Genomic DNA, 563,277 nt, shown 5'->3' with positions numbered 1-563,277 from the left:
TCTTCCTAAAAGAAGAAGCACTTATCATAAGGCAGGATAAAATTTATGCAACCAAGGGCTCCTGAATTAGTTTTAGGGGTTTTCTTAAATTTACAAACTGAGTACAAACCCCACCCCCACCAAAGATTAATCATTAGCATTTAGGAATTGAATACAAAAGAGATTATTCATGTCATACTTTATTGTGTAAATAAAGAAATAAACATATTTTTTTTTGTATTTATAATGCTACACTTTTTTATTACTCTTAGTAAAGTTAGCTTTTGAGACTTCTTTCAAAGTTGAAGAGAGTTTCTAAGACATTTTCACGGGTGGCACATGAAACATTTGCTGCACTGCCCTTTGCAGCCCTCCACAGTGGGCTGCATTTTCCCTGGTATGCCATGGCTCAGTTAAATTATAAGGTAACTTCTTCTATTGAGCTTTTTTGATGGCACCAAAAAGGGGTGTCACCATAAATGGGATGGCTGACATCACAAAAGAGAAATCCTACCCTTGACAAAGAATTGGAGAATTGATCTTCTGGGAAATCCATGCAATTTCTCTGCCCATCAATTTGACAAAGGATTTTGAAAGTTCATTTGTAACCAATTCTAGCTGAAATTGGTACATTCCACTATTTCGTTAAGAAAACCAAGATCATGGCATCCGGCCCTCTCAATTCCTGGCAAATACACGGGGAAGAAATGGAGGTAGTGACAGATTTTATTTTCCTGGGCTCCAAGATCACTAAAGATGGGGACTGTAGCCAAGAAATTAAAAGACGCTTGCTCCTCGGGAGGAAAGCCATGGCAAATCTAGACAGCACACTAAAAAGCAGAGACATCACCCTGTCAACAAAAGTGCGTATAGTCAAGGCTATGGTCTTCCCAGTTGCAATGTATGGCTGTGAAATTTGGACCATAAAAAAGGCTGAGCGCCAAAGAATTGAAGCCTTTAAACTATGGTGCTGGAGAAGACTCCTGCGAGTCCCTTGGACTGCAAGGTGATCAAACCGATGAGTCCTAGAGGAGATCAACCCTGACTGCTCTTTAGAAGGCCAGATCCTGAAGCTAAAACTCAAATCCTTTGGCCACCTAATGAGAAGGAAGGACTCACTGGAGAAGAGCCTAATGCTGGGAAAGATTGAGGGCAACAGAAGAAGGGGACGACAGAGAATGAGGTGGCTGGATGGAGTCACTGAAGCAGTAGGCATGAGCTTAAATGGACTCCAGAAGATGGTAGAGGACAGGAAGGCCTGGAGGAACGTTGTCCATAGGGTCGCGATGGGTCGGACACAACTTCGCAGCTAACAACAACTATTTCGTGCAGACTTTAGTCCAGATCTGCCCACAGATACACTTTTTTTTCTCTGTCACTGATGCTCTTATTTTGTCAGTATTGCTCTACACCAACTCCAAAAATAAAACTAGGAGAGGCATTTCATATCCAAACCTGTTTTCACAGAGTTAATATATCCAAGCTATGGCTTCCTAAAAGAGAATAACCTTACCCAGACCATTCTGAAGTTAAACCAGAGACAGAAAAAAGCCCAGTAAAACAATTTTTGGAACAAGGAGAACCACAGAGGAGGAAAGCTAGCATAGAATTATAGAATTAGAAAAATTCTCCTAGGCTAGGGATCAGTAGCATCTTCGATCAAAGCTGAAATGGTGTTTCAAAGCAGGTCTGGGTACCTATACTATACCTGTTGGCACTTCCATAAAAAAATATCTTTTTTTTAAGCTCACATGATAGCTGCATAATCCTGGGAAACAAGACATTTGAGGTGCTGATAGTATGCATCCTAAAACTCCAGGTGTTTTCTGTAGCCTGAAAAAGGTAAAAGCGGTGGAGATCAAAGCTACAGAGGGTCAGCTGTCAGGTTTGGGGTGAGGGCTTGTAAATTCTGTAACTGCAAAGAGGGCAGGTCTTCCCCTTGGTGTCAAGCCCAAAGCAGCTGCTCAAGATCAAAAAGGCTAGGTTCTCACAGGGTTTTATTACAGTAACCAGCTTCATTGAAAAGAAAAATGGGGTTAGGTTACAGAATCTTGGAATCAGAATGTGTATCCTTCAGAAACCCATTTCAGTTTGTTAAGATGAGGATTCTTTGATTTTCTTGCTGTCTGCTTCTCAAACCAATGGGGAAGATTCACTCACTTTCCTGATACAAAAGGGACTTGAAAAATTTCCAGCTCTAATATTTTGCAATTTTGAATTCTCTTTCACAGACTCTGACAGATTAAATATATCAGGACTGGAAGAAAAAGAGAGGGGGTGTGTTTGTGTTCCCAGCCCATTTAAGGCATGCCATCATGGCTGGACACCACAGTTCCTCCTTGTTGTGATTTGCACACATTGTCCTTGCTATCTCACAACTCATTTATGAATGTGCACAAATTCTACATTCAGTTAAAAAGCTCTGCAGTGCTGTTTTAGGGCACTAACTTTCAAATAAGTATGCAGATGCTCACAAGCCCAGTCTAGACAAAATCTACCAAGGGTCATGCATTCAAAAACATCCGTAAAGCAAAGTATGGGTAGCTAGCTGAAAGATTTATTAATGGTCTGTTTCTCCCATGTCACTCCCAATTTATCAACTCCCTTTGAGTAACACAGGAAAGCTTTTATTGCCTTGGCAATCTTCTTGTTCAATATTCAGCACAACAATAATAAAGTACAGCAACAGTAAGAGTCAGTGTTGGGGCTATAATCATCACCACATACTTAAGTATGTATGCATATACAATACATAATAGTTCAAAGCTTGTGCCACAAGTCCACAATTAGCAAAGTAGGGCCTTTATACTAACAATCCAAGCCCTAGCCAATCATACTATTCAAGCAAAGGAAATGGCAGCCTCAGCTTGACCTTATCTGAGCTCAGAAGCTAAACATGGTTAGATTTGGTTAGGACTTCAATGGGAGATTATTAGGAAATACCAAGGTTGTAAGTTGGACTGGGAACTTGAAAAACAACCTGGAAGACAGCAATGGCAAACTATTTATGTACTGTTGCTACAAAGATTGCATGGCAGAATCTAAATGATCACCAGGACTTAACTCCAACTCAATATAATATTCATTTTCACTTGTCTTTGAAGGCCAAACTATTTATGCCATCCTCAATAAATGTTATTTCCCTAAATTAATCCTGCATGTTGTAAGATTAGACAGGGAACAATTCAACTAGGAAAATGATGAGCACAAGTTACAGTCCTATGCCCAATTCTGTTAGATGAAAGATGTCTTTGAATGATATTTGAAGATTCAGGTGCTGATTGTCACCTTTAAACCCTACATGACTTGGGGTCAGGTTATTTGAAGGGCTGTTTTTTCCCAGTTACAGCAACTGACCAACAAGAGTGGGGAGGCAGAGCGTGTTATGGTTCCTTTCTTTTAAGGAGGTCCATTTAGTGGGACCAAGAAGAAGGGCCTTCCCTGTGGTGGCTCCCTCCCTCTAGAACAGAAATGTCAAACTCACGACATCACGTGCCATCGCGCAATGTATTGGGATGGTTTTTCCATTGCTGGCAATGGGGTGGGTGCAGCTTCCGCATGACGCATCCAGCCGGCAGTTTGACATGTCTGCTCTAGAACATCATTTCCACAGAGATAAGATTGGCCTCCACTTGATTCTTTTTCAAAAAGCCCTGAAGACATGGTTTTGCCAGCAGGCCTGGGGATCCCAGCATGATATGGAGCCCATCAGGTGTTCTGTTTGAGGAGGCTGGGTGTTCACTGGGATATATATTTGGGGTTTTAGTTCTGTAAGCCACCCGGAGTCATTGTGAATGAGTTGGGCAGTCATATAAAGGTCTTAATAAAATAAATACCCTGAATCTCAAGCAAAACAACTATGGCTTAGTCCACGGCAGACATGTCAAACTCACGACATCATGTGACGTCACACAACGTATCGGGACAGTTTTGCCATTGCTGGCAATCGGGTGGGCGCAGCTTCCGGATGACGTGTCAGGCCTGCGGGCCAGCAGTTTGACACCCCTGGTCTACGGCATGGCATAAACCTACTTGCCCATCACACACTAGCATGCTCTAATGCTATTCTCCAAGTCTCAGGCAATCTAGGTAATGGTCAAGGTGTCAAACTCAATTCTTGTTCACCTTCAGCACAGAAGCTCACAGTTTGACACCAGCAACTCTGCCAGATGTGGATGTGGTTGTGGGAAGAAAAAACAGGAAGGGACATTATATCAGTTTAAGCTGCAGAAAGAAAGGCAGCTTGTAAATCATTCATGTCCATAGGTATGCATATTATATATATATATCACACATAATTGAACCTTTGATTTTCACAGCAAAATTTGTACCAAGCTTTAATGCCTCTTCAAAAATGAGAAACCATCTTTACAAAGTCCTTTCTGAGTACCATGATCCCACTTCATATCTCTCCTAGTCTCCTGCATACTGTGGCTATTTTCAATTTTAAAAGAGGAAAGACAGATTTCTCAAAGTCCACCTTATTTATATTTGCCCATGAAATTCTCCTCTTGCTACAAAAGCTACTCAGAATTAAAAAGCCAAAGCAACAAGCACTTAAAAGTTTTCTACTGGATCCTAGCTTCAGTGCAAGAGCAAACAATTGATCGTCTGTCCCATTTTACAGACAACCATCCTCAGCTTGATAGTTTTCTGCTTGAAAAACTGTTTTTCTGGTGAGTCACCATGGCCGTTAAGCAAATCACAGGGGTTGTTAAGCGAATCCAGTGTGTGCAATGTCTGCGGGAAAACAGCAAAAAACCATCAAAAATTGTGGTCCTATGATGTTGCAAACGGACGTAAACATGAGCTGGTTGCCAGGCACCAAAATGCAAGTGTGTGATTGGAGGTGGGGGAGGGGAGTGTCAGTTGTAACTGTGAGGATGGGTCGTAAACAACTTTTTAAAAGCTTCTTGTAACTTTGAATGATTGTTAAGTAACTGGTCATTAAGCAAGAACTATTTGTGGTTGTTCTGCAGAGCAGCCAGTCATAAAGAGAACTGGCGGATTTTTGCGTGTTTTTCTCTCACAAACACCGAGACAGACAAGATGGGGATTATAGCAGAGAGACAGGAGACAAATACCCGGAGACGTATAGTGTTTAATAAATGGTTCTGTGAAAAAAATATTAACCCCTTTTTGGATTTTGTAAAGTTGTGAATATCTTTGCCACCAAATGTCATCAGAGTTTTTAATAGGTCCTCGTGATGCATGAAACAAATAACCTGAGTATTTTTCGGAGATCCTCAGTCATCCAGGTCATGGTTGTCCCAAAAGGTGTTTTTTTTTTTTTCAAGAGGCAACTAGACTTTCTTGTTTTGCTTTTGAAGACATCTCGCTTCTCATCCAGGAAGCTTCTTCAACTCTCCCAAAAGTTTCTACCTATCCAACTTGATCTCTATGGAGATTCTCAGTCATCCGGGTCATGGCTGCCTCCTTTTTTCCAAAGGAGCTGAAGAAGCTTCTTGGGTGAGAAGCAAAATGTCTTCAAAAGAAAAACAAGAAACTACACTTGCCTCTTGAAAAAAAAAACAGCTTTAGGACAACCTCTGTCTTTGGTGCTTACTTCATTTATTTCATAGACTCAGTCATCTGCCATGTAAATGGCCGCTGTGAAAAAGCCATTTCCTTCTTAAATTCAGTCATTGGTTGCATCACCTTTGGCTGCAATAATTGCAACCAAGTACAGGCAGTCCTCGACTTACAACAGTTCATTTAGTGACGTTCAAATTTACATCACTGAAAAAGTGACTTATGATTGTTTTTCACACTTCTGACCATTGTAGCATCCTCATGGTCAGGTGATTTACATTCAGTGATTCATATTTATGATGGTTGCAGTGTCCCGGAGTCATGTGATCACCTTTTGCGACCTTTTGACAAGCAAAGTCAAAGAGGAAGCCAGATTCACTTAACAACCGTGTTACTAATTTAACAAGTGCAGTGATTCGCTTCACAAATGTGGCAAGAAAAAGTCATAAAAACGGGGCAAAACTCAACAAATTTCTCACTCAACAACATAAAGTTTGGGCTCAATTGTGGTGATAAGTTGAGGACCACCTGTATTTCCTGCAGTTGACAATCAGCCTCTTCCATTACCCTGGGGGAATTCTGGTCCATCCTTCCACGTCAAACTGCTTTAATATTTCAGGTTTTCTGGCGTGTACTGCTCGCTTCAGAGCCTGCCAGAACAATTTTATGGGCTTTCAGTTGGTCATTCCAGTAGAAAATATGATGCAACCACCTTCATGCTTGATAGCTAGTAAAAGGTTGTGCAAAATTGTGCAAGGTAGCATCTGGTTTCTACCAGGCATGCTAATGCCTATATGCTATCTAAAAAATTCCATTTTTAATGTACAGGTAGTTCTTGACTTACAACAGTTTGTTTAGTGACCATTCAAAGTTAAAATGGCACTGAAAAAAAGTGACTTATGACCATTTTCCATACGACCGCTGCACCTTCCTCAAGGTCATATGGTCAAAATTCAGACACTTGGCAACTGACTCGTATTTATGACGGTTGCAATGTCCTGGGGTCATGTGATCCCCTTTTGTGACCTTCTGACCAGCAAAGTCAATGGGGAAGCCAGATTCACTTAACAACTATGTCATTAACTTAACAACTACAGTGATTTACTTAACAACTGTGAAAAAGAAAGGTCGTAAAATGGGACAAAAATCAGTTAACAAATGTCTTGCTTATCAATAGACATTTTAGGCTCAATTGTGATTGTAAATCAAGGATTACCTGTATATACAGGGGTAGGCAATCTTGGCTCTTTTATGACTCATGGACTTCAACTCCCAGAATTCCTGAGCCAGCATGGCTCAGCTTGGAAACCTCTCCCTTTCCCCTCAGCATGGCTGGCTCAGGAATTCTGGGAGTTGAAGTCCACGAGTCATAAAAGAGCCAAGATTGCCTACCCCTGCCATAGAATATTCTTCTACAACTCTAGTGTCATCTACGTGCTTTGGGGCAAACTGGAGATGAACATCAGTGCTCTTCAGAGGGAGCAATGATTTCTTCCTTGCTATTCTCTACAAATCCCCCTTTTACAAAGCCTTTCTTTGCAGGGGATAGAAATTAAGAGCTGTGGTGTCGCAGTGGTTAGAATGCAGTATTTCAGGCTAACTCGGCTCACATTGCCAGGAGTTTGATTCCTCGATCCTGACTGGCTCAAGTTTGACTTAGGCTTCCATCCTTCAGAGGGTGGTAAAATGAGGAACCCAGATTATTGGTGGCAATATGCTGACTAAACTGGTTAGACAGGGCTAGGAAAACAGTATACGTCTAAATGCTATTGCTGTCCTCTATTACTCAGACAGGAGAAAGCAAGGAAATATTGAATTTATAGGCTACATTTTGTTAACTCATGTCCCACTCTTTGCAGGACATCAGCCCCCTCCCCCATCCTCCACTGCCCAAATTCATGTTCACTGCATCAATGACACTATCATCAGCTAGATTAGGAAGTTAAAAAGAAGAAACAACTTGGCATATCAGTTGCCAAGAAAACTATATATGGGCTGCATACAGCTGATTCAAACTGAAGTCTGTTGCATGAACAGCACAGTCTTCTTAATAAGAAGATGGCAGAGATATGGATTGCAAGAATTTCAGTAATCAAATTATTTCCCATTAGAAACAAGCTACCTTCTAGGACAGCAGGGAGAGCTTTATATAATTTATTTTAACAGCTTTTGCTTGAGCTGCCCAGGTGCCAGGCCTCTTTACTGATAATGCAGGAGCCTGGAGCTTGTCTGTATCCTCAATCGTCTCTTGAATCCTTATCAGCTGGGCACCTGACCTTAAAATTACATGAATTTCCAAAGAGTCACTGATCAGCAAGAGTCAAGCTTGACTGGAAGGAGACATCTTTTTACTAAGAAGGAAAAAAATTGCCTTGATACTGTCGATCATCAGCACCTTCAGCTGATCAACTCATTCACCGTGGTTTCCTTTACTAGCAAGAGATGCAGTGTTGCTTATTACAAGCATTATCATTTCTTTTCCATTCTTACTGTATGGACACAAATAGTATGTTGCAATAGCTTTTAAACACTGATTTATCCGACTAGCTTATTGCTTTTTTTGGTTGGGTCTCCTCTGCATGTAAAATTGCACAAGGGGATGAAGCTGTTTATTACTTTCTAAATATGTTTTAATGCATGGGCTGGGTTGGGGGATTCACATTCCATAGAGGGTTTTATGAGCCAGAGTTACCCAAACACAAGTTCTGGATCTTGGATACACCAGTTTTGGATGATATGTTTCATAACCCTTGTTAGCAGAAGGTATATGGTGTGAAGTGGGGAATCAGGCAAGCTGGTTTGTATCTGTATGACTGATTAGCAATCAACCGTGAAAACCTTCCTAGACCCAGGGCTTTTTTTCTCATAGGACGCTCAGAACGGAGTTCCGGCACCTTTTTTGGATGGAACCTTGTAGGGTAGGCAAGGTGGGTTGTATGACATGTGTGAGTTCCGGCACCTTTTTCTTTTACAAAAAAAGCACTGCCTAGACCTAACATTATCATTTATGCTGGTTTTGTAATATAGGGTTTATTTATTATTTGAGAAACAAAGCACGAGAGAAAAAGAATATGGATTTCTAACAGACTGGAGGTCCAACATCATCAGAGTGATGAGTATCAAATGAAGTGGTAAATGAAGTGAACACCAAACACATTTCAAACTCCCAGTTGGACAGAGTGAAATCTACATGAGACATGATTTCACTTATTTTTCACTCAGCTTCTCTTTGTTTGTGTTCCATCTCCTAGCTCAGTCAGCCATGGTTTGCTTAAGTATGTTTGCTAGGCAAATTGCAAGTATTTGGACTCACACAATACACTAAGTTAAATGCTCAGAATCTGAAATGCATTTGCCAACATGTTTCTTTGTGTCCATCAAAGTCCCCAGCTTATCTGAATGTTAGTTTTTTTTTAAAAATGATTTTTTAATTTTTTTAAATGAGAAAATTGATTGCTAGAGAGCAAAACGCCAGCCTGATCTTTATTTTCAACAATATCTTCCAGCCTCACGTAGACACCAAAAATATTTTTAAAATACTGTATAAAATGGTGAATGGCTACAGTTGTGTTTTCTTTGTAAGAATGCCTATCGGTTTTCCCCAAATCAGAGAAAAACATAAGATGATAGTAAGCATCCTGAATGTTCAAGAGAGAATTTCTGTCTTCTGGTATCCATTTTCTTAGGATACCCATAGCATATTCTCAATATTCCAGATGCGTCCATATATTTATAGTAGAATTACTAGATTCTGTAACAGCTTTGTGCCTTATGCTGTCTATCTTGTAAATTCACAGGATTCTTTTTTTTCACCATTTATATGTATACATTCAAACTAGACTGTGATGTTTCTCTGTGTTATATATGTGCGTGTATGTGGGTATAAGGGACGCGGTGGCTCAGTGGGTTAGGATGCTGAGCTTGTCGATCAGATGGTCGGCAGTTTGGCGGGTCAAATCCCGAGTGCTGCGTAGCAGAGTGAGAGCCTATTACTTGTCCCAGCTTCTGCCAACCTAGCAGTTCGAAAGCACGTAAAAATGCAAGTAGAAAAATAGGGACCACTACGGTGGGAAGGTAACAGCGTTTCATGTGCCTTTGGCTTCTAGTCATGCCGGCCACATGACCATGGAGACGTCCTTGGACTAGCACGCATGTGCGGGGGAACCTTTACCTTTACCTTTATGTGGGTATAAGCAAAATGGTATTTTTTTGAGAGCTGAATGCAACAAAATTTCATTTTAATGTATGCTGATTAGTGTACATTCAAATGACAATAAAGATTCTATTCTATTCTATTCTATTCTATTCTATTCTATTCTATTCTATTCTATTCTATTCTATTCTATTCTATTCTATTCTATTCTATTCTATTCTATTCTATTCATCCTCCCCATAACATTGTGAAATCCCCCTGCAACTAGGTGTTGCAATCATATTAAAAATGTTCAAACAATACAATAAGGTAACATCAACTAAAACATGTTAGGGATCAGCCAGGTAGTGCTAATAGACCTGGTGTGCAAAAATATGGACCAATAATAGATGGCAATAATGGCCTGTAATTCTCTTGCTTAGACTAGAGAATAAGGCCACTTGGAGTTTTGCAAAGCAGATTTGCTATTAGTGCAGGAACACATCCTCTTAGGTGGGAGAAAAGAGAATTCTTCAAAACCCTTTTCCTAACATCCAAAGTGATTGCTATATAGATATCTCAAAGAGAAAAATACCTTGACATACACTTGCAAGCATAGATGAAATTGATGACTGATTTGAAATTTGTTCTGTGGCTGAAAGTTCAAAAATGGCCCATAGAAACCACAATGAAGAACTTGACCATTATGTTTATAAGCAATCTATGCAACAAATAATGTGGAGAAAGTCATTGGACTCAAATCTTACATGTTTTGATCTTGATTTGCTCAACCTACTGCCATTCCAATGGTCAAGGTGCAATTTGTGTCACACATCCTATGCAGAGCAAAACATATGGAAATCACTTCAGACTGTTCATAAGAATGCTGATCTCCTAAATCCATAAATAGCATTCCTTGGGGAATATTATGAAGGGATTAGGGAAGACTGGGTGAATTTTCATGAGATTGAAAAAGAATGTATTTATCCATCCTTGGTATTGTCTGCCATCTAGAGGATTTGTTCTTTCCTACTCATGTGACATTTGACGATGAGCTAAAAAGTCCTACAGAGATTCTGCTCAGTTTCTCTGTGAGGGCATCACAAAGTCCAGAATAAATGTTTAAAATATATCCTAAGATTAATCTCACTTCATATCCAGATTCAAATTAAACCACAGTTTTCAAAACTGTTTCAAAATTGTGGAATTAACTGCATACTCTTCATAATTAATTACATTCAGTTTTGGTCATCACATGACAAAAAAAGATGTTGAGACTTTGGGAAAAAGTACAAAGAAGAGTAGCTAAGACGATTAAAGGCCTGGAGATTAAAACATATGAAGAATGGTTGTAGGATTTGGATTTGGCTAGTCTGGAGAAAAAAAGGACTAACAGTATTCCAGTATTTGAGAGGCTACCACAAAGAGGAAAGGGTCAACTTATTTTCCAAAGCACCAGAGAGCAGGATAAAAAACAATGGATGGAAAGTAATCAAGGAGAGAAGCAACCTGGAATTAAGGAGAAACTTTCTAACAGTGAGAACAATTAACCAGTAGAAGAGCTTGTATTCAGACAGTGTAGGTCTGGGGTGTCAAACTGGCGGCCTACCGGCTGGATGCGTCACATGCAGGCCACGCCCACCTCAGCTCTGCAAAGGCAAAAAAACGTCATGATACATCACAATAAGTCACGTGACATGATCGAGTTTGACACCCATGTTGTAGATGCTTCATCACCAGAGGCTTTTAAGAGGAGACTGGACAGTCACTTGTCTGAAATGGTATAGGATCTCCTACTTGAGCAGGGGGGCTGGACTAAAAGATCTCCAAGGTTCCTTCCAGCTGTACTCTATTCTGATTCTCTTCCCCAACCAATTTTTGCATTCTTTTCTGTTTCTTGCCTCTATGTCTCTTATTTATTTGTTTGTTTATTTGATTTATGTGATGCCCATCTCGTATAGATCTATTGTCTTCTTAAGAGAGGGACCTGTAATCTAATCCATCTACCATTATCTACTCTGCTGTAGACCTTAGGTCAGTGATGGTGAACCTTTTAGAGACCAAGTGCCCAAACTGCAACCAAAACCCACTTATGTATCATTGGGTGCTGGGTGGGCGTGGTCCATTGGGTGGGTGTGGCCCACTAGGTGGGTGTGGCTGCGGTGGTAATGGCAGATTGGGTGGGACTAAAAAGTTCAATCAATCCAACTTTGCAAGATCTTTTTCTTTCCCTAAGAGAAGTTGAAATTGATTGATTGAACCTTTTTTTTTTTTGCACACAGCAGCGGAGACCTAAAGCAAAAAGGTTTTATAAAACCCAGCTGAAGGCCTAGGACTGGGGCGACAGCGCACGTGCCCACAGAGAGGACTCTGCATGCCACCTGTGGCACACGTGCCATAGGTTCGCCACCATGGCCTTAGGTTAACCTCCACAAGTAGACCACAGATCCTGTGGAAATACAAACTCGGGTCTAGGTCTCTTTGTGCCTCCTTTGGTATCATGCAAGGATAAATGCATATTAGGATTGGGCAGAGTTTCAAATCTGAAGGTGAAAAGGTGTTTTGGAGTGTGCCGCAGCAGGAATGTAGCACCTGTTTGCAATTACCTAAAGCAGCCACACCTTTTCCCAAGAACATATGCCTGGCAGCTGTATAATCCAGTGAAAAGCGCAGACACATTCCAAAGCACTCAAATGGCTGCCTAGTCTTAGTGTACCATTCATAGCCTTTGACATGCAAAGGCCAAATTTATATGTCAGTTAGGCAGGGGAGGGACCAGGAATCTTCTGTAATCTTTTGACTCTAATACTTTGGATTTTCCAGCCCAGCTGAATGGAAAGGATCAGAAAATCCAATGTTCCTTGAGATAAGTACAGTAACTGCTTATTCCCTTTTACAAAGGAGAATATTTGTAGTTTAGGATTGAAATGAGGGATCCTTGGTGCTCTCTGAGTGTGGTTGTTTTGTTTTTGTTTTTTGCAGAGGTCTCATTATCCAAACTAAGTAACATCCTCAGTTGCCAGCACTAGTCCCTAGCACTGAGGATGTTATCTAGTCTGGGAAATGAAACTTCTACAAGAAAACAACCACGCTCAGAGAGCACGCCAAGGACCCTTTATTCTCTCCTGTATGAGATAATAGTGGAATAGGAGGCCAGGTTTTCTGATTTTTCCACCAGGTAACAGATATTCACAATTCACAAAAAGTAAACAAACTGGACGGATGGACGGATGGATGGATGATTACCTCCCAGCTTAGACCAGTATTTTTAACAGGTTCAGGTAAAATGTGATCTGAAGGAAGGGAAATATGTTGTGATTCAGGGTCAGCCTGTGGGTTCGGCAGTTGGGTCGGACGACTCAGAGGAGGAGGAGGGGGGTGTTGAAGAGCTTGCTGAGGGGATTGGACAGCTTGATGAGAGCCCCCAGCCAGGCCCCTCTCATCTGGTCACGACGCAGACCCAGCTGTGTGACCCTGACAGCGTGGATGAAGATGACCCACAGCTGGCCCTGTTCAAGGACGCCCGACGCAGGAGGCAGTCAGTCAGGAGTAAACAGAGGAAGGCAATGGGGCACCTCGGAAGGAGGCAGAGAGAGGCCACGCCCTGAACTGTATTTAAGGGGAATGTGTGGGAGGGCTGGTTTGCTGAAGGCAACCGCTTGGATAGTTCCTGTTTCTTAGCTCCTGTTTTATGGTTGGTGTCTTGTCTTGCTCTGTTTTATGTTAATAAATTTGGCAGGCTTAATTCCAGCCTCTTGCCGTTTGTAAAGGGGTTGTCCCTGCTTTTGCTGCAGGGCCGGTAGCAGGCTGGTACAGAACAAAATAGTTATTTTTTTCAACATACAATTTTAATTACCACAGCAGCTTGTCAGAGGTTTAAATTCTGACACAAAGCTCCAGGAAATGGTGCATTCTGAACATTTCATGGAAATTAATGACTACATGCGAAGCACAGTGTAACCAAAATCAAAGCAGCAGGGCCTCTGGAGACTGTAGAGAAATAAGGCTGTTTCATTCTAACTGCCATATCATATGTGATACATAAGCAACAATGCGATATCTAACTGTAACATCACATGGGCGCATTGCAAAAGTCACTGGTTTATTCCCACTAATCACCATTCTAATGACAGGGTGTGCCTGAAATGTAGAGAGGAGTGCATATTTACACAATGTTGTCAATAAAGTCAATTTTAAAAAATGGAGGAAGTCCTCATTTGATAAAAATTGTTCTTATCAAGAACATTTTAGTGCTGCCTTAATCTGTGGCATGCCCTATCTTATGGGTAGTCCTCGACTTACAACCACAATTGACCCCAAAATTTCTGTTGCTAAGCTATACAGTTGTTTATCCAAGGCACAGAAAAACACTATTCACATGATGCTAGTTATTTAAACATGGGCACACCTCTTTATATGACAGACCCCTCCCGCCCTTAGCTTTTTGATAGTTTGACACTGAAGGCATTTCTAGCCAGAGCCTGCTGCTTTAGAGGTTTAAGGCCACACTTGTAATACTGCATATGCTTTGGTTGCCACAATGTAAAAAAGATGTAGAGACTCTAGAACAGGGGTGTTAAACTGCCGGCCCACGGGCCGGTTTCATCATACCAAAGCTGTGCCCACCCCATTGCCGGCAATGCAAAAAGAGTGGCGATATGTCGCGATATGTCCCCCTAAATGGATTACTACCTTGTCGTGGCGAAGGGGCTTGCGTAATTCAATGAAGCTATGAGCTATGCCGTGCACGGTCACCCAAGATGGACAGGTTATAGCAGAGAGTTCTGACAAAACGTGATCCACTGGAGAAGGAAATGGCAAACCACTCCAGTATCTTTGCCATGAAAACCCTATGGACAGTACCAAAAGGCAAAATGATATGATGCTGGAAGATGAGCCCCTCAGGTCGGAAGGCATCCAATATGCTACTGGGGAAGAGCAGAGGGCTAGTACTAGTAGCGCCAAAAAGAATTAAGCGACTGGGCCAAAGCCGAAAGGATGCTCAGCTGTGAATGTGTCTGGTGGTGAAGAGAAAGTCCGATGCTGTAAAGATTTTTTCTCCATAGGAACCTGGAATGTAAGATCCATGAATCAAGGCAAGCTGGACGTGGTCAAACAAGAGATGACAAGACTGAACATCGACATCTTAGGTATCAGCAAACTAAAATGGACAGGAATGGGTGAATTTAATTCAGATGGCCATCAGGTATACTACTGCGGGCAAGAATCCCTCAGAAGAAATGGAGTAGCCTTCATTGTCAATAAAAGAATAGGAAAAGCAATACTGGGATACAACCCTCAAAATGAGAGAATGATCTCAGTTTGAATCCAAGGCAAACCATTCAATATCACAGTAGTCCAAGTCTATGCCCCAACCACCGGTGCTGAAGAGGATGAAATTGACCGGTTCTATGAAGCCCTACAGCACCTACAGCAACTAACACCAAAAAATGATGTCCTTATCATCATGGGGGATTGGAATGCTAAAGTAGGAAGCCAAAAGATAACTGAAATAACAGGCAAGTTTGGCCTTGGAGTACAAAATGAAGCAGGGCACAGGCTGATAGAATTTTGTCAAAAGAGAATACGATGGTCATAGCAAACACTCTTTTACAACAACCCAAGAGACGGCTCTACACATGGACATCACCAGACGGTCAACACAGAAATCAGATTGACTATATGCTCTGCAGCCAAAGTTGGAGAAGCTCTGTACAGTCAGTAAAAACAAGACCAGGAGCTGACTGTGGCTCAGACCATGAGCTTCTCCTTGCAAAGTTTAAGCTTAAAATGAAGAAAGTAGGGAAAAGCACTAGGCCACTCAAGTATGAATTAAATCATATCCCTGTTGAATATACAGTAGAGGTGACAAATAGATTTAAGGAATTAGATCTGATAGACAGAGTGCCTGAAGAACTATGGACAGAGGTTTGCAACACTGTAGAACTGGTAGCAACTAAAGCCATCCCAAAGAAAAAGAAATGCAAAAAGCAAAATGGCTCTATGAGGAAGCTTTGCAAATAGCTGAGGAAAGGAGGGAAGCGAAAGGCAAGGGAGAAAAAGAAAGATACGCCCAATTGAATGCAGAATTCCAGAGAATAGCTAGAACAGATAAGAATGCCTTCTTAAATGAACAGTGCAAAGAAATAGAAGAAAACAATAGAATAGGGAGGACCAGAGATCTTTTCAAGAAAATTGGAGAGATGAAGGGAACGTTTCATGCAAAAATGGGCATGATAAAGGACCAAAAGGGCAGGGACCTAACAGAGGCAGAAGAGATTAAGAAGAGGTGGCAAAATTACACAGAAGAACTATACAAGAATGAGCTTAACGTCCCTGATAATCACAATGAGGTGGTCACTGACCTCGAGCCAGACATCCTAGAATGTGAAGTGAAGTGGGCCTTAGAAAGGCTGAGCAACAACAAAGGTAGTGGAGGTGACAGTATTCCAGCTGAGCTATACCAAATCTTAAAAGACGATGCAGTAAAAGTCCTACATTCAATTTGCCAGCAAATTTGGAAAACTCAAGTGGCCACAGGATTGGAAAAGATCAGTTTACATTCCAATTCCAAAGAAAGCCAGTGCCAAAGAATGTTCAAACTATCGCACCATTGCACTCATTTCTCATGCTAGTAAAGTTATGCTTAAAATCCTACAAACTAGACTCCAGCAGTATGTGGATCGAGAACTACCAGAAGTACAGGCAGGATTTTGAAGAGGCAGAGGAACTAGAGATCAAATTGCCAACATACGCTGGATCATGGAGAAAGCTAGAGAGTTCCAGAAAAACATCTACTTCTGCTTCATTGACTATGCTAAAGCCTTTGATTGTGTGGATCATAACAAACTGTTTCATAAAGAGATGGGCATACCAGACCATCTTATTTGTCTCTTGAGAAACCTATATGTGAGCCAAGAAGCAACAGTGAGAACTGGACACGGAACCACTGATTGGTTAAAAATTGGGAAAGGAGTCCGGCAAGGCTGTATACTGTCGCCCTGCCTATTTAACTTACATGAAGAGCACATCATGAGAAAGGCAGGGCTTGATGAATCAAAAGTTGGAATTAAGATTGCTGGAAGAAATATCAAAAACCTAAGATATGCAGATGATACAACTCTAATGGCAGAAAGTGAAGAGGAACTAAAGAGCCTCTTGTTGTGGGTGAAGGAGGAGACTGCAAAACTTGGGTTGAAACTTAACATTAAGAAAACCAAGATCATGGCATCCGGCCCTCTCAATTCCTGGCAAATACACGGGGAAGAAATGGAGGTAGTGACAGATTTTATTTTCCTGGGCTCCAAGATCACTGCAAATGGGGACTGTAGCCAAGAAATTAAAAGATGCTTGCTCCTTGGGAGGAAAGCCATGGCAAATCTAGACAGCACACTAAAAAGCAGAGATATCACCCTGTCAACAAAAGTGCATATAGTCAAGGCTATGGTCTTCCCAGTTGCAATGTATGGCTGTGAAAGTTGGACTATAAAAAAGGCTGAGCACCAAAGAATTGAGGCCTTTGAACTGTGGTGCTGGAGAAGACTCCTGCGAGTCCCCTGGACTGCAAGGCGATCAAACCGGTCAGTCTTAGAGGAGATCAACCCTGATTGCTCTTTAGAAGGCCAGATCCTGAAGCTGAAACTCAAATACTTTGGCCATCTAATGAGAAGGAAGGACTCACTGGAGAAGGGCCTAATGCTGGGAAAGATTGAGGGCAATAGAAGAAAGGGACGACAGAGAATGAGGTGGCTGGATGGAGTCACTGAAGCAGTAGGTGTGAGCTTAAATGGACTCCAGAAGATGGTAGAGGACAGGAAGGCCTGGAGGAACATTGTCCATAGGGTTGCGATGGGTCGGACATGACTTCACAGCTAACAACAACTACATGTCGTGACACGTCACATGGCATGGCAAGTTTGACACCCGTGCTCTAGAAAGAGTGCAGAGAAGAGCAACAAAGATGATTGGGGGACTGGAGGCTAAAACATATAAAAACGGTTGCTGGAATTGGGTAAGTCTAGTTTAATGAAGAGAAGGACGAGGGGTGACATGATAGCATTGTTCCAATATCTCAGGGGTGTCACAAAGAAGAGGGAGTCAAGTTATTCTCCAAATCACCTGAAGGTAGGACAAGGAGCAATGGATGGAAACTAATCAAAGAGAGAAGCAACCTAGAACTAATGAAAAATTTCCTATCTGTTAGAACAATCAGTGGAACAACCTGCCTCCAGAAGTAGTGAATGCTCCAAGACTGGAAGTTTTTAAGAAGAGACTGGACAGCCATTTGTCTGAAATGGTATAGGGTTTCCTGCCTGAGCAGGGGGGTGGACTAGATGACCTCCAAGGTCCCTTCCCACTCTGTTATTCTATATTCTGTTAAGTCACAGGAATCCCATAAAAGATGTATAAAAGCAAAGAGGCAGGAAGAAGAGGATGTTTCATGAATAAATTACAGAATCTGCAAAGCTTGTTTATTAACTCACAGTCTTTAAATGGAATTACTTTGTCCTGTGAATCTTTTTTAATAATTTAGAATCCATCATTTGCTATTCTTTGTCCTCAGCATAATGGTATGCTAAAATTTGCCTTTTAATTTTTCAGATGGTTGCCAAAAAGAGGACTGAGTTTTTGAGCTTATTTTATCATTGGAGGTAGAACAAAGTGTTCTTTAAATATAGCATGATTTGTTTCCCAAAATGTATGTAGCCATTCATGAAGTCATTACTAGCCAGCAATATTCTACTGTGATTTTTTTTAGTTGTTAAGTGAATCAGAGTTGTTAAGTGAATCACTGCAGCTGTTTAGTAACACGGTTGTTAAGTGAATTGGGCTCCCCCATTGACTTTGTTTGTTGGAAGATCGCAAAAGGCAATCACATGACCCCGAGACACTGCAACCATCATAAATACATGGAAGTTGCCAAGTGTCCGGATTTTGATCACTCGACCATGGGGATGCTGCATTGGTCATAAGTGTGAAGAGCGGTCATCAGTCACTTTTTTCAGTGCTGTTGTAATGGTTACTTACAGCAACAAAGTACTGTAAGTCAAGCACTACCTGTATACTAAAACCAAGAAATAGAACACTCTTCCATGTTGCTAGCATTTAAATCCCCCAATATCTCAAAAGAGGTTTCAGACCAATCCTCAACATTCTGACAACACAAGGAACCAATCCATGCTACCTCCAACTGATTAATCGGAGACTGTTACAAATAGCCTGTAATCTGTTGCCCACTCTCATTCTATGAAAATTTCCTATCTCAAAATCCAAGCAGTTGCCATGAGGGGGAGCTTCACGGCTGCCAAACCACTTGCCCCTTCTACTTTCTTGAAATGCATGTAAAATAGTAGTATCTCAGAAAGACAGGAAGCTGAGCGTCTATGGAAAGGGGGAGAAGTCCAGAACTGAGCCCACACTGATACAGGAATTCCCATGAATGGAACAATGGCTCACTCATCTGTGGTTCTCCAGACCTTCAGAATTTCCAATGGGAAACAACTTGATTTGAGATGCGCTACAGCAGGCTCAGAAATAAATTGTCTTGGCTCAGGTGACAGCATCAGCCTATACAACAGTGAGGTAAGGTCTCTGCCAGGAGATTTAATAGCTTAAATTCCCTTCTACAATGAGAAAGAGTTGAGAAGTCATGGTTCTCATGAGTGAGAACTGATCTTGCTGAACCACAATCATCCTTGAGCCAAGGGGGCCAACAGCAATGGATGATGAATGACACAGTTTCGGCCATGTACTTGTAAATCCAACAAAAATCAGAATAAAGGCACACAAGGCTGACATTGTGTTAGGATTTCAGTGTGCTTGCAAGTGAGCTGACAATAAATTTCTTTGTTTATGACACAACAAGCACACAAAAGCCTAATGAACTGATAAACATCGGTGAGATACATTGAAACGGAGTTGCCCATTCCATGATACTAATTGCTGAAATAAATGATGATGCATAGACTTGCATTATAACATACTGGCTGAAATTACTGTTCCTCACCCCCACCCCAGATCTGAGCCCTCACCTTATGGAGGATAATTATAAATCCAGATGGGTTATGATGACCATTCCACAAAAATTCCAACAGCCTCTCCAAGGAAGAGCTCCTAATATTAAAGATCAACAAGACTTGTCTGTTCTATCCAAGAACGTTTCTCTAGAGCAGGGGTGGGGAACCTTGGCTCTTTTATGACTTGTGGACTTCAACGCCCAGAATAGCTGACTCAGGAATTCTGGGAGTTGAAGTCCACAAGTCATAGAAGAGCCAAGGTTCCCCACCCCTGCTCTAGAGCAATCTGTCCCTCACCTTCACAAACCAATGGGATATTTATATTACATAACTGTTTCTAAATTTCAGAGGGCACTAACTCTAGCACATTGAAACTCTCTCTCCACAGCAAAAATGTCCCATACAAAGGGCCATTGCAACCAACAGCTAAGGATTCACATTTTATAACTCCTTACCTGACAAAACCTTTCCTTCCCATCTCCTAAATTATATATAAAACACACATCAACTGCATTTGCAGAATTCATGTCCAGCTTAGAAATACGTTAAGAAACAATAAATTGCAGGAGGTACCACTCTCCTTTAACTGAACTCAAGAAAGCTGAACAAGTTTATATCTAGCTGGCACTGATAAAGAGACCACCAGGAAATACCAGGATTGTAACCTATACTTAGAAATTGAAAAAAAAAATCCAGAAGATAGCAAGCCACTTCAATATCATTGCCAAGAAATTGACATGGATGTGTTGCTAAAATCTCTAGAATTCAACCTCCATTACACTATTACATGATTCAACAAAAGTGTCAGTGGCAATCTGGGGAATCTCGTCAAATCTCTTGGGATCTACCGGTGGTCAATGTGGCAATGTCCCCATTTTGGCAATGGTGAGATAAGATGGACCACTATTTTCATCTCTTCCATCATGACTGAACTGTATGGGGATTAGGGGTGTTGTCTGCAATTCAGAAAATTTGGATTGTAGAAGATTGATTTAACCAACAGTAAGAAAATAAAACGGCTTCCTATGACTGAGTTTGCAGATCACAAACTTCTCTGTGGTTGTTTAGTTTTATTTATTATTCTATTTATTGATTTGCCACATTTTAAAATCACCCATCTCCCTCACTGGGGGAAGGCAGTTTTGGCTTGGCGTGCTATGATAAACCAGGCACTTGCAATTAATCAACCAATGGCTTAGTGCAATTGATTAGAGTGCTAGTACATAATATTCAATAATGCTGTGACTTACTTGTTCCTTTTGAGTAATCCTCACACAGGTTCCATAATATTTTCAGGATCAAATTGCAACAGACAAAATCCATTCACCATTTAAGGTATGCATGCATCTATAGAATCTCTTTCGCCATTTTATGGACATGCAACAGAGTTTGAAATAAACCCTAGCAGTTTTCATTCAATCTTGATGGAAGATGGTTTTAATTAGATTTTTTTAAAAAAGTAGTGTTTCAAGGAAATTCTTTTGAGTGAAGCCTGATATTCCTCCATATCAGGAAGTGTAATTTTGTTCTGTGTTTGATCAGCCAGTTCTTCAGCTAGTCCTTGTTTTGTGACTGCCTTGTTTAGTGACTGTTTATAGTTACAATAGTGATCAAAAAGCAACTTTACAACCAATTCTCAGATTTACAACTCACAAAAGTATCAAAGGAAAGCTGAAGTAAGCGTCATAAGCTCAGTCACTTTTTCATTTACAAACCCCTTCATTTAATGACCAAGTTGCCAGTCCCAACTGCAGTAGCTAAACAAGGATTACCTGTACTTTTATACAAAATTTTCTTCCTACATTTTTAGTAAATCCCTAGGGAAGACATCAAGAGGAAATCTCTCCGACCATTCCTTTCCAGTAAAACGGTTAGTGAAGAACAGATTTCTGTTCTTAAGACTCTTAAAGAATTTCTCCTTGGAAAAAAAATTCCAGTTTCTCTACTTACAAATTTGGTAGAATATTTCAAAAGGACATTTGTTCCCAATTCTATTTTCAAAACTTTCAAGGCTGTACTCACATATCTTTAGGGCATATTAAGTGCAAAGCCTTAATATTTTCGTGTGTGCGTGTATGTATTCATACAATGTATTAAGTTTCCTTTATTTTAATCTTGGTTAAGATTTTATACTTCTGCCAACCTAGCAGCTCGAAAGCGCGTAAAAATGCAAGTAGAAAAATAGGGACCACTACGGTGGGAAGGTAACAGCGTTCTGTGCGCCTTTGGCGTCTAGTCATGCCGGCCACATGACCATGGAGACATCCTTGGACAAGCACTGGTTCTTCGGCTTTGAAACGGAGATGAGCACCAGCCCCTAGAGTTGGAAACGACTAGCACGTATGTGCGGGGGAACCTTTACCTTTACCTTAGGATTTTAAAGACTTAAGGGCAGGGCTTTTTTCTCATAGAACGCTCAGAACGGAGTTCCGGCACCTTTTTTGGATGGAACTTTGTAGGGTAGGCAAGGCGGGTTGTATGACATGTGTGAGTTCCGGCACCTTTTTCTTTTACAAAAAAAAGCACTGCTTAAGGGTGTTGCTCTATTTGCTCAGTTGATGGTTTAATGAAATGTGCAACCCTAGATCAAGGTCTAGAATGAAGTTCAACATCCCAAGACAATATCCGGATAGGAGACCCTTTAAAAATAAACCTTTTTTTTGTCAGTTCCCAGACACTCTCCAAAGCTGAAAGGTGATCTCTGCATTTTTAAATGTTCACTTTTGCGCAGATTTGCATGCAGTACATATAACAAAACTGCCAAGGAAGGGAAAAAAAACAAACTTCCTGGTATGGGCAGTGGTGGCAGTAACAGGAATGCGTGCGATTTTAATGGTTCTGCTTTTCGACAGTCGCACGTTTTAGCACAGTGGGAAGATGAATTTTAAACGTGTCCCTCTTGAGTATTATCAAAAACTTTAAGAGGCAGTATAAAGAAGAGATCGAGAGACCGGTCAGAAGTAGAAGGCTCTAGCAGGCAATGCTTACTATTCAACGAATGCCATTTCAGACGGCAAAAAAAGAGGAGAGAAATATATTTTATGACTTTTTAAAAAAATATCAGTATTAAAAAAATGCTGTACTTTGGGGCAAAAGGAAAAAGAGAAAGGAGGAGAGAGGGGGGGGGAAATCTCTCTCCAAGAAAGTTTCACGCGACTCCCGTTAGGTGTCCTATGTCCCCACAATGCGGACCGCCAGAACGATCCGCACACGCGTACAGACGTGCTTTCAACCGGCTCCCTGGCTAGAAAGACGCCAAGATTACCTGGACCTGAAGCCGGCTGCAAGAGGAGCGTGGCTGGAAGTCGTGGAGAGAAGCCGCAGCGGACCCATCCGGCGGAGAGTTCCTTCTACAAAGCTCCTGCAAGGGGCGGGGAGGCCCGGCCGGGAAGGCGTGGACGGATTTGAACACACTCCCGCCCAGGGGAATTCGCACGAGAAGGCTGTGTGTGTGTGTGTATGTGTACGTGTGCGTGCTGAGAGGCAGGATCCTTAGAGGGGTGCCCCTACGTGAGCTCTCCCAGCAATCCGACTGTCTCTGGACGTTCTTCTCTGGACTTTTCTGCAAAATAAGAATAATATATATAATATATTTAATATATATATTTTTAAAAAATCAACCCTGAAGCTGTTGTTTCAGTTTGGAGTGTGTGTGTTGGGGGGGGGGGAAGGGCACCACTTTATTTTTTGTGGTGCAGAGGTGTTTTTTTGTTTGTTTTTAAAAAAACATGTAAAGAACAAATTACCTTTTTGGAACAAAATTATGCAAAGCCACTGTGCTCCAGGAAGGACAGTTGGCTCCTGGATGGATTTATGCAGAAGTCCTAAAGGTGCTTTTTCAGGAAGCAACTGGGCTTTCTTTTTCTTTTTCTTTTTGAAAACATTTCGCTTCTCATCCAAGAAGCTTCTTCAGTTCTTGACTGGATGGTGGAGAATGGAAGGATTTATATTCCTTGCAGACAGCTGGTCATTTACGTTCTTTTAAGGGGAATATAAATCCTTCCACTCCCCGCCAACCAGTCAGAGCTGAAGAAGCTTCTTGGATGAGAAGCGAAACGTCTTCAGTGAGAAAAAAGAAAGTCCAGTTGCCTCGTGAAAAAAGCACCTTTGGGACAACCGTGGCCTGGATGACTTGAGAATCTCCATAGACATTTATACAGAAGTTTTTCCTCAGCGGTGGTTTACGAAGGGCTGGCATCAGGAAGCTCTCCAGAACCCAAGTAGCCAAAGTACTCTCCATCATTCCCAGCAGGATCCCTTCGCCCACCTGATGTTACATTTGGTAGATGGTCTCAACAAGTGGCAGCCGCGAGCTCAACTCAGGTGCTAAGCAGGTTCTGGGCTGGTTTGTCCTTGTAGGACAGGGGTGTCAAACTTGCAATGTCACGTGACATGTCACGACATATCGCGACTTTTTTGCCATTGCCGCCTGTCAGAATCCATTTATATCACATTCATAAATGTATGTTTAAAACATTATCCTCCCCCTATGGATTCTGCCATCTCCTGAGGAAGGAGGAGCGTATGTGGATTCAACCTGCCTTAGGTTATTTCAAAGACTAAGGGAAGCTTTTGAACTGGGGGGAACAAAAGGGAGGGTTAGAGAAGAAGGCATCTGGCTTGTGTCTTCTTTTAATTCTGGAGAGGAAGAAGGCAATAACCATAAAGATTCGAAGTTCCTTTTTTTCCCACGAAAGGGATGACACGAAGTAGAATGATGGGGGCTGACCAAATGGGTTTGAGGGAAGTGGGGTTGAACCGGGTACCCTTTATAAAATCTCAATTTGTAAAACAATACTAAGTCCTGTCTTGTATTCCCATAACCAAGCATGTCCTAGTAAAGATTCCTTTTGGATTAGAACTGACTCCAAGAGTTCTGTTTTCCTAAGACGTGGATTGGGGTGGGTCCTGACACCGGCAATGGTTTGACACCCTTGTTGTAGGAGGACTTCCAGGGAATTCCAAGGCTACAGGTGAGACTGGGCTGTTTAAAGAATCCCAGAAGGAGGCTAGTAGATCACATCTGTGGTCCAGGGAATCTGCCAGAGAATCTGCTGAGACATGGCCACGAAGTTAATAGGAGCTGGAGGAAGTTCAAACAGACTGTAGAACCATCTGGTTAGATGTGCTCCTGCCTTTGCTGCAGACCTTGTACAGGTAGTCCTCGACTTACGACCACAACTGAGTCCAAAATTTCTGCTGTTAAGTGAGATGTTTGCTCAGTGAGTTTTGCCCCATTTTACGACCTTTCTTGCCACAGTTGGTAAGTGAGTCACTGCAGTTGTTAAGTTAGCCACACGGTTGTTCAAGTGAACCTGGCTTCACCGTTGACTTTGCTTGTCAGAAGGTTGCAAAAAGGTGATCACATGACCCCGGGACACTGCAACCGTCATAAATACGCGTCAGTTGCCAAGCGTCTGAATTTTGATCCCATGAACGTGGCAATGCTACAAAGATCATAACAGTGAAAAATGGTCATAAGTCACATTTTTCAGTGCTGCTGTAACGTTGAACGGTCAGTAAACGAACTGTTGTAAGTTGAGGACTACCTTTACATCGTATCTGTGTCCGCATCTTGGCAGAGAACCTGCTGCGACATGGCCCTGAAGCTAATAGGAGCTGAGGTTGCTTCAAACCGAACTGTAGATATATCTGGTTAGATTTGTTCCTGCCTTTGTTACAGGCATTAAGGCAAAAAAATCAGAAATCTGATGGCACGTTTTCCAACTAATAAATATTATTAAAAGAGATAAGCTGTCTTCTCGGAATTCTAGGTAGCCCACATAAGATTCCCCTCTCCGTTTCTCTACACCAACAATGCTTTGGAGAACATTTGATTGAGAAATAGGGAATCACCTAATAATGATGAACACATCTTTCACAATGCAGTATCTTAAAAAGCACACAGCACAAAGTGAATGGAAATGGCATCTTTATTTCCCAAAACATTTTTGGGCCCAACAAAGGATTCTTAGAACATCAGAATGGTGGCTGGTTGCAACCTAGGGTGTTAGAAGAAAGGGTGAGAGAGCAGTGAGAGAGCAACTCTGAAGAGCAGAGTTGCTAGAAAACAGATGCTTGTTTCATAATAAATGGGTGTATTTTTAAGATGCCACCTGGCTCACCTCACTATGTACTTGCATAGGTCACGGTATGCTTAACTCTTGTTTATTTGATAAATGACAATGGGTGGTGCTCAAATAATACATTAAGTCACCGGAACCCCAGGCGCTGCCATTTATCAAATAAACTAGAGTTAAACAGTGTTTTAGTTCAGATATTAATCTCCCCCCATTTTGCTTATTTAATTCCTGCCAATTCTTCCTAGATTATTGTGTCCTTTTTGGTGGTTCTGTTGCCTTTGATTTTCAGATAATCTTGCAGCTGGTGGATTCCCAGGCATAGTGGAATCAAAATGGAATCTCTCAGATAAAGAGTTCTCATGCCAAACGTTTCCAAGAAATCCAACAGCAATATCAAAAAATTAGGTGTTTTTTTAAAAAAATAAGGGGGAATGTCCATCTTGGAAACGCACAGTGGCCCTGTAATCTATCTCCTTTAAAATATGTACAGGCAGTCCTTAACTTACCACCACAAGTGAGCCAAAAATGTATGTTGCTAAGTGAAATATTTGTTAAGTGAGTTTTGCCCCATTTTACGACCTTTCTAGCCACAGTTGTTAAGTTAGCAACATGGTTGTTAAGTGAATCTGCCTTCCCCATTGACTTTGCTTGTCAGAAGGTCACAAAAGGTGATCATATGATCCTGGGACACTGCAACCGTCATAAATATGAATCAGTTGCCAAGCATCAGTTGCCTTGGTGGAGCAGTGGGCTGATGCCTCCTTAAGTAATACCAGCTGCCTGCAATTAGTGCAGGTTCGCATCCCACCAGGCTCAAGGTTGACTCAGCCTTCCATCCTTCCAAGGTAGGTAAAATGAGGACCCAGATTGTTGGGGGCAATAAGCTGACTTTGTAATAATGCCGCTTGGGTGTGTGTGTGAAAGCCCTAATAAGCAGGCATATACATAGAATGAAGGCTACTGCTAAGCTTGTAAGCCGCCCTGAGTCTTCGGAGAAGGGCGGGATATAAATGAAATAAAAATAAATAAATAAATAAAATAAAATCTGAATTCTGATCATGTGACCAAAAGGATGTTGCAATGGTCGTAAGTGTGAAAAACGGTCATAAGTCACTTTTTTCAGTGTCGTAACTTTGAACGGTTACTAAATGAATTGTTGCAAGTTGAGGACTACTTGTATATATGTATACATATACATTTATGTTTATATTTACGTATACGTATGCATATACATATACATATACATGTATATATATATATATATATATATATATATATATATATATATATATATATACGGTATATATATATATATATACGGTATATATATATATATATATATATATATGGCTTAGATATCTTTCTTGTTCTGCTCATCTGAGTCTCATGTAGGTAGAAGCTACAGCATTATTTGTCCCTTTTCTTTGCTTTTTAAGTAGTAGTTTAAGTTAGTTATACTGCAATGTGATTTTGTTTACAATTTTTATTAGCAATTTTGGATTCCATTTGTTGAAGGGAGGGTATAATTCAAAATAATAAAGATCCCTTCTGCCAAAGAAATAGTACTCAGAATGACTAACACACACACACACACACACACATAAATGTACAAATAAAAATCACAAAAGAAATAAAGACACAATGAAAAGCAAACCTGAATACTCTAATACAACAGTTACAAGCAGAAAACTTAAACAACTATCCTAGAATAGAGAGATGATTGGAATGACCCTAATCACAATTTACAAATTTGCCCAGTGCAGCAGGTGGGCCTGTCAAAATAATAGTGCTTGAAGGAAAAGTAAGCACCAGAGTGTAGGCCTAGAAGCATGTTGAGCACAGCCAACTCAACCAGTTCTGCAAAAACTGAGGCTAAATTAGCAGCTAAGACCAGGAAAAGTTTCTTAACTGTCCCCTACAGCAGTTTTTAATCTCAGCGAGCGACTCAGAAAGTCTCATACTTAAGGTGAAGCTAATGTTTTTATAGCTTTTCCTTTAGGCAGCTAAAGCAGGTAGAGAAGATGAGCCTGTTTTACCATGGAGCTGAAACTGATGGTTACCTCTGAAGCTAAAATTATGTGTAGCTAGTGATAGTGAAATAGGGACGCGGTGGCTCAGTGGGTTAGGACGCTGAGCTTGTTGATCAGAACGTCGGCAGTTTGGCGGGTCGAATCCCGAGTGCCGCGTAACAGAGTGAGCGCCTGTTACTCATCCCAGCTTCTGCCAACCTAGCAGTTCGAAAGCATGTAAAAAATGCAAGTAGAAAAATAGGGACCACTACGGTGGGAAGGTAACAGCGTACCGTGCACCTTTGGCGTCTAGTCATGCCAGCCACATGACCACGGAGACGTCCTTGGACAAGCGCTGGCTCTTCGGCTTTGAAACGGAGATGAGCACCGGCCCCTAGAGTTGGAAACGACTAGCATGCATGTGCGGGGGAACCTTTACCTTTACCTAGTGATAGTGAGGTATTGAAGATCCAAGCTTTGTGTGCCATGTCACCTGTTCTTCTTCATTTAAACTGATGTCCTTCCTTTTCAGAGTTGGCAGAGTGTGGATCAACTCTGATTTGCAAGGCTGATAAGTGTTCCTCAGCTATTATAAGATAGCCCTTGAAAGCAAGATGAAAGGAGAGAAGAATGATGACCAGTGAGAAATTTCCACTGTTGGCTAAGAAAAGCAGAAAAAGGCCTTGATGGATCAAACAAAAAAGCTGGCCTTCTCCAGTTTTCTATGTTTCAGTAACCTTCATTGTTGCTGTTAAGAAGCAACTTTGAAAAAGTTGCCATTTAGAGGCCTTTATTCCATGAATTGGCTCTGTCCATCATTTTAAAAAAGGTGGACATATTTATATCCAATGGTGGCAAATTCCATATTTTAACTCTGCATTATATATGGACAGTACAATATAGGAGACATATCAGTGATTATATGAGTTCTGTAGATGCTATGTGATAAAGAAAGAAAGAGAGAGAGTGAGAGAGAGAGAGAGAGAGGGAGAAAGAAAGAAAGAAAGAAAGAAAGAAAGAAAGAAAGAAAGAAAGAAAGAAAGAAGAGCAAAATTTACTGTAGATGGAATGAAAAACCCTGGTTACTACAAAAAAACCCATTATTTTATTTATTTATTTGTTTTTATAAACCGCCCTTCTCCCGAGGGACTCGGGGCGGTGTACAGAATAAGGTAGGTATACAGAATGAACAATAGTGAAAAAAACAATAGTAAAAAACAAACTGGGACCCCAATTAGAGCTATCAGGCCAGGCTGGACTGCTGGAACAGGTAAGTTTTTAAGTCGCGCCGGAAGGTGCGGAGGTCGGGGGCCATCCGGATTTCGGTTGGTAAGCTGTTCCAGAGGGCTGGCGCACCCACTGAGAATGCCCTCCCCCTGGGGGCCACCAGCCGACATTCCTTGAGCCGTGGCACCCTGAGGAGGCCCTCTCTGTGTGAGCGCACAGGACGGTGGGGTGCTGACATTGGCAGAAGGTGCTCCCGTAGGTAGTCCGGACCCATGCCATGTAGGGCTTTGTATGTCATTGTTAGCACCTTGAACTTCACACGGAAGGCAACTGGAAGCCAGTGCAGCGCACGGAGGAGAGGTGTGATATGGGAGTATCGGGAGGCTCCCAAGAGTGTCCGTGCCGCTGCACTTTGCACCAGTTGAAGCTTCCGAGTGGATCTCAAGGGCAGCCCCATGTAGAGAGCGTTACAGTAGTCTAGGAGAGAGGTCACAAGAGCATGGGTGACTGTACGTAAGGCATCCAGGTCCAGATAAGGCCGTAATTGGCGAACTAGTCGAACCCGGGAGAAGGCCCCCTTGGTCACAGCTCCTATGTGATCTTCCAGGGAGAGCTGCGAGTCAAGGAGGATACCCAGGTTGCGGGCCCTATCAACAGGGGGTAGTAACTTGTCCCCGATGTTAAGGGATGGGATGTTCTGAGTATCCTGGCTTGCCGGTACGTACAGCCATTCAGTCTTGTCCGGGTTCAGTTGAAGCCTGTTCCTCCCCATCCATTCCTGGACCACTTTCAGGCAGCGGGACATCACGTCGAGGGCATCACTGATGTTGTTTGGAGTTGAGATGAAAAGCTGGGTGTCATCAGCATACTGATGGTACCCTACTCCAAAGCTGCGAATGATCTCGCCCAGCGGTTTCATGTAGATATTGAACAGGAGAGGCGAGAGGACCGACCCCTGAGGGACTCCGCAAGCGAGAGGCCTCGGGGTCGACCTCTGTCCCCCTGCCAGCACCGACTGCGAGCGACCCTGGAGAAAGGAGGAGAACCAACGCAGAACCGTGCCTCCCACTCCCAGTCCCCTGAGGCGTCGCAGCAAGATACCATGGTCGAAGGTATCGAAAGCCGCCGAGAGGTCTAATAAGACTAGGACAGAGGAATGGCCCCTGTCCCAGGCTCTCCAGAGATCATTTATCAGAGCGACCAATGCCGTCTCCGTGCTGTAGCCCGGCCTGAAGCCCGATTGGTACGGGTCTAGATAAACCGCTTCATCCAGGATCTGAGGGAGTTGGTGCGCCACCACGCTCTCAACAACCTTCGCAAGGAAGCGAAGATTGGAGACTGGACGAAAGTTATTCAATGAGGATGGGTCCAAGGTGGGCTTCTTGAGGAGAGGTCTCACCACCGCCTCCTTCAAGGCGGTGGGGAAGTGACCCTCACTCAGAGAAGCGGAGATGACCGCCAGGAACCAGCCTCGTGTCCCCTCTCGAGCTGCATATGCCAGCCAGGAAGGGCACGGGTCCAGTAAGCATGTGGAGGAGCTCAACCTCCTCATAATCCTGTCCACTTCCTTAGGAGTCACAGGATCAAATTCCTCCCAGATGACGTCGACAAGACTGTCCATGCCTTGTTCTTCCAGCTCAGCCCAGTTGGAGTCCAGGCCGGTTCGAATCCGAGCAATTTTATCCAGCAGATATTGACCGAATTCCTCGGCTCGACCCTGCAAGGGTTCCTCCCTCACCTCTTGGTTCAGTAGGGAGCGAGTCACCCTGAACAAGGCAGCCGGGCGATTATCTGCGGACGCGATGAGGGTGGAAAAGTAGTTGGATTTTGCCACCCTTATCGCAGCGAGATAAGACCTTGAGGATTCTTAATCGCAATCGGTCGGATTCGGATCGACTGGATCTCCAACGGCTCTCTAGGCCCCGTCTCCGACGCTTCATCTCCCGGAGCTCCGTGGTGAACCATGGGGCTCGCTGGGATCTGCGCCGGGTCAGAGGCCGCAAGGGTACAACTCGGTCCAGAGCCTCCGTGGCTGCCTTTTCCCAGGCTTCCACTAAGGCATCCGCTGAGCTGTGAGCAGGGACTGCATGTGCGTCCCCAAGCGCTGCCTGGAACCTATCAGGGTCCATTAGGCGCCTAGGGCGGTACCATCTGGTTGGCACCGCGCACCCACGGCGGGGGGTGGCAAAGGGGAAGTCTAGCCGCAGGAGGTGATGATCGGTCCATGACAGGGGCGTAACAGTCGTGGCACCCCCACCGATATCATCGCGCCACCGTCCAGACAAGAACACCAAGTCTGGGGTGTGGCCTCTCTCATGAGTCGGTCCAGAAATTATTTGCGACAGGTCCATGGCCGCCATGGAAACCATGAACTCCTGAGCCAGATCGGACGATCCTCCCAGGGACGGTAGGTTAAAGTCGCCCAAGACCATGAGTTTTGGGAATTCAACCACCAACCCTGAGAGGACATCGAGTAGCTCGGGCAGGGCTGCCACTGCACGATTAGATGGTAGGTATGCCAGCAGCAGGCCCAACTGCGCCCCCGGGCCGTATCTCAGTAGGAGAGACTCACACCCGACCATCTGAGGGACGGTGGTCTCTCGCGGGCTAAGGGATTCCCTGATGATAACTGCCACTCCCCCGCCCCTCCCATGGGTCCGAGGCTGGTGCAGCACCTGGAAACCTGGTGGGCAGAGGTCAACCAGAGGGACACCACCCTCTTGGCCCAGCCAGGTTTCCGTGATGCAAGCCAGGTCCGCGTGCTCACTCTCCACTAGGTCATGAACAAGGTGTGCCTTGTTAGCTACGGACCTGGCATTCAGGTAGACCAGCCTTAGCATAGGAGGCTGCACACCTTCGCTCCCGGGTCCTCCGGGGAAGTACAGAGGGTCGGAGCGTCTCACCGCTTGTACAGAGCGGAGATGACACTCCCGGTGACGATACGGCCCTCTGTTTGTGCACCTTCTGCCGTTCCCCACCATCCTGGGAATAGGATGTTCGTCAGTACGCCATTGGTTATTGTCGGTGACTGGTCCTCGTTTCTCACCATCGCGAATGGTCGTAGGCCTGGCCTGCGTTATGGTACCCGGAAGGCCTGCCTTCCCCGAGCAGCCATACTCTTTTCCCGCCCCCCTCCCTAACCCGACAAAAAACTTAACAAGAAACTTAACCAGGGGCCTCTTGTTGGTCTTGTGATGGAGGCCCCTGACCCTGCCTGGCCATCTCTCAGAGGCCCAATGGTCGGGCCCGTCATCGAGGTTTGATGTATTGAAGGCAGGACGAACCCAGGAGAGGGGGGAACTCCTGAGGGCGAGTAGATCTATGCTATAATATTGAAGAAGCATAGGGAGCATTGGGGAGCATTGGGAAGGCGGTCCCCTGGGTGGAGCATTATTTTGCTTAAAGTTTCTAACAATATGGCAAATGTCACAGAGATGTTAATGTAAATGCCAGTATGTGTTATGTAAATGTAACATGCAGGGTCACCCCCCAACTAATCAAGGCTAAAAGTAACTGAGTTTAGCCTATTGCACAAATGAATCTGACATTCAGTTGTGAGAAGTTAGCCATTGTGGCAACAGACATAGCCAGCTTACATTGTGTGGTTCTGAAGATCTTGTTGTACTTCCTCATATAAACACTGTAATAGTAAACAACAATATTAGTAACAGAAACACTATTAGAGAGAAAAGAAGCCAGCCCAAACTGAGGTCTCTTTCCCTGGTTGCTACTTGAAATGGCTATTTCATTAACCACAATGATAAGGCAGACTCTGAAAATTGGAATTCTTTGCTGGCTTATGCAGTTAATTGTATTTGTCTTCAGTGAAAAATTGAACACATAAAGGGGAATGCAGTTCGCCTCTTTGTAAATGCAAGCGTTTAAACTGTAAACAGCTTAGACTTGTCATATAGACTCATTCATGAGTATAATGTTTAATCCCTGTTTGAATCTGGAATGCTGGACAACCACCACAAAGCAGAAGAAAGTATGATAATAAAAGGCTCTTGAATAAAAATAAAATATTATAAGAAGGGAGAGGAATGGACTTGAGGCTGCCCTCAAGAATAAGCACCTAGACAGGAGTTTAAGTAAAGAAATACAGGTACTCCTCAACTTACAGCAGTTCATTTAGTGACCGTTCAAAGTTACAGCGGCACTAAAAAAAGTAACTTATGACTGGTTTTCACACTTACGACCATTGCGGCATTGCCATGGTCACGTGATCAAAATTCAGACGCCTGACAACTGACTCATATTTATGACGGTTGCAGTGTCCTGGGGTCATGTGATCACACTTTACAATATTCTGACAAGCAAAGTCAATAGAGAAGCCAGATTCACTTAACCACCATGTTGCTAGCTTAACAACTGCAGTGATTCACTCAACAGCTGTGGCAAGGAAAGTCATAAAATGAGGCTGAACTCACTTAACAAATGTCCCACTTAGCAACAGAAATTTTGGGCTCAGTAATGGTTGTAAGTCGAGGATTACCTGTCTTCTCTGATTAATATAGGAGAAGTACATGGTAGACCAGGCTTTTCCACCGCATCTAGATTTTGCTGTTTAAAATGACCAGATTGAGTATTTGGTCTGTCAAGCCTGAAGATTTGCTCACCTTGGAAATGACGCAAAGCATCCATCCTTGAAATACAGAAGTGAGATTAAAATGGCTCTGGAGGACAGTAGGTCATAAAAACAAGAGCATCAATTCAAGATCCATATCAAAGCGGCAAAAGGCTGACTGCTTGGCCACCTTGCACAAACAGAAGAAGGAAAAGGATACCAACAGTACAGAAATTTCCTATATTGGCTCTTTGTATTGGCCTCATATGCAAGTGGAGCAGAAAAATTGCTGAGGGAATCTGGGAAGGATCTTCTTTTTGTTCTCACAATAAATACGGTGAAAGAGATAAAAGGACATACGGACTTGTTTAGAAGACTTTAGAGCAGAGAACTAAGAGCATAAAATACAATGAGAGGCACACTTGGTCAGTGACTTAATGATGCTGGAGATGGTCCTCACTCCAGTAGTTTGAATCCTAGCATTGTATGGTGGGATATGCTCCTGTCACTCACCTCAGCCTCTGTCCACCTACCGTGTTTCCCTGAAAATAAGACCTGGTCTTTTTTTTGCCTCTAAAAGAGGCACCAGGTCTTATTTTTGGGCAGTGTCTTTTCCACTTACCTGCGGTGCTGACAGTCCCGTCCAGCCGGCCCACTTCTTCTGTGTCCGAAGAAGCAGCTTCATTCTGCAGCTGAGAATGGAGCTCAGGCCTCCATTTTGCAATCCATAGCTCGGTACTCAGTTGCATAGGCCTTCTGGAATGCAGGCTGGAGCTCCATTCTCAGCTGCAGAATGAAGCTGCTCCTTCGGACACAGAAGAAGTGGGCCAGTGAGGCAAGTTCAATCCATGGGAGGCCTAGCGGCAACAGTAAGCTCCAATCCCCACACCCCTGTCTTAGCTTGATTTTTAGGCATGCGCCTTGGCCCCAAACTAGGGCTTATTTGGGGGGTAGGGCTTATATTAGCCCCTGAAAATCAAGCTAGGGCTTATTTTCAGGGTAGGCCTTACTTTAGGGAAAACACGTTAGCAGTTCGAAAGCATGTTATATGCAAGTAAATTAATGGGTACCATTTTGGTGGGAAGACAAGTGTCCACTAATTCTAGCTCTAAAAATAATATACAAGTTAAAGGAAGGCTACATCTCCCTATGTTGTCAAGCAAGAACGTCCGATGTTAGCAGCATTGACACCGGCACTTTGTATGGACAGTTAGAATCCTGTTGATGCTGGACCTTCCTGGTTGCAATCCCTGTTTGCAAGGTGGCTTTGCTGAAGGGAGAAGGCCCAGGATGACACTGCAGGAAACCATTCATCTTTCTTTCAAGTCTGAAGCTAGCTCGCCCCCTTGGAAAAGCAGGCCAGTGTGAACCCAACAGGGCTAACAGTGTTAGCATTTTAGTCTCCTGGCTAATTTTTTTTAATTTTAATTCCATTTATATCCCACCCTTCTCCGAAGACTCAGGGCGGCTTACAAGCTTAGCAGTAGCCTTCATTCTATGTATATGCCTGCTTATTAGGGCTTTCGCCCCCCCCAAGCGGCATTATTACAAAGTCAGCTTATTGCCCCCAACAATCTGGGTCCTCATTTTACCTACCTCGGAAGGATGGAAGGCTGAGTCAACATCACCATACACTAAATAAAAATAAATAAATAAAACACAGTAAAACTTTAGCAAATGTCCTTCTCTGCTCCCCATTCCTCTCCATCTCTGGATTAGGCCAATACAAGTAATCCTCGACTTACGACTGGTAACTTTAATGACTGTTCAAAGTTCTGACAGATCTATCTGGGACACTTATAACCCTGATTCTAAATTCTGATGGTCACTCCTCCCCCATGAGTACATGACTGCATTCTGGGTGCTCAGCAACTGGGCTGCATTTACAGCCATTTGCAGCATCCTGTGGTCATTTGACCATGTTTTACAATGACTTTGCCAAAAAACAGCATTTACTTCTGTTTTTTAGCAAAACCACACCCATAGTGAACCTCTGATCTGCCTGATGCCCGACACTAGAAAGATTGTAAAATCAGTTTTATGACTGTCACCAGTTTTACGACTGTAAAACTCTGTTGGGCAGGCTCCATTATGATTAAAATTCCAGGACTGCCTGTAGAGCTTGTGAAAAAACAGTCAAAATGGCATTTGTCTATCATGTAGTGCAGCTCTTTGCCAAACCGTGAGCATCCGTCTACCTTTTTAGCCACAACTCAAAGATTGCATTTGGAAGCCTCCTTGTGAAGATATAATAAAGGTGCCTGGGATTTCTGGGAGTTGCAGTTCAGCACATTGGGAGGTGCACCAAAGACAAGATTGAACATTAATTTCTTTAAATTAAATATTCTTAAGGACATCGAAAAGCTTAGGTACATAAGATTTTTTAAAATCTTTGGTGTGACTTACATGCAAGATGACTGTGTCTATGTCTGGAAATAGTAATTAGAGCCATAATAATAATAATAATAGTGTGTGTGTGTGTGTGTGTGTGTGTGTGTGTATATACATGTGCCTTTGAGTCACTCTTGACTTCTGGGGAATGCATGATTTCCTTGACAAGATTTTCAGAAGTGGTTTGCCACTGCCTGCTTCCTTGGGTAACAACAACAACAACAACAACAACAACAACAACAACAACAACAACAACAACAATAATAATAATAATAATAATAATAATAATAATAATGTAGTTGGAATGAACCTTGGAGGCCATCTAGTCTAATCCCCTACTCAGGCAGGACACCCTATACCATTTCAGAGAAATGGCTGTCCAGTCTCTTCTTAAAAACTTCCAGTGTTGGAGCATTCACCACTTCTGGAGGCAGGTTGTTCCACTGGTTAATTGTTCTAACTGTGAGGAAGTTTCTCCTTAGTTCTAGGTTGCTTCTCTCCTTGACTAGTTTCCATCCGTTGCTTCTTGTCCTGCTTTCAGGCGCTTTGGAGAATAGCTTGACTCTCTCCTCAGCCCCTGAGATATTGGAACACTGCTATCATGTCCCCCCACGTCCTTCTCTTCATTAAACTAGACATACCCAATTCCAGCAACCGTTTCTTATATGTTTTAGCCTCCAGGGCTGAGAGAGAGAGTGACTGGCCCAAAGTCACCCAGATGTCACCCAAGGCAGTACTATAACTTACTGTCTCCCAGGTTTTAGACTAAAGCTTTAACTACTACACTACACAGGCTCTCATAATTTATACTGTAAAATAAAAATAATCTACTTTGTGCCTATTTGTCACACATATGTATGGTAAGATAATTTATTTATGAGTTAACAGATGAATGCAGTCATATCACCAAAGATCACTGGAATAAAAAGTAAAATGAGAATTTTTTTTTATTTTAATTCCATTTATATCCCGCCCTTCTCCGAAGACTCAGGGTGGCTTACAAGCTTAGCAGTATAAAAAATAAATAAAATAAATAAAAATATATGGTAAGGAAGGATAGCAGAGCAAAGAATAGGGAACATTTCTGCTTAAGTGTTTTCTAAGTAGACCCAACTTTCCAGTTTCTAACCCTGTTTAGATAACCTCAGATTCATTTCTGTGTTATCTGCAGCAACCACCAAGATGCTTCTGGGAAGCCCACCTGCAGAATCCGAAGCCAACAGGTGTCTCCCCTGCTTTCCTCCAGCAGCTGATGTTCAAACAGGCATGCATTTCTTCTGGAGTCTAGTTTCAGTTTTCATGACTCAAAACTGCTGGAAGACAAGTTCTTCTATTTTTCCCTTTCAATACCAGCTAGAAACTAATTCAGGCACTTGGAAAGTAACATTGTGGGGGCCATCTGCAGTAAATCTATTTCTGCTGCCCATAAACTGCTGTTGAAGGAAAAGTCTTCATCATGGTTCAGTCCAAGCTGGGAATAAACAATATTAATATTCTTAAATTTCTGGGAGTCTACCTCTGTGAAGATCTGACCTGGAAAGTTAATACAACCCAGGTGGCTAGAAAGGCCCAACAGAGGCTTCACTTTCTTAGGGTCTTGCGGAAGAACAGGGTAGAACAACGGCTAATGACCCTCTTTTACCGGTCTACTAATAGAGAGCGTCCTCTCGTATGGTATTGTGGTTTGGTATGCTGGTCTGACAGCCGCGGATAGGAAAGTGTTACAGAGGGTGGTGAGCACAGCACAAGACATTGTGGGCTGTTCCCTGACACCACTGGATGACATCGCCAGGGCCCGCTGCCTTGGAAGAGTGAGGAAAATTCTCAGGGACGACTCACACCTTGGACTCTTTACTCTCTTACCATTGGGTAGGAGATACAGGAGTATAGCCACCCGTACCAACAGGCTGAAAAACAGCTTTTATCCATGGGCTGTTAGGCTTTTGAATGGGATATAATCTCTGTGAACTTATGCCGAATTGACTTGGGAGGCCGGTGTGTGGTGTAGTTGGTTCACATGGTGTGGTGGGATGGAGGGTTTGTTGTCACTGTGTGTTGGGGGGAGGGAGCACGGGGGGAGGCTCAGCTAATCTCAATGTACACATGTTGTACTTTGACAACAAAGGTTTATTATTTATTATTATTATGGCGACTGCTTTAGAAAGAAGGTTGCAGTTTATTGAAGAGGAGTGTACTGTAGGCGCCTATCCAGCCACCTGATTGGTCCACCTGGCCGGCGGGAATTCTTGGACACCGGGTTGGGTGACACCTGCACGGTGGGAAAACGGAGCCAGCGGGTTGGCTAGCGCTAGGTAGAGTCTGGGGGTGTTCTGTACCAGCCTGCTACCGGCCCTGCAGAAAAGGCAACCCCTTTACAAACGGCAGGAGGCTGGATTAACGTCTGCCAAATTTATTACTAAAACAAACAAGACACGAACCAAGATACAGGAGCTTTGAAACACTATCTGAGCGGTTGCTTTCAGCAAACCAGCCCTCCCCACACATTCCCTTTATAAAGAGTTCAGGGCGTGGCTTCTCTCTCCCTCCTTCCGAGAAGCCCCACTGCCTTCCTCTGTTTACTCCTACTTGACTGCCTCCTGCGTCGGGCGTCCTTGAACAGGGCCAGCTGTGGGTCATCTTCATCCACACTGTCAGGCTCACACAGCTCAGTCTCCATGGTGACCAAGTGGGAGGGGCCTGCCTGAGGGCTATCATCAGCAAGATCTTCAACCCCCTCAGCAAGGTCTTCAACACCCCCCTCCTCCTCTGAGTCGTCCGACCCAACTGCTGAACCCACAGGCTGACCCTGAATCACAACAGGGGGATATAAGGGCAACCTGGGCAAGCAAGGGCAGTTCGGCCACGTGGAGTGAAATAAAGTAGAGTAACCCTAACCCTGTCTCTGAGTCATCTGTCGCAGCATCCGGACATAACAGGAGAGCCAGACAGAAAGATGGCTCTGGAAGAAAAGAGAGTGAACACATGTAGGAAGTGGGTTTTTATACCCTCTGAAGCCTTTTTGTTTGGAGTTGTTCCTGTGGCATGAACTTTGACCTGAGTCTGAGTGTGCCTTTCTGGTATTCTGATGGTGGTGGGTTAATCCTATTATGTCCCAACGGTCATATCCTGCTTCCCTGGGGCTGTGGGTGATGACTCTTAGATTTTTGGTGTGAGGGATTGTTGATTCTAGGGATCTGTCTTCCTAATCCCGGTTTCCTAACTCCAGTCTTTCTGACAAGATTATCACATCTGCATTTCTGCAGACTTGGTTTCTGTTTGGGACAGAGAGACTTGGGGAGGGGGGGGGTTGGTTTCTGCCTTTAAAATCCTTTAGGGAAATATATTCTGCCTTTTAAATATTTCCAAGAATATTTCTTTCTCGGGGGGGGGGGAGGGCTGACTTCCCACACTGCTAATTATGCCCTTTCTGTTCTTTACTTTCTTGCATTTATCTTAAAATCCACACTAAAGTGGAAGGATTTCTACAGACCTGAAGTTACTGTAACTGAAAATCTCTGTGGAAGCTTGATGAAGTTAGGCTCTTGACCACACTGGTTTTGTCAACATTCTGAGGTTTCTCTTCAACTTCCAGTGAATATTTCTGCAGCTCTTCCTATTCAACAGGAGCTGATAAGAGGAACAGGAGCTTTGCCCTGGGTAGTAGGCCTCCTCATCACTCCCTAGTAAAGTGTGAACAAGATTTTGATTGGTAACCTATTTTATAACAACAGATTCTATAATTAAGTCCTGCCTGCATGCTAGCTGGTTTGGGGTACGTTTAAAAAAGCTATTTATCAAACAGGATTTATCAGTCTATCCAGAAAGTCTCAATAAATAACCAATGTGAGCTGAATTTGGTGGGTTGCTACCAAATCAGCCTTGCATTTTTGCAATTACAGCTCATTTGTCACGCAGACGCTGTAGCCAAGGAGAACTGCTGACATTTCAGTGCTTAAAGAAAGTAAGAAGAGAGGAAGTTGTTGAATCCCTGCAGATAAAATGTAACTTTAGGAAAGACGTTAGAGGATCTGGTGGCTGAGCAAGGAAACTAACATGCAAGGCAGGCTGAGCCTCAATCGTTGGCTATTTTGGGGACGAGGTTATATAATACACCGATCTCATGATCATTAAGGAAGTTTTTTTATGCTAAAGAAAAAAGGAGGCTGCTAAGGCAATTTGGAATAAGGTCCCCAATATTGGGGAAGTGAAAAGGAAGGCTTATACAATTATCAGCCTGTGCACACAGCCACATGGAATAAAATCCTTCTAGATTATGTAGAGATTTATCAGATTAATTTATTTATGTATATGTACATACATACAAAGGGACGCGGTGGCTCAGTGGGTTAGGACGCTGAGCTTGTCGATCAGAAGGTCGGCAGTTTGGCGGGTCGAATCCCGAGTGCCGCATAACAGAGTGAGCGCCTGTTACTCGTCCCAGCTTCTGTAACCTAGCAGTTCGAAAGCACGTAAAAATGCAAGTAGAAAAATAGGGACCACTACGGTGGGAAGGTAACAGCGTTCTGTGCGCCTTTGGCGTCTAGTCATGCCGGCCACATGACCACGGAGACATCCTCGGACAAGCGCTGGCTCTTCGGCTTTGAAACAGAGATGAGCACCGGCCCCTAGAGTCGGAAACGATTAGCACGCATGTGCGGGGGAACCTTTATCTTTAGCTTTTTAATACATACATCCTTCTTTTATTAGTTTTGGATGAACATTCAACAACTAAAAGAAATCGTGTTTGATAGGGTATCATGGAAAGCACTTGCCTATAAAGTTGTCAAGAATTGAACACAACTGAATGGTTAAAATTAACTAACTTTATCATTTTTACCAATAACTCAAGGCAGCGAACACACCCAGCACATCCTTCTCCTCCTATTTTCCCCACAACAACTCTATCAAGTGGGGTTGGCTGAGAGAGAACGACTGGCTGGCTTTCATGACTAAGGCAGGATCTGAACTCACAGTCTCCTGATTTCTAGCCTGGTGCCTTAACCACTAGACTAAATTGGCTCAGATTTCTTTTTTGTGGAGCTCTGGATCGTACTTAATCTTCAGATTCAACTGCAAATGCTTGGTTAGGAAGGACATTGAGATGAACGTACCAGGTAGAAGAGGCTGGGGAAGATTACTCTACAGGTACTCGAATGATCACTCGTTCAGCAGCTGTTTAAAATTACAATAAATAAACCAACATGTGGTACTTACAGCCAGTCCTCAAAGTTCTAGCTGTCCTAGTACCTTCCCCCCCCCCCGCCCTGCAATCATGTGATTACAAATTGCGTGCTTGGCAACCAGCTCACACGTATAATAATTGCAGGATCATGTGATGATCATTTGCAACCTGCCCTGCCAGGTTCCAACAAACCAAGTCAATGGAGAAGCTAGCAGGGAAGGTTGCACTCCAGCAATGTTTAGTTTAGTTTAGTTTAGTTTTATTTAATTTATATACCGCCCTTCTCCTTGGTGGGGACTCAGGGCGGTTCACAGGGCATATATAAAAAAGACAATACAAAAATTAAAAAAAAGATTAAACCCATGCCCAGTTAAAAACAGTGAACAAGTCTAAAACAACTATTAAAACCCAGCTAGAAACTAATTTCCCCCTAAGGAGCCCAGATCCCTCCCTGTGGCAGCCACTTCTCTCCCACCCAGCAGCAGCCATCGCTGGCCCCACCTCACTTGTGCTGCACCTTGATGGCCACCCACATCGCTTGCACCCCCTCCTTCACCTGGCAGCAGCCACATGCCAGCCCCGCGGCACTCATGCCCCGTGGCCACTTGTGCACAGCCACCACCACCCAACAGCAGCCACTTACCTGCCCCCTAACCTTCTGTAAGCCATCTGGGACTTGTGACTTGTCTGTTGTCTTCCCCATTGACTTGGCTTGTTGAACCCAGCAGGAAATTGTGAAGAGATCCTCACTTAACAACCCAGAATTCCCATTTAAAAATGGCAACAGGAAGTGCCAGGATTGCCAGGGACAACCATCGCTGAGCAATGTGGTCGTCATTTACCAATGGAAATTCTGATCTGAAGTGCTGTCGTAATCTGAGGACTAAAGTGTTGGAGCGTGCAAATAACCTGTTCAGGTAGTCCTCGACTTACAATAGTGTGTTCGAAGTTACAACGGCACTGACAAAAATGACCATTTTTCACAGTTATGACCTTTGCAGCATCCCCATGATCACATGATCAAAATTCAGATGCTTGGCAATTGACTCACATTTATGACCATTGCTGTGTCCCAAGGTCATGTGACTCCCTTTTGCAACCTTCTGACAAGCAAAATCAATGAGGAAACCAGATTCACTCAGCAACCGGGTTACTAGCTTATCAACTGCAGTGATTCATTTAACAACTATGGCAAGTAAGGTCATAAAATGGGGGCAAACTCACTTAACAAATGTCTCACTTAACAACAGAAATTTTGGGGTCAGTTGTGGTCATAAGTTGAGGACTACCTATATTACCTAAGTCAAATCTTTGCCTTTAGGAGGATTCTGTCCCATCAGCAGCTTTGACTACTTGTCTAGTGTTCTTTTTTTGTACGTAATGGGTAGGAAGGGACCTGACTTTAGCCTCTGCTTTGAACAGTAATAACATCTTGGGTTGGCCCTAAATCCAAGTCAGATTTCACAACTTCCATGCATTCTCTCTCCTCCATTCCTTTTCAGACCCTGACATGCGCCGAAGGTCTGGTTAAAGCCAGGTGCAGCCCAGCTGCTTCACAGCTACAAGGTCTCAATTTCAGTCCTTGGCGTCTGAAGGCCAAGACGGGGAAAAAATGCAGCCTGCAATCCTCGAAAGTTGTTTTCAATCGTGTAGACAATGCTGGAGAAGAGTTGTCAAGGATCTGACAGTGCAGCTGGCAGATTCCTTCTGTAATCATTATGGTCCCGCATCTGTTGCGAATCATGAAAGGCAATAGAACAGGGCTTATTATGGAAAGAAAATCTCCATCAAATTTCAATTGATGATGATGGCAGTGGTAAAGTAAACGTAAATGTTTCCCATTTTCAGTCATGTCTGGCTTTTGGAGAAAGTGCTCATCTCTGTTTCTTAGCCAAGGGAGCCAGTGTTGTCCAAAGACATTTCCACCATGGTCATGTGGCCAGTATGACTATATGCCAAGCTGCACAGAACACTGTTACCTTCCCACCCATGTGGTACCTGTTTATCTACTTGCATTTGCATGCTTTCAAACTGCTAGGTGAGCAGAAGCTGGAGCATGTAACGGGAGCTCATCCCTCACACAGCACTTGGGTCTTGAACCTAAGCTATCAGCTTTCCAGCTAATAAGCTCTGTGTCTTTAACCGCTGAGCCATTGCACCCCTGTTGATGATAATGATGAGTTGCAAAAACATGAATATTACCCCATTCAACTGATACTGGACAGTTCCCATAAAAGCGAGAGAGGGGGGAAAAACATTAATAAACTAAAATCATGGGTCACAAAATCAATCATAAATTGATAACAATCACTATACTGAAGGCTCAACAACAGTGGATATAGTTAGCAATTAATGTTATCTTCGAAGAAATGTCTAAAGAGCATTCTTTGCTGTCAGCCTTCTTAATAGTTAGTCAAAGGTAATGGGGATATCAGTGGTTGGATGCATAAGCTGTTTCAAAAAGCCAGAATGTTATTGATATTGGGACCTTTTTTAAAAATGATAATTTTCCAGTTGAGTTCCTCATTTTAGGATGGATCGATGGGTTGATCGATGGGCAGACAGACAGACGCAAACAGACATTGGTTACCTGCTAATTTATAGGATCGGTGGCAATACAGGGTGATGACAGCCTTCCTAGCCAACCTCATTTTCTAATCTGTTTGACACTTTGAGGTGCCTTATGTCTTTGTGATTGCTTCATTTAGTGCAGGGGTGTCAAACTCAATTTCATTGAGGGCCGCATCAGCATTGCGGTTGCCCTCAGGGGGGCGGGTGGGTGTGGCCTGGGTGGGCGTGGCCTACTGGGTGGGCGTGGCTAGAGTGCGTATGGCCTACTGGGTGGGCGTGGCCAGCTCTACATCGTTTGCATCAAGGGTGCCTATGGGGGCCTGGGCAGGAGTGGGACTCTGGCAGAAGGAGGGTCTCAGGGCCAGGGCCAAGACAGTGGGGGCTGTTCCCTCACTGTTTCCAGGATGGCTTCGTGGGCCGCATGAAACCACTTCGCGGGCCGGATCCAGCCTTGTGTTTGACATGTCTGATTTAGTGGTTCAGAATCAAAAGCTATGCTAATTTGGAGCCATGGTTATAGAGCTGTTAAGTGCATGGAGTGGAGGTCTTTGGGGCAGGTTGTCTTTATTAAAAACCAGTGTGTCAAGCCTGCCAGAATCTTGGGATTTGGGATTCATTTAGATGAGGAAGGAGGGGAAAATGCATCAAGCGGCATCAAATGTTGGCAAATGGTCACTGAATATTGGCAGCACAAACGTAGCAGCTAAGAAGGATTGATTGCTTTATGCCCATCTCTAAGGTCCACCTCCTCACAACTGTTACTATACTACCATATCATGTGGCTTTTCCAGAGTTAGATGCTCTTCTGAGTTAGACCATTAAATATCTTAGCTTGTGGGCCACATCCTCATATATGCTTCTCATTGCAAACATCTTCTCCCTCTCCTCTTTACCAACACAGCACTACACTGTACTTAGAGCGTACATCATTCATTTCTTCTCACCATTGCTGTGGAGAATGCAGTGTTTTAAAATAATTTTTCTTTTTTCCCCACTCAAATATATGGAAAAGTAAGTCTAACTGAATGAAAGCTTATAAGAAAGAAAATTCCATCCCTTTCTTTTTTCTTTCTGCCTTTGTAAACTATCCAGACAAGGAGTCCTTCTCCTTTTTTGCCAATAAAATAAAATAAATAAAATAAAATAAAATAAAATAAAATAAAATAAAATAATAAAATAAAATAAAATAAAATAAAATAAAATAAAATAAAATAAAATAAAATAAAATAAAATAATAAATAAATAAAATAAAATAAAATAAAATAAAATAAAATAAAATAAAATAAAATAATAAAATAAAATAAAATAAAACAAAATCCCAAACCAACCAAATCAAAACTATGAAGCAGAATTGGTTGAACTAAATATCTGCATTAGACAGAAGCATAAAAAGTTTGCCTTAATATTATCATTTACATTTCTGAAGGAATTATTGGGCAGCAAATACTTTTCCAGATTGTTGGGTGATCCTTCAAAGCAAACAAAAGTACAACAAAACTAAAATTGTTTTTTTAAAAAACCGTAAAGAGATTATGATATAGAAAAAAAAAAAGATTGAGCGCTGGATGAGTTTAAGGCTGAGACATTTCTAAGAATGGCAGATTAGGAAAACCCGAGAGTGCTAGAGCTCCAATTGTTGCTGCCTAGCGACACCTAGTGTTCTTCCCCATTATGACAAATTTCACCGTGAGAAATTAATAATTAGCAAAAAAAGGAATGTGAACCAGATATATAGAGAATATCAGAGTAAATTCACACGAATATGGTTTTGTTTTGTAACTTGAAATGTTTGATTATAGGTTTCTAGTTCTAATGTAGCTGAATCCACTACTGCAGGTTTCTCTCTTCATAAAACTGGCTGGGGAATTCTGGGAGTTGAAGTCCTAATAACTAATCTCTATCTATATCAGGGGTAGGCAACCTCGGCTCTTTTATGACTCATGGACTTCAACTCCCAGAATTCCTGAGTCAGCTGACTCAGGAATTCTGGGAGTTGGAGTCCATGAGTCATAAAAGAGCAGAGGTTGCCTACCCCTGATCTATATCCTTGAAGTTACATCTCATTAGTTCTAGTCTTACTCTCTAAGCAAGTGAGAAAAAGTCCAAAACGCTCTTCAGTGTGGCAGATCTTCCAATATATGGAGATATCGTTCTCTTAAGCCTCTCTTCTGCAAGGCAAATCTTAATCCAAAGTGGGCAGAATTCCCTCTGAGACACCCCCCCCTTTGATAAACCCTTTATATTTAATCCTGAAGGGGGACTGTGATTGCAAGACAGGGCCATGTTTAGTTCCTCCTTCTTAGCAGTTGTCAGAGGTTTTTTTTGGGGGGGGGGGTTTAATTTGGACACACAGGAAGTTCGGTTTTCATCTGAGCTCAGCTGAACGTAATCCAAAACAATGACTCTGACTCAGCCAGAAGGTCAGTAACTCTGTGTACACAAGGAAGTGGTTCATCCTCCTGGGAAATTGGGCAAAAGAGCTGTTTAAGCAATAAATCAGGGCACTTAAAGAGAACTGTCTTGCTTCATACCAGGAATCTCCATTGTTTATAATTTAAGATTGAACATATGGTACAAACATCCCAATCTTTCTTTGCATTAATATTTTCTCCCCAACATCTCGGGATTTGTTTAATGCCTGGGCCATTGGAATACCATTGGAATGATTAAATTCTTAATGGCAGCCAGCTCTGTGAGGAACTGCTTTGACCCCGCTAATAAATAATTTGTCCTAAACTGTTGCACTGAAAACAAATGGCTTAAATTTTGCAAAACATCTGCTGGGATAGCAAAACAGAGAAAAGCCCAGGAGAGATTCTAAGATATGGATCCAGAAGTTGCAGCTTTCCAGATGTTGCTGAACTACAAAACTCTTCACCCCAATAGCTAAGAGTGAGAGAGAGGCTGTAAATAATGATTAAATCCCTTCTGAAAAAGCCACTTTTTCTCTGCCCTTGTTTCTGGATATGTACTGAATTTTTTCCTTTCTCTCTCGTCTCAGCAATGTCAAGGTAGAAGCACGCTATTCCTGATCCATTGTTGTATTACCAGACTTTGCCATGAGCTGAAGATCTTGTGCAGTTCACACTGAGAGGTTTTCATTTGTTTTCCTGCCACATGTCTTTCCTGCCACATGTGTTTCTTCCACATTCCTGAGATGCCAGAGACTGTATTCCCATTGGATGGAGCCTTTGGCTGCTGGCTTTAGCATTAAGCAGAGTGATCGGATCACTTTAGGCAACAGACACCGAGAAGTGTTATTATTCCTCCTGAATTTCTCAGTCACCCTCCTCTCTTTGAAAACAGAACTGTGTGCTACCCAACTTATCCTGCACCCCAATTGCAGGCCATTACCCTGCGGCAACAGGGAGACGGGGTCAAATAAGAACAAACTGAACAGCTGACTTCTTTATGTGTTGGTGGTGCTTGTCGACCTCAGAACAAAATCGCTTGGATCAGCCCCATAAACTTTCTTCCGAAAAGAAAGCAGCCATGGAATAGTTCTGTGAAATATGAAGAAACTGTTAAAAATAATGTCTTTTGGCTCAGGAACGTTAAAACCCTTCATGGCATGGGTCCAGTCTATTTGAGAGACCGTCTCACCCAACTGTTGCTGACAGAGGAGGCATGTTGCAGGTCCCATCAATCCGATTATTCTGGACGGCTAGATCCCGGAGGACAGTGTTCTGTGCTGTTACTCCTGCCTTCTAGAACATCTTGCCGCCCCAATGTCAGGTTGTTCCCAACCCTCCCATCCTTTTGTAAGGGCCTGAAGACCTGGCTCTGCCAATTAGCCTGTGGCCCCAACAGGGCAGCAGCACAGTCGAGGTGGTTGATCCAGTAACAGCAGATCCCACCTCTCTCCACTCCATCCCTGCCGTCTCCACCTGTCATTAGATTTTTATTTATTCATTTATTTATTTTTGGGACTTATATGCCACCTTATCTCCCGAAGGACTCAGGGCGGCTAACAACAATAAAACACAATAATACAAATGTTAAAAAAGATTAAACTAACAAGCCCCAATGATAAAATGATAAAATATTAAAAATATTCTACTTAAAAATCCCTATTGTCAGTCCAGGTCAGCCTGATGGAAGAGAAATGGTTTTAGGCTGTGACGAAAGGACCGGAGATCCGGGGCCATCCGGAGCTCAAGGGGAAGTTGATTCCACAGGGCAGGTGCTCCCACAGAGAAGGCCCTCCCCCTGGGGGTCACCAGCCGACATTGTCTAGCTGATGTGTGAGCGCACCAGGCGATGGGAGGTCGTTCCTGGCAGCAGACGGTCCTGCAAATATCCCGGGCCTAAGCCATGTTGGTTGGTTTTAATTTATTTATATTTTTAGTTTATATGTCTATGTACATTTTTATGACTGTAAGCCACCCAAAGTTACCCTGTGGTAAGATGGGTGGATAATAAATTAGATAGATAGATAGATAGATAGATAGATAGATAGATAGATAGATAGATAGATAGATAGATAGATAGATAGATAGATAGATAGATAGATAGATAGATAGATAGATAGATAGATAGATAGATAGATAGATAGATAGATAGATAGATAGATAGATAGATAGAGTCACTCCTGAAAGGATGCACAAAAGAACCAACTGACAGCCCTACAAGGTTGACCAGATTGAGAAACCAATACCTACTAGTCAGAACTCCTATAGAGCTATGGTAAACAGGATCTTACAAGTCTGAATGTGCTTCCCCTCTCTCTCAAGTTACCTTTGTGTGAACTAGGGAGGGGCTTGTTTAATATATGTAGAACAGAACAGAATAACTAGAGGTCTTCTAGTCCAACCCCCTGCTCAGGCAGGAAACCCTATACCATTTCAGACAAATGGCTGGCCAGTCTCTTCTTAAAAACTTCTAGTATTGGAGCATTCACAACTTCTGGAGGTAGGTTGTTCCACTGGTTAATTGTTCTAACTGTCAGGAAGTTTCTCCTTAGTTCTAGGTTGCTTCTCTCCTTGGTTAGTTTCCATCTGTTGCTTCTTGTCCTGCCTTCAGGTGCTTTTGAGAATAGCTTGACTCCCTCTTCTTTGTGGCAACCCCTGAGATAATGGAACACTGCTATCATGTCACCCCTAGTCCTCCCCCCCCATTAAACTAGATATACCCAGTTCCAGCAACTGTTCTTTATATGCTCCTCTGGTTAGTTTCTTGGCTCATATTCAAGCTCCATTTGTCTGACCATTGCTTTTTAGCAGGAGTTTCTGCTCTCCTTCAAGGCCACGCTTTATATCCTCTTCACCAACCTTCTCTCCTTGATAAATCTTGAGATGTGCTGGCATTGAATTTCAGCTAGGAATTTTGGAAATCCTAACATACTTTGTTATCTTAAACAAAGTGGGGGATGTCATCTTACTGAATTCCCTTCTGAAGAATAGACCCGTGTATCAGCTGTGAAACACTTTCTTGCATATGCTACAGGTAGTCCTCAAGACCAATCACTTCATGACAAATTGAAGTTATGATCTGTTATGTATTGGGCTTGTGGTGTTACACCATGTGCGTTGCTGGAGCAGCTAATGGCTCTCCAGCAACCCAGACTATCTGTCTCCGGTCCTGTAATTGGCTAGCCCCAGGCAGTAAGAGTAGGTTCAAACCTATTGGCTGTCGCCTAGGGGCTAGACTATATATTGTGGCTGGTTGCAGCCCAGGTTTCAGTACAGTTCTAGCAAGAATAAAGTATGAGTTATCCTGTACTCAGCCTCGTGTCATCATTCCTGCACCCAAGAGCCCAACATGACCTATCCTGAAAAAAAGGGACTTATGAACCTGGATTTGAAGTTCTAATGTCCACCTGACCCTGTAATCATATGACTGCACTTTTGGTGCTTGGTAATCAACCTGCATTATGGTTGTTTGCAACCTCCCACATAGTCACATTATTATAATTTTGTCTTCTTTTTTTCTGGGAACTAGTTTCCAGCAAGGAATGGATTCACTTAAGACCAAAAAAGGCTTAATGGTTGCTTAATGATCTCCTCTTTTGCTTAACAACTGCTGCAAAATGGATGTAAATTGAGGCTAATCATGTGGTGATCTGCTGCACAACATCATGGTGTGGGAAGAATCCAGAGAAAGAAATATTTTGGGAAATATTAAAAAGGCAGAAGATATTTCGCCAAAGGAATATGGAGAAGTTCTTTTTAAAAAAAGACAGAAACCAGCCCTCAGAAATCAGACCCAGCCCTCTAGGCAGAGGCCAGCTTTTAGAAATGCAAATTCAATAATCTATTCAGAAACGATGGGGCCAGGAAGCTAGAAGCTATGAGATTAGGAAGACAAAGACCTCTAAAATGTACATAACCCACCCAAACTCTAAAAGACATGACCTTTGGGGACATAATAGGATTAATCCACCAATACCAAAAGGACATACTCAGACTCAGGTCAAAGTACATGACACAGGAAATACAAAGCCTCAAACAGGAACAGGAAACAACCTCAAGAGTCCCAGACGATATAAAAACCCACCACTCCCAACATGTGGTCAGCTTTCCCAGAGCCATCTTTGTGTCTGGCTCTCCTCTTCAATAAACTGCAACCTTCTTTCTAAAGCAGTCTCCATTTTGTTTATTCCCAGCTTGGACTGGACCCTGAGGAAGATTTTTCTTTCCACAACAGTTTATGGCCAAAATTGTAGGCTCAGTTGTTAAGGACTACCTGTAATTGTTCCTAATTCCACTTCAGTGCCATGTATTTCAATTATACAATGAAATGTGATCACCTGAACAAGCAAACAATAAGGAAACACCCCTGACAACTGTCTCCAAGACGCTTTAGTGTGTAATGGTATGTGTCAGCCTATTGTACAATCTTGTGCAATTTACAGAAGGAAAGAAGAAAGATTCGAAAATGAACACAAGGAAATTGTTTTTAGTTACTGGAAAAGTGCTCATTTCCTTTGGAGTCCTAAGCCTCATTTCGGGAATTATTGCTTTTTTTCCTGGTTTTTCTTATAAACCAGGGTTTGTTGGATGGAGCGTTCACCTTGCTTCTCCCATCTGGAGTGGATATTTGGTAGGAAGAATTAATAGATGTCTCAGAAAGAATGTTGACATGGTGTTTATTTAAGTGACTGGTTTAGAAGATAACTTGATAACTAAGTTATTAGAAGTTTATTATACCAATGTATTTGGAAATACCTGTCAAATATTTGAAGCTTCAGTATCATGGTTCTAGAATGCAGTTTTTCTACAATGTTGTTGTTGTTAGCTGCGAAGTCGTGTCTGACCCATCGTGACCCTATGGACAATATTCCTCCAGGCCTTCCTGTCCTTTTCTACAGTACTAATGATTAATTTCTAGTGAAAATACGCAAATGGACTGATTAATTTCTAGTGAAAAAGTTACCCTAAGAACAAAAGGGCTGTAAAAGCTTTTTTTTTTCTTTTTAAGCCAAAGATACATAAATTCTTGGTAAGCTTGGTTGCGGATTTCAGGGTCTTCAAAAAGCAGTTACTAAACATAATTTGTAATATGATCGTGGAGAGAAACTATGAAATATAAACCCGAAGAGTAACTTCATTAATCATATTTATTTTTCATAATTATAAACATCAAATGAAATCAATTTCCATTTTTACCCTGGCTTTATCAAACCAATGCTTTTAAAAAGTATAGCTCAGATCAATTGCAGCTCAAAGTCAAGACAAAGTCAGGCACTTCTTTGAGATTGGTGTATGGAGATTGGGTAAATATTTGAAATACTGAAACCAAACCCGTTATATGAATACATGTTTTTCATGCAGAAAATTACTAATTGAATCAGTGTAAGCTTCTTTAAAAGGGTGCATAAAATGTGATAGAAAGAGAACAGTGAGAATGTGAAATTGGTCAAATTGTCAGAGGAATGTAACTCATTTGTAACTGCCAAATACTGTACATAAAGAACTTTAATTTCTGATCCAGAAAATTTAGTATTTTTGTTGTTGAACCTAAGATTGCTTGCAAGTTTGTTTACAAGTAGTCCTTGGTTAACTATGGTAATTGGGACCAGAGTTTCCATCATTAAGCAATGCACCCATAGCGTGATGTCATGTAACTGCATCCTTAATCCCAGCACTTGCCATTGCTGTTGTTAAGCAAGGATTGTGGTTTGTTAAGTAAGTCCTTGATGGCTCTCAAGCAGGCAGCAGCGGGCAGGTAAATGGATTCACAAAGTGTACAGGATAGATAGTATGATGCAATGCGAGGACTTCAGGACTGGGGGCTTGGTGGCCACTGGATGGGGGAAAGTGTAAACAGCTTACTGGACAGACTTGCAATTCTTTTCTGCCAACTTCTCCATTGAATTTGCTTGTGGGAAACCTGCAGGGCAGATCAAGTATAGCAAAACCATCCCGATACATTGTGCGATGTCACGTGACATTGTGAGTTTGACATGTCTGATATATGGCATTACATGACTGCAGGATGCGGCAATCATTGTAAGTGTGAGATGGTTGCCAGGCATCCAGATCACAATCACGTGACCACAGGAGCGCTGGGACAGCTGGAAATTCAAGGAATGATTGTTCAGCAACATTGTGACTTTGAACAATTGCTGAATGAATGGTCGTTAAATGGGGACTACCTGTATATTTTTTTGCCTGGGCTTCTTAGGGCTGTGCAGATATCTGGGTTCAAAGGACATATGTGAGTGGACCTATAATATTAATTAAGAATATTTTAAACCAAATGTGTTTTTCCTCAAGATTGTACATCAGTTGCTGAAGGTGCAAAAGACAGCTATTTAAGCTCAGAATAGATGGGATGCAACCTGCTTTAAGATAAGGCATTTCATCATGCAACGGGGGCACTCATGCATTTCTCCAAACACATTTTGTCCTTCAGATCTGATTCTCCACACAGTCCTCTTTTGAAGGATTACATGTTCTAAATAGTCCTGGGATTAATCACTGTCTTAATGTATTTAAATGTTTCGAAATGGGGGCGTTGTACACAATTTAAAGGAGGGCTAATTCCAGCCACTTGGTGTGGAAGGGAGGAGAGTTATATGTCATTCAGCTCTTAAATCCAGGTTCAGCCTGTTTCATCCTTTGTACTGCAGGGGAATGGCTCAGAAATCAAGAACCAAGGAGAGTTATTTGCAATTCTTCAGTACTACTGCATCAGTCTTAGAGACAAGATCTTAGAGAATATGAGCATTTCAGATTTCTTTTTCTTAAAAGTTCATCATAGAACTTAGCAAGGATACACGCTTCCAAAAGTGCAAAACGACATACAGTTTGTAAAGCTAGCAGTTTAATTCTTCTGGCGTTCATGGTTATCTAGAAGAGGAATCTTACCTTCTTGGCCTGTGATTTTTCTAGATATCAGGATAAGATAGGCCACCAAGAACTCTTCCATGGCCGTGAAAACCTCGTGCAATATTGTTTGTTGACAGCAGAGATACTGAAGATTAAGCATGCAGCAGAAGAAACTAAGGTAGAGCCTTGGTGAAGCAGTGGGCTAATGCCTCCTTAAGTATCACCAGCTGCCTGCAATTAGTGCAGGTTCGAGTCCCACCAGGCTCAAGGTTGACTCAGCCTTCCATCCTTCCGAGGTAGGTAAAATGAGGACCCAGATTGTTGGGGCAATAAGCTGACTTTGTAATAATGCCGCTTGGGGAGGGGGGTGAAAGCCCTAATAAGCAGGCATATACACAGAATGAAGGCTATTGGTAAGCACATTGGTTTGTGCTTCTTAGATTGTAAGCCGCCCTGAGTCTTCGGAGAAGGGCGGGATATAAATGGGATATAAATGGTTTGTTCAGACTGTTTTGGCACTGAAATAGATTTGGTAACCCTAATGGATGATGTTTAGCAGGAGAAATAAGAGATCTTTGTATTCCTTTGGGTACACTGACCACAGTATCCTTTTAGAGTACTCAATAAATTGGAGATCAGAAGCTCAATTTTGTTGTGTGTCCTTTTACTCTCAGAAGAACCATTTAAGGATCAAGGTAAGGTAAAGGTAAAGGTTCCCCCGCATATGCGTGCTAGTCGTTTCCGACTCTAGGGGCCGGTGCTCATCTCCGTTTCAAAGCCAAAGAGCCAGCGCTTGTCCGAGGATGTCTCCGTGGTCATGTGGTCGGCATGACTAGACGCCAAAGGCGCACAGAACGCTGTTACCTTCCCACCGTAGTGGTCCCTATTTTTCTACTTGCATTTTTACGTGCTTTCAAACTGCTAGGCTGGCAGAAGCTGGGACGAGTAACAGGCGCTCACTCTGCTATGCGGCACTTGGGATTCGACCCGCCAAACTGCTGACCTTCTGATCGACAAGCTCAGCATCCTAACCCACTGAGCCACCGTGTCCCTCTCAAGGTTTGCCCTATAACAACTTTTGAATGCTTTGGGGGAAAAAAAGGATGATAGGGCTCTTCTGTCTATAAGCTCATTTCTGAAGTGTTTTCCCTAATTTTTAGCAATTGGAACTGTAATTGCTTGGAACCGAATTAATCCGACCTGCTATGAAAGCTCCATAAATAGATCATGAATTAATGATATTGTGCCAATATTTTTAGCAGATTTATGTGCGGATGAAGTTTTTTTGTTTTTTTTTTAGGGGAGGGAATGAGGCACCTTTTTTTTTTGGACATGAGGATGTACCGTGGTACTTTAGAAATTACGGCTATTTTTTAACAGAAAAAACCACTCTGGGAAATATTAAAATGGAACTCCAACATCATGTCTAGTTTGACCCAAGATGGTGAGGGAATCACAGTATGGGCTTCCAAAGGGTTCTTGAATCTTTCTGATGTTCCCTGTAGGTCAAAGTTCAAGAATATCATGGTGAACATCTTCTAGATAAGCCACAGGGTTAGCAAAACTGTTGTTGGAATCAGTAATGGCACAAAAAGTGAACAGAAGTATTCGCCTGCATTTTCTCTACTAGTTTCCTGAGTAAAATTCCTTCAGGAATATAATTTTGGAGAGTACTGTACTTTATCTCCAAATTAGGCATATTTAGTGATGAGGTGGCCACAGGTTATGTCAATATCCTGCCTTTTAATCTCTCCCAATGGTCTGCCGTTACCCACATTTCCATTAAATTGCAAGGAAAAAGAAGACATTTTGAAGGAACTCTTCCAAGTCAGCTTTTCTGGAGAAGTATTACTACAATTTTCAAAGAAAATTTCTACCATTAAAAGCTCTCGGGGAAAGAAGAGAAGAAGAAAAGAAATTCAAAGCCTATCTTTCCCAGTTAATGGGTTTTTAATTGTTGTTTTGTTTTTGCTATGAAGACACACAAATTGTACATGTTTCCTAAGAAATTTCGCTCCCTCAGGCGAAGGAGAATATGTTACCCCATCCCATATTTTATAATAGCCAGTTGAAATGTAGGTCAGTAGTTCTAACATGTTGGGCGAGATCTCCATTGTGCTTGAGAAATCTGACTGCTTAGGGCAGGGGTCGGCAACCTCGGCTCTTTTATGACTCGTGGACTTCAACTCCCAGAATTCCACGAGTCATAAAAGAGCCGAGGTTGCCGACCCCTGGCTTAGGGGAATAGGACAGACTGTCTGGAAAACACTGGAAAACTTAGAGAAAGTAGCCAAATCATATTGATACCTGCTGTCAGGCCTAAGGAACTAAGAACGACACAAGGAATTACTTTAGCGCAGTGTCTTTATTGTTGCTCACCTATAGACAGAAATCTTGCCAGACCAGAGCATTTATTTGCATAACTCCTAGGTATACACTGTGAACTGCTAGGTGAGGTTGCCCCTTTCCTGCATGCCACAGATTCCAAGCTTATCTGCCTCTTTGCTCCCTGGGAAAGATTCCCCACTCTCCTGCAACTATGGATTACATTCCACCCATACCAATGCCTCTTCTTCACAAGATGCTTGCCTTAGATTGTCTAACGCAGAGGTGGGAAACGAATGCCCCCTTTATGTCAGGAATTCTGAGAGTTGAAATCAGTGCTGGGATTCAGATATGTGAAAAACCGGTTCTCTTTGTGGATGCCGCTTCCGGAAGTCCATTTTGGGCCTGGGCAACAAAAAATGAGCTACCGGTTCTGCCGAACTGGTGCGAACTGGCTGAATCCCACCACTGGTTGAAGTCCACAAGTCATAAAAGGGCCATCATTCCCCTCCTGTGGTCTAATGGAACGGCCCAGAATACTTGAGGCAGCCAATCTAGGAAAGGATGATATAGCAGAATAATTACGCAGCAATGGGAAGGGAGGCAGGAGATTGAGACAGGAGTGGGATAGGAAGGGGGGGCAGGTGACTGAGAAAAAGAGAAGAATGTGAGAAAGAAAAACAAACCTGGTAAAGCAGGAAGAGGCATATAAGCAAGAAATCCATCATTTTAACAAGGCTGTATTTTCCATATTATTTTGAAATCTTCAGACCTATTGCTGACCTGTAGCTTAGAACATTTTGCAAAAGATGAAAACTTAAAATGGCAGAATCAGGGGAAAACGGACACCCAAAAGAACAACAACAAAATCTCTGCAAAACCATACTTTCGCAAAGTTTGGGCGGAAAAAGCAAGAGAGATTTCTTGCCATTACATTGAACGCAATGTGGAAACTGATAATCTAATAGCTTAAACTCTCCTCCTGGAGTTGGCCCAGCAGCCATGAAATAATCTCTTCTCTGTTCTGTTTCTCTTTGTTCCCTCCACCACATGTGTAAATGAGGGAGTCTGGGTTGGAAAGGCAGACGGTGAAAAAAAAAAAGGCTTCCCAAATGTTCTTATTCTGTTGTGTTATTTGTTCTGGCCAGAAACACTGCAAGCATTTTTTTTTACCTGATATATTTTGCCAACAGTCACTCATGAGTCCAGATGTTTCTGCTTTTGTTCATGAGAACTTTTTCATGGTGTGGAAATGCCAAGATTATAATTTCAGGCTTTTATAAATTATCTACTCAAACTTTTATTTTAATGTTGCTGTTAAGACCACAAATGTGAACATCTAGATTTTTAGACTATTGGAATGGAGTGTGGGAGGGGGTGGGGGGGAGGAGCGATTGGGCAGGGCAGGGTGGGGAAGAAGCCTAATGAAAAACTAAAAGCCAAATTTTTATTTATCCCACTTCAAAAATATTACCGGGTAAATGAATTGAAGTTGGAACCAATGAATATTATATATAAGGGAATGCTATAGAAGATCGGCAGTTTGGCAGGTCGAATCCCGAGTGCCGCGTAACAGAGTGATCTCCTGTTACTCGTCCCAGCTTCTGCCAACCTAGCAGTTCGAAAGCACGTAAAAAAGCAAGTAGAAAAATAGGGATCACTACGGTGGGAAGGTAACAGCATTCCGTGAGCCTTTGGCGTCTAGTCATGCTGGACACATGACCACGGAGACATCCTCACACAAGCGCTGGCTCTTTGGCTTTGAAATGGAGATGACCACCGGCCGCTAGAGTCAGAAACGACTAGCACGCATGTGCGGGGGAGCCTTTACCTTTACCTTTACCTATAGAAGGAACGTTAATGAACTTAGTAATCACACCCCTCACAGTGGTTCAGGTGCCTTGGCTGGAAGAAATCACCTACGTATGAGTTGAGTGGTTCTATAAATTTGTTTAATAACATACATTAAAAAAATATAAATGGAACTCATCCATAGAAGTTTTTGTTTCCTCAGCACTGGAATGCTCAAGCAATCACACAGTGTTACAAGTCACATGAGCAATCAAGGAAGTTGCCATTTGAAAGAGACTTGGGTTAGGAAGGGTTCTCCTGATGTTGCTGTTACTGCAAAACAGTGGCAGGTGCAAGAAACCATGAACTGCTTCCTAACTCCTGCAATACCTCTGGTGGCACAGTGGTTAGAGTGCAGTATTGCAGGCTAACTCTGCCCACAGTCTGGAGTCTTAGGCTGCACTGAGTTAGTACCAATTTATAATGGCTAGATAAGACCACAGTTGAAATATTGCATCCAGTTTTGGTTGCCACCATGTAAAAAAGAGACTCAGGAAAGAGTGCAGAAAAGAGCAACAAAGATGATTGGGGGACTGGAGGCTGAAACAAATGAAGAATGTTCAGAAATTGGGTATGTCTCGTTTAATGAAAAGGACAGTAATAGCAGTGTTCGAATATCTAAGGGCTGCCACAAAGAAAAGGGGGACAACCTATTCTTCAAAGCACCTGAAGACAGGACAAGAAGCAATGGATGGAAACTGAATTGTATAAACAGAGGCACAGAATCAAGATCACGCGAAGTATTAGTACTGCTTTATAAAACCCTAGCCTAGTAAGACCACACCTGGAATACTGCAGCCAATTTTGGTGGCCATATCACAAAAAATATGATGTCTCTCTGTGTGTGTGTGTATGTTTGTGTGTGTATGTATGTATGTATATTCAGTTCTTGGCAGGATTGGTGGTTGAGAAGTAATTAGCATTTTTTTCATTTTTAAATTTGGGGTCACACTTTTACACTAAAAATTTAAAAAAAGATTTTCAATTCACCAACAATTTTTTAAAATAAGAAATTATTTACCTTTTGCACGTTGTCAATCACTGTACACACACCCACACAAATCAGTTGTGTAACAAAACATAATGATCGCTGCCCCGCAATAAGCACTGAGCATGTGACCACACAACCAATCACAAGCCGAGCAATGCCACAAGCCGAGCAGTGCCATCACAACCAGTGTGGACGAAGTACGCATGCATCGGACTCGACACACAAGCAGCCTGCGTGCACCATTTTAATGATTTTGCTGCCGACCTGCTACACTCGACAGGGCGATTCAAGTCCACGTGGACCAAACATCAAAGTTTCAAAAGTTATTCTTTATTGTTGCTCGCATATTATATCTTGAGGAGAAAATGTGTGCATACTGAATCCATCAGAAGCTAGATCAACAGGTGCTCTCTTGAATCCTGACCCCAAATATGAAAAGATCTTTGAAGCCAAGAGATGGATGCAAGTTTAAAGCTTAACACTCTTAGTAAATTCATGAAAGGGATGAGATTTGTATTGAGTGCTTTCAGGCTGTCACTCATAGCAACAATGCAACAACTCCACACCAGCTTTCCTGAGTTCATCTATCATTAAAAAACAAAAACAAACAAACCACCGTGCTGAACAGACTGAGTTATTTTGTCTTCAGTTATGGATTGCCAACTCTTTATTCCAGAGAAGATGTAAGCAAATATTTCAAGTAGGAGAGCTTGAACTTCAGGGCAAGAGAGATATTCAATAGAAGCAAGATTTCATCCCTTTGTAATGAAAGGACAATTTAATAAGCCATACCTGTCATCGCTGATTGCAAAAATAATATCACCAGCTTGAAAATAGAGTTCCTCCACTTTCTGGAAAGTGGATAAAAGAAAGTTCTTAACAGTATGGTTTTTGTTTTTGGGTGCAGAACTGTGATGGCAGGGATATTTTCAATCAGCAAGTCATTCGGCATGTTGGTCCCAGGGGGCACTGTCTGTTATAGAGGACTCCTATACAGTTTATTCCCTTTTTCTGGTAATGTAGATCATTGCTATGAATAAAGAAAACCAATATCCTTTCAGACTTTAGTTAATCTCAGTCATTTTTTTAGAGCCTATATACAAATAATGTTGATTCTCTGCTTGTTCCCTGCTGCAAAGGGGGCCATCATTCTTGGTCATTCTTGACAATTCATAAGTTGGACAATGCAAAGTGGTTATCGTGCCAAATTGATGTGCTGTTGCGTAGCTACTTTATCAAAGTAGAAATAAATATGACATTAAGATTGCCCAGAATAGCAAAGGCATATCTTCCCCCACTTTATTCTTTGAAATATTCTAAGAGAAACAGATGACATGATAGATATATTTATATATTAGAAGCACTAAGCTCCATATTTTAAGTACGAAGAGGAAGAAGTTGTGCACTCCCTTTTCCCAGACTGGGTAATGAACTGAGACTACACTCCCAGAATTCAACAATCTGAAAGGTACTTACATTAATAAGGTTGCTCTTACTTGGAGAGTTATATAAAAAGAACAGCATTTATCAAAACAAATGCATACTATATGTCTGTGAGCTTTCTCTCATTGCATGGAGAAAATGGACAAATGTCTTATTGCTATAGATAGCCTGTGTAGGTTTTCATTAATGAGTACTCATCAAAAGTAGAGAAATTATTATGTTCTATCCCTAACCTTCCTTCTAATAAATAATGGTAATTAGAGCTTTCAAATTCTTGTTCACTGAGCTAACTCTTTCCTGTCTGGATCACAAGAAGGGAAATTTAACATATGCAATTAAATTAAATTATGATTTCTCTTGTATCATCAATTGTTTTCAACCATGCTATGATGGATAGAGTAGAATAGAGTTGGAAGGGACCTTGGAGGTCTTCTAGTCCAACCCCCTATACCATTTTAGATAACTCGCTGTCCAGTCTCTTTTTAATAACCTCCAGTGTTGAAGCAACCACAACTTCTGAAGGCAAGCTGTTCCACTGTTTAATTGTTCGCACTGTTAGGAAGTTTCTCCTTAATTCCAGGCAGCTTCTCTCCTTGATTAGTTTCCATCCATTGTTTCTTGTCTTGCCTACTGGTGCTTTAATAGGTTGACCCCCTCAACGTCTGTGAGGTAGTCCCTCAAATACTGGAATAGTGCTATCATGTTCCCCCAGTCCTTCTTTTCTCTACTATCCAAACCCAAATCCTGCAAAACATCTTCATATGTTTTAGTCTCTAGGCTTATGCTTTGCAGTCACATCCATTCTCTTGGCAAACTAGTTTGCTAATTATTGCCATACCTTTCCATAACCATTGTTTCCAGCTTAACCACCTATAAAAGGTAAAAAGGTAAAGGTTCCCCTGCACATGCGTGCTAGTTGTTTCTGACTCTAGGGGCCGGTGCTCATCTCTGTTTCAAAGCCGAAGAGCCAGCGCTTGTCCGAGGACGTCTCCGTGGTCATGTGGCCGGCATGACTAGACGCCAAAGGCGCATGGAACGCTGTTACCTTCCCACCGTAGTGGTCCCTATTTTTCTACTTGCTTTTTTACGTGCTTTCGAACTGCTAGGTTGGCAGAAGCTGGGACGAGTAACAGGCGCTCACTCTGTTACGCGGCACTCGGGATTCGACCTGCCAAACTGCCGACCTTCTGATTGACAAGCTCAGCATCCTAAACCACTGAGCCACCGCGTCCACCAACTATAGACGTATGCAGATTTCATAAAATCCCATTGCTTCATTCTTACTAAGCCCGTGATAAAAAGATAAAGTGTTGTCTTTGGAGATGCACCCAAACATTGGCCAGTCATTTTCAAATTTGTCTATATTTAGAAGGACTATAAATTTGTTGTTGTACCCCTAGAGCAGGGGTGTCAAACTCAATTTCATTGAGGGCCACATCAGCATTGTGGTTGCCCTCGGGGGGCCGGGTGGGTATGGCCAGGGTGGGTGTGGCCTACTGGGTGGGCTTGGCTGGAGTGCGTATGGCCTACTGGGTGGGCATGGCCAGCTCTACATCATTGGCATCAAGGATGCCTATGGGGGCCTGGGCAGGAGTGGGACAGATCTGAGGGTCTCTGGCAGAAGGAGGGTCTCTGGGCCAGGGCCAAGGCAGCGGGGGCCGTTCCCTCATTGTTTCCAGGATGGCTTCGGGGGCCACATGAAACCACTTCGCAGGCCGGATCCGGCCCCCGGGCCTTGTGTTTGACATGTCTGCCCTAGAGTAAAATTTTCTAAAACTGAGTAGCTGCTGCTCCTGATTTCTTATTTTATTCTCTGTTTATCTTTCCATTTTGGGATCAGTAAATCCACAAACATACACTGAACATACTGAAAATTCATTTGCCCTCACTACTTTACACTGATGCCAGGATTTAGAACTCAAACTAATAGTGTTTATGAGTCAGGTCTGCAGGAGGTATGTGCTGAAGGGAAGAAAATACATGAGTAAGTTATCACATGGTTCCTTACCCCATTGAATTAATCACTGGGAGTCATTATGAACTGCAAATATCATTTCTACTTAATTATGGTTTAATAGGAACCTATCTAAATCTCAGCACCAGATAAAACATATAAGATTTTTTAAAAAAAATCTATAGCAAAATCCCAAAGGTGCTTTTTCAAAAGACAACTAGACTTGTCTTGTTTTTTTCTTGAAGACGTTTCGCTTCTCATCCAAGACGCTTCTTCAGTTCTGATTGAAGAAACTGCTTGGATGAGAAGCAAAATATCTTCAAGGAAAACAAAGTCCATTTGCCTTTTGAAGAAGCACCTTTGGGATAACCGTGACCTGCATGGCTGAGAATCACCATGGACATCTATACCACATCCTTTCTGTGCATGATGTAGAAAGTTTTTCTAATGTTAGTGAATTTGCTTCCTTGTGCTATTTTTTTTTAAAAAGTCTGTTCTGCAAAATACTTCAGAGAGAACAAAGGGACTGTTGACATTGTTCACTTTATGATATAAATCCATATGTTTTTCCTTCTGTCTACAGGCTGTTATTGCAGGTGTCCTTATTACTCTGGCTGAGAAACAGTGGACTTCGGGATACCTGGTAAATTTATGTGGTTATTTCATATGATGTCACATTCTAGACAGAATTAAACTAGCATAGATACAAACTGCAAACCAATGGGTTTTTTTATGCCTTAGGATATAAAATAAAAATAATGTAAGGTTTTTGAGTACTGTATACACAATTTAAACTTGCCCCAATTTACAAAACTGGGCAAGAGCTAGAGATATTTATTTCTTGACTTGAAAGAACCAATAAAAGCCGCATCAAACAAATCAATTCATTTTAAACAAAATAAATGTTTTGATGCTTTTTTAATGCATAGGAAATGAATAAATGAGATATGCATTTGGGGAATATCAAGTAAACATGAAAGTTCATTCTTATAAGCTCCTTAGAATAAGGGTTTGAGGGCATCTCTTTGTCCACCCAAAGATATTTAGGTTTTTAACATTTTATTTTGAAGAATGTGTGTGTGTGTGATGTGCATAGTTTCAATCACGTTACCACCACCAGCTTCACTTTTTCATTGAAAACCTGAGGACGTCCCTGTTCCTCTGAAGAGTAGTGCAAAGGAAAATGTTTTATATAAATGGACAGTAATAATTGTGGTGGTAAAAAGGACTTGGAATGGAGATTTTTTGGGGGGCATCCTCCAAAATCTTCAGCCAGCAGAACAGGAAAACCATGTCAGACTTGTGAAAATGTTCACGGCTTGATTGTCTGATTGAATAATAATAAACCTTTATTGTCAAAGTACAACATGTGTACATTGAGATTAGCTGAGCCTCCCCCTGTGCTCTCTCCCCTCAACACACAGTGACAACAAACCCTCCATCCCACCACACTATGTGAACCAACCACTATGTGATTCCTGACATACATGAACATTACATAGAAAATAGTTTAATACAACATTATTTTGTGAAGATATGAAAAGTGAAACCAAAAGTTAATTTAGTTTTGAATTTCATAGCCTGTGATTGTCCAAATTTACACCATAGCAGATCTTGCTTCTTGGCAATAGGTGTTTAAAATTGCAATTTACCTTTCTAAGTTCGGTATGCTTCTTTTGATTTTGGGTAGTGTTTGTGATTCCAAAGGCGTCAAAGAACAAAAACAATGTCAAAAGGTACATGAGAACATCACTAGCTGTTAATAGGCAAAAAGATTGCTTAGGAATCACTAGAAAGAAACACAACTATTTTGTATATTATGTGATGGCCAAATGTCACCACAGACTTTTGTTTCTATTGCAGTGGGAGGCTGCTTTTGCCTTTAGCATCTTCAGTGTCATCAGCTCTCCTGTCCAAGGCGCTATCGCAATGGCATCTCTCCTTCTGGGCCCCTATTGCTATTATTCTTTTGCTGGGGTTTCAGGTACAAACTATCTCAGTTATGCCATTTCATCATTTTTTCCTTACGGCAAGTTTGATTCTTCATGCAAAGATCCATTGCATTATGAGTGGTATCACCTGGTGCTGCAAATTCTAGACTTCATCTCTGGCCTTGTCATTCTATGTGCATCCTTGACCACTGTGATCAAGCTCACAACAAGACTCTTCCAATTTGGACATTTAAATGTGAGTATTAATCCCGAGTGCCGCGTAACAGAGTGAGCGCCTGTTACTCGTCCCAGCTTCTGCCAACCTAGCAGTTCGAAAGCATGTAAAAATGCAAGTAGAAAAATAGGGACCACTCTGGTGGGAAGGTAACAGCGTTCCGTGTGCCTTTGGCATCTAGTCATGCCGGCCACATGACCACGGAGACGTCCTTGGACAAGCGCTGGCTCTTCAGCTTTGAAACGGAGATGAGCACCGGCCCCTAGAGTCGGAAACGACTAGCACACATGTGTGTGGGAACCTTTACCTTTACCTTAATCCAGAGCTGGGGTAGTTATTGCCAAGTACATTAAAATCCATTCATATAGTGAGGGCTTTCACACAGATCCCATGATCAGTTATAATCTATCCCGTTTTAACATGTATTTTTGAAAGGTGGCTTTTTGTCCTTTTTTGCGTGGCTTTGTTTTAGAAAATCAGAGGCTGAGGAAATTGAGTTGAATTTGTTTACTTAATTGCTCAAAATGGCCTTACTTTTCTTCCTTTTATATTTGTTATGTTGAAGTGTTAGTACCACTTTGTAATGCCCTGGTAAGACCACACTTGGAATATTACAGTTTTGGTCACCGCCATATAAATAAGATGTTGAGACTCTAGAAAGTGTGCAGAGAAGAGCAACAAATAGAGCAGAGAAGAGCAACGGCTACTGCTAAGCTTGTAAGCCGCCCTGAGTCTTTGGAGAAGGGCGGGATATAAATGGAATTAAAAAAAATATGATCAGGGGACTAGAGGCTAAAACGTATAAAGAAAAGTTGCTGGAATTGGTTTTGTCTAGTTTAATGAAAAAAAGGACTAGGGGGTGACATGATAGCAGTGTTTCAATATTTGAGGGCCTGTCACAAAGCACCTGAAGGCAGAAGCAATGGATGGAAACTAATCAAGGAGAGAAGCAACATAAAACTAAGGAGAAATTTCCTGACAGTTAGAACAATTAACCAGTGGAACAACCTGCCTCCAGAAGCTGTGAATGCTCCAACACTGGAAGTTTTAAAGAAGAGATTGAACAACCATTTGTCTGAAATGGTATAGGGTTTCCTGCCTGAGCAGGGAGTTGGACTGGAGGATCTCCAAGATCCCTTCCAACTCTGTTATTCTGTTATTTAAAATATCTACCTGTTCCCAATAGCCTGAGGCCATTGTGAATGCTATCCCATCAGTGCTTGTTAAGGTGCCAAGATAATGTTTTAAATTGAAAACTATTAACCCTCCTTGCACCACATGATGTTATGCAGGAGGAGTCAATAAGATGTTAGCTTTCTGGATCTACTGGGAGCAAAATTCCCATATATTTTTTTTCCCTTTACAGTAGGTGGTGGCTAGTGTCTCCTTTTTCATATTTAGTAGCCTTGTGTGTTTTTTTCTTTTGCATCTAAAGTTGAACCTCTCTTAGATATCAGGATTTATTTATTTATTTACACTGGAGTCTGTCTTCCTGTAACTTTAATCCATCCCATGTTTGGAACGCAACAGTGAGCAAGTCCATGCTTTCTTCTACACTAGAGCCTTTAAGACAGTTCTTAAACATGGGTAATTATCTCCAGAGGGATAATTTGGGCATATCTTGGGAGTAATGGAGCAGTTTGCAATCGATTGTGAGTTAAAAATCCAGTTTGGAAATGATGTTGCTGAAAAGCTTCTGCAAACAAGATGGTCTGCATTTTTCTTTTGTGTGTGTTTGTGTGAAGGCAGTAATGGCATTATTCATGACCAGGAAAAGAGGTCATTGGGTCAAACAGTTTAAGAACCACTACTTTAAGTTGTTTGAATGTTACTATCATCCTGCTTCCCATCATACTGAGAAGCTAGAGACCACCAACCTCAGTCTCTCTCCCTGGAGAACTTAGCTTCTTCCAGTTTCTTTGAATTGGATACAGTATTTAAGACAGAGTCTGCTTGATGAGTGCAAAATATATCTAGTTCCATCTAGTTCTGTGTCATCTGTGTCAATTTAATAAACTCTGACTCCACTTTTTCATCCAAGTCAGTAATGAAAAGGTTGATGGAAATTGGGCTGAGCAGCTGAAGCCTATCTGATGTACCACTCTAATTTGATGAAAAACTGCTGGTGACTATGCTTTGAGTAGCAGTTTCAAACCATCTATAGACCTACTTATGCCATCCAGCCTACGTTTAACCAGATTGCTAGCCAGAACGTTGTATGATATTCTGTTATTTGCTTTGCTCCCTATTATTTTTTTTCTGAGGCTTTACTAAATAAGGAAACAGTGCTACTTCAATGAACCCAGGCCAAGAAGTCAAAAATTCAGAATTAAACAGCTGGATGTTGAAAATGAGAACAAGAAATCTGCAATCCACTAAACTATGCAGTTGTTTATCCCTCTCAAGGGCCTTATTTATAGAGTTCCAGAATTGTTGGCCCTCTTCACAGGAGACCTGAAATGACCCTTCACAATTATTGGGGAAATTGATTATTTTCTACCCCACTTTCCTGCTTCTTGATCCAGAAGCAATAAGATCAACCAGTTCCTTTCATTCTTCTTTGGGTCTGCAATGGAAATATCAGTAGAACTAGCATTGGCTTTAAGCCAAAGTGGAGTTTAATGCCTTGAAAACCAATATGCACTGAGTATGTGTGTGTATTTAATCATTAAACTGTAATGTATTGGGCTTTGTCTTGTTAAGGGAACACCACGTGGGTTAATCACTGGAAGGTTGCTTAAGCAGGGAAGCTGGCTAACGGCTCCCAGCTGCTCAGACAACCCGTCTCCAGTGTCGCCATTGGCTGCCTCTAGGGCGGCAATAGTTTGCTTCAAACCTATTGGCCGCTGCCTAGAGGCCAGGGTATAAATTGCTGCATTCGCAGCCCTATTTCTCAGTTCAGATCCTGCAAGCAATAAGCAATGATCTTTGCTGAACTCACTTGTCTCATCATTGAAGCAATGAACCCAGTATCCAACATAAACAGCCTATGAATTTGAAAACATAGTTCTGGCAACTGTAGGATTATAGCACTACTTAATGCACAGCAGTTCCTAAGGCATGTTAGATCCAGATAGGATGATCTAGTACTGTTTTTACCAAATTTAAATCAAGCATGCAGAACTGGACAATTTTTATTACGGTAGGGCTAGGCAGATAAGAAGAAAATATTCAATATTTCTTCCCTTCCCTTCCCTTCCCTCCCCTTGCCTCGCCTTGCCTTGCCTTCTCTTCTCTCATCTCATCTCACCTCTTCCCTTCCCTTCCTCCCTTCCCTCTCCTCCCCTCTGCTCTATTCCTCCTGTCCAGTCTCTTACTGCTTTTCTCTCAATAGAAATTAGACCCTCACAGGAAAAAAACCAAAACCCTACACAGAAGAGCATGCATTAGTATGTTTGTTTATAGGATTCTGGTTTTAGCTTTGTTCTCACTATGGACTAAGATCTCAAGCTCATCAGTCAGACAGGAATGAGCAGGATAATTTTCTTGGAAGCCGATTTATGTTCCACATCATGCTAAGAATAAACTATGGACTCCATAAAGCAAAGCAGTCTCTAAATCTACAACAGAAAACCAATCAGGTTTTTCTGATTCACATTGCTCTATCAGCAGCAACACCTAAAATAGATTGTATTCAATTTATTTATTTATTAAATTTGTTTGACACCCATCTCACCACAATGATACCTAAATGAGGTTGCTAAGAAACCTAGTTTTAGGAAAACCAGAAGTAGGGTTGGGGTGATCTGCCATATTATAGCCTGTTCCTTTGAATCTTAGAAGATGTGTTAGTCCTTCATATCAGCTAAATGCAATTTGGTTGTGTTTATAGTTAACCAGTCGTTTATCCTGGTTATGGGAGCAAAATATTTTGCTAACTGTTTTGAGGGATGTGGCCACATGACAGTGCTTCTATCACACCCCTAATCCACTGCTGGGGCAGCTGAGAACCATTTTTAGTTGCTGTAGCTTGGAAGTGGTGTTTTTCTTGTTTTTCCCCCCTGATATAAAACATCCCATGCTGACAATTTAAGGCATCTTGGAGATGAGTCATGGGATGATATCATCAGGAACAGCCATCTTCTGAGTTCCACTTAGCCTTGTAATTCCACTGTGGAAACATCCTCTTCCCATTCAGTGACTGAAGATTACATCTTCAGGCTATTTTTACCATCACTGGATTATCAGTCTCCCATAAAATTGACAGATTCATCTGTCTGATGAATCCTGAGTCCTGTTCCTGTTTGTGTGCATCATGTTATGTATGTGAATATTTGTATGATAGCAAAACTGCATGGGACATATAAAAATAAAGGAGTCCCTATGGATTTTAGTCCTCTAGTCATTGCCAACTATAGGGGGTGGTGTTCATCTCTGTTTCAAGGCCACTGAGCCAGCGCTGTCCAAAGACGTTTTTGCAGTCATGTGGCCAGCGTGATGTCACAGAGCGCTGTTACCTTCCCACTGAAGTGGTACCTATTTATCTACTCGCATTTGCATACTTTCGAACTGCTAGGAAGGCAGCAGCTGGGGCATGGATGGGAATTTACCCTGTTACTTGGCGCTTGAGTCTCCAATCATATGTATCCTGAGGCAAAGCAGCAGTGAGAGCTCTCTGAATAGGACTTTTTCTGCTTTATATTTCAAATCACAGTTTTTGAAATCAGTCATTCAGAATGCTGGGAAGGGGGGGGTTGAGATATGGGTATATTGAACTTCTGTAACAAGACTATCAATTTACTGGAAGATTGATACAATGTCAGATAATGTCACATAATGAATGATGAAAAATTAAGACTAAATAGGTGAAGATTTTTTAAAAAAATTAAAGCTTGGCACACATGCCAACTTGAGGGAAAGGAAGTGTTTAGTTTTCCTGCTAACCTGGTTCCACCAATCACTGCCCTGAAACTATGCTGCATTAAGTTGTGTGAGGACAGCAACACTGCCCATTGTTGAAACACTATAAAGATTGGGTGTGGGCAGTGCAACTTATTTCTCAACTCAAGGATGGCTAGCAAATATATTATTGTGATTGTGGGGAAAAGCCTGTGGTTGTTGAGTCCTGACATAAAATGCTAAGCATCCTTAGTGTTAACACTGGTGAGCTTTACTTGGCCTAGTGTGTAATGCAATCCAGCCTGTTTGGTTAGAGTATAGATCAAGATATGGTACCTCCCAGAGAGTGTGGTTAAGGGAATTGTGTAATTGCAGCTGTTGCAATGGTAGAAAATTCTTCCGCAAGTTTTTCCCTTTATTCCGTTGAATAGAAGAAAATATGCTTTCAAAAGTCTTTCAGAGAAGAGAATTTTACGCTCTTGAACAGAGCAGGATGTTCTTGCCCTTATTCAGGGACAAGACAACTGAGAAATGTGTTCCAATGTCCTGTCTTCCATTGTGCTATAATCAGCCTAGCAGTCTGCAGCTGCTCTTAGGGTTAGATGGTAAGGGATTTATGCTTCCATTAAATCCCAAGAGAAGACATCATGATGAAACAGCTCTTCCGGGTTTTTTTTTAAGCAGTGGTGCGACCAGTAAGTACTAAGTCAGATTACTGTCCTTGAGCAATCATCTGAGAATTTCTCTTTCCCCTGGATAAATTCAGAGAAATGTTCTCTTCCCCAGTCCCTCTGCCCACACATCTGGTGAAGAATTTGGAAAAGCCATTTGGATCCCGCTCTAAATTTGTTTGCATCTTTCCAAAGTCAAGTTTGCAAAGTTGCCTTTGGTTATTCAAACCATACAGTAAATGCTGGGTGTTAAATTGAATTAACTCATTTCTGCCCTCTGAAGCCAAAATGGAGAGAACAAAATGCATTTACGGAGCGTTTTACTAAGCCAAATGCAGAAAAAAATCAGCACAGCAAAGAAAGTTTTGTGGAGCACTCACAAAAAAAGTCAACAAGTGGGTAGAGCCACGTACCAGAAGACAATATAACAGGTGGTAGCTGCTAGTGGATCCTGGCTGATCTCAGAACAACTAAGCAGAACCAGATCTTGTTAGCCATTGAATGATGAACATCATTGCAAGAGAACATCAGGAAGTCCTAGGACCAAGGGATAGATTGGAAGATGGAAAGGATCCTAACTTAAAAATCCTGAGATTTTTTTCCCCCTAGACTATCAATCTACAGGTTTGCTTTATCTTCTTTGGGATGGGATGGGAACAAGGGGATGCCTTTCCAAACAAAACAAAGGTGTAGATATCAACCATTTGTTATTTTTGAAGATGAATGGGTCCCAAAAATATAGCTGGAAATAAAGGTAATATTGGGTGCCAATGTCTTGCTTTCCAGATATTTATTTCATTTTTAAATATTAAAAATAGGAAACGTACCCTAAAGAAATTGATCAGAAAGCTTAGTTTGTGCTTAAACTGCAACCCCTGAACACCATGTTGCAACTCCAGTGATAGTTCAACTCAACATTTTTTGGACGGCTGATTCAAACTGGACATTCACATATTTAGTAGACTAGATTAGACTCTTAGAAACTTTCTTGGTCACTATCTTTAACATGCCTATCTCCTTTAAGAGAAGCTGCAGTGTAAAAGCAAGATGAAGCTAGATAGACTTGTGTCAATCCATCAATGACACATTTGTGATACTACTTTTGGAACAGTAATCTATTACAAAGTGAATATAAATGAGTAGTGTGAGGTGGCTATATATAAAAGATAACTATGGTGTTGTTTTTTTTAAGTTTGTGCCTGTATCAAAGAGTTTCCAGTCTCCAGTCAACTTTCTTTTTCGCTGGGCAGATCTCTTCTCCACTATTGGGACACCGTACTTTAAGAAAGATTTAGAGCAGGGGTGTCAAACTCAATTTCATTGAGGGCTGCATCAGCATTGTGGTTGCCCTCAGGGGGCCGGGTGGATATGGCCAGGGTGGGCGTGGCCTACTGGGTGGGCATGGCTAGAGTGCGTATGGCCTACTGGGTGGGCATGGGCAGCTCTACATCATTCACATCAAGGGTGCCTATGGGGGCCTGGGCAGGAGTGGGACAGATCTGAGGGTCTCTGGCAGAAGGAGGGTCTCTGGGCCAGGGCCAAGGCAGTGGGGGCCATTCCCTCACTGTTTCCAGGATGGCTTCGCGGGCCACATGAAACCACTTCACGGGCCGAATCTGGCCCCTGGGCCTTGTGTTTGACATGTCTGATTTAGAGAAACTGGAAGAGATTTGGAGAAAGGCACCAAAGATTATCAGAGGCCTGGAAACTAAGCTATTAATTAATTAGTTTATATTTCATATTTCTGAACTGTCCGTCTCTCGGAGAGGAGCTCTGGGGGAGTGAAAAGAGATGGAAAGACCAAAATCTTGAGCCTTGAAACAAGACCAGTGAGAAGAAATTGGACAGTACCGTTTAGATACCTAAAACTATCAAGACCTCTTCTCCACTATTCCTGGATAATGTACAGAGAGGATCATGGATTTAAGTTACAGGAAAGCATATGCTGACTGACTGACTGACTGAACCTTTATTATCAAAGTACAACGTGTATACAGTGAGATTGGCTGAGCCTCCCTTCATTCCCCCCACCACCACAACTCACAGTGACAACAAACCCACCATCTTGTTACACCATGTGAGCTAATTTCACAACACACCGGCCTCACAAGTCAATCATACATAGAGTTATTTCCCATTCAGGAGCCTGACAGCCCATGGATAGAAGCTGTTCTTCAGCCTGTTAGTGCAGCTGGCTATACTTCTATATCTCCTACCCGATGGTAGGAGAGTACCTACCAAGGTGTGAGTCATCCCTGAGAATTTTCCTCACTCTTCCAAGGCAGCGAGCCCTGGAGATGTCATCCAGTGGTGTCACGGGGCAACCCACAATGTTTTGTGCTGCGCTCACCACCCCCTGTAATATCTTCCTATCTGCAGCTGTCAGGCCAGCATACCAAACCACAATACAGTGCGAGAGGACGCTCTCTATAGTAGACCAGTAAAAGATGTTGGGGAAAACGGTCTTTACAGAAGAGCAGTTCAACAGTGCAACCAGTTACCCCAAATGGTGGATTTTTCCCCCCTGAATGTGTTTACAGGGTATCTGAACTTGGATTTCAAAAAGCAGAAGCAAATCAGCTTCTTTTAATAACATTAGTTTGAGGCTACCAGACTCCTGATTTTTTACCAATGCAGTTTTCCTCCTACAGTTTGATTCTAGATGTCTGCTCAGAACAGGAGTTGGACTTGAAGGCCTTAGTGGTTCCTTCCAATTCTGTTTCTTTGATTTAAGAATGCAAATGTGAAACAGCCATTGGTCAAGATCTGTGTTTTCCTTGGCACAGTCTGAATGGGAAACGAAAGGTTCAAAACAGTGTCTCCCAACTTTGACAATTTCCAGGAGGTGAACTCCAATTTCTAGAATACAACAGCCAGCACAGCCATTGAGAATACTAGGAGTAGAAGTCCACTCACTTAGAACTTGCTAGGATTGGGAATGATTGACCCAGAAATTCTCAGCCAGATATGGCCAACTAACAGGGATCATCATTTCTTTTTCCTCTTCTTCAAAGAACCACTCCTTCCTCCACTAATTGTGATCTTCCAGCTTGTTTTCATTTAATTATTGGAAGCGGGGATGGGGGTGGGTGAAGCGAAGAACAGCTGTGAATAGACACAGAGAAAAGCAATACTGCAGGAGCTTTTCAGACTTGATCCCAGCCAGCTTCTTTAAAATAAAAGAAGAAAAGAACACTTGTTAAAACAAACATCAGTCTCACTTTGAGGGGTAAAAGAGTCCATGAAAAGAGAATGGTTTACTATGCATTAAAAATGTTATTTAGTAAAACCATGGATAGAATCATTAGCAAGAGAGAGAGGGGGGTGGAATATATCTATCTCAGTGGGTGATTTCGAAAGTTTCTATCTCTCAGAGTTATCAGTTTATAATGATAAGGATTTAATTAGATTCTCTCCCAGGGTGTTTACCTTCCCAAGGAAGAGGGAAATCAAAGGCCCTGGTAAATGTGATTTAAAAAAAATCTATTTCCTTGAGGACAAGCTGACCTTGATGGCTTCATGGATACATTTGCATAGTTTTGGGCAATAAAATACAAGTAGTTTGCCATTGTCCATATCCAAGCTCAGCATCTTCCAGAGAGGTCAAAAAAGGCAAGATGGCAGCTGTAGCAGCAAAAGGACGCCTCACCCCTTTTGCAGTTGCATTAGCATTGACAATGCACATTGATAAAGGGGTGCATTTGCCACTGTCTTGTCTTTTATGATCTGCAACCCCACCATGGCAGACAAGCTTTAACAACTTCCTGATCTAACTCAAAGCCTAGAGTGAGGCCAATAACCTCCCCCCCCCATTGCTCTTGCACAGGCATAGGATTTAGCATTGGTAGCTCAAACACTCAGGCAAGCACAAAAAGAGTGCTTGGGCTGGCAGAAATATATATTTAATTCAAAGTAATTATCCCAATGGGGGTGCCCACAGGATACAGTCCAAAGAATCAAGATGGTGTAGCTCTGATTATCATCATCTTGACTTTTTTTTAATCATAACCTGTAGACACTTTTCCATCTAAATATGTTGCTGCTTCTGTCCAGTCTGTACAGGTAGTCTTTATGACTGCAACTGATCCCAAAATTTCTGTTGTTAAGTGAGACATTTGTTAAGCGAGTTTGGGCCCCATTTTATGACCTTTCTTGCCTTAGTTGTTAAGTGAATCACTGCAGTGGATAAGTTGGTTAAGTGAATCTGGCTTCCCCATTGACTTTGCTTGTCAGAAGGTCACAAAAGGTGATCACATGATCTTGGGACACAGCAACGGTCATAAATATGAACCAGTTGCCCACACATCTGAATTTTGATCAAATGATCATGGGGATGGTACAAAGATTGTAATTGTAAAAAGGGGTCATGTCACTTTTTTCATTCCTGTTGTAACTTGGAACAGTCATTAAATGAATTATTGTAAGTCAAGGACTACCTGTACTTAATTGTGTGACTGATCAAATGAAATATTTCATGTAGCCTTTTCTTTATAGGGAGAAAGGAATTCATGGTGATCTGGGACCTCCGTACATCTGGATTGAGCGTCATGGAGGTGCTTGCATGTCAACATCACAACAGGAATAATTGCCAACTAATCTCCAGTTAAATAATACAATAAACATTTTAATTTAGATACATAATCATATAGGAATATAGATTCTTAAAAATCCAAATAGCATTGTAAACCATTGTAAACAATTAGCTTCTGGTACAGAAATCTACATTTTTCGTCTATTTCAGCTGTATGAAATTTGTTTTCAAAATGGCCACCTGGATTCTCTTAAAATTCTCTTAAGAACATCTAACAAAGGAAGATCAACCACCTCCTAAGGCAGCTCTGTTCCATTGTTGAACAGTTCTTATCATTCAGACATTTTTTCCTAATGCCCAGCTGCAATGTACTTCCTTGTAAATAAACCATTGTTTCCTGTCCTGTTTTCTGAACAACTATGACTAATTCTATCCCTCTTTTACACGACGGTCATTCAGATAGAGATAGTCCTCACATTACATCTATTCATTCAATTACCATTCAAAGGGGCACTTATGACTTGTTTCATAGTTGCATCAGTTGCAGCATCTCATGTGATTGTGGTCACATGATTGTGATTTGGTGTTTGGCAACCAGCTCACAGCTGCAACATTGCAGTGTCCCACAACCATGTGGTCACCATTCGTGACCTTTCCTGCCAGCTTCCCATAAACAAAGTCAATGGGAAAGTCTGAGGGAAGTCACACAGTAAGTTGCTCCTGCATGTTGCTCTTCTGTGGGTAGTAGGAAGATACTGCCCTCCATAGCTCCTCTCTACACTCCATAGAACCCACCCAGCCCCTCACACCCCTTCTTGCACCCACCCATAGCATCCACATGTGACTGCCTCTGAAGGCCATCTGCTGAGAAACTAGTGAACTTGTGCAGTTGTTGGCCACTCTGAGATTAGACAGCAGGACTACATGGCAATTGATCTGCTTATATTCTTCTGAAGACAGTTCAAGTTTCTGCAAACTTTTGTTCTCCAGACTAAACTCATCTGATGCCTCCAACCATTCTTCATATGGTTTTCCTTTCAGCTCCCTTGTCATCTTTATTGCTCTTCTCTAGACATGCTCTATTTTGTCAATATCTTTATTAAGCTGTGCACCCAGAACTGGACACATTGTTCTGAATGTAGCTTGATTAATGAAGAATGGAGAGGAATAATTATTTCTTTTTGATGTGCATATCAATGACCTCACTTTCACTGTATTACAACAGTAGTCTTCTATACTTCTATTAAATCCCAAGAAAGGATATAACGAGAGAACTCATTTGGGGCTTTTCAATGGTAACTCAACTGCCATTACTAAGGGAAGACCTGTCCTTGAGAAAGTCTCTTTTTCCTGGAAAAGGTCAGAATAATTGCCTATTCAATTTCTCTGCTGCTGAATTTGGTGAAGAATTCCAAAAGGCAATTTGCACTCAGCTTTATATGTATCAAGTAGGATTTAGAGACTTCCATGCACAAAGAGTGTTTCTAAGTAGAGCTGGACTTAATTTGTTGACTTTTTCTTCAACACCAGCCATTCATGGATTGCAACACTGAAGCATCTCTGTTTGATGGACTTATATGCAAAGAGAAATGAACCACACACAGGAGGGATCTGAAAAGCTTTGCATGTGCAGGGAGCACAGGATTCAGGACTCTGGATATTGAAATATTGTTGAATTACAAATCCTACTAACAATTTTCAGTAGTAACTGAGAGAAGAGCTAAAGAGCGTTTCCTGCAACTCTCTTAGCTTTCCATGAAGGTATCAGCAGTTCTAGCATTGCAAACTAAGTTTGCAAAAAAAAAAGTGAATGAAAGATATAAATCAATGATGTTCAATTGCTTGTTGCATGAAATGATGCACCTGGTATTTGAAAGTTCTTCTAAGGACTAAATACCAAAGAAATCAGTCAGGATCACAACAAAATCTAATTTGATTTAATTTTAAATTTCATAAAACACAGTTCAAAAGTTCATTCTTAATAGATTTCATTCTCCCCTCTGTTGCCATATTCAATATAATAACCTAGCCCCATAAAGATTTTGAAGTGGTTGTGTATTGTGGGTTTGATCTGTGGTCTCAGGTAGTTCCTTTGATTAATAATGAGTTTAGAATCCAAACTACAGACCCAAAATATGCATCAAATTTATGTAGGGCTTGTTGTCATATGTGGGAAATATTTATGCCTGATTTGACAAGCTCTTTCATATATAATATGATTTCTTTAGATATGACTTAGCAGACACATGAACCCCTCCTTCTTAACAATGATGATGTTACCTAGTTTGGTGATGAAACATTTGCAAGAAAACCACTGAGTTAAAAATGTACCCATAATTTTTAGTGGTGGTTTTTGGCAGGTTTGGGTAACAAAGATTGTAACCACCTGAGATCCTCCCATCAAAATTGACTGGCAAAATTACTAAGTTTGGATGCTACAGTGTTGGATATTTGAGAGTAAGCAGGGATTTTTAAGGATGTGAAAGCAACCAGTTTCTTTCTCAGTGTCCTTTTAGTGTGATTAGGATGGGAATCATAACAAGAGGACTTTGAGAAAGACCAACCTCAAAGAATCTCCTCCCAAAAGAAAAATAGACCAAAAAAAAAAAAGCCCAGTCCCTTTCCAAGGATGTCATTGTGTAGTCAGACAGGCATCTGGAACTTTGTGAAAAATCAAACAGGTGCATTGTAGCATATGATTTCTCACGGCTAGCACATCTTTGATTTCTGGCTGAAAACAGTGCGTGAACTCAGGGAATTCTGGCTAAATAAACACTGAAAAACACAGAACCCCGAGGTTGTTCCTCAACACTCTTCTCCATTCTGGTACCCATGATGGACTGGACTATTGTGTAGTGGGTCCGACGCAAGGGAGAGACGCCAGCCGGTGTGTGAGTTCAGCTCTTTATTAGAAGGGGGAAGTGAACTGGGAAATGAGGGCTACCTGGCCTCCTTATATACCTGGCCAGGTAAGCTAAACAGCCAATGGGGTTGGCCCTAGGTTTCCCGCCGAAACTGTCCAGGCCAACGCCCCCTGGTGGCTGTTGCTATGCAGGTGCCTGCATACATAACAGGACTACAATCCCAATATTACTCAAGCAGCATGGCTTTGGACAGAAACTGATAGGAGGAACTAATTGGAAAAGCTAATTTTCTATGACTTTGAATTAAGAGCTATCCTCTATGGTTTCACCAGTATAGTTCTCCTGGAAGGTTTTTTTCTTTCCAAAATATGATTTATAAAATGAAGCGTATATATGTATTTATTTCTAAGCATATATGTCTTTCTTAGAGAAAGCCCAAGTCTGAGACTTAACTTTCCTGTGCTAACAGAGTGGTTTGTTGATAGCCGTAGCTAAGAAACCCATTTGCAGAGAGTATAGCACCCAAAACATCTGCTCCTAAAACTTCCATGGTTTCTTTAGCCCTGTTACAGCAAGTGATGAGTTAATTACAACCTCAAAGATTTCCAGTAAATCCTGTTAATTTGGAGTACTTGATTCCTGCTCAAATATACACTCTGTTAGGAACATGGTGAGATAAAGCTTCAGCCAACCAACCAGTAGGGACTGAAGACTCTTCCTCCTTTTTTTGTTTTTACTTATCAACCACATGTTGCAAGTACAGTGCAGTTTAAATGTAAGGCCTGACCTTTTTAAGATCACAGGCTGTTGCTCTGCAAAGACAAAGATCAAAGGTCCAAAATGTTTGCAAGGGCAGAGACTCTTTTTTTATTGTTTACTCAACCTAACTCATTTCTTTTGGAGCTGGTTGACACTGGCAGGTTAGATTCCATGTGCCTGAATAAAGTTTTCCACTGAGCAATATTCACATGGAGATGCAATCTCTATAAATCACACAGGAGAGTTCTCTTGTATTACTGCAAGAATGTGCACAGCTATGAAAAATGTATATTAATTATGGCTAGGCAGTGTGCTTTTGGCCAGTTCCAGAATAATGCTTAAGAGTGCATGAGAACATGAACTTATCTGCCTGCAACTCTTTACACTGGGATTGTGCTATTTCTAGGATTGCATAGAGATTGTTTTACAGAGGCTCCCAAGCTAGTTTAACGAGCTGCTGATAGATACAATTTCATGATATTTTATGTTCCAAAGCTCCTCTTTGGAACACAGTCTTAAATGCTACACAAACCTTAATATTATAGGTCTCCTTAACATATGACCTTCTAAAATGTACTTAAGACCACCAAAGATAGGCCAGGGCAGAACAAAATTATAAGGCTTTAGCCAGCCTTCTTCAACCAAGTATTTTCTAGATAAACTGAGAATACACCTCCTCTTGTTTGTAGCCAGTATGGCTTCTTAGCTTGGAAGAATAAGAGTTGTGATCCCAGAATTATATCCAATAATATATAATTATTGCCCAGGGTACATTTTGCCAAGTCTTGAAAACTTGACCTTTTTTAGACTGATTCATATGTAACTGAAGTATTGTGCCTCACTAGTAATGGTTAATATCACAAGTCATAGCTTATTCAACTAACTATGGCTTAAAACACCTTGGTTTAGCATTATGTTTGGTTGTCAACAGACATTGGGAGGAGTACTATTTTACTTACCGTTTGGCTTCAAGCTTCATTTTTCCATTTGATCTACTATCACTGTGCTAGGACAGGGGTCAGCAACCTCGGCTCTTTTATGACTCGTGGACTTCAACTCCCAGAATTCCTGAGCCAGCATAGCTGGCTCAGGAATTCTGGGAGTTGAAGTCCACGAGTCATAAAAGAGCCGAGGTTGCCGACCCCTGTGCTAGGAGGTCAACGCTACTTTCCCTGTGGCAGCTAAATATTTCTGCCTTTGTTGTTGTTGTTATCTACTAACATTTGTCAATCTTTCCCATCCTTGTGGACTTATCAACACCCCATTTTTCTTTCTCTAAATATACTCCCATCCCAAATCTTAACATCTTTTGCAAACTTCATCTCAGATTGCACTCTTCCTATGAGTCTGACTCTGTTTGTACTTGCATTTGGTGAACTGCGTCTCTCTTTTCTATACATTTCCCCATTCTATTTGTATTCATTGGAATTCCTTCTTCTGTATCTGTCACCGCTCTTTTCAAATACCACCACTTTTCCTTTCTTCCTAGTGTAGATTACCACTGTGCCTTTAGTATCTTGCTTTTAGGGTATCAACCCATTCACCTTGTTAGGGTCTGTATTGGGGCAGCAAGACATGACATTTAGGTATATTTCCAAAATTGTTGGAAAAACAATGCAGAGTAACCCCTGCTGTTTCCTCTATTTATAAAGGAAATTAAAAGGGCACACACCTATTAAAACCAGGATGAGTTGGGTGGGATCAAGAACCATTTCTGGATGGAAAGTTCTTATTTTTTTTCTTACATTCAAGAACTTTAGGCTGGTGACCAGTAAAGTCAATGGAGGGGATTGACATTTACAGTCTTTCTTTGTCAATTTGGAAGGAGATGAAGGAGAAAATGCTTGCATAAGTCTTGCAATGGTTTCACATCTATTTCGTCTCCTATTTTGGTTGAAAAATGAAGGGGAAATGGTGAACATTTGGTAGTTTTCTCACCAAATGTTAACAGTGATGAGGCAAGGTGGAGCACAAAATAGGGCTGGGGTATATTGGATCATTGGCCATGCATTACCATCCTCTAAAGAAGGACATACTACAAAGACCATGAGTCTTTTTGTGTCCAATTTCCACTTGGCACCATGCACTCATCTTTCTTCCATTCTTTCTTTCTATCCACAAGTATAAAGAGACTTCAGTCTGTTGCTTTCATTGTTGTGGTTCTTGTGCAATCAATAATCCATAATCCCTTTATAATAAGGGAAGCTAAGGGACTTTTTTTGTCTCCTGCAATCCCCCTTTCTAGGCCAATGTTTTTCTGGGCAGGAGAATTCTGGGAATTGACATCCATTCACACATGTTAAAGTTACCATGGTTGAAAAACTCCTCTCCAATCAATCAGAAAATACAATCTCAGTCCATTCCGGCCAATTTCACAATGCCTGAGCTTGATTTGCAGTGCTTACAGTATCAATTTTGTATACCTATATCTCTGAGTAATGTCCACATGTTTAGATAGAGCTTCAGCTTTGACAAAATGTTCCTAAGTGAAGTGGGAAATTGATTTTTGCGGGAAAGTATCATCAGAAGACTGATTGTGTATTCTGATTGCTAGGCTATCAACACACTGATGGCTATAACACCTCTATAAATCAGCCTTTGAATCTTTTCCTCCTGCAAAAGTCATACCCATGTGTTTAACTTTCCTAAGGCCTATGTTTTTGTGAAAAGAATTCAAAATGTGTGGTCAACTATCATTTGAGGCACTCAATCTTTTCATTCCATTCACTACGCCAGCTCTGTTGATGAGGTAGAACATAGAACACAGAATAACAGAATTGGAAGGGACCTCGGAGGTCTTCTAGTCCAACCCCCTGTTCAAGCCTGAGACCCTTTACCATGTCAGACAAATGGCTGTCCAGTCTCTTCTTGAAAGCCTCCAGTGATGGGGCACCCACAACTTCTGAAGGCAAGCCACTGGTTGATTGTTCTCACCATTAGGAAATTTCTCCTTAGTTCTAGTTTGCTTCTCTCCTTGATTCTTTCTCTCCATCCATCCATCGTTTCTTGTCTTCCATTGTTTCTTGTTCATGCTTATATGTGAACTTAGGTGAATTACTCAAGGCTCAGTTCAGAATGATCATAAGAAATAACAGATATGTGATCATTTCTAAAATATCTTACCTCATACTCCCTAAAGAATTATTTTCTTTCAGACCATTTTGTCTACATGCCAGCATTCACCAATATCCTGTGTTAACAAACAGTGTACACAAATGTTCAACACAATCTTAGGCACTAAAACCAAAGCAAATTGCTGCATTAAAAACTCTCATTCAGCCCTTTTTTCTCCCTGGGACACCTGCTAATGATTTATTATAGACAATCTAGTTCTTGTCTTGATTTGACATCAGGTTTTCCCTCTAACTTCCTGTTAGTCCTAAGAATGTATCCTTTCTCTCATCTTTTGCCTGCAAGGCAATTTTTTTTAATAAAATAAAATAAAATAAACCAAATGAAAGTTGGTCATGTTCCACTCCATTTCTGATATGTGTGGGTTGTTGTTTTTTTTAAAAAAAATGAACCAAAAGTAAAGAAAAAAGAAATGAGTATATGGTAGGTGGGAGGAAGAAGGGGGAGATGTGAGCAGCAGCAACAGCTGTCATTAATGCTGGGGGAAAAAAGATTCCTTTCCAACCATCAAAGGTTTTAAAAGCTGCTGTTAATGGCAACACTTTCCTAAAACAAAACAGAAAAATCCCTTTGAAGAAGATGACAGCTGAGGGAAGAAGGCTCAAGTGGGTGCCCTGGTTGTAACATGTAGTAGTGATCAGAGGAAGGGAAGAAGAAGAGAAGGAGGAGGAGGAGGAGGAGGAGGAGGAGGAGGAGGAGGAGGAGGAGGAGGAGGAGGAGACATTAACTATGGCATGCTCTTCAACATATCAAAGCTTTGCCTAGCATTTGGAGTAAACCTGCTCCAATTCAAGAGCTACAGTGACTGCACTTCACCAAAAATAGCCTCAAGTCATAGACTTCTTTTGCCAACTGTTTTGCAGATCAAAGGGAAGCCCAGTTAAATCACAACTTATCCTCTTGAGATAGATACCTGGGAAAGAAATGGGGGCATTATGTGACCAGCTTTCCAGTGAGCTAAGATATAGCTTTATATTCTATTTTAGTGCTATTATCATAGCTGCAAAAAATGCGATTAACTGCTTGATGGCAGAAATGGCCAGTTGTAACACCTTGCCACCAACCGAGGGTGATTTGCAATGCAGAGATTGTGGGTCCAATCCATTTCCTAGGGAAATATAAGATTTTTTTTTTAAAGATAGACTTTACCTGTGCTGATCGACAGTTACAATAATAACCATCTTTTAAGGCAGGTCTATTAGGTAATTATTATTTTTTTATTTTGGCACCATGAGATGAAGCTTCATTTCAAGACCCATGATCTGATCCCAGACGAAAGCAATGTTAAACCATGTATCTTTCTGTTGTGAAGAAAATGATATGATGTGGTCGGTAACTACCAGAAATCAAATTTAGCTTCAGGAATGCTTTGCTTTTAAATATTTTGACCCCCTACAGCAAAAGTGCTTAAATATCACCTAATGTGACTTGCTTGCTATTGACTTTGTGTGTTGTGCCAAATGGGCAATGAATAAATCACGGTTTCTTTAAGAACATTAAACCATAATTTTCAGTTCATTTACCAATAACTTTTATACTATTTCAAAAGGTCATGATCACTAATTTATTTAATCACCAATAAACAAATAGTCTACAAGCAGGCATGAAGCAAGCCTGTACCTTAACAACAGATGCAAACAAGGTTGTGTGGTTTGTGATATTCTGACTTATCCCTGCTTGTATTTCTCCCTCACTGAAGTCTCTAATCGGCCTACAGCGATATAAGTCAAGTCCAACTTGAAAATCATGGGGGTAACCAAGTGATATTTGAAGGGAAAAACCAGCCATTATTCCTCAGCTTGTTTGCAATAATCACTGTCTTGTTTTGGGCTTTGAAAATAAACCATGACTAAATATGATGAAAGGGATTTGAATATGAAACTATTTGATCCTTTGTTTGTTGCTGGTTGTTTATTGTAATATGTACTGGCTAAGTGACAATCAACTCAAGACATTGGTAACTCCCTATCTAGCTTCATTTTAAGATAAGATAATCTTTATTGTCATATTTTTACTGTGGGTACATTGGCACACATTAAAAATGAAATTTCTTCAGCTCATGAGTCTATTCATCCATTGTTTCTCTTGACATTTGGCTTTATATTCGCTTCTTCATCAAATGGTGTAAAACACATAAATAGGGATAAAGATTTCAGATCATTGCATCATTTTATCCTTGCAGTTGATCTGATTCTGAATTTTGTTACCTGCTCCATTGCTTTCCACCCAGTGGTGGGATTCAGCCAGTTCACACCAGTTCAGTAGAACTGGTAGCTATTTTTTTGTTGCCCAGGCCCAGAATGGAATTCTGGAAGTGGCGTCCACACAGAGAATCAATTGTTCACATATTTGAATCCCACCAATGTTTCCACCCTACTGTTTGACCCATCCTGGCTTTATCATTTCTGCTTTATAGTTTTTGTTCTACAATTATCTTACTTTTTACATTTTTAATTTTATTAACGCTTCCCAGAGAACCTCAGTGGTTGGGCGGGCTAAGCATTCTTTCATTCATTCATTCAATCAATCAATAAAAATAATCAGCTGTACAAGGAGCTTTCCTTGTAAAGTGTTTGAGAGTATCAAAAAGTGAAAAATATACCAACTGGTCTGTCCTTCTATCAGTGCTTGAGATCCAGAATGTGAATCAACTACATTAATGATTAATTAATGATCTCTGGAGAGCCCGGGACAGGGGCCATTCCTCTGTCCTAGTCTTATTAGACCTCTCGGCGGCTTTCAATACCATCGACCATGGTATCTTGCTGCGACGCCTCAGGGGACTGGGAGTGGGAGGCACGGTTCTGCGTTGGTTCTCCTCCTTTCTCCAGTGTCGCTCGCAGTCGGTGCTGGCAGGGGGACAGAGGTCGACCCCGAGGCCTCTCGCTTGTGGAGTCCCTCAGGGGTCGGTCCTCTCGCCTCTCCTGTTCAACATCTACATGAAACCGCTGGGTGAGATCATTCGCAGCTTTGGAGTAGGGTACCATCAGTATGCTGATGACACCCAGCTTTTCATCTCAACTCCAAACAACATCAGTGATGCCCTTGACGTGATGTCCCGCTGCCTGAAAGCGGTCCGGGAATGGATGGGGAGGAACAGGCTTCAACTGAACCCGGACAAGACTGAATGGCTGTATGTACCGGCAAGCCAGGATACTCAGAACATCCCATCCCTTAACATCGGGGACAAGTTACTACCCCCTGTTGATAGGGCCCGCAACCTGGGTGTCCTCCTAGACTCGCAGCTCTCCCTGGAAGATCACATAGGAGCTGTGACCAAGGGGGCCTTCTCCCGGGTTTGACTAGTTCGCCAATTACGGCCTTATCTGGACCTGGATGCCTTACGTACAGTCACCCATGCCCTTGTGACCTCTCGCCTAGACTACTGTAATGCTCTCTACATGGGGCTGCCCTTGAGATCCACTCGGAAGCTTCAACTGGTGCAAAGTGCAGCGGCACGGACACTCTTGGGACCCTCCCGATACTCCCATATCACACCTCTCCTCCGTGCGCTGCACTGGCTTCCAGTTGCCTTCCGTGTGAAGTTCAAGGTGCTAACAATGACATACAAAGCCCTACATGGCATGGGTCCGGACTACCTACGGGAGCACCTTCTGCCAATGTCAGCACCCCACCGTCCTGTGTGCTCCCACAGAGAGGGCCTCCTCAGGGTGCCACCGCTCAAGGAATGTCGGCTGGTGGCCCCCAGGGGGAGGGCATTCTCAGTGGGTGCGCCAGCCCTCTGGAACTGCTTGCCAACCGAAATCCGGATGGCCCCCGACCTCCGCACCTTCCGGCGCGACTTAAAAACTTACCTGTTCCAGCAGTCCGGCCTGGCCTGATAGCTCTAATTGGGGTCCCAGTTTGTTTTTACTATTGTTTTTCACTATTGTTCAATCTGTATACCTACCATACTCTGTACACCGCCCCGAGTCCCTCGGGAGAAGGGCGGTTTATAAAAACAAATAAATAAATAAATAAATAAATTAACATATAATTTGTTTCAGACTCAACTAATGGTACAACTCTGCACTTATCTACCCCTCAAACGGTTTAGGACATTTTATGTAAATTATATAGTGTGTATGGAGAGAGAAAAAGAAAATTGTAAAGAATGTAATTAGAGAAAGCAAGCAATTATTAAGGTTAAAACCAGCAAATAAATGCAGAGCAATTTTGAGGAAAATAAAACTAATGTTTTCCAAATATGTGAAAAGAGATAAATATTTATTTATTTATTTATTTGATTTGTATACCGCCCTTCTCCCTAAGGACTCAGGGCAGTGAACAGTGACATAAATAACAGAATGCACAAATACAGATATTGAAAACAAATTAAACCCTAATTTTGCCCAAATGCAGAAGATAGTTATCTTAAAACAATAATTAAAACAGAACCTGTCAGACCAGACCAGATTGCTCAAACAGTTATGTTTTTAGGTCGCGTCGGAAGGAGCGAAGGTGGGGAGCCATCCGGAGCTCAACTGGTAAACGGTTCCATAGGTCAGGCGCACTCACAGAGAATGCCCTCCCTCTGGGAGCCACCAGATGGCATTCTCCGAACGGCGGAACCCTTAGGAGGCCCTCTCTGTGGGAGCGCACTGGACGGAGGGACGTTGACGCTGGCAGCAGGTGATTCCTAAGGTACTCCGGACCCATGCCATGTAGGGGTTTGAAAACCATTACCAGCACCTTGAATCTTACCTGGAGGACAACTGGGAGCCAATGCAGCTCATGGAGTAGAAGTGTAACATGGGAGTATCGGGAGACTCCCAACACAACTCTCGCGGCTGCATTCTGTACCAGTTGGAGCCTCCGAGTGGTCCTCAAGGGCAGCCCCATGTAAAGAGCATTGCAGTAGTCTAAACGAGAGGTCACGAGTGCATGAGTGACCGTACGTAGGGCATCTCGGTCTAGATAGGGCCGCAACTGGCGAACCAGGTGAACCTGGGCAAAGGCTCCCCTAGTCACAGCTGTTATGTGGTCTTCCAAGGAAAGCTGTGAATCTAAGACGACTCCCAAGTTGCGAGCCCTATCTGTGGGGGGTAATAACTTACCCCCTATAGAAAGAGATGGAATGTTCTGAATATCCCGAGATGCCGGTACGTACAGCCACTCAGTCTTGTCAGGGTTGAGTTGAAGCCTGTTCTTCCCCATCCAGACCCGAACTGCTTCTAGGCAACGGGACATCACATCAAGGGCATCACTGAGGTGGTTTGGGGTCGAAATAAAAAGCTGGGTATCATCAGCGTACTGGTGATACCTGACTCCAAAACCACGAATGATCTCACCTAGCGGTTTCATGTAGATGTTGAATTGGAGAGGCGAGAGGACCGATCCTTGAGGGACTCCACAAGTGAGAGGCCTTGAGCTCGATCTCTGCCCTCCTGTTAATACCAACTGTGAGCGTTCCATGAGATAGGAGGAGAACCACTGGAGAACCGTGCCTCCCACTCCCAATCCCCTGAGACGCTGCAGCAAGATACCATGGTCGATGGTATCAAAAGCCGCTGAGAGGTCTAGGAGAACTAGGACAGAGGAACAGCCTCTGTCCCGAGCTCTCCAGAGATCATTTATTAGTGTGACCAATGCCATCTCTGTGCTGTGTCCGGGCCTGAAACCCGATTGGTACGGGTCCAGATAGTCAGTTTCCTCCAGAACCGAAGGGAGCTGATGTGCCACCACACTCTCCACAACCTTAGCAAGAAAGCGAAGGTTGGAGACCGGACGAAAGTTGTTTAATATATTTGGGTCCAAGGTAGGTTTCTTGAGGAGGGGTCTCACCACCACTTCTTTCAAGATGCAGGGGAAACAACCCTCACTCAGGGAGGCGGATATCACCGCCTGGAGCCAGATTCGTGTTCCCTCTCGAGCAGAATAAACCAGCCAAGAAGGGCACGGATCTAATAAACAAGTGGTGGAGCTCAGCTTCCTCATAATTCTGTCCACTTCCTATGGATGTTTCAGCAAAATTCAAAATAAATATGTGAAATCAAGATCAAGCAAAATATTAGTACCACTTTATAAAACCCTAGTAAGACCACACCTGGAATACTGCAACCAATTTTGGGCACCATACTACAAAAAAGTTGTTGAGACTTTGGAAAAAGTTCAGAGAAGAGCAACTAAGATGAGACTAAAACATATGAAGAATGGCTGCAGGACTTGGGTTTGGCTAGTCTAAAGAAAAGAAGAAACGGGGGTGACATGAAAGCAGTATTCCAGTATTTGAGGGACTGCCACAAAGAAGAGGGCGGTCAACTTATTCACCAAAGCACCAGAGGGCAGGACAAGAAACAATGGCTGGAAACTGATCAAACAGAGAACAAACTGGAATTAAGGAGATACTTCCTAACAGTGAGGACTATTAACAGTAGAACAGCTTGCCTTCAGAAATTGTAGGTGCTCCATCACTGGAGGTTTTTAAGAAGAGACTAGACAGTTACTTCTCTAAAATGGTATAAGTTCTCCTGCTTGAGCAGGGGGCTGGACTAGAAGACCTCCAAGGGGACCTTCCAGCTCTATTCAATTCAAATAATGTGTGATGAAACTAAGATGAGGGGATTTTTAGAGTTTGTTTTAGAGAATTATTAATTTAATTTAATTTAATTTATTAATATTTCTATACCGCCCTTCTCCCGAAGGACTCAGGGCGGTGTACAGGGCAAGAATAAAACACAAAGCTACAAAAATTAAAAAGTAATTAAATTCATGCCCATAAAAAACAATAAATACATTAATAAAACCCCAATAAAATGATAGTAAAAACCCCACCAATCCCCCCTCAGGCCAGGCCGGCTTGTTCGAACAGGTATGTTTTCAGATCACGGCGAAAGGAGCGGAGATCGGGCGCCGTCCGGAGCTCAACCGGTAACTGGTTCCATAGCTCCGGGGCGCCCACAGAGAACCCTGGGGGCCACCAATCTGCATTCTCTGACCGGTGGCACCCTGAGGAGGCCCTCTCTGTGGAGAATTATATAGGAACTATAGTGATGCGTTAAAGGTTGGGTCTGAAACGAATGATGTTGTGTTCTCTTGCAAATTTATCATTAATGGGAGCAAAAACGACAGGTTGTTGATTTCCATTTGCACTATGAAATTTGTATTGTGAAAAGCAACCAAAGAGAAGAATTCCATGCATTTAAGTAATGCTGCATCATAACCTCCCTTGCAGTTTTCTTCTTTTCTGAAAGAGGTTTTTTCCCCTCTTTCTTGATACTTTCTTCTTGCATCGTTGCATAAGGATTTCTTTTAAAGACACATTGGGATCTGAAAGAACTGCTAGAGAGAAGTTCCCTGAAGTTCAGAAGACAAAATTCTGGTCCCGGTGACCTACCCAGCTTGATTTCTGATATAATTGGTGGAGACAAAGAATGCTTTATTGTTTTGACATTTCTTGGTCATGTTTTGTGGGGTGAACCTTGATAGGGCTTATTTTGAACGTAGGGAACGTTCTTCAAGATCTCGGAAGATCAGAACCCTAATTTATACATATTTTAACTCTTGGCTACATGGATCTGGTAAAATGCTACAAAATTAATTGCAATATCAACATTCAAATTCTGCCAGACTTGTACTCTAGTTATGAAGCCACAGTTATGAAGTGGGGTGGAGTTTGCATTAAGCCTGTTTTTGTCTCTGTTAAAAATTCTGGATGGCTGTGTTTGGCCCTTTGGAACTGAAAAAAATGTGATAATATGACATTTCTCTGATGAAGCTCTCCAAACATCTCTTTTTCAACTTTGAAAGTAAATGCTTAATCAAACTGAATGAGAGCTGGCAAAGGAAAAGCAGGAAAATTGACAAGAAAATTAATCATTGGACCAGCTTGCCTCCAGAAGCTGTGGGTGCTCCAACACTGAAGGTTTTTAAGAAGAGATTGGACAATCATTTGTCTGAAATTTATTTTATTTTTTTATTTTTATTTTAATCCCATTTATATCCCGCCCTTCTCCGAAGACTCAGGGCGGCTTACAATTTAAGCACAAACCAATGTGCTTAGCAATAGCCTTCATTCTATGTATATGCCTGCTTATTAGGGCTTTCCCCCCCCAAGTGGTATTATTACAAAGTCAGCTTATTGCCCCCAACAATCTGGGTCCTCATTTTACCTACCTTGGAAGGATGGAAGGCTGAGTCAACCTTGAACCTGGTGTGACTCGAACCTGCAATAATTGCAGGCAGCTGGTGTTACTTAGGGAGGCATTAGCCCACTGCTCCACCAAGGCTCTTATAATGGTATACAGTTTCCTGTTTGAGCAGGAGGTTGGACTAAAAGACCTCCAGGACCCTTCCAACAATGTTATTCTGTTAAAAAATTACTGATTTATAAGATAATTCCATATATTGTCATTCGGAGAGTTGTCAGGTCTGCACGTAAAGATGATTTCGGGATCAGTTTAAACTAGTGCTTCCCAAACTTGGATAAAGTACCCAAAACTGAATAAAAGTGCTCATGTGAACATCGACTGAAAATGTTTTATCTACAGTGAGTAAAAAGGACTTTCTGATAAGTGGTTTTGAATAATGGACAAAATTTGGGAGGCCCTTGGTTTAAACTGTTTCGAAAAGCATCAAAAGCAAACTATCTGAGCTCTGAGTTTGACAGCAAAGTGTGTACATTGGCTAATTTGAAGAGTTGTAAGTAAGCAGAAAGGATTACAAAAAATACGTGAAGTTTAAAAACCACTTGAATTATACAGAGGAAGGAAAATGAAAAGATGCAAAGAAAGTGGAATTCATGAGAAATTTAGCTTCTTTCTTTGAACAGTAACGGTAAACTTACTCAGGGCAAGGGAAATTGATTTAAAACATGCTGGTTTAGAGAATTCTTTTTTGCTGTTGCTGTGTTGCAAAGATTAAAGGGGAAACAAATACTCTTGCAATTATATTGCAAATCATTCAGAGACCTGCCATTATCTAATCCCAAATTAGCCCTTTGAAAAAGAAAGCTGAACCATACTTTCAACTGTCTTTAAAGCAGCATACTGGGGTCACGCTAAGCCCTCAGGTGTAGCTTTTTATCTTGCATTTTGCTTAGGTGCCGAATGGAGTCAGAATTCCACTGGCAATCCTGAGTCCAGATTTCATTTCCTAGTTGTGAGCTTTTCTGGTTTTGATAACTTCCTTCCTCACTTCTGAAAGCAAAACTTAAAATGAAAAATCCTAAAGGAATTATCTCTTTGCCAGTCATCCTAAAACACAAATGTAGGGGAGTGAGTCTATACATATGTTGTATTAGTATGTTTTAGGTGTGTATCATGTATGTGTTTTACTTTGAGAGCGGACAACTAAATTTCATTTTTGATGTGTGCCGTTGTGCCCACAGTAAAAAAAATAACAGTAAAGATTATCTTTTCTTATCTTATAAATACCCACCCCTGTAAATTTTAAAGCAGCATGCCTGGCTCAGGAATTCTGGGAGTTGAAGTCCACAAGTCATATGAGGGCCAAGTTTGAAGACCCCTGTTTTAAAGGGTTCGTGTAGCTACTCAGTTCCTAGTAAGTTAGAACCTAACCTCTTTTTTGGCCTTAAAGACACCCCCCCCCAAATATGCCTTTTAAGCAGATTGTCAATGCTGATTTTATGTATTCTTGTGAGCTGCTAAAATATCTTATTGGTCACTTATATAGTCAGTTGAAAGCATGCGTTAAATAAGCCAAAGACCATAAAATAGTGCCATTTTGCCTCTTGCTGGCGTCAGGATCAATATACAGTACGAAAACAAAATGTACTGGTGGGTGTCCAGGGGAAAAAAAAAGGACTAAATGGTAGGAAAGGTCTATGTTTGTACTGTGAAATCTTACCCTGTGTGTGACCCTTCACTAAGCATTTTTGTTTTTGAAGCTGCAAATTAATTGGACCCCAGTTAGAATTAATCTTCTGCCTTCCGCCCCAAGGCTTGCCTGCTATAAGTTACATAAACAGATATGGAATTAGAACACTTTTAAATGTCTTAATTATGGAAAATTAATTAAGAGACTTTGCCCTGTGGGCTGTTTGAAGTCAAGCCGTATGATTGGCCAGGGGATAATTTCCAACTAATATTGGTTTAACATCCTGTTGGATTGCTTCCTGTGACTCATGATGGTGGCACCAGAGCAATATAAAAGCTGGCACGATGCCTTTCAACATCAATCCGCCTTTATGGGAAAAAGGAAGTCTTAAGCTTCTTATTTGTCAATTTGCAGCATGAAATCGGAGAGCCTATTTCAAACATTAACACATATAAACAAACACAATGTTCTGCTTTAGAATACTGATGGCAGCAAAACCAATGTTTTTTGCTTTAAGATTAAACCATTACTTAAAATAACACAACAGTTTGGAAACCAACACAGTTTTACTTGCAAAATCTTTGTCAGGAAAGCATCAGGCTATAGACCTGGAAGTTATTGATGGTTGGTCAACTACCGACTGCAGAAGAGCAATTTGAATATTTTTAAGATTTCAGACACATCCTTTATACATGCTATTCAGAGCAATTTCTTGTGTAATCAAGGCAATCGTTTTATAGGAACAAAGCATGTAGTTATTCCATGTAGTTATTTAGTGGGGCTGTACAGAATAATTCTGAGACAGAGGTCCCCAACCTTCACGGCTCTGTGGACCGACGGGGGTGATGGCAGTGGGGAGGGGAGAAAGGATGATTTTGCACAAGCAGCGGGTGCGTGCACTCGCATGTGAAGATCCATTTGTGCAAGCAGCACTGCTTGTACAAATAGACTTTCGTGTGCTCACCCGCTCACCCACTGCTTACATGGCTTGGTTCCCAGCGGGCCATGGCCTGGTACCAGGGGGTTGGGGACCCCTGTTGTAAGAGACATTGTGCATCTCTAAATCCATTACTCAAGTACGCACTTATCACAAGTAACTAAGCCAAGCTTCAGGAAGATATTGCCCTTTGATACCAGTTCACACACTTGCTTTGCTCAGATGATACAGCATTTCTCCAGAGTGTCAATGGAGATTCTCAGTCACCCAGGTCATGGTTGTCCCAAAGGTGCTTTTCAAAAGGCAACTAGACTTTCTTGGGGGTTTTTTCCTTGAAAATGTTTTGCTTCTCATCCAAGAAGCTTCTTCAGCACTGAGTGAATGGTGAAGAATAGAAGGATATCTATTCAGTCCCAAGAAGGTTCTACACCCATTTGCACTCTGATTCAGGTGACCCTGAGGGTACAGATAAATCCCCAAATGGCCTCAACAACTCCCAGAGAACAAATTTTATTTTATTTTATTTATTTTATTTTAATCCCATTTATATCCCGCCCTTCTCCGAAGACTCAGGGCGGCTTACAAGCTTAGCAGTAGCCTTCATTCTATGTATATGCCTGCTTATTAGGGCTTTCACACACACCCCAAGCGGCATTATTACAAAGTCAGCTTAATTGCCCCCAACAATCTGGGTCCTCATTTTACCTACCTCGGAAGGATGGAAAGGCTGAGTCAACCTTGAGCCTGGTGGGATGCGAACCTGCAATAATTGCAGGCAGCTGGTGTTACTTAAGGAGGCATTAGCCCACTGCTCCACCAAGGCCCTTCAAATGACAGACCGTCAGAGTGCTAATGGCCAGATGACTAAAGAATATAAACCCTTCTGTTCCCCAGCAGTCAGTCAGAACTGAAGAAACTTCATGGATGAGAAGTTAATTGTTTTCAAGGAAAAAACCATTTCTTGGTTTGTTTGTTTTTTCTAGTTGCCTTTTGAAAAGCACCTTTGGAATATTTCTCCAAAGCCCTTTGCAGACCCCTGGCATCTAATGACTTTAACAGAACGGAACAGAATAACAGAGTTGGAAGGGACCTTGGAGGGTCTTCTAATCTAACCCCCTGCTCAGGCAGGAAGCCCTACACCATTTCAGACAAATGATTGTCCGGTCTCTTCTTTAAAACTTCCAGTGTTGGAGCGTTCACAACATCTGGAGGCAGGTTGTCCCACTAATCAATTGTTTTAACTGTCAAGAAATTTCTCCTTAGTTCTAGGTTGCTTCTCTCCTTGATTAGTTTCCATCCGTTGCTTCTTGTCTCAGGAAGCAAAAGTGACTATCGCTTGTTCTCAAATGGCAGAACTACCTACCTTCAAACTCATCTTGCAAGCCAACATTTTAGATAAGCAATACAACTTAGAGTCTGGTCTTATGATCTAATAAGGTAAAAATATTTGCCTATAGGAAATACACAAAACACAAGATCTGCCAATTCAAAGGAAAATACCAGCTTATGTGAAATTTCCAAGAACCTGGAACAGAATCAGAAATAAGTTGAGCCAGCTCTCTTAAACAAATGACATCTTTGGGTTAATCAGTTCCAGAGCTAATTCTGGGTGAAAGAAGTATTGACTGTTGGCTCTTTCCTTTGTACTAACTCAGCTTCTCCCCAGATTCTGGGATTTGTACTTGGTATTCTAAAAATAGTTCCTGCAGGTTCGTCATGTAGCTTACTTTCTCTGTTGTGAAAGCAATGAGATTTCTACACTGTACTCTAAGCTGCTGGTCTCTCGCGCTGCCATCAGCTGTTTCTTAAGCCAACTTCAGAAATTCCATTCCAGATGGACGTACATTAAAACCTGGACAGCCTGATGCTAAGTCTGGATTACAGCCACCATAAGACCTGACTGGTCATTCCCCTACCTCTTGTTTTCCTCATCCATGCTGGAAAAGCAAGTCTCAATGGGTGACTTTTGGGTGGACTGATCTAGCAGCACTTGACTGTATTTTAAAGGATTATTCATTCCCAGCCTTCTCACTGTGGGATTCAGAGACCATTCATCGCAGGGTGTCCAAAATGTCTCTCTGCCTACGGAGAGTTTATTGTCTTTTATACAGTTTTAACAAGCAGGAAATAACGCACAGCAAAAGCATTGTTTATTGGTGTACTCCCTAGTCAATCTTAGAGAACATCCGAACATCCCAGCCAGGGCAGAGTCTTTCATATCTAGCTGGTTCCTGGCAGTCCTTGGCAGTGCTAACTGGAATGAGCTCATAGACATGCGGATAACAGGATACTAAGGCAGGCAGTTTGCTGCACATGGTCCCTTCATATCCTTGACCTCCATCTCTACATCTCACATTACCTCCTTTGACATTGCCATGCCAACTTCTCTTTTTTTCCTTCTTATGATGGCATCACAACTCTGATGCTACAATGATCAAAGCTATAGGAAACAGGTGGTCCTTTCATCCTTACCTTCCATTGTAGGTCTTTGGTAAGTGAAATAATTGATAGCTTCTAGGAATATTCTAGAATATTCTTATCATACGCCATAAAAAAAAATAAAGGCAGTGGAAAGGAAGCTTTGCATAACTGTGGGAAGGGGGGGAACATGCTTCAACTAGTCTGGTCAAAAAATGGAAAGGGTATCTACTAGATACTAGAAGGTGGAAGGACAGAATGGAGCATGAGTATCAACATCCAGCACAAGAATCCAAATAAAACTCCAGGCTCATTCTGTCTCCAAAACTTTTACTGTTTATTGAATACACTGCATGGTACTGTCAAAGCAAAACTAACTCTGAGGTTCCAACACCAACTCATAGACTTAAACAATAATATTCCCAGCCAAATCCACAATGTCTTGCTTCAAATCCACACATGTTCTGGGTTCCTTGAAAAGGTTTCAGGCTCTCAAGGTCTTCAGTTGAATTGTAGAAATTTTATTTTTCCATCTAACTGGCTTGAAAATAACACCTCCCCCCCTTTAATCTAAAGGAAAATTGAAACACGGAGGCATGTAGCTGCCAAAGTTTCAACCTTGACAATGAGCTTCTAGGGTTGAAATACAAGTAATCCTTACTGACCATTCAGCAAGCATTCAAAGTTATGACAGTGCTGAAAAAAGGAGACTTATAATCAGTCGTCAAAGTTCCAGCCATTGCACCACCCCCATAGTAACATACTGTAATTGTTATCTGGGTGCGTGGCAACCAGCTCACACTTATTTATTTTTTTAAGCCATCTTTGTCATTCTTATAAATAACTCAAGGTGGTGAACATAACTAACACTCCTTCCTTTAAAATTAAAATAGTACCTTTCCTTCATAAATGCTTCTTGGATTTCTTGACTAAGATTGTTATGTATTAGACTTTATTGGAACACCTAAAGCTTGTATAAGAGTCACCACCGGGAGGCGTTGAACTGTAACTGTTTTGGCGGGAAGCATTTTCGGCAGGAAACAGAGGTTCAATCCGATTGGTTGGTTGAGTACCTGGCCAGGTACTGGCCAGGTATATATAAGAGTGCAGTTAGCCCCTATTCCCCCGTACAGTCACTTCCACCGAATAAAGAGCTGTTATGTTGTACTCATCGGCCTGGCATCCTTCCTGCTCTCCAGAACCCACTACACAACAAAGATCATTCATGGTAGGACTTACAAAGGTTTTCCCAATGAAATTATCTTCTGGATCTTGCCTGCTTAGCTTCAAAGATGGAATTACAGCAAGTCACCACTAGAGAAATTCCCTGACATTATTTCCAACCAGTTCCTACTTGGTTTAATGGGGAAAAATGTATTTGAAAAAGTGAATTGCAGTGAAAGTGGAGATTTTGAACTTATTTAGTTACAAAGGTGATCAAGAGATCTGGCTGACTATCCTCTCTTTCATTGCACCATCATCTTGCCAGCCATCTTTATCCACCCCGGCTTCCCGGGCTTCTGTTTAATCCCAAGGGAAAGGAAATCATCATGAAGCTTCCCCTCTTTTGCAATTTTTCCTTTTTGTGGAAAGCTGCAGTGCCATCATCTTACCACATTATCTGCCAGAGTGTTTAGTGAAAGATTTGCAAAAAAATATTGTGCCCAACTTTATATTTTCTGGACCACTGGATTTCCCCCACTCAGGCCATCAACAGGAGAAGTGATGACTCACTGGTTAAAGATGCTGAGCTTGTCAGCTAGGAAGCTGACAGCCCAGGTTTGAGACTGAACACCATGTGACAGGATGAGTTCAAAATCACGCAAATGCAAGTAGGTACCACTTCAGCGGGAAGGTAACAGCGTTCTATGCACTTGGGCGATAGTCATGCTGGCCACATGACCGTGGCAATGTCTTTGGATAGTGTTGGCTCTCTTGGCCAAGAAACAAAGATAAGCACCCACTCACCCACCCCCAGGAGCTGGAAACGACTGGGCAGGGGAAACCTTTACCTCTAGGCCACCAACTAAGCTTAGATATGGAAGGCCTCATGTCTTGACTAAGCAGTCCTGCTTTCTGTCAGCCAGCATTGCATATTACAGGACCTTAATTGCCTGTTGCTGTATGAAACATGGATATTTGGTTAGTTAGATGTTTTCTTTTTTAATCTAACTGTCTGAGAGTTTTAGTTCAAACAATAATGTGTTTTTGTTTTCCCAACAGCCAGACTTTTATCCTTTGCCCTTGCGGAGATTCATACTAACACAATCCATGACTTGTCCTTGAGGCTTATGTGAAGATCTGTGAGATTGCTCTGTAAACCATCCACTCATTAATTTCAGCCACAAATAACTGTGCATCATCCAGCCCAACAAGAGAGCAGCTGCCTCTCAGAGTGCCTAGTGTGAAGAACACAGGCTAGCAGGATGCAAAAATAGGAAGATGAGCTCACAGTATTTGCAATTTTTATTGTGAACACAGGACCATTTTCAGGTTCCAGGGAGATCATCTCAAAATAAATTCCCATGCTGAAAGCTAGATAAAATTCATGTTGCCACCCAAATATTACCCAATATTTATGCTATATCTTCTTTGGATCTTGGTTCTTGGCTTGCTAGAATTGCCTTTCATTTAGGAGACACCAAGATATTGATGGCAATGCTAATGGTTTGAATTCCGTCCGAGTTTTTTTTTTTTACTCGACTATTCAAGGAAGCTAAAAACAGTTAAAATGCAAAATACAAAATATAATTTGAAAATAATTTAAAATAATACTCACCTTAATTAAGATTATATCGAAGTCTTGGCATATTTTACTGCCCCACTGAAATATTTATTATTCTCTTGATAATTTATTTCATAAATTGTTATAAGCAAATAGAAATGTTCCAGGGCTTCCTTCCTCCCTCCCTCCTTCCTTCCTTCCTTCCTTCCTTCCTTCCTTCCTTCCTTCCTTCCTTCCTCCCTCCCTCCCTCCCTCCCTCCCTCCCTCCCTCCCTCCCTCCCTCCCTCCCTCTCTCTCTCTCTCTCTTTCTTTCTTTCTTTCTTTCTTTCTTTCTTTCTTTCTTTCTTTCTTTCTTTCTTTCTTTCTCTTTCTCTCTTGACCATTACACTATCTGCATTTGTTTTACGAGGCAGTCTTCTTCCACACAAAAGTTCTGAGAAAAGGAAGAAGGAAGCAAGCAAGCAAGCAAGCCCTGGAACATTTCTATTTGCTTATAACAATTTATGAAATCAATTATCAAGAGAATAATAAATTTGTGTGGAAGAAGACTTCTGAAAATACCATAGACAACCTAGTAAACAAACCAGTGGATCATCAAACAAATCAACTGAAAGTCTATGGATTCTCAATCATCCAGATCATGGTTATCACAAAGGTGCTTTTCAAAAGGCAACTGGACTTTTCTTGGTTTTTATCTTTGGAAAAGCACCTTTAGCAAAACATCCAAAAGTTCAAAGGCATCAATATTTTTTCCTATCCTCCTTTTTTAATATGAATATTATTAGTGTTAAAATATTTGAAATATTAGTCTTTTATGTTGCTACTCAGCGGTAACATTAATCTTTAAAAGGTAAAGGTTCCCCCGCACATGCGTGCTAGTCGTTTCCGACTCTAGGGGACGGTGCTCATCTCCGTTTCAAAGCCGAAGAGCCAGTGCTTGTCTGAGGACGTCTCCGTGGTCATGTGGCCGGCATGACTAGACGCCAAAGGTGCACGGAACGCTGTTACCTTCCCACCGGAGTGGTCCCTATTTTTCTACTTGCATTTTTACGTGCTTTCGAACTGCTAGGTTGGCAGAAGCTGGGACGAGTAACAGGCGCTCACTCTGTTACGCGGCACTCGGGATTCGACCCGCCAAACTGCCGACCATCTGATCGACAAGCTCAGCGTCCTAACCCACTGAGCCACTGCGTCCCTTGTAACATTAATCTATATCTATATCTATATATCATTTTTGTTCTATATGGTACTTTGGAAGAGTGTTTATTTTAAAAGTAACTTACATATTTGAATTGCAACATAATAGGAGGAAGTGTCTGGAATCCAGATCAGGGATCATTCAGACCTGCAGTATTTCCTTGCTGGTTTCGCTTGTCCATTCTACCCCAGCCACAAAACCCAGGGGTGTGAACACAAATCCCAATCTGAGCATTATTCACTTGTTGCAGCCTTGGGGTAATTTCCACAGCTGTTTTGACTGGGCCGTATGTCCTGTTTTAGCAACAGGAACAACCTTTTTCAGTTGATTAAGAATCATTCTTGCAGATTCTAGGGGAGCTATTATTCTGCCAGTATCAGGAAATGATATTTCAGAAAATAAATTTCTTTGCCTTGAGGCCACAGCAAAAATTAACTGTTCCTAGGAAGCAAGGAAACAGTTGGCTGAGTCTAGATGCTGACAGATTTATCATTCCTGTCAGTGATGATAATGGGGTGATTATTACCTGAAAAAGGCATCTGCAGATTCTGAAGGGCGGCAGCAATGTCATCTTGACGAACTACGAATCCCATAATTGGAAACAGGCAGTCTGGGTACCATATATCCAAGTCAGTGCTTGCAAACCAATCTTTGTGTACCACTCTTACTGTAGTTCCTAGAGCACAATCAGAAGCCAAGAATGTCTTTTCAGCCAACCCAGCCTGTTCTAATCTGGCAATTTCCAGATGTGTTTGACTACAATTCCCATAACAACCATTTGGGAGAAAGCTGAGCCAACCTGATAGCTGATTGATACTGGAAACAAGGCAGTGATTTATTTTTCTGGTCCTTCTCAGCTTTGATTTCCAATTTTATTCTCCTGGTGCCTGGAAGTCTTGTTCTTTAGAGGTATGAAGGGGCTGGATATATATCTCTACATATCTAAGTGACTGGGTCTATTTTTCTCCCTTTCCTGTAATAGATTGGGGAAGGTGAATTTGAGCAGAATACAGAATAAGAGAGCTGGAAGGGACTTTGGAGGTCTTCAGACCCTTGCTTGAGCAGAAATCTCTATACCATTCAAGATAACATCAGACACCCCCCCCCAAAAGAGCATTGATGCACATCTGGAACTTTTTTTTTGCTCCAATAAAAGGAAAAGGGAACAAAATGAAAGAGGTGATCTTGCCTTTAATTTCTAGTCATTAAGTCATTTTTTGCTGTGATGGTACATAATCTAAAAAGTACCATGAAAAGGAAAGATTCAGAAAGACTAAATTATCCGTTCTATTGCTGTTTCTGCTTCCTATTCTTCCCTCTCTATGTGCCCTCAGAAACAAAGATGAGTTTAGATGTCCTGTATTTCTGGTCACCATTTTGTTTAGCCTACAAAATGAGGATAGGTAAAGGTAAAGGTAAAAGTTCCCCCACACATGCGTGCTAGTCATTTCTGACTCTAGGGGCCGGTGCTCATCTCCGTTTCAAAGCCGAAGAGCCAGCGCTTGTCCGAGGATGTCTCCGTGGTCATGTGGCCGGCATGACTAAATGGCAAAGGCGCACAGAACGCTGTTACCTTCCCACCGTAGTGGTCCCTATTTTTCTACTTGCATTTTTACGTGCTTTCGAACTGCTAGGTTGGCAGAAGCTGGGACGAGTAACAGGTGCTCACTCTGCTACGTGGCACTCGGGATTTGACCTGCCAAACTGCCGACCTTCTGATCGACAAGCTCAGCGTCCTAACCCACTGAGCCACCGTGTCCCTTATAAAATGAGGATAGAGATAACCAAATTATATAAATAATACAATCCCCTCCTTGTCAGAATGTCCATATAAGCTAAAAGGAAGACAAAGTAGACTAGGATACTTGAAAACTAGACTAAGCACTCATCACTGAAGGAATAACCGGGCCTGGGAAGAGTCTGCCTTTATTTATTTTGGCCAGCAGGGACCTTGGCTGAGCATCAAACCAACTCTGAAGAATCCATGGAAAAATCAGCATAGAACCTCGTTTTCCAGATTGCCAGAAGTGATGATCAAACACCAAAGGTGAATAAGTGCCAAAAAGTAATCGCTCAGTAAAGGTTAGCTTTGACAAACCAACAAGTGATTAAGACAGTCCTGACTTATTTTTGAATTAATCATCATAATTAAGACATGCTCTGCTAAAAATTGGATGTGTTCTAAAATGCCACTCCAAAACATTTTTTTTACTAAAAAGGATTAGTGAATGATGCCCTTTTCAAATCAAAATATGGATAGGTAGTCCTCGACTTACAACAGCACTGAAAAATAAGTTATGACCGTTTTCACAGATACGATCTTTGCAGCATCCCCATGATCACGTGATCAAAATTCAGATGCTTGGCAACTGGTTCATATTTATGACCGTCGCTATGTCCCAAGGTCATGTGACCCCCCTTTTGCGACCTTCTGACAAGCAAAGTCAATGGGGAAGCCAGATTCACTTAGCAACCAGGTTACTAACTGATCAACTGCTGCGATTCACTTAACAACTGGGACAAGAAAAATCATAAAATGGGGCAAAACTCACTTAATAAATGTCTCACTTAACAGAAATGTTGGGCTCAGTTGTGGCCATAAGTCAAGGACTGCCTGTAGTATATACTCCCAAGCAGCCACATTTTTGGTCTATGAAGTAGAAAAATTCATAAGCATTTTTTTCAACCCAGCCATAAAAATACACTCAAATTAAGTTTGCTCATTTTAGTAGTTAACTATTGGAAAGGTGTGGCTTTCACACACTAATAGAGCAACCAGGCATACATTGAGGAATACACCAGGCTGTTTGCATAGCACACGGTTTTGTTTTTAATCTGTACATTGCCCAAAGTTGCTACTGAACTGGGCAGCTTTAGACACCTAAATTTTAAGTTAAGAAAATCTTTGTGGCTACCTAGATGGGGCAAGTCATCCTGGACCAATATTTTTCTGAGCCATATAGGTAAATCCATACTAGAAGCTCAAATCACTTTATCCAGCTGAACTGACAAAAAACAACATCAGCTTTAGGCATCCTAATGCAGTCCCTGATAACCAGTGAACTTTTTAGCCTAGTAAATTGCCCACGCAATAATAATAATAAAAACAAACAAACCTGCTGCTGATTCTTGATTCGAGTTTCCAGGTACTTATTCATCATAGTTTAAAGCTAAACAAATTATTTAGAACAAAACCTTGTTGATACTCAAAACAGAATTAAACCTGTCAGTAAAATTGACAAGAAATTGCTGGCAATGAAATCTGTTTAGATACCCACTATAAAGACCTCTCTGTTCGTTCCAACCGTTCCTGCATGTTATTTAACTTAATTTATTTAAATTAATATATAGTTTAATATATTTTATTATACTGTATCTAATTTAATATGGCAATCCACCCCATTGCAAGTTCTAAATATTGAATGTTTTAACTGTTTGTTTATTTTCTTGTTGATGTTGGTTTCCTTTCTTGTACAAGGCTGTAAGATTTATTTATTTAGCCCGTTTGTGTAGCTGCCCACTTGACAAGCAACTCAGTGTGCTTTACTGTTAAAACAACAAACAGCACTATGAAAATAAAACACAATAAGACATAAAGTAGACTATTTCAGAATCAATTCAACAGTACAAAGTAATAAAAATTGGACAGTCCGTCTTAGGACTAAACACCAGCTGGATGACCTTGGGCCAGTCACTCTCTCTCGGTCCTAGGATGGAGGCAATGGCAAATTACCCCTGAAAAAAAAACCTTGCCAGGAAACTGCAGGGACTTGTCCAGGTAGTCTCCATTGAATGAAAGAAAAAAAATGTAATAAAAGGAATAAACCTTATAGCGTTAACATTTCAGTGAAGTGTTTTCTATAAACTAAGGCAATAAGTAAAAAAAAAATTGCTGCTACATTCAGCAGCGAAACACCTGACTGTTGGTCATTTAATAAGAACAGCTCAAGTTGCCTCACCACGAATGGTACTTATCAGATTCAAGAGCAGATGTATTAGTTCTGATTGCCAGGGTGAGAAGCAGTGGTGGGATTCAGCCAGTTCACACCAGTTCGGCAGAACCGGTAGCTAATTTTTTGTTGCCCAGGCCCAGAATGGACTTCCAGAAGCAGCATCCATACAGAGAACCGGTTGTTCACATATTTGAATCCCACCACTGGTGAGAACCATAGGCGCCCAGTTCTCTATGTTTGAACAAACACATACTTAACCATCCAGAAGAAACAGCTGTTTCAAAATGCAACAACCCAAGCAGTAATGGGTGCCTCTTGATGTGCCAAAGTATTACTCCTGCAAGCTGCACTTGCTGCCAGTTGGCTTTCAAGAGCAATTGAAAGTGCTGGTTATTTCCATTAAAGCCCTGCATGATGTGGAGTCTGGATAGCTGAGTCATCTCTTGTTTCCAATTGTTTCTGGCTACCCAGTATGTTCCAGCAGGGTGGCCGTGCTCCAGATCCTTTCTTTTAGATGTTATCATCTTGCTCGACCAAGGAAGTGTGACTTCTCTGTTGCATGCCCAATCCTCTGGTAGAGCATCCCCCAGAGATAAGGGCTCTGAAAGTCTGACTTTGGTCTCAGGTCTGGGCTTGAGGTCTGTTATTTGTTTAATGGCCCCTGTTTTATTTTGTTGATTTTGTTCTTTGTCATTTTATGCCTGCCTATCTGACTTAGCCATTTTATGGGGTTTTTAAAAATTTTTGTATGCTGCCCAGAGTCCATTGGAGTAGAAAGGGAGGGAGGGAGGAAGAGAGAGAGAGAGAGAGAGAGAGAGAGAGAGAGAGAGAGAGAGAGAGAGAGAGAGAGAGAGAGAGAGAGAGAGAGAGAGAGAACAATAGCACTTAGACTTATATACCACTTCATAGAAGTTTATAGCACTTTCTCAGAAGGATGGAAGGCTGAGTCAATCTTGAGCCCATAAGGATTGAACTCATGGCTGTGGGCAGAGTTTGCCTGCAATACTGCATAGATGAGCTGGATGGATAGGTAGCTAGGTAGGTAGATAGATAATAGATAGATAGATAGATAGATAGATAGATAGATAGATAGATAGATAGATAGATAGATAGATAGATAATGGATGGACAGACAGACAGATATAGATAGGTGGATGGATGAATGGATAGATAAATAGATAGATATAGATAGGTGGATGGATAGATAGATAGATAGATAGATAGATAGATAGATAGATAGATAGATAGATAGATAGATAGATAGATAGATAGATTAGGTAGGGAGGTAGGGAGTTGATGGATGGATGGACAGACAGACAGACAGACAGACAGACAGACAGACAGATAGATAGATAGATAGATAGATAGATAGGCAGATAGATAGGCAGATAGATAGATAGGCAGATAGGCAGGCATAAGGATCCAGCTGTCGCCCTATAGGGAAAATAACTATGTTGGTGAAGGGGACTCTTCCATGTGGGGCTATATAGAATCATTTAGAAGTAATCAAGGAGTGTCAATAACATTCAAATATCAGATTTTTTCCAGTTGAATTTTCTTCTAATTAAACATTCAAAATAAAAATTCATAGCAAAAGGATTTTTAGCCATAGATGCTCAGTCTTCTTCAGAGTTAAAACAGATTGATCAATGTCAACTGAGACCATTTAAAAAAAAACTACCATAACTAAAGGATTTATTTACAAAGCCAGTTTTATGTGCTCTCATGGTACAAAATATATAATTACATAGAAAACATTCTAAAACTGTAGAAAGGATTAAAATATAAACAGCAATAAATAATGTGCTTGTTTAAAAAAAAAAAGAACAGAAACTACACTTTGTTCCTCCCAGACGTGTCACTTCCTTGCTCCAGGAGATGGTCTTCCTATTACATAATGAAATCCAATTATAAACAGAAAATCTCTTTCATAAATCTCTCTGTCTCTCTTTCTTGCCCCCATCCCTCTCTTCCTCTGAGAGAAAGAGGAAACCCGACAACTTTATGCGCAGGATTCTGACAGGTGCAGTGTAGGTTAAATACATATGTAGCAAAAATCTGCATGCAAAGTAATATAGTACATATTTAAGAAGAGAACAAATTAACCTTATGCTGTGCAGGACGTGACACAGAGTGATCCCTTTTTTACTGGGATACTAACTTAAGCTGAAACTGCAATGATGCCATTGCTTGGGGCAGCTGTGCTTCACCCCTGAAGCCAAAGTTGGCACTGTCAACTTCCTTATTGAGCATTGGCTCTCTTGGCCAAGAATGGGTTTGTTTTCCTTAAGTGATTTCTCTTCCCCTACTTGATCCAAACTCTGACTGGTCTTGAAAGAATTTGGCAGCCCCTCTTTCTCACTTCATATGTTTCTTTTCTTTTCTTTTTTCCTGGAGTGCAACATTGCCATTTTGTGGAGCAAAACTGTACGTTAATAACCAGCTTTAGCAGAAAAGTACTCCATACCTAGCTGACCTCAGACATGACCCTTTGCAGAATAAATGGATGAGACTGCAATCTGAACAGAGGCTTCCTTTAGTTTCCACCAACTTGTTGCCCTTGAGAAGTGTTGAACTACACCCACAAACATTACCTTTATGGCAAGATTATGCCAGGTGGAGGTATCCTACTGCAGTGATAAACCAAAGCTCCACTCACACGAGCAGAGGGCACTCAAGTGGAGGATGCTTGTGCTCACACGCAAAGCTCTGTTCGTGCAAAATGGAGCTTCATGCCTGAGCACTCTCCACTTGCACGAGGCCATGGGCTGTTACCCTTTCTATTTTTACATCTGCTGTTGGGAGGTCTTCTCATAAATTTCTTGACCCACTCATCTTCAAGAACTGAAGAATTCAGTGACTGAAAAATTGAGATGATTTTCATTTATTTCTGCTAATGTCAATGTATCTTTGCCTGTGGGAGTTTCTAGATTTACTTTTGTATACTTTGAGCTAAATGCTTGGGTTTATCCTATTTCCTGCATTCTTTCCCATAAGATGGATAGGGATTTAGCTCTGTTGTTGCTATGCTTACTTAAGCCTCTACCATTTCTGTATATCTTTTTGATCAAATGGTCTTCTAGTGGCTAACCACAGTTCTGTTGAACAAGTACACATTCACAAAAGTCCTGCCATGTCTCTTGAAATAAAGCCATTGGAATTTAATCCCAAATAATTGTGATTTCAATTACAAATTGGAAAAAACCCCAAACCTAACAACCCTAAACCAAAAGACAAATGATCAGTGATTAACTGCAACAAATACCTTTCTAATATGGTAGTTTTAACTGCCTCAGTATGTTCACTAAGCAAACATCTTCAGGGATAATATTTCATAAATATTTATTTATTTTTATTTATTTTAATTCCATTTATATCCCGCCCTTCTCCGAAGACTCAGGGCGGCTTACAAGCTTAGCATATGTCATGGTCCCATGACTTTGAAAAACCCTGATTTTACCAACAAAATTCTATTTTCCTGAAAGGAAAGTAATTCCCAGTTTAAGAGAATGCTATTTCAAAAGAAAAATGGACTAAAATAAAAATAAAATAAAATAAACTCAAAGAGTGTCCCATTCTCCACTTTATCAGCCTGAAACTGCCCAATTTGATTGGAATCAATTCAGAATATTTCCCCTTTCTAGTAAATGTACATTTTTTATCATCCCTTGATTAATTGCCTGCAAAATAAAGTGTAAAAACAATTGCCATAATTATCTCTCTTGCAGATTAAAGCATTTCCGTGCACAAATACTGTACACACATTTTCATATTTGGAACTTTGGTGAGTTTAAAATTTAAAATTTAAAAATTCCCAGAATTCCCCAGCCAGCATAAAGTCCAGAGGTCTTGAAGTTGTCAAGGTTCAGAAACCCTGTTCTAGTAGGATCTAAAGAAAACTGTTTTTCGTATTTATGACCATTGTAGCATCTTCCTGGTCATGTGATCAAAATTCAGATATTTGGCAACTGAGTCACATTTATGACCGTAGCAGTGCCCCCAGGGTCATGTGATCACCTTCTACCATACCACACCATTAATTTAGTGAATTTTTACTGACCTTTTAAATATTTTAATGTCTGTTTTCTATTTTACTGTGCAGAATGCACACCTAGTTTTGAACACCACTTGGGAGAAAGCAAATGAACAAACGTTACAAATAAATGAAAACATACAACTGTACGCCATTTTCTATTTTGTGCCAATTTCACTAGTGGCCTGGCACCCTATTTTCAAGCAATGATCTATCATTATTTTTCAGAGGTGGTTCCACATACTGTTTCAGCAATATCGTTTGAAGAGATATTCCAGACTGTTGGGGAAGGCATGAACATAGTCACTGTAGTTTGCAAAAATGGTTTACAGTTGTGTTTATTAACTCATCATGATTTCACAAATCATGTCTTTGTAGGAGATGACCAGGCTGAGCTCGAAGGAGGGGTCAAATGTGTCATCAGCCATAAGTCCCTTCATGCCCACAAGAGATCTAAATCCAGCCCACTTTGAATGCCTTCTTAATTCCCACTCATTTCCCTTGACAGTTAATAGCTCAGATTGTTGTAGAGAGCTTAAGCTTGCAACAAATCTTTATACTCATTTGAACTGCCTGAATCTCCTGATTTCCCTGATTTGACAGTCTTACTGCAATGGGGAAATTAAATCACTTGTGAAATTCACATATTGCATTAAGCCACATGGGTTCGTTCATTCATTCATTCATTCATTCATTCATTCATTCATTCATTCATTCATTCATTCATTCAGTGTATGTGATTGCCAGTCTGGGGTTCATGACTCTGAACAACTAACCATAATTAAAAAAACATCAGAACATATAAAAAGCAAGAACTAGCAACACACATTTGATTTTGGCTTAGCATAGTTCAGAGCTCCCCAACCTTTCCAGCTTGGCAGCCTGGAAGGAAAGGCAGCAGCAGGGAAAGGTGTGCATGCACATGTACAAATGGGCACATGCATGATGGTGGTGCTAGCATGTGCATGCATGCACAAATGGGGCTGCTAGCAACCGTGTGCAGCAGGGCTACCACGAGTGGGGGGGCTTGCCAGCTATTCCTGGGACCTGGTGGCCAATAGGCCACAGCCCAGTACCAGGCCACTGACCATAGGTTGGGGACCCCTGGCATAGTTAACATTGGTTTGGTTTTAGATCAGCTTGTTTTATGACTGCAGATATTGATTTCTTTGGTAAACTTAAGCAAATCTTGTTTTTGCACAATGTGAAAAAACTGTTACCATTATTTCTTGTCAAACAATGGCTTGTTGCAGTGAAGACAAAGTAATTCAAACTTACTTATTTCCAACTGGCAACTAGGTCAAATTATTCCAAAGTATATGTTTATCCAGTGGATATTACCAGCATAGTATTCGACAAAGTAACATTAGCTTTTTCAATCTGAAAGAACCAAACGCAAGCACTCTAGTTATATGCATTCAAGTAACATCAGGGAGAGGGGGAATTTAACAGTTTTTATTACCAGCTTTTATTTACAAATTCATCAGAGCCAAAGTATATCAAAGTGTATTTGAAATACCAGTAGTCCTCGACTTCATTTAGTGACCGTTTGAAGTTACAAAGGCAATGAAAAAAGTGATTTATGACCATTTTTCACATGACAGTTGCAGCATCTCTGTAGTCCCATGATCAAATTTTGGATGCTTAGCAACTGACTCATATTTATGATGATTGCGACATCCCAGGGTCATGTGTTCCCCTTTTGTGACCTTTTGACAAGCAAAGTCAATGGGGAAACACACGGACGAGAGGGGCCATGGTTTTCCGTGCTGCCTGCATCCTGCTGATGGGGTTCCACTTGTTTGCATGGCCTGGTTTCTGGCATGCCATGGATCCCTGATCTAGCATATAAGAGTTGGGGTTCTTTGCTGACAAACCTGTTGAAAGCAAAAGAGCATTTATGTTTTTCCTGCCATAAATTGCTCAGCGTTAGAATCAGGTTTATCTTAAATAAGGGGCAGAAGTTACAAGATTTTAGTTTATTTAGAATCCTTCAGTCAAGCAAGATACTGAAAAGTCAGAGGACAAAAGGAGGGGGTTAAAACCGGTGTAACTTTGAAGCCATTTTCTGATCTAAGTTTTAAATACTGATGGACTAATAACCAGTTTACGAATAACTTAACATACACATCAGCAGACTAGGGGTGGCAGTAGTCAATCCACAGTAGAGAGAAACAACTCAACCAATTTTTAGCCTACAATTTTTAAGTCACATCAAAACCAAGTTATACTTAACAGAATAAGGAACCTTGGAGGTCTTCTAGTCCAACCCCCTACTCTAGCAGGAGACCTTATATCATTTCAGACAAATGGTTGTCCAATCTGTTCTTTAAAAATCTCCAGTGTTGAAGCACCCACAATTTCTAGAGGCAATTCGTTCCACTGATTAATTGTTCTCACTGCCAGGAAATTTCTCCTTATTTCTAGCTTGATTCTCTCCTTTTTTTACTTTCTCTGCCTTACTTCTTGTTCTGCCTTCAGGTGCTTGGGGGAATAGGTCGACTCCCTCTTCTTTTTGGCAGCCCCTATTGGAACATTGCTATCATGTCACCCCTCACCCTTCTCTTCGTTAAACTAGACATACCCAATTCCTGCAATTGTTCTTCATATGTTTTAGCTTCCAGTCTTCTAATCTTCTTTGTCGTTCTTCTCTGCAAATCAAACCAAGCAAAGTTACTATGACATCACCCAATGATCCAAAGCTGCAGAGTTTGGGTGTGTGGGAGAGAATCTGTGTGGATAACGGACTGGAAAAACCTTATAACCCAATGGAAGGCCTGTCATGTCAACCCTGTTTCTTGTTAGTTCATGAGCCGATAACAGCTGGGGGAAAAAAACACCAAATGCATATTGTAAACAGAACGCTGTTGCGATAGCACTGTAGCCCATTCAGTTACAAACTCCACAAAGCAGAGCAATTAGGACTTTCTACAGTTGCGTTTGTTTTGGGTTATCCCAGGGTTCTTCAAACTTGGCAACTTTAAGACTTGTGGACTTCAATTGGCTGGCTGAGGAATTCTGGGAGTTGAAGTCCACAAGTCTTAAAGTTGCCAAGCTTGAAGAACCCTGGGTTATCCTCTCCACCTAATGATCTCCTTTCCTTTATCTTCTTTTTTTTTCCTTTTTGCATTTTCTTATAGCAAAAGTGGCCTGTCACGGTTGGGCTGGTTCTGTCAATTAAGATCCAGCTGTGCAGAAATAGTCCCAAAGCCTCTTGTCATTACAGTTCTAGAAAATGATGTGCCCACCACACAAACACATATACACACTTCTTTTTAAGTGCTCAGGAAGGACCAGACTAACGTTTCATCTTTACTGTGCTTTCAAGTTCTTGAAAAACAAATTCTCAGCCCTGCTTCAAAGGAAATGACCATATCCTAACTGCTATTGAGATTAGAAACTTCGGGTGTGTCAAATTCCTGTGAGGTTTTCACCTGGTCTGAGTTTCAAGTACCTTATTAAATAGATTACAGCTATAGAAACAGAGACAGAATAACAGAGTTGGAAGGGACCTTGGAAGTCTTCTAGTTTAACCCCCTGCTCAGGCAGGAAACCCTATACCGTTTCAGACAAAAGATTGTCCAGTCTTTTCTTAGAAATTTCCAGTATTGGAGAACTCACAATGGAAGCAAGTTGTTCCATTGATTAATTGTTCTAACTGTCTGGAAATGTCTCCTTAGTTTCCATCCATTACTTGTTGTCTTGTCCTCAGGTGCTTTGGAGAATAAGGTTGATCCATTCTTCTTTGTGGCAGCCCCTCAGATATTGGAACTCTGCTATCATATCATCCCTAGTTCTTCTTTTCATTAAAGACCATCTATATCACCTGCAGACGGAGGAATCTTCTTTGGAATCCCAGTTTTTACCCTTGTCAAAACACAGTTTTGGACTTGCCAGTCTTTAAATAAATCAGCATGTTTTGTTTGAGTTGGCACCCAGGGTTCAACTGGAGGCTCAGTTCAGTGTTAGTATTAGTGTTAGTCCTCAACTCAGGTAAAGGTAAAGGTTCCCCCGCACATGCGTGCTAGTCGTTTCCAACTCTAGGGGCTGGTGCTCATCTCCGTTTCAAAGCTGAAGAGCCAGCGCTTGTCTGAGGATGTCTCTGTGGTCATGTGGCCGGCATGACTAGACGCCAAAGGCGCACAGAATGCTGTTACCTTCCCACCGTAGTGGTCCCTATTTTTCTACTTGCATTTTTACGTGCTTTCGAACTGCTAGGTTGGCAGAAGCTGGGACGAGTAACAGGCGCTCACTCTGCTACGTGGCACTTGGGATTCGACCTGCCAAACTGCTGACCTTCTGATCGACAAGCTCAGCGTCCTAACCCACTGAGCCACCGGGTCCCATTTAGTGATTGTTTGAAGTTATATCAGCACTGAAAAAAATGACATGACCATTTTTCACACTTACGACCATTGTAGGAACCCCAGAGTCATATGACCTGCGGGAAGAATCCAGAGAAAGAAATATTTTGGGAAATATTAAAAAGGCAGAATATATTTCCCCAAAAGGATAATGGAGAAGATCTTTTAAAAGGACAGAAACCAGCCCAGCCCCTAGGCAGAAGCCAGCTTTTAGAAATACAAATTCAATAATCCTTTCAGAAAGGTTGGAGCCTTCCAGCTAGAAACTGAAGAAATTAGGAAGACAAAGAGCCTTAAAATCTACATACCCTACCCAAGACAGGACATAATAGGATTAACCTGCCAATACCAAAAGGGCACACTCAGACTCAGGTCAAAGTATATGACACAGGAAATACAAAGCCTCAAAGAGGAACAAGAAACAACCTCAAGAGCCCCAGAAGGTAAAAGCCCACCAATCTGCTCCATGTGGTCAGTCTTTTCCAGAGATCATCTTTCTGTCTGGTTCTCCTGTTCAATAAACTACAGCCTTCTTTCTAAAGCAGTCTCCATATTGTTTATTCCTGGCTTGAACTGGACCCTGATGAAGATTTTTCATTCAACAGACCAAAATTCAGATACTTGTCAACCGACTCATGTTTATGATGGTTGCAGTGTCCTGGTGTTATGTGATCGCCTTTGGCGACCTTCTGCCTTCTGACAGGAAAAGTCAATGGGGAGGCCATATTCACTTAACAACTGTGTTACTAACTTAAAAACTGCAGGGATTCACTTACCGTCTGTGGCAAGAAAGGTCGTACAATGGGGCAAAACACACTTAACAGCTGTCTTGTTTAGAAAAGGGAATTTTGGGATCAAATGTGGTCGTAAGTCAAGGACTACCTGTAATGGTCCATCTGTAAAAGAAAATATACATTTCACACATAGCTCAGCCCAACCTACCTCACAGAATTGCTGTTGTGGGGAAAATAGGAGGAGGAAGGAATATTAGGTACTTTCACTGCTGTGTGTTATTTATAAATATAATTACAGTGGAAAATAAAGCGAGAGAGATAAATTCAGTGCATTTAGACACAAGTATAGTATGTTTGTGTGTGTGTGTGTGTGTATGAGCATTTATGTATGTAAATGTGACTACCTCCTACATTTTCCAGACTTGTTCCCTTTCAATTTGAGGAAAGAAAATTGCCCTTTCAGGTTTATTTAAGATAGGGATCCATGTTTATTTAAGACTGGGCCGTGGCCTATTCTGAACTGGGCCACGTGAGGGGTGGGTTGAGGCACACACATGTACACACAGCTCAGCGGGTGTGAGTGGCAGGCCAGCATGTGCACGCACATGTGCGCAGCTCAGCTTGCACAAGTTGACTGTGTGTGTGTGTACATGTGCGTGCATGCCCACTTGCTGCTCAGGCAAATCGAGATGCATGCCGGCCCACTGTTCAGGCAGCCTGGTTCTTCTCCCCCCGCTGGCTGGCCCACCAGGGTTGGGGACTGCTGATTTAGGAGACCGAAAAATTAATGACATTCTCATGGGTGGACTATGATGCCCTCAAAATGGCTAAAGGGTGTGTTCAAATGTCCTGATTTTTACTGTCATCTGCAGATTTTCTGGTTTCCACAATTTTAATGAAATCACACAGATGATGTTCCTAGGGGCCCTTCTCAGAATAGGATGCGTGGGCAGCAGCAGAGGCTTTTGAGTGGTTGAAAGAGGTGTAGCAGAAATAGCACCAGTAGTAGCTACACTGCCACCTCCACCAATCACATTCACTCAAAATCTTATCAAGAGGACTTCAAAGCAAATGATCAAGCACCCTAAGAAGAAACTGTTAAAAAGAACCAAAAACCTCTTTCCTAGGGGAAGAATACATTTGAGAAATTGCCAGACAGAATGTGGCACATTAATTAAAATTCCACCCATGTTCTGCTTTTATACTGACAATAAAACATCTTGAATCTGTTGGCAGCTTAGTTTTAAAAAAAGCTTGGAATTTAATAAAGGTGAAAGAAATTCCCTTGCTGGAACAAAAACCTTCATAAGACCCCCTTCCCCAACTTGGAAAAAGTTTTACAATCTCTGTTATGCATCACAACAGTGGCCAGGTTGATGGAAATTTCAATCCAATGCATGTTAGAAGTAGGAATTGATAATGCTCCTAAATAGAAAAAAAGATGTTTGGAGTCATTCAAAGCGATGATTAATCACACCAAAAGAAGCTCATTTTTTTTTAGAATAGGTGGTATCTAGCTCAACAGCAGTAACTGTGAAAGGATCTTGGAGTCCTAGTGGACAATCAGTTAAATATGAGCCAGCAGTATATTGCAGCTGCCAAAAAAGTCAACACAATCCTAAGCTGCATTAACAGAGAGATAGAATTAAGATCATGTGAAGTGTTGATACCACTTACCACCTTGGTAAGACCACACTTGGAATATTGCATCCAGTTTTGATTGTCATGATATAAACAAGATGTTGAGATTCTAGAAAGACTGCAGAGAAGAGAAACAAAGATGATTAGGGGACTGGAAGCTAAAACATATGGAGAACGGTCACAGAAATTGGTTATGTCTAGTTTGATGAAAAAAGAATAGCAGTGTTCCAGTATTTGATGGGCTGTCACAAAGAACAGGGAGTCAACCTAGTCTCCAAAGCACCTGAAGGCAGGACAAGAAGCAATGGATGGAAAATAATCAAGGAGAGAACCAGCCTAGAACTAAAGAGAAATTTCCTGACAGAACAATTAACCAGTGGAACAAGTTGCCTCCAGAAGTTGTAGATGCTCCAACACTGGAGGTTTTAAAGAAAAGATTGGACAACCATTTGTCTGAAATGGTATAGGGCAGGGGTAGGCAACCTCGGCTCTTTTATGACTCATGGACTTCAACTCCCAGAATTCCTGAGTCAGCTATGCTGTCTCAGGAATTCTGGGAGTTGAAGTCCACGAGTCATAAAAGAGTCGAGGTTGCTTATCCCTGGTATAGGGTTTCCTGTCTGAGCAGGGAGTTGGACTAGAAGATCTCCAAGGTCCCTCCCAGTTCTGTCATTCTGTTATTCTGGTTTGGTTTGGTTTGTTTTTTATATGAATTTTAGAGTCTCTAGCAACATTGTCAAGGAATTTTGGTATCTAGAATTACACTTTCAGACTTCAGAAAAATATTAGTTTCCCTTGTGCTACACTGCATGAGCAAAAGCTATACATTGCCCATTGCCATTAATCCAGTCTTTTTGAAAATATTATAGTTTTAGATCCTGTGATGCAATGCAGAGAAGGAAACTCTTACAAAAATTGCCCCCGAATTGTTAGAGATCATAATCAACATCTTGGACTGGGCTTAGAAAATAATAGGAAGCATTTGGCTTTCAACTTACCCATATATTTATAAGAATGAAGAATCATGCATGCTGGACATCAAACCTAATTGACTGGACTTACAGGATATGTTAAGCCATGAACCAGCATTTACAAACTGCATTTAACATATTAAGCAAAGCCAAATCAATCATATTATTACACAAAGGGTGAATCAAATCAGTCTACCAGGGATCAAGCTATGAGCCTGGAGAGTAAGGTAAATATTTTTTTTCTGTCAAAACATTATAATGAAAGAAAACTAATTAGTTCTGGGTTGTGCTTTTCTTTTCCTGAGACCGGACAGCTCTTTGCAGGTGTTACCACTGGTCTGAAATAATGAGATGCCACTATGAAGGAGTAAGTGGCAGCATAATTATTTTTTATTTTTTTATTTTAATTCCATTTATATCCCGCCCTTCTCCGAAGACTCAGGGCAGCTTACAAGCTTAGCAGTAGCCTTCATTCTATGTATATGCCTGCTTATTAGGGCTTTCACACACACACACCCCAAGTGGCATTATTACAAAGTCAGCTTAATTGCCCCCAACAATCTGGGTCCTCATTTTACCTACCTCGGAAGGATGGAAGGCTGAGTCAACCTTGAGCCTGGTGGGATGCGAACCTGCACTAATTGCAGGCAGCTGGTGTTACTTAGGGAGGCATTAGCCCACTGCTCCACCAAGAATTATTCCAATTAACTGATAAAAAGCAAGGTTGTTATAGGACAGGAAAGATAACCCCACAAACTTTCCCAACAGGCAAAAATGTAACTTTCACCCCTTTCACCCCTTCCAAATGCAGTTTGGTTTACTGCTTTAATTAAGGTATGAAAACAACCCAGAGGTATGGAGGAGAAGAAAGGAAGGATATGAGCGGCATAGGAATAAATAGCATCCATCTTGTGGAAACTGACTCTCCTTGGAGGCTGAAATGTCTCCCAGTTCCTTATTGTTCTGGAAATACTGTTGTGAGAAGCACTGATTATGCTGTCTGCTGCCCCCATCTTACCAAGGGCCCCTCCCAGATTAAAATGAAAGTGGTTTTCCCCATGGGGGGGGTGCGATGGCTCAGCGGTGATGTCACGATGCCTGTGTCGTCATTTTGTCACCATGGTGACCTGCCATTGATGCCATATTCTAGGGGTGTCAAACTGCTGGCCTGCAGGCCAGTTGCGTCCTGCCAAAACCGAGCCCACCCCAGTTCTGGCAATGGGGAAAAAGTCGCGATACGTAGTGACACATCACGTGATAAGGTGAGTTTGACACCCCTGCCATATTCAATTAGATTTATCCTTGATGGTGGGAGCTGAGTGCTTTAGTGCGCTTTGTTTACTTTATGATTCATTGTACTATATCAGGGGTCTTCAAACTTGGCCCTTTTATGACTTGTGGACTTCAACTCCCAGAATTCCTCAGCCAGTGTGCCAGGTTTGAAGACCCCTGTACTATATAAACCCTGAAAATGGAACTATATTATGTTCTTAACTTATATGCCTACCTGTATTCTAAGATCATTTTCCCATTCTGATAGTGGAAGGTAGAACAGACCTTTTTCAATGTTAGCTTTTGCAATGCCTTTCCAGTATCCTATAGCTGGCATCCCTTTTATTATTTTTTCATTAGCAAACACATTGGAACTATCTTGAAATGTTATCTTTTTTTAAAGATTATAAAATCATTTACGGGTATTGTTCTGGAGATATTTGCTAATTTTGTCAATTTGCTAACTTCTTCAGTCTCCTGAGATTTGTTGCTGTAAGTTGCTTAGATAAATGAAACAGCATTACAAATGCAATTAATTAATTGCACTAATTTTAAATGCATGGTTTTCTAAGAAATTTAACCAAGGATAAGCACGTCCCTCTCACACACAAGTAATAAGACCCCAGTGACACAGATGCCACAAAGAGTTTTCTCTGAATTGAAATCTTATGGTTTTTCTCATTAATGAATTAAAGTTCTGGTTCTCATCTTCCCCTCCTACCCAATCACTGAGTTAGCACAAAACAAAGCCAACATAAAATGTGTTCCTATATGCTCTTATTTAGTCTATTTTGAGTCACTGCTTGTTAGAGGTAAGCAGGTTGGTTTTCTGCTCTGGTTTTGCTCTTGCCCCTCTCAGTAAGTCACTGATCAGCCCTGAGTCAGGTCTTTGTAGCAAGGTTGAGGAGAATCTGACTTCAAGGTTCTATCTTCTCTAGGGTTTGAGAATCTGGCTGGGGAATTCTGGGAGTTGAAGTCTTAAAGCTGTCAAGTTGAGAAACATTGGTCTAGACATCCACTTTGAGAGTTTCCCAAGTGTAAAATAAACTTATGGAAGAACACAAGGCAGTTAGCCCAGGAGACCTATAATGATTGTGCAACCAGCTGAATCTTGGAGAACCAAAATGATCTAAGCCTTGAAGCAGTCACTGGAATTGAGTGATTATTGGACAAATATATGACAAAACAATGTTTTCTGGCCAGTGCAAGAAGAGTGTGATGGCCTTAAAGGATTCATTTTGTGTATTTTTGATTACTTTTAAAGCAGACTAGAATCTGCAGCTAGAATGCTGGAGGTCTAGTACTTATTTATTCTTTAACTAATATTTACATAGCAGCCTATCTAACATGTAAATGACTCTTTCTAGTACTTTTAGAACATTGTTAACACAAGTTCTTTTTATACTCCAGATAAAATAGTGGAGCTCAGCTCTGCTCTCCCTTGTTAGAAGCCTGCAGAAAATTTGTTATAAAAAGTAAGAGGGCAGAAAAATACAACTGTAAAAGAAACTCCGGGGACAAAAAACCTGGTTGTTTGAACTGTCTGGCCTGGACTGAGGGATTTTAAATTTTAAAGTATTTTAATTAAATCATATTAAATTATATTAAATTAATTTTAAAATTTTAATTTTTATTGTTATGATTAATTGTGGGCTTGTACTAATTTAATTCCATTTTATTCTCTTTCTTGTACTGTTTTAACTGCCCTGTGAACCGCCCTGAGTCCTTTGGGAATAGGGCGGTATATAAATTCAACTAATAAATAAATAAATAAATTGCTAGTGCAGAGAAATGAGTGTAATGGAGGGTGGCTAGTGAGCCAAGGAGAGGGGATATGCTCACACCTCCTAGCACTTCTAAACTACACTTCTGATTGCTCTCGCTACTGAGGCTGGATTCTGCTTCCACGATACTCAGTGTCAAAGGGGAAAGGAGTTTATGCACCTTGAGGTTCTGCTAGGGTAGCATTGGAATAAAGGGCAAAAGCTTCTTTGATGTTACACCTAAGCATATCCCACAGGTGCTTTTTCATGAGGCAACTGGACTTTCTTTTTTTTTCTCTTTGAAGATGTTTCACTTCTCATCCAAGAAACTTCTTGGATGAGAAGCGAAGCGTCTTAAAAGAGAAAAAAAAGAAAGTCCAGTTGCCTCATGAAAAAGCACCTTTGGGGGAACCATGATCTGGATGACTCCAGAGAATCTCCATAGACACCTAAGGATGATTTTCAGGGAGAAGACTGGCATAGACAGTGTGTAAAGGTGCAAGTAGGAGGTACCTCAAGCAAGAATAATATAACATATCTAACTAAAGGAGATACGTTAAGACATCCTTCAGTCAACCAGGTTCCTGGTACTCTCAGAAAGACTTGTATCTAACATGAGTATTACGACCACGACTGAGCCTAACATTTCGGTTGCTAAAAGAAACATTTGTTAAATGAATTTTGTCCCATTTTATGACCTATCTTACCATAGTGGTTATGTGAATCACTGGAATTGTTAAGTAAGTAACACAGTTGTTAAGTGAATCTGGCTTCTCCCTTGACTTTGCTTATAAGAAGGTCGCAAAAGGGGATCACATGACCCCAAGACACTGCTACCGTCATAAATATGAGTCAGTTGCTAAGTGTCTGCATTTTGATCACGTGACCAGGGGGATGCTCATAAAGATGAAAAAAAAGTTCATAAATCACTTTTTTTTCAATGCCAGTTGTTCACATATTTGAATCCCACCACTGGAGAAAGCTGATGTATTCAAAACAAGTAAAAACACTTTTGAGCTGAGTTTGATGATGCATCCATGCAGTTTCTTGCAGCATTATGAATATAATTTACTAGTATTTTCTGCTGGGGTAATTTTTCACTTCCCTATCCAGGTTACAAGCCTGAAATTGCCAAGGAGTCTCCCACTAATTGGGCCAACCCTCCTTAGCTTCCATGATCAAGTGTGTTTAGCTAGATACAAGGTGCAGTATCAATCTTATATGCAAGTCCTGCAATGAACCTTATGAAGCAGTGCTTTCTTCTTTGAGGAGGACATATTTTTGCAGATAAAGGCTGATATCAAACCTGCCAAAAGAGATAAAACCACTTTCTTTGTACACAAGTGACGTGCAGGTCAGAAAGTCCTAACTGTTGGACAGTGACCTCAACTTAGTGCTGAAATAAATGTGACCTTAATGAAAGTTAGTTAAATATGTACATATTTATATAAATATGTGTTTTATTGACTGACGATAAAGGGGTTGTCATGAAAACCTTGATATCCACAGTATCTGGATATTACACTGAAATTTTGAAACAAGCAGCAGAAATCATGTATTATGCAATAAATTTTCCTTCCTTCCTTCCTTCCTTCCTTCCTTCCTTCCTTCCTTCCTTCCTTCCTTCCTTCCTTCCTTCCTTCCTTCCTTCTTCCGGTTTTTCCTTTTAATATTCCAGCATGAAATAATTCTCTATTTGCTTATTAAGAAGACTGAATAAATAGAAGGCTTTGGATCTACCTCAGCGTGTCAAACTGGCAGCCTGCAGGCCGGATGTGTCACTTGCATGCCACACCCACGCAACTCCACAAAGGCACAAAATGCACTGAAATGTTATAAGTCGAGGACTACAGATATAGGTATAGATATAGATGTGATATAGATCGATATAGATCGATATATAGATATTCATGCAATTTCTCAGCAATCATACAGAAATGGTTTTCTATTATCTTGCTGTAGGATATTTTTTGACACCCACATCCAGCCTAGCCTACAGCCTTGGAACTCCCTAGCAACTCTACACGTACGCTTCTACCAGCCTGGCACTGTTTAACTTCAAAGCTCAGACTAGGTTGGCCTGGGGGTGTCACGTGGTAAGATTTGAACAATGGGATGGGGTTACCATTCAAGGCTGCTGCTGAAATCCAGCATTCTGTCATTCTTCGTGTGCAGGTGAAGGTTTTATTTGCAGCTGGTCATCATCCCCTGTACAACTTTCATTACAGCTATGGTCTATTCTTAGCTCTCGCCTTTGTAGATTTTTATCATGGAAAGTCAAGAGCTGAGTCAGTGAAGGCCCACTCTGAACAATTAAATGTAAGCCTTCAGAACAGATAAGCCTTTGCAATCCTTTTCACAACATGGCTCATCAACCACTGCCAGATTTGTTTAGGTGAACAGTTCAGCTTGTAGCGGATTATATTCCACCATTATAAGTGATTTGGATATTGCCTCTGCTGTATGACTGATCCTGACAGTGGTTTATAGTAAGAAGCAGCATGACACATAGACAATGGTGTGCAGCCATTGTTTGCTAGCTGCTAGTTTGCAGAAAGTAGGAGATTTAGAGACCAGATGGGACATTGGAAACAGCATTGCAAGGAAATACGGGACTCACATACTCTGAGGTTTTTGGGTTTATTTATTTATTTATTTTTGCAACTAAGTGATGGGAAAGAAAAGCAGAGTTATTTTAGACTTTATGGCTGGCGTTTAAGGAGCTTCAGAAAACTGATCATTCCACTTGCATTCTTAGATCAGTATTTCTCAACCTTGGCAACTTTAAGATGTGTGGACTTCATCTCCCAGAATTCCTCAGTCAGCACATCTTAAAGTTGCTAAGGTTGAGAAACCTACCTTAGATCTGTATTACAAGGGTGAGGAGTAAGGTAGTCCAGTCACATTTCTTCAGATTAAGTATCTATTTTGAAAACCTTGATATATTGCTTTAGCTCTCTTAGGTTCTTCTTGTACATCCTTATATTTCTGATTGGCTAGTAATCATTTGTACTAGATCTGACAGTGTGACATGCCTGGGTGTGAACTACACATGGGTCTACATCAACTTAGGATCCTTCTCAGAAAGTGGGGTTGCTGAAGTTATAAGATGCTCTTTCTCAAGAAGACTATCAAGTTTTCTTACTTCTGGCATACTCCAGATTTTCTGGGAATGGAACTGCAGTTCTATTCTCAAAGCAGAATACCTAATTTGAATTTGAAAGCAGAGTATCTAAAAGCTGAGATCAATCTTTTATTATGGTCACAGACCAGAATTAAAAATTAAACAAAATGGAGCAAGACGCAATAGTATATTACAGTTCATGGTGAGATCATTGATGGACGGCCAAAGTCTGCCTGATTTTATGGACACTATAGCAGAATTTAGCTATGTTCAATTTAGCTATATACAGTATTAATCCAATAGCAACAGCTTTACAAAAAGGAGAACAGAATTTCCCAGTTATTTTATCAGATAAGGGGGTATAAAATGAATCAAGGGAACAATATAATAGGACGTGTGTGGTTTCAATGGCCCTTTGTCCACAGGGGCACAATCACAGCTCCTATGGGACTTTTTGTATCCAGAACTGCTATGGGGACAGCATTATAACATGGTAGAGTTAGTGCCCTCCAAAATTTAGAGACAGTTATAGATACTTTGCTGGTTTATGAAGGCAGCCTAATTGCTCAAGAGAACATTTTTAGATAGAGCAGACAGGTCCTGATGGACGTCTTGATCTGTAATACATTGTTTAAGTTCATTGAATGCAAACTCATAGCCTATCAGTTTGGAGAGATCAGGTAGGTCACGGGTGTCAAACTTGATTGTGTCACATCACATATCGTGATGTGTTGAGACATTTTGTGCCTTTGCGGAGCTGGGTGGGTGTGGCATGCGCATGACACATCTGGCCCATGGGCTACCAGTTTGATACCCCTGAGGTAGGTTGAAGTTTTTGTGAAATAGGCCTAACCCATGTTAATTTATACTGTAATTATCTTCCATAGGAAAGTGCTCAAACCTGTGAAAAAGAACAGTAATTACATCCAGTAAAGCTGAGAATTTGGAGGGTATCCAGTGAGAGAAAGCCAGTGATGGGATTCAGCTGGTTTGCACCACTTCGGCAGAACTGGTAGCTGATTTTTTTGTTGCCCAGGCCCAGAATGGACTTTCAGAAATGGCATCCACATAGAAAACCGGTTTTTCACATATTTGAATCCCACCACTGGAGAAAACTGATGTATTCAAAACAAGTAAAAACACTTTTGAGCTGAGTTTGATGATGCATCCATGCAGTTTCTTGCAGCATTATGAATATAATTTACTAGTATTTTCTGCTGGGGTAATTTTTCACTTCCCTATCCAGGTTACAAGCCTGAAATTGCCAAGGAGTCTCCCACTAATTGGGCCAACCCTCCTTAGCTTCCATGATCAAGTGTGTTTAGCTAGATACAAGGTGCAGTATCAATCTTATATGCAAGTCCTGCAATGAACTTTATGAAGCAGTGCTTTCTGCTTTGAGGAGGACATATTTTTGCAGATAAAGGCTGATATCAAACCTGCCAAAAGAGATAAAACCACTTTCTTTGTACACAAGTGACATGCAGGTCAGAAAGTCCTAACTGTTGGACAGTGACCTCAACTTAGTGCTGAAATAAATGTGACCTTAATGAAAGTTAGTTAAATATGTACATATTTATATAAATATGTGTTTTATTGACTGATGATAAAGGGGTTGTCATGAAAACCTTGATATCCACAGTATCTGGATATTACACTGAAATTTTGAAACCAGCAGCAGAAATAATGTATTATGCAATAAATCTTCCTTCCTTCCTTCCTTTCCTTCCTTCCTTCCTTCCTTCCTTCCTTCCTTCCTTCCTTCCTTCCTTCCTTCCTTCCTTCCTTTCTCAGGGTTTTCCTTTTAATATTCCAGCATGAAATAATTATCTATTTGCTTGCTTCTTAAGAACATTGAATAAATAGAAGGCTTTGGATCCTATGAAACCTCAGTTCATTTCCATAAACCTTTTCCCATCCTCAATCCTTCAGCGGAAGAAAGATATTAGAACTGCACACTGTCACATGAGAAAAATTGCCAAGGACAATCTATAAAATTTAGTAGTCCTCCTAAGTGTACTGGGCTACATTTAGAATAACTTGGGTTCTAATGTTAGTTGTTACTCTTTTCAACCCAACAGAAGTTGGGAACAAATTACTGTGTGTCAAGATGTTTGGGATTCTGCCTGTGTATCTTTTAGCAGGATAACTCTCAGATAACCTAAAGCATACATGTCTTTCTCGCGACGTCTTGTGACATTGTGCAACGTATCGGGACGGTTTTGCCATTGCCGGCAATGGCGTGGGCGCGGCTTCCGCATGATGCATCCGATCCACGGGCTGGCAGTTTGACACCCCTGACCTAAAGGGACAAAACCAAATTTGGTAGTGGTGGTGAGGACTGACAAAAGAATGATCTAGCTTAAAATTGGCTGCATTTGGTTGAAGTCTGTGGTGGAAACAAAATCCAGGGGAAAAAAATGCCCCAATGTATCTCTATGGGACAAGCAGCTGTAGAATGGTTCAGACTGATGGTGACTGCTCTCTTGTAACCCACTTTCTTTTCTCCATCTGGTCACATAACCCAAAACATATGCAGCTTACCTTATGTTTTTCAGTGCACACATAGAAATGCACACAGTTGCAATAGAGGAGGAGAGCAAAGACAAGCAATGCAATTCATTACTTGTTACACAGAAGAAAAGAGAGACATCTCCTATGACCACTTGCTGGTGCAAGGTTGGAAAGAATGTGTATGTGTATGTGTATGTATATGTGTATGTGTATGTGGCAAAGATTGCCATTTGCCTGGAAACCCATTGCACTGCTCTACCTGACATGGATTGAAAAATCAGATTCCTGAATTTGAGGTGGGCGGCCATATAAATGGAATTAATGAATATGCAATCTCCCTTTGGACTTAAAACAATCTCTTGGGTGAAATCAGATATGTTAGCCCATTTCAAATTAATGTCTACATTTGTCAGTAATCTGCACACGTGATAGACCTTCAAGGTTGTGCAACTGAAAAAAAGCACACAACCTTCATGAAAAAGACACCTGTTATCAAGGAAATTTATCAGGCAATTTACATCATGAATTTTTCTGATAAAATCTAAATGCAAGGCAGTGCTCAGGGACAAAATTCTTCCTTCCTTCCTTCCTTCCTTCCTTCCTTCCTTCCTTCCTTCCTTCCTTCCTTCCTTCCTTCCTTTCTTTCTTTCTTTCTTTCTTTCTTTCTTTCTTTCTTTCTTTCTTTCTTTCTTTCTTTCTTTCTTTCTCTCTCTTTAGGAGATAATATTTTAAATTAAGACAAAACCATAATAAAATCACCATAATATGGAGCCCATAGAATTGCAATGGGATAGCAAAGCATTTCTCACAGCAATTTTAAGGTGAGTGGACTTCAACTCTCAGAATTCTGGGAATTGAAGTCCACTCACCTTAAAGTTGCTGAGGTTGAGAAACACTGGGATAGAGGTTAATATAATGGGATATGCAATATAAATTATCTCCACGATGGTATACCCCAGGCAACTTTCTGTCTTAACAGAGCAGCTAAAAGTCTATACACATGGTGACCTAATAGCATATTGAATCCCTCATGGTCAAAAACAGCAATTAGACTACAACAGTTCTTTTAAGAACTCACTGACAAAATATACTGGACCACAGATCCATATTATTTTTTCTTTCTCGTGACTTGATTTTTATTTAGAATATTTTTTATGAAACAAGTATTTATTCTCCATATTTGAAAATCTATGTTGAATTCTTAGAATGGAACATGTTCATTTTATAGGTGTCCTTAACTTACAGTGGATCCCTTGGAGACCATCTGAAGTTTCCACAGATTTCCCTGTGAACTACTTATGACACCAATTCAAAATTCCAATGTTTAGGCTCCTCCTACAGTCATGTGACCATAAGTTGGGTGCTCGCCAACTGGACAAATTTATGGCTGTTTGCAGCAGAAGTAATTTCCAGTTTTCTGCAGTCACTTCCAGTTTTCAGGAAAACCAGCCCTGTAGCAAACCACAGGGTCACTTAATGTCCATGGTGTTCACTTAATGTCTAGGCTATTCATTTCATAACTGCAGCCACAAAAAAGTCATAAAATCAGATTGGTCAGGTGACAAGCCTGCTTTACAACCATAACAATTTATGACTGTAATGGGTAGGCTCCATTATGGTCATAACTTCAGGATTACCTGAATAAAGAAATGGAATTGACATTTCTGCTCTGATTAGAATATTCTTTGTCAGTTGTTCATTTGTCCTCAGATACACTTTTAGTTCATTTTTATATGGGACGATCCATTTGCTGCAAGTTTTTGCTGTCGTGGCCTTTCCTGAGTCACTGAGCACTATGGGTTATTTGTCAGACTGACCTGACAAGCAACATCAGTTGAAGAAAACCACTTGAAAAACTCCAGCTGCAAAGAACAGAATGAATACATAAGGAAGAAAAGTTTTAATGTGCCCATCTGTTCCAAGATGCCTTCTTATGAGTCATCAAAGAGTAAACAATAGAACACAGAGATTTGCATTTCATAATTTATACACAGGGATACAAATAGAGAAGTTACTATTATAAATGAAAAGGAAATAGTCACTTCTACTGGTACTAAGAAAGATAGTATGCAGGGAAACATATGCTTGCTTTCCAGGTGCTGTTAGGTATTAAGTAACTGGCTGCCTTTCTTATGGTGGTTTATTTTTAAACCAGACGTGAGCAACTCTTCAAAAAGAGGATGACTTCATACAAAGATTGTCCTCTGTAAAGTAGGATGTACCGGTATTCTACTTAACTCACTGTATTTCTTTTTAAACTGCTGGGACTTTTTTTTAATGTAGGAGAGCATTAAAAAAATAGGATAATCTGATTATCCCCTTGAATAAAAAAGATATTGTTAATGTGTATGATTTAATTCTTCAGATTAAATCAGAGCCATTTTCAGAGCAAACTAAAAATGCAAAGCAAAAAAACAGTAATATACCATACTTTTTTAAAACTTTGAAAGGCCATAGCGGCAACCATTTAATAGCAAGTCGTCAACCTGACAAGGTAGTTTAACCAAGAAGCACCCTCAGTAATACTAGTGCTGAAAGTACATCCTCCCCCACACTTTACAGTCCAAGAAATGTGGAAGGCCTCTTTCTGAAATGTTTCTACACCCCCATTTCTTCTATACACTTAGCAATCTTTTATTTGTGACTCTTCCTCCTTCTTCCTATCCCCCAAGCTCATTCCTACATATCTCATGCAACTTATAAGTACTAAATACTATGCTGTGCAAAGCTTTAGCTTCAGTTCTAAAAGGTTGTGTTGGAAATTTTGGGTAAATAAAGGTAACCTCTCCACATCTCATTAAAATTTCCGTGGTTTTTTTTTTTGGCAAAACCACATCCTTCAGTTTGGTTAATGTCTATGGTGGCTATTTTACAACCACTGTGTTTGCTTAACAACTATTGTGTAGTGGGTTCTGGAGAGTAGGAAGGACGCCAGGCCGATTAACAGCTCTTTATTAGGTGGAAGTGACGTATTGGGGAATAGGTGTTACCTGCACTCTTTATATACTGTACCTGGCCAGTACATGGCCAGGTACACAGCCAACCAATCGGATTGAACCTCTGTTTCCCGCCGAAACTGCTTCCTGCCAAAACAGTTACAGTTCAATGCCTCCTGGTGGTGACTCTTATACAAATGCTTTAGGTGTTCCTTTAAGCCTAACACCCCTTCCCCCTTAAGGATGAAACAATATACATATACAAGGAACTTACATTCCCCCGCCACCTTCAGTGTTGCATCTTGATGGATTGCCCCCCCCCGATTTACAATGACAACCGATCCTCCCCATGAACCTTGCCATCCAGCTTCCCTTATTTGTGCACATAGTCAGCGAGGTAAGTGGGTGGCCTATGGGGTCGAGATGAACATCTTAGGGTTTCTTCCCCCTTGTGGGCTGGCGCCTTACTCGGCATATCAAGGTGCTGGTGAGGACCTATAAAGCCCTACATGGCTTGGGCCCGGGATATCTGAGGGAACACCTGCTGCCGGCATCAAGTTCCCTTCGTCCAGTGCGTTCACACAGGGAGGGTCTTCTCAGGGTGCCACCGGTAAGAGATTGCCGGCGGACGACACCCAGGGATAGGGCCTTCTCAGTGGGGGTGCCTGCCCTTTGGAACCAGCTGCCAGTGGAGCTGAGGACTGCCCCCGACCTCCGTTCATTCCGCCGGGACCTGAAGATCTGGCTCTTCGAGCTCTCTGGCCCAGGCTGAGGATTAATCTTTTAACTGGGGTTTTACTTATACAGAGATAAATTTAATTTTTTTAAACTTGTTTTTAACTTTTGTATTTTGGTTTTTAATTACCCTGTAAACCGCCCTGAGTCCTTCGGGAAAGGGCGGTATATAAATGTAAATAAATAAATAAATAAATAAATAAATAAATAAATAAATAAATAAATAAATAAATAAATAAATATCCTGGAAGTCCAAGTTCTCCTGAACTGGAGAGTCAGCAGGTAAGCTCTGGCTGACCGTTTCTGGTAGAACCCCCCCCAATAGTCAGACCCTGTGGCAGGGTTAGCCCAGCAGTCCTGGGAGGGTTGCTGTCCTGGTTGATCGGGGTTCTCCCGATTCAGTTCTGTGTCAACATGGTCCTCCTTGGGCTCGGACGCGGTTGTTTGTTGGTGGTGCTGGTCGGGGGAATGTGAGCTAGCTTGTGTGCCAGCTTGAAAACTCAATGAGGGGTAATTCTGCCCATGGTCACTTGGTGACCATTCTGGAACTCTTTTCCTTACTTGGTCTATGTGCCGTCTGACCTGATGACCCCCCTCCACCCCTACTATGTAAGATAAGGGTCCAGTTTTGTCAACCACCCTCCCCAAAATCCACAAGTGTCCTGGCCCAAACCATGTCACCCGGGTGTAGTTCTCTTGGGGTTTTGGGTTGCACGGCCTCAGAAGCCACTCTGTCGGGGTGAAGCCTGTCCAGTTTGGTGATGAGGTGTCTGCCCCAACAGAGCTCCGCAGAACTCTTCCCCGTGGCTGTACATGGTGTGAAGTGTTGAGACAATAGGAATTCTGCCAACCTGTGGTGCCAGTCACCGATATAATGTGCCTGAGTGCGTCTTTGGTTGTTCTCACCATCCTTCCTGCTTGCCCATTAGTCGATGGGTGGAAGGGCGCAGATGTGGTGTGTCTAATTAAGTTTGCTCTCATGAAGGCCTGAAATTCAGCAGCGGTAAATTGAGCCCCATTATCTGATACCACAACATCAGGCAGACCATGTGTTTCAAAAAGTCTCTTGAGCACTTGGATTGTTCTGGCCGTGGTCATATTTGGGACTGGCACTACCTCCAGCCATTTTGAATGGCTATCTACTACTATTAGGAAAAGCTGTCCTTGGAATGGACCAGCGTAGTCTATATGGACCCTGGACCAGGGTGTATGTGTTTCCTCCCACTTGTGGACAGGTGCTTGGGTCATCTCAGGTCTGGACCTTTGACAAGTGTAGCATCCATGTACCTGCTCTTCCACTGCCTTATCTAACCCTGGCCACCAAAGGTAGCTCCTTGCTAAATCCTTCATGCGAACTATGCCAGGGTACCCTTCATGTAGAGACTGCAGAACTCTCTCTCTCAGTGTTGATGGTATAATAACCCTACTATCCCACAACAGGCATCCTTTATGTGTGGACAATTCATGCCTCCTTAAAAAATACGCTTGGAATTCCAAGCCTGGACTTTTATCCTGCCACCCTGTGAATACCCAAGACTGAACTCTGCTCAGGATTTTGTCTGAGGCTGTCTCAGCTGCAATGTCCCTTGCATGGAGAGGGCATTCTGGTAGCTCTTGGAGTGCCAGTATCTGTGCAGCGGGTGCCGGATCGGGTTTTATGTTTGCTAGGGGTAGCCTACTTAACCCATCTGCATGGCCCATTTCTTTCCCTGGCTTATGAACCAGTTTAAAATTGTAAGCCGATAAGAATATGAACCATCTGAGCATCCTTGGGGAGAGTATTTGTGGGGTTTGTTTGTCAGTGGTGAATAAGCCTGATAGAGGCTTATGGTTCATAAGCACTGTGAATTCCCTACCATACAGATAGCTGTGGAATTTTTTGACCCCAGCCACTATTGCCAGGGCTTCCTTGTCTATATGTGCATAGTTCCTTCCTGCCCCTGACAAGGTTCTAGAGTAGTAGGCTATGGGAACCTGTGTATCATTTTCCTCCAGATGGCTTAGCACTGTTCCCACTCCATAGGTGTGAAGCATCGCAAGCAATGCAGATAGGCTTCGTTTCAATGAAATGGGTGACTGTGGACTTGTTGGACAGTAGAGACTTTAGGTCCTGGAAGCTTTTGTCATGGACATTGGTCCATTTCTATGCAGCTTTTTTTTAATCAATGAGTCTATTCAGGGGTTCAGCTATGGCTGCTTTGTAGGGTAGCAAGGAGTGGTAAAAGTTTAATAATCCCAGAAAGGCTTGCAGTTCAGCCTTGTTTTTGGGAGTTGGGGCCATCTTAATTGCTTTCACTTTTGATTCTGTGGGGTGAATCCCCCTGGCATCGATTCTGAACCCCAAAAATTCTGTGGCTGCAACCCCTATGCTGCATTTGTCTCTTTTTAGCTTGAGACCTGCAGAGTGAAGCCTCTTTAAAACTGCCCTAAGTCTGTCTGCTAACACTTCCTCTGTTTCTCCTGCAATGAGGACATCATCAAAATAAGGGCATACACCTTGGATGCACATAAGTGTTCACTCTATTACCTCCTGAAAAATTCCTGGTGCTACACTTATGCTGTTGTGGCCCCCAACCCCCGAGCCTGTCCTACCCGAGGAAGAGGACTCTGAGGATGATGGGGAAGAACTGGCAGGGCCTCCCTCTGTGGGGCCCTCTCTTCTGGCAAGGCCTCCCTCTCCAGGGCCCTCCTCTCTGGCAAGGCCTCCATCTCCATCTGAAGGCCGACAGGAGCAGCCTGTAATTAGCCAGGGTGGGATGGAGCCCGAGCAGCTGCAGCAGATACAGGCTGACTGTGGGTATCTTGCTTCCAAGGCTTTATCGGAAAGCAATTACTACAGCATAGTAATTTACCGGTCTACAATAGAGAGCATCCTCTCGTATGGTATTGTGGTTTGGTATGCTGGTCTGACAGCCGCGGATAGGAAAGTATTACAGAGGGTAGTGAGCACAGCACAAGACATTGTGGGCTGTTCCCTGACACCACTGGATGACATCGCCAGGGCTCGTTGCCTTGGAAGAGTGAGGAAGATTCTCAGGGATGACTCACACCCTGGATGGTATCTCTTTACTCTCCTACCATCCGGTGGGAGATATAGGAATATAGCCACCTGTACCAACAGGCTGAAAAATAGCTTTCATCTGTGGGCTGTTAGGCTTTTAAATGGGACATAATCTTATGCAGAATTGACTTGGGAGGCCGGTGTGTGGTGTTGTTGGTTCACATGGTGTGGTAGGATGGAGGGTTTGTTGTCACTGTGTGTTGGGGGGAGAGAGCACAGGGGGAGGCTCAGCTAATCTCAATGTACACATGTTGTACTTTGACAATAAAGGTTTATTATTATTATAAAGACTTAACCCTTGTGAATCGTGCCTGCTTGTCTATCTGTTTGTACCTTGGGATGGGGGAACAGAACATACGCCAAATTGCAGGTGGTTAACTCTGAAGGCTCCCTTATAAGTTACAATTGTTAGTGCTGCTGCTGTCTCCATGGTAACTGGCAGCTGCTGATATGGCTGCGCGAGTTCTAGTTTAGCAAAGATGGTACCGCCTTGGAGGTAAGTGAGAACGTGGCTGACCGTGGGGACCGGGTAAGTGTGCTGGTTTAGGGCCTTATTTAGGGTGCATTTATAATCCACGCAGATGTGGATCTCCCTGTTAGCTTTGAGGGGGTGACTATTGGGGTCTCCCACTCTCCCCCATCTACCGGCTGCAGGACCCCCTGTTCTACTAGTTTGTCTAGCTCTTTTTCAATTTTGTGTTTGAGTGTGAAGGGGACTCTCCTGGGTTTAATTCTAATGGGTAGGACACTGGGGTTTAATTTAAATGAAATGGGGGGCCCTGTGTACCTTCCCAGCTTACTATTGAATACGTCTGCAAACTCTTTGCAGACAGATTCAATGTTGTTTCCCTGCATTCTGTGGATGCCAGATATTGCATGCCCAATGCCTCAAACCAGTCCAACCCGACTAAACTGGTTCTATGGCCTTCGACTACGATAACATCCAAGTGCCCCTGAAACCTCTTAAACTGCACAGAAAGGGTGGCCTCCCCCTTAACTTTTACTGGTGCATTTTGGAAATCAGTTAACATGATACTGGAGGGCCTCAATTTAACACACTGCTTGCTCCGGCTGCGTACAAGTTTAAACGTCTTGTCAGAAATAATCGAGACTGCAGAGCATTTTAGTTTGGGTTTAAGCAGCCGGCGGGCCCTGGTTCGGCAGATGGCCCTCCGGCTTCTGAAAAACCCCACGCTTGTTGAGCTCTGAGCCCCGGTACCTTTCCACGATGAGTTCTCTGACTGTCACTTGGGTAGGCTCTCTCGGAAACGGCTATGGCAGACTGACACGTGGCCGACCGGAACTTGCAGCTCACCCACGCGTGGTTGCCACCGCAGCCTCCGCATTTCGGGGAGGGAGCTGTCTTCTGCTGGCTCTCCCTGTGCTCGTGTCATCAATCCCATTGTTCTGTTTTTCGCTGGATCTGGTCAATGTCGGTTTCTTCCTCATCTGTGTGCTTGCCGTACGTAGCACCTTCGTAGTGTATTGCTTCCACTGTGCTGCTGGGCAGGGGAATCTGTACTGCTTGCACTGCACCTCCGGCCACCTCGTCAGCCAAGATCTCGTCTTGAGTGTCTTGGAGAGTTATCTCGGGCCTTGTGAAAAGCCTCTGTTGCAGTCACTGGTCTCTTAGGCTGCACACAAGCCTGTCCCGTAGTCTCTCATCCAGGTTGGAAAACTTGCAGGGGCGGGCGGCCTGTCGCAAGGCCGCGATAAACCCGGATGCAGATTCGCCCGGCTGTTGCACTCTCTGGTCAAAACGGAACTGCCAGGCCAATTTGGACATTCGGGGCTTGAAATGCCCGTTCAGCTCTTTCGTAAAGTCTTTGTATGAGATGGTTTCGATCGGCGTCAGTACGAATAGGCTTTTGGCCAAATCAGTGATTTTGTTCGCCCGGAGATAGTTCTTGACTTGCCCCAGGTGTGATGGCCACCGTTCAGGATGGCGGATGTCGAATTGTCTGGGCTGGTTGACCTTTGGCATCTTCTTCCTCTTGTTCTCGGATCCTGCTCCGCCGACTCAGACAGTCGGTTCTGAGTATGTGTGGCCGCTAGCGTGGTGACTAACCGGCCATGAAGGGGGGGAAAGATGCCTCTTTCCTTCAGCACATGAAGCCGTCCCCTCGTGAATTCAGCTCTTTAAGGCAAAGCAAAATCCCATCCTCATCACCACTATTGTGTAGTGGGTTCTGGAGAGTAGGAAGGACGCCAGGCTGATGAGTACAGCATAACGGCTCTTTATTAGGTGGAAGTGACGTACTGGGGAATAGGTGTTACCTGCACTCTTTATATACTGTACCTGGTCAGTACATGGCCAAGTACACAGCCAACCAATCAGATTGAACCTCTGTTTCCCGCCGAAACTGCTTCCCGCCAAAACAGTTACAGTTCAACGCCTCCTGGTGGTGACTCTTATACAAATGCTGTAGGTGTTTCTTTAAGCCTAATACATAACAACAACCACCAGGAAAAAAGATAGTAAAATCAGGTTGGTGACATGACTAACCCATTTTACAACTGTCATGATTTATGACTGTGATGGGAAGGCACCATTAAGGTTATAAATCAAGGGTTATCTATATTTTAATTGTCCTCTCCCTTTGAAATGATGAGGAATGATGGAAGCATCTTATCCTTGGTGAAGGCAACAAAATGTCTTGGATTGTCAAAGAAGTGAAGAGCTGATGAAAATTAATTTTATGAAGCTCTCCATTTTTATCTCATCTTGGGAGGCTTATTTATGAAACAGGCTTAGCACTGCTTGCTTCTCAGACTGTGAATGCACCAAATATTTGGGAGTCCATGATAGATGACTTAAATCCTACTGTCTATGAACAATATTCTCTTTTTTCTTTAGTATTCTCTTTTCCTACCATAGTCCCTTCATTAGCTGAAATGACAGTTATTTCATTTATAAGTTCATTTATATACTTATAATAATTTATAAACTTCAAATAATTTTGTTAGGAAAAGAAAATGTAAGACCGATTTTCTCCTCTTCCAGAATAAAAAAGAAATAGCTAAGTTTTTGTTTAATTCTTGCCCATTTCTTTCAAACCTATATTCCTCGGTAGCAGCAGGGGAGGAGAAGGACGGACGTTCTCAGTTAACTTACATAAGCTTGAATGCGGCAATTTGCTTAATCACAGTATCACCTTTCTTTTCCTGTTTAGTTTTGCAATTTCTAGCAGTAACTCTCAAGGCCATACTGTGGATTCATTATTCTTCTGCAGCAAGGTTTTGAAATGGAAGTGTTTGCTACTTAAAATGTGCCCCTGTTTCTGGACAGGGTTTGTACAAATCTGGATCTCCGCTCCATGGTAGCAAAAAAAAAAAAAGTGACTAAGATATTGAACAATCTCCTACAAAATGCTTTTACATTAGAAGTCAAAGTGTTAATACAGTCAGTAAGTAGCATTTGCTCTGTTTGTATTTTTAAGTCTCAATGGCAAAATCAAAAAGTTATCAGCCAAAGGAATCAAAAGTTTTCCTTAAGAAAATGTTTTGATTCTGTTCAGGGCCAGTTTTATGCATTTACTTAAGAGTTAACTTGGTCCAGTGAACACTCCACACTATCTGACTACAGGCTAGAAGTTCACTTTCCAAATGTGAGTTTCACCGAATTTGTTTTTCAATTTTTTTATATATATATAGCGAATGATCCAAAAACATTTCAGGAGAGGACACAAAAAGGGAAAGAAAAAGAAAAATCAAGCATAAAAAAACAATTTTTTATGCTAGCTCTTATTTTCTTATTATAAACTCAGTGACAGTAATAATAACTTATTTGAAAACAGCAACTTCAACCCTGAGTCTATGAACTTTATATCTTTCTCTGACGATAGAAAAGCATTAATTTTGCTAATGATCTCCTCATGTTTTTACTTGAAATGAAACGCCAAGACAAGTCACTGGAAGTCCAAATAATATAAATAGCCTGGTCTGGTTATCTTATTTCTTTTGGAATAAAGGCTATTAAGAAGGTTGACTTCTGGGAATATTTATCACTGAAATTGGCCAATGGGTTTCAGTATTTTCATCCCTTAAGACATGCAGATTTTCCACATCAGGTTAATTTCTTAATAAGGCTAGAAATACTCTAGAAAATATTCTAAGATATACAGTACCTCCCTAAAGTATACATCTGTGGCCAACTCCCACCTATCCCTGCCAACAAGTCCGACAGATGTGGCTGATAGAACTTGGAGTCTTGGAGTCAACTTGCAGTGAGCTCTATAGATTTTCCCACTCATTTTTTTAGGGTCTAGAGTATAATTTCAGCATATTCTTTGCAATTAAAACATAATCTCTTAAACTGTAAGGCAGCTTGTTCATTTCAAATTTGTTTATCTAGGAACCATGAAAATATCTGAAGACGTCCAAGGTTCCTAAGATCATAGCTTGAAAACTAGCGAATGTAATCATTTCAGCCAGATGTCATAGTTAATTATGATTAATTGGGATGGCAATGTGCCTAGCCTTTCCCCAGATAGATTTGCACATTCCTTCTTTCTTCATGCAGAATGAAGAGTACACTTCCATTTCTGATGCATCCAAGCTTCATTAGAACTCAGGAAGTTGTGATATATCTTAACCACTGTTTGTTTAAAATTAACCAACTTTAGAGATTATAAACCTTCATCTTATTTAAATCAGAAGAAGAAATTTCTAATCTCCCCATGACTATACTGAGGAAAAGGGAAGGGAGGGGAAACGTGTGTCTGAAGACAGACAGAATTGGGTTTTTTCCTCTTAAGATAAGCCATAATACGTCATGACATTTTAATGTCTTCTAGGATTTGTCTTCTAATCAAGCAGAGAGAGATCACTTCAATCTGAAAATTTAAAAATAACACATTTGAACACCTCTATTAAAACAAAACAAAACTGGACATAGAAAATTAGCTTGTTCAGGAATCAAAAATTCAGCCTACTTTTTCTAACACATGCATATTACAGCTGTCAGATGTAAGCTGCAGAAATCTAGGTCGCAGATCAGAAACTATGGCCCATGGGCCAAATCTGACCCACTACCTGTTGTTATACTGTGAACTAACAATTGCCAGGGAAAGTGGTAGATTACCTGGGGTGAGCTTTAGCTAAGCTACCAGTCCAAATGGGCAGGTTGTTCTGGGCAGCACTGGCATCTATTCAGTGCCTCTGGACGTGGAGGAGTGGCAGGATCTAGCTCATTTCCAATATGTTTGCAGACCCCTAATCTAGATAATCACTAGATGAGAAACAACTTGATGATGTTCTAAAAATGGCCAAACTTACCTTATATAATTCTTAGATTTTGGCTAGAACCAGGAACATATGAAGGGGGGAGTGTGTTGAAAATGATGACAATGGCAAATACATGTAAAATAAGGACAGGACTTCAATTTCACACTGATGGCTGCCATCTTTACTTTTTTTGTGAAGTCCTTAGTTGCTGTCTAGTTTGATTGTTTGCTTGCAGACATTTTGTTACCTAGCTAGGTAACATCTTCAGTGCTAGAAGGGAGTGAGGCTTGCTCTCTGATTATGTACACAAAGGTGTCCTATTAGTATTAGTGGGAGTGTTATTTTCTCTTTGATAGTTCCATGATTAGAGTATTGTTTACTGCTTGGTTGTTTGTCTGGTATTAATCCCTGCTTATCTGGACATTGATTGCTGGTTAGCAGGAGTTCTTTTTTTCCTTTTTAACTTTTTATTGTCTCTTTTGAATTCAGTAAGCAATTTGGCAAGCAAGCAACCAAGCTCAGAGAGCGCCAAGGGCTCCGCAATTCATCCCTGAACTACATAGATTATGTTACTTTCAAACACCCCTGCCCAGAATTATAAAGAAAGAGGAAGAAAGTTATCCTAAACTTTGAACTTTTCTAAGGCCCATATGTCAGGAAACTACTGTCAAAAATGCAGTCCTTTACAAAACAAAGAAACATTAGTTGGCCTAAATTAAGGAAAGTGTCTAATTTTGCAACTATAATCCAAACATTGTTTTCAGGAAAAATGTATCTATTACACAGACATGTCTGGTCTGCTTTCAGCTTGCCACCCGCCACATCTGAGAATATTTTACATTCTTCTGTCAGTGAAAACTTGAATACCCCTTTATTTGAAGTAAGATGTGCTCCTTGCCAAGCTTGTATTGTAAAGCCTTCATATACAGTGTTCTCAGCTCTCTCTCCTTCTACTGAATTTAGTTCCCCTAAATATAACTTGAAAGCATTCCTGAAAAATTATAGGCTAAGAATGGTTGGTAGTTTGCTTCAGTTCCAAACTATAGGTTGCTTGCTGGGCATAAAATGATACCCATATCATGCTCTTTTTTAGAAAACTCAAACCCTCAAGGTCAACTGGGAACAAGCAAAGATGGAGAGAGAGAGAGAGAGAGAGAGAGAGAGAGAGAGAGAGAGAGAGAGAGAGAGAGAGAGAGAGAGAGAGAGAGAGAGAGAGAGAGAGAGAGAGAGAGAGAGAGAGAGAGAGTGTTCTGTAGTGTAATGGCAGAAGGAATGACTCTTAGGAACAGGAGGAAGAGACATCTGAGTCAGGGCCAGAACTGTATTCTGATAAAGCATCTCAGACAGAATGCAACCCTCCCTATTTCTTATGAGGGTAAAGGGAGGGACAAGTGAAGTATATTCAGACTTGAAAGATTCTGTTTCTATAACATATTAAAAGTAAAGTTAGTCTACATGACTTTGGTTTCTTTGTCTGGTCTATCTCGAAGGGCTGACACATACCTTCCAGATTTCTTCATGGGATTTCGTTTGAATGCTTCTTTATATGTGTTTTCCAGGTTCTAAAAGCACATCCATGTTTTATATAATATATCCAGGTTATTATCATCCTATCAATACTCCACGATCTCTGGCTGGCACAAATCCTTCCCTTGGCAGAGTTTTCCTCCTTCTCAATTCTTGATGCCTGCAATTACTGCTCAGTGTTCTGGATCCATGTCAGCCCTACAAGGAAGACCAGACTAAGAAACAGACACTGCACGGACCTAAAGCTACAGTATTTTCACCACAACAGCAGCTGTAACAAAATCTTGCAAGTCTGAATGTGTTTTTCTTTCTCTTTTATTTTCATGAAAATTGGTGAGGGAGGGGAAGTGACTGAGACATTTTCACAACTTGCTTTCTTGGTCTGTTCATTTGATTATTGCCTTGATAATGAATCTTCCGTCTGTTCTTCAAAGCCACCCTATATATTTTCTTTACAATCCAGCAGCTCTGACAACAGGATGCTCCATTCTGGAATAGAAAACTCCATTCTGAAGCTTCAAGCAATAAGAGCTAAATTGCCTGCATGTAACTTACGCTATATAGTAATATGCAGTAATAATAGCAAAATAGAAGGTTGTTCTTTTATAGTCTAAGAACCCATTTTCTAAAATGAGCAAAACTGGACAAGTAACCATTTTTTAAAAATATGATGTTGGGTAAAATGTAACAGGAGTAACTGAAACAAACAAAAAAACAATAATCCTAACATTTAAAGTCTCCGGATTATGATGTAAAAGCGAATGAGAAAAGCAATTTTGTTTTTAGAGCCTTGGTGGAGCAGTGGGCTAATGCCTCCTTAAGTAACACCAGCTGCCTGCAATTAGTGCAGGTTCGCATCCCACCAGGCTCAAGGTTGACTCAGCCTTCCATCCTTCCCAGGTAGGTAAAATGAGGACCCAGATTGTTGGGGGCAATAAAGCTGACTTTGTAATAATGCTGCTTGGGGAGGGCGAAAGCCCTAATAAGCAGGCATATACATAGAATGAAGGCTATTGCTAAGCACATTGGTTTGTGCTTAAATTGTAAGCCGCCCTGAGTCTTCGGAGAAGGGCGGGATATAAATGGGATCAGAATAAAAAATAAAATAAATGCATTTTGAAAAGCTGAGCAGTCATTTGAATTACATTTAAAAAATAATTATTAGAAGGAAGATGTAAAGAAAATAATGTTAGGAAGTTAGTATCAACAAATCAAAACAGATATTTTTTTTCCACCATTCAGGCTCTTTGTGCAGATGAAAAGTAGTTGGACACATCAGATAAGCAATATAAATATATAATTTTTGTGAAAATAAAATACATTGCTTGCAGATTTCAAGGTGAATCATATGTTTAAAATTTGAAGTTCTGTTTTTATAGAAGCATAAGTATAGGAGGACCTTATTAGCAAATTTGGTTTATTACAACTTTGAGTGCAATACACAGAGAAAAAATTAACATTATCTTTGATGGAGAAATGACTTTCAAATTTTCAGTAAAATTAATGTCAATTCAAAAAGATTTAGGTAGCGTAGAAAATCAACACTGCTAAAAATAGGAAGGCCTACTGCCTTATACGCCAATGAAACTAAAATATGCAACCACATCTGTTGAGAATTTGAATATTTTGTTTGATATTTTGAAGATGATATAATAAACATTTTGAAATACTGAAATTTTAAATCCATTTTTTTCTGATAATATATTACACGCAGTATTTGCAGTTTCCCAAATGGATTTTCTTCTGGAGATTTAGAGAAGCATAACAGAATAAGTGATTTGTATCCATCAAGAAACATATTATATCCAAAGAATGTATTGCCATCATTCTAACAAAGTTCCATGAATTTCCAAATAAAATTCAAGGGTGTCAAAAAAGGAATATACAGGTAATTCTTGACTTACAACAATTCTTTTAGCAACTATTCGAAGGGACAACAACACTGAAAAAGTGACTTATAACTGGTCCTGACAGTTATGATTGTCATAGCATTCCCAAAGGCACATGATCCAAATTCAGGCCCTTGGAACTGGCATCCATTGATGATGGTTGAAGCATCTCAGGCTTCCATTTATCACCAACTGCGGTCTCCTCAACCTGCTTCCAACAAGCAAAATCAATGGGGCAAGCCAGATTTGCTTAACAACCATGGAGATTCACTTAAGGTAGTAAAAACAGGTGTGATTCACTTAACTGCCTCAATTAGTGACAGAAGTTCTGAGTCCCAATAGTGATCATAAGCCAAGGACTACCTCTGTAGTTTATAAAATACGGGTAGTTGAAAGAGTGCTATTAAGAGTTTATCCTAATGAATTTTTTTAAAAAAAAATCCATTTTTTTCAACTACATTTAGAATGGACAATAGAAATCACGATTAAACAAATCGCAGCTTAGTTCAAAGTATGAATATTACGCATGTAATATATCCAAGAAAAATTATTTATTTCATTTTTGAAATTTATACAGCTGTTTTTCATAATTGTTTTATTGTGTTTTCCATTACCATGCATGATTTACAGCTTGACTTCTACAGAATCCAAAAAGTTTATGCTCTGTAAAGATCCTCATAGTATTTAGAACAAACAAATATAAATGAAGGATAAAATTATTCAGAGAGCTAGATTTGACGCCTAATGGCATGTGCTGTCCAGTTATTCCTTCAAACCTAGCTTTGTCCTCATTTTTAACATTCACTGATGTTATCTAGCCTGGAATGGTTGAGAGGATTGAGCCTTGATAGTGCTTCCTATGGAAAACCATGAAATAATGCTGTAGCCACCACTACATTATTGTCAAGAAAAATATATGAATACCTCCGTGAAGTTATCAGGGGTCAAGCTCAATGGAAAGGCAATTTTGTAATTTTCCATTTGAGATCCAAACAAATTTTAGAAAATATTATCAACATTATTTAAATTATTTTGAAATTGCTCGAGAAATTTTTATAGCAAAATATACCACAAACATCTCAATTTTATATACTGTCCCAATTTGGTTGATAACAAATTTAAGGCTGAATGTATCATCACTGCAATAAAGTGATTGTCAATAAGAGAGGTAATTTTATTGATCCCTTAAGAGTGTTCAAACCATCAATGGGGGAAAAATCGTTTTTCCTCCCCTTGTTTAAATATTTATTTTTAAATACCTCCAGTTGTTCTTTCTGTATCATAGTCATTCACATCCCTAAGGTAATTTCTGACTAAATTAAATCAGTGACATTTTTAATCACTGTCCATCTTGGCAGTTAGTCAGTCATTGTTACTCAAGACTGTAATTCTCTTTTTCCTTGAAACACTTAAATGGAAGGTGTAATGTTAGGTAAATTTGCTTCCAATAACCTTTCTAATGTTCCTCAGCATTGATCTAGAGCAGGGTTCTGCAACCTTGACAATCTTGACAACACAGCTGGCTGAGGAATTCTGGGAGCTGAGCTTCACAAGTCTTAAATTTGTCAAGGTTGCAGATCCCTGATGTAGAGGCTGGTAGTTTATAGTTTCATTTGCAAATGAGTATTTATGCTAGACTCTGTAGATATTGGTAGATTCATATTCATATTTCTCAAACCTTAGAGTGAGGGACAAATGAATTGATAGTTTTTCAATTTATAATGGTTTTACCACCAACTAAGGTACAAGTTAGAATTCATGTTTGTCTTTCTCCATCTAAATAGCTCAGGAAATCTATATTATTTTGAATCCCCCTTTCCATATGAAGTGTCTGAGAAGAAATGAACAGAATAAACAAATAATGTACTAAATAGGTCTAATCATTGAACCTCTTGAGGAAGTTAAGGTATTTTGAATCCTATTGATCAAAGTTGAATAGAATAGAATAGAATAGAATAGAATAGAATAGAATAGAATAATAATATAATATAATATAATAATAATATAATATAATATAATATAATATAATATAATATAATATAATATAATATAATATAATATAATATAATATAATATAATATAATATAATAATATAATATAATATAATATAATATAATATAATATAATATAATATAATATAATATAATATAATATAATATAATATAATATAATATAATATAATATAATATAATATAATATAATATAATATAATAATAAGTTGGAAGGGACCTTGGAGGTCATCTAGTCCAACCCCCTGCTCAGGCAGGAAACCCTATACCATTTCAGACAAATGGCTGGCCAGTCTCTTCTTAAAAACTTCCAGTGTTGGAGCATTCACTACTTCTGGAGGCAGGTTGTTCCACTGGTTAGTTGTTCTAACTGTCAGGAAATTTCTCCTTAGTTCTAGGTTGCTTCTCTCCTTGACTAGTTTCCATCCGTTGCTTCTTGTCCTGCTTTCAGGTGCTTTGGAGAATAGCTTGGCTCCCTCTTCTTTGTGGCAACCCCTGAGATATTGGAACACTGCTATCATGTCACCCCTCACCCTTCTCTTCATTAAACTACACATACCCAATTCCAGCAACCATTCCTTATATGTTTTAGGCTCCAGTCCCCCAATAATCTTTGTTGCTGTTCTCTGTACTCTTTCTAGAGTCTCAACATCTTTTTTACATCGTGGTGACCAAAACTGGATGCAGTATTCTAGGTGTGGCCTTACCAAGGCATTGTAAAGTGGTATTAGTACTTCACTTGATCTTGATTCTATCTAGAATAGAATAGAATAGAATAGAATAGAATAGAATAGAATAGAATAGAATAGAATAGAATAGAATAGAATAGAATAGAATAGAATAGAATAGAGCTGGAAGGGACCTTGGAAGTCTTCTAGTCCAGCCCCCTGCTCAAGCAGGAGAACCTATACCATTCAGACAAGTGACTGTCTAGTCACTTCTTAAAAATCTCCAGTGATGGAGCACCCATGATTTCTGGGGGTAAGCTGTTCCATTGGTTGATTGTCCTCACTGACAGGAAGTTTCTCCTTAATTCCAGGTTGCTTCCCTCTTTGATCAGTTTCCAACCACTGTTTCTTGTCCTTCCTTCTGGTCCTCTGGTGAACAACCTGGCTCCCTCTGCCTTGTGGCAGCCCCTCAGATACTGGAATACTGCTATCATGTTTCCTCTATTTCTTCTTTTCTTTAGACTAGCCCAGGGGTAGGCAACCTTAGCTCTTTTATGATTCGTGGACTTTATCCTGAGAAACTTCAGTCCACGAGTCATTAAAGAGCCAAGGTTGCCTACCCCTGGACTAGCCAAACCCAAGCCCCACAGCCATTCTTCATATGTTTTATTCTCCAGACCTTTGATCATCTTAAGTTGTTCTTCTCTCTATTTTTCCCAAACTCTCAGCATCTTTTTTGTGATATGGTGACCAAAATTGGCTTCCAGGTGTGGTCTTATTAGGGTTGCTAAGTTCTCTTTGATATACCCTAAACTGTGTTAGAAGGACCATCTGGGAGACTGTATCTAGAAGAAACCCAACTGCTAGTCCTTCTATCCTTAAACACTTTTTCACAAAATATCTGTGGTTTCCATGGTGGATGAGTAGAGAAAATTTCAAGGAAACTTTAGTTAGAATTTTCTAGAATTCTCCAGTCATTCATTAGAGTTTAGATTTAGCATACATCTATGGTTAAGGTAAGCCTATTAAGAAAATCTAGAGTTTCTCAGGATAAAAAAAAATCACTAAGAAAATGACATACTCCAGTAGAAAGCGAATATTTCAATTTTCATACTGGGGGAGACAAAAAGAAGAAAGAGTCTCTCTCTTTTTTTCTGGTGGAAGAGCTTGAAAGTATCCACTTTCCAATCAGGGAAAAGCAGAGCAGAGACAATAAGAATTATAAAGAGAAAGTCTTTGCTTGTGATCTCTATTTGCAATGTTTTCAGTATAGTATTCCATAGTAGAAAGGTTGCAAAGAACTGATGGTTCTAATTCTGGCCAAAGTGGCCTAGTGGTTAAGACATTAGTCTAGAAACCAGGAGACTAGGAGTTCTAGTGAGTCCCACCTTAGGCAGAAAAGCGGCTGGGTGACTTTGAGTCAATTACCAGTAGACAGTGAGTTTTAGTCCCGCTTTAGGCATGAAAGCAACTAGGTGACTTTGGGCCAACCATCAGGACACTGTGAATTTTAGTCCCATCTATCATATAAAATCCCGAGTGCCGCATAACAGAGTGAGCGCCTGTTACTCATCCCAGCTTCTGCCAACCTAGCAGTTCGAAAGCACATAAAAATGCAAGTAGAAAAATAGGGACCACTACGGTGGGAAGGTAACAGCGTTCCGTGTGCCTTTGGCGTCTAGTCATGCCGGCCACATGACCATGGAGATGTCCTTGGACAAGTGCTGGCTCTTCGGCTTTGAAACGGAGATGAGCACCGGCCCCTAGAGTCAGAAACGACTAGCACGCATGTGCGGGGGAACCTTTACCTTTACCTTATCATATAAAAGCAGCTAGGTAACCTTGGGCCTATCACCAGGAGACTGTGGGTTCTAGTCTGGTCTTTGACATGAATGATGGCTGGATGAGTTGGGGGCAGTCAGTCTCTCTCAGCTCAACCCACCTCATAGGGTTGTTGTTTTTTTGAAGAAAATAACAGGAAGGAATATTAGCTATGTTTGTTGTTTATCACATTTCTAATTTCCTTTCTCTGTCAAGGAAGGACTCTGGGCAATGTACAAAAAAATATTCACCGCCTTGAATTGTTTGTAAAAAATAATAAAGGTGGTATATCAACAAACAAACAAATAGGATAGAGCTTCAGCTGGTGGAAATAAACTCAAGGCAAATGACCTCAAGTTCAGCAGAAATTTAGTATGGGATTGTATTTTCAAAGCAGTTTACATACTAAAAGATCTACCGCTTTTCTTTAGAAAAGAAAAAGAAGTCAAAATTCTATGAATAGATTTTGTAGGAAATCTGTGGGGGGGAGGGGGAAATGCGGTCTATGGGAAATAAGAGCAATGTCATGGAGACAAGGTGGAAAGTGGCTGCAGCCCAACTATAAATAGCATTCCTCCAGAGAATCATTAGATTTCTGCCCTGACAGTCTTTGAAACTTGGGGGGTGGGTGGGTGGGGGGTTTAAGGTGAGTGGCAAGCCCCTTACTCTGTGGGATTTTATATGTAAGGCTGAATATTTTCTCTTCTCTTTTTCTTTGCATTGTTTTATGGACCTTATTATTTTTAACAAGCAGACACGGTGGTGCAGCAGGTTAATGACACTAGAACTGCCAGCCAGAAATGGTCTGCACTCCAGCAGTTTGAGTCCAGCTGTGCAAGACAGGATGAGCTCCCGCTGCTTGCTCCCCAGCTTCTGCCCAGCAGTTCAAAAGCATACAATATTGCAAGTAGATAAATGGGTACCACTTTGGTGGGTAAAACCTAGCCATGTTCATGTGTGTGGAGAGCAAAAGCTGGCACTGTACCTAGCCAGATGTGAGGCAAGGCAAAACAAGGCAAGGCAAGGGGAGACCAAAAGAGGAGCCATGGAAGAGCCACCAACCCGAGCACCTCTAGTTGACTGGTGGAAGCTAGTTCATCCGCTATGCTGCATCAGGGATACGTATGCAAGAGCTGAACAGAATGAAGAGCAATTTAGACTGTCAGGACTGTCAAGCATGTATAGATTTCCCTGGACTGGCATGCCATACGCTAAATAAATAAATATTATTTTTAATATTGTAAAATCACCAAGAATCTTTATGGAGGTGGGAGGTCTTCTAAATATGATCAATAAATGCATGTGCTGTGCTTAAATGCAAGCAGGGGCAAGCAAGACCACAGACACTGGAAACTAGTGAGCTAAAGCCGTTGCATTCACAAACATTTCTGGTCAGTGCTGGCAACAGCCAAGATAACCGTTTCATTGGAACTATTGATTTCCTGCTTCCTTGATTGTTTTGGAGGATTATCAGAGCTAAAACACATAGCTGAAGAACACTTTGTAAAGGACTGGGTCTGAGAAACATTTGCTGTCTCCAGATTTGCAGTTTCCAGTAAGTATGCATGCTTATGGCTATGAGTTGACATAACTCACATTTTTCTGTCATAATACTGTTAGTACATTATGCAGCTGTAACAAGGGTTTTTGTTAAAGTTATGCCTTGTCCTACGCTGCCCAGAATCACTTGCTTGGGGAGATGGATGGCAATATAAATTGGAAAATTAATAAAATTAAAAAGTTCATTTTTAAAAAAGCAAAGTTAGTTGTTTGCTGGTCCATCAGATTGATCCTGGGCCATAGGATATTGTGAGCGGGCAGGCTGCCTGCAAAATACTCTGTCCCTTTAACACCTCTCCATAGCCAGTGACTATAAAAGCTGAGCAGAAAGCCTGCTGGAGTGGGGGTTGTTGATGTGAGAGGAAAGATGGGTTATGTTGGTTTGGAAAACAAGCAGCCTGAAGCAGCCTAAGGCAAATAGGAGAGTTACTATTCTTCAGAAGTAGGGCTCACAAAGAGTAGTGGAGGAACAGGATTTGTAATAGAAGTCAGGAAGAATGGTATGCCAGCTTTTGAGTACGTGTGGGCTGTGTTGTCTGGAGTACTTATGGAGTTTTGTTGGCTCTCTGGGGTTTGAGAGCCCACTGACCTGGGAATACCTTAAAGAACACTTGACACTTGGTTTCCCTTCTGGAGAAAGAGCATCAGAAGGATCAGATCTAATTCTCCTTCTTGTTTCACTGTTGGCAAAATAGAAGGTGACTCAAATAGAACTGACTTCTTCATCATCTTAAAATTGCCCTCCGGCCATCTACAATGAGTTCAGATATCACTTTGATTTAGACCAGCTTGAGAATTGCTCAAAGTTTTTTTTTTCTTTTCCCTACTCTTGTACATAAAGAGAGGAAAACCACAACCATTACAACAAGATGTGAAACGTAAACATTTCTCTGTGCTCATTTCTGCCTTGCTGGCTGCTTCAGGCTTCTTCTGCTCCCTCTTATCATCTGGGTTTTCTCACAAAAGAGATCCAAGCAGCTAGAACAATCAAATTAAAGATCAATAAAAACCAGGACAGAAGTCATCTGAAAAAGTAAAAAAAAAATCACTGCAGTTGGAAAGTCAAAGAATTGGCAAATCTGACCAGCCTTCAGCAAATTTAGTCTTGAAATCAGTCAATCAATCAATCAATCTGTAAAGTTGCTCATCTCAACAAGTGGCTCTTTCTTAAGAGGTTTCTGTTACAATACCAAGTAAGCAGCTAAGTAAGATCATAGGCAGGAGATTAAAAAAGTCAGTCCAATGTTTAGACCAGGGTAAAAGAATAACAACCAGACCACAAATTGGATTTAATTTAATTTAATCTACAGTTCGTTTGATTTCCTTTGCTCCCGTTCAGCGGCCTCAAATCTGTCCTTTATTCTATATGACAATTGTTTTTAGTCTAAACAATAGTTGTCCAACAGTGGAACATCTTGTCTTGGAAGTAAAATATTTCTTTCATTATAAGTTTTAGCCATCAAACAGATATCCTGCCAGGCACTAGAGTGTACTATAGAAGGGACTAGTAATGAAATAGCTCTTAGCAATAGCACTTAGACTTATATATTGCTTCATAGTGCTTTCCAGCCCTCTCTTAAGAGGTTTACAGAGTCAGCATGTTGCCCCCAACAATCTGGGTCCTCATTTTAATGACCTCAGAAGATGGAAGGCTGAGTCAACCTGGAGCCCTGTCAGGATTGAAACCCTGGCAGTGGGCAGAATCAGACTGTAATACTGCATTTTAACCACAGCACCACCACGGCTCTTATTTTGATGAAGCAAAACAGATTGTACCAGATTGTGTAGCTGACTAGCTTCAGAATAAAGGGAAATATTGCTTCCGTACTAGTCCAGTAAATAACTGACAGCCATTCCATGAACCGGGCATGAGATGAAAGTAAAGACCTGAGGTAGAAAATGAGGCTTATAGCTCAATTAAATGCTAGTTGAGCCTTAGAGATACTAAAAAAGAGTAGCCTTGAAAATAACAAGATTTCCAGTTAAAATCAATAATTGGTTTAACTAGATCAGCCCAGGTGACATTTAGAGACCAGGCTGGTCTCTATGCTGGCTTTGGTCCTATTATTGCTAGCTTTGGTCTTGTTATCGCTTAACCATGATTTCTGAAACAAATCATAGGCCTCACACAACATTTTGCCATAAATGATTGTTTGCCAATCACGTTTGCTGAGTTCATACTAGGCTTATATGAAATGGCGATATTGTACATTGTTTAGGCACTGGGAGCTCTGGAGCAGCACCATTTCCTGTAAGTACAATATGTGTTTATTTGATTTATATAGCCACCCATCTCACTTTTACTTGATTCTAGATGCAGTAATAGTGCAGGTTATCTTGTCACAGTATTCTAAAACTTGTGTCGGGTTGCTTAATGACTGTTCAAAGTTACAGTGGACCTCTGCTATTTTGTAGTGTCCTGCAGCCACATAACCATATTTTGCCACATTATACCACAGTTTTGCCAAAAAAAATGCTCTTTTTTGTGCAAAACCAGCTCTAGTAAACTGCTGGTTCACTTTACAACTCTGCATTTGCTTAACGACCATGCAAAAAGGATCATAAAATTAGGCTGGTCACACAGATGTCCTGTTTTATGATCTTTATGATCACTGCAGTTGGAAAGTCAAAGAATTGGCAAATCTGACCAGCCTTCAGCAAATTTAGTCTTGAAATCAGTCAATCAATCAATCAATCAATCTGTAAAGTTGCTCATCTCAACAAGTGTAAGAGCCTTGGTGGAGCAGTGGGCTAATGCCTCCTTAAGTAACACCAGCTGCCTGCAATTAGTGCAGGTTCACATCCCACCAGGCTCAAGGTTGACTCAGCCTTCCATCCTTCCGAGATAGGTAAAATGAGGACCCAGATTGTTGGGGGCAATTAAGCTGACTTTGTAATAATGCCGCTTGGGGTGTGTGGGAAAGCCCTAATAAGCAGGCATATACATAGAATGAAGGCTACTGCTAAGCTTGTAAGCCGCCCTGAGTCTTCGGAGAAGGGCGGGATATAAATGGAATTAAAATTTAAAAAATTTAAAAAATGATTTGCAGTCATACTGAGCAGGTTCCATTATTGTCCTAAGTGGAGACTCTCTGTATACATCTTCCAGCCACTGGAAGTACTGAAGGAGGTGTCAAAACAACACAAAAGCTTTGTTTTCTTTATTGGAAGCAGTGGTTATAGTCCCAGTTCACAAATCAGACTAAACCAAAGCCAGACAAATTTACTTGATTTCCTATTATACTTGCATGATCTAGCCAGAGTTCAAAGAATGATACTGTTATGTATTGAGCTTTTGGGGATACCTTACCACGTGTACGCTGGAAAGCTAAGGGTTCTCCAGCAACACAGATAGGACTTTCTAGTCCTGGCTGCAGTCATCTTGGTGGGAATGATGGGTTCAATCTGATTGGTTGTTTAGACTACGGGAGACTATATAAAGACTGCATGGTTACCCTTAATCCTCAGTACAGTTATAGTTATGATAAAGCAACTGTTCTTCTGTACTCATCTGCCTGGCGTCTTTCCTCTTCGTCCGAACCTGAAACATAACAGATACTATCTGAGCCATTCATTTATGAGATCAAACTGTGGGTTAATAGTCATACCTCCTAAAAACATTTTCAAAGAGAAGACCAAAAAAGGGATCATGGGATGACCTTTATTTCTCTGTACCTACAGTAATACCGCTCCACAGGTCTTTAAAGCAAGTTCAGTAAATTTGAGATACAAAAGGCTGGGTTGTCAGTTGAATCTACTAAGTCAATATGAGACTGTCAGTAAGTTCTCATCTTTTTCTAGTTACATCCAGAATAAAAGGCAGCTCCGTTTAACTGCCAGCGACCTGGCTGTTCTCAGACCCAGATGAAAATCTTATCTCAATATTAAAGACTAGTTTACTTGCGAGAAGACTCCAAGCTACAGTACTTGTGACTGAGCCCAGAAATTATGTTGCTAAGTGAGAAATTTGTTAAGTGAGTTTTGCCCCATTTTATGACTTTTCTACCACATTTGTTAAGTGAAGCAGTTGTTAAATTAGTAACACGGTTGTTAAATGAATCTGGTTTCCCCATTGACTTTGCTTGTCAGAACATTGCAAAAGAGGATCGCACGACCCCAGGATACCACAAGCATCATAAATATGAATCGGTTGTCAAGCATCTGGATGTAAATCACATGATCATGGGGATGCTGGAACGGCCATACGTGTGAAAAATGGTCACAAGTCACTTTTTTCAGTGTAACTTTAAATGGTCACTAATTGAAGTGTTGTAAGTCAAGGAATACCTGTAGCTTATTTCAGAATTATTACATTTTTGCCTGCAGAAGATCTACCTACATATAGGTCTATGCACTGTGGTGTATTTACTAGGCAGGCCTTTATCCCTATCACATCTTTTTGAGTCAATTGATTTTTCAGTGGTTTTCTAGCTAGCCTTAAAGAGACATTTGATCCGTATTAACATAGCAGTTCTCTCTAATCTGAGAACATCTGGTTTCTGCTTCACCAGCTTCATTTCTTACAAGTGCAAGAAATCTGCCTGTGACTTATCAGATACAGCTACTAGAAACTGCGTGAGATAGAATACAGGGCTTGATAACACTTTGGCCTAAACCTGCAGGATTATTATTTTTTTTATGTGCTTCTAATGGAAATATGAAGATCCAGGTGAGGTCAGCAACTGGGGTTCTGATTGCTCCTGTTCATAGGGGGCAGTCACTGGAATATGTAGATATGAACAAATCAAACGTGCTGATCAAAGTAAGAAACTTTAACATGTGTTTTAAAGTTGCAACATGGATTCTTGGGCCAGGAGGGGAAAAAAATGAATTTGGCAAAGAAATAAGAAGGGGGGGGAAGATGTTTTCTCCTTTCAGTGTCTGAAGTAGATGAAGCCCAGATGTTTCATAATAGCAAGTATGAAGTTTCACAGAGGACACTTCAGACTAAGAAGGGACATTTTTCTACTGCAATATAGTTTCTCCCCCCCCCCTGTAATTGAGGTTGTGCTGTAATTTGCATTGGATTGCTTTGGACATAGGAGACCTTTGTGAATATTTTGTTGAAAATTCAGAGAACTATAAATGTGTAATGATCACATAGGTTTTTCAATTGCCTCTTTTGGAGGCCAAGTTAACCCTGAATTCCAAGCTGAATTACATAGCAGAGGTTGTCTCCTCCTACCCCACAAATGTGGGAAAATTTAGGAATGAAATTTAGTGAGCCATGTAAGAGGAAAAGCTTATTTTCTTAGTTTGGATACAATGTTTTCTTAACTTTTTTTTATTTTGGAGAGAAAGCAGTAATAAAAGTTTTCCAGGCAAGGCTTCTAATAAAGCATTCATTTTCCAAATTGAATTTTCAGAGACTATTGATATTTGAAGTATTTCCTCTTTCTCCTTCCTGGAAATTAAATCTTTAGAAAGGCGGAGCAAGTGGGGCTACATTCCCTTGAAATGCATGAATTCACTCGTTTTGCTAGGTTAATAACAAGCATAGACAGGAGACTTCGAACTATGTCACTGAAGATGCAGAAGTGACTTGACAGATTGCTAGATGGATAGAAATCATTTGTGATCAATTAAAAAAAGGCAAAATTTAGTGTCTTACAGTACGCCTCAAAATTTTAATTTTAAGTATAAAGACAAAAGAGACTAGAATGGATCTTTGGAAACAATGCACGTCACCGCTGTTGTTAGAGGATTCAGACGTTAATGTAATTGTTATTACTGGGGATAACTATCGCTTTGAGTTGGGGCATTGAGGGCACCGTGATTCCCTTTTATTGAGAAGAAGTTCTCTTCTTTTATCCCAAAGTTGCTTTTTTTTTTGAAAAGGCAACTGGACTTTGTTTTATCCTTGAAAACATTTCGCTTCTCATCCAAGAAGCTTCTTCAGTTCTCTTCTTTAACTTTACATCTTCTTTCCTGATTCCAGTCAGTGTAAATTGAGGAGTAGAGATCATTTCCCAAGCAACTGCTTTGTGGGGTGTGGTAGGGTTTTACATTCTTTCCCCTCCTTTTCAATACCTACATGAAACCACTGGGTAAGATCATTGACCAGTTTGGGGTTCAGTATCATCTATATGTTGAGGATACCCAGTTACATCTTTTGACTCTGGGCTGGTGAAGTGAAGTTGTTGAGATTTTCTCCCAGTGCCTGGAGGCTGTGCAGGTTAGGATGAGCAGGAACTATCTCCAGCTCAATTCTACTAAGACTGAGCAGCTGTGGGGGTTTGGACTACCCAGTTCTGGGGATATTCCAACTTCAACCTTTGATGTGGTGGCACTTCAAGGATGGTGTGCCTTTTGAAATCTTCCTGGACTCCCAGATCAGTGGATGGCAGCTGCAGCTTGCAAAGACTTTGTATTGGAGGAGTGGCGCCATTTCCTAGGTCAGGAGGCCCTTTGCGCTCATGCCCTAGTCACTTCACAACTTGACTACTGCAATGTACTCTACAGGGGGCTGCTCATGAAGACCATCCAGAAGTTTCAACTGATCCGGAATGTAACAACATGGGTGGTTAATGGACATGCCTCAGAATGCCCATGTAACACCACTGCTTTGCAAGCTGCCTTGGTTGCCAGTTTGCTCCTGGGTGTGAATCAAGGTGCTGGTTGTTACCGACTGGTTAATTGAGGCACTATCTGTCTCCCCTAATACTTGCCCAGCCAATCCGATTGGCAGGATTTGTTGCTAGCACCCCAGATTCCTTTGATTAAATGGTGCTATCTCTCAGAATCCCAGAAGCACACATTTCTGGAGCCATAATAGATTCAAACAGTCCTCACCCTGCTAGTGTTTCAAAGGGCCCTGAAGATCTGGCTCTACTCCCAGGCCTGATTGTGAACGTTGTTTTCTTTGATTCCAGCCAGTTTTAATTTTTGCCATTTTTTTGCTACTTTGTTATTTTTTAATATTTTTTAACAATTTTTTCCACTGTCCAGAGTCATTGGGAGTTAGTTGGCATGTAAATTTAATAAATTATTTACTGATCAGTGACTGAAATATAATGATGGACTCTTTTTATGGTTGGTCACACAGATGTTTAGACTGGATCTGATATTTTTACCAATCTTATCAAGTCCTTCCCCTGGATCTGGGATAGGAATATATTGTTTGATGGAGTTAAAGGATGTAAAGCATGGGGATTCAAACTTGGCCCTTTTATGACTTGTGCAGTTCAACTCCCAGAATACCTCAGCCACCCTGGCTGAGGAATTCTGGGAGTTGAAGTCCACAAGTCACAAAAGGGCCAAGTTTGAAGACCCCTGATGTAAAGGATATTGTCGCAGGATGTAAGCAGTTCCAAATAAAGTGGACTTTTACAATTGACTGATGGTGATTTTTGTCAGTGTCGATGGTGTTCAAGTGGTGCTCCAGATGTTTTGGGATTGCATCCAAGGTACCTATTACTATTGGTACTACATTTGCTTTCTTTGGCCATAGTCATTCTGTTTCTATTTGTTTCTTTGTATTTTGTTCTTTTTCTTCTACGCTGCTGTCTTCAGGTACTGTGACATCCAGAATCCAGAGATTTTTTTATCTTTCTTATTCTTATTATCCCTAAATTGGTGAGCACCACCCTGACTAACTTTCTGCCAAGCACTGCTATAGGGAAATGCTATCATCAAAGCTTCAGTGACATACCCATTTGGTTTCTGCATGCAGCAGAATGAAAGGCAACATCCTTATATATATATATATATATATATATATATATATATATATATATATATATATATATATATATATATATATGTATATGTATATGTATATATATATATATATATATATGTATATATATATATGTATATGTATATATATATGTATATATATATATATGTATATATATATATGTATATATATATGTATATATATATGTATGTATATATATATATATATATATATATATATATATATATATATATATATGTATGTATGTATATATATATATATATATATATATATATATATATATATATATATGTTTAAGTATTTGTCAAGGTTTTTTTTTTTTGAATGGACCTTGCTAATTAACTCTTTCATTCCTGTTTTGGCCCGGCTCAGGGCTTATCCACAGGACATAGTCAACTTTATGACAGCTCATTATTTGTGCAAATTATTCAAATTGCTAATAAAGAATTTGGGAGGCTAAGATGATCATTTCAAACTCATTTATGTTCTCATCAGTTAGTCATACCCTTTATCTGAGATTCAAACCCGGGCTGATTATATATCAGGCAGTATTTTAACCTCCTGAGCCACGGGGTTCTTTCTCTCTTTTATTAGCTGGAAGGCAAGGCAAATGTATGTTTAAGTATTTGTCAAGGTTTTTTTTTTTGAATGGACCTTGCTAATTAACTCTTTCATTCCTGTTTTGGCCCGGCTCAGGGCTTATCCACAGGACATAGTCAACTTTATGACAGCTTATTATTTGTGCAAATTATTCAAATTGCTAATAAAGAATTTGGGAGGCTAAGATGATCATTTCGAACTCATTTATGTTCTCATCAGTTAGTCATACCCTTTATCTGAGATTCGAACCCGGGCTGATTATATATCAGGCAGTGTTTTAACCTCCTGATATATATATTTCTAGAACATTTCCCCCATGACACTTTCAGGGGTCCTCAAAATCAAAACTGTTTGTCAGATATTGAAGATACTTGCAGATGTTTAAAGTAATGATACTCTTTTCATTTTTAAAAATATTGCCTAAAATATAGGATATCTCATGAAGAATATTTTAATTATGTTAATACTTATGGATTTAATTATTACAATAATAAGCTTATTAATATTAATAAATCTGATTTAATACTGTTATTTTTAGTCTATTTCAGCATTCTACGAGATCATTAATTTTATTTTTTTAAAAAAATATATGGTAAATATTGGTAAATATAACCCATGCAAGATAATTTTAACAACGGGAACAAAACCTTTAAGAAACACTAGGTTACACCATGATTTCTCAGTTATGGTTTTTTTTATAGGAGATTTTGTTAAACAGATGTGATCAAAGGGCTAGGGTTACCTGTGGTTGAGCAGGGATGATTTATTTAAAACTAAAGGTAAAGGACTCCTTTGAATTAGCTTGATTCCTAATGACTTCTAGACACAGCAAACAAGAGTGGTTTGTCACTGCTCTTTCTAGGACACATTTTTTTTAAAAAAAAATCTCCCGGACCAGAGAGGACTCGGATTTAAACACCGACTAAGCCTGGCTGCCACTTTGTTGTTTCCCAGGCTCGGAGGGGGGAGTGTCAGGTGCTGCCACCTGCTGAGATCCAATAAAAGACAGGTCAAGGGGCTGCCAAGAATTGCTCCTGTATGTTTAATCATTGTACAAGAGGCAGACATTTATGAACATCCCACCCAAGGAAAAACAAAACTCCAGACCCAACACTTCTTAAAGTTCTTGTCTGAGAGAAGAACAGGGGGCTGGACTAGAAGACCAGAAGGCCTCCGAGGTCCCTTCCAGCTCTATTCTGTTCTAAGTTAAGGGTGCAGAATTTCAATCTAAGACGAAAGATGGCATTCTAGACGAAAGATGAAAAAAATAGACCTGGCTGGGAAATGACTGTATTTAGTTGGGAAGAATGGGAGGATTGGACTGTACAGAAGGTAGATGTAGAATGCAATATTTCAGATTTGTTTGTTTGTTTGTTTATTACCTTCAAGTTAGGGTTGACTCCTGGCAACACCTGGCAACTTCCTGGAGCAGTCCCTGCTTGTTTCTTGGCTACATTTTTTGGAAAGTGGTTTGCCATTGTCATCTTCTTCCTAGAGCTAAGAGAGAGTGACTGGCTCAAGGATGGCCAGCTGACTTTCATGGTTAAGGTGAGACTAGAAGTCACAGTCTTCCAGTTTCCAGCCTGGTACCATAATTTCCTGCACCTAGCTAGCTCTCTAAATTATATTGGGTTTTTACTATTAAAATTAATACAAATATTAAACTTCTTGTTTTGTGAGTCCTCTTTATAGCTAAGCCCTTTCCTTCTTATTTGTCTTTTCAATGGCCAGGAAGAACATAAATGGGGAAAACTGCAGAGAGCTAGAAGGAAAATACTAGGGGATATAAATGCTTAATTATGAATTTCCTGAAAATACAACATAAGCAGGAGCAACCAGATAAGATTAGTATTGCAATCTTCATGTCCAGCTGGTGTTTTATGAAAATATCATGGGATTGGTGCAAAAAACCCCACCGCATTTCTGGAAACCTGCAAGCAAATATAAAATACTTCATTTCTTCTTAAGTAAGATTGCCTAGGTTCAAAGGAGAAAAACAAATACACAAGAATGAGTATCAAGGGACTTATCTTGTGTATGGTCAGGTGCAAACAAGTAAATAAAGAGGTATATAAGATCTTAAAGTAACTGCTCAGGAATATCTCCCTGTCTCCTTACAAACAGATCGTAATTACTGCAAAAATAGGTTAAAGTACAAAACAGGTCATGTATGGTGGCATTAAGCAAACAGCCACACTCTCCAAAGACAGTGGCATATGAATAACTTTAGAGGCTCTCCAAATTGAGAATAAACACATTTGCAAAGATGGCTCTAGAAAAACACTGCGACCTGCATGCTTTCTATTATCTCTGCAGCTGTTAACAGCAATGCGCTACAATGGAGGGGTGCCAAACATTTCCAAACCAAAGTACTTAAATGTCCATTTCAAAACCAAATCCTAAATGTCCCATTCTGAACTCAACAGAAGCATTCGGATGTTGGGATGGCCTGTTTAAGACAAATGGAAGAACTTTACTAGAAATAACCTGATCACAAAATGGGCCACTCTATATGTCCAAGAATTCTGTGGGAATTGTTCTGCTAAAGACCCAAATATTCCAATTTCTTGGCCCACCTTAGACAGGAAGGCAGCTGGGTGACTTTGGGTTAATCATTCTCTCTCAACCCTAGAAAGAAGAAGGCAATGGCAAACTACTTCTGAAATCTTGCCAAAAAAACTACAGGGATTTGTCCAGGCTGTTGCTAAAGGTCAGAAAAATTAAATGTAAGTCCCAGCTAGAGAAAGTTTTAAAAAGTGGAAATCGGGCTATCATATGCTATATTATTCCTACTAGTGGTACTTTGCTTTGTTTATATTGAGTTTTTAAATAATGTGTAAATTTATAATTTGTTTATTATATTAAAAGAACCTAACATTTGCTAAGTGCTTGCCATAGATTAAAACATAAAATAATATCTGCACACACATTTAAGAGCCATGGTGGCACAGCCATTAGAATGGAGTATTGCAGGCTAATTCTGCTGACTGTCAACTGCCAGCAGTTATGCAGTTCGAGTCACACCGGCTCAAAGTTGACTCAGCCTTCCATCCTTCAGAGGTCGGTAAAATGAGGACCAGATTGTTGGGGGTAATAAATTGACTCTTTGAATCGCTTAGAAGGGCTGTAAAGCACTGTGAAATGTTATATAAATCTAAGTGCTATTGCTGTTGCTATTTATCATCTAAAAGTTACAACAGAATGGAAAAAAAGGATCTGCAAAAAGGAAAAATAACAGCCACCGAGACCCATCAGGAATCCTGTGGGTAGTGTAGTTTGCATTTATACCCAAAATATTGTGTTCTGAGAGCAATTCAGTACTATCAAGCAGTATCTAAAATACTCAGGAGGACTTTGACACTAATCATGGAATCCAGTAATCAAGTTCAGGAGAACACAGAGTAGCAGAGGAAAATTTCAATTACCATGGGATAGAGTAACTGTGTGTTTCAGTCAAGAAAAAGAGGTAAGCTTCCTAGCTACTACATAGGACAGTGTCCTAGAACATTTGGTCACTGAACTGACCAAAAGAGAGGTGACCCTGAACTCAATCCTAATCAGTTGCAGACTTTGAACAGGATGTGACCATTTTAAACTGACTGGAAACAGAAGAGGTCATTGGTCTCAATGTAAATTTTGTAATAATGCCGCTTGGGGTGTGTGTGAAAGCCCTAATAAGCAGGCATATACATAGAATGAAGGCTCCTGCTAAGCTTGTAAGCCGCCCTGAGTCTTCGGAGAAGGGCGGGATATAAATGGAATAAAAATAAAAAAAATAAAATAAAATAAATTCAAATTAACCCTAAGCGGAACTGTTTACTCCCATTCTTTTCACACACCCTCCTACCAGTTCTTAATTTTCCCTTTCTTCTTGGTACTTACTATTTTTATTTTTTTTTAAATTTAGGAACAGTTATGAAGCCAGGGATATTCTTGAAAAGAAAAACGATGCGGTTGGTGGATTTGATTTTTGTACCGTGTGAGTTTAGGTTTAAAATGAAACATCAGATGGTCTGGAGAGCTTCGTAGGGACCAAGGAGTTTATCTGAAGGGATTCTGATGCCATTGCGGTCTTCCCACCCAGAATTTAAGACATCAGTTTAGAGCTGATTCCCCCCCCCCTTTATTTGAGTCTGCCTATATGAAATGTAGCACAAAGGCTAGCACACAATTCATTACCTTTCTGAAGATGTGAGTGTGTATGAGTGGGTTGCTAGGTAAAACTAATAAATAGTTGTCATGAGTTCAAAAACAACAGTAAAAACAATAGCGCACTCAAAGTTAGGACAGGAATGAATGCACTTCCATCACCGGTTTTTTTAAATTCTCCTGCACATTGAAGTGCTGATGCGGTCTTTAACTTTCCAGCATGGCAAAAAGCTGATTCATACCCTTGTTTCCATATCCTGCTTTTACAAGGCTGAGTCACCATGACAATTTTGGATCCCAGTCCAAAGTATTTATCAGCCTATCTTCTGTGCATCTTCAATACTGCTGAGATTCATGGATAAGGGATCTGAGTAAGAGCATCTCACTATTTTTGACTGATTCTCTAATCATGCTTACCCAACTCGTGGTTGTGCATATTTACTCATATCTACTGTGTTAAATGAGCCTTAATAAGAACACTGCAGATTACAGCCCTAAATGTATTTACTTTTGTGCCTAGATAGATAACACGGATTCAAGAACTGCAAATAGGTTTTAATATCTGCCTTATGAATAGGAAACTTGGTGCCCACTCACCAAGCCCATTTGGCATAGTTAATGACTACAGCCTGCGATTATGGCAATTCAGAACATATGGAAAATGAAGGGTCCTTAATGCTCTCTGAACTTGGTTATTTTCTTGCAGATGTTTCATTGCTTAATCTTGGGAACATCATCTATGCTTAATGCTACCTAGTTTGGGTAATGAAATGTCTGCAAGAAAACAATCAAGCTCAGAGCACCAACGACTCCTCATTTCAACCCTGAGCTACAAATATTCTCCTTTATTGGCAACTGGAAAATGCCTGGTTACCTATCTCTAAGCTAGTTGCTAAGTCAACAATGGGCAAAGACAGTCTTAGTAATGGTTGAGTTAGGCAGCTTTTCATTCTGGCATAAACTGATGTGGAATGCCAAACTAACTTGATACACTCCCCATAATTCTGCAGAGAGCCAGTTTGGTCTGGTGATTAAGACACCAGACTAGAAACCAGGAAACCTTTCAGTTTGAGTCCAGCCTTACCCAGGAAAGCTACCTGAGTGACCTCTTTTTCTTAGCCCAACTCACTTCACCCAGTTGTCATTGTGGGGAAAATAGAAGGAAGAAGGAGCATTAGATATGTTCACAGCCTTAAGTTACATATATATATATATATATATATATATATATATATATATATGTATATGTATATGTATATGTATATGTATATGTATATGTATATGTATATGTATATGTATATGTATATGTATATGTATATGTATATGTATATGTATATGTGTATATATGTATATATGTATATATGTATATATGTATATATATGTATATATATATATATATATATATATATATATATATATATATATATGTATGTATATATATCCCCTTCATGGATTACTGCCTTGTCGTGGCGAAGGGGCTTGCGTAATTCAATGAAGCTATGGGCTATGCCGTGCAGGGCCACCCAAGACGGACAGGTCATAGCAGAGAGTTCTGACAAAACGTGATCCACTGGAGAAGGAAATGGCAACCCACTCCAGTATCTTTGCCATGAAAACCCTATGGACAGTACCAAAAGGCAAAACGATATGACGCTGGAAGATGAGCCCCTCAGGTCGGAAGGCGTCCAACATGCTACTGGGGAAGAGCAGAGGGCTAGTACTAGTAGCGCCAGAAAGAATGAAGCGACTGGGCCAAAGCCGAAAGGACGCTCAGCTGTGGATATGTCTGGTGGTGAAAGGAAAGTCCGATGCTGTAAAGATTTTTTCTCCATAGGAACCTGGAATGTAAGATCCATGAATCAAGGAAAGCTGGACGTGGTCAAACAAGAGATGACAAGACTAAACATTGACATCTTAGGTATCAGCGAACTAAAATGGACAGGAATGGGTGAATTTAATTCAGATGACCATCAGGTATACTACTGTGGGCAAGAATCCCTCAAAAGAAATGGAGTAGCCTTCATAGTCAATAAAAGAGTAGGAAAAGCAATACTGGGATACAATCCTCAAAATGACAGAATGATCTCAGTTCGAATCCAAGGCAAACCATTCAATATCACAGTAGTCCAAGTCTATGCCCCAACCACCAGTGCTGAAGAGGATGAAATTGACCGGTTCTATGAAGCCCTACAGCACCTTATAGAACTAACACCCAGAAATGATGTCCTTATCATCATGGGGGATTGGAATGCTAAAGTAGGAAGCCAAAAGATAACTGGAATAACAGGCAAGTTTGGCCTTGGAGTACAAAATGAAGCAGGGCACAGGCTGATAGAATTTTGTCAACAGAATACGATGGTCATAGCAAACACTCTTTTCCAACAACCCAAGAGACGGCTTTACACATGGACATCACCAGACGGTCAACACAGAAATCAGATTGACTATATGCTCTGCAGCCAAAGATGGAGAAGCTCTATACAGTCAGTAAAAACAAGACCAGGAGCTGACTGTGGCTCAGACCATGAGCTTCTCCTTGCAAAGTTTAGGCTTAAATTAAAGAAAGTAGGGAAAAGCGCTAGGCCAGTCAGGTATGAATTAAATCATATTCCTGTTGAATATACAGTAGAGGTGACAAATAGATTTAAGGAATTAGATCTGATAGACAGAGTGCCTGAAGAACTATGGACAGAGGTTCGCAACATTGTACAACAGGTAGCAACCAAAACCATCCCAAAGAAAAAGAAATGCAAGAAAGCAAAATGGCTGTCTGAGGAAGCTTTGCAAATAGCTGAGGAAAGGAGGGAAGCGAAAGGCAAGGGAGAAAAAGAAAGATATGCCCAATTGAATGCAGAATTCCAAAGAATAGCTAGAAGAGATAAGAATGCCTTCTTAAATGAACAATGCAAAGAAATAGAAGAAAACAATAGAATAGGGAGGACCAGAGATCTTTTCAAGAAAATTGGAGAGATGAAAGGAACGTTTCATGCAAAAATGGGCATGATAAAGGACCAAAATGGCAGGGACCTAACAGAGACAGAAGAGATTAAGAAGAGGTGGCAAAATTACACAGAAGAATTATACAAGAATGAGCTTAACGTCCCTGATAATCACAATGAGGTGGTCACTGAGCTCGAGCCAGACATCCTAGAATGTGAAGTGAAGTGGGCCTTAGAAAAGCTGAGCAACAACAAAGCTAGTGGAGGTGACAGTATTCCAGCTGAGCTATTCAAAATCTTAAAAGACGATGCAGTAAAAGTGCTACACTCAATTTGCCAGCAAATTTGGAAAACTCAACAGTGGCCACAGGATTGGAAAAGATCAGTTTACATTCCAATTCCAAAGAAAGGCAGTGCCAAAGAATGTTCAAACTATCGCACCATTGCACTCATTTCTCATGCTAGTAAAGTTATGCTTAAAATTCTACAAGCTAGACTCCAGCAGTATGTGGATCGAGAACTACCAGAAGTACAGGCAGGATTTCGAAGAGGCAGAGGAACTAGAGATCAAATTGCTAACATACGCTGGATCATGGAGAAAGCTAGAGAGTTCCAGAAAAACATCTACTTCTGCTTCATTGACTATGCTAAAGCCTTTGATTGTGTGGATCATAACAAACTGTGGCAAGTCCTTAAAGAGATGGGCATACCAGACCATCTTATTTGTCTCTTGAGAAATCTATATGCGGGCCAAGAAGCAACAGTGAGAACTGGACACGGAACCACTGATTGGTTCAAAATTGGGAAAGGAGTCCGGCAAGGCTGTATACTGTCACCTTGCCTATTTAACTTATATGCAGAGCACATCATGAGAAAGGCAGGGCTAGATGAATCAAAAGTTGGAATTAAGATTGCCGGAAGAAACATCAACAACCTAAGATATGCAGATGATACCACTCTAATGGCAGAAAGTGAAGAAGAACTAAAGAGCCTGGTGTTGCGGGTGAAGAAGGAGAGTGCAAAACTTGGGTTGAAACTAAACATTAAGAAAACCAAGATCATGGCATCTGGCCCTCTCAATTCCTGGCAAATAGATGGGGAAGAAATGGAGGTAGTGACAGATTTTATTTTCCTTGGCTCCAAGATCACTGCAGATGGGGACTGTAGCCAAGAAATTAAAAGACGCTTGCTCCTTGGGAGGAAAGCCATGGCAAATCTAGACAGCACACTAAAAAGTAGAGACATCACCCTGTCAACAAAAATCCGTATAGTCAAGGCTATGGTCTTCCCAGTTGCAATGTATGGCAGTGAAAGCTGGACCATAAGAAAGGCTGAGCGCCAAAGAATTGAAGCCTTTGAACTATGGTGCTGGAGAAGACTCCTGCGAGTTCCTTGGACTGCAAGGCGATCAAACCGGTCAGTCCTAGAGGAGATCAACCCTGACTGCTCTTTAGAAGGCCAGATCCTGAAGCTAAAACTCAAATACTTTGGCCACCTAATGAGAAGGAAGGACTCACTGGAGAAGAGCCTAATGCTGGGAAAGATTGAGGGCAATAGAAGAAGGGGACGACAGAGAATGAGGTGGCTGGATGGAGTCACTGAAGCAGTAGGCGTGAGCTTAGATGGACTCCAGAAGATGGTAGAGGACAGGAAGGCCTGGAGGAACATTGTCCATAGGGTCGCGATGGGTCGGACACGACTTCGCAACTAACAACAACAACAACAACAACAAATGTATATATATATATGTATATATATATATGTGTATATGTATATATATATATGTATATATATATGTGTGTGTATATATATATATGTATATATATATGTGTGTGTATATATATATATGTATATATATATATATATGTATATATATATATGTATGTATATATATGTATATATATATGTATATATGTAAATTATTCAAATTGCTAATAAAGAATTTGGGAGGCTGAGATGATCATTTCGAACTTATTATGTTCTCATCAGTCAGTCATATCCTTTATCTGAGATTCGAACCTGGGCTGATTATATATTAGGCAGTTGTTTTAACTTCCTGAGCCACAGGTTCTTTCTCTCTTTTATTAGCTAGAAGGCAAGGGAAATATGTGTTAAGAATTTGTCAAGGCTTTTTCAATGCACCTTGCTAATTAACTCTTTTTTTCCTGCTTTGGCCTGACTGTATATATATCAACTGTATATATATTAACTGTATATATATATCAACTGTATATATATATCAACTGTATATATATATCAACTGTATATATATATATATATGTGGATCCTTGGTTTTTCGGGTTTTTCCCCGCGTAGAATTAGAGGTGTAGGCGCAACGTTTCGACGGAATCCCATCCGTCATCATCAGGCTTTAGCTTCCTTCTTCTGGGAGAAGCATGTGGCTGATTGTTCCTCTTTTTTAAACTGCCAGAGGGGGTGTGTTCTGTGGAGGTGTGCTCTGATTGGGTAGGGGACCAAGTGTGTTCTGATTGGGTGGGAGTGTGTTTTGAATGGTGGGTGTTTTCTGATTGGGTGGGGGGGTGTTCTGAGTGGATGGGCTGGTCTCAGCTGCCAGCTCCAGACCTGAGCTGGTGAGTTGTGCTGCTTTTGTTCGGCTTCGTGTTTGTGGTGGTGCCATGTTTTTATAGTGGGTGTCAGTTTGCTTATTGTGTGGTTTGGAGGGGTTTAAAGTGGCTGATGTTGCAGCTGTAGTTAGGTTTCTGTTTTGTGGTTGTGTGTCTTTATCGTTGTGGGTTCGGATTTGCTTTTTGAATGGTTGTGTGGTGGTGATGTCATGTGATGTTATCATGAGTTTGGGTCTGGTATCATTCTTGGTGGTTGGGCCTCGTCTGTCAATCAAGGCGGGTTTCCAAATGGCTGGTAGACGAGAGGTATCATCTCGTTTATTCATGCTGTGGGGGCGTTTTTCTATCTCAATGGCTTCTCTGATTATTCTGTTGTTAAAATGTTCAATTTTGGCGATAGTTTTGGTTTTTTTAAAATCAATTTCATGTCCCGTGGCTTCAAAGTGTTGGACCAGGGATGAAGTTTGTTCTCCCTTTCTGAGTGAGTTTTTGTGCTCTTCAATGCGTGCACTTATTCTTCTGTTGGTCTGTCCGATGTATGTGGTGGGGCAGGTGGTGCATGGGATTTCGTATACTCCTTGGTTTTCTAACCCAATTATGTCCTTGGGGTTTCTTAGGATGGTGGATATTTTTCTGTCTGTGTAGAATGCTGTTTTGATGTTGTGTTTTTGGAGGACCTTGCTGATTCTGTCTGTGGTCCCTTTTAAGTATGGGAGGAGGGCTTTGCCATTTTCTTGTTCTCTGTCTTGGGTTTTTGTGGGTGTCTCTCTTCGGATTAAGTTGGTAATCGTGTTTCTTTGGAATCCATTGGCTGTTAGTACATTAGTGAGAGTGTGTAGTTCGGTTTTTAGGTGTTGTTCGTCAGCTAGGTGTTTTGTTCTGGAGATGAGTGTCTTGGCTACGGAGTTGATCTGTGCTGGGTGGTGGTGTGAGAGTGCGTTCAGATAGCGGTTTGTGTGTGTTTTTTTATGGTAGATAGTGTGTCCTAGGGAGCCGTTGGATTTCTTGTAGACTAAGACATCAAGGAAGGGAAGTTGATTGTTAGCTTCTGTTTCCATGGTGAATTGTATTTTGGGGTGTAGGCTATTGAGGTGTATGAGGAAGTCATCCAGTTTTTCTTTGCCGTGTGGCCAGATTACGAAGGTGTCATCTACGTATCTGAGCCAGAGTTTGGGTTTGTGGTTGGATTTTTCTAGAGCGAGGGTTTCAAAGTGTTCCATGTAGAGGTTTGCGATGACAGGTGAGAGGGGTGATCCCATGGGTGCTCCTTCCATTTGTTTGTATCTTTGTCCATTGTAGATGAAGTATGTGTTAGATAGGCAGTGGTTGGTCAGATCTAGGATGTGTTTTGGGGGGTTGTATTTATTTAGGATAGCTGTCAAGGCTTCTTTGATTGGCACTTGGGTGAAGAGGGATACAACATCGAAGCTCACAAGTAGGTCACAGGGCTGTAAGTTTAGTTTACTTATGATCTCTATGAATTGGAATGAGTTTTGTACGTGTGAGGTGATGGAATTTGCATAAGGCTGTAGTTGTTTGGCAAGAAATTTGGCTAGATTTTGTAGAGGTGAGCCTATGGAGCTGACTATGGGTCTGAGTGGAGTTCCTTCTTTGTGTATCTTGGGCAGACCATAGAGCTTGGGACATCTGGATGATTTTTCTCTGGGAATGATTGTTTTCTGGATCTCTTCACTGATGGGGGTGGCTTTTATTTTTGATTTTGTGGTTTTTTCCAGGTAGGTGGTGGGATCTGTCTTGAGGAGTTTGTATGTGGAGTCTCGGAGTAGGTTGGATAATTTGGTATGGTAGTCAGATGAGTTCATTACCACCGTGGCGTTGCCTTTGTCTGCTGGCAGAATGATTATGCTGGTGTCATTTTTTAGGTTAAGTAGTGCTGTCTGTTCCTCTTTAGGTAAGTTGCTTTTGGGTGGTTTGCTGGTGCAGAGGATGTTGGTAACTTCGAGTCTGATTTTGTTGGCGTCATCAGGGTTAATTTTGGTCAGGCTGGATTCGACTCCGCATATAATGGTTTCCGTGGGAATGTGTTTGGGAGCGACTGCAAAATTAAATCCTTTAGACAGGACGTTGGTTTCGGCTTTGGTGAGAATCCTATCTGAGATGTTGTGCACAGTTTGTTTCAGGTGTTGCTGTGGGAGAGGAGGGGTTTGTTTCTGGCGTTCCTTTAGTCTTCGGAGTTTATTGGTGTGTGTGTCTGTTTTGTAGGCAGTCTCTGTTTCAGCTCTCCAGACGGCGATTTGTTTGAATTTGTCCCAAAGTGTGGGGTGGATCTTGTTGCTGAGTTTGAGGTGAAGTGTGAGGAGGTCTCTGTTGATTCGGTCCAGGAGGAATCTTTTTGTGTGGAGTTCGTTTCTGATTAGGGCCAGTTCTGTTCTTATCAGGATGCGTTTGATGGCTGCAGAGTTGGAGTGGAATTTCAATTGGAAGGATGTGGGGATTAAATTTTGGTCTCGGCAGTTGCGTAGGAATGTGAGGTCACACAGAATGGAAGCTCTTCGTACTTCGAGTTTTTCGTAGGTCTTGGTTAGCTGGTAGATTTCCTCCCCGTAGAGGTAAGATATTTGTTTTCTGAGGTTTTCGCGGGTGCCTGTATGTGGATCCTTGGTTTTTCGGGTTTTTCCCCGCGTAGAATTAGAGGTGTAGGCGCAACGTTTCGACGGAATCCCATCCGTCATCATCAGGCTTTAGCTTCCTTCTTCTGGGAGAAGCATGTGGCTGATTGTTCCTCTTTTTTAAACTGCCAGAGGGGGTGTGTTCTGAGGTGAACACACCCCCTCTGGCAGTTTAAAAAAGAGGAACAATCAGCCACATGCTTCTCCCAGAAGAAGGAAGCTAAAGCCTGATGATGACGGATGGGATTCCGTCGAAACGTTGCGCCTACACCTCTAATTCTACGCGGGGAAAAACCCGAAAAACCAAGGATCCACATACAGGCACCCGCGAAAACCTCAGAAAACAAATATCTTACCTCTACGGGGAGGAAATCTACCAGCTAACCAAGACCTACGAAAAACTCGAAGTACGAAGAGCTTCCATTCTGTGTGACCTCACATTCCTACGCAACTGCCGAGACCAAAATTTAATCCCCACATCCTTCCAATTGAAATTCCACTCCAACTCTGCAGCCATCAAACGCATCCTGATAAGAACAGAACTGGCCCTAATCAGAAACGAACTCCACACAAAAAGATTCCTCCTGGACCGAATCAACAGAGACCTCCTCACACTTCACCTCAAACTCAGCAACAAGATCCACCCCACACTTTGGGACAAATTCAAACAAATCGCCGTCTGGAGAGCTGAAACAGAGACTGCCTACAAAACAGACACACACACCAATAAACTCCGAAGACTAAAGGAACGCCAGAAACAAACCCCTCCTCTCCCACAGCAACACCTGAAACAAACTGTGCACAACATCTCAGATAGGATTCTCACCAAAGCCGAAACCAACGTCCTGTCTAAAGGATTTAATTTTGCAGTCGCTCCCAAACACATTCCCACGGAAACCATTATATGCGGAGTCGAATCCAGCCTGACCAAAATTAACCCTGATGACGCCAACAAAATCAGACTCGAAGTTACCAACATCCTCTGCACCAGCAAACCACCCAAAAGCAACTTACCTAAAGAGGAACAGACAGCACTACTTAACCTAAAAAATGACACCAGCATAATCATTCTGCCAGCAGACAAAGGCAACGCCACGGTGGTAATGAACTCATCTGACTACCATACCAAATTATCCAACCTACTCCGAGACTCCACATACAAACTCCTCAAGACAGATCCCACCACCTACCTGGAAAAAACCACAAAATCAAAAATAAAAGCCACCCCCATCAGTGAAGAGATCCAGAAAACAATCATTCCCAGAGAAAAATCATCCAGATGTCCCAAGCTCTATGGTCTGCCCAAGATACACAAAGAAGGAACTCCACTCAGACCCATAGTCAGCTCCATAGGCTCACCTCTACAAAATCTAGCCAAATTTCTTGCCAAACAACTACAGCCTTATGCAAATTCCATCACCTCACACGTACAAAACTCATTCCAATTCATAGAGATCATAAGTAAACTAAACTTACAGCCCTGTGACCTACTTGTGAGCTTCGATGTTGTATCCCTCTTCACCCAAGTGCCAATCAAAGAAGCCTTGACAGCTATCCTAAATAAATACAACCCCCCAAAACACATCCTAGATCTGACCAACCACTGCCTATCTAACACATACTTCATCTACAATGGACAAAGATACAAACAAATGGAAGGAGCACCCATGGGATCACCCCTCTCACCTGTCATCGCAAACCTCTACATGGAACACTTTGAAACCCTCGCTCTAGAAAAATCCAACCACAAACCCAAACTCTGGCTCAGATACGTAGATGACACCTTCGTAATCTGGCCACACGGCAAAGAAAAACTGGATGACTTCCTCATACACCTCAATAGCCTACACCCCAAAATACAATTCACCATGGAAACAGAAGCTAACAATCAACTTCCCTTCCTTGATGTCTTAGTCTACAAGAAATCCAACGGCTCCCTAGGACACACTATCTACCATAAAAAAACACACACAAACCGCTATCTGAACGCACTCTCACACCACCACCCAGCACAGATCAACTCCGTAGCCAAGACACTCATCTCCAGAACAAAACACCTAGCTGACGAACAACACCTAAAAACCGAACTACACACTCTCACTAATGTACTAACAGCCAATGGATTCCAAAGAAACACGATTACCAACTTAATCCGAAGAGAGACACCCACAAAAACCCAAGACAGAGAACAAGAAAATGGCAAAGCCCTCCTCCCATACTTAAAAGGGACCACAGACAGAATCAGCAAGGTCCTCCAAAAACACAACATCAAAACAGCATTCTACACAGACAGAAAAATATCCACCATCCTAAGAAACCCCAAGGACATAATTGGGTTAGAAAACCAAGGAGTATACGAAATCCCATGCACCACCTGCCCCACCACATACATCGGACAGACCAACAGAAGAATAAGTGCACGCATTGAAGAGCACAAAAACTCACTCAGAAAGGGAGAACAAACTTCATCCCTGGTCCAACACTTTGAAGCCACGGGACATGAAATTGATTTTAAAAAAACCAAAACTATCGCCAAAATTGAACATTTTAACAACAGAATAATCAGAGAAGCCATTGAGATAGAAAAACGCCCCCACAGCATGAATAAACGAGATGATACCTCTCGTCTACCAGCCATTTGGAAACCCGCCTTGATTGACAGACGAGGCCCAACCACCAAGAATGATACCAGACCCAAACTCATGATAACATCACATGACATCACCACCACACAACCATTCAAAAAGCAAATCCGAACCCACAACGATAAAGACACACAACCACAAAACAGAAACCTAACTACAGCTGCAACATCAGCCACTTTAAACCCCTCCAAACCACACAATAAGCAAACTGACACCCACTATAAAAACATGGCACCACCACAAACACGAAGCCGAACAAAAGCAGCACAACTCACCAGCTCAGGTCTGGAGCTGGCAGCTGAGACCAGCCCATCCACTCAGAACACCCCCCCACCCAATCAGAACACACCCACCATTCAAAACACACTCCCACCCAATCAGAACACACTTGGTCCCCTACCCAATCAGAGCACACCTCCACAGAACACACCCCCTCTGGCAGTTTAAAAAAGAGGAACAAACAGCCACATGCTTCTCCCAGAAGAAGGAAGCTAAAGCCACCAGCCTGATGATGATGGATGGGATTCCGTCGTAACGTTGCGCCTACACCTTTAGTTCTACGCGGGGAAAAACCCGAAAAACCAAGGATCCATATATATATATATATATATATATATATATATATATATATATATATATATATATATATATATATATATATATATATATATATATATATATAAAGGCAGGATATAAATTAAATAAATAAATCCTTATTTCATTTCCAATATGAGGTTATATTTTAATGTACTTATTTTCTTACTGTTCATTTTTTATAATATTGTTTTACCAGACTGTAAGCTTCCCAGAGTTGCACGATAAGAGAGATGGTTGGTGAATAAATTTCACAAATAAATAAGTATTTTGATGATGCAAAATATGTTTTAATTTTGAGGCAATATTAAGAAGAAAACTGCTTTTATGTTGCAGTGACTGTTGATTTTAGGAACAAATTCAGTGTTTTGGGTGACTTTGTGGAAGTGGTTTGCCACTTCCCATTTCTGCCTACTAGGCATTGTTTCTGTTGTGGTGAGGGTACTGACTCTTTAGCACCTCATGACCTACCCCAAGGGGACAGTAGACTGAAAATAAGTTAAAAGTAGCCCTTCTGATTATTTTGCTTAAGAGCCTGCTAATCTGAGGTTACTCTCTTCTGTACATGTTCCTTGGCAAATGTGCACAGAACTCATGATCTTTGATTCTCATTCTGGTAAAAGGTAGCTAGCTAGATGATAGGCTTAGCCTATCTCTGCAATTCTGGGGGGAACAGGGGTGGGTGGACCATTATAGTACATTTTCCGAAGACCGTATGAAAAACTGGGACTGTTTTGGAGAGCCACTGCTGCTTCACCCACTGTGTCCACCCTGTCTGTCCCCACCTCAACCCATCTGCCTTGCTCACCACTGCCCTCTGTTGCTGCTCTGTCCACTGCCACCTGTCTAACACCCTAGATCGAACTGGAAAGCCAAAGGGCTGGATATGGCTCGGGGGGGCATAAAATACCCAGGCCTGGGGTGGAATGTAGTCTGGATTTCCAGGAGGAAGGGGTTGCATTCCAGAGGTCAAGGAGGCAGCAATGTTTTGATTGTTTAGTTGGGAGAAAGAGAGTTAAGAGGGTTCCTCCCTAGCAATTCTCAGAGTATATCTTTAATGTTGCAAGTAGTTCCTTCAGTTTGGCAAGATTTCTGTCTCCAGGCAAGAAACAATAAAGGACACTGCTCAGAAGTAATTCTATATGTCTTTCTTGGTTCTTGGGGCCTGACAGCAATGTATTTCCTATAAGTAAATCTCCTTTTCGTATGCTTTACTAACCCTCAATGACCTCATATTCCTACCAGTATCTTTGCCATGAAAACCCTATGGACAGTACCAAAAGGCAAAGTGATATGACGCTGGAAGATGAGCCCCTCAGGTCGGAAGGCATCCAATATGCTACAGGGGAAGTGCAGAGGGCTAGTACTAGTAGCGCCAAAGCCAAAAAGACGCTCAGCTGTCTGGTGGTGAAATAAAATTCCAATGCTGTAAAGATTTTTTCTCCATAGGAACCTGGAATGTAAGGTCTATGAATCAAGGAAAGCTGGACGTGGTCAAACAAGAGATGACAAGACTGAACATCGACATCTTACGAATCAGCGAACTAAAATGGACAGGAATGGGTGAATTTAATTCAGATGACCATCAGGTATACTACTGCAGGCAGGAATCCCTCAGAAGAAATGGAGTAGCCTTCATAGTCAATAAAAGAGTAGGAAAAGCAATACTGGGATACAATCCCCAAAATGACAGAATGATCTCAGTTCGAATCCAAGGCAAACCATTCAATATCACAGTAGTCCAAGTCTATGCCCCAACCACCGGTGCTGAAGAGGATGAAATTGACCGGTTCTATGAAGCCCTACAGCACCTTATAGAACTAACACCCAGAAATGATGTCCTTATCATCATGGGGGATTGGAATGCTAAAGTAGGAAGTCAAAAGATAACCAGAATAACAGGCAAGTTTGGCCTTGGAGTACAAAATGAAGCAGGGCACAGGCTGACAGAATTTTGTCAAGAGAATACAATGGTCATCACAAACACTCTTTTTCAACAACTGAAGAGACGGCTCTACACATAGACATCACCAGACAGTCAACACAGAAATCAGATTGACTATGTGCTCTGCAGTCAAAGATGGAGAAGCTCTATACAGTCAGTAAAAACAAGACCAGGAGCTGACTGTGGCTCAGACCATGAGCTTCTCGTTGCAAACTTTAGGCTTAAACTGAAGAAAGTAGGGAAAAGCACTAGGCCATTCAGGTATGAACTAAATCATATCCCTGATAAATACACAGTAGAGGTGACAAATAGATTTAAGGAATTAGATCTGATAGACAGAGTGCCTGAAGAACTATGGATGGAGGTTCACAACATTGTACAAGAGGTAGCAACTAAAGCCATCCCAAAGAAAAAGAAATGCAAGAAAGCAAAATTTCTGTCTGAGGAAGCTTTGCAAATAGCTGAGGAAAGGAGTGAAGTGAAAGGCAAGGGAGAAAAAGAAAGATATGCCCAATTGAATGCAGAATTCCAGAGAATAGCTAGAAGAGATAAGAATGACTTCTTAAATGAACAGTGCAAAGAAATAGAAGAAAACAATAGAATAGGAAGGATCAGAGATCTCTTCAAGAAAATTGGAGAGATGAAGGGAATGTTTCATGCAAAAATGGGCATGATAAAGGACTAAAATGGCAGGGACCTAACAGAGACAGAAGAGATTAAGAAGAGGTGGCAAAATTACCAAGAAGAACTATACAAAAATGAACTTAATGTCCCTGATAACCATGATGAGGTGGTCACTGACCTCGAGCCAACATCCTAGAATGTGAAGTGAAGTGGGCCTTAGGAAAGCTGAGCAACAACAAAGCTAGTGGAGGTGACAGTATTCCAGCTGAGCTATTCAAAATCTTAAAAGATGATGCAGTGAAAGTGCTACACTCAATTTGCCAGCAAATTTGGAAAACTCAACAGTGGCCACAGGATTGGAAAAGATCAGTTTACATTCCAATTCCAAAGAAAGGCAGTGCCAAAGAATGTTCAAACTATCGCACCATTGCACTCATTTCTCATGCTAGTAAAGTTATGCTTAAAATCATACAAGCTAGATTCCAGCAGTATGTGGATCGAGAACTACCAGAAGTACAGGCAGGATTTCGAAGAGGCAGAGGAACTAGAGATCAAATTGCCAACATACGCTGGATCATGGAGAAAGCTAGAGAGTTCCAGAAAAACATCTACTTCTGCTTCATTGAGTATGCTAAAGCCTTTGATTGTGTGGATCATAACAAACTGTGGCAAGTTCTTAAAGAGATGGGCGTACCAGACCATCCTATTTGTCTCTTGAGAAACCTATATGTGGGCCAAGAAGCAACAGTGAGAACTGGACACAAAACCACTGATTGGTTCAAAATTGGGAAAGGAGTCCAGCAAGGCTGTACTGTATACTGTCGCCCTGCCTATTTAACTTATATGCAGAGCACATCATGAGAAAGGCAGGGCTAGATGAATCAAAAGTTGGAATTAAGATTGCTGGAAGAAATATCAACAACCTAAGATACACAGATGATACCACTCTAATGGCAGAAAGTGAAGAGGAACTAAAGAGCCTCTTGTTGCGGGTGAAGAAGGAGAGTGCAAAACTTGGGTTGAAACTTAACATTAAGAAAACCAAGATCATGGCATCCGGCCCTCTCAATTCCTGGCAAATAGATGGGGAAGAAATGGAGGTAGTGACAGATTTTATTTTCCTGGGCTCCAAGATCACTGCAGATGGGGACTGTAGCCAAGAAATTAAAAGACGCTTGCTCCTCGGGAGGAAAGCCATGGCAAATTTAGACAGCACACTAAAAAGCAGAGACATCACCCTGTCAACAAAAGTGTGTATAGTCAAAGCTATGGTCTTCCCAGTTGCAATGTATGGCAGTGAAAGTTGGACCATTAAAAAAGGCTGAGCGCCAAAAAATTGAGGCCTTTGAACTCTGGTGCTGGAGAAGACTCCTGCGAGTCCCTTGGACTACAAGGCGATCAAACCGGTCAGTCCTAGAGGAGATCTACCCTGACTGCTCTTTAGAAGGCTAAAGGCTGCTCTTTAGAAGGCTGAAGCTAAAACTCAAATACCTTGGCCACCTAATGAGAAGGAAGGACTCACTGGAGAAGAGCCTAATGCTGGGAAAGATTGAGGGCAATAGAAGAAGGGGACGACAGAGAATGAGGTGGCTGGATGGAGTCACTGAAGCAGTAGGCATGAGCTTAAATGGACTCCAGAAGATGGTAGAGGACAGGAAGGCCTGGAGGAATGTTGTCCATAGGGTCGCGATGGGTCGGACACGACTTCGCATCTAACAACAACAACAACAATTAGTTGGATTCCCTACCACAGCACTGTCCTTTTTGCAGACTTGCACATCATCCTGAAGAAACTCAGGCTGCTTTAATAAATAATAAAGACACGCTTGCCCAAAGTTCAAAGCACTTCTTCTGAATCACTTCTTCCTAATAAAGATGAACTTTTAGTGCCCAAGTCTGTTTGTAAAGCTTCAGTAGGTGGAAGTTCCTGGATGATTTTGTATGGATTAGGAAGATAAGTAGGATTAAGCCTGATTAGCACTTGGATGGGATACATCCAGGAAACACAGAGTTCTACAGTTCTAAGCTAGAGTGGAAAGTTGAGAAAACATCTGGAAGAAGGAAGTGGCAAACCATTTCTATGCTATTGCCAAGAAAACTACATGGCTATCCACAAAGTCAAACCAGGAGTTTTGAATGAATATGCAAACCTACATGGCTATCCAAATGTCAAACCTAAAGGAAATTATGTATTAGTTATTCTCCTCCCTTTCCTCTCCTCCTCCTCCTCCTCCTCCTCCTCCTCCTCCTCCTCCTCCACCACCACCACCACCACCACTATTTCTGTTCTGTACCAGCCTGCTACCGGCCCTGCAGCAAAAGCAGGGACAACCCCTTTACAAACGGCAAGAGGCTGGAATAAAGCCTGCCAAATTTATTAACATAAAACAGAGCAAGACAAGACACCAATCATGAAACAGGAGCTAAGAAACAGGAACTATCCAAGCGGTTGCCTTCAGCAAACCAGCCCTCCCACACATTCCCCTTAAATACAGTTCAGGGTGTGGCCTCTCTCTGCCTCCTTCCGAGGTGCCCCATTGCCTTCCTCTGTTTACTCCTGATTGACTGCCTCCTGCGTCGGGCGTCCTTGAACAGGGCCAGCTGTGGGTCATCTTCATCCACGCTGTCAGGCTCACACAACTGGGTCTCCGTCGTGACCAAGTGGGAGGGGCCCGACTGAGGGCTCTGCGGAGCCTCAAGGCCATCATCAGCAAGCTCTTCAACACCCCCCTCCTCCTCCTCTGAGTCGTCTGACCCAACTGCCGAACCCACAGGCTGACCCTGAATCACAACAATTTCTTGTGTTGAGGGAGATATAAAGTTCTGGTTCTTGCACTTTTGGCAGCTTCAAACTTTGTTATTTCATGCTGCTGTGTCTTTGGTATTGTCTCTCCAACTTCTGAATCTGGCTTGTATTCTTTGGCCTTCTCCTCTTTTTGTATATGTTTTGTATGGTATAGAATCCCAAGACATTCTTTCCAGGTGAGCAAACCACTTAACTTTTTGTATGTAGTTTAAGATTGGTTCTATTCCAATTCTTATATTAGTTTGCTTTTAAATTAGGGGCACAGAGGCAATTCTTTCTATCAAATCTACTTTCTCTCTGGGAAAGTCTCTCCATGAACAAGACTGAGTCCAAAGGGGGAATAGGGTGGCAAGAAAAAGGTCCAAGGTAAAGTTGGCCCCAACTCACCTGGCCTTCCAGAAGGAGTGCAAAGAGTTGGCTTTGCCACTTTGCATGGGGACTGAAGAACAACACACAACCCTGAGGGTGGTTGGTGGATTGAAGACACTCTGTTCACCTTTTCATCTTTGCTTCGACTTTGTTTTTAGTTCTCTTTTAATTGTATGTGGTTTTATGTTTTTTTATCTGTAAATCGTCCAGAGTCACTTAGTTAATGAGATGGGCAGTGTCTAAATTTGAAAAATAAATACACAAAATAAAACCAGAATTAACTGAAGACTATGTATGAAAGTGTAGTCGGACATGACCGCATGTAGTCGGACACGACTTCGCAACTAACAACAACATGTATGAACCCATACACACACACACACACACACACACACCCCAGACTGTACAACCTCAATGTAATGGTAGCTGTATGGAGTAAAACATGCCTTTTCTAGAATTTTCTTGATTGTAATATTTATTGGAAAGTTTAGTAATGTTTTTCCGAGATTCTAACAAGTAGTCTACTTAGCTTAGGTTTCCTTTACAGACTTAAGCGTTGGCTAATTTGAGATATATTATGAATAAGTTTTAGCTATAGTCATAAGGTACAGCCTGATCCTATTTAGTTGGAAATACTCTGACTATGGGACTCAATTTCAAGAAAGAATGTAGAACATTGCAATCTCACTTTCTAAAGTGGTATATTTTAAATGCACGGGTGGCCGTGGCTTTGTATGCTTCATAATAAAAATAACAAAGTTCAACTCAAAGTTCTTTCATGGATGAAGAATGACTTTGTGCTTTCAACGTACAACTATGGTTTTGTACCCATTGTAATAGAAAGGAAAATTCAACACGTCAGCTCTTTCCAATCATCTGATTCTTAAAAAATGAAACAAGTCAAAATAGAGACCCACCCACATACCCACATATCAGTAAAACTGGCCTTGCACCAAAATGAAAATGTTTGGTTTAAGGAATTTCAGGACCCGATGCCACAGATATGAAATTAAAATGATGTGTTTAAAATGGAACAATTAAATAAGTATCTAAAGGAAACTATTTGATCGTCTGTCTGTCTGTTACCTACCTACCAAATGCCACTCCTGTTGCTATCATTTTTTAAATATATATATTTTACTAAAAGTTTTCTTAATATCAAATACAAGTAAAGACAATGGAAAAAAGGGAAAGGAAGGGGATAAGAGATAGAATGAGGGAACTGGAAAAAGAAATTTTTAAAAAGAAACATCAAGCAGCAACTTTTGAGTTTTGTTGGTGTGGTAAGATAAACAATAAAGCTACAGTATCAACTTTTTAGTTGTACCGAATGGAAACTACAAACCAATTCTCTAGCAGTAACCCACTTATTTGTCAAAGCCCAAAGTCAGAATTTTAATTATTTTCTCCACATCTGCCCATCCCCCTATCGAATGGGCAGCTTACAACATCATAAAAACAAGAATATAAAAAATGTTAAAAAAAAATTAAACACATTAAAATTAACAGAAATTGGGTAACTGGGACCCCGTACACGAATGGGATGGAGGTATGATCTTCTTAGTCCACTCACTACACATCTCAAGTGTGGGATGTCCACACTGGGGCCCCAAACCAATTGGCAGAAGCAGGTTTTAAGGCCTGTTTGGAAGGCCATGTGGGTGGGGCAGATTTTTTTTTATTTTTTATTTATTTATTTATTTTAATCCCATTTATATCCCGCCCTTCTCCGAAGACTCAGGGCGGCTTACAATCTAAAGCACAAATCAATGTGCTTAGCAATAGCCTTCATTCTATGTATATGCCTGCTTATTAGGGCTTCCCCCCCCCCCAAGCAGCATTATTACAAAGTCAGCTTATTGCCCCCAACAATCTGGGTCCTCATTTTACCTACCTCGGAAGGATGGAAGGCTGAGTCAACCTTGAGCCTGGTGGGATGCGAACCTGCACTAATTGCAGGCAGCTGGTGTTACTTAAGGAGGCATTAGCCCACTGCTCCACGATGTTCCAAAGAGTGGAAGCCACCACAGAAAAGGATCATCTCCTGGACCCCACTAGAGTTTATTGACCAGGAGGGTCTGCAGCATGGAGACCCTTCTGCTGGAGCGAGTGTGGCAGGCCACTTTCCTTGAGGTGAGATGATTCCTCAAGTAGCCTCCTTTCATCCACAAAGAGCTTTAAATATGATAACCAACACCTTGAACTGGATCCAGAAGCAAACAACCATCAGCACAGCTCATGCAACAGAGATGTCATATGGGCCCCTAAGACTGTCCTCGCAGCTGTGTTGTATGCCAGCTGTAACTTCTGAGTACTTTTCAAGGGTACTTGAACTTCAAGAGACCACACAATAAACTTTGGACTCTCCAAGGCCCAATCAACTGGTTGTCTACAATCTGATTGGCCAAAGATGCTCACTTTGGGAGTGGGTGATTGAGCAGGCAGCTTTCATGGTCCCCCAGTTGGTTGTCTTTTTACCTGCTACTGCCTGCTTTGGGGGAAGGAAATTTTTCTGGGGTCCAGTGCAGCCTCCTATGTTGCAGTCCCCCCTTAAATTGGCTTTGTTTTGATAGATAGACATGCCTTTGAACAATGCAAAGGATTATACCTATCCTCTTTTTTGCCCCCTTCTTTTTTTTGAGAATGCTGGGTGGAGTCATTCTTGGAAATAAAGAAGGTGCAAGAAGCTTGCCAACCAATCACATTAAAGGAAATAAATCATTTCTTTGTTAAGGAGGAGCATGGACCAGCATCAAGCGATTGAAATGCAGGAACGCTGGTGTCCATGGGCAGGATGCCAAGGACCAGGAGGTCCTTCTCTGTGGGCGCGCCAGATTTATGGAATCGGTTGCCGGTTGAGCTCCGGATGGCGCCCGACCTTCGCTCCTTCTGACGCGATCTGAAGACTCACTTGTTCGAACAAGCCGGCCTGGCCTGATGGGGGATGGGTTGGGATTTTATTGTTGTTTTAAATATATCTATTTATTGTTTTAGCTTGGGCATTGTGTTTAATTCTTTTTTAACTTTTGTATCTTTGTATTTTTATATGTTTGCCCTGTTCACCGCCCTGAGTCCTTCGGGAGAAGGGCGGTATACAAATAAAATAATAATAATAATAATAATAATAATAATAATAATAATAATAATAATAATAATAATAATAATAATAATAATAATAATAATTATTATTATTATTATTATTATTATTATTATTATTATTATTATTATTATCTTCTCTTTCATCTCTTTGCTTCAACCCACTTGGAAATTTACCTGCAGTGCCCTCAATATATGTTACTAATTAATCCCAGGTTGGAAAATGAAAGGGAATGTGCTGCCTCCAATTTCTTGCAGAAGGGCATGTTGACTTGGCTTATGTCATTGATGGATTTGAATTTGCCATAGTTTTGACAGGCCCCAATGTGCCTTGAACTAGCATACAATGGGATCGAGCCATCTGGCTGGTTTTCAGCTTGGACAGCAGGAAAACACCAAGACATGGTCCCTTCTCTTGTTCATTTTAATTACTGAAATCAGCAAGAGGCAGATATCTATTTCAGGGTGGTACAACGTCACGTGGGGAAGTTTTTCTTCCATTTCAGGGAGCCTTGAATGACAATTATTGTTTAGATCAGTTCCATTTGGGAACCGATCCAGTTTCAGGCCCTGCTTTGGGATGGACACAGTTTGTGTGGCCCAGGAAAAAAAATGTTTCTGCAATAAATTATGGAAAGGAAAATTGCAAATGGGGTGGTGATCCTTCAAAATTTGGCCTACAAAGTAGCTGAAAAAATAGCCGCTCACCTTTGCTTTAATTGAATTAGGACTATGTGGTTAAAAAGGGTACAATTATAATAATAATGCCTCAAAAAGATGGCAGCAGCTGGTCTTTGACTTTGGGCGATTTATTTAAGGATGATCAAAGTTAAGAGTGGCACAGGAAAAAAAAAAGCTGGTTACAGGTGGAACTGACTTATGACTGGTCCTTGCACTTAAAACTGTCACAGCAACCCTATAGTCCCACATGTTCAAAATTTGGGCGCCTGGCAACAGCCATGTATTCACAAACCTTATAGCATCCCAGAGACATTTGATCGCCATTTGAACTCTTCCCAGGGGCCTTCTGACAAGCAAAGTCAAGGTGGGAAACTGGGCTTCCTTGACTTTGTGATGTGCTTAACGACCATAGCAAACATGTGATAAAAATGAGTGTGACTCACTTAATGACTGCATCATTTGGTGACCAACCTTTTTTGTGGTCCTAAGTTGAGGACTACCTGTATTTGGGCTTAGAAAATAATTAGGGATGGCCTGGTTAATATTTGGATGGGAGACCACTAAGAAACAAGAGGCTGGTAAGATAGATGCTGAAAAAATATTTCAGAAAACCTATCTTAACTCTCGGCAAGCAACCTGAAGTGATGTGTCCTTAAAATCACCAGGAGGGCTCATACAACTTCAAGGAAATGTATCCCATTTAATAAAGTTACACAAATAACCATATCAATATTTTATCTCCATGAGAAGTGGATATTGGAAGAGGTTCGATGGATTAGGGGGGATTAAAGTTAAGGCATATGATAACTTTATAGTTATCTTGTAAATGCAAAAATGACGATGAGATTGTAACTTGTAACTGTGAGAGGGGAAAAAAGCAATTCAATTGATTTCAGAAAAATATCGATAGCAGGGAACCCCAACAGAGAAAAGCTAAAGTTTTGAGGATTTGGTATCTCTTCAGGGGCGATTACAATGGAAATCTAAGTAAGAGCTGGGAATGCATGTAATTTATAACAGAGGTAGGGCTTCTTACCCTGGCTATGTATGGAAAAAGTTATTGAGCATTAAAAAAAGTTATTGAGTATTAAAAAGAGGCCTAGCATGTACTCTGATACTTTCATTCTTCCAAAGCCTCTGATCTAACTGGAGATTCCGTGGAGCTGCTGATTTTATGGCAAAACTTCTGCAAAATTTATGGTACTCTTTGCCCTGCTTGACTCAAGGCGAAACTGGACGTGCCTGTCACCAGGGCTAGAATTCCATATATAGTCCCTACACTCACACGTAAGGGGAGGGGGAGATCTCCAGCGAAGACCACATTTGCAGCCAGAATCTAGCCCTACTAATAACCCTAACCCTATGGATCTCCTGCCAATCCACAGGGCAAGATTCCTAGTTTATGTGACGACCACTCAGAAGAAACCCACGGGGCGTTCGTTATTAGGTCTGTTGTACTGGCCCTATTGCGTGGACCTGCTTTCCCTCTAGTCCATTTTCCGAGTTTTTAACACGACGGCTCGAATGAACTATAACTCTCTCTCTCTTTCTCTCTCTCGCCGCTAACCCCCAAGGCAGAACGCATTGGGTTAAAAAGTTAAGGCTCTACTAGTTCGTGTCTCGGCTGGTCTTGCGAACTCGACCCGAGACGGCAGGCTGAACGAAGGAAAGCCGCCGTCCGCCCTTCTGCGCGCATCTCGCTTCTCAGTTTTGCAAGAAGTTGAGTGAAGGAGAATGGAAAAAGGGCAGTCTCGTGTCCGGGTATATATCGTAGGGTGGTGTCCGCCGTGTCGCCCCCTCCCTCCCTCCCTCCCTCCCTCCCTGGCCTGCCTCTCTCCCTCCTTCCTTCCTTCCTTCCTTCCCTCCCTCCTCCCGTTCCTTCCCAGCTGATTACTCTTCCCCCCCCCATCCTTTCCCACAGTAGCTTCTAATCCAGACTGTATGGTATGTGGGCTGGTCACAAATCCCATGTGGTCCGACATCATTGACATGGCGGAATCCCCCTCCGAACCCGCCTGGTAGTTAATCCAGCTCGCTCACTCTCTCTCCAGCCAGGCGGGGATTTATCGGACTGCCGGTCGCCTCCCTCCCGCCGAAGGACAGACAGGGCACATTTCTCCTCGCTCGCAACCCCGTTTCCAGCCCCAAGGTAAGCCCTTCGCAGCCCGCCGTCTTCTCCGTGCCTGGAAAGCTGGAAAGAGAGAGAGAGAGAGAGAGAGAGAGAGAGAGAGAGAGAGAGAGAGAGAGAGAGAGAGAGGAGAAGAGGCGGTTTTGGGGGGTGGGGGGGGGAAATGCCCTGCGTGAAAACGGATTTCTCTCTACCGCTCTTCTTCTCCCCCCCCCACGACCCTACTTCGCGGTCCTTGGAAAAAGCAAGCGAGACGCTTCTGATTTGCAAGAATAAAAAGCGTCCCAGTTTCTGCGCGGGGTTTGCAAAAAGGCAGAAAGCTTCTCAGCCTCCCCGCTTTTCCAAAGTGTATATACGTGTGTCTCTCTCTGTGTGTGTTTTGGGGCGGGGGTGTCGCGTCGTTTTTGGTTTTTTGTTTTTTCCCCCTTCCCCTCTTCCCGATCCGGGTTCCTTTTTGTTTTTCAGAGTACGAAAATCTTCCGAGTGGGAATCGGGATTATTTTATTTATTTATTTATTTTTTCGGGGGTGGGGGGTGGGGGTGGCGGGAAGAGAGCAGGGAGAAGTGAATATATCGTAGTAGTCTAAACTGGGAGAAGAGCTGGAAAGTTGAATTGGGGGATCCCCCCGTGGGAGGTGAAGCCCGAAGTTAGTGGTTGGTTGTTGTTTTTTTAGTTGTCCCATTATTATTATTATTATTTCCTGGAGATACCCCTGGCGGTGCCTTTGAAATCTGCCCGGTCCGTTTCTTTCCCCGCGTTTCATACTTTCCTGCTTACTCTTATTACTCAGCCCCGAGCGCCTTGATTCTTCCCCACTGCTTTAATTATTATTATTTTTTTTTAAGGGGAAACGGGGAGAGAAGGGAGGAAGAGGGGGGGAGAAAGAGAAAGATCTCGTTTTTAAAGAAGCGAAGGGAAAAGAACGGGCAAAAGAAAAAAGAAAAAAAAAACCTCGGCTCGATTGGAGCAGGATCGGTCCATTTCTCGGGCTGCCTCGGCCGGGGGTGGGTGGGTGGGAGGAGGAGGAGAAGAAGAAGAAGAAGGGATCGGCGCAGTTTCCGCTCGGAGCCAGCCGAAGTTGGGCCGGGGTTGGGCGAGGGAAGAGGGCCGAGGGCCGAGGCGGAGGGTCAGAGGCGAAGGGGGTGGGTGCGCTGGGTCTAACCCTGAGGGCTGCGGAGGGAAGCGGGGCGGAAGGGAGGGGACGGCTTGCTTGCGCCTGGCGGGGCTCTTGCTGGAAGGAAACCCGCGTAGAGGGCTGAAACCGGCGGGGAGGGCTTTCCTCAGCGCTGGGCGGGTGCGGAGAGTCACGCTCCATCCTATCCTAGCAATCCAGCGAGACTCCGCTCGGCTTTCCCGGGAGGGGGAGGGAGAGGGGGAGGGGGGGCTGGAGCCTTTCTAAACCGCGGTGGTCAAGCAAGGGCTCCCCCACCCCGCTCCTCCGTCAGACCCCGGTTTACCTCCTTCCCACCCCCACCCCCCAAAAAAGAAAAAGGCAGTGCCAGGTCAGGGGCCAGGCGAGTTCTCTCTGCCTCTCGCGCGAGCGTATGCCCGGGAAAGCGGAGCATGGGCTTTGTCGTCCCCATGCCTCCTTCCCACCAATCCGCCCGCCGCCGCCACCCACCCTCTTCCTCCCTCGCCCACGGGTGTGTAGGTAAGGGCAGAGTCAGCCGACCGGGATGAACGAATGAAGCCGTGTGTGTGTGTGTGTGTGTGTGTGTGTGTGTGTGCTTCGGGCGGGGAGGGGTCTTGTCCACCCTGCCAAATGCCGCGCAACGTCTCTCCCCCTCCTCCTCCTCCTCGCCTGGACGGCGAGGAAGGAGGTCTGTCATTCAGGTGGAGGCGATGCAGCCAGCGCTCCTCCCTGCGGTGGCGAGAAAGCTGGAGGGTTAAAAAGAAAGAAAGAAAGAAAGAAAAAATCTTTCCTCCCCCCCCCGCCCCATTCCCCCCCCCTTTTGGCAAAATGTCTCTGTCTAGGGACACGTTGGAGAAAGCGATGGAAAGACGCAGGCCGGCCAGTCCGTCCTCCAGGGCTCCTCCCGTTCTCGCTGACGCCAAAAGTGAGGAAAGATTTCTGGAAACTTTTGATTTCCTTTGCCAAACGTACAGTCTCTCCCCCCCTCCCCCAAAATAACACATTGGCAGGAAAAGGAATGCTGGCTGATATTATTATTATTATTATTATTATTATTATTATTATTATTATTATTATTATTATTATTATTATTATTATTATTATTTTGGTTGGTCAGCCTGATGTTCAGACTGGATTTGGCATTTTTCACCTATCCAGTCCTTCCCGAGGACCTGGGACAAGCAGGCATGTTGTGCTTTGATGGCCTTCACACTTACATCTTTGCAGAATGTGTTCCAAGGCTGCCTTTTTGCAATTGACTGATGGTGATTTTGTTAATGTCAATGGTGTTCCAGCGATGCTCCAGATGTTATTGATATTATTCTACTTTCCTAAGCCCAGTCTTTTCATTCTCCCTCCCCTTTTAAAGGCTGAACCTTATTAGCAAAATAGGGGGTGCGTGTTTCTGTGACTTGCATCTGTAATTCCAGTCAAAGAGGAATACATTCTATTGAGAGGAGCACTTTTTTCTCTGTAGCTGCAACCTATCTTCCCTTCTTAAGCCTTCCCACCCCCCCCCCACATCCCTACCCCCATTTTGATGGCTGATTCAGAGGAATAGCCTGGAATAGTTGGAAAGGGTAGACTCTCCTAGAGGTTTTTGTGGGGAGAGGAAGAATCCTCAGCAGATGGGTGTTTGTGTTGAAATCCAGAGAAATGGATTTTTTCTAGTTTCAACCTGTGTCATTTGGGGTGGGGGTGGGGGTGGCCATGTCCACCAGATACAGAGCTGCAGATAGCCAGAATTGATCCTGCAACCTTCCGTTGTCTCCCACTGACTCAGCTCCACTTAAAAAAATATTCCTCAGCTTGGATTTTGGAAGGAGGTGGCATCAGTATGCTGATGGCATTTTGCTTGCCTTGTGTTTGGCCCGGAATCAGTGTCTGAGATCAGTAAGGGGTTGGGAAGGAGCCAGTCAACTAGCTGAGCTGATTGTGCAGTCAAATGGTGTCAGTCTGTTCTCCTTTCCTCCTGAATGCATTTTCTTCAACCGGATGCCCTCTTGATGTGTTGGATTAGAATTTGCCTCAACTGATGTGATCAACTAGTGATCTGGAGATACAGGTCTTTGATACGGTTTTGGTAACTTCTGCAAATGTGCTGCCTACGACTTCTGGTTTGTGGTTTGGTGATCTCTGTGTTTTCTTGCAGATATTTCATTACCAAACTAGGTAACATCAAACTAGGAAATGGTTTGGTAATGAAATGTCTGCAAGAAGACAACTGAACGCCGAGAGCACCAAGGATCCCACAGTTCAACTGTGAGCTACAAATATTCGCTTCTCTTGGTCAGCCTGCTATGCCCTTTTGGATGGAGTAATCAGAATAGGGAGCCAGATGTTGCTGAATCTTTTCCAGGGATGAGGGATGCTGGGAAACGTAGTTGAGGAACATTGAGAAGGCCACAAGTTCTCATTCTTGGATTGGACCCTAGTGATGTGAAGCTGGCTTTGTTATAAACTTGACTTATTTCAAAGTAAGGCCTCCAACTTAACTATTGATACTTATTCAAAGAACTGCATGGCTTTAATGTCTTATGTGTGGGTGGTCATGGGCGGTGGGGGATGTATTCCGTATTTATTTTTGTGTAAAAGACTGAAATTTCTGTGCTCCATTGAATGATCTTTTAACAGCATTTGCAAGCAATTAGAATCTTAAAGTGCCTATGCCTTTCTGGATAGTCCTGCCAGCATTCTGTGCATATTATTTCTAAAGTATCTGTCCTAGCTTCCTTTTCTGCCAATTCATACAAGCAGTTCTCGACTTATGACCACAGTTGAGCCCAAAATTTCTGTTGCTAAGTGAGATAGAAGTTAAGTGAATTTTGCCCCATTTTATGACCTTTCTTGCCACTGTTGTTAAGTGAATCACTGCAGTTGTTAAGTTAGTAACATGGTTGTTAAATGAATCTGGCTCCCCCATTGACTTTGCTTGTCAGAGAGTCATAAAAAAAGGGATTCACATGATCCCGGGACACTACAACTGTCATAAGTATGAGTCAGTTGCCAAGCATTTGAATTTTGACCATGTGACCTTTCATAAGTCACTTTTTTCAGTGCTGTTATAACTTTGAATGGTCATGAAACAAACTGGTAAGTTGAAGATTACCTGTACTTTCATAGAAATGCATTTGCAATTACAGTGCAAGAGTGTTCAAATCCAATTGTTCAGGCTGTATTCCCATGATCTACCCCAGCTGAATTAACTATCTTTCTCAATTTGGAAAAAAAACAACAACCTGTAAATGGATCAAAGAAGCCGGGTCTGCACATCATACTCACTCTTGCCCCCTGAATAATAATTAATGGTTTATTGAATTTATATGCAACCCAAATCCCCCTGACTGTGAGGTTTACAAATATTTAAAACAAGAAAACAAAGCAAAAAAATAAACCAAGATGGCAGAGATAACAACCCCTGATGGGAACAAGGAAAAAGAAGAAAAGGGGAGATTCAACCATTTTTGCCAAAGACCTGAATCAAGAAACAGGCATTCTCAGGACCTTTTGAAACACCTGTAGCTGGGAGCTGTTCAAATCTTGATAAGTAACTTCATTGCAGAAAAGAGGCTTCTGGGCCTATTATTTCTAAAATATCTCTTCTGTAGCCTGTTTCCTTTTCTGCCAATGCTTGAAATTAATCAAGCAATCCATGTTTTTTGAAGGTACCCATGAGATCTCTCTTTAACCTGGTTATGCGTATTGTGTACACATAGCAACCAAGGCTATTGCCTACCTTGGAATTATATGACATTATTTGCGTGTTTTAGTTGGTACCTCTATGTACCTCTTGGGTTGCTTGAGAGAAAATTTAGTAACATCAATTCATTTAACTTTTCTTCATAAACAGATAATACAGTCTCCTAGCACCTTCAATAGGGACGCGGTGGCTCAGTGGGTTAGGACGCTGAGCTTGTCGATCAGAAGGTCGGCAGTTTGGCGGGTCGAATCCCGAGTGCCGCGTAGCAGAGTGAGCGCCTGTTACTTGTCCCAGCTTCTGCCAACCTTTTTACGAAAGCACGTAAAAATGAAAGTAGAAAAATAGGGACCACTACGGTGGGAAGGTAACAGCGTTCTGTGCGCCTTTGGCGTCTAATCATGCCGGCCACATGACCACAGAGACGTCCTCGGACAAGCGCTGGCTCTTCGGCTTTCAAACGGAGATGAGCACCAGCCCCTAGAGTCGGAAACGACTAGCACGCATGTGCGGGGGAACCTTTACCTTTTTACTAGCACCTTCAAGTGCTATGTATGAATGCTATCAGATTTCTATGGATGCAGGTAGGCAGGAAAACTGCAGAATGCAAGATTGGGCAATGAATTGTACAGCCCCAGTCTTTAGCTTCAGTCGTATCTGAAAGGCATGTTTGTAATGGTTACTGTGTGTTGGAATGTATGTGGAAAAGCCTGGTTAAAATTGCAGAAATTTCTAATACTCACATGCCATTCTTTATACTTCTTACATCTACAAAGAAAAGCCTTGTACAGCTCATGTAATAAAGCACATGTTTTGGATATACATTTGCAGCCAGACAGTGTATAAGTCTGGACATGCAAATGAGCAGATTTACTTTAAGGCATCTTCCTATGTTTGTAAACGTACAACAGAAATGCATGCAGAAGCCAGACCTTGGAGATTACTATCTTTGTATTGTTTTTATATATACACTTCTGAATAAAATCCTGATGCATCTCTGATTAAAGCAGTGAAAGAAATTGTGGATTGGAGGAGCAATATAATTCCACTAATTAACCTATATGATTGTTGGCTTTATTTGTAGAAGTGGTGTAATGCTTTGTCTCACTCAGAGAGCGCATATCTGGAAATAAGCTACTATATTTGATCCTTAATTTTATTCTTTCCTCCCAATACTTAGATCATACTTTTCTCTCTATATACGTTGTTTTTTTTTTTTGAGGGAGGTCAATTTGATGAAAAAGAAAGGAAGAAAGCATTGGTGGGTCATAAAGGAATACTGTACCATATGATTATCCAATTACTGGCTTGTTATTTTTTTTAAATGTTTCTAGCAGAGTTTGTGTCTGTCCTGTCATGAAAATTAGCCCCCTTGCCATTATTTTTAAAATGGATGAACTCATTCGCTGAGGTCATTGCTGGGATAGAGATGATGAGCTGTTACTTTATAAAGTTTTCCAAGTTCCTACATGAAATATTTTTAGCCTACATTGCCTTTATAACTTTATTTCCTTTTGAGAAATTTGTTCTGTCTTGTCTAATGGGGAAAAAAAAAGCTGTCTCCTGCAGTTGAGCTTCTAATTGCAGTTTTAGAAATGTGGTTGAATTCAAATGTGGCTTGGGATGTAGACAGCTTTTATTTTAAGGATGCTGTCCAGTGGCTGGATTGGTTATTTTTCTTGCCTAGATTCTGTCTATGTTACTAGTTCTAGTTGGCTAGAATTAGTAAAACTAAACCAAATTTCTCGGCCATGATGATTTTGGTTCCATCTAATTGCCACTGTGGTAGGAATCACTAATCGGTGTCATGAATCTTATATTATGTAAAAAAAATGTAAAAAACCAAGACTTTAGTTAAAAAACGGAAGCCATATAAAAACCTTTCTTTCAAAAATAAATATATCCAGACCTTCATAAAGTGACCTTTGAATTGTTTTTCCAGGAAACCCTAGGTCTTCTTGGAAATTTATCAGCTGAACAGTGAGAATATTCCCTTAAAACTGTCTTGTCTAGTGCTGCTGATATTCTCCTGGAATGTGCAGTTACAATGAGGATTGGCCTAAGATATTTGGAGGCCTCCAGCAGAATAGTAAATCACCCCTCATCCCCCACCTTCACAATCCACACCAGGTGCACAAATATCTGTGGCTAGTAAAATTAGTTTGGCATCAGAGGCAGAAGATTTTTTCTGCTTCTCAAGCAGTAAAAAAATGCATCATTGCAAATTCAATATCTGTCCCTTGTCATTGCAAAGGAATGGTATTGGTCAAAAGGTGTGACCAGAGAACTGCTTCTGAAAAAGCATAGCTTTTGCAGTGATTTATGCAGTTGGAAGGCAGAGTTAAACATGTCATCAGTTTAGAGTATGTTGCCATAAACAATTTAGTCCAGCCCTCTTTACATTCTCTTGAATTTTATCAGGCACTGACTTGAGCTATAATAGTAACTTAACCTATATCATCACAATCCTTTGTGTGTGACAGTTTAGGGCTGATTAGCAATTGCTCAGGGATCCTTGGAAAACAAGCTGATGGGGTAAGGATTCAGTGAAGATGGAAAATGAGAAAACACTTGCCAGTTTTCAACTTAAGTACTGGTAGCTACTCTCATTGTTCTCAGGAGAAAGCTATATTTTATAGATATACAGCAAAGTTGTTGGGATAGTAAGGTTTTTTTTGGCCCGTAGTCATATTGCAATGTCTTTATTCTATAGTTTTGGTGGGCTTCATCTAAAAGGGTTCTAAGATGTGAGGGATACTACTGGAATTGATATAGCCTTGTTGATAAAAAGTCAAAAGTATTTGCTTGGAAGGTCAACAGATTTTCTCCCTAAATAATTACTTTTGAAGTAAGCAGGATGCTGTACATTCTCTCCTCTGTCTGTGGATTTCACCCAGTGAGACAGAGATGATAGCATTCTTGCTTCCTTCTTCATTGGCAACCATCTTCTTTATATGAAGGGCAATGAGAAGTAGAATCAGAAATTCACAGTTAACTCACCATGACCAGCTCGACACAGGCAATTCACTGCAGGACAACTTGCTGTGTCCAACTCACCGCAGGACAATTTAACAATTCAATTTAGTTATTTAAAATAATTAAAGCATTATTTCAATTTTTGTCATCCACATTTTATTATGTCCTTCCTTTTGCATCCTTACTGTAATGATTCTATACCACCATTTCTTCGATATTAGTGTAACTCTTGTTTCACAGCAAGTTGGCCATGGTGAGTTGGCTGCAACAAATTGGCCACAGTGAGTTGTCCTAGACCCATGAGAAGAAGACCATGTCAGCACATTTTCATCTTGCTCCTTCTTGAATTTGCATAATTTCTTAGCAACTAAATAGGACTAGAAGATCTAAGCATATTTTCTGGGGACAAAGCTGTTAGGAAAGCTATTCTGGGATCAGTTCATAGAGATGTGTAGTTGTTGAGCTTCATTCAACTTGTTTGAGCTGTAGTGATGGAGAAGGCTCCTGTGCATTCCTTGGAGAGCAAAGATGACAAGCAAGCACTGGAGCCTATGAAACCAGATATACTGCTTGAAGGTAAAATCACAAAATTCTGCTTTATTGATTTTTGGCCATGTCATGTGCTCACAGACATTGAAAAAGGCAGTTATGCTTGGAATGGTCAGTGGTAAAAGGGAACAAGGTTGCCAAAAAAGTGGTGCCAAATCATAAAATAAGTAAAAGAAGCTGTAAAAGATCAGAGAATATGGGGAGAGCTGGGCCACAGAATTGCTGAGAATCAGACACAGTTCAATGGATAACATTATCATCACTTGTTGAGCCTATCAAGAATCCTTGATCTTTCTGCCAGTTCTGTCTTTTTACCATTCTGTTCCAGCTTCTGCTTCCCCTTACCTTGTCACAGTCAAATTTGATTCCCTACTTTTCATTTCTGTTCCTTTACAGTATAGGGACACTATCTCCATCTCCATCACCTTCATCCTTTCCTTCTCTATCATGTCCATTTCCATCTCTGTCTCCATCTCCCATCATCTCCATATTCTCCATTTTCATCAACTCTGTCTCCATCTGTATCTCCATAATTTCCATCTCTGCCTCTGTTCTCATTATCTTCCTCTGTTTCTTCTGGAAGGAGGGTGGCTAATAATAAGAATGTGTATATTTTTGTGCATGGGTATATGTGAGAGTGGTTTATGTGTAAGAAGCTATATTTTACATGTTCATCCAGTTGAATGCAAGAATAAATAGGGTTTATTTTACAAAGAATTTTAATCCTTCAATATTGATGGTGATGGTGTCATACTATTGCCCATTTTTTGAAGGGTAGTATTTGACTATAAATGCATACACATGTACATATACACATAAAAGTGTGTCATCTGCACATATTTGTTAAAGGTAAAGGTTTCCCCGCACATGCGTGCTAGTCGTTTCCGACTCTAGGGGCCGGTGCTTATCTCCGTTTCAAAGCCGAAGAGCCAGCGCTTGTCCGAGGACGTCTCCGTGATCATGTGGCCGGCATTGTATTTTTATTTATTTTAATTCCATTTATATCCCACCCTTCTCTGAAGACTCAGGGTGGCTTACAAGCTTAGCAGTAGCCTTCATTCTATGTATATGCCTGCTTATTAGGGCTTTCACACACCCCCAAGCGGCATTATTACAAAGTCAGCTTAATTGCCCCCAACAATCTGGGTCCTCATTTTACCTACCTCGGAAGGCTGGAAGGCTGAGTCAACCTTGAGCCTGGTGGGATGTGAATGACTAGACACCAAAGGCATGACTAGGCACCAAAGGCACACAGAACGCTGTTACCTTCCCACCGTAGAGGTCCCTATTTTTCTACTTGCATTTTTACGTGCTTTCGAACTGCTAGGTTGGCAGAAGCTGGGACGAGTAACAGGCGCTCACTCTGTTACGCAGCACTTGGGATTTGACCCGCCAAACTGCCAAACTTCTGATCAACAAGCTCAGCATCCTAACCCACTGAGCCACTGCGTCCCTACATATTTATTGGGGTGGGGGAAATATCTTCAGGAATAATTTCATCTTGACTTTGCAATCCCAGACTGGCAAATTAGGGAAATTAACATCTGCATGAGCTTTCCCCCCCCCCCCATAACTTTCTTGATTCAGAATTGTTTTTGTTTTTCTTTTTGGTAAATATAGTAGTACTTGTTACATTTGAGCTTCTCGCTTTTTATTTGTAAAAAGGGCAGCTTGAAGAGAAACTATACTTGTTTGTGTGGTGCTGGAGAATAAAGCAGCTGGCAGTAGGGTTTGATTTCCATCCACTTGCCACTTGCCTGTTGCTTTTCTTTGTAGGAAGAAGCTTCGTTTCCCACACATCCAACTGAGAATGCAGCAGGTCAGAGGAAAAGAGATAGATTGCTTTGTACTTCCTCTACCAATTTAATTTCTGCACTGGCTGAGAAAGGAGGAGGGCTCTAACCAGCATCAAAGTGGAGTGTGTTGGTGGGGAAAGGATAGAGTAAACTTAGTTTTCTTCACAAGCTTGCTCATTCTCTTAGAAAGAATGTCCAAATGCCAATGGCAACAGATTAATTAGCAAGCTGTTAGGATTCAATATTTTCTTGAAGAATCTTCCACTTGAAAGCCCCTGGAAATTCCGATTAATTGTATAGCAACTTTGCCCCCACGATTCTAAATTCAAGAGATGGAAATATTAAATATTGTTCTTTGCTGACTGTTGTAAAAACATCTGAAAAACCAAGACAGAGTCATTAAAGTGGTCATGACACTAAAGAGTTCACTGAGAAAGGGCTCCTTTGAACTCTTAGAAGGAATCTAAACATTGAATGAAGGAATGGCCTGCTTTTGAATTGTACAACTTATACTGCAATGCATCTTCTTCCATATCAACACACACAGCATTTCTGTATTGGTTTTTTGCCCATACAAAATGAGCAATGTGTAACGCTCATTTTCTTTCTTGTGACAATTTTTTTTTTGGAAATAGCCTAAAGTAGGCTGTAATGGGCCTGGTTAAATGGCTGGTCTATAGGGATAAATTACAGGTAGTCCTCTACCAATACACAGTTGAGCCGAAAATTTATGTTGCTAAGCAAGACACTTCATTAAGTGAGTTTTGCCCCATTTTATCACTTTTTGTGCCACAGTTGTTAAGTGAATCACTGGTGATCACATGACCCAGGGACACTGCAACCGTCATAAATATGAGTCTGAATTTTGATCACGACACTGTGGGGAACCTGCAATGGTCAAAAGTGTGAAAAACGGGTCAGCCACTTTTTTCAGTGCATTGTAGCTTTGAATTGTTACTAAGCACATGATTGTAAGTCAAGGATTACCTGTACAGAATAGAAACAAGAGCTTTTGGAGAGAGAAAAAAAAACCCACCATGAAATCATGGTATGTTTCCCAATTTCAGGGGCAAGAGAAGGAAATACATTAAGCATTATAATGATATAAATGTATATTTTCAATTTTGGCAAGTGCTTTAGTGCAGAGGTCCCCAATCCCTGACCCTGGCCAACTACCAGGCCATGGCCTATTCGGAAATGGGCCCCATGCGTGCACGCACTCAACTTACATGAGCGGTTGGCCAGCAAGCATTTGCGCATGTGTGCACGGTCCATTGCTCGTGCAAGTCAAGCTGCGTGCATGTGTGCTGGCCTGCCACTAGTGCAAGAGCTACTTGCTTGCAGACATACATGCACCAGCCACCACTTGTGAGGTCCAGTTGGCCTTCCCCCCCCCCCACCAGCCAGCCAGGCTGCCAAGCCCAAAGGTTGGGAACCCCTCTTTACTGAGCAAAAAGGGCTATTTGGTTGGAAGTTATGTTTGTAATCCAAACACAAATGAGCAGCAGTCATGTTCAAATACCATTGTACGTCTTTCCTTTCACACACTAGCTGGCTGTTTCAAGCCAATCTAACCAATGTGTTTTGGGGATCCTGGGAATTTTTTGTTTGTAGGATCTTACGGTTGCAAGGTAACACAATGTAAAATTCCTTCTTCCCAGCAGACGGCTCATGTATCAAAAGAGTTTTGTCACTGCAGTCTCTCCCCACGGCCCAAAGCTATGTGGAACAAGGACAGCTTTACAAACCAAAAGGGAAACAGGAGTTGATGGATGTGCAATCAAAACAGGCCATCTACAGGCTGGAATCTTTGTCTGTTTGAAAGATAAAAGACTTTCAACAGTTTTTCTTCCCTCCCCCCACATAATAAGTAAATAATGGCTCCTCCTCCAAGTTGAGGTCAACTTTTGGTGATTCTACAACAATGTCCATGTTTCTGACTTAAAAATGGTAAAAACTCCTTTGAGATAAGCTTGATTTCTGGTGATTACAGCTATTCCATAGCTGAGAGTTGCTTTAGATTGTGGTGGATACAAGTGGAATAAATAAGTAGAATAAATAATGTCCATGTCGCTTTTTTGACAATATGAAAGTGGCCTGTTGCCTTTGGGATTTCTTTTGACTCCCTGGGATGGTTTACAACCTGCGGTTTTTAAAAGGCCTCCTGTCCAAGTAGTAATCTGGTCTAGCCTTGTTTAGCTTTTGATATACATCAGCTTCAGTTTGTTGTTGTTAGTTGCGAAGTTGTGTCCAACCCATCGCGATCTCATGGACAACGTTCCTCCAGGCCTTCCTATCAGCTTCAGTTAGTTGCTTATAAAGAAATAAAACTGTTGCCTGGGCCTACAGGTAGTCCTTGACTTATGACTCGTAGTGGAGCCTGCACATTACATTCGTAAGTCATGATGGGTGTATTGTGGGTCACCCTTGTCCTATTTTGCAATGGTTATTAAGTGAATGTGGTGGTTGTAAATCGAATACCATGGTCATTAAGCAAACCAGTTCTTTGCTATGGGCCAAATGTGCTGAAAACCAGACATAATGCTTTTATGATTGTGTCATAAAATATAGTCATGTGATCATAGTATGTTGCCAATGTCTGTAAATGCAGCCAGTGACCAAGCAGATGATCACAGGATGGGATCCCTAGATGTCAGAAGTATGAAAATGGGTTGTAAGTACCCCAGGGGAGATCTGTTATAACTTTGACTGGCTGCTGTTTTGACTTTTATTGGGTAAATCCAGCCATTATTACTTGCAAACCACGATCGGTGACCTGGCTGCTTTGTGGAAATGGACTTGTGTCTGGTGCATCGTCCTTTGGTTTCCAAGTGATAACCAGGAATCACAGTGGCATCGTGGCTTCTGATTTGCTTTCTATTCATCTTTGTAATGTGGCTGAAAAAGGCCCTCTTGTTTGCCTCTATGACCCCTTTATTCCTGGATGAGTCCATGTGGGATAACAAAAGATGGGCTACCATTGTAGCTTATTCAGAAACTACAGTTGGTCAACAATGCAGTGGCGCAGACAGTTTTGGAGGCCTCTAGGGTGGCACATGTAACACCACTACGTGCACTGTCTTGCTGCTGATCTGCTTCCAGTGCAATTCAAAGTGTTGGTTATTACCTTTAAAACTCTTTATTGTCATGGGTCCAGGATTTCTACAGAACCATCTTTACCTAATGGGATTAGCCCACTCCACTCATGCTGACAGAAGGGTCCAATCCAGATGCCATCAGCCAAAGAATTTTGGCTGCTGGGAGCCAGGAGAAGAGTGGTTTCCTGCCATGGTTCCTGCCCTCTGGAACATCTTGCTACAGGAGATAAGATTTCCCCTCTTTCTTTTAGCCTCCAAGGAAGACCTTGAAACCTGCCCATGCCGACTGGCATGGGGTCCTGAAGGAGAAGCTGTTGGCTGGAAGTAATCCATAAACTAACAAGAGAAGGCATCTCCAGCTCTTCCTTCCAAACCCTGGGTTTTTTTAGTTTGTTTTAATTTTTTGTGATTTTAATCAGTTTTTATATTTATAAATGTTGAATGTTTGTTTTATCTTGATGTAACTACTCAGAGTCACCTGAACTGTGAGATGGGAGACAAATACATTTGATAAATAAATAAAAAAATAAAAAACAAACAAACGAATGAATAAAAAAGATGAGAATGTAAGATAATTTCCCATAGGTCATCTCCTGCTTTCATCAGACTTCAGAAGAAGTCTTGGGACTGGCGTCATGCACTGACAAAACTGACTCAGAGGAAATTCTTGCAAGTCAAATGCTGTGGTTGGAGAGGGTGTTATCTTGAAATAAAGCCAATTATATGCAGTGTACACACTAAAGGAAGTGCTGGGTTTCTTTATTATTTAAATGCCACAGCAAGAGAGATGATCTCCAGTTCTTGCCTTCCTGTAACAGGCCCGATTGCCCCTTGCTCCAGAGTAAGCAAGTAAAGGGTTGCCATTTCAGTCTACTTAAACATAAGCCCCAAGTATGTCCCTGCCCATCTTTATGCTTAATTTCCTTTCCTTGGGAGAGAATTAGCTGATTTGGGGACACAAACATGTTCCTCTGTGATTAATGGGTTTGGATAGGTTGGTGCTGAAGCAGTAGGCGTGAGCTTAAATGGACTCCAGAAGATGGTAGAGGACAGGAAGGCCTGGAGGAACGTTGTCCATAGGGTCGCAATGGGTCGGACACGACTTTGCAGCTAACAACAACAACATAGGTTGGTGCAGGAAGGAGTTAACTTAAACAAATAGCCTCAGGATGGATGAACTGGGGTGAGCTGTGCACCATTCTTGTAAGATTCTGCCTAGGGCAGGGGTCAGCAACCTGAAACAGTGAAAGAGCCACTCGGAACCGGTTCCCTCACAAAAAGAAAAACTGGGAGCCGCAAAAAATGTGTGCGCATGTGTGTACATGTGCGCATGTGCAGAACAGGGTTTGACTGAATAGTGGAGCCAAGGCGAGATATGCACCTACCTGCATATTTGAATTGATTGAACTTTTTTAGTCCCACTTTTTTTTTTGGACTGCACATGGCAGAGGACTGGGAGCCGCAGGAGACAGCTGAAAGAGCCACATGTGGCTCCGGAGCTGCGGGTTGCAGACCTGTGGCCTAGGGAAAAGACCTCTTTGACTCCAAGCTACTGACTGAGTCTCAATATTCTACTCTTCTGAAGAAGCTTCTTGGATGAGAAGCGAAAGGTCTTCAGGGGAAAAATAAGTCCAGTTGCCTTTTGAAAAAGCACCTTTGGGACACCATGATCCCAATGACTGAGGATCTCCATAGACAATACTCTTTAACTGCTTAAAGGACTAAGAGTCTGCTAACACTTTACCTCTAAGTCTATCGGGGCTAATCATGTATACATTTATTAGATCTGTAGCCCATCTTTATTCAGGATATCAAGGAGAGCATACATGACATTTCAACAGGGATTCAAGGTGCTGGTTATCACCTATAAAGCCCTACATGGCTTGGGTCCGGGATATCTGAGGGAACACCTGCTGCCTGCATCAAATGCCCTTCGCCCAGTGCGCTCCCACAGGGAGGGTCTGCTCAGGGTCCCACCGGTAACAGATTGCCGGCAGGTGACACCCAGGCATAGGGCCTTCTCTGTGGGGGCGCCTGCCCTCTGGAACCAGCTGCCAGTGGAGCTGAGGACTGCCCCCGACCTCCGGTCATTCCGCCGGGGCCTGAAGACCTGGCTCTTTGAGCTCTCTGGCCCAGGCTGAGGAGTAATTTATTTTAATCGGGGTTTTAATTGCACAGGGTTAGTTTAATCTTTTTTAAATGGGTTTTAACTTTTGTATTGCTGGTTTTTAACTCCCTGTAAACCGCCCTGAGTCCTCAGGGAAAGGGCGGTATATAAATGTAATAAAATAAATAAAATAAATAAATAAATAAATCTCCAAACCTGGGCCCCTTTAAGACTTGTGCCTTGTGCCTCTGCATGATTGGCTGAGGAATTCTGGGAATTGAAGTCCACAAGTCTTAAAGTTACCAAGTTTGGAGACCCCTGCCTTACAATGACCACTCCATGAGATACATTGGGTGGAGGAGGAATGACTGGCCCAGAGTTATTCAGGAGCTCCTGTTGCTGAAAGGGGAGTGAAAACTGGATCTGCCAGTTCTTAGACCTTTACTTTAACCAGAATAGTACAATTTTCAAGTGGTCAGATGGGGTAGTCTCTAGTCCTGTGAAAACTTAGGTAGAAAAAACATAGCCTGGGTTTTGGCTGGATTTTGGGAATAGTTTCACTGGTAATACATAACTTGCTTTACCAGGTTAACAGAGAGAATTCCATAGTGGATGAGCACACATGGCATATTGAACACCAGACTGGTTTATAAACCACAATAGGTGAGCACAGGTGAGCTATTAGGCAAATTAGACACTGAAAAGTGTAAACTTGGCTAAAGTGTATTCTTGGCTCCTGCTGCAAGCAGGCAGTGGACTTTCTGCCTAATCCTACTTCCCAGTCCCACCGAAAGGTCAGGCATGATCCTTCATCTTCCACAGTTATTTTGAACTGCCTTGTCTCCTCTTAAACTGGTGTCCGTGTAGCAGAGTGAGCGCCTGTTACTCGTCCCAGCTTCTGCCAACCTAGCAGTTCGAAAGCACGTAAAAAATGCAAGTAGAAAAATAGGGACCACTACGGTGGGAAGGTAACAGCGTTCCGTGCGCCTTTGGTGTCTAGTCATGCCGGCCACATGACCACGGAGACGTCCTCGGACAAGTGCTGGCTCTTCGGCTTTGAAACGGAGATGAGCACTGGCCCCTAGAGTTGGAAACGACTAGCACGCATATGCGGGGGAACCTTTACTTTTACCTTAAAAAATGGCAAAGGAATGGAATGGAGGTGCTTGCTAACGGTCTCAACAGTCAGCAGTCCTCTGTTGAAGAAACCATTGGCTGAAAGAGGGAATACTTTGCCATGTGTTGCAAAATAGCACAAGTACAAATAGTCCTTGACTTGCAACAGTTCATTTAGTGACCATTCACAGTTACAACAGCACTGGGGGAAAAAGTGACTTATGACCATTTTTTACACTTACGACTCACGCGGCATCCCCCTGGTCATGTAATGATATTCAGATATTTGGGAACTGGGTCACATTTGTGACCATTGCAGTGTCCCAGGGTCACATGACCATCTTTTGACAAGCAAAGCCAATGGGAAAACTAGATTCACTTAACAGCAGTGCAACTAGGTCAACAACTGCCGTGATTCACTTAACAATTGTGGCAAGAAAAGTCATAAAACGCACTTAACAAATGTCTCACTTAGCAACAAAAATTTTGACCTCAATTATGGTGTAAGTCGAGGATTACCTGTAGTGTCATTCATGAAGTCTGGAAAGGGGAAAATATCATAGGTATCTGCTGAGGCTTAGCTCAAAGTCATCTAATAGTTAAAATGTTTCTTCTGCACTTTGTTATAATTTGATTTGCAGGAATTAGTTTTCCAGATTTGCTTCCCTTCTGGTAACAGTAGATTAAGTGGAGGCCATGTTTTTCCTGAGGTGCAGAGAGAAAAAATGATAAGAGAAACCTTCCTCAGCTATCTGGCCAGGGTCAAACCTAGATGGAAGACAGATTATTCTTGAAGACAATCGTTGCTTTCTCCACAATCCATTTAAGTCTGTCTGTTTAAGTTTCTCGACAGCGCAACAGGCTGCCACAGTGGAAACTTTTGAGATGAAATCTCTGCAGCCAGATGTGTGTTCTGGTAAAGGGCAAGCTATGAAAAAAAAGAGCAGACAGTTGAAAGTAACAAGGAATATGCATCTACACCCTGAGGCTGTGGTCCTTGGCATAAGAATAGGGGTGTTGAAAGTGTGCCTTATTATTTTCCGTCTGTGGAATGCTAAAGAAAGTTAGTGGTGTCATGAAAGTTGTTGCCCAAGGCAAGAAAGGACACCTTACTTTTCCTATTAACAGCTCCAGATGTTGTTAAAAATAGGATGGGTTCTACTCAGTCTACTGGTTTTTAAACCTTTGGAGTTTGTAAGTTTTTACTAGCTGCTGTAGTAGAATTAATTTGACTGCTTTACTCTCCACATCCATATGGTTGTCCACCCCTCTTGTCTGCCCACTTGTTAAGATATACACATGCTGAAATATCACTTGATTCCTGAAAGAAAACTCATGCAAATACTACTCATTTTACTTTTCAGGATCTGGTTTGTGCATTAACTAGATTCCTTACCAAGAAGAAAAAAGAGTGTTTCTCCCCCCTCTCCCTTGTCTCTTTCCCTCTCCATTCTTCCCTAAATGTAAAAGGACAAGAGCTTAGATGAGTATTTAAAATAGATTTGGATAGGAAACAGCAGAAGTCCAAGGACAGGAAGGAACCAGTAAAAATGGCAAACTGGTTCTTAGATCTTTCCTAGGAACCTCTTCACGGTTGGGGGAAAAAAACCCCCCCGAATGTTTTCTAAACCTACATGTTAGTTATAAAAAAAACAACCCCAAAGTCTCTTTGGAGGAATTTTTAGTGGCTGTAATGATCCCCATTGCACGGCAGCCCTACATACAGTAAGGTGAGAACGAATTCAGCCTTTCTTGAGAATAAATAAAGGCTGTGATTTTCTTTCTTTTTTTTAAAAAAAAAATTCCAGTGGGGAAAAAAATGACAGTACTTCATGTACTTTTCTCTCCCCCCCAAAAAAGGTGAGATTACCGAAGAAAAAAATGGGACACCCCCCCAAGGTTAATAGGTAAGGCTGAAAGTGGATGTTCTATATTTCAGGAGTGAGAAGTATGCAAAGTGGTTTATGTCCTTTTAAGCTGGACATTCCTGGGGTGCTGTGATGAACATTTAATGGGTGGAAATTCAACATTATAGAAATATGGTTAATACCAAGCAGACATATGGTGCCATCGAATGAAGCTTGGGTAGATTTGTGCTTTGTACAATCCCGATGGAGGAAAAAAGCTTATGATGCAAGTAACAGTAGACCTGCAGAGCTTGAGGCAATGCTACAGTCATAGGTATTTTATTAGAAGTTTGTGTAACAGTGGTGCACAGTCAAAATTGCACTGAAGTGTTAAATCAAGTTGTGCTGCGTTCCTTTTTGTCAATATTCAGTCTGTTCCTCCTTTTCATTCATAACATTCTGGAAATCCATGGCCCTTTTTCCTTAATGTAATTTTGCACACTCCACTTGAAGTTTCCTGGTTGATGTTTTTGTACTGAAGATTTACCTTTATTTTCTTTTTAAAATAAATTCAGAGAGCCAAGAACACAACACACTCTGCAGGCTTTGTACACTGCTGTTTTTAACCATAAGAGCATCATAGAGTATGCTTATGCCAGTCCAGAGAAGGAAAAAAGAAATTGAGCTGAGAATTAGTCAGCACTTTATGAACTTAAAGATACAGATACAACCTTCTGGGCACCAGGGACCAGTTCTGTGGAGAGAGGTTTTTCCGCGGACCGGAGGGGGTGTGGTTTTGTGTGCTGCCTGCATCCCGTGGATGTGGCTTTGCTTGCTTGTGCAGACTGGTTGCTGGCATGCCGCAGACCGGTACTGGTCTGCGGACCGGGGGTTGGGGACCCTTGGACTATAACATACAGGTAGTCCTCAACTTATGGCCAAAATTGGAATCAGAAATTTTGTTGCTAAGCAAGGTAGTTGTTAAGTTTCCCCCAATTTTATAACCGTTGTTTTGCTATATTTAGTAAGTGGATCGTGGCACAGTCATTAAGCAGATCTGATTTCCCCTTTGACTTTACTTGTAAGAAACCGGATGGCAAGGTAGCAAAATGATAATCACATGACCTTGAGACTCTGCAACCATTGTAAATGTATGCTTGTTGACAAGTGTCCAAATTTTGATCATATGCTATGATGGCCCTTAGTGTGAGGACCGGTTATAAATCACTTTTTTCAATGCCTTTGTAACTTTGAATGGTTGCTAAACGAATGTTTGTAAATTGAGGACTACCAACCTTGTATTTTTTTAAAAAAAATCATAGCATTTATCACTAAACCAGTTTATTATGTGCACTTTGGAAAGAATCCTAATGAAGTTGCAGCACTTCAAAAGAAAAAAAGAAAATCTCAATTTCTGCAGTAGATTTTTGTTGGTTGACAAAAATCTACTCCAGGGGTTTCCAACCTTGGTGACTTTAAGACTTGGGGACTTCAACCCCCAGAATTCCTCAGCCAGGATGGATGACTGGGGGATTCTGGGAGTTGAAGTTCACAGGTCTCTTAAAGTTGCTAAGGTCGGACAATCCTGGAAAGGAATTGAATTCGTTAAGCTCTATAACTGGATAATTTGGTGAGTAGTGAAGAAAGACTGTCCAGAGTTATCTAGACTGGAAACTTTACAAATGTAGTAAAAGTAAAGAGAGACTCTTCTACAACTTATTAAGGAAGTCATGAGCTTTCTCAGTGTCATCACCAGTATAGAGAGCCTGGATAAAAAAAAAATATCAGTTGCCAATTAGTAAGAATACTTTTTTAAAACATGTATTGCTGTCTTTGGGATATGCTTATTTTTGTAATCTGTACTGTTTTGTTTTTCAATTGAATATACTACTGTAAATGACATAAACCTGGCTCCTATATAATACATTGAGTTTGTTTGGTTTTCATTTAATGTACTGGGAGACCCCAAGCAACTGTAGCTTGTGAACCAGAGGCAATGGCTTAGCATGATGTGTGAACCAAGCCAAGAGAATTTGCTCAACTGTTCATTCAGCAGCCAAAACAAATTTAATATAAAACATCTTTGTTCATGAAGCTGGCAAGATGGGTCTACATATATCCCACACTTAAGAAGTGATTTGTGTGTTTTAATTTGTTTAATTCATGGGAACAGCTAAAGCAACAGTGCTACTTATCAAAAAGTGGGAGTGATTGTGAACATATCCAGGCATGCATGTGTGCAAACACACTTATTGTAAGAGAGAAGTGAAAGGTGCATCAGACGTGAACCAAAGATACAGGGCAAAGAGACTAGGTTTGCACAGCATGATAAAACGTTACTAGAAATTTCTGCTTGTAAAAAGTCAACCATGGGCTTAGCAATGTTGTGTACCAAATCATCACATTAAGAGGTGGCATGGTTTATTGATAAAGTCTAATGTGTCATGTGAACAGAGCATTTGTTGCTTTGTGTACCTGTCTTCAGAGTTTACAGCATTGTGGAACAAAGCTGCAAAAAGATCCACAGATCTCACCAACTTGAGAAAGAATGCAAAAAATGCTGCAGATGTGAATGTTTACTTCATTTAGGGCTGATCTTGAAAGAATGTACAGTATTTTTTTTGTGGCATAAGACTGATTTATGTAGCACAAATTGTTATTTCAGGAGATTTTTCATTTTACTTTCTGCAGAGGTAGTCAGTTTCTGAATGATAATTGTAATAATCAACTACGATCCACAGCCGGGCTGTTATGTAGCCTTTAATTGTGTCTGAAACCATTACACACGAGTCAATCAATACAGGTACTCCTCAACTTACAACAATTCATTTAGTAACCATTTGAAATTGTAACAGTACTGGAAAAAGTGACTGACAGTTTTTCACACTTACGACCGTTGCTGCAACCCTGTGGTCCCGTGATCAAAGTTCAGATACTTGGCAACTGACTCATATTTATGACGGTTGCAGTGCCTTGGGGGTGGTGGGCGGTCATGGGATCACTTTATGACAAGCAAAGTCAACCATGTTATTAACAACTGCAGTGATTCACTTAACAACTGGAGCAAGAAAGATCATAAAATGGGGGAAAACTCACTTAACAAATGTTTCACTTAGCAACATAAATTTTGGGCTCAGTTGTGGTCATAGGTTGAGGACTACCTTTGTGCATTATGTATATGTCACATATAAGAAAGGATAGAGAGGTTTATCGCATTACCTTGGCCGTCATCTTGACTTTTTTTTAAAAAAAAAATTTCGCCTTGCCTTCCTGATAAGGCAGTGTTTTTGAAAAGGACAGAAACAAAACTAACTGATCAACCTGATTTCCTACTTTTGTTGAAATTGGCTTTCAAATGTAGTCTACTGACAGTCAAATGGTTTTCTTTCTCTCTCTCTCTTTGGGGTTTCACTTCTTCCTTCCCAGAATGATCTCAGCAAGTTCATAGAGTCTTGTTAAATTGCTTGGCAGCAGCAGACAGGAAACAAATCTGTTTATTTTAGTTATGCAACCTCTCTAGACAAAGAGAAAAGCCACGTGGGTGATAGAAGCAAAGGGAACATCTGTGATACTTGAACTTGCAGTAACAGGCTTCAGAAGAAGAACCCCAAAGAGGTGTGAAGTCATTGAAAATCACAAGAGCAATTGCAAGCAGGCGCTTTGCAGCTGTGGATCCAGCTTCAAGCCACCCTGAAATCATTGCTATTACCTGTTTCATGATGTAATCTTTTTTTTAAAAAAAAACACAATTAAGAAGGGGCTTCAGCTGCGTCTCAGACCGCTGTCTTAAAAACCCAGTTGGTCCATTCTTGTCTTGCTGTTTTTGCTTGGCCTCTTCAGATTAGTGGAGGAAAATTTTTAGAGTAATTTTTCATACACCCTGTTTTAATATCGGCAGAACTTGCGGGTGCCAGAGAAATTATTTCCAGAGAGTGTGTGTGAATTCAAGATCAGGACTTAAGAAGCTTTCTCTTGGATGTAGTTAGAGTACAACTGAAACAAGTGGTATGTATTAAAGAGTGTGTGTGTGGGGGGGAGTATTTAAATTCTTTGGCTATGTTTACTCACAACACCAGGCCAGAATTGTAGAAAAGTCAGACTCACCACTTAATGCATAAAACCTGTTTGCCTCTACTTGGCTCTCCTCGCCAGTGGGAACTGCTAAACTAACTATGGATTAAAAAGCTCAGGGCTTTGTCTGAACTGAAAGAGGAAACTCCCAGTATGTTTTTACACTTCTGTCTGGAATTCCAGTGGAAAACCTGATATCTGGGCCTTAAGAGACTAGTTTTTAGAGAGTATAATCTTGTGGAAAAAAATAATAATGTTAATGTGTTTGAAGTTATTCTACTAGCAACTAAGAATGCAGAGAACTCTTAACAAAGGACAGCTTCCCCCCCCCCCCCATTATGTTGCCTTTCAGGTGGGTGGAATTGAACTTTCAGAGTTCTCCTGCATGGACTGCTGAGGTGTCAGGAGTGCACACATTCTGGACGGCCCCCAGATTGAGAGCGACTGCCTTGACATATTTGCCACATAGTTTGCTAAGTTAAACTCCATTTGCTAGATTGTGTTCATACTGCTATTTCTCCCACTGGGAGCTGCTGGTGAAAACAAAGTTTTTGTGAGATCTTTTTTCTGCTTCAGCCAGCTACCAACAACTCTTCCCAAATGGCTTTTTTCCCCACTAGCCAGCAGTTCTCTTGTGAACTTTCTTCCTTTCCCCCATCTGGATAAGGAGAAGTCCAGTTCTTTACTGGCAAGCAGCCCAGTTCAGTAGGGCTTCCTCCTTGAAAGAGATTTCTAGCCTGCTGTGGCTTTAATTCTGATAAACGTTCCTGTGTTGTGGTTTGATTTTCTCTAGCTGGTGAGCAGTTGCACAATTCTTCTGATCCAAGCCAAGTTTATTGTTTTTATTACAGCACCTATCAGAGCTGGCTGTTCAATCTGTTTATCCGTCTGTCAGGTCTTCCTTCCTTCCTTCCTTGGGCATAGTTGCAAGATTCTCAAGGCCCCATGATTTTAGAGAGAAGGTCGTTCACCTTGAAAAAGCAGTCCAAAGAACTAAGTGAAGGTGGCAACAAAGGTAAAATTGAAACTGAGGCAGTGAAATAGAGTTTTCTAAGGCTCTTTTGCCATTAGGCTTCCAATTAGATTGAGCTCCTTGTTGTAGGTATATTAATTAGGAAAATGCCAGAGTGTTGCATTTAATTGCTGGAAGTAACAATTCAATCAGCAGGAGCCTCCAATGTTGTCTATGTAAACTCAGAGAAGTTTAACCATTTGCAACTGCATAAAAAATAGAATTTTAAAAAATGTTAGAGTCTGGAGGAAGAAGGAATTGCATACATGCAAATATCCTAGAAGCATTTAAAGCACCCTATTTTTCCTCTTTTTCATTTTTCCTCTTTTTCATCCCTCTGTTCTTGAATGCCTCTGGCTCAAGAGAAGAAGGTAATGAAGGCAAACAGTGGGTTATACCAGCATTTTAGAAGAATGTTCTCATTCATCTCCCGGAATGCTTTATTGTTTCCATCATGGAAAGTCAGAGCTTCTTCTCCTGGTCTAGGAAAGTTGGAGAGCATTTGAGGGGCAGGGGAAGAAGTTCAAGGAATCATATTTCATGTGGCTCATTTAATGACCAAATGTGATCAAATATGTTAATATTTATGGTTTGGGAACTTTTCTTCCACTAGAAGCCTATTGACCTGAACCTTTCTTGATCTGTTAGACTTTCCTCTTCAGACTGGCATTAAATCAGTCTGAGCAGTGGAATAGTGCCAACGCCATTGGGTGTATTGCTTTCGTATTATATACCATGCAACAGTTGTAGATGCCTTGATAGAATTCTATTTAGACAGTTGCAATATGGTTAACAAAGTCAAACTTTGAAGCTTTGCCTGAAAGCTTCAATTGGCATATAAAGTGCAGTAGGTAGCTTAGCATAGAAAAGTGCTGATAAACCTATCATAATGATCATATCACTCCCAATATCCTGGATGCTAGTTAAACACGAAAATAAAGGTGTTTTTTTTTAAAAAAAAATCGTTCTTTTAGAGCATTGTTATCTGGGACAGCTCAAAGAGATTTTTTCAAAAGGCAACCGGATTTTGTTTTTCCTTGAAGACGTTTCACTTCTCATCCAAGAAGCTTCTTCAGTTCTGGAATATAAATCTTTCCATTCTTCACTGTTCAATCAAAACTGTGAGGTTATTGGTAGGGCAATATTGGAAGAAGGACTGTCTGCCTACTATAGAGGAGTGGACGCTTAAGGTGTTAAATTTAGCAGAAATGGCTAAGATTTCTGCTTACTTGAAGGATTATTCACAAGAAAGATACATTCCGGTTTGGAGAAGAAGGATAGATTATATTCAGAAAAAATATGGGACTAAAAAGTTCCATTTAGCTTATGAGTAAATTTTAGATTGTTATAATTTAAATTTTTTTATATATATATTTTATATATTTTTTATATTTTTAGAGAGTTTGTAATTATGTTATAGGCGGGTTAAAGTGTATTATGTATTTGGTTATTTATATAGTTGATTAATATTAGTTAGATTATGATTATTATATATTTGTAACCCTGTAACCAGCTTTGGGAAGTGGGGGAGGGGGAGAGGGGTTTGGGGGGGTTGGGGATGGGATAATATTGTAACTTTTATAAAACTTTTCAATTAAAAAAAACAAAAAAAACCAAATCAAAACTGAAGAAGCTTCTTGGATGAGAAGTAAAACATCTTCAAAGAAAAAAAAAAAAAAGTCCAGTTGCCTTTTGAAAAAGAACCTTCAGGACAACCATGACCTAGACCAGCGTTTCCCAACCTTAGGAACTTGAAGATGCGTGGACTTCAACTCCCAGAATTCCCCAGCCAGCTGGGAGTTGAAGTCCACGCATCTTCAAGTTCCTAAGGTTGGGAAACGCTGACCTAGATGACTGAAAACCTCCATAGACATATCTGGGGAAAACATTTCATTTCCTGGGAACCAACCCTGTTAGTCAGATGTACAAGATAGTCAGCTTACCATTTCTTAATATTTAAAATTGCTTTTCCAGCTGAATTAAAATTGGTTAGGGTTCCTCCCAGCCTCTGACCATAAGCTCTCGAGAAACATCTCTTGCATATTGCTTTCGAAGTTGTGAATAATCCCTTTAAGCTGTTTTAATATCTTAATGTGATAATATAATTATATAAATTGCTGTTTATTGTACAGTGTGTTGGCAACACTTACATGTAGCTGGTGTATTATAAGGATAATATTTATTATAAATATTATAAGGAACTGTAGAATGGATGTGTGCTGGTGCTGGCTTTGACTGAAATGGCAAAACACTCAAGAAAGTTTGTGTTGTAAGTTGTTTCTGCCTGGCTGTGACTAACCCTGTGGGATTTCAAGTTTGTTACTGTCTCACAGAAGGGACTAAGAATAATTGATAACAAATTCTGAAGGGAATTTTATATCAAACATCTGACTGTGTTGATTTTTGATCCTTCTAGTTTTCCTTCTTTTCTTGAAACATCTATGTATAAGAGAGAGAGAGAATGAAAATAGTACTTCAATGGAAATAGTGATGACTTTCAAGATGTTTTGACCAATGATTCAAGTTCTGCTTTCCTGCATTGTATGGTGATAAAATAGCCTCAGAAGTAATGCTCACACGATATATGTTTGGGCTACAATTTTCATAATTCCTAGTGAACATCAGTTAGAATTGTGATGAAGTGCCCATAGCAACTGTCACTTGGCTTCAAGAATGGTGGGTACAACTGGATGATGGAAGACCTGCCCTTTCTTACATGCATTTGGCATACTAAAATGAGACAGGGCCCTCCAACTTAAAGCTGATGTCTGGATGCAGATGCCCCTCAACTGAGAACATGGCACAACAGAAGCTAAGTATCCTGTTGTTTTCAACTGTTGGAAAGAGACCTTCCCTTAGAGTTGCCATCTTTTTCCCTAAGTCGACTGAACAACTTATACATTAGTTACTAAGGGGTGCGGTGGCTCAGTGGGTTAGGATGCTGAGCTTGTTGATCAGAAGTTTGGCAGTTTGGCGGGTCGAATCCCGAGTGCCGCGTAACAGAGTGAGCGCCTGTTACTTGTCCCAGCTTCTGCCAACCTAGCAGTTCGAAAGCATGTAAAATGCAAGTAGAAAAATAGGGACCACTATGGTGGGAAGGTAACAGCGTTCCATGCACCTTTGGCATCTAGTCATGCTGGCCACATGACCACGGAGACGTCCTCTGACAAGTGCTGGCTCTTCGGCTTTGAAACGGAGATGAGCACCGGCCCCTATAGTTGGAAACAACTAGGAACCTTTACCTTTACCTAGAGTTGCAAAGAAGAGGAAACATAGGAATGTGGCTGAATAATCTCATGCATTATAAATATAAATATAATGCTGTGGTGGTGCAGTGGTTAGAATGCAGCATTGCAGGCTAATTCAGCTCACTGCCAGGAGTTTGTATGATCCTCATTGGCTCAAGGTTGACTCAGCCTTCCAACCTTATGAGGTCGGTAAAATGAGGACCCAGATCGTTGGGGGGGGGGAATATGCTGGCTCTGTAAACCACTCAGAGAGGGCTGTAAGTGCTATTGCTATATACAGAAGACCTCATCATCAGGAACCCCTGATTCCAGAATAGATTATTTTCTGTCGAACTCGAGAAAGACACAGATTGGAAAGATGAGACCCATCTTGTTTTTGTCACACACAAAAAATGTCTACTCTGTGCCCACTCAAGTTGACTTGGTCTATGTGGCTGCTAATTTCAAACAGGTGGGCTGTGAGTCGTATAATGTAAAATTGGTGCAGTCATCCTAGGTGATTCAATTACCTTGTTATAGAATGTGGCTTGAACTTGGCCTGTTATTTCGGTCAAAAAAAATTAATAATCTGTTTTGACTAGAAATTGTTGATGCCACAGCAAACCTCTTCAGCCAGCCTACTGTTGTAACAACATTTCTCACATCCTTGCTAATTGCAATAACGAATGCAACTTTTGGTTGAGTTGAGAAGAACCTCCTGCTGTTTTTTCTTTGAATGGATTTAGTGAGGTGCGGAAGGAACCAAGTCACATGAAACATCACAAGTTCTCTCTCTGTGTGTATGTGTGTTGTGTGTGCGTATTCCAAAAACAACAGGGCTATTAAAATAGCATATTTATTTTTTCCGTCCTCATTTTGAAACTGCTTTTTATTATACTTGTAAAGAATTTTGCTTCATTAAAAAAAAATCAGAACAGAATATACAATAGAATAGAATATCTTTATTGTCATTGTGTAACTCACAACGAAATTAAGTGTTCTCCACAGTGCACACTACACACAAGTAAAAACCACATATAAGAACATACATTATGCACACACACATTATACACACATACATTATATACATACATTATATACACACATCCTTCACATTCTATTCACCATTGCGCTGCATCTAATATTTCCCCTAATCGTGTCCTGGAAGTTCTTCCTTTCTCGTTTGATTTCCTTCCCCAGTTTTGAAATGTCACGCCATCTCTCTGGTGAATATTAATGTAGTTATGCAAACAAATCAATATCTATTGACGCTTTGCAAAGTAGCTGGTAAATAGTGCTAAGATTCTATAGGCATAAGTGTGTATAGCTGAAATAAAGTAAATAAAAGAATGTAGGTTCTCCTAGGTCAGGGGTAGGCAACCTTGGCTCTTTTATGACTCGTGGACTTCAGCTCCCAGAATTCCTGAGCCAGCAGTCATCATACAGGTGTTTCCTAGAAGTTCATAAACTAAGTGTGAGGAGAACAACTATGTCTCTGTGTTCTTTATCTAACTTTATCTAACGGGGGAGGGCGTTTCTGTGGGCGCGCCAGACCTGTGGAACCGCTTGCCGGTTGAGCTCCGGATGGCCCCCGACCTTCGCTCCTTCCGGCGCGATCTAAAAACGTACTTATTTGAGCAATCTAACCTGGTTTGATGGGTTAGGGTTGGGGTTTTAATATGTTTTTAATTATTGTTTTAAATTTGGGCATTATATTTAATCGTTTTTTAACTTTTGTATTCTGTTTTTATATTTATTGCCCTGTACACTGCCCTGAGTCCTTCGGGAGAAGGGCGGTATAAAAATATAATAAATAAAAATAAATAAAATAAACTTCAGTATTTAGTGTTCTCTTAAGACTTAAGTTATGTAAAATCCTATTTGATTCTATCGCAGTTGATTAGAATGAGGAAAAGAGATTTCACACAGAAACACACACACACACACATCCTTTGTCACTAACCCCCTTAGTTGATTTTAAAACAAAGAGGCCTGAAGGTGTTATCCTTCCACCACAGCTTCTTTTTTAGATGCTTACTAGTACTACTATATGGTATACCTTGAGATGTGGTGATAGGAACCAAGTATGTAATGCATTAGTTACAATTGCAGCATTTCAGATTTATATACGGTAATAGCTTCAAGATTCAGGTCTTTTTATTTTCAGTCATTCCAACATTTGTCTCTGTTTTTTCACGGTTTGTACCAAGTGGGCTGACGTATCATTGAGTGATTAACCTCAGTCACAAAATGGTTTCTGGGTATTCAGAAATAATTCAGATCCCATCAGTATCATCTATACCAGAATAAGGGGTGTTGTTTTTTTAGCTCAACAACAAACACATTAAATGTAATTTGACAATGGAGATTCTCAGTCATCCAGGTCATGGTTGTTCCAAAAATGCTTTTTCAAAAGACAATTGGACTTTTTTTTTCTTTGAAGATGTTTTGCTTCCTCATCCAAGGACCTTCTTTAGTTTTGATTGAATAGCGGAGAACGGGACGATTTATATTCCTTGCAGTCAACTGGTCACGCTAACAACCAGGTGACTGCAAGGGACATAAATCCTTCCATTCTCCACCATTCAGTTAGAACTGAAGAAGCTTCTTGGATGAGAAGCGAAACATTTTCAAGGCAAAAACAAAAAAGCAGAGTCCGATTGCCTTTTGAAAAAAGCACTTTTGGGATAAATGTAACTCGCTGCATGTTGCCAATTCAACCATAACCCCACGGGAACATTCCTGAATAATACCATCCTGAATAATTTAAAGCTGTTAAGTGTGGGTTCCTACCTTTTGGTCAGTTAAATTTCTCTGCTTGCTTCTCCTGTCCTTGGGTTACTATTTTTTTAAAGGACCTGGAGTATTGGAAGTCATGGGATATGTGTTGTGACTCAGGGCCAGCCTGTGGGTCCGACAGCCGGGTCCGATGTATCGGAGGACTCAGATGTGGGGGAGGAGGGAAACGAACCGGCTGATGATGATTTGGAGACTTTGCAGAGTCCTCAGCCGGGAACCTCTTCTCAGCTGTGTGAGCCCGAGAGTGCGGAGGATGATGACCCACAGCTGGCCCTGTTCAAGGACGCCCGACGCAGGAGGCAGACGAGCAGGGACAAACAAAGGAAGGCTATGGGACTCCTCGGGAGGAGGCACAGGGAGACCACGCCCTGAGCTCTCTATAAAAGAAGTGTTTGGGGAGGGGCTAGTTGCTGAAAGCAACTTTTTCGTTTGAGAAGTCAAGCTCTTGTATTTTTGTAACAGTGTAATTAAAACTTGGCAGAAGCCTTTTGATCTTGGACGCTTTCCAGACTCTTCCTTTGATTAGGGGTGCGAGAAGAGGGCTGGTTCAGAACAGTTTGCTTTCAGCCACCCACCCCTTAATACTACGATGGAGCAGCTTCTTGCCGAGAATGTCCAGCTCAACCAGCAACTCACCTTGCTGGCCACTCAGGTGGCACAACTGCAGGCTCAGGTACATGCTGCCCCCCCACCCAGGAGGAAATGTCAGATAGCTATGCCGGATAAATTCGCTGGTAATCCAGAACTGTTTCCTGCCTTCCTGGGACAATGCCAGCTTTATATCAGCGTGAGAGCAGCTGATTTCCCCACTGACCGAGATAAGGTGGGATTCGTGTTGAGCCTTCTGTCGGGAGATGCAGCTCGTTGGGGCACGCCTCTGTTGGCACAGCCTAGCCCTTTGTTGGATAACTTTGGGGGGTTTTGTGACCATATGCGCCTCATGTACGAGGACCCGATTAAGGCACAGACGGCCACCCGACGCCTGAAAGCTTTGAGGCAGGGTCAGCGCCCTCTACAGGCCTATATCAGCGATTTCCGGCTGCTTAGCCAGGATTCCGCCTGGAATGAGGCTGCGCTCGTGGATGCCTTTCAGGATGGCTTGTCAGAGGAGATGTTGGATGAGCTGGCCCGCGTGGACATTCCCTCAGACCTGAATGGGCTGATCCATCTTTGTCTGCGGATCGATGCCCGGCTGCAGCAGCGTAAGAGTCGCCGTGCCACCCCACAGACCCCTGCCGCCCCTGTTGTGCGTGAGCCCCCGGTCCAGAGGGAGGAGCCAATGGAGCTGGGTGCCGCCAGGTCCCGTCTATCGGTGACGGAAATGGACAGACGACGATCGGAGGGGTTGTGTTTTTACTGTGGGGACCCTGGACATTTGGCTGCTTCTTGCCCGAAGAAGCGTCAGCGGGCGTCAGTGACCAAGCCTGCCCCGAGAAAGTCCCCTGCTTTGTTATCGGGAAACGGCCCGAGCCCGATCTAGACGGTGTGAAAGATCGGGCGACCCACAACATCCACACCGAGCGACGCCGTTCCGACGGTGCCTGTGAACCTCCACGGCATTTGATTTTGGAGGCACGTCTGATCCTCCCTGGCAAGTCAGAGGGGATTCCAGTCCATGCCTTAATTGACTCTGGGGCTACCACTAACTTTATGGATTCGGCCTTTGTGGCCAAATGGGCTGTTCCCCAGTGTCCAGTGGATCCGCCCATGCTTGTGGAGACCATCGATGGTCGAGTGCTCCTGTCCGGGCCTATCACGGCCGCCACGCAACCCGTGTGTATGGCCATCAGTACCCATGTGGAGGCCATTCAGTTCTACGTCACTTCGGATCTGCACTTCCCCGTGGTCTTGGGACTGGCGTGGCTCCGGGCGCATGATCCACAGATCTATTGGTCTCAGAACTTGGTCACCTTCCCAAGTTTGCAGTGCGTGGACCACACCCGCCATATCTGTGCCGGCCAGGTGGAGGGTTCCTCAGGGGTTTCCTTGCCTCCCGAACTGTCCGACTTTGCTGACGTGTTCAGCGAGTCAGAGGCGGACCAATTACCCCCGCACAGGCCCTACGACTGCTCCATTGACCTAGTCCCTGATGCGCCTCTCCCAGTGGGGCGTTTGTACTCCATGTCGGAGCCCGAGTTGGCTGCATTGCGGGACTTCCTGACGAAGAACTTGGCTCGTGGTTTCATCCGGCCCTCGTCCTCGCCAGTGTCTGCGCCCGTGCTCTTCGTCAAAAAGAAGTCGGGCGAGTTACGGCTTTGCTGTGACTACCGGAAACTCAACGCTATCACGGTGCGTAACCGCTACCCGCTGCCCCTCATCCCCGAGCTCTTGGACCGACTCCGGGAGGCTAAGATCTTCACGAAACTGGACCTGCGTGGAGCTTACAACCTTGTCAGGGTTCGGCCGGGTGATGAGTGGAAGACGGCGTTTGGTACTCGCTATGGACATTTCGAGTACACGGTGATGCCGTTTGGCCTGACCAACGCCCCCGCTGTGTTTCAGCATTTTATGAATGACGTCTTTCGGGATCTGTTGGACCAGTTTGTTGTGATTTACCTGGACGACATCCTGATTTACTCCCCGTCGCGTGAAGCGCATCATCAGCATCTCCGTCAGGTCCTGCAGCGCCTCCGGAATCATCGGCTGTTTGCCAAGTTGGAGAAGTGCCAGTTCTACCAGGTGACCATTGATTTCTTGGGTCACCGCATTTCTCCTGAGGGCATCGCCATGGAACCGAGTAAAGTTGAGTCGTTGCAGAGTTGGCAACCCCCGCGTCGCGTGAAGGATATTCAGCGACTTCTTGGATTTGCCAACTACTATCGGACATTCATCCCTGGCTTTGCTGCCTTGACAGCCCCCCTCACCCGGCTCCTGCAGAAGAAGACTCGGTTCCAGTGGAACGCCCCCGAACAACAGGCGTTCCAAGCTCTGAAGGACGCCTTCATGAAGGAGCCCATCTTGAAGCATCCTGACCCGCAACGGCCGTTTGTCGTGGAGGCGGACGCCTCCGACATTGCCATTGGGGCCGTGTTACTTCAGGCAGCGACGCCCAACGGTACCCTTTTCCCTTGCGCGTATCACTCACGGAAATTGAATCCCTCGGAGCGCAACTATACCATCTGGGAGAAGGAGCTGCTGGCCATCAAGGCGGCGTTCGAGGCTTGGAGGCATCATCTGGAGGGGGCGCGGCATCAAATCGAGGTCCGGACGGACCACAAGAATCTGGAAAGCCTGCAGACCGCTCGGAATTTGAACCAACGCCAGATCCGGTGGTCCCTCTTCTTTGCGAGGTTTGACTTCCGGGTGCGGTACATACCAAGCGGGCACAACCAGAGAGCGGATGCTCTGTCCAGGAAGCCCGAGTACACCCGAGTGGAAGACAAGCTTCCGCCCAGGACCGTGATCCCCGTCGAGTCTTTTGCTGCGGTGCGGGAGCCGGTGGATATACGGGCTCGGATCCGGGAGGCGCAGCAGCAGGAGGCGTGGGTGGCTCAGCGGAAGGAAGAGGTGGGGCCAGATTCGCCTTGGTCGGTCACGGATGGACTCCTGTATTATCGTGACCGGCTCTATGTTCCAGGAGGGCCACTCAGGGGACTCGTCCTCAGCCAATGTCATGATAACCCGGCTGCGGGGCATTTTGGCCTGTTCAAGACTCTGAACCTGGTCTCCCGTACATTCTGGTGGCCCCGAGTCCGACACGATGTCCAGTCTTATGTCACCTCCTGCGTCCCATGCAGGCAGGCCAAGTCAGCGACAGGGGCCCCGCCTGGTTTACTGCAGCCTTTGCCAACGCCCAAGAGACCCTGGGGGGCTGTGTCCATGGACTTTCTGACGGATCTACCCCCATCCTCCGGCTTCACGACAGTGTTTGTGGTGGTGGACATGTTGACCAAGATGGCGCACTTCATCCCCTGTCGCGGCTTACCGTCAGCTCGCGCCACTAGTCGCATGTTCATCCAACAGGTGTTCCGGCTGCACGGCCTTCCCGATAGAGTCGTCTCCGATAGGGGGGCCCAGTTTACAGCCCGCTTCTGGCAGGAGTTGATGCGGGCGTTGGACATTAAGGTTTGCCTCTCGTCCGCGCATCATCCTCAGACCGACGGGGGTACCGAGAAGGTCATCGGCATTTTGGAGCAGTATCTGCGCTGCTACGTTAACCTGCAGCAGGACAATTGGGTGGACTATTTGGCCATAGCCGAGTTTGCCTTTAACAACTCGCAGCACACCTCCACGCAGATGACACCGTTCTTGGCCAATGTGGGTTATCACCCTCGGTTTTTCCCCCTTTCTCCCGTGGACTCACCGGAGCCGGCAGCGAACGAATTCATGGCGGAGTTACAGGCGATCCATCGGTTGGTGCGACGGCAGCTGGAGAAGGCCAAGGCCGACTACAAGAGGTTCGCCGATCGGTCGAGAAGGGATACGCCTCCATTATCGGTGGGGGATCGGGTCTGGCTGTCCACCAGGAACCTACCATCCACTCGGCCGGCGAGGAAGCTGGACCACCGTTACCTTGGACCGTTCCCAGTCGAGGCCGTCATCAACCCGGTCGCCTATCGTTTAACTCTGCCACGTTCCCTGCGCGTGCACCCCGTCTTCCATCGGTCCTTGTTGGTCCCCGAACAACCGGCTTGTCCACTTCGCCAAGCGGAACCTCCCCCATCAGGACCTCGTGATGGCGACAGCACCCCCGAGTACGAGGTCGCCAGCATCAGGGATTCCCGCTGGCTGAAAGGTCGCTTCCAGTACCTGATCGAGTGGAAAGGGTACGGGCCGGAGGACTTCACATGGGAAGACGCGACCGCCGTTCATGCCCCTGCGTTGGTGACTGCTTTTCACGAACAGTTCCCATCCCGACCGCATCCGGATCGGCAGACCCGGGGGAAGGGCCCTGCGGTGCGGGATAGTGTTGTGACTCAGGGCCAGCCTGTGGGTCCGACAGCCGGGTCCGATGTATCGGAGGACTCAGATGTGGGGGAGGAGGGAAACGAACCGGCTGATGATGATTTGGAGACTTTGCAGAGTCCTCAGCCGGGAACCTCTTCTCAGCTGTGTGAGCCCGAGAGTGCGGAGGATGATGACCCACAGCTGGCCCTGTTCAAGGACGCCCGACGCAGGAGGCAGACGAGCAGGGACAAACAAAGGAAGGCTATGGGACTCCTCGGGAGGAGGCACAGGGAGACCACGCCCTGAGCTCTCTATAAAAGAAGTGTTTGGGGAGGGGCTAGTTGCTGAAAGCAACTTTTTCGTTTGAGAAGTCAAGCTCTTGTATTTTTGTAACAGTGTAATTAAAACTTGGCAGAAGCCTTTTGATCTTGGACGCTTTCCAGACTCTTCCTTTGATTAGGGGTGCGAGAAGAGGGCTGGTTCAGAACAATATGATTATCTGGAAATCTTTGATGTGTAAATTTGTCAGAAGCTCTTTGGAAGTCCAAGGGGCATAATACCTACCAGATGACCTCTGTCTGCATGCTTGATACTTATAAAAGAGATAAGAAAAAGCATAAAGTATAACTTATTCTGTTGATATAAGAATAATTCATGCTAGTTAGGTGGACAGAGATGCAATTTCTCAGATACTCCTAAACTGTCTTTGAAAAACTCTCTTAAGATGGATTATGTCCACATTTCAAGCAGGCAAGTGACTTCAGTATCACTGCTTGTTGCTGTTGAAAGACCAAATGTTTTGGTTGTTAATAATAATAATGATAAAGTTGGAAGGGACCTTGGTGGTCATCTAGTCCAACCCCCTGCCCAGGCAGGAACCCTATACCATTTCAGACAAATGGCTGTCCAAATGGCTGTTGGATTAATGTCTTGTGTATTTCACATCCATTAGAGGGCTCTAAAGTTGCTTTTTGTCCCATTTGTTTCAAATAACTCTGAATTAAAAACATAACACTCCTTTAGTCCAATATGAACAACACTTCAACATCTATTGTGCAGACAAATTAAAAGAACAAAGGTTTATTTTCTCCTGGTCCTCTTGTGATAGCAAGGATGAGAAAGTTGTGTCTCAGATATTATAACCTCCCTAGCTCTCATGCTGGTAAGAGACGAGAGAGCAGGCCTATGCAATTAGCAGCCTGAGGGTTGTATGCTTCCTGCCCTGCTGCCATGTGTGGCCCACTGGCTTTTTTAAAAGGCATTAAATTAGTTGTTGCCCCAAAAGATGTGTGATGAAGTAACTCCAAAGACCAAAGTATCTGCAGGCCTTGCTGCCAACTACAACTTTGCCACCGCTCTGCTAGCCGCAGAAGAGTTGATGGGCACACCAGCTACTCCTTGGTAGCCTGCAGTGATTTTTAATTTATCAATGTGTCCCTTTCTGTTGACAAGTTGTATAGTCTGACATTGAGAATGCATTTAGAATACCTAGAAGGGAAAATTAGTATTGAATGTTCTTGGCATTAAAACACGAAAAAAAAAACATTTCAAACACACTTGCAAGAAAATAATCCTAATCAATAAAATAAAATGAAATAGAGGTGAAATGTACTCTCAATAAAATGGCTCAATTTACAGAAAATGCTGGACTAGCATTTAAACGGTAATTTGTTGTGTGGAATAAACAGCCATTTAATATTATGTATGAATCAGGTTTCTGAGTTCTACTTTCAGGTTAGCATTCAAATGCAAGGCACAATCACTTTGGTAAAACAAGAGTATCACATTGCAACTGGTAAGCATGCAAGTTTCGCCGAAACTGAGTTTAGACAATTCAGTGAAACTGACCTGTTTTTTTATTATTCTTTGCAACATGTAATTATCTTAAAAGTCTCCATTTAAATTTTATTTTAATTAATATTACACACTGGAAATGGAAAAAAATGGAAATTTTCCTTCAGAATTTCAGTTGTGTTCTAATTTATGGTTTTAAGCAGCTGGTAAGGTTTTGATGATAATTATTGCTATTCATCCACATGGGTTCACTGTCTAATTGACCTGGTATTGATTGCAGTGATTTGGATCTTGCCAAGGACCTAAAATTCATGGAAGCATTACTATCCAATGTACATTGTTTGAAATAGAGTTATCTTTTGCAAAATTAGTACTGTCAAATTTAGTAAGTTTCAAATTTCTAAATATTGTGTGAATCCATTTCGTATTGCACTAAGAATTCCAATTAAATTCAACATTTTTCCCTCCATAGTCTTTCAACTACAATTTGTAAATCATGAATATTCGGTAATTTTGTCCTGTTTGTTCTTCGGTCTATTTCCCAAGTACTTGCATATCAAAGAACTGCATTTTTCCCCATAGCAGTAATGTTTGCTGTATTGTGTTCTAAATGGAGATCAGCTTGAATTTTGAAATCCAACCAAATGTGATTTTCCAAAACTTTCTGAAGTACATGTTTTCAGTAGCTTTTGCAAACAGTTAATTCAAATTTTCTACATAGTTTCTGGTGGACACTGCTGTCCTAATGTTCAAACTTTTACATTTTTATTCATTCTTTCATTCAATTTCTATAGCTGTACAACTCAGCCAAGTGATTATGAGTGGCTTACAATTCTAAAAACCATGAGAGATTTTTAAAAAGCCACGAGAGTCTTAAAAACTATGAGAGCCAATTTGGTCTAGTGGCTAAAGCACCAGGCTACAAAGCAAGAGATTATGAGTTCAGTTCCTACCTTAAAGCCAGCTGGATAACTTAATAATAATTATAATAAAAAAGTTGGAAGGGACCTTGGAGGTCTTCTAGTTCAATCCCTATACCATTTCAGACAAAAGGTTGTCCAGTCTCTTCTTAAAAACCTCCAGTGTTGGAGCATTCACAACTTCTGGAGGCAGGTTGTTCCACTGGTTAATTGTTCTAACTGTCAGGAAATTTCTGCTTACTTCTAGGTTGCTTCTCTCTTTGGTTAATTTCCACCCATTGCTTCCTGTCTTCAGGTGCTTTGGAGAATAGCTTGACTCTCTCTTCTTTGTGGCAACCCCTGAGGTATTGAAACACTGCTATCATGTCCCCCCTGGTCCTTCTCTTCATTAAACTAGACATGCCCAATTCCAGCAGCCGTTCCTTATATGTTTTAGCCTCCAGTCCCCTAATCATCTTTGTTGCTCTTCTCTATACTCTTTCTAGAGTCCCAACATCTTTTTTACATCGTGGTAACCAAAACTTGATGCAGTAGTCCAAGTGTGGCCTTACCAAGGCATTGTAAAGTGGTATTAACAGTTCATGTGATCTTGATTCTATCCCTTTGTTAATGCAGCCTGGCAACTCTGCTGTTTTTTTTTTGGTAGCTGGCTCATATTTAAGTGATTGTCCACTAGGACTCCAAGACATTCACTCTCTTTCTCAGCCCACCGCACCCCATATGATTGTTCTTGTGGAGAAAATAGGAGAAGGAAGGTGTGTTGGATATGTTCACCATCTTGAATTTGTAAAAATAATAAAGATGGGATAAAAATAAGTACAATAAATATATAGAAACAGTTTTACTACAGTGACCAAAGTGATGATCTATAGTTTTATCCTTAATTTCACATAATTAGGATTGTCATATTTAGACTTGGACGTAAGTGGTTTTCAAGGTTTGTTCCCACCATTTCTTTCTTAAGCTATCCAGATTTCAACCCCAATCATGTTAGATTATGATCTGCTTCTCATTCAATATGATGCATATATTGGTTGTGGCGTAGTTTGCTTTAATAATAATAATAATAATAATAATAATAATAATAATAATAATAATAATAATAATAATAATAATAATTTTCCGGATGTTCATCTGATTAAGAATTACTTCTTTTTTTGTACCAAAGTATAAGTATTAAAAACCTTGTAGTTCATCTTTTCCTGGAACAATCCAGTTTTTTAGCTTTTGGAGTTGTATTTCTGTTGTGATCACTACTCCATTCATTTGCTTTTCATAAAATTATTTCCTAACTTCCTTGAATTGTTGGGCTTTTTATTTTGTGTTCTTTATCCTTTTCCCACAACGGATCCCAATATTCCATGGTTTCTTCCTTATTAGGACTTTTAAGTGTTTTATATTTTCCTTGGACAGCTTCTAGTTAATTCTAAATACAATATTTTATTTAAACTGAATTATTATGCTTTCCTAGGGTTGAATTTTTTGTGCCACTTTCACAATTGGTTGTCTTTTTTCATATAATTTGTATTAAAGATTTCTCTTAAAAAGAAGATAAATCTAATACAAACTAATATAAGGTGAGGGAAAAAATAAAAGAGAATGCTAGAAGTGCAAGAAAGAGAAAAAAGTAAAAGAAAAATAGGAAAAAAATCTAAAGAAGTGGCTTCTGATTTTCTTTAAAGTAGTTGTAAGTACAATTATAAATTTGCCTCTTTATGGTACAACATAACTTTCATCTGTATATAATTGTTTTCTTGCTTCTTTGAAGTGTTGGTAATATTCTTGGGTCCAGCAATATATAATTTTATAAGGCTAAATATGACATTTTAATAGAGCCTTACTTAATTTAGACTCTTCAGATTCCTCAAATCTTTTGGAAGTTATTTGACTTTCTGTTGTAGGCAAATTTTCCATTTTGGTTTTCTCTTTATAAAGGCGTTTTATCTTCTTATTTTCAAGCCAAGTTTTGTTGTTGCAACATCAGGAGTGATGAATATGTGTTGCTTTGTTTTACAGATTCTGCTGGAATTGCTTTAATTTCCGTGATAATGACTTGTAAAAATTTAGCTATGACTTTGTATTTGCTTTAGTGGTGGTAATTGTAATCTTTCTGGTTGTTTCACTTGACTTACCACTGAATAAATTAGATTAAGAAAGTGAATGCAGATATTTAATGGTTTAATCGGAAGCTTTTTTAAGATAAAGAAACCACATTCCATGCAAAACTATATGGTGTGTATTCATCCACACTGAACCATATTTAAGAACATTTTATATAACTGGATTGTTTTATGACAGGTTGGGAAAGAGTTATTAAGTAATCAAGGACAATACTTTGTAATGTACGGTATATATTAAAACATTTTGGGGGAAGGTTAAAGTGTTACCTTGTTAATTACTTCTTGTTTGCTTTGCTTTTAGTTCCCATCATTGTATTTAGTGAGCCATCAAATCTAGTATAATAGCTTTTTCGCCTTAATCTAAGAAAGACTAAAGGCTTCATAATAAATGAGGTGATCCCAGTGTAACATTGTATAGACATACTCTGTTTAACTGGGTGATAGTGTCAAGCAGGAAAGATCAGGTCCATACATAAGATCAGGTCCATACATAATAAATAAGTCCAATTAAACTTATTTATTGCTACTCACACCTATAAAGGTAAAGGTAAAGGTTCCCCCGCACGTGCATGCTAGTCGTTTCTGACTCTAGGGGCCGGTGCTCATCTCCGTTTCAAAGCCGAAGAGCCAGCGCTTGTCCGAGGACGTCTCCGTGGTCATGTGGCTGGCATGACTAGACACCAAAGGCGCACGGAACGCTGTTACCTTCCCACCGTAGTGGTCCCTATTTTTCTACTTGCATTTTTACGTGCTTTCGAACTGCTAGGTTGGCAGAAGCTGGGACGAGTAACAGGCGCTCACTCTGCTACGCGGCACTCGGGATTCGACCCGCCAAACTGCCGATCTTCTGATCGACAAGCTCAGCGTCCTAACCCACTGAGCCACCGCGTCCACTCACACCTATGCACAGGCATATTTTCAACTAACAGGCACCAGTTTGGGGTTATTTATTTATTTAGCATATGGCTGGTCACACACAGAATTAAAAGCACTTCATATTTACAAGTTAGAACAGTTAAGACATTTTTTTTTAAAAAGAAGCAATTATAAAACCTAAGAGGAAAACATTTCAGAGTTTAATGTCGACTTTGGAGATCCAGTCAGTAGCTGCCGTTACACAGAGGAAGTCCTTAAAATCTCCTGGGTATCTTCTATTAGTGCATTCCCTCACTATATGTTGGATAGTCTGTCGGGGAGCCCCACAATCACATTGTGCTGAAGGTGTCTTTCCCCATTTATACAGAGAATCGGCACACACCCCATGAGTCGTTCTAATTCTATTGTATGTCACCCATATGTGTCAAGGTAGATTAAATCCTGGAGGTATATTATTAGGATTAATATGCTCAGGTATCTTGGGAGGTATAGCTACTCCATGCTTCCATCCACTTTTGTATAGTGCTCTGATGTTCGGCCAGCAGCTTAAGCGCTGTGAGGAGTGGTGGATTTCTTGATTTTAATCGACATCTTAAGAGATCAGAGGTATAGGTATGAATGGGTAGAGAGGAGTTTAGCAGGATCTTACTATACTCCCATATGAGAGCTTCTTGTCGTCGTAAGTGCGGGGGAAGTATGTGGCTAAGAACTGGTAGCCAGTGAATAGGTGTAGATTTTATGCACCCAGTAATTAATCTCATCGTATGGTTGAGTTGAACATTGACAAGTCTTGTATGTGGGCTGTTTATCCATACAGGTGCGCAATATTCCGCTACAGAGTAGCAAAGCCCAAGGACTGCGCATCAAAGAGTTGGAGATGAAGCTCCCCAAGTTGTTCTGCATAGTTTTTGCAGAATGTTGTTTCTGCTGTTAACCTTGGCAGCCAAATTCTGAATATGTTTTTTAAAAGACATAGTCCTGTCTAGGGTGACCCCCCAGGTATTTTGGTGTAGCCTCATGTGGGAGCAATTTATTATTTCGGTATATATTGAGTTGTCTTTTTGCTAATTTATTATTAAGGTGGAAACATGATGAAACTGTTTTGCTTACGCTTGGGATTAGCCTCCATTGGTGGAAGTATGTGCTCAGAGTTGTAAGGTCGGCTGTAAGTACACCTTCTGTAACTTCGATGTTCTTGTGGCTATATGCTAATGCCAGGTCATCAGCGTAAGAGAACTTTGTTGATAGCGTAGATGGTATATCGGAAATATATAAGTTGAATAAAGATGGGGCCAGTACAGAGCCCTGAGGGAGTCCATTATTCAGGTGTCTTTGCTTACTAATTTTATCACCCATAATAACTTGAAAGGTCCTTGCTGAGAGCATGTTATTTATTAGGCGGCCCATAGTCCTACAAGGGACAGCGTGGAGGAATTTGCGTAATAAACCATCCCTCCACACTGTATCGTATGCTGCTGTGAGGTCCACAAATACAACAGATGTTTTCAATTTATTCTGATAGCTGCTTTCAATGTGGCTAGTAAGACTAAGGACTTGATTGGCACAGCTCCGATAAGATCTAAACCCAGCCTGTTCAATCGGTATTTGTTCGTTAATTTTCTGTCCGATTCTGTTAAGTATCAACCTTTCAAGTAGTTTATAACAAACAGTTTGGGGTTAGATAAGGGTCAACAATTCAATGGAAATTGAACTTACTTCACTTGTGGCTATGTAGGGATTCTAGGCTGATTCCTCTTTTAACTCCGCCCTTAGGTTCTGCCACTCCTTCTCCTACTCTCTGATACCCTAAGGCAGAACCATAATTCCACGTTCTTATAGTAGCATTGTTCTCATTGTCTGGACATAACTCCCTGAGAATTCTAATTAGAACATGTCCATTTAGATGGAATATATGTCCTTTCAGTATCATATCCCTTATATTTAGCAGTGGCTGATCCTGCCTCTTTAACAGTTTGTTGCTGTAACAGTGAAAATTCACTTCTGGCTGAAGACCAGTTTGATTGGTGAGGACAGGAGGAATGGCCTGTGCTTCTTTGCAGTTCTACCTAGGAAATGTTTTATTAAATATTCAGATGGATTAATGATGAATACTCCTTCAAACAGCTAAATGTGTAGAAGTGGGCTGAGGCTGTCCTTCCTTAAACCTTCTAAAAAGCTGTAGCTTTTTTTTTCCAAAATCTTTGCATCTTGGCATCATTTAAAACACATGTATGGGCAGACATATTTTATTTTTAGTTATTACAAAAAGATACTTTGCCACTCTTGGCTTTTAAGAATCTTGGAAACCAAGCAAGTTTTTGGGAATACAAACTGCATGTCACATAAAGGCAGCCTAGTTCAAGCTTACTGAATCTCAAGCATATGTTGAGCTGTTTCTCCTTGGCTTTCAGTACTGCATTTAGAACTAAAAGAATTCTAGCTTGGGAGAGTTCATATATTAAGTGTTGAATTATGAACTATTCACATCTTCTTTGCTCTCTCATCTTGTTTTCTGGACTGTCCTTGAAAATAATCTCTTTATGTCTGGAGACTTATATTGTTCTGAGATCTGGTTTGTTTTAAAAACTGGGAACAGTCAAAGTGTGGCCTGATGACAGATATTATCAAAAACATGACAAACCACAAGCTTCATATTGTGCAACATGCTAAACTTTGCTATGCTTTATGTTAAGGTCTATTTTAAGGGACTGTATTCATCTGCTTGAAAAGCTACACATATTTTTTTTTCCTGACACTCATAATTCCCTGTTGAGTTGTAACAGTTATAGGAGGTGATATAATACAGGGTCCCAATAGAAGCTGGCTTCTTGACTGACTTTCAGCTTGATGGCTACAAATTGTGAGAAATGAAATTTAGCACATTTGGAGGCCACCAGCTTACAAGGATACAAAATTATCTTTACTTTTCCACAGGATTATAGAGCGGGCCGGAACCCTTTTGATGTATGGGAGTTTGGGAATCTCAGAAAGTCTTAACAAGCATAGGGATTTTTTTAACACATTATAAATTCTAATTGGGGGGATGCAGTGGCTCAGTGGGTTAGGACGCTGAGCTTGTTGATCAGAAGTTTAGCAGTTTGGCAGGTTGAATCCCGAGTGCCGCTTAACAGAGTGAGTGCCTGTTACTCGTCCCAGCTTCCGCCAACCTAGCAGTTCGAAAGCATGTAAAAATGCAAGTACAAAAATAGGGACCACTACGGTGGGAAGGTAACAGTGTTCCGTACGCCTTTGGAATCTAGTCATGCCGGCCACATGACCACGGAGACGTCCTCGGACAAGCACTGGCTCTTCGGCTTTGAAACGAAGATGAGCACCAGCCCCTAGAGTTGGAAATGACTAGCACACATGTGCAGGGGAAACTTTACCTTTACCTTTTAAATGCTAATTGATCATGCACCTGCAGTCTGGCTGACGTACATCCTGTATCTGCATAAGTTCCCCTTTTCTCTTATTATTCCTTTTGGAAATCATATTATTTAAGTGTTCAGTGCATCTGCTAAAGTGAGCTACAGCATATGCCTTTTAAGAAAATTTGTTAGTTGACAAAGTGCTACCAGATTCCTAATTCCTACCATGGACTAATATTCTCTTTTCACAGCATCCTTGATATAGTTTTTCCTTCTTTTTTAAAAGTTGGTTTTGTTTTATTCTAATATTCGCTTTTCACAGCAAAAATTGATATAATTTTTTCCTCCTTTTTTAAAAGCTTTGCTTAAATATTAATGCATAAGCAGGAAACAAAAAATAGAGATAGAAGTGATATAAAATATACAAAATACATTGTGTAAAGAAGCATTTGGTAATATAATCTCCCCCTTCCTCCTAACCACTATAACTTTAACATGTGCAAAATTTATTAGCACTGTGATTGCCAAACTTGGATTAAGACTGATCTGATATCAGAAACATATTGTTAATCCAATCCAGTTGACAGGTGAAATGTCAATCTGAAAACACATTTCTTTATTACCTAATGAAATATAACAAGTTGATTTTTAAAAGCTCTTAAAACTTGACTGAAAATTAACTAGGAGCTTGGCTTACAAATTTAGTTCTCATTAGATCTGTTTTGTAGACATCACATGCAGAAATAACAAACACCTGAAAAACAAGATGTTTTAGTATGGCAGAACTCTTGGTGAGTTGGAGTGTGTGTAACAGCTTATGCTGATTAAAAATGTTCTATTGGTAAATGATAGTTCTTTTCCAATCTGGTGACCTCATTAAGTCAAGCTCTCAGATTTCTCATGAGCCATAAACTAATTGGGAATTCTGGGTCTTTGTGTTGTGGATTCCTTTAGAAAGTACACAACACTGAGAAAAAAACATATTGATTGAAAATATTGCTGGGTGCCTGTTTGTAAGAAAGAGAGACTCCAAAGGAAGTTTAAGACAAGACAAGAAAAGACAAGACAAGCTTTATTGTCATTTTTTTTACTGTGGGCACAACGACACACATGAAAAATGAATTTTAGTTGCCCACTCTCAAAATGAAACACATGCATGACATGCACCTAACCATACTATATACAACATACATACATACATACATACATATATATGTATGTAAATTTTTTGGCTTGCTAACAAAGAATAAAGGGAGACCTTTCTTTGTTAGGAAGCCAAAAAATTTACACAAATATGAGCTGCCACTGCTGTGGCTACTGCCTGTAGATGGCCTTGGGCTAGGCTGAAACAGGAAATAAGATTTGTCCCGTGTCTGGGACTAAGCAAGTGTATTCTGAATGCTTAACAAACATTACACACACACACACACACACACACACACACACACACATATATCAAAAAAATAAAGGGAACACAAGATAAGACATCCTACTATTAAATACAGTACATTGTGTTCTTTAAATGTTCCCTTTATTTTTTAAGCAGTATAATATATATAGACCCACACCCCTACATATACATAACAAATAAATATTAAATTTTACTGTCCATCTTGAATATATAAGGGAAGGAGCAAGCTTGAGAGTTCACAAGGTTAATGCTCTCAAGCTTCCTCTTTCAGATATTTACGAAAGTTGAGGGCTACCAGGCAGGAAGTCCTAGGGATCTAATTTGCTGACCAGTTTGGAGAAACCAAAGAAGTCTTTCTTGGTGTATCTGAAGTTAGTTTGATTTTTAGACAAAACCTTTCAGAAGGACAGTAGAGCTGGGAAAATCTCAGGAGAGACAATTGAGGTCATCTGGCTAATGGAGGATGGATCACTGGGATTTCTTATTTCTTTCTTAAATTTATTGATTTCCTAGCTTATTACTACATTGCAGTTTCTTTATGAAGACTGTCCTTGGGATGTACTGTGAGCTGGTTGGGAGGCTTTTATGCTTGAGTTTAAATGGGATTGCAGGGAACTTTGTCTGAGGTTAGGGAGGATCAGTTTGCTTCTGATGGGATTAGACAAAGTGGATTTGACCTTGATCGCATCTAAAATACATAGAGGAAAAAAGGGTGCATTTAATTTCTGGATTTATTTCTCCACCACATTTCTGCATCCTGCCTGCAAAGTGAGGGTTCTGCTGTGATGTGACTTCATGTATTTATACAAATTACACTAGACTGTAATGGTTATCCTTGATGTTGCCTAATCACCTTCTTGAAACTGCACCTGAGCTTGTTCCCACATTGCAAGAGCCCAAGATAGTACTTTAGCTACCTGATTGCTAGCCTCTATGATGATTTTTTCTTAGATCAAAGCAGAGACTCAGCGGCTTGCTTGTTACTCTTCAGTCATGAAGAATGTGAGGTCATGTCTTCCTTTACTTAATTAAGAAGCAAGCATCCCTGCTTTGCTTTTCTGCAGAAAGTTTCAGTGTGTTCTTCTGCTAGTTAACCTGCAATTCATTGCAAAAGGAGGAGATAAAAAGGGGGCCACATTGAAAGGTACAAATCTAGGCACTCTTTTGGTTAAAATCCAATTTATTTTCTAACAGAGGAAATGAGGGTATGCATGTTTCATAATTTAATAGTGAAGATATGGATGTGTCCTTTGAATTCTGTGAAATGCTTAGAGTTGCCATGAACTGTGAGATGGGTATCAAATAAATTTAATAACAAAGAAAAATAAGCAAATAAACGTCAGATCTGTTTCCTACCTCCCTTGTGGGAATTTCTATATTTCCATCTTTGTACATATAATAAACTTACTGTCCCTCCTTTTTTTTAGCCTTTTTAAATTTTTCTCTTTCTCAAGAGTGCCGTTTCTAATTAAAATAAAAAGCATCTCAAAATGTCAATTTGGCATGATGCTATGCAATTTGTCCACTGGCTGGTAATAAAGAATGATACTTTGTTTACTAGGAAATCCTAGTGAAAGATAAAGAAAATATTAATTGGCTGCACAATTGGTAATTGTTCTTAATTCCTGACATTTGTGAGGAACAGTTTTATTGACTGGTACTGATATTATCTTTGGGGAAAAAATTCTGTTACTTTGTATAGGAGTCCTTGACTTACAACCACAATGGGGACCACAATTTTGGCCGCTAAGCAATGTTGTAAAGTGAGACATCACATGACCTCATTGTTTAGCAACTGTAATCTCATCTCTCTCCATTGTGGTAATTAACTCAGAATTATGGGTCATTAAGTGATACCCACCCAATCCAAGCTATTTTGGGTTTGGTCCCCCCTAACCTTGAGATTTGTAAAGGGACGCGGTGGCTCAGTGGGTTAGGATGCTGAGCTTGTTGATCAGAAGGTCGGCAGTTTGGCGGGTCGAATCCCGAGTGCCGCATAACAGAGTGAGCACCTGTTATTCATCCCAGCTTCTGCCAACCTAGCAGTTCGAAAGCATGTAAAAATGCAAGTAGAAAAATAGGGACCACTACGGTGGGAAGGTAACAGCGTTCTGTGCGCCTTTGGCATCTAGTCATGCCAGCCACATGACCATGGAGACGTCCTTGGACAAGCACTGGCTCTTTGGCTTTGAAACAGAGATGAACACCGGCCCCTAGAGTCAGAAACAACTAGCACGCATGTGTGGGGGAACCTTTACCTTTACCTTAACCTTGAGATTACTCCCACCAGATTGTCTTTTCCCTCTTCAGTCTATCCCCTTTTGGCTGCAAGCACCCTAACAGCTTCTGCAAACTCCACCATTCATTCACTCCCCACCATTCATTCTTTCCTGCCAAGCAGCAGCATTTGCTACCTAGTTCTCTGCCAGTTCCCTGCAGAAATCTTTGGCCCTTAGCAACAATGACCAAAGTGGCTGTACCTGGCTTCTTTCTTTGCTGTCTTCCTTTTCAGACCCAGCTTCTCTGGTGAAAACGTTACTTCCTGCTTTCCAATATGGTAGCATTGCCAGCTTGGTCTAGTAGTGGTTAAAGCACCAGGCTTGAAAGTGAGAGAGTGTGAGTTCAAGTCCTGCCTTAGTCATGAAAGTCAAATAAGTGACGTTGAGCCAGTCACACTTTCTCAGCTCAACCCACCCAAGGGGATTTTTGCTGTGGGGAAAATAGGAGAAGGAAGTTGTATTGGATACATTTGTTTCCTTAGAGTTATTTGTAAAAAATAATAATGGCAAGGAAGGAAGGAAGGAAGGAAGGAAGGAAGGAAGGAGGAAGGAAGGAAGGAAGGACGGAAGGAAGGAAGGAGACCATTCAAAGTCACAATGGCACTGAAAAAAATCAATTTATGACTGTTTTTCACACGTGTGACCATTGCAGCATCCCCATGGTCACATGATCAAAATTTGAATGTTTGGCAACTGGTTCGTATTTGACGGTTGCAGTGTCCCGGGGTCATGTGATCAATGTTTGCGACTTTCTGACAAGCAAAGTCACTGAGGAAGCCAGAGTCACTTAACAACTTTTTTTTTAAAATCCCATTTATATCCCGCCCTTCTCCGAAGACTCAGGGCGGCTTACAATCTAAGAAGCACAAATCAATGTGCTTAGCAATAGCCTTCGGTCTATGTATATGCCTGCTTATTAGGGCTTTCGCCCCCCCCCCCAAGCGGCATTATTACAAAGTCAGCTTATTGCCCCCAACAATCTGGGTCCTCATTTTACCTACCTCGGAAGGATGGAAGGCTGAGTCAACCTGGAGCCTGGTGGGATGCGAACCTGCACTAATTGCAGGCAGCTGGTGTTACTTAAGGAGGCATTAGCCCACTGCTCCACCAAGGCTCTTGCAGTGATTCATGTAACAATGTTGACAAGAAAGGTTGTAAAAAGGAACAAAGCTCACTTAACAAATGTTTCACTTAACAACATAATTTTTGGGTCAATGGTGGTTGTACCTGTTAATAAATAAATCCTTCCCGAAGTGTGATGCAAACCGTAAGAAGAAGACTTCGATTCAAATCTCCCATCAATCCTACAGCATAAGCCCAGCTTTCTCTAGCAAATCTGTCACTTTGAAAGCTGCGTTGACTGCATTATCTTTGGAATGGCTTCAAAAAAGAGACCGTGGCTTGCTTTGGAGCAGGTGGGATCAGTATGACAGTATTATGAGGACCCAGATTGTTGGGGGCAATTAAGCTGACTTTGTAATAATGCCGCTTGGGGTGTGTGTGAAAGCCCTAATAAGCAGGCATATAGATAGAATGAAGGCTACTGCTAAGCTTGTAAGCCGCCCTGAGTCTTCGGAGAAGGGCGGGATATAAATGGAATTAAAATAAATAAATAAAATAAATAAAAATTATTGCCTCTTTGCACAAAGTAAAACCAGGGTGCCTTTTCAAAGACCTCCTTTAGATAGTGCAGGGTTACAGCGTTAGCGCAGCTTGAAAGGCTCGTGGACCCCTGTGTTGACTCGAGAAGCCGGGTTTGTGCTTTAGGAGTGGTTGAGGATTTAATCAAAAGCTTTCACCCCTTAGAAAAAGTTTGGGGCAGGGCATTGGGAGAAAAGGCATCTGGAGAGCTATGGCTGCCACTAGACAGGAGAGAATGAATACGGGGTGGTGGTGGTGGTGGTTAGTGAATAAATGCCATTTGGAGAGAGAGAATGAATGCCGGTATATGAGTGATGCTGCAACTTGCTGAAACGTACTACCCCACAGGGCAGCATATAGAGTTCTCCAGGCCTAGATGGGGGGATAGGCTGATGGGGGGAAGTTGTAGGTGGGCTGCCAAGCTCCCATATTTTGATCACATAACCAAGGGTACTGCTTGGTATGGCTGTAACTTTAGGCACAGGTGGCAAGTGCATAAGTCAAGGACTATTTGTATTGCACTTCAAGCCTTTTCTTAGTTTTTCTGCATCTTTGCGAAGAGAAATGAATGTGCAATGATCTGTGCTACTTATCAAGTGATTCAGGCATTGCTACAGGAAGTCCCTGACTTACAACACTTCATTTAGTGACTGTTCAAAGTTGCAAAGGTGCAGAAAAAAGTGACATACGATCATTTTTCTCACAGTTACGACCTTTGCAGCATCCCCATGCTCACGTGATCAAAATTCAGATACTTGGCAACTGGTTCATACTTATGTCCATTGCAGTGTCCCAGGGTCATGTGATTAGTTTTTGTGACCTTCTGACAAGCAAAGTCAATGGGGAAGCCTGATTCACTTATGAACCAGGCTACTAACTTATCAACTGCAGTGATTTGCTTAACTGTGGCAAGAAATGTCGCAAAATGGGGCAAAACTCACTTAACAAATGTCTCACTTAACAACAGAAATCTTGGGCTAAATTGTAATCATAAGTCAAGGACTTTTCATTTTCATTATGCTGTGCTGACCTCTAGAATGGGACTGGACAATATTCACAAATGAAGGCAAATATACGTGTCCCGGGATAATGATGCAAAACTGAATTTGGATCAGTCACCGGGACCAGAGGTTTTGTTCTGTGCACCTCCACGTTGAGATTACATATAGAAATGTACTTAATTAGCATTTATCATGGTTAACTTGTGTATTCTGCAGTAATGAGAGCAACATTGTGAACATAGGACAGATACTTGCAATTGTGAGCGGAGAGGAAATCAGCTGGTTACATTTTATGTTTCTTACCTCCTATATATTAGAAACCGTTTGAAAATTTGCTCTGCCTCTGGTTTCAAACCCAAAATGTAAAATAATGTTCAGCAGTTCTCTTTTTGTGAACAAGCCAAGCCACACATGAGATGGGATGGGATGGGATGGGATAGAGGCAGACGAAGATTGACTATGTTTCAAGGGAGCAAGAATTAGCCCTGCAGTTCTGAAAATTGGGCAAGGTTTCTAAAATTATGAGTATCCCAAAGAGGGGTGAAGAATTGCAAGTTTCCTCCTGAACTAGATTTTGCCTAATGACATTAGTGCCTAAGTAACATGTTAGTATGTTTGCATCTGTCTGAAGTATTGTAAAGTGAAACCATAAGGCTGATGCAATATATTGAAAAGAAGTGTGAATAACACTTCAAAAAATGTTCACCTTTCTGTCTGCAGTGCTTCATCTTGCTGCAGGAAGGCTGAAACTGCACAATTTTTAAAAAAGTAGAGCATGTATATATGGCTGGCATATAATGAGACCAAAATTAGGTGAATGCCCCTGTTTGCGCAGCTGTGGGTTTCAGAGTCTGCTGATTTTCAGGCATGTGAGTTCACACCCAGCCATACACACATCCACTTGTGGCATGTGCACTGTGTATTGACTTTTGAGGTTTTTCTGAAGCCTTTTTTGGGGCTTGCTAGGTTGATTGGGGATGAATCCTGTTTGTGTAAGAAGGGCTTGTTGTGTGTTGTCCAAAGGGCTGCAGAAGGAGACCTGTTAGATGCATCTGCTGGCTGGCATCCTTCAATTCCAATTCTATTTTAGAGAGATTATTTTATACAGGAATTCTAGCTTGCTCTAGACTTGTGTAAAATGAAGGCATGGTTCCTATAACTGCCCTTTTGCAGAGAGGTAGGTATTGAAACATTTAAGAAGGAAGCAGCTGGGACAGAGACAAAGCATATTTCATACAAACTAGTTAGTTTGGGAAGTGATGTTGCACTTAAAACTGTTTGCCTTCTGAGTTCTTTTGGTTGGTTTATATTGTTTATGGCAAAGGGGTTGTGTTGCTGCAAAAGTTTCCAATTCAGACCTTCCTAACAGCCAAAACAGACAATACTGAATGGACAGTGAAGGCAAGGTTGATCTGGAATAAGCCATCAGAGTCACCTTCAGCGAGATGAGCATATAAGTTTGATAAATAAATATTCTGCTTGTAGCATCGATAACTTTGTCTATGGAGATTCTCAGTCCTCCAGGTCATGGTTGTCCCAAAGGTGCTTTTTCAGGAGGCAACTGGACTTTTTTGTTTTTCTTTGAAGACGTTTCGCTTTTCATCCAAGAAGCTTCTTCAGCTCTGACTGGATGGTGGGGAATGGAAGGATTTATATTGCAAATGACCAGCTGTCTGCAAGGAATATAAATCCTTCTATTCCCCACCATCCGGTCAGAGCTGAAGAAGCTTCTTGGATGAGAAGTGAAACGTCTTCAAAGAAAAACAAGAAAGTCCAGTTGCCTCTGAAAAAGCACCTTTGGGACATCAATATTTTGTTTATGCATTTTTGAGCAATACGATAAAGCTGGTTGAGGAAGGAAGCTATTTCATAACTACTGGACATGTAAAACTTGGCAGATGCAGCTATTTAAGCTGTGAATATTTTTTTTAAAAAAATTTGTTGTGAGTAAGTGGCCAGCGAAAGAGATTATGCTGCAATTGCATTTCTTCTGTGCACTTGTGTGATCTGCATTTTACATACTAAATTGAGTTAGGCTAGCGTTGAGCATTGAGTTGGTCAGTCCTTCTCCCCTCAGGTGTAAACGAGCTGTCTCCATCTTGAGCCAAGTGAATGACAAATTCATTTTGTGACCTTGTCACTTCTACTTGTGCTCAAAAACAAAACAACTTCCTGATTCCAAAAACTGTTGTGAGTCTGGGAACAGCCTATACATGGTTTCCTGTGCACACAAGGAAGGAATGTTTTTGGAGTAACAACAGTGAAAGGAGGGGAAGTTTTGGCAGTCTGTTTAGCTATTGTGACCATTTTCGGACAGAATCTGCTGTAGCATTGGGCACGGTTCTCACAAAAGGCGGATGAGGAGGTATTTTGAGGAACCACTTCAGGCTTCCCCTATATAGGCTCACATGATTGAGCGTTCCTTGCATTCAGAAAGTAAGCACAATAGCACATGATCTAAGGCAGCGTTTCCCAACCTTAGGAACTTGAAGATGCGTGGACTTCAACTCCCAGAATTCCCCAGCCAGCATAGCTGGCTGGGGAATTCTGGGAGTTGAAGTCCACGCATCTTCAAGTTCCTAAGGTTGGGAAACGCTGATCTAAGGCACCAAAACATACCAAACCAATACTAAAAACCTGACTTTTCTAGTTAAAACTCCATTTTATATTTTGAAGATTGGATTTGTGTGCATTCAGAGAAATATAGGAAAAGAGAGGTTTTTATTGAAGAGAATTGGACTTTTTGCAGGGTTGGGAATCTTTTTTCTATCCTAATGTTACTTGACACCTAACCCAGCGATCTGTTGTTAGACCGTTGAAATAGGACACCTTTCCCCACAAGATCCTTAACACAAATAATTAGGGCCAATGACTTTAATGGGAAAGTTGACCTCTTTAGAAACTTATGACCGAAAGCGTCACTTTCAAGGTACAATATGCTACAAATGAGCAGCTTTCAAATTCTGTGGTTCCATTCCTTAATGAAATTATAACCTAGCCCCCATCCTCAGCACATCGTAAGTATTTCGTATTTTAGTATCTTTCAAAATTGTGATGATTGAATATGTTTTAGCTTGCTATAGACATAATTTGCTGACTTAGGGCAGACTGTAGTAGAGATAAAGATATAACCATATGCAATTGTGACTGTAAAAATAGTTTCAAATAAATATATGAGCCATAGTTAGGCTTTGGAAATTTGCATTGTAGGAGGAGTTCAGAAGCAGTTTCTCCCAAAATATCTTGCCAGATGGTTCTGTAGTATCACTTTTGATGGATAAAAATGGATATATTCTAAAAGGGCTCAAAGCAAAGTGCAGAAGTTGCAATTACTCATAAAAATTACAGTTGCATGCACATTTACCTGGGTGTAATTTCTTTGAAATCTGAAATGAGCTATCATTCTTATACTGCTGATAATACAGCTCTTTGTTCTGCCATCTCATTTAGGGTAAGGCTGTGGAAGCACTGAGCACATGTTCAGAAAGTTTTGTTCTTTCAGCATGATAATCAGTGGGATTTTGATTCCTAGCAAACGAGAATGTTCACCCACCTTTAAGAATATAATTGACTATGCTTCAGGGTAAAAAATACCATTTCAAAATTAATTTTGATGAAAAGTCATTTATTTCAATGTGTTGGCTGCCCAGTTCTCTAGATTTTAACTTTCCTTCCTTCCTTCCTTCCTTCCTTCCTTCCTTCCTTCCTTCCTTCCTTCCTTCCTTCCTTCCTTCCTTCCTTCCTTCCTTCCTATCTTCCTTCCTGAGTTACAGCCAAGGTTTGTCTGGGTTTGATTTGTACTCCAAGGTAAATTGTTAGAAGTTCAACTATTCTTGGTGAGAATGTCAACAACACTTTGGTTGCCATGCTTTGAATCTCATTATTTCTGTTGATATGAAATCCCATCTCAGTGCATATAAATTGGAGGACATAGCAGTGAAAGTGCTATGGATTAGACAAGCTGAATTGATTGTCATTTGTGTGCTCACCTAGATTTTGAAAATTCTCAGATTCAGAGACAGCCCCAGAATAGTAGTAGCTTTTAATATAGTTGGCTATGCTCTATATGATCATAATGCAATTTCAAAAGGACACTGGATTTCCTCAACTACCTTCAATCCTAGCACAACCATTTCAGGAGAAATCTGATTCTTTTTATGCCAGAAGTAATCAACTTGCTACACTGTTTTGTTCAATGTTACTTAATCATAATCATAATAGTAAAGTTGGAAGGGACCTTGGAGGTCATCTGGAGGGCCCTAATAATTATGGAACTGAGGGCCCATGGAGTGGTGGTCAGTTACAACTTCTGGGAATGACGGGACAACGGGGGACTTGGCCGTTAGCAGAATTGACTATGATGGCCTGTTATTTCTGCCTTTATAATCGACTGCGCATTGCCCTTTACACCCTCAAAGGACAGAGAACTCTGGGTATTGGCCATTGTGAGAGGATGGCCGAATCTACACCTGCTGCCCCTAGAGGTGAGAGTTCTATGGGGCATGCTATACCCAGTGTGGTTGCTCCAGACTTCCATCCCCCTGAGAACTGGTTCTGTGGCCGTCCGGTGGTAGGCCTGCCCAGGGGGTTTATCCAGCTGAGTGGCAGCGGCTGGTCGGAGGCCTGGGACACCCCCCTCTGAATAGATCCTCCTCACAGACTATTATCTATGGACTGCCTACGACACGGACTGCTATTTATGCCTTCCTTTAAATATTCTTCCACGGACTTGCTCGCCCTCAGGGGTGCTCCCCACTCCTGGGTGCGACCCGCCTTGCCAGCCGATTATAACCTCGAGGAAGGGCCCATTTATTGGGACCCTGAGAGTTGGCTGGGCACGGGTAGGGGCCTTCGACGTAGACCTAATAAGAGGCCCCTGATTATTTTTCTGTCAAAATTTTTTAGGGGGTTAGGGAGGCGGGAGGGTTCTTTTGGTTGTTTGGACAAGGGGGGCTATCCAACAACCGCTGTTTTGGCTAGTGCCAATGTAGATCGCAGGGGGTAGGAGCGGGGGTCGGTTACCTCCGGGGCTCCAGGGCTCGTCGTGGGGCTACCTATTCCCACGACATCAGGGAATGGCAGCAGATGTAGGAGCAGAGGGCCGTATCGATCTCAGGGAAGGCCTCTCCGCTGCTTACAAGCGGTGGGGCACTCCGACCCTCTGGCTCTACCCCAAGGTCCCGGGAATGAGGGTGTGCAGCCCCCTGAGCTCCAGCTGGTGTATTTGAACGCCAGGTCTGTCTCTAATAAGGCTCCTCTCGTCCGTGATCTGGTCGAGGGTGAGCAGGCGGACCTGGCTTGCATCACGGAGACTTGGTTGGGCCCAGAGGGCGGGATTCCTCTGGTTGACCTTTGCCCACCAGGTTTCCGGGTGCTGCACCGGCCTCGGGCTCAGGGTAGGGGTTGTTGTGACTCAGGGCCAGCCTGTGGGTGCGACAGCCGGCTCCGACGTATCGGAGGACTCAGATGAGGGGGAGGAGGGAGACGAACCGGCTGATGATGGTTTGGAGGCTTTGCAGAGTCCTCAGCCGGGGACCTCTTCTCAGCTGCGTGAGCCCGAGAGTGCGGAGGATGATGACCCACAGCTGGCCCTGTTCAAGGACGCCCGACGCAGGAGGCAGTCGAGCAGGAACAAACAAAGAAAGGCTATGGGACTCCTCGGGAGGAGGCACAGGGAGACCACGCACTGAGCTCTCTATAAAAGGAGTGTTTGGGGAGGGGCTGATTGCTGAAAGCAACTTTTCCGCTTGAGAAGACAAGCTCTAGTGTTTTTGTTAACTGCGTAATTAAATCTTGGCAGAAGCCTTTTAGCCTTGGACGCTCTCCAGTCTCTTCTTTCTGATAAGGGGTTTGTTAGAAGACGGCTGGTTCAGAACAGGGGTGGGGGTGTGGCTGTTGTTATGAGGGAGACCTTATGTCCGCGGGAGGCCACTGTTCCTCAGATAGTCGGGTGTGAGTCTCTCTTTCTGAGATGCGGCCCTGGTGCGCAGTTGGGCTTGCTGCTGGTGTACCTTTCACCTAGTCACGCAGCAGCAGCCCTGCCTGAGCTGCTCGATGTCCTCTCTGGGCTGGTGGTTGAGTTCCCGAAACTTATAGTTTTGGGGGACTTCAATCTACTATCGCTGGGAGGATCATCTGAGTTGGCTCGGGAGTTCATGGCTTCCATGACGGCCATGGACCTGACGCAAGTAATTTCGGGACCGACTCATGAGGGAGGCCACACCCTTGACCTAGTTTTCTTATCTGGACGGTGGTTAGATGATCTTGGTGGGGGCTCTCCAATTATTATGCCCCTGTCATGGACCGATCATCATCTCCTGCGGCTGGTCTTCCGTTTTGCCACCCCCCGCCGTGGGTGTTTGGAACCAATTAAATGGTACCGCCCCAGACGCTTAATGGATCCCCAGAGGTTCCAGGCAGCGCTGGGGTCCCCACCTGCCTCCCTTGCTCACAGCTCGGCAGATGCCTTAGTGGAAGCCTGGGAAAGGACGGCCACTGAGGCTCTTGACCGGGTTGTACCCCTGCGGCCCCTGACCCGGTGCAGATCCCGTCGAGCTCCATGGTTCTCTGCGGAGCTCCGGGAGATGAAGTGTCAGAGACGGGGCCTAGAGAGCGGTTGGAGGTCCAGCCGATCCAAATCCGACCGATTGCGACTAAGAGCCTACATTAGGTGTTATCTCGCTGCGATAAGGGAGGCGAGGTCTAACCACTTCGCCACCCTTATCGCGTCCGCAGATAATCGCCCGGCCGCCCTGTTTAGGGTGACTCGCTCCCTCCTAAATCAGGAGGTGAGGGAGGATCCCTTGCAGGGTCGTGCCGAGGAGTTTAACCAACATCTGTCGGACAAAATCGCTCGGATTCGGACCGGTCTGGACTCTGACTGGGCAGAGTCTGACGATCAGGACATGGGCGGTCTTGTCGATATCACCTGGGAGGAGTTTGATTCTGTGACTCCGGAGGAAGTGGACAGGATCATGGGGAGGCTGAGCACCACCACATGTTTATTGGACCCGTGCCCTTCTTGGCTGGTCTATGCAGCCCGGGAGAGGACACGCAGCTGGTTCCAGGCAGTTATATCGGCTTCCCTGAGTGAGGGTAGCTTCCCCGCCGTCTTGAAAGAGGCGGTGGTGAGGCCTCTCCTCAAGAAGCCTGCCTTGGACCCAGCTGTATTGAACAACTTTCGTCCTGTCTCCAACCTTCGCTTTCTTGCGAAGGTTGTTGAGAGTGTGGTGGCGCATCAGCTCCCTCTGGTCCTGGATGAAGCGGATTATCTGGACCCGTACCAATCGGGTTTCAGGCCCGGGCACAGCACGGAGACGGCATTGGTCGCACTGGTGAATGATCTCTGGAGGGCTCGGGACAGGGGATATTCCTCTGTTCTAGTCCTATTAGACCTCTCGGCGGCTTTCGATACCATCGACCATGGTATCTTGCTGCGGCGTCTCAGGGGACTGGGAGTGGGAGGCACAGTCTTACAGTGGTTCTCCTCCTATCTCCAGGGATGTTCGCAGTCGGTGTTGGCAGGGGGGCAGAGGTCGACCGCGAGGTCTCTCATTTGTGGAGTTCCTCAGGGGTCGGTCCTCTCGCCTCTCCTGTTCAACATCTACATGAAACCGCTGGGTGAGATCATTCGTGGCTTTGGAGTTGGGTATCATCAGTACGCTGATGATACCCAACTTTTCCTTTTGACCCCAAACCACCCCAGTGATGCCCTCAACGTGATGTCCCATTGCCTGGAGGCGGTTCGGGTCTGGATGGGGAGGAACAGACTTCAACTCAACCCCGACAAGACTGAGTGGCTTTGCATACCTTCATCCCGGGTTTATTCGGACATTCCACCTCTGGCTATGGGGGGTGAACTATTACCCCCCGTAGATAGGGCTCGCAACTTGGGAGTCCTCCTAGATTCACGGCTCACCTTGGAAGACCATATAGGAGCTGTGACTAGGGGTCCTTCGCCCAGGTTCGCCTGGTGCGCCAGTTGCGGCCCTATCTTAGCCGGGATGATTTGTGCATGGTCACTCATGCGCTCGTGTCCTCTCGTCTGGACTACTGCAACGCTCTCTACATGGGGCTGCCCTTGAGGACCACCCGGAAGCTCCAACTGGTACAGAATGCAGCCGCGAGAGTTGTGTTGGGAGTCTCCCGATACTCCCACGTTACACCTCTGCTCCGTGAGCTGCATTGGTTGCCAGTTGTCTTCCGGGTGAGATTCAAGGTACTGGTAACGGTGTTTAAAGCCCTCCATGGCATGGGGCCGGAGTACCTTAGGGAACATCTGCTGCCGGCATCAAGCTCCCTGCGCCCTGTGCGTTCCCACAGAGAGGGCCTCCTCAGGGTGCCACCGATCAGAGAATGTCGATTGGTGGCCCCCAGGGGGAGATCCTTCTCTGTGGGTGCCCCGGAGCTGTGGAATCAGCTACCAGTAGAGCTCCGGATGGCGCCCGATCTTCGCTCCTTCCGTCGCGATCTCAAGACGTTTCTGTTTGTTCAAGCCGGCCTAGCCTGATGGGGATTGGTGGGGTTTTTTTTATTTTTGGTGTTTTAATTTTAACTTGGTGTTTTAGAATTCTATTCCAATTGTTTTAACTTGGGCAATCATTTAATCTCTTTTTAATGTTTGTATTTAGTATTTTATTCTGCCCTGTGAACCGCCCTGAGTCCTCAGGGAGAAGGGCGGTATACAAATATTATTAAATTAAATTAAATTAAATCTAGTCCAACCCCATGCTCAGGCAGGAAACCCTATACCATTTCAGACAAATGGCTGTCCAGTCTCTTCTTAAAAACTTCCAGTGTTGGAGCATTCACAGCTTCTGGAGGCAGGTTGTTCCACTGGTTAATTGTTCTAACTGTCAGGAAGTTTCTGCTTAGTTCTAGGTTGCTTCTCTCCTTGATTAGTTTTCATCTGTTGCTTCTTGTCCTTGCTCTTCTCTGTACTCTTTCTAGAGTCTCAACATCTTTTTTACATCATGGTGACCAAAACTGGATGCAGTATTGCAAGTGTGGCCTTACCAAGGCATTGTAAAGTGGTATTCACGTGATCTTGATTCTATCCCTCTGTTAATGCACCCTAACACTGTTTTGGCTTTTTTGGCAGCTGCAACACACTGTTGACTCATATTTAAGTGATTGTCCACTAGGACTCCAAGATCCCTCTCACAGTTACTACTAATTGAGCAAGGTATCCCCTATACTATACCTGTACATTTGGTTTTTCTTGCCTAAATGTAGAACCTTACTTTTTTCACCATTGAATTTCATTTTGTTAGATAGCGCCCAGTGTTCAAGTCTGTCCACATCCTCCTGTATCTTAAGCCTGTCTTCTGAAGTGTTGGCTATTCCTGTCAGCTTGGTGTCATCTGCAAATTTGATGAGTTCCCCATCTATCCCCTCGTCCAAATCATTGATGAAGATGTTGAAGAGCACTGGGCCCAGAACAGAGTCCTGGGGCACCCCACTACACACTTCCCTCCATGTAGATGTGGTTCCATTGAGGACCACACACTGAGTACGGCCTGTCAGCCAGCTACGAATCCATCTGGTGGTGATGCTGTCTAACCCACATTTTTCTATCTTATCAAGTAGTACTTTGTGATCTACTTTATCGAATGCCTTACTGAAGTCCAAGTAAATTATATCCACAGCATTCCTCTGATCCACTAATGTTGTCACTTGGTCAAAGAATGCAGTTGGTTGAGTGGTACTTAGGGCTATAGCAGTTCAGTAGTATTTCAGATGTTCTTAGTTGACTCCTCCTGTTTTAGATGATAGAAAAACAAACATCTAGGCCACAGGTCGGCAACCTGCGGCTCCGGAGCCGCATGCGGCTCTTTGAGCCGTCTCTTGCGGCTCCCAGCCGCCCAGTGCGCGCGCACCTCTTCCAACGGGCAGTGGTGCGCGCGCACCTCTCCAAATGGAGAGTGGCACCGCCCGTTTGGAGAGGTGCACGCGCACCTCCCCGAATGGGCGGAGGTGCGCGCGCACCTCCCCAAACCTTTGGAGAGGTGCGCGCGTACCTCCGCGCGAATGGGCAGCGGTGCCGCTCTTTCAGGAAGCTGCCGCGGCCCGTCTGTGAAGCTGCCAAAAGCGGCAGCTTAGCAGACGGGCCGCGGCAGCTTCCTCAAAGAGCGGCGCCCCTGCCCATTCCGAGAGGTGCGCGCGCACCTCTCCAAATGACCGGAGTTGCGTGCGCACCTCCCCAAACCTTTGGGGAGGTGCGCGCGTACCTCCGCGCGAAGGGGCAGCGGTGCCGCTCTTTGAGGAAGCTGCCGCGGCCCGTCTCTGAAGCTGCCGAAAGCGGCAGCTTAGCAGACGGGCCGCGGCAGCTTCCTCAAAGAGCGGCGCCCCTGCCCATTCCGAGAGGTGCGCGCGTACCTCTCCGAACGACCGGAGTTGCGCGCGCACCTCCCCAAACCTTTGGGGAGGTGCGCGCGTACCTCCGCGCGAAGGGGCAGCGGTGCCGCTCTTTGAGGAAGCTGCCGCGGCCCGTCTCTGAAGCTGCCGAAAGCGGCAGCTTAGCAGACGGGCCGCGGCAGTTTCCTCAAAGAGCGGCGCCCCTGCCCATTCCGAGAGGTGCGCGCGCACCTCTCCGAACGACCGGAGTTGCGCGCGCACCTCCCCAAACCTTTGGGGAGGTGCGCGCGTACCTCCGCGCGAAGGGGCAGCGGTGCCGCTCTTTGAGGAAGCTGCCGCGGCCCGTCTCTGAAGCTGCCGAAAGCGGCAGCTTAGCAGACGGGCCGCGGCAGCTTCCTCAAAGAGCGGCGCCCCTGCTCATTCCGAGAGGTGCGCGCGCACCTCTCCGAACGACCGGAGGTGCGCGCGCACCTCTCGGAATGGGCAGGGGCGCCTCTCTTTTTGAGGAAGCTGAGACGGGCCGCGGCAGCTTCCTCAAAGAGCGGCACCGCTGCCCATTCGCGCGGAGGTACGCGCGCACCTCCGGTCGTTCGGAGAGGTGCGCGCGCACCTCTCGGAATGAGCAGGGGCGCCGCTCTTTGAGGAAGCTGCCACGGCCCGTCTGCAAAGCTGCCGAAAGCGGCAGCTTTGCAGACGGGCCGTCGCCATCGGGCAACCGGGAACCGGTTCCATCTCATTTTTTAAAAAATGGCAGTCGCGTGCATCCGCGCATGCGCAAAAAACCTTTTTGCGCATGCGCGTGCATGGACACACGCACACGGCTCCCTCTTTTTTTAATTTGTGATGGAACCGGTTCCCAGTGGCTCTTTTTCTTTTTTAGGTTGCCGACCCCTGATCTAGGCCAGGGGTAGGCAACTTTGGCTCTTTTATGACTCGTGGACTTCAACTCCCAGAATTCCTGAGCCAGCATGGCTCAGCATGGAAAACTTTCCCTTCCCCTCAGCATGGCTGGCTCAGGAATTCTGGGAGTTGAAGTCCATGAGTCATAAAAGAGCCAAGGTTGCCTACCCCTGATCTAGGCTTTCAAGAAGTGGCATGACATGATTGGTTGTACGCTTCCCTGATATTTGTCCTCTCCATTTGTTGGTCCTAAGATAAGCGTAAATATATTTTAAACAGCATACAATTTAACAGCATATAATTTAAAAACAGATTATATAATAAGTTATGTGTTGAATTAGTGAACCAATGGCCTTGGATTGCAAAAGTCCATTTTTGTGAAAGCTTAAAATGTGCAAAATTTGAAAAAATTATGCTCTGGCTTGTTCCCATGTTACATGATGAGACATCCTAGAGTTGTGTTCATGCCCCAGACTTAAAGCCTCCGTTCCTCTCTTTCAATCTGCTTGGTGTAGAGGCTGTAAATAAGAGACTGTTGCTAGGTTTGCAATTTTAGAATAAAATACCTTCAAATCGTAGCTACGGTATAAATACCTTGAAACACAACCACTGCTTTATTGGTATATTTCTCACAGGGATGAAATGAAGCATGACTGGCTTCAAGCAGTTGACATTTAAGTAATCTGGTTATAAATTCCTGTCTTGTTTTTTCCTGGTGCTTCAAGTCAAGATGCTTGCAGTGGGGATGTTATATGAGTCAGTACAAACTCCCTCCTCTGCTTAGAAATCATATGACTGTATTTAGAAAATAATATTGCTTAATTTGTAAGTGAAAAACTTCACAAAGGGATAGCTTTACCTGATTGGAAATTTGGAAAAAAGTAATTAAGCTTCAAAGATGCCGCTGCTGTCTAAAACCTCACTCCACTTACCCATTTATTCCTGAATCCTTACCCAGTTTAAAAAAGGAAGGCGAACGTTCCTCACAATCACAACCCTGTGAGATGAGTTGGGCTGAGAGAGGATGACTGACCCAAAGTCACCCAGCCGACTTTCATGCCTAAAGTTCAGGACCAGGGTTTAAAACTATAACTCCCAGTCACCTAGTTTTAACTCGGGTGGCTTAACCACTTGCTCAGAGGTAGCAAAAGGTCCTGAATAGGGTGTTAAGTTAAGAATTTTTTTTTCTTGTGAAAAGAGAGGAGAGTGTCAACCCTGCATCCTTGGGCGGTTTTCTGCTCTACTAAATCAGAGATAGGTAAATTTAACTCCAGATGTCTTAGGTGCACAGCTTCCACAGTTTTGACACTGGCCCTGCTGGATGGGATTGATGGGAGTCCCAAATACCTGCAGGACTTCAAGATGCCTACCCCTAAGGAAATGTTTACCTTTAAGCCAGCACTGACTCCTGGTAACTGCTTGTAATAATCCCTGCAGCCCTTCTTCCTAGGGTTGAGAAAAGGTGACTGAAACAACGTAACCCAATTGACTTTGTGCGTAAGGCAGGACTTAGAACTGACAGTCTTCTGGTTTTCTGGCCTGGGCCTTAACCACTACACCAAACTGGCTCCCTATCCCTAAAGGAAAATAAACCTCTACACTGGCTGCCTGTTGTGATTCAGGGTCAGCCTGTGAGTTCAGCAGTTGGGTCGGACGATTCAGAGGAGGAGGAGGGGGGTGTTGGAGAGCTTGCAGAGGATAGCCTTGAGGCTCCGCAGAGCCCTCAGCCAGGCCCCTCCCATCTGGTTACGACGCAGACCCAGCTGTGTGAGCCTGACAGCTTGGATGAAGATGACCCACAGCTGGCCCTGTTCAAGGACGCCCGACGCAGGAGGCAGTCAATCAGGAGTAAACAGAGGAAGGCAATGGGGCACCTCAGAAGGAGGCAGAGAGAAGCCACGCCCTGAACTGTTTAAAAGGGGAATGTGTGGGAGGGCTGGTTTGCTGAAGGCAACCGTTTGAATAGCTCCTGTTTCATGGTTCGTGTTTTGTTTTGCTCTGTTTGCTCTGTTTTGTGTCCATAAATTTTGGCAGGCTTAGTTCCAGCCTCTTGCCTTCTTGTAAAGGGGTTGTCCCTGCCTTATCTGCAGGGCCGGTAGTAGGCTGGTACAGAACACTGCCAATTACTGTAAGACAGGGGCCTTCAAATGTGGCCCTTTTATGACTTGTGGACTTCAGCTCCCAGAATTCCTCAGCCAGCGTGCCTGGCTGAGCAATTCTGAGAGTTGAAGTCCACAAGTCATAAAAGGGCCAAGTTTGAAGACCCCTGCTGTAAGAGCTCTGTCTGCCTCTTGTTTCTTCTCCAAGTCCTCTCCAGTACTAGGGACTGGTTGTTGTTGTTGTTACTTTATCGATCAAAATCTAGATATTGTAATGCTCTTTGGAGTTTTCTGTACCTTGAACATAGACTGGCCCCCTCCTCTCTGCTCCCCTTTAGGCCTATTTTCAAATCTGGCTTTTTTTGGCATCACCTCAATTGTTTTTTCTGCCTTGCTCTTTCCCATTGCCATAAAGGACAGGAAATGGTTTTAGTGGCAAGAATGTTTTAATAAAAGGCTTTTAACCCCCTTGAATGCTGATGAACCTTGAAACTTGAGCTGGTAGCTGTTAGGCAGTGGGGTGTATGTGTGAAGGTTAGAAGTCATGAAGTCATCAGTAGCTAACAACATCTGAATTTGGGCATGGCTAATGAGTTTGTGAGTCATAGATGCAAAGACATGACTCCAGTGTTCTGGTATTTGAATAAATTTCCAGCAGCCTCTTTTGTGCAACTTGCTCTAAGCGTAACAGCATATACTTGTATAAAGTCTGTCTTTTTAGAGAAACAGAATGAATCATAATATCAGACAGGTGTGCAATTCAACCCTCAGAATGTCTATTCCATCCTGCTACCACATTCAGAGCATGGCTATACATCACATATGCCTTCCAGTCTGTATGGCCAATGGATTGGTGGCTTGCGAATCCTGATGGTACAGTGGTTAGAATGCAGTATTGCCTGGAGTTCAATCCTAACAGGCTCAAAGGTTGATTCAGCCTTCCATCCTTCTGAGGTTGGTAAAGTGAGGACCCAGATTGTTGGGGCCAACGTGCTGACTCTGTAAACCGCTTAGAGAGGGCTGTAAAGCACTGTGAAGCAGTATATAAGTCTAAGTGCTATTGCTGTTGTGGCATAATCTCTAGGTAAGCAATCTCACAGAATAATATGAGCATGCTTGGGATACATCTACTGTAGATTGTGATTTGAGCCTGTGACATATGGGTCAAAATGTATCAGACCTGACTGGTACTGTCTTTTACCATTAGCAGCAATATTCCTTTCAATAAAGTTATAAGATAGTTGACTATACAATTCTGATTTGGCATATAAAAAGGTGTGCATCTAGTAGAATGCAAAGAAGAAAAGGTACATTTGATGTAGCACACGTGGACTTACTGTTCCTGTGAGCTCCTCTTTAAGTGCCTCATTGTTTCAAAAGCCATTAGTAGGTGGACAGAGTATAGTTTCATCAGACAGGAGACCTTTTCTTGTTCTATCCAAATGGCTGGAGATCCTAGTAAACAACAAAGAGCATGAATGAATAAAAATGTGAACGAAAGGTCTAAGATGTATCTCAGAAAGTAAGGATTGGTGTCATCCAGTTGCATGTATATATAAACACAGCAATCTATATGATGATGACAGCTGCATATCATGCCCTAATAAAAGTCGGAGATGACTTTGGGTAACATTGTTCAGAGTTCTGAATGAAAGAAACCAGAGGCAAAAGTTATTTTGGTGAGTGATATGAATAGATAGATGAAAATGAGATGAGTGTGGAAAAAGTGATTGGGCCATTCAAAGAGGCTGAGAATGATGTATTTGCTTAGAAATAGGCCTACTTGTTTTAAATGCACGGTTTAACACACAAGTTGTTCAACTGTACACCTGTACAAATGGTGAATGTAAATCTGAAGAGGTAATGGATTTGCTTGTGAAGAAAGAAATATTGAGGAAATCCTAGTGAAGGATACAAGGATGGAGAATAATGCCATCTTTTGAGTAAAGTTATGCATGGACCATTGGAAGAAATGGACATGAAAAGGAAAGAGGTCTAAGAAACAAATGAAAGTAGAATCCTTGCAGAAAGAGAAAGTATGAATCGGGTATGAAAAAGTGTCAGATTTTTCCTCTAATAGAATGAATGGAAGGCAGACATAATATACAAAATATGTATGTAGTGAAAAGGGTAATCTTAAAGAATGTAGTCAAAGCATCCAAAGAATACTTAAGATTAAAAGATGAAGATAAAATGAGTGTTTTTAACCAAAATAAAACATTTTGGAAGTGGGTGATAAGGGATAAACAAAGAGCCACCAGCATAGTGATTGGAATTACAAATAAAAGGGGTTAAATGGTTTGGGATGAAAAGGAAGTAAGGAATGTTGGAAGGAATACTTTGAAATTTGTCTGTAAAGGATTCCTCAAATATGTTTTTGAATGAAATGTCAAATTCTATTAATGTTAATGTCAAAGATCACTTTGATAAAAGAAAGATATGAATTCTGTAAGGATGTAAAAACGGTACAGAAGTTGATAAAAATAATTGGGAAAATTTTAATATGTGGGTGACATTTCCTGTTGTGATTGTGCAAATTGTTTTGTGTATGTGTGAAGACTGAGTTTGTGCCTGAAGGGTGCCCTTATTGTTCTTCTATATGAAAATGGGGGGTGGGGGGAAATTACAGATGTTGTTAGTTTGTTCAGTGTGCTTGGGAAGGTGTTTGGATCAAACAGTATAAGAGATGACAATTAGCCATATGCTGGAAATTGATAAGTAATAATAAGAGCAGTGCAGAATGGTATACTGAGTAATGTTAGTATATAATTAGTCCTCATTTAATAACCGTTCTTTCATGAGCCATTTGTACTATTGGCAGTGCTGAATGAATGGTAGTTACAACTAGACTTCATACTTATGGCTGTCAAAGCACCCCTGCAGTGACATGATTGTGATTTGCAACCTTCCCTGCTGGCTTCCACAAGCAAAGTCAATGAGGAAGCCAGCAGGAAATCGAAAGTTGCAGGAGTGCGAGGTCCCTGCTTAACAACTGTACAGTTCTTGTTTGATGGCAACCAGGATTGTCTAAACTGCCATCACTAAGCAGTGCAGTCATGTGGTGGGGTGGTTTTTTTTGCTTTTTTATTGCTTAAAAATGGAGTTTCTTGCCCCTATTGGCCTACTGAACAAGGAATATACCTGTAAGTCATCTTAACAATGTTTTCCTTTCTATTCTTAACATGCCATTATTTACTTTGGCTTAATAGTTCTTTTTTTCTGCTACATTCTACAAAATGTTGCTAACCCAAAAAAGGAAAATTTTGATGGGCCCACTCCACCATCAGCCAAATAATGTTTCAGTGCTTATGGATGAGAAATAGCAGTAACTGCCTAGGATTTCCACGGATTGGAAATGTGCAAAATTGGAGCAAGTTTAGGCAGGAATTTTCTTCTAAAAATGTCTGCTATGCAACATTTTTTTAAAATAAATAAATAAATAAAGCAAGTAGATCTTATAACTAGGCAGATATACATTCTAATTATTTTTCAAACAAATTGCTGCTGAGAAAACACAAGCCAAACACAGACTTTCCATATCTTCAAGAGAGGGTGGATATTCTTTGTTTCTGCTTTTAATCCCATATCCTTTTGAAAGAACCTGGAGTTAGTCTTTGGAGCGGTGTGGTGCGGATTGAATTGTTGCCAATTTTATAAGCGGATTGGCACCAATTAGAAGATAAAATGAGAGGTGTGAAAGAATTTATTAAGAGATCTAAGCTCTGATAAGTGTTGTAAGTGCTTGCCTTTTTGGTATTCCTGGTGCCAGAGTTGCATTTTGTGACTGGCATATGTTGCGAGCATGTTGAAACACAAATCCAGCGTTGAAGAAATGGTTGACACTGAAACAAAAGTATGGCCTGTAATAAGGAGCGCAGTGGCTCAAGTGGTAGGGATGCTGGGCAGGAGGTTAGCAAGCCTGCATTTGAGACTCCAGAGCTGCTGTGGGGCAGGGTTGAGAGGTGGGGCAGGGGTTGAGTTCTCGTCCTTCACTCCAGTTCCTGCCGAGGCCCCAAATGAACCTCCCCAGGGCAACCATAATGTCACCGGCTAATCCTTTCAGCGGGGAAGCACCTCAGTGCTTCTGACACAAGTGCAGGAAACCTGGAATACTTGGTAGGTGCCAGGAGCTGTTAACTCTTAATGCCGAAAGGGTGCACTTGTTTTGTTTTTTTTAAAAAAACTGCACGCTCGTGCTGTAGAAATATTGAATGAAAGGAAGACTGCTTCACATTTGCAGTGGGCTGATCTAGATTGGAGCCACAGCACAAGCCAAAAGAGTTACCACTTGATGGGGTCTTCATCTGAGTCAGGTTTCCTGTATCGTGCCATAAGGCCACACCACACTGACCTTAAGTGTATTATTGGACCTAGTGCTTGGTTCTCTCCATCACCTCTATCGATTAGTAGACTAAACACTGCTGGATATCTGTGAGTGCAGGGCAGATACAGTGAGTATAGATAGTCCTTGAGTATGACCATAATCGAACTTGCCCATCATGTTTATCACTTGTGATGGTTGTATTTTAGTTTATGACATTTTTTGATGATTGTTAGGTGATGCCACAGTTGTAAGGTCAACTCCACAGTTCATAAATGCCAGGTTTTGGCAAAATCATTGTAAAATACAATCGCATGATCATGGACCACTGCAAAGGCCCAGAAATGGGAGTCTGGTTACTGAGCATCTGAAGTGCAATCATATAACCACGGAGGGTAAGCAGCAGCCAACCATGGAAACTTTGAATCCACGTCCTAAGTAATACCCAGGTTGCTAAGTGACTGGTACATTAAATGCTAACTGTGTCTGTATATTAAATGCTAACTTGATGATGAGATATGACTGTTAATCAGGCAATCAATTTGATTATTTACAAATTGACAAATCTTTTCTGTTCATACATTTTAGCTGTGATGAAATGAAGAATTAAGGATGCAAAGCATGGTTAAAACATATTAATCAGGGGGTGCCCTCTGGATCCAGCTGGAGGGCTGTATTTTTAATTTACGTTTAAGACAGGATTTTACGCATTATTTTAATACAGAAAAGGCAAGGGACAGACACAATTTCAGAAGATAATTCTCACTGTCGGAGAGAGCAGAGGAAATGTCTCTTCCAGACATCCAAGGTGAATACTTGCTGTGCAGATGTAATACAATATTTAAAAACAGTCAGCAGACAATTTCTCTTAAAGGAATATTGTCCCCATGTATGCACATTTAAGCAGTTTAAATAGAACTGAAATTTTGTTACTTGAATTCTCTAACTATACAGTAACATATAAAGTTAAAATGGTGATACTAAAAAACAACAACACAACTTTATATGTCCATTTCACAAGGGGAAATAAACGTGTTGATGTTCAAGGGAAACAATTTCACCCATAGGTTCTCCATTGCATGTGCTTTGGAACTCCAGGCTAATAATTAATTATATAGCTTGATATAAACCTGTATAACTTGCCGTTTCTAACTCAATGTTTCCTTAGTCATTGATTTTAACATAGTTCAGATACTTCATAATGGTTTCAGGGTGATTTACAAACGAGCTTCAGTGAATTTATAGACGAATCTTAAAAGTATAAACTTAAAATAGCGACATATATAAGGCTAGCTCTAATTTCTCCAGCAATATTTTGGACTGCAACTGTGCAGGTCCTTGCTTACTGACTGCCTCATTTAGTGACCAAATTTACAACAGCATTTAAAAATAACTTTGTGACCAATCCTCATTTTTAAGACTGTCATGGCATCCTGGTATCTTGTGATACCATTCAGGTGCTTAGCAACCAGTCCCTATTTATGACTGTCGTAGTATCCCACGCTCCATGTGATCTCCGTTTGCATGCTTTGTAACTGGCTTGCGACAAGTAAAGTTAATGAGGAAACAAAAGTGAAATTGTAAGTCACGGACATCTGAAATGTTGCTTAGCAACCCTGGCAATTCACTTAATGACCAAAGTGACAGACCATTAAGCTAAGTCCATCAGAGGAGCCATGTGGTTTTCTACTTAGCAACCAAGTTGCTGGTCCCTATTGTGGTTGCTAAGCGAGGACTGTCTATAATTATGACTATACAGTGTGTTCACGTACAGCAGAAACCCGTTGCAAATGCTTGTTATATGTATCACCTTTTACAGATTTTTTTAACACTACCTACATAACCCAAAGAATAGAGGCTGGATTTGCAGAAAGGTAAATCATATGCTTCCCATTGGCACATCTAGGTGTGGGATAGCCTTACTTACCCAAATACATATCATATGCCAGGTCTTAGAATTATTTGCTCTTCGATATAATTATTTGCTTTTATAAATGGCTATTGTTTTTTTATTTCCTAATAATTTTAGCCCACCCTCATTGAAGTGGGCACATCAAGTTCAAAGCAAGGTAAACAAAATGTTTTTCCAAGTACAGATAGTCCTCGACTTACAACAGTTCATTTAGTGACTGTTCAAAGTTACAATGGCACGGGAAAAAGTGACTGATGACCGTTTTTCAGTTACGCCCTTTCCAGCATCCTCATGATCATGTGATCAGAATTCAGATGCTTGACGACTGGTGTCCCAAGATCATGTGATCATGACCTTCTGACAAGCAAAGTCAATGGGGAAGCCAGATTCACTTAACAACCAGGTTACTAGCTTATCAACTGCACTGATTCATTTAACAACCGAGGCAAGAAAGGTCATAAAATGGGTCAAAATTCACTTAACAAATGTCTCACTTAACAACAGAAATTTTGGGCTCAGTTGTGGTCATATGTCATAAGACTCTCTGTACAGGCAGTCCTCTAGCTATGACAATTCGTTCGGTAACTTTCAAAGAATGAATGCTACTTATAATGGGTCTTCATAGTTCCAGCCATTGCAGCAGCCCCCCACCCCACCCCACAGTCATATGATTGCGATCTGGGCATTTAGCACCCAACTCACTATTACAGTGTCACAGTGAACTATGATCACATAATCATGATTTGTGACTTCACAGCAAAGTCAATAGGAAAATCATCAGGGTTGAAAGTTGTGATCCTGTAAGGTCCTCTCTTAATGACTCACATAATACTTGGTTTACGATGGCAGTGATCCTGTGACATTGTGCCATCACAAACTAAGGATATAAAAAATTAAAACTAGAAGCCTCAGGAATAATGGGTTCTGATAAAATTAAACCAATTAAGGACCTGCTGAAAAGCTTGCTTTGGTTTCTTGATGAAATGCCATGAAGGTTGGGTCATCCATGTCTCCTGAGAAAGGAGGCTCCTCAAAGTGGGAGATGCTGCCATTATTTGGCTAAGTAACAATTCTTCTGTGTTTGCTTCTATTCATGGTTCTGCATGAGGATGCACCCACAGTCTGTGTTTAATCTTAATGCCATAATAAGATCACACAGACTGACTACAAACAACGGCATGACAAAATAGCTGGAAGATCTGTAAGAAATACTATTTGCCTTCAAGCAAGAACTAGTGTGACCACAAAGTAGACAAAGTAATAGAAAATGAAGAAGCTAAAGTGCTCGGGAACTTGAGAATTCAAATAGACAATCACCTGCCACCTAACACCCTAGACTTAAAAAACAATTGTCAGTCAGAAAGGCAAGAGTGGACATTGCATAGCTGGAAACAACAGAAGAGAAGAGAAGGAACTGGGGGGGGGGAATCATAAAATGCAAAGACTTGCAAATAGAAGTAGAAAGACTGTGGCAAAAGAAAGCAAAAATAGTATCAGTGGTAAAAGGATTCTTGAGCTCCGTCCCAAAACACCTGAAACTTCATTTGAACATCATTGGCATTGACAAAATCACCATCAGTCAATTGCAAAAGGGAGCTAGTGAAAGGTTTGTTCCTTTAGTTGCTGCCCATCTCACTGCAAAGCAACTCTTATTAAGAGGTTATAAGCTCCTGTTATTTGCCCCTAGCTCTTAGCCCACCTAGCAGTTTGAAAGGTGGGCTCCCTTGGCCCAGAAACTGAGAACAAATACTGTGCCCTCGAGTCTGACAACACATGCCTATCCCAGATTCTTAGGGAGAGTTCAATAAGTGGATAAAAATGCCAAACACAGTCTAAACATCTGGCTGACTCTGCAGCCAACCATCATAATGGGATAATAGAATGTTCATTTTAGACAGGCTCTGTATCCACAAGGATCTGTAGCTTGTTATAATGATATAAAAATGACAAAATGCGTGTTACAATGCAACCTCCCAGAAGAATCTGATGGTTACTGCACACTCTACTTTCTAGAGAGATCGTTTAAATTTGGAGAATGTTTTCAGATTTTATTGAACTTCCAATAAATTAACTATTAATTTCAGCGTGCTGTTTAACTGAGACGGTTTTCTTGCTGTGTCAACTGTCTTCAGTCTGCTTCAATGGCTGCAATATTTTTTTTTATTAGTTTTTGTTTGTAGCAGACTGGCATTTCTTATTTTAATGAAGAGAAGGACCTTTTGTCACCATTGTTGCCTTTGCGTAGTCTGACGCCTACTGAATTTTTTTGAGTGCTTGATGTAAGGAGGAATGCCAAGATGAGAAATTGTGATCAGAGGCTCTGATTTTGTTTTGCTTTTTTTCTTCTTCTTTGCTCCGTTCAAGTCAGTGGAAAAAATTGCTCAGAATTCATTAAGGATGAGGCTATTTCCTTAGTTGAATGTTAAAGAGGATATGCACAGCTGTCTACAGAGGCTTAGAGCAGGAACTTGATGCAGAATTTGCCTATCCATTGACTGACTTAAAAAGTTGGTAGATTTTGGGAATCACTTAAAAATATATATATTGCCTCTGTAGGAGAAACCAATGTGTGAGAAAGATTTTGAGAGTGATACCTTTTCACTTAACTTGGTTAACTTGGTTGTCTCTTCCTTTCTCAACTGCTTGCATTCTGAGACAGGTGGAGAGTTATTTATTTATTTATTTAATACCATACACAAGCACACAATTCTTGGTTGCAGTCACATATATCGTTCCTACATTAGAATATGAAAAACAGTTCGGCTAAAATTAAGCTAAAATTCAGCAATTGATAGTGGCGTATCTTATAATTACAGTGGTACCTTGGCACTCAACTGTTTTGAAACTCATTGAAGTTGGTACTCAACTCATTTGGATGTGAAAATTTTGTCCTGATACTCATCGTTTATTGGTACTTGACGCATAAGCTATAACTTGTTGTCGGCTGCCTTGTAACTCACTATATTATTTCTTATGGGGAAAAATGTTTGGTACTCATCATTTTTTGTACTGATTGCACCTCCCGGAACCAGTTTATGCTTAGTACCGAGGTACCACTGTACATCAATCAATCAGAATAAAGCTGGAAGGGACCTTGGATGTCTTCTAGTCCAAGCAGGAAACCCTATACCATTTCAGACAAGTGGCTATCCCAGTCTCTTCTTAAAAACCTCCAGTGATGAAGCACCATCAATTTTTGAAGGCACTAGTTAACCATTCTTACTGTTAGGAAGTTTGTCCTTAATTCCAGGTTTTCATCCATTGTTTCTTGTCTTGCCTTCTGATGCTTTGGAGAATAATTTGACCCCCTCTTCTTTGTGGCAGCCCCTCAAATACTGGAATACTGCTATCATGTCCACCCATCCCTTCTTTTCTCTAGACTACCCAAACCCCAATCCTGCTACCGTTCTTCATATGTTTTAGTCTCCAGGCCTTTAATCTTCTTACTTGCTCTTCTCTGCACTTTTTCCAAAGTCTCAACATCTTTTTTTTTGTAATGTGGTAACCAAAAATACTGGATGCAGTATTCCAGATATAATCTTACTAAGGATTTATAAAGTGGTACTAATACTTCAGGGACGTGGTGGCTCAGTGGGTTAGGACGCTGAGCTTGTCGATCAGAAGGTCGGCAGTTTGGCAGGTCGAATCCCAAGCGCCGCGTAACAGAGTGAGCACCTGTTACTCGTCCCAGCTTCTGCCAACCTAGCAGTTCGAAAGCATGTAAAAAATGCAAGTAGAAAAATAGGGACCACTACGGTGGGAAGGTAACAGCGTTCCGTGCGCCTTTGGCATCTAGTCATGCCGGTCACATGACCACAGAGATGTCCTCGGACAAGCGCTGCCTCATCGGCTTTGAAACAGAGATGAGTACCGGCCCCTAGAGTTGGAAATGACTAGCACGCATGTGCAGGGGAACCTTTACCTTACTAACACTTCATGTGATTTTGATTTTATGCCTCTGTTTAGAGAGTGAAGGATTTAACTTGGAGAATTAAACTTGGGGAGTTGTGGAGCTTTCCTAGGGATGAAATATAAAACTCCACAACTCCTCCTGTTTTCTCTTGTGACCCCTCTTGTCCCAAAGATAAGGGGATTCCATACAATTTCTCCTGGAATATTCATATTAGGTATTGCAGGTTTAGCCATTCAAAATTCAGGCCATTTATGCCCAGAAGACCCAAGTTTGGTGTTTTAGTTATATATGTATAAGCTACAGTAAATGGGTAACAGATTAATATGAGAACATATTTCAGTGAAATGTGTTTACCCTACCCTTATTGTCCTTGGTTATGACTTCCTTTTTATTCCCAATCCTGAATAATGCCTTCCCCTTCTGTTCTCTATTTAGATTTATGCTAGGAAAGGGAATCATCTGCGAAGGAAAGATCTGCTTAGACAAAGATTGTGGCTGAGGGATGATTTAAATTATATAATAGGAAATGTGGTATTGGTGCTAATAATGTGGTGAGATTATTTCAAGTGCATGCTTTATTTTCTTTAAAACTGCTGTTCATATTTTTCGTTGTATCCTTTTAAAAAGCAGCATGGATGAAGAATATGGCATGTGAGAAAAAGAAAAAGCTAGGTACCTTCCCTTTGAATTAAAGTGCTCTTTTTTTACAAATTCAATTTTGTTTTTTGGGGGGAAAGAATACGATGTGTGTTTCATGCAAGTTTAACCATTGTCTGACTTTCAACTCGTGGTTTTTTCCTAGGCTTCCCTGGGAAAAAAAGGGGGGGGAATCTATGAGTCATTGCAAATTCTGTTACAAAATCTATTAGTCATGTTTACTTCTCTTTCCTGCCCCCAGTTTTGTAACCAAAACCTTTAAGAAAATCTCGAAGGAAAGAGGGTAATAATGTGGATTTTTTTTTAAAAAAAAATTCACATTATGAAAAGGATCCAGATAGTTGTTTTCAACTATTTTGGTGTTTATCATCAATGTATTCTGTTAGATAGCACAGCTTAAGGAGACCCAAATGGAATATATATATATATATATATATATATATATATATATATATATATATATATATATATATATATATATATATATATATATATATATATATATATATATATATATATATATATATAAGTGCAGTAGGGTTAGTAATTTTGTAAACTGTATGGAAACCTTTTAGCTATATTCATGATACAGGTCTCAAATTGAGACAAAATGATTCAAAACCACTTAGTAAGTGGGTTTGATATCCTTCTACACTTGGAAGAGAACTCTTAATTGGAACCTTTTACTGATCTGACAATTAGAATTTTGATTGACAGCTCAGCTTTTAGAATAGCATACAATATTGCCTGTGTTTGCTAGACAAAGTTAGTGCCGATATAATATGTTCATGCTGATATGCAGGTGAGGGCTGGTGCGTTCCCCATCCCAAGATATACATTATAGCGACTCGTGCAGTGTTACTATAAGTACTATAAGACTTCTAGGAAAAGAAAAGCAAGCTCTAATTTGTAAGTTATATTTACTGTCATGACTCAGTATTTATATAAGAAGATCAAAGCTGGAAAGCAAAGTCATCATAATGAAGATTGCAGTGTAGGCACACATCATTGCAAAGTGCTTTGCAGTGACTTCATCCTAGACTTTATCCTGAACCATGTATGCATTCCCAAGTTCTGAATATTTTAGTAGTGGTTTTCTTGATTTATGGACTTATTTGGTATATTGCCAAAAAAATGATTAAGCAACAATAATATTTAGAAATTAGACATTTTTGGATACCGGAATATATGAATCATATGCCCTAGCTGTTCCTTTAGTTATTCTAGGCACATTAGTCTCTTTTTTGGTAGTAAGATTGTTTCACTCTGAGCTGTTGTACTTTTAACTTGATAAAAGAAATCACGTACAGGTTTTGATTTAGTAGGTCAGTCTTTTGCACTGTACACTTATATTCCTTCTGCACACAGCTTTCTCCAAGCGTCAAACAGCTTTGCATGCAAAATGTGCACTATAGCCTATCAACCAAAATTGCATTGTCTTCAAAGTAACTATCTGTCTTCCATAATGAAGGTAAACTCAAGATTGTCTGTTGAATCTAGATCTTCAAATCTGTCTTCCCAGTTACTTCAGAAACATTTTTCGATTCTATCCACCCAATCACTACTGTGAAGCAGTGCAGAAAAAAAGGGGAAGGCAAACAAAGAGGAGCAAGCTTCAGAAATGCAGTCGTTTGAGCTAAAAGCTCTTCTCCTCTAGAGATTCTGATTCTGTTCTTTCACAAAATACCAGTGCCTGGAAAAGCCACTGTTCTGAGCTGATAGGTGAAACTTCTTTGTCTTCTCCCTTGCAAGAAACAATTCAGAACTGTTGCTAAGAGGAAGAGTTTTTATTCAGGATTGGATACTGCTCAATTGTTAAGTTCATCTCTATCCTTTAAAAGTCCAAGGGAACTTACCTTCTAGGTAAATGCTGCAATTTACTCATTAAGTAGGCATGGTGTTTAATCAGTATAGGTTTGCATAATTTTGCTAATCGTCACCCAGAATCATTGTGAAATATAAAGAAATGAGTGGCGTTTTCTTTGATTTCCATGAATTAAAAGATCAGCTCTTTACAATCTAAGAGGTCCAATGGACTGAACTGAATAGGCCAATTTTCATTCATTGTTATCCTGTTTTATTATTGCATCTGACTGGTAAGGTGGATTTATCATCAAAAAGAAACAGAGGAATGCAAGAAGCTATGTTATATTGTCAAAACCCTGGTCCAGCTAGACTAGAACTGGTGATATTGGCTGGAGACATTGGGCATTGTACCTGAGATAATTAATATGCAGAATTCATGCTCTAATTGTATAGCTGTAGTCAATATTAGCTCATATGCTATGTCTGAAGGTTGAATCATGGCAACTGGACTTATTTTTCTTATTTGAGATATTTTGCTGCTTATCCAAGCAGCTTCATCAATCAGAGCAAGTTAGTTGGGCAGAGAGTCATTTGAATATATCAGCTCCTTCCACACCAACCACAGGGGTTTTTTTTCCTCAAAGTGTGGCACAATATGTTGATGAAGATTCACAGCCATTCAGGTAAAGTTGTCTGAACACTGAGTCTGGGAAACTGGACTTATTTCTCTTGCTAGTCTGGCTAACTTGGTCTGACTGATTAAGCTGTTTGGATGAACAGTGAAACATCTCAAACAAACAAGAAGAATAAATTCAGTTGCCATGAAAGCAGCTTTCAGACAACTTTACATGGATGACTGAGAATCTTCATTGACTCCTATGCTATGCTTGAGCTTATCTATCCCAGGCCATTTAGTGATGTTCCAATTAATTAATTATGGATTAATTGGATCCACAACTGCCTAAAGCCCAATGATTTATCCCCAGAAGTACATAATCAGGCTAAAGAGCGGGGATCATTCTTACAAATTAATAAATAAAACAAGCTGAAAGATGAAGTAAGCCATATCATCGCAACTATATCCCTCAAAATGATGATTATGCTACATCAGGCTCATTTTTTCAGAATTGCTATCTGCAAAATACAGTATGTATTCAAGGGTTTTCGGTAGATTTCTCTGCAGTTTCAGCTCCCCTAGTATCATAAACAGTCCCTGATATCAAATAACTCTTTTTTTATTGCATCCAAACTAAAGAGGGACAAGGCACATTTTTCATCCTTTCCCCTAGCCCTGAAAGGCATTCGTTTGTTTTATCCTTCGATCCAGGCAATTAAGGCTTATGAATGTGGCATTTACAGTGTTTCAACTTTCCCACTGTGTTAGAAATTCCTTCAGCTAATAGCCAGAGGTGCCCTATTCTAGTGGCTTGTCTAAATCCCTGTGAATGGCTACTGCTAAATGCCCTGCTTGAATGAGAGGTTTGTGCAAAGTTGTTTCCCACAATAATACAATGCACTACTCATTGTCAACATGACTTCAGCCATAGGTCAGTTGAAGAGCGGTTGAAATAAAAATAAAATATTTCACAGGAGGGAAATACATGGCACGGTGGAGAACTGCTACTGATTTTAATAACTTTGATTTAAATACCCTCTGCTACCTTGTTCTGTTGTGGCTGTGCAAATATGAATAGTGATCTGTTGCTAGCACAGATTTGTGTTTTACTTATAGTGAAATATCACTAAAATATCAAAGCCAGAAAATTTATTTCACACTCATTATAATTTCCCATTTTTTTCACTGCTTGAAATAAATCTTATATATGGAAATTATTATTCATCTATTCTCTTTTAAATGGAACTTTTGATTCTTTTCGCTTAGTCATTTCCTCTCAATGTAACAGATTTGTAGGATGACAATTTAATTTTTGACCACTAATTCTTTAAAAGAATGTTATTTTATTATTATTGCATGAAAACAAGTTTGGTGTAATTCCAAAAATTAGGAAGCTATATATACAAGACCAAAGAATACAGGTAGTCCTCAATTTATGACTGCATTTGGGCCTGGAATTATGGTTGTTAGTTGTTGTGGAGGTAACTGGTGACACCCATGTGACCAGAAGTAATTTTCCATCCTTTTTCATGATGGTTGGTAAGCAAATGCCACAGCTGTTAAGCAAACACATTAATCTAATGGGTGTTTTTTTCCTGTAAATGAGCAAAAAAAAAATTGAACTATGGTTGTTTGGCCATGGGGCATCACAATCTGTGATAAAGCTGACCTGTCTGATGTATGATCACATGACTGTGGAGTCCAGCAATGTGGCCATTTATGATTTTGGGGAAAGCTTTATGGGCCATTCTATGACTGTCATAGCTTCAAATGGTCATAAAACAAATAGTCATTAAGTGAGGACTACCTGTACACTACTAGCACAAGATTTGAATTTTGGGTTTCTTCCTCTTGCTTTTTTGAGTCAATGGCCATGTGGCTACTTGATTCCTGGATATGAAATGCTCTTCCCTAACAAGAGAATGGATCTTGCTTGCTATTGGAAGAATATGTAGAAAACTAGTTTGCATATATTAGCTTACAAATTTAATTTCCCATATACTGTGTTTCCCTGAAAATAAGACTGGGTCTTATATTAATTTTTGCTCCAAAAGTCGCATTAGGGCTTATTATCCGGTTAGGGCTTATATTTGGGGAAATACGGTACTAAATATGTCCATCTGACTGAGAATCTTAGCTAGGGTTTATTTTGGGGATGGGGCTTATATTACAAGCGTCCTGAAAAGTCATGCTAGGGATTATTTTCTGGTCAGGTCTTATTTTTGAGGAAACACAGTATTACCAATCCTAAATAAACTGATTTAAATACCATGTACCAGATGCTACAATTTAAGGGAATAGTTCAGTACCTGGGGATACGTAGGAAGATGTTTCTTAATAATGTTTTACCCATGACTTTTTAACCAAAAATTGCCTGGCGGAGCTGGGAGAAAGCACAGTTACCTTTTTTTCACATTTAGCAGGAAGCCTAAGTGTGAAAAACAGAAAAATCCTTCTTTTCCCATGCTGGAAAAAGCACAGAAGTATTCCAACTGCAGTCTCAGTGGCTCCATTTACTAAAATAATCTGTCAAAAGGCAGGATTACATTTGACCCATCCATTTATTATTAGTGCAATCAAAATGTGATTGCACTACTTAGTCTGAGCTGTTCATAACAGGACAGTAAGGCGGTGTTGATTCTCCTTAGTCAATATAAAAGGGCTTATTTTCATTGTTTGGATGACTAAAGTTCCCCCTTTGTGTTATGCCTTTGTTAGAAACTCTTAGGAATCCAATACATCTTCTGAATTTGATAAGCCAATTTACACAATCCTTTCACTCCTGAGAACATGGATTCCCCTTTTCATATTCTCTAATCCGAGGATATGAAAATGCAACACAACACTAGACGTAATGAACCCCAATGCATCTTTGAAATGGTTGAAGACCCCTTTATGTCAATGAACAGAATAAAACTGGAAGGGACCTTTGAGGTTTTCTAGTCCAAGCCTCTGCTCAAGCAGGAGACCGGCTTAAACCATTTCAGACAAGTGATTGTCCACACTCTTCCTAAAAAGCTCCAGTGGCGAAGCATCTACAACAGGGGTGTCAAACTGCCAGCCCGCAGGCCGGCTGCGTCATGCTGAAACCACGCCCACCCCATTGCTGGCAATGGGAAAAAAGTCATGATACATCACAACCTGTGAGGTTGTGAGTTTGACACCCCTGACTTACAACTTCTGAAGGCAAGCTGTTCCACTGGTTAATTGTCCTCACTGTTAGGGAGCTTCTCCTTAATTCCAGATGGCTTCTTTCCTTGATTAGTTTCCATCCATTGTTTCTTGTCTTGCCCTTTGGTGCTTTTGAAAATAAATTGTCCCCCTTTTTGTGGCAGCCTCTCAAATACAAACAAACACAAACTCTCAAATACCCAAGTTTTTTGACTCTTGTATTCTAGGGTCTTTCTTGGTTGTGTTTTCCGGATTGATTTTGTCTACCTTATGAAAAAAGATGCTCCTGCTTAATGTCACTTAAACTAATCTCCTCATTCCTCAGATTCCCTTCTTCTGATGTGCTTGCTAATTGCATGTCCTCCACTGCACTGTTTATCAGCACAAGAGTGATACAATTTATTGGAATGTCAGCTTTTTGCCTAATTATTTTGACCCTTGTGAACTCAGCTCATGGGAACGGTTGGGAACAGATCAACTTCAAACTGGAGAGGGTGGAGGAGAGGAACGTACCATATGTTAAAAGTTATTGTTGTGTTGGCTTTTAAATAAACAAAATGGGGAGGAACCAACATCTGGAAATGGCAGGCCTATAGGTCTGGATATTGAAGAATATCGCCATTAACTTAGTAGAGGCACAAAGAATTTGCAGACAATTTCAGTATCTAGAGTTGAGAAGGCTTGGAAAAAAACCTGCAAAAACATAATCTTCAGGGAAAGTTTTAAAGTTTTTTTTTCTTTGTGTTTCAAAGACTTGGAACATAAATTTCTTCACATTTACATTTTAATTTTAAATAAAATGAACGTGAAAGAAATTGATCTGTATCTCTTAATTGGGCGCAGATATTTTTAAACTAACACCCGAAGGGGCAGAGAAGCTTCGGCAGATAGCTTTTGAATAAAACATGATAAGACAAAGTTCACATGCCATGCTAAGCGATAAACAATAGTTAACAAATCAAAAGAAACTTGATTTGTTAACTATTGTTTTTTTTGCTAAGCATGATGTGTGAAAGCTGTTTATGGCTGAGCATGATTTGTAATTAAGCCAGTGTTTTGTTACAACACTATTCGATTTTAATTAGCTGTAGTGCTTGCTTCCATTTTGAACCTTTGCCATTTAAATAATGCCTGTTCAATGAAATGCTATTAATTGATCTCTGTTAAGCAATTGGACACACATGCAAATATTTCTAAATCTGTATATTTTGAGTAGATGTGACTTGAGAACAATAAAGGTCAGTTACAGAAAATAGAGAATAACCAAAGCAGGTTACCAAAATATGTTTATAATTGGGGGATCTAATTCATAATTGGTGGTGGGAACTTGTATTTATCTACATAAGGCAGCTGGATTCTAACAGACCCTTTTCTTGCATATGCTATTGTATCATTATTTTATAAATCTCCTCCAGATGTCTGTACATTATAAGCGAATGCTGGCAAGCAAATCTCATGAGCCAGTGATGCAGCTTTATTGAGTCTTCTTGAACCAGTGATTTATAAATTTATTATTTACTGTGTTATTTTAAGGTGGATTTGTTTGGTTAGTTTTCCCTCATGTATGCTGAATTTATTCGCCACATGATTGATATCACTTGCTTCAAGGTTTTCTCTGGAGGACAATGCATGGTGGACTTCCTTAGGCTGGAAAATATAAAATGGTTCAGACTCAAAAGATACCATGTGCATAGCTGAAACAAAATATTGATGCGAAGATTGAGAAAGTTTGTTTTCTCAAATGAATGTAGAATGAAGTAAGCAAAGTTCATTTTGAACGGGTGCTTCAGGACTGCATTTGTGGATCAGATTTTGCAGATTATGGTGCTGTTCGAAAACTAGAAGGTCAGAGTTGATGGGGAGAGTTAAATGCAACATTAAACTCTTTCAAAAACAATGTAATTAGTTCTGTATAGAAGATCATGTGTTATGAACACATAAGCAGATCTGAGGTCTCTGGCATTTTCAAGGACTGCCAAAAAATATGTAGTAGATAATCTTTGGATAGATTTGCACAATATATTGTAAGTCAATTAAAAATGAATGCCCACAATATAACTTACTCTAGTTAGCTTTAATCTTGGTTAATTATTTTGTACCTTAGCATATTGTGAGACTGCAACCCATTTGGTTAGTTTATATCACAGGTCAGCAACCTGCGGCTCCGGAGCCGCATGCGGCTCTTTGAGCCGTCTCTTGCGGCTCCCAGCCGCCCGGTGCGCGCGCACCTCTTCCAACGGGCAGTGGTGCGCGCGCACCTCTCCAAATGGAGAGTGGCACCGCCCGTTTGGAGAGGTGCACGCGCACCTCCCCAAACCTTTGGAGAGGTGCGCGCGTACCTCCGCGCGAATGGGCAGCGGTGCCACTCTTTGAGGAAGCTGCTGCGGCCCGTCTGCGAAGCTGCCGCTTTCGGCAGCTTCGCAGACGGGGCGCGGCAGCTTCCTCAAAGAGCGGCGCCCCTGCCCATTCCGAGAGGTGCGCGCGCACCTCTCCGAATGACCGGAAGTGCGCGCGTACCTCCGCGCGAAGGGGCAGCGGTGCCGCTCTTTCAGGAAGCTGCCGTGGCCCGTCTGTGAAGCTGCCGAAAGCGGCAGCTTAGCAGACGGGCCGCGGCAGCTTCCTCAAAGAGCGGCGCCCCTGCCCATTCCGAGAGGTGCTTCCTCAAAGAGCGGCGCCGCTGCCCCTTCGCACGGAGGTACGCGCGCACCTCTCCAAAGGTTTGGGGAGGTGCGCGCGCAACTCCGGTCGTTCGGAGAGGTGCGCGCGCACCTCTCGGAATGGGCAGGGGCGCCTCTCTTTTTGAGGAAGCTGCCACGGCCCGTCTGTGAAGCTGCCGAAAGCGGCAGCTTCGCAGACGGGCCGCGGCAGCTTCCTCAAAGAGCGGCACCGCTGCCCCTTCGCGCGGAGGTACGCGCGCACTTCCGGTCATTCGGAGAGGTGCGCGCGCACCTCTCGGAATGGGCAGGGGCGCCGCTCTTTGAGGAAGCTGCCGCGCCCCGTCTGCGAAGCTGCCGAAAGCGGCAGCTTCGCAGACGGGCCGCAGCAGCTTCCTCAAAGAGTGGCACCGCTGCCCATTCGCGCGGAGGTACGCGCGCACCTCTCCAAAGGTTTGGGGAGGTGCGCGCGCAACTCCGGTCGTTTGGAGAGGTGCGCGCGCACCTCTCGGAATGGGCAGGGGCGCCTCTCTTTTTGAGGAAGCTGCCACGGCCCGTCTGTGAAGCTGCCGAAAGCGGCAGCTTCGCAGACGGGCCGCGGCAGCTTCCTCAAAGAGCGGCACCGCTGCCCATTTGCGCGGAGGTACGCGCGCACCTCCGGTCGTTCGGAGAGGTGCGCGCACACCTCTCGGAATGGGCAGGGGCGCCGCTCTTTGAGGAAGCTGCCACGGCCCGTCTGCAAAGCTGCCGAAAGCGGCAGCTTTGCAGACGGGCCGTCGCCGTCGGGCAACCGGGAACCGGTTCCATCTCATTTTTTAAAAAATGGCAGCCGCGTGCGTCCGCGCATGCGCAAAAAACCTTTTGCGCGTGCACCTCTCCAAACGGGCGGTGCCACTCTCCATTTGGAGAGGTGCGCGCGGCTCCCTCTTTTTTTAATTTGTGATGGAACCGGTTCCCAGTGGCTCTTTTTCTTTTTTAGGTTGCCGACCCCTGGTTTATATCTTGATATTTTGCACCAAACTGGTCAAATAGGGTTCAAGTGAAGTGAGTTGTGGAGAGCCGATATTTGTCTATTCAGATATGGCTCCTTGGGTGCCAGGAACCTGTTCCACAGAGGATCTGGATCTCATGCATGTGCGGATGAGGCTTTGTTCACTTGCGCGGGCCCAGTTCTTGGAGGGTCACAGACTGGTGTCAGTCTGCGGCCTGTGGGTTGGGGACCTCTATTGCAATGCACAGATGCTCCTTGTAGATAGGCCTTTGACCTGTGGACATCTGTCTTGAGTTCCCTCAAGTAATTTTGGATGGGGTCATTTGGTAAACAAGGGCTGGAAAAACATTAAATTCTTATGGCACTTTGGACAGACCAGTCCATTTTATTTTGGACTAAGTACTGATATGTAATGTAAGTACTGAAACTCTGTAGCCTCTAAGCCTTCTTTAATAACCATTCCTAAATGCTGTTATGTATTCCTAGGTCCTGATGAAATACAAGGTGTTTATTTTTAATGAATTTATATGAGTGAATTTTATTGAATCTATATATCAGTGAATTTATCTCACTGATATGGTGATTCTGGGCATTTGTTAAAAACAAGATGGGCCACATTAAAGTCCTAATACCAGAGTTCATAGTTTTCATAATAACTTGGGATGGTGCTGTGTAAGTTCAGTAGCAAAATAATGTCAATGGTTTATTACAAAGAGTGCTTAAATAAGAAGATAAATGGCACCTTAAGACTCTGTAACTCATTTACTTCTACTCTTAACTCTCAAAAACTCACACTCTTTGCCTCTTACACACACACACACACACACACACACACACACACAAATCCACAACATCATGCTGAATATGTTCAACTCCCAACTTCCTAAAAAAACAGATTCTGTTTAGATCTGAATTACTGATTTCTTTCTCTTTGTGTCTATCGCACTGGAAAAAAATAGTAGTTTTTCTGCAAAAGGTTCTTTATGCTAATTGTACAATTGTACAATTCTGTACAATTTACAGAAGATAAATCCTGTATATGAAGTTGTTACAAATAAGCTGTCTTGTTTGCATGCTGTCAGATTAATACGCTCTGCTGGCAATCAGGTATATAAAGAATTCTTTTAGGGATAAGGAAATGTGAAAGCAGATGTGGATATGACTATTTTAATAAATGTACAGCAGACAAGGAGACACATTTAGGTTCTTTATGCTTTGACTGTCCAGCTGTGTGCACATCTTTGCTTGTTGCTGTTTCTATATGAACATTTTTTGTCTCCACTCCCCAAATTGAGCAGCAAGTCATGACAACTCTTCTGCACAGATGTGCCTGGTTTTGGTGCTCAAATTTTCTTGATGCACAAGTCATTCCGTTATCTGCATTCATGGGTCATAAAACACAAATGATTTGTGTCACACTGGAAGCCCATCCCAAACAACCACCCAGTTTGTGTTGCTGGACACTGCTTTGTCTGTCATTTACCCCATCTTCTTTGGTTTTTCAAATATAATTTTTAGTAAAGTTTTTTTTAAAAAGAAAGATAAAAACTACTGCAAACTAAAGAAAGAAAGAAATCAAAGAGAAAGCTAAAAATTGCAAGAAAGAAATAGAAAAGAGTTACAAAAATTGCTTCCAATCTTCTTTACAGCAATTATATCTACAAATATAAATTTATCTCTTTCTCTAAAGTTATATCATGACTCTCTTCTTACTGTAATACATGTCGTCCAGTCATCAAAAACAAATCATAAGATTTTTTTTCTGTTTTATGCAAAAAATCCATAAGGATTTCCAGTCAGCAATAAATGTTGATAATGTCTTTTCTCTGATCAAAGAAATCAATTTAGCCATCTCAGCAAGTTCATTCATTCCAGCAATTGGTTGGTGCATACATTCCTTAGACTGGTACCATCTATACTGATTTACTGATTATAAATAAATCTATAAATATCTGTAGGGATATTCTTATTTAAGAAAAAAGTACCTGTGCAGATGTAGCACCATCAACAACAGTAACAGAATGAAAAAAAGTTTATTTTAACAATGTATTTAAATGTATTTTCAGTACATTTTTCCAGGCGGAGAATGTTTTACTACCAAGTTATTGGTTTATTATAGCTATGGATATTATCCCTGAAATTTGCATAGTTACAGCATATTTTCAAGCGTATAGAATTTGTCTCTCCATTCAAAGCAACCTGTACTTGATATAGTACGGTACTTTCATTTATTATCATTATATTCCATATTATTCTCCATTTGATTAACTGAAAGTAAACTGAATTAGAAGAAGCCTTAGATCTCATCATTCTAGGAACTATTCAGATATAGATACTTAAGCTACTTTAGCAACTGAACCTTGCACTGTATCCTTTATAAAAGCTTCTTGCTGAGGTTCACCAAACAGGGATTTTTATTCCCAGCTTTGAAAGCTACCAGGCGTTTTTAGTTATCAGTTGCTAAGTAGTTATATTTTGATTTTGAATTCACATAAGAAATTACTGAATTTTGAAAATATGTTTTATTGTAACACCTGGGCTAATCAAAGGATCAATAGTTTTAAATCAGTTGATGAGGGGTTCTCGATGCTCTCTGAGCTTGCTTGTTTCGTTGCCCTAACTAGGTCACATCATCAGTGCTCATTGATTTTTTTAAAAAAATTCCATTTATATCCCGCCCTTCTCTGAAGACTCAGGGCGGCTTACAAGCTTAGCAATAACCTTCATTCTATGTATATGCCTGCTTATTAGGGCTTTCACACACACCCCAAGCGGCATTATTACAAAGTCAGCTTAATTGCCCCCAGCAATCTGGGTCCTCATTTTACCTACCTGGGAAGGATGGAAGGCTGAGTCAACCTTGAGCCTGGTGGGACTCGAACCTGCACTAATTGCAGGCAGCTGGTGTTACTTAAGGAGGCGTTAGCCCACTGCTCCACCAGTAGTTCCAAAGATTTGAAGAGATGGCTACAATATTTGTGTGATAATATGTACAGTTGACAAATTATTGTTCTGTGATGTTACCACCTATCGTATAAAAGGTAGCTTTTATATGATAGGCTCCTATATAATTACTTGTGTAGTGATGAGCCATGAAATTGGTATTTAAATAAGAGTGTGATGCAATAATTCCATGGAGAAAAACTGACATGGTTGGATCGTTTTATGTTCTATCCTCTCTGTGGCTCTAGGCATATTTGGTGAGTGATTCGTTTAAATTCTCGCTTAGAACCATGGATTTGGGTATGTGAGTAAATATTTAGAATAGAATATTGCTGGAAAGGACCTTGGAGGCAGTGGTGGGATTCAAATATGTGTACAACTGGTTCTCTGTGGGGATGCTGCTTCCAGAAGTCCAACAAAAAATTAGCTACTGGTTCTTCCAAATTCGTGTGAACCAGCTGAATTCCACCACTGCTTGGAGGCCTTCTAGTCCAGCCCCCTGTTCAAGCAGGAGAACCTATACCATCTCAGACAAGTGACTGTCTAGCCTCTTCTTAAAAATCTCCAGTGATGGAGTGCCCATGATTTCTGGATGCAAGCTGTTCCACTGGTTAATTGTCCTCACTGTCAGGAAGTTTCTCCTTAATTCTAGGTTGCTTTTCTCTTTGATCAGTTTCCAACCATTGTTTCTTGTCCTGCCCTCTGGTGCTTTGGTGAATAATGTGACCCCCCCCTCTTCTTTGTAGCAGCCCCTCATACTGGAATACTGCTATCATCTCTTGATACTGGAATACTATCATCTCTTTCCTATTTCTTCTTTTCTTTAGACTAGCCAAACCCAAGTCCTGCAGCCATTTTTCATATGTTTTAGTCTCTAGGCCTTTGATCATCTTAGTTTTTATTAATACTAAATATTTTTAGATGTGATGTGTATCTACAGTTACAACTGTTGTGCACTGCATTGCATTTTTTTTCTTGCATCTTTGGCATAACAAAGTTTATGGTTTGGTTAGCATTGCCTGACCCTTGGTGCAGGTAATTATAATAATGGCCATTTGGGTGCATTATACAGCCTCTGATGTATAATTCTTTCTAATTGCTTTTGGCATTTTATTTTTTCTGTATATTTTTTGTTCAGTAGATATAACTTTCAAAGATACTTTCCATTATTCTGGAAAAAAGCTATCATTCCTGCAATAAAATATTGGGGGTGGGGATGGGGAAGCAACAACTCTTGAACAAGGAATTGATACAGAATTCACTTTATCTACAATGAATGTCTTACCCAGTTTTCTGTTAACCTGGACTCAGTACAGTATGATATTTCAGTCAGTTGCCTGGCCGAAATTTTCTGGATTCACACACTAAATTAGATGGGCCTGAACTTGGAGAGGACATTTCCAAAGAACACCTGAGATGCACATTAGATTTGGAAGTTTAAAAAAAATATTTTTTTTTTGCAACAGAAGACCACAGAGATGTGTTCATGAAGCCACCAATATTGAATTAGACTTGACCTCATTTTTTTTACTTCACCAGATTGGGAGGCCAAAATAACATCTCGGAAGCAGGAAATGACAATCTGTTTCTGTAATCTTCCCAAGAAAACTGCATGGATGAAGTATCCAGGAATGGAGTTCAACTCAACCTTCTCTTGTACTTGTGATTCTGTATATGAATTCAGCAGTAATTTCCATCCAGTTCAAATAAACATTACACTCTAGCAACGATGCATTTGGTTATAAGTTAAACTGAAATCTAAATTGCTCTTCAGCTAGGCTTTTTCAGACTTAGGAAGTGTGTGCTTTATTTTTTAATTGTAGCTGCCTTTAATGCTCCAAAGACTGTAATTTGGGATGGATGGATGGATGCACACACAAATACTTTTCTACACCACCCATCTCAGTTAAGTGACGTACACACAGACACATATACACAATAATAATAGTAAAATGTATAGGTATTTTGCCATTAGAAAACGAAAGGAAGATTGAGAAAACATATTTTCTTAACATGTTAATATATTAGATGGGTGGGGTTTTTTCCTAGAAAATTTAAATGCATTGTAATATTAAAAATTTTCTTCAATCTTGAGCTCTTCCTATAGTTCCTCCCAAGATCAGGATATTTATTTGAATTCTAAATCAGAGATTAAAGCATTACATTTGTATTGATCTTTGAATAAGTGATGTGCAGTCCCTGAGTTTTAGTTTGCACAAGAGGTTCCTTTTGCTTCACTGCTGCTTAAAAAGTATAACAGAAAATGACATTTGCTGTAGAAATTCAGCTACCGTTCTGCATCCTTAATTATGTTTGTTACTTAGCTTGATAAGGCCTGGCTTTGGCTTGAGAACTGAACAACAATGCTACCTCAGTCCCTTGTGGTTTTCTTACTTTCATAAATGCTTATGATTGTATTAGAATTTTAAAAATCACTGCTTTGGAATGTTGAACTTTATCAGGCATAGCTCTGTACAATATGGGTTTTATTTGTTTTAGTTCCATTTGTATCCCATAGGATACATTTAATGCATGTATACTATCTTTCAATCTCTTAGAGCAGGGGTGTCAAACTCAATTTCATTGAGGGCCGCGTCAGCATTGTGGTTGCCCTCAGGGGGCCGGGTGGGTATGGCCTGGGTGGGCGTGGCCTACTTGGTGGGCGTGGCTAGAGTGCGTATGGCCTACTGGGTGGGCGTGGCTAGAGTGCGTATGGCCTGGGTGGGCGTGGCCAGCTCTACATCATTGGCATCAAGGGTGCCTATGGGGGCCTGGGCAGGAGTGGGACAGATCTGAGGGTCTCTGGCAGAAGGAGGGTCTCTGGAGAAGGACCAAGGCAGTGGGGGCCGTTCCCTCACTGTTTCCAGGATGGCTTTGCGGGCCGCATGAAACCACTTCACGGGCTGGATCTGGCCCCCAGGCCTTGTGTTTGACATGTCTGTCTTAGAGTCTCCTTAACAAACTTTTATAAGTGTGCTTGAGGTGAATAGGGAATACCACTGATTTTGAGTGACTGACTGTTCAGATGAAAGAGGCCTGTATTTATGAGGGGCTTTGCAATGATTGACGGGTTATGATAACAGGCCGAAATACTCTTGAAGTTGCTGTGAGAAAGTGCCATATGTATTTTTCTAAGCTATAGGTAAATAATAGAAACATGTGTTTCCACGCCAACCCCTAGAATTAATCTTTCAGCATGTCAAAAGTAAAATAATTCTTAAATATTAAAAACAAAACCCATAATTGAAAGCAAAATCTTGTCTGAGCAAAATAAGGGTATATCTAGATAGAATCAGTTATTTCTTGGTACTCATAAAAAGTGGAGAATTATGGATGGAATATGTATGTAAAACGATAGCAGTCTTTTTATGGGCATTTGATAGTTTGTGTGAATTTGACTTTATCATATGGAAATAATAATAATAATAATAATAATAATAATAATAATAATAATAATAATAATAATAAGTTGGAAGGGACCTTGGAGGTCATCTAGTCCAACCCCCTGCTCAGGCAGGAAACCTTATACCATTTCAGGCAAATGGCTGTCCAGTCTCTTCTTAAAAACCTCCAGTGTTGGAGCATTCACCACCTCTGGAGGCAGGTTGTTCCACTGGTTAATTGTTCTAACTGAGTACAAATACCTGTTGTACTCTCTGTTAGAAAAAGATTGGTTGCTTCCAAATGTAAATATAGAAAAATCTAAGTCCATTCTACAGCCCTAGAATATTTAGTTCTGTAATTCTGCACCCAACATTATATAATTTTCTCCATTTTGTAATATTGACAATTTCAACCCAGTTTCTGCTTCAGTGTTGGATGAATGCTACTGGTCTGGGACCAATATGTTTTCTCTGAAATAGATTTTTGTGACCAAGAGCCTTTCTTGAATCAAACTGTTACTATTGCCAATGTTTCTGTGAACACTAATTTCTTGGTTATGACTTGGTTAAAGCTTGTGTACTTTTTGCATCTGAGACTACCATGTTGATTGTCATTAAAGTAAAAAAAAAGAAAGAAAAAGAAAAATCACATTATCCACGGTAAATTTTATTTCTTTTAGGAAGTCCGTAGAGGAAAATTCTCCATGAATGTACGTCACAATGATGATGACCGACCAAATCCCACTGGAGTTGCCATCACTGCTGAATGGGGAAGTAGCCATGATGCCTCACTTAGTCAATGGAGATGGAACACAGCAGGTCAGTATAGTCTGGTAGTTGTGGCTTGGAATGTGTATTTCTGCTATTTGTGACTTGTACACTGATGGTTTGTGTGTTTACTTAGAATTAAGGTCCATGGTATAATAGAAATAATAATAGTATTTAGGCTTATGTACCTAAATACAATACTTTCAGGGTGATTTACAATGTAAGGATTATTTGCATATTGCCCCCAACAATTTGGATCCTCATTTTACTGATCTGGTTAAGAATGGAAGGCTGAGTCAACTTTGAGCCTTGTCAGGATTGAACTCGTTCCTGTGGGCAGAGTTTGCTTGCAATACTGCACTTTAACCACTGTGCTACCAGGGCTTAAAATGGAACTAATTCTTGAGGAAGACGAGAAAGAGAACTTTAGTATTATTTTTAATGCCTTTTAATAATTTACTTTGTTCTGTGATAGGGTTGAAGACTATGTAATGCAAGATTCCCCAGAAAGTGTCATAGCCAAGAGACTTGAATTGAAATTCCACCCCTTTTATATATGTGGCAAAGGGGTGAGGCTTTGATTTCAATAGCACAACTACCATCTTGCCTATTTGGTCCCCATCCTTGAAGACTACCATTTATCTAATGCAGGGGTGTCAAACTCAATTTCATTGAGGGCCGCATCAGCATTGCAGTTGCCCTCAGGGGGCCGGGTGGGTATGGCCAGGGTGGGCGTGGCGTACTGGGTGGGCATGTCTAGAGTGCGTATGGCCTACTGGGTGGGCGTGGCCAGCTCTACATCATTTGCATCAAGGGTGCCTATGGGGGCCTGGGCAGGAGTGGGACAGATCTGAGGGGGTCTGGCAGAAGGAGGGTCTCTGGGCCAGGGCCAAGGTAGTCGGGGCCGTTCCCTCACTGTTTCCAGGATGGCTTCGCGGGCCGCATGAAACCACTTCGCGGGCCGGATCCGGCCCCCGGGCCTTGTGTTTGACATGTCTGATCTAATGAATTCATCATGTTGAGTTTCCTCAAAAGTCTAAATGGCCAACTCGTCTAGGGAGATATAAACACTGAGGATAAAACTAATTTAAAAATTGGGTGAAGCATGGGTGTGTCTGGAATTAAAGTAATCTGTATCACATTTTCTCTCTAAAAACAAGCAATTTTCTAGTTTGACAATGGCAGATGGTCATTTCTCATTCTCGTTCCGTGCGCCTTTGGCGTCTAGTCATGCTGGCCACATGACCACAGAGATGTCCTCAGACAAGCGCTGGCTCTTCGGCTTTGAAACAGAGATGAGCACCACCCCCTAGAGTTGGAAACGACTAGCACGCATGTGCGGGGGAAGATGACATATTCATTGAGTCAAGCTTCAAAATCCCAGAATATTGGTTGATTGCAGAATCATCAACTAATTCAGAAGCTGTTGAGATTTTTGATATAGTCATGGCATGAATAAGACTCAGACTGGTCCATTTAAAGGTAGCATGTTCTTCAGTCTTTTTTTAGTGTAATAATACTTGAGATGTTATGACTTGGACTGTTGTTTACCTTCCTTCCTTCCTTCCTTCCTTCCTTCCTTCCTTCCTTCCTTCCTTCCTTCCTTCATTTCCTGCTCACATGGTAATTACCCAACTTCTTATGAAAAGTATGAATGAAACTTTTTTTGTAAATTGAAAAACTAATCACAGCAACACTAAGCAGTAGCAGCAACTATTTTTTATTGGTGTGCCATGTATATAAATATCTGTATATTTGTATATTCCCTATCTACAAAGTTTTGGAACCAGATAATTCATACCTGCTCAGGATATTCTTAGTCAAATTCCCAGGTGGACTCTAGAATCTCTTCAATTAAAGTTTAGCTGGAAAGAATGCAAGAATGGGCCTTTAATTTTCCTTGTTTGCAACAAGATTTTTTAGTTTTTAAGAAAGTGTTTCATCTTAATGGCTAATTATTTTTGGAGATGAAGCAGGAAGACAGAGAAGGGGGAAATGCCCATTTTAATTCACCATTTTGAAAATTAACATGAGTCTGAAAGTATTTCCAGGATGTAAAAAAAAGGTTTTGGAAGAGTTGAGAAATAAATCTTGTGAGCAAGATTGCTTACCACCAAGACATTCTCAGTCGCTGTGTATAAACAAAAGGCAGCACAATCCAACCCAGCGTTATTTGTCCCAGATGGAGTTCTAAACTTGGCTGTATCTCCAACACTGATGTCATGGTGCACTAACAAAATTCTGAAAGAGAGGCGTATGTAGCAACCATTTTATTCCTGTGTGATTGGTGTGGGAGGAAAAGCTGAGGGGGTGTAGGCTGGAAAATGTGTTTCATGGTGTTTCTTCTCCTCCCCCCCCCTTTTCTCTTGTGGAGAATGGTGATCACGAATGTGGGTCTTGATGCCAGAGAAGAAACAACACTGAAGAATGGGCTATCTTGTGGTGGTGTTTCCCCCCCAATTATTATTATTTTTTGCTTTCTTCTATGTCCTGCATGGCAAGATATAGCCAAAGGATTCCTGATAGCTTAGTACGTGAATAGTTGAGGGAGAAGTAAGCTGCTAATCCTATTTTACAAAATATCCATAAAACAAGATGCACTTTTACACAACAGGTCTTTGTAGCTATTTCTTCTTCAAGTAGATGGCATGAATCACATATCAGTCTGTCGTTCTGATCCAGTAGGCTTCAAATAGAACGTTCACCAGTTTCAGACTTAACAACTCCTAAGAAAGTATGCTGAAAACCTCATCCATATAATACCTTTATTGTAGGGCCCTTAAGTTAATGGCATGAACTGGAGTGGTGTGTGTGTGTGTGTGTGTGTGTGTGTGTGTGTCGGGGGGTGGGGGGAAGCCATCATGAACTACATTTAAGCATCCATAGTATTTGGGGGCAACTGCCAGAGCCTTATTGGCTTGACAGTGTCTATTGTTGTTGCATACTTTAATGCCCTCCTTGGCAAATTTTGTTTCTAGCCAAATAGCTAGGCTTAGATGTAATGTTAATTTTTTAACACAGTTGCTTTGGGTAGTGAGATGGGCAGCATATAAATTAAATAAATAAATTTAACAGCATAATTGCTGTATATTTAGACAGCGAGGGGAGCCTTAACATGGTGTCCGTTAGTATCAAGATGCTTTGTCCTATTTTTTAAACTACGTTGCGCCCCCCCAGCTTTCTGCCTTTTAAAAAGGCATAAAATACACAAAATACACACTTTAAAGTAAGTAACTAAATTGGAAGAAGAAACACTATGGGCCAAAAGTATCTTTTTCAGAATTATGTTTCTTTCATTCATTCTAAAAGTTGTTGAAAGTCACTATGTGTAGGGAAGCTCTCTGTGAATATGCCTTGATATGGTTCTTAGTTGCCCATTCTCCTTAAATAAAATACATTAGTCTCCAAACTGTTCATGATAAGAATGGACAGGAACAAAGGACAGAAGTATGGACTCAGCTTTAAGTAGGAGTAAATACCTAATACTCTGTTTTCTTATATATACTTTCAACCTGATGTAGCCCCAGTTTGTGTATCTGCTTAATTAGTTTGTCTTCATCCATTTTGAAGCACTTCCACTTGATTATTCAGGGGTTCTAACCCTCAAAAAACAGAAAAAGAAAGAAATATACCTATATGTCACTTATATACGTCTTAGTTCAGATCTCTAGATTAACTTTGATTCTGACAAACTCCAATGGCCAACACCTCTAGGAAAAAAATCAGTGAATTCACTGCTTGAGAAGGCAGTAGAGTCAGGATGTGACTGGGTCTTGAGACCTCCCATTAATTCACGGTTGCTGCTGATGTATTTGCAGACAGCCTGATATCCAACTTTATTTTTTAAAAAATATTAAAAATTAACAAGAACGCTGCAAAGCAAAGCAACCTCAAATGGGGGTATTTATTTTCAAAATGCCTTGTAAGCTCGCTGAGAGTCTGCTTGAAGAGCTAACAACCAACCCTCAGAGTGCTAATTTTAATTTTAATTTTTAATTTAATTTAATTTTTATACTGCCCTTCTCCCGGAGGACTCAGGGCGGTGTACAGGGCAATACAATAAAATACAATATATAAAATTAAAAAATATTAAATACTATAGCCCAATTCAATAAATTAATAAAATAGCATTAAAATACCCCTAAACCCATCAGACCAGGCCGGCTTGTTCAAATAAATATGTTTTTAGGTCACATCGGAAGGAGCGAAGGTCGGGAGCCATCCGGAGCTCCACGGGTAAACGGTTCCAAAAGTCTGGCGCGCTCACAGAGAACGCCCTCCCCCTGGGGGCCACCAGTCGACACTCTTTGACCAACGGCACCCTAAGGAAGCCCTCTCTGTGGGAGCGCACTGGACGAAGGGAAGTTGATGCTGGCAGCAGGTGCTCCCGTAAGTAACCCGGACCCATGCCATTTAGGCCTTTATAGGTCATAACCAGCACCTTGAAACTTACCTGGAGGGCAACTGGAAGCCAATGCAGCTCACGGAGTAGAGGTGTTACATGGGAGTATCGGGAAGCCCCCACTACCACTCGCGCGGCTGCATTCTGCACCAGCTGAAGCCTCCGAGTAGTCCTCAAGGGCAGCCCCATGTAGAGAGCATTGCAGTAGTCCAAACGGGAGGTCACGAGTGCATGAGTGACTGTGCGCAAGGCATCCCGGTCTAAATAGGGCCACAACTGACGCACCAGGCGATCCTGGGCGAAGGCCCCCCTAGTCACAGCTCCTATATGATCTTCCAAGGAGAGCTGTGAATCTAGGAGGACACCCAAGTTGCGAGCCCTATCTACGGGGGGTAATGACCAGATGACTGCAAAGAATATATATCCTTCCATTCCCCACCAGTCAGTTAGAACTGAAGAAGCTTCTTGGATGAGAAGTGAAATGTTTTCAAGGAAAAAAATACAACAAAGTCCAGTTGCCTTTTGGAAAAGCAGCTTTGGGACAACCATGACTGGATGATTGAGAATCTCCATATACATACTTTCATAGGCTGGTTAAGCATGGCAGGTCTTTTATGAAGAATCTTTATTGTTGTAGTTGTGTTTTATCCTTTCCTTTGAGGAAAGCAGCAGGAAAAATTCCATAATCAGGATTGTGGGTTGCCTGATTATACTTTTGGAGCAAAATTATGTTCTTAGCATCATATTTCTGCTTAGAAATGATGACTTTTGCTTTTTGAGAAAAGTGGTGTTTTCCGGCAGACTGGCAGAATTTGCACAATCTGAATTTTTAGAAAGTTCCTGAGAAGGAAATCTAAAGATAGAAATTATCTGCAGATTCATCTCTTAAAGAAACAGGTCTTGGTGGAAACAACCCAAAAGTGGGAACAGGCAAAGAGAAGCCTGCACAAAAATAGTTTTTCCCCCTTTTAAGAGCATCAAGCATGTGATTATATTCTGAAAACAGACTTGAGAAGCATGCTGTGGCAAGCCATATAAGACTTGCTTGCAACTTTCATGTATGCATAAATGTCCAACTTGCATGAAATCAGCTCATACCAGATTTTTGTTCCATGCTGCCAAAAAATGACTTAATTGAGACAAGAGGGAAAATAATGGCTTGCTGATAGGAGGATAATTTTTTAAATTTTTCCTCTCTGTGCAATGAACAAGGCTTATACGTGAGGTTCTCATAATGAAGTCTCATAGTTTTTTTCTCCCAGATGTTCCTCCATTCATATGCCTTTGTTTTTATATGTCACCATTTAGTTTTGCTTATCAGTTCCTGTGATACAGGCTGAACTTGTCATGCATCACATGTGCTTTTCAACTTACCTCTACCAAGGAAATCCACCTACTTTATATCCTAAGTAATGTGGAAAAAATGGAGAAGTTTCATTTTCTCTTTTGAAACTTACATATAAGAATCATCCAATGAAGCTATTGAAAGGAAATTTAGAGCAAACAAAAGATACAGAACACACTGTAAGATTCAGTTACTAACTTGGATGATTTCAAAATCGGATACATTTATGGAGACAGGTCTGTAAAGGACCATTAGTCTTGAAGATGCAATTTACGTTCAGTTGGGGACAGCATGACTTCCGCAGATCCATTATTAGAGAAAAGTAGTTTTAATGGCTGAGGATGGATGCATCCTTTTGCTGTGGAATATAGAAGAAAAGCAGGAAATACAATAATAGGATAAGGCAATAGATTCCATAGAATTGAAGGGTGAATAAGAATGCATTCAAGATTTAGACTTTGCTTGATTAATCTTCATAAGTCTTGATTTGGAAGCTATGTTAGTTAGATCCTGATGTTTCTGTGACTGAGGGTTTTGTTCATTTGACAACACCATCAGAACCAGCATTAAAGGTGGAATTAGATTCTGACTCATCCAGTTTCTGTACTGCTCCTTACTTAGATCAGATTCCTTAGCCAGAATTGTGTATGTACAATTTTTGACCATAATCCTACGAATTTCGACTCCTTCCCAACCTGCTTGTTGTAGATATAGAATAACAGGGTCGAAAGGAATCTGGATGTCTTTTAGTCTAACGTCCTGTCCATTGTTGGAATCTTCATTCCATTCTGAACAAATGGCTGTTCAGTCTTTTCTTGACAACCTCCAGTGATGGAGCAACCACATCTTCAAGAGGCATTGATTAGTAAGCACTCACAGTCAGGAAATTCCTCCTGAGATCAAGTTTGGAACTCTTAGAGTGTAATGCTTCCACTCATTGTTCTTGTCTTACCATCAGATATTAAGAAGAATAAACCTACCTTCTCTTCCTCATGATACACCTTGGTGGGTCAGAAGACTAGGCTATGATGATTCCTCTTAGCCTTCTGTTCTATGTTTTCCTTGTGTCTGGTAAACCATTCTCTATGGAGGGGAAGCCTTGAAAGAATGAATATGAAGTGTGTTCAGGTTCACGAAACATACCTTTATTATAATTTTTATGGTTAGTTGCACAGTCAGCCAGATATTTAAACTGGATTGGGCATTTTTGCCCACCTATCAAGCCTTCCAAGGACCTGGTATAGGCATATGTTATTTAATAATATTAACGGTATCATCACAGGATGTAAAGTGTTCCAAATAAAGCTGCTTTCTGCAATTGACAGATGATGATTTTGTCAATGCTTAATAGTGTTCAAGTGGTGTTACGATGGTTGAGATTACATCCAAGCATGTATTGTTTTCTACTGTTATTTGCAGGATTTTATATTTTGTGGTTATCATTGTTACCAAAAGTGTATGAAGAGTAAGCCATGATTCTTCAGTATATTAGCAATAGCACTTAGACTTGTATATCACTTCATAATGCTTTACAGCCCTCTCTAAGTGGTTTACAGAGTCAGCATATTGCCCCCCCCCCCAAATCTGGGTGCTCATTTTACCAACCTTGGAAAGGTAGAAGGCTGAGTCAGTAAGGATCAAACTCTTGTCAGTCGGCAGAATTAGCTTACAATACTGCATTCTAACCACTGTATCACCATGGCTGTTTTATACAAATGTGGGCAATACTCCTTTCATTTGAAATCAAATTTGAAGCATTGTTTCTCGTTGTGAGGTCCTCAGGTTTGCCAAGACTACGACTCCCAGAATTCTTACCCAACATGGACAACATGATGGCAGACACAATTCCAATACAGCTTGGAAATGTAAAGTTATGTTTATAAGCTTCTACAAAAATGCATACATGAATAGATTTTAGTAATCGTAAGAGAGAGGTATTGCTGAATTTACCAGTATGTTTTTTACGTCCCAGTGAAACAAAGAAGCTATTTTTTTGATGAAACCTGGCTATCGCTGCAGCACTTTGGAAGGATGATAATTTTTTTTGCATCTTTTGTCAGAGGAAATTGAGCATTAAGATGCTGAAGCTGGTCCAGTGTTTTGAGGTGACACTAGATTATTGTCTGGTTGCTATAGTAACTCAGCAGGCCTGAATCATGGAAGATGTAAACACTTTGAAAAGGCAAAAAATCCTTCTTTTCCACCACTGGTGCCAGGAGTAACTAACCTCTTCCAGGAGCACTTTTAATCTCAGGCAAAGTGCATTTCCTATATAAGTAAGTTAGTAGTAAGCCAAAGTTTCAAGATCATGTGATACCACTAGACCAGTGGTTCCCAACCTTTTCTATACCCTGCACCCCTAGAACGCTTCTGATATATTCTCGCACCCCTTACAAAAGTTTGAAATAATGGCAACGAATTATGCATATACACTATAATTTTGAAAACCCAAGTTTTCGCACCCCGTGGAACATCATCTCGCACCCCCTGGTTGGGAACCTCTGCACTAGACAGATGTAAGCTTTGGTACAGTTTACATATATTTAATATTTATTGAAAAATTAAAGCAAATATTGATTAAATAAAGTAAGCATATGGAGAGAAAGGCAACTAAAAGAAAAAAGATCCGTATAATATCAATACCAGATTGATTCAATCCTTAAATTTCAATCTATTCAATCTAAAATACAGAGAAACATATTGCTCTATTTTTCCTCATTTTTAGAGTGCTAAAATACTAAAACATTTCAAGAAAATTTGATAGGAAACACATATGTTGGTTCTGTTCCCGAACACTGGAAGAATAATACATCTCATCTTTAAGGAATGAAGTCTTTGTGGAATTTGTACATTAAAGGTGGCCTTGTGCCAAAGGAGTGGTGGCAGCGTGGAGTCAATTTTGATTTCTAGAAAGCAGACTTCAGGGCTTAATTTCTGAAAGTCCAATAGTTTGAATGTTATTGAAATGCCACGTAACTTAAAGAACATGTGCCTTTAAAGAGCAAAGCTCAGCTTGATCTTTCGGTTCTAGCAGTTTGTTTTGAATGCTCTGTCTTTATTTGAAGGAAACAGTGGTCCTTGTGAATAATTCATAGGCCTTTCCAGGCTGCGAGACAGATGTCTCTAACTGCTGATTGAACTAAGATTGCAGATAGATTGCCTTTTATCAGTGTATTTTTCTCTTTCCTGGAATTCAAATTGTGATCTCTTTGCTGTCCCTGCGCCTTCTAATGAGTAACCTGTCAAATCCTTGCTGCAGATCTAACACAGCAATCCACGTTGGCGTTTTTTTCTTCCTAAAACTTATAATTTAGCCCCAATAGCAAGCTATAGCAGAATTATAGTGATTTCAGAGCCAATATAATCTCTAACATTTTTCTTTTAACTTTCTAAACTTTTTGTTTCTAGTCCTGAAAAGGGTTCTTTGCTTTGACAATTTGGTAAAGGTCACTGGGATTAAAAGATAGTAAAACATCTATTGGAACAGCTTGCATATCCCAAATGTGTTTCAAAATTTTTAAAGGGAAGGAAGTCAGGAGAAATAAATTATCTGTTTAGTTCAGTCAACTAAGAATGTAAGTGATGTACAATAAAAAAAGCTCCCCCCTTATTAGAATATCGTGATGATGATGTATGTTGGAGGAGATTGCAGTACCCCATGTATTAGAATTGAGGGGCGAACATATTAAAATATTTCCTCAAAGCAGTATAGGGGTTAAGGCATTGAAGGAATTACCAGTTCGGGTCTACCTTGAGTCATGGAGCTGATTTATGACCATAACTGAGCTTGGAATTATGGTGGTAAGTCATGCCGATTATTAAGGAGTCACCAAATGATCATGCCTGATTTTATGACCTTTTTGCAGAGGTCATTATGTGAAACCATTGTTTCCAATGTGTGTGTTTTTTTCTTCCTGGAAACCAGACGTTTTTGCTGAAAGCTGACATTTTCTGGCAAAATATGTAAATTGTGGTCATGTGACCATGGACATTACACATGACTGTAATGGGGGCAGTTGCTGAGCACTCAAAATGTGATCACACAACCATGGAGGGAAGCCGTCAGAACTTCAAATCCAAGTCATAAATACCCTGGGGAGGTCCTTCATATCTTCAAATGGTCGCTAAGCAATTGGCTGTAAGTAGAAGACCACCTGTAATACAATTGTAAAATCTATGAGTGAAGGGAAATGTTCCCTTCACACATACATAGATTTTTTTAAAAATGTTGCTGGGAATAGTGTCAAACTGTTGGGCATGCAATAAAGTAGAGTAAGTGTTTCTAAGATCTCCTTTCCAGATGGGCACTTTTAAGAAGTCTCTGTCCCTTGTTCCATTTCTCAGGTAAAATCAGAAAACAGGCAAATGTTTTTTAAGGATCTAGAGCAGGGGTGTCAAACTCAATTTCATTGAGGGACGCATCAGCATTGCGGTTGCCCTCAGGGGGCCGGGTGGGTATGGCCAGGGTGGGCGTGGCCTACTGGGTGGGCGTGGCTAGAGTGCATATGGCCTACTGGGTGGGCGTGGCCAGCTCTACATCGTTGGCATCAAGGGTGCCTATGGGGGCCTGGGCAGGAGTGGGACAGATCTGAGGGTCTCTGGCAGAAGGAGGGTCTCTGGGCCAGGGCCAAGGCAGTGGGGGCCGTTCCCTCACTGTTTCCAGGATGGCTTCGCGGGCCGCATGAAACCACTTTGCGGGCCGGATCTGGCCCCCGGGCCTTGTGTTTGACATGTCTGATCTAGAGAGAGATGCGATACATGTATTTATCTCAATTTTCTACTGTACCTATTTTATTGATGGATTAATGTTAACTGGCCAATGCTTTGAAGGGGGAATGCTAGACTCTAAAATTGGGACTTATTGTGAGTATTTGACATTTTGCTCTGAGAATTCTGGGAGAAGAGCAGTGCTTTTCCTTTTCATGAGTTTGATTTAAAAAGGAAAAAAAAACCCAGAAATTAAATGATTGCCTTTCCAGGTGCGTTATCTGTCCCATTCTTTTACAAGTTTCATCTGCTGAGAATCTAGCTTGCTCCTGACCTGTTAGACAGGGGTAGGCAACCTTGGCTCTTTTATGACTCGTGGATTTCAACTCCCAGAATTCCTGAGCAAGCTGGCTCAGGAATTCTGGGAGTTGAAGTCCACGAGTCATAAAAGAGCCAAGGTTGCCTACCCCTGTGTTAGACCATCTGTGGCTCACTCTATGTGGTTTCCTTTCTTGGTGGTTCAGATTAGGCTAAACTTTGAACTTCTTTTTAATTAAAGTATTTTTTTTTTGTTTAACAAAATTAACCTTAAGCCTATGTTCCTTCAAGAGGCCAGGGAGTATCACACTTTCATTCTCAAAGCTACCTAAATAATTCTGCATGATTCTTAGCTTGGTCACTGTAATTTTTAGAATATGATCCTTTCAGTTTTTTTAATTTGTGTTTTTATTCATTTACCTATATGCTTTTTTTATGCTGTTGTAAACTGCCAGGGTCACAGCTGAGTTGGTTGGTATAGAAATTTAATAATAATTAAAAAACCCACAATACTTTATGTGTGATGGAAAAAAAATGACCATTGTGAAAGCAGCTTACTTCTCCAAATGTTTTTCCACCATTGCCGAATCAGGGAGCAATGTACATGACTGATGTTATTTTTCCCCTATGGGTATAGTAGAGACAGTTATGTTTTTAATATGTACTTTCCTCCTTTCCAATTCCATCTTGAAATCAACTAAATCAGGGGTGTCAAACTTAATTTCATTGAGGGCCGCATCAGGATTGCGGTTGCCCTCAAGGGGCCGGGTGGGTATGGCCAGGGTGGGCATGGCCTACTGGGTGGGTGTGGCTAGAGTGCGTATAACCTATGCATCAAGGGTGCCTATGGGGGCCCGGGCAGGAGTGGGACAGATCTGAGGGTCTCTGGCAGGAGGAGGGTCTCTGGGCCAGGGCCAAGGCAGTGGGGGCCGTTCCCTCACTGTTTCCAGGATGGCTTTGCGGGCCACATGAAACCACTTCACGGGCCGGATCCGGCCCCCGGGCCTTGTGTTTGACATGTCTGAACTAAAGGATGCTTTTCAGGCACTGTGAACTGGGATGAAGCATTGAAGAGTTGGTGCAGATGTTCCTACAGCCGATTCTTGCCCAACTTATTTATCAGGAACTGAAGCATGATGCTGGTATATGTTAAGTCCCCAGACTCTTCCACCTAATATCATCTGCCAGCAATCATCCCTTATGTTTCTTGAATTACTTTTGCTTTTCCTGTAACTTTTCATTATATGTCTTATTGTCAATATCCATTGTACTTTACTTCCCAACAAGAAAAAAGGCGAGTTCTTTTCCTGAAGTTATTGTCTAAAATTGGACACAAGGGAGGTAGGAGTAAAACTAATGTTTATGTTAGCTATATATTTCTAGCTGTGTTGATTTGGGGACTAACAACATATGTGAAAAGGCTGCACTTAGGCCTTTTTAAATTAAAGGAAAGGAGGGTGAGCAGGACTATGGAGATTTCTAACATTAATCTCATTGTGAGAAAATAAATTCCATCCAGCTAGAATCTGGATAATCATCCAAAAATTGGCATGATGACAGATTCAGAACAGGCAAAGGGAATTCCTTTTTCATGCAAGGCATGGTTTAGTGATCACAAGATGTAATAATGGCTGTAAGGAGGCATTAGATAAATTCATGGAAGGTAAAACAATCTGTAACTGCTAATCATATTGACTAGATGCTAGCTCCAAAATCAGAGGTAGTGTGCTTATGAGTATCAATTCGTGCAGGTGTACAATTCATGTTAAAGGATTTAAAATAAAAGAGCTTCTGAAGAGCTAGACAGCTTCAAAATGCTGCCACCAGTCACAGACATCATTGCAAGCATTATTGGTAGATGTCACTTGGTCATATTTTTTTCATCCTCTTTTTGCCTCAACCAGTAAGGACTACTAGACATTGTATGTGGCTATCATGGCTAAGAGTATCCAGAAGAAAAACTTGTATCCTGCATTAGGTATGGCCAAAAGAATTTGAAAAAGTGATATTGTTCCAGAAGTTAAGAAATGGCTTTTGGAAATATTCATATTCATATTCATTACTTTGATGACACTGTCTAACCATCTCATCCTCTACTGCCCCCTTCTCATTTTGCCTTCAATCTTTCCCAACTTCAGGCCCTTTTCCAATGAGTCCTCTTTTCTCATTAGGTGGCCAAAGTATTTGAGCTTCAACCCTTAGAATGCCCATGGCAATAAATGGTATCGGCTGTGGACTTGTTTCAGAATGCTTATTTGTGTGAAGTTTGGCTCTACTATGATCCAGTCGCATTGATTGAAGCAATGTGTATCTCAAGGTGCTTTTTACTTTGCTATGTGGCATTATAGTCAGAAAGTTGGGTTAAGAAAATCCAGATTGAAATTTCTACTTTTTTTAAAAAAAAATTGGGTCAATCATTGTCTTAACAGAGCCTTTGTGAGAATTAAATAGAGGAGAAAAAAATGATTTACTCTTCATTCTAGGCTTCTTGGACGAGAGGGACAGTGGGCAGTTCCAAATGATGTTCTACTCTACTCCATTATTTTCCCCTTAAACAAGAAAATCCCAAGTATTAAATATTTTTCACCGTAGGGGAGAAAACTACTTGATCTTTTCTCTTACTCTCCATCTTGCTGATATAATAATAAAACAGAATAACAAAGTTGGAAGGGATCTTGGAAGTCATCTAATCCAACTCTCTGCTCAGGCAGGAAACCCTATACCATTTCAGACAAATGGCTGTCCAGTCTTTTCTTAAAAACTTCCAACTTCTAGAGGCAAGTCATTCCACAGATTAATTGTTCTAACTGTCAGAAAATTTCTCCTTAGTTCTAGGTTGCTTCTCTCCTCGATCAGTTTCCATCCCTTGCTTCCTGTCCTGCCTTCAGGTGCTTTGGAGAATAAGTTGACCTCGTCTTCATTGTGGCAGCCCCTCAGATATTGGAACACTGCTATCATATCATCCCTAGTCATTAAACTAGACATACCGATTTCCAACAACGGTTCTTTATATGTTTTAGCCTCCATTCCCCTAATGAGCACCCCAGATGTGGGTAAATTGTAGGATGATAGAGTGGTATTTATCCTTGTCTTCTTTTTAATGCCTTTCCTAAATAATTCATAATGTTTTGTCTTTTCTCTGGCATGATGTACTTTTTTTCAGTCTCCTTCCTCTTTTTGTTCTAATAAGTTGATAGCTTACAAAGACCCCTTCAGTTGGAATGCACCCCTGTGAGGATGATTAATTTATTTTGTGGGATGATAAGATTGCTGCTCTGTTCCAGTCTGCAGTAAGTCCCACTATGTTCAGTGAATCTTGTCTCTCTATAATGGTTTGTAGGAACGTGACTTTGAAGAGGGAAATATACAGTTTCTACTTTTAAGGCAACTCATCTGGAATAAATTTTATTTTTATTTTTTTAAAAACATTTGTGTGTCTTCACTCACTGGAGCTGGTGCATAAGCAAGTCGAGTTTCTTAGGCAACTGAATGCTGTGATATACTATGAAACAATGACACTGACAATAAAATGAAGAACTACAAATAAATAGTTCAAACTAGTTTAGTACAAACTAAAATGGCCAAAGAAATAGTGATCTTTTAGTTTAATTCTGTAATGAAACTGGTTTCAGAAATTATTTGGTTATATGGTCACAGTTGTATATAGCCAGATCAGCACTTTTTTTGTTTGTTGATGATGATGATTATTTAACCAGCACCATTGTTTTCCTGGCTTCTTGCTGGGATTTGTTTACATTTTTATGAGCAATTAGATCATGAGCAATTTGGGCTTGGACAAGCAGGTTTGTAATTTGATTTATTAAAATATATTTTGCTTTAAGGGGATATTCTTCAGTGAGTTTGCCCTTTGAGCCTCTTTTATAGGTAGACCTTGGTAGATGTCAAATGAAAATTTGGGCTCCTTTTAAAGAATACTGTATGTTTGCTTTTCTATTATAGGTTTAAACAGAGCTTAATTTAAAGAATTATGACTTGTGTAATTATAGTTTGGGATTCCATTTATCCTGGGGGGTTTTTCTGAAAAATTTTTTCTGTGCCGTACTGTAAACTGTGCCGCTAAACTGAAATGATTTGAAGATTTTCATGTTAGTCTCTCTCTCTTCTTTTCTGGGCAGGTCATTTTTGTTCAAGTTAATCCAGGTGAAACTTTTACCATAAGGGGTGAAGATGGAACTCTTCAGTGCATTCAAGGTAAGGAATTTTATAGGACAAAATTTTCATTTCATGCTTTATTTTCTTGATTATTCATCTGTGATATGGTTAATGAATTCCTGATGACATTGACTCTTCAATTAAAGAAAGTTCATAAAGCTCAAATATACAAAATGTTAAAGGTTTTCAGCAAGGGGCTGAAAAACCATCTGGATAATCTGCAGCTCATACAGGTACAGATTTTTTTGACCCTTACCCTTTCCTTTTGAACCCAATAGCTTAAATCATTTTCCGACATCTATTCAACAAATTGTTATACCTAGGGCAATGGAAGACATTTGGCAAGAAGATCTTTAGTGATACAGATTTACGCTATAACAGGAGTTCATTTTTTAATAGAAATCAGAATTTTTACAGGCAGAGGCTAGAAAGAAATCTGTGGGGATAGCCTACTTCTGATTTCGACACATCATGTAGGGGGTTAACTTTTGAGTTTGGAAGCATTTTTACTTTCTCTTAGTTTTGTTTGCTACTATCACCTTGAATTTTCTGTTGTGTATACTGCCCTTGTTTAAACAGAGCCTGATGCATGGGCCTGATTCTAAATTTTGTTTCAGAAATTCTTTGAACTCTTTGATTCTCTTATCAGATTGTGATAATGATACAAAGGTCACAACAAGGGGTGTGGGAGGGTGGATCATTGTTTTTTAAGAAAGAACAGTCTGAATAAAGTTTGGGGTTATATTGACTCAGAGTAAAAGTCAATACAATGCATCACACATATTAATAAATTTGGGAAGAGTAATCCCTTGTCTCCGTTTAAGCATGGCATCCTATAATGAAGCATTTTGATTTAGACTTAGTAGCAGACCATGGTTTACAGCCAGGGTACAAAGGTTTGGCCCCAGTTGGAACATTTTCAGACCTTGTGGTTTTGGAGGATTTAAAGGATAACACCTTCTGTTTAATTTGCCAGTGAAGTCATGAATCCCTCCGTCCTTCATTTTTATGTGTGTTTCTCCATCATCATCCTTGTGGGTTTTTTTCTCTTTTTGTTGCTCATTAAAAAAACACCATAAACTGTAAATATCTTTTTAAAAAATGAATCCCTCCATCCTTCAAAATACTAGGCTGATTTTCCTCCTTCCTTCCTTCCTTCCTTCCTTCCTTCCTTCCTTCCTTGAAATTGATACTTTATTCTCATTTCATTCCTTCAAACCCACCAAAAGCATCCCCCTCCAAAATAAGGAAAAAGTCCTGCAATGTAGATAGGGGCCATTAGTTCCTAGTCTACTGATGGGCTGCAGAATTTTTTATCCAGTTGTATAAAGGAGCTATCATACTGAAAAGGAATCCTGTGCCACTGTTGTTGAATAATCATATTGGGAAGGAATCTAACAGGTTATCGAGTCCAACTCCCTACACATTTTAGAAATAACTACACTATCCCTGATAAATGACCCAAAGGTTCTTTTTCAAGAGGCAATAGACTTCCTTTGTTTTTCCTTGAAGATGGCTCACTTCTCATCCAAGAAGCTTCTTCAGTTCTGACTCAATCCCTGATAGATGACTACCTGGCCTCTATTTAAAAAAAAATGTGCCTTCAACTGAATGAAAGAAAAAGCTGAGACCGGCTGTGTGCCCTTCCTCCCTCCCTCTTTCCCATGATCAACAAAATCTCATGATCCACAGACACACACAAAATCCCACTTCATAAATTATTATAAAACAAGGGAGGTGAATTTAAAGTAGTCCGACCCACATTGGAAGCAAGATGGCCCTTTGTTCAGAAGATGTTTACCCTCAATTTGTGATGTAGCAAGATACGTGAACCCACTCGAATTGGACTTAGTTCCATAAGCTTTGGTTTAAGGCAATGCGTGAGCTCACCCAGTGAACTCTATATGGATAAAGTATTGGACAGAGAATTCACATTTCAATTCTCCAGTCATCCATGCAATTTATAACTTGGGATTAATTGCTGTCAGCCTTAACTTATCTCACAAAATTGTTGTGGGGATAAAAGGGATCAGGAAGTTGAAATGATATGTACAGCCCTAAATTCCTTAGGTGAAACATAGGATAAAAAAATGTACTCAAGTAGAAACACTGCTTACTCTGTTTTCTATAGGGTAAGTAATGGCTGAAACTTAAAGAAGAGACCTTACCTTAGACCACCTAGGGAGCATATGATTTAGGCAAAGTTTAAAACACAACTTCAGATTCACACTTTTAGGACAGTATAGAATTCTAGGACTTGGCAGACTTTTACTTCTAGTACAACTTGGGTTTTGTCCTTGAAAGTGACACGGAAAGCCAAAAAAATAAATGTCAAGTTGTATTTTCCTTGCTTTGGCCACATGAAAGGTGTTTGGTCAATATATAATTCATGCTTAATGTTGAAAGAAAAGCACATTTGTATGGCTTATTATAATGCAGAAACTCTTCAAGTTAAGCTGAGGCTTGGGGGTGGGAGGAGAAATTGCTCCCTGTAACATTGCCAGGTTCTGGAAGAGGTGACGCCTGCAGTCATGCATACTATGTGTGAATCATTCATGGTAAATAAATCTGTCCGATGGCTACATTTTTTTCTCACATTCTTTTTTTTCCTGCTTGAAGCCGGTGATCATGAAAGCAAGAAAAGTATTCATTGGGGCTCCATATTATAAAAGGAGCAATTCACTCATGACCCTCCAATAGTATAATTTCATGAAATGATTTATGGTTTTTGCTTTGCTTTTTTCATTTATTTATAGGAAAAGCGAAAAAGGAACTAATGAAGATGACTAGTGCTTATGACTAACCTATTCATACCTGTCTAGTTCAGAAGAAGCAACAGTCCTAGAAACTATTTGTGTGTCTTTCCAAGGAAACTTGCGATTAAGGCTTTGTACGTGGGTTCAGAAAATAATTGTATTGGTTGGGTCAGTTCTGTTAGATGACTGCTGAACCTCTTCTTGAAAACCATAAATTGAAAGACAATCCAGTTCTATCTAAGCTTCCACTGAAATGCCTTTCCTGTCTTTTGACTCTGTTGCTCTGATCCTATCAGAGTGTTCTTCAGATGCTGCCAAGATCTAAATCTTTTTTCTGAGCAATTATTTTTCCATCTTTAGTGTCCAGCTGTGTAACAGCCATCTGGAAATGTACATAACAACGGAACAATGAAGGTGGACCACATAGGTGTGGCATTACAGCTTTTGCCTCAAGGCTATGCAACTTTTTTGGGCAGTCACCACACCACTACTATTCTGTGGAAGTCTGGTTATTTGGTTATTTGTTTACAGACATTTAAGTAATGTCATCCCAGTGAATGAGTGTAGGGTTTGTTTCCTGTTTATATATATATATATATAAAATAGCCTGTTCTTCCTGTTTTGGTGGGAGTGTGTGATCTTCTCCTTGGTGGTTCCTTGACTAGAGTATTCTTTTCGGCTTTATTGTTTGTCTGGTGCTGATCCTTGATCACTTGGATGTTGGCTACTGGAAGAGATGAGTTCCTCAAAACAACTCCAAAATAACCAGAAAGCATTAAGAACTAACCCTGAACTGGTCTCTTCCATATTTGACAATGTAGCCACGTCTACCACAACAGCGCTTTTACCGCCCCAAATACTTACTTAACAACAGGCAAGTAGGTGTGGTGCTGCTACTCCCTCTCCTTCCTACCCCTTCCCTTTTGTCTTTTTATGAGCCTTCCCCAAAAAGCTCTAGGACAGGCAGAACTACCCACATTTTAATTTTATTGGCTAATATTGTTTGTGCTGTTTTGGTGAGGCCCAGAATCATTAAGGGGCGTGAAGCTGGTGATTCTCAGCAAGGTTCTTTCTCGTATGGTTATTGTTTAATTAAAAATATATACTTTTTAAAAGACAGCAATTGGGTGAGCTTTATGGATAATCTGTAGGCACATTGGCACCATGGCGACTATTCTCATTCTGTACAAATACATGTCTTTCATTCCAGGTTCTGCCTCTATTGGTAGCCCTAATTTTTCTTTTTTTGAAAAAACGATCATGTTGTGCATACAGCTTCTATTCATGAACATGTGTTTAAGATTAGGAGGCTCCTGTATCGCCTGTTTTTATTGAGTCTTTCTCTGTACTTGTTTTTAGTTCTCGGTCTTGAAAGCTGGTGACATGCTCTGATCAGTCAATTCCTAATCTCAGTTGGTAGCCTTGCTGCAGTGTTGATTGACTTTTAATGAAAAACATTTGTGTTAATGCTCTGGGCTCTGCTTTAACACTCAGTCCCTTGATGAAGAAAGGAAAGAGCATTTTGAAGTATAGGCACAAAGAGTTGCCTTTTAGCTTGTTACCTTCCATCTTTCTGGCTGTCATAGAGCAAATCTTTCTTTTAAACCTAGTACTGGAACTAGTCAGTGGCCGGTGGATGCAAATGCTATAAATCATATACCATTTTTGTCCAGTAAAATCAAGACAATACAGGTAGTCCTTGACTTACAACAGTTCGTTTAGTGACCTTTCAAAGTTACAATGGCACTGAAAAAAGTGACTTATGAACATTTTTCATACTTACAACCATTGCAGCATCCCCACGATCATGTGCTCCAAATTCATATTTTGACTCATATTTATGATGGTTGCAGTGTTCCAGGGTCAGGTCAGGTCCCTTTTGCAGCCTTCTGACAAGCAAAGTCAATGGGGAAGCCAGAGTCACTTAACAACCATGTTACTAATTTAACAACTGAAGTGATTCACTTAACAAACGGGACAAGTTGTAAAATGGGACAAAACTCAACACATTTCTCACTTAGCAACATAAATGTTGGACTCAGTTGTGGTCATAAGTTGAAGACTGCCTGTAACTACAATACTCTTAATCTCCCAACTTAAATGAGAAACAGCTTTTTTTCTCTAAAAAGAGCGTTGTATGTACGTACGTGATCAATACCATCTTTCTCTTCAGACATGCCCTTTACGCAGTTTAGGTTTCGCATATCCAAAGGAATCCAAAGTGGATGTTCTCCATGCTGTGGTGAATTAGAATTCCTAGAACGGTTAGCCAGTATGGATGGCAACAGCTTGAGAAAATCTATTATAGAGACCCTATCTGAATTAGAAATCTGAAATTAAGTAAATCAAATCAAGTTGCTGTTTTCTCAAAATATGCCTTACTTTTAATTATATGTTTTAGTTTCTGGTTAGTAGGTAGACCAGAGATTGGTAGGATTGAAGTGCTAGGAATTTCTGATTGGTCTCTGGTCTTAATGGTGCAGGGTTCGTGAAACTGGATTCTAGCAGATCAGTCTCTCAAATCTTGTGTATTTTGTTTCTCAGTGCACTTCAGCGTTATGTTAGAATGATCTTGCTCTGTTGACCTCCTTTCTAGAAGCCTAACCATCTTATGCTTGAGTTTTAAAGTCCCACTAAGCTACCGCTTTAAGAAAATTCAGCTGTGTGTGTCTACTGTTGTCCGCCTGTCTGTCTGAGTTTCTGTTTTTTTGTGGTGGTTTTTGGTTCAGCTTCCTAGCCAGTGGATAATTTAAAACATAAAAGAATCCATGAACAAGAATTGGAGAGAGAAACTGAAAAGCAGGACTTGATGCAGTGATGATCCTGATTGCTTTGTTTTGGCTTCAACAGAGTCTCTGAAGTTTGGAGCATCTAAATTTTTATTGGTGCATATAGTCTAGTAAAATGCTGAATACATGTGTATACAAAAATTGTAGTTCATCCTTCCTTTCAATATCAACTCGGTATGCAGGTTTTCCATCCTCTCATTCTGTTTTATTTCAGACTAACATTGTGATATAAGGTTTGTAGAGAGATAGTGACTGGCCCTTGGCTGAAACAGGACTTGAGAAAGATCATTTTCAAACTATTAAGTGAAGTGGATCAGGAGATATATATGGAGGGGACAGAGGGGGAGAGAAAGAGAAGGAGGAAGAGTTTGATCTTGTAATTAAGGCACCAAGCTAAGATCGTAAGTTCAATTCCTGCCTTAGCCATGAAAATCAGCTGGGTGACTTTAGGCCAGTTATACTTTCTCAGCCAAACCTACCTACAGAGTTGTTATGAGGAAAATACATGTAGGAGATGACTAGGCTGAGGTGGAGGGAGGGGTCAGATGTGTCATCAGTCATGAGTTCCTTCACACCACAAAAAATCTTAGTCCAGCTCACCTTGAATTCCTTTGACTGTTATCTACCACCAATTTGCTTTGACCATTAGTAGTTCAGATTCTTGTAGAGAGCTTAAGCTTGCAATAAATCTTTATACTCATTTGAACTGCTTGGATTTTTTTTTTAATTTCCTTGGGGTTTGACAATAGGAGGAGGAAGGTATTGAATACGTTCATTGTCTTGAGTTATTTGTAAAAATAATAAAGATGGAATAAAATAATAAATATATTTGTTTTGACATTTCCACTTGATTTATATTTACATATGTTTTTATTCTATTTATTCTAAATTTTACTCAAATTATTCTATTTTTTTAAAGATTTGGCATAAGAATTTTATATTTGCTGGAATTGAAAACTTATTTTCACAACAGATTATAAATTAGCATAAATTCCATATTAATTGGCCTCTACAGCAGAGGTCTCCAATCTTTCTCAATTGGTGGAATGGAGGGAAAAGGAGGGGAAGCATATAATGCACACGAGTGTGCACATAAACAAATGGGGCCATGAGCATGCACAATGCAAATGGGACAGTGCTAGCACCCATGTGACACTCGCTAGCACGGCCCCATTTTCACCATACGGCACCCTGTTTGCATAGTGATTGTGTGAGTGAGTGTGCACACATGCACACACTGGCCAGCCTATTTTGTGGCCCACTGGCCAGCAGGTTGGGGACCCCTGCTCTACAGGACCTTTCCTACATGCATGTGATGTCACATCATAGTTTAAAAAGGAACAGGATTTGCATCGATACACTGATGCTGTATTTGTCATTTTGTCCTTCTCTCTCTCTCTCTCTCTCTCTCTCTCTCTCTCTCTCTCTCTCTCTCTCTCTCTCACACACACACACACACACACACACACACACACACACACATACAGAAATGATGCCTCTGTGCATATTCAGGCAAAACATTCCACAATTCATGCCTATTCATCTGATGATGCGCTTTCTCCAAATCAACAAATATGGAATACGTTTTCCACATTCATACATATTTCGGTGACTTATTGAAAAGTAAATATCTGTCTGCAGGAACATAAGACCATTCTGCATTTTTCAAATATTGCTCATTGTCACCTCTCCTGCTCTTTCATTTAGAAATTCCCAAAGGAACATATAACACTTTATAGATTTTGCATTCATTCATTCCTGATGTCTTTATCAAGAATCATAGCATTCTTTTAATTGTTAGCTGCAGACAGAGGCTTCACATGCAGACTTTAAACAAGTCGCACAGCTACTCCATAAGCAAACCACAGACATATTTTATCATATCTTCAGTTAAACAATCTACATTTACAATCTCACCATTTTTCTAACATTCTCTCACCAATTATGATCTTCTTTTCATTTTTTTTTTGTCTTAAAAACTAATGTGTATAACATTTATTCCAGTTCCATTCTTTGGCACATCATGACCACACTCAAATAATATCTAAAATTCCAGTGTGTTTCCATTGCAGTTTCATCCCTAATCATTTCATCAGTTTTATTTTTAATAACATTTGCTCTGCTGGAGTCTCTTTGCATAATTCTCTGAAGCCACTTCCAAAACAATTTTATTTATTCCACCCAACTCACACTGCGTATTCTCTGCCTTTTTTAAACTTAACCATTCCTTGCTGTCTTTGATTACAGTCTTTGCAGCATTCTTTTTATCTCCCTACACCAGGGGTGTCAAACTGCCGGCCCGCGGGTCAGATGCATCATACAGAAGCCGCGCCTACCCCATTGCTGGCAATGGCAAAACCATCCCGATATGTTGTGTGACGTCATGTGATGTCACAAGTTTGACATGTCTGCTCTACACAATATAGAATATTTCTCATCTTCATTTTTTATAGTAATATATGCGTGTTTTCTCATCTACTCCCTCTTTGAGGTCACAATTCCATCCATTTCATTATTTATGTATATATATATTGATCCAGTTTTGATGGCTGCTCATCTATCCAAGAGCAGGGACGCGGTGGCTCAGTGGGTTAGGATGCTGAGCTTGTCGATCAGAAGGTCGGCAGTTTGGCGGGTCGAATCCTGAGTGCCGCGTAACAGAGTGAGCGCCTGTTACTCGTCCCAGCTTCTGCCCACCTAGCAGTTCGAAAGCACGTAAAAATGCAAGTAGAAAAATAGGGACCACTACGGTGGGAAGGTAACAGCGTTCCGTGCGCCTTTGGCGTCTAGTCATGCCGGCCACATGACCACGGAGACGTCCTCGGACAAACGCTGGCTCTTTGGCTATGAAACGGAGATGAGCACCGGCCCCTAGAGTCGGAAACGACTAGCACGCATGTGCGGGGGAACCTTTACCTTTACCTTTACATCTATCCAAGAACCTCTGAGTAGTGAGCAAAATAAAAACAGAGAATTTCTTTAAAACCCAAAATCACTAACCTGAATTAGGGCTCAGTAAAAGTCACTAGAGCATACAACCATGCCAAAGTTGTAACCTCCCAACTGAAATACCTACTTCTTAGTGCACTAATTCTTCACATTAATGTTGCTCCTCACACATTTATAGTATACTATAAAGCCATTCTCTCCGTTATGTTCGATGTAGTTTCCATATTCCTCTATTTTTCATTCATTGTTTCTCTTCCTACCATAATTCATTTACTCTTCTTTGGCTTTCACTCTCATTTCTTTCATTTTTATCCTTTTTCTCCATGTCTGCTTTTTCCTAAGATCCACTCTTACCAAATAATGGTCTGTACCACATACAGGGCTACTAAACATCATCTTATCCTTCATATATATCCCAGTCTGTAATAAGGAATTGACTCAATCCTGCATTTAGGTTTATATTTATTCCTTTGGCATATATACATATAAGTTGCCATGTTTAAACCATGTGTCCAAAACATACCTTTTTTCTAAGCTAGGGGTTTCAAACTCAATTTCATTGAGGGCCGCATCAGCATTGCGGTTGCCCTCAGGGGGCTGGGTAGGTGTGGCCTGGGTGGGCGTGACCTGGGTGGGTGTGGCTAAAGTGCGTATGGCCTACTGGGTGGGCATGGCCAGCTCTGCATCCTTCGCATCAAGGGTGCCTATGGGGGCCTGGGCAGGAGTGGGACAGATCTGAGGGTCTCTGGCAGAAGGAGGGTCTCTGGGCCAGGGCCAAGGCAGTGGGGGCCGTTCCCTCACTGTTTCCAGGATGGCTTCGCGGGCCACATGAAACCACTTCACGGGCCGGATCTGGCCCCCGGGCCTTGTGTTTGACATGTCTGACATAGATAATTACAAATGCTTACTCTTTAGTTCAATGTCAGTTTTAGCCCACTATTTCCTCCTTTTGTTATCCAGTATAAATGAATGAATGAGGAAGGAAAAAAGAAATGTTTTTTAAAAAAACACCCTCCATTGTACAGTGACTAGATTTCCTGAGGGTGAATTTAAGTATCACTTGTGATTGTCCTCCCAGCAGTTAATGTTTAAGACATAGGGTTTCAAAGGTAGCATTCATCAATTGCTCTGTACTCTAAGCATTTGTTAGTTCCTTTTTAAAACCTTTTTCATCCTTCACAATTTTAAGATGTATGGACTCTAGATCCCAGAATTCTCTAGCCAGCTAGGAAATTCTGGGGGTCAGGCCACATGTCTTAAAGTTGCCGGAGTTGAGAAACACTTTTCTAAACTGCCACCATATCTGATGGCAACGAATTCCATAGTATAAAGGAATGCTTCATTTTATTGATCTCTCGTGTCCCAATATTTTGTTTCGATGGAAGATCTCAAGTTCTCAAGCTTCTAAATTTACAGAACAAGCATTGTAGAACCTCATCCTGGGAACTCAGTGCCTAAGCCACTGAGTTGGAGGAGTTGCAAAAGTGATGCTGTTTATAGAGTTTCTAGGGTGGAATTTGGACAACCAAAGAAAAGTTAATATTGGAGATTTACAGTTAGAAGTTTTAGGACAGCTGATGTTATTAACAGATGTAACAAGGATAAAAGACCAGATAGATAAGTTTGAACTGCATTTAGAAGGGACTAAATAGGAATCGTAGCCCTAAAAGAGGACTATGAAACTGTAAAAGTCTGGATGGCCACAAGTTAAATGCAGTGACGTGGTGTCTCTTTGTTGCTGTCAGACTGTCACTTATATTTTTACAGCCTGTGTGTGGTAGCTCTAGATAAGAGCATCATTTGAATAGCTTTACACAGAGTCCATTTTCTTCTTTGTAAATAGGATCAGTCGAAACCTTTTCCAGATATTCATCTTAAAAGTATAAAAATCTCTTAAGCAGCTTGACATGTCTCCTTCCCAGCTTTAGCTGTTATGTGTTTAGAAAGTTCTTTTATGTACTGTGAGCCAGAATTTCTAAACCCAAGAGATCTGAAGGGTTTTTAGTAGAAATAATTTGTAAGTATAGGCAAAGGCTTGAAGTCAGAAATGCAATATTAAAGAAGAAAGTTTGCAGTAAAAAATAGCCAGGGGTTTAAGAATAATAACTAAAATGAGAAATTGGTAGATTTGAGCAGATGTTTTATTATACATTGAATATATACTTCCATGTACGACCACAATTGACCCCAAAATTTATGTTAAGTGAAAAATTTGTTGAGTTTTGCCCCATTTTACAACCTTTCTTGCCACAGTTGTTAAGTGAATCACTGAAGTTGTTAAATTAGTAAGACGGCTGTTAAGTGAATCTGGCTTCCCTATTGTCTTGTCAGGAGGTTGCAAAAGGTGATCACATAACCCCGGGATCTTGCAACCACTGTAAATATGAACCAGCTGTCAAGCATCCAAATGTAAAACATGTGACTCTAGGGATGCTGCTTATGGTTGTAAGTGTGAAAAATGGTCATAAGTCACTTTTTTCAGTGCCGTTGTAACTTCAAACAGTCACTAAACAGACCATTGTAAGTCAAGTCCTGCTTGTATAGGACCAGTTTCCATGTAGTATCAGCTGTTTAACTCCATTGCATTGATTCTGGTATTTCTTTAGGCTGAACAATTAGACCTAGTGATTTCTCACAATTACTTGTTGTTCTCTCACACATTATTTTAAAAAACCCCATAGTTTTAGCTATTCAGTTATATTAAAATGAAAATAAGCCTAGGCAGAGTTTTTCAGATTTTATAATTGAGTTTTACCCTAAATTAGAAGTGTTGGGGAAAACAGACAAGAGCCTACCAGTAGTAGTCTAAACAAAATGAGTCTCACTTATCAAAATAGGCTTGAGAGCCTGTAGAGAATTTGAATTAATCACAAACAAGGTTCTTTTTTATCTTTTGCATTGTGACTTCAGCTAGGGTATGCAAACATCTGTTTTATCATTCTGAATAGCTTATTTGTTAGTGCAATTAAATCTAAATTTCTTATCTTAATCTAACTTTACAGACTATCCAAATTTTGTTTGCCTATCAAAAAATGTGATCACAGTTGTCCTGTGTTCCTATCCAAGTAACCTTCATTTTATTATCTAAACTGTTTACGTCTGTTTCTCTTGCAGTCTTCTTGTGATTCTTTGTGAAATTGTTTTAAATTGGTTTGGTGTCTCTGTGTGTTTTCTTTTTGAGAAATTACGCGTTCATATGTTTTAAAACATTTACATTTCATTCATGGCTTTATTAGAGTTATCACAAGGACACTGCTTTGCTTAGAAACTAGTCAATATTAGCAAATGGAAACATATTTAATTCTTTTTATTTAAACAAGTCAGCAGATTACAGCTTATTTTGGAATGGGTTGACTATATGTGGCATGGGATTACACATAGTTTGCTTTATGTTATAAGACGGCGGCCCCCAATCTTAGGGGCACCAGGGACTGGTTCCATAGAGCAGGGGTCCCCAACCGTGGCAACTTTAAGGCCTGTGGACTTCAACTCCCAGAATTCCCCAGCCAGCATGGCTGACTGAATTCTGGGAGTTGAAATCCACAAATGTTAAAGTTGCCAAGATTGGGGATCCCTGCTGTAGAGAGAGATTTTTCCATGGACCGGAGGGGGACGTGGTTTCATTGTGCTGCCTGCATCCCGTGGATGGGGCGTCACTTATTTGCATGGCCCAGTTTCTGTTATGGTGCAGCCCAGTGGCAGCCCACAGACTGCCACTGTTCTAAGGTTTCTTTTCAGAAGGATTAGTTTTTCCAGTAGTACTGTCTGAAGAAGATAAAAATGAATACAACCCAATGTAAAGTAAGGAAGAAAACAGAAAACGGAAGGCATAAAAGATAAAGCAATAAGTGCAAGAAAAGAAAAGGTGAAGAAAATAGAAAAGAAAGAAAAAAGATACAAAGAAGTGTTTTCCAATATTCTTCATGGTAAGAACAATTATATTCTAATCTCTCTCTCTCTCTCTCTCTCTCTCTCTCTCTCTCTCTCTCTCTCTCTCTCTCTCTCTCTCTCTCTCTCTCTCTCTCTCTCCTCGACTTACAACAGTTCATTTAGTGACTGTTTGAAGTTACAACAGCTCTGAAAAAGTGACTTATGACTGTTTTTCACACTTACGACCATTGCAACGTCCCCATGGTCATGTGGTCAAAGTTCAGACGCTTGGCAACTGATTCATATTTATGATGGTTGCAGGGTCCTGGGTTCATGAGATCACCTTTTGGGACCTTCTGATAAGCAACATTAATGGGGAAGCCAGATTCAATTAACAACTGTGTTACTAAGTGGACAGCTGCAGGGGTTCACTTAACAACTGTGCCAAGAAAGGTCGTAAAATGGGTTAAAATTGACTTAATAATTTCCTAACTTAGCAACAGAGATTTTGGGCTCAATTGTGCTCATACGTCAAGGACTACCTGTACTCCTCTTTCTATAATCTATCCTGAGTAATCATCAAAGCCATAAATTGCAAGTTCTTTTCTTTTACATTTTTATGCAAAAATCCATCAGAGATTCCCAGTCACCAATAAATGTAGTGTCTTTCCTCTACTCAAAGAAATAAAATTATCCATCTCTGATGAATCTTTCCATCTCTGCACATCTTGCACTAATGAGGCAAATATGAGATGTTCTACATCGGGGTGTCAAACGCGCGACGTCACATGATGTCGTGCGACGTATCGGAACTTTTCCCCCATTTCCGGCAATGGGGTGGGCGCGGTTTTGTTGTGACGCACCCGGCCCGCGGACCGGCAGTTTGACACCCCTGTTCTACATCCTTAATCTCCTCCCCACCCCCCACCCCCGCCCGAATGCCTTCAGATTTTAAATTTTTCATCTTAAAAGTAAACTAAGACCTTGAAGAATTCTAACTGAAAATGTTGGCTCTTTAAACAAATGCACACACTGTACCTTGAGAATGGAACTGGAATTTCTACTCAAAATAGAATGGTAGGACATAAAGTGAATATAAATGGCTGAGGCGGCTGTAAGGCCAATTTTAAAAATAAGATTAGGAGGAGAGGAGGAAGCAGAAAATTACAGGTCTGTTAGCTTAACATCTGGTCTGAATAAATTGGTGGAAAGTCTTACTAAACCCAAAATAATTGAATAAAAGATAAAATAGCACGTAAACAGGGAAGCATGTCTAAACAAGAATCAACATGGCTTCTGAAAAGTAAAGTCACAAATTTATTAAAGATGAGTGAGATGGGATAGAGGGGGTTTGTGTTTTTGAGTTCTTTGAGAAAGGTAGGTTGGGATAATCTAGCAGACCTGCCTTACTTGGATTTTTCAGAAGGCTTTTAATAAAAATTTCTCTACATTTGTGAGAAAAATGTAACAGTAGTGGCAGAAAAGCAGATGCCTGCTTCTCCGCGGGTAAGCATAGTCTGTAGATCAGTGATGGCAAGCTTTTGGGCTCAGTGGGCCCAAAATTTGGAAAATGTCTTGACTTTGCTGACTGACATGTTTGTCCTTCCTTCCTTCCTTCCTTCCTTCCTTCCTTCCTTCCTTCCTTCCTTCCTTCCTTCCTTCCTTCCTTCCTTCCTTCCTTCCTTCCTCTGACAGATATATACGCCCCAAACAAAAGAGAAACAATTCTTTATATATTTACATATTCATTTATTCAAAAATTGTGTATGAGCTCCAGGATCTGCTGGGTGCCGCTTATGCTGTGACCGATCTGAGGTCTCACACAGCCTTCGTTCTTGAAGCAGCTTCAGAGAATTTTCTTCCTGAGCCCCTGGAGTTCCCAAATCTGTGCAAAAAGCATGCACTGTTTTTGCATGGTTGTTGGAGGCTGCACAAGAACATCACCCTGTCATGCAACTTTCCCATTCTCACACAGCTTCTGCAGCCTCCAAAAATCATGCAAGAACGAGGTGTGCTTTTGAGAATAGTTGTTGGGTGTTGGTGAATGCTGGTGTGTCACCCAAAATGCCATGGCGTGTCCCTTTTGACACACATATTATCGGTTCCCCATCACTGCTATAGATTTGACTGTGAAACTTTCCTAGTTGCTAGTTCTTCTCAAGCTGAAATGTCACTTAGCTGCATCTAGAAGTTAACTTTAAAATAAAGTCCACTAAATGCCTGTAAGATTAATGCACTTAGACACATTTCAGGTGGAATGGAACAACTCACTGCAGCCAACTCACCACGGCCAACTCACCGCAGGACAATTGAACAATTCAGTTTAATTATCTAAAACAAATAAAAAATATTTTAATTGTTGTCATTTACATTTCATTTTGTCCCTGCTTTTGCATCCTTTCTTTAATGATTCTATTCCACCATTTTTTTTTTAATATTAGTGTAACTCTTGTCCTGCAGTAAGTTGTCCCATGGTGAGTTGGCCATGGTGAATTGTCATAAACCCCATTTCAGGTGCATCACTTTACAGTCGGAGCAAGACTGCATTGAGGGATTGCTCTTTGAAATAAAATGTATATTAAGTAGTTTGCTGCATAACTCTGGAGATCTGGACACGTGCAAAGACTGGACAATATCCCTGGCCAAGCCTCTGTGGGCTCAGAAGTAAGACTTCTTGGGCCTGTTTAGTACTTGAATGAGAGGCAAACAGATAATAGTGCCTTAGGCCAGGGGTAGGCAACCTTGGCTCTTTTATGACTCGTGGACTTCAACTCCCAGAATTCCTGAGCCAGCACAGCTAAGGTAGCCAAGGTTGCGTACCTCTGCCTTAGGCTAATTAGAAAGGTAAGAAAAATATTGCGGAATAAAGCAAGTGGCACATCACTCTTGTACTGTTGCCAAGTAAGTTAATATGAAATCCTTGAAATCACCAGGACTCAAAATTAGGTTAATCAACATTTTGATTTTCTGAGCCAGAGAGGGAAGTATAATCACATTCCCATATAGGTAGGCTGTCTGGTAAGCAGATGAAAAAGTACAGAAGGGTACTATCAACATAAATTACTTTACATTTGGAGAAGGGGAGAGGGGATTGAATCTCATTCTGCTTTAAGTAATGGTTTTAATATCTCCGTGCCCCCCCCTTCTGTCTTAATGCTGGTGAATAAATCACAAATGGAATTGTCCAGAGCTAGCCAGCTTTTCTTTTTAAGGGGGGGAGGGGTGTAGGAGGAGAGAATGTGAAGTTTGATTTGGCATTTATTAATCCTTTCCAAATATCTCACTTTGGCTGCTGTACTGTACACATTGGAGGACGGGAGACTCTCTGTGTGAATGGAAATATTTCTGGAATGCAGGAATACGGAAACTTCAATCTGAAAAGTCAGTGTGAAATCATAGGTCTTCTCTAAGCACACAGTAGTGACTGGGATACTGATAGCATTAAGGATTCTCCCCCCCCCCCCCCAGGAAGAAGAGAAGGGAGCAGGCTGTGTACTGCATGTGCTGTGTACTGTATTCTGCCTGCTTTAGACAGTCGTGTATGTGACCTGGCAACCAACATGATTTCCTGATGACGTGGCTTCTTGCAACCGGAGCGGGACAGAGTGGCTATAGTTTGCCACAGCGTCAAAGAGGCAAAAACATGAATCATAGACAGGATGAGAAATAAATGAAGAATTGGGACTTTCAGATTCTAGGGAATTAAAAGGCTAATAATAAACAAAGGCATCTCCCTTCTGTTTAGAGAAGGAGGGAGCAATATGATCATACCAAAACTGAAGACTTTGCTTATACTAGGGCTCCTTCATAGTGATTTTAAAGAGAATATTGAGTTGTCTTAGAACAATTTGAATGGAATTCTCCCCTTCTGGCCAAAACTGATGACAGTGCTCAGATAGTTCCAATAGAAAATGCTGAAACAAGTCTTTCTGGCCTTGATCCTAAGGTTCAGCAACAGCTCTCAGGAACTTAGGGCTTATGACCACAATTGGGTCCGAAACTTCTGTTGCTAACTCAGGCAGTTGTTAAATGAGTTTTGCCCCATTTTATGGCTTGTCTTTCACTTGAAGTTGTTAAATTAGTAACACCGTTATTAAGTGGTTGTAGAAGGTCGCTAAAGATGATCATGTGACCCAGGACATTGCAACCGTGGTAAATATGAACCTGTAAATATGAACAAGTGTCTGAGTTTTGATCACGTGATCATGGGGATGCTGCAAAGGTTGTTAGTGTGAAAAATGGTCAGTGCTGTTGTAACTTCAAAGGTCACTAAATTTAATTTAATTTAATTTAATAACATTTATATACCGCCCTTCTCCCTGAGGACTCAGGGCGGTTCACAGGGCAGAATAAAATAATGAATACAAACATTAAAAAAGATTAAACAAATTGCCCTAATTAAAACAGTATAAATACAACACTAAAAACCCCCAGAAAAGTTAAAAAAAACAAAAATAAAATAACCCCAACACTCCCCCTCAGGCTAGGCCGGCTTGTACAAACAGAAATGTCTTAAGATCGCGACGAAAGGAGCGAAGATCGGGCGCCATCCGGAGCTCAACCGGTAGCTGATTCCACAGCTCCGGAGCGCCCATAGAGAAGGATCTCCCCCTGGGGGCCACCAATCGACATTCTCTGATCGGTGGCACCCTGAGGAGGCCCTCTCTGTGGGAACGCACAGGGCGCAGGGAGCTTGATGCCGGCAGCAGATGTTCCCTGAGGTACTCCGGCCCCATGCCATGGAGTGCTTTAAATACCGTTACCAGTACCTTGAATCTCACCCGGAAGACAACTGGCAACCAATGCAGCTCACGGAGCAGAGGCGTAACGTGGGAGTATCGGGAGACTCCCAACACCACTCTCGCGGCTGCATTCTGTACCAGTTGGAGCTTCCGAGTAGTCCTCAAGGGCAGCCCCATGTAGAGAGCGTTGCAGTAGTCCAGACGAGAGGACACGAGCGCATGAGTGACCGTGCATAAATCGTCCCGGCTAAGATAGGGCCGCAACTGACGCACCAGGCGAACCTGTGCGAAGGCCCCCCTAGTCACGGCTCCTATATGGTCTTCCAAAGTGAGCCGTGAATCTAGGAGGACCCCCAAGTTGCGAGCCCTATCTACGGGGGGTAATAGTTCACCCCCCATAACTAGAGGTGGAATGTCCGAATAAACCCGGGACGAAGGTATGCAAAGCCACTCAGTCTTGTCGGGGTTGAGCTGGAGTCTGTTCCTCCCCATCCAGACCCGAACCGCCTCCAGGCAACGGGACATCACGTTGAGGGCATCACTGGGGTGGTTTGGGGTCGAAAAGAAAAGTTGGGTATCATCAGCGTACTGATGGTACCCAACTCCAAAGCCACGAATGATCTCACCCAGCGGCTTCATGTAGATGTTGAACAGGAGAGGCGAGAGGACCGACCCCTGAGGAACTCCACAAATGAGAGACCTCGCGGTCGACCTCTGCCCCCCTGCCAACACCGACTGCGAACGTCCCAAGAGATAGGAGGAGAACCACTGTAAAACTGTGCCTCCCACTCCCAATCCCCTGAGACGCCGCAGCAAGATACCATGGTCGATGGTATCGAAAGCCGCCGAGAGGTCTAATAGGACTAGGACAGAGGAATGCCCCCTGTCCCGAGCCCTCCAGAGATCATTCACCAGCGCGACCAATGCCGTCTCCGTGCTGTACCCGGGCCTGAAACCCGATTGGTACGGGTCTAGATAATCCGCTTCATCCAGGACCAAAGGGAGCTGATGCGCCACCACACTCTCAACAACCTTCGCAAGAAAGCGAAGGTTGGAGACAGGACGAAAGTTGTTCAATACAGCCGGGTCCAGGGCAGGCTTCTTGAGGAGAGGCCTCACCACCGCCTCCTTCAAGACGGCGGGGAAGATACCCTCACTCAAAGAGGCCGATATAACTGCCTGGAACCAGCTGCGTGTCCTCTCCCGGGCTGCATAAACCAGCCAGGAAGGGCACGGGTCCAGTAAACATGTGGTGGTGCTCAGCCTCCCCATGATCCTGTCCACTTCCTCCGGAGTTACAGAATCAAACTCCTCCCAGATGATATCGACAAGACCACCCGTGTCCTGATCGTCAGACTCTGCCCAGTCAGAGTCCAAACCGGTCCGAATCCGAGCGATTTTGTCCGACAGATGTTGGTTAAACTCCTCGGCACGTCCCTGCAAGGGATCCTCCCTCACCTCCTGATTTAGGAGGGAGCGAGTCACCCTAAACAGGGCGGCCGGGCGATTATCTGCGGACGCAATAAGGGTGGCGAAGTGGTTAGACCTCGCCTCCCTAATTGCAGCGAGATAAGACCTAATATAGGCTCTTAGTCGCAATCGGTCGGGTTCGGATCGGCTGGACCTCCAACCGCTCTCTAGGCCCCGTCTCCGACGCTTCATCTCCCGGAGCTCCGCAGAGAACCATGGAGCCCGACGGGATCTGCGCCGGGTCAGGGGCCGCAAGGGTACAACTCGGTCAAGGGCCCCAGTGGCCGTCCTTTCCCAGGCCTCCACTAGGGCCTCGGCCGAGCTGTGAGTGAGGGAGGCAGGTGGGGACCCCAGCGCCGCCTGGAACCTTTGGGGATCCATTAAGCGTCTGGGGCGGTACCATTTGAGTGGTTCCAAACCCCCACGGCGGGGGGTGGCAAAACGGAAGACCAGCCGCAGGAGATGGTGATCGGTCCATGACAGGGGCATAATAATTGGAGAGCCCCCACCAAGATCATCTAACCACCGTCCAGACAAAAAAACAAGGTCAAGGGTGTGGCCTCCTTCATGAGTCGGTCCCGTAATTACTTGCGTCAGGTCCATGGCCGTCATGGAGGCCATGAACTCCCGAGCTAACTCAGATGATCCTCCCAGCGATGGTAGGTTAAAGTCCCCCAAAACTATAAGTTTCGGGAACTCAACCACCAGCCCCGAGAGGACATCAAGCAGCTCAGGCAGGGCTGCTGCTGCGTGACTAGGCGAAAGGTACACCAGCAGCAAGCCCAACTGCGCACCAGGGCCGCATCTCAAAAAGAGAGACTCACACCCGACTGTCTGGGGAACGGTGGCCTCCCGCGGACACAAGGTCTCCCTCACAACAACAGCCACTCCCCCACCCCTACCCTGAGCCCGAGGCCGGTGCAGCACCCGGAAACCTGGTGGGCAAAGATCAACCAGAGGAACACCGCCCTCTGGGCCCAACCAGGTCTCCGAGATGCAAGCCAGGTCAGCCTGCTCACCCTCGACCAAATCTCGAACGAGAGGAGCCTTATTAACGACCGACCTGGCATTCAAATACACCAGCCGGAGCTCAGGAGGCTGCACATCCTCACTCCCGGGACCTCGGGGCGGAACCAGAGGGTCGGAGTGCCTCACCGCTTGTAAGCAGCGGAGAGGCCTTCCCTGAGACCGATACGGCCCTCTGTTCCTACACCTGCTGCCATTCCCTGTCGTCGTGGGAATAGGCAATCCCACGACTGGCCCTGGAGCCCCAGAAGCAGCCGACCCCCGCTCCTCCCCATCGCGATCAGCCTCAGCACTAGCCTGAACATCGGTAGATGGACTGCCCCCCTCGTCCAAACAACCAAGAAAAGAACCCTCCCTCCTCCCTAACCCCCAAAAAAATTTTGACAGAAAACAAATCAAAGACCTCCTATTAGGTCTACGTCGGAGGTCCGTAACCGTGCCCGGCCATCTCTCAGGATCCCAATAGATGGGACCATCCTCGAGATTATACTCGGCTGGAAAGGCGGGCCGCCTCCAGGAGGGGGGAGCACCCCTGAGGGCGAGCAAGTCCGTAGAGGAGTACCTCAAACAAGGCATAAAGCAGTCCAGATATAGGCAGTCCATAATCAATTGATTTAAGGAGGGACCAAACAGAGAGCAAGTAGATGTCCCGAGCCTCCACCCAGCCACTGCCACTCAGCTGGGTGTCACCCCAAGACAGGCCAACCACCGCCCTCTCACGACAGTTGGAAAGCCTATACCAGGGGGGAATAGTCCGAAACATCCATCCTGGGTACAGCATGACCCCTAGAGCTCTCACCTCTAGGGGCAGCAGATGTAAGTTCAGGCCACCCTCTCACTGTGGCCAATACCCAGGGAACTCTGAATCCTTTGGGGCCGATATGTGAATGGCAATAAAGAACAGTCCGAAGGCAGGGATAAGATAATATAATACATCTTCAAAGTCTGCACTACTAGGTGGGCAAATCCTCCGCTGCTCTGTCCTTCGAAAAAGTTTATCATGGCCAATCCTGCAGTCATTGGGGTCTTCCAAGTTATCTAATTCTTTTAGGTCCACAAATCCGATGGCACCAACCAGAGTCACAACTGGTGTCACAGGAAACATAGATCTTTCAAGGGACCACTGGGCTCCACTGGGATCCACCGGCATTAACCGGCTAGCCCAGGAACCCTCGAGGCCACCAACAGCAGTAAGAGTACCAGGCCATCCAGAAAGAACAAAGCAAGCAGAGGAAACAATAAGTTGATTACAGCGTCGCCACTGAGCCACCAGGGCGACCGCCACCACCGGAGTATTGCTGCAGACGCCACCGCCATTGCTGCCGCCGCCAGGACGCTGATGGAGCCGAGAATGATAAACATTCGATGGAAAGGGAGGCCTAAAGCAGCCCCGGCACAACGCCGCCGCCGCCGCCATCCCCGTCGCCATCCGAGCGAGCCAGGAACGCCGCCGCCGCCACAGCCGAGGGAGACCAGGCCGACCACAGAAGCGGCCCGAACGGCCCGAAACGCCTCCACCGAAACCGCCAGAAGCGAGGGACCATCCGAAGGCCGGCTCCGCAACCGCCGAGGACACCCAGCAAACGGCCGATGGAAAGGCGGGCCCAGAACGGCCCCGGAGAACGCCGCCGCTGCCGCCGCCGTCCCCGTCGTCCCCGGAACGAACCAGCAACGCCGCCGCCGCCACCGCCGAGGGAGAGCCGCAGAAGACCAATCCGGCCACAGAAACGGCCCGGAACGGCCCGAAACGCCTCCGCCAAGGCCACCAAGGCCGCCAGCAGCCAGGGACCTCCCGTGGACGCCGGGTCCGCCATTGCCGAGGACGCCGCCGCCGCCGAAGCCGCCGAAGCCGCTGGCCGCCGCAACCACCAGGCTCGCGAAAACGGCCCGAAAAACGCCCGAGGGAGCAGGTAAACGCCCCCAACATCCAGCTGAAAAAACGGCAGGGCTGGCAGCTAACGGAATCCAAAACCTCATCCTTCAGCTGCCTAAACTATTGCGCTCACTATCCCCCCAACCCAGAGGGTGTAAACACCCCTGGGGGGCTCCTAGGACACCTATTTTTCCGAGACTTGCAGAGCTCACTCAAACAGATCCGCCCGCACGTCCGCCATTTTGATGCTCCTGAATGGTTGTAAGTTGAGGACTGCCTTGATTTTCTGATTTTCTACCTAACTGAAGCAACTTTTTATCATATGGAGATTTAATTTAATTTAATTTAATTATGGGACTTATATGCCGCCCTATCTCCCGAAGGACTCAGGGCGGCTAACAACAATAAAACAACAATAGTACAATAAATACAAATATTTAAAAGAGATTAAATTTACAAAGATGCTGGCACTACAGCACTGGATTAACTGGTCTTGTATCATTTAGGTATGTATCATGATAATTGTTATCATTATAGTCATCATCATCATCATCACCATCACCATTATTATTTAGATTTTTATCTGCCATAAGCAGACTCTTGTCAGTTAACACACCCAAAATAAAATGATGCAGTATAAATTTTAAATTATGTATCTCATTCTGAGGAATACATTAACTCTTAGAGGTTGGGCTGATATGACTTGTTAGGTTCTTTCTTACTTTCAGACTACCAATTTTGAGAGTATGCCTGCCACATATTTTATGAAATACATCTTACACCCTAAGACCTATTTGTTTGTACATGAGAAAAGATCAAAAGAAATTCATTGATTTTGGCATATTGTCACACACTGTTTCTTAAATACAGTTGTGAAGTTGCATATAACATTCCACTGTTTCCCAGCTGGAATGTTCCTAGCACCCATGTCTTCTCCATCCATTTCTTTTGAACCAGCTTTCTGGACAGTCTTCAAAGTAGCAATGTGTTGCAAAGAGTCATATAGGTTATTTGGCCAAGAAGGAACATAGAATCCAGAATCTGTCCGTTATCCATCACACCTATTAGTAGCGGCCTTGCAGATGTACCTAGAAATGACAGGGATTAAAACTTGGAATCAAACATATTTCACTATAATCTGGAACAAGAGTTTGCTCTGCTTTCCAGTTTCAATTGTGTGGTAGACTTACAGTGTTGTTTCCTACTAGTTGTATTTTCTTACCTTTCATATTTATTAAATTTCTACATCAGCCATCTCATCTAACTGACTCTGGGCATTATATTGACATAGAGAATATGTGAGAAAGTTAAAATGCAATTGCTTTGTATAAGTGTCTTTTCTGCATCATCGTGTCCTCCAATATCATGATGTAAATGCAGACAAAAAGTTACTTGAATGACGCAGGTAGTGAGTCAAGTTGTAGTATAGTCAGCATTCTCTTCTTCTGAGAATAAAGCAACACATTTTAGTTTGTGTTGTACTTAAGGCAAAAGCACAGTCCAAATGGAGTTGATCCACAGGAATATAATGAAACTCTTGCTTAAGTGCTTTGCTGGCTATATGCCCAAAGAAGCCCAGAATCTTACAGGATGGAACCATTATAAAAGTAAATTAAGACTGGCAATTGACTAACTCTGCAGTCCTCCATTGTCAGTACTTTGGATTAAAGTCGATCTCAGCCTGTTTTCAAATATTGAGTAGGCTGATATCAACTTTTTACTGAGGAGAATATTCAGACAGGAGGTCTGAATATGGGAGTAGGTCTGTCTGGTAGCTTCCTTTGAAAGTTTGTGCCATGTGGTACTGGCTTATTTTTAAGAGGAGCTGCCATCCACCAGGATTTAGCTAAAACCGTCGAATTATAGGAAATTAAGATGGAATAAATAACTTGAGACAGTAGTGTGTTTATGTTATAAATTATCCTTTACCTCAGACATTCCAATAGAGAACATGTGTATCATACGGAATCTTGTGTTTTGGATCCTTCTGTTTTGCAGAGATGAGCTATTTTGGATAAAGGCTTTGTGGAGATATAGTCATCTGCACCTCGTGAAGTACCAAACCACTGTCAGGCTTATGTGGTTATGAATTACCAAAGGTTAAAAACAGCTGACTTATTAAAATAAACTTGTATACTTTCTTTCTAAGGAATCACTTCTACTAGCTAATTCCAAGATGCTTATTAACTTCATCTGTTTTCCATTTTGCCCCTTATCTGATGTGAAACAATTATTTGACCTGCTTTTGCATAACACAAGCCAGGCAGCTGTTTCCTCCCAGTTTAGGAGGGCTGTTAATTCCAATAAAGGAGAGGTTTTTGGATCACTGCCTTGGTGATCAATATTTTCTGGTCCCGTCGCTTGCCAAAAGATGAAATTACATAGAAAAGAAAAAGAAATTGACACAAGTTACAGTTCTGTAAATCTATTTTCTTTGAGGCTATGAATTGGATAATGACCCACAAATAAAAGATCCTTCAAATTAGTAAACATTTTATTAGATGCCAGAAAGGAAAGCTTACCCCTGAGTATGAGACATCAAATGTCTAAGCCCTGCCAAGTTACAATCAGCTACACATTCTAGCTGCCAGCTGTTTAACACCTTACCCACTTTTTCCTCCAGAACCAGATAGGTGGGAAACAATGCTTATTTAATCCTTTGTAGGTAAAATACATGCTGCATGAATTATTCCTGACATGGTAGGCCCCAGTCTTAAGAGTCCTGCTTAAGTTGAAGCTTTCTTTTGACAGCCCTTTATTATTTATTTACTTATTAGATTTCTATCCCATCTTTATTTGTACAGTGCAAAGCATCATGGATAACGTTTCCTCCTATTTTTTCTACAACAATAATCATATGCGTTAGGTTAGGCTGAGATAGTGGTTGATCCAAAGTCCCCCAGTGAGCTTTGTGCCTTTAGGTCTTGATCAGAGGCCTTCTACAACACAGCATGCCAGGGTAGGTGAGTTTTTAACATGTGGAGCATTTTCTATTGTGTGTGCAAGTCAGAATTGTGGTTGATTTGAGGTTGGCTATCTGTTTCTGTCTCATGGTTTATCCAGTCACTAGCAGCTTGTGACTTAATTCTTGCTTAGCACAAAATCAGAATCCGGGCATACTTAGCTATCAAATATTGTGTTACTCCTAGAGCCGTGGTGGCAAACCTATGGCACGCGTGCCACAGGTGGCACGCAGAGCCCCCTCTGAGGGCACGCATGCCATCATCCCAGTCCTAGGCCTTTAGATGAGTTTTATAAAACCTTTTCGCTTTAGGCCGCCTCCGCTGTGTGCAAAAAAAAAAAGCCTCAATCAATTTCGACTTGTCACAGGAAAAAAAAAGATCTTGCAAAGTTGGAATTGATTGATTGAACTTTTTAGTCCCACCCAGTCTGCCATTACCATCGTAGCCACGCCCACCCAGTGGGCCATACCCACCCAATGGGCCACACCCACCCAATGGGCCACGCCTACCCGGCACCTGACGATACATAAATGGGTTTTGGGTTGCAGTTTGGGCACTCGGTCTCTAAAAGGTTCGCCAGAGTAAAGAAAGTTCATAGCCTTTCTCTCAAAATGTTTGGACTTTAGGATCCTCTGACCACATCAACTTCAAATGAGTAGGGTCGCGTAGAATCGACAGAGGCATAGTCTTGTCGTGTTACCTGGCAAGTGTTTGATCTAAAACTCTTAAGGTAGTGGACAGGGTCCTTGGGACTGTTAACCTAGTTACCTGCCTTTTAGATTCATGTCCTTCATAGCTGGCTAAGGCTGGGTCCATGCAATGGCATATTAATTCATCTTTGTGTGAGGAGTTGGTTCCATCTGCCGCGAAGGAGGCAATGGTCTGTCCCTTCCTCAAGAAACCATTACTTGATCCAAAAATCTTGGATGATTTTTCTCCAGTCTCTATGTTTTCTTTTTTAGAATAAAATTGTAGAAAAGGTGACGGATTTGCAGCTTTAGAAGGCTCTGTAGGAAGGGGATTATCTGGGCATTTTCTGTTCAGATTTCAGGTCAGGATATAGTATTGGGACAGTATTGATGACACTTACTCTTGACTTGATAGGGATGGGAGTAAGTTGACTATCCTGGTTTTCTTTTAATCATTCAGTGGTGTTTGATACAAATAATCATAATATTCTTTTGGAGCAACTGCAGCTAGTGGGAGTGGAAGGGACAGATGGCTGTCCTTTCTGTGGTCTGATTTCAGTTTGTGTTGATTTTTTTTTAAAAAAATGTTTTTAATTATAATTAAAATTAAAAATTAAATACATAAATATCTAATGGTTAAGCATAATATAGATGTCTGTGAGACATTTCTCCATTAATAAAGTCGAAATTATTTTATGGAAATTTTAGTTGGTGGATGCTAAACTATTAAAATTCCAAGTTAGTCTTGCAGCTTGATGGACTACAAGCTATTTTTAGTTCTCACTGACATGTTCATTCCAGAAATACAGCCAGAAAGATTTTAAAAACAGAGTCTATAGAAATGGATGCAATTGTACTCCCTCACCCCCATTTCTCTAAAGCAGGGGGTCTCCAAACTTGGCAAGATTTGTGGACTCCAGAATTCCCCAACCAGCATGGCTGGCTAAAGAATTCTAGGAGTTGATCCACAAATCTTAAAATTGCCAAGTTTGGAGACCCCTAAAATTTTCAGGATTGGGAGAAGAGGACTTGTTTCCTGCTTAATTATAAAGTATTTGCTGCACACTTTGAACTCAGTGTTTGCACTGCATATTTTATAAGCACCTATTATGTTGAGGTTTTCTAAAATTTCAAAATAATTCTTTTAAATACTATTTTACAGAAACCCTTTATTTGTGCTTATGTAACTTTCGCAGCTTATTCCTTTATTCAGGACCAGCCCTGCCATTAGATAGAATTTGTGGCTGTTTCAGGCAGCTGATTTGAGACTTTAGGGAAGGGCAACAAAGTTTTTATTAGAACTGCTATTATATTTTTACTGCTGGAAAATAAAAACTTGAGATTGGATTTTTGCATTTCAGAGTGGGATGGAGATGTTTCTGCTCTACCTCCAACAAGAAGAAAAGCTTTGGCATAAATCACTGATTCTCAAACACTTTCCCTTTTGAAAATTGCTTACGTGCCATGAGAAATAAATTGAGCTTTAAAGACTCCCATGAGTGGAAATATTGATCTCCAGAGGAGTTTGCCTGCTGTGCCTCTATAATTTATGTCTTTGGTCTTGCTGTTGTTTCATAAAGCTCTAGCGGGATGGTGCATTTCTGAACATATATCACTTAAATTCTGGTGATTGCTTTATTATTGTTCCCATGAATGGTAATGTTAACAAATACACACATTAAGTTAATATTAGACTGATACCATCAAGCATGTTCTCTATCGTCCCCACCAACTATGGTTATAGTTCAACAGTTCCCAGCTTAGTCATAACTGCATTTGATACAATCCTCCATGCATGATGATTGATACGTTATTTGATTCTGCTAACTTTTTGTGTGAGATATATATATATATATATATATATATATATATATATATATATATATATATATATATATATGTATATGTTAAATGCTTGTTAACTATTTAGATTACCTTGCTAGGCCCCAAACATGGGACAAATCTTTATTTCCTGTTTCAGCCTAACCGAAGGCCATCGACAGGCAGTCGTCACAACAGTGACAGCTCATATTTGTGTAAATTTTTTTAGATTGCTAACAAAGAATTAAAGGGAGACTGATATGCATTTCAAACTTATTTGTTTTCATCAGTCAGCCTAGAGGTAAAAACAACTGCCTTATGTGCAATCAGCCCAGGGTCGAATCTCAGAAGGGTATGGCTGACTGATGAAAACAAATAAGTTTGAAATGCATACCAGTCTCCCTTTAATTCTTTGTTAGCAATCTAAAAAAATTTACACACACACACACACACACACACACACACACACACACACACACACACATATATATATATATATATATATATATATATATATATATATATATATATATATATATATTTGTTTTTCACCCAGAGTGAAATGCCATATATTTGGAATACTCCAATCACTCATCCCTGAAGTTGAATACACTTAATTGGTAACTAATTGTTAGAAAAAAATTAGGAAACAAATGTTTAAAAAGCAGCAAGCCCTGAAAGTCGACATAAAACATCTTGCCTTTACAACTTATAAAATTGTCAAGTATCATGTTATAATTTTCTTGGCTGTGTTTCCCCTCCCCTTCTCTAAAATAGCTGGAACAGGCTTTGCCTTCTTCTTAGGTGGTGCCTTCTGCAGTTAAGTCTAGAGAATTATAAAATTACTGTGTTTAGTTCTGGCGCCTGTGTGTAGGAGGCCAAAAGAATACAAGCTAAGAAAAGAGCTAGGACGCTCACCACAATCATCATTGTCATTTGAATTTAGGGAAATTGGTTTGGATTTGCAATAGGGGGTGTGAGGTAGAAATACAATGTCTGCAAGCAAACAGCAAAGCTCAGAAGTAACAACAAAGCTCCATGGCTCAATCCTGAGCCAAAGATATTCTCTTCCACTGTCTCTTCTGTTTTTGGGAATCCCAGATTTTAAATAAATAGTTACATTCATTTAGCTGCTTATCTTCCATCCTGCCATCTCCCCAGACTGGGTTTTATTTATCATATCTTACGAGTGAAAATGCAAGCATCTTTAAAGCAGGATATAAATGAGACCCAAAGTCAATGCTGACAGGCAGCTTTCTCATATCCATTACCCTTGGCCAATAAACACGAAGCACAGTGCAGTGAAATTGCTAAAAGAGTAATTAACAGAAGCAGGATGATCAGGTTGAGAGTAGCCATAGTTCTCTTGCACTCTGCACTTGTCATATCACATCTGGAGCACTGTTCGGTTCTGGGTACCATAATTTAACAGCACTAGCAAAACTGGGAATTTTCCAGAAGAAAGGATGAGAATGAAAACAAAGCTCAGTGAGGTTCAGTTGGAAGAATTTTGTGTAGAGAAGAGAATATTGGGGAGAGACATAAGAAATAGCAGAACTTGGTGGGAGGGAAAGAATTCTAGGAAGTGGAAGGAATATTAGAGAAATGCCTTAATGATAAGTCATGTTCAGCAGCATAGCCAGGTCACTTGAAAATGATGCTATTTGGAGGTGTCTAAGCAGAGGTTAAGTTGGGGTTTCAGTTACACAACCAGTCAGCATGTTCAATGGATGGTAAGAGTTGTAACAAAATTTTTAGGTCACTAATTTGTTGGGAATTTCTACAGTCCCTCCATTTTGAAACTAACTTAAAAGGTAACATTGTTCAATGTATCGACTATAAATATTGACTGCTGTCTCATTTAAGATAAGAGCTCTCCACAAAGTTCTTTGGACAGGCCTTGCCCGTATTCAATTGCAGTCCAAACTTGTCTTTGTTAGAATCACTTTTTCTGACTACAGATAGCTCTTGATTTAAAACCACAGTGGAGCCCAAGATTCATGTTGCTAAGGGAAACAGTTGTTAAATGAGTTTTGGCCCATTTTATGACCTTTATAGCCCTGGTTGTTGAAATGAATCTAGCTTCATTGACTTCTACCCATTGACTTTACTTGTCAGAAGGTTGCAAAAGATGATCACGGGAACTCGGGGCGCTGTAACCACCGTAAACACGTACCATCTTTCAAGCATCCAAATGAAGACGTTTGATACTGCCTAGACCAGGGCTAGGCAACCTCGGCTCTTTTATGACTCATGGACTTCAACTCCCAGAATTCCTGAGTCAGCTGACTCAGGAGTTCTGGGAGTTGAAGTCCATGAGTCATAAAAGAGCCGAGGTTGCCTACCCCTGGCCTAGACTGTTTGGTAAACAAAATTGAAACAATGAGCTTCTGGTTATTACAGTAGTAGCACATATCAACCAATTGAATATTATTTACTATATTAAGTCAACATAGTTTTGTTCCACTTCATATTCGTCAGTCAGGTTTTTACCCTACCAATAAGTATACTAATCCAATTTGAGAATGGTTGGGTTCTTGATGTTTGCTGAGCTTGATAGTTTTCCTGCAAATATTTTATCATCAGGCTAGATCTGCAAACACCAATCTTCTCTGCACTGATAATGTTACTTAGCCTGGTTAATGAAACCTCTAGAGCAGTATTTCTACACCTTGGCAATTTGAAATTGCCTGGATTTCAACTCCCAGTATTCCCCAGCAAGCAAATTCAGCAAACACCAAGAACCCAACAGTTCAGATCGGGCTGGAAAGCCTTCAAGGTCCCTTCCAACCTTGTTATTCTGTGTTCTGTTGTGAATCAATAAGCTACTCCGTGGCTCTCAACCTTTTTTTTCACTGCGGACCCCCTTTAAATACCTTTTGTATTTAAATCTTGAGTTAGGTCTTGGGAGTCCATGGGCATGGACCATGGCCATGGACTCTCAAGACCTAACTCAAGATTTAAATCATAACATTTCCTCAAACCTTCGTGGACCCACTGTGACAACATCGCAGTTCCCCCAGGAATCTGCAGGCCAGAGATTGCGAACCACTGGCCTACTCATCAATCTGATACTCCCCAAATGTGTTAGGTTATGTTTTCAGAATTCTTGGGCAAGATCAATTCTAGAAGTTTTAGTTCAACATATTGCAAAGAAATAGTTGGAAAGCTGCAGTGATAGACTATTTATCACCAATAATTTGGGGTAGCTGTTTTGGACTACCACAAATCACCTGTTTTAATGAGCTGTCTAAAGTTACATCATAATTAACATTTTTCATACATGTGATTGGAGCTCCAAATTGTATAGTATTTTTTTTCTTGATGAACATAGCTGACTGGCCAAACTCCAACTTGGATCATATAAATTGTTAAATTTCCTTTGACCCAAGAATGCACGCTTTTTCCAGTTCAAGAATGCAGATGTTTATTTGTACAATCTATATACCTCACTGGTACATCCATTTGCGTCCCAAGAGCAGCTAACAAAGCTCTTTTAAAATGAGTTCGAGACACCTCCTTCTTCAGTGGACCAATATTCTTGGTTCAAAAAAGCTTAGCAAAGTTTTCAATCCTTTTAATTTCCACTCCATTTTCTTCCTTTATCCTTACTGCCTGCAGATTGCCATTTCCTTTGGTTGGGTTGATTCCCTTGATTTTGTCAGAGATTTTTCACTGATGTAATGACATCATGGATGCCTAGAAACAAAACCACATAGGCCACTGCCGTCAGTTAAATTAAATCAAAAAAACGGCCAAAAAAAGAATAAAAGTTCTTCAAACAGGGCAGTGTGTATGAACTTATGCGAGAGTCATTTGCTTAGTCGGTTCCAGTGAGGTGACTTGAGATGACTACTGAAATGAGAAGTTATTTGACACAACAAGGTTTTGGGGTTGTTGAAAATATTTGGGGCTTCTTATTTGGATGCATTTTTCTGCAGTTGCTATGATTCATTTGAGTCAAAGAAGGACAATCGTTTTTATTTGTTCCAACTGTGATGCTATGTTGTTGTTGTTAGTTGCGAAGTCGTGTCCGACCCATCGCGACCCTATGGACAATGTTCCTCCAGGCCTTCCTGTCCTCTACCATCTTCTGGAGTCCATTTAAGCTCACGCCTACTGCTTCAGTGACTCCATCCAGCCACCTCATTCTCTGTCGTCCCCTTCTTCTCTTGCCCTCGATCTTTCCCAGCATTAGGCTCTTCTCCAGTGAGTCCTTCCTTCTCATTAGGTGGCCAAAGTATTTGAGTTTTAGCTTCAGGATCTGGCCTTCTAAAGAGCAGTCAGGGTTGATCTCCTCTAGGACTGACCAGTTTGATCGCCTTGCAGTCCAAGGGACTCGCAGGAGTCTTCTCCAGCATCACAGTTCAAAGGCTTCAATTCTTTGGCGCTCAGCCTTTCTTATGGTCCAGCTTTCACTGCCATACATTGCAACTGGGAAGACCATAGCCTTGACTATACGCACTTTTGATGCTATGGATAATATCAAAATATGTATAATGCAAGCTTTTTGTCCGTAACCTAAAATGCTATATTTAACCAAAATGACTGTCGTAAATGTTTTTCTCCATTGCTGAGTGCAAATTTCTACCTATCCTTGAACTGTTAGAAATGGTATAAAAGGAAAGCAACCACTCCTTAACTTATTTCAATTATTGTCAGTTCTTACTGTTCTTCCTAACATCTGATCCATATCTACAGTACATCCTTGAAGTTTTATCGCATTAGTTCTGTGATAAACCCCTTACGTATATAAAGGCAGCAATAATGGCCCATCTCTGCTTTCTCTCGTGCTAGCTAAACATACCTACACCTTTGAGTTGTCCCTTATTGGGCTTAGTTTCCAGTCCTTTCACCATTTTGGTAGCCCTTCTCTGGCTAAAATGTCTCTTCTCTTGCTTCATTTTTTACCAATGTCTTTTTTAAAACTGGGATGTGGGTTCTTGTGCACTCCATTCTGTTGTAATTTTAATTGAGTACATAAGCGATTAAAATTATGAAAGGAACTACATTATACGCAGTTTATCCGAGCAGCTGTGAATATCAGTTTTCAGATTCCTCCATGTTCAGTTCAGAAGGAAAGGGGTGGAAGATTTGGTCTTGGCATCTCACTGTCAACATCATTCCCTTCTTCTGCTGTTTCAAGTTCCAGCAAATAATTTTTCATTCCCTGCCACTTTTTCTAGGGAGAAAATAGTAAAATGACAGGGGAGGAGATTAACTGGTGACAGGACAGAAGAGTCTCATGCTCTGAAATAGCCAATAAGCACCTTTCTGCTCCTATCTGCTGCCAGTAACCTTATTTTGCTTCCAAAGTAATAAGTGGTAAACTCTTAACTGTTTTTATATACCTTACAGCTGTCATTGGTTGCTGTTGGCTTAAGGAGAAACCACTAGCAATACAGACAAAAGTGGCTTATTTCTGTCTTATTCATGGGCTGTGTCAAACATGAATGCACTGTCATGGGGACATGGCTAGGAAAGATACATTTCTAGAGATGTTTGCAGAAAATATAGGTTAAATTTTTCATTTGGACCATGCTAAGATAAAAAAGTTCTTATCCCATTGATAAGAATCCCAGGTTCTTATCATCCCAGAGCTGTGGTGGCGCAATGGTTAAAATGCAGTATTGTGGGCTAATTCTGCTGACTGCCAGCAGTTTGATTCTCACTGGCTCAAGGATGATTCAGCCTTCCATCCTTCCGAGGTCGGTAAAATGAGGACCCAGTTTGTTGGCAATATGCTGACATTGTAAACCTCACAGAGACTGCTGTAAAAGCACTATGAAGCAGTATAGACATTCCAGTGCTACTGCTATTATGAAATATTGCCTATGGAACATTTTGATTTTAGTGTAATCTGCCGAGGACAAGGAACTTTTGATTCACGGAGAACATAGTAATTGAAATAGATTAGTTATCTCTATGCGGAGATTTTCATCTTAAATTAAGGGTTGTCTCCCTTTGGGGTAAATGTAGTAAGGTCCGTAAGTAATTTAATAGGTATCCCCCTCCCCCATATACATATCTCACAGTGAAGAGTTTCTCTTATGTTACACTTGAATTGCCTTTCAGGAAATTAATTGCAAGCATGTTTTGCAGTGTACAGGTGGGTGTGTTGTTGCATCTGGAATGGGTAAGGAATAATAAAGCTTTAGAAAGCAAGAAATTAAATAGAGTTAATTGGACTCCACTCATGTAAAAACAAGAGTGAATACAATTAAAATACAATTCACATAATGTTTTTCTCTGATCTTTAGTTAACAGTCTAATTTTCTTTGGGGCTTTATTAAGTGTTTTAGACTAAATTCTTCTAATATTTCCATTTAATAACAAGAAAGAGTAAATCAGGGCACAAATTTTAATTGTTCACTTTTTAAGTGCAGAAAACATTTTATTTTTATGATACTGAGTTTCTGTCTTCAGGACAAGATAAATAAATATTGGGAATTAGTAAATAACAGATTTTAAAATCACATTGCTTTTATTAATAGCACAGTGATTCTCAGGAGTAACATTTTAGATATTTATTGGAATTTCACAGTGATAAGGTTTGGAGTCTTTTCATCATCATTACAGATTAAATAGCGCTTAGAAATACAATAGCACTTAGACTTATAACCTCCTTCATAGTGCTTTACAGCCCAGAGTGGTTTACAAATGTCACCATATTGCCCCCAACAATCTGGGTCCTCATTTTACTGACCTCGAAAAGACGGAAGGCTAAGTCAACCTTGAGCCCATCAGGATCAAACTCCTGGCAGTGGGCAGAGTCAGCCTGCCATACTGCATTTTAATGACTGCGCCACCACAGCTCTAAAAGTATTTGCCAACTTTTTCAATTTTTCATAATAGTATATAAAAGTGCCTGTCAGGAATAGTTAAATTTTATATAAACCCTCTCCCAAATGATTCCCCTCGAACCTTGCAAAATTTGGAGATTGATTTTTTTTATCTCATTTATAATAGGAGTTCTGTCTATATTATATGTCTCGTGTCCGATTGTTGGATTAGAGATTGATGTTCCTCTTATTTAACAAAAACACTCAAGGTCGATGGGAATTGGTCAAGAAGGGACAATATCCCTGTAGGTCAAACCTGGGCAGTTTACAACCTCTGAGTTATATCTGTCTATATAAAAAAAGATGTAGAGACTGTGGAAAGAGTGCAGATAAGACAGAGAAAGATGGCTAAGGGTGCCTGGAGGCTAGAATTTACAGTATGAAGAACATTTGCAGGAATTGGGTGTGTCTAGTCTAGTGAAAAGAAGGAGTAGGGATGATATGAAAGCAGTGTTCCAGTATTTGAGGGGCTGCCACAAAGATGAGGGGGACAAACTGTTTTCCAAAGCACCAAAAGGCAAGACAAGAACCAATGCATGAAAACTAATCAAGGAGAGAAGTAACCTAAGAAATTTTTTCCTAATGGTGAGAACAATCAACCAGTAGAACAGCTTGCCTTCAGATGTTATGGATGCCTGGTCACTAAAGGCTTTCAAGAAGAGACTGGACAGCCATTTGTCTGAAATGGTACTATAGACTTTCCTGCTTGAGCAGGGGATTGGATTAAATGACCTCTGAGGTCCCTTCCAACTCTGATATTCTATGTTCTATGTACCAGCTCTTTGGCTGTCCCTGTGTGGTCCACATGAGGTCAATCAGAAATTAGAAATCAAGTGTAAATAAGTATAGATTACAACTGCATTGCTTTTATTTGAAGACAATTTTTTTCAATTTACATATATGTGTACATGCCTATGCACTTTCATAGCCATTGTGGTTCAGCCCTCCAGTCCCAATTTTTCATGTGGCCCTTTGGGAAAATTAATTGCCCATCCCTGCAGCAGCAGTTTTTTCGTTTTCATTGTGTTTATAATGTTATCCAAAAATCTACTTCACCTTGCTTTTTCCTCAATGTTCTTTATGAGGCTTCCTTGTTTTGGGGGATGTTTATCTTGTTTCATTCCAAAGATTTTAAAATGGAACCAAATGACAAACGAAACAGTCGTGAGGTAAAATAGCTTTAAGTTGAGTGCTTTTCTCTGAGGCTCAGTCCAATATGTTGAATGTATTGATTTCATTTAAGTATATCCATTAAGTCACAGAGGGCAATCAATTTCACCATATATATCATCCATCCTATTAGATTTTTTTTAAAAAAATAATGTGTGCACAAGTTGAAAACAAGAATGTGTGTGTGTGTGTGTATTTGAACTAACATTTTCACACAACAAAGAACAAACCTACCAGCTAAACTATTTTAGCTAACATTTGAAAGAGACAAACTCTTAGGTCTGTGCAGAATTGCTAAATATGAGGACAGCACTTCACAAAGGCAGAAGGTTGCACGTATGGCAGTGGCCCTCGTAGGAGTAAAGATGAGAGAAACAGTAATAACCACTCCATCCTCCTCAAAGCTTCTCTTTCTTTCCCATGCCAAGATTCTTTGGATGGAAAAATGGTAAGGGCTGCATTCCATCACCAAGCCAAACAACCTCCCTATTTTACTAAGGAAATACTATCTTGCAGCAAAGGTATTCCTGGAAGCGACGTTTGTCTGCTGATTAGGATGGACATTTCTTGATTATTGACAGTGTTTTGAAATGTGTCAAGATTTTTAGGGAGCAGAAATTTTTTTGTGGCTCCTATGTCTCTACAATATCCTTTTGCTGAGATTTTTTTCCTTATGTGCTAGTAAACACAGTTGATTTGTACCTTTCTCTGCCAACTGAACAACAAACCAGGGCAGTGAAGATCTATGAGAAACCTAATCGCCTTATATTTTCTTTCCAAAAGGCATGTGGGGAATGTTGCTGATTTGTATTATGTTCATAACTCCCAAACTCCTATTTTAACATTAAGAATACTATATGTATATGAGTAATGCAGATTCCATTGGCAGAGGAGTTGTATTTATTTATTATTTAATCATCAATTGTATTGGCTGCCCATCTTAGCACAGGGTAACTCTGGGTGGCTTCCAATATTAAAAGATAAAACTATACAAATAAAATGCTACAAAAATACAAAATACAAAGTATGTAAGACAGAGTCATTGCCCTTTGTGAATTGAGAACCAGTGGGGAAACAATGCAATCACTACCAACAAGTAGTACTAACAAAGGAAGAGGAAAGAAGAGAAAATCTGTATAATATTATTATAATATTATATTTCACAAAACAAAATAATAATTTTCTTTTCCAGCAAAGTTTACACTTAGGACTCCTTTATTTCTCAATATGGTTTCATTCACAAAGTGCCACCATTTTAATATAAAACAAAATAGTGCTGCTCTTTTGCTGAGATTATAAGCAGGTATGTAGAAAAACCCACAAAATTTACATTTCTGGCAGCAATGCTTGGCCATATCCATCCTAGCAAAGGTCTAGCTTCAATACTCCCTTTTAAGCCCATCTCAATCTCTCTGAGTCTGTAGGCACCTCCATTTTATTTTCTTAGCATTATGGAAATAGATGATATCTAAATAAACTTCCAGTCTCATCTACTATTCTTTACTGATATTCTCCAATGCAAATATAATTGCTTTTTTTTAGCAATAGCAATAGCTTAGATTTATATACCACTCCATAGTACTTTACAATACTCTCTGGGCAGTTTACAATATCAACAATCTAGGTCCTTATTTTACCAATCTTGAAAGAATGGACGGCTGAGTCAACCCTGAGCCCGTCAGGATCAAACTCCCGGCAGTGGGCAGAGTCAGCCTGCAGTACTGCATTCTAATCAATGTACCATCATGACTCCTTTTTTTTGTTTTATAGTAGCCCAGATCAGTTGGGTTTGAATTCCCTAAGAATGAGTATCCAGTGAAGTTCACATCAAGACCATCACTATCTCTTGACATGATATTTTTTTAAAAAAATATACCCAATATATCTTTGATGGCTTACCAAGTTCTGAGTGTTCAGCCAATTATGATTTATTTAATGCATTAAACTAAAGCAAATCCTGTCTCATCATGGTGTGCAGACTTTTTCACCTTGTATTTGTAGGGGTGTGGGGGGTGCTATACATCTGTTTCATGTAGAGGCAGAAGTTGAAACATACAAGACCTTGCCGCAAGTGTATTGTTTATATTTGCAACTGGTGATCTGAACTGCATCTTTGACTTGGGGAATAGAAACTAAAATGACTCATATGTTTCCTGCATGCCTAACCAAAAGAAAATAATCCAAACTTCAGGGTCAGTCAATTAAGAGCAATAAGGAAAGGGTTGCATCTCAGAAAAAGCTTCTAATGAACCCGCTTCTTAGACATGTTGTGGCTAGATTGTATTGGGATGTTCCCATGAGGACGCAGTCATAAAGAAATGATAGCAAATAAGTGACAAGTCTTGTGGATTTATCTGGATGGTTAGACAGTCTCTTGGAGCAAAAAAAAATAAATGTTGTGAATCTATGAATGTTTCAGCGTTGGCAGAACTGCGTTTTACAGTGGATATTAGAATGCAGAATTCTGGTTAGGGAATTAAGCTAGCTGGAAACCAAGGGTATAAGATGATTGATGAACGTGGTACAATTTAAACGTGAATAGTTAAATTGTAGCAGGTTAATGAACTTAAAGGAAAAGATTACAGATACACACTGACACGTGAAGTGCAACATCAGGACAAATATGAACACCAAGTTTTTTGTTTTTGTTTTTTTTTTAAAAACCTAAGGCACAGGTGAAAAAGAGGCTTTTCTTTGTTTCAGAGTTCACCTGAGCTAATACATCAGATGTAATTTTACTTTTAAAAATCCATAGAAATGGGAGCCTTAATTTTTAAAAAAAAGATAGGAGGCCTTGCAAATGTGTCTAATCACCAAACTTTAGTGTATGGAATGAAACCAAACAAGCAGATAAGAACAATTACCTGCACTAAATATCTGCAAACTGTCTATTTCTCAATGATTTGGAATAGAATTGATCTCGGCCTCTGCTACGTTCCTGTTCATAAGTAAAGTTCAGCTAACTAGGACTAAATACTAGGGCAGTGAATTCTTCAAATTTGTGTTGGAAAAAGTGTTTTGAACTTCATGGGCGAAGGTTCCAAGTGTGCTTGAAAAAAATGGTCCTGCTGTTTTAGAAGTCACTACAATTTAAATGATCGGATTCTATGAATCACCATTTTTCCAGACTCACCTGAAAATCTTTAGTGAATGCTTCACATACACAGCACAAACTGAATCATTTCTGAGGCCCGCACAGTCCTATTAAATCCTTACCCTTTCACAATAAACATTTGGACCATTTTCCAACTGGTCCAACTGCTTAATTGTTGTTGTTGTTGTTAGTTGCGAAGTTGTGTCCGACCCATCGCGACCCAATGGACAACATTCCTCCAGGCTTTCCTGTCCTCTACCATCTTCTGGAGTCCATTTAAGCTCACGCCTACTGCTTCAGTGACTCCATCCAGCCACCTCATTCTCTGTCGTCCCCGTCTTCTATTGCCCTCAATCTTTCCCAGCATTAGGCTCTTCTCCAGTGAGTCCTTCCTTCTCATTCGGTGGCCAAAGTATTTGAGTTTTAGCTTCAGGATCTGGCCTTCTAAAGAGCAGTCAGGGTGATCTCCTCTAGGACTGACTGGTTTGATCGCCTTGCAGTCCAAGGGACTCGCAGGAGTCTTCTCCAGCACCAGCGTTCAAAGGCCTCAATTCTTTGGCGCTCAGCCTTTTTTATGGTCCAACTTTCACTGCCATACATTGCAACTGGGAAGACCATAGCCTTGACTATATGCACTTTTATTGACAGGGTGATGTCTCTGCTTTTTAGTGTGCTGTCTAGATTTGCCATGGCTTTCCTCCCGAGGAGCAAGCATCTTTTAATTTCTTGGCTACAGTCCCCATCTGCAGTGATCTGGGAGCCCAGGAAAATAAAATCTGTCACTACCTCCATTTCTTCCCCATCTATTAGCCAGGAATTGAGAGGGCCGGATGCCATGATCTTGGTTTTCTTAATGTTTAGTTTCAAACTGCTTAATTACAACTGGGCATAAATATAAATGTTGTGTTATACAGAATAACAGAGTTGGAAGGGACCTTGAAGGTCTTCTAGTCTAAACCCCTGCTCAAGCAGGAGACACTAGTGACTAGACCCTTCTGTCAAATGGCTGTCAGATCTCTTCTTAAAAACCTCCAATGTTGGAGCACCCGCAACTTCTGGAGGAATTTTTCTCCATTGATTAATTGTTCTTACTGTCAGGACATTTCTCCTTAGTTCCAGGTTGGATCCCTCCTCATTATGTTTCCTTTATTTCAGCTGAAAATGGTCATTAGCTTTGAAAGAAGCTGTGATATATTTATGAGAAGGAGGGGTGCATGGCAGTTTGGCCAGCTACTCACCTCCCACACCAATAAAAATGTATTTTTGTTATCTGTCCTATACTTTGGCATTTCATATTAGTAGATATGTCATGGAAACCTAAATGTCGCCTTTGTGGTGTGAGATAAAATGAAGGACATTTCATGTTATCACTGACATTTAGGCAAAAATGTACAGAAATAGAGGTGAAAACCCTCTCTGCTCAACATTAGCTTTCTGAATTTTACTGGGACCAAAATAGAATGGCAGTAATACTGCCAGCACTCAGCTATTTGTATTCTAAACATTGTACTGTATGGATTCCAGATGTGTTTCTCTTTTATATTAAATGTTTTATCTTGATGTGTCTTGGGCACCAAGTGAAAAAGTCATTTGATTTAAATGGTACTGTATATCTGCTGGTCAGAGAGCCTGCATGAATAGAGGGGCTTGACTTGGACAAGGAAAGTAAAGATTATCTTCCCATCCATAAATTTAAAATAACCTTTATTGTCACTTTTTACTGTGAGCACATTCTCTCCCTCACACACACAGTGTACACACACACACAGACAGTCAACCAGTTAAAGTAGAATATGGTTCTGTATGCCATTTGGACTAGGCCAGGGGTAGGCAACCTGGGCTCTTTTATGACTCATGGACTTCAACTCCCAGAATTCCTGAGTCATGCTCAGGAATTCTGGGAGTTGAAGTCCATGAGTCATAAAAGAGCCCAGGTTGCCTACCCCTGGACTAGGCAGTTGAGGGCATTTCCTTGTGGCACTACATTTGTTCCTTAGTTCCACTAAAACAATTTGGAGAGACCTGTGATTGTTTTATTCCTAACAGCTTTGGAATACAGAGAATAGACAGTGAAGGTAGTGAATTAATCAATATATTTCTTCCAGCTGACCATCCAACTAGTGCCATTTAATGGAGCAAATTCAAGGGAAATGAAATAAACTGTGAATGTCCCACCCTACTAACTTTGTTTTCAGTAGGTGTTATACATGTTTAATTGTTTACAACAAAATTAAGCATTTGTGATACAGTGAAGCTGTTAAAGTATTGTTCTTTAGCGACAGGTGAAGGTGATATATCATCACATCAATTCTGCAGTTAGAACTTTCCACAGTGCCACTAACTAGGAGTGTAGACTGCAGGGAAAGCTGAACGAAGGTGAAGGAGCGATAAATTGGAAGCAAAAATGTGTATTCTTTTTTCGATTGCAAGAAGTGAATGTCACCGTAAAAGAAGGTCTGTGCTACTAACATTGCCATTCCAATGGAATATAACCAACATCCCTCGCCCCCTTGCTCAGCATGAAAAGGCAATAAAATGAATTATATTTTATAAAAGAAACCAAAACAGCCTGGAACTTTACATACTTATTTCTTCCCAGAAAGCTTTGGGAAAAACAGAATTACTGTTAATTTCATTCTGGTTAAGTCAATCTGCCATTCATCTTATTACTAGAGAAGCTGAACCTCAGAACATAGGAGGGCAGATGAGGCAAGAATTCCTTCCCATTGGAAGCAGACCATCAATAAACTCTACGCTTTCACTGTTTCCACAAGGTTTATCTTCTTTCTCTTTCCCCTCATAATGTGAACTCGACCACCCATTCTCAACCTTCTCATAAGGTAGATGTGAAGATGAAATAATATATACGAAAGGGAGAAAAGGATGCTATCCCACGTTCCTTGGCAGAAAGATGGCTTCAACAAATTATATAGAACACATTGGAAAAATGAAATGCAATATTTTAATTATGTTTTTAATAGAACAAAAGGGAGAGTGAGGTCAGCATATGACAGAAAACAGAGGCAGCTTGAAAAACATTGCCTCCTGGCCCAAATCTGTTTTCATTCTTCCTTGCTGTTATAAATCTGAGGTGGGAAACAAGGAGATGAATTTCTCTTGAACAATTCTGCTTAAGATCTAGTTTGGGAGATTAGAAAAATGCAGCTGAAATGACTTGTGATAAATCTGAACTTCTTGATAAGACCCCATCAAGCCTTTTCATGCTCTTTTCTCCTCTTGATGTTCCTTTGTTTTAAGATTACCTACAAGGTCATCAACAATGTGTCATGGAACACAGATGTATTCTCTGAGTTGAGTGGAAAGTACATTAATAAAATTATTTTACAGCAAGATATTTTGAAAAACGAAGCGCTTGGCAAGCAGCTAGCATGTATGGCTATTTGTATCATATTGTGGTCACGTGACTTCAAGTTTTGGCTTTTTGTTGTGGTTGATTTTTGACATTTTCTTCTGGTTCTAGCAAAAAACATCCACTGGGAAAAACAGACTTGTTTAACAATCACAGTATTTGCTTAATAACAGCAGCATTTGCTTAATGGCTACCACAAAAAAGAACAGTCATTAAAAAAGGCACAGTGGCATACTTAATGAACACTACAATGTACAACTATATTCCAGGCTCTCTTACTTGTCATAAATCGAGAACTTTTGTTTTAAATAAGTCTTCTACAAGTTGAGTTCTTTGTTCAGTGCATTTTAGATTTTCTATCCATTGTAACCAGTATGGTCAACTCTCAAGATTGGAAAATAAGTTTGAAAAACACTTTACAGTTCCATAGTAACTTCATTCTTGCTGCCATTGATTGATGCTCAGCTATTTGGCATCAGAAATTTTTATGGGACTTTTCAGGATGTCTCTGTATGTGTAGTCTGTCAGCAGTAATATATTACTAGTTCGTGGGATCTCTGTGCAGGATTGGAAGGGCTAATGTTCAACTCTCTGGTCAACAATGAACTAACTATTGTCTGTATTTCTATCTCAGTCCACCCCAATAAATGGTGTAAAACTATAGAGATGAACAGAAAACCATCCTAGTTTATAATTGACAATCTTCTGAAATAGAAACTTCCTACAGGTATAATAATGCTATATGTGGGGATTTATATGTATGTTCACTGTCTTGAGTTATCACTTACAAAGGAATAAAAGTGATTTTTTTATATATATTAAAAAATCTAATAGATATATAAATAAAATTTGTGTATGGATTGAGGAGCTTGGGAAACAGTATGCAAGAATATTATTTGTAAAAATGTTCCAAAGCAACTGCATACTATACCAACACACACTGCTTAGATACAGCATGACTTGCTGAATTTCACTTGTTGAAAACAAAAATGCTTTGCACAAATCTGACATTGTTTGAGCTGTAATGATCACCTGGCTATAAGACTGTACTGTATTTGCTGTAAGATAATACTATTTGTTGCATTTGCGCTCTACAAAGGGAGGGCTCGTTGGAAGCTTCTGCTCAGTCCAGACATGACCATCTGGAAGAGAGAGAGACAAAGGGCTTCTGTATTTGGTTTTGTATAGTTCTCCAAACAGTGTAAGCTGAACTGTGGGCTTGGGGCTGTCCTGTGTAGTCTTAGGTTGCACTACAGGTATGTCAAAAGGTTGGAGGTAGATTCCTTAGCCAAGTGATTTGGGAGTCATAATGTAATTATGTTGCTATTCAAACAGTACTTTGCAACCACTTTTCAGATCAGTTGAGGAGGACATCCTATAAAAATAGCAGAGTTATTTCTTTCCAGCCTATCACATTTTCCTAAATAAGCATATTTAGTTTGTTTAAGGTTTCTTCCTTTCAGTCCTGTAAATAAGATTCATTGTGATGACCCCACCTTTCATTTTAGTTTAGCCTTGCGAGCATGATTTCTGCCACAGTTTCTCTGCCTTGGATTTTTGGTGTCAGAAGGCTGCTCTACTTTTGCTTTGTATTCTCCTTTGGCAGTAAACTCACTAAACTATTTGCTTAATCAAATCGATTAATTAAAAATGAAGGAATGAATTAAACCCTTTTAAGTTTGGCACTGTGATTTTGGGTGGTTTAAATTTTGGTGATTGTATTTACAAATTTTAATTCTGTCTATATGACTTTTGGGAAATTGATGGTTGTTGTTGTTAGCTGCGAAGTCGTGTCCGACCCATTGCGACCCTATGGACAATGTTCCTCCAGTCCTTCCTGTCCTCTACCATCTTCTGGAGTCCATTTAAGCTCATGCCCACTGCTTCAGTGACTCCATCCAGCCACCTCATTCTCTGTCGTCCCTATGGACAGTACCAAAAATGGCTGGTAGACTTTGGTAATTAGCCATCAGGACAAGATTTAGCAGTCCACCTGCATTTAAAAGACAAAGGCCAGTCTTTCAAAGACAGCAAAGTCCACATTTTGGACAGAGAGGACCGATAGCCTGCATTTAAAAGACAAAGGCCAGTCTTTCAAAGACAGCAAAGTCCACATTTTGGACAGAGAGGACCGATAGCCTGCATTTAAAAGACAAAGGCCAGTCTTTCAAAGACAGCAAAGTCCACATTTGGGACAGAGAGGACCGATAGCTTGAAAGAGGGGCAAAGAAGCCATCTATGTCCAAATTAAACATTCTTCTCTCAACAGAGGGGGAGGGATACAACATCATCTATCTCCAGTCTACAACACAGTCCTTTTAACAGTTCCAAGAAGGCTCCACACCCATTTGTACTACTCAGGTGACCCTGACGACACAGATAAGTCTCCAGGTGGCATCAATGACTTGCTAAAAGAATGCAAATGACCAGCTGTCTGCAAGGAGTATAAATCCTTCCATTCCCCACCATCCAGTCAAAGCTGAACAAGGTTTGTTGAATGAGAAGCAAAATGTCTTCAAGTCCAGTTGCCTTGTGAAAAAGCACCTTTGGGACAACCGTGACTTGGATGACTGAGAATCTTCATAGACATTTGGTAGTTAGTGATTTCAGAAAAGGTTTCCTGAAATAAATAATATAGGAGCGGATCTTTTCAGGGTGGGGGCAATGGCAGAGAAGGCTATCTTTCTGATCCTGTCAACTGGAATTCTTTAACCAACGGTGTCCGTAACATACCTTCCCTGCCTAACCAGGTGCAATGGGCTGATATGATGGGATGGAAACCATACCAAATATAACCTGGCCTCATGTGATGTAAGGCTTTAAAAGTCATAACCACCTTGAATTGGACCTGGAGGTGAACTGGCACCCAGTGCAGCTCAGGCAGCAAAGGTGTTACATGTGGCAACTCTTTTATTGCATTTTTCTTGATAATGCATATTGCAGCTGAATAGAAGCAATATGGCATAGCTTGGTCTGGAATTGGTTTACTCCTGCAAAATGTTGCAACATCAAGCAAGACAGCTGTATCCATTACTAATAGAGGCATTTTGACAGGACACCAGCATGGAGATTTTTCCCACAAGGAACAGATGTGTACAGTACATTGCTATTTTCCTTTCTGATCCCCCCTCCCTTTTTTGCATACAGCTGCAAGCCATGTCATTTTCTTTAGACTATTGTAGGTGTGGTGTTTGCAATATAGCTGTCAAGAAGGAAGAATTTATTATAAAGATATGATGGAACAATTATGTTGTGACTCAGTACGATCTGTCAGCTGACAAATCTTGTTTTAAGAGAATGTTCTGTTTGGCCATTATCTTTCCATAGGTATGTTTATTTTCTCTCTTTGTTTTATTCTGCCTTGCACACCCAGGCACACTTTTGTTCCTCGTAAGTGAATATCCCTTTCTGGTAAGCTCTGATAAACAAAATGTCAGCAGATAAAAATAAATTTGAAAAGTTGCCCTACATGCCTTCTGGCTACCTTATGTTAATGGAAACTGAAGTGATTTGGGGATTATCACAGAGTACTTGCTATTTTATTATAGTAAGGTATTATCCTCTTTTCTCCTAAGTGGCGGTTTCTTTCACCTATAAAGGGTAAAGGTAAAGGTTCCCCTGCACATGTGTGCTAGTCATTTCCGACTCTAGGGGCCGGTGCTCATCTCCGTTTCAAAGCCGAAGAGCCAGCACTTGTCCGAGGACGTCTCCGTGGTCACGTGGCCAGCATGACTAGACGCCAAAGGCGCACCTTCCCACCATAGTGGTCCCTATTTTTCTACTTGCATTTTTACGTGCTTTCGAACTGCTAGGTTGGCAGAAGCTGGGACGAGTAACAGGCGTTCACTCTGTTACGCGGCACTCGGGATTCGACCCGCCAAACTGCCGACCTTCCGATTGACAAGCTCAGCATCCTAACCCACTGAGCCACCGCGTCCCTTTCCTTTCACCTATAGCTACATGTAATAACAGCTGGGCTATAAAATGAAGAGCCATTTTGGGGATACAGGTTAGTCCTTGACGTATGACCACAATTGAGCCCCAAATTTCTGTTGCTAAGTGAAACATTTATTAGTAAGTTTTGCCCGTTTTACGACCCCTTATTTTATTTTTATTTTATTTTATTTTAATTCCATTTATATCCCGCCCTTCTCCGAAGACTCAGGGCGGCTTACAAGCTTAGAAGTAGCCTTCATTCTATGTATATGCCTGCTTATTAGGGCTTTCACACACACCCCACAAGCAGCATTATTACAAAGTCAGCTTAATTGCCCCCAACAATCTGGGTCCTCATTTTACCTACCTCGGAAGGATGGAAGGCTGAGTCAACCTTGAGCCTGATGGGATGCGAACCTGCACTAATTGCAGGCAGCTGGTGTTACTTAAGGAGGCATTAGCCCACTGCTCCACCAAGGCTCTTATCACAGTTGTTGCGTGAATCACTGCAATTGTTAAGTTAGTAACACAGTTGTTAAGTGAATCCGGCTTCCCCATTGACTCCGCCAGTCAAAAGGTCAGAGAAGGTGATCGCGTGACTCCAGGACACTGCGAAATATGAACCAGTTGCCAAGCGTCTGAATTTCGGTCATGTGACCATGGGGATGCTGCATTGGTCAGAAATGTGAAAAACCGTCATAGGTCACTTATTTCAGTGCCGTGGTAACTTCAAACAGTCACTAAATGAACTGTTATAAGTCGAGGGCTACCTGTACTACAGAAGATAAATTGTATTCTTGTGACAGTATTTCCAGCTTGCTCTTCAGCATATAATATCAGTTACCCTGGGCTGTGCATTGTTCATTTGCAAATTGCCACTTTTCATCAATGTAGGCCCACAGGGGGCATTCTTAAAGATCCTAAAATTACATAGGGGAGATAGAGGGGAAAAATCCATGCAATTTCTGTTTCAACTAAAGGTAAGGAAGGGTAAGTGACTATTTTTGGAAGGAGTCCCTTGAATCAGTCTTGAATACATGCGTGTTTTTTTTTAAAAAAAGAATGGGCTTTTCTTTAGTTAGCATTACATTTTGGAGTAATATTTTGAAACGCAGCAAGCTGAAGTTGGTTTGGTTTGGTTTCCTGTGTTACTAAAATCATCTGTTTCCCAGCTGTATCTCCAATTAACAAATGCTCAGTTTTGTACATCCCATATTTGGGGGAGACCGTCTCCCTTCACCCCCATTCTTGTCTGTCCTTTCAACCCAGTAAAGCGAATGGGAGAAGTTTACCATATCAGTCTTCTGTCTTGCAGCACATAACCAGGGGATGTTCTTTACTTTATCAAGTAATAGCAATAGCACTTAGACTTATATACCACTCCAGAGTGCTTTACAGCTCTCTTTGAGCAGTTTATAATGTCAGCATATCGCTCCAAACAATCTGGGTCTTCATTTTACCAAACTCAGAAGGATGGAAGGCTGAGTCAACCTTGAGTCGGTCAGGATCAAATTCCCGGCTGTTAGCCTGCCGTGCTATGGAACTGCTCCATCACAGTTCCATAGAGATACATCCAGGATGGGATGAGACCAGAGATAAAACCCTGGAAATAAAAAAAGAAAAGAAAATCTATCGATCTTCATAAGTATTTTTATGGAACTAGAAGGAAAAGCAATGTATAGTGTAATCCAGATATCTTGTGGATAATTCCTAAATATAATGGGAAGAGTTCTAATTTATCATTTTTATAGGATCTCCTGAATTAAAGAGCATCTTACTCTGGGAAACCTTATACTGGCAGAATCTGCAGGCTAGAAAATTCAAGGAATTAGCAGTAACTTGCCAGGTGGTTTGCTATCTTTCCAGTGGCCTTCAATTTTATGTAAGCATCTTGGTGGAATGCTTTAAGATAAATTCTTGGCATGATAGTAACATTTAGTGACCCAGGTCCAGTTGACCTGACTTGGTAATCCCTTTTTTCCTAGCCTGATAACGAGAAATAAGTAACCTAAATGTCCAGTATATTATAGAAATAAATTGCTGAGTTTGTCTCAGAACAAATATTAGTAATTGGAATCTTACGATAATAGCATTTTGCTTTTTGAGATACGTTGCTATAATTTCTAAATTTATCTGTTCAAGATAGCATACCTACCATCTTTCCCTTCTTGCAATAATCCTGCAAGTATGTTAGATTGATAAGCAGAGTATGTTGGGATTTGGATATTAAACCCTAAAAATGTTTGAACATAGTTGGACTCTGCCTGTATTTGGGCAGTCTAGTCACTATGTACACAAATCTATCATTGCAGAAAGTTAGAGGTAAGACATGTAACTTAGATTTGTGTAGGTCAGTGTGCTTGCATGTGTAGTACTATTTATTATTTTATTTATCAGATTTAGAAACTGTGCATCTCCCTCACAGAGGGACCCAGTGCAAAACTAGCTCTTTAAGCAAAGGGAATGTTAGGCATATGGTGATAGCCTACAATGTTGGGTTGAAAATATATTAACCATGATGTTGTGACTTTAAGATGTTAATTGGCCAATGGGTCTGTAAGTGTTCTCATGGCCATAAGAGGGAGCTAGGAACTTAGCTTCCCTCTCTCTGAATTCACTGCTCTCTACTATTACTGTTTTTGCTCTGTTTTGCTGTACTGTTGGTTTACTACTGTGATAAACCTATACAATTATATTGACCTCTGGACCGGTAAGAAGACTTTGTATTTTGGATTACTCCTTGGACTGTTGCTATTGTGTATGACCTGGACTGTTTATTTTTGACCGTGCATTTTTGTTTTTACACCACTTCAAAAGTAAAGTACTTTTTGCTTTCACAACTCAGTGTACTCTTGTGGTTACTGTGTGACTCTTACTGCTCTCAGTACCCTTCCTTGTCTGTGCAACTCCTTGGTAGCACAAGGAGACCTCTGCACAACAATTTCTAACAGAGAACTATGTAACAACCCATTTGTGATGCAGCAGAAACAAGTGCTGCTGATGTGTGATAGGATGACAAATAGGAATAGGAAATACAGTTCCAGAACAGATGACTAAAAAGGATACAGCTTTGCAAATTAAGAAAAATAAATAGAATTGAAGTAGAAATCCAGTATAAGCCATCCCAGCTGGGAAAACTAGACAAGCAGATGTGTGTGCTCGCTTATCCTGCTGCCCAAGTATTAACTGGAGGAGGCTTTTAAAGTTCCTGATGTCTTTTATTCCATTTTTGAAAAGAAATTTGCAAACTCTTTGAACTGGACATCCCTGCAAAAAGAGGACACTTTCAAAGAGGCTTGTCTTCCAAATTGGAGGCACATGGTCATGGTAGTCGTGGGGAATATATGGCTTATGCTGTATGGTTGTAGAAACCAATTTATTTTTTAACAGAAAGTTTCTGGATAGCTCTCTAGAGGGAGAATTCTTTTCTTTCCTTTTTATTCACTGAAGCACTCATGGTTGAAAAAAAATAAATTAGATTCGTCTTCTGCCCTATTCGGCATTTTATTCATCTGACTTATATTGTTTTTTCTATATGGCTCTGACTCAGGTATGCTACATACTGACGGTCCCAAACCTTTTTGGCACCAGGGACCAGTTTCATGGAAGACCTGGGGGGGGGGGAAAGGGAGGAGTGCACAACCTAGATCCCGCACATGCACAATTTACAGTAGGATTTGTGCTCCTATGACATGGGTCTTCAAACTCGGCCCTTTTATGATTCATGGATTTCAACTCCCAGAATTCCTCAGCTAGGCACCCCTGTCCTATGAGAATTAATGGCTGATGATCTGAGGTGAAACTGAGGTGATGATGCTAGTGGTGAGGAGAGGCTGCAAATACAGATGAAGTTTTTCTAGCTCGCCTGCTGCTCACCTCTAGCTCTGAGGCCTGGTTCCTTGCAGGCCATGAACTGGTACGGGTCCAGGGCCCGGGGATTGAGGACTCCTGCTATATATGTTATACATGCTTCTCTTTCTTTGCTGAATTACAGTAACCTAAAAAGTTCAGAGTTCCAGTACTGGGACATCTAAGGACCAAAAGTTCTATCTGGCAACAGAGCAACATCTTTCTTCCTGCACTTGAATGGTCTTTGTTATTCTCTGCAATTATGTGGAGGCAATTTTCTCAGTCTAGCTCTTCGCCAATGGATGTGAACTCTGTGCTTGCAATCTAAGTGCTGCTCCTGAAACACTCAGATACAATTGGTGCTTTAGAGAAAAATGGAGCTATGTTTGTAGTGGGTTGTAGATAGGGAACAAGAAAGGACTGGCATATTGCTTTTCTCATCTGACACAGTATTCCTGAAGGTATTTGACTAAGTCAATAAGAAACCAAGTGATGAATAAGACTGGCAAATTTTTGAATTCAGCTACTGTTTTAGTTTTATTAGCCCAATACCTTTTGCCCTCTTTAAATAGTCAGCTAATATTTTTGTGTATCCCAACTGGATAGACTCATCAGATTCATATTAATTTCAAGTGTTGTACATGTTTTAAAAACTTATCCAGCTCCTTTTGTTCTTGGTAAAACTTACATACTTTCCAACCTCCTAAAAGTGATGTTCTAACATTGAAATATAGATGATTCTTTATGTAGGAAAATACTTTTGTGGTACTACATTTTTCCCCCAAAAGAGAGTAATGAAACTAGAAGTGATGCCTTCTGAAGATAACCCTAATGAAAAAGAGGGAAAGGGAAGGGGACAGGCAAGGGGAGGGGGGGCAGAGAATAGAAAGGAAGTGAAAACTGTTTTTTTTATTGTGTACAGACATTTATTACTTACCTTCACTCATCTTGAGACAAAACAGCCAACCCTCAAGGCTCATTACTGAAAACTGGTGCTTTAAATACCACTGAAAACACTATATTAAGTTGCCATTTAGGAAGGAAACATTCCTCTGAAACAGCTCATTTTAGTTAAATGATTGTTTAGGGGGGAAAAAAGCAATAGGAATAAAAAAGCCACCCAGAACTGTGTTGCTATTTTAGTCTGCTCTGGAAGCTGCCAAACTTTTAGTTGGGGTGGGTGGGTAACGAGGGACATTTTTTGAGTATCTCACCAAGAATTCTTTATATCAAAGTCCCACTGGCCCACTTAGTGCCTGAATTTGCCATTATTAATGAATTCTGAAACTAATTTTGAATGGAATTCATTAGAAAAAGAACTTCTTTGAGTACTATTTCATTTGGACAATTATTTGAACATTGGTGCTGTAATGGGTCAATGAATGAATTCATTAGACATGAGTCACTTGAGTCAACCATATCTCGCCCTGCAGATTAAAATTATCCCTAAAGAGCCTTTTTTTCTTTTGCTTTTTTTAAGAGACATTTTGGTGTAGTGCTTAAGGCACCAGGCTAGAAGCCATGAGTTTTAGTCCTACCTTAGGCACTAAACCAACTGAGTGACCTTGAGCCAGTCATCCTCTCTCAGCCCTAGAAAAAAGACAGTGGCAAACTGCTTCTGAAAAACTTTGCCATAACTACTGCAGGAACGTATCCAGGCAGTCTCTGAAAATCAGACACAATTGGACAGAAGGAAAAAATGAGACTTAATCATTCCCACGGGTGCTAACAGTAGCACTTAGTAAATACTGCTCCATAGTACTTTACAGCCCTCTCTGAGTGGTTTACAGACGTCAGCATGTTGCCCCCAACAATCTGGGTCCTCATTTTACCAACCTTGGAAGGCTGAGTCAACCTTGAGCTGGTCGGGATTGAACTCCTGGCTGAGGGCAGAATTACTCTGCAATACTGCATTCTAACCACTGTGCCACCACGGCACTTGTGAGTAGTAGCTACATTCATATAGTTACTTATGTAGCGGAGACATGTAATCCAGTCAGTTTACTTATTTTTTTCATATCTAATTCTCCAAATAAAAGAAAGAGTATTTTTTTAAAAAAGCAAACCTATCCATTACAGCAGGGGTCACCAACCTCCCCTTCCCGCCCCCAGGCCTCAGACAAGAAAGGTTGTAAAGGTAAAGGTAAAGGTTCCCCCGCACATGCGTGCTAGTCGTTTCCAAATCTAGGGGCCGGTGCTCATCTCCGTTTCAAAGCCGAAGAGCCAGCGCTTGTCTGAGGACATCTCTGTGGTCATGTGGACGGCATGACTATACGCCAAAGGCGCACAGAATGCTGTTACCTTCCCACCGTAGTGGTCCCTATTTTTCTACTTGCATTTTTTACATGCTTTCGAACTGCTAGGTTGGCAGAAGCTGGGACAAGTAACAGGTGCTCGCTCTGTTACGCAGAACTCGGGATTTGACCCGCCAAACTGCCGACCTTCTGATCGACAAGCTCAGCGTCCTAACCCACTGAGCCACCGCGTCCCTAACATAATAATTGTGCTACTAGCTTAACAACTGCAGTGATTCATTTAACAACTGTAGCAAGAAAGGTTGTAAAATGGAGCAAATATATACACATGGTCATTACATAATTGTAGAATAACAGGACAATAACGTTGGAAGGGACCTTGGAGTTCTTCTAGTCCAACCCCCTGCTCAGGCAGGAAACCCTATACCATTTCAGACAAATGGCTGTCCAGTCTCTTCTTAAAACTTCCAGTGTTGGAACATTCACAGCTTCTGGAGGCAGGTTGTTCCACTGGTTAATTGTTCTAACTGTCAGGAAGTTTCTCCTTAGTTGTAGGTTGCTTCTCTCTTTGGTTAGTTTCCATCTGTTGCTTCTTCTTGTCCTGCCTTCAGGTGCTTTGGAGAATAGTTTGACTCCTCTTCTTTGTGGCAGCCCTTTAGATCTTGGATGTCAAACTCGCCACATCACGTGAAGTGTCGTGACATATCGCGACTCTTTTTGCATTGCCGGCAATGGGGTGGGCACGGTTTCAGTATGATGAAACCGGCCTGCAGGCTGGCAGTTTGACACCCCTGCCTTAGATATTGGTTTTCAAACACTAGGCAAATTGCAGGAATAGGATCTCCTTGTGTAGCAGAACTGGAATTGTTCTTGCAGTTACCTTTATGTCTCCTTAAAACACTTTGTTAGAGAGAGAGAAAAAATAATATGTCTGTATTAGTGGAAACTGAATAAACTGCAGCGCAGAGAAGCTAAAGGATAGTCACATACATGCAACTTTCAAACATCTGCCTGCTTGCATAGGTTGCCATGGCTTGATCTTCAGCTTTCTTTTTGCATGGATAGAATTTAATTTAAAGTAGACCACTGAGACGGTCACATTAATTTTGCACTGCCCTTTTGTCTTGGGATTCTCTTTGTCATTTTTAAAGCCTTTGGAAGAACTGGGCTAAAGAGTCTTAAATTCTGGTGAAAGGATCTTAGAGAAGGTTTCTCAAACTGAAGTATGTGATAGAGATCTAACGCTGGAGTACTATCTGGATGATAATAGAAAAAACCAGAAGTTTTTCTGTGTGAAAGCAAGTTGTCACCAGCTGCTCTCCACCTGCCATGCTCTGAACTTTTAAATTCCTTTCATACTTGGCATCCTTCTAATAGAACATTTGTGTTGCCCAAGAAAGTAATTATCAGATATGTAGCAAATTGCTCTAAACATCATCTGGAGAAGTCATATGTAATATAAACCTGTACTTGTAAGTGAGTATGATTACTGTTAAAATGTCAAATTACTTGCATTACTTTGCATTTTTTTCTTTATGAGATCTAAGATAAGCCTAGAGATAAAATTCTTGAAACTTAGCTTTCATTCAGAGTAAGCTAAAGAATTGTTAAGATAGAGTGCTCCATAATCTGCTCTTATACATTTTTTTTGGATTTGTTGTTAATTACAAAAGCCACTTTGCTCAGATGAAAGCTTGTAGACATGTGGTATTAATGATTTCAAAATAGTTTTACACCTTATGATTTTTGCTAACATTATCTTTAAAATTAGTACAAAGAAACTTTTTCCCGTCTCGAAAAACTGGTTTAAACAAGATAGATGGCTGAAAGTACGTATTTTCAAAACATTGATTCCAACTACTGTTCTGCTACTTCAAAATCTAATTTTGCATAACTCTATGAATATATAACATATATTTGACACATTGATACACTGATACATTCTATTACTAGCTGTATAATATATATCAGAGGTCCCCAGCCTTTTGGGCACCAGGGACTGGTTCCGTGGAGAAAGGTTTTTTCCCTGGACCTGAGAGGGGGGCGTGATTTTGCATGCTGTCTGCATCCCACAGATGGGGCTTCACTTGTTTGTGTGGCCCAGTATCCAGCATGCCATGGCCCAGTGCCGGTCCACAGGACCCCTGATATACATTATAACTTGACTTAGGACCCCCAATTGAGCCCTAAATTTCCAGTGCTAAGCAAGACAATTGTTAAGTGAGTTTTGACCCATTTTACAACCTTTTCTACCACAGTTGTGAAGTGAAGGCCTGCATTTGTTAAATTAGTGATGCAATTGTTAAATGAATCTGGCTTCCCCATTGACTTTGCTTGTCAGGAGGTCGCAAAAGGGGATGACATGACTCCAGGACATTGCAACTGTCATAAATAGATGGAAGTTGCCAAGTGTCCGAATTTTGATTATGTGACCATGGGGATGCTGCAATGGTCATAAGTGTGAATAATGGTCTTCAATCATTTTTTTCAGTGCTTATTGTAACTTTGGTCACTAAATGAATAGTTGTACATTGAGGACTACCTGTATACATATTATACTTACATATGCTTATACACACACACAGAGAGAGAGAGAGAGACAGACAGACAGACAGACAGACAGACAGACAGACATATATATTTGTGTGTGTGTAAGAAAGAGAGAGAGAGTATTTGTATATAATAAAGAGAAAGGATTTATGCCAGGAAAACATTTTTCCAGCTTAAGTTCATGTTTGTCGATGAGCCAGGGAAGAAAATTGTGTCTTCAAGCCTCCAAACAAATTAATCTTGGAGCTTTAGCAAAAGAGTGCTATTGTGTTGCTTAGCAACACTTTGCATTATGTTGCTGAGTTGTCATGAGGAAATAATGGCAGCTGTTTGTTCTTTTTAGACTATGGATATTCTATTACTTACCTCCAGTAGGTGACATGAAGCCTTTTTTTTCTTTGTATCTCAACTTTCTTTCAAGAAAGATGATTCAAAATTTAATGACTAATAGTTTTTTTGTTTTTATTTTTTAAAAATCAAATAATTATTGGGCTACTCTGATAAGTCTTCATCTATGAATAAAAGCTATTTATTTCCACTCAATTTCTTTGCCTTGCACTCACTCGGTTTAGTTGTATTATCATCAACTAAATTGGAATTTTCCAAAAAAATTTCATGCAGCCTGTGTATGCTCATCTACACATACTGTAAAAGGAAATGCTACTCCCAGATTCTGAATTCACTCCTGGTGATTACAACAATGCTATCATTTTATGTCAACAGTATCAAAATTATTTCCATTGTTTTCTTCTGGGATGCTTTTCAATTTCCTGGCTTAGCCAACACCTTTGGAATTTCCTTGGGGTCTCCCACCCGAAAAGTAACCAAGCCCAGCTTTTCTTAGCTTCTGAGTCCAGACAACATTAGCCAGGAGCTGTCAAAGGTCATTGCACAGTGGCACACAAAGTAGTTTGGGTTGAGTTTTGTTGCTGGGCATTTTGAAAATACTCTTTAGCTTATTTTTAACCATTGCAATAAGGACAAGTATCAGTAATAAATTACAGAAGTAAGGTACTTGGATGTCCACTGGTCTGAAACTATAGAAGAAGGAGTGGCAGAATCTGCGGGGTGGGGGTGGGAGTTAAAAGGGAAAATCAGCCTAGAATTCCTACATAGCCACAAGGGAGCTATGTCCAACTCCTCTTGAATTTCGTTGGCCCTTCTCTTAACTCTCAATGCTAACTGTTCCTGCGCATAGGCTGTTTAGCAATGAATCAATGTAATTGGGCCTTCAGTCTGGACCTGGTCTTTTAGGTCAGACAGAAACACAAACCTCTATTTTTCTAATCACCCTGATAGGTATAACTCAGGGGTCCCTAACCTAGGGTCCGTGGCCCAGTACCAGGCTGTGGTCTGTTGGTCATCAGACCCCGGGAATACCTGGCAAGCCCCCACCAAACTCATGCTAGCACCGCCACACGGGCATTAGTGGCCTCATTTGCACATGTGCGGGGATGCTAGCACAGCTGCCAGTGTCACGCGGGTGCTAGCGGGATGCTTGTGTATGCGCACATGTGCCAGCGGCCCACGTGTGCATACATATGGGCACCAGTGGCTCCCCCTGTGCAAGCACACAGGTGCCAGTGCACATGCCATGAGTGCACACAACTTGCTTGTGCAATCACGCACACTAGCGCAGGCATCGTGCACACACCTGTTTGCACATGCACGCTCGGGGCCATGCATATGCACATTTTGCTGTTGGTCCCTTTCCTTCCAGGCTGTCAACCCAGAAAGGTTGGGGAGCTCTATAGAATAGAATAGAATAGAATAGAATAGAATAGAATAGAATAGAATAGAATAGAATAGAATAGAATAGAATAGAATAGAATAGAATAGAATAGAATAGAATAGAATAGAATAGAATAGAGTAGAGTAGAATAGAGTAGAATAGAATAGAATAGAATAGAACAGAGCTGGAAGGGACCTTGGAGGTCTTTTAGTTCAGCCCCCTGCTCAAGCAGGAAAAACTACACCATCTAAGACAGGTAATTGTCCAGTCTCTTCTTAAACATTTCCAGTGATGGAGCACTCACGATTTTTGGAGGCAAGCTGTTCCACTGGTTAATTGTCCTCACTGTCTCTTTAATTCCAGGTTGCTTCTCTCGTTGATCAGTTTCCAACCATTGTTTCTCATCCTTCCCTCTAGTGCTTTGGTGAATAACGTGACACCTTCTTCTTTGTAGCAGCCCCTCAGATACTGGAACGCTGTTATCATGTCTCCCCTATTCTTTTCTGTAGACTAGCCAAACCCAAGTTCCGCAGCCATTCTTTGTATTTTTTGGTCTCCAGACCTTTGATCATCTTAGTATAACTGAAGGAAAACAAAAGTCATGGATAAGAAAGGCCAAGAAAGACAGGATATCAAAATTAGTTAAGGAGATGGTTAGGGAACTTTGTGCAATTATCTGATGAAGTCACATTGTTGAAGGTAGATCAGAGTTCAGGCTATCTTCTTACAAAAATACCTGAAAGTAGAGCTTGTTTCAGGTCCCTGAGTTCTTGGTACTTCACCTTTAAAGACTGTGGGGACAGGCCTTCTGCCAAAATAGTATAGCCCTGATACAGAAACATTCCAACCCTGTTATGGATTGGGTTGGCCATTAAGAGCTGGCTGTTTGGGGGAATGATTTGAATCTTGAGTCTTTTTGAGAAATTGTGTTTGCTCCCTGCTAAAGCCTAGCTGCCATATTTTATTTATTACTGTATTTATTTTTGTTTTTAGTCATTTTACTTTATCTGGAGCTATAAGCTGCTCAGCCTTGCTTTGTGTTGGAGCAGCAGACAGGCCTCAGTAATTGGATCCCATATTCTGGTGGCATGGGAGTTTTAAAGGAAGTTGTATGTAGCTGCCTTTAAAGGGAACATTTGGTAGAGGAAAGACAAGAAAATCTTTTATGAAAATGCAGATAGGGTTTTGTTTTATCCTATGTATCCTCCGGCATTAGCCTTCTTTTGTCAAATTTCTTTCCAGCATACTTATGTTGCAACTTAGCAGAATGTGGGTTTTATTTGTCTCCGTCTGGTTTGAGAAGTGCAGGTGACTCTTGAGGCATGTTTTTGAAAAGTTCAGAAAAGAAAGAAAATGTCTTTATGTCATGGATATGGTTTGAGTTTCACTTCGTTTAAAAAAAAGCCACTTTTTAACTGAAAAGTGCAAATGATGACTGTTTAAGTCTCCAGTTTGTTTAAACACGGTTTTGAATTCTTCCTGAATAAAACTTGGCGAGAGGGCTCATCTTTATACATGTGAGCAGTTTTAATGACCTTCTAACATCTTTCCTCAGCCAGGTGCCTTCCGGATGTGCTGGAAGACAACTCTTATAAACCATCCGTCAAATTGTGAGCAACCTGCATTCTGGGCTTGATGTGGAAATAATTTGTGGTTTACAGTCAAGCACATACATAAAATTCCACTATCCAGTTAACTGACTTTGTAATAATGCTGCTGGGGGGGGGGGGCGAAAGCCCTAATAAGCAGGCATATACATAGAATGAAGGCTATTGCTAAGCACATTGATTTGTGCTTCTGAGATTGTAAGCCGCCCTGAGTCTTCGGAGAAGGGTGGGATATAAATGGGATTAAAAAAAAAAATCTCGAAGTTGCTCAGTTATTTATTTAGGAAATTTATATGGCTGCCCAACTTGAACAATTTTGACTCTAGACAGGGTACAGTCAACAAACAGAAAAGCAAAGAACAACAGACCCATGTGAATAAAAATTGCAAAAGAAATTAATCATTAGATAGCTTATTCATCGATTGCCAGAAGAAATTAATAGGCAATTGGGCTGCCAAATCTACCTTAAATCTGAAATTCTAATCGGTTTGGTCCCAATGTCCAAGGAAAGAGCCATGTTTTTCTAACCTTAACCTTTTCTGAAGACTACCAGGATCAAGGAAGGAAGGAAGGAAGGAAAGGAGGGAAGGAAAGAGGAAGGGAGGAAGGGAAGGGCGGAGGGAAGGAGGGAGGAAAGGAAGGAAGTCTCATGTCTGCTCATTGAGATATAGAATGAAAAGTCTCCTAAAACTTAAGAAATCTAAGCTAGAGCTGTAAGAGTATTTTCCATTGTAGGTTTTCAAGTAAAAACTGACCATTCAGACAAATTACAATCCACCTCTCTCACTTTCTGGGAAATCTGTCTTTTTCCTTTTCGTTGCCTTTGCTTTCCTAGGCATTTTTTTCCATCCTCTTTTTCAGTTTAATCACTTCAGTGATACTCTCCATGTAAGATCATGGAACGGACACAGTTTTGCAGAACTTTATTGGATGCAAAAAAGAAAAAAAGAAATGACGATGAATCCTGGCCTTTTTTTTCCCCTCCAACCAATATGCTGGCATCTTCTACTTGGTTTCTTTGCCAGTGGGAGTGGCTACGGTAACCCAAAACTCAATAAGGAAAAAAAAAAGAATAATCCAACAGTCATATATCCAAATAAGAATTGCAGGCTTTGGCCATGTTGGAATTTCCAATAATATATACTGTACGTTCTCAGCCAAAAACAATGAGAATCTGATTTTCAGAAGGCAGGCCTTTCCCAAAAAAACCCTAATTCCTAAGAATGCGTGAGAGCTGCTGATGTTCTAATTGCCATTTATTTCCGTTTTCTGCTTATTTTGCCATAAACAGCTGTCCTTTGAATCAAGGCTTCACTATGCCAGTCCAAATGAATCCCATGGCTTATTCTGAAATAAGCAGTTTTGTAGAGTACAACAAAGACCGGTGGAAACGATTAGAAAGATATCTATAGTGTTTCTGAGGGTATTCACAGGTACGTTGAATTCCAGAGTAGTGGTTTCATTTATTATAAAATTGCAAATATGGAAAGAGGGCAGGACGCAAGACAAAAATTGAAGCCCTGTGGTGTATTGATTGGAAGGCTCTCTCTCTCTTTTTTTTTTTTTTTTGTTCCACCATAAAGCCTCTCCTGATGAGTTACTAGAGGCCCACAGTAGCTGGCCTCCCCTGCTATGGAGTCACAGGAATCTTGCTGTTTGCTGAGTAGATGGCTGTTCTTACTGTCCAAACACATGCATATTTGCAAACTGTGAGCCTACTGGGGTTTTCTTAGTGCTCCACTGTGCCTTGAATGGTAGTTCTTGTCTCAGGCAATGAGAGTCAATTTTTTCAGCTCTTATTAAAGCAGGTACAGTCTTGCCGAGCCTTTTAGCAACCAAACAGCAATGAAAGCTTGCTTCTTCCAAGCAATTTAAATGATGCTTAGGATGAGCGGTTCCTTCTTATAATTTGGCTTTAACCATGATGACATAAATAGGTAATCAATACTCTGACACATCAGCTGTCTCATTTTTAAGGCGGTTATTCCAAATTAAGTGTTCTAGATTATTTATTTATTTATTTATTTATTTATTTATAATTTACCTCAGAGGGCCCCAACCTTTTGGGCACCAGGGACTGGTTACATGGAGACAGGTTTTTCCGTGGACCGGAGGGTGCGTGGTTTTGCCTGCATCCCTCGGATGGGGCTTTGTTTGTTTATGTGGACCAGTTACTGGTATGCCACAGCCCAACACTGGTCCAGAGATTGGGGGTTAGGGACCCCTGATTTACATGAGGCAATTTAGGATTTTAGAATGGTAGCTCACTGCAATAAAGTTGCCTATTCTAAATCTATTTTAAAAAATCTTGCTTTGTAGATTCTGAGTGGCTATAAAGGACTTGATAACAAAGCTGTTTTGGTTGGTCTCTTGTATACATACATACATAGATAATAAATATCTGGAGTTTTAATTCAACCATGTATGTTGTTAACTGAGATGAAGGCATGAGCGTGTTACCCAGTAACCTATTAAAAGTCATTGTATAATAGGCACAATATATGAAAATATCTACAGTTATTTTCACTTAACTGAAAATATCTACAGACCCCTCACATCCTGGACATAAATTGTTTCAACTCCTCTCCTTAGGATGCCGGTATCAGACATTGCATGCCAAAACAACTAGACACAAAGAGAGTCTTTTTCCCTTGTGCCTCCATTCTGCTGAACACCTACTAATTCCCACAGAACTGTCTTATGTCTCAGGATATTAACCCATGTAATATGGCTGTATTACTGTTATCCTTCTCATCTGTGCCATTGCCTTATCTTATTGGTATTACTATTATGATTATTATTTTGTTATTATTACTTTGTTGTTTTGCATTTACACTGAGAGCTTGTACCCCAGAGACAAATTCCTTGAGTGTCTAATCACGCTTGGCCAAATAAAGTATTCTGTATTCTAAAAAAAATAATCCCTTTTTTTACTAGAATCTGTCATAAAATATTGGATGCCACTGGCAAAAATATTCCATTACTGCATTCTTAAAGCGTGCATACCTTTCAACTGGCACAAATAGGATTAAGACTAGACTGGTCATTGATGTTATTAAGTTTGAGGCAGCTTTATATTTTCAAATGCTCTCTATTTTAGGAAAGCAGTTTTACCTAGAATTTAAGCATGAACAGTTTGCTGGAGCTTAAATTGGTTTAGCTAATGGGGTTACTCATCTACTTTCAAACTCAGCATTGTTCATCAAAATTAGATTGACATTTCTGTAAATGAAGAAGAGAATAGAACTTGTGGGATTTTATAGTGTAGTGGTTGCTTACTTTTTATATACCCTTGTTTTCCTGCAAATCAGTCCTCACAAACATGCCACTGAGTTTGGTTCAGTTTTGGGGTGTTTTTTTTTTGTTTTTTCATCTGATGGGAAAACAGAAGTGCAGAGAAGTATTGTGGATCCCTCTAAAGCCATAGAGGAAGTTAGCTTCAAAACTGGGATTAGCAAACATTTGAATCGCTGTCCTGGGTTCCAGCATCATAGTTCTTCCCAGGGAAGAGAAACAAGGAATAATTTGTTGAAAAGTATTCACTATAAGAAGTCGTTGTGCAAACAGTTCTGTTGTTTCTATAGAAACAGCCAGTTTTTTGGGGGGGGAAGATTGTTGTTACACACTGTCATGAATCTTTTTAACAAGGAGGAAACTGATCCATTATTGTGTAGGGAGACACAGAAATACTTGCTGAAATTTCCTCTTGTTTTCTTCCCCCCCCAAGACTTCTGTGTCCTATTTGTACTCACAGTTTTACAGTCATTTCACACTACATTATATAATTGCAGCTGGATGTGAATTCATTGTCTTAAGGTTCCCATACTAGTAGTGGCTGGGGAAAAAAACTACAACATTGAAGTAATTAAATTAGCAGGAATACAGAAAAGACACACAGTTTATTGAAATAGAGTGATTTATGTTTTTTCTTTAGAAATCATTGGATCAATCCACCATGTGCTTTTCACTTAAACCAAGTTTATGTGTAGGCCAAGCTACTGTAGACTTGCTCAAGATGGCTACTGAAAAATCCAAGTACATAGAATGTGAGAAACAGCTCTTGCTTCATTCAAGGATATTTTGCCATTGCATACGCTTGAGCATTAAGATGCACAAGATGTCATGGTCCTTCCTTCCTTCCTTCCTTCCTTCCTTCCTTCCTTCCTTCCTTCCTTCCTTCCTTCCTTCTTTCCTTCCTTCCTTCTTTCCTTCCTTCCTTCCTTCCTTCCTTCCTTCCTTCCTTCCTTCTTGGATCCTTCCATCCTTCAAAATATTAGGCTGATTTTCCTTCCTTCCTTCCTTCCTTCCTGGATCCCTCCATCCTTCAAAATATTAGACTGATCTTCCTTCCTTCCTTCCTTCCTTCCTTCTCTCTTCCTTCCTTCCTTCCTATTTGGATCCCTCCTTCCTTCAAAATATTAGGCTGATCTTCCTTCCTTCCTTCCTTCCTTCCTTCCTTCCTTCCTTCCTTCCTTCCTTCCTTCCTTCCTTCCTTCCTTCCTTGATCCCTCCATCCTTCAAAATATTAGGCTGATTTTCCTCCCTCCCTCCCTCCTTCCCTCCCTCCCTCTTTTCATTGTATTTTGCATTTGGAAACAAGACAACAAGACTTGAGGACTCACACTAATCATGTAGATAGCTAAATAGGAAGTAGGAAAGATGAGAAACGTCTTTGTGTATTTCTGCAAAGACAATTGTGAAATTCATCTGTAACAGCTGGAGAATTTGGAAAGCCATTGCATCTGTGTTTGTAGAACAGCAAATTGTTTGTTGCAGTTTTGAATCTCAGCTTTATAATCCTTCTGTGCCTCAGCCCCACCCCTGATTTTAAATAGCCTTCCTGGAACAACATGCAAGCTGGGTGGTGATATTTTAAAACTGATCTTAGAGTGCAAAAGATGTGTTGTTCTAAACAAAAATGGTCAAAAGTTATTTTTAATCTTTGAATTTATAATATTTTATCATAGCTATGTTTCTGGATGCCACACAAAGTATAGGGCTTCTTGTTTAAGCTGCTTTTGAGCTTGTGTTTGTATTCGGAGATATGTAGTCCAGTACTTCTGGAGGCCATTTGGGTACAATGTGATTTTCAGTAGGATAAAGTAGAATTATTCCCTGATTCCTCAAAGTCAACAAATCATCTTTATTTCTGCTTACCTATAAGTGCTGAGAACAAAAACTAAAAATCATTATGAGCCATGGTGGCGCAGTGGTTGGAATGCAGTATTGCAGGCTGACTCTGCCCACTGTCAGGAGTTCGATCCTGACTGGTTCAGGTTGGCTCAGCCTTCCATTCTTCTGAGGTCGGTAAAATGAGGAGCCAGATTCTTGGGGGCAAACTGCTGACTCTATAAAACCACTCAGAGAGAGCTGTGAAGCGGCATATAAATCCAAGTGGTATTGCTTATTATTGTGCCCTGAGCTGCCACAGAGCTCAAAGTAACAATCTCTGCAGTTCACATGCCCTCTCTTCTCCCGTAGAACAGAAGAGGGAAAACTGACAGTACTGTACAGGTAGTCCTCAACTCTCAGCCATTTTTTTTTAGTGACCGTTCTAAGCTATAATGACACTTTTAAAAAGTGAGTCGTGACTGTTTTTCACACTTACGATCATTGCAGTGTCCCCATGGTCACATGATAAAAACTCAGATACTTGGCAACTGGCATGTATTTATGCCGGTTGCAGTGTCCTGGGGGTCATGTGATCCCCTTTTGTGACCTTCTGACCAGCAAAAAGATTGCCTGTAATCAAGTTTCAGTGATGCCCTTTTAAAGACCTCCTATATCAGCTAAAATTACATTCCTTCCTCTGTACACCGCCCCGAGTCCCTCGGGAGAAGGGCGGTTTATAAAAACTAATAAATAAATAAATAAATAAATAAATAAATAAAATCTATGGTGGGATTCAGCCAGTTTGCACCAGTTCGGCTGAACCGGTAGCTAATTTTTTGTTACCCAGGCCCAGCAAGAAAAAGCAAACATCGAAGAATATAAGGACTAAGAAAAATAACATAATAAAAAAAGATTGGCTTAGCACCAGAAAACTTGCAGAGGCTTTGGAAATCATATAACAGCAATAATTCAGAAAATTTAATGCTATGAGGCCTAAATCATCCAATTAAAGCAAAATCGTCTATTTCAATCAAACCAGAGGCAAGTCTACCAAAGTATAAATAACAATAAAAATTCTTAAACTGGAAAACCAAACTAAAAGGAAACAATTCAATTTTGGAAAGATCTATGGAAAACTCAAAAAGACTACAATAAGAAAGCTGGGTGGATAAAAGAATTTGAAGATGAATGTAGTAAAACTCAAATGGAAGAACTAATAATAACAGCAAACATGGTTAAAAGTCAAGTGAAAAGGATTGAAAACTGGACATCTCCAGGAAATTATAGCATGAGCTATAATTTGAGCTTAAATATCTGACTAGCTTACATCCAACTATAGCTAAGCAGCTTCCATAAGGGATCTCAGCAAATGGTTAATAAAAGGCAAAACTTATCTGATCCAAAAAGACCAGCAAAAGAGACAACACCGGGAAACTATACTTCAATAATAAGCTTGTCTATTATATTTAAGTTAATTCACAAAGATACCGTAATAATTGATAAAATCCAAGATTATTTAGCAGAAAGCTAAATAAGAGTAAAGAAAAGCAGAGATAAAAAAAGATCAACTTTTTATTGATAAAATGTCTGGAAAATAGCAAAAACTGAAAACCAAGTTATATATGGTTTATATTGATTATAAAAAGGCATTTGATTCATTACCACATGGTTGGATCATAAAGCATTTGGAAACAACTGATAGCAGTAAAAACATTAAAATGTTTATAGAGAAAATAATGAAGCAGTGGAAGACAGAATTGATGGTTGGAAATGAAAAATATGGGCGTGTCATTATTAGCAATATCTTCAAGGGTGGCTCATTATCACCCTTATATTTATCATTACCTTAATCCCACTTTGAGTGATTTTTGAAGAAAACAAATTCTGGCCATCAAACAGTTTTTTAAAATGCTACTAAATTGCACATTTGGTTTATAGGATGATCTGAAGCTTTATGGAAAATCAGAAATTGAAACCTAGTCATTAACAAATACTGTAATTTTTAGCACCAATAAAGCAATGGGATTATAGCTGTAATTTTTGGCACAGATAAAGCAATAGAATTTAGCCTAGAAAAAATGTGCTATAATAGCAATACAGCAGGATAAAATCACAAACAGTAATGGAATTGAAGTGCCAAATGGCCAAACCATCAGGAGCCATCAGGGTGAAGCCTACTAATATCTGGATATTATACAGTCGGATAACATCAAGCATGGACAAGTTTAAAAAAATGTGATGAGTAAAAAATATATTCAAAAAGTGAGAAAACTGCTAAAGACAAATTTGAACGCCACCAAAGCCATCAACACCTAGACCATATTTGTGATATAGCACTCTGCTGGAATTACTACGACAGCCATGTTGGGAGCAGTAAAGCAGTAAAGCGACTTCAACCTTGCCCAGGGACCCTCATTTGGGGGCTCCTTTCATGTCCATGTTAGGTTGCCTGCCAAAGTGGTACCCTTTTGTCTATTTGCGGTCACTCACTTTCAAACTGCTGGTTCGACAGAAGCTGGAGCATGTGACAGAAGCTCGCCCCCTTTCACAGCAGCAACAGGGTCTCAAACGGAAGTCTGCCTTGCGTTAGCCCAGCCTCCTACCCACGTTTGCCACCGCACTCCTACTGCTAGAATTATTAAGTGGACACAAACTGAATGGATAATTTGGACCAAAAAACCCCAAGAAAACCGATGACTCTTTACTATGCATTACATTCCCATAGTAAAACTGATAAATTATATCTGCCTCCCCAGACATGGAGGCAGTGATTGACTTCCAAGTCAGACAAGCTCCATGTGTTCAGGAGCACCAGGAATGGGACATTTTAAGATGCCGCAGCTGAGCAGCTGCTTTTAGCACTTTTCTTTTTTTTCCATAAAGGGCCAGGCTGGGCAGTCGTGTGGGAGGGAGGAAACTGTGAAGGTCATCTGGGGTGGTAGGCTGCAGGGCAGCGAGGATGTTAATTGCCCCCCCCAGAAAAATAGTAGTTTTGTTGCCCTTTCACCTATAAGCACAATAGATTAATTCGATTCTTCAGTCCTGCTGATGTCACGTGATTAAAGAGATCTAGGGGTGCTTTTGCAGAAACTTAATGGTAAAAGTCTGCATAAAGTTTCTTGTGGCGGTATTTGTCCAGTTTTTTTAGATCACAGTCCTTCCCAATCAGTGGTGGGATTCAGCCAGTTTGCACCACTTCGGCAGAACTGTTAGCTAATTTTTTTGTTGCCCAGGCCCAGAATGGTCTTCTGGAAGTGGCATCCACACCGAGAAACCGGTTGCTCACATATTTGAATCCCCCCACTGCTCCCAATCATATTTGAGAAGGTTGCAATTGATAAACATGGAGTCTTTTGCATGAAACCTACTCTGGATCTGTATAGCCCTTTGCTTAGTTTTGCCCTAGCAACTGGGTGTAAGAACATAAGGGACAGAAGGAAGGAAGTTGACAAATATTAGAAATTAGATACCTAAATTTTATTCATGGATGTTTTCTTTTTATGATTCCATGTCCTTGGCACAAGGAACTGCAGATAACTCAAACCTGTTGCTTGGCCATTTCTTCCTTGCTCTTCATTCATCTTATCTATTCTTGCTTTACTGCTATTGCTAATGTGCTTCAGAGGGTCCCCTCTCATTGGCTGTACTGGCTTAGGGTTACGGACATCGAAGAAGATTGCTGCAGGACTCATGAAATTAAAGGAGGCTGCTGCAAAGATCTTCACCACAAGAAGCAACCTAGAACTAAAGAGAAATTTCCTGACAGTTAGAACAATTAATCAATGGAACAGCCTGCCTCCACAAGCTGTGAATGCTCTAACGCTGGAAGTTTTTAAGAAGAGACTGGACAGCCATTTGTCCGAAATGGTATAGGGTTTCCTGCCTAAGCAGGGGGTTGGACTAGATGACTAGGTCCCTTCCAACTTTACTACTACTACTACTACTACTACTACTACTACTACTACTACTACTACCACCTTTTATTCATTAAACATGAACCTCAGTCAACTGAACATTCAAATTGACTAGCGCTGTTGGTTGACACGGGTTGCTGCCAGCTTACTAGGTATCAACCACGTAGCTCCTTAAAATGTAACATGTTCCAAGTAGCGCAGTTTTTTGTAGCATTGCTGCAGTTATTGCAGGAAGCTGCAGTTTCTTGATGTATTATTATTATTATTATTATTATTATTATTATTATTATTATTATTATTATTATTATTATATTTCAAAATTCAGGTAGTCCTCAACATATGACCACAATTGACCCCATTGTTCAGTGAATTTTGCCCCACTTTACAATCTTTCTTGTCATAGTCGTTAAGTGAATCACTGCTCTTATTAAGTTAGTAACATAGTTAAATGAACCTGCCTTCCCCATGGGCTTTGCTTGTCAGAACGTTGGAAAAGGTGATCACGTGACCACAGGACACTGCATCATCGGTATGAGTCAGTTGCCAAGCGTCCAAATTTTGATCACATGACCATGGGGATGCTGCAATGGTCATAAGTGTGAAAACCAGTCATAAGTCACTTTTTTCAGTGCTGTTTTAATTTCAAACAGTTACTAAATGAATGGTTGTAAGTTGAGAGTTACTGTACATGCCTTTTCAATTATGCCAATTCAGGGATTGTTGCTTTCTGCTTAAAAAAGGAGGAGGATTATTAGGAGAGAGAAGAGAGAGGGAGAGAGGGAGAGAGAGAGAGCGTGCAAGTTGTCCTATGCACTTTGTTATCCTATTTTTCCTGGATGTAGAACAAGGTTTCTGCTCCCCCCCCCCAGTTTAGTCTGTAGCAATCTAAGGCTGATAGAGGAAATGAAAGGGAAGTAATGCACATGTGACTTGCATTGACATAAAGCTGGTTTATTCAGCAGGTTAGAAATGAAGTGCATACCATACATATCTGTTGGGAATACAAACATTAAAAGCAGACATTACGTAACTGATGAATACTTGATAGGTGCCTCAGTGTTGTGATAGTGGAAATTCACACAAATACTAAGGCCTTTCCCCTCGATCTTTGTAAATGTAATTCAGAATATCAGCTTCAACTTATTCCATAATCAGTGTACTGAGTTACATCTTAGTCTGAAATGTTTTGGCTGCTGGCTGATGATGAATTAATTTGATAGAGCTGATTTTAACTTACTTCATGGATTTTTCCCCTTCAGTAGGTCAACTGATTTCTTTAACAGTATTTGCTATTTTAGACAGATGTTTGTCCCTAGTCTAGACAGATGTGATTTACACATTGTAGCCTAGCTGATAAATTGTTCTGGGACTAAAGCTTATTTTCAGTACTTGAAAGGTCTATGAAATAATCTTTGCTAGTAGCTTTCCATGATTTAATGTGTTCAAGTTATAAACCACAAGATAGGAAAAAAGATAAGTAGCAGAGGTGACTTAGTTGCATAGTGACTTTAACTCCAAAAATCCTTTAAAAGGCTAAGAAACATGATATTTTATTAGAGTATTTTATTAGAAATAGATTTATTACTTAGATAGCTAGCTGTGAGCTGTCAGTATTTTCAAGTGATGGATTGCCTCACTAGGCCAGCCAACATCCTTTTTTAAAAAAGTGATGACCCCAGCTATCATATTTGTGCTCTTATACATGCCCCACATATCATCACGTTTCATGCCTGCCAGCTGTGAGCAATGACAATCTGTTGCCCAGTATTCTATACTGCTAATTAGACTTTGTCTTTATTGGCAATTGGAAGCTTTCTTAAGCATACTTCATTTTTCTCCTAAAGTTGGGTGTTCTTGAATTGGGGTTCATGAATGCCTCGGGGATCTGTAAATATATTTTAAGGTATGTATGAACTTGGAAGAAAAATTAACTTTAATTTCACATTATTATTATTATTATTATTATTATTATTATTATTATTATTATTATTATTATTATTATTTATTTTATTTTATTAGATTTATATACCGCCCTTTCCCGAAGGACACAGGGCGGTTTACAGGGTATTTAAAACCAAACCAGTACAAAAGTTAAAAACAATTTAAAAAAAGATTAAATCATCCCTAAAAATAAAAACCCCAGTTAAAAATTCTCAGCCAGGCCAGAGAGCTCAAAGAGCCAGGTCTTCAGATCCCGGCGAAATGAACGAAGGTCGGGGGCAGTCCTAAACTCCACGGGCAGCTGGTTCCAGAGGGCAGGCGCACCCACAGAGAAGGCCCTTCCCCTGGGTGTTATCCGCCGGCAGTCTTTTACCGGCGGCACCCTGAGAAGACCCTCCCTGTGTGAGCGCACTGGATGAAGGGAACTTGATGCTGGCAGCAGGTGTTCCCTCAGATATCCCGGACCCAAGCCATTTAGGGCTTTATAGGTCATCACCAGCACCTTGAATCTCACCCGGAGGTCAACCGGAAGCCAATGCAGCTCGCGGAGTAGAGGTGTTACATGGGAGTATCAGGAAACCCCCACCACAACTCGCGCGGCTGCATTCTACACCAGCTGAAGCCTCTGAGTGGTTCTCAAGGGCAGCCCCATATAGAGAGTGTTGCATTAGTCTAGACGGGAGATCACGAGCGCATGAGTGACTGTGCATAGGGCATCTCGGTCCAGATAGGGTCGCAAGTGGCGCACCAGGCGAACCTGGGCAAAAGCCCCCCTGGTCACGGCTCCTATATGATCTTCAAAATTGAGCCATGAATCCAGGAGGACGCCCAAGTTGCGAGCCCTATCAACGGGGGGTAACACCTCACCCCCCATCGTTAAAGGTGGAATAATCTGGTTAACCATTCCTCTGTCCTAGTCTTATTAGACCTCTCGGCGGCTTTCGATACCATCAACCATGGTATCTTGCTGCGACGCCTCAGGGGACTGGGAGTGGGAGGCACGGTTCTGCGTTGGTTCTCCTCCTTTCTCCAGGGTCACTCGCAGTCGGTGCTGGCAGGGGGACAGAGGTCGACCCCGAGGCCTCTCGCTTGCGGAGTCCCTCAGGGGTCGGTCCTCTCGCCTCTCCTGTTCAACATCTACATGAAACCGCTGGGCGAGATCATTCGCAGCTTTGGAGTAGGGTACCATCAGTATGCTGATGACACCCAGCTTTTCATCTCAACTCCAAACAACATCAGTGATGCCCTCGACGTGATGTCCCGCTGCCTGAAAGCGGTCCGGGAATGGATGGGGAGGAACAGGCTTCAACTGAACCCGGACAAGACTGAATGGCTGTACGTACCGGCAAGCCTGGATACTCAGAACATCCCATCCCTTAACATCGGGGACAAGTTACTACCCCCTGTTGATAGGGCCCGCAACCTGGGTGTCCTCCTAGACTCGCAGCTCTCCCTGGAAGATCACATAGGAGCTGTGACCAAGGGGGCCTTCTCCCGGGTTCGACTAGTTCGCCAATTACGGCCTTATCTGGACCTGGATGCCTTACGTACAGTCACCCATGCTCTTGTGACCTCTCGCCTAGACTACTGTAACGCTCTCTACATGGGGCTGCCCTTGAGATCCACTCGGAAGCTTCAACTGGTGCAAAGTGCAGCGGCACGGACACTCTTGGGAGCCTCCCGATACTCCCATATCACACCTCTCCTCCGTGCGCTGCACTGGCTTCCAGTTGCCTTCCGTGTGAAGTTCAAGGTGCTAACAATGACATACAAAGCCCTACATGGCATGGGTCCGGACTACCTACGGGAGCACCTTCTGCCGATGTCAGCGCCCCACCGTCCTGTGCGCTCCCACAGAGAGGGCCTCCTCAGGGTGCCACCGCTCAAAGAATGTCGGCTGGTGGCCCCCAGGGGGAGGGCATTCTCAGTGGGTGCGCCAGCCCTCTGGAACAGCTTACCAACCGAAATCCGGATGGCCCCCGACCTCCGCACCTTCCGGCGCGACTTAAAAACTTACCTGTTCCAGCAGTCCGGCCTGGCCTGATAGCTCTAATTGGGGTCCCAGTTTGTTTTTTACTATTGTTTTTTTCACTATTGTTCATTCTGTATACCTACCTTATTCTGTACACCGCCCCGAGTCCCTCGGGAGAAGGGCGGTTTATAAAAACAAACAAACAAATAAATAAATAAATAAATATTTTGATTAGTATTTTGATACATGTAGTCCTCGACTTAATGATCACAACTGAGCCCAAAATTTCAGTTGTTAAGGGAGCTGTCAAGTTTCCGACGTATGGGCTTTGCCCAATTTTGTGACCTTTCTTCACATAGTTAAGGGACTCACTGCAGTTGTTAAGTTAGTAATATGGGTGTGAAATGGCTTCCCCATTGACTTTGCTTGTCAGAAGGGCACAAAAGATGATCACTTGATCTTGGGACAGTTGCCAAGCATCCAAATTCTGATCATGTGTCCATGGGGATACTGCAGCAGTTGGAAGTGTGAAAGTCATAAGTCACTTTTTCCAGCGCTGTTGTAACTTTGAACAATCATTAAATAAATGCTTGCAAGTCAAGGACTACTGGGACTATATTTGAGTCACATATATTTTGTCTGGCCTTCAAAGGGATCTGTGTGACAGCCTGGGCTCTTAATTTTTATTAGTATACATCAGCAAATTTTGTGATCCTGCTCATCCGACTGATTGCTTGCTTGTTCACGGGTCACATACAAATCCACACTTCGAGACTGAATGTATCAGCACATTGATCACTCCTTAATATTATAGGATACCTCAGCTGGTTAAGTAATTTGTGGTGAAGGCTTGCTTCTTATTCATCACATTACAGCCATCTTATTATCATGACCCAAGAGACCTCAGCTTTCATTAAATAATTCCCATTCGGATCACTTGTGCTTGACTGCATTTTCAGGCCACATACCCTCTTGAGAATATTTTGTGTCTTTTCAAACAAATCAGTAGTGATGTGCATCATAATACTGGCATCAGAATAGGAAAGAAGAACAAATGACCTCAAGAAAGGGAAATTAAATTAGTGGCTTAGTTCGGTAGCTTGGCCATGCTAAAAGCAATATCAGTAGTGCGTTCATCGGTAATAAACAATCACTCACAGGATTGATACAGAAGATCCTGGGACTGTTGCTGTTGTGAGCTATCCAGAGTTATGATTCTTAGCCGTAAAGTCAAATAAATAAATAAGAACACTATATCACGGTAGCAGTGTTTCAACATCTAAGGGGTTGCCACAAAGAAGAGGGAGATAACCTATTCTCCCAAGCACCTGAAGGCAGAACTAGAAGCAATGGATGGAAACTTATCAAGGAGAGGACTAACCTAGCCATAAAGAGAAATTTCCTGACACTTAGAACAATTAATCAGTGGAATGGGTTGTCTCCAAAAGTTGTGAATGCTCCAACCCTGGAGGTTTTTAAGAAGGATTTGGACAGCTATTTGTCTGAAGTGGTGTAGAGTTTCCTGCCTGAGCAGGAGTTTGGACTAGAAGACCTCCAGGGTCCCTTCCAACTTTGTTTCTTCTGTTAACATGATCTAAAACTAAGAACCCCTCCTAAAAAAATTCTTGAAGCAACTTAATTGAACTGGATGCTACTTAGGTTATTTAAAGTAGGTCATATAGAAAATCCCATATTCCATATATTTAACATGAATAGAATAGAATAGAACTGGAAGGGACCTTGAAGGTCTTCTAGTGCAGCCCCCCGCTCAAGCAGGAGAACCTATAACATCTCAGACAAGTGACTGTCCAGTATCTTCTTAAAAACCTCCAGTGATGGAGCACCCATGATTTCTGAAGGCAAGCTGTTCCATTGGTTAATTGTCCTCACTGTTACAAACTTTCTCCTTAATTCCAGGTTGCTTCTCTCTTTGATCAGTTGTCAACCATTGTTTCTTGTCCTGCCCTCTGGTGCTTTGGAGAATAATTTAACTCTTTAAACTGGGTTTTGGATTTTGTAAACCATCCCGAGTCTAATGAGGTGTGTGTCCATATCAAATGGAATGGAATTGAACATTACATCTTGTGCATCTTATATATATTTTTATATCATACTGATGAATTTCTATATTTACATCCCATAAAGCCAAGTACACGATTCCAGTAGCATAGGTTTTTGTGCCTTTCAAAAAGGCTAACTGGCTACTGGTTTTAACAATGAAATGGACAATTTGGAAACTTTTGACTGTTCTACTTGATTTGTGTAGGCTTTGGAGCTTTAAGAACTCTCTGAAAGTTAAGTCACTCATGAGCTTAGTTTTAAAGCCAACACTTGACAAATGAAACAGGTGGTCAAAATGGTTATTATGGCTGTGAAGGGTAAATTCTCTATAGTGGGTATTTGGCTGTGCTCCATATCATAAAATGCTGTTCTTTTTAATGACAAAAATACTGGCAAGAAACATAAAAGAAACTTACAGGCTTCCTTAACTGAATTTTACACTAAAAAAACTGAAGAATATAACTCAGGTATAATAGTACAGTATAAATTTCAAAATTTAAACGTAACACTGGGAGAAATTCGAATTTTCATGTAAAAAGAAACTTCTGTGGAATTTTTCAGGGAAAGAAGAAACCCTCAAAAGGGCATCTATTGACCATGTTGGCTGGGGATGATGGGAGTTTTGGCCAAAGAAATCTAGAACCTGTTTCGTTGAGGAAAGCTGGACTGGAGTAACAATGAAAACCAAAATAACATGAGGCAGTATTTCTAGATGCTTCCTCACAGAACTAAAGTAATAAAGAATATACATGAATTAATTAATGACTACTGGTATGTAAAAGTGATATATGAGCAAGCAAATATTGTGATCTGTGCCAAATAGCAAAAAAAAACCTTTGTTGCAAAGGAGTTGGGAATTAAAAATGAGAGGGTGATTAATCAGACAGAATTTCCTGAAACAAGACATGACTTCATTCTGGAGAAGAAGAAAAAAAGGAAGATAGTCATAGGATATGACCACTTGCATCAGAGCGGAATTGTGATTATTTCTGGAAAGTGATGCAAACTTGAAGGACATGGTTCTGCTGCTGGATTTAAAACCATTCACTCAATAAGGCAAAGTAATTAGTGTGCCATCTAATAAGTCGCAGAAATAATTGGTTTCTTGTTTATTTCTTTAGTATTTAGATAACTCCAATAGCTCTTCATATATTATAGTACCGTCCATTCTTCTTAGGCAGACCAAATGTGAATTGACTGTGGTACATGATTACCATAGTGAAAGCCATTCTTTAGAAAAGCTTTTAAGGAGATACTAAATTATGTATGCGAGTGTACAATAGTTTTGCATAACTACCTTAGTTAATGAGATCAGGTAAGGATCTAATAGAACAGGGGTAGGCAACCTTGGCTCTTTTATGAACCAGCCATTCTGGGAGCTGACGTCCACAAGTCATAAAAGAGCCAAGGTTGCCTACCCCTGGTTAATAGAACCAAGCTTGTTGGGTTAGAGCTTCTTCATCTTTGGCTGCAGAGCACATAGACAATCTGATTTCTGTGCTGACCATCTGGTGATGTCCATGTGTAGAGCCGTCTCTTGGGTTGTTGGAAAAAAGTGTTTGCTATGACCATCGTATTCTCTTGACAAAATTCTATCAGCCTGTGCCCTGCTTCATTTTGTACTCCAAGGCCAAACTTGCCTGTTATTCTGGTTATCTTTTGGCTTCCTACTTTACCATTCCAATCCCCCATGATGATAAGGACATCATTTTTTGGTGTTAGTTCTATAAGGTGCTGTAGGGCTTCATAGAACCGGTCAATTTCATCCTCTTCAGCACCGGTGGTTGGAGCATAGACTTGCACTACTGTGATATTGAATGGTTTGCCTTGGATTCGAACTAAGATCATTCTGTCATTTTGGGGATTGTATCCCAGTATTGCTTTTCCTACTCTTTTATTGACTATGAAGGCTACTCCATTTCTTCTGAGGGATTTTTGCCCGCAGTAGTATACCTGATGGTCATCTGAATTAAATTCACCCATTCCTGTCCATTTTAGTTCGCTGATTCCTAAGATGTCGATGTTCAGTCTTGTCATCTCTTGTTTAACCATGTCCAGCTTGCCTTGATTCATGGATCTTACATTCCAGGTTCCTATGGAGAAAAAATCTTTACAGCATCAGACTTTCCTTTCACCACCAGACACATCCACAGCTGAGCATCCTTTCGGCTTTGGCCCAGTCGCTTCATTCTTTCTGGCGCTACTAGTACTAGCCCTCTGCTCTTCCCCAGTAGCATATTGGACGCCTTCCGACCTGAGGGGCTCATCTTCCAGCATCGTATCTTTTTGCCTTTTGGTACTGTCCATGGGGTTTTCATGGCAAAGATACTGGAGTGGGTTGCCATTTCCTTCTCCAGTGGATCACGTTTTGTCAGAACTCTCTGCTATGACCTGTCCGTCTTGGGTGGCCCTGCATAGCATAGCTCATAGCTTCATTGAATTACGCAAGCCGCTTCGCCACGACAAGGCAGTAATCCATGAAGGGGTGGTGTAGCCATTCATAAAATACCCTTATATAAGGAGTCAAACCTAATACAGGGAGTCCTTGACTTATAACAACAGTGGAACAATTGCTTTGGAACGTGATAGATTCTCTTCCACTGGAGATATTTAAACAGAGACAGGATGGTCATCTGTTGGAGATATCATAATGTCTACCTGGGGAATTCACATCTTTAAAAGTTGATAAGGGTGAGAAACACTGGTTTAGGGAAAGCAGGGATATTAAAAAGTGGACTTCTAGCTATTGGATTGTAGTGTCCTTTGTGTGGGCTGAGCATTCATTTATGCACACCAATATTAGTCTTTTAAAAGAACCAAGGAATTGTTATAGGCAAGAGAAGGTTTCAGGCTTCAGATAGAGTTACCAATAGTAGTTGTTTGGATAACAGGCAACAAAGATGAGTAAGTTATTTTTGCAGTATTGACATCAAGGCAGTGAAATCATCCTTTAGTAATAAATCATCCACACTTCCAGCATTCTCTAAACTCTTTATCAAAATGATATTAACAGTCTGAGGGTCACACCTGCAGTTAAGAGACTGCTTACAAAGCGCACATAGGATGATCTCTCTGAGAGAGAGAGAGAGAGAGAGAGAGAGAGAGAGAGAGAGAGAGAGAGAGAGAGAGAGAGAGAGAGAGAGAGAGAGGCTAAAATAAGTCTTTTGTAAAGGGAACTTGAATATAAAAGCATGTAGCAGCTGCTTTGAACTAAAAGTGGAAAATAGTATGTTAATTTTGGGAAACACTGACACACAGCACCTGCCTCAAGCAGCAGATCCTCAGGATCTGAATTAAATCTGATTATTGTTTTATATTTATTTATCCGTGATTAGCTGGCTGTCCCAATTAAAATAATTCCAAATTCAAGTTCTGCCAAATTCAAAAGCAGCACGGATGAACCCCCCCCCCCAAGTTTCCACAATAGAGCTCTCAGCACTCTAAGGGAGTACTAATGACCAGATGACTGCAAAGAAATGCAATCCTTCCATTTCCCCCTCCATCCAGTTTGATCCCAACCACCTTCACCATCACCCCACCATCCAGTCTCAACTATCAGCACTTATCCTTCTATTCTCCCCCCCCCCACCATCAGAACTGATGAAGCTTCTTGGATGAGAAGCGAAATGTCGTCTTCTGTTTCCTCAAGGAAGCCTTTTGAACAAAAAAAAGCACATGAGACAACTATGACCTGGATGACTGAGAATCTCCATAGACATTTGCTTAGGCAAGACTCATTTCAGGTTGCCTTGCATATAATACTCAAGCCAAGATGTAAAAAGGTAAAGGTAAAGGTTCCCCCGCGCATGCGTGCTAGTCGTTTCCGACTCTAGGGGCCGGTGCTCATCTCCGTTTCAAAGCCGAAGAGCCAGCGCTTGTCCGAGGACGTCTCCGTGGTCATGTGGCCGGCATGACTACATGCCAAAGGCGCACGGAGCGCTGTTACCTTCCCACCGGAGCGGTCCCTATTTTTCTACTTGCATTTTTACGTGCTTTCGAACTGCTAGGTGGGCAGAAGCTGGGACGAGTAACAGGCGCTCACTCTGTTACGCGGCACTCGGGATTCGACCCGCCAAACTGCCGACCTTCTGATCAACAGGCTCAGCGTCCTAACCCACTGAGCCACCGCGTCCCAGCCAAGATGTAGCCCTGTGTAAATTAATCTCAGCTAAGTGATGGATTTTAATGCTTCTTTTATTCCTGTGAGGAGAATTTAATGGGGATTTATTCTGGGTTTTTTTTCCCTTTCCAGCTCATTTCTTATATATTGTTGTTGTTGTTGTTGTTGTTGTTAGTTGAGAAGTCATGTCTGACCCATCGCAACCCCATGGACAACGTTCCTCCAGGCCTTCCTGTCCTCTACCATCTTCTGGAGTTCATTTAAGCTCACGCCTACTTCTTCAGTGACTCCATCCAGCCACCTCATTCTCGGTTGTCCCCTTCTTTTGCCCTCAATCTTTCCCAGCATTAGGCACTTCTTCAGTGAGTCCTTCCTTCTCATTAGGTGGCCAAAGTATTTGAGTTTCAACTTCAGGATCTGACCTTCTAAAGAGCAGTCAGGGTTGATCTCCTCTAGGACTGACCAGTTTGATCGCCTTGCAGTTCAAGGGACTCACAGGAGTCTTCTCCAGCACCAGAGTTCAAAGGCCTTAATTCTTTGGTGCTCGGCCTTTCTTGTGGTCCAACTTTCACAGCCATACATTGCAACTGGGAAGACCATAGACTTGACTATACGCACTTTTGTTGGCAGGGTGATGAGTCTGCTTTTTAGTGTGCTGTCTAGATTTGCCATGGATTTCTTCCCCAGGAGCAAGCGTCTCTTAATTTCTTTAATTTCACCCCGTCTGCGGTGATCTTGGAGCCCAGGAAAATAAAATCTGTCACTACCTCCATTTCTTCCCCATCTATTTGCCAGGAATTGAGAGGGCCGGATGCCATGATCTTGGTTTTCTTAATGTTTACTTTCAACCCAACTTTTGCAGTCTCCTTCTTTACTTGCAACAACCTCATGAGCTGTTGTTTATGTGTATATAGGTTGTCCTCAAGTTATGGCCATTTTCATTCAGAAACTCTTCCAAGTTATAACAGTACAGAACATGGGGAATTTACAACCAGTCAACAATCATCACAGCCTCCCCACAGCCCCATAATTGCAATTTGGCACCTTGACAACAGACTTTTACTTGCCAAGGGGTGCAGAGTCCCTTGATTATGTGATTGCCATTTGTGATTTTCCCTACCAGCTTCCCACTAGGGAAGTCATTGGTAAAGCCAGTGGGTAAGGTCATAAATTGCTCCCGTAAGTTGCTCCCATTCCCACCATTTTTATTTACAGTAGAAATTTGGGCAGAATTCTAGCCTTGTAACTTTGGATGATTTATGACATTAGTGAAACTAGTTGGCCTGTTCTCTTCTAAACAAAGTCTCTGCCCAATAGATTTTCCTCTAGATGTTTTGGGAGTACAATTCCCAGAAAAGAACTCTAGGAATTAGGATCCCAAGATCACTGGAGGTTAACAGTTTAAGGAAGTTTACTTTTAAGGTATTATGTCTGTGGTTTTTATTTTCCATTTTACCTAGATTTATGTAACTTTTAGTTCAGGATTCTAATCCTTATGTTACATGCGTGGCTATATTTATATTTGATCCTCCAGAAAGGATTTTTTCACATCCAAGGCTGGAGCTTTGAGTGGAAACTTTTAAGTCTCTTGCTTATATAACCACATTCTTTGGTTATAATCTGGAACACTGAGGTGATGAGTTGTGTGATTTTCATATGTTCCTGAGATAGTTCTTCACATATGTAAAACTGAATGTGACTGTGATAAAAAAAATATCTAAATGCAGATGTCAAAAACTTCATCCATGTGAGTGGCAATTTGGTCTGTGTTTAACTCTCACATTGTGCCTTTTTTCAGAGAGTAGTGTCAGACATTTCAAAACTAAGCTGCAACTGTTTCTTTTACGTGAGGACAGTATTCACATTATATGGTTTACTATGTTATTTATACAACCTAAACGTTGCTTGCAGATCTTGGTGAATGTTTCTGCACATAGCTGGATCTCTAGGTAGGATCAAGAGTTAGTGTGCCATAAATAGCAACAACCAAGTTTTGAATTTGATGTCTCTAGCTTGTATCTTGTACTCTGTGAATTGACTGAGTTTTTCTGTATCAATTGTTGTTCTATCTTTCAGTTGCTTCTGACTTTTTATAACCCAATGAACATCACTTTTCTGCATCAGTAATAGTTCCCTTGAGTTCTTGTAAATTTATGCTTATGTCATCAGTGACAGTCACTAGCCATCTTACACATACAACAAAAAAGATGTCCAGACTTTGGAAAAAGTTCAGAGAAGAGCAACTAAGATGATCAAAGGCCTGGAGACTAAAACATACAAAGAATGGCTGCAGAACTTGGGTTTGGCTAGTCTAAATAAAAGAAGAAATAGGATGACATGATAGCAGTATTCCAGTGTTTGAGGGGCTGCCACAAAAAAGAGGGGGTCAACTTATTCTCCAAAGCACCAGAGGGCAGGACAAGAAACAATGATTGGAAACCGATCAAAGAGAGAAGCAACCTGGAATTAAGGAGAAACTTCCTAACCGTGAGAACAATTAACCAGTGGACAGCTTGCCTTCAGGAGTTGTGGGTGCTCCATCACTGGAAGCTTTTAAAAAAAGACTGGACAATCACTTGTCTGAGATGGTATAGGTTCTCCTGCTTGAGCAGTGGACTGGGCTAGAAGACCTCCAAGATCCCTTCCAGCTCTATTCTATTCTGTCTTGTTTTATGTCAGTCTCTCTTAATTGCCTTCCCTGTTCCAAACTTCAAGGTCTTCTCCAATACTTTTCCGTTGTGTGTGTAAAATATCATAGTTTTAATTTCATTAATGATGTTTCCAATGAGCGATCTACTTTTATTTCATTTAGGACAGGTTTATTTATTTAGAGCATTTATATAGTCACCCAAGGTGATTGTAAGCAGCGTAGGGATGTTTGTTCTTGCATTCCAAGGTTCCTCAACAATTTTCTCTAGTACTGTACCACAGTTCAGAGGAATCAACTTTTCATTGTTCAGTTTTGGTGATTACCCAAAGAGATATTACATTTGGAATAAATATTGCCTTGATAACATCTTCTTAAGTTGTCAGTATTCTATCTCTGCAGTTTAATATTTCTCCAAAGTTGGCAACTTTAAGACTTCTGAAATTCAGCTCTCAGAATTCCTCAGCCAGCCATGCTGACTGGGGAATTCTGGGAGTTGAAGCCCACAAGTCTTGGGTTTGTAGACCTCTGGTCTAGATCTACCTTAGTTCTCTCAAATAGTAGACATCCTTTTATTCCATGGCTACAAATATCATTCTTGTGAGTTTTTGTGATTATGAAAAATTAAGTTTGATACTGTCACCTTCCTGTTGTTTAACTTCCCACTGGGTTGCCTGTTGACATTATCTGGTTTTTGACCATCAGCAAGAGTCTCCTTAAGTCTTCTTCTCTAGCTATCATCAAATAGGTATCTTCAGCATATCTGAGCATATCTTTGAAGGATCATAATTCTGATTTATTGAACCATTCAGATTTTTTAAGTTGTTATATAGATGCTTCCTTAAATGTCTTCACTACGTCTGAATAGCTCCCTGTGAATGTAATTCTCCAAAATTATTTTGTAGTATGTAGTAACACCTAAGTTTTTATTACCATTGTAAAGCATCAATCAACAATTTCTGGTGCAGTTTAGATTTTGAGATATACACTAGCAAGAGCTATTACTATTGGATGAAAACCTATCAGTCATGAAAGTCAGTATGATTATTTCAGCCTCATGTTTGATAAGTCAGTATGATTATTTCAGCCTCACGTTGTTACTCCAAATGTAAACCAAGATGTACCCATGTTTGATACTCAAGCTTTGTGAATCAGATCTGGATGTCAGCATGATAATCCAAATTGCTCAAAGTTGACATAGGTGTTTGATTGTAACTAGGAGTGTTGGAAAGGTTACTACAAACCTGTGTTTAGAAACCCTTAACAAAAATACTCTTGTACCTGGAGAGATGTGGCTACTGCCCTTGTATTAGTTTCTTTCATGTTACTTTAGAAACAGTTGTGCATTCTCATAACTATCACGTAGGTGTGTGAGAAGGAAAGCAGGGTTTGCATAAGTTGGAATACAAAAGAAAGCCAGAACACATTGGAAACAGTGGTTGCTTCAACATTAACAATACCATTATAAGGACAGATGCAGCCCAAGTTTGTCTATCTATCATTTGTTAGTATTTATAATCTACCCCCAAAGCCAGGAGACTCTAATGTGCAACCAGTACAAAACCAGTCAAGATAGATTCTCTCAACTGGGGAGATAAGTATAAAAGTGTGACTTTCTCTTCCATGTAACCCCCCCCCCCCCAAATGGGCTTTATAACAAAACCAAAATTATCCTGGAAATTTTCAGCAGAGTGCACTACATTAATTGTGTCTCAGTTGTTTAATTTTCTTCTTTCCTGTCCCACAGGACCTGCAGAGGTACCTATGATGTCCCCCAATGGATCTATTCCTCCCATACATGTGCCTCCAGGTTATATATCACAGGTATGCTTTCTTCAGCAGTAGAATGTAGCACGGCTGGATTGTGTAATCTCCACCAATTCTGTAATGGCATTTCTGTAATTTCTCTCCTTTTCGTTTAAAGAAAAACGGTCAAATGTCAAGCTTTCAAGACTGGCTTCAAAGGCATGATGTGAGTGTATGTGGACAATGACTAGTTAAATCTAAAAAACAGCATAGATTTTATATGCAACAGCAACTCTTTGCCCGGTACTTAATTACTATGAGCCGAAGGGAAAGAATTCTTACTCACTGTGACATTATAGTTCATTGCCTTTTTTTTCAGGCCATAAGGAAGATAATTTTGACACTGGTTTATAAGTCAGGCATTTCTAGTAATTCTATTTTGGCTTCTTTTATTGTGACAGTTCCTGTTTTTTTACTCTGTCAGACGAAGTGTTTATTATGTCATCTCTTGGGTTGAGTATCAACTGCTTTTTCCACTTCAGCTTAATGCATTTCCATTGCAAAAATGGATAAGGATTTCATTTATTGTTTTTCCTTTCTGTCTTGGTAGAAAAATCAAATACACTCTGTAACTGATTTCCATACATTTAAACATATAGATCAGAAGGAGCTGAAGTAATGTTCTTAATAATGTTGCTAGTTTCCAGCAACTGACCAGGTATTTGTTAATCTGGGAAGACATCCAGAGTTCTGCCTATCTTAAAGAGACTCTCCCATTTCCATCTGGTAGGCCCTGTCCGCTTATTTTCTTTTAAGTGCTCCAGGATGAGATAGTTATGGTCCTTTTGCTGATGCTGAACATGTGAAGGAATGCAGAACTGACCTAGGGGACAAGGAAGGAGAAAGGGAGCCATTGCAGAACAGATTCTGAGAAAGTGCACGAGAAAGAAATTCAAATTTATCTCACCTTGATTTTTATTTTATTTTTATTTTATAAAATAAAATGGTATATTATGGAACAGGGAGTAACTTAGGCTTTCAAAATTCTGACAATCTACCTCAGGGGTCTTCAAACTCGGCCCTTTTATGACTCATGGACTTCAACTCCCAGAATTCCTCAGCCAGCATGCCTGGCTGAGAAATTCTGGGAGTTGAAGTCTATGAGTCATAAAAGGGCCGAGTTTGAAGACCCATGATCTACCTCACTACAATAAGGTGCATTCCTAAAATCCTTGCCATTTCTATCTCTTGATCTAGCCTACTTCAAGGGATATTTATTCATAATTCTGTCATGATTTTATTATCATATTTGACATTCATTTTTGATGAATTATTTCAAATTATGCTTTATTAGGACATTTATTTATTTACCGTAATCAAGCAATTGAGTTCTAGAGTTTTCCAGTCAATACTAACTTAAGGGGATGTGCATGATTGAAAACAATGAATAGTAACAAAAAAGATGTAAAATATAGCAAAACATCTTGTGCCAGAGGCAACTTCAGAGAGCATAAAACTGTCCGAAATCATCAAGATGGGCGCAAAATCCCTTGACTTAATGCCTAAGAGAAAACAGGTTTTCAGAAAGACAAAGAGAATGAAGTTGATCTGAATTTGAAGGGACAGATGTTGTTTCATTAGACAGGCACAGTGACAAAGAAGACATGCCTCTTGCGACCCACAAGATGACATTGTTTAAGTCAGGGGTCCTCAACCACCGGGCCATAGACTGGTACCGATCCATGGCATGCCAGAAACCAGGGTGTGCAAACAAGGGAAGCCCCATCTGTGGGATGCAGGCAGCATGCAAAACCACACCCCCTCCGGTCCGTGGAAAAACCTTCTCTTCAGGGAACCGGTCCTTGGTGCCCAAAAGTTTTGGGGGCACTCTGGTTTAAGTGACTAGACCTGGATCATGGCCACCCTAACAGAACTTTTAGCCAGGTAGAAGTAAGGAAAGGAGGAAAGTCCCTCAAATGACCTGGCTATGTACCATGAAAGTCTTTATAGGTATTAACCAGCACCTTGAATTTATTTGCTTATTTTTTAATCAAATTTGTATGGCCGCTCATCTCACAAAATGTGACTTTGTACTATGAAGATATAAATCAACAAACCTACGTAAACTGTTATTATTAAAAAGTTTTTTTAAAAAAAACATAAAGCATATAGAGATTAGATGTTAACAACAATAATGGAACCACCTCAACATTCCACTGATGCCCTCGGATCCCCAGGCCCGATTACATGGCCAGGTCTTAGAAACCTCTGGGAAACAATTAATGATGGATCCAACTTTACTTTGTGTAGGAAAATGTTCCATAAGGCAGATGCCACAACGGAGAAGGCGTGCCTCCTGGGACCTGCCAAATCCTCAACTTATGACCATGACTGAGCCCAAAATTTTTGTTGCTAAGTAAATCAGTTGTTAAGTGAGTTTTGTCCCCATTTTATGACCTTTCTGGCCATAGTTGTTAAGTGAATCACTGCAGTTATTAGGTTAGTGACACAGTTGTTAAGTGAATATGGCTTCCCTATTGACTTTATTTATTTATTTATTTATTAAATTTTTATACCGCCCTTCTCCTGAAGGACTCAGGATGGTGTACAGGGCAATAAATATCAGAATATAAATACAAAAGTTAAAAAAGAAGTTAAAAAGAATTAAATAATTATGCCCAATATAATACAATAATTAAAACTATGTTAAAATTAGATCCAACCCTAAACCCATCAAACCAGGCCAGATTGTTCAAATAGATACGTTTTTAAATCGCGCCGGAAGGAGCGAAGGTCGGGGGCCATCCGGAGCTCGACCGGCAAGCGGTTCCATAGGTCTGGCGCGCCCACAGAGAACGCCCTCCCCCTGGGGGCCACCAATCAACATTCTCTGATCGGAGGCACCCTGAGGAGGCCCACTCTGTGAGAGCGCACTGGACGGAGGGAGGGACTTTGCATGTGAGAAGTCCAAAAAAAAGATGATCACGTGATCCAGGGACACTCCAACCGTCATAAATATGAATCAGTTGCTGAGCATCTGAATTTTGATTATCTAACCATGAGGCTGCTGTAATGGTCGTAACTGTGTTCAAAATGTTTAAAAATCACTTTTTTTAAGTGCCATTGTAACTTCGAATGGTCACTAAAAGAACTGTTGTAAGTCGAGGACTACCTGTATAATTCTCTAACAGACAGGATGAGCAGCAAGCCTCTTCTGCCAAATATGATGGGAACCACCATAGGCAGATGTAATCGGGGACAGACAGTCCCTCAAATCACTCAGTTCCATGCCGTGAAGTAGGTTAAAGATAAAAACAGCACCTTCAATTGGGCCCACAAACAGTTTGGCAACCAATGCAGCTTGTGGAGCAGAGGTGTAACATGTTCTAGAAGCACACATAACTGCTCGCACAGCTGTATTTTGCACCAGCTGAATTTTTTAGACATCCCATATAGGGTACCATGAATTGTACCCAGAAACCAATGCAACACTCTTAAATACTAGTTTTATGAGAACAGTGAGATGCAGCCATAACTACTCAAGCTACTCCATCTGGACCAGATACAGCTTTCGAGTGGTCTTCAAGGGCAGCCTTATGTAGAGTGTATCACATTTAACCCAAATGACAGGTGACTCTGGCATGGATAACCTTGAGTATGGTGTCAAGGTTCCGACTGACGAACCCAATGAAGTAAGCATAGCTGAGATGACCCAATCTCTAATACAAAACTTTATTGAGCAAATCATTTCAGCAGAGATGAAAGGAAAACCAGCTCTGGTTAATTGGTGCCTAAATCAATATAATAAAAGTACAGAATCTCCCTCCCCCCAAATAGTGCAGGTCACATTATCCAATAAGGGGTCAGACAATTGTTACGAAAGAGTGTTTCAGTTCTCAATAAGCATTTCTTGGATGACCTTGGTTTCCAAGGCTTGGCAGTCTGATGTCTGAATCCTGCATTCCATTCTCACCCCCCTCCCCACAACATCTGTAGGCAAGCTAAGAAGCAGGTGATAAATGAAAGCAGCGTAGGCATATAGCCTCCTAATTGAAAAATAGGAGGAGCTGGTCCCCAAGATAAATTTGTGCCAGGGTTCTTAAGTCACAACTGCCACCTGCTCTTTGACCAGGAACCATGAGTCCCACCTAGAAGGAATTGTGTCTGGGTAGAGCGATTCCATCCATAACCATAGGCAGAAATTCTCTGTATCCAGATGGCCCAAAAATACACAGCTGCTCAGTCTTATCAGAGCTGAGTCTGAGGCTGCTCTTCTCACATAGCTTCAAGACACTGAAAGAGAATCTCATTGAGGTTGCTTGGTAGACCAAAGATTAAGACATATACCGTATTTTCCGGCGTATAAGATGACTTTTTAAGCCATGAAAATCACCTCAAAAGTTGGGGGGTCGTCTTATACGCCAGAAAAAAACCTTCGGATCTTTTCTCTTTTCTGCTGGGTGGCGGGATCGCTGGGTGAATGGAGGTAGGCATGGCGACCCGTGGTAAAGCGGCTGACGGCGAACGGATGATGGAGGGCAAACTCTCGTCAGCTTCTGGGGCGGCTACTGCAGCTGCTGCCGTTGCTCTCTCTAGGACTGGCTGTGCTAGCGCCTCCAATGCTGGCTGACAGGTCCCTGATGAGAGGAGCGGGACTAGCCCGCGCCCGTCATCTCGGGCAGCCGCTGCCGGGGGTGACTTTGTCGTCCTTCCCCAGCGACAGGAAGTTTTCTCGAGTCCCTTGCCGCCGCCACAGAAACATGACTCCCGCTCGGCTGGAGCCCTGGGCTGAATGGAGGCAGGCGATGGCGACCCGTGGTTAAGCGGCTGACGGCGAACGGGTGATGGAAGGCAAACTCTCATCAGCTCCTGGGGTGGCTACCGCAGCCACCGCCGTTGCTCTCTCTAGTACTGGCCATGCTGGCGCCTCCAATGCTTGGCTGTCAGGTCCCCGACGAGAGGATGGGCAGGCGGTCCCCAGAGGTGCCCCGCTCAACCGTAGGAAGGGAGAGCCTTTGCTCCCGCCAAGGCACCGCCTGACTCGCGCTGACCAGAAGAATTGCTTGCCCGGTCACGGAGTGCGGAACTGAGAGCAGCAGCACAGAGACATGTATACTTGCGTACAGACATTCACACCTTTCTCCAAGCATTTTTAATAAGTCACAATTTTAAAAGAGTGTATTTATTTGCTGCTTTATTAAACATTCTTATGCTTTGTATAAACTTTGATTATACATCATCCCTGAACCCTATCCTGCAATATGCAATATAAAGTACTATAGGAATATTCTCTCTCTCTCTCTCTCTCTCTCTCTCTCTCTCTCTCTCTCTCTCTCTCTCTCTCTCTCTCTCTCTCTCTCTCTCTCTGTATTACTTGTCACTTCCAAGTTAATAGCTTCGTGTAGAGCAGGTTACAGTAGACAAGTCGTAGCCAAGGCATGAGAGTCTTATGTCATTATCTGAATAAGATCTGAATTGGAGTAAGAACTATGTAGGAATGAAGTTAAAGCAAGTCAGGCTCCACTTCTGGTAACTTCACAAATATGCCTGTGAGATTTTCTTGGCAATAGATGAGCTTGGTTTGCCATTACATTCCTCTAGGAAGCTATTTTCCAGATGTCCAAATTTAGTCTCCATTTGTAGGATTTCTGGTAATCTCTCATCCAGCACTAACTATATCTGAATATGCTTAACCTTTCAATATCAACCAGGATTGGTTCAGTGCTGCAGTTGCACTACATTAAAAGTCTCTAATTAAAAGGAAGAAATAGCACAGGATGGGGGAGATTTGAAAGCAGCTGCCAGTCAAAGTAAGTTCAAGTCTGGGCCAAAACATCTCATCTTGTATAAAACTGTTTCTTCTGCACTTGTGTAGCTTTAATGGCTCCCAGTTTGCCAGGGAATCAATTGCTTGTCATTGTTCACAAGTCCTATGCAAAGCAAATTTCATGAAATACTCTTTTTTTTAAAAAAAACATTTAAATAAAGCAGCTGGTTTGCATAGTAAAAAGAAAAGCCTATATAATATTCCCTCCCACCTCTCTCTCTCTCTCTCTTAAATCAAAATCTATTTCTCACCATGTGGTAAATGAACGTTCTGCTTTGCAAATAACTTCATACAAAATAACAGCTTGAAGCACGTAGTAGTCACTTGAGTTTCCTGTTGTTTGTTGATGCTGATGTTATAATAGCTGTATTTCCCTTGTTTGCTCTTGCCTAGCTACAGTGATGTAGGTAATTAATGGGATTATTGAGTGATTTTTTAATTTGCCTCATGTTTGTTTTGGCCCTGGAAAGATATGAATGTAAAGGAAATAAGAACATTCCAATTTGCGAAGAAAAACATATTTTGACTTCAGTTTGCCTATATCCTCAAAAGCCTACATCTCGAAAATTGAGCTAAAAACGGATATCCCCATGGAGGAATAACCTGTTAAACAAAAGCCATTAGACTCTTTTTTTCCATTTTATTATGCCAGCTTTCAGATCGTGATAGAATATGCTTGAACATTATCTCGGCTACCCATTGATTGCAAATCCAGATTAAAATGTTGCATTTATTATATACGCTGTATAAAAATGATCAGGAGAAAAAGAGGTTATCACTTGTTGGTATGGAACATGCAGGAGGGCTTGATTAGTTATTCATCTGTTTGCCAGAATGTTTAATAATATACTTAATCGGGCCAGGTAAAAATCTACCGGTTGCATACATAAAACTTGCTAAGTTTGGGATATGTTGACCATTGTTACTTTTTTCTGACTTGCTTTCTGTGACGCAACTGTTTTGGACAGTTTATGGTTTGATGTATTCTCCAGATGCAGAAAATAGGTTAATGCACAACCATGCTGAGCTCATTGTTGAATACAACCCATGTGTCATTCCTGGGCTGCTGGAGTCCAGTTGTGTTCTATTCTGACTGTTGTAGAATAGAGTTGGATCAGATGGCTCTTCATTCAGGAATTGGGATAGAACCTTGACAATCTGAATTGACCAGCCTGAAGTCAAAAGATACAGTATAAATAATACACTGCTCAGACTGACAAATGATCCATCACAGCCGTTTGGAGTAGGTGTTGATGGGGGGGGCGGGGGGGGGAGAAAATTGTGTTCTTTGTCACCCCAAAAAAGAGGGGCCTAGGAAGCAATCTCTCCCTCTCAACCTATATCAATGCAAACCGCTCTTAAAGGGAGGATGAGAACCCCTTTCCTTGGTGGACTTTGCAAGGTGCAACTCTTCCTTCCAGAACTGGCCCAGAAGGCTGGGAGCAAGGAGCAGAAGGATTGATATTGTTGCAAATCTATATTATTATTAGATACTACAGGTAGATTTTTTAATTGGGTTTTAAATTGTGTACAGGGTTAATTTAATATTTTTTAATATGGTTTTAACTTTTGTATGTTGGATTTTTTAATTCCCTGTAAACCGCCCTGAGTCCTCAGGGAAAGGGCGGTATACAAATGCAACTAAATAAATAAATAAATAAATAGATTGTCTAGACTAACAGGGTAAGAGTTTGACAGACAGACTGAGCAGCCGTCAAGCTGGTCTTGATTTCTAGTGAAAACATGCCTGTAGTTTTGTTGACGGTATTATGGAAGTGGATTGCTTTTGAGATATTGTTTTGATTTCTCAGTCTAGTCTTCAGCTCTGCATCCCCATTATGATGAAAACCAGACATATCATAGATTGTTAATTCGATGCAAATAACAATACTTTAGGATTGAGTTTGCTTGTATTACCCCATCTTCATTTAGAATACATGGCTTTTAATCAGTGTCTAAAGGTTCAGTCATGGTAACTGAACCAAGCTTGGTTAATCTGAGATGTTTTGTTGCTAATCCAAGCAACTTCATCGATCAGCGTGGTTAACTACTTTTGGCTGTAATTGTCTTTTGAGGTAGTAAGTGTTAGTTACTTAATTCATTTGAATGGACATTTCATTGGTGGCTGTGCCTATTGTGAAGCAAAGAGACAATAGCCAACTGAGATGGAGCTAAGGCTAATGGCTTTTAGGGTGATCTCATTTAATGACCATACATTCAGTGACCATTCAAACGTATGATGGCACTGAATGAGTTGTACTCATGACCACTCATTGGAGTTCTTCTAATCACAGTATCACCAAATCACATGATCACAATTTCTGAGATTTCCTTCTCGTTTCTCACAAGCAAAGCCAATAGGGCAGCTGGGTGGAAGTCATGTGAGGTCCTCACTTAACAGGCTGCATGACCCTTACTTAACAATGGAAACCAAGATTGCCATAACTGCCATCACCAAGTAAAGCCTTTGTGTGACATTACACTTTATGACTGTGTTGCTTAGTGATGGCAATTCCTGCCCCGATTTGCCATCCTTAATGGAGGATTATCTGTAATAGGCTAATTCAGTGCTTCTCAATATTTTCTTCACCACAAACCCCCTTTAAATAATTTTTCTGGCCACGGACTATAGCCATGAACCCCCAAGACTTAACTCAAGATTTAAATCATAACATTTCTTCAAGCATTCACAGGCCCTCTATGACTACATCGTGGCCCCCAGAGGTCCGAAGACCACAGGTTGAGAACCACTGGGTTAATTCAAGGCCACTCATGGGCTGATACTTTCATGCAAATAAATTCTTTCTTGCAGACACATGCATGCGCTTGTGAAAACCCCAAATTATTCAAAGGATAATCTTAAGGCATTCGGATTTAAGTAAGGAGTGTGATGACCTAGGGTCCTCTAATCCATCAGCCATGAAATCCTATTGGGTGACTTTGCACTAGTCACCTATGGTACGCATGCCACAGGTGGCATGCAGAGCCCTCTCTGTGGGCACGCACGCTGTCGCCCAGTCCTAGGCTTTCAGCTGTGTTTCATAAAACCTTTTCGCTTTAGGCCTCTGCTGCCGTGTGCAAAAGAAAAAAAGAAAAAAAGAAAAAAGGTTCAATCAAATTTCAACTTCTTGCAGGGAAAAAAAAGATCTCGCAAAGTTGGAATTGATTGAACTTTTTAGTCCCACCCAGTCTGCTGTTACCACCGCAGCCACGCCCACCCAATGGGCCAAGCCCACCCAGCACCCGACAATACATAAGTGGGTTTTGGGTTGCAGTTTGGGCACTCGGCTTCTAAAAGGTTCGCCATCAATGCACTAGACAATCTCTCTTGACCCAACTGCCTCACAGGGCGGTGGAAAATAGGCACAAGAAATATACATATGCTTGCTTGAGTTCTAGAACCAAAGGAAGGATGTAAATCTGATAATGACATCCATGTGTATTTATACCTCTGTTATTTTTCTTTCTACCATCTGGCTAGCCCCCACGAGCATCTGTCCTCTGCTGTCTCCAATTCACAAAAACTTAGAGAAAAGCAGTGATAACACTGTCCCCAAGGATATAGTTGCCCTTTTTCATCTGCTTGCCTCCATGCCAAATCCTTGTGATGCTACGTGACTTGTTGGTTCTTTAGTGTGTTCTAGCAGCCTAAACCACAAACAAAAAAGGAGGCGTCCTAAAAATATTGCTTACAGTGGAAAATAATGGAAGATGATTCCCTCTCTGGCTTTACACATACTTCCTCCCTCTTCTGTATAGCCAAGGAATGAAACATCCATCTTTTTCTGGCTGACACACTCTCTTTGCTATGTCACACTGGGGAATTAGTGACAGAACATGGAGCAAGGCCATTAAGGAGTGCAACCATTTGATAGGCTGGAAAGATTGTTTACAAATGTTGCCTTAATAAATAGTTCTGTCTTGCCTGCCTTATTGGCAAGCTCATGGGCTGGAGCTCAGCAATGGATTCCTCACAATTGACTTGGCAAAGCTTGATTAGATTTAAGGACTCAGACCTTGGGCATGGCACAAGACAACTCTTTAGAGCTGTCAAAGAGTAGCACATCAAATTGCAAAACTGTGTCTTGATGTGTGAAATAACCATGTATTTGAAAAGGAGAACTGACCTAGAATTTAATTCAATGTGTAAACGATAGTTGGATTATGTTTCCATGTATGAATTTCTACCTGATCTGAAATTTGAAGTTTATTTTTTTTAAACAAACAAACACCATAATGTTTTCAGTGGTAAGCACAAAACTTTTTTGACTAGACAGAAATTATTGTAACTTTATATTTTGCTTCACATTGTATACTGTGTTGTTTCTTGTATACTAATTTAATTTTAATCATGACCTGAAAATTTAAAATTATAGGGAAATTGTAAGCAAAAGAAACTTTAAAATGACATAGCATGCAAAACCAAACTACAGCACTATTGAAAATTCTTATCAAAAGCTTTGAAAGATTTTTTTTTAGTTTTGTGATATTTGTAAATTTCTGCTTTATTTGGTATTTTATTCTTTTTAATCTCAGTTTTCTTTTTGTTTTCTGGTCATTCTTTTTCCTTTAAAATGTTTTTTTAAAAAAAACAAAAACCCTTTATTAGAAATTATGATGGAAACACTAAAATAATTGGTTGGCATCTGTCATCTTACACTAATGAGCCTTGAACTGGATGAATGTTTAATTTGTTCACATTACTGGCCTCTCTGCTCTGGAAAAGTCTGGCTCTCAAGTCAACTCTCACATTATTTTATTGTTGTTGTTGTTGTTGTTGTTGTTAAATTTATTTGCCACCCATCTGGTTTTGAAATGGCCTCTGGGCAGCTTACAGCATAAAACATTAGAATCAATAAATATTCCTAATCCAATAAAATGACAATTACCTTCAAACTAAAATCATGGTCATAAAATGAGGAAGTGGGGGGAGGCTGGGGAGATGGGATTATGAGTTTCTCCAGGCCAGAACCGGGTGGAAAAGACAGAAGAACTGGAAAGAAAGTCTGCTTGACATAAAATCTATGAAAGATATCTAAAGAGCAAATGGGAAGCCGTTCTTATCATTAGGGAACAAAATTAATGCCTTTATTAGGACTAATTGAAATGTCACAAAAGAAGACAGGTTGTTGATACAGATGATTGACTGAGTAGTGCTAGTATACTTGGTTAATATGTAGTAAATGTTTGTTAATCATCTCCTTAATTCAGTCTTAAAAAGAACAGCAATTCATCCACTGCTCCCAACGTATCCCTTACTTTAGCCAAAATGCTGTATGTTGTCCATATAGCCAACATTTTGTAAATGACACCTCAGATTTCTGCCAAAGGTGGATTACCATTGCTTGATTTATTCACGTAAGCAGCTTAGGGCAGAGATCCCCAACCTTTTGGGCACCAGGGACCAGTTCCATGGAAAGAGGTTTTTCCTTGGACCGGAGGGGGTGTGCTTTGGTGTACTGCTTCATGGATGGGGCTTTGTTTGTGCGGCCCAGTTGCTGGCATGCCACGGCCCATTACTGGACCAGGGACCGGGGGTTGGGGACCCCTGGCTTAGAGAACAGATAATATAATTAAAGCACAATATTTCATAGTTCTTAAAAGTACCGACAAAATTCATATTTACAATGTGAAATCCATCCTAAGTGTATAATAATTGGAATAGGGGTTGGAATAATTAGAATAGGATTAGAAGTAATGAGATATGGGAAGATCTACCAGTTGAGTAATAATTAAAAGACTGACTATTTTTCTGAACTGCCTGAATTTTTCCATGCATTTGTTTCCACTCTCTTTTGGCTCAGCCTTATTTCTAACATAATCCAAACCTCTTGGGATAAATTATGGGGGGAACTTTTATAATTTATAGGCTAGAAATATTGGACTGATGGGCCTCTGAAATTACATAGATTATCTAAGACTTGAAGTAACTGCGGATTCAATCACTTTATGAAGCCTTGGGTAAAGGTCCAAAAGGACAGATGTATGGAGCATCTAATTCCCATGGCAATAATCAAAGTGAGACCTTCCTTTAATCCAAGGACAATTAATATACCGTTTGACAGAATCTTTTGGCATGCTCATCTAAAGCTAGAATCTTTGAAGCTACATCATTTTCAGGAGAATAGCTGAACTTGGAAAGCCAAGGACACTTGGAACTTGGAACTTTCTGGGGATTAAACCTGATGTAGTGGCAACTGTCCGATCAACTGTTCCAACGATAGAATTCAACTTCTAAATTATTTTATTCTTCCCAACATTTTTTGGATGGCAGCCACTACTTTTTTTTTCTAATAGCCCAAATTCCTTTATACTTTCCAGCAGGAAAAATGCAAGCAAGCCAACCATCAACAGCTGCTTGTTTGCCTTTTCCTTGTTACCATTCAAAAAAAAAACCCAACAACAACTAAGTAGGCAGTACTTTCTAACCAACACAGATCCACCCTTTGGAGATGACCCAGGATTCTCCTTTTGGTCAAGAAAAATAAGTAGACCCTCAAGTCAGTTTGACTGTCTTCCTCTTATTCCTTTTTCTCTCATGCACTTTTCTTTCAATCACTTGATTCAGAACTGGACCTCCAGTTCCAGCATCTTGGAACACAATCTGCCGACAACACAGACATTTGGAAGCAATCCATGGATGAGAGAGACAGATTCTTCTTGCCCTTTAGCTTTTAAAACCAGCAACCCATCCAAATGAATTTATTTAATAAAATTTGTAGGGCCACTCACTCACTCTCACTGATTCTGGGCAACTTACAAAAGTAAAACCCAATATACAAACAATAAAAACAATAATCCCTACCTACCGGCAACAAAAATTAATCAAGTCAGTAAAAGAGCTCCATTCCACTCTGGATTTCTCAGGCCTGTTGGCAAAACCAGGTCTTCAGGGCCTTGTGAAAGAGCATCAAAATGGAGGCCAATCTAATCTCGAGGATGATGTTCCAAAGGGAAGGAGCCACCCTAGAAAAGGCTTTCCTTCTGGGTCCCACCAGATGTACCTCTGTAGGAGACGGCTCTTGCAACTTTCCCTGTCTCCCCACTCTCTTGGGTCGGGTAGATGTGACTGGAAAAAGACAGTCCTTCAGATAACCTGGTCGCAAGCCTTATAAGACATTGTAGGTGACAATCAGCTTCTTGAATTGTACCTGGAAGCAGATCGGCAGCCAGTGCAGCTCCTGCAGGAGAGAGAACACCTTTATACATCTGGGTCTGCACAAAACCAAGCAGGCCACTTCATTTCAAACCAGTTGGAACTTTATATGAAATATCCTCTGCACAGTGATATACGGTGTTTTTTTTAACAGAAAAAGGTGCCAGAATTCACACATGTCATACAACCCACCTTGCCTACCCTATAAGGTTCCATCCAAAAAAGGTGCCGGAACTCCGTTCTGAGCATTCTATGACAAAAAAAGACCACAACAGGCATAATGTCTGCTTTGGCTGTTAAGTCTTGATTTCTGACACGTCTGATTGCCTTAGTTTTTGAAATCCCTGCTTTTTCTGTCATCAAACTCCACAAATAATATTGAACGAAAGATACTTGTTGGTATTCACCCGGTTCCTTACGTTGGCATTTGAATTCGTGCAAAAAAACAAATTGTGTCCTTTAAAAGGACAAGTAACCTATGCATGCTGGCGCTACTTTGATCTCCATTCAAATTCTGATTGTTCAAGCAGTTGCAAAATGCCTTGCTATAATTAGGAGGGCTGCCTGAATGTCTGCTATGAGCTGTTATCATGGAAATTTCTGGCATTGGATTATCTTAGATAGACATGGTCTTCCTTACCCTAAAAAAAAAGCTTTTCTGTTTATTTATTTATTTATTTATTTTAATCCCATTTATATCCCGCCCTTCTCCGAAGACTCAGGGCGGCTTACAATCTAAGCACAAATCAAATGTGCTTAGCAATAGCCTTCATTCTATGTATATGCCTGCTTATTATTAGGGCTTTCGTGCCCCCCCCCAAGTGGCATTATTACAAAGTCAGCTTAATTGCCCCCAACAATCTGGGTCCTCATTTTACCTACCTCGGAAGGATGGAAAGCTGAGTCAACCTGGAGCCTGGTGGGACTCGAACCTGCACTAATTGCAGGCAGCTGGTGTTATTTAAGGAGGCATTAGCCCACTGCTCCACCAAGGCTCTTGCAATTTAATGGAAGGAAAAGAATGACACGTGACTGTTATTATTTCAGGATATATATAGATATAGATATAGATATAGATATAGATATAGATATAGATATAGATATAGATATAGATATAGATATAGATATAGATATATAGATATGTGTGTGTGTGTGTGTGTGTGTGTGTGTGTGTGTGTGTGTGTGTGTGTGTGTGTGTTTTCTGAGGTTTTCGCGGGTGTTCGTATGTGGATCTTTGGTTATTCGGGTTTTTCCCCGCGTAGAACTAAAGGTGTAGGGGCGACGTTTCGACGGAATCCCCTACATATATATATATATATGTGTGTGTGTGTGTGTGTGTGTGTGTGTGTGTGTGTGTGTGTGTAGATCTTTGGTCATTCGGGTTTTTTCGCACGTAGAATTGAAGGTATAAGATCTCTATATATATGCTAATTTTATTCATCCAGCTGCTTTTCCTTTGCAGGTATTAGAAGACAGCACAGGCGTTCGGAGGGTGGTGGTCACGCCTCAATCTCCAGAGTGCTACCCTGCTAGTTATCCTTCTGCCATTTCTCCCACTCACCACTTACCACCATACCTCACTCATCATCCTCATTTCATCCATAACTCTCATACAGCTTTCTACCCGCCTGTTACCGGGCCTGGAGATATACCACCTCAGTTTTTTCCTCAGCATCATCTTCCGCCTACCATTTATGGAGAGCAAGGTAAACTCAACTGTAAACATTTCAAATCTAGGTTACATGTTTGCTGCGCTGTCTTAATTGTTGAAACAGGACGGGCACGAGCAGTCCTCAACTTACAACCACAGTTGGGATCAGTGTTTTCATTGCTGAGCGAGACAGGTGTTAAGTGAGTTGTGTCAGATTTTTCTGGGTTGTTGTTTTTTTTCCCCACAGTTGTTGAGCGAATCATTGCCGTTCTTAAGCGGATCGTGTGGTGATTGAGCAAATCCAGCTTCTTCCCATTGACTTTGTCGGAAGCCAGCTGGGAAGGTCACAGATGGCAATCACATGACACCAGGACACTGCAACTTGATTGCCAACATTTATGACGGTTGCCATGTCCCGGGGTTATGTGATCCCTTTGGCCACCTTCTGACCAACAAAGTCAATGGGTAAGTCAGATTCACTCAACAGCCGTGTTGCTAACTTAACAACTGCAGTGATTCCCTTAGCAACTGTGGCTATAAAATGGAGCAAACCTCACTTAACAAGTGTCTCACTTAGCAACAGAAATTGCAAGCTCAGTTCTGCTTGTAAATCAAGGACGATCTGGAAATAAATGCAGATGGAATTTGCATTGGAATCTGAACTGCATCCCTTGATCTTGATTCATTTCAGAAATCATATATGGAATGTCAAGTTACATAACCAGGGAAGATCAGTACAACAAACCCCAGCACAAAAAAATCAAGGACAGACAGATTGATCGCCAGAACCGTTTGAACAGCCCTCCAGCCATCTACAAGAGTCATCCAGTATGTACGACGGTCTACAATGGTACCCTCAAGGCTCAAAACGGGGCCACCAATGGGGCAGGAAGCATGGGAGGCGTAAGTGGAGGAGGGATGCCAATCGTCAAAAAGGCGGAACGCCGAGCAAGAAGCAGCCCCAAGACCAGCGACCAGGATTTGCATGGTAAAACCACCCATCTTTTGCTCCCCCTTTCTTTTCCGTTCTTCTTCTTCTTTTTGCATTTCTTCCTATCGTTTCAGATTTCTGGAAACAACCTAGGAGAAAAATAAAGAAATACAAGGGACCCAGGCCATGTGTAGAAAAGACGTGTGTGTGTGTGCGTGTGTGTGTGCATGCGCAAATATATAAATATGTGTGTTTATGTGTATGTGAATGTGTGTGTGTGTATGTATGTATGTGTATGTATATGTGTATACACACACACACACACGAGTTTGTTAAATCTCAAGTTTTCAAAAGAAAGAGGAAACCATTGTTTCACATAGAAACACAAAGCAGGTCTCTCCAGCTGTTCTTACATGCTACACATTTTAGCAAACATTTTTAGATCAAAACCATACCAGATATGAGACCTGATATATTTATTCTTGTTCTTTTAGGCTGCAATTTTATGTTCCCCAACCTGGGACCACTGAATTTCATCTTCTGAGTCAATGTTTGTTAGACTGCACAATGAAAATAGCTCCAAAGGGATTACCGCCGTTCTTGCTTCCTAACTCACCTTGTCCACAGATGTACTTATCCTAAGTCCTATCACATTCAGCGGCCTTTTTTTAGGTAGACATGGAGTGAATCCCTAACATGATATTTCAGTCAGTTCCCAATTAGTGCTAAAAAAGATTAATTGAAAACATACATGTTGTTTGTTTAAATGTTGGGTGATGCTCATTTTATAAGTATAGTAGTCCTCGCCGTGGTATCACAACTTAGCCCAAAATTTCCATTGCTAAGTCATTGAGTGAGTTTTGCCCCATGTTGTGATCTTTCTTGCCACAGTTGTGAAATGAATCACTGCGGTTGTTAAGTTAGTAGCAAGCAGGGTTGTTACGTGAAACTGGCTTCCCCACTGACTTCCCCAGAAGGCTGGAAAAGGTAGTAGGTAGTTGAATAAACAGAATAAGGCAGGTATGTCAAACTGATGGCCCACGGGCCAGATGCGTCACACCGAAACCGTGTCCACCCCATTGCCTGGAGTCTCCTGTGTTCCTGTTTCATTGCATCCATGTTGGAACCAAATTCTACTGGCTTTTGTCTTTCCTTATAAACAGAGTGTTTATAATGCTTTTTAGCTATAAAGTAATGAATTGCAATGGCTATTCTGACTGTGGAAACATTTTGGAAGGCTGGGGATAAAGGGCTAAACCTAAGCAAAAAGAAAATCAATTCAGTTAATTGCTAGAGTAAGCTGACTGAGTAAAGTCTGGTAATCTCCAAACATGTTCATGAACCAGCACAGGTAGTGATTATCAAATAATACCCAAGTCTTCTTCAAACCAAGTGTGCTATGCAGTTTAAATTCTGACCACGTTGTATAGCAGTGAAAATTAGTTATAATGTACTTCAGCAACAGTGACTTATGACAGTGACAAATTGTGTGAGCTCCCTGTCCTTCAGACTATTTTCTGATGGATGCTGCTTCTTCTGAATTCTAGTCAAGCTGTCTTTGACTTTTGGGGATTGCTTTTGAAATGGACAAATCATAACTAGCAGTAGACTATTGGCACAATAGTGTGTGCAAATCTTCCTTGATTGAGAATATCTCAGTTGTAGAATGGAATCCTTTTGGAGAGAGAGAAAAAGGGAGAGAGAAAAATTGAGGAGACCTTGGTGTTCTCTTGGAGCTCGGTTGCTTTCTTGCAGATGTTCCATTACCAAAACTAGGTAATATCATCGGTACCCTGTTTTGGTATGTCTGCAAGAAACATCTGCAAGAAAACAACCAAGCTCAGAGAGCACCAAGGAACCCTCATTTCAACTCTGAGCTACAAATATTCTCCTTTATTAGAGACAATTGAGCGAGACCAAGTTGAGGCTTGCAACAAAAGTTGATCTATGATCTGCAATATGTGTATGTGTATATGTACTTCATCACCTTCTAAGTCTACACCCACTTCACCTGCAGATGTGATAAGAAAAAGTACTTTGGGACTTTCTTGCCAGCACAAGATAATAGCTTCCCATTTCCAGATAAAACAAACTAAAATGTGAACTGCAGCCTTTTTCATACTACCACCGTCCAAGTGCAATGGATTCCAATCGCTCAAGGAATTTATACCAAGGGGTAAATGCAACAATTGAAAAGGGTTCACTGTTTTATTTGGTAACTCTTGTGCTTCTATAGGCAAATGTAGCCTGAGTCTGAACATGCAGTTGAGGTAAGGGCTTCAGATGTCAGAAGACAGAATTGGGGGACACCATAGTAGAGTAGAAGGGATGCGATGGCTCAGTCGGTTAGGACGCTGAGCTTATGGATCAGAAGGTTGGCAGTTTGGTGGGTTGAATCCCGAGTGCCGCGTAACAGAGTGAGCGCCTGTTACTCGTCCCAGCTTCTGCCAACCTAGCAGTTCGAAAGCACGTAAAAATGCAAGTAGAAAAATAGGGACCACTACGGTGGGTAGGTAACAGCGTCCCATGCGCCTTTGGCGTCCAGTCATGCTGGCCACATGACCACAGAGACGTCCTCAGACAAGCGCTGGCTCTTCGGCTTTGAAACGGAGATGAGCACTGGCCCCTAGAGTTGGAAACGACTAGCACGCATGTGCGGGGGAACCTTTACCTTTACCTTTATAGTAGAGTTGCAATGCTAGGGTTGCCAAGGCCTGAGTGTGTAGTTGCAGTAAGCTGAAACACCTGTGCCTAAGCTCAGTACTTTTGTTTTCCATGGCGATGCCCTGCATGTCAAAACTACAGTGGCATGTCTGTCCTGTCTTCCAATCAGCTGGCCATGTTTGTTGACTTCAGCAAGTAACTTCAGCTGCTGAATTGGAAAAAGGGCAGCACTTTAATTGTTTGCCTTTTTCTTCTTTTGCTTTTCAAGTTGGAAGGGCTAGATCAGGGGTAGGCAAGCTCGGCTCTTTTATGACTCATGGACTTCAACTCCCAGAATTCCTGAGCCAGCTTGGCTGGCTCAGGAATTCTGGGAGTTGAAGTCCATGAGTCATAAAAGAGCCGAGCTTGCCTACCCCTGGGCTAGATAGTCTTCTGCCTTCTTTAAAGAAAACAAGCATCATTGGTTGCTTCAGGTTTACAGCTCACCTCGTGTCTGTAAAGCTGGCTTCTGGAATCCCAGAACAAAGGATCTTTTTGTTTGTTTGTTTGTTTGTTGTTTGCTTGCTTTGTATCCCGTCTTTATTATTTTTACAAATAATTCAGTATGGTGAACGTATCCAACACACCTTCCTCTTCCAATAACAGCAACCCTGTGAGGTGAATATAGCTGAGAGAGAGTGACTGACCCAAACTCATCCAGCTGGCTTTCATGGCTGAGGCAGGACTAGAACTCATGATCTCCCATTTTCTATCCTGGTGCCTTAACCACTAGACCAAAGCGTCCATCTTGTTTTTATAAAATGTAGAATGTTAAGTTTTTCATCCACATACCTTTAATACCCATTTCTGCGCACACCCAGTGGATACCTATACCTTTGCTAATACAACAAAACTATTTTTTTTTTGGCTTTTTCATAAAATATATAGACTTGAATTCTTTCTGTTTCGGCAGAAGAAATAAGTTATTTCTGTAGTGGCAACTGTTCCTATGAGGCTGTCCAAAATGATTTCTATTGTTAGGCTGGTGTGCATTGTTTTTATATTTATAGCCATATTAAAAAAATATTTATAGCCATATTAAAAAAATCATATTGAAATAAAATTCTCTGTTCCTTCTTAGCTTTTTTATTTTGATAGTCTGCCTGAAAACAGAATTGTCCACCCCATTTTCATTCAGTCTTTGTCCGTTCCATATCTTTCAGTTTGACGTAATGATTCTGACATAATGATTCATTTTTGCAACTATCTGCAGGAATATACTAAGTTCTTTGTATGAGAATTGAACTTACCTTTCCATAAATGCCTGCAGGAATTCTATAAATCCTGTTTTTTCCCTTACTATGTGAGGTTTCACCTAAAAAAAAGAATATGTGTCCGTCTTCGTACATATGTATGTGAGAGTGAATTTGTTGGCACATACAGATGGCATTCATCTGATTTTGTAAAAGAGTTTTCTTATTGCAGAGGTAATTAATTTTGATTAGTTTGTTCAATTAATATAAAAATTGTACTGGTTCTGCCCTTTTCTCAAATATGACTTTTAACACAGAGACACACACAGACACACACATACACATACATGTGTGTTACACAAACATATTTATTGGCCATGATTGGTTTTAGCTAGAGTTGGCAATAACAGCTTCTTAAGGAAGGAAATCTGGGCATCATCTATCCATCTGGATGACCTCTTAAATTCAGGGTAATTTCTCTGCAAAAATAAACGTATTTTGCTTTCCGGTCTTCATATATTTGTCCATAAATATTAAAAATATTAAATTGATTCTGCTGCCGATATTTAGCTTATCTATTGACATCTCACTTCTGTGTCAACTAATAATCCAAGCTTAGCACCTGCATTGCAAAAAAAAAAATAGCAATTCCTTTCCTAGAATATGGCAGGAAAAAACTGTCCTCTAGGACAGGGCTTTTCAACCTTTTCACCCATTGTACCCCTTTAGGATATGGCAACATCCGAGTACCACCAGTCGCCTAGCAAAGTGGCAATAACTTGATGACCCCCCCAAAAAAGGAAAAAAGTACAGGTAGTCCTCGACTTACAACAGTTCACTTAGTGACTGTTTTAAGTTAGGATAGCTGGATGTATATAGAGATTCAGGGGAAAAATTTCAAGATTAAATTCTGTAAATTCCAAATAAGTGGATATTCTTCAGGATACCCATTTAGGTGGCTAGGCTATGTAATATTGTCCCTGCCCTTGGTTATTCCCCCAGATTTTGCAGCGAGGGAGGATTTGCATGAAATACTTTTTTAAAACATCAATTGTAGTAAAATTGTCTAACAATTATTAGCAGTCTCTGGAACTGCCATATCTTCTTCCTTGGTCCCCACCCTTTCTCCCTGTTGTATTCAAAAGACTAAAGTTAGCACAGGCTTAGATAAAGAATGGATATCGGTCGCCATGAATGCAATAGTAGAATAAGGGATATGGAAGAACATCAAGCTAATAGGAGGGTCCAGAGGAAACTGGCAGGAGATGAAAAGAACTTGTCCAGGGTGTGACAGGGGCAAACTGGGCAATCATGTTAAACTTTTAATAAAGGAATGTTTTGGGACAAAAATAACTTATTGTAAAGCTGAGCAGTTAGCACAGTTTGCATGTCAGTCTTGTACAGAAAGCGATCCTGTGTTGTGAGTATTTTGCCAATCATGTGGGGAAAGTTCTACTCATGTGTTGGAGACATTTAAATGAGCTTGAAGTAAACAAAGTTAGCGACTTCTATTTTGTGTCCCTGTGGGATCCAGTAAGTACTCATGAAAGCCACTACACCAAATAAAGACCACAGTAATCTTACGCCAAGCATCATCATACATGTTTGCGGGTGCAGGTTATAATTCTGACTAGATATGTGTCAGAATCCATTTATATCATATTCATAAATGGAATGTTTCAAACATATCCCATGGATTCTGCCATCTCCCGAAGAGAAGAGGATAGATGTGTATTGAACCGGCAATAGGCATTTCAAAGGAAAGGAGAAGCCTTTTGAACTGGGGAAACAAAAGGGGGGGCTAGCATCTGGCTTTTGTCACGGAAGACAGCCATAAACAAAATAGGAGAGGAAGGATGGGGGACTGACCAAATGGGGATTAAGGGGGGTTAAACCGGGAACTCTTTATAAGGGTTTACATCGTGGAAATATTAAGTCCTGTCTCGCCTCCTACAACCAAGCATGTCATAGTAAAGATTCCTTTTGGACTAAGATTTGGCTCCAAGAGTTTTGTCTTCCTAAGACGTGGTTTGGGGTGGGTCCTGACAATATGTCAATGGTAATGACATGCCACTTTAGATGGTGAGCCAAAACTTTTTAAAGTCCTTTAATCCAATTTTGGTAACCCTGTTATACAAGTAGTCCCCAACTTGCAACAGTTCATTTAGTGGCCATTCAAAGTTGCAACAGCACTGAAAAAAAAGTGACTTATGACCATTTTTCACACTTACAACCATTCCAGCATCCCCATGGACACATGATCAAAATTCAGAGCCTTGGCAACTGACTCACATTTATGACGGTTGCAGTGTTTCCGGGGTCATGTGATCTCCTTTTATGACCATCTGAGAAGCAAAGTCAATGGGGAAGCCAGATTCATTTAACAACTGTGTTACTAAACAACTGCAGCGCTTCACTTAACAACTGCAGCAAGAAAAGCCATAAAATTGGACAAAATTCACTTAACCCCTCTCTCACTTAACAATAGACATTTTGGCTCGATTGTGGTCGTAAGTCAAGGACTACCACTACATTGCGGAAAAAGCAATGTTTGTCTCTTCTTCACAGCAAAGTGTTATCTGGAAATAAAAAAAATAATATTAGGACCCCTTATCTGTGAACATGTTTCCAAGTCCTATACTTTAAATGAGTATGTTAGGAGTTCTTTGGTGACCTCATGGAACTATTTTATTTGTTCAAGAATTCTTTAACTAAAAGAAGGGGATCTGTTTTTCTCTGTCCTGGCTCTGATTTTAAGATGTTTGGAAGCTCCATATTCTGGGAAATTCTACAGACTTTACAGCTACAGAAGATGAGCACAGCTGAAAAACGCCAAGACATTGAGTGAAGTCAGGTCTCTAGAACATCCACTGGGTCAGCCAGAGAATGCTTTTTCATTAAAAAAAAAAAAAGCAAAAAACCCCGAGGCAATAATTTGGAGCAACTTTGATCAGATAAGTGTGTGTAAGAGGGTGAGGGATTGTGTAGTGTGAGCATCTATTTTTCTGTACTACACCCCTTTCAGGTTATATCACGTTTGGTTCCAACTGCAACACCAGGAAAATCATAAATGGCATCAATTCTGCAGCTCAAATTCTAAACCCTCAAGGAGAAAATTAAAGCAAATGTTTCCACCAAAGATTTCAAATATGATTTTCCATAGCTTATTGGATGGTTCTGCACCATGGCGGCACTTCATTTATAACCTAGAGCCAAATGTGAAATGAGGTTTGAATAGAATCCTGTTGGTTGGCTGTCTTCCCCTTAAATTGACTGGGGAAGTCTTGCCACTGCACCTGTCAGGCTTCTTAGCAGGATACAATGAGCTCATTAGAGCATTATAACCATCAAAGGTCACATATATTGAGTGCACCGGTTTACAGAGAATTACACTAAAAGCCTTTTAACTCCTGGAATAATTAAGATTTTGATAGTAGATAATTATAGCTGAATAGGCAGCTAAATCGTCCAACTGACTAGATTATGCAGGAAATCCAGAACTCCAGCATCTCCAAAAATGTAGAATAGAATAGAGCTGAAAGGGACCTTGGAGGTCTTCTAGTCCAGCCCCATGCTCAAGCAGAAGAACCTATACCATTTCAGACAAGTGACTGTCTCTAGACTCTCCTTAAAAACCTCCAGTGATGGAGCACCCACGATTTCTGAAGGCAAGCTGTTCCTCTGGTTAACTGTGCTCACTGTTAGGAAGTTTCTCCTTAATTCCAGGTCTCTGTTTGGTTTCCAACATTGTTTCTTGTCCTACCCTCTGGTGCTTTGGAGAATAGTTTGATGCCCTCTTCTTTGTGGCAGCTCATCAAATACTGGAATACTGCTATCATGTCACCCTTGTTTCTTCTTTTCTTTAGACTAGCCAAACTCAAGCCCTGCACCCGTTCTTCATATGTTTGATCATCTTAGTTGCTCTTCTCTGAACTTTTTACAAGGTCTCAAAATCTTTTTTGTAGTATGTTGTCCAAAACTGGTTGCAGTATTCCAGGTGTGGTCTTACCACTAGGGTTTTATAAAGCGTTTTATAAATGTGGTGTCTCAGTGGGTTAGGGCGCTGAGCTTGTCGATCAGAAGGTCGGCAGTTTGGCGGGTTGAATCCCGAGTGCCACGTACCAGAGTGAGTGCCTGTTACTCATCCCAGCTTCTGCCAACCTAGCAGTTCGAAAGCACGTAAAAATGCAAGTAGAAAAATAGGGAACACTCCGGTGGGAAGGAAACAGCGTTCCGTGCGCCTTTGGCGTCTAGTCATGCCGGCCACATGACCACGGAGACGTCCTCGGACAAGCGCTGGCTCTTCAGCTTTGAAACGGAGATGAGCACCGGCCCCTAGAGTCAGAAACAACTAGCACGCATGTGCGGGGGAACCTTTACCTTTTTAAGATGATTTTCCAGGCCTTAAATACCTCCAAAGAAAACTAGGAAAGATACTTTCAAAGGTATTTTATTTATTTTTCTTAGTGTTTTCTTTGAACAAACCAGTGTTTTGATTCAGGTAACTTGGCTGTTGTGTCTTTTTTCCCTATAAAAATAATAAAAAAAAGAATCTGCCTTTACCATTTCCAGTTAGATGGCAGTATCTAGCTGACTTTGGCTGATGTCAAAAAGACAGATACAGCAAACCAGGCCAAACCTGATTGTATAAGGATGAGACAGCAACGATAAATCTCAACACAATAGGCTACTCCAGAAAATAATATTTTTTTAAAAAAAATCCTAGAAGAAGGAAATTGTAAACTACTTTTATATTGTTACCAAGAAAACTACATGGTGATGCGAGGAGTCACAAGCTTGACTCAAAAAGGAGATTTTATTTTTTTCCCCCTCTCCAGTTTATTTTAAAGGTAATTAGGAAATAGCACAGCTAAGAATGCTTTGTGGTTCACCACCAAATTTTAGGAGACAGTCCCAATCCAATTAATAGTGGAGAATAAGGATCCTGAGTGGCCGCGGCTCCCTTGCTTGTAACAGTTAACTAAAACAGTTTGTACCAAACCTAAAATCCCCAAAGAAACAGATTACATTTTAAAGTGAACAAAGAAAATGTATGACCATTGGATTGGTTGGCACTTAGCACACATTGGATAAATTCTTGATGTGTTTAGGATACAAGGAGCAGTTTCTGCGGCAGTTGTAAATGTAAGAGCATTTTTTTTAAATGCAAAAATTCAAAACTTGCAGCGTGTGGATTGCTAAAACGAAAACCGAGCAAGCAGTGTACAGTATGACAGTTGCAAAGAAAGTCCACGGTTTAGCTGACATCTGTATGAAATGGCAGCTGGCAGTCTCCTTCTGGATCTCCACAGCAATCTGCAGAGCCAGCTTCTGCGATGTGATTTTGGCAGGCATGTTACTGTCAAACAACAGCCTTATTGCCACACAAGCTGCTGAGGAATGGTGCTTCAGGATCCCTATACATAGCTGGTGCTGAAATGCTCTGGGATTGCCTTCTCCTTGCAGAATAACTACTTGAATACTGTATAAGAGCACCGGAGAGCTTTAGAATCTAACGGCCAGGCTGCTTATGAAAAATACAGAATTTTGACAACCGTTTTATGGAGTTTTAGATTATTGTTCATTTGTACAATAAGAAAATTAACTGCTTGTTGCAAAAAGCCTCTCTTCTTCCCACAGTTGCTTCATCTCCTGTGGTGCTTTAACAGTTCTCCTACACAAATGTTTGTCACAGAGCAATGTGGTCATGATCCAAATATCAGGCTTGTTGTAATAGCAGATGTTGCATCAGTTCTAGAAGTGCCATGGGTACTTAGATGGAATATTTGTATTTATCAAATTTAATTTATACTCCATATTTCCATCACTCATTTTCCCTGTTTTAGAAACAGAGTGACTCACCAATACTGTACAGGGTTCTGGACATGTAAATCAAGGATGAAAGTCTATAATGTGTGAATACAGATCCAGAAAAGAGGCATATTACTGGGTGTTCAAGTAGGATGCTATCCCTATAGCCCAATGTTTTTCAAACTTGGCAACTTTAAACATATAGGGAACATACTGTATAAGGAATGGTTGCTGGAATTGGGTATGTCTAGTTTAATGAAGATAAAGATTAGGGGTGACATGATAGCAGTGTTCCAATATCTCCGGGGCTGCCACAAAGAAGAGGAGTCAAGCTATTCTCCAAAGCACCTGAAAGCAGGACAAGAAGCAATGGATGGAAACTAGTCAAGAAGCAACCTAGAACTAAGGAGAAACTTCCTGACAGTTAGAACAATTAACCAGTGGAACAACCTACCTCCAGAAGCTGTGAATGCTGCAACACTGGAAGTTTTTAAGAAGAGACTGGACAGCCATTTGTCTGAAATGGTATAGGGTTTCCTGCCTGAGCAGGGGATTGAACTAGATGACCTCCAAGGTCCCTTCCAACTACTACTACTACTACTACTACTACTACTACTACTACTACTACTACTTATTATTATTATTATTATTATTATTATTATTATTATTATTATTATTATTATATATTTAGACTTCAACTCCCAGAATTCCTCAGCTAGCATCTGTTGCTGAGTTTGAAAAACATTGTTATAGGTCAACTTAATGCATAATGCTCAGATGCCACAACAGGGTCTTTGGTCTTAGGAAAGTTGTCCCTAAAGGTCATCACTATCCACTTCTCTGGCTTGCTATTGAGGGTGAGTATAGTATTTAAGGATATATCTTTAAGAGAACAACATCATTACCATCACCCAACCGTGTCCCCACCTTGGTTTAAAAAAAAATGCCACAAACAAGCAAAGTGTGAAGGATCTTGCCCTGTTGGGATCCTGCACCCAACTTGACAAGGATGGGGCTCAAGCTCAAAGTTAGCCTGGAGTCACTGCACAACCAAAAAAGAGCTAGGAACAATTCCCCTCCCCCGTTCCTTGGGATCTTACCTGTTTGCCCCCAAGGGAGATTCCTGTATTACAGGCAGAATGTGTGAATCTGATTATTTGCGCCCGACATCCCCAGAGGTATGGCACAGAAATAACACATTGTATCTTGTACTCCAAAAGATAGAGAATTAACTAAGAAGTCTACTTCTAAGTCGTCATCAGCTATTCACCTGTGTTTGACCCAAGACCAGTCTCTGGATCAGGGGTCTTCAAACTATGTCCGTTTATGACTCATGGACTTCATGAGTGCCTGGCTGAGGAATTCTGGGAGTTGAGGTCCATGAGTCATAAAAGGGCTGAGTTTGAAGACCCCTGTTCTGGATCAACACACTCTGTCTTGTACTGCCTCCTTCATGCCCTTTTGTCTTGTACTGCCTCCTTTAGATTTGCCATGGTCATCCCACTGTCATCCGTTTCGTTTTCTTCAGAAGAAAAAAATGCATCCAGAGCTGGGCTGGCAGCTTATTATTTAGTAATAATAATTGCAATACATCTGGACTTGGGTGAATTAATATTTTCCACATAAGGACTGGGGGAGCTGATATGAGAAAATAGGGCTTGAAGGTAGGAGCACTGGATTTGTAGAATAAATCATCCAAATTGCAGAATGCATAGCTCAAAAGCAATGCTAGTAAAAACAATGTGGGGGAAAAATGAACCTCAAGATATTTTTCTTCTTCCCAGCCAGCTCTTCAAGCTGGAGAATACTGTTTCTGAATGAAGATTAAGGCAAAATTATGTACCTTTTATACACATCTTAATGTAAAAAAAAAGAAAGTCCAAATTTAATATTCTTTCTTCCATTTGTTTAACTTTCTTATAAATATTTCCCCACTTAGGATTTGATTTAGTGTAATGTAATGGTTCAGAGACCAAAATAGGAAATTCAGTTGCTTGTTTGCCAGGAATTTAATTACCTGGACAAACTACTGTTCACTTAGCAATTTGTTTCTAACTGCATTATAGAGATAGTAATACAGGTAGTCCTCGACTTAACAAGGACAACTGAGCCCAAAATTTATGTTGCTAAATGAGATATTTGTTAAGTGAATTTGCTCCATTTGAGGACCTTTCTTGCCACAATTGTTAAGTGAACCACTTACGTTGATTATTTTTTTAAAAAAAGTTAGTCACCTGGTTATTAACTTGGGGAATCTGGCTTCCCCATTGACTTTGCTTGCAGAAGCTGATTAGATGACCCTGTCATAAATATGAACTAGTTGACAAGCATCTAAACTTTGATCATGTGGGATGCTACAACAGTCATGAGTGTGAAAAACAGTCATGTCACTTTTTTCAGTGATGCTGTAACTTTGACCGGTCTCTAAATGAACTGTTTGTGAGAGTAACTAAACTAATGCATGTGAAATACTTTAAAACATACTGCTACTATTTATACATTAAAGGTTTCATCTTATTTTTACCACGATCTTTAAACACAGAATGCCTTAACATTTATTATGAAATCTGTTTGCTTTTCTGGAAGGAGGAGGAGGCTCCTGGGGGGGGGGGGAAGGTGGGGGGCTTCATTCTTTTTTTTGGGGGGGGGGGAGAAGAAGCATTTTTTCCCCATTGTAGATTATTACTTAAACACCATCAGTGATTTGTAAATTGCTCTAATCCATTATAAACAGTGTAATCAAGAGCTCATTTTTGTATGGAGCCAAAATGGTATTTATTCACACAGTATCATTCAGGAAAGTATCATTAAGCTCTGGGGAAGACTTGCAAAAGAGTGTGTATCCATGTATGCATGTTAAGAAATTAATCTTAACAAATTAATCTGCCCCCAAATTTCCAAACCTCTGTTTAATGATCGTGGGGCGCTACATAATTATTTGGTAGCAGAGTGGGAGGGGGGAAAAACAAATAAATGTAACAGAAAATCCTGTAGCTATAACATCCAGAAAACACTCTGCATACAAGAACATTTTGCTGTAGCTGTCACACGCCTATAATATTATGTAATATTGCATTTTGCCTTGATCAGCAACTGGTTTTCAAGAAGGAAGCAAAAGGGCCAAGTCACTTTAATGAGAGGCTTGGGAAAATGAAAGCAGATGGTCATGGATGACCAAATGAAAACGGAGGAAAAAGGATATTTGTTGACTGAACAACTTATTGAAATTTAGAATCTGGAGTGAATAAGTTTGGGGAAGGTTCTGTAATATAAATGAATCACTAGTTTTGCATATGAAGGGATGGTTTGCATTTAATACTTCAAAGATGCATTCTAGTTCTAGGCTGGGATCATCTGTTGACATGCAGCCAAGGATGCATTCCTGCATTTATTTCTTTGATAAACAGCTGAAATTACATATAGGGAGGTTCTTAGTATTGGGTGCCCAAGGCAAAAATTCCAAGCAATAGGCCCTCTGTCACAATGCCTGAAATAAAATGATAGATAGATAGATAGATAGATAGATAGATAGATAGATAGATAGATAGATGATAGATAGATAGATAGATAGATAGATAGATAGATAGATAGATAGATAGATAGATAGATAACCTTTACTGTCATTTTTTACTGTGGGCATGATGGCACACATTAAAATGAAATTCTGTTGCTGCTCTCAAAAGTGTACACATACATAACACACATATAAACATGCTATAGGTATAGACCAGGGGTAGGCAACCTTGGCTCTTTCATAACTGGTGGACCTCAACTCCCAGAATTCCTGAGCCAGCCATGCTAGCTCAAGAGTTCTGGGAGTTGAAGTGTACGAGACATAAAAGAGCCAAAGTTGCCTATCCCTGGTATAGACCTATACCCGTACATATAAATAACATAAATATTAATCACTATCCATCTTGAATACATAATGGGAAGAGGAAGCTTTAGAGTTCACAAGGTTAATACTGTATGGAACAAAGCTGTGATTGAATCTGGATATTCTGCTTTGGATACCACAAAGCCTCTTCCCAGAAGGTAACAAGGAAAACCGGTCATGAGGAGGATGTGTAGTGTCCCAGACAATCTTGTGGACCCTGCTCAAGCAGTGCTTATATGCTATGTCCTGATGGAAGGGAAGGAACTGCCAATGATCTTTTCAGCCATCCTCACCACTCTCTGCACTGCCTTCCTGTCTGAAGCAGTGATGTTTCCAAACGAAACTGTGATGCTGTATGACAGGAGGCTCTCAATTGTCCCTCTGTAGAAAGTGGTCAGGGCAGGGGAAGGAAGATGTGCTTTTCTCATCCGATGCAGAAAATACGGGCACTGCTATGCCCGCTTCACCAGTGTCTCGCTGTTGAGAGACCAAGCCACCCTACTCGTTAACTGCACAACCAGAAATTTGATGGCTGGTAACCATCTCCACAGGTAAATCATTAACACAGAGAGGAGTGTGGCTTGAATTGACAAGCAGATTACTTGATAATTTTATTTACTTATTTTGAAAATCTATATGGATGCCTATCTCATACCATATCTTTCGGCAGTTCATAGCAAAAGCAATAAAAACACATACAAAAACCATAATATCCAGAAAGAAATCTGCTTCGCCATACTTTTAATTGTGGGGTCAGCCTTCCGTATATATTGCTGAATTGTTTTAATCTGGTGAATGAACATGCCTGTACAGGAGTTAACAAATTGCATGGGCCACTTTGGTGATGGCACCATAATTCTAGAATTCCACTTCTTTAGATAGAACAGCATCTTGTCCTTATAGTGGGCATCAGCAGGTTTGTTTTAAAAGGGAGTCTGTTCTTGCTTGCCTTTCTTTAATAGTGCCTGTTATTATAAATCTGCTGTGCCTAGTGATGCTGTACCTGTATGGCTTTGATATTTTACAATTATTGGTTGTTTCACATCACACGGTGCCATTGTTTCTCAACCTTGATAACTTGAAGAGATGTGGACTTCAACTCCCAGAATTCTCTATTCAGCAAAATTAAGAAACTGACCTATGATGTCCAGAAGTGGGGAAAAATATAATGAAAAACAGCCTACAGGAGCTGAGTAGCCAGGTTTTTGAGTTTTTCAGAGTAAGAGCCATACAGATCTCTGGGGGGATATTATTCAAAATTTAGGCATCGCAACAGAGAAGGCATGCTTCCTAGGTCCTGATAAATGTCATTGTTTAATAAAAGGGACCTCAATTAAAGCCTACTCTAGAGGTTCTGCAGTTCCTATACCAGAATGTTCGCCATTGTTTCAGGTCCATCTTTTTGTAGAGTTAACTTCCATGTTACTCCAACATTTCTGTAAAAAGGTAGATGTTTGGTAGAGTAAGCACCAGGATTTCTTGGAACGGTCCATTATGTATATATAGCATTTGCTGAACAGAAATATCCGTCTAAAAACAGGTAGAGGAAAAAGGAAATATTTTCTGGCACTGAATGCAAAGAGAAAGTTTGAAGAACCCTGGATTCTTACAGGGGAAAAGCTGAAGTTATTAAAGAGGATTAGGGTACGCAGCTGCTGAGCGGATGAAATGTTTGCAATTTCAAAGCGGCATTCAGCCGTAAACCAAAATTTACACAATACCACAATATCTATTAGCTTCTCCTTTTTTTAATTAGAAGTTACTGCTACCTGGCTGCATAATTCATTTCACTTTTTGAAGCTTGCTTAAAACAATATCTAGCTATTCCACAAGCTTTTTATTGCTTTGGCTGCATTTTAACATGGCCGGGAGTTGAAAGACTAATTTTGAGAAATTATTAATCAACTTTGCTTTCTTCTTTTTTTATTGAATCATGACTTGGCTAAGGCTCTCTATTCACCTTGTCTGCATCCAATTGGCTGCAGAAATACTCCCTTTTTCTCCCCATAAAAGTCAAGTGGCTCTTAAAGTAGTTGAATGGGGAAGCCAAGAGATTAGTCTGAATTTTCAGCTTCCCTTTCATTGCTCTTGGAAATCCGTCTTTTCAAAATTGGTATCTTAACTTTTGAAAAGGCCTTAGAGTGCAAAATCATTCACATATCCTTGAAGGCATGTTAATTATAAAAAAAAATGGACAATATCACAAAACCAAACCTAATTAAATGAAAATTGGATTACGATGTTTTTCCGCAACCAACATTCCCTCCTCGTGGGTTGGATTTTGACATGGCCAGTGTGAAGACTGAAGTCCAGCTCTGCTAGACTGACATCAAGTTGGATTTTCAAAGATGTGTTAAGAAACTCCACAATAATTTTGTTATGAGAAAAGATGTGTCCACTTTGAAGAATTACACATTAGTGTAATTACACAATTGATCTACCCTTTGAGCCTTCCCATATATTTAGATTGAAAGGAGGTATACATACTAGCATGCATCCACAATTTCCGTGAACATGGGAATGCAAAGGCTTGAGTGAAATCTTTATCTGCAGCTGTAGATGGGAGGCTGACCATAATGGGAGGCTGACCATAATTGAAGTCAAATTAATAGGCTCAGTTTAAGACTTTATGGCTATGAATGAGAGAACTTCAGGCATTATTGCAAATGCTTCATTATTGTCTTCTCCTCTTGTTCTTTTAATAGATGAGTTGTTTTGTTTTTATGATACTCTTATGCCTTTTTAGGAACCTTTGTAATTATCTTGGCTACAAATCTCTTTCTAGTCCAGAGTGCTATGTGATTTGCTGTGGAATTAATTGTGTGCAAACCAATAAGATCTCTTGATCAAACTTCGTTGCTTATTATCTTTCTTTTTAAAAGTATATGGTGAAATTGACACTTCCCCATCATCCCATTACCAGACATAATTCGTACTACCAAATAATCTATTAAAATATTTCTAATAAGATCCTTTTCTCTTCCTTCTCCATTTCCTCTCTCTTCCTTTTAGGAGCTTATGAGGGGAAACTGTCAAACCCAGTACAAATGCCCTTTGAGTTTTTAACATTCATTCAAATCTTACTTGACAGGCATAATCTTCACTTTTAGAGAACTAATCTACATGGGATAATGTTAACAAAGCACAATGAAGTAGAAAGAGCTTAGAAGTTAATTTGATGCCCAATTTCTAACTTAGCCAATTATACATTTCCAAGATTATGTGCTGAACATAATCATCCTTTTATCATCTTTAAGTTGCCTTTGAATTTTGCTGTGGATTTAAAAGCATGTGGACATTTAAAAATGGAGTGTTGTATGCATTGGGGAGAAAAGACTTAGGAATGGGTTTGTGGAAGTTGCCATAGTTTCAAAATAGATTGATCCACTCACTTCTGGTAGAAAGTAAAAAAAAAAAATCTGGTGCCTTCTTTTCACAGCATAGTTTCTTTGAGGATTAAAGACACCCCCACCATCACTACCAAAATATAGATGCCTGTCCCCTCCACTGCACTAAACCAACTCCTCCTGAACTCTGCCATCTCTTCCCCAAGCCCAAGGATCCCATCAGCCTTCAGATGTTACCAACTGCGCTCTGCAATTTAGCACCAAACAGCTAATTAGTAGAATCTCTAGAAGAAAATCTTCCAGTGCTTAACAGTTGATCTATTGCAGAGGCCTTCAAACCTGGCTGAGGAATTCTGGGAGTTGAAGTCCGCAAGTCATAAAAGGGTCAAGTTTGAAGACCTCTGATTTATTGCTTCTGCCACCAAACACCTGATCTCTGGCTCCATTTAAACTATTTTACTTCTATCTTGGTCACCTGCTGCAACACCTTCTTTGGCTTCTGGATCCATTCTAATAACACTAACCCCTGTCAGGAGCCAGTTTCCTATAGGGCAGTTTCAAGCTACACACACCATTAATTTCTGAGGGAATTATAGCTTCTGGTGTTGCTGTTCTAAAAAAATAGTCAACAGATGCAGTGGATTGTCAACACTATCGAACTATCAAAAAAAAATTGTGGCAGCAGATAAGGTGTCTGATTTTGCCAATTATCTTAAATCCAGAGAGTGAATCAAAAATAGAAGTCTGAGGTCCATCCATATGTCCTTGTTATGTTTGCCTATAAATGTAATTTTTTTTTTTTGAAAATAAAGGATACCTATCAATCCTGTCCATACATATTAGTAGTCCCAAAGGTGCTTTTTCAATAGGCAACTGGACTTTCTTTGTTTTTCCTTGAAAATGTTTTGCTTCTCATCATCACTTCAGTTCTTCAGAAGCTTCTTAGAGGAGAAGCTAAACATCTTCAAGGAAAGACAAAGAAAGTCCAGTTACCCTTTGAAAAAGCACCTTTGGGACAACCCTGACCTGGATGGCTGAGAATCTCCATAGACCAGGGGTGTCAAACTCGCAATGACACATGATGTATCGCAATGTATTGTGACTTTTTTTCCATTGCTGGCAATGGGGTGGGCGCGGTTTCACCATGACGCATGTGGCCCGCGTGCCGGCACTTTGACACCCCTGCCATAGACACTTAAGTATTTGTAATTCTCTGCTAGTCAATATTTTTGTAGTTTTGTTTTCCCAGGAATCAAATTGTTTTAGGATTATAATAGCCATAGATCAGTGATGGCGAATCTTTTAGAGACCGAGTGCCCAAACTGCAACCCAAAAGCCACTTCTGTATTGTCGGGTGCCGGCCGGGCGTGGCCCATTGGGTGGGCGTGGCTGCGGTGGTAACGGCAGACTGGGTCGGACTAAAAAGTTCAATCAATTCCAACTTTGCGTGATCTTTTTTTTCCCCGCCAGAAGTTGAAATTAATAATAATAATAATAATAATGATAATAATGATCATAATAATAATAATGATGATAATAATAATAATAATAATAATAAGAAGAAGAAGAAGAAGAAGAAGAAGAAGAAGAAGAAGAAGAAGAAGAAGAAGAAGAAGAAGAAGAAGAAGAAGAAGAAGAAGAAGAAGAAGAAGAAGTTGTTGTTGGAGGGACCTTGGAGGTCATCTAGTCCAACCCCCTGCTCAGGCAGGAAACCCTATACCATTTCAGACAAATGGCTGTCCAGTTAAAAACTTCCAGTCCTGGAGCATTCACTACTTCTGGAGGCAGGTTGTTCACTGGTTAATTGTTCTAACTGTCAGGAAGTTTCTCCTTAGTTCTAGGTTGCTTCTCTCCTTGATTAGTTTCCATCTATTGCTTCTTGTCCTGCCTACAGGCACTTTGGAGAATAGCTTGACTCCCTCTTCTTTGTGGCAGCCCTGAGATATTGGAAAACTGCTATCATGTCCCCCCACGTCCTTCTCTTCATTAAACTAGACATACCCAATTCCAGCAGCCGTTCCTTATATGTTTTAGCCTGCAGTCCCCTAATCATCTTTATTGCTCTTCTCTGTATTCTTTCTAGAGTCTCAACATCTTTTTTACATCTTGGTGACCAAAACTGGATGCAGTATTCCAAGTGTGGCCTTACCAAGGCATTGTAAAGTGGTATTAATACTTCAAGTGATCTTGATTCTATCCCTCTGTTAATGCAGCCCAGCACTGTGTTGGCTTTTTTGGCAGCTGCAGCACACTGCTAGCTCATATTTAAATGATTATCCACTAGGACTCCAAGATCCCTCTCACAGTACTACTATTGAGAAAGGTACCCCCTATACTATGCTCTTTTCTGTATTCTTTCTAGAGTCTCAACATCTTTTTTACATCTTGGTGACCAAAACTGGATGCAGTATTCCAGGTGTGGCCTTACCAAGGCATTGTAAAGTTGTATTAGTACTTCATGTGATCTTGATTCTATCCCTCTATTAATGCAGCCTAGCACTGTGTTGACTTTTTTGGTAGCTGCAGCACACTGCTGGCTCATATTGAAGTGATTGTCCACTAGGATTGATTGAACCTTTTTTTTTGCACATGGCGGCAGAGGCCTAAAGTGAAAAGGTTTTATAAAACCCAGCTGAAGGCCTAGGACTGGGCCAATGGCGTGCGTGCCCACAGAGAGCGCTCTGCGTGCCTCCTGTGGCACCCGTGCCATAGGTTTGCCACCACTGCCATAGATGTTTATTAATAATTTTTATCTGCTTTTGATTGGAGTTTAGGATATATTTATCCCAACACATCTAAAGGAAATTAAGGGAAGAAAACTGATCTAAAATAGTTGTGCTTATTTTATAGTGTTTGTGTCTTATTCCTATGTTCTTGAACTAGAAGACACTAGTTATCATTAAGCTGGAAAAGGGTTAATGTAAGGATCTAGTATGTTAGAAACCTGCTGCATTTTTCACCGTTGAAAGAAAATTTTCCTTGATCTTTGGGATTTTATTTTTATCTCATTGCTGAATATGCTCTAAAGCAGTCAAAAGATAGAAAATCTGGTCCATGTGTTAAGGTTTAAAGGTCAAGAATGACTCAGTTCCTGCTTCTGGTAGCTAAGGTGATGTAATAACAAAGAATGTTGTTATGGGGAAAAAGGAGGAATCCTTCTCCTTGTATTTGCAGAAGCAGTGGAAAACCCTGGAAATTATGTTGACTCTTAAGAGCCAGACTGGAAAAAAAAATCTGTTCAGAAATTTGCAAAGCGAATATTGCAGTCTCAGATGAGATGGTTTGTATCCATCTTAATTATAGCTAGAATGATACATTCCCCTGAGTTTCAATTCAGCATGCACAAAAAGTTGAAACAAGTTCCATGTCCTAGAAAGCAATGTGTTTCTGTGTTTGTGTGTGTGTGTGTGTGTGTGTGTGTGTGTGTGTGTGTGTTAAATGTTTTTTAAGCATTCAGAATACATTTGCTTAGACCCAGACACGGGACAAATCTTATTTCCTGTTGCAGCCTAGCCCAAGGCCATCTACAGACAGTAGCCACAGCAGTGGCAGCTCATATTTGTGTAAGCCAAAAAATTTACACACACACACACACACACACACACACACACACACACACACACGTATGTATGTACACATATTTATGTATGTATGTATGTATGTATGTATGTATGTATGTATGTAATTTTTTTTTGGATTGCTAACAAAGAATTAGCAATCCAAAAACATTTACACAAATATGAGCTGTCACTGTTGTGACTACTGCCTGTGGATGGCCTTGGGTTAGGCTGAAACAGGAAATAAGATTTGTCCCGTGTTTGGGGCCTAGCAAGGTATTCTAAATACTTAACAAACACTTAATGGGCAGGCTGTGTAAGAAAAAAAATTCCCTTGTACAGCTTGTCCTTCAGTTACAACTGTAAATTGAGTCTGGAAATTACGATTCTAAGTCATCACAGTCATAACGTGGGCCACTACATGAAAAGTGGTGTCCAATGACTTGCTAATATATTAAGGCTATAACGGGGTCTCTATCAGCAAATGAGTAATCATCCTGTGTTTTCTTGGTATGTGTCTATGCAACCAAAATAACTAGGTGCTGGATTGTTAGAATGTAAATAGGCATTGAACTGGATTCAGGTATCAACAGAAGACAATTTTGCTAGTTAGCTCTACCGTAAATTTCATACCAGTAAAAATTATAGGCAGATACATAAGTCTTTTACGCTGCAGAACGTAGAATTTTGTTGACATGAAATAAATAACCTAATTTTATTTATGACACTATAAACAGTTCTTCTGTTTTTTTTCAGATGATGCAAAATACTCTTTTCTATCAATGCATAGGAGATTATTATTTTTTACCCAAAATTCAGGGTCTGGTTCTTGTTTAGTTGTGGCATTAATAGTGTGAAACCAAAGGGACAAAAAAAAAGTGGGGGGGGGGAAGCAGTTCTTTCCAACCACATGATATGGTGATGGCCAACAACTCTGATGGCTTTGAAAAGGAATTACAAATTCACAGTTAAACTCTAGTGGAATTTTTCTAGCAATGGACATACTTTTGTTTCTGGAATCCAGAAAAGGCTCTTTGCTCTTCTCCTTCAGACCCTCCTGACAGGCTTTCAGAATTTGCCACAGATGCTCCTCTGGCCCTGCAGAGCAGATTGTTGAGTGTGTATTAAAAAGGACCGATAGAATGAGTGGAAAACAAGGAAGACAACATACAGAAATCTGTCTGTGCAAGGTTGTTTGGGAAAAATAAATCTACCCATGCATACGGGTATTACTCCACTTATGACCACAATTGACCCCAAAATTTCTGTTGTTAAGCGAGATAGTTGTTAAATTAACTTTTGCCTCATTTCATGACCTTATTTGCCACAGTTATTAAGTGAATCGCTGCAGTTGTTAAGTTAGTAACTCAGTGGCTAAGTGAATCTTTTTTCCTCCTTGACTTAGCTTGTCAGAAGGTCACAAAAGATGATCACATGATGCTGGGACACTGCAACTGTCATAAATATAAGTCAATCAATTAATCAATCAATCAATCAGAATAGAGCTGGAAGGGATTTGGAGGTCTTGTAGTCCAACCTTCTGCTCAAGCAGGAGACCCTATACCCATGGTGGCGAACCTATGGCATGCGTGCCACAGGTGGCACGCAGAGCACTCTCTGTGGGCACGCACGCCGTCACCCCAGTCCTAGGCCTTCAGCTGGGTTTTATAAAACCTTTTCGCTTTAGGCCTCCGCCACCATGTGCAAAAAAAGAAAGGTTCAATCAATGAATCAATCAATTTTAACTTCTCACGGGAGAAAAAAAGATCTTGCAGAATTGGAATTGATTGATTGAACTTTTTAGTCCCACCCGGTCTGCCGTTACCACCACAGCCATGACCACCCAATGGGCCACGCCCACCCGGCACCCAATGATACATAAGTGGGTTTTGGATTGCAGTTTGGGCACTCGGTCTCTAAAAGGTTTGCCATCACTGCCTTATACCATTTCAAACAGGTGACTGTCCAGTCTTTTCTTAAAAACCTCCAGTGATGGAAGGCAAGCTGTTCCACTGGTTCATTGTTCTCACTGTCAGGAAATTTCTCTTTAATTCATGTTGCTTCTCTCCTTGGCTAGTTTACATCCATTCTTTCTTTTGCTTGCCTTCAAGTGCTTTGGAAAATAGGTTGATCTTGTCTTGTTTGTGGTAGCCCCTCCAATGCTGGAATACTGCTCTCATGCCCCTCCCCCTGGTCCTTCTTTTCACTAGACTAGGTAAAGGTAAAGGTTCCCCCGCACATGCGTGCTAGTCGTTTCCGACTCTAGGGGGCGGTGCTCATCTCCGTTTCAAAGCCGAAGAGCCAGCGCTTGTCCGAGGACATCTCTGTGGTCATGTGGCCGGCATGACTAGACGCCAAAGGCGCCCGGAACGCTGTTACCTTCCCACCGGAGCGGTCCCTATTTTTCTACTTGCATTTTTACGTGCTTTCGAACTGCTAGGTTGGCAGAAGCTGGGACGAGTAACAGGCGCTCACTCTGTTACGCGGCACTCGGGATTCGAGCCACCAAACTGCCGACCTTCTGATCGACAAGCTCAGCATCTTAACCCACTGAGCCACCGCGTCCCTTATCAGACTAGCCATACCCAAATCCTGCAGTCCTTCTTCATTTGTTTTTGTCTTCCAGGCTTCCAGTTATCTTAGTTACTCTTTTTCCAAAGTCTCAACATCTTTTTTGTCATGTTGTCAGTTGCCAAGTATCTGAATTTTGATCACGTGACCATGGGGATGCTGCAGTGGTTGTGTGAAAAACAGCCACAAGTCGCTTTTTTCAGGACCGTTGTAACTTTGAACAGTCACTAAATGAACTGTTGTAAGTCAAGGACCACTAGTCATCTAGACTTGGTAGCAGGAAAGTTCTGAAGACCAATGTAGGATAAAACAGCTGTGAGAAAGAGGATGCTAAACCAGCTAGGAGTTTGGGTCTGTTCCAGCCTGCTCTTTGGAATGGTTTATTTTACCATTTCTCTACAACAGATTCATTTGGCTCATCCAGTAGTTCCTGAAGCCAAGCAGCTTCTAGGACAAGGAATTTGCCCATTAGACCTCTGAATCACAGTGCTGGGCTTGGTAGAAGGCTAAATACATTCCTCTAATAGGTTTCCGTTTTCCAAGAATCTGAACTTAGGAAGAGTTTAGCTGAAAGCCTGAAATGATTGTTCTATGAAGTACAGTTACAGTGATTTTATCTTAATTAGCCTCTTGGCAAAATCCATTCAAAGCAATGTTCACATGGCTTTCCCAACTTATGTTAGACCAGTTTCATACTACCGTATCTATAAATAAGTAATAGTAGATGTTATTGTTCTTTTAATTTATATCCATCTTGCTGCCTAAATGTTATTTATTTTATTTTTTATTTTATTAAATTTATATACCGCCCTATTCCCGGAGGACTCAGGGCGGTGTACAGGGAAGATTAAAACAAACGTACAAAAATTAAAATCAGATTAAAACAATTAATTAAATAAAGTCCCCGAAATTTAAAACTAAAGCCTAATAAAAATTAAAACCCCTCAGCCTGGGCCAGACAGCTCAAAGAGCCAGGTTTTCAGGTCCCTGTGGAATGAGCGAAGGTCGGGGGCAGTCCTAAGTTCCATGGGGAGCTGGTTCCATAGGGCTGGCGCACCCACAGAGAACGCTCTTCCCCTGGGAGTAACCTGCTGGCATTCCCTAATCGGCGGTATCCTGAGAAGGCCCTCCTGACATGCAAAGAGAAAAATGTGGATCTATAGCAACATAGAGCAGGGGTCTTCAAACTTGGCCCTTTTATGACTTGTGGACTTCAACTCCCAGAATTCCTTAGATAGCGTGCCTGGCTGAGGAATTCTGGGAGTTGAAGTCCACAAGTCATAAAAGGGCCAAGTTTGAAGACCCCTGACATAGAGTGTCTTTTTAAATTTGTGTCTCTGCCAGTTTGTCCTTTCTTTCTTTCTTTCTTTCTTTCTCTTTCTTTCTTTCTTTCTTTCTTTCTTTCTTTCTTTCTTTCTTTCCACCCAATTTATAACTACCCATCTCACTGTCTTAAAGGCAAATTCAGGGAAGACAAAGAGATACGTATGATACAATATTTATCTTTTTATCTAATCTTATTTATCACACATAACTTTTGCAACATTATGCAAAGTGCAGAGCAGGAATAAGAAAGAATAAACTGAAGAATTTAAAAGTATGACTGAGGTGGAAAAAAGGAACTACAGCCATAGCTAGGCTCTATCAATACCATTCCCTTATACCACATTATATATCTTTCAATGCTTGCAAACCATCCAACCATTCACCCAATTCATGCACAGCTTCGTACGCTGCTTTTTATTCTTCAAACATTTCATCTTGGTTCTTGAAGATCTCCGGTCTCTTTAACCATGACTTTCACAGTCTTCCTGTTCTTCTTGACCCATTGACTCTTCTTGCTTACATTCATTTTGTAACTAAGTCCTCATTCATTCTTTTTCCATGACCAAACCAACTGGAAGTACTAGTCCTTGATTTATGACTACAATTGGGATTGGAATTTCTGTTATAAGTCATTGCAGTCATAAGGTGAGTCAGGCCCAAATTTTGCTACCATTTTTACTGCAGTCATTAAGAGAACACAGTTTCCCCAATAGGTGTTTTTGCTGGAAATCAGCAAAACAGGTCACAAAGTCACAATCATGATTGCAGAATGTTGAAATAGGTCTTAAATGTGTTATGTGCTCCTGGCTACTTTCCTTCGTGACCAGAGGCAAGCTTGCCTGACCAATAACCAGCCAAGACACAGTGAAGGCCTTTTGTTTCGTTTTTTGCAATAAGTGGGGAGAGAAGCTATCAAAGCTTGGTTCTCCCCAAATTTCCAACCCCAAATTTTCCCTTCTTTATACAGCCCTGTCCCGGCCGCCACATCCCTCCTCTTTCCCCATTGGCTGAGGTACTATCAGGTTACACTCTTTCCGACCACCTCCTACATATTTCCTGCTACATACTAAATCATACATCCCATGTACATTAAAATTAAGAGATAATTTATGCAAAGTGTGTCAGTTAATATTAATCAACTAATTGCACATGCTCAGTTGTGGCCCCTGTTTTTTCATGACTTCTTAGAAAAATAGGTTCTTTCCTGTTTTGCTAGTTCAGCGTTTCCCAACCTTTAGGAACTTGAAGATGCGTGGACTTCAACTCCCAGAATTCCCCAGCCAGCATAGCTGGCTGGGGAATTCTGGGAGTTGAAGTCCACGCATCTTCAAGTTCCTAAAGGTTGGGAAACGCTGTGCTAGTTATCTCCTCTTACAACTCCTTTTCCCATTCTGAAGACCCAGATAACAATTTTGCCTATGTGTTTCTCTTACATCCTTCCTTTATGCTATCCTTTCCTGATTCCCATCATTCATTCATTCATTCATTCATTCATTCATTTATTTGGACTTATATGCCGCCCTATCTCCCGAAGGACTCAGGGCGGCTAACAACAATTAAAACACAATAATACAAATGTTTTTAAAAAAAGATTAAACTAACAAGCCCCAGTGATAAAATATTAAAAAACATTTTAATAATTAAAAACATTTTAATAATTGCTTCTCCATTCAGTAAATTTCCACTGCAGCAAATTCAGTTTTAAATTTCTCTTTCAATATTAAATTTTTGAAGACCTTTCGTTTACTTCTATCAAATGCAAGCTGGTTGCTGAGTACACAGATTACCATCATGTGTCCATGAGGTGGTACGATGGTCATGAGTACAAGTTGCAATTAATGTCTAAGAAGAGACGATCACTTGTCTGAAATGGTATAGGTTCTCCTGCTTGAGCAGGGGACTGGACTAGAAGGGCTAAGCACATTGGTTTGTGCTTAAATTGTAAGCCGCCCTGAGTCTTCAGAGAAGGGCGGGATATAAATGGGATTAAAATAAACACATGGTTGCTAAACCCATGCTAATTTGTTTATAGCCCAACTCAGATTCTCTGTAATGAGAGCATTTAGAATGCACAGCCTCAAATACATCAATCCTATGTAGTAATTTGTTGGCCCTCATTGCCCCTAAAGGTAATGTTATAACTAACCTGTCTTCCTCTTTTTCTTTCCGGCATAGAATGTGACACAGAAACAAAGAAAGTTCAAGATGTTCTTTCTGGAATTGAGAAACCACAGGTATGTGACAGACTAGATTAATCGAAATGAGCAGCATTAAAGACAAGCTGTATATTCTGTCAATCTATTACAATAAGTACAAGATGGTTATTTGCAAGATGGTGTGAACTGAATTGGTCTTATCATTATAAATACTAGATTCCTAGTATACTAGTGACTAGTCAAAGGAGCAGTACATCCCATACTATAAATTATAACATTTTTTGAGGGGGTCTGGCTTCACATATGCTAAGCCATTTCTTTTTTCTTATACCTCTCCCTGTTTTACTTTAGCACATTGAAATAATTGAATTAGCTTGTGAAGGGCTTCAGATCTGATTCCCAAATCTGTATGCAGGGACTTCTCTGCAATTCTTTAAAGCAGCTTTGTCTTTTCCCAGAATCACAGTTACTTTTAAGGAGTTTTAATGTCATATTTGCTTCCTGCAAGCTCTAGAAACTGTTTCTAGGTCTGCCTCTGAAGGACTGCAAATCCATAGAACTCAACAAACAGTTTACTCAACAAAGTAAGATTAAGTCATCCCTCTTAACATCATGCCTGAATTCAATGAAAGAGTCATTTCTCAAGATAAAGCATCTGGTTCTAACTACTCATTTTAAGATTTCTGAGTTTAGATGAAAGTATCTAATTGATTTCCAGTGTGAGCATGAACATATGTCAAATTAAACTACTCCAGCTGGTAAACATGATTGTATCTTCCGTCTCATTACCCATATTCTACACATGTGAACTCAGAGCAAATACCTTTAATGATTAAGCAGAAATTTAAACCAACAAACAGCCATGATTTCAAATTTCTGGTCCATGGTGGCTAATCCAGCATTGCTACATCCTGCTGAATGGTGAAAAAAGTAAGGTTCAACATTTAGGCAAGAAAAACCAAATGTACAGGTACTGTATAGTATAGGGGGTACTTTGCTCAATAGTAGTACTGTGAGAGGGATCTTGGAGTCCTAGTGGATAATCATTTAAATATGAGCTAGCAGTGTGCTGCAGCTGCCAAAAAAGCCAACACAGTGCTGGGCTGCATTAACAGAGGGATAGAATCAAGATCACTTGAAGTATTAATACCACTTTACAATGCCTTGGTAAGGCCACACTTGGAATACTGCATCCAGTTTTGGTCACCAAGATGTAAAAAAGATGTTGAGACTCTAGAAAGAATACAGAGAAGAGCAATAAATATGATTAGGGGACTGGAGGCTAAAACATATAAGGAACGGCTGCTGGAATTGGGTATGTCTAGTTTAATGAAGAGAAGGACGTGGGGGGACATGATAGCAGTGTTCCAATATCTCAGGGGCTGCCACAAAGAAGAGGGAGTCAAGCTATTCTCCAAAGCGCCTGTAGGCAGGACAAGAAGCAATAGATGGAAACTAATCAAGGAGAGAAGCAACCTAGAACTAAGGAGAAACTTCCTGACAGTTAGAACAAGTAACCAGTGGAACAACCTGCCTCCAGAAGTTGTGAATGCTCCAACACTGGAAGTTTTTAAGAAGAGACTGGACAGCCATTTGTCCAAAATGTTATATGGTTTCCTGCCTGAGCAGGGGGTTGGACTAGATGACCTCCAAGGTCCCTTCCATCATCATCGTTGTCATATCATCATCATCATCATCATCATCATCATTATTATTATTATTATTATTATTATTATTATTATTATTATTATTATTAAATGTCATTAAGGAATTAGTTAGAGAGTGCAATAGTTCTCATTGACCACTTCCAGTGGGTGTTACTTCACAATAGTCTACTCTGCTTCTAAACTCATGTGTGACTTTTGGTTATTTTTCAAAGAAAATATCCATTTAAAATACTGAACCCCTCCCATACAACTCTAAAACAGCAAAGACCTACAACGAAGTTGCCCCTAGAATCATTTTTGCTCAGCCTGAACAACTGCTACAATGCTAATATGCCATCACTCCTGATTTCTTATCTGAAATGTTTTATTGCTACAGCCGCTGCTACAGTCAGATTGTGACTCATTTGCCTTTTCAAAACAAGCCAATGTATAGAAACACCCCATAAATAAATAAAACATTATATCTGGCATTCCTTGCATTTTACTTCTAGCTTTCTTTTCACATGTGGGGTATTCAAAGATTATGTAGGAAAATAGCCTAGTGAAAAGCATTTGCTAGCATTCATTTGTGATGACCTGTATGCTTTACCTGTGGCTCCATCACACATGCAAGTAATACGGCCCCCCTTGTATTCCAAGCAGTAATAACTTTATTCTGCCAGATGATGTTGGGTAAAACCTTAACTGACAACCATGATCAGGATAGGCTTACACTATCATTGATGGTTTTATTTATTATTAGTTGTACATTTTAGATCAGGGGTCTTCAAACTCAGCCCTTTTATGACTCGTAGACTTCAACTCCCAGAATTCCTCAGACAGCTTGCATGGCTGAGGAATTCTGGCAGTTGAAGTTCATGAATCATAAAAGGGCCAAGTCTGAAGACCCCTGTTTTAGATAAAGGTAACATTGATAGGCGTACATGGCATGGGACCAGATTATCTGAGGCCACTTCCCCAGTTATGTCTTCCCAGGTCAGGCATGGGAAGAGACACGTTATGGATCCCATCTGTTAAGGAATCCAGGTAGTCCTTGATGCATGACTACAGTTGAGTCCAACATTTCTGTTGCTAAGGAAGACAGTTGTTAAGTGAGCTTTGCCCCATTTTATGACCTTTCTTGCCATGCTTGTTAAGTGAATCGCTGCATTTGTCAAGTTAGTAACATTGTTATTAAATGAATTTGGCATCCCCATTGACTTTGGTTGTCAGAAGATAACAGAAGGTGCATGCCATTTGCCAAGTATCCAAATTTTGATCATGTGACCAAAGGGATGCTGCAACGGTCACAAGTGTGAAAAACAGTCATAAGTCACTTTTCTCAATGCCTTTGTACCTTCAAACAGTCACTAGTGAATGATTGTAACTCGAGGACTATTTATAGCAGGGGTCTTCAAACCTGGCCCTTTTATGACTTGTGGACTTCAACTCCCAGAATTCCTCAGCCAGGCACGCTGGCTGAGGAATTCTGGGAATTGAAGTCCACAAGTCTTAAAAGGGCCAAGTTTGAAGACCCCCTGATCTATAGCATCTGATGGGGCCTAGCAGCAGAGGCTTTTCTGTCATAGCACCCATCCTTTGGAACATTCTCCTGGAGATTAATAATAATAATAATAATAATAATAATAATAATAATAATAATAATAATAATAATAATAATAATAATAATAATAATAATAGTAATAGTAATAATAGTAATAATAGTAATAATAGTAATAATAATAATGAGGAGGAGGAGGAGGAGGAGGAGGAGGAGGAGGAGGAGGAGGAGGAGGAAGGGACCTTGGAGGTCATCTAGTCCAACCCCCTGCTCAGGCAGGAAACCCTATACCATTTCAGACAAATGGCTGTCCAGTCTCTTCTTAAAAACTTCCAGTGTTGGAGCATTCACCACTTCTGGAGGCAGGTTGTTCCACTGGTTAATTGTTCTAACTGTCAGGAAGTTTCTCCTTAGTTCTAGGTTGCTTCTCTCCTTGACTAGTTTCCATCGGTTGCTTCTTGTCCTGCTTTCAGGTGCTTTGGAGAATAGCTTGACTCCCTCTTCTTTGTGGCAGCCCCGGAGATATTGGAATATTGAGATTGGAATATTGAGATAAGATAGAATCTGTCTCTACTGATTTTAAAAAGACTCTGAAGTTATGGTTTTGCTATCCGGCTTGGAGGATGGGGTCCAGTGGGTCTTATGGAGTCTATTTAATAGATTTATCAAATGCTATGAATGTTTTATGTTGGCTGCTGATCACAGTAGTATAATTTTGTTTAATATGGTAATATTTTATTTGCTTTTTCCTGCAGATTTCTTATTGTGTTGTTTTCAATTGTTGCAAGCTATCCTGCATCATGTATATAAATAGAGCAGCTACACCAAAAAATAAATAAAAAATAAATCACTATAGTATAATCCTGGAGGTTTAAAACAAATTGTTCATGGTCAATCTCACGTTCCTTTGGCTCTGAAAGCATTGCCAACTTGCCAGTATTGAAATGTTTGGGGAACAGGACCAGGGGCTGAGAATTGCGGAATATGAAGGATTAGCATTTCTGGTGGATGCCAAGTGGGAGAAGGTTGTTTTGCAATATGACTTAAACCACTTGAGGTGGTTTTAAAAGAATGAAACGGATTAAATGAATTACTGTCAAAGATTAATGCAACATTTCTTTTACTTTACTTACTCGTTGACTTGAATGCAGAAAAAAACGCAGAATGCAGGGGAAAAAATGTCGATCACTATGTAATCCAGGCCTTGAGTTAATAGGCAGTTTGGAAGTGTTTCCTGGAAGATTTAAAGTAGTATTTTAACTTGAAAGATGTTTATTTTTGACAGGCACATAGACAGGATGAACTGTCATCTGCTGCGTAATTGAAAACAGACCTTTTTGCTGTAATGTAATAACTAGTAATAATTAATGTGCAGAACTAAATAACATGGATGCCCACATAAATAAAATGTTCCTTTGGATATTCTACTTGCATTTGATTCTGTGTAGTAAGAAATCTGTCTCTGAACATAAAAGGAAGCTTGTAAAAAAATTTAAACCAGATTATCATAATTCTACACAAAAATATAGATCTCACTTATTTCTTGATGCACTTTCCTTGCCCTTTTTCAATAGAGTATTCACAATGGTCAAATAACCTTTGAGAATAGATTGTGTGCATCAGCAACATATCTCATATATCCTAGTGGTTCCCCCCAGTTCCAATGAATGGAGTCTTCCTTAGCTATCCATACAAGTAGACACATCAAATTACACATAATGTTGTGAATACAGTATTCTACAAGGCTTTGTGTCACTGTGTTGGACAATCGGAAGATCTGTGGGGAATTTCATAAAATGAATATCTACCCATATTCAATTGCTTTTTCCAGAGAAATCTATAACCAGGAATTAAACATCAGTGCAATCTCCTCTAAAGACTTCCTGGTGAAGGGCTTAGACATACCTCATGCCCGAGATGGATCACTGTTTAAGAACCTGGCCAGGCAGCTTTTTGCTTCTACATAGCACCTTCAGGAAACCAAATCTCAATGAAAAAAGAGCAGCGCAATCTGTTTAGCATTTAACCTGACCTTCTCTCCAGTTTCCATGTTTATTTCTACTGTACAGATAAGAATAGTATTCATTTTATTCTTTGGATTCTCCAAATTATTAAAGTTCATGAAAGGATAAAATGTTTTGATTTTTTTTATTGGGCCATATGTTCCACATAGCTACGTGTGTCCTAGCTGGTGATCATAAAAGAAAGAAAGCATTCCAATGTAACATTGGCTGACTATGGTACATTAAGTTCCAAATCCCTGTGTGAATTTATGCAAAACAGTTATGCAACCATATGTCCGTAATAAAAGAATTGGGAAAAAGCCCTTTCTCCTTAGCTGTACTGGTATATGTCCTAATGCCAGAAATCCAATTCAGATGTCCGTTTGTCCTCATATTCCCCCCTCTCTTTTTTTCAGTTCATAAAATCCTTAATTGAGGTCAAATATGGTATGTTCACTGTAAATATCTGTCTTCTTGGCTACCGTTTCAGTCCTGTAGTACAGGGGTGTCAAACTCAATTTCACTGAGGGCCACATCAGCATTGCGGTTGCCCTCAAGGGGCCGGGTGGGTGTGGCCAGGGTGGGCGTGGCCTACTGGGTGGGCGTGGCTAGAGTGCGTATGGCCTATTGGGTGGGCGTGGCCAGCTCTACATCGTTTGCATCAAGGGTGCCTATGGGGGCCTGGCAGGAGTGGGACAGATCTGAGGGTCTCTGGCAGAAGGAGGGTCTCTGGACCAGGGCCAAGGCAGTGGGGGCCGTTCCCTCACTGTTTCCAGGATGGCTTCACGGGCCAGATGAAACCACTTCGCGGGCCACATCCGGCCCCCGGGCCTTGTGTTTGACATGTCTGCTTTAGTATAACTGAGGCACTTTAATTGATCTAATCTGAGATGGTGCAATATTTCTATAGATTCCTGGCTTAATTTAATGGCCCTCTTAATTAGTCCAGGTTCTCAAAGCCATCAGTGTTAGAAGTTCAGAAAAAAAATGTTAAGGCTACACAAACTCTTCCATTGGCCAATAAACTGAAGTACGCTTTTTGAAGTTGGGGTGTTTTTTTAAAAAACAAAAAAAGTATCAAAGCAAGATCAAAATACCATTTTGTGAAAAAGCTTAACCTGATATGGTTCAGGATGAATGGAATGACAATTATAATTCATAACTTTGGGGTCCTTGGTGCTTTCTGAGCCTGGTTGTTTTCTTGCAGATGTTTCATTACCCAACTAGGTAACAACTGCTAGCTAGTACTGACGAAGTTAACTAGAGCAGCAAAGATCCCACAGTTAACCCTGAGCTACAAGTATTGTATTCTATTGGTAGTTCATAACTTTTCTGATACCTCAAATATAGGCACTTTAAAATGGCAATATGCCTCTTGGCATGAAAACTTAACCTCGTCTTGTTTTTATCTCCCAAGGTGTCAAACATTCAGGCTAGAACAGTTTTGCTCACTTGGTCTCCTCCAAATGGTCTTTCAAGTGAAGATAGACTCAGCAATGGTTTGCCTTATACGTGTACTTACGAAGTTGCCTTATCAGACAAAGGGAGGGATGGAAAATACAAAACAATCTACAGGTAAAAATCTGCATGTGTGTGATCTTACATGTCATCTTTTATATTTCAAGCAGCAAGGCATGGAAATAAATCCAGAAGTGTTTTTTTCCAGAACTTGAGTATCAAGTTCCTTTCACTATCACAATGTTTCCCATTTTTGTCATATGCTCCTCCCTGCCAAGAAGTTTTCCCATGATGTTCACCAGCTGGAAAGGTTTCCTGTCAAGTATCTAAATGCACTGTGTGCCAAACTGGGATATTGGGATTTTGTCAACTTAACTATTGTGCATTTCTCCTAGGAGGAGGAGAAGAAAAAAAATGTAGGAAAGAAATTTATAGAACTTCCTATTGGCTGAAAACAGTCCAAAAAACTGGATGCCACTCCATTGTAATAAAAAGCCATGGGACTTAAACAGGTTGACCAAGCTTCTGCCATATAGATAGATCTTGATTTATAACCACAGTTGGAACAAGAGTTTCCATTGCTAAGCAAGGCAGTTGTTAAGTACCTGATTTTACAATCTTTTTTTTGCCACAGTTGTTAAGTAAATCATGTGGTTCTTAAGCAAATCCAGCTTCTTCTAATGTTGAAAGCTGATTAGGAAAGTCGCAAACTGTGATGACATGACCCCGGCATGCTACAACCATTGTAAAAACATGCCCATTGCCAAGCACCCAAACTCTGATCACTTGACCGTGCAACCACGGTCATAAGTGCGAGGACTGGTTGTAAGTCAGATTTTTTTTTGAACCGTTGCTAAACGAATGGCTGTAAGTCAAAGAAATAGGCTAAATCTCACCCAATCATAAGTGTTACAAAGAACATTAGATGTAAGATACATCTTTTTGTCCATTCATTCAGCACAATTTTTAAATTATGGGATGTTTACAAATATGGCATTAAGTAATCTCACACATTTTGCTAAGGGGGAGTAGTGTTTATTTGGTTTAAATTTAGCTAGTTTACAGAACCAATCCACTGTATATGGGTCCTTAAGCCAACACTTATTCCATCTTTTTAGCAGGCCTTTAGGTATATTTCTGTATCAAATGAATTGTTGGCTCACTACATATTTATTCTAAAAGCAAGATTCTTACAAGGAGGCAAATTTATTGCACTAAGCCAAGACTTAGATCAAAGGATCTAAGGATCAAAGGATCATTTATCAGCATGGTTGTTAAGATGAGATCTCCCTCATGCCTCTGATCTCTTTTCTTATAGAGGGTTGATTTAATGAGAAGAGTGCTAATTTCTTATTTGATATCGCAAAAATGCCCACCTGTTTGTTTTCTGCAAATTTTTTGGAAATATTTAACCTCCAAGTCAGAGAATTCCTTCATTTATTTTCTGGGCAAAGGGCTTGACAAGAGTGAGTCCCATGCAATTACATTGTCTCTAGGATTGAACAACTGTACTACTATTGTTTCTGCACAGCAGTTTTTTTTTATATTGTTTCCATTGTAGTCTCCTGAACTACACAATGGCTCTGTTTTTACCTGGCTGGGAGGGTTTCAGGGTGTAATGTTGGATGACTGTACCTTTATTCCTTGGTAGGGAAGGGATGGATAGCATAGCACTGTTCTCAGATCTGTTTTAATATCTAAATGAAACCATGATGGGTGGTCCTCAGGAAATTTGGAACTGAATATTACTCATATGCAAATGATACGACTCTGTTTTCCCATAGCCTCTGAATCAGGAAAGGCTATCCATGCCCCAAATCAGGGTTTGGATGCAGTGATAGGAAGGATTAGGGCAGTGGATTCAAATATGTGAACAACCAGTTCTCTGTGTGGATGCCACTTCCGGAAGTCCTTTCTGGGCCTAGGCAACAAAAAATTAGCTACTGGTTCTGCCGAAGTAGTGCAAATCGGCTGAATCCCACCCCTGCATTAGGACTAGTGAATTGAAATTAAATCCCAGCAAGATCTTTGAAGATGGCAGATTCCCAGCTTTAGGAGCTAGGGAGTTTCTAAACAGGACCACAGTTACTCATATACAAGATATTTGGGGTTGCTCCTAAGGGCACTGTTGTGGCCTACACAACATTCATGGCCTATTACAAGCTTTGGCTGGTGTTTCTAGGGCAAGGTCAGAGTAGCTCCAGTTGCAGATTTCATATTTGGATTAGCGCACCATGAATGTGTGTGGCTATTCTTGTGCTTAGTCCCAAAGCTGCATCTGACACACAGTACTGGAGAGAAGTCTTTTATAGAACGAAATTCCATGTCTGCCAAGCACCTCTCAAACCACATACCAGTAGGTCCTTGTTCATGTATGCAGAGATGTGGAAGGCAGTTTGGTTGCTGATTTGCTGATTTTCAGGGGGGAAAAACACCCATTCGGAAGAAAGTGTTTGCACTTACAACCCCACCATTCACTTAATGATTGTGGTATTCACTTAACAACCATTATAAAAATGATTGCAAAATAGGGTCCAACTCAATTTACCATCGCTTACACTTAGAATAACTTTATTGTCACTTTAATTGTACACTAATTGGCAGACATTAAAATGAAATTTTGTTGCATACAACTCTCAAAGTGTCACCACCTCCAATATACACTACATAAATATGACACACACACCCCAATTTTTTTTGGCATATACCCACATACCCACATATATTGTATGACACAGAGAAACAACACAGTCTAGTTCGGATTATGTATACATGTGCATGGTGAGAAAAACGAATCTTGCAATTTTACCAGATGGATGCCAATTGGGTAGTCCCGCTGGAATCTGAATCTGATCACAATAACTTAGGACACAGACTGCAGCCCTAACTGTGGTTGTAAGTCAAGGACTACCTGTATTACTTTATATTCACTGATGTATTTATATAAACTGTTTATGGGATGCTTCAGCATAAGAAATAGCATATCAATACAATTAATACATCAATCATTTTTATTAATACTAATAATAATTTTAGGCCTGTAATCCTTCAGTTACATCATTCTTCACATGCCTTTGAAGTAATTTACAAAAAGAAACAGTTTAAAAAATCTTCAGAAATGTGAAATATATTATGAAGTCAATAAAATATTTGTTAGTTTCCTTTTCAACCTCTGCAGTTTGCCTACAATTGGAATAATTTTTAATTGAGAACCACATTATTATTATTATATTGTTGTAAAATTCACATAGTACATTACTTCAATACAGTGGTGCTGATTTAAAAGTTCATTAGATCAACACTGTATTATTACTTTATGTTGTTTGTACATATTGAAAAGGGTAAAAGAACAAACAAGTTTGACAATGAGTAGAATACCAATAGGTGAAAAAAGGGGGGGGAAATCTATTAGATTTCTAACTCCCTCCTTTCATGCGCCTGTTTATTACAATACTAATAAATGTTTAGGTCTATTAGAAACCAAAATGATTATGTCTACCATGCTACATGATTTATGCATGCGAAACTTTGTTTAAATTTGGTTAAACTACCGTTGTGAACATTTACTGTTAATTTTCCCATAGCTGCATATTCTCCATGTGTAACTTCCCAATCAGATATTATGGGGATTATATTTTTCTTTTGGTATTGGGCAAAATTTATTCTCATTATTGAGGTCATGTATATAATTGGAATAGGGGACGCGGTGGCTCAGTGAGTTAGGACGCTGAGCTTGTTGATCAAAAGGTCGGCAGTTTGGCGGGTCGAATCCCGAGTGCCGCGTAACAGAGTGAGCGCCTGTTACTCGTCCCAGCTTCTGCCAGCCTAGCAGTTTGAAACCACGAAAAAATGCAAGTAGAAAAATAGGGAACACTACGGTGGGAAGGTAACAGCGTTCCGTGCGTCTTTGGCATCTAGTCATGCCGGCCACATGACCACGAAGACGTCCTCGGACAAGCGCTGGCTCTTCAGCTTTGAAACAGAGATGAGCACCGGCCCCTAGAGCCGGAAATGACTAACACACATGTGCGAGGGAACCTTTACCTTTACCTATACATTTGGAATACATTGGATGGGATCTTAATATATAGGGCATATTTGCTAGATAATTCAGTACCCCCTTTTAATTTTGTTTGTTTGTTGTACAACTCTGCCTCTTTTCTAGTGGAGAAGAATTGGAATACAAACTGAAAGATCTTAGGCCTGCAACAGAATATCACATCAGGTGAGCCTCCGTAATTTAATTCATTCCATTCTAGATATCATAATAGATGCCCCAAATTTGATGGGTCCTGCCATTTCCACATAATTGCTGACAACAATAACAATGCAGTGAATGTTTTAAAATAAACATGTTTCTCACTTTGGGGATTTAGCCAAGTGAATGCTGACAAATGTCCCAAACTAAGTATCAGCTTTCAGCAATCTGTCATGGAGGGGTTTTTTTTTTAGCTGTTCATAAATTTTTTTAGTCTTGTCAACATTCATAAGGCTTAACACAGCATGGAATCTTTGGGAACATGGTAAATAAAGTAGATAAATTAAGGTGAAAATGTGAAAATGCTGTGCCGTTTTTTAAATTACATTGGACAAGGACAAGTGATTCTCTTTGTTGTTTCTCCATTTTTTTCAATTCTGCTGATTCCTAATTCTCAGGTTAAATTTTTAGGAAGGGTGTTTTACATCATTCTCAGATGTATTACAAGCTCCTTGCAATCCTTGACCTTATTCTGGCCAGCTCCAGCAACCATGATCGTTTATTTATTTATTAAATTTATATCATATTAATTTATCATTGTTTTTCTACTGCTGTAAAAACCCTAAACTTTCCTTAACTTTCCATCATCCCCAAACCTGAGATCTCAAAGGAAATGCCTTTAATAGTCAGGATAACTTTGCAAGCTTTTTAAAGACTTTCTTCCTGATTTGAAGAAAAGGGAGATTTCTCTCTCTGTCCTGAAAGCTTTTGCATCTAAGCATGATGGGAGCATTGCAGGGTAATCATTTCTGAAACCAAACAGAAAGAGTTTGTCAGTATTACTGGGAAATAAGAATGAAGTCATTAGAATCAGTTTCACTACATGGCTTTCTAAAAAACAGAAGCAATCATTCAGTCTCTCTTTGTAAAAAACTGAACAAGAATGACATTTTGTATCTGTGATCAGGAAATAATTCAGCTTTTCACATTTGAAGTGACTTTAATCTTTCCAACCATTTCAGAAGGGTGAAAGAAGTAAATAGAAAATCTGTTATGGAACATTCACTATAGATAAACATGTCAAAGTGAATAATCACAGAGGCTGAGAATTGTGGGATAGATGTAGACTTAGTTAAATTAAGGCAACCTAAATTTGTAAGTATCTTACCCCACTGATTTCTATTGAACCACTCTGAGTATAATGCCAGACTGAGGAACATATTTCTGAATTTCTCTTTATAATCAGAAACCCCTTCCAACTACAAATAATCATCCAAAGCCAGGAGTATATTCCAGAATCATAAAAAGAAGCTTGCATTATCCTATCAACTTAACAAGGATTATTTGAAGTCTTATTAATAGAATAACGGACCTTGGAGGTCTTCTACTCCAACCTCCTGCTCAGGCAGAAAATCCTACACCATTTCAGACAAATGGTTGTCCAATCTCTTCTTTAAAACTTCCAGTGTTGGAGCATTCACAACTTCTAGAGGCAGGTTGTTCCATTGATTCAGTGTACTAACTGTCAGGAAATTTCTCCTTAGTTCTAGATTGCTTGATTAGTTTCCATCCTTTGTTTCTTGCCCTGCCTTCAGGTGCTTTGGAGAATAGCTTGACTCCCTCTTCTCTGTGGCAACCCCTGAGATACTGGAACACTGTTATCAAGTCACCCCCTAACCCCTCTTTTCATTAAACTAGACATATCCAATTCCAGCAATCGTTCTTTATATGTTTTAGGCTCCAGTCCCAGTAATCATTTTTGTTCTTCTTCTCTGCACTCTTTTTTATATCATGGCAACCAAAACTGGATCAGTAGTCCAAGTGTGGTCTTACCAAGGCATTTTAAAGCTGTGTTAATTCTTTACGCAATCTTTATTGTATCCCTCTGTTAAATGCATGATTGCCTTCTTCTTGTTCGTCCTTCTGAGAAAGATTGGTGCTTTATTTTTTGTTTCATGTTTGTTTCATTTTTTTGTTTCATTTGTTTCATCTTATTTCATTTTATATTCACATATTAATAATATGTGGTGGTTAATAAAGGTGATTGTCAAAAATAATAAAAAGAAGTAGACTCTCACCCAAACGCTAACCAAGGACAGTCCTACTTAATTTATGAGACTAGCTAAATCCTGCCATTTGCTGAAAGTTTTTGTTATTGTTTTTTATGAAGGTATCCAGGAGATAAAATAATTTGATGATGATGATGATGATAATGATTATTATTATTATTATTATCCTAAATTATGAAAATGAATTTTATATCAAGGCAAACCATTAAACTACACAAAGATCAGAATGTTATTTTAGGTCTAGATTGCAGTCATTAAAAATTGGATGTTGTTTTCAGAAGTGACGCTTTTACAGGGATAAACTGTTCTGGGAAATACATATTTATCTTTTGTTCCAATGCAACCTAAGCAGGATATTCACATCTATCACGAGTAACATCTTTCTAGAATTAGGTATCCTAATTCTTCCCAAGGTGATATCAATCAGTCTTTTTCAAAAAACTTCAATTTCCTGTATGATTTCTCGATAAACATTAACATTTATTTATTTCACCTGCACCGACTCTAGGGAAAACATGGTCCTCCAATTTGGGGGCATTGTAGCACCAAAACTTCTCAGCTTATTCACAAGTATATGTGGTATTATTGTTATTATTTTATTTTATTTCTTTTGTACAAAAAGTACAAAACTGCCAAAGAACCAATTGCAAATAAAAACTAAGACGAAGATAATAAACCTCAGCAAAAGGCACAAGAAAAAAATGGCAAATCATTTAATTTTTCACCTATATGTCCAGTATTCAACAATATCACAAGATAAAATCAGATCCCTCACATTTTTTTACATAAGCAACAGAGAAAATCTGACATCCATTATTTCATCCAATAAGCCTGAAATAGCATCCTTTGATGAATCAATTTCATCTAATGAAAATCTGATGAAAAATTTAACATTCTTTAAAATTTGCAGCCATAGGTGTGAAATGATCTCAACTTTTAAAACATTTAATGTTTGATACAAATAGGGTGCTGGTTTGGTTTCAGAAATGGACTCAGAGAAAAACAACTCAGAACCTTAAAAGCAGCGAAGGCATCTGCTCCATACTGAGAGCTGTCAAGTCAACACTTGAGTTGATTTTATTGCTACTTTTGTTAATTAGGCAAGCAAAATTATATGTGAGATTAAGAGAGAGCTTTCAAATAACAATTACAGAGCAATTGGTTTAAAGTAATTATACTGGATTCTAGCCATAACATCTTGTCCTCCATTTTTAAGGTAGAATTCTTCCATAAGTTTAAATATGTAGGAGCCTCATCATAAAAATCTGATCTACAAAATACAAAAGTTTAAAATAATTATTAATAATAATAATGATTATGATGATGATGGAAGGGACCTTGGAGGTCATCTAGTCCAACCCCCTGCTCAGGCAGGAAACCCTATACCATTTCAGACAAATGGCTGTCCAGTCTCTTCTTTAAAACTTCCAGTGTTGGTGCATTCACAGCTTCTGGGGGCAGGTTGTTCCACTGATCAATTGTTCTAACTGTTTAACTGCTATCAGTGCCAGAAATGAAAGGCCTTTTTACTATATATATTTTTTAAAGATTTTTATTCACTTATAACATAAAATACAAGAATACAAAAAGCCAATAGTGAGGAATCATGGTAGGGAAATGAGAAAAAGAGAAGTGTGGAAAAGGGGGGGGGAAGGCATTGAGTTCCGACTCCCTCTGTTATAGTAGAATAAGGCATTATCATCAGATCTGAACTTTTTACATTTCTATAGTAGTATGAACTAGCCATTTCTATATCAACAAATCAAACTAATCAGTAAAACCCAAAGTCATACTATCATTTTTTTTTCCACCTCAAGCACAAAGTTCAGAAGCGGTTTCCAAGTAGAAACAAAAGTACTTAAATTCTTTTCTTTTATCAAAACAGTCAGTTTAGCCATATCTACTAACTCCATCAGCTTTTGTAGTCATTCGTCCATGGCGGGAATCCAAACATCCTTCCATTTTTGTGCATAGAGCTGTCACCATATATATATAAAATCAGCGTTCCAATTTTTTTTCCCCAAGTCTTTTTCCATTAGACCCAGAAGGAATGTTTCTGGTGTGATCTTTATATTCACTTTAAGAATTTTCTGCATTAAAATATGAATCCTATTCCAATATTTCCTTGCTTTATCACATGTCCACCATAAATGATAAAAAGTCCTTTCTTTACATTTACATTTCCAACATGCCTTTTTACTATATTTTGACCCAGGTAAGTATCAAGACCTTAGCGGAAATCAGTAATAGCATTCCAATGTTTCCCACAAAGGATAGTCTTTTACATTTTCAACGCTCGATGCTATTATTCGAAATATTAACCTTCATGTGGTTGTATGAAAAGTACAAGGCATATTGGGTCTTGTCACTAGCCTTATTGCTAAAGAATGCCACAATTCTTGCTTCCCCTGACAAATTCAGATTTGTTGTTTAGGTTGTCAGAAGACAGATACAGAGAGCTGGGTGGGGGGCGAGCCATATTCAAAAGCCCAAGGACAGAGACACCTTTAAACATTTTCCGTTTAGCAACGGGGTTAGATAGGGATAGTGGCGTCACCATTTGAAAAATAAAACTAAATTTAGCTGGACTCAGAGTTGGCAAAGCGTTTGTCTAGACTTGAGTGCAGTTAATTTTGTGTACTCTGGAAGATTCTTTTTTGGAAACTGAGCAATAGCCCTTAAACACTGGAGCGGGTATCTATTTTTTTTTCCCAGTGGTGCCACAATCCTTTCCTACCAATATCAGCACAGTATAGTTCTTCTTCCCTTCAATCCGTTGCATAGTACTGTTGTTGTTTTCTTCATCTGACCTAATCTGGCATCTTTATTTCATTTATTTAAAACATTTCTATCCTGCTTCCTTAAAAATACAATGACAGGGTTTATCCAGTTCTTTTCCTTTTTCTCTCCAATCTCTCTCTCTTTTTTTTAATCCCATTTATATCCCGTCCTTCTCCAAAGACTCAGGGCGGCTTACAATCTAAAGCACAAATCAATGTGCTTAGCAATAGCCTTCATTCTATGTATATGCCTGCTTATTAGGGCTTTCACACACACCCCCAAGTGGCATTATTACAAAGTCAGCTTATTGCCCCCAACAATCTGGGTCCTCATTTTACCTACCTGGGAAGGCTGGAAGGCTGAGTCAACCTTGAGCCTGGTGGGATGCAAACCTCCACTAATTGCAGGCAGCTGGTGTTACTTAAGGAGGCATTAGCCCACTGCTCCACCAAGGCTCTTGTATGGAATTTCCATGGAATTCAGTCTTAATTTAAAAAATCAGATCACCTGACCATGTTTTAGGATGGTTTTACCAAAAACTGGCATTTACTTCTAGTTTTTAGCAAAACTGTGCCAATAGCGAACCATTGGTGCGCTTAATGACTGTGGCGTTCACTTAACAACTGTTTGGGTTTGCCTAACGGCAAATTGGGGGAGGGGGGAATGTGATTGGCTGTAAATGCGGTCCGACTGCCGAGTGGCTGAAGTGAGATCACATGACTGCAGGGAAAGGATGATCATCAGAACTTTGAATCCAGATTGTAAGTAACTCCAACGTTGGAGTTACCTCGGAATGTTGAATGGTTGTTAAGTGATTAGTCATAAGTCGAAGACTACCTGTGTAGGTGATTTATTTCACTCTTGCATGGAGTAAGATTCTCAATGCTCCATAACAGGGTTAGGCAACCTTGGCTCTTTTCTGACTCATGGACTTCAACTCCCAGAATTCCTGAGCCAGCTATGCTATGCTAGCTCAGGAATTCTGGGAGTTTGAAGTCCACGAGTCATAAAAGAGCCAAGGTTGCCTACCCCTGCTCCAGAACATACAGCTGATGAGGGCAGTGCAAAATTTGTAATTAAATTAGAAGTAGAAGCTGCCATTTATTTCAGCATCCACCCCTTGTGCCCAGAATGACATTCCACGGTCCTTATTCTAAGAAATTAAGGTGAGCATTTTCAAGCTACTTTTGATGGATTGAGTAATGTTGTGAAACTCACACAGTTAGATCAATAATAACAAGCCTGTTTCTTAAACTTTCTTCCGTTTTTTTCAGGATATATGCTATGTACAATTCCGTGAAAGGATCTTGCTCAGAACCCGTCAGTTTCATCACGCGTAGCTCTGCTCCAGAATGTCCTTTGCCACCCAGACCTTCACACAGGACCAAAAATTCCTTGAGTTTGCAATGGAAGGTAAATCTTCTCTTCAGAAAATTTGTGCGTGGGCAGTCTTCTCTCTTCTGAAACTCTTCAGGTTTCTGTTCTCTTCTCCTTAATCCAGGTAGATGAAACTGATTGTTGGAGGTGTATATCTCCACCATGCCTTGAAGGTGTCAAGCTAGGAAACACTGTTTAGATTTTCTCTACATGTGAACATATGTTGTGTCTGTGTCTGTAAAAAATATATATGAATGAACTGTTTTTCACTGCATACAAACAAGGCAATTTAAAAGGATGAAGATTTTTTTAGGTGCAGAACTCAGCATCTTGGCCTTCCACCTATTAGGAAAACCGAGACTTGCCAATTATTATTCTTTATGAAATTTTTACACCATTCAACTTCCAGTTCCTCTGGCTGATTCACACACACACACACACACACACACACACACAAATGATTGATTGATTCTGTATTACAGGTAGTCTTCAACTTACAATCACAATTGAGTCCCAAATTTCCATTGCTAAGCAGGACAGTTCTTAAAGTGAGTTGAAAGGGACCTTGGAGGTCTTCTAGTCCAACCCTTTGCTCAAGCAGGAGAACCTACACCACTTCAGATAAATTGTTGTTCAGTCTTTTCTAGTTGGATAATGAAACATTTGCAACCAACCAAGGTCAGAGAGCATCAAGAACTCCATCACACAAGTTTGCTTGTTTATTTATTTATGTGTAAAAATTATATCCTACTTTTTCTACAGATGTTCAGGATGATGTAGATTAAGGATCTTTCAGAAGATAGTACTATTGCAAATAAATAAGGGATGATTTTAAACAGATAATAGAATTAATGTATCATGTGTAGTGGCATAGGCAATCTTGTTTTGTCACTTCCAGCTAGAGGTAGCCCTTGGATTTTTCTGAAACGGTACAGGGTTTCCTGTCTGACCTCCAAGGTCCCTTCCAACATTATTATTATTATTATTATTATTATTATTATTATTATTATTATTATTATTATTATTATTATTATTATTATTATTATTGAAATGATGTCTCGTGGCTGAAAGTGCTCTTGAACCTGGTACTCCCAGTTCAAGTCCAACATCTTAATTACTATACCACACCAGCTCCTTTAAAATGTGCTGCTCTCTTGCCTCGTCTTATGTCTTAGAATCCAGCATGTAACTGCTACGACTGGTAGATGCAGGTTACAACCTCATTTAATAGGAGGCAAGAATTCTTACAGTCTTAATGCTTTTGAAGAAGAGCAGGCTGTCAGCCATGAAGATGTCAGTGAGATTCATAATGATCTTGTTTTCCCTTCCCTGGCACTGCCACCGATTCTAAGCTTTCTGTCATGGAATTTTCTGCTCTCTCCTCTCTCTCTCTCTCTCTCTCTCTCTCTCTCTTTTCTCTCTCTCTCTTTTTAATAACATTTATTCCATGACCTTCTCCAACCTTCCATTATGTTTATTTACACAGGCCCCAATTGACAATGGTTCAAGAATCACCAGCTACCTTTTAGAGTGGGATGAAGTAAGTGCCAATTATTTTAGGGGGGAAAAACAACCTTTGTCCTTTACCTTAAACTGTTTCTACACGCTTTATCAAATGCAGGGGAATGAGAATGTGGAAAAATTGTTCCATTGGTTTGTTGATTCATTATTTAAAAATAATGAGCCTTTTAGCAAATTTAGTTTCTATCTATTTGGAAAGAAGCTGATCTGAATCTACATAGAAACAGTGGATATGTCTTCTGTGTGAAAGGTGAGGGAGGAAGAATATTCATTTATTTATAAGGATAAATAAATTCCACAGGATAGACTGCCCATCCTGTGGAACATAACTCTGGGCAGTTACAACAATAAAATCACATAAAAAAATACAAAAAAGGAAAAACTAGAACAGCAGGTGCTTGGTCCATCATCTCCAAGAGTATACTGAAATTTTATAGATGAAATTTTTGATGAAAGAAAAAAAATAGTTTGGGAAGGAGAGCTTTCAATTTACTAGTTATAGTTAATTTTATCCTGCGTCTAGACTACAAATTCCTTCCCTCCCATCTTTCTTTTCCTCAGTTTCTCTCTTTCTCTGAGAGTTGTGATGGAGAAATACCTCTGGTTGTATACATGTACAAGTGGTCCTCGGCTGACAATAGTTCATTCAGTGACCGTTCGGAGTTACAACAGCCCTGAAAAAAGTGACTTATGACCATTTTTCACTCTCATGACCGTTGCAGTATCCCCCTGGTCATGTGATCAAAATTCAGATGCTTGGCAACTGACTCATATTTATGACGGTTGCAGTGTCCCAGAGTCATGTGATCCCCTTTTGAGATCTTCTGGCAAGCAAAGTCAATGGGGAAGAAAGATTCACTTAGCGACTGTGTTACTAGCTTAACAAGCTAGTTATGCAGTTATTCACTTAACAACAGTGGCAAGAAAGGTCGTAAATTGGGGAAAATTCACTTGACAAATGTTTCACTTAGCAACAGAAATGTTGGGCTCACTTCTGGTCGTAAGTTGAGGACAACCTGTATATGAGTCAATAGGTATGCTTAAATGGTTTTCTTTCTTTCTTTCTTTCTTTCTTTCTTTCTTTCTTTCTTTCTTTCTTTCTTTCTTTCTTTCCAACCCACCATCTTTCCCCTCATATTTACAACTAGTTCCTTTGTAATTCTAAATATATCTCTTTTTTTGTAATAATTTATTGATTTTCTAATTTTACATTTAAGTATTTAAAAAGCAACGTGGCTGGGTTAATCGATAATTCAATAACATACAAAAATCTTTAGTACGAATCTCAAGGTACCACATGAAATATTTTCTCTTTTTTCCCCTTAATATCTACTGTCTCATATTTGAACTAATACAGTTCTTATTATGTCAATTAAGTAAAAATAGCATTGTTAAATTTATCAATAAATTTTAGCTTATCCATATCCTTTAACATTCAATCTTTATAGACAATGTCCTGTTATTAGTTTTCCCCAATTTTCAGTTTCCCATCAATATTTAAATTTAACATTTGATATTTATAATTTCCAAGTTTTAGGTAACCAAAGTTTTCTTTATCACAATTCATAACAAAGTCTAATATTCAAGATACACATCTTATCTGAGTATATTCTATTTCCCATCATCTTACATCATCTAGTTAATAATACAGTATAACATCCTTTTTCAATTAATTTCCAAAATGTCTTAAATTTAATGGCCAAAATTTCCCCTATTTCAACATCAAATATTTCCTCTCATATTTAAGCTAATACAGTTCTTATTATATCAAATAAGTAAAAACATGTTTATTACATTTATCAATAATTTTAGGTTATACATATATTAATTACTTTTACATTCAATATAGACAATCAATATCCTATTTATTTGTTTTCCCCAATTTTTAATTTTAATTTCCCATCAGTATTGAAATTTAACTTTTTATATTTATACTTCCAATTTTTAAGTGACCAAAATTTTCTTTATCTCAATTCATAACAAAATCTAGTATTCCAAATACATATCTTGTCTATTTGAGTATATTCCATTTTAATTAGTAATATAAAATCCTCTCTAATAAATCAAAACCCCAGTTTTCTTCAGCCTTATTCTGGCTTTCTTCCTTTGCCAGCACACCTTCTATGTCAATGCTTTTAAGTCAGCAAATAAATCTCCCTCTCTTGTTTTATACATCCACTGGTTTGCAGGGCTGTCCCAGATCAAGTGGAAGGGCTACCGTCGTCCCGCAATCAAGCGGGGGTTCCCTCCTTGCTTGTCACCCCTACAGGGTGACTTTCAACCCTTTCCAGGGTCCCCCAGTGGAGCGAAACTGAACGCGGAAGACAGAGCTTGCCTTCCAGTGGCCGTGGCGGCCATGATGGCAAACCAGAAGTGGGCTCCATAATTCTAAATATATCTTGTATACACAATTACAGATAATCTTGCCCAGGAAATATATCCAGGCAACATGAGGATAAACATGAGAGAGAAGTGAATTAGTACAGTACTCTGTTTCATCAACAGATGCTTTGGTTTGTATAAACTCTGGAGAATTGCTCTGTTTTTCTCCAGCAGTGTCAAAGCACAACTGATATATTTTCATAGAGCGAGTGGGCTTGTCCCAGGGCAGCTGACCTTAAGACAATAATATGTATTGTGAAATTTAGGAACGTAGGAGAGAGGATTTGCCTGACCTTTGTAAATTAGCATTGGTGTTTCTTCTCCTCTATAGAAAAGAGGGGGCAGCCCTTTGTTTATATCGGACAACGAAATTGGAGGGGGAAAAATGAGACATAGCTTAGGATTCTAAGAAATCAGTAAGTCAGATGGGTCATTTGCTTGTGGTTCTTGCTCAAAACTACAGTTTTCTTGAGAATACAAAAGTTTCCAAGCAATTAATGCCTACATTAATTAGAAATGTCAGCCAACCTCTGGTGTCATTGGCAGGTGGGATATGAAATATGATACCTTGTGAAACAATTGAAAAGGCTCCAATCAGAATTTAGCTTGGGGAGATGAAAATGTCAAATCTGATAGCAAATTTCTGAGCCTATGTGAAGGATCATCTTAGAATCTGAATAATCTGAGCAGCAGCATCCAAAGGTTATTTAGAATGTTTCTATAGACGCTTTTGCATATAAAATACTAGCCTGTTGTTGGAGCAAGTTCTGAGTCACTTAAACTTGACAATAGTCCTAACTGTCCATTGCAAGAGGTCAGATTTATTGGAGGAATAGCATTTCCTTTCAAACCCTATTCTTTGGTGGTTGCAGAAAATGTTGCAATCTGGGAGAAAACCATTAAGTGAATAAAATCTGCCCACAAATATTTCTTAATGTTTCTTGGAAGGACCCGTTGCAAAAGTACTGAAAGGGAATGGAAAAATGGAGTGAAGGAATACCAAAACATCTCCAGTTTCCTTGAATCTAAGTTCTTATCCTTCGGTGACCCTAGTTCCCAAATCCATGGTCATCAATTGGGATAACTGTAACATCCAATGAATTTGTGCCTGTGGAATGAAATGTGCACCACTGTAATTCTAATGGTAGCTAACATGGTGTCTGACATAATGCTTTTTGCAATATTAGACTTAGAAGGATATGTGTCACTCAAAAGCCCCTTTAGGTCAAAATTTGGCACAATTAGCTTCTGATTGGATCTGATCATACTTCAAAGCGAAGTATGTTTTGCTGCATTTCCTCTTGAGTTGCAGTTTCCCATTTGTGGGCTTTATCGTTCGTTGTTCTTGGTTCCTGGAAATTTTTTCACCTTCTCCGATGGAGGAAGGGAATGTATTCCAGAGGATGAAAACACAGCAAGGTTTACATAGTTTGTGTGAGAGTAAGAGAGTTAAGGTGGCTCAGTGAAAGGGGCGTGGTGGCTCAGGGGGTTAGGACGCTGAGCTTGTCGATCAGAAGGTCGGCAGTTTGGCGGGTCGAATCCCGAGTGCCGCGTAACAGAGTGAGCGCCTGTTACTCATCCCAGCTTCTGCCAACCTAGCGGTTCGAAAGCACGTAAAAATGCAAGTAGAAAAATAGGGACCACTACGGTGGGAAGGTAACAGCGTTCCGTGTTCCTTTGGCATCTAGTCATGCCGGCCACATGGCCACGGAGACGTCCTCAGACAAGCGCTGGCTCTTCGGCCCCTAGAGTTGGAAACGACTAGCACGCATGTGCAGGGGAACCTTTACCTTTTTAAGAGAGTTAAGCTGGCTCCTTCCTAGTAGTTCTCAGTAGATGCTAAATGGTAGAAGTATTCTGTTTTAGTTTGGCCAAGATTTCTGTCTATAGATGAGGAACCATAAAGGAAGTTGCTTGAAGGACCTCAACGTGTCTTTCTTGGTTTTTTGAGCCTAACACCTTCCTGATGAAGCCAAGATGACTGCGCCCCTTGCCAATCTTCCTTCCCTCGTTCTTTAGAAACTATTGGAGAAATTATTTAGCCAAACACCCCTCTCAGTGATTGGTTCTCTTCTCTTCGGATAATTTTTTCCATGACCCCATTGGGCATCTGGTTATCGCTTCTGTTTTCCATCGTGTTCACCTGCCTCGCCGCTGGCGAATCATTGTGAAGATATTCTTGTGGTTAAAAACTGTTGCAAAGGATAGAAAGGCGAGATTAATAGCTGAGTGGAAATGTCCAGGAAGAGTGCATCTTACTGTGAAGATGAGTAAATGATGAACTGTTTATGTCCAGTCAGAAGAAAATGCTCTTTGCTTTGAGGGGAGGGGGAAGAAATTAAAAGAGCAAGCTCATAGAACTCACACCTTTGTCTTTCAGGGGAAAAGGAGTAATGTTTTCAGAGAATGTTACTTTGGAAACCAAAAACATTACAAGGCGACAAAGCTTTGTCCTGCTGTGGGTTACACATTCCGATTAGCAGCTCAGAACGATATAGGCATAAGGTAAGTCCTGGTGCCTGATTGATAACATGCTTCAGCCATCAGTCATGCTGTTTCTAAAGGCCAAACTAAGTTAAGAAAGAAAAGCTTTGCTGGAGAGCACAAAAGATCCTTTTTATTCCAGCATCCTGTTTCTCACAGAGGCCAAACCAGATGCCATTCAGTATTGTTTCAGGGTTAGGGATTTTTCATTTCAGAGAGAGTTTGGACTAGCTTGCTTAAAGCAGAAATGCAAATGGATACACATCGAAGCCTAGTATGAAACAGCATCAAATAGGCATAAACAAGGATTATAAAGAGAAGCACAACCCAGTACAACTTCCAGGAAGTGTTTAAATAGTGGAAAGCAGAATCTTGATTAAAAAATCGTGCCAGACAGAAAGGCTGTCAAAAATATCCATCTCTTGCACTGTATCTAATATAATTTAGAACATATAGAAATCACGAATGATCAAGGAACGGGGAAATGTCTATCTTTTGGATCTCAGATAGAAATCAAATACTACAAAGTAATACCACCCCTTGCTGAATTGAAGGATTTCTGAACTTGTCCATATTGTCTCTAATCTGATAAGTATAGCTGAGAATCAGTAGTGTAATTTCTGCTTAAAGATGGAGAAGCTTCTGTTATGAAACACGAGCAAGTTCTTCTTTTTTCAGAGAGAGAATGGAATTTAGCATGCACATAACACACGTCTGGCAAACAAAGAAAGGGCAATTAAAATAATAGACCCACTGCACTTCCACATGGTGTAATTCCAGACTTTTACTAAAGACCATCCTTTCTCTCTTCCCCATCTCTCCCCCACACACACACACTCCACAGTGACTTTAGCCAAGAAGTTGTATGCTACACTTCAGGAAACATCCCTCAGATCCCTTCAGCACCAAGACTGGTCCGTGCTGGGGTAACGTGGATCACACTGCAATGGAATAAAGCAGAAGGTTGCACATCAGAAGAAGTGATTACGTACACCTTGGAGATTCAGGAGGAAGATAATGTAAGTTTTGAAATCTAAAATAATAGAACAGAATAACAGAGTCGGAAGGGACCTTTGAGGTCTTCAAGTCCAACCCCCTGCTCATGCAAGAAACCCTATACCATTTCAGACAGATGGTTATCCACTCTCTTCTTTAAAATCTCCAGTGATGGAGCACCCACAACTTGTGGAGGCAAGCTATTCCACTGATTAACTGCTCTCACTGAAATATCTGCAAGAGAACAAGTTCAGACAGCACCAGTCACCCCTCATTTTTATAATGCCCCACATTTTGCTTTGCCTTCATAGAAAGCTAGCACTACAGGGTGGCCATAATAATTCTGTTCCATGCTCTAAATCAGGAGTGGGGAATTATGCCCCTTGTATGACCTATGGACTTCAACTCTGAGAATTCCTGAGCCAGCATGGAATTCTGGGAGTGGAAGTCCAGAAGTCATAAAGGGGCCATACTTCCCCATCTCTGCTCTAAATCCATAAATGAAGCTGAGCCAATAGCCAATTCTAAACATTCTCAACTGTCCTTAGTTTCTACTGGACCTTGCAGGGTACCAATAGAGATTTTATTTTCTTGTGTGGGCAGCCGGTGCATTTTGTTTCTGTAGAGTTTGCGCAATGTGCTTCTGTAAACCTAATGCACCCCAAAGGCATGTAATGTCATCTCCTCAATTCCCTGTGAGAGATTTAAGGGGTCCTCATGATTTTTTCCCCTGGACTGCAATCCTATCCTAACAGCTTATTGTGGTAAATGAGTCATAGAACTTCTTAAGTATCTGAAAGGCCTTTTAAATATCTGACGGAGTGTATAAAGAGTTCCTGATCTGTCCTATCCTAAGGCGGCTCCTAGGAGACATTTGTTCTTGGCAACTTTTCCAGTTGCACTCAAAGGGAAATTGCTACACCCATCCAGAAACTTGGTTTTACATATATTGTTGGCGTTTTGCCCCAACATTTTATCCTGCGCTGGGGAGCAGTGCCATACTTCAATCTGATTTCCATACATGCTAGCACAACAACTCAAACTGTTGATACTTAAAGAAAGAATATTGCATAGCTATCATGTTGGTCCCTCCCAGAAATGTTCTCCCTTTACTTTATTGCTTTGGCAAAGCTCCTGGATTTTACCAGCACGTACCTGATGGACAGATAGGATGTTACTAAAAGAGGAACATGAGTAACACAGTACTACTAAGTGTGTTGCGGTTTTTCTTTTTGACACAAGGGGGAGCCACTTTATCAAAGTAAAAACATGGAAGGGCCCTTGAAACTATTATTACACTAGGAATGCAATGGGGATTTAAATTCTTTTTTTCTTTTTTCTTTTTTTTTTCTTTTTTTCTTTTTGGAATGGTAGTGATTTAGAGTAAAACCAGCCTAGAAATTTCAGGTAAGGGTGGTGTTTGGGAAATGTTGAGCTTTCATTTATGGTTCTCAATCTTAAAATTTCAATTGTTTAAGATTTCATTAAAAAAAAAACTATAGTAAGTTACCGTACTATGATTTGGCAACAAATAACCAAAGTTCCTTCTCAGCTCATAATTAAAGAAGGTAGATTAGGTTCTGAGGCCAAAGACAACTAATCCAGAACATAGCAAAATTCAGAGGCAGAGAATTAATTTGCAAATAATGGCAAATTTCACAATAGAAGGACAAATATTTCATGCCCCACTTGGAGTAGTATATTGCTTGCTGCATAACACTATGGGTGATATTCCTGAATTTATTGTCGCTTGCTGTTACTCTTTAACTGGTAACCTCATTTGCCCTGTAGGATAATGCATTTCATCCAAGGTACACTGGAGAAGACCGAACCTGTACTGTGAAGAATCTTAAGAGAAGCACACAATACAAATTCAGGGTAAATTTCTTTCATCTTTATTTTCATTGTCCTGTTCAGCACAAGAGTTTACACTGCCATATCGTGCGTGTTTATTATTGGAAAGAGGTTATAGGTAGTCCTCAGGTTGCAACCATTCAATTAGTAAATGTTCCAAGTTACAACAGCATTGTTTTATCTGTCAAGAAAGTGCATGCAGAAATCTATATATCTTGTTTACTTTTAAGCAACTCTCACGCCACATGTTTTCAATGTTCAATTTTATATGCAATTTTAATAAGGTGCCACAAGGGGGCAGCCTGATTTTTTTTTCTTGGAACTGCTGAATTTGTACTTGCAAAAATTCTCCAATTACTGTGAAATACATCCTGATGTATCCACAATCAAATAAACATAGGAACAAGACATAAGAGGTGATTGTGGATTCAGAATGAAAAATCTAGTTACAGTGACTATTTATTTTGGTAAGATGACTGAAATGTAATTGGGTAAACATTTACAGAGCACTTTGGCAGATAAATATACTGTGCCACACAACATGTAGACAGACTCACAAAAGATCATTTTTTTTATTCCAGCTGGTTGTCTCCAATGTAGAAGGGAAAAGTAGTCCTAGTGATGTCATGGTCTGTACCACAAGCCCAGACAGACCAGGACCTCCCTCCAGGCCCATTGTTAAAGGGCCTGTAACATCTCATGGCTTCAGTGTGAAATGGGGTAAGAATACATCTCTGTATCTTAAAAGCACAAGAAGAACTGATTTAACATGCATGACATTGCTGTAGAGGTGACTGGTGCTGTTTTATTGTAATATATTGCACTCATGCCAGCCACACGTATAGTGTATGCCTGCAGAGAATTGACATCGAGTATTGATTCACTGAACTGATGCTGAAAGGAAAATGGTTTGCTTGGTGGAGCAGTGGGCTAATGCCTCCTTAAGTAACACCAGCTGCCTGCAATTAGTGCAGGTTCGCATCCCACCAGGCTCAAGGTTGACTCAGCCTTCCATCCTTCTGAGGTAGGTAAAATGAGGACCCAGATTGTTGGGGGCAATTAAGCTGACTTTGTAATAATGCCGCTTGGGGGGGGGGTGAAAGCCCTAATAAGCAGGCATATACATAGAATGAAGGCTACTGCTAAGCTTGTAAGCCGCCCTGAGTCTTCGGAGAAGGGCGGGATATAAATGGAATTAAAATAAAAAATAAAATAAATTATGTTGTTCAAATGCTGTCTTATTTATTTAGTTATTTTTTTCATTCTGTCTATTATTGTTATAAAAAACTCAAGGCGGAAATAATATCTAATACTCCTTCCTTCTCCTGTTTTCCCCATAACAATAACCCTGCTACTTGAATTGGGGTTGAAAGAGAGTTACTGACCCAAACTCACCCAGCTGGCTTTCATGCCTAAGGCAGAACTAAAACTCACAATCTCCTGCTTATTGGCCCAAAGCCACCCAGCCAGCTTGCATGCCTAAGGCAAGACTAGAACTCATAGTCTACTGATGATTGCCCAAAGTCACCCAGCTGGCTTTCATACCTAAAGCGGGACTAGAACTCACAGTCTCCTGTTTTCTAGTCAGGTGCCTTAATCACCAAACCAAAATTATGAATGTACCATATGCAATTGTAGAACGACATAACAAATGAGTGTTGCTCCAGAAACGAAATATAACAAGTCATGACAATATAAACAAGTGACAAAGAACATTTAAAAGGAAATTGTTTTGTTATCTGCGCCAGCAAGAAAGGCTTCATTTCATATGCAGATGTTTTTTAAAAAAACCTGTCATCTACTTGTGGATTTCATTTGGCAAATGAGAGGGAAATAAGTTCAGAGAATTGAGGGAAAGAGGAAAGGCCTGTTACATAATTTCTTGGTCTGCTAAAAAAGCTATGGAGTTGGAACTTTTATACTTACAAACTTTTAGCAGTTCTAACTCTCATCAAACAAGGACATAGACCAAGGGTAGGCAACCTCGGCTCTTTTATGACTCATGGACTTCAACTCCCAGAATTCCTGAGTCAGCTATGCTGACTCAGGAATTCTGGGAGTTGAAGTCCATGAGTCATAAAAGAGCCGAGGTTGCCTAACCCTGACATAGGCTAACAACCATACTGGAGGTAATCTTCTGCCAACTGATTAAAAAATAGATTCTGTATCTAATCACCACTGGAAAGAATTTTTTCCCATGTTTATAAGTTGCTTATTATTTCTTTTCCTCTCCAATCTTTTTTTGTTTGTTCATTTGACAGAGCCTCCTCAGGACAACGGTGGTTCAGAAATCCTAAATTATCTGTTAGAAGTTTCAGAAGGAAGCTGTGAAGGTAAATTTGATTCATAAATAGTCTGTTATCTTTAATTATGCATGAAGTTCATAAGAAAATATAACTGCATGGAGCCAGGTAAGAAAAATATCACTGCTCTCAAAACCTTTGTATCAAGTAACTGGAAATTTGTCAGTTGAATTTATTTGATTGTAGTGATTCTTCACTATCCTCAAGGGTTTGATTAATTTATCATTAAACAAAAATGGTAAATAAATCAAAATGGAAAAAAATTGAAATCTGTAGTCCAGATATGGTAACCAAATTTTTAAAAGTTAATATTACTTTCTGAGCTGTAATATTTAATTATACTTGCCTATTAAAATTATATAGGACTGATAAGTTTCCAGGTAAATCTAAGTTTGTTTGTTTGTTTAATTGCAAGATACAAATGCAAACAGATGTAATTATTTAAATGTGCACTTAACTTTGCTTTGCAAAATGAAAACTATCGTTAGCAATGTTGAATTATTTTCAAAATAGGATTCATTTTTATTTAGATTAAGATGGGGGTTTCTTGGTCAACTTTCATAATTCATTGAAATGTTGGTCTCGCCAAAACCAGAATGGTGCCTTTTTTTTTAGCAAATGCAAATTCAGCAATTAAGCAAAACCCTACCTCTCTAATCCAGTTTTCAACTAATAAATGGGAAAGACCTGATTGAAAAGGTCATAGGCCATTTCTTCCCATAAAGGAGCTATTGCCGTACATAAATCACTGCAAAATCAGGGGCTTGAATGAAACCTAGATGAAGATTAGTAAACAAAGTTTATATTTGGTTCTACACGTCATAACAGCAGTAAGAATAATTTCGCACAATGCTAGAAAAATGAAGGAGTACCACCAGAGGAAGAAATAATTTTAAAAAATATTGGAATGCGCAGAGACGGACAGATTAACTATGAGATTGAAAGATAAAGGAAGAAACAGAATACTACCAAATCTGGGAGCCATTCTACAAATGGCTAGAGGAAAGAACTAAGGATTAGGAATTGATTATGTATTAGCACTTTTCAATCCAGACAGCATGCTGGTTGAAAAAATAATGTATGTCTGTAAGAGAAAAACTAATAAAATCTTTATTTAAAAAAATTAATGAAATCTAGATGGTATCTTAACAGTTGTTTATCGTTTGCCTGAGCAAGTCCACTTAACCTTACAGCAAATCAATGGGAAGTTGCATATAGAGGACCTGCTACCGAATATACGTGTGCATACTTGAAACCAGGCACTTTGTACAAGCTCCGGGCATGCTGTATTAGCACTGGTGGACACAGTCAGGTAAGAAATAGATGAACAGCAAAGGTTACTGTTTTCTTCCTGTCCATTCTGCCAACTTTTGTAGAGCTGATCTGGTATTTTATTTTTTTGCTAAGTAGGTGTTCTGAGTCATTAACCTCTAATCGTTTTCTATAAAGTTTTGAATGTAGTGTGCCTATTGTCACACTTCAAATGGTTATGCTGACTGTGATGTGTATGAGCTTGTAGGTTGGTTTCTGAATGGTTTGTTTCCAGGCTAGGGTAACATCTTCAGGGACGTTTAGGGGAGTGTCAGTGTTCTTCTGTTGATAAGGGCTTCAGGTGTGGGTGTGTTGAGTGAGGGTCTGTGATGGGTCTTGTGATAGGGAGGTTACATCAGGGCAGAGATTTTGGGAGGAGAACTGCTGGTGGGAGGGGGGGTTGTGTGGGTTGGTTGAGGGTCAGTGCTGTTGGTTGTGCAGTTGGCTGTGCAGTTGATCTGGAGCAGGGGTGTCAAACTCAATTTCATTGAGGGCCGCATCAGCATTGCGGTTGCCCTCAGGGGGCTGGGTGGGTGTGGCCAGGGTGGGCGTGGCCTACTGGGTGGGCAGGGCTAGAGTGTGTATGGCCTACTGGGTGGGCATGGTCAGCTCTACATCGTTCGCATCAAGGGTGCCTATGGGGGCCTGGGCAGGAGTGGGACAGATCTGAGGGTCTCTGGCAGAAGGAGGGTCTCTGGGCCAGGGCCAAGGCAGTGGGGGCCGTTCCCTCACTGTTTCCAGGATGGCTTCATCGGCCACATGAAACCACTTTGCGGGCCGGATCTGGCCCCCGGGCCTTGTGTTTGACATGTCTGATCTGGAGTCTGGGGGGTTCGTAGGCTGGTTGTCGGTCAATGTGTCTGTTGATGGCATTGCTTGTGGAGTGCCAGCCTTCTCAATGAACTCACGAGCATGGCGGCTGGTAGCATGGCCGATGATTGTTGTGTTGCTCCAATCGAACTGATGCTGTTTGGTGTCGTTGTAGGAAGAGATTAACGATCGTGGTGTTTGACTGCCAGCTGGTGTTTGTGGCTCCTGGTTTTTAATTGACGTGATGTTTGTCCCACATAGAATTGGTTGCAATGGTTACAGTTGATTTTGTGGATGACCTTGTTTCTTTCATCCTTCTGTATCTTGTCTTTGGTTCTGGGTAATTCCTGGCAGAATGCGACTGTGGGTTTGTGGGCTATTGTGATGTGTATATTTTCAGCTGCTCTTCTAGGCTGTGTTATGTTACAAGTAGTCTTCGCTTAATGACAGTAATTGAGATTGGAATTTCCATTGCTAAGCAACACTATCATAAAGGACAGTGTTGCTTAGCAATGGCAGTTCCAGCCATGATGAAGGTTATATAAAGAGAGAAAGGTTAACCTAGTAGTAGTTTGCTATTAATAACAGAAGGTTCCTCTTAAAACATTGTTATATTTTCACAAGACTGTGCTATAATTCATCCCTTAAAGTTCACTAACACAGATTTCGGACTGAGTTTGTACTGTCTTAACTTCCGACCTATATCAAACCGTATGTATGGTTTGATCTCTTAAAAACATGGAACTCATTTGCTAGTGAAGTTGGGTGAACAGTTAGCCACTTTAGCCAAAGGTGCTTTTTCACAAGGCAACTGGACTTTCTTGTTTTTCTTTGAAGATGTTTCGCTTCTGACGCTTCTGAAGCTTCTTGGATGAGAAGCTAAACATCTTCAAAGAACAACAAGAAAGTCCAGTTGCCTTGTGAAAAAGCACCTTAGGGATAAGCTATGACCTGGATGACTGAGGATCTCCATAGGCATTTAGCCACTTTAGTTTCCTGAAGTACTGTGAATTTCCTGAAGCATGTTTTATTTCTGATGTGCGTTTTCATTTTTCCATCCTTTCTGAAGTGTCAAATGCCAACTCTGTTTTTTCCACGTGGAAGGCAAATGCATAGAGGCTGTATTCACATAACAGACCGAACTACAAGTTATCCAACCACATTTTAGCATAGTGAATGGTGTCAAGTCGTCTTCTGGGGCTCTTTCATGATTTAGGGGAACCCAGAAAATTGGTGTCTTATAGCTGAAGTAAAATAGACCATAGCTGTTGTGAATTTAAAATAAGTGAATTTGGACTAGAGCTAGATAGCTCTATATCTTACATGTTTTTTTGTCTTTTTCTAGTGTTCTGAAAGTTTACTTGTTCGTACGCTAAGCATTGCTCCAGACCAGTGTCAACCACCCAGAGTGCTTGGGAAACCAAAGCATAAAGAAATACAATTGCAGTGGGGTAAGTTATTACGATTAAAAATCATTCCCTTCTTCAATGGGGCTTAGTATCCTCCCCTCACGGTGACTGCAGGTTCCCGTGTCAAACTGTAGATCACATTGTGACCAGCTGTAAGCTGAGGGCACATACCAGTCGAGGGTCCATTTTTTTTCATATAAACTATGCTGTGCTTCAGTGGATAGATGGCCTAGATCAGGGGTGTCAAACTTGATTTCGTTGGGAGCCGAATCAGCATTGTGATTACCCTCAGGAGCGGAGAGATGGCTGGGTGGGCATGGCTGGTTCGACATCACTCGTGTTGGGGAGCATCTCTGGGGGGCTGGATGGAGCTGTGGGGGGCATCTGGGGGTCTCTAGCAGAGAGGGACAGGACTGGGCAGCGGGGGCCAGTCCCTCACTGTCTCCAGGAGGCCCTGTGGGCCAGATCTGGATGCAACCTGTGGACCTTGAGTTTGACATGTCTGGCCTAGACATTGGTATTTGAACATAGATCTTTTAAACATTTATTTATATTTTATTGTGTTTTACTAATCTAGGTGTTAAATATTAATATGTATTGCTAGTTCATGTATGATATGCCATATGCTGAATAAATAAATCATTCTTCAAAATTTATATATGAAAGTCACAGGATGTAAGCCCATTTTGAGTAAAACTATCTTTTGTGATTGACTGATAGTAATTTTGTGGGTGCCAAAGATAACAGAATAACAGTGTTGGAAGGGACCTTCGAGGTCTTCTAGTCCAACCCCCTGCTCAAGCAGGAAACCGTATACCATTTCAGTCAAATGGCTATCCAATCTCTTCTCAAAGAACTTCCAATATTGGCACACCCACAATTTAGAAAATGGAGAGTTAAGAGAATGTAATTTTAGCTAAGTAATAGTAGCAGCTTCATTACCATTATATTAATTGTCTCAACATCTCTTTCCAGATGCTCCCTCTGTATCAGAAAGTAGTGGTCATATCTCAGCATACAGCGTAGAAATGACTGGGCCTGAAGAGGTGGTTTCGGAGGTCTATCATGGTCCAGATCTTGAATGTACCGTCAGCAATCTCCTGCCTGGAACAACATATCAGTTCAGAGTGAGGGCTTTGAACGATGGAGGGGTAAGGAAGCTTACTCCAAAATATTGCATACAGTATAAAAGCAACACAATATTTGAAGACGGTCCTTGTGAATCTGTTTCTTTAAAGAGTTTGCCTTCCCCAATCTTACATAATAGGCAGCCAGTGTTGATTTGCCTGCCATGGGGCCATCATAAATGCTGGCAATCACCCTATCAGTGAAGGAACGAATTCTCCAGGAACTTCTCAGTTTCAGGAATATCCACGGTGGAGGGAGTGGAACATCTTCCGTTGTAATGGAAAACTAGCCCAGTGATGAAATGTTGAAATAGAAGAGGGGAGAGTTGTGCGTCTGGAATTGTAGAAATGCAATATTGTTTATTAGGAAAGTGCTTGGAAATAGACCACATTCATTACTCTATATGAATTTTTGGGTGGTGTCTACAATGGGCTTTTTCCCTACTCAAGAATCAAATAAATACATATTTATCATACATAAAAGGTAAAGGTAAAGGTTCCCCCGCACATGTGTGCTAGTTGTTTCTGACTCTAGGGGCCGGTGCTCATCTCTGTTTCAAAGCCGAAGAGCCAGAGCTTGTCCGAGGACGTCTCCGTGGTCATGTGGCCGGCATGACTAGACGCGAAAGGCGCATGGAACGCTGTTACCTTCCCACCATAGTGGTCCCTATTTTTCTACTTGCATTTTTTACGTGCTTTCGAACTGCTAGGTTGGCAGAAGCTGGGACGAGTAACAGGTGCTCACTCTGCTACACGGCACTTAGGATTTGACCTGCCAAACTGTTGACCTTTTGATCGACAAGCTCAGCGTCCTAACCCACTGAGCCACCACGTCCCTTTATCATACATAAATTCCTATAAACTTCTTGATCGATAGACTACAATTCATAGTCCATCTGAAGAACATCAAGGTGGAGAAGAACAAATTATTGTGCTGTAAATTGTTCTGCTATATGGAGTGTGTGCATGAGTTTTCCTGTTTTTCCTTTAGTATGGGACTTACTCTGAAGCTGCAAAAATCACCACTGTGGCTGGACCTCCAGGGCAGTGCAAAGCACCTTGCCTTACCTTCCTTTCAGATTCAAGTGTACTTGTGAGTTGGGAGGTAAGAGAATATGAATTTTTGGACTTCTATCAAACCTCCATTTAAATGAACTGAGATTAGGGCTCCCTACAGAGAAGGCACGAATTGGTGGAATCACTACGTTAAACCATCCGTTGTATTTACAGACGGTTCTCAACAACCACAACTGAGCCCAAAATTTCCACTGCTAAGCAAGACAATTAAGTGAGTTTTGCCCCATTTTAGGACCCATTTTGGCACCCTTGTGAAGTGAATCACTGCAGTTGTTAAGTTCATAACACGGTTGTTAAGTGAATCTGGCTTCCCCATTGACTTTGCCAGTCAGAAGGACACAAAAGGTGATCACAAAAGGTGATCAAAAGGCTGTGAAACATCAGCCACATTTTTCCCCCGGGTATTTAGTAAATAAAGATTAAGTACTTGAATGTCATTGCCTAAAGTGCAGCATTTACTTAAAAGCAGTATAAGTCTGCCCAAATGCATTTGGGTTCTAACATTCTCTTGGGATATTTGGGAGCATTCCCTGTAATAATAATAATAATAATAATAATAATAATAATAATAATAATAATAATAATAATAATAATAATAATAATAATAATAATAATAATGATGATGATGATGATGATGATGATGTTTGAAGGGACCTTGGAGGTCATCTAGTCCAACCCCCTGCTCAGGCAGGAAACCTATAATATTTCAGACAAATGGCTGTCCAGTCTCTCCCTAAAAACTTCCAGTACTGAAGCATTCACAGCTTCCAGAGGCAAGTTGTTCCACTGATTCTTCTAACTGTCAGGAAATTTCTCCTTAGTTCTAGGTTGCTTCTCTCTTTGTTTAGTTTCCATCCGTTGCTTCTTGTCCTGCCTTCAGGTGCTTTGGAGTATAGCTTGATTCCCTCTTCTTTGTGGCAGCCCCTGAGATATTGGAAGACTGCTATCATGTCACCCCTCGTCCTTGTCTTCATTAAACTAGACATATCCAATTCCAGCAACCATCCCTGATCATCTCTGTTGCTCTTCTCTGTACTCTTTCTAGAATCTCAACATCTTTTTTATATCATGGTGACCAAAACTGGATGCAGTATTCCAAGTGTGGCCTTACCAAGGCATTGTAAAGTGGTATTAATACTTCACGTGACCTTCATTCTATTCCTCTGCTAATGCAGCCTAGCACTGTGTTGGCTTTTTTGGCAGCTGCAGCACACTGCTGGCTCATATTTAAGTGATTGTGAATGCATGCAGCCAATGGCAGGGAGGTTTTTTAGAAGATGGAAAGCCACATCTAGGGCTGATTTGGTGAGATTCTAATATTGTTGCATTTTCAGAAGAAATATATAAAAAACTAGCATTTTGGAAAGTTGAAATGGATTGGCATCGGTCTTTTAATGATAATCCACCTTTGGTAGCTATTTTCTGATCACCTGGCCTGGGCTGTTGAAAGTTCAGTGTTTGTCTATAGAATTCAAGAAGAAAGTTTTGCCCACAAAGAGCCATTTGTTGTTTTCTGATCCATCATTTGAGACATTTTACGTTAAATAGGCGCTTTATTAAACAGTTTTCTCCAAATATTTCTAATTGCTTTAATTGCCCTCAAACCAAGGTTCCATTTTGTTGAGCTCTTTTTCCAGTGCTGTCAAAGCAGAGAAAGTTCACAAATAAAAGTGTGCTGAAAGATTGGAAGAAAATCAGACAATCGGGTAGATGAGCTCTTATCCCCTGCAGAGGTAATCAACCCTAGCTATTCATTCTGGTTTTGTAGGACTTTGAGCCTGAAATGAAGCTCAGGTTCACTGAATATGGGTTGTAAGCACCCTTTTTGCCTCGATCATAACTTCAAACAGTCACTAGACAGCCAGAGGACTACCTGATTTGCTAAATGCATACCTAACTGTTCCATTCACTAAGAAACATAGCAGATAAGCACTAAATCTCCCTTTATCACATTAGAATAGAATAGAATAGAATAGAATAGAATAGAATAGAATAGAATAGAATAGAATAGAATAGAATAGAATAGAATAGAATAGAATAGAATAGAACAGGGGTGTCAAACTCAATGTCATTGAGGGCCGCATCAGCATTGCAGTTGCCCTCAGGGGGCTGGGTGGGTGTGGCCAGGGTGGGCATGGCCTACTGGGTGGGTGTGGCTAGAGTGCATATGGCCTACTGGGTGGGCGTGGCCAGCTCTACATCGTTCACATCAAGGGTGCCTATGGGGCCTGGGCAGGAGTGGGACAGATCTGAGGGTCTCTGGCAGAAGGAGGGTCTCTGGGCCAGGGCCAAGGCAGTGGGGGCCGTTCCCTCACTGTTTCTAGGATGGCCACATGAAACCACTTCGTGGGCCGGATCCGGCCCCCGTGCCTTGTGTTTGACATGTCTGGAATAGAAGCTGGAAGGGACCTTGGAGGTCTTCTAGTCCAGCCCCTTGCTCAAGCAGGAGAACCTATATCATCTCAGATAGGTTATTGTCTAGTTTCTTCTTAAAAACCGCCAATGATGGAGTGCCCACGATTTCTGGAGGCAAGCTGTTCCACTGATTGATTGTCCTCACTGTCAGGAAGTTTCTCCTTAATTCCAGGTTGCTTCTCTCTTTGATCAGTTTCCAACCATTGTTTCTCGTCCTTCCCTCTGGTTCTCTGGTGAACAACCTGATCCCCTCTTTTTTGTGGCAGCCCCTCAGATACTGGAACACTGCTATCATGTCTCCCCCTATTTCTTCTTTGCTTTGCTCAAATTGGTGGCTTCAATCACAACGTATCTTTGTCAAAGGCCACTCTCAACCAATCCTGGACATGTTGAAGATTCAGTTACAGTTCAATGAATTGACCGCAGTTCTGCTTCTCCTGCTGAGTTTTTCTCTTTGAGATTTTTTTTTCTCTTGACGGTTAACCCTCTGCACTAAAAAGGAGGCCTTGATCACCGACGTGACTCAAATACGGATTGCCCAGTTTTACATATAAAGCAGAAAAAGATAGAAAAGCATCTCTTAGGACTCAAATATGACCCAAACATCTGTTCATTTTGCAGAGTCCTGAGAGCTTTGGTGCTGACATCTCAGAATACAGACTGGAGTGGGGAGAAGACAAGGAGAATTTAGAACTGGTGTATACTGGCACAGCCAACTCCTTTGAAATCCACCAACTTTCAGCTGCAGCGCATTATTTCTCTAGACTACAGGTAAGTCCAGACAAATGCACTTAGGATTAGATATAAAAAAAAAGATGAGGATATACAGTAAGTTTCTGCTTTCCTCATTACCTTAACTGTAAAGGGTAACATTTTTGGAGAAACAAAGCAGAGCTAGGGAATAGTGGGAAGAAGCTTTCATTCCAGTGAGTAATCAAAGAGGATTATGTTATGATTAACAAACTCACGTTCTCAACCGCATACAAAAATGTAGGAAAAGAAGCTGATTTATTTGAAGATTGAATGCACTATGTGACCTTACCATTTGGGGGCATGTCTGGGTGCTGCAAAATGGGTGAAGCTACTTCACAAGTACAGGTAGTCCTCAACTTACAACAGTTCGTTTAGTGACCATCCAACGTTTTCATCGGCATTGGAAAAAAGTGACTTATGACCATTTATCACACTTAGGACCATTGCGCCATCCCCATGATCATATGCTTTACATTCAGACAATGGTTTCGTATTTATGATGGTTGCAGTGTCCCGGGATCATATGATTACCCTTCGCAGCCTTTTGACAAGCAAAGTCAATGGGGAAGCCAGTTTCACTTAACAACCGTGTTACTAATTTAACAACTGCAGGGATTCACTTAACAAATGTGGCAAGGAAAATTGTAAAATGGGGCAAAACTCACTTAACAAATTTCTCACTTGGCAACATAAATTTTGGGCTCTGTTGTGGTTATAAGTTGAGGACTACTTGTAAGTGAGACCAAATTTGGGGGGGGATTTTAGAGATACTTTTCTTTTAAAATTCAACATGACTATTGTATGACTGATTCTGGATAGGGAAGCAGAGTCAATGGGGTTAGGGATTCACTTAACCACTGTGGTCATAAAACGGGGCAAAATTCACTTAACAATTGTCTCTCTTAGCAACAGAAATGTTCGGCTCAGTTGTAAGTTGAAGATTACCTGTAGTAACAGATGTATGTGAGCTAAACCAGCGGCCATCAAATTTTTGGGCACCAGGGACTGGAGGAAGTGTGGTTTTGCATGCTGCCTGCATCCCACAGATGGGGCTTCGCTTGTTTGCGTGGCCCGGTTGCTGGCATGCCACAGCCCAAGTTAGGGATCCTTGATCTAAACCTTTGTCCCTCTATAGTTCTGCCATTTGACTACGTAGCTAGTTTGTGGAATAATGAAATACAGCCTATTTATTTTCCAGGCAATAAACCAGGCAGGAGCGGGATCATACAGTGACCTGGTATCCTGCAGAGCCCCAGCGTCTGTACCTGAGGCTGTGACCACGCTTTATGTGTCAGAGGATGAGCACCTGGATGCCTGTCCAACGCCTGTTGTATGCCTTGTATTGAACTGGGAGGAACCGTGCAATAATGGGTCTGAGATTGTATCTTACAATATTGAACTGGGAGATAATATTTTGTCCGTGGGTAAAGTCACAACCTATGTAATTGAGGACCTGCCTCCAGAAACCACATTCCGGTAAGTGTTACTGCAAAGGGTTGCTTCTGCAAAAATCCAAAATTTTCTTCCTTGGATTTTATAGAACACAATCAAGAACTAAAAAACGTTTGGAAGGCATATTTCAGATCTTTCTGAAGTCCTCGGGGTCCCTGTGTCTTTTCTTAGAAACTATACTTTTTTAAAGTACGTGGTGCTAAATTTGCCATCCCTCCAACTTGTGGGTACCAACATTTGTTCCAGGCATTGGAACACGGCATTTCTATGTTTTTCTAATCCTAATTTATTATTTATATAAGTAACTGAAGGCAGTGAACATAGCCAATACTGCTTCCTTCTCCTATTTTCCCCACAACAACAACCCTGTGAACTGGGTTGGGCTGAGAGAGAGTGACTGGCCTAAAGCCGCCAAGCTTCATGCCTAAGGCGGGACTAGAACTCACAATCTCCTGGTGATTGGCCCAAAGTCATCCAGCTGGCTTTCATGCCTAAGGCAGGACCAGAATTCACAGTCTCTTGGTGATTGGCCCAAAGTTACCCAACCGGCTTTCATGTCTTAAGGCGGGACTAGAACTCACAATATTCTGGTTTCTAGACTGGTCCTTAACCACTAAACGAAACTGGCTCTCATAATTAGCATTACTAGTTATGAGGAAGAGAGAAGGGTACAGAGGGAGAAAACCCACTCCTTTCCTATTCTTTCACATTTCAAAGATAGACCTCCAGCAACAAACTGCTGTGGTCTCACTCAACTTCATACATACTGTGAGATCATCATCACGGTGTTGCTTTCACATCTGGTATAAATGTGACATTTGTATGATGTCATCATCACAATACTTGTTGTTTGCCTCCCAGTAGATGCTTTTAATCTTTTTACCCCTAGCTTCAACAGCTTCAGTCTCTGCCCTAAGGAATAGCACACTTCTGTTCCTTCTAGCATATGGCTGATGCCGTTTTGCTTTGCAATTGCTTAGTCTGCAGGAAAAAAATAATAACTCTGCTAAGCAGAAGTAACCATCTCATCCCACAGAATAAAGCTGTTGGTGCTTTCCATTGATATCCTTCCTTAATTATCTTTTCTTCCTCGGTGTTTTGAACTCTTAAGTTGATTGAGGATATCTGCAAACAATGCTCATTTTTTACTTTAAATTCCTAACCATTAAAATAATTAGAATATATGTTAGAAATAATAGAAAACAATTAAAGGTTTCCAAAGTAGAAAGATGGGCATAATCTGTAATGTAATATAGTCATTTTTTAGGTCCTGGGTAGTAATTATTAAATTGCATATTAATTCTGTTAATGGGCCTGTGGAGATAAATAGCTGAACTTATAATTCTTTTTTTCTTTGGACTTGTGAGAAATTAATTTAGGAATTAATATAGATTAAGGATCAGCTAGCGAATATAATTCTAAAAATCTAAAGTAACCCTAAGTCATTTCCATTTCAAACAACATAATAGTGTCTCAATTCAAATTTCTGCTAATAGCAGCAGAGAGCAAAGAATGCATTATTGTTAGTTATTGTTATTAGTATTGTTAATTAAACTTTAAGAAATTTATCGAATCAAATATAAGCCCAATAAGATGAACACGGGAACTTGGAAGTAATAATATTAAGTGCACTGCGGTATAAATATTTTTCTCTTTCATCCAATTCCATTGTTTTCTAGATGGGATCACAGGATCTTCAAAACTAGAGCATAACCCAGTACTGCTGTATATTTTATGGAGAATCTCAAGAGATCTGCTGAGATCCTAGAAGGATATGTCAATAACAGCAAGATAGGATACTGTATCTGGGTTACAAAAATCATAGAAAATCCCTTCCAATCCTATTTTTCTGTTAAATCCACATGACCACTAGATAGCAGCAAGGAGTTGAAGTGTTTTTATGCTGCCACTTATGGTTGAAGATTTTGCAGCCCAAATAAAATTATCTTAAACATAAACATAGCCTTCTAGTTAACATTCGATATCTCATTATCTCTAAATATTACTTTTTAAGTGAATAGTACTGTTCTTTGGGGTTTCCAGAGACTATCTAGGATAGTGTTTCTCAAACTCAGGAACTTTTAAGATGGGTGAAATTCAACCCTGAGAATTCAGGCTGGGGAGTTAAAAGTCCCCACATCTGAAAGTTGCTGAGGCTAACAATGGTCAAGAAGTCCAAGGAAAAGGAGCTATCTAGATTTGTTCAGGACTGTATTTTATGCCGTACTAAATTTTAAATCTGGTTTCAATTTAAATATGCTGTTTTATATTTCTGATTCCTGCTTGTTTAGGGGAAGTAATTCAGTTGCACGTATCTTGTAAGGAGAATGAATGTAATCTGCAGCTACAAGCTGGTATTAGTTCTGAAATGGGAAGAAGAGAAGACAACTTTCCTTTGTGACCTGATCAGATAATCTGATGGGGGGAAAGTTAAAAGGGTATCAGAGATAACTGTTGCCTTCATCAGCCCTAATATGCTCGAAGTGCAGCATAAATGCTCAAGGCTTGGAGGAAGAAATAAAATAAATGCCGTGACTTGTATGAATTATGCCACTGTTGTATTTTTATTTAACTTGATAGCTGTTTGCTGTTTTTGCAGCGTATTGGAATTCTGTCACCCCAGTTCTCTGACACGTGAGAAGCACAACAACAATTATTGTAAAATAAACATTGCAAGGAAAGGCAAAACTCAGCCAGTGTAAAAAGAAATGAAACTTCCCTTTAAGTGGTTTTTATCAGTTGGTGTTTAAAAATAAGGGTTCTTTTTTTTTCCCCTCTCAAAAATTTGGCCACATTTGTATGAAGCTGCCTTTGACTTTTAATTTGTTCTGATGACTTTTCAGTGCAACCAACCTTTTCCTGTGGCACTGGCGCTGCATAGCATAGGAATGGATAGGTCCTGTGTATTTATGGCACCCTTTCTGAAGAACCGTTAGAATTTTCAATTAATGTTGCACAAATAATGACTAAGGAGAGCTGTATGACCTTGTTAGCACAAAGGAGCATCAAGCAGCTTTGGCTGCTGCTTCGTGGAATGTGATGCTTTGTTGTTGTTCTTTAAAAGGAGAAAAGTATCTAATTAGGCTATTAATCAGTGATACACGACACCAGAGCTGGTTTGGTTTTCAGACTTCCTACTATGCAATGCGTTGGAGGAACTGTTCATGCTGCTTTTGGCTGAGCAGATGTGTTTTGGGCTGGTGTTAATACCCTTTTCAGATAGTCTAGGCAAGAAGCACAACCATCAATAATAACAACACTTAACTTCATTGCAAGATTGCTTTAACACAGTCATGAAAGATTAGGGAGGGGCTCCTTCTGGAAAACTTCCAGCACACAAACAGACCCCTTTTCTTTCTGTGATTTCTTATACGCAGGGCTTTTTTTCCCATAGAACGCTCAGAACGGAGTTCCGGCACCTTTTTTGGATGAAACCTTGTAGGGTAGGCAAGGCAGGTTGTATGACATGTGTGAGTTCCGGCACCTTTTTCATTTACAAAAAAAGCACTGCTTATACGTGACTGTTGTCCAGTCTACGACTCTTCCTGTGTCTTTTTTTCCTTGTCCCAAGGTCATTTCCTCATACAATTATAAGCGTGAAAAGTCAACTCTACATCGCAGTTGCTGTCACATCTATAAAATAGGACAGTTTCTGGTTAAGAGGAATATATAGAGAGGCATACAAGTATATTCTGTGTTCCTGACTGAATCTTTCTAAATGTTGTACTTCAGGAAAGCTTGACAATTCTTGTTGACTGAGAGCAGAAAAACACACAAAAGAGTATATATATGTGTGTGTATATGTATGTATACACACACATATATATATGTAAAAGGGACGCAGTGGCTCAGTGGGTTAGGACACTGAGCTTGTCGATCAGATGGTCGGCAGTTTGGCGGGTCGAATCCCGAGTGCCGCGTAACAGAGTGAGCGCCTGTTACTCGTCCCAGCTTCTGCCAACCTAGCAGTTCGAAAGCACGTAAAAATGCAAGTAGAAAAATAGGGACCACCACGGTGGGAAGGTAACAGCGTTCCGTGCGCCTTTGGCGTCTAGTCATGCCGGCCACATGACCATGGAGACGTCCTCGGACAAGCGCTGGCTCTTTGGCTTTGAAACGGAGATGAGCACCGGCCCCTAGAGTCGGAAACGACTAGCACGCATGTGCGGGGGATCCTTTACCTTTACCATTACGTTTTGCCCCATTTTACGACCTTTCTTGCCTCAATTGTTAAGTGAATCACTGCAGTTGTTAAGTTAGTAGCATGGTTGTTAAGTGAATCTGACTTTCCCATTGACTTTGCTTGTCAGAAGGTTACAAAAGATGATCACATGATCCCAGGACAGCACAACAGGCATAAACATGAGTCAGTTGCCAAGCATCCTAATTTTGATCACATGACCATGGGGATGCTGCAACAGTCATAAGTGTGAAAAACGGTCATAAGTCACGTTTTTCAGTGCCATTATAACTTTGAACAGTCACTAAATGAATTGTTATAAGTTGAGGAGTGTGTGTGTGTGTGTGTGTGTGTGTGTGTGTGTTAAATTTTACTGACAAAATTAAATTAAACCATTAGACCGGTTCCTCCGGTAAACATTGTGTCTGTGTGTGTGTGTGTGTGTGTGTGTGTTCATGAAAAGCAACTATCTTTATGCAGTGAGTTAGTGGCAGTGTCAATAGTATAGGGTGTGCATCCATGTGTGAGAGAGATATTGAAAACGGATACCATCTGAAAACTCTTCTTGAAAACTTGAACAGATCCACCACAGTTGGAAAGATTATTGTCACACAATGTAAATTTCCAAAGAGGAGGCATTGGTCTAAATTTTTCATAGCATCCATTAGTAAAAAATTAAAAGAGAACTATCCCGTCTCTCGAAGGATCTCTTTTGAATTGATGCTGTTTATATGCATCCATTTAAAACTGTAGCACGTAAAAGTCACCTGCTGGTTTCCATTGCCATTTATTTGCTACATAGAAGTGCATGCTCAAATAACTCTGAATGACTTTGAAAACTAGTGTCATGTCCATAATTTTAAAATGTTGTTTGCTGTAGTTTTGAAAACGTTGCTCTTCCTGAGCTTTTATCCAATGTAAAAATGTAGAAGGCAGGTTTTTAGGAATATGAAATTCCTTTCTGTAAACTGTAAGTCTTGTAGATTCATTTCTTGTTTTTGTGTTTTTGTCTCCTCCCAATCCATATTCTGAGTTAGATTTAGTGACCAAAGAATCTTCTTGTACAAATCTCAAAGAAACACCACTGTGAATATTAATGAATGTTAATAAAGAGAGAGAGAGACAGAGACAAACAGGCAGACAGACATGTTTTGCATTAGAGTAGAATCAGTGTGTGCCAATTGGTACATTATGCAAACCACTCAACAGGCTGATTTCAGTGTCAGGCGCTGTTTTTATTTGTTCTAAAGAATTATTTCAGGCTAATTTTACAGAAATATTACATTAATTGTCCGAGTAATTTCCATCCGAGTACTGCTCTTAGCTGTTTTTGTTCTATTCCTGATACATTTTCTTTGTGGAAAAATTGGGCAGCCTAAAAATAGGATAATTTCAAATCACACTGATGGTTTTTAAGCAGTGGTCTGAGTGTGTTACAGATACTTTTGACATAAAATATTTGCTCCAAGAAAGAGGAAGGTTTTGTTTTTGATTCCAAATAGTTACCTCTAACTTGAGAAGGTCATTTTATAATTCACTAATTGTAACAAATGAAATAGATAATGATTTCAGGGACCAGGTTGAAAAAAACAAGAATGCCACATTCAGGGCCTTCCTTTCTGGTACATATAGTATAATTCTATAGCCTGCTCTGTCTTTATGGCTGCTTAAAAATCAAAAAGCATTATATAATCAAAGAAGATATAAGCATTAGGATATCTGCTATAGTCAAACCAATGGGGGCAGGGTTTGGGGGGGGGGTTACTGCAGAATATCCAAGGATAATATCACATTTTTTTTATTTAGGGAACATTGTGATATGCATCTTTTATGATGCCATTCTGACTTGCTAGTAAGATCTCCTTGAAAGCTGGTGTAATTTCTTTTTTCCAGTTATAGCATTCATAATTTAGGTAGAATTTGGGAGAAGGAGAGCTGTGTTGGTCTGCCATCTAAGAGATGCTGTTAGCCTTATCTACAGCAGCTTCCTCAACCAACCATGATGGCACCAAAGTAACAGTAGACAAGTAGTGATATTGAAATCTGAAAATGTATTTATAACTCCTATTCTGTCCACTTTAGCCTTCTGTACTTTCTTTTTCTCTTCCAATGATAGGATCCGGATTCAGGCCGTCAATGAGGTTGGAGCTGGGCCTTTTAGCCACTTCATTATAGCAAAGACCCGGTCGCTGCCACCCTTACCTCCTCGGCTAGAGTGTACTGCAGCAGGTCCCCAGAGCCTGAAACTGAAATGGGGGGAGAGCAGCTCCAGACAGCATGCTACTGATGACATGGTCTATCTCTTACAAATAGAGGACAAGAACAAGAGGTAAGCAAGCATATAGCTCAGTTAGCATCATTCAAGATGGGCTTGGCTTAGTGCTGATTATAGGAAGGGCTATGAGTATGTGCCTGAGTAAGCTGGCACATTGACACTTGCAGTGAGATAATAAGTTGGAGATGAGGACCCCCAGTGTTGTTAATACAGGTATTCCTCGACTTACGGCCACAACTGACCCCAGACTTTAAGTAGCTAGGTGAGAGAGTTGTTTAGTGAATTTTGCCCCATTTTATGACCTTCCTTGCCACAGTTGTTAAGTGAATCACTGCAGGATTTAAGCTAGTAGCATGAATGTTAAGGGAATCTGGCTTCCCCATTGACTTTGCCTGTCCAAAGGTTGGAAAAGTCAGTCACATGATCCTGGGACTCTGCAACTGTCATAGATATGAGTCAGATGCCAAGTGTCTGAATTTTCATCATGCGACCATGGGGATGCTGCAATGGTCGTAAGTGTGAAAAACGGTCATAAGTCACTCTTTTTGGTGCTGTTGTAACTTCAGATAGTCACTAAATGAACTGCTGTGAGTCAAGGATTACCTGTATACCAACAGTAGGGAGCACAATTATCTCCTAGCAAAATTCTGGTCAGTTCAGTTCAAAGGTGTGGGATTTCTAAGCCACAGTGAAGTACTATGACTTTACCCCTCTTTGTAGTTGGCTCTGTTTCTATCTTGACTGGTTTCTAGAGATGAAGCATTCACTCTGATATAGCTGAAATTGAAGCCAATCTGATCTCTTCCTTTGAATCCCTGCTGTAGAAGGTAACAGATGTAGTTTTCCCATTGCTGTTCTCCTGCTTCCTGGTTGAAAGTATTTATTTTATTTTATTTTATTTTATTATATTTATATACCGCCCTTTCCCGAAGGACTCAGGTAGTCCTTCTACCCAACAGAAGATAAACCATTCACTTCCTAGACCTTCTCTGAATCCCTTATTTAGAATTTATTTTTCTTTTGCCCCAATCTTCACACATAATGAACAGGTAACCATGGTTACAGCTATTGGGAAAGCACCAGGTTGCAAACTCAGGGAACATGCTATCATTTTACATCACAACCTGCCTAGGTTTTTTTAAAAGCAACAGGTGGTCAAAAAGCTTACAGAAATCGCTTCATTTTTTTTTAAAAAAAGCAAACTACTGAATGCCCGCAGCATATATTGGGGGAAAAAACACTGTGTGTGTGAAATTTATTTATTGTGTGTAGTGGGAGTTAGGGGATTTTTCTAGGTGATAAATCAATCAACCCATATTAGATGGTGGGTTTCTTGCACCCTGCAATTACCTCAACAGAAGAAAGGCTTGACTGGTTCTTGGTGTTTTCTCTATATTGGCTACATTTTAAGATCAAGTTGTGGGTCATTGTTCATCTTCTAAATGTTCCCTGAGGGATTAAGAATGGGTGTATCTCAGTTCTTTTTGAATTGTTCGTTTTTTTTGTTTGCTAGCTTTATGAAAAATCACTTCTGGAAAGACAGGGAACAATTAATTCCATAATTTGAATCAATTGAGGGAACTAAGACACGCTAACCCAGGGAAACCAATTCCTGAATTCTCAACAGGGGTGGCTTCTGGGCTCACTGATTGGTACAATGGAAGTTGAAATCAAGAATATTTGGAGAGCATCAACTTGAGGAAAGTAGCAACGGATTTATCCAGGGAGAATTTAACAATATATTAAAGCAGGGGTCCCCAACCCCCAGGCCATGGACCAGCACCGGTCCAGAGCCCACCAGGAACCAGTCTACACAAGCGAGTGATGCCCCATGTGTACATGCGCAGCATCCGAGCAGCGCATGAAACCACACTTCCCTCATCCATGGAGAAACCACCTGGCAGCCAAAAGGTTGGGGGCCACTATATTAAAGAAGTGGAACTGAATGAGACAGAATTAAACTGAAGGGGAAAAAGAAATGCTAAATGTAAAGAAGCAAATTTGTTTTGAAATTAAATTAATATAGTTGTCTGTTATCCCACCACAGCCCATCCAAATTCAGCAACAATAAACCCTTGCTATTTTCCTTTTCAAGAAATCCCAAGAGATAACTGTCAGAAAATAGAGAAAAATAAAAGACCTAAATTCAAAACCATGTCTGCAAGATATATAGTCATTGGCTTAATAATAAGCAACATCAAATTATTTGCTCTCTGGTTAGCTCGTTTACTTGCTGTATGCTAAAATGCTAGTAAATATAATTGTAATTTTTAGCACATACAATAATCCAATGATCAGTAGGTCTCTTGCTGTACTAATGTTAATATATTTATTAGCAGCTAAAGTAGTTGTCTCTGTCAAATTGTTATTGGTAATTAATTGTTGCTTGTAACTTTTGCATAACAAAGATTGGATTTGCCATTTGAGGAAGGATATTTATTAAATATCCTTTTGTTTGTTAGAAGCTCTCTTATTACTCACAAGCCTCCAGTATTTGTAGTAAAATAAGTGGTTTGTGTACTAGATATACATGATAAAGATTGAAATATTGCTTTCATATTTTGATGAGCATATCAGGCAGCCTCATATGCTAAGTTATGTTTTGGTCCATTAAAGCTGATTTCACTTTAGGCTATTATATTTGGGTTGTAAACAGTCCAGATGAACATCCATTGATGGCATCAATTAGTTTTTCCTTTCTCTTCTAGCTGTCATCTAGTAATCGTACGTATTTTTTCAGCCCATATTGGTAGCAGTATTTTTCTGTTCTGGTTGATAGCAGCTTCTGGAACTTTCTAGCCTTGCTGAAATAAATTTTAAAAAATGTGCAGAGAAATATCTGCTGCCCCCAGATTTGGTTTAGGTCATTAAATATATTCTTGAACTATCTTCTGAATCTTACCGTGAATCTCGCTCCTTTCTCCCACTCTGAAATGCTTCCTCAGCAATATGTTAATAGATGGCATATCATTTTAAAAGACTTGAACATTCTCAACCGTAAAGTGAGCTGGGAAGGAATGACTTTCAAAATTCCCTACCTGGTTCATGGGCAAAGCAATTTGGTGCACCTTTTCCCCATGGGAAGATGAGCTGTGTGGTAAACAAATTTAATAAATAAAAATAGAATCAATTATCCAAGAATTTCTCAAGGTCAGCACCTCCAACCATAAAAGTAGAAATGCTATTGAAAAAGGCCCACGATAAACCTGTTATACTGCCTCTTCCCGTAGAGATTTAAAGGAAGCTTAGCAAGCCAGGGGACAATAGATTTCTGTGTCAATTGATGCCCTGGTCATCTCTCGGTTGGATTACAGGCAATGCGCTGTGCATGGGGTTATCTTTGAAGAGTATTTGGAAGCTATAACTGATACAAAACACAGTGATGTGGAGAGTTCTGGTGGCCCCTCAAGTGACACATGTAACTACTGTTACATGAGCTGCACTGGCTTCTAGTTTGCTTTTTTTGCAATGCCTCTTGTCCAGCCAGGTCCAGCGCACGCACAAACACAGCCAGGTTTTTCCCACCAAAGTGGTACTCATTTATCTACTTGCAATATTGCATCCTTTTGAACTTCTGGGTGGGCAGGAGCTAGGGACTGAGCGACAGGAGCTCACTCCCTCTCCAGAGCCAGGCTCAAACCACCAGAGTGAAGACCATCTCTGGCTGGCAATTCCAGCGTTATTAAGTCATTGCACCACCACATCCCCACAAGGGATATAATCCCAAAATATTACCCTGGGATTCCACAGCTACCACGCAAACTCTAGAAAGTGGTGCCGACAGGTGCACATCACATCTCCAAAGGAACTTTTCCACTTTGGATCTGAACAAACTGCGCATAACTATTCTTGATATGCTGCCAAAATTCCCACCAAGAAGACCCAATTTAGAGTGCTTTATTTTCAAGCTTGGGCTGGTTTCTGTGGAAATTGGAATGCGGGTGACTTAAAAAAAAAAGAGCTGTGGGTTATTACAAGGTGGTTGTAATCACCTTTATGTTAACCAAACATAAAGTTAAAAAAAATCCAGACTGTAAGGTCATCTTTTTAAAAAAGCAAGTCAAACAAATTAACATTGTTACATCAACACTTTAATTTCTGATGGCAGTAATTAGTTTGAACTCTTCAACAATCATAGCTTTTCTAGGAAGCTTGTAGGTGTTTCCAAGAACCAGTGCTAAAGTAATCCAATTAACTGGTGTGCTAATTATATGTTTGTCTGCCAATTGCTTTCAAAGCTTCCTTTAGAATTTGTCTGTGAAGTTGTCTCCAGTTTGTGTAAGCTTTGCAAAGGGTTAGAAGGTATATTTAATCTTTAAAGTACATTTTACATCTATTTCAATATATTAGAAAAATTATTTTGCACGGATTAGCCTTCCACAGCTTCAGTCATTAATATGTCCAGCGTGAAATCAACCTTCTCCAACTCTCCAGATACATGAAGTTCAACTCCCAATCTCCCTCGAGTGTGAACTGCTGAGAATTCTAGGAAAGAAATGCCATTTATTGTGGTGGGGGTGGAGGGTTATCCAAATAGAAAAGGGCTGGTCGAGAGAAATGAAGCAAGGCAGTTCAGGGCAGGACTAAAACAGATGATCCTGTAGTTTGATTTAAGGCAATTTCTTGCATTTCTAGATAAAACTAAGATTTATTTTCTTAACATTCATGTTAACATTAAAGTACAGGTAGTCCTAGATTTACGGTCACAAGTGAGCCCAGAATTACAGTCATTGTTGCTGTTCTTAAACATGAACACTCCCAACCCTCCCCCTTGCAGTCATTGTGCCTAGCATGGGGTGCCTCAAGGGGTGGGGGAGACTCTGGGTTGCTGAACAAATGGTTGTAAATTGAGGAATGCCTGTACTCTCACCATTGCTGCAAGTACACATTAACTGCACACCTCTCTTGCCAATTATGAAAGCTGTAGTATTTGAGTTTCCAAGAGAGAGTTTCACATGGTTAGATTTTCCCACGGATATTGCTTAATTTCCTCCTGCCTATTTAGCTGTTCAAATGCATGCAAATGGAACGATCTCCCATCGCCCAGTACGCTCACACAGAGAGGGCCTCCTCAGGGTGTCGTCAGCTAGACAATGTCGGCTGGTGACCCCGAGGGGGAGGGCCTTCTCTGTGGGAGCGCCAGCCCTGTGGAACCAACTTCCCCTTGAGCTCCGGATGGCCCCGTATCTCCAGTCCTTTCGCCGCGGCCTCAAAACACTTCTTTTCCATCAGGCTGACCTGGACTGACAGGGATTTTACAATGTTTTTTTTAATTTTTAACTTTAATTTTAACTTATTCTATTGGGGCTATTAATTTAATTTCTCTTTTAACTTTTGTATCATTGTATTTTATTGTTGTTAGCCGCCCTGAGTCCTTCGGGAGATAGGGCGGCATATAAGTCCCAATAATTAATTAATTAATTAATTAATAAAAAATAAATAAATAAATAGGTACCACTTAGTGGGATGGTAACAACATTCTGTGTGCCTCAGCATATAATCATGCTGCCCACATGACCATGGAAGTATCTTTGAACAATGCTGGCTCCCTCGGCTAAGAAATGGAGAGAGCACCATGCCGTAGAGTTGGACATGACTGGACCTTTATTCCCTTTATTCTTAAAAGGCTTTCTTTTTGGCTAGTTCATTCTTGAAGTATTTTCCAAAGGAATATTTTGATTCTGCCTTGCCTTACCTTGCCTTGACTTTTGCTTCCTTCATGGTGATTATCACTACATCGAAGTATTTAATTACAAAGACAGACTTTAAGATTAGTTTTTGAATTTCTACAATAGCTCTTGCATTAGGCATTTAGTGTCCTTAACAGATTGAAGCGTTCCCTCAATTTCAGTGCTGAAAAATTTTCCCTTTGTAGCAATCATGGAAGAAAAAAACAGGACTGCTTTAATGCATCAGGTTTGATACATTTTTAAAAGTGTGTCTTCCAAATGCTTGGCATTTTGCCACATCACATTTTTTTTATTACTTCCTGGTTTATTACAAGCCAAGTCCAATCCAAACCAGCATTGCAAAATACAGTTTGAAGTTGGTTTGCAGTATTGATTGATAGGACAAAAAGATATCAGCACATAGATAAGGCCAAAACTGTAACATAAAACTATTATACCTAAACAAGATGATTTACATTAACATTTAAATAACATAAGCATTATTTTGTGCTATGAACAGAAAACACACTATAAAGACTGTAAATGAGTTATCTTTCAATCATGAGTTTTCAAGTTTTAACTAGAAAATCATTTGTGTCTAAACTAAATCAAAACCATTACCACCCCCTTGTACTATAGTGTCTCTTTCCCACTTAGCTTGGACAGCTTTTAGAGTGACTTTCAAAAGATACCCTGCCCCAAATTGCATTAACGTATTCAAATAATCAACATGCAAATATTGAAAGGCTTTGGCTACTGAATAAGGAAAGGAAATTAATAATTAAGAGTGAGTCATACAGTTGCTATAGCCCGATTCATTATCCAGATTGAACTATTAACAACAGCAACAACTAATAAGCTGCTGATATCAAATTTATTACTGAGTAACTAGGTTTTTCCCCCAATCTGACATCATCTAAATTAGGGGTTTCAAACTCAATTTCATTGAGGGCCGCATCAGCATTGCGGTTGCCCTCAGGGGGCCGGGTAGGTGTGGCCTGGGTGGGCGTGACCTGGGTGGGAGTGGCTAAAGTGCGTATGGCCTACTGGGTGGGTATGGCCAGCTCTGCATCCTTCGCATCAAGGGTGCCTATGGGGGCCTGGGCAGGAGTGGGACAGATCTGAGGGTCTCTGGCAGAAGGAGGGTCTCTGGGCCAGGGCCAAGGCAGTGGGGGCCGTTCCCTCACTGTTTCTAGGATGGCTTCGCGGGCCACATGAAACCACTTCGCGGGCCGGATCTGGCCCCCGGGCCTTGTGTTTGACATGTCTGATCTAAATACATGGTGCCCCAAACTCTCTGAATTCTATATGATGGCTCCAATTGCAGTCCCAGGCTTTGGTTTGAGAAAGCTGTGGTGCATCAGATTATATTTCTACTCTCCCTTCTCTTTTCTCTTCTGTGATCAACTGATCCTCAACATTATTCTCGATTCTAAGAGGAAAAAAGGGAAAGGGATTTCCACAGCATGCTTCACATACATAGCTAGGTTAAAAAAGAATGAAGAATAATTATCCTGCTTTGTCAAATTAAAGTAGTAGTAGATTCAGTAGAAATACAATCTGATGCACCTCAGCTTTCTCAAACTGATGCCTGGGAATGCAGTTGGAGCCATGATATCATAGAATTCAGAGAGTCTGGGGTGCCATGTATTTAAGAGGATGTCAGACTGGGAAAAAACCTATTTACTCTAGTTATTAAAGATCTGAAACATTATTGGCCATGCTCTTTAGTGCTCCTTTATGCCTATCCCTAACATATTGTTGCACAAAACAGCTTACTTGGGAATAATAATAATAATAATAATAATAATAATAATAATAATAATAATAATAATAATAATAATAAAGTCCAAATGGCAACTGTGATGGTGAATCTAAGCTCCTCCTGTCTTTTAGGTGCATTGCAACCTGCATAAAAATGAGCTAAGCTTAGATTACACTGTTAGTGTTACCACCATTTTGTTTCTTTTGACCGTATCCTGTGGAATTCCAGGATGGGCAGCTGTAAACAAAGATTGTGCAGGTTTCCTCCAGTGGTTCTCTAGAGCAGAGGTCCCCAACCTTTTGGGCACCAGGGACCAGTTCCATGGAGAATGGTTTTTCCACAGACCACAGAGTGTGTAGTTTTGTGTGCTGCCTGCATCCCACAGATGGGGCTTTGCTTGTTTGTGTGGACCAGTTGCTAGCATGCTGCGGCCCAGTACCTGTCCATGGATGGGTGGTTGGGGACCCCTGCTCTAGAGCTAATACCCTGCTGTGTTCCAATTTATGACCATAACTGGGATCAGAATTTCCATTGCTAAACAAAGTGGTTGTTAAATGAGTAGCACTCGATTTTAACAACCTTGTTTGTCTTGGTTTTTAAACTGTTCACTGCATTTGTTAAGTGAATTGTCCACTCATTAAGGAAATCCAGCTTCTCCCATTGACTTTGCTTATCAGAAACAGCTGGGAAGGTTGCAAATGATGGATCACATGATCCCGGGACACTGCAACTGTTGTTTAATAGTTGCCAAATTCCTGAATTTTGATCATGTAACCGCGGGGATGCTGTGACAGTTATAAGTGTGAGGACCGGTTGTAAGTCACTTTTTTCAGTGCTGTTGTAACTTTTTTAAAAAAATTCCATTTATATCCCGCCCTTCTCCGAAGACTCAGGGCGGCTTACAAGCTTAGCAGTTTAACTTCAAACTAAATGAATGGTTGTTAAGTCCAGGAATATCTGTAATGGAGGTCACCCTGTTTTCTACCTCTGCCATTCTTTTCCAAGCTTACAACATCCTGTAAAAATGTTCCTGTATGTGAATGTGTTTCATCTTGGCAGCATTTTTCAGAGTAGTGAATTGGAGCATAATCATTCAGTTCTAAAAATCTCAGGAATAAATTGCTGCCTACTGACAGTCCAATGTTTATTATGGATCCATGTTGATGTGTAGATTTATCCACAGAGCTATATAGATTGAGAATAGACATGATGATGTTGTTAAAATAATTAGCACTTGGCAGAAATCTTACTGTTCTAGTGTAAACAAGTTTTCTTCTTGGTGTAACCTTCGATAAAGGATTTATGGCAGTTGGTAAGTCCAAATATCTACAACATCAGATGAATGAGATGCTTTTCCCCCCTGTTACAGCACTGCTTGGAATATCTTGTTCATTTATGGACTACATTGTTTATTTCTAGACTGAAACACAGGGAGTGCTAGACTGATAAATATGTTTGATATGCAGGATGGCCAAGCCATTAAAGTTTTTCAAAAGAGCAGGAAATATGTGCCACTATCTAAAAAGAAGCTCTTCCCTCGTATGGTAATTTCATTTAAATATTAGCAGCTTTTGTTTGCAGAGATGGGTTAACCTCAATTTAAAAATGCTCCAGTGGTTTTTGCTGCAGAGAAAACAGCCTTGGGTCATCAATTTAACTCACTAACTCATTTCCCCACCTGGGTTGTTTCCACAAGAGGACAAACAAATAGCTTCATTTGCAGCCAGGAAGGTAAAGCAAAGCTCTGATTCCTGTTTACACCATTGTACACTGCCAAATTCAGCTTTGCACCATATTATTCTTAACTGATTCTTGTTTATTTAAAGCTTCAGATCTAAGTGTATTTGTTTTAAAACCAGATTGGTAGTGGAAGAATAAGCTTCCCTCCAAAGGAAATAAATAAGTAAATTGTACATCATACATAAAGGAAATCATAATTCTATTCCTGCTCATTGTTTGATTGCACTAGCTTTAAAAATCAACAGGAAATTGATAAGGTGACATGCATCTTCTTTCCTGGAAGATCCTTACGGAAAATTTAAAAAAGGGACTGGTCACTAAATCGCAGTCTTGTCGTGTGTTAAGCATTTTTAATAAGAACCAGGGCTGCTCATTGGGAAGAGAGAAGTTAAAAAAAGATCGCAAGTGTGTAACATGAAAAATGGGGTAAGGCTTAGACTGCATGACTGTGGCTGCCATCTTTGGATTGAGGTGGGTATAACAAATCTAATAAATCATCACCATCAACTTGGGTTTTTGATGCACATATTCCTGGGGACATCCCTATAATGTTTTATTCTGTATACGTGTCTTTATTGTTCAACATTAGAAAGAAAAGAGTATAGGGCTAGTTCAGGCTGTTAATAGAAAAGAAGCAACATGGATAATGTTAATTGATCTGAGAAGTTGTGAATACTCCAACACTGGAGGGTTTTTTAAAAGAAGAGATTGGACAACCATTTGTCTGAAATGGTACAGGGTTTCCTGCCAGAGCAGAAGGGTAAAGTAGAAGACCTCCAAGTTTGGCTGATATTATATGAATGAAGCTGGATCTTCTAGTATTGAGTTGTACAGTAGAAGGCCATGATAGGTATCATCAGACCATCATGGTATTTGAATCAGTGTATTTTAGCTGACATTTTTAATACTTTTCTTTTTGTTACTACTTTCGCTGACCAGTACTTTTTGGAAAGAATTGCGATGAGATTCAGTAATGATGACATTTGCTACTACTGTATTATTATTTGTGTTTTATCTGAGAGCTCAAAGTGTTCACACCCAGTTTTCTGCTTTTATCCTCCTGAAAAGAACACCATAGTTGTTTGAACTGAGATTGAATGACTAGCCCAAAATGACCTGATAAAATTTGTGTTTGAATGGCAACGTGAACCTGGTTCTGCTTGGTCCATATTAAGTACATCTGTTTCAAATTGTTGGTTCTGTGAATAGATATTTTGGGGGATGCAAACGAAAGTAGATATCCATAGGTTATTGTTCAGTGAATAGTGAATGGAAACAAATGTGCGTTTTTGAGAAATGTTATATGGCGTTCCAAATTTGAAAAGTTATTCTGCTAGGTGACATGAAAGCATAGAGAAGAATAAGAGGAAGAAGTACAGAAAAAGTAATTGGGCCATTAAGAATAAATTAGGGTCATCACTGATTATCTGTGTTTAGTTTGAAAGTTCTAACCCTGTCTATTCATATACACATGGGATAGGAGTTAATACAAATCTGAAAACATGGATTGTGTTCATTTATTGTCCCAAAATAGTGAGAGCATTAGCAAAGGTCATAAGCTGACTCAGGAATTCTGGGAGTTGAAGTCCATGAGTCATAAAAGAGCCAAGGTTGCCTACCCCTGCCCTATACCATTTTAGACAAATGGCTATCCAATCTCTTCTTAAAAACATCAAGTGTTGGAGCATCCATAACTTCTGGAGTCAAGTTGTTCAACTGATTAATTGTTCTCACTGTCAGAAAATTTCTCCTTAGCTCTAGGTTGCTCCTTTCCTTGATAAGTTTCTATCTATTGCTTCTTGTGCCATAATGTTATTTGTGTTATCTTTTCTTGCTTGATATTGGAAGTCTGTGTCCATATATCCTTCTTGTTGCCAGTTACATTTATCTTCTGGTACCTGGATCTTTTCCTCTTTGAATTTTGGGAACATTTTTTTTAAATTTTAACAATGGCTCTTATCTCTTTCCATAGCTTCTCAGGTTTATGTCTGTTTAAATATACTAAACGTCTTCCTTACATTGATCTTACATCTGTGTCCCCCATAAATCATCCATGCTTTGAACATTGTTTGTAAGGCTTGTTGTTGTTAGTTGCGAAGTCATGTCCGACCCATTGCGACCCCATGGACAACGTTCCTCCAGGCTTTCCTGTCCTCTACCATCTTATGCAGTCCATTTAGGCTCACGTCTACTGCTTCAGTGACTTCATCCAGCCACCTCATTCTCTGTCGTCCCCTTCTTCTATTGCCCTCAATCTTTCCCAGCATTAGGCTCTTCTCCAATGAGTCCTTCCTTCTCATTAGGTGGCCAAAGTATTTGAGTTTCAACTTCTTTTTTACATTAAAGAGTCCCAAAATTGAGATTCAGTGCACCAATTTAAAACAATTAAAATTAAAATGTCACAATAAAAAATAAGCAAATTGTCCACTGTCTAAAGAACAGCAAACATACCTTAAATCCTAAAATACAGCACAGAAACATTGTCGTCTTGAACATCAGTAACAAATCCAGACTGCACATTTTTCTAGTTCCTAGATTTTACCACAGAATAATACTGTTATTTTCTTATTCACATGGTTGAATAGAAGAAACTCATCTTAATTTTTAATGCTTGTGAGATACGATTATATCTTAGCTGCTCTGTAGTGTTTACTAATGTATATTCCAGGAGAGAAGTATTCCGGTTTCAGATCAAGGATAAGACTGTTCACAGCACCCATATTTTAAAGAAATATTTAGATAAGGTCAAAGCAAGATGGAAAAAAACAACCAATGAGAACTTCCCTCTAGTGATTTCGGGCTTAAATGAGAATCCCATTGCTGTTTGCAAAAAGAAAGTTGGGAGTCACTTCTTTGCTTTCTGCAGCTTTGGCTTTGCTTGCTTTTTCATTGTTTTATCTTTTTCTTCTTGTTGTTGTTGTTGTTAGTTGCGAAGTCATGTCTGACCCATCGCGACCCTATGGACAATGTTCCTCCAGGCCTTCCTGTCCTCTACCATCTTCTGGAGTCCATCTAAGCTCACGCCTACTGCTTCAATGACTCCATCCAGCCACCTCATTCTCTGTCGTCCCCTTCTTCTATTGCCCTCAATCTTTCCCAGCATTCGGCTCTTCTCCAGTGAGTCCTTCCTTCTCATTAGGTGGCCAAAGTATTTGAGTTTTAGCTTCAGGATCTGGCCTTCTAAAGAGCAGTCAGGGTTGATCTCCTCTAGGACTGACCGGTTTGATCGCCTTGCAGTCCAAGGAACTCGCAGGAGTCTTCTCCAGCACCATAGTTCAAAGGCTTCTTTTTCTTTCTTCTGTGCTAATGATTAGTTTCTGTTTGTTTTTATCTCTTTATCTGAAAAAATCTAATAAAGTTTTCTTTTGAAAAAGGAAGAAGTCACTGTGACTTCTTCCCAGCCCGGCCCAGTGACAGTAGGTTGAAGTCTCCTCCAACTGAGATCCAGATAAATTACTCAAGTCCAGGAAAACTCTGTGCCGGCACTAAATTGTGTTAGTTTTAAACCCTCCACAATCAGCATTCTCTGCACAATGCCACTGCACTACATTCTCCTGCTTCTTGCCATACGTAAAGTTTCCCAACAAACACAACTCTCAATCTTCTCTTCTTTCTCTCCGCCATCTTGTCACATCTGCTCATCGTGATTCAAAATTGTATTGCTTTTTAACAGAGCATAAAATACACAAATATAAAGAAAGATGATGGTAAAATAAGGGAGGAAAAGGGGAAGTGAAAAATTTGGGGTAGAGGAGGGGAAAAAAGCATTGACTCCTGACTCCTTTTGGTACAGTAGAATAAGATAATAACATGAAACCTCAGCTTTTTACTTTTAGAAGGGTGAGGGGTGACATGATAGCAGTGTTCCAGTATCTCAGGGGCTGCCACAAAGAAGAGGGAGTCAAGCTATTCTCCAAAGCACCTGAAGACAGGAAGCAATGGGTGGAAATTAACCAAAGAGAGAAGCAACCTACAACTAAGGAGAAACTTCCTGACAGTTAGAACAATTAACCAGTGAAACAACCTGCCTCCAAAAGCAGTGAATGCTCCAACACTGGAAGTTTTTAAGAAGAGACTGGCCAGCCACTTGTCTGAAATGGTATAGGGTTTCCTGCCTGAGCAGGGGGTTGGACTAGATAACCTCCAAGGTCCCTTCCAAATTATTATTATTATATAATAGTATATACCAGCCATTTCTACAGGTGAAACTTGAAAAATTAGAATATCGTGCAAAAGTTCATTTATTTCAGTAATGCAACTTAAAAGGGGAAACTAATATATGAGATAGACTCATTACATGCAAAGCAAGATAGTTCAAGCCCTGATTTGTCATAATTGTGATGATTATGGCATACAGCTCATGAAAACCCCAAATCCACAATCTCAGAAAATTAGAATATTGTGAAAAGTGCAGTATTCTAGGTTCAAAGTGTCCCACTCTAATCAGCTAATTAAGCCATAACACCTGCAAAGGGTTCCTGAGCCTTTAAATGGTCTCTCAGTCTGGTTCAGTAGGAATCACAATCATGGGGAAGACTGCTGACCTGACAGTTGTGCAGAAAACCATCATTGACACCCTCCATAAGGAGGGAAAGCCTCAAAAGGTAATTGCAAAAGAAGTTGGATGTTCCCAAAGTGCTGTATCAAAGCACATTAATAGAAAGTTATGTGGAAGGGGAAAGTGTGGAAGAAAAAGGTGCACAAGCAGCAGGGATGACCGCAGCCTGGAGAGGATTGTCAGGAAAAGGCCATTCAAAAGTGTTGGGGACTTTCACAAGGAGTGGACTGAGGCTGGAGCCAGTGCATCAAGAGCCGCCACACACAGATGGATCCTGGACATGGGCTTCAAATGTATTCCTCTTGTCAAGCCGCTCCTGAACAACAAACAATGTCAGAAGCGTCTTACCTGGGCTAAAGAAAAACAGACCTGGTCTGTTGCTCAGTGGTCCAAAGTCCTCTTTTCTGATGAGAGCAACTTTTGCATCTCATTTGGAAACCAAAGACCCAGAGTCTGGAGGAAGAATGGAGAGGCACACGCTGCAAGTTGCTTGAAGTCCAGTGTGAAGTTTCCACAGTCTGTGTTGATTTAGGGAGCCATGTCATCTGCTAGTGTTGCTCCACTGTGCTTCATTAAGTCCAGGGTCAACACAGCCGTCTACCAGGAGATTTTGGAGCACTTCATGCTTCCTTCCGCAAACGAGCTTTATGGGGATGCTGACTTCATTTTCCAGCAGGACGTGGCACCTGCCCACACTGCCAAAAGCACCAAAACCTGGTTCAGTGACTGTGGGATTACTGTGCTTGATTGGCCAGGAAACTCGCCTGGCCAGTTGGGGCGTTGCCAAGAGAAAGATGAGAGACATGAGACCGAACAATGCAGAAGAGCTGAAGGCCGCTATTGAAGCATCCTGGTCTTCCATAACACCTCAGCAGTGCCACAGGCTGATAGCTTCCATGCCACACCGCATTGAGGCAGTAATTGCTGCAAAAGGGGCCCAAACCAAGTACTGAGTACATATGCATGCTTATACTTTTCAGAGGTCTGATATTGTTCTATGTAAACTCCTTGTTTTATTGATTGCATGTAATATTCTAATTTTCTGAGATTGTGGATTTGGGGTTTTCATGAGCTGTACACCATAATCATCACAATTATGACAAATCAGGGCTTGAACTATCTTGCTTTGCATGTAATGAGTCTATCTCATATATTAGTTTACCCTTTTAAGTTGCATTACTGAAATAAATGAACTTTTGCACGATATTCTTTCGAGTTTCACCTGTATAGCACCAAACCTATCTAATCAGTAAAACCCAAAAGCAAAGTTTCATTTGTTTTCCAACTCAAGCACTAAATCCAAAAGCAGTTTCCAAGTAGAAACAAAATTAATTGCGTTCTTTAGTCCTTAGTTGTGCTAACTCCATTTTACTTTTGCAGCCATTTGTCCATTGTCCACATATAACATCAAAGTTCTAATTTTTTTTTAGGGAAAAAAAATCACATCTACCCATCAATCTCTAATACTATAACTTTCTGAATTCTTTAACATCTCCATGCGTAATGATTACCACTTCACTGTTTTGCCAATTTTTATTGCAAAAAAATGGTAATTTTCACTACCCCATGTGGCCGTCCTTGGTGCCAGATTAAAAAAAACCCAAAATAATAATTCCAGATTTATTCTGAGAAACATTAGTATTCATTGACTGCATGGTGTTATGCTCCTGCTGTTGCTAATTAGAAGTACCGAAAATCCAATTCACCGGCTGCCCGTGCAGCAAAAACATCTGATTGCCAAGTCGAAACACTAACATTCCAAAAATGGTAGAAAATGATCTGGTTAGGAGAGGGAGAAATCGTTCAGTTCTGATACATTTTGAACGTTATACTCTCCTGGTTAATGGCTGTGCGTATCTCACATAAAAGGATGCATGGGGCCATGTCCATTTATTTATTTTTTGATCTTCCAGGGCCAAAGTGTCCCAGGGTCATGCTCCTCTTTTATGACCTTCGGACAAGGAAAGTCAATAGGAAAGCCAGATTTACTTAACAACCATGTTACTAACTTAACAACTGCATCATAAATGCAAGACTCAAAATTAACATCTGTCTTAGCAATGAAAATTTTGGGCTCAGTTGTGGCCGTAAGTTGAGGACTACCTGTATTTTTTTAAGATTTAGAGGGAAATTCTAATACAGATTTTATAGTTTGGGGGTGATATAATATATATATATATATATATATATATATATATATATATATATATATATATATATATATATATATATATATATATATATATATATATATTGTGTGTGTGTGTGTGTGTATGTATACATATACGTATATACATACATATACATACACACATATGTATACATGCACACACATATACATACACACACACACACACACACACACACACACACACATATATATATATATATATATATATATATATATATATATATATATATACATACATACATACATATATACATACATACATATATACATATATACATACATACATACATACATACATATATATATACACACACACATATACACAGTGCTTTTTTTCTAAAAGAAAAAGGTGCCGGAACTCACACATGTCATACAACCTGCCTTGCCTACCCTACAAGGTTCCATCCAAAAAAGGTGCCGGAACTCCGTTCTGAGCGTTCTATGGGAAAAAAAGCCCTGCATATACATATATTTACATATGTGTGTGTGTGTATATATATATATACACACACACACATATACATATGTGTGTGTATGTATATGTGTGTGTGTGTGTATGCGCAAACCACTGAGAGTCTGCTTGGGGTCAAAAAGTATGCAAATACTGTGATAAATCCATCTAGAGAACTTGAACCTGAGCTTCTAGATTAAGCTACCCTTAACCTTTTGTCTCTGAGGCAACAGACAGCCCATCAATGAAAACATTGTAAACAAATAACAACAAATTTGTACTTCTCTCCTTTTTTAGGTTTATTTCAATCTATAGGGGACCTAGTCATACTTACAAGGTACAGCGGCTGACGGAATATACCTGCTACACGTTTAGAATACAAGCTGTAAATGGTGCTGGGGAAGGGCCTTTCTCAGAAGTGTTTAGCTTCAGTACAACTAAATCCATCCCCCCTGTCATTAAAGGTAAGTAAGATACACCTCCTGATTTTGGTGGTGGGGTGGGAGGAGGGAATGTTTAGTGGATATAAATCCTCCCCTCCAATCACTTTTCCTCCTATAACAATGCACAGGTAGTCCTTGACTTGCAACCATTCATTCAGCAACCATTCAAAGTTACTAGACTGAAAAAAAAGTGACGTGACAGGTCCTTGCACTTACCGTTTGCAGCGTCCCTATGGTCACGTGATGAAAATCTGGTTACTTGGCAACTGGAACCGTTTGCAGCGTTCCAGGGTCATGAGATCGCCATTTGCAACCTTCCCAGAGGATGAGCGAAGCAAATGGGGGAAGTTGGATTCACTTAACAGCTGCAGTGATTCATTTAACAACCATGGCAAAAACGGCCCTAAAAATAGGTACATCTCACCTAGCAACAACTGCCCTGCTTAGCAATGGAAATTCTGGCCCCAATTGTAGTCACAAATCAAGGACAACCCTGTACCGAGTTTGTCATAAGCCTAGATCTGTATCGTCTCCATTGGACCATCTTGAGAATTCTTTTCAAAAAGGAAAAATTAGGCTGTAGGAATTGATTCTAGAGATGCCTGATTGAAATTAGGTCCAAGTAGTCCTCAGTTTATACCCACAACTGGAACCAGAATCTCCGTTGCTAAGCAAGACAGTTGTAAGAGCAGGCACCCACTTTTTTGTCCCAGGTGTTAAGTAAATTACTGCAGCAGTTGGGTGAATTGTGTGGTCATTAAATGAATCCAACTTTCCCCATTGACTTGGTTTGTTGGAAGTCAGTTGGTAAAGTGCCAAATGGCAAGTGTGACCCAGGACGCTGCAACCATGGTAACTACATGCCGGTTGCCAAGTGCCCAAATTTCGACTGCATAACCATAGGATGCTATGAGGATCAGTTGTAAGTCACTTTTTAAATGTTCTTGTAACTTTGATCACTAAATGAATGGTTGTAAGTTGAGGACTACCTGTATGCCTTTTATGTACAACAACTTTGCTCAATCTTCTTGTATGTAATTCCTTCTCTCTTTTTTAAACTTATTCTCAAAAGAAGGTAGAAAACATCTATCCTCTGTTGGGCATTCAGTTCAATTGGCGTGTTTTGTACTAGTTTTCCAGATTATGGAACCCATCCTAATATTGAATTTAGATCTTTTTTGCTCATTTCCCATTTGAAATCTTCCATTAAATGAACATTGATTGTGGGAACTGATGCTTGACTATAGTTGACTATCGCTGAAAACTTTGTATGTTTTTGAGAGATGAGATTCTTTTAGCTGATAAATGACATATGATGGATTTTAACTGATGGAAAATGAACTTTTTCCCCAAGGGTGGTAGGTAGTAACTGCCTCAAATAGATACGCTTCAGAAAAGTGTTTGTCTCTTGTATTAAAAACAGTTTTTTGCCACCTGGTGGAGCAATAAATCCATCAAAATATCGTATGTTTAACCAACTCTTATCTGGTTGATACCGCAAGGAAAATTAAAATCTTCAATAAGCAACATGTTTTCCTTCTTTGCAGCTTGATTCTTTGTTATTTGCCTACTTTTTCCTCTACTGTTTTTCACGTTTCTAAGAACAAAATAACAATAGAGGAAGATGGTTGATAGATAAATTGAATAATACATTACCTTATCTTCTAGGAACTTCAAACTCTTGTTTCTATTTCTATTTCCATAACCATTCCAGTCATGTATATTTCTTTCAGGGCCATCCATATGTATGCCTTTTTGCCTTCTTTTATTTGCCTTATTTATATACTAATAAAACTCTTACTATAACCTTTAACTGTGCAAAACTGTGCATTATAGGGCAGCGATTTTGGAACCAGTATCTTAAATGGGCTAACTTACAGAATATGTCCAAAATTCAGGAGCCATAAATCCCAAAGGAATGAAAATTGGGAAGTTGTGGCTGCTTCAGTGCTATTGGCTGCTGCTGGGCTGCTGCTGCAGTCACACGATCTTCATTTTCAACATTCTGTGACAGTTTTCCCAGCCACTCTCACAATCCCTCGCTCCCTCCCCTAGTCAACAGTAGCCACTTACTACTTGCTAGAAAGGGAGGGCAGGGGGTTGGACTAGATGACCTCCAAGGTCCCTTCCAACTTATTATTATTATTATTATTATTATTATTATTATTATTATTATTATTATTATTAATTTATTTATTTATGTATAAAGGAGAAGGGAGGGAGGGAGAAAGGGAAGAACAGGGGAAAAAGAACTCAGGCACACCATGCTGCCCCCATACAGGCCTTCTCCAACCATGCCACCTCCTCATCCACAGAGCATCCCAATGCATCTTCCCTAATTAACATCTCTCCTCCATATGTCTTCCCTGACCCTCAAAGCACCTCTTGCACATTCCATGCACTTTTCCCAAGCTGGGCCCCTCCCATCCGGCACCTCTTGGGTGCTTCCATGCACCCTCGCTGACCTGAGCCCTCCTGTGCACCTTTCCTGATCAGCGCAGTATCTTTTTGTGCATTCCCAAGTACCTGTAGGAACCCTTCCCAACTCACACCACCACCCCATGTGCCGTCCCCAACCAGTATAGCTGCTCTTGCATACTCATGCAACCCCCATGCATTCATGACCTGCACTGGCCCCCTCATGCACCCTACCTGATCTGCACACTACCTTTTAGACACACACTTGACCCCTGTGCAATCTTGTTGACCTGTGTCCCCTCCCCTGCAAACCCTACCCAAATAGCAGAGTACCTCTCAGGCATCCCTGGATACCTTCCTGAGTTATGCTGCCCACTCACATGGCTTCTCCAACCCATACAGTATCTGGCACACACACAAACACATCCGTCCCAACTCCAATAGCACCTCTCATAGACTCCCACGTACCATTCCTAATCCTCACTCCCGCAGTGATCTACCTGCTGGCCTTGCACTTGCAGCTTCCTGCTGTCTTCCCTGTTGACTTTCTCCCTTCAAGCTTCTCACAAAGTAAACGGGAAAGAGGGAGGGAGAGAGGAAGGGAGGAAGGAAGGAAGGGAGAGAGGAAGGAAGGAAGGAAGGAAGGAAGGAAGGAAGGAAGGAAGGAAGGAAGGAAGGAAGGAAGGAAGGAAGGAAGGAAGGAAAGGAAGGAAGGAAGGAAGGAAGATTTCCGAAGATTTCCTGCCATCTTCCCACAAGGAAACTCAATGGGGAAGCCAGCAGGAAATTAGAAATCGTTCCTGCTCCCACTACTTTTTTGGCCATTCTGCTTCTCTGTTTAGGCAAGGAAATGTCTCTGAAACAATGACCCAAAGGGGCACACGTTGTCTAGTTTACTTAGGTCTTGTTTTTTGCCTTTATCATTGTATCATTTATCATTTTATCATTTCCTAGAAAATGCTCATATGTAATCAACATCCCACTCATTGCATCTGTTCTCTTGGATCAGATGTGTGATGCAGTAAATATGTATGGCGGTAGTGATACACAGATACACGTTCTTCTTTGCCTAAAGAAGTGCACAGCTGGAGAAACTAATACTAGGGTAATATGTTCCCAGGCCTAGAAATTAAGAAGACAGCTAATACTACATGACAGCTTTTAATAAGTCCAGAGCAATGATAAGTAGGATTCTATATAGGATGAGAAGCTGATAGAAAAAGAAGCTTCTGTGTGTGTGTGTGTGTGTGTGTGTGTGTGTGTGTGTGTGTGTGTGTGTGTGTTAAAATAGAGATCAAGCTTAGTAAAATTTTGGAGGGAAAAGGAACACATGTAGAATACTAAAAGAAGAGTTCAGACCGATAGCTCAAAACTATGAACAGGAAGGTGAAGTTTAGAATGAACTAAGATTGCTCAGAACAACTGAAAAGGCTTCTTCCTAAATAAAAAGAAGAAATAAGCTTCACTATATCGGCTGCTCACTGAAGATGGTAATACACTACTAACAAGAAAAGGGCAGAACTATTGAATTTCTGTTTTATTGTTGACTGAGAAAAATTGAATTGCTAGAGAGTGCCACTTACTTTGAGTTACTTTAAATATCCGGGACTAGATGAATTGCATCCCATCACATTCACTGCATCTTATCTGTCAGTGATAACATTCCCAGTTGAAATTCTGAATTTTTAAAACAAATAAAAATCAGTATTGAAAGAAGGAAAATGAGAAGTGCGCCTTCCTTCTGCACATGCCAATTGATATGTGGTCACCTTTTTTTTTAATAGCACCTCGAGTGAGACAGTTAGAAGGAAACACCTGTGAAATTGCTTGGGAAACGGCACCCCCAATGAAGGGAGACTCTGTCAACTATATTCTGCAGGTCCTAGTTGGAAGAGAGTCTGAGTACAAACAGGTAAGAAGGAGTAATAGTTTAACCCAAAGTAGATACAACAATCCTGCACTCTCTTACAACGTGTTTATAAGTAATGAGAGGCAAAAAGTGGATTTATTTTGATCTAATTTCCAACTTTTGTTATCTGGTGGAACATTTTGTTTTTCTGGAGGAGAGAACTGTATTCACGCATACAGAGAACTGTATATAAACAGTTTATATCTGCCATTATATTAGTATTTCATAACAAAAATAACCCATATGATAAAAATTGTACACTTGTTGGAGAAAAATGCCATGTCTGACTTTTTTTCTGAGTCATTTTGAGATCTCCGTCTACTGGATCACCTTCAAGCTGGTTCTTTTCTATTATCACCATAGAAATGATGCCAATAGCTTCTCAGAAGCACAGTACGATCTCCTAGCAGCCCCGGAGTCACGTCAATTTTATGCAAATTTTCAAAAGTTGGAAATAAAACAAGAGAGGCTGGGTTTGTCTAGCCACCATTCTCTGTGCATGTCTCTCCATTGATTAAGGCATACGTCCCCATTTTGTTAAGCAAATTTCTGAAGGGGAAAAAAAGGTTCATGTGCTTATTCATTTTAGCTGTGTGTCTTGATGAGAACTTAGTACAGGTAGCCCTCATCTTACGATCACAATTGAGCCTAAAATTTCTGTTGTTAAGTGAGACATTAACTGAGTTTTGCCCAATATTTTTTGCCACAGTTGTTAAGTGAATCACTGCAGTTGATAATTTAGTAAGCTGGTTGTTAAGTGAATCTGGCTTCCTCAGTGACTTTGCTTGTCCGAAGGTCGCAAAAGGTAAAGATACATGATCTTGAGACACAGCAACGGTCATAAATATGAACCAGTTGCCAAGCATCTGAATCTTTATTGCATGATCATGGGGATGTTGCAAAGGTTGTAACTGAGAAAAACAGTCATAAGTCACATTTTTCAGCGCCGTTGTAACTTTGAACAGTCACTAAATGAACTGTTGTAAGTCAAGGCTACAGATCAGAGGTCCCCAGCCTTTTGGGCACCAGGGACTGGTTATGTGGAATGAGATTTTTCCATGGACTGGAGGGGGCGTGGTTTTGTGTGCTGCCTGCATCCCACAGATAGGGCTTTGCTTATTTGTGTGGCCCTCTTGATGGCATGCTGCGGCCCAGTACTGGTCCACAGACCGGGGGTTGGGGACCCCTACTATAGATCCTTACTTCAGTTGCATCCAATTTTTCTTCAGGAGACATTGACATACTCCTCTTTGATGCGTGAAAGGAATTCTATTCAGCCTCTAGTTCTAGAAAAGCAATTATGTTTAGCTACATGCAGAATCTTTATTTAACATCTGGTACTGTTGAAATAGGGACACGGTGGCTCAGTGGGTTAGGACACTGAGATTGTCGATCAGAAGGTTGGCAGTTTGGCGGGTCGAATCCTGAGTGCCGCGTAGCAGAGTGAGCGCCTGTTACTCATCCCAGCTTCTGCCAACCTAGCAGTTTGAAAGCACGTAAAAATGCAAGTAGAAAAATAGGGACCACTACGGTAGGAAGGTAACAGCGTTCCGTGCGCCTTTGGCGTCTAGTCATGCCGGCCACATGACCACGGAGACGTCCTCGGACAAACGCTGGCTCTTCGGCTTTGAAACGGAGATGAGCACCAGCCCCTAGAGTCGGAAACGACTAGCACGCATGTGCGGGGGAACCTTTACCTTTACCTTTACTGTTGAAATATGTCTAGTCTGTCTTTGGTTCCAAGATCACTATTGTGTAGCCGGTTCTTTGCAGGCATTGAGCGAGATGGGAGGTTCAAACAGCAACAGGCTTTATTGAAGGTCAGAACATAACAGAAGCAACATTGGAGCTGCTGCACAGCTATTTATACAGTTAGCCGATAGGTGGTGACCAATAGGTTTAAAGCAATGGTTTCCCACCCAAAGACCTACTTAGCCGGCTGGAGACAACCAGTCTGGCCGGCCCAGCAACCGTTACAAACATACACTTGAACTAAGCAATTAGCAAACAGTACAACACAAGCAAACACTTACAGCATATAAAGGCCAGTACATTACAATCACTTCTCTCTTATGCAATGAAGTGATGCCTGCAATAGACCATCGGAATAGGACAGAATTTCCCTGTTTTTAACCTTTCATAAATGTTAAAGCGCACAGTAATGTTGTTTTTTAAAGGGACATCCACTTCCTGACCTCCAAATTTACATACAGGTGGGCCTTAACTTACTACAGTTCATTTAATGACCATTCCAAGTTACAATGCATTGAAAAATGTGACTTATGGCCGTTTTCACATTTACGACCATTGCAACGTCCCCATGGTCATGTGATCAAAATTTGGACACTGGGCAACTGACTCATATTTAAGATGGTTGTAGGGCCATGGGATCATATGGTCATCTTTTGCGACCTGACAAACAAAATCAATGGGGGAGCCAGATTCACTTAACAGCTGTGTTACTAATTTAACAACTGCAGTGATTCACTTAACAACTGTGGCAAGATAGGTCGTAAATTGGGACAAAGCTCAGATAGCAACTCTTTTGCTTAGCAACAGAAATTTTGCGTTCAATTGTGGTCACAAGTCGAGGACCACCTGCACACTGTTGCTAGTGCACAATTGCTATATAAGGCTCGGTTGGGATCAAATTACAACATGAGCACCTTAGAAAGGATTCCTAAACAAAATTTCTATGAAGCAGCTTCCAGGTGAGCCACCGTGTTCCAAAAGCACTGTGTCAGGAAGCAGAAATCAGTGAACCTGGATAAATATCTTTATCTACCCGTTAAAAGTGGACTGACCCATCTAAAATTGGCAAGAAAACTACAAGTCTTCCTGGGAAATGACGAACCTAAAAAAACTGAGCTTCTTCTATGGTTTCTTCAGCGATGCCATCTTAACCTTAGAATCAGATCAAGCTAGTTCAGTACTAAAACACAAAGGATCTTAGATATAGAAGGTCAAACAGAAATTTCTGCCTTCTCTCATAGTATAATTGCAAAGAATCCAAGACTAAACCACGCTCACATTTCTATCATATGATAATTCCCAAATTCAGGAGAGCCTTATCTTTATCTCAATTTAATGCTCTTCCTGGAAGGGAAATATATGAAAAACCTCATATGAAACCTGATATTGCCTCTGTGATATGGATATCTCAATAAACCACAGTTCATGTTCTTCTGTATTGCCAGATCTAAGTGACATTCGCCATCAATTGATTACCTCCATTTTTACTCCAATTTACAGGGCACTCTGTTGCTTTTTATTTGTTCTATCTCTTCAACAATGAAAATAAATTACTCTTCTAAAAAGGAGTAGCAAAATTAGTAGCAAAATTTTCCAATGCAGGTAGTCTTCGACTTGCAACCATTTGTTGAGTAACCATTTGAATTTTACGATGGCACTAAAAAAAGTGACATGACCATTTTTCACACTTATGACTTTTGCAGCATCCCCCCCCCCCGGTCACGTGATCAGAATTGGAGCACTTGGCAACTGGCATGTATTTATGACAGTTGCAGCATCCCGGGGTCATGTGACTTTCGGACAAGCAAAGTCAATGGGGAAGCCAGATTCACTTAACAACCGGGTTACAACTGCTGTGATTCACTTAACAGCTGTGGTAAGAAAGGTCGTAAAAGGGGGCAAAATCAATAGCTCTCTTGCTTAGCAACAGAAATTTTGGGCTCCATTGTGGTCGTAAGTTGAGGACTACCTGTGTTATGTGTAGGTTTCACCTGCAAATGGTTGCCAATAGCCCAATAGGATAGTTTTGAGGCTGGTGGTTTCATTGAATGTACTTTTTATTGGTCAGTGACCAAACTAAAGTATTTGTCTGTTTGTCTGTCTATTGTGGTTCTCTTTACCACTCATACTGCCTAAAGCCTGAAATTACATCACTTTATGAAGTGCCAGGAATAAATTTTGCAGTGTGCACAAAGTAACAGTGGATATGCTCTTTCCAAAATTGCTCAACTGAGCAACAGGATGTAAGAGGGGAGGAAAAGGCAAAGGAAAACTGTTAGTTTGAGACACATTTCAGTTATCAAGTGGTGCATAGAGACTTTGGTTTCTGTAATAACGGTAGGATTGCAGAAAACCATCAAGTGAAGGTTGCCTGGCTCGAATTCCATTTAGTGTTATTAAACTGCAAATGGATTTCCATCAAACCGAGACATACAGACACAGACAGATTTAATGTTGGTGAGGTTTTTTTATTGCAATTTGGTACCCTTTTTAGTGCTGTTAATGCTGTTATCACTAACTTTGTGTTTTTTTTCCCCTAAGCTTGGGCAAAGTTATGAAGTGTTACCTAATGTAAGAGCGGCATGGTTGAATCAGGATAAGTAGTCCAATATTTGGATTTTCACAGCGCCAGTCTAGGTGGCTCTAGGGTGCTCATAAACCAGAATTGGAAGCAGGCTTCTCTTGCGCTGTTATCCACCTACACATAGATTTAAGACATAAGATTCCAAGTTAATCCTGAGTCTTCAAGTCTCTTCTTCAGCTTTCAGCCTTCTCTGATAGCCATCCAAGCTCATTGCCATTATATCAGTTGGGAGCTGTTGGAAGTAATTTATTTTGCCTGCTCAAAATCTCTTTCCAGCCATCTACATTCTACTCCAGTTCCCAGGCTCTGGGGGAAAGGAGAAAAACTTCCCCCTGCCCAATGTCTCCATGCCATTTTATGTACCTCAGTTACAGATAATTCTCAACTTACAACAGTCGCTGACTGACCATCTGAAGTTACAGTGGACCTCCCCAGAACCACTTATGACCAGGTTCTGAAGTTCTGACAGCCATTGGCCACCCCCTACCCTCATGGTCACATGACTGAATCTGGTACCTTCAGCAGTCGGTCCACATTTACAGTCATTTGCAGTGTTCCATGGTCACATGACCACGTGTTATGGCACCTCTGCTGAAAGCTGGCATTTACTTCTGGTTTTCAGCAAAACCAATTCGTAGTGAACAATTTGACTTGGTTCACTTAACAACTGTGGCATTTACTTAATAACCACTGCGAAAAAGGGCATACAATTGGGGCAGTCTTTGGGGAGACCCACTTTACGACTGTCACAACTTGCAACCGTAATGGAGAGGCTCCATAGCAGTCATAGCTCAAGGTCTACTTCTATGTCAGCCTCAGTTAGCTTGAGGGTCACAAATGTACCCTTTTCTCACAAAACAGGATTTCCCCTGATCCTTTCGGTAATTTCTTCTGCACTTTTTCTGGCTCTATGTTGCCCTTTACTCTACATAGTTTTTCATAGAGTATTAACAGTGTTGGTTATACTATTTTTATTCCTAATGATCCCTACTATAGCACTTCCAACTGCTACACACTTCTCAACTGAGTATTCACTACAATCCCAGTGTGATATACTTATTTGACAATGTTTGACCATGCTGTTTAAAGAGATTCTTCTGGAGCTTTTCATGGCCACTTTGGGAGTTTTTCTCCTGAATAGTTTAGTTATTATCACCATTTAAAGAATGAAAACAGTCTTAATAATTTTTGATATCAGAGGTTTTGAAAAATAACAAATTCAGTGGGTATCTGAAAGTGAAGATAATGTGTAAAAACAACTTAGAGAGAGAGAGCAATGAAGTCGAAGATTTAAATAGCATGGCAAATGGACAATAATCACTCAGCACTTTTCAAAAGTTGCTGTTCGTTTATCATACTAAGCTGGATTTCATGCACAATAGTGTGGAAGTCACTTCTCAGACGCAACTGAGCAAACATCTGCGTACACACAGTAGTATAGCTTTGCTAAACACAATTAAGAAGCTCATCCTGTTAAATCAGATCATAATAGCAGTGGATGTGCCTCATGTTAAGAAAAAGCAATACAAAATGATAGTATCCTTTCATAGTAGGGCTTATATCTTTACCACAGAGCTGCAATGACAAGGGAGAGCATTCAGCAGTATGCAGCCATGTAGCTAACAACCACACATTACTTGATGTTCTTTTTTTTTTTGTAATGACGTGGGGAAAAAATTCAATTCACTGCCTTGTTTACAACCAATATCTTCTGCGTAATTGACCAAACGTGCTATAGTGTAGCTTACAAACAAGGGAAATGTGGCTGTACCTCCTACTGGTTGACTGTTGCTTCCATTTTTGTGCATTTGTCATGAATTTACACCCTTGTTTTCAAGAGAGGAGCAGAGAGTTGTATTCGTGCTAGCATAGAAAGTTGAGAAATAAGAGCAATCAATGAAATGCAATCATATTCCCAATGACCTGGGCTGCTTCCTGGAGCAACCGTTGTGTAACTAAGGCCAGTTTACAGGGAGTCTGGAGACATTTACAGGTTTTTCAGTTGCTCAGAAAGTTGCATCAAAAAATCTTCCAACACAGGAGCAATCGGTGATCTTCCCATACCACTACAACATTGATAACATGTTAGAGGATTGTTTATAGGTTAGGTTAAGACCTAGAGGTAACTTTGACAAAACATAACACAGCAAGATGAGCTTATTCTACTTACAATATTACATTAACAAAGTTTTGCAAGTTTGGAAAAAAAAAGACATTTCTCCCCAACTCCATTACAGACCAAGAAGTTAGGGAAGGTCTCTTTTATGCCACTTGCCCATCCACATTCCTGCTGCAGACTACTTTGACTTTTATTTGGCTGTTCCTTTGGCTTTGTCTCCTTCCCCTGCCTTCCAAGATCACTCCATATGTCATTACAAGCAGTGTAAAATAGGTTAGTTCACAAACGAACTTAGATGCATTGTATTCTTATGGTATATGTGGAGGAAGGAAGCAGTCTTTAGTTTGTTTTTGCTGTATAAATACGTCTTTGCTATGGGTGTGCTTTAATATTGAGTGTAGGCTCCGTATGTATCCTTTAGCCAGGCCTAATAGTTGGTATTGATCCCAGCTCTAATTCGAAATCTCTATACTTCTTTAACAATTTGAAAGTGGGGGGGGGGGGAAGCAGCAGAAACCAAAGCAATTCACTTGAGAACCACGGAATCTATGATGGGATTCCTCTAGGCCATGGGTAGGCAACCTTGGCTCTTTTATGACTCGTGGACTTCAACTCCCAGAATTACTGAGCCAGCCATGCTCAGGAATTCTGGGAGTTGAAGTCCACGAGTCATAAAAGAGCCAAGGTTGCCTACCCATGGCCTAGGAGGTTATCTAGTCCAACTCCTTACTCAGAACAAGCCCAGCAAGTAACACCACCAATTGATTCCATCAAGAAACTTCTTTTACAGTCATCTTGAATCTCTTTTCTTTTAATTTTAACTCATTGGTTTTTATCCAACAGACAACACGTGACAGCCTACGTGTTAGGTAATTGTAGGCTGCTGTGATGGCTTCTATTGATCTTCTCTTTTGCAAGTTAAATATGCCCAGCAATTTAAATGGTTACGTTTGGTTTTTGGACTCCTTCTCATTCTAGTAACTCTCACCTCTACCTTCTCCAGTGTCTCCATTTCTTTTTTAAGACAAGGGCTCAGAACTTTTCACACTTTTTCAAGAATGGTCTAAGCATAGCAGAATGCAATCGAACTATTACTTTCTGTGTTTATTGTTAATGTGGCACAGGATTAAATTGGCATTTGTAACAGCTACAGTTAGCTAAATCATGATCAAGTGTCGGTCCATTGGGATCCCTGGATCCTTCTCGATTGATTTAGAAAACAGTGTCCATTATTTTTGTGTTAATATACAACTGAAGATCACCAAATTGCACCAGAGTCCTCTGTGTTGGTGGAAGATTAATATAAGAAAAATATCACTGAAATATCTTAGGTCAGTTATCAGTAATCCTCAATTTACAACAGTTTGTTTAATGACCATTCAAAGTTACAACGGCACTTATTAATCCTAATGTATTTCATAGATTCTTTGCTCTAACTCCCTCCCCTTCTCCCCCCTCCCCTATAATAGGAGGCCCGGGTTGTAACCACTGTGGGAGAGTAGTTAAGTTTTTTACATCTGCTGCCTCCCAGAGGTGAGAGCTCTGGGGGGTATTGCTCTCCCGGTTTGCATGTACCAGGTTGCCCCCCGGCTTTGACCGCCGTGAGAGGGCGGGATTCGATCTGTTCCGGGATTTCCCAGCTCTAGTGGCAGTGGAGCTGGGCTGGCTCTCTGGTCATTTGCCTTCGATTTATTTATTTTGAGACCCTCCCATGTTGATCTGGTCTGCCTTGCTGTTTTTTTGTCGGACTTGTTAAGATCATGCATCTGACTTATTCTAGCACGACCTTATACGCTCTCAGGGCCCCCCCCCATCCTGGGAGCGACCCGCCTTACTTTTTACACCTCCTCTTGATGAAGGGCCCGAGTGTTGGGACCCTGAGAGATGGCTGGGCATGGGTAGGGGCCTCCGGTATAAGCCAAATAAGAGGCCCCTGGTTAGTTTTTTGGTTAAATTTTTTAGGAGGTTAGGGAGGGGGGTGGGAACTTCCTTTGGTTGTTCGGATATGGGGGGCAGTCCAGCAACCATTGTTCAGGCCAGGGCCGGGATTGATCGCGGAGGGGAGGAGCGGGGGTCAGTCGCCCCCGGGGCTCCAGGGCAAGTCGTGGGAATGCCTATTCCCACAACGTTAGGGAATGGCAGCAGGTGCAGGAACAGAGGGCCGTATCGATCTCAGGGAAGGCCTCTCCGCTACTTGCAAGCGGTGAGGCGTTCCGACCCTCTTGTTCTGCCCCGAGGTCCCGGGAGTGAGGATGTGCAGCCCCCTGAGCTCCGGCTGGTGTACTTGAATGCCAGGTCTGTCGTTAATAAAGCTCCTCTCGTCCGTGACTTGGTCGAGGGTGAGCAGGCGGACCTGGCTTGCATCACGGAGACTTGGTTGGGCCCAGAGGGCGGTATTCCTCTGGCTGATCTTTGCCCACCAGGTTTCCGGGTGCTACACCGGCCTCGGGCTCAGGGTAGGGGTGGGGGAGTGGCTGTTGTTATGAGGGAGACCTTAGCTCCGCGGGAGGCCACCGTTCCGCAGATAGTCGGGTGTGAGTCTCTCTTCTTGAGATGCGGCCCTGGTGCGCAGTTGGGCTTGCTGCTGGTGTACCTTTCGCCTAGTCATGCAGCAGCAGCCCTGCCTGAGCTTCTCGATGTCCTCTCTGGGTTGGTGGTTGAGTTCCCGAAACTTATAGTTTTGGGGGACTTCAATCTGCCATCTCTGGGAGGATCATCTGAGTTGGCTCGGGAGTTCATGGCTTCCATGACGGCCATGGACCTGACGCAAGTAATTTCAGGACCGACTCATGAGGGAGGCCACACCCTTGACCTAGTTTTCTTATCTGGTCAGTGGTTAGATGATCTTGGTGGGGGCTCCCCAATTATTATGCCCCTGTCATGGACCGATCATCATCTCCTGCGGCTGGTCTTCCGTTTTGCCACCCCCCGCCGTGGGTGTGTGGAACCAGTTAGATGGTACCGCCCCAGATGCTTAATGGATTCCGTGAGATTCCAGGCAGCGCTGGGGTCCCCACCTGCCTCCCCCACTCACAGCTCGGCAGATGCCTTAGTGGAAGCTTGGGAAAGGGCAGCCACTGAGGCTCTTGACCGAGTTGTACCCTTGCGGCCCCTGACCCGATGCAGATCCCGTCGAGCTCCATGGTTCTCCGCGGAGCTTTGGGAGATGAAGCGCCGGAGACGGGGCCTAGAGAGCGGTTGGAGGTCCAGCCGATCCGAATCCGACCGATTGCGACTAAGAACCCATATTAGGTCTTATCTCGCTGCAATAAGGGTGGCGAGGTCTAATCACTTCACTACCCTTATCGCGTCCGCAGATAATCGCCCGGCCGCTCTGTTTAGGGTGACTCGCTCCCTCCTTAATCAGGAGGTGAGGGAGGAACCCTTGCAGGGTCGTGCTGAGGTGTTTAACAATTATCTGTCGGACAAAATCACTCGAATTCAGACCGGTCTGGACTCTGACTGGGCAGAGTCTGGCGATCAGGACGCGGGTGGTCTTGTCGATATCACTTGGGAGGAGTTTGATTCTGTGACTCCGGAGGAAGTGGACAGGATTATGGGGAGACTGAGCTCCACCACATGTTTATTGGACCCGTGCCCTTCCTGGCTGGTTTATGCAGCCCGGGAGAGGACACGCAGCTGGTTCCAGGCAGTTATATCAGCTTCTTTGAGTGAGGGTAGCTTCCCTGCCGTCTTGAAAGAGGCGGTGGTGAGGCCCCTCCTCAAGAAGCCTGCCTTGGACCCAGCTGTATTGAACAACTTTCGTCCAGTCTCCAACCTTCGCTTTCTTGCGAAGGTTGTTGAGAGTGTGGTGGCGCATCAGCTCCCTTTGGTCCTGGATGAAGCGGATTATCTAGACCCGTACCAATCGGGTTTCAGGCCCGGGCACAGCACGGAGACGGCATTGGTCGCGCTGGTGAATGATCTCTGGAGGGCTCGGGACAGGGGTCATTCCTCTGTTCTAGTCCTATTAGACCTCTCAGCGGCTTTCGATACCATCGACCATGGTATCCTGCTGCGGCGTCTCAGGGGATTGGGAGTGGGAGGCACGGTTTTACAGTGGTTCTCCTCCTATCTCCAGGGACGCTCGCAGTCGGTGTTGACAGGAGGGCAGAGGTCGACCGCGAGGTCTCTCGTTTGTGGAGTTCCTCAGGGGTCGGTCCTCTCGCCTCTCCTGTTCAACATCTATATGAAACCGCTGGGTGAGATCATTCGTGGCTTTGGAGTTGGGTATCATCAATACGCTGATGATACCCAGCTTTTTCTTTCTACCCCAAACCACCCCAGTGATGCCCTCAACGTGATGTCCCGTTGCCTGGAGGCGGTTCGGGTCTGGATGGGGAGGAACAGACTTCAACTCAACCCCGACAAGACCGAGTGGCTTTGCATACCTTCATCCCGGGTCTATTCGGATATTCCATCTCTTTCTATGGGGGGTGAATTATTACCCCCCGTAGATAGGGCTCGCAACTTGGGAGTCCTCCTAGATTCGCGGCTCACCTTGGAAGATCACATGGTGGCTGTGACTAGGGGGGTGTTCGCCTGGTGCGCCAGTTGCGGCCCTATCTAAGCCGGGATGATTTATGCACGGTCACTCACGTGCTCGTGACCTCTCGTCTAGACTACTGCAACGCTCTCTACATGGGGCTGCCCTTGAGGACCACCCGGAGGCTCCAGCTGGTACAGAATGCAGCCGCGAGAGTTGTGTTGGGAGTCTCCCGATACTCCCATGTGACACCTCTGCTCCGTGAGCTGCATTGGTTGCCAGTTGTCTTCCGGGTGAGATTCAAGGTGCTAGTAATGGTGTTCAAAGCCCTCCATGGCATGGGGCCGGAGTACCTCAGGGAACATCTGCTGCCGGCATCAAGCTCCCTGCGCCCTGTGCGTTCCCACAGAGAGGGCCTCCTCAGGGTGCCACCGGTCAGAGAATGTCGACTGGTGGCCCCCAGGGGGAGATCCTTCTCTGTGGGCTCCCCGGAGCTATGGAACCAGTTACCAGTTGAGCTCCGGACGGCGCCCGATCTGCGCTCCTTTCGCCGCGATCTGAAAACATACTTGTTCGAGCAAGCCGGCCTGGCCTGAGGGGGGATTGGTGGGGTTTTTTTATTATTTTTATTGGGGTTTTTACTATGTATCAATTGTATTTTAATCGGGCATGCATTTAATTATCTTTTAATTTTTGTAAATTTCTGTGTTTTATTCTTGCCCTGTACACCGCCCTGAGTCCTCCGGGAGAAGGGCGGTATAGAAATATTAATAAATTAAATTAAATTAAATTAAATTAATTCCAACTTTTAATTCACCTAGCCCTGCCTTTCTCATGATGTGCTCTGCATATAACTTAAACAGGCAGGGCAACAGTATACAGCCTTGCCAGACTCCTTTCCCAATTCTGAACCAATCAGTGGTTCCGTGTCCAGTTCTCACTGTTGCTTCTTGACCCACATATAGGTTTCTCAAGAGACAAATAAGATGGTCTGGTACTCCCATCTCTTTAAGAACTTGCCACAATTTGTTGTGATCCACACAATCAAAGGCTTTAGCATAGTCAATGAAGCAAAAGTAGATGTTTTTCTGGAACTCCCTAGCTTTCTCCATGATCCAGCATATGTTGGCAATTTGATCTCTAGTTCTTCTGCCTCTTCGAAATCCTGCCTGTATTTCTGGTAGTTCTCAATCCAGATACTGCTGTAGTCTAACTTGTAGGATTTTAAGCATAACTTTACTAGCATGTGAAATGAGTGCAATGGTGCGATAGTTTGAACATTCTTTGGCACTGCCTTTCTTTGGAATTGGAATGTAAACTGATCTTTTCCAATCCTGTGGCCACTGTTGAGTTTTCCAAATTTGCTGGCAAATTGAGTGTAGCACTTTTACTGCATTGTCTTTTAAGATTTTGAATAGCTCAGCTGGAATACTGTCACCTCCACTAGCTTTGTTGTTGCTCAGCTTTTCTAACGCCCACTTCACTTCACATTCTAGGATGTCTGGCTCGAGGTCAGTGACCACCTCATCGTGGTTATCAGGGACGTTAAGCTCATTCTTGTATAGTTCTTCTGTGTAATTTTGCCACCTCTTCTTAATCTCTTTTGCCTCTGTTAGGTCCCTGCCATTTTGGTCCTTTATCATGGCCATTTTTGCATGAAACGTTCCCTTCATCTCTCCAATTTTCTTGAAGAGATCTCTGGTCCTCCCAATTCTATTGTTTTCTTCTATTTCTTTGCATTGTTCATTTAAGAAGCCATTCTTATCTCTTCTAGCTATTCTCTGGAATTCTGCATTCAATTGGGCGTATCTTTCTTTTTCTCCCTTGCCTTTCGCTTCCCTCCTTTCCTCAGCTATTTGCAAAGCTTCCTCAGACAGCCATTTTGCTTTCTTGCATTTCTTTTTCTTTGGAATGGTTTTAGTTGCTACCTCTTGTACAATATTGCGAACCTCCATCCATAGTTCTTCAGGCATTCTGTCTATCAGATCTAATTCCTTAAATCTATTTGTCACCTCTACTGTATATTTGTCAGGGATATGATTTAGTTCATACCTGAGTGATTTAGTTCATACCTGAGTGGCCTAGTGCTTTTCCCTACTTTCTTCAGTTTAAGGCTAAATTTTGCAATGAGAAGCTCATGGTCTGAGCCACAGTCAGCTCCTGGTCTTGTTTTTACTGACTGTATAGAGCTTCTCCGTCTTTGGCTGCAGAGCACATAGTCAATCTGATTCCTTTGTTGACCATCTGGTGATATCCGTGTGTAGAGCTGTCTCCTGGGTTGTTGGAAAAGAGTGTTTGCTATGACCATCGTATTCTCTTGACAAAATTCTATCAGCCTGTGCCCTGCTTCATTTTGTACTCCAAGGCCAAACTTGCCTGTTATTCTGGTTAACTTTTGGCTTCCTACTTTAGCATTCCAATCCCCAATGATGATAAGAACATCAATTTTTGGTGTTAGTTCTATAAGGTGCTGTAGGGCTTCATAGAACCAGTCAATTTCATCCTCTTCAGCACCGGTGGTTGGGGCATAGACTTGGACTATTGTGTTATTGAATGGTTTGCCTTGGATTCGAATTGAGATTATTCTGTCATTTTGAGGATTGTATCCCAGTATTGCTTTTCCTATTCTTTTATTGACTATGAAGGCTACTCCATTTCTTCTGAGGGATTCTTGCCCGCAGTAGTATACCTGATGGTCATCTGAATTAAATTCACCCATTGCTGTCCATTTTAGTTCGCTGATTACTAAGATGTCGATGTTCAGTCTTGTCATTTCTTGTTTGATCACATCCAGCTTGCCTTGACTCATGGATCTTGCACAGCTAATAGAGAGTTATAAATCCAGGAGAGATAATTCAGATAAAATTGTTCCTATTTTACTTTTCCAAATACAGTGAATGATTTCCAAAACCATCTTAGCCATTGTCCTGAGGTAATATAAAGCAACACAACAGGCAAATTTATTTTGAGAACAAAATTAGAGAACAACTTGAAAAGAAATTTCTTAAGGATTCTTCGCTGCTGGAAACAGAAAGAAAGTTTCCGGGCATATTTGTGTAGCCAAAAAACAGATTTTGGCATGACTTTATCTACAGATGCACTGGTTTGTTAGCATGATAATTGCTTGATGATCGTGCTTTCAGCTGTCGTAGAGGACATATGCAATAAGCAGGTGGGCTTTCAAATATAATCAGCCACATTAAATTTTAAAAAATTGAGACCTTGTAACATGAATTAGAGGTGATTTTTCCTGAGCTTAGTGGCTGTTTTTTTTTTAAATTTGTTAGCTGAAAAAACCAGTAGATAGCTATTCATTCACACAAGTTGGCTCACACAGGTTGAAAGTAGGAAGGGGTTGTGATAGAAAAAAGTTTAAGAAAACCCTGGTATAAGGAATATAAAGTATGGATTGTGCTTTGACACAATCAAGATAGGATAGGATAGGATAGGATAGGATAGGATAGGATAGGATAGGATAGGATAGGATAGGATAGGATAGGATAGGATAGGATAGGATAGGATTGTTACTAGTCACCAAGAATTCCTATTTTTTAAAAAAAAAACCTTAAGAAACCACATTTACCTGTAAGTAAAGCTGTTAGATTTTTACAGACCCTTCTGCAAATAATAATATCCATTTTGCATGGATAACATAGATACAAATCTCCGAAACAACTTAATAAGTAAAATATCCAGGGATTCCTTTATTGAACTTCTGCTTATCTGGATATATTCATTTGAAATCTGGCTGTATGAAGTGGAATTCAGTTTCTTTACAATCTCAGCAGCTTTAAAACTAAGCAGTACAGATGCACTTAGTTGAACAAATTCTGGTTACTAAGCAGCCAACTCTATATAGACAAAACTTTCAATACAAACCAAGGTAATTTTGAACAATACTTTTGTGTAACAAGTGAGGATTTGATAACTGAGATAGGTGAATTCTTCTTAATTCTCTGGCTAAACTATTTGTCAAAGTCTCTTAAATCAGGTTGCCAGTATCAGAGTCAGAAATCCTTCCAAAAATTGAGACAGACTAAAATACAGGTAATCCTCTACTTATGACCACCATTGAGTCCAGCCTTTCCAATTGCTAAACAAAACTGTTAAGTGAGTTTTGCCCCATTTTACTACATTTCTCGCTCTAGTTATTAAGTGTAGCAATAGCAATAGCACTTAGACTTCACAGTGCTTTAGAGCCCTCTCTAAGCGGTTTACAGCGTCGGCTTATTGCCTCCAACAATCTGGGTCCTCATTTTACCAACCTCAGAAGGATGGAAGGCTGAGTCTACCTTGAGCCGGTGAGACTTGAACTGCCAAACTGCTGGCAGTCGGCAGAACTAGCCTGCAGTACTGCATTCTAACCACTGCGCCACCAGGGGTCCTAGTGCAGGGCTTTTCAACCTTTTTCACAGGTTGTACCACTTTCAGGACATGACAGTATTCAAGCACCATCAGTGCTTAGCAAGGTGTCAAAAACTTGAAGGCCAAAAAAGAAGGAAAACGTACCAGTTTTAATTTGGTGGCGGTTCCCTTGCTGAATCGCTTTCCCTTCGCACTGACGAACATATGCTGAATTTATCCACATTTATTAATATGCACCACTACCTTGGCGGTCAGGTGGCTGGTTGACCCTTCTTCCTCTCTCCCTGTCCTTTCTCTCTCTTTCACAGCCTCTACTCCTTTGTTGATCCCTCTGCTTGTCTTGTCTCGCAGAAGCCTCTCCTCTTCTCCCTCTCTCTGTTCCCCGTCCCCTTCTCCTTCCCTATTGTCTTTTTTCTCTCTTTCCCAAAACCTCCTCCTTTTATATCCCCTCCTCTCCTCTCCCGCTCCTCCTCCTTTTCTCTTCTGGGTGCACCTCTCTGGGGCTCACGGAGAGCTCCGGCGTTGCTCACTGTGCCGGTCTCACTCCCCCATGCAGTCACCCACTCCCTGGCTGGCCAATGCACACAGCGCTGATCAGCTGGAGCTGCGCACACCGATCTTGGGGCCTCTGCAGCTGACTCTCTCACCCCAAGGCCTCTCTGCTACTCCCGGTGATTGTAGAGGCTGCCAGAACTGCTGATCAGCTGGAGCTGCATGCGCCAGGCTTGGTCCCTCAGCAGACCCCAGCAACACCACAGCTCCAGCTAACTCTATTCCAGGACTGTGCAGTGCTGCCGCTGCTTCAGCTCATGCCCCCTGCTATATTTGTCTAGGTCACATACCACCTGCCTGGTGCCGAAGTACCACCAGTGGTACCCATAGCACCAGTTGAAAAGCCCTGTCCTAGTGTATCTCTGCAGTCATTAAGAACTTGGTTGTTAAATGAATCTGGCTTCCCCATTTGCTTATCAGAAGGTCACAAAAGGTGATCATGTAATCCCAGGACTCTGCAACTGTCATAAATACATGCCAGTTGCCTAGTGTCTGAAAATTGATCATGTGACCTTGTTGGCCATAGCTTATGTATGCCTAAAAACCAGCATCCAAAAATTGCACTACATTGGACACTTCTTGGAGGAAAGAGAAAACAAGGCCAGCCTCGGAAAACTTGGCACCAAATACTTAAAGAAGATTTTAAGATTATTAATGTCCCTTGGGATAATGCGAATAATCAACTACTGGAAAACACTTGTTGCTGATGTGCTCTGGACAGGACTTAATGACTATGATGATGACCATGGAGATTATGCAATAGTCATGAGTATAAAAAATGGTCAAAAGTCACTTTTTTCAGTCCCATTGTAAATGGTCACTAAATTACTAGTTGTAAGTTGAGGACTATCTGTAATGCTGTTGGGGACCTCCAGGCATACAAAGTTGGCTACTCTTTGTTTATATCCTTTGGGGCTTCGTGGACAAATGGGTTCACTATTGAGATTAAAATAATGTCTGTTTGAAAGACATTTCCTTTCAAAATATGATTGTCAATAAAGCTACTGCTTTGGCTATGTCTACCATCCAACTCTGAATACCCCTTGTCATGCTTTATCCAAGTTCGTTTAGTGATTCATGTGCCATTGAATATAATTTCCCAGTTTGTTTAGCCTGAACTGGTGAAATCTCTAGGGAGATGGGATAAAAATGGTACTATAGGTAAATCTCTGAGGAAGATGGGAGATTTCAAAATACGAAATATAGCTAAATAAAAATAAAACAAAATTATGCATCATCATGATATTGTCTCATTGTTTTCTTTAATTGGCTTATGTGCAAACAGCTGTTTGCAGCTGTTTTCAGTAATTTTTGAATAAAAGGAGCAGTTTATCCATTACAGTAATAAATGATTCTCAAATTTGAGGCCCATTAAGTATGCATTTAGGGTATCCTTTTTCCATCTTTGTAATTATGGCAATTTATGGATTACACATGCAAATTTCTAACTATTTGACTTCAGGGAGCTTATCTTATTTGGAGCATAAAACTATTATAATAGGACCTGAGAGGAAAAGATTTTATATTTTTGCTGTAGGGTCCCTATTTGTCATGTTGTGTTGTGTAGCTTAGAGCTGGCAATTGTTTAATCACAGCAGACTAATGGGAAAAGATATTTTGTTCCTTTCTCTGCCAGAATTTGATCACCATTATAATCACCTTTCCATCTGGCACAAAATAATTGAGTCAGCTTTTGAAGTGTTATTCTTTCTTCCGTACATTTCCACTATCACAGTTTTACTTCAAAGCCACAATTTAAAAGATCACTCCTGGGTGGTAGTCTTGGTTAAAATAAATTATTGGGTGGAAACTATATTGATAGATGTTGAATTACCATATCTTGGCTGCCTAAATTCAGAAGACCACTTGATGGCAGCTAAGAGTAAGATTTTTCTATGTATCTCTCCTGCCACCTGGTGGTCACCCAGGTTTTGCACCCCAGTTGTAGCCTTAATAGAGTTGGGTTGGGTGTGCAATTACAGAATTTTGGTTCTTAGTTTTTATTTGCATTTCCATGTGCATTACTTAGATGGAGCATTAGTTTCATAGCTCAGGTATAGAAATAATAATTTTTATCTCTCTATATATACTTTTCTGCTAATTTTATGTTAACGATGTATTGAGGCAATTCATAATATGGAGCAGTGGTATAAAACATACATCACATTGCTATCTCACAAATGCCCCTCACTACTTAAGGAAAAAGAAATAGATGACAATTTGGGAAGTAATTTTGAGTGATGACCTAGACTGCATTTTAGAATGGAATTGCACTAGCAAAAATTGCAGTGGTATGTGGAAATGACTTTGGGGGTGGGGTGTGCTGGGGTGCAGGAAGGGATACTTTCTAGGGAACAATCCGATAAGAGAGTGCATAGTCCACAATTACATAATGGTCAGAGAAAGAGACTTAGAAATGAACTTCCCTAATTTCTCATGCTGGAAAAAAATACAGTGGAAGATTTACTTCCAAGATTCGGTTAATCTAGCTTTGTATGCAGCCTATATTACATAAAGTAGAATTTGCCCAACTGGTCATTATTCCTGTTTGTCTACCTAGGAAGTTGGAAATATTTGTATGGCTACTGTATGATAGGGTCAGGCAATATTTAGTAATTGTTATATTGTACACTGCCATGTGTTGTTATTTTTTTTACTTGGCAGTGGGAAGTTAAAATTTTTACGCATCTATAAAGAGGGCAAAAATATGTATTTCGCATTATAACACTCCGTTCTATCACTGGTGTTTGTCCATACAAAAATGCATATTTAAGAATAGTGAAATACATTGTGTAATGTGTGTATAGACAACAAGATACTTGCAGTGAATATAGTCAGATCAAGGAACAGTTAAGAATAATTCTAAACAATTAAGAATAAAAGAGGGAAAGAAAATGAAGATGATGGAGATGACAATTAGAATAACAAAGTTGGGAGGGACCTTGGAGGTCTTCTAGTCCAACCCCCTGCTCAAGCAGAAAACCCTATACCATTTCAGACAAATGGCTGTCCAGTCTGTTCTTAAAAACTTCCAGTGTTGGTGTACCCATATCTTCATTTTGTCATGAAGTTAAACAAGGGGTCACCAGCAGAGAAGCAATGAAAAGATTTTGGGATGCAAATGCTAGAAGGATAAGCTATGTGAAAATGATTAACACTTAAATAGGGTTGATCATGGTATGTTGAATAAAATTCTATAAATCTTGGTGTCAAAGAAAAAAAAGAATGAAAAGAAAAGAATAAATGTTGAAAAATGGCAAGGTTGCAGGTATAGATGGTATAACTGGAGAAATGTTAAAATATGTACTGTGTGTGTTTTTCTTATCTAGTAGTTGCATAGTAATGTGTACAAAGAGTGCCACCTACAACTTCTTCTGGAACAGGAGGCTCTTCTGACAGTCCATTCATGCCCTATTCACCTCTTGTTTGGAATTTTGCAATTGGGCTGCCCTTGAAGAGCATTTGGAAGCTATATATATTTGGCCACTGCATGACCTCTATTCCCAATTGTTTAGACCTTTCCAACAAATTCAAATAGTGCAACATAGTCTGTATTCCTTCTCTTAGGAAATGTCATCACAGGGACCTTGGAAGTAAGTCACTCAGTAGCTGCTTCCCATGTCCCAAGAAATCTCAATAGCTCCTATCTTATTGGTTTTTAGAAAGGTCATTAAAAGTTGGTAATAAAGCACTTCTCATGACTAGGACTACTTTGTCTAGTTATCAAATTCCTTTTTCTGAAATGAAACTTTTCTCTCCAGATGTCTGTGGAGATTCTCAGTCCTCTATCCAAAGATGCTTTTCCGAAAGGCAACAACTGGACTTCCTTGGGTTTTCCTTGAAAATGTTTTTCTTCTCATTCAAGAAATTCGGAACCGAAGAAGCTTCTTGGATGAGAAGCGAAACCTTTTCAAGGAAAAAAACCCGAGAAAGTCCAGTTGCCTTTTGGAAAAGCATCTTGGGGGTTTTCTCTCCAGATGTTCTCTCTCCAGGAGCTCAGCCAACTTTGAGACAGCCTGTGCTGCAATTTTAAGCAAAGCTCCTTTCCAATCTGAAGAGTTTGGACTTAAAGCTTCATAACAATTTCTTGTGCCACCTAAATTTTCTTTCCTCGCTTCTTCTTCCTTCAAGGTGTACAAGGGAGACGAGACAACGTACCAAATCTCAGGCCTTCAGGTGAACACAGATTATAGATTTCGCGTGTGTGTTTGCCGCCGATGCTTGGATACCTCACAAGAACTTAATGGACCTTTCAGCACTTCTGTTGCCTTTATTCTCCAGCGGAGTGAGCTCATGCTTACAGGGGAACTGGGAAGAGCCGATGATCCCAAGTCTAAGTGTATGATGCCTTCTGATGAACAGTTTGCAGCCCTCTTAGTCCTCGGCTTTGCAAGCGTCTCCATCTTATTTGCTTTTATACTACAGTATTTGTTTATGAAGTAGAGAGTTCAACACAAATATTCGAGGTATCATTTTAATTAATGCTTCATACTATAATCAATATGTTTTATTCAGATAGTCCTCTTTATTTTTTCAGTGCATTTTTTTCCTGGTTTATTGTTGTTGTTTTTTTAAGGGGTGGCGGGGGAATGATAGTCCTATTTAGAAAATAAAAATCGACATTCAGGTGCACCTTTTGGACATTCAAGGTTAGGAAATGGTTGAATATATCCAAGCCAGAGACCAAAACAAATATTTAACGTTTGGATGTTCTTTGCCCTGTTCCTGTGATTTTATTCACGTAACTAGTTTTTATTTTCAGAATGTAGAAATGTAACCAGTTTGCCTTCACGTTTTTTGCCTTAGTGCTAAAGTTGTTGCAGTCTTTAAGTTGCAAGTTTGTTACATTAGAATAACCGCTTTAAGCTCCTCTGAATTTGCAAGACTTACTTACCCATCATTATGTAATAGCATTGCAGCTAAGCATTCCGCAATGCATCTGTTGCACAAGTCGTTAATTATAAATATCACATATGGTATTCATTACATTTATTTTCTCTTCAACCCTCATACCACGAATTTTGCATTGTTTTTGCGTTATCCCCATGGGGGGGGGAATTAATCTCAATTATGTAATCAAGCATATTTTTACCACATTTCCATCCCGATAATTTATCTTGCAACCTAAAGTCTTCTTTGAATTGTAAACATTTTATTCAAGCTGTTTGCGCACTATAAATTCCTGCATAACAAATCTGATAACCAGATAGCTTTATCAATGGAAAAGCATTACCATTCTACCATCTTCTTTATTTTATAGCAGTAAATTTAAGAGGGCATTGTGCAATAGTTACTCTCATGTTCAGCTGTTTTTATTTTGTTTAAAGAAAAGCTGCTTTTAACTAGTTTGTTTGCCTTTGTATATAAACTTACTTTTAATCCAATCACTAGATTTGTTATATTCATTGTGATCGTATGTGTTTATAACTGGCGAAAGCTTGCTGCCTTTGCTATTTAAATTAGATTGTTACTTTTTATCATAAGCAAACTCTCAATCAGCCTTGAAAGAAAAAGGTCCATCTGCATTTCAGTTTTGGGAAAAAACATGGTAAATTCATATAGACACCTCAGATGCTAAATACTGTAAGTAGGGCTGACATAAAAAGGTGCCATTTCTTCCATCTCCTTCTCCCCCTCCTTTCTTCTTAATGGCATCTCCTATTACAAAATATGCCATGTAATATCCATTCATTTCCCTCTTCAATTTCATTAGCTACAGCCTTCAGAAGTGATGGCGGGAGGGACACCATAGTTCACATGACAACACACTATGTGCATTATAATAATAAAGCAAAACAAGCTTAACAGCGCTGTGTTGCCAAGCATCAACCTCAAGCATTATTGGTATTTCCAGGAATGCCTCTGAGACGTTCTCCAGCAATTCATTGAATGGCTGCTGGCTACATACCCGTGCTGGCTTTATCTTCTGGCAAATTGATATATTACAATTGGCAACTATAGTTTGTGAATGCCCTTATTACACACTCAAAATTCCAGGAATGCTCACTGGGCCTCAAATTTTGGAGATTCCTTTAGTGGCCATGGCCAAAAGGAGAAGACAAGGAGATGTGAAGCAGCTGATTTCAGCAGCAGCTGCCATCTTGACACCTAGCTCTAGTTTCAACTAGTGCTCAGATCATAAGGATCAGGTGTGGTACATTGCAAACCTGGTGGCTTTCCTGTTTGGGACATTGTATGTGCTTTTACATCAATTGCCAAGGCATGTTCATTCAGTCCATCAAATCCCTTGGTTATTCTTATTGTTTTAAGAAAAAAAAATTTCTTTGAATCAGTGGGTTATTTTTATGACGTCTAAGTGCCTCAGGGATATTGAGCAGGAGGTGCAAAGTAAATTACACATAGAAATGGACAGAGCTACAATTTACTAGGAACCACTCCCAGATTGTGCAGTTACAACTCAAGAAGCATTGCTACAGAGTTCATTTCCACTAAACAGAGGTGCACAACACTATGCCCTTCCTACAGAGCCTCGTAAAAGGCCCCCCTGCAGAGATTTTCCATGTTAGTTTTTTTAAGTACTGGAATAGGGAGGGACTGGAGGACTAATCATATCAGCTCTGTTTAATTTTTTAAGTCAGTTGAAATAAAATGTGCACTCTTTCCTTAAAGCCTGTGCAGGAAAACAAAAAATGTGATCCAGTAGTTCCTGATCTAGCTCTGCATGAATTGGAAAAGTTCCCCGTGAATTGTGTCCCAGACTTTGTGTACCCTTGCATTCATTCATTCAAACAAATAGTTTTGTATATTTTTCATCTCCTTTGGGTTTTGCTTGCATTGTCCTTTTTTTTTTTTTTTTGGTTTTCTGTTTTGCTATCATACAGGGTGGCGCAATGGCTTAGTGGTTAAGATGCTGGGTTTGTTGGCTGGAAAGCCAACAGCCCGGGTTTGAGACCCGAGCATGCCGCAGTTGGGTGAGTACCTGTCTTCGCCTAACTCCTGCCCACCTAGCAGTTTGAAAGCATGCAAATGTGAGTAGATAAATAGGTACCACTTAGGTGGGAAGGAAATAGTACTCTGCGATGTCATGCTGGCCACGTGACCACAGAAACGTCTTTGGACAGCGCTAGCTCAACAGCTTTGAAACAGAGATGAGCACCGCCCCCTATAGGCGGCGACAACTAGCAGAGTTAAAACTCCCAGAGACTCCTCCCTTGCTTTCTTTGCTATGATACAGTGTCCTGTACTATTCATTCATTCCCATAACCAAAGTAATGGGGAAACCAACATTATTTTTGTTTTAAGATTATTTATACTATATACTGCATTCAGTACTTTAAAATGCCAATTAAAGTGCAATCACATTATTTATTGTAAAAATAAAAAGTGTACTTATGTACTAAATCTCTCCCCTTTTCCCTCTGACCCCTTAGTAGCACACTATTTTTCTATTTTGTTTTATGTAAGTATAATTTAGGTTAAATATTTTCATTTCCCAGCACCATTCCTAGTATTAACCTTCTTATAGTATATTGTATGTTTAAAAATGGGAGTGTTTATGAATTGCCAAAAAAAAAGAAGAATAAAAATGTACCCAAATATCCTGCATGCAAATAAACACCATGCGGGAACCACATCCATTCCATCTGCGGTACATTAAGAACAATCATCTTCAAAGTTTACATGTAGCCCAAAAAAAAAATCATAAGCATCTTTTGAAATAATAGTTCGAAACTGATTATTCTGTGTGCCTCTCTTGATGTAGCAAACTAGTACAAAGGTCCTTTACTTTTTCTTTCCTAATGTTAGTATGCATATTTGCCTAGCAAACAAATGATATTGAGCTATTTTCTTCTTTTTAAATCTCCTCCTCCCGCCGGCTCCAGTTCTGGCCTTGGCAAATGTGGTATTGTTGTCATTGTTTAATTCAACTTTATTCCTTTTATATAATACTTGGTTGTCTTCAAATATAAAATTATTTTTTAAAAAAAAGTTAGCAAAATTTTAAAGAATGTAGATAGCATTAGCTGGGCTTCGACCTCCTTTCAATCATTGGGAACAATTAACTAGGATTCATTGGAAACCTGTTCGTTGTCATGGTTCTGAAATCCTTTCCATTTTTCCGGATCGGAGACAATCCATTTGGAAAGCCGCATCTTTGTAAAACAGCTGTTGTCACTTTTACCGTGCCTTGTGATAATCAGCCCACTGCCATAACAATCCCTACCATTTCCGATTAGAGAAGAAACTTGCTGCACGCGCTCTCCAAGCTTGCAGACAAAGCCAGTCATGTTGGCCGGTCATTGAAGCCTAAGTCCTTTAGCTGGAACTTTTCCCATTGATTTCAGCGGGACTAATGCCAGGGGGTCAGGAGAAGACAACTTTGTCTGCAGGAAGTGGAGGGAGATTCCCATCAGAGCCAATCAGTGCCCTCAGCCCTCTGGTTCCAAGATCAATATTTTCTCTCCCATTAAGGGAGAGAGTTAATTACACCAGCTGATGGATTAGAATAATTAACTCTTTTGAGCTAAATTGTAGTTCTGATGGCCTTTCACAAAGTGATGAAGACATAGGGAGAGTAGGTAATAGTTGGGAGCTCCAGCATGGATGAATATGTCTAACTGCAGATTTGTATTTTTGTTGAGTCTCAGTGGGGTTTAAGTTGATTTCTGTTTTCGTGTAATTTTTTTGTTCACTGCCCAGAGTTCCTCTCAGATAGATGGGCAGCCATATAAATCCAATGGATAAATGTGAGAGTGATCTGGTGCGACATCTGTCCACCCTATTGTTTACCAGATTTGATTTGGCTGATCTGTCTGGCTAGGTGGGTGTCCCTCTCCTTTATCATTCCATGCTTCTCCTTTATGAAGCTGTGCTGGGTGGGACAGGGCAACCATCTCAAATAGGAGTGCATAATCTTCAGCTAATAAATAAGGAAGGAAGGAAGGAAGGAAGGAAGGAAGGAAGGAAGGAAGGAAGGAAGGAAGGAAGGAAGGTTAGGAACCTGGAGACTGACCTCATTGTGGGTCTCATTGTTAGCAGAGCACCAATCCTGGGAGGGATCATTTTAATCCTACCCAGAGTAAATCTCTCGTAAAAGACATCGCTCTCTCCAGCAGTAAGAAAGTTCACCAACTTCTAGTGCTCCCATGAACAATCATGAGGAGAACATAGGATTGCTTCTTAATCCAGAGCCAACCATTTGTGCGTTTAGACCAAAAAAAAGTCATTTTGTGCAAGATTAAAGAAAAGTGATCTGAAAAAAGGTCAGATGTGTTTCATATTTTTATTGAAGATTCCACATCTGCCCCCATTTGTGTATACTGTATGTACCATGCACATGCCAATGCGTTTTAATTTGCCAGGTTAGACTGAATCAGATATCATTGGTTATCTTGTAACCCCTTTCAATTTCTAATGCAACCGTTCTGTAAAAGATAATTCCACCCATTCCTGTTTCAATTTCCATAACCTTCAGTTTATTGAAAGAAAGAAATTGGTTTCTATTACCTTGTATGTCTTTTTCTGGCCCAGTCAGTATCGGCTGTGTGAAATCAATTTCCCTCGTCCCCAGTTTTGTGTAAAGAAATTGTAAAAAAAAATACAATATGGGGAAAGTATTTTAAGAAGTTATTTAAGAAGAAAAAGAAACATTTTTATATTATCTGCCTTTGTCCTTTATGAACTTGAAATGTTGTAGTTTTCTAATCATGTTTTGTCAGCAACAATAGATGAGTAATCACTGTTTATCATGGAAAAGTGCCCTAAAATTGAATGTTTCTGAACATTTTTCTTGCACAATTTAAATTGAAAAAGAAAATTAAAAGTTGTTTTTTCTTTTTATTTTTTTTTACCTCACTTGTAGGACATACATTCCAAGCTTTTCAACTTTGAAATAAATAATCATAAGTTTTCTTGTAAATTTTAACTATTTCATATGCATTGTATTAAAACTGCCATATCAATTTTAATGTATAGATTTTTGCAGATATTACGCTATGTATGTAAACTGTTTATCTGTAGTGTACATGTAATATATTTATGCCCAATAAATGTTTTAATTCTTTCTTGATGGCAAAGTTCTTTATATGAAGATTCCTCTGTGAAAATCTTTGCCCCCACAGAGCTCAATTGGAGGATGTGTAAGAATTGCAAACCTCAGAATTCCTAGCTAGCAGGATAGCATATTAGGCAAGGTTATAAAAAAAAATTCTCCATGTAATTGTTATGCCTAAACCCTCTCACAGTTTTATTACAATCCCAACTATGATCAGAATTTCCATTGCTGAGCAAAGCGATGGTTAAGTGAGTTTGCAGCCAATTTTATGACCTATCTTCCCATGGTGGTGAAGTGAATCACTGCAATTGTTAAGTGAATCACATGGTGATTAAGTAAAACCGACTTCCTCCCTTGATTTGGCTTGTTGGGGAAGTTGCAAATGGTGAACGCATGAACCGAAGACACCACAACTATCATAAAAACATGCCGGTTGCCAAGCATCCAAATTTTGATGATGTAACTGTGAAGATGATGCAACGGTTGCAGATGTGAGGACCAATCATAAGTAACTTTTTTTCTCTGTTGTTGTAATTTTAAACAGTTGTTAAAGAAACGGTTGTAAGTCAAGAACAGACATGTCAAACTCACAACGTCACGTGATGTTGCCCAACGTATCCGGACAGTTTTGCCATTGCCGGCAATGGGGTGGCTGTGGCTTCTAGATGACATGTCCGGCCTGTGGGCCAGCAGTTTGACACCCCTGGTCAAAGGACTACCTATATTCATATTGCTTGTAGCTTCTCTTGTAGATCCAAATTACTTATAGCTCTACCTTTCTTTCTGCAGATGTGAGGCAGATGCCGGCATATTTCCCTTTACAAAGACTCTAGAGCAGGGGTAAGGCAACCTTGGCTCTTTTATGACTTGTGGACTTCAACTCCCAGAATTCCTGAGCCAGCCATGCTGGCTCAGGAATTCTGGGAGTTGAAATCCAGGAGTCATAAAAGAGCCAAGGTTGCCTACCCTTCTCTAGAGTCACATTTTCTTATTCTATGAGGTTTCTGGCAGATGTTTTCATCCATGAACATCTGTGGAGAGGATTTGGAATCTAGTTTTCTAGCTCCAAAGGTTTTGATAGACTTGGGCCTTTGTGTCACATTCAGCCATCTCTCCACCCCGCCCTGCTTCTGTCTTCTGAGAGGCTTCTTAGTGCTGTTGCCTCAAATCAAGATGTTTTGCGTCTGCCTCTACCCAAGAGTTGCAGTTGAAGGTGTTACACTGGTGGCATTTCACCATTTGAAGTCATCATTCGTCAAGATATTGGATAGGCTTTGAACAAAAGGTATAGGGATAGATAGTATCTTTCTGATGAGAGAGAGAGAGAGAGAGAGAGATGATATAGATATATCAGAAAGATACTATCCATCCCCATATCTTTTGTGCAAAACTTATCCAATATCTTGAAGAATTTGGGAAACATTTAGGATAACTGGTATCATCACAAAACAAAAGAGTTGCATGTACTTCAGAGTTAGGTTTGTTACATCTATTTATGTGATCCAAGCTTCTCTTAGAAATAAGGAACAGATTTGTCCACTTACTTTTGGCAGCAAAATTGACTACTTCACAACCTTGAAAATTTCTTGAAAATATAATAATTTGTGGATTAAAATTGCTTATGCAAGTGCCATGTTAGAAAAAAAATAGCAGGAAGTCTGAAAAAAAGGAAATTTCAACAGCAAGAATAAGACTTTTCATCACTTTGGGGTAGATTATATTCATTATGTTAGCAACAATTGGTGTAACCTATTAGGTGTGTTGATAAATACAGGTAGACTTTGACTTACAACAGTTTGTTTAGTGATTGTTACAAAAGCAGGGGAGTAAGTGACTTATGATCATATTTTACACGTACAATCATTACAGCATCCCCACAGTCATGTGATTATAATTTAAACACTTGGCAACTGTCATATTTATGACAGTTGCAGTGTCCTGGGTGTGTGTGTGATCATCTTTTGTGACCTTCTGACAAGTAAAGTCAATAGGGAAGCTAGATTCACTTAACAACCATCCATGTTACTAACATAGCATCTGCAGTGATTCACTTAACTGCGGCAAGAAAGATCTTAAAATGGAGCAAAACTCTCTTAACAACTGTCTCAGCAACAGAAATGTTGGGCTCAATTGTGGTCGTAAGTTGAGGACTACCTGTATTTATACTATACGGAAATTCTAAACAATTTTCAGACCATTTACTTTTTCCAACAAAAGGAAATGATCTATAGCTCAGGGTTGAACTGTGGTGTTCTTGGTTTTTGGTCACAATAACATCTGGTTGAGTAATGAACATCTGGTTGAGAGCACAAAAAAACTCCATGTTTGTATTTAATCATATTGCTTTTTGTATAATGCTGTCTATTGTTTGCTTGGATGTTTTTTTTCTTTGTGTAGAGCAAGAAAAGCTGATCTATTTTAATAATTTCCATTCCTCATCATCCATTTAAACCAGGGGTCTTCAAACTTGGCCCTTTTATGACTTGTGGACTTCAACTCCCAGAATTCCTCAGCCAGGCACACTGGCTGAGGAATTCTGGGAGTTGAAGTCCACAAGTCATAAAAGGGCCAAGTTTGAAGACCCCTGATTTAAAGTCTATACAAAGCCTTCACCAGACACACCATAAGGACTTGAGAACAAATTCCAATGTAACATTTGTACAGAAGCAGCCCAAAGTTTAATGTTTTGAAGAGCAGCAAACAAAAGCAAACCACAAATCATATCCAGAATAAATGGAGCACTTGTCTTGAACAGTCTCATCTTCTCAAAATTGACACAACCAATTCTCTTGAACAGAAAAATCATAATAATACAATCTGGAGATTAGGCCCATGGATTTTACAGAAAACGGTATGAAAAATAAAGTACCAGGTTTTACAAATACATCAAATACATATGCTGGTTCAGATTTAATATTTTAAAGCCCTGAGATCATGAACATAAATAGCATCATGGCATAACAGCTGTAAATATAAGTCACATTGAATCGATAATTTAAATAGAACCAGATACTTGTATACCCATGTGCTTGAAAGGATTAAATTTTGTGGACCTATCTTGCTTGCTGTACCTGTACAAACGTAAACACTACAGAGGGTTATTGGCTTATGGGCACAATTAAGATCAGAATTTCCACCGCTAAGTGATGCAATCATAAATAGAGATGTCACATCCTTAGTGACAGCATTTCTGGCATTCCCCATTGCTATTAACTGAGCATCGCAGATCGTTTTGCAAGTGAAAGTGATGGGTGTTTTGGAATATGATAAAAAAATAAAAATAAAATATCTATCCTAATCCAAGCCATTCCAGCTCCAAGCTTTAGGAACTGGTTTCAACTCTTTCCATCCACCTTTTTCCTCCACCTCTGCTCTTCTGGCCCCCTGCTACCCTTTGCTATGCCACTCCAGCAGATCACCATCGTCTTCTTGCACCCACTGCTGATGAGGCATGCCCAGCCTAACCCTTCACACCTGAAAGCCCAGCCCAGCTCAGAGCACCCATAAGAGGCAGAAGCAAGCAAGCAAGAAGCAACTCCAGATCCATAGCATATTAGGAAGAGCATCCACAGATCCGTGGTGTACCCAGCCCAGCAACACAACACAAAGGGGCTTGTTGATACAAAGGGTCAGGCCACATTTGCTTGGTCAGCTGAAGGTCATTTAGGTTGGCAGGGGACCAAAAGGACACAGATGGAGACAATAGGCAGATGGAGGCAAGTTGAAGCACGCCTGGGGGTATTGCAGTGGCTATAACTTTGGACAGGGCTCAAGTCATTTGGTTCGTTGATGCTGTAACTGTTTAGTCACTGAACAAATGGTTGTAAGTCAAGGACTATTTGTATACCCTGTTAAAAGATAAGTTGAATTCAAGGATTTACTGCTTAACTTTTTCCTAAGATTCCCCTTCAAAAGACATCTGGACATATACTAGGACTGTCACATTGGTGCTGTAAAAATCTAGACAACCATTAGATAGCAGCAAAGACATACAACTCCCCAAACCTTGTTGCCATCTAATGGCCACCTGAATTTGCGCAGCTGAGATTAAACGTAGTTTGAACGTCAAAGTAAATGCCTACTCAGAGGCAAATATACTTTAAAGGTATTTAGTGAAGACATCTCTTTGGACAGAAATCTGCATTAGTTATAGGAACTTATCTCAGAAGGGTAGACCCAACTGACAACAAATACCACATTCCATGGTCCCATTAATTAAGTCTTGATGAAATGATTTTGGAGAGAATCCTTCTGTATAGCATTGATGAGCATAGTATAGTTCGGTTCCACATCTTACCTCAGACGCCCTCTTGAAGTTTAGGCAAAATCATCTTGAGAACGGAAATGTTTAGTTGTGCCAGGTTCTTTTAGAAAAATGAACTTCCAAAATTCACAAAATATTTCTCAAATAATGTTTGGTAATGTTGAGCCCATATTGAACAGCAAAAATAATAACTCCAGCCCACTCCTGTTATTAAGCTTTAGCAATTGTACTCCACATTTATAAGGCAGCTTCATCCCAAACTTTATAAATTTGAATTGTTGTCATAACTCAGGCAAACATCCTATATCTAGGGTGACCCAGATTAACATTATCCTCAATTGCAAACAATTCATCTGGTTTTCTTACCCGTTACAACATAGATTTTTGATCCTGCCACTGCACACAATACAATATGTCCAAATAACTTCCACCCACCACATTAATATATAAGAAGCCATTCCCGTAGGCATATTCATCAGAGTAATCTGTTGCATGAAACAGTCATCCATATTTTTTTTAAAAAACTAGTAGATGTCTTACTAGGTCAACTTAATTACAGTAAATTTCCAGTGTTTGCTGAAAGCTATTCCACAGTGAACCGTAAGTCCATATAGTTGTGTTTATTAATCAGGAATACCCATTTACATGGGGGTTTTTTTAATTGAGCAAGTAGATGTGACTATAAATATAATTAAATGTTGTAGAATCCAACCTGGGTTGGTGACCAGGACCAGAGATTTAGTTTTCCGAGCTTTGGGGCTTGTGTTGGAGCCCATCCTCAGGGAACTTCTGTCTAGCAGACATTTCACACACTGCTAGACACACACACTTCACTAGACACACACACACTGTCTGCTAGAGAGAAGATCCCTGAGGATGGGCTCCAGCATGAGTCCAAAAGCTTGGAAGACTAAACCTCTGGTCCTGGTGACTGGCCCAGATTGGATCCTGCAACATTATCCTGGGACATGAATATTTGCCTTCATTCATAATTAAATGTACCACCTACCATCCATTTTTTTTGAAAGAATGCAAATGAGCTAGCATTCTCCCTGGCGCTACTTTTTTAAAAAAATAGATTTAGTATTGTCTCCCTGTGTTAGACCTGAAGGCAGAAGCTCTCTAAAGAAGAGCATTCCAGCTGTTGTATGTAAAATAGATGTGTATATGTGCTTGCTACAAAATGAAAGTTGTACATCAGCCATCATTTGAACTTCTCAATGTCCCTCTGATAATTGATACGTGCAAAGCTATGTTTTGGCATTTTCAAAACAAGGCAGAAAGGTTTTTTTTTAATGTCTCTCAAAGTCCCCTACCACTTCCATTCTGGGCATCTTAGATTTGAATTACGGTTGACCAGATTTGGCCAGAACTCAATCACCTATTGATTGGCACAGCTGCTCCCTTCTCTGTATGCCATGATACACTTCTTCTAACTGACAGATATTGACCAGAAAAGGATACCTTCTACTGGGTCTCTATCTCCAGGACCACCACATTCCTGTCTCTGCAAAGGGGGTCTGATCCACTACAACTTGATTGTCACACTGATGAGGTGGCAAGCAACCCATAGCAGGCTGGTGCATACTGTTCCGTAGGGGTGAAGGAAACCATCTTTTCTGGCCACTATCAAGGTCTTCCTGCTTACACAGGAAAGGGAGGTTTCCTTGCTTGTGATGACATTCCTTCCTTTACCCAGTACAAAATACGTAAAGATCCCACCTGACGGGGAAACCTTTTCAATCAGCTTCTGCGTCACAGCTACTTCCTCCCCATGCTGGGCTGCATAGCATAAAGACAGGCTCTGTTAGTTCACGTCGGTGCTTTATAAACATAAAACACCTCAATTCCCATCTTTATGCATAGAATCATAGGCACTGGAAATGATTCAAAAGGATAGCTGTTTCACCCACTGCTGATGAATATATTTACACAGAACATCTGTCATAATATTTCTCACAGTTCTGCCTTTTTTTTTAACTCCTTTTCATTACCATACCTGAGTTTTCAATTGCAAGCCCTCCCAATCATGGAAAGAACGAAATACTTCCTTTTAGCCAATCTGAACACCTTTCCCCTTCTCCAGTGGCTTTACATGACACCTCGGTCCAACCTCTGCGGTCACGTTGCTCTGACCCTGGGCTCTGTCCAAGTCTGGCATCTTCTCTTCTTCATCACCAAAACCTTTTTCTTCCTCGGTGGCTTCCTCCCAAAGAGCCTGTAAACTGCCTTCCGGTATTTCTTTGACATGATGTTGTACAGGATTGGGTTGATGGCAGCACTTAGGTAGAAGAGAACGAAGGAGACTACATTGCAGTATTGGCTGATAACGGCAATATCCAGGGATTCAACCTCAATGGATTTGGAAAAGAGATAACGTCCCAAGTAGAAGGGCAGCCAGCAGAGGACAAAAGCCAAAACCACCACCGCTAGTTTAAAAAAAAAGAGAGAGAGTGGGAGAGAGAGAGAGAGAGAGAAAGGGCAGGTGCATATGAAAGTGAATTAAAATATTTGCTAAGAGTTCTCCCTTTAATTCAAATTTCAAGGCACAGAGGAAAGAAAACCAAGTTGTATTCGAGATCAGAATCTGGACTATCCATCTTGGAAGAAGAAGCAGGAGAAAAAGGAATGCTTCAACTATTCTTCCTGCAACAAATGTCTTCCAGCTGTTCCTTGTTGTTCATCACATCGAGAGAACTGTGACCACAAGGCAGAAGAAGAGGCCGTTGGAGAAAGATGCAAAGAGAAACCAATGTTGGCTTCTCCCTTTCTTCACCTCTCACCCATAAGCCTTGTACAGAACCTACTATTTATTTTGTTTGGTTTTGTGGAAAGGTTTCTGGCCTTAGGCAGCTGGTTATCTCTCAAATTCCTGTCGGCCTTATGCAAAAGATGGTGGTAGTCCACATTATAATTTTTACTTACATCGCGTCTCCAAAATGTTAAAGTACATGAAAGCTCTTTGAATAGATGACACAGAGGGGCACAAAAGAAGCATGTTGTAATCTACAGGTTCACAAATTTGAAATCTTGACACTGGTTGCTGATATGTTATCAAAACCAATGTTTCATGTCATTCCCCAGCAACGTTTCTACTCAAGACCCCAAAAGAACTGACACTATCTTGGTTGCTCATTTGCAAGACAAAGCCCTATGATCTAGTTGTTCCTCTCATGTACCAAGCAACTCTGGACAGTCAATGCCTCATTCTTTACAACAACTTCCCCAGGTATCCAAAGAGCTACAATAGAAAGGAGAAGTTCACATAGTCCTGGTACATATAAACTAGGTACCTATGGTCAGTAGTTGGAGTCAGCCAGTTCGCACCAGTTCGGCAGAACCGGTAGCTAATTTTTTGTTGCCCAGGCCCAGATTGGGCTTCCGGAAGTGGCATCCACAAAGAGAACTGGTTGTTCACATATTTGAATCCCACCACTGCCTATGGTCCATGTTATACAACCTTATTTTTTTTTAAAAAAAAAATCTCAGTTGCATCTAAGTCTTGTTTATGAATTGACACGCATTAACTTACTTCATTCATTTCAACTGGATTTGGGACTATTTAGAATCAGCTTTAGAAGGGAGATTTAGTAAAGAAAAATAATGTGGAAGTGCATAAAATTGTGCAGAGAATGGAGAAAATGAGAAAGGGAAACCTAAATTATCTTCAAGTGCTCAAACACATAATGCTGGAAGTCAAGGATCTTGACAAGCAAAAGGTATTATTATTCACCAAGTATAGAATCATCTTGTGTAATTCATCATAAGTGAGATCACTGGTGGTTGCCACTCACTGGTGGAAAATAAGGTGAAAGACAGCTACAAGCTAAAGCATCAATATATTACTTCAAGAGTCACAGGCAGGATGTTGTTGACCACCAGGTTTCTCACAGAAATCTGGTTCCTCTGAGAAATTAATTTCCCTTGGGGGGGGGTCCTACCACAGAACATAGGTAAACACAGATGAAATTATTTCTTAGGAAGACCATGGAAGTTTTCAAATGTGTATCTTGTCTGTGGTAGAAGTTTCTATGTCAGGGCTTGATAGATCGATGATCTGATAACAATTCCAACTGGAAACAGAAAAGGAGATGGTATCATTTGGGGTAGAACTGTGATTTCAGTCGCTGAAAATAAAAAGGGTGGGTTATAAATCAGGACAAAGAGTAAGGTGATGATCAACTTTTAGGACTTGCCATGGACCCACATGATTCATTGGTTATAGCAGCGGTCTTCAAACTCGGCTCTTTTATGACTCATGGACTTCAACTCCCAGAATTCCTCAGCCAGGCACGCTGGCTGAGGAATTCTGGAAGTTGAAGTCCATAAGTCATAAAAGGGCCGAGTTTGAAGACCCCTGGGTTATAGGAATCAATGTAGTGTAGTGGTTACATTAGGAAGACCCAGATTTAAAGCCATCCTCTACATAGGCATTTCCTTGAATGACTGAATCACTCTCTCTCTCTCTGCCCAAACTACTCCTAGGGATGAGATCCTCATGTAAGCTGTCATGAGCAATTGAAAGAAAAGCAGGACATAAATCTGGTAAATACGTAAGATATATCCTCAGCTCTTTTGTTCCCTGAAGCCATATAAAATACATTAAAGTCACCTTCAAATCAAGCAGGGTTCTTGGTGACTTTCTGGATATAGCCATACAGTTCTTCTGCTGATATAACATTGAAGGACATATCAGTGGTCTCAAAACATTACTTTTCCTCGTGATGATGGGAATAAACAAACAAGAAATAAACCTGCCATTTTCTTCACTGCAATATCTCTACACAGCTTGGATATCCCTACCCGAGGCAACTTTTAAAGAAAAGCAGCAAGTAATTCATCACTCAGTGAACTTTCAGGAGGATAAACAAGTCTTCCTCTTTGAGTTCCTTCATTTATTACTACCTTAATTCCTTAATTTATTACTGCAGTCTCACTTTCAAAAATGAAGAGGTCCTGGGATTTTCTGCCTGAATGCCAAAACAAGGGTATTAACAGAGGAGACGTCATATGCCTGTTGGCCCAAAATGTTTAAAGCCAGCCTTGTGGGAAAAGGGGGGTTAAAGCTCAAGGAGTGAAAGATCTGCAAAATAAGCCTGATGAGAGATGGCTAAAAGTTTGGTTAGGTTTAGCCTACTAAGAGATTATTGAAGGGAAATATAATGGCAGTCTTTAAAATCTGAAGAGCTGTTCTACAAAAGAAGTGGACCTATTCTCCATTTTCCAAAGGGGAAAATCACAACTAATAGGTGAAAACTACAAACAGGCAGTTCATAATAACCTTAGAAGAAATTTCCTGACAGTTAGAACAATTAATCAGTGGAACAACCTGCCTCCGGAAGCTGTGAATGCTCCAACACTGAAAATTTTTAAGAAGAGACTGGACAGCCATTTGTCTGAAATGGTATAGGACAGACATGTCAAACACAAGGCCCGGGGGCAGGTTCCGGCCCGCAAAATGGTTTCATGTGGCCCGCAAAGCCATCCTGGAAACAGTGAGGGAACAGTGCCCACTGCCTTGGCCCTGGCCCAGAGACCCTCCTTCTGCCAAAGACCCTCAGATCTGTCCCACTCCTGCCCGGGCCCCCATAGGCACCCTTGATGCGAACGATGTAGAGCTGGCCATGCCCACCCAGTGGGCCATACACACTCTAGCCACACCCACCCAGTAGGCCACGCCCACCCCAGCCACACGCACCCCGGCCCCCTGAGGGCAACCGCAATGCTGATGCAGCCCTCAATGAAATTGAGTTTGACACCCCTGGTATAGGATTTTCTGCCTGAGCAGGGGGTTGGACTAGATGACCTCAAGGTCCCTTCTGACATTATTATTATTATTATTATTATTATCAAAAAGAACCCAAAGCAGCACTATTTTAGGGGAGATTGGTCTCTTAAATTAATTGAAAATTGCCTTGGATATTGTTAATTGTTGGTTTTTATTCTCCTGATATATTTTTAGTGTACTTCGCTAGATTTTGTTGGATCCTGGAGTTTATTAAACTGGAACAAACTATAGCTAAATATTGCTAATAAATAGATAAATAAATAGACTTGTTTGAATCCCAAACCAATCTTATTTAATTCTTTGACAAAGTGATTAAATTAGTAGACCAGCGAAATACTGTGGACATAGTATACTTAGACTTCAGCAAGGCTTTCAACAAAGTAGACCACAACATACTTCTTGGTAAACTAGAAAAATGTGGGGTAGATAGCATCACCACCAGATGGATTTGTAACTGGCTGACTTTGCAAAAAGATGTTGAGACTTTGGAAAAAGTGCAAAGAAGAGCAGCTAAGACGATTAAAGGCCTGGAGACAAAATCATAAGAAGAACAGTTACAGGGATTGAGTATGGCTAGTACAGAGAAAAGAAAGACTAGGGGTGACATGATAGCAGTATTCCAGTATTTGAGAGGCTACCACAAAGAAGAAGGGGGTCAATTTATTTTCCAAAGCACTAGAAGGCAAGACAAGTAATATTAGATGGAAACCAACAAGGAGAGAAGCAACCTGGAATTAAGGAGACACTTCCTAACAGTGAGAAAAATTAACCAGTGGAACAGCTTGCCTCCAGAAGTTGCAGGTGCTTCATCACTGGAGGTTTTTAAGAAAACAGTCATGGATAGTCACCTGTCTGAAATGGTATATGGTTTCCTGCTTGAGGAGGGGTTGGACTAGAAGACCTCCAAGGTCCTTTCCAAGTCTATTCGGATTGAATAAAGCTACACTGTTCAACTGAGCTACTCTAAACTGTTTCTTCATTGACGAGTGAAAGAAGCTGTTGGAGCATAATCAAGGATTGGCTTGGCTGGATCCTAGAGCACAGCAACTTTAAAACTCCTTGAGCCACTATCGTACATCAATTCTTCTCTGATCCTGAACACTTCAGAATGCCCCCCATTCTGCATACTGAAGTCCATGTCTCCTCTGTTCTTTCCTTGAAAGCATCTCTTTCAAAAATCAGGTCATTATTTTAAGATGTTACAACAGCAGCCCCCAACCTTTTGGGCACCAGGGGTGGGTTCCGCGGAGAGAGATTTTTCTGTGGACCAGAGAGTATGCGGTTTCTTTGTGCCGCCTGCATCCCATGCATGCATGGGGATTTGCTTGTTTGTGCGGCCCAGTTTCTGGCATGCTGCAGACTGGTGCCAGTCCATGGACCGGCGGTCGGGGACCCCTGAGTTAAAAGATGGTAATCTTGTAACACAGACATGTCAAACACAAGGCCCGGGGGCCAGATGCGGCCTGTGAAGTGGTTTCATGTGGCCCGCGAAGCCATCCTGGAAACAGTGAGGGAACGGCCCCCACTGCCTTGGACCTGGCCCAGAGACCCTCAGATCTGTCCCACTCATAGGCCCCCATAGGCACCCTTGATGCGAACGATGTAGAGCTGGCCACGCCCACCCAGTGGGCCATACGCACTCTAGCCACGCCCACCCAGTAGGCCACACCCACCCTGGCCACACCCACTCCGGCCCCCTGAGGGCAACCGCAATGCTGATGCGGCCCTCAATGAAATTGAGTTTGACACCCCTGTTGTAACATCTTAAAATACTAACCTGATTGCCCTCTCAAATTGCTACATGCTTATTGGCACATTTCAATAGAACACCACAGAGCTTTATTGTAACTTTAATTGTGATTTATTGGGGAGAACCAAATTGTCATGTCTATGTTGAGTGTTCTTCTGAAAAGAAATCAGAGCTGGGAGACAGCCTTGAATTCTGGCGGGGAACCGGCAACTGAGGGCAAATTATGTCTATTGAAAGGCGGCACTCAGAACTTTAGTCATAAACTACTTTAGGATTTTTTTCCCCCACTCAACCAAAGAAATAAAATTCAGAGATGTGCAATTGTTCCACCAAAAGAAACAAGAATGACTAAAACCATAATTTTTTTTTTACAAATTGACGCTTTTTGTAGCTATTACCTCCTCTTTGGATCACAGGTAAAGAGTTTGGGAGAAAACAGGGTCAATAACTATTTCTGGAGTTAAGAGACAATTATAACTTTTAAAAAAAACAATAAGGGGGAGCGGGGGAAAGCCCAATCCCTTTTATTGCAGTTTGTAAAATCAATGACTTTCTATAGCAATACAGAAAGACCTTTTTCTTTTGCCCAACCATCTTCCTTGCAACTTGGGAAACATTTTTTCTTAATCTAATAGGATGGCTGTTTCACACAATGTGCTTAACCAGGTCAAGTAAAGTCCTAGCAGATGCATTTGCATAACCAGTTAGACATTTGCTTACTTAAAACCTTTGTAAAGTACTTGGGAAAAGATCTGGGTTAGAAATGTAAAATTTACACAGGCCCAAAATTTAAGAGAGAATTTTTATAAAATGTTTTATAGGTGGCATTTAGATCCTAAAAAAATAGCAAGTATATATCCGAACTGCCAGCCCAAATGTTGGAGGTGTGGTTGTGAGGATGCAACGTATTTTCATATATGGTGGACTTGTAAAAAGGTTAAAGCTTTTTGGATTAAAATTTGGTGGAACATGCAAAAAATATTTAAGAAAAGGATAAAGTTCTCTCCGCAACTGTTTTTATTGGGTATTATAAAATCATGGATTGACCTTTTGACGCCACTATGCAAATGATCCCACTGAGTCCAAAGGAGTTCATTCCTGAATGTTGATTGTGACTACGCAAGTGAGTCTCCCTGTATTCTATAAAACTTATTTTTAGTAGTGTACAGGATTATGACAAGAGTGTTAACTTTCCAGCTCTATTATTCTTTACGATATGTTCATTTTCTTTCAATAACAAGTAGCAGAAATGCCAAATTTGCACTCCACAAGTCTTTGCAAAAGTTGCTTCAAAAATGTAAATATTTTTAATGTGACCAAAGGAAAAAGCTATTAAATACATGAAAAATGATTATTTTTATTTCTGGCAGCATTATATGTTTAACTCTTTGTAATGTTTATTACACAGGAATCTCTTATTGGATGCAATCCAGTCCAATGGGTATCTGGAGGCAAGTTATCACATTACTCTTTGTCACATGTTCCCAAGCAGAAAACTGAACCTTTCAGGCATGATGGATTTCCTCACTCAGGCTTCAAAGTGCAATCTAGTCTATCAAACTGTCTTGTGCCAGTTTTCCCAAGGGAAAATAAATTTGTAGATTCTGACCATCATATTTAATCAACCATGCTATATGCAAGACTGACTTAAAAATCTATCCAACACAATATTCAACCTGATCATTAAAAATCCAATGGATATTCATAACTAAAATGTTAAACCTGATAGCTTTAACCTAGGTTAGGTTGTGGCTCAATCACAATTTGGTAAAATTATGACTCCATATATTGCAGAAAGCTAGAAAGCCTGTTAGCCAAGCTAAGTGTTCTGCAAACTGAAGCTTTAAGTAGTCTGACTGTCTTTTTTGTCTTTTCTAAATCTGGAAGCCTTTCCTAGTTATTTCAGAGATGTTGGAAAGTCATAGCAGGAAGAAATGTGATCATCAGAGCCTTAAGCATCTCACAGTTTGCTTGAAGAACCAAACAGATATTTGAGCTAGCCTAACCTGTTGACTGAGGACAGTGAAAAAGTGCACCCTGCAGGAGCCCAGAGGCAATCATTTCATTTTTATAGGTGTTCAGATCATGTCCTCGGGTTCTTATTTACGTTTTATGACATGTCAGTTCAGTTCAAAATCGGTACACTTTTTAAAGTTATTTGTTTATTATGTGAATATCATGCTTTTCCTCCAGTAGCTCAAATAGCATCCCTCCACCAATTTTTGTTAACAGGGAGACTCACTTGCGTAGTCACAATCAACATTCAGGAATGAACTCCTTTGGACTCAGTGGGACCATTTGCATAGTGGCGTCAAAAGGTCAATCCATGATTTTATGGTCAAAGCCTCACCCGTTTCATATGCAACACAGGTAAAAGTGGGGGGGAGCACTTTGATTGCATGGCCATCACATAGACTTCTTGGACCCCCTCCCCCAATAGATGCCCCTGTGAATTGAGAAGGAGTTAACAACCTTGTGAGTTAGGATGGGCAGAGAGTGAATGGCTGGCTCACAGTCATCCAGTGAACTTCCATGGCCGAGGATGGAGTTGAAGCTGAATGTCTTCACTCCTAATCCATCGTAACAACTCTACCGCACTTGGAGGCAGGGAAAGCTAAAGCTGAATGGAACTTTCTGATCAGTCCTGTCCACATATCCAAATGGATATTTACTAGGACCTCTTGGTCAAATGACAATCTGGAGAATCATTGAGGAAGAATCAAACTTTTCATTATGTACCAATGAGACATGCATAGCTAGTGTGGCTATTCTATAATGTAATTCTATAATGTAATCTGCTAAAGAATGCAAGGCTACGCAAGCTGTATCTGCTAAAGAATGCAAGGCTACGCAACTCAGTCTGTATATTTCAGGACTTGTAAGCTGCATTCATTCACAAAACACAAGAAACCCCTTTTCTAATCTATTTTTCATCAATCAATCAGTCAGAATAGAGCTGGAAGGGACCTTGGAGGTCTTCTAGTCTAATAACCCCTTGCTCAAGCACGAGAACCTATACCATTTCAGACAAGTGGCTGTCCAGTCTCTTCTTAAATCTAATCTGAAGGACATGTTACTTAAAATGTTGCATGTTTCAACCTGACTTTTAATTGGTTTAATAGACAATACTATGGATCTCACATCTTGAAATTACAAAATAAGCAGGCTTTTTCTTGGGAAAAGTATACTGTATCAGGTACCTTACCTAGCATTTTTATTGTTTGTCTGTTGTACTTGTCCCTGATGGAGGTTTTTGGCCCAATGTCTTTCTTCTTTCGCTTCCAAAGCTTTCTGACAATGAGGCTGTAGAGAACCGTCAAGCAAAAAACCGGCAGGAAAAAGAAGACACTAGAGGTCCAAACCATAATGGTCAGCAACCCTGAATGAATGGCATACTCTGTGATACGACATTCATTGGTATCCAAAGGATTTGTCCCATTCTCATGCTCAACTCCAACCAGAATGAAGATGGGCCCAGCACTGACAAAAGATATCACCCAGAGCACAAGGATAAGGAACTTGACTTTGCTCTTGGTGATCACCGCCTTGGCTCTGAGTGGAAAGCAGACAGCAAAATATCTCTCCGCGCTCAGGGCTGTGATGCTGAGTATGGTTGAGTATGTACAACACTCGCTAACAAATTGGAAGAGCTTGCAGAGAAGATCCCCAAAATTCCAGGGCCGATACTGCCAGAGGCGGAAGAGGTCTAGGGGCATGCAAAGGAAGATCAAGAAATCTGACAAAGCCATGCTGGAGAGGTACAAGTTGGTGGTTGTCCTCATATCCCGGAACTTGAAGACCACCAGCATTGTCGTCATGTTTCCTAAAACTCCAATCGTGAAGAAGAGCAAACAAGTCACAGTGACACCTGTGAGGAGAGGTGCAGGGAACAAATACGAATCATCCGTCTCTGTGCTGTTGTCATAATCCATGATGAGCTGCAAGTGGCCCTTGTTATGCATTCAGTCAGTGTTTGATGATCTGAAGGGACTACTATATCAGCTGCTCCTCATATCTGAGAAGGAGGAGGCAATGGCTCTGATGGTGGCAGGAAACAGAACTTGAGATATGCTAAATGAAAAGAAACATGCCAGGTAAGCAAGACGTGGATTGGAGGGGAGGAGAAAGAGGAAACTAGCATAAAAACTTTCCAGTCCTTTCACGAGACTCAGCTTTCTCTAACAAATTAACTCATCTATGATATTCATTGTTTTGCTTCTGCATTAATCATGAGCTAGTTCATGTGTCTATTTCATCATTGGAGTTCTCTCGGTAGAAGGAGGGCTGCTGCAAATGGGAATGTCTACTTTGAAAAGGTGTGATTCTTCTCTCCAGAGGGACCTGCTCACATCCCTTTTTGGATAGAGGCTGCAGCCACTGACTAAAAAATGTGCACGTAGGAACCGGAATATAGAAACAACACTCTGAAAGAAACCAGGCTGAGCTTCTACTTCCATCTTTTTAACCAATATGACCCTTTGGGTCAATATCACTTCCACTTCTGACACCAAAGTATCTGTGAAACCTTTTCCACCAACAGGCATTCTTTTGCATTATTTACCTGGATTATCAAAGGTCACTGTGGTATAATGAGAAGCTTAACCTGTGAATTTAATAGTGCCAACACATCTGGAAGGTATCAGTTCAGGGAAGAATCAATTATTATGCAGTGAAATCAGACTTAGTTGACCGGTCAAACTCAGTCTGTATATTTCAGGACTTGTAAGCTGCATTCATTCACAAAACACAAGAAACCCCTTTTCTAATCTATTACGTTAAGTATTAAACTCCTAAAAAGTCTGCAATAAAATAACCCAAGAATGACAATGGACAAATTTAACAAGACCAATTATTTAGTCTTTCATTGACTTAGTTGTATGAATTCAGCTTTATTCTCTTAACCTAGCCTAACCTGCACCATTTTTACACAGATAAATTTTACGTAAGACAAATGAGGCTCTATGAAGAAATGGTCTGTTGTTCAGCAAGAGTGGAGTAAAAAGTAAATATCTGAAATTTCTAAGATAGAAATTCTACATATTTAGTTTCTCGTACTTTCAGTCCACATAAATGGTATTTTTTTAAATAAATGATGAAATTTAATAAAATATAACGTAACTGAAGAAATATAATAGCTATAAACTAACGGTGGAGCTTTTATTTTCCAAAAGTGTTAAAAGAAGGGGGAGCACCATATCTTACAATTTGTCTGATTGTCCGTCCATCCATCCATCCACCCATCCATCCTAACCTAGTCAGATGCAGATCACCAATCAAGATAAAAATCTCTCAGTCTGGAGTAATGTCAAAATGCTGGCTTACCCCACTGAATTCTGTTTGAATGTGTCCCAATCTCATTGTTTTATTTTCTTTTGATTGTTGAGCCTTTTGATCAAATCCCCTTTGATGAAATATTCTACCGTATTTTTTCTTTTTTATGGACTCAGGAGAGCAGAGCAAATTAAAGTAAACTAAAATACTATCATTCGGCAGGATAAGTCTTCCAATGGCTATAGAATTCCAGGGCGCACGGGAAAGTGCCAGCCTCCCATCTATTATTATTATTATTATTATTATTATTATTATTATTATTATTATTATTATTATTATTATTATTATTATTATTATTATTATTATTATTAGCCTTGGTGGAGCAGTGGGCTGATGCCTCCTTAAGTAACACCAGCTGCCTGCAATTAGTGCAGGTTCGCATCCCACCAGGCTCAAGGTTGACTCAGCCTTCCATCCTTCCGAGGTAGGTAAAATGAGGACCCAGATTGTTCGGGGCAATTAAGCTGACTTTGTAATAATGCCGCTTGGGGTGTGTGTGAAAGCCCTAATAAGCAGGCATATACATAGAATGAAGGCTACTGCTAAGCACATTGATTTGTGCTTCTTAGATTGTAAGCCGCCCTGAGTCTTCGGAGAAGGGCGGGATATAAATGGGATTTAAATAAATAAATAAATAAATAAATAAATAAATAAATAAATAAATAAATAAATAAATAAATAAATAAATAAATAAATAATTATGATTAGGCAGTATCATTAATAATTCTATTAACACTATTAATATATTGTTGTTAGGCAAGACACCCGCTACCTCTAAACCGCAGCTACAACATCTGCAGGAGGCATCTAAAAGATCAGGAGGGAACCTCCTGCGTTTCAAAGGGGTCCATTATGGGGGGGGTGGGGGTAGAATGAGGGTCCCCTAAAGCAGAAAGACCGACCCCTCCTTCCTGGAGCAGCTCCACCACCACGATCCCTCCCCCGCCCCCCCCCCGCCGCCCGGCTTACCTAGCCCACTTCCACGACCAACTTTTCTCCTTCTGCCCGCGTGACGCCGACGGACCCTAGCAGGAACGAGGCGAAGCGGAGGAGCCGGCTAGGCGTCCCCGGGGAAGGAGCCCGGTCCCGGCTTTCAAAGACGCTCCGGATCCCCGGCTGCCGAGAGGGCAGAGTGCGCGGCTTCAGGCATCGGAAGGGAAAAAGGGATTCTTTCTGGGTAGGACGGTTGAAATGAAGCAGCAGCAGCCTAGGATGATTATCATCATCATCATCATCATCATCATCATCATCATCATCATCATCATCATTCTTACTCTTATTTCCATGCATGCGCGCCACTCCTCGGAGCACGGAATCGTCCCCAAAAGGGACCGACGGTCGGGAGCCTCCGCAGCGTCCACAGGGCTCCGCTCCGCCTCCCTCCCCGACGGGCACAGCAGTCTCCCCACCCGCACCCCCCAACTCCCCAGCAAGGACCCCCGATCCGGTCCGGAGCGCCCGGGGGAAGTGAGGATGGCCAGCGCGCACATAAAAGGCCACCGATGCGCTTCTCTGTCGAACAAGAAGACGTGCCGAGGGGGGGGGGGGTTGGATCGGGAGGCGATGGTGACGGTCCCCAGCAGCGGGCTAAATGGAAGAGTGTTTGGAAAGAACACGTGAGTGGTCGCGTCCTCACGGCGTGGTCCGTTATCAGCGACTGGACTGACCTGATTCTGACGACTTGATGGGAACGCCTTTCCCTGGTCCCCGTAATCTACGGATCCGTGAATTAACTAAGCCAGCGTTTCCCAACCTTAGGAACTTGAAGATGCGTGGACTTCAACTCCCAGAATTCCCCAGCCAGCATAGCTGGCTGGGGAATTCTGGGAGTTGAAGTCCACGCATCTTCAAGTTCCTAAGGTTGGGATAACGCTGAACTAAGCGGATCAGGTTCGGAGAAAAGGCTAAACCCCAGAGCCAAAGTTAAACCAAACCAAGTTTGGCGCACAGTGAAAACGCAGCAGCGGCAAAGCCTTAGCCACGTGTGTGAGGTGAGCTCTGCCACTGGCTGAGTTCCATGGTGCATTAAGTCCTAATCTGTCTGTGTTGGGTTGGTTTTAGCGGATTCAGTGGACCAATCAGTTTTCAGTTGCAAACTATGATTTACTGGTTTTTCAGTATTTACATATACAGGTATTGGTGAAGCAATATGGTGGTTGGGTAGTCAAAAGTAACAAATAACAAATTGTTTGTAAATAGTTCAGGTTGCATCAATAAAGATTCCCTGGATTAATTTGACACAAGGGAGATTATTAAATCTTGAGGGCCACGACTTGTTATTTGGCTGGCATGCATATTTGTTGTATGATAAGAAGGTAGATAATGTATTTAAAGTGCATATTTTAAGACCGGCATTGTTGAGAGTTTGGAAGAAGTATAGACATAAGTTAGATTGCAAGATGCCGTTGTGGGCAATCCCGAAACATGCAATAGAAAACATAAATGTAGGCTTCAAACATGATGTGACTACGTATAAGGAGATCTTAAGTTTGGAAAGGAACGTCTGGTGTTTGAAGCCGTACAATTTCTTGCGAGATGAGAAGATCGTTCAAACTTGGTTCCAATATACTCAATTACGTGCCAGGTGGAAAGAAGATCAGAAAATTGGTTTCTCAATGACTGATGAAAATTTGATAAAGCAAATTAGAAATCAGGGTCCAGCACATATTAAACAGATTTATCTTGCATTGATAGATATTGACTCAGAAACAGAACTTGTTAAAGACTGTATGATAAAATGGGCCCAGAATATTCAAGAAGTTATTACAATGGACACTTGGGAAAAGATCTGGGTGAGGAACGTAAAATTCACGCAAGCTCAAAACTTAAGAGAGAACTTTTATAAAATGTTTTATAGATGGCATTTAGATCCTAAAAAGCTTGCAAGTATGTATCCGAATTATCAACCTAAATGTTGGAGATGTGGTGGTGAAGATGCAACCTATTTTCATATATGGTGGACCTGCAAAAAGGTTAAGGCTTTTTGGATAAAAATTTGGTGGAATATGCAAAAGATCTTTAAGCAAAGGATAAAGTTTTGTCCGCAATTGTTTTTGCTGGGCATAATTACAGATGCTACTGTTGTGGACATTAAGTTGATGTTGAATTTAATTACAGCAGCAAGACTCTTAATAGGTCAATATTGGAAAAAGGAGGAACTGCCGACTATAGAAGAATGGACTCTAAAGGTTTCTGACCTGGCGGAGATGGCAAAGATCTCGGCTTACTTGAAAGATCATTCGCAAGAACGTTATATTATGGAGTGGAAAAAGTGGATTGATTATATTCAGAACAAATATGGGACTAAAAAGTTTCACTTAGCATTTGAATAAGTTTTCTTTTCTTTTTTCCTTTTTTATATGTAACGTTAGTATTGCTTGTAGTCATTTTATATGAGCTAGAGGGCGATAGAATTAATAGTTCATTGTTTTTAGCATATGGATGTTTATGATTGTTTTTTGTTTTTATACCTTGTACTTAGCTCTGGGAAGTGGGGGGGGAGGGGGAATGGGGGGGAGGGATAGGGAGGGTTAGGGAGGGGTGGGGGGAGGGGGGATTGTTAAAGATAAAATGTACTCTAAAACTTTTCAATTAAAAAAAAAATAAAGATTCCCTCTCTGATTCCCTTAGTTTTCACATAGTCAAAGTGATCAAGTTAGTACATTTCTAGATATGACCTAATCAATTAAGAAAGTTTTCAATGTAATTAGACTAATACATATCAAAATCCTGTTTTTAAGTTTTACCTAATTGCAATAAAATACTCTAAAGTAGCTTATAATATACAGAAGAAAGCTTACTTTTGGGGTAACCTACAATTCCCTATTTCAGTAAAGAATAATTCTCTTGTCTACAAAACTTACATTGTTCATTACAAATCATTCTTATGATTTAACAGTAAATTCTAGTTTTCATCTTAACAAATCACCAATTGTTAGAAAAGATTTTTTGTCTTAACCATTCAACACTTATTAAAATACTATCTTATAAGATTCTAAATTCTATAGTATAATTCAAATTTTTATTCTAAAAGCTTAATTGTTTTCCTTTAAAAATCTAAAACCTAAATATGAAATCAGTTTATTTTTTTTAAGATTCCCCTTGGTCCATCAAAAAAGATTTTTTAAGTTCTGTCCTTACAAATCCTGAAAAAAAGACAAGTCTAAATCTTTAAATCTAACTCTCGCCTTCCTTTTGTGCCAATCAGGCTTCCATCTTAGTGTCTTTAAATTCTCAAATGTGTCTCCCTTTCTTCCTCCACCTCTTATCTGAATCCACGGAGACCATCCAAATGACAGTTTTGCCAAGCTGGTGTCCCCTTTATAATCATTGAAATATTGCTTTAATAGCTCAGTTTTTGATGTTTGATGTAATTCTTGTTCCATTTCCATCTGGGTTAGGTAGAACGTAGTAGCTAATGTTATCGTTTGAGGGGTGTCAAACTCAATTTCATTGAGGGCTGCATCAGCATTGCGGTTGCCCTCAGGGGGCCGGGTGGGTATGGCCAGGGTGGGCGTGGCCTACTGGGTGGGCGTGGCTAGAGTGCGTATGGCCTACTGGGTGGGCATGGCCAGCTCTACATCATTCGCATCAAGGGTGCCTATGGGGGCCTGGGCAGGAGTGGGACAGATCTGAGGGTCTCTGGCAGGAGGAGGGTCTCTGGGCCAGGGCCAAGGCAGTGGGGGCCGTTCCCTCACTGTTTCCAGGATGGCTTTGCGGGCCACATGAAACCACTTCGCGGGTCGGATCCGGCCCCTGGGCCTTGTGTTTGACATGTCTGGATTAGCTGAATCCTCAACATACTGTATTTGAAGGCCTTTTATAGCAAACTATGATTTACTAAAGTTGCTTTTGTACCAAGGAATGGGTCTGTCTGACTAGTCTATGACCTTTCCGCGACTTCATTTTAAAAAATGGCACTGTTTCAGGTAGAGAGCTTTCTCTGCTACCAACGTTCTTTATAAACAGGAGAATTTAGAATTTTCAGCACATTAAGTGTGTGAGTTTTGTTGTTCAATGGTTCAGTTTTTGTCACTTGGCCACAATTCCACCAGAATTGTCTGTGAGAAATAACCTCACAGTTTTGCCATTGCTAACAGGGTACAACCATTTTGTCTTCTGTTGCTCTCCTCTTTAATTGCCTTCAGTTTCTCCAAACATTAGGATCTTTCCAATGACTTTGTTTTGGCCATATGTTCCCAATTATCTGAGCTTTGCCTTCATTATTAGAGCTTCCAATCAGCATCCTGGTTTCGCTTCACCTAATATCTGCTTTGGGGAAGGCAATGTGCTACCAATGAGCCACTCTCTCTTTGTTTAAAGCTTTGATGGAGCCCACCCTCCAATTGAATGGACCGATGTGGTAATTGCAGCCAGGGTTAGAATTATACTCAGAGACCTACAAATAATAGTTTGCCTTTTTATCATTTACCCTCACAATTTCATTACATACCTCTTACTTACTGGGATAATAGCTACATCAGTCTGTTATCAACAGCAGGTTTTAGCAGCTGGCAGGCATCCATTCAATATGATTTGAACTGTGCAGAAGTTAACACTGGTAGTGCCAAATTAAGACACTGTACTGCACTATAAGGGAAATAAAATCTAGTAGTTCATGAGAGAGCAGGACCGTGGACAGCTCCAAGTGAGACTCGTTGGTCCTGGCTCTCTGCATTATTAGGACAATGGGAGAATGTTGATTCAGCACCACAACTGAAATCTTTTTTAGCAGCCCTGAAGTGTAGTGTTGTATAAGCTAGCATTCTCTGCGGAGAAAGGACTTCCCTTGATTTTGGATTCCTAGATTTCTGTTAGGCTACAAAGACGGAGAAGCTGCTGATGAAATACTGGCATTGAGAGAGCAGATCATGAATGTGGACTGAATTGCCTTTCTCTCAACAGTCAATCAATTTAACTAGGAGATTTGAAATTTGTCCAATATATCTAGAGGGCGCCAAGATAGGGAAAAGTTTATTATCCCGTTCTACTATCCTGTCAAAAGTATAAGAATTTAAGACACATGCTTGTATTACTTGGTTGGCTGTTTCCACCTAGCAAGTTGATTGAACCAACTCCATATTTCAGGTCTTTTTAGATCTACTAGTTAATCTTTGAGGCAAAGAGATTGTATGAATATTAAATATAAGCTTTAAACAACTTTCAACAAACTCACACATATTGGTCTTGTGGAGGGAAAGCATGTAATGGGAACAAGAAAAATGGATCAATTACCCCAACTGCTTAGCTCTAAAGAAATTTAGGACTAAACTAATCCCTCTTATGTGTTGTCTGAATGGCTCCTGTGACTTTTGTGACAGAGTTCTGCAAAAAATGGAGGCTCCCTATAGCTTCTTTTAGTCTTCATGATACAGGAGATAAATGAAAAAGAAACAATGGGAAGACAGCTATAGACTTGTTGGCTCCTATGTATGGTGGCATCCTTGTTCATCCTTTTTTTTTAATCTGCTGGAGGAAAACAAATTAAAAGGAGGAATCTGGAAAGGTTCCTCCGAGCCTCTTTTGGGCTGGCTAAAATCTAAAGACAATGGCCATGGGACAACCAAGCTTGCACTCAAGCGAACAGAAGTACATTAGCTGGCTAAGAGAAGGGATCTGTGGTATAGTTCTTGCTTTCTGCCTGGGTCCTATTTATTGACGGAATTTTCATACAGAATACCTGTATCACAGCTGTCTAATCCACCGGTAAGAGCATTCTCTGATGTTCCACTCCATTTCAGACCTGTGATGATTTTAAGAGGATGCAATAATGTCCACTAGGAAAATGCTGGGTTGATGGAATGGCAGATAATAGCCAATTCCTTTCCCCATATCCATGATGAGAAATGGATAAAAGGTAAAGGTAAAGTTTCCCCCGCACATGCGTGCTAGTCGTTTCCAACTCTAGGGGCCGGTGCTCATCTCCGTTTCAAAGCCGAAGAGCCAGCGCTTGTCCGAGGACGTCTCCGTGGTCATGTGGCCATGACTAGACGCCAAAGGCCCACAGAGCGCTGTTACCTTCCCACCGTAGTGGTCCCTATTTTTCTACTTGCATTTTTATGTGCTTTCGAACTGCTAGGTTGGCAGAAGCTGGGACGAGTAACAGGCGCTCACTCTGTTACGCAGCACTCAGGATTCAACCCGCCAAACTGCTGACCTTCTGACTGACAAGCTTAGCGTCCTACCCCACTGAGCCACCGCGTCCCCATGAGAAATGGATACTGATACCTTTATAATGGTCATGCAACATTAACATTACTTCTTTTAATAGAGTTCAGAACCAGATGCTGGGAAATGAAACAAATTACCCAACTGGTGGTGGCAGTTTCAGAATTTTTTTTTTAAAAAAAACTATTTAAATTTGCATCTAGTTTCGCTCACCACGATATAAAGAAAATGTTGAGACTCTACAAAAGTGCAGAGGAGAGCAACAAAGATGATTAGGGGATTGGAGGCTAAAATATATGAAGAATGGATGCAGGAATTGGGTATGTTTAGTTTCATGAAAAGGACTATTGAGCGACATGATAGCAGTGTTCCAATACTTAAGGAGCTGCCACAAAGAAGAGGGGACCAACCTATTCTCCAAAGCGCTTGAAGGCAGAAGAAGCAGTGGATGGAAAATAATCAAGGAAAGAAGCAAGATAGAACTAAGGAGAAATTTCCTGACAGTTAGAACAATTAATCAGTGGAATGACTTGCTTCCAGAAATTGTGGGTGCTGCAACACTGGAAGTTTTTAAGAAAACATTGGACAAGCATTTGTCTGACATGTTATAGGGTCTCCTGCTTGAGTAGGGAGTTGGACTAGAGGACCTCCAAGGTCCCCTCCACCTCTGTTATGCTGTTATTCTATATACTGTATACAGGATCACTTAGGAATGTAATTCTCTCAGTGTATCCTGAAATCATCCCTCAAGATTTTCCATCCTATTCTTCTATACCCCAACCTTTTTTTAATGTATTACACAGCATGGAGCTAAGAAAACAAAACTGTGATGCTGGGGAAAGAATACAAATCCAAAGAACACCTCATTTTACTGTTTAGCTAAACAAGATAAACAGTTGAAAGCTCTTGACAGTGCTGTTACTTCCTGAGGCATTTCTCAACAGCTGGTCTGCGTTGTGAAGACATCTTGTCTAACCCGATGGCACTTTAAAAACACTGGCTGCAGATGGAGGACACGCTACAACGACAAACTGAAGTTGGAGGCAAAATGGCAGTCCTTCTGTTACACAGACTAGCTAAGAGAACTATACTGAGGCTGGAAAAAGACTATTATTTAAGCATTAAGGACTGGATTAAAGAACCATTTATCAATTTTCAAAGGGCCATTTTCCCTATTAATTTCCCCCCCCACACACACACACACACAAACGCCAACATCCCATGGCACAATGTTTTTCTTTGGCTTAGATTTCCTATTTCACCAGAAGCTGGCAGTTTAGATGTGAGCTAGGCCAAGCGAGAAGTGAGTTTTGCCCCATTTTTCGACTTTTCTTGCCATAGTCGTGAAGTGAACCATTGCAGTTGTTAAATTAGTAACATGGTTGTTAAGTGAAATCTGGTTTCGCCACTGACTTGGCCTGTCAGAAGGTCACAAAAGGGGATCACATGACCCCAGGACACTGCAACGGTCATAAATATGAGCTAGTGGGCAAGCATCCAAATGTAAATCATGTGACCATGGAGAGGCTGCAATGGTAGTATGAAAAATGGCCATAAGTAACTTTTTCCAGTGCCTTTGTAACTTCGGTCACCAAGCAAACTGTCGTAAGTCGAGGACTACCTGTAATTTCATATTTTAAATATATAGCTTATTCAAAGGTTTATAACAGTTTTAGCTTTAACCAACACAACTAACATGTCTATTCTCTTTTGTGTTCTTCCATTCATTCCATTAATATAATAATTTTACCTGTTGGTCATTGGTGGAGCAGTGGGCTAATGCCTCCTTAAGTAACACCAGCTGCCTGCAATTAGTGCAGGTTCGCATCCCACCAGGCTCAAGGTTGACTCAGCCTTCCATCCTTCCGAAGTAGGTAAAATGAGGACCCAGATTGTTGGGGGCAATTAAGCTGACTTTGCAATAATGCCACTGGGTGTGTGTGTGTGAAAGCCCTAATAAGCAGGCATATACATAGAATGAAGGCTACTGCTAAGCTTGTGTAAGCCGCCCTGAGTCTTTGGAGAAGGGCGGGATATAAATGGAATTAAATTAAAAAATAAAAAAATAAATAAAAATTTATTACTGTTTCCCATCATTTTCTTTTGAATGATTTTTGTGTTTGTGCATTTTCTTTCATGCTTGCAATATGAAAAGAAAAACACACATGGAAAAAAAACTGAGCGACCTTCAAAAACAGCCTGTCAGTATTTTGGCAATATGCATTTTTTTTTAAAAAAAAACCTTTTGCAGGAATACATTGTTGCAGTTTGTATGTTTGCCCACCACAAAAAGAGTCAAGTGATCCATTGCCCAAAGATCCGGTGATACAGTTCTATGGAGGAATAATTGAGTCTGTCATTTGTACCTTAATAACTGTCTTGTTTGGCACAGCAACCAAACAGGACAGGTACAAACTTCAAGTTAGAACCACAGAACAAACAATTACTACCAGCCTGCCTTCCACTGAGGACCTGTGTAGTACATGAGCCAAAAAGAGGGCTGAGAAGATATCCTGGACAGTTTCAACTTCTCCGCTCTGGATTCAGCTACAAGGCATTGATTGCATGCCAAAACATTTAGACCAGGGGTGTCAAACTCAATTTCATTGAGGGCCACATCAGCATTGCGGTTGCCCTCAGGGGTCCGGGGTGGGCGTGACCTACTGGGTGGGTGTGGCTAAAGTGCGTATGGCCTACTGGGTGGGCATGGCCAGCTCTACATTGTTGGCATCAAGGGTGCCTATGGGGGCCTGGACAGGAGTGGGACAGATCTGAGGGCCTCTGGCAGGAAGAGGGTCTCTGGGCCAGGGCCAGGGCAGCAGTGGCCATTCCCTCACTGTTTCCAGGATGGCTTCGTGGGCCATATGAAACCACGGGCCGGATCTGGCCCCCAGGCCTTGTGTTTGACATCTCTGATTTAGACAGACAGTCCCCACACCCACCCACCCACCCCCCGTGCCATCACTCTGAACACCTAATTTCCACGGCACTCTTAGGCCTAAAAATATTTACCTATGTAGTAGGCTGTATTGCTATTATCCTTCTCATCATCTCATCTTTCCTACCACCTTCCCCTATTAGTATCTATGATTATCGTTGTTGCAGCTTATGATTGACTGAAACTATGATTTATGATCTGTGGCCTATCACTTTGCTGTTTGTATACATACTGAGAGCTTATGCACCGGAGACAAATTCTTTGTGTGTCCAATCACACTTGGCAAATAAAGAATTCTATTCTATTCTATTTTAAATTCTAATCTTCTATCCTATCCTATCTCCTACGTATCCTATCCTATCCTATTCTACTTTCTACTCAACTCTTCCTATTCTATTTCCATTCGTTATTCTTCCTGTTTTTTTGCCATGCTATGACTTCCTTCTCTTACTGGAGATTATGGCTCTCAGCCTTTTTGGTAAAATTCCCAAAATTCCCATCCGGAGGTTACTGAATAGCTTGCAAAGGGTTTTGTTCAGATGAAAGGGGGTGCGACAACAACAACAAAAAAAACAAGTCCACAATTAATTCTAAACTTTTTATTAAAAATGAAAGTACAAAATCTCAGGACTCAATAAGAAATTTCACATTTAAAAAAAAAAAGAAAATACATAGGAAGAATTGCATCATTTTCTCATTGGTTGCATTTTCAAGTCTGCTGAAGATCCCCAACATAGATGATCTCTGAAAAGCATTTTATATCATGTGCAAAAGGGTTCATACTTGTTTTTAAGCTTAAGCTTTTTTTAAAAAAAAATTGTGTGATTTTAAATTGTATGATCAGCTGCACAAAGTGAAAGTGCTGCTAGATGGCCGGTCATCTAGCAGCACTTTCACTTTTTGCAGCTGATCATACAATTTAAAATCACACAATAGTGTGGAGGGTCTTGATGCCATCGACTGGTGGTCTAGATCAGCGTTTTCCAACCTTAGGAACTTGAAGATGCGTGGACTTCAACTCCCAGAATTCCCCAGCCAGCATAGCATAGCATAGAATTCTGGGAGTTGAAGTCCACGCATCTTCAAGTTCCTAAGGTTGGAAAACGCTGGTCTAGATTTCCCTGCCTGTAAACGGATTGTCCTAAAAAAAGTTTGGCGATCTCCTTTTTCCCTGCTCAATTATCACCTGTTTCTTCTGACTGTTTGAGGCATTCAGAATAAACCCATTTTTTAATCAAGAAAAAAAAGAATAATATATACCACATGTGACAGCATTTTTGATATCCATACTACGGCTTAAAACAACCCAAATGGTCAAGAACGTGCTATCACATTCCCTGCCTCCATTTGTTAAACCAACATTAATAAAGAGGAACTATCTAACTAAACCGGTGCTTTGCTTCACAGTATACAAACCACACTTGGGCTGCAAAACTGTCCCAACAGACTTTTGCTACCCATTAATGGTCATTCAGAGTTTTGTCCCTCTGATTTCTTAACTAAGTTCACAGGAATGGGTTGTGGAGGCTTTATCTCCAGAACTTTCCAATTCTTTCTTCTCTAATATCACCATGAGCATGACAACTGAGGTTTGAGGATTGCCAAGTTTTTACATACTTGCTACTAACTGGGCAAAATCTCCCAGTATTATTTCAGCATGGCCTCCAAGTCAGACATCCTCAGATTTGTCATCGCAAATTGGAGACCATCGAATTGATTGATTCAGCTCGGAATTAAAGAACATGTGTTTTACAGTGGTGTGAATAAAGGATGGTGATCCTAAAATTGAACGATGCAACATCATGTTAATGTCACTGCTACACACTTACACCCCAACATTGGACACAGTATGTAACTTCAGTATCTCTTTGCGTATATTTTAAAAGCATTTTGAAAGAAATTACTTCTGAAGATGCAGTTGGCCTACATTTACATCTTTTTCAAACGCATGTGGCCATCATAGTAAAAGTATGATAACCACACTGTCCAAAATTAGTTACGATTGTATTTTCCTTCTACAGAAGCAGTTGGTCAATATTTGTAACTCTTTCAAACATATCGGCCAAAGAAGTAAGGCTACAATCAGCACATTGTCCAAAATTGTAGTTATGGTGGGATTTTCCTTCTCAACCAAACTAAAAAGATTTAGGAAGCCCACAGAGCAGTTGAGCTAACAGATCACATGAAAAACCACACCAACGACAGCAGAGAAATCCTCAGGGGTTCGCAACAGAGCAACGAACAATGGTATTGACTAAGCTGTGTACATCAAAAGTGGTGTGCTGTGGGAGCTGGAGAAACAGTTGGCAACTGTTGTGTCAATCACAGTGCAAAATACATGCAGCAGGTGAAAATTTTCATGGCATTTCAATACAATGTTGCCACATGGCAAATGCTACTAAATACTGATCCAGTAACTATTTGGCATTACAGAAATAAAACTGATTTTTATCCCGTGTTAAAGAGTTATGTGATACGTGGAAGCTTCTTTGACCATCACTTACCTTCTGGAATAAAGCAGTAAACTCTCAGAAACAATTGTTTTTACAGAGTCTGCGGTTAAGAGTTACTTACTTTTTTTTTAACCTCCTGTGTCTTCAGCAGAAGTCTACAGGTGATAACACTAATTCTCACAAGATCAAAAGGCACCATTTATTGATTTACTGAGGGTCCTCTAAATTACATCCCTCTCTTCAGTTTGTATCTTACTGCATCTGGAACTTTGCAAAAAAAAAAAAAAGATTGCTTTGATTCTCCCGATTTTTGCGAGTGTGCTACTTAAAAAAAATCTTAAACTTTAAAACAATCTATTCATATGCATTAAAAGGAGGTGCTCAAGTAATCTGAAGCCTGCTTCAAGTCTTCAGAGTAATCTTTTAGTTTTTTTTTATCCATTCAGCCCAATTATAGAACATGAAGCAAATCCTGTTCTTTGCAGATTTCCCAATGGGATTCACATTTTTCATTCTCAAAAATGAACATCATGTTTGGAGATATTGCATGATACAGCATACCCAGGACTGTACCATTTCAAACCGCATGAAGGGGTGCAGGCATATGAACGGTTCTCCTTGATGGAAGCGAACTTAGGGTGCAGCTTTGCAATAAGTGATTCTTCTTGCCCTGCAATCAGAGATGGTACCTTTCTGGATGGATCTTCCAGGTGCTATTCTAAATGAGCAGTGCAGCTCTCGCCATTCTGATTTGAAAAAAAAGAAAACTCAGGGAATCTATTTTGCTTTATCTTTTACACTCTGCCATCAGAGTCAGTCCAGCAGTTCAGCAAATGCAACCCATACCACAGTGACAATACGCACCCGACAGTATAACTCGAATCACTTGTCACTATGTAGGTCTCGCTGTTAGGAGTCTTGTTAGGTGCATGGATTCCATGCATATGATCAACAGAAATTTGCTGAAACAAACCCAAATGCAACTATCCCGTTCCAAACAAAAACTAAAATCCCTGGAAGAGCATTCATGGACCCACAACAGCTTGTTGGTATTTCTGTATCTATAGCATGCCAACCATTCACTGTGGAGTTTGTGAACTGGTCTCACTGGTGGTTAACAGAGAAGCTATATACTTGGTCGAGTTCTGTGGATAGTGCAACTACTTCTTATTCTACTTCAAAAGCAGAATTTTCCAGATCTTCCACAAGTTCTTTATAGATGTCTAATTGTTCTCTCATTTTCTTCTTTAAGAGACCAGGAAGGCTCCAAAAAAGCTGGCTTCTTTATCCATATCCACTAGTTCTTTATAGCTGATGGAGACAAAAATCCTATCATTTCTCCTTAACTGAAACACTCCACCCTGGTATATGGAATACAGTCCATATTCTTGGTTTCTAGACCAACAACTGGTTCTTGCGCTTTTCATTAACAGGATGGCTTCTGGGTAATAATCTGTAAATTTGGAAATGTACTGAACCATCTGCTTTGGATTCCTAATGCTGTCCGAGTCAGGATCTGCATTGGATTCAACCCCTTCTGATTCCCGGAACCGAAAATAAGTCTGTGCATAAATGTAATAAAATCCAGGCTGCTGTATGATAAGTTCTCCATTGTTCAGCAATACATTGTGAAGAAAGGAAGGATACACCGAAGATTGCCAAGAGATGATTTTAAATCCCAAATTGTTTCTGATAGGAGAACCTGTGATTGATTGAAAAAAGGCAGAAAATAGTTTTAGGCATGTAAAACGCTAAATAAATGTAACGCTGAATAAATCCCACCTCCTTTTTTTAAAAAAAAGACAAATCATGTAAACTCTGCATCTTCTTTGCAGCTTTTACTGCAATATATGAGTCCTAAATCCCAATGCCTTGGTGGAGCAGTGGGCTAATGCCTCCTTAAGTAACACCAGCTGCCTGTAATTAGTGCAGGTTCGAGTCCCACCAGGCTCAAGGTTGACTCAGCCTTCCATCCTTCCGAGGTAGGTAAAATGAGGACCCAGATTGTTGGGGGCAATTAAGCTGACTTTGTAATAATGCCGCTGGGTGTGTTTGTGAAAGCCCTAATAAGCAGGCATATACATAGAATGAAGGCTACTGCTAAGCTTGTAAGCCGCCGTGAGTCTTCGGAGAAGAGCGGGATATAAATGGAATTAAAATTTAAAAAAAAATGTATGATCAACATTCGTATGGATTAAGGAACGTGACCCATAGTACTGTTGTCATACATGTTACAAAATGGAAAGTTTTATCAAGGCTTTGGACCAGCTCTCTTCCAAGACTCCCCAGGCAGTCCTTGACTTACAACAGCATATTTAGTGACCGTTCAAAGTTACAACGGCAGTGAACAAAGTGACTGATCACCATTTTTCATATTTACAACTGTTGCAGCATCACCAGAGTTACGTCATCAAAATTCAGATGCTTGGCAACATATTTATGGTGGTTGAAGTGTCCAGGGGTCATGTGATCACCTTTTGCGACCTTCTGACAAGCGAAGCCAAGGGGGAAGCCAAGTCCAATTCACCTAACAACCCTGTTACTAACTTAGCAACTGCAATGATTCACTGAACAATTGTGGCAAGAAAGGTCGTAACAAATGCTTCATTTAGCAAGATAAAATTTTGGGCTCAGTTGTGGTTGTAAGATGAAGGCTACCTGTATTTGCAGACTTTCCCAATGTGGTGCTCTGAAGGACGTGTTGGAACGTCAACTCCCAGAATCCACTGCCACCATGGCCACCTGACATAATGCGAGCCATCAGAGGAAAAAAGGCTGCATCATGCTTTCTTCTCCAGGCCTGGCATTAGTCTTATATTCCTGACCATGTTCTATGGCCAGAACATTCTTGCTAGTTTCCCATGGGCTGCTTTGGAGTCACACTTGAATTTCCCCTTAGAAACTCTAGATAGTATAGTTTGGGTTAGGTTACATAAAGGTTGCATGCAGAGAATACAAGTCCTTTTGAAAAATAGCATATTTATATCCCACGTAGTGTTTGGCTTTATTTAAAAATGCAACACAAGTAGCCTCTAAATTATACAACAAGAACATCTATATAATATGCCCACACATTTACTTGGGGAGATAGCATTAAATAATTAACAGTATCTAGCAAAAGATGGACCCAAACTCTCGTATTTAACCACTTGATCAAGTGAAATCATTACAACTTAAAACAAGGACAATTAACTTCCACTCCACTGATTTTAATGCAAATTGATTTAATTGAAATAATTATGTTCATCTAGTCTAGGTTTCACAAGCCTAATATCACAGGGAAGCAGACTGCATTCATCCACTCTATTTTCATTGAGTTTTAGAACATGAAAATGTTCACTTCACCTTGGTAGAGAGCCCAGGATGGTGGGCTCTAAAGGATATTTGCGGTTCTGAGCTAAATTTGTTAAAATCTTCTGTTAACCCCACAGATTTCCTGCTAGGATTGGTCTCTGGGTCTGTCCCTTCTTCTCAACATATTAATTTTGTCTTGAGTTACAGTATGTATCACATTTGCATAGTCTGCAAAGGCAGTCCTCAGTGAATAAATGGGGAAAAACCCAAAAGCCTGGTTTTTATGCTAAAAACCATATTTTAGAGCCCCTTTAGAAGTCTGTGCCTCTCTCACAATGTGTTTCAGGACCATTCCACGTATCCTAAAACTCTCATGTCTGTAACCTTTAACTGGGTAAAAAAGTGTAATATGACATCTATGGATATTCTCAATCATCCAGGTAGGCTTTGTCCTAAAAGGCAACTGGACTTTTTTGACTGTTTTTTTCCTTGAAAAATGGTTGGCTTCTCATGCTTGCAATATGAAAAGAAAAACACTTCTTCAGTTCTGAGTGGTGAGGAACAGAAGGATTTATATACTTTGCAGTTATCTGGTTATTAGCAGATCTGAGGATTGGTCGTTAGCTCTCTCTCTCTCTCTCTCTCTCAGAGTCATCGAGGCTAGCAGTCCCAAGAAACTTCTACACTTGTTTACACTCCAATTATGGTGATTCTGAGGATACAGGTAAGGTAAAGGTTGCCCTGCACACGCGTGCTAGTCGTTTCCAACTCTAGAGGCCGGTGCTCATCTCCGTTTCAAAGCCGAAGAGCCAGCGCTTGTCCGAGGATGTCTCTGTGGTCATGTGGCCAGCATGACTAGATGCCAAAGGCACACGGAACGCTGTTACCTTCCCACCGTAGTGGTCCCTATTTTTCTACTTCCATTTTTACGTGCTTTCGAACTGCTAGGTTGGCAGAAGCTGGGACGAGTAACAGGTGCTCACTCTGTTACGCGGCACTCGGCATTCGACCCGCCAAATTGGCGACCATCTGATCGACAAGCTCAGTGTCCTAACCCACTGAGCCACCGCGTCCCTGAGGATACAGATAAGCCCCCAAATAGCCTCAACAACCCTCAGAGTGCTAGTGTGTTTCCCCGAAAGTAAGACCTACCCCCCAAACAAGCCCTAGTTTTGGGGTAAGGCAAATACCTAAAAATCAAGCTAGAGTGGGGTGGTGGTGGTGTGGAGCTGCAACACATGCCCTGCATCCACTTACCTTACAGTCAGGCCTCTCCTTGCCGGCCTACTTCTTTTGCGGCATCCCCAGGCCTGCATTTTGCAGTCAGAAGCCTTTCTGGAAGGCCTCTGCAGCCGAGAACCAAACTTTGGATTGAATCCATAGCTCAGTTCTCAGCTGCAGAGGTCTTCCAGAAAGGCCTCTGGCCGTGAAATGCAGGCCAGAGCTTCATTCTCAGCTGCAGAATGAAGCTGCTCTTTCAGCCACAGAAGAAGTGAAAGCTGGGTGGGGCTGTCGGTGCCAGAGGTGAGTGGAAAAGACCCCCTGAAAATAAGACCCAGTGCCTCTTTTGGAGGCCAAAGAACAAAAAACGGGTCTTATTTTCGGGGTAACACAGTAGGTGGGCAGAAGCCTGCAAAGTATCTTTCCATTCACCGCTCAGTTAGAACTGAAGAAGCTTCTTCTATGAGAAGTAAAATGTGTTGCAAAAAGATGGGGGGGGGGGAAACTAAGAAAATCCAGTTACGTTTCAGAAATAAAAGCATCTTTGGGGTGTACCGTAATGATAATCAAATGGGCAAACTTAGAGAAAGTGTTCAAAATCCCGGTTCTATGATTCCCATTAAATTAAGATTTGGAAAATTTTATACAACATTTTATCACAAAAATTATCACCAAGCATTTTAAGACATAATACAAAGTATCACGTCCAGCTGACAGGATTTGTGTTCCTACCTGGGACTACTTAGTGGGACTACCACTATTTTTGGGGATGGGCCTGCCTAATACAGAGTTTTGCTTTCCATTTTCTGGGTTCTGATTTACAATTTACAATTAATTATCAGATATTGTCAAGTTTGATTCCTGCTGTTTATAAGGACACAATAAAGCAGCTTTATACCGTATAAATGTGAAAGTGGTTTCCCACTGCCTTTGCCTAAAATGTATTTTGATTTGCTTATCTGAAATCCCCCATCCAACCATTAACCAGGCCCCACCCTGCTTTGCTTCTAGGCCAGGGGTAGGCAACCTCGGCTCTTTTTTGACTCATGGACTTCAACTCCCAGAATTCCCGAGTCAGCATAGCCAAGGTTGCCTACTCCTGTTCTAGGCTCAGACAAGTGCTGCCACCTATCTGTAAAGGAAATAATTGCATTCCTCTAAACATTAGCTTCTTTCCCCAGAATAAGGAAGGCATTGTCTTACTTTGTACAAATAAACCTTTCCTTGCAATTCTGCTTGAGGTGAGATGAGCTGCGACTCGGGGGTTCCTAGGTACATCTCTTGCAATGGCATCTGGAGAAATGTTGTCTGGATAGAAAGAAATGCCAACATTTAGTTTCCCATCAGGAACTCCTTTTAAAATCTATGTTAACCTTAGCTTTGTCATACCAGAAACATCCATGCCACCCACATCTCAGATCGTGTCCTTCTAATTCCAAAAGCCTTCTATTTCTCAGCAACCCCCAGTCTTTCATCCAACCTAAATAACAAGTTGCAAAACATAATTTTATATCAGGTAAACCCAATCCTCTTCTTTCCTTTACATCTTACAAATACTTTATATAAATGTCGTGGTTTTTTTCCCCTCTTACCGTACACATTTAGATATATATTACATATTACAAGAAAGGACGAAATAGATACATGGATGCTTATACCAGCTTATATGGGAAGGAATGTAGGAGGCTCCCTTAAACAGGTCCGACTATAGAGGCTACTACAGTACTAATACTACAGTATAAAAAAGGTATAACTCAAAAGAAAAATGCAACATGGATGTTGTAAGAAAATGAGGTATCTCTAGCACTTTAGGGAACTAGTTAAAATGGAAACCATTGAAGAACTCAATGGAATTGTTCTTTCAGCAGAGGTGATGGCTTGGTCCTTCTTTCCATCTTCCCCACAACTGTAGTTGAGATAAAGTGTCCACATATTTATTCTGATGACCAGCATCTCCTCAGGATCACTGGTAGAAGTTTTGTCCATCACTTAATGGGAGAGTGAACCTCAGACCTTCTGCAAATTAAACTCTGCTCTGTCCCTTGACTGTGGCCTCCATAAATGATATTATCTCCTTATCCACTTATGGAAAATGCAGTAAGGGCGAGTTCAATTTAATCATTTTCTTAGACACGGAAGTGCCTCCTAGGGCCAGTGCTCCATGTTCAGATTCTTTAAATAATCTAGATTACATCATAATCTGGCTTTCAATGACTATCTCATTCATTTCCTCAGTGCAACAATGCAGCCATTCATGAATCATGAATCATAAACTTTTTTAACCTTGTGTTAAAGTTGATGTTGCTTCTTCTGCACGATTCTTGGCCACCATCTGCAATTACAAATATAATTAATTATTATTTTTTTCCCTCCTGGTGTTATTAGAATACAGCAGCATGAACCCAAATACTGGATTTATATATACTTCCATCTCCCCCAAAACTATTTTTTGGAATGAGTCTAAGGAACCTTCCTTCTGCAAAAAATGTACAGAGGGGAAGCCAGAATTGTTGATATGTATATTAGCCAATGAGCATGTACTTAAGTTCTAAACCAAGAAGTTAGTTCAGCAGTCGCAGCTTATTGGATAATCTTGAGCCCTATGGTGTGATCCCAATGTGTACTTTATATGTTCCAAAAAGAACACAACTTCTAAGGCAGGGATGTCAAACTGCCAGCCTGTGGGCCGGATGCATCATGGTGAAACTGCGCCCACCCCATTGCCGGCGATGGAAAAAAAGTCGTGAGACATCGCGAGATGTCATACGACATTGCAAGTTTGACACCCCTGCTGTAAGACAGCTCTAAGCCTGTCATATTACGTATATAGGTAGTCCTTGACTTCAAACCATTTGGTTCAGTGCCCATTCAAAGTTACAACGGCACTGGAAAAAAGTGACTTACAACCATTTTCACACTTACAACCATTGCAGCACCCCCAGTCACAAGATCAAAATTTGGACACTTGGCAATTGGCTGATATTTCTAATGATTACAGCGTCCCAGGGTCATGGGGTCACCTTTTGCAACTTTTTGACAAGGAAACTTAATGGGAAAGCCAGATTCGCTTAACAACTGTGTTATTACTTTAACAATTGCAGTCATTTATTTAACAAGTGTGGCAAGAAAGATTGTAAAAATGGGGCCAAAACTCACTTAACAACGTTCTTGCTTAGCAATTAAAATGAGGTCATAAATTGAGGACTACGTGTAGTTACTGAAATCTTTAAAAAGGGAAGAGAAGAGACACATCCTTAACTCTCTTCCTGGAGCTCAATTCAGCAACAGAAATAAACACATCTCCCAGAACAGTTTAAGACAGGTGCCATTTTCCCTCTCAAAATACCTCACATGAGCATTAAAGCTCTGAAAGTCTTATAAAGTGGCAGTAGTGGCTAAACTAGGCCTATAAAAAATTCAGAACAATCTTTACAAGTAGTCCTTGACTTATAACCATAATGAAGCCCAAAATGTCTGTTATAAATCATGGTGGTTCTAAGTTGACTAACTGTGACTAACTCCATTTTTTTGAGGCAGCCGTTAAGTGAATACCTCAGTCGTTAAGCAAACATGGCAGTCATTAACTAAGTCAATGCATTCTTATGGATTTTTTTTTTTTTGCTGGAAAACTTTTTTGGCCAGTTTCCAGCAAAAAACATTAATCCGCATGACCGCAGAATGCTACAATTGGCTGTAAGGGCAAGCATTCAAAATGTAGTCAATTTAAAATAATAATAAAAAAAGACTGACAAAATGTAGTCATGTGGCTATGTGTGGGCTGCATCTTAGTTTTATTAAGCTCTTGCTGTTTTTATCATATTACACATTATCAAGATGCTTTTTTAATTTTCTTTCTATGTGGAAATCATTAGAATTTCAAAACTAGGCCATGAGTACCATTTGGGGGAGAATTCATTATAACTTTGAACAGTCAGTAAGTGAACAGTTATTAAACAAGGACTACCCTGTAACTACTTATTTATTAATGAAATGTTTCTTCTATTTTTCAGGATCCAATAAATAAATAAAATCTCAAAGCAGGGCAAATTCAAACCACTCTCTGACAAATTGAAACAGTTGGACTAGAAAGAAATTAAGAAAAGCGTATCAATAATATGCAATATAATAAAAACAGCAAGAGTTTATAAAACAAAGATGCAGCACACACTTTGAAACACTTTTATCTGAAGTCTGCTATCAGTAAATCTGAACAAGTTAGGAATTATGCAGCCACGGCCGTCCCAATGGGGGATTTTATTCATTTATTTATTTGCATCCCTTGCATTATTTTTACAAGTAACTCAAAGCGGCAAAATATATCCAATTTCTTCTTATTTTAACCCACAATGACCACCCTATGAGGCGAGTTGGGTTGAGAGAGAGTGACTGTGCTAATGTCATCCAGCTGGCTTTCATGGCTAAGGCAGGATTTGAACTGTTTCCCGCTGTCTAGCCTGGTGTCTTAACCACTAGATCAAACTGGCTCTCCACTAGTATTTCTTACAAAGTATGGATGTAGGAATGTAACCCTCCGGGCAATCTCACACATACACGGAAGCTGGTGTGATAATCTGGAATATTTGATTGCAACTGTTTCTCTTTCTATCTGCATTTTAAAATTTTGAGAGCCTACTCCAGAAAGTTCAGACATAATTTATTAAAGCACAGACACTATAAATCTTAGAAAGGAGTAAAATCCTTGAAACCATCTCCCCCCATTTCCATTTGGTACAAGACTGATGGGTATTTTTAAAAAGATGTCGAGACTCTAGAAAGAGTACAAAGAAGAGCAACAAAGATGATTGGGGGATTGGAGGCTAAAACATATAGGGAACGGTTGCTGGAATTGGGTATGTGTAGTTTAATGAAGAGAAGGGTGAGGGGGGACACGATAGCAGTCTTCCAATATCTCAGGGGCTGCCACAAAGAGGAGGGAGTCAAGCTATTCTCCAAAGCACCTGAAAGCAGGACAAGAAGCAATGGATGGAAACTAGTCAAGGAGAGAAGCAACCTAGAACTAAGGAGAAACTTCCTGACAGTTAGAACAATTAACCAGTGGAACAACCTGCCTCCAGAGGTGGTGAATGCTCCAACACTGGAGGTTTTTAAGAAGAGACTGGCCAGCCATTTGTCTGAAATGGTATAGGGTTTCCTGCCTGAGCAGGGGGTTGGACTAGATGACCTCCAAGGTCCCTTCCAACATTATTATTATTATTAGTAGTAGTAGTAGTACCTTTCTAATGAGCCTCGACAGCTGCCATTTGACCTCCCAGCAAGGATCGCCATCTTCTTTACCATTTGGATCCATATCTTCCAGGAAAAAGTGTTCTCTGGTGAAGCAAGCAAAGCTACTCTTTGCATACGTGTCTCGGAGCTGTGTTAGAAAAATGGGGGAAGCCAAGTGTTAATTAAATGAATGGAACTGTGGAGGCAGGAACATATACAGTATGAATAATACAGTAACTGAACATCAGCAACATTTATTTTTGATACATTTAGCCAACTTCCATTTTTGTAATCTGGTGTTGGGCTGCCAGAGAATCCCAGCTTACATTTTAAACATCTTTAATTATCTTACACTTTTTATCGGGCGTTGTTAAGTCACTATCAACCCAGTCTTATCTGTTCAGACTAGCACCAGAGATTAACAGATCTCTGCTTCCTCTTCTGCAGTTTCATACTCAAACTATGAGATACACTCACAATCCTGTGGGTGGGGATTTTAGCACTTTTATAATTGATCTACACTGGTGATTTTGCAGAAATTCCCAGGTTGTAATAAAGCTCTCGACCATTATTTGATTTTCAGGCAGGCTGACACATGTCTGATCAGAAGCAAACCACAGTGTGCTACACAAGACCTGTCATCCCAAATAAGTAGGTGAAGACTAACTAGAAGGCAGATCTAATTAAACCAAGTAGGTGAGCCAAGAATTTCCATTTGATTTAAGATGTCAATTGCCATTAATCCCAGCTTCCACAACAGTGGGAAATGGAAGTCCCAAAACTATAGAACTGCACTAATAATTCCCATTGAAAGAAGAATTTGGAATAGACTTCCCTCAGATTGCAGTCTTTGTGAACTGATGTTTTTATGGGCTTTTCCATAATGGTGTCAAATCCATCTGAAAAATAATTGACTGTATATACATTTTTTTTTATTTACGTAAGTTTATTAAGCCACCTTAAGATACAAAAGAAGCAGAAAAAAATCAGGAAAGATTATAAGATACAGCAGAATGGGAACCTGCCTCCCAAAAGGTCGTTACAAATGAGAAGCAAATTTATTCATAGTACACTATAATTATAATGCAACTGAACAAAAACAGTGTGATCCAGAACAAGGAATCCAATGAAAAACAAAAACAAATTGAACAAAACAAGGAAGTCTTATTTCCCTTCCATCTGCCATTTTTCCCCCACAACCCTCTCAGAATGACAAATGGATCACACAGAAGGATAGCCATCTTTATAAACAGTTACTGGACCACAAAATTCTCTCTTGCAGGACACCAGCATCGATCTCCCATGGATTTCTACAAGCTGAGCCTTTGAAATATCTTGATATGCAGTTCGATCATGAAGTCCAAGCCTCAAACCCACCAAACTGTCTTCATGGACAAACTATCGAATTTATGAGGTTATTTAGGCCTTCTCGGTCAAAGGACAACTGGTAGCTGTATGTGGCTCTTGCCATAACTTTATGCAGATCTAGCTCCGTTTCTTGTTCAATTATGGTAGGTTTTCTACTGGAATAGACTGGGAAGATGCTACTTTAAGAACTGCACCATTTAAGAGAGAGTAGGCTAAAAATATGTTTTTCTCCCTTGCCTCCTATTTTTCCATCCTGATCCTGCCTACTTTTTAGTGGTATGTTGAACATTTTGAGTTTGCAACAGCTGTCCCAAAATTACTGAATGAATGCATTCTGCCTATTTTGGAAAGTATTCTAAATTCCAAACAGTTCCCTTTCCAGAATGGAGGTATTGAAATACTTCCAATAAGCTCAGAGCACTAAGTTTTCATCTCAAGACAACTGTTTCAAACTTTAAATATTTTGCACACCCTTTTTTTTAATGCAGGACTGGCAGACCATTTAAATTTCAGCTCTTGATCTTAATTGTATGTCTAAATCTACTTTAAAACTGAAATCAAAAGAAAAAAATACATTAAGGGCTACTGCAATAATCAGGCAATCATGAGAAGTCTTCTACTGTATGTGACATGATTTCGGTCTCCTGCACTAAGCAAAATACCGAATTTATGACATGCAGACTTTTGAAACTTGAATATCTCAATATTCCATCTTCGGAGTTCTGTGTGAGATTCGCTGAGAAGAAAAAAAATCCAACCCAAATGTTTGTTCATTTGTGATTTTTTGATTGGGCCTAATAAAGGTCCCAAGACTATTTCAACATGATAACCTACTCTTTTGTTCCAATCTAGGAGGAACCCAAAATGTTTATCTAGAATCGGACTTTATCTCCGCTTTAAAAGTCCATTAATGTTATTCTTTACTTATAAATGCACTACTCAGCTGGAACTTATTATTTACAGAAATAAGTATTTTTTTATTCCTGCTTCTATGCAAACTATTTGAATTCTACAGATGGCTACTATGAGAAGTATGACAATGACCTATTAATACTTTGGGGAGTTGCCAAGAGAAAATATTTATAAATGAACTAAGTCAGGCTACTTTGTTCAGAAAATTCAAATAAACAAAAAAGCCAAGTTATTACAAAAAAATAAGTGAAAACTTTATTCATCAAAGTTACAAGGAAAAACCTACTGTTTGTAACAACCTGTTTATGTATTCTACCCAAAATGGTAAAAAGAATCATGGATATTCACAGAGAACCTTGAAAATAGTGGATAATGGAAGTTTGCCCAGCTTTTGAAGGAAGCTGAAGCCTTCATATTAACTTGCTGGTAGAGCTTCAGTTCAACTGCAAGGTGGCTTTCCATCTGCTCTTCTGTTTTCATCTGGCGATTAATCTGTACAAAACAAATTTGACAATATGTTTAGTTTGGTCTCTATTTATCCACTCACTCCATTCTTTCTCCCCTTGTTATTCACCTGAAATAAATTCTAAAACATCCCTCAGAGCTGATGTCCTAATATAAATGCAATTGATTACACGTTCTTCCTTCCTTTTTGCTACTTAACAGGGAGAACATTTGCAAATTGTGCACATGCAACTTCTGCCTCCAGCTTCACCCTAGGCTAATTTTTTCTTATCCCAACCAACCTCATGTAATTCATCCTCACATGTGTACATACCTATGCAAAAATCAATGAAAGATGTCATCTTTGCTTCATCGCCAGGATTCAGCGTTTTTTCCATTCTGTCCCAGTAACATTCTACAATTATCCATAACTTTCATTCTCCTTCTGTTTCCATCCTTCCATCTCTACTTTCGTTTTATTGCTGGGAGTACTTTCATGCAATCCAAACTGTGCTTTATAGGTCATACAGAAATAGAGTTACTGTGGCCATCAATGACAGAAACAATTCCTCATTCATAACTGATAAAGTGATATGTGCACATGGTCCATGATGCTCCATTCACTGCCATTATGATCAAGTTTCAAAAATCGACTGAGTTATGAGTGCAATTAAGCCAAAATTTCTATTGCCAAGACAGACAGTTGAGTAAATTTTGCTCCATTTTATGACCTTTCTTGTCAAAATTGTTAAGTGAATCACTGCAGCTGTTAAGTTAGTGACAAGGTCGTTAAGTGAATCTGGCTTCCCCGCTGACTTTGTCAGAAGGTTGCAAAAGGTGATCACATGATCCAGGGACACTGCAACCGTCATAAATATGAACCAGTTGCCAAGCATCTTAATTTTGATCACATGACCATGGGGATGCTGCAACAGTCGTAAGTGTGAAAAATGGTCACAAGTAATTCTCTTCCAGTGATATTGCAACTTCAAGTGGTCACTAAACGAATTGTTGTAAGTTAAGGACTACCTGTACAAGTAAGAAGGCTTCTCGTCATATGAAACAAGAAAAGATGGCACAAACTGCTTTTCTGAACAGTGTCAGATGTTTCTTGAATTTGCAATGAAGCCTCTTCGAGATATATAATTAGGTACAAAATGTTCAGAGGATAATCTATAAAAAACAGCAAAAACCATCAAGCTTCCTCTCAAGGTTGACCAAGATTGAGTCTTCCTTTCTGTGTTATTATAGAACTGAGCCATAAATAGCAGACAAAAACATTCCTTACCTAAACTCATCCCTTAGTCTCACTTCAAGGCAGACTGAAAAGGAAATTCTAACTATATTGGATATATTAACTTGAGGAAGGAAATATACAAAATGAGAGGAACAGATGGTTTGCTTTCAACTTCAAAGCACCCCTTTGTGCAACATTCTGAATGCTTTCTACTCAAATGAAGAGAGCAAAAGAACAAAACCATGGCTTCAATATCTTTCTTCATATTTTCTCCCATGATATAGTGAATACCATGCTTTCTAGTTAAGTGGGTGGAGCTTCATAGTTTATTACAGGATTTCCTGGCTTGGTGCCAAGGCTTTTGTCCTCTCTCTACACGAATCCTAGCCATCCTATGCAAGTTACATGTTGTTGAAACGGAGCTTGTTATCACCCAGCCACATGGCTAGGGTTCCTGTAGAGAGAGAACAAAAGCCCTGGCATCAAGCCAGGAAATCCTGTAATAAACTGTGAAGCTCCACCCACTTAACTAGAAAGCATGGTATTCACTATACAGCTAGACTACAATTCCCATAAGCCATCTCTTGAGGAAATAAGTTTAACCCTGTAAATGCTACATGTTCTTACATACAATGCTGCTAAGGATGCTATATTAACCGTTAATGCTAAATACTCTAACACAGTTCTTAATTCCTAAACTAGATATAAAATGGAGCAGCTGAATATATACTGGTCCAGCAAAAGGCTATTAAATAAATACCAAAGTCTAAATCATTGCTATAATCAAATTCAACAATAAATCATTGCTATAGTCAAATTTAACAATGACAAACGTCTACAAGGTAATTTTGGGTAGCTAATCTTTCCTCCTCACTATTTGATATCAGTAACTAAGTATCAATATTGGGTATCAAGTATTTTGAGTTTAATTTTATGGACTCTTAAAATTACTGCCAGTTATCATTTCAGGGCTTCCAGGATTTCCACTGCCTTTTCACAACTAAGAAATGGAAGTGACCGATGAAGGACACAAATGGAAATAGAAAATAAAAAATACAAAATTTCCAGGTCTTGATGATCCTCACCCCCGCCCCCCCAGATTTCTTAAAAGTATATTCTAGAAGACTCCCAATGGTTAATAAACTATGCTCTTTCCAAATGCCTCCACAGGGTTGATGTCAAGGTTGGTGTTATCGGAGACCTATCAAAAACTATAATATTAGATGGGGACACTCATAACAGCTCATGGACTTATATTAGGTCTTTATCATTGGCTCCCTGGTCTTCTCCCTAGAGATGAGAAGCAGAAGGCGCCAGTCTCTTTGCTTAATGACTTTCTGTCTGAGAAGCAAGAAGGTGGGAAGCAAGATGAAAGGGAAACAAAGCAGGTAGCAACAAGGTTGGGCCATTGAATGTATCTGGCTTGAGGGCCTTCAAAAGCTAATAGAGGCAGTCACTGCTGACTAGCCTGCTTCAGAGTTCTGTTTTGGCTTGTCCTGCTTAAGGTGTAACCTTCCCACACTGTCAGTTGCCAGAATTCCTATTCACCTTTGGGTGAACAGGATGCGTGCCTTTTCGTCATAACTCCTGCCAGATCCTAATGCTTCCTAGGTCTGACTTTGATCAAAAGCCACCCAGGTTAGACGGGAATATTTTCCTGGCTCTAGTTTGGCAAATGGAGAAACAGTTTATGATCATGCTTTATACGGCTGCCTTAAAAAACACAACCAAAGAATTCATGAATTAGAGAAGCTTTCCCTTTAGAAAAAAGAGTAAAGAAAGTGGGTTGTGCAGGTTAAGTCTTCCAGTAGACTAAAGAGTAGACCAGGAAGGCTCCAGTAGACCTGGGAAGCGCCATGGCAGTATGTAAAAGTATGCATGAAGTGAAACAGGTAGATAGATTGAGATCTCTCCCCCTCTGGAACTACGGTATACTTCTCTCAAGTAACTAGTCCAGGGGTAGGCGACCTCGGCTCTTTTATGACTCATGGACTTCAACTCCCAGGACTCAGGAATTCTGGGAGTTGAAGTCCATGAGTCATAAAAGAGTCGAGGTTGCCTACCCCTGAACTAGTCATTAAGGAACTGGAGTAGGCTGGGTAAGCCCAGATTCTGCTCTAACTTCATCAATGGAATCTTTGGAGTAATTTCAGGCTAGTCACACTCAAACCAATGTACCCACATTGTTAACGTGTGCAGGGAAAAAACAGGAGGAGGAAGTACTATGTATACCACCTAATGCTCCTGAATGAAAAGCAACGTATAAACCAAATAAATAACCAACCAACCAATCATAAAAGAGAACTGCTGCCTTCCTGTCAAATCTCTGAGCTTCTCAGATATATCCAGATTGTTACAGTCTGATGCAGAAAGCTGGATGAAGGGGATCCAAGCCTCTTCTAGCAGAGTGTAAATTAGCAACATCCAGCAGATGTTCTAATCTAATTTACATATGGTGGTTTACTAATATTCTTTCAGCCTGATTACTTTCTGTTGCAATGCTCATTTTTCAGGCCTCTGTTTTGATCCCACAGCAAACATACCGTGGTAATAGGACCACCTTGCAATACACAGACCTATTTATCCCGTCAAGACTGGGAAGCTGTTTCAGACAACTGAGTAAGAAAAAATATATATACAAGGTTATACGCTACCTACGTTTCTCTTGCCAGAATTGCACTTATGCAAAAAGGAGGAAGTTGTCGCTGGAATTAAAAACCGAAGGAGGCAGTTGTGATCCATGTCTATTTGTTTCATCACCCTGGTTTTTTTTCTAACATCATGCAGGAAAAACCCTTTGTGAGAAACTCTTTTTTTATCTCCATTGGAAACCACTAGTCCTGAAGATAGGATCTCTAGCAGAAAAAGCCCAAACTGAATAAACAGAAGAATAAATTGATAGGCCAGCCTGCAGGAACCATCATCAATGTTACTACTTCAATCCTTCAAGATTACAAGACCCATGCAATTCTTCACATCTGGTGAAGAATCTTTCCTGTTCGCTTATTTATTTAACTCGGCATGCCGCTTGCTGACTGCCCAAAATCTTCAGCCATTTGGAACAAAATCTTAAAACCCAGGCATTAAAAACAGATGAAATAACAAGAAAAGACACAAAGGTAGAATGGGTAGAGTTCATAATTAAAAGTAACAATGGGAATTAGGGGTGCAAAAGTCTACACCAAGGAATGTGTTTAAGGAACTTTTTCAGAACTGTCAGCATCACACCCACGAATTCTGCAGTTTCTTCTTTACCTATTCCAGAGAAGCAGACAAGATTACAGGAACACATAGTCCCAAGTGACTGACAAATGAATCTGTAGAAATTGTGGGAACCTTTCTCCCCCGTTACCTCAGTAAGCTTGGAAATTCAAAGGGAAGAAGGCATTCTCTCAGAAGAGATAAAGGAAGAACACCCACAGAGATTGACCCCACCGAGGTTTAACTGTGCACTTAAACATCATTTCTGGACTGAAAGTTATGCTGTGTTTCTACTGGGTATTTCCAGAGCTATTTTCAGTTTACAAAAGACAAAACTTGCTATTAACTGAAAGGCTTTGTGTGGGAGGCAGGCTTCTGTGATAGCTCACCGTTTCTGTTTAGGTTCTGTGGTCTCATTGTCTGAACTAGCTATAGACAATTCTAGGAAAAGAAACATCTGGGGGAGATTTATATAAAGTCACATTATCCAAATGTTTTTCACTATAAATGAAGATAGGCAACAATTCTAGCATCCTCCACAATTAACAACTAGTTGGAAAGGGAGGAGAAAGTATAGGGCAGGAGAGGCACTGGAATGGGTCCAGAAGCAGCAGCATTAGGAACTAGGATCAGATACTACTCATACCAAAGATATATCATAGACTACATCAAGGGAAAATGTCTTTTTATATTTACTTTATAACCAAGGCTTGTTTCAAAAACCAGAGAGCATAGGAGAGCTTAAGGAAGGCGTTGTCTAGCCATAAAACTACACCCATGTCAGGAGCAAATAACCAGGAACATTAGTGGAGTTCAAATCACAGAAGAGTTTATTATTGCTACCTATATACAGGTAGTCCTCAACTTACAACAGTTTATTTAGTGACCGTTCAAAGTTACAATGGCAATGAAAAAAATGACTTACAACCATTTTTCAGTTACAGCCTTTGTAGCATCCTCATGATCTTGTGATCAAAATTCATATGCTTGGCAACTGGTTCATACCTATGACCACTGCTGTGTCCCAAGGTCATGTGATCACCTTTTGCAACCTATTGGCAAGCAAAAGCAATGGGCAAGACAGAGTCACTTAACAACCAAGTTATTAACTTATCAACTCCAGTGATTACTTAACTGTGGCAAGAAAGGTTGTAAAATGGGGCAAAACTCACTTAACAAATGTCTCACTTAACAACAATCTCTGGGCTCAGTGGTGGTCGTAAGGTGAAGCCTATCTGTACAAGAATCTAGTCAACTAATGGTCAAAAATAAATTGGCACTAGATAATGGACTTTGGGGAGGGGGGAGGTAGATTTGCAATGATTCCAAAGTGATAACACATTTAACTCCTCCTTCTAGCTCAGCTTGCTTTTCTCCTATAACATGAAAGTTAAAAGCTGTTTTAACCCAGACACACATATGTGTGCCCTGTTTTAGTTTAAGATTCAAACCAAAAGTGGCATTCGGGTAGAAGTGGCAAAGAGTATTCCATGCGCCTGAGTTAAGAATAAACCAGATGGAGTTCCTGAACACAATTGTATCTAGAACTGCAGGTGAAGTCCTCTCATTTCATCTGCAGAATGAATTCCACAATTCAGATTTTGAATCAGGCCCTGAATGGTGATAGGCCAGTGCTCAAAGATGGGCAGCCAATCAGGAACCTTTCAGCAGTCAAGCTCCGCACCTCAGAGCTAGAATATGCACAAATTTTCACAATACTCAGGAAACTGTCATGTCTGGCAATGCATATTCACCTAGAATAGCTCCATGGTGAAATACACAGCAAATAAATTTAATAATAATAATTATATTCAATAATATAATACTTCCTCCTTGGAATTTTTTTCTACTCTCTTAAGAAATGCTAGGTTTAGAGAATTGTACTCAGTCACCAAAACAGTTCCCCAGAAACTGCATTTAGGGAAGTATTAGAAGTTAGTCACACAGCAGGAAGCATTTCAAATGTGATGTAGCTGGGGTTAGTTGCTGCCTAGACAATTCAACAATTGTTATTTCAGGAAACAGATGTCAAGAAGAAAAAAGGAGGTCAAGAAAGGCAACTGTAGGACGAAGGAATAGTCCACCCTATTTTCTAATGTGTGTGGGTAGTGAAAATCGTTAAAAACAGAACAATCACAGGAAGTTTTAACTCACCATCCCACCCTTCCAAGGCTACAAAAGCGAAGTGCTAAGCTAAATGAAACAGAGTACTATGAAAGAAAGTCCCATTTTACTACTGGATACAGTTTAAAATTATTCTCTACAAGCCTAAAAATTTATCTTTTAAAGAAAAATTACAACCAAAGCTACGATAATTCCCAGGATGCCTCCAATGCAGCAATAGATAGATCGATTATGTTCAAACAATAATGGTTTCAGTTCAACAAACTTGTTTTCGTTGGAAAATGTGTGAACATAAGCAAAAGTGGATTTTTGGACAGCTTCTTAAATGAGAACACACCCCTTTATAAGGCTGATGTGAAATCAAAAAACAAATAATTAAACCTCATGTATGACATACATACATACATACATGCATCATTTTCTCCTTTTTTTGAAATGTATAAATATCGGTGCTTGTCTTTTTCTATATATGTATGTGTGTGTGAAAATGGATGTGGTGGCTCAGTGGGTTAGGACGCTGAGCTTGTCGATCAGAAGGTCGGCAGTTTGGCGGGTCGAATCCCGAGTGCCGCGTAACAGACTGAGCACGTTACTTGTCCCAGCTTCTGCCAACCTAGCAGTTCGAAAGCACGTAAAAATGCAAGTAGAAAAATAGGGAACACTACGGTGGGAAGGTAACAGCGTTCTGTGCGCCTTTGGCATTTAGTCATGCCGGCCACATGACCACGGAGACGTCCTCAAACGCTGGCTCTTTGGCTTTGAAACAGAGATGAGCACTGGCCCCTATAGTTGGAAACACGCATGTACAGGGGAACCTTTACCTTTTGTGTGTGTGTGGTGTTACTATGGGAGAAGACAAACCCTGCAGTATGTACTGAATAATAAAACTGTGTTCTCATACTCTACCTGTATGAAAAGAGATCACAATCTTGATTGAAGTAACAGTGGTAGGATGAATAATCTTTTTTTCTGGGAAGCAAAGAGTCAATCTACCTTGTTTCTCTCCACCCAAATCTAGTTTTACTGTTCTCCAGAGTCCAGCCTAACAAAGTTTTAATTATCTTACACAATTCATGCAAACAAACAAAATAAATAACTTGAGCCTGTGCATTGTTAAACACATCTTGGAATGCACCAAGTCAATTTCTATCACCTAGCACAAAAGCTGCATAAACAATATTCGACACTGCAAGTTGCAGCACAGTCTTTCTCCGATCAGATTCCACTGAAGTTAACTGCAAGCAAACCTAATTTACCACATTTTAGCCTCCAGTGTTGGGCAAGTACAGGCTGCATTGGTTATCCTCTGATCTAATACGCCTCAAAAATCCTGGCTTATTTGGCTAATATCCTTGGCTTATTTCACTAACCTCTGGTTCAGTTAAGCATGGGTAATGGTGCTGGGTTTGCACCCAACCTCTTCCTCTGGCCAAGTCCCAAAACAATATAACAGAACCGGGACATGGAATATAGCCCACTTTGGAGCATTTTGTCTTCAGCAAAGTAATAATAACCTTCCACTGTTTAGAAAGCAAAGGCTTATCTGGGACACTTTACAATAATCTACTGACCAAAGGTGGTAGTTCAATGTTGAGAAGTGTACATAATTCAAAAACAAGGAACACCTGTTTTGACCCCTGGAGGAATAAGGCGTATTTACTTCATAAGGGTACTATTTCTCTCCAAACAAGAAATACATCATTCTTGTTTTGGCCACCAAGGTACCAGGTATCACACAGTACCTTGAAGTTTTTCCTACTCTTGGAGCCATATTTAATCTGCTCAGTGACTTGGGTAGGTAGGTAGGTAGGTAGTTGTGGTCTACTCAAAAGTTTGTGGTTGAGAAAAATGGGATAATAGAGATACACCTTTGGCAGCATTGGCTGATTAATGTGCTAGTTTTAACCTGGGTTTCAAAGAGCTGAGTGGGTGCTGTTTTTTACAAAGCACTATGTAAGACTAGGGACGCGGTGGCTCAGTGGGGTTAGGACACTGAGCTTGTCGATCAGATGGTCGGCAGTTTGGCAGGTCGAATCCCGAGTGCCACGTAACAGAGTGAGCGCCTGTTACTCGTCCCAGCTCAACCTAGCAGTTCGAAAGCACGTAAAAATGCAAGTAGAAAAATAGGGACCACTACAGTGGGAAGGTAACAGCGTTCCTTGCGCCTTTGGTGTCTAGTCATGCCGGCCACATGACCACGGAGACTTCCTTGGACAAGCGGTGGCTCTTCGGCTTTGAAACAGAGATAAGCACCGCCCCCTAGAGTTGGAAACGACTAGAACACATGTGCGGGGGGGGGGAGAACCTTTACCTTATGTAAGACTAGTTTTTAGCAGACAAAAGTGCTATTTCCTGCTCCCAATTCTCCAGCCATTGTGATTGCAATGGCCTCTGAATGCCATGGAAAAGGGGGGCTCAAATTGCAGCCCCAAATTGCAGCCCCCATCCCTATTTGCTCCTCCGTAGGGTGAGATAAGATAAAGGGTGTTTTTATCTGAGAACTGCATAGGTGATTCCAGCCACTGGGGGTCTTGAGCATCCAGAGTACCACATTCTCCTGCCTTCTTCAACAAGCCAGGATCCAGAAAAACAAAAGCAATGTGAATCCAAGAAAATGTGAATCTAAGAAAAGCAGGGAAGGAGGCAGGATGGGCAACTCCCTTGCTCTTCCTGATCAGCTGGTTGCAGGAAATGTGTTTTGAGTTGTGGAAATGTGTGAAAGGAAAGAAGTCAAATGCAAGCTTAGCTCCCTCTCCTTGCTTGGAACATCAGAATGGAGCTTGCACACAAAGTGAGTTAGTTTCATCGGTGCTGTTCATTTGGAAACAGTCCCATAGGAGTTAAGAGCCAATTTTTTAACCAAGTTTTTTTTCCCCTTTTTAACTTTTCCAGGCAGCAATATCAAGAAAGGCTTAGTTTCTGCTTAGTTATTATTTTGCAATAAGTGAAACATTCAGTTTTCTCCCAGAGAAACCCAGAACCATGTAAGATCATTTAGTCCAGCAGCCAGACCTGCGCAATACAACTTTTGCACATAGATGTTCAGTGTTGCAAGACAAGACTGGAACTGCTTCAGGGAAATTCAGTTACGACTGGCTGGTACGAAGAAATTACTGCATTATTGCCAATTGCAGAAATAGAAAGCTTATCTCGTGGGAATGGCCCATGGTTAGATTCCATTCTCCCAGGTTCTGTTTTTTTTTTAAAAAAAAACCCACTAAGAAAAACAAACCAAAACAAACCAACCGAGATTGCTCCCTACATGCTTGAATAGGCACCATACCAGTGTTATTCAAACTTGCTTCTCAAACTTTTCCCAACACGCTTGCTGGGGAATTCTGGAAAAGTTTAAGAAACTCTGCCTTATTATAACAACCCAGCCCAGCCCAACGCAATCTTTGCGGTTGTGTAAAGAATTCAAATCTCACACCAGAAGCCAACGTATGGCAGAAAACCCACAAAGGCTCTCAAGACAAAGGGAGCCCACTTTTTAAGACTGAGGCAAAAAAAAAAGGCCTATCATTTTGCAGCCTATTGCGGAGTTTTACCCTCTCACGGGGAGGGGGGGAGGGGAAGAAATGGCTGGTGGTTGTTATTTGAAACAAGGTTAGTTCTGAGTCACATTCTTGAAGCCGTTCTTTAATGTACGATTAACTGACACACAGGATGGCAGACAACGAACAGGCGCTGTGCCTTTATTTAGAGTAGTGGAGTTGCGCATTTATTGACAAGTGAAGTACAGTCACTGGAGACAGCGAAGCTAAGTCCCGCTAAAAATCACGACCATCTCCCGCCATTGACTTCTCTTCCCTCCCCCAGCCCCCAAATAAAACCACCACCTACAAAAAGGATTTCCGCCTGCTTGCATCGCAAGCCGTGAACGGTTTTGGCGCTTGTAAGCTCGCTGGGCTCCGTGGGGCTTGCTTACTCTAGAGCAGGGATCGGCAACCTCGGCTCTTTTATGACTCGTGGACTTCAACTCCCAGAATTCCTGAGCCAGCTATGCTGGCTCAGGAATTCTGGGAGTTGAAGTCCACGAGTCATAAAAGAGCCGAGGTTGCCGACCCCTGCTCTAGAGTAAGTAAGCAAGCAAGCTTAATCCGTTTGTGGAGAAGGAAAGAAAGGGGCGACTGGCGGATTCGGTCGGCCCCGAAGCTCTATTTTTGTATTTGCTAACAAAAGACCGGGGGAAAGCGGGGTGGGGTGGGCCCGAAGCGACTAAATTGGTGGGGCGAACAGGCCTGACTTGAGAGAGGAAACACAAAAGTTGCAGATCTGGGAGTGCGAAAATAGCAATTATGAGAAATTAAAAAAGTAGACGCGGTGCATTTGGGCGAGTGAGCCAGAGGCACGCCTGGGCTTTTGTTTTAATACCCGATCCGGGCCAGGTCACCAAGCGATCGAACTGGAAAAAAAGATCGGATCCTGCGTTGTCCTCGACGGGCAAGTAAATCCGTTGGAATTGCAAAGGGCATATGCATCCGAAGGGACCCCATCTTGCAAGCTGACGGTGGGGAGAACGGGGGTGGTGGGGTCGTCTTAAGAATCCTCCTTTGCAACCTTGAGCAAACCTTCCCTTCCCTTCTCTTCTACCCTCCCCGCCGCACCCGCACCCGCTCCGCAAGATGGAACCGATCAACTTCGCACCGACCTGTTGCAGCTCGTTGGTGAAATAAAGGAAAGTGATTGCCACGCAGATGGATTGCAAGAGCACGGCGAAAATCAGGATGAGGCCGCAGGTCTGGCCCGTGCTGGGGCCGCCGGAGGCCAGCATGGTGGTCGCTGGCGGACAAAAGGGGGACTCGCACGAGGGAAAGAGCGGACGGGCGACGGGCGACGCTGCCCCTGTGTGGAGGGGAGAGGCCTGCTGGGCTCGGATTTGGGTGGTTGAGGTGGAGCCGCGTCGGGACTTCGCCTTTCAAAGCCCTCTTGCTCCTCCTCCTTTTCCTTTCTCTCGAGGCGGCGCGGATGTGGCAATTGTTTGAAAAGTCTGGGAAGTTGGAGAGAGATCCCGGGATGCTGAGGGAAGGAAGGAAGGAGGGAAGGAATGTCTATGGAATAAAGTACCTTTGGGAGAACCACGACCTGGATGATTTGAGAATTTTTATTTTTTAATTCCATTTATATCCCGCCCTTTTCCGAAGACTCAGGGCGGCTTAGTGCCACCCTGAGTCTTCGGAAAAAGGGCGGGATATAAATGGAATTTAAAAAAAATTCTCAAATCATCCAGGTCGTGGTTCTCCCAAAGGTACTTTTTCCCCAAAAGGCAACTGAAGAGTTTCTTGGATAAGAAGCGAAACGTTTTCAAAGTTTTCACCCAAAGTTTTAATTCAATACCTAGTGTCATCACAAAAGTTGGCTTTTCTGGCAAAGATACAGAGCAGTACAGGTAGGCCTTGACTTATGACTATTGTTGTTAGCTGCATCATGTCCAACCCATCGTGACCTTATGGACAACGTTCCTCCAGGCCTTCCTGTCCTCTACCATCTGCTGGAGTCCATTTAAGCTCACGCCTACTGCTTCAGTGACTCCATCCAGCCACCTCATTCTCTGTCGTCCCCTTCTTCTCTTGCCCTCAATCTTTCCCAGCATTAGGCTCTTCTCCAGTGAGTCCTTCCTTCTCATTAGTTGGCCAAAGTATTTGAGTTTCCACTTCAGGATCTGGCCTTCTAAAGAGCAGTCAGGGTTGATCTCCTCTAGGACTGACAGGTTTGATCATCTTGCAGTCCAAGGGACTCACAGGAGTCTTCTCCAGCACCACAGTTCAAAGGCCTCAATTCTTTGGTGCTCAGCCTTTTTTATGGTCCAACTTTCACCACCATACATATGACTATAATTGAGCCCAAATTTCTGTTGCTAAGTGAGGTAGTTAAATGAGTTTTGCCACATTTTATGACCTTTCTTGCCGCCGTTGTTAAGTGAATCGCTACAGTTGTTAAATTAGTAACAGTTATTAAGTGACTCTGGCTTCCCATTAACTGTTTGTTGGATGGACACAAAAGGTGATCACATGACCCCAAGACACTGCAACTGTCATAAACATGAGCCAGTTGCCAAGTGCTTGAATTATAATCACATGACTATGGGGATGCTGTGAAGGTCGTGTGAAAAACAGTCATAAGTCACTTTTTTCAGTGCTGTTGTAATTTTGAGCAGTCACTAAATGAATGGTGGTAAATTGAGGACTATGTGTACATTACAATAGATCTCCAAGAAGTATCCAGATGTTTTCACCCATTCCTCTACCTGTCCCACTGAAATTTTATCAGGTGGGTTATTTTCAGTGAACATTCATTAGGACAAACTTTAACAGTTTTCCCCTACCCATAAGAAACAACATCTGTGAGCAAAAGAACATACACACTAACTGACAGCAGTTCAGAAATGGTGCCAATGGTTGGGTTTTGCAACCACCTTCACTGGGTATTCCCAGAGTTTTGCAGCTCATCGAAGTGATTGTCAACATCCAGCTCAAGAATCCAAATAAAATTCCAGGCTCATTCTGTCTCTGAAAATCTTACTGTTTATTGAACATACTGCATGGTTATGTCGAAGCAAAACTGACTTTGAGGCTCCAACACCAATTCATAGACATAAACAATAATTTTCCCAGCCAAACCCCCAATGTCTTACGTAGTCCATACAAACAAGTTCAGTTGTTATGGGAACAGTCTGCTTTAAATCCACACCTGTTCTGGTGTCCTTGAAAACGCTTCAGGCTCTCACAGTCTTCAGCTGAACCATAGAAATTTTGTTTCTCCATCTTACCCACTTGAAAGTAAAACCTCCGCCCCCTTAATCAAAAAGCAAGTTGAACCGCAGAGGCACATGGCTGCCAAAGTTTCATCCTTGACATTGATGATGATTGCAGGTAGCCTTCAGAACATTGATAGAGATGGGGGAGTGGAACTGGCAGCAGGAAAAAGAAATTTGGAAATGAAATGAACTCCTGTGGATCCTTGAATGGGCACCAGGACTGTTCTGGGCAGTGCAAAAACCACTGGATACTAATCCCAGGAAAAACAGTTTAGGGTAGTGGTGCACTGGGGTAGAAACCAGGAGGTGGTGAATTCTAGTTCTATCTTAGGCATGAAAGTCAGCTGGATGACTTTAGGCCAATCTCAGCCCTAAAAAAAAAGGAAGGTGGAAGCAAGCGGTTTTGAAAATGTAGCCAAGAAGGCATTCCTGGAAGCCAGGAATCAAGGTTGTCTTGAAGGTGCAACATCCCACCCCACAGATCGAGGTTATTTTCCTTCTAATATGGATTAGAGATGGTGTTTGAGTTCATCCCCTGTAGCAGTGAGTCGCTGTTTTGCATCAACTTAAAATTGACAGTTCATCATGATTAGGAATACTAAAAGACTTCCCTGAATCAGGATGACTAACTCATTCTTGTCTGCAGTAACTAGGATTTCATTTTTCCTAGCTTTTACAACAGATCTTTTTGCCTGAAACACTTTGTTTGGAGCTGTTTTGTTCACGGAGCTTACAATTTTAAAACTATGCATCCATACCTGTTTAGCATTTATGCCATACAAATCAGTTAACACACCTGATTGCTAGTAAAACACACCAGGTATTTGAGTGTAAAATGCAAATTCTGAAATGAATTTTCCTTTGAGTCTTCGAGGAGGAAAAGACACAGAACTGAATGACATGGAACAAGATTTATATCCAGACGGTTAGGTTTCAATTTTTCTTAGTCACTTTAATTTCCTTGTTGGCTCTTTTGAATATCATTGGTCTCCTGATTTCACTTTCCTACAAACAAGCTGAAAATGTATGAGTGGCTAAAAAAGAAAGAAGTGATCTAAAAATCATGTGTTCCGAAGCACTGGAAAGGAAAGAATGGGTTATTTATCACCAGAACATTTTTCCTGTCATCATGAGTATGTTTTGGAGGCTCCAAGATCCAAATTCTGCGTACCATATTATTGGCTCTTTTTTTTTTTTATTGAAAAGTTTTAAAATACAATTTTCCTTTGAAAAACCCCCCTTCCCCCTCCCTCCTCCCCTCCCTACCTCCCCCCTATCTCCCCCCCTCCCCCTCTCCCTCCTCCCTCCCCTGCCTCCCACCCCTCTACTTCCCCTCCTCCCCCCCTCCCCCCCCCGACTTCCCAGAGCAAAATACAAGGTATATATCTAAAAAGCAATCATAAACAATCATATACTAACAATTATAAACTCTAAAATCCATCACTCTCTAGCTTATATAGAGTAAACCAATCCTTAACAATACTAAATATGTATAAAGAACTAAAATAAAAGAAAACTAGCATCATTCCCATCTATGTTCTTCCACAATTCACTATTACCTAGACATATTCTCACTTACACATCACAAGCACCTATCCCTATTAACCTCTCTAGCTAAAATAGGCTATAATAGATAGTTCTTACACAAATTAACCCGCATTAACCCACAAAACTTTCTTCCTCTTCCTCTGTAGTAAATTGTCCATTAATTCCAAATTGAACATTCTGTTACCATACATATCATCCCAAAACTCTTAAAAACACAACTACCACTTGACTATAAGTATATTGTGGAAGTTCCATAGATTTCTACTGGTCTTATTTTTTAATCTTTTTTGAGCGTTTTAAGGCAGCACGCGTCACCCTCTGTTCTCTAGGATCATCCAAAAGAGTTGCAGCTTGATCTCCTCCTGTACCCTTCTCGTCTATCTGTCCATCTTCATCCTCTTGATGTTCTCCTTCTCCAGTTCCCTCTGCAGCTTCCAGAAGTGTTGATGGGGTTGCTTTTAAAACATTGTTGTAAAAATCATGCGCTTGCTTCACAGTACCCAAACAGTACCTTTTGCCATCATACATGAAGCTCAACCCAGCTGGGATCTCCCATCTGAACCTTATATCTCTTTGCTTGAGCTCTTGCACAAGAAATATAAAGTCCTTCCTTCTCTTTAAAATCTTTGGAGGAATTTCTTTTAGAACCAAAACTTCTTGACCAGCAATCACAACTTTAGTATCATAGGCAGCTTGTATAACTTCATCTCTAATTTCCCTTTTTACAAAATAAACCACCACATCTCTAGGCAACTTTCTCTGCTTAGCAATCCAGGAATTCACACGAAACACTTTGTCCATGCCTTGTTTTATTTCAGATGCTGGATGGTTCAATACCCCCTCAAAAGCCTCAGAAACCAGCTGCTTTAAATCTTCCTTAATATTCTCTTTTAGGCCTCTAATTCTAACAGCAAACTGCATCTGATAAAATTGAGCCAAACTCTGTTCGCTATCCATTTTGTCTTTTAAATCTTCAATTTCCAATACTTTTGCTTCTAATATAGCATTCTTTTGAGTCAAGTCTTCCACTTGATCATCCAGCACCTCCACACATTTAGCTACTTTATGCACTGAGGACAAAATGTCTACCTTCATCTCTCTAAGTTTCTGCTCCATCCTTTCTTCCATTCTCTGCTCCAATTTCTCCAATTTCTCCTCCATCTGTGCAAATTTAACACCCATTGACTCCAAAATTAACTGGGTATGTTTTTCAAGATCCTTCGATGTCAATACATCAGGAGAATGCAACGCCTGCAGTAATGATTGTTGTTGCACCGGAGAATTTCCAGCACTCCGAAAAGTTCTAGGGGGAGGTTTAGCCGCCATCTTTTACTTACAATTGTGACGCACTTTCACTTTAAGTTTTAAGCATAGTCCATCAAGCTTGAGAGTAAAATAAAATAATCCTCTTCATCTCTTCACCTTTTCCTCTTGTACCGCTCTGCCTGCTCCTTTAAATCATAGTCCTTTCTTCAGGCAGGGATGGTTCGCAGACGCCTGGCTCTGCTCCAGGAAGTTCGGAGCAGAGACGACGGCCAGCTGGGAGCAACCCAGGCTTCGGGGGAGTTCGATCCTTCAGCCGCCCAAGCTCAAAGCTCAGGCGGCCTCGGAGAACTCTACCCCTACCTGGGGCCTCACCCCCTCCTCTTCTCCCGAGGAGGGGGCTTCAATTTCGCCCGAACAGCTGATCGACGCTGTTTCGGGCGAAAAAACAAACAGCTGAGCCGCGGGCAGCCAGGGGAGGCTGTCTTCGGCGCCGCGCCGCCAGCGGAAGTCCATATTATTGGCTCTTGTAAAGCTGGTATCCATAGGTGACTGAGACCACTAATTTTTTGGTTTTCAGGGTAACCCCTATCCAGAGTATCGTGGAAATATTTTACATATTGATGTAAAGTAATTTACATAATATTTTACATATTGGTGTAAAAAAGTGATTTACATCAGTGTGTAAATTATCTGTCTATCTAAAGATCTGCTACTGTACGGTATCTTAGCCTCTTTCAAGTCTGAATTTATCTTGCATTTCCCGAAAGTTCTTTAACTGATTCTAACCAGACAATTTGTCACTGAATGTTTCTGTTTCCATTCTGACTGATTTTAACCCATCTTCAAAATTCTTGTGTATTTATTACTGCAAAAAAGGTTTTTTTTTGTCATACTGGAAGGGCTGTAACTTGGAACAGAGGACAGGATTTGTCCATAAAAAGTCCCAGTTAGGATTGAAGAAAAATACATGGGAGAGCAAGCTTGTTTCCGGGTTCACAATCACTGTAAGCCCCCTTAACCATGGTTTGATGAAACTACAGTTTTCTGGCTTTGCATCTTGCACTAAACTGTAAATGATTGGTCTGGTTTTAGATTAATGTGGTATAACCTCCACTATTGTAATTTTTTCTATTCAACAAACAATGCTTATACAAATTTGGCTTTTGTATATTGGGCTGGGAAGTGTTTCTCAGTACAGGTAGTCCTCAACTTACAACAGTTCACTTAGTGACTGTTCAAAGTTACAACAGTACTGAATAAAGTGACTTAGGACCATTTTGCACAGTTACAACCTTAGCAGCATCCCTCTGGCCATGTGATCAATATTCAGATGCTTGGCAATTGTTCTGTATTTATGATGGTTGCAGTGTCCCAGGGTCATATGATCGCCTTTAGCGATCTTCTGATAAGTAAAGCCAATGGGGAAGCCAGATTTACTTAACAACCAGGTTACAAACTTAACAACTGCAGTGATTCACTTAACAACTATGGCAAGAAAATGGAACAAAACTCACTTAACTAATGTCTCGCTTAATAACAGAAAGCTTGGGCTCAGTTGCGGTCATGAGTCGAGGACTAGCTTAATCTATACAAGAAAAATTGCCTTACAAAGGGGGAGTCAGATTAATGATGTCAACACAGATAACCAAAAACGAAAATTTGAGCCCATGTTGAGTTTCTTCACATGACATTGAAGTTGTTTAGAAAACTGACTTAAGTTGTCTGGACCTCAACCCCCAGATTCCCCAGCAAACTATGACATGCTGGCTAAGGAATTCTGGGGGTTGAAGTCCACACATCTTAAAGCTGCTAAGATTGAGAAACGCTGCCATAGATAATCCCTTATCTAAATATTATTAACCACATCTAACCACTTAACTTTCTGAATCGTCCAAAGTTTAACAAAACAGGACTAAAAGTCTACTTCTTTACCACTTCTGGACTTCGTGTAAATAATCTTGTAGGAATTTCCTCACAGAAGCTGAAAACTTGCTTTGAGATATTTCTGGACAGGAAATACTCTATTTTGGGCACTATTAAAATGTAAACGAAAGTTGTGTAGGTAGACCTTTCTGAGTATCAATTGTAGAGTACAAAAGAGCTGTTCTTACTAACCACTGGCAAGCTTGAGTCACACGGAGATCCTTGTCTCATGTTGAAAGTGTCTGCCAATGGGTGGAAATGCAGCTGCGGTGGCATTATAGCTGAGAATGGCATCTTGAAACTAATATTTGCCTTATTATTATTATTTTTTGGTGTCTCTTACCTCTTTTGTGCCGTTCTCTAAATATATTATCTAGCAAGTAAATACTCTCTACAAGGATTAGAGCAGGCATGTCCAACCGGTGGCCTTTGTCCCTGGACAGCTAGTAATATAGTTGTACAAGATTGTAAACTTTTAACATTATTGTGTGATTTTATATTATAAAACTATTTTATATGTGGCCCAAAACAATTCCTCTTTACTCATTGAGGTCCAGGCAAGCCAAAAGTTTGGACACCCATGGATTAGAGTAGGGGGTCACAGCACTTTCTGGGCAGTTTACGTCAGGATATTTCCCCCAATAATCTGGGTCCTCATTTTCCTAATCTCGGAAGAATGGAAGGCTGATTCAACCTTGAGCCCATCAGGATCAAACTACAGACAGTGGGCAGAGTTAGCCTGCAATGCTACATTCTAACCACTGCGCCACCAGATAATTCTATATCTGTATTCTATATCTGATCTCCCAGCATTCAGTAAATGGTTTGACTTTCTTGATAGGATAATTATATCTGCTCTTTGCCATGCTTTGGCAGGAGACCAGTTGAAGACGTAGCTCTCATGCTAAGGGATGGCACAATAACTATTTATCCGTGAATAAAAGACATGCTACATTTCAATCTGACACTGACATGAAACATTTGGCTTCATCTGTAGACTTTCCTGCTTTATTTTCATCTTCTTCCTCATTGCCTTACGAAGAGTTCTGGGGAATTTGAAAGTTTGCACACTGGGATGTTTAATTATGATGATGATTACATGCCATGAAGTTGTCGTCAACTCTTAGTGAGCATGTAGGTAGCTTTTCTCCATGATTGTTTGTAACAATCATGTCCTTCAGATCTTCTGAAAATGCACTAATCGCTTTTCATTTGTCTACCTTGCTACTGATAATACTTTTCTTATCTTTCCTTTCACCTTTCCGAGCATTAAAGCCTTCTAAGAGCTAGGTCTTGACGTTAATATGTCTGAAGTAGGCTAGTTTGATCCTGGACATGTGTACCTCAAATTAATACAATCCTAAGTTGTATAAACAGAGGCATAGAATCAAGACCTCACCTGGAATACTGCAAACAATTTTGGTCACCATACTACAAAAAAGATACTCAGACTGAAAAAAAAGTTCAGAGAAGAGCAACTAAGATGATCAAAGGCCTGGAGACTAAAGCATATGAAGAATGGTTGCAGGACTTGGGTTTGGCTAGTCTAAAGAAAAGAAGAAATAGGGCTGAGATGATAGTAGTATTCCAGTATTTGAGGGCTGCCACAAAGAAGAGGGGGTCAAATTATTCTCCAAAACACCTGAAGGGAGGAAAAGAAACACTGTTTGGAAAGTGAACAAAGAGAGAAGCAACCTGGAATAAGGAGAAACAGTGAGGACAGTTAACCAGTGGAACAGCTTGCCTTAAGAAATCATGGGTGCTCCATCACTGGAGGTTTTTAAGAAGAGGCCGCTAGATAGTCACTTATCTGAAATGGGATAGGTTCTCCTGCATGAGTAGGGGCTGGAGTAGAAGACCTCCAAGGTACCTTTCCAGCTCTGTTCTATTCAAAGTGGGAATTCTGGATTGATTTGTTTGACGAACCATTAGTTTGTTTTCTTGGCTGTATCTCAGAAGTCTTCTCCAACACCAAAGTTCAAAAAGCATTAGTACTCTCTCTATCCCACTTCTTCAAAGTCCACGAACTCTTTGGGTTGGTGGTAATAATACAAAAGGTACTTAGCTACTCCTTGGTGGTTTCTTTTCATGAACTAACACAACAGACAGCTTTTTTATGTCTTAATTAATCTGTGACATTTAAGAAAATGGATATCCAAAAAGCTCAATATAAGTTAATTTATAACAAACAGGGTTGAGACAATTTTCAGTTTCATTAGCAGAAATTGACCCTGAGCGTTTCTATTTAAGCATCCTTATTACTATATTACTTATTAATATAAACATCAAAGGAGGAGCAGGTGTTCCTTACAAACTTAGTCTCACTTTCTAAAACTTGTCCTCACCAATTACATTTTGGGCTTCTTCTAACAGCTACATATTTCACGTTTCATGACACAAGTGTAAACCAGATTTCTCTGCAGTATTTGAGGCTTCCAACAATATAGGTAGTTCTCAGCTTACAACAGTTCATTTAGCGACCGTTCAAAGTTACAGTGGAACTGAAAAACGTTATTTATGACTGTTTTTCACACTTACGGCCACTGCAACATCCCCATGGCCACATGGTCAAAATTCAGATGCTTGACAAGGGACTCACTTTTATGACAGTCAGGGTCATGTGATCTCTTTGCAAGCAAAGTCAATGGGCAAGCCAGATTCACTTAGCAACTGTGGTACTAATTTAACAACTGCAGTGATTCACTTCACAACTGTGGCAGGAAAGACCATGTAATGGGGCAAAACCTAACTGTCTCACTTAGCAACTAAAATTTTGGGCTCAACTGCAGTTGTAAATCGGGGACTACCTGTATTTCAATATTCTTTTTGCTAATTTTAACATTTCAAATCCATTCTTTCTAGGAAGTTCAGTAAACAAGATGAAGGAAAGAAATATGGTATGCAAATAAAACATTCTAGGCAGAATCTGTGCAGATTCCAAGAACAACTAAGGAGATAGCATAAAATCCACCCTCCTTTTCGTTGTGTCCAACTGGAAAAACTAGACTAGGCATATTCATTTTGATCTTTTCAGATGGGAACAGTAGTATATCCTATAATTCACCATTGGAGATGAGGAAAATTGTAGTCTTACATATCTGAACAGAATCAAATTGAGAAGCACGACTAGTGGACTCTTGACAATGAATGCTTCCTGTATTGTGCTAAGTTCTTTACTTAACCACAGTGCCTTGAATAAGTGATAGTTGGCTGTGTTGACAAAATACACAAGATCACAAGAAACCAAAACTTATTGTTGCTTAGATTTATAAGCTTACCCAACATGTTTGGAATGAAGAGTTGGGGTGATCTGGAATGTCACTCTTAAGACAAAGTCAATACAAGTTCAGAAAAATTGAAGATAGCCTTAAAAGGGTTTATACTTGGAGGAATTGAGCTATGACTCTGATTTTATAAGTTCCCAAGATACACCAAAATAAAATGGGAACTTAGAACAATAATTAGATAATGAGTGAAAAGTTAACCATTTCAGAATAAATACATAATGTGGAAGTTGCTAATTGTTGTTTTGGGTTCATCTATGATAATCCCACTATTATGTTCTTACGATGTTTCCCCCAGAAAATTTCTAGCTATGAAGAGGACCCATTTTTAGGATCTCACTACTATTTTCATATTCT

The 563,277-nt window shown here is 40.9% G+C and overlaps 4 protein-coding genes across 6 annotated transcripts; 2 read left to right on the top strand and 2 right to left on the bottom strand.

The window, feature by feature from the left end:
* Positions 1 to 50,565: 50,565 nt before the first annotated feature.
* On the top strand, positions 50,566 to 73,770 carry TMEM212 (transmembrane protein 212; the record flags this gene model as incomplete). The annotated part of the gene is made up of 4 exons (XM_083364948.1): positions 50,566 to 50,730; positions 62,109 to 62,168; positions 63,389 to 63,712; positions 73,696 to 73,770. The coding sequence occupies 4 exons, from the start codon at positions 50,566 to 50,568 to the stop codon at positions 73,714 to 73,716; spliced, it is 570 nt and encodes a 189-aa protein (XP_083221074.1). The 3' UTR covers positions 73,717 to 73,770.
* A 105,002-nt stretch (positions 73,771 to 178,772) lies between these two features.
* FNDC3B (fibronectin type III domain containing 3B) lies at positions 178,773 to 495,410 on the top strand. Its single transcript, XM_083363582.1, has 26 exons — positions 178,773 to 178,854; positions 268,961 to 269,099; positions 283,957 to 284,032; positions 364,861 to 364,937; positions 379,305 to 379,548; positions 380,185 to 380,481; positions 406,985 to 407,043; positions 413,593 to 413,750; positions 417,799 to 417,858; positions 423,956 to 424,094; positions 425,545 to 425,598; positions 430,342 to 430,466; positions 431,290 to 431,464; positions 433,233 to 433,319; positions 433,877 to 434,015; positions 435,557 to 435,628; positions 436,792 to 436,910; positions 439,065 to 439,170; positions 440,104 to 440,279; positions 441,247 to 441,360; positions 444,369 to 444,518; positions 445,699 to 445,976; positions 452,249 to 452,461; positions 469,079 to 469,245; positions 473,427 to 473,554; positions 493,541 to 495,410. Exons 2-26 carry the CDS (start codon positions 268,989 to 268,991, stop codon positions 493,850 to 493,852), a joined length of 3,636 nt encoding a protein of 1,211 aa, XP_083219708.1. The 5' UTR covers positions 178,773 to 178,854; positions 268,961 to 268,988; the 3' UTR covers positions 493,853 to 495,410.
* Positions 495,411 to 505,809: 10,399 nt separating this feature from the next.
* GHSR (growth hormone secretagogue receptor) lies at positions 505,810 to 515,188 on the bottom strand (the record flags this gene model as incomplete). The annotated part of the gene is made up of 2 exons (XM_083364871.1): positions 505,810 to 506,117; positions 514,432 to 515,188. 2 exons carry the CDS (start codon positions 515,186 to 515,188, stop codon positions 505,810 to 505,812), a joined length of 1,065 nt encoding a protein of 354 aa, XP_083220997.1.
* Positions 515,189 to 527,387: 12,199 nt separating this feature from the next.
* On the bottom strand, positions 527,388 to 553,184 carry TNFSF10 (TNF superfamily member 10). Of its 3 annotated transcripts, none has more exons than XR_014492728.1 (6): positions 552,794 to 553,184; positions 538,864 to 539,004; positions 535,914 to 535,962; positions 534,834 to 534,938; positions 529,237 to 530,817; positions 527,388 to 527,406 (listed from the first exon to the last, which is right to left on the bottom strand). XR_014492728.1 is itself a non-coding variant. In XM_083364476.1 (5 exons), exons 1-5 carry the CDS (start codon positions 552,914 to 552,916, stop codon positions 530,363 to 530,365), a joined length of 873 nt encoding a protein of 290 aa, XP_083220602.1. In that variant the 5' UTR covers positions 552,917 to 553,184; the 3' UTR covers positions 527,774 to 530,362. The 3 variants fall into 3 exon arrangements, 1 of the variants encoding a protein (XP_083220602.1); XR_014492729.1 differs by lacking the exon at positions 527,388 to 527,406 and having other exon boundaries at positions 527,774 to 529,861; positions 529,980 to 530,817; XM_083364476.1 differs by lacking the exon at positions 527,388 to 527,406 and having other exon boundaries at positions 527,774 to 530,817.
* Positions 553,185 to 563,277: the final 10,093 nt, after the last annotated feature.

This window comes from Vipera ursinii (assembly GCF_947247035.1).
Source record: "Vipera ursinii genome assembly, chromosome: 5".
Lineage (NCBI taxonomy): Eukaryota > Metazoa > Chordata > Lepidosauria > Squamata > Viperidae > Vipera > Vipera ursinii.
The sequence above is the reverse complement of the archived record's forward strand: the minus strand, read 5'-3'. Positions and strand labels throughout refer to the sequence as shown.

What these genes read in the sequence shown, in the direction of transcription:
- TNFSF10 (XM_083364476.1), bottom strand. Translation starts at nt 552,916, where the DNA reads ATGCTGGCCTCCGGCGGCCCCAGCACGGGCCAGACCTGCGGCCTCATC. An exon ending in TGTCGAGGCTCATTAGAAAG is followed by an intron (nt 535,963 to 538,863) that starts GTACTACTACTA and finishes TTGTAATTGCAG; the next exon opens with ATGGTGGCCAAGAATCGTGC. An exon ending in AACATCAACTTTAACACAAG is followed by an intron (nt 534,939 to 535,913) that starts GTTAAAAAAGTT and finishes CTTTCTATCCAG; the next exon opens with ACAACATTTCTCCAGATGCC.
- FNDC3B (XM_083363582.1), top strand. Translation starts at nt 268,989, where the DNA reads ATGTACGTCACAATGATGATGACCGACCAAATCCCACTGGAGTTGCCA. An exon ending in ATGGAGATGGAACACAGCAG is followed by an intron (nt 269,100 to 283,956) that starts GTCAGTATAGTC and finishes TTTTCTGGGCAG; the next exon opens with GTCATTTTTGTTCAAGTTAA. An exon ending in GCAACAGAATATCACATCAG is followed by an intron (nt 417,859 to 423,955) that starts GTGAGCCTCCGT and finishes CGTTTTTTTCAG; the next exon opens with GATATATGCTATGTACAATT.